The 576,716-nt window shown below is 36.1% G+C and overlaps 1 non-coding gene and 1 pseudogene across 1 annotated transcript; both read right to left on the bottom strand.

Annotated features, from left to right (window-relative positions):
* Window positions 1-110,660: 110,660 nt before the first annotated feature.
* On the bottom strand, window positions 110,661-110,767 carry LOC120096453 (U6 spliceosomal RNA). Its single transcript, XR_005492859.1, has one exon. It is a non-coding gene; the product is annotated as a U6 spliceosomal RNA (small nuclear RNA).
* A 104,359-nt stretch (window positions 110,768-215,126) lies between these two features.
* On the bottom strand, window positions 215,127-216,430 carry Hspa8-ps24 (heat shock protein family A (Hsp70) member 8, pseudogene 24; annotated as a pseudogene).
* Between the last annotated feature and the right edge of the window lie 360,286 nt (window positions 216,431-576,716).

The following is a 576,716-nucleotide window of genomic DNA, read 5'->3' as shown; positions in this document are numbered from 1 at the left end:
TAGAAGTCCCACAGTGCAGGCATTGCCCAAATTAAATTGAATAGAGTTACTATTAACAGTTTCAATAAGTAGAAAGATATCTGAAGTTTCCACGTTTTAACATAACATTTTTGGATTTGGGGTGTGTGTGTGTGTGTGTGTGTGTGTGTGTGTGTGTGTGTGTGTGTTTGGGTTTTTTTCTTCTTGAGTAATAGTTATTTATCATTCCATTTTTTCCTGCTTTAATTTGGTTGATAAATTTACCCTTTAGATTTTAAATCAAATATCTCTTCAACAAAAATCCATTATGTCTTACTTCAAAAGCCTGCATTGCACAAACTGGAAAATCTAAGTGCAATGGGTGATTTTCTAGACAAAAAGGCCCTTAAAACAAGAATAGGTTAACTAAACAGTCCTATAATTCCTAAGAAAAAAGAATCAGTCATTCAAAACCCTCCAACCAAAAAGGCCCAGGGCCAGATTTTGAGTAAAGTCACCCATATTGATCCTCGTCCTAGGTATCTGGAACTTTCTAGAGGTACCCCTCTCCCTACCTCTCCGTGGTAGCTTTATATTTCCATCCATTCTTCTGACCCTCTGCTTCTCTCTCTTATCTCTCCATATACCCGATTCTCTCCCCTATTTACCTCTCCCCTTACCTTCTCCCACCTAGCTCCCTTCTTTTCTCTGCCTCCCATGATTATTTTGTTCCCCCTTTTAAGTAGGATTTAAGTAGTATCCCTTGGGACTTCCTTATTGTTTAACTTCTTTAGTCTGTGGTATTCTGAACTTATCAGTGTTTACAAACCACACATATAATTTTGCATCTGGGTTAGTTCAAAGAAGAGCTAATACCAATTCTCTTCAAATTATTTCACAAATTAAACCACACTACCGAATGTAGTTCTGCCTTCTGCCTCATCCTTAGGGTGTGCAAACAGTGATCGAGCATATGAATTTTGAGGCACTAGGTTTACATTTTACCCTTCACTGCCATTGCGTTTTGGGTTTGCAGGAAGTGCCAATACACAACTCAGAAATGGCGAATGCAGCCTAAGTAGGGAGCCCCAGCCCAGGTGAGAAATGGTATACACTGAGGCTTATTTTTTTTAACTTCCTCAAGCTGGGAAGCTTAAGGATTAGGAAAGGAGGTGGCTTCAGGCCATAGATATGCCCAGGCAAGGGGGAGGGACAAGCTCTGGCTTAGTTCAGGGACGAATGTCAGGGAGCTTGGAGGGTTCTTCTGCAGGACTCTTAAACAGGGTTGCTTTATATGACGAAGACTTTCACCCATGGTAATACTTGATGAGTGAGAAAGTCCTTACTTGTTGAACTGTTCACTGTTCATCTTGGAAAATATATCCATATGACTTATTTTAGGTAGACATGTGATTACCATTTGCAGGAAGAAATGTCTGAAAAGGGAAGATTATGGGCTAAATATTTTGGACCAGCATATCTGGATACCTCATTGGCATGGAGAACTCTGTGCTTTATGACTAGTGGTCCTGATCCTCAAGTGGGGTGTTGTAGCCTTGTGCTCCAAGACAGGAACCATGTTGGTAGCAGATGCAATGCCTAGTATCAGATATGAGGATACCAGGGTTTCTGAATCCATTCTCATTTCCAAGTTTTTGTCTGCTAATGCAGTTCCACTTGCCCCACAACTCATTTCATTCTTTGAGGCTCCAGTTACACTAATACCTAAACCACACAGACTCAAGAAATAGAGTTTCAGACCAATTTTGTTTATGATCATTGATGTAAAAATGCTCAATAAAATTCTTGTAAAATAATATATCACAAAAATAGTTCGCCATGTCCAATATTGTTTCATACCAGTGATGCAGGGACTATATATATATATATATATATATATATATATATATATATATATATATATCCATCAATGTAATCCACTATATACACAAAGTGAGAGGAAAAAAAATCACAGGATCATCTCATCAGATTCTGAAAAAGCCATCAACATAATCCAATACCATCCATGTTAAGTCTTGAAGATATTTTCTAGTTCCATCCATATCCTTGTTTTTAATAGTTGAGTAGAAATGTATTCCTTAGTGAACTAACCCAGATGCAAACCTAAATACATGGTATGTACTCAATGATAGTTCAGAATAGCTAAGAGACACCCCACAGACTGTAAGACGTTGAATGAGAATGATGTCCCAAGGGAGGATACTTAAATCCACCTAGAAGTGGGAACAAAATAATCATGGGAAGCAGAGCTGGGTGGGAAAGATAAGGGAGATATAAATAGGGGGCAGGACCGGGCATATGGGAAGACAGGAGAGAGAAGTAGAGGGCCAGAAGAATGGATGGAAATATACAGCTATCAGGGATAAGGAGGGAGTGGGGTTGCCTCTAGAAAGTTCCAGATACCTGGAATTAGGGTGAATATAGAGACTTTGTCAAAATGGCCAGCAGTGGGGGAAAATCTTGGTGTGATTATGAATTCATCACATACACACACACACACACACACACACACACACACACACACACACACACACTCACACACACACTAAAAGCAATATTCTGTGACCCAAAAGCCAACATCAAATGAAATGGAGAGAAACCTGAAGCAATTCCATTAAAATCAGGGAAAAGATAAGGCATCTTACTCTTTCTCTATCCATTCAATCTAATACTTGAAGTGCTAGCTAGAGTGCTAAGACAACTAAAGGAGATCAAGGGGATACAAATAGGAAACGAAGAAGTGAAGGTATCACTATTCAGGGATGACATGATAATATACATAAGCAATACACAAAATTCTATCAGAGAACACCTACAGCTTATAAAAACCTTAAGAAAAGAGGCTTGATATAAAAATTTATTCAAAGAACTCAGTAATGCTCCTGTACAAATTAATAAACAGGTTGAGAAAGAAAATTAGCAACACATAATATAAAATTACCCTTCAAATTACCTACAAATAATATAAAATATCTTGGTATGACTCTAACCAAGGAGGTGAAAAATGTATATTACAAGAACTTAAATCCCTGAAGAAAGAAATTGAAGACGTCAGAAGACAGAAAGATCTCCCATATTCATAGATAGGTATGATTAGCATAATGAAAATGGTCATCTTACAAAAAGCAGTACACAGATTCAATGCAATCCCTACCAAAATTCCAAGACAGTTTCTTATAGTCCTTGAAAGAACAATTCTTAACTTCACATTGAAAAACAAAACCAGTTTAATCACATCTTTATACACTAAAAGGACTTCTAGAAGAATATTCACTGCTGATTTCAAGCTGTACTGCAAAGCAATAGTAATAAAAACTTCATGGTATTTGTACAGAAACAGGTTAATCAATAGGACAAAATCAAAGACCTAACATTAAACCCGACTATCCATGGACTCTTGATTTTTGAGAAAGAAGCCAAAACCATACAATGGAAAAAAATAAAACATTTTCAACAAACAGAGCTTTCTAACTAGATGTCAGAATGTAGAAGGAAAATAGATCTGTATTTATCAGCATGCACAAAGTCAGGTCAATATGAATCAAGGACTACAACCTAAAATTGGATACACTGTATCTAATAGAAGAGAAAGTAGTTTGAACAGATTGGTATGGGAAACAATTTCCTGGACGGATCATCAACAAATGATAAATGGGCCCTCTTAAATCGTAAAATCTTCTGTAAGGTAAAGGATGCTGTCAATAGGACAAAATGGAGCCTACATATTGGGAACATTTCTTTACCAACCCTACAACCCACAAAGGACTAATATTCAAAATATATGAAGAACTCTAACAATTAGACTCAAACAAACCAAAAAAATAAAAAATAAAAAAAATTTTAAAAAGTTAAAAAGTTAAAAATGGGGTACAGAGAGAATTCTCAACAGTGGAATATCAAATGGCCAAGAAGCACTTAAAATATTGAAATATTAGTCATCAGAAAAATAACAAATCAAAATGACCCTGTGATTTTACCTTACTTCAACCAGAATGACTAATATCAAAAACTCAAGGACCACGCATGCCGGTGAAAATGTAGAGAAAGCAGAACACTTCTCCATTGCTTGTGGGATTGCAACCTTATTAAAGCGTTTACCATCAAGTCCATCAAGGTAACCTGCCTAACATCAGGTATTTTCCACTCTTTTGACTCCTCAATGTGTTTTGGTAGGGTGCTCAGACCCCCATCACTCTTCTATCCAAACTGCTGCCTGAAAAGTCACTGGTAAACATCTCTCTCAGACTTTTGAGGACTGACTATATAAATCATATTTTCTCTGTAATATGCCTTTAAAAGAATGAATTTCATGGATTTTTTAAAGAAACAAAACCACCTATATTCCTTGAATGAATAATATAAGATTTGAAAATAAATTTTTCATACAATATATTTGATTATGCTTTGCCCTTCTATTTTTTCCAGTTACTCTGCCTTTTTGTTTATATCCAAACATCCTTCCTTGTCTCACTCCTCCAAAAAGTTAATTTAAGTTATAATAATAAAACAAAAATTATTCAGCATAAATCTATAGAATTTAGAAGGTAGAATATTTTCATTACAAAATATGTAAGGTTTAAATAGGTTCTTATTTTTTAATATATGCATATGAGAACTCATTGGCTAAAGTGAGTATAAAAGTAAGTTATAGGAAAGCATGTAATTTTATAAATTTTAATTTTTAGTCTTATTTACTTTATTGAATGAATGTAAGTACTTTGGCTACATGTATTTGTCTTCAACATATGCATTCCTTGTGTCCTCGTAGGTGATGAAGGTATCAGATCCCCAGGTACTGGAGTAACAGATGATTGTGAGCTACTGTGTTGGTGGTGGGATCCAAATCCCAGTCCTCTGTAAGAGAAGCAATTGTTAAAATTTCTGAGCCAATTTAACACTTCCAACTTTAAACAACTTAAAAAAAGTTAAAATAAAAAAATCTTCCCTTTAAATTCACATATATTACTAAAAATAAATAATTAAAATCATCCTAGTGACATTACCTTGCTTCAAATTATTTGTTACAATCTCCTTAAGAACAGTCAGTTCTAAAATGGGCAGGATTTTCAAAAGGTTAAATTTTTTTCTCGTATATCAACATATTCTGGAAGCAAGTCAGATTGTGTCAGGATTTCAATGAGCCGAACAGCTTTCTTAATTAATTTTCATGATTATCCAAAATTTTATCAATCTGAAACAAGAATTTTACCAAAATGCTCATTGACAAGCTAATTTAGAACTCCAGGTAAATAGTTATCTAATTTATCTCAATATTAAAGATATGTGAGAGATATTGAGATATTCCCATAATATTTCAGTGAATTAAGATATTTTTCCTTTATTTACATTAGTGAGATACCAAATGATTTTTTGTTATAGAAAAGATTAATATTATATTTGTTTGAATCATTTGAGAGATTTTTTGCATGTAAAAATAAGACATCATTTCTAAGTATTCAGAAAATCAAGTTCTTCATTTTGACAGTATTATATACAAATACAGCAATAATATCATATTATATTCAAATATCTAGCCACTTGTGCATATATATATATATATATATATATATATATGTGTGTGTGTGTGTGTGTGTGTGTGTGTGTGTGTGTGTGTGTGTGTTAAATATGAGGTTTTGCACTAGAAGGCTATTTGTGTGGCTGCTATTCTGAATCAAGCTCACGTTGTGATTTCATATTCATAATTATTGATGAGATTTTTAAAAGATTAATATCATCTTAGTAATTGAATGTCAGGTCAATTAAGTCCTGAATTCCTTTTCATAAATATTTATTTGAAGAATTTTGGAATTCTGTGCTGCCACTTCTGTTACAAACACTTATCCTTAAATTTTTTATTTTGTTCTTGGTCATCTCAAAATAGCATTCTTTATATCAAAATAATTGTTTATTTGTAATTCAGCTTGTCTTAGATTTTTTTAGAAATGTTATACAACTAATGAATGAATGGCTAATAGTAACATTGTGATATAAAATTTTTTGTAATCCATTTTTTAAATGAATGACTTAGCACTATATGTCAAAGTATTTCAAATCATTGCATTACCCCCCAATATGTTTATTTGCTCATCGGAAGGTAAAGTTAGATGAGGAACTGTCATGTTTCATACACTGAACGCTGAGAAAGGAAGGAATTCAAGTTCTAAGCACTTGTTTACTAAGGCACATAATGACACTTTAGAAGACAATTTTCGGCATTAAATAAAAGTATTTCTTCTACGCATTATTGTATATAAACTGGCACGATAATCAAATGTTTTATGCTTTCTTTTACTGTTCAAATATATTCCAAAAAGTTAATCAGTTGCATATGAATCTTAGTAATGTTTATGTCTTACTTTCTCATAATTGCTTTAGTTCACTCCTTTTTATTTTTCTCAATTGTACATATACTATATTTGGCTCACATTTTTCCTCTTCCTGTCACTCTAAATAAGAAGCTACTTTCATTTGATACCTGGTAGAAGAGAGGTCAGTTTTCCTCAATGGAGGAAATATAGACATAGTTTTCTAGTATTTTTATGTCATATAGACATTGAAAATTCATGGTAATGGGTATTGAGTTACTTGTACAGATTCAGAAAACATGGAACACAATTTCTTTTTTTTTTTCCATCTTATTAACTTGAGTATTTCTTATTGACATTTCGATTGTTATTCCCTTTCCCCATTTCCAGGCCAACATACCCTTAATCCCTTCCCTTCCCCTTCTATATGGGTGTTCCCCTCCCCATCCTCCCCCCATTGCCGCCCTCCCCCCACCAGTCTAGTTCACTGGGGGTTCAGTCTTAGCAGGACCCAGGGCTTCCCCTTCCACTGGTGCTCTTACTAGGATATTCATTGCTACCTATGGGGTCAGAGTCCAGGGTCAGTCCATGTATAGTCTTTAGGTAGTGGCTTAGTCCCTAGAAGCTCTGGTTGGTTGGCATTGTTGTACATATGGGGTCTCGAGCCCCTTCAAGCTCTTCCAGTCCTTTCTCTGATTCCTTCAACAGGGGTCACGTTCTCAGTTCAGTGGTTTGCTGTTGCCATTCACCTATGTATTTGCTGTATTCTGGCTGTGTCTCTCAGGAGAGATATACATCCAATTCCTGTCGGCCTGCACTTTTTTGCTTCATGCATCTTATCTAACTGGGTGGCTGTATATGTATGGGCCACATGTGGGGCAGGTTCTGAATGGGTGGAACACAATTTCTAATGTTTTGTTTTTGGGTCTACATTTTCCCAGTTATCAAAGTGCATTCAGCTTTGACCATTAATTTTTTTCTTAATCTATACGTACACAAAAGACAATTTCAATACAGGAATGAATATAGACAGAAAAATCTGTGTAACAGATGATAGTCACTGAGAAAATCTCTTATAATGTCCCATGCATCTCTAAATGAGAAATAACAAGAATTCAGTAGTATAAATTAAACATTTGTCTATGCTGCGTTTTGAGAACATGCTGTTCTTCTTAGAAACATGTATTTGTAAATTGTGAATTCATAATATATTTTATTAGGAGGATATTTTGGTCATTTACATTCTACAATGTTTAAATTATACCCAAAGAAAATATTCAAGGCAGAACAGTGACAAATAAATTTTTTTCATCATCAATCAGAACAGTAACTAAATATCAAATCTGTCTGTTTATATCGGCTACATTTAAGTCACTTCTTACACACTGAACTACTTTTCACAATAACTCCATAAGAACTTTCCAGAGTGATGATTTAATCGCTAAGTGATGTTTCTAAAGGTCACAGAGATATTGTAGATTATGTAATTTCTAAACTTTCCCTGACTGCTCATCTGTTCACTCAAATCTGTTAAGGGCACTTCTCCAGATCCATATTAGCAATACATCTGCTACACTTGATCAGGTCGGAACAGAACAGAAGTAAACACCAGATATTTGCCCAAGGCAGATTGATTTTAATTTATTTTGGAAAGGATGGTCAGTTTATTATGTTCTAGAAAATGACTCTCTCTCCAAACACAGGTTATAATTTTAATGTTGATTGAAATTCAGTCACTGGATTGGATCAAATTCTTTTTTCAAAATAATTGTGAATAGGAAGAAGCCAAAAAATTAAAATTCTTTTACTGCTTAATGGACCAGGCTTCCTTTTTTGACATATATCTTATTTGTATAGGTGTTTTGCCTGCATGTTTATGAATCATGTACTTTACTGTATAGAGAAAGAGTGTGTTGTCCTTCATGGAACTGGATTTACAGATGATGGCAAACTGTCATGATCATGTAGTGAACCAAACGTGGGTCTTCTGAAAGAGTAGCATTTAACCTCTGAGGCAATTATTTGCCTTCAGTATGCACTAACTTTATGTAACATAAATATTGAAGGGGTGGAAAAATAAGTAAACACGCTTTCTGTTTTTCCAGAGCACACCATTTTGATTCGCAACATGCTAGTTTACAGACTCACAGTTGCCTAAAATGCCAGTTTCAGGGTAACTTATTTGTCCTGTGCGGATGCACACATACATATTGGCCTGTGATACTATTAACACATATCTGTTCTTATAGTAATCTCATTAAAATACATATTTGTACACAGTTTTCATTTCCCCACTATTGTACTAGTTCTGACTGAAGGTATAAAAAAGATATGAAATCATTTTGTACTGATGATGGTTTTTCAGTGAACTTCTAGTCCTTTTAAAATTTGTTTCTACATGTTTTGATACTATGAATTATGCAGAAAACAAAATGTCTCAGAACTTCCCTCAAAAAAAAAAGAAAGAAAGAAAGAAAGAAAGAAAACCTTACTGAGGAACTACATGGGAAGCTACATTAACCATAGATTAAAATCATTCTGTTTATATCTTATGTGCATACATGAAGTGGTATTATAGATTAGTCAAGTCAATACCTGAAGGTAGTTCCATTTTAGACTCAGTATTGCTTCTGTATTTCTTGTCTATTCATCCCATTCCTCTCTGTTTTCCCCATTGTTTAAGTCTGTGCTTTAATGGATCAAGGTAGAGTAGTCTAAATAGTATACCTCATTGTAAAACAATATAAGTTCTGGTTCATCTAAATATCAGCATTTTTTGCTCTGTTTAATATACAACTGCCCTTGGATTTTATTGTAGCAATCCATCAAGATTTGTAATCTGTTTATGGGATATAGTGCAGATTGAAAAATACTGGCACTTTCAGAACACTGACAAGGTAGTGAACCCTCAATTTATAATCAGAATGCAGACATGTATGAGAGTAAAACAAACTTAAATTAATAATTTCCTTGGATCCCAGTATAACCAGTAGACTTTCCCATATAGCTGAAATCAACACATAATTAATCCTGTAAGGTGATGAGTCTAAGGTGTCTTCTGATAAGAAATTTTGGAATATGGATCAAGGTAAAGCAAACTTATTTACCTCTGATATTTCTGATGAGTCATTTATTTCATTTGGATGGTTTAAGCATGAGTTGACAAAAATCTTAATAAGGATATCATTAAAATGTATTTAAGTTTTGTATTTGAGGCTAGTTTCAGGTGGTATACAGAAACATATCCATTATATTCAATGATTTTAAATTTGATAAAAGTAGTTAGTTTGACACTCTTGGTTATTTTTAATTAAATCATTAGGGACTAAAGAGACTGATAAAGTGTTCACTGTACAAATGATGACTGGAGCTTAGACATCCAGGAATCTGCAACACCCATTTGGGGCTTGGAGGAGAAGAGAAACTGACTAGAGATATTACCTGAATAAGTGAGCTCTGGGTTTAGCAAGATACCTTGCTTCCATAAATAAAGAAAAGAGCCATTTAAGACTTCAGAACATGAACCTTGGCCCCCATACACATATGAAAACACATAAAAGATCATACACTCAAACTAATAGAAAAGAAATGGTGAGGATCCTTGAACACATAGGTAGAGGGGAAAATTTCCTGAACAGAACACCAATGGCATATGCTCTAAGATCAATAATTGACACATGGGACTTCATAAGATTGCAAAGCTTCTGCCAGGCAAAAGACATTGTCAATAGGACAAAATGGCAACCAACAGATTGGGGGAAGATCTTAACCAATCCTACAACTGATAGAGGACTAATATCTAATATATACACAGAGCTCAAGAAGTTAAACATCAGATAATCTAATAACTCTATTAAAATTGGGGTACAGAAATAAACAAAGATTCTTAAGAATAGTGAATGGCTGATAAGCACCTAAAGAAATGTTCAACATCCTTAGTCATCAGGAAAATGCAAATCAAAACCACCCTGAGATTCTACCTCACACCAGTCAGAAGAGCTAAGATCAAAAAGTGAGGTGTCAACAGATGCTGGCAAGGATGTTGAGATTGAGGCAAACTCCTCTATTGTTGTTTGGATTGCAAGCTGTAACAACCATTCTGGAAACCAGTCTGGCAGTTCCTCAGAAAATTGGAACCTGAGGACCCAGCTTATACCACTCTTGGGCATATAACCAAAAGACTTCCCAACATATAACAAGGACACATGCTCCACTGTGTTCGTAGAAGCCTTATTTATAATAGCCAAAAGTTCGTAAGAACCTGGAGGTCCTTCAGCAGAGGAATGGATACATAAAATGTCTTACACAATAGAGTACTAGTGAGCTATTAAAAACAATGACTTCATTAAATTCTTAGGCAAATGGATGCAACTAGAAATTATCATCCTGAGTGAAGTAACCCAATCACAAAAGAACACACATGGTAGGCACTCACTGAAAATTGGATATTAGCCCAAAAGCTCAGAATACCAAAGATACTATCCACAGACCACATGAAACTCAAGAAAATGGAAGACTGACTTAGAATGGAAAACAAAATATTCACAGGAGGAAATACAAGACAAAGTATGGTGCAGAGACTGAGGGTAAGGTGATCCAGAGATGACCCACCTGGGGATCCATCCCATATAATGTCACTTAGACAACACTGTCAATTCCAAGAGGTGCACGCTGACAGGAGCCTGATATAGGTGTCTCCTAAGAGGCTCTGCCAGAACCTGAGAAATATAGAGTCTGAAGCTTTGAACCAACCATTGTCTGAAAAGGGGACACCCAATGGAGGAGTTAGAAAAAGTACTAAAGGAGCTAAAGGGGTTTTTATCCCCATAGGAAGAACAACAATATCAACCAACCAGACACCCCAGAGCTCCTAGAGACTAAATCACCAACCAAAGAGTACACATGGAGGGACCCATGGTTACAACCACATGTATAGCAGAGGATGGCCTTATCGAGCATCAATGAGAGGACGAGATGCCCTTGGCTCTGTGAAGGCTCAATGACACAAAGTAGGGGAATGCCAGGGTGGGAAGATGGGAGGGGATGTGTGGGTGGGTGAGTAGGGGAACACTCTCATAGTAGCAGTAGTAGGGGTTATGGGGAGGGAATAAGGGGTTTCCAGAGGAAATGGGAAAGGGAATAACATTTGCAATGTGAGTAACGAAAATATCCAATTTTTTTAAAAAAGAAAAAATAAAAGAAAAATAAAAATCACAAGATATTCCTCTGAAGCTTGTTTTCCAAAGAGAATTGGAGGAGAGGTAGATCTGAGGGAGAGAGGAGTTGGGGAAATCAGGGAGAAGAGGAGGGAGGGTAGATTCTAGTCAAAGTGTACTGTATAAAATAATAATAATAATAATAATAATAATAATAATAATAAATACAGCAGTACCAGTATTGTTAGATTATAGACATAAAATAGACATTTTTCTATCATATAAGAATGTTTACATAAGTTGATAAAGAGCAGCTCATGGGAAAAATGATACTGTGTTATGCTTACAGACCGGAACTTAGCATAATTATCTTCTGAGAAACTCTACCCAGTAGCCAATGGAAAAAAATGCATAGACTCACTCATACCCCAAACATTAGATGGAGCTGGGGAGTCTTATGGAAGAGTTTGGAGAAGGATTGAGGGACATGAAGAGGAGAGAGACTCCACAATCTAACACTGTCAACTACACTCAACACTTGTGGGCTCCCAGAGGCTGAATCACCAACCAAAGAACAAGTAGAGGCTGGACCTGGGCCCCTGTACATATGTAGCAGATAAGCAGCTTGGTCTTCATGAAGGTTCCACAACAGCTTTATCAGGGGCTGTCCCTGAGCCTGTTGTCTGCCTTGCCTGTGGATACCGTGCTCCTAAATGGACTATTTGACCTTTTCTCAATAGGAGAGGATGTGCCTTGTCCTACAAGGACTTGATTTTCAGGGGGTCGGTGGCAGATGTTTGTTGGGGGGGGTGAGTAACACCCAGAGTGGGGCTTCGTCTTCTGAAAAGTGGAGGGAAGACATAAGTTTCACTTACGACCAATCAGGATGAAAGTCAATTAGACCTATTCTGTCTAACTAGCCAAAATAACTTGAGTCAGAACTGACCACCAGGTAGTGCTTCCTCCACCTGCACTTGAGTTCATTGTGTTTTTTGCCTATATATCATGGTCCTAGGAAATATTCAGCAGCTGCAGTATGTTTCCAAGTCTATTCTGCAGCCCTGATGAATGAGTCTTGGGGTGTATGTGCAATAAATCAGCCCTTTATTACTGGACAAAAAAGAAAAGAGAAAAAGAAAAGAAAAGAGAAACACCACAGGAAATAAAAAAAACTCATTTAGTTAATTAATATTCTATTTCTTCTGAAATGTTTTTTTTCTCTCATTAAGTATATCTCAAACACAGATTTCCATCTTTTCACTCTTCCTAGCTCCATCCCACCTTCCTTCTCTCCCAGAAACATTTACTGTCCATTTCCTTTTCAGAAAAAAGTAGGCTTCCAAGAATGACAGCCAAAGAGAACAAACAAGGTACAATATGACAAGGCTTCCTTAAAATGTAAGAAGAAAAAAAGAAAGTAAATCACATTGGATTGTAGAAATAAACAGTAAGCCATCATGAGATGCTCGCACTCTTGGATGGATCTTAAGGATGAAGTAAGAGTAGAAAGTGGAAAAACTTCAGCATTCAACTTCTGAGATAAAAAGAGGAAAACTTGCTGGAAAACATTTCAAGATGTCCATGACATTAACCTCAAAATTCTATTGAAAAACATTGACTATGACAATGGGGAATAAGCTTTTGGATATAATCAAACTGGGGGTAGAAACAGCTGAATAAAGATCAAAATTACTTTGGAAATGAAGCATTATTTTTAGAAGATAAGACATGGAGGAAATGACTGCTGATAACTTGAAGTACCTCTTCTCCCAATACAAAAGTAAACACAGTGCTACCCACGTTAGGAAAGATTAGTTAAAATGAACACACTAAACTGATCTTCTTTCCCTTTGCCACCAAGTTCAGGAGAAGGAAATGGAAGGCAAGCTTTTGTTTTCCTGCATTTTGAAAAATTGCATCATTACAGGTCTGCTCTGCCTATTCTGCAGTCAGGACACCTGGATACCTGGTTATAGAGAACAATCACTTTGAGATAGTTTCAAGACTCTGTCTTTAATAGATTGTGTGTGTGGGGGGTTAAATTTGTTACGCAGGGTTAGATGCATGTGGTGTGTATGACATGTATGTTTATGGCTGATAATGTGAGTGACAGTATGCCAGCAGAGGTCAGAGGACAACCCTCGGCCATCAATGTTCTCCTTCCATCCTGGAATCCAGGGTTTGAACACAGGGTCTCACCCTTGGTGCTCAGTGTTCAGGTTCAGGCTTGTGATATGGTTGCTTATCACATAGTGGGACAACACATTTTCAACTTTTAAAAAACTCTGATTCTCTTTATCTCTCACATTTGTAAAAACACTTTAATATAACTCTTCATTCTCTTAAGACTTGTCTCTTTTTTCTTTTTTTTTTTGTTTTTTGGGTTACTTAAACTTGTAACTTCAAAAATTTAGAGTAGACTTTGTGCTAAAGAAAGACGTATTAGCAGGACTCAATTCATAGACTGGGTTTCTCATAGAAAAATTCTTCTTAAATAGAATAAAAAATTATCTCCCCATGTGAATGAACACATAGAGTCATTGAGTACACAGATAAATCTTACCTCCTCTTACCTCTTCACATGCACAGCAATGCTATGAGATAACTGCAATATTATTCTTAAATTCAAAATACGTATTAGTGGATTTTCATTCAATAAAGTGACTCTTTTCCATTGACACCTCAAATATTCTCTCAACATATCACTAGATATACAAAGACATCCAATCATAATTAAGTAAATTAAGAGTTATTCATAGTCTTTATTAGCTTAGTTTCTCTTCCTATAGGTTTTTTGCATATACAGTCATAATTATTTTCATATGCAAATAAAGAATATACTTAGTGGAGAATTTAACAAAACCAAGAAAAACAAAAAACATGAAAAAATAAAATTTAGTATTGTAATTAATCTTTTCTTATCACTTTTCAGAATTTATGAGGAGAACATTAATTTTCATACTTAACATCTAAAGAAAATGTAGATGTATATGAAATGTATGTATTGACCTGTGACTTGTTAGAGAGCTCATTTATTGTTCCCTACTCACTCAGTGGAATCATAATTTTCTTACATTTTAAGCATTATCTTGGAAGTTCAATATTTTTTGTCTGTTTCTCATAGTGCATGAGAATTCTTCTGTGTTTTCTCAGCTATATTATCTTCCTGTAAGAAAATTTAATCAAAAGAAATTAGCCTAAACTCTGTATAGTCCCAAATCTCTATGGACTTAACTATAATAACCGTGACAATAAAATAGCATTTATTTTGATATACAGAAGAAAACACAGTGATCATTGCATAAAGTCAAAAGAGTATTAAATATAACTTTGTTCTTACTCTTAAAAAGATCCCCAAAGGCAAAAGTGCCATTTTCTGTCAAGCACAGCTCGATTGATGGTTCACTCTCCATTCGGCACAAATGCCTCTTTTAAAATGATTCAATCCCTCTGCTACCTCATCTTCTCTGGTCAGGCAGGAGTCATTGGGAGAGGAGATTGGCCTATTATCTCTCCACTCTGTCAGAAACAGCAGCAGTTACAGTCATGATTCTTTCATCTACCTCCAGTTCACTGCCCCATAAAATATACAGACTGTGCTGTATGGAATTAATTGTGCCTAGAGGGAAATAAAAGCAAATAAGGTGGGTAGTTAAGTAGCACATTGGTATTTGCTAATATCTATGTATGTGCTTTAGGTTTTAAAAAATCTTAACTATCTTGAGAAGTGAGTTGTTATATAAGCAGTCTTATTTAAAATTAATGTTCACTCATATTATAAAAAGTTTGTTTCAATATTCCTTATAATATTCTTACAATAAACATTTTAACAGATGTCACAGAATTACTCCTGGTAAATTTGCTTAACATTTTATGAATTAAAAAAAAGTTTATCAGGAGTTTTCTCTCTGGTTTAATTATCATTTGAGAATGTAGACAAATTCTTAAAAACAAATGATAGTAAGTCCATTTAATATTTAATTTTCTATTTAGCTCTTGATAGTATGATTTTGTTAGTTCATGAACGCTCATGATTTACAAGTTCATAATGACTACATACATACTCTGTCCTTGACTATATAAGTTTGAAAAGTAGATAGAATAAACATTATCCTGTGTGACATTCCAATTTCATGGCATTTCTCCTCTTGCCAATTACAGAGTGAAAAAAGAAACAGTGTAAGCATATTTCTGTCAGAGTTTTAGAGTGTTTTTCAAAATCTAATTCTTGGGAAATGTAGATAAACCACAGATTTTCTTTTTAAAAGCTATACTAAAAATAATTGCATTTAGTAACTTGAGAATTTAGTAAAAACTCATTTGTTCATTTTAATCCTTTTTATAGATTAGTCACATAGCTATTATAAAAATTAATATTAACCGAGAATTGCTCCAGTCTAAAAGAAATGCAGGGACAAAGAGTGGAGCAGAGACTGAAGGAAAGGCCAGCAGAGACTTCCCAACCTAAGGATCCATCCCATCTGCAGAAACCAAAGCCAGAGTCTATTTTGCTGATACCAAGAGGAACTTGCTGATAGGAGCCTAGTACAGCTGTCCTTTGACAGGCTTTGCCAGGGACTGATCAATATAGATGTGGATGCTCACAGCCAACCATCTGACTGAGCATAGGAACCCCAATGGAGGAGTTAGGGGAGAAACTAAAGGAGCTGAAGGGGTTTGCATAGGAAGAACAACAATATCAGTCAATCAGACCCTTTACAGCTCTCAGAGGCTAAATAACAACCAAAGAGTACACGTGGAGGGACACATGGACCTAGGTGCATATGTAGCAGAGTATCATCTTATCTGGCATCAATGGAAGAGGAGGTTCTTGATCATATGGAAGCTCAATGTGTCAGCATAGAGCAATGCTAGGAAGGTGAGGCAGGAGTGGTTGGTTGATGGGGGAGCACCCTCACAGAAGCAGGGAAGATGGGGTGAGGATCTTGTGGAAGGGAAAACTGGAAGGGGGAATAATATTTGAAATGTAAAAAGAAATTGTCAATTAAAAAAAAGGAAAAAGGAAAGTAAGCTTCAAATCAATTCATACGTGCGCGCGCGCGCGCGCGCGCACACACACACACACACACACACACACACACACACACATACAAAGAATTTGATATCCTGTTTCATAAAACTGTGGTCCTGCAGACAGATAAATATAGAAGGAATACTGTGCCCAGATGTAAATGAACAGCTTGGGAATTGACACACATGTCCCAGCAAAGGATTTCTAGGCTAACGTCTGTGAATAGTTCCTTAGAAAACAAAAGCCTCCTCCTAAAGCAGAAGCTTCAAATTGAGCCATTTGTAGTTATTGTAGTTTAGAGACACAACTTGTAAACATTTGACCTTGTAAACATTTAATCCACAAAAGAGGTCATCTGTTATTTAACCCAATGTTAGCCCAGCAAACTTGCAGTTTATTGTTTTAACAAGATTTTTTTTTCACAGCACATTGTATAATCTCCCAATCCTTACACCGTGTGACTTCCAAATCAAATCAGGGAATGCGGGCTAAATGTTTGCAAATCAGAGAACCCTTCTTTGGATGAATTATATATTCTTACAAAAATAAATAAATATTCTCTTGTCCAGGAATTCCATGTTAGTTCCCTAAAACAAGTAGCTCAAGTACAATTAAAAAAAAAAGATGGTTTCTGCCCTGACCTATGCCTTGATTTAAGATGACAAAGGCTCCCTTGCTCTTCCATTTCATAAGGAAAAATATGGTTTAATTGAGTCAGCTTTGAGGGAAAAGAGGTATTTAATCTAATAACTTATTTTCACATGTGCTAGATGTTCAGTTAATTAAATTTTGTAAATATTTTGTGATGTGTGTGTAGTTGCAGAGAAAATGTTATACAATAATTTTACATGCTTTATTATCATTTAATTTTTTTATATTCCAGTTGTTATCCTCTTCCCCGTCTGCCCTCCGACAATTCCTCATTCCATTCCTCCTTGCCTTTTGCAAAGAGCATGTCCCCATTAACCCAAACTCAGCCTATACTGCCAGGTCTCCCCACTACCTAGAGCCTCAAGTCTCTCAAGGACGAGGTGCATCTTCTATCACTGAGGCCAGACAGGGTAGTCCTCTGCTATATATATATTGGGGGCCTCATACCAACTCATGTATGCTGCCTGGTTGGTAGTTTAGTGTCTAAGAGATCACGAAGTCCAGGGAAATTGTTATTGCTGGTCTTCCAATGGGGTGCACTCCTCATCTTCTTCCAACCTTTCCCTAAATCGGCCACAGGAGTTCCTGACTTCAGTTCAGTGGTTGGGTGTAAGCATTTGAATTTCTATCTGTCTCAGTCTTCTGCTTGTTGAACTTCTCAGAGGGCAGCCATACTCGGCTGCGTTTTGTAAGCACACCATAGCATCAGTAATAGTGTAAGACCTTGGAGCCTCCTCTTGAGCTTGATTTCAATTTGGTCCTCTCACTGGACCTTCATTTCCCTCATTCTCTTCTCTATTTTAGCACCTGCAGTTCTTTTAGACAGGAATAATTCTGAGTCAGAGTTTTACGGGAGGAATGGCAACCTCACACCATCAATTGATGCCCTGTCTTTTTCCCGGAGATAGACTCTGAGTTCCCGCTCCCCAATGTTGAGCATTTCATCTAAAGTCCCTCCCTTTGAGTTCTGAGAGTCTCTCACCTCCAAGGTCTCCGATACAGTCTAGACCATCCCCAGACTTCCCATCTTCCAAGGTTTCCTGTTTCCATGCATTCTTCTGGCCCTCAGGGTTTCCCTTCTGTTTTCCCCTTTTCCCCTCCCCCGGACATCACCAACCCAGGCCCCACCTTCCCTATGACCCAGTGATTACTTTCTTTTCTCTCTAAATGGGATTAAAACATCCTCACTTTGTCCCTCTGGCTTGTTGAACTGCTTGAGTTCTGAGGATTGTATCCTGTATACTGTGTACTTTTTTAGCTAATATTCACTTGCCATTTATGTCCTTTTGGGTCTGGGTTACCTTACTCAGGATATTTTCTAGATCCATCAATTTACCTGCAAAACTCATGATGTCCTCATTCTTAATAGCTCAATAGTATTCCCTTGTGTAGTTGAATCACATTATCTGTATCCATTCTTCCATTGTGGAACATCTGGCTTGTTTCCAGCTATCATAAATAAGGACTCTGTGAACAGAGTAGAGCATGTGCCCTTGTGGCATTGTACGGTATCTTTTGGGTATTTGTCCAAGAGTACTATAGTTGAGTCTTCAGGTACATTTATTTCCAATTTTCTGAAGAACCTCCAAATTGATTTCCAGAGTGGTTTTACAAGTTTGCAAATCTGCCAGCAATGAAGGAATGTCTTCTTTCTTCACATTCTCGACAAATGTGCTATCACCTGAGATTTGACCTTAGCCATTCTGGTGGGTATGAGTTGGAATCTTTTTGATTTTCAGTTCCCTAATCACTTAGGTCTTCAAATTTTTCTTTAATGACATCTCAGCCATTCGAGATTCCTCTGTTGTAAACTCTAGGTTTAGTTCTATACCCCATTTTTTGATTGGGATGTTTGGTTTTTAGAAGGTTAGTTTCTTGAGTACTTTATATATTTTGGATATTAGTCCTCTATTGGATGTGGGGTTAGTGTAGGTTTTTTCCCAATCTGTAGGTTGGTGGTTCATCCTATTGACTATGTCCTTTGCCTTACAGAAGGTTTTCAGTTTCATGGGATCCCTGTTACCAATTCTTGGTCTTAGAGCCTGAATCACTGGAGTTCTGTTTATGATTTCCCCCTGTGCTAAAGAGTTCGAGGTTCTTACTTTCTCTTCTATTAGATTTAGTGTATTTATTCTTATGTCCAGGTCCTCGATCCACTTGGACATGAGCTTTGTCGAAGGTGACAAATGTGGATCTATTTTCATTTTTCTATATACTGACTTCCAGTTAGACTAGCACCAAGTTTTGAAGATGCTTTGCTATATTCGTTGTATATTTTTTGACTTCTTTTTCAACGATCAAGTGTCCATAAATGTGTGGTTTTATTATTGGGTCTTCTATTCTATTCCATTGAGCAACATGTCCGTCTCTGTTTCAATACCATGCAGTTTTTATCACTATTGTTCTGTAGTATAGCTTGAGGTCAGGTATGCTGATTCCCCCAAAAGTACTTTTATTGTTAAAAATTGTTTTTGCCATTCTTTGTTTTTTTGTTCCTCCATATGAAATTAAGAATTGCCTTTTCCATGTCTTTGAAGAACTGCATTGGAATTTTGATGTGTATTGCATTGAATCTCTACACTGCTTTTGGTAGGATGGCCATTTTTACTATGTCAATCCTAAAAATCCATGAACATGGGAAATCTCTCCATTTTCTGAGCTCTACTTCAATTTCATTCCTGAGAGACTTGAAGATCTTGTCATATAGTTCTTTCTCTTGTTTTATTAGAGTTACTCCAGGATATTTGATATTATTTGTGACTATTGGGAAGGGTGTTGTTCTCCTATTTTCTTTCTTTGTCTGTTTATCATTTGTATAAATGATGGCTACTGATTTGTATGAGTTAATTTTATTTATTTATTTTTTTATTAACTTGAGTATTTCTTATTTACATTTCAAGTGTTATTCCCTTTCCCAGTTTACGGGCCAACATCCCCCTAACTCCTCCCCCTCCCCTTCTTTATGGGTGTTCCCCTCCCCATCCTCCCCCCATTGCCGCCCTCCCCCCAACAATCACATTCACTGGGGGTTCAGTCTTAGCAGGACCCAGGGCTTCCCCTTACACTGGTGATCTTCATAGGATATTCAATGCTACCTATGAGGTCAGAGTCCAGGGTCAGTCCATGTATAGTCTTTAGGTAGTGGCTTAGTCCCTGGAAGCTCTGGTTGCTTGGCATTGTTGTCCATATGGGGTCTCAAGACCCTTCAAGCTTTCCAGTTATATTCAGCCACTTTGCTAATTCAGCTGTAGACATTAGAGAATTTTTGGGGTCGCTTATATATACTATCATATCATCTGCAAATAGTGATACTTTAACTTCTTTTTTGCCAATTTGTATCCCATTGATTTCCTTTTGTTGACTTACTACTCTAGCTAGAACTTCAAGTACTATATTAAATAGATACTATATTCATTAGCACTACATTGAATAGTTCCTTGACTTCTCCCTAATTTTAGTGGGATTGCTTCAAGTATCTCTCCATTTAATTTTTCTGTCGATTTGCTCTATATTGCTTTATTATGTTTAGATATTGGCCTTGAATTCCTGATCTCTCCAATACTTTTACTGCGAAGGTGTGTTGTGTTTGCCGAATACTTTTTCAGCATCTAATGAGATGAACTTATCATTTCATTTCTCTGAGTTTGATTATATAGTGGATTACAATAGTGGATTTTCATATATTAAACCAACTTTGCATCCCTAGGTTGAAAGCAACTTGATCATGGTGAATTATGGTTTTGATGTATTCTTGGATTCGATTTGCTAGAATTTAATTTTTTTCATTGTTATTTATAAGGGAAATTGGTCTGAACTCTTTCTTTAATGGGTCTTTGTCGGGTTTAGATATCAGAGTAATTGAGACTTCATAGAGTGAATTAAGTTGTGTTCCTTCTGTTTCTGTTTTATGGAATAAACTTTGATGAGTGTTAGTATTAGCTCTTCTTTGAAGGTTTGATAGAATTCTGTACGTCAGCCATGTGATCCTGGGCCTCTTTTGGTTGGGACGTTTTTAATGATTTGTATTTCCTTAGGGGATATCTGCCTTTTTGGATAATTTAACTGCTCTTGAGTTAACTTTACTACAAAATATATGTCTAGAAAACCATCCATTTCATATACATTTTCAAGTTTTGTTGAGTTCTGTTGAGTTTTGTTGAGTACCTTTTGTAGTAGTATCACAGGATTATTTTTAATTTCCTCAGTTTCTTTTTTGTCTCCCTTTTTATTTCTGATCTTGTTAATTTGGACACTGTCTCTGTTCCCCTTAATTAGTTTGGCTTGGATTTTATCCTTCTTGTTGATTTTTTCAAAGAATCAACTTTTTGTTTTGTTGTTCTTCATATCATTTTTTTCTATATTGTAATTTTTTAATTTTTTTGTCTTTATTAAATTGGGTATTTCTTATTTACATTTCAAATGTTATTCCCTTTCCCGGTTTCCAGGCCAACATTCCCCTAACCCCTCCCCTTCCCCTTCTATATGGGTGTGCTGTCTTATACAACAGCTATTTACACAAAGTTCAATGATCAAAATAAAAAATAAGTAATCAGTGAATAAAAATAAATTCTAAAATTTAAAAAGAAAGGCCAATGTCAGGAATAATGAAATTCCAAAAAACATAGTATGTGTCAATATTTTCACATATTTCCTCAGTTTCTAACACCTCCAAGACAGCAAACATTATAGAAACATGCAAGATGCATGGCAGAAGTTACTGTAGAGTTAGTAAAATTTGTTGATATATGTGTATGCAATAAAAGTTTAATATATCTTTAAAATGTAAAGTCTGGTACAAGATACAAGCGTTATGCATAAATAACTAGTTACCCCAAGCATTTGCAAGTACAATGAGTGTTTTATTTTCAGACCAAATCATTTATTTACATAGAGGCATCTGCTGTATTAACAACAAACCATTCAAGGACAACTCAAGTTTGGCAGAAAATGCTCCAACTAGAGGTGCAAACGCAGCAATCGTCACATCTCTCCTAGATGCTCTTATGTTGGGCAATTTGTGTTGGCAATCAGGAACAACTAGATATATTTTTTGACATCACACAAATGACCTTGCTTGATATGAGAACTTTTTACTGACAAAAACCCAAAATGAATAAAATCAATGAATATTCTAAATTCTATATGTACTCAGGAAATTATTCAACAGGGAGATCAGAACTACCCCAGCTAAAGTGTGGAATTTAATTGCACATAAAATTCCTAGAATCAAAAGTTATCATGCATAAGTTTTAAGGAAAAGATACTGATGTTGCTCAATGCAATATGTTATGCCTTAAGAAAGCTTCTACAAATAACAATGTTGTAAATAAAAAAAATTAATCCTCACACTGCTCAGAAAAATTAGCTTAGACACACAGAGCTCACCAAACATCAAGGCATGCCAGTTGTTTACCCCTGTAATGACACAAATGGCTTAAAGCTATAGATCACTGCTGAAGAGAAGACAGACCTACATAGTGGACCCTGGACTGGTGGTAAATGCTTATAATTGTAGAATTTGTGGAGGCAAGGACAGGAGTTTAAAGTCATCCTTAGGCACATAGGCCCATCTGGGCTATAGCAGACTCTAATTGGAAAAAATGTAAAATAACAAGAAATATATGGCTTCCCTCTGAATATGTACTACTGTCTCAAAGTCAGGAATTCAAAATTCTTATGTCGAAATATGAGAAGTAGTATAATATTGATGTAGATAAAATATAACCTAAGAAAACATGGAGATATGCTAAGGATAAGGAATAAGAATAAGGCAATTACACCTATACTATTTATTCTTATTTTAAAGGAATCTGAGATGTGTCCTTGCTGATTAACTTTGAGAATGCCTACTTGCTCCTGAAATATTACCAGTGTAACATTGCCTTGATTTGGGGGCTCATGTTAATTATATTAGACAAGACCATGTTATCCTAAATTACTAAACTTGTACAATATATGCTAGAAAATACCAACTCAACAAAATCTAGAATCATCAGACTACAGTCTTCTGGGAATCTTTACAGGAGGTTATCTTGATCACATTAATTAAGGTGAGAAGGCCCTTTCACTGTGGGTGACACCATTCCCTTAGACAAAGTAAGTGGGAAAGTTTAGATGAACAGGAGTACTCAGATATTCAACTGCAGTGTAGTTACAAATATCACCAGCTGCCTCAATATCCTGATACCAGCACTCACCCATTATAATGGACTGTAACACTGAAATGTAGGGAACAAGAAACCCCTTCTCCTTTGAGTTGCTTTTGTCAGACTAATCTATCAGAGCACCGAGAAAAGGAACTATGACTCTTTTTACCCCATTTTCTTATTTTTCTCCCCCTTCCCCTCTTCCCCAGATCCACTCCCATTTTATCTCTCACTAGAAAAGAACAAGCTGCCGAGAGATTCAAATCAAACATGACAAAATAAAATATGAAGAACATTTGAAATTCTATCTACATTTTCACGTTCCAATTTCAGTAGTTATGAAAAACACATTTTCCTAGGTAAGGAATCACTTCTGATCTCTAAAAGCATTCAGCATTTTCACTTGGATGTTTGGTAGAACTGACACTGAACCACACTCAAACCTCAGGAGAAAAGGTATCTTTCTCTCACTTCCTTTATCATCAAATATTTTAATAAACTATTTAAATCAGTTCACTAGATTTTGTCCATGTATCTCTGCCCATAGCTTCTGTCACAATTTGTAAGAGAAATCTTTGATTTTTATCCATTTTTAAACATATCAGTACTTTGTAAAGTAGAGAATGAGTATGTTATTTTCGGAGCAGAACGGATCCAAGTGAGTGGAGTGAAATAATTTACCAGACTAAAATGTCTATTAACTAATAAACACATGCAGATAAACATCAAGCAAGATCCAAGTGAAAGAGGAAGATAACCCCACAACTGGAAAGAGGAAGACTCCATGTTTTTCTTTGCTTGCTGGCCATTTGAATGTGCTTGCATTTAGATAGAGCCGAATGGGACAGTTCACTCTCAAGATAGTAAATATCACAATGTCATTATGACTCCCTGATACTGGGTATGTAAGCTGAAGTGCCAGACCTTAAGAATTCAGAATTTAATTGTTCTCACTGAGTCAGTGAGTCAGTCCAAACCTTGTCATCTAGAGCATAGCATATTCTATTTTCTCATTCTAGACTTTTTGCTCTTTGTATTTTCATTCTATATTTACCATATAAGTATAATTTCTTGATATGTCCCTAATGCTCCTTAGTTACAGAAAATAATAGTGGCAATAATAATGAATTACAGAGTCTATGGTCTTTGTACATCTTCATATCCTTCCCTACAGCCCAACTCAGGCTGTTTCCTCCTCTGTCCTCTGCAGAAGCACATTTTGTTTCATAGCCATGTCTATCTTGGTGAATGTTTAAGTTGCTTAAAATGTGATTGGTGAAGACCAATCACATTCATTAAAATATTTATTAAAATATTTGAACCACACAGTAGTCTCTATGTGAAATTACAGTGCCATAGCATGTGTAATTGGTGCTGTCATGTTTACAGCATTGTAGATATCATTTCCTCTATGGGTCATCACTGTTACGTACCCCAACACTACTTTGCAGCTTGTTGTTCTATGTCTTAAATCGTATTTCACTTAATTCTATTCCACACGACTTAAAGTCCTGTTCTGAAATAAGTTCCTCAGTCATCACTTGAATTTCCATGTGTCACCATAGCTCTTGAAATGTATCAGTTCAAAATAGACGTTTGTTTGGATGTAATAGGCACTCCTGCACAGCCAGCATGTGAAGTGAGCAAAGGCAGAGGATAATTTCAAAACCTTCCCAGGTTGCTTCCCAAGATTACTCCTCCAACTAAGAAACAGAAAAAAATGAAATAAAATGAGCATTTGTTAAATGAATCAGCCAGTGAATAAAATATTTTGGAAAATACATAATGCACAGAGGTGGGCGGGTACTGGTTCTAGTGCTTCAACTAGAGTCAAAACTTATTCTTTTCTTTGTTATAGTGAATATCATAAATCTGGGAGGTACAATCTGTCATCAGATTATCTCAGATGATAGTATGTTCCCAGCAGAATGAAGAAAGGAAAAAGATTTAGACATCACAAAAAATTATCACCTTTCATTTGTTTGTTTGTTTTTTATTAATTTATTTATTTTGATGATACACAACAGCTCTAAATTTTCAGATGCTCTAGAACACTCCCAGGAATCCAATTTCTTTATCACTGTTTTATTTACTTTTTCTCTCTTAGCATTTCCGGATTTTTGGCTCCTTGATTCTCATAGAGTGGTAATGTAGGCACGCACAGTGAAAATCTTTGGATTTTGTGTCAGTGTACCATGCTTGGGTGTCCCCTTAGGAGACATTTTGAGGATTCCCCAGATGCTATACTCTCTGTGGGATACTGCTTTTCTGTTAAGTGTGTCTCAATTGATTCTGGCTACTGTATCACAGTAATAAAGAAGATAAATATAATTTCATCCTCTCCAAAGGCACTGCTACTGAAGTAAAGACCATTATTCTTCAATTTTTAATTCTACTTTGGTCATTTATATTCTCAAAATATAGTTTGGACCATCATTTTTTGTTAAATTACACCTTCATACATATTCTGCCTATCAATATGTGCTAGTTCCGGTTATCTTTTATCTGTTCTTCATTTAAACCATCTCCATATAAATTACCTCACTTAAATTCGAAGTGAAGCTCACTCAATTGTCTAACAGTCTCAGACTGAGAGCAAAATTTCAGCATGCAAGGAATGTGACCGGTGAGATATTTGTCTGTAACACTAGGAATATGAGGCTTACCGTATATCATCCTCACTTGGTATAAAGACTGTTCATTCTATTCTCTCTCTCTCTCTCTCTCTCTCTCTCTCTCTCTCTCTCTCTCTCTCTCTCTCTCCTCTCTCATCCCTAATCTTTCATCTCTCTCAGAAACCCAAGAGACATGACATTGCCTCTAGCTTTTCTTCAAGTAAACTTCCTGTTAACACACTACTCAAGGACACACCCAGAGGTGTTTTTAATATGAATATAAATCTACTCAATATAAGGAAGATTAAGTATCAAACTATTACATATTTACAATGTGAAAAGTTCACTTCTCATTTCACACACACACACACACACATGCACACACACACACATGCACACATGCCTATTTTGACTTACTTACCAGTTGGATTGTCCTTCCTTTATCAGACCTAATTATAAACACACAATTAAACAAAGCACCCAAGCCAAAAAAAAAAAAAATCCTGGCTACTAATATCTCATATTCATTGACGCGTGTCTCTGTGTGCTTATGTTTAGTTTCCTCTGTATCACAAATATAATAGTTCTTCAGTCTATTTCTCAGAGTATATTAAATATAAGATATTTCCATTGTTATTATAAATGGGTGCTATTAAACTGGGCTCTGTATCTCCTGATTCTGTTCAGTCTATCACTTACTACCTTGATATCTTTAAGAACAAGGATCTGCCACATATGTCAGTGAAACATGAACTATAACGAAATGATAACAAAGTGGTTAACTTCTTCAGATTCTCCTGTCTTCACACTTAACCACTCCATTTGATAAGTTAATTCGCTTTCAGAAAAGAGAGGCTAACACAGTGAATGTATTCCTTAACACAGAAATGTTGTCAATATTCTGGCAAAATTATCTTAGCATTGAAAGAATATGAAAAATAACTTCAAAGGTACAGAATGTCCATCATAAGGAATTGAATGGATTCTGATAGGATGTGCTCCACTCCTTTTCTTCCTACACTGAAACTTCATTTCTTGTATAACTTTATACTACTACTACTTCTGCTGTTACTACTAGTAGTCTCCTACTACTACTACTACTACTACTACTACTACTACTACTACTAAGACTACTACTACTACTTCTAAGACTACTACTACTACTACTACTACTACTACTACTACTAATAATAATAATAATAATAATAATAATATAAATAACTCTGAGCCAGGGTCTAGATTATTATTCCTCTTCATACATGAATACTTTTGAGCATCTTTTTTCAGATGGTCTTAGAGCACCAAGGGCACATTCAGGTGTTCTTGTCCTTTCATATATTCTGCAAGATTCACTTGACTTCCACCTCATCTTTTTTTGGGGGGTTATTTTACTTATTTACCTTTTAAATGCTGTCCCAACTACTGTTTTACATTCCTCAAACTCCCATCCCATCCTTCTCCCCAGTCTTTATGAGGGTGCTCCCCTGTCACCTACCCACTCACTCTTCATCCCCCTAGCATCCCCCTACTCTGGAACACCTAGTCTCCACAGGACCAAGGGACTTACCACCCATTGATGCCAGATAAGATAATAATCTGTTGGGCAATTCTTATTGAAAATCAGGAAGAGGGAGCTATAGGTGTCAGGTTAGTTGATACTGTTCTTCTTCCTATGGGGCTACAACACTCTTCTACTCCAGGTCTTTCCCTAACTCTTCCACTGGGGTACCTATGCTCAGTTGGGTAGTTGGCTTTGAGCATCTGCATCTGTAGGGGACAGCTATACCAGGCTCCTGTTAGCAAGCTCTTCTTGAAATCAAAAATAGTGCCTTGGTTTGGTGTCTACAGATAGAATGAAGCCCCAGGTAGGGCAGTCTCTGGATGGCCTTTTCTGCAGTCTCTGCTCCTCTCTTTGTTCCTGTATTTCCTTTAGACAGGAACAATTCTGGGTTAAATTTTTTGAGATGGATGTGTAGTCCCAAACCTCATCTGACTTATGCCTATTCACCGTATATAGTCTCTACAGTTTCTATCTCCCCTTTGTTGGGTATTCTTTTTTTTTAAATTTATTTAATACTTAATAATAATTCTTTGGTTTCCGGGCAAACATCCCCCTCCCCCCTCCCCTTCCGTATGGGTGTTCCCCTCCCAACCCTCCCCCCCATTGCCGCCCTCCCCCCAACAGTCTAGTTCACTGGGGGTTCAGTCTTAGCAGGACCCAGGGCTTCCCCTTCCACTGGTGCTCTTACTAGGATATTCATTGCTACCTATGAGGTCAGAGTCCAGGGTCAGTCCATGCATAGTCTTTAGGTAGTGGCTTAGTCCCTGGAAGCTCTTGTTGCTTGGCATTGTACATATGGGGTCTCGAGTCCCTTCAAGCTCTTCCAGTTCTTTCTCTGATTCCTTCAACGGGGGTCCTATTCTCAGTTCAGTGGTTTGCTGCTGGCATTCGCCTCTGTATTTGCTGTATTCTGGCTGTGTCTCTCAGGAGAGATCTACATCCGTCTCCTGTCGGTCTGCACTTCTTTGCTTCATCCATCTTGTCTAATTGGGTGGCTGTATATGTATGGGCCACATGTGGGGCAGGCTCTGAATGGGAGTTCCTTCAGTCTCTGTTTTAATCTTTGCCTCTCTCTTCCCTGACAAGGGTATTCTTGTTCCCCTTTTAGAGCAGGAGTGAAGCATTCACATTTTGATCATCTGTCTTGAATTTCGTTTGTTCTAGGCATCTAGGGTAATTCAAGCATTTGGGCTAATAGCCACTTATCAGTGAGTGCATACCATGTATGTCTTTCTGTGTTTGGGTTAGCTCACTCAGGATGATATTTTCCAGTTCCAACCATTTGCCTACGAATTTCATAAAGCCGTTGTTTATTTTTTTTTATTCATTTATTATATATAAGTACACTGTAGCTGTCTTCAGATACACCAGAAGAGGGCATCATATATCTCTTTACAGATGGTTGTGAGCCACCATGTGGTTGCTGGGAATTGAACTCATGACCTCTGGACGAGCAGTCGGGTGCTCTTAACCGCTGAGCCATCCCTCCAGCCCCAAAGCCGTTGTTTTTGATAGCTGAGTAATGTTCCATTGTGTAGATATACCACATTTTCTGTATCCATTCCTCTGTTGACGGGCATCTGGGTTCTTTCCAGCTTCTGGCTATTATAAATAAGGCTGCGATGAACATAGTGGAGCACGTGTCTTTTTTATATGTTGGGTCATCTTTTGGGTTTATGCCCAAGAGAGGTATAGCTGGATCCTCAGGCAGTTCAATGTCCAATTTTCTGAGGAACCTCCAGACTGATTTCCAGAATGGTTGTACCAGTCTGCAATCCCACCAACAATGGAGGAGTGTTCCTCTTTCTCCGCATCCTGGCCAGCATCTGCTGTCACCTGAGTTTTTGATCTTAGCCATTCTCACTGGTGTGAGGTGAAATCTTAGGGTTGTTTTGATTTGCATTTCCCTTATGACTAAAGATGTTGAACATTTCTTTAGGTGTTTCTCAGCCATTCGGCATTCCTCAGCTGTGAATTCTTTGTTTAGCTCAGAACCCCATTTTTTAATAGGGTTATTTGTCTCCCTGCGGTCTAACTTCTTGAGTTCTTTGTATATTTTGGATATAAGGCCTCTATCTGTTGTAGGATTGGTAAAGATCTTTTCCCAATCTGTTGGTTGCCAATTTGTCCTAACCACAGTGTCCTTTGCCTTACAGAAGCTTTGCAGTTTTATGAGATCCCATTTGTCGATTCTGGATCTTAGAGCATAAGCCATTGGTGTTTTGTTCAGGAAATTTTTTCCAGTGCCCATGTGTTCCAGATGCTTCCCTAGTTTTTCTTCTATTAGTTTGAGTGTGTCAGGTTTGATGTGGAGGTCCTTGATCCACTTGGACTTAAGCTTTGTACAGGGTGATAAGCATGGATCAATCTGCATTCTTCTACATGTTGACCTCCAGCTGAACCAGCACCATTTGCTGAAAATGCTATCTTTTTTCCATTGGATGGTTTTGGCTCCTTTGTCAAAAATCAAGTGACCATAGGTGTGTGGGTTCATTTCTGGGTCTTCAATTCTATTCCATTGGTCTATCTGTCTGTCTCTGTACCAATACCATGCAGTTTTTATCACTATTGCTCTGTAATACTGCTTGAGTTCAGGGATAGTGATTCCCCCTGAAGTCCTTTTATTGTTGAGGATAGCTTTAGCTATCCTGGGTTTTTTGTTATTCCAGATGAATTTGCAAATTGTTCTGTCTAACTCTTTGAAGAATTGGATTGGTATTTTGATGGGGATTGCATTGAATCTGTAGATCGCTTTTGGTAAAATGGCCATTTTTACTATATTAATCCTGCCAATGAATGAGCATGGGAGATCTTTCCATCTTCTGAGGTCTTCTTCAGTTTCTTTCTTCAGTGTCTTGAAGTTCTTATTGTACAGATCTTTTACTTGCTTTGTTAAAGTCACACCGAGGTACTTTATATTATTTGGGTCTATTATGAAGGGTGTCGTTTCCCTAATTTCTTTCTCGGCTTGTTTCTCTTTTGTGTAGAGGAAGGCTACTGATTTATTTGAGTTAATTTTATACCCAGCCACTTTGCTGAAGTTGTTTATCAGCTTTAGTAGTTCTCTGGTGGAACTTTTGGGATCACTTAAATAAACTATCATATCATCTGCAAATAGTGATATTTTGACTTCTTCTTTTCCGATCTGTATCCCCTTGACCTCCTTTTGTTGTCTTATTGCTCTGGCTAGAACTTCAAGAACTATATTGAATAAGTAGGGAGAGACTGGGCAGCCTTGTCTAGTCCCTGATTTTAGTGGGATTGCTTCAAGTTTCTCTCCATTTAGTTTAATGTTAGCAACTGGTTTGCTGTATATGGCTTTTACTATGTTTAGGTATGGGCCTTGAATTCCTATTCTTTCCAGGACTTTTATCATGAAGGGGTGTTGAATTTTGTCAAATGCTTTCTCAGCATCTAATGAAATGATCATATGGTTTTGTTCTTTCTGTTTGTTTATATAATGGATCACGTTGATGGTTTTCCGTATATTAAACCATCTCTGCATGACTGGGATGAAGCCTACTTGATCATGGTGGATGATAGTTTTGATATGCTCTTGGATTCAGTTTGCCAGAATTTTATTGAGTATTTTTGCGTCGATATTCATAAGGGAAATTGGTCTGAAGTTCTCTTTCTTTGTTGGGTCTTTGTGTGGTTTAGGTATAAGAGTAATTTTGGCTTCATAGAAGGAATTCGGTAGTGATCCATCTGTTTCAATTTTGTGGAATAGTTTGGATAATATTGGTATGAAGTCTTCTATGAAGGTTTGATAGAATTCTGCACTAAACCCATCTGTACCTGGGCTCTTTTTGGTTGGGAGACCTTTAATGACTGCTTCTATATCCTTAGGAGTTATGGGGTTGTTTAACTGGTTTATCTGTTCCTGATTTAACTTCAATACCTGATATCTGTCTAGGAAATTGTCCATTTCCTGTAGATTTTCAAGTTTTGTTGAATATAGGCTTTTATAGTAAGATCCGATGATTTTTTTTTTATTTCCTCTGAATCTGTATTTATGTCTCCCTTTTCATTTCTGATTTTGTTAATTTGGACACACTCTCTGGGTCCTCTCGTTAGTCTGGCTAAGGGTTTATCTATCTTGTTGATTTTCTCAAAGAACCAACTTTTGGTTCTGTTGATTCTTTCTATGGTCCTTTTTGTTTCTACTTGGTTGATTTCAGCTCTGAGTTTGATTATTTCCTGCCTTCTACTCCTCCTGGGTGTATTTGCTTCTTTTTGCTCTAGAGCTTTTAGGTGTGCTGTCAAGCTGCTGACATATGCTCTTTCCTGATTCTTTCTGCAGGCACTCAGTGCTATGAGTTTTCCTCTTAGCACAGCTTTCATTGTGTCCCATAAGTTTGGGTATGTTATACCTTCATTTTCATTAAATTCTAAAAAGTTTTTATTTGTTTCTTTATTTCTTCCTTGACTAGGTTATCATTGAGTAGAGCATTGTTCAATTTCCACGTATATGTGGGCATTCTTCCCTTATTGTTATTGAAGACCAGTTTTAGGCCGTGGTGGTCTGATAGCACGCATGGGATTATTTCTATCTTTCTGTACCTGTTGAGGCCCGTTTTTTGACCAACTATATGGTCAATTTTGGAGAAAGTACCATGAGGAGCTGAGAAGAAGGTATATCCTTTTGCTTTAGGATAGAATGTTCTATAAATATCTGTTAAGTCCATTTGGCTCATGACTTCTCTTAGTCTGTCTACGTCTCTGTGTAATTTCTGTTTCCATGATCTGTCCATTGATGAGAGTGGGGTGTTGAAATCTCCCACTATTATTGTGTGAGGTGCAATGTGTGTTTTGAGCTTTAGTAAGGTTTCTTTTACATATGTAGTTGCCCTTGTATTTGGGGCATAGATATTTAGGATTGAGAGTTCATCTTGGTGGATTTTTCCTTTGATGAATATGAAGTGTCCTTCCTTATCTTTTTTGATGACTTTTAATTGAAAATTGATTTTATTTGATATTAGAATGGCTACTCCAGCTTGCTTCTTCTGACCATTTGCTTGGAAAGTTGTTTTCCAGCCTTTCACTCTGAGGTAGTGTCTGTCTTTGTCTCTGAGGTGTGTTTCCTGTAGGCAGCAGAATGCAGGGTCCTCGTTGCGTATCCAGTTTGTTAATCTATGTCTTTTTATTGGGGAGTTGAGGCCATTGATGTTGAGAGATATTAAGGAATAGTGATTATTGCTTCCTGTTATATTCATATTTGGATGTGAGGTTATGTTTGTGTGCTTTTCTTCTCTTTGTTTTGTTGCCAAGATGATTAGTTTCTTGCTTCTTCCAGGGTATAGCTTGCCTCCTTATGTTGGGCTTTACCCTTTATTATCCTTTGTAGTGCTGGATTTGTAGAAAGATATTGTGTAAATTTGGTTTTGTCATGGAATATCTTGGTTTCTCCATCTATGTTAATTGAGAGTTTTGCAGGATCCAGTAACCTGGGCTGGCACTTGTGTTCTCTTAGGGTCTGTATGACATCTGTCCAGGATCTTCTGGCCTTCATAGTTTCTGGCGAAAAGTCTGGTGTGATTCTGATAGGTCTCCCTTTATATGTTACTTGACCTTTTTCCCTTACTGCTTTTAATATTCTTTCTTTATTTTGTGCGTTTGGTGTTTTGACTATTATGTGACAGGAGGTGTTTCTTTTCTGGTCCAATCTATTTGGAGTTCTGTAGGCTTCTTGTATGCCTATGGGTATCTCTTTTTTTAGGTTAGGGAAGTTTTCTTCTATGATTTTGTTGAAGATATTTACTGGTCCTTTGAGCTGGGAGTCTTCACTCTCTTCTATACCTATTATCCTTAGGTTTGATCTTCTCATTGAGTCCTGGATTTCCTGTATGTTTTGGACCAGTAGCTTTTTACGCTTTATATTATCTTTGACAGTTGAGTCAATGATTTCTAGGGAATCTTCTGCTCCCGAGATTCTCTCTTCCATCTCTTGTATTCTGTTGGTGAGGCTTCTATCTACAGCTCCTTGTCTCTTCTTTTGATTTTCTATATCCAGGGTTGTTTCCATGTGTTCCTTCTTGATTGCTTCTATTTCCATTTTTAATTCCTTCAACTGTTTGATTGTTTTTTCCTGGAATTCTTTCAGGCATTTTTGCGATTCCTCTCTGTAGGCTTCTACTTGTTCTCTAAGGGAGTTCTTCACGTGTTTCTTGAAGTCCTCCAGCATCATGATCAAATATGATTTTGAAACTAGATCTTGCTTTTCTGGTGTGTTTGGATATTCCATGTTTATTTTGGTGGGAGAATTGGGCTCCGATGATGCCATGTAGTCTTGGTTTCTGTTGTTTGGGTTCCTGCGCTTGCCTCCCGCCATCAGATTATCTCTAATGTTACTTTGTTCTGCTATTTCTGACAGTGGCTAGACTGTCCTATAAGCCTGTGTGTCAGGAGTGCTGTAGATCTGTTTTCCTGTTTTCTTTCAGCCAGTTATGGGTACAGAGTGTTCTGCTTTCGGGCATGTAGTTTTTCCTCTCTACAGGTCTTCAGCTGTTCCTGTGGGCCTGTGTCTTGAGTTCACCAGGCAGGTCACTTGCAGGGGAAATGTTGGTCCAACCTGAGGTTCCGAGGCTCAAGTGTGCTCTTGGGGCACTGCCCAAGTCCTCTCCGAGGCGGCAACAACCGAGAAGATCCGCGCCGCTCTTTCCGGGAGCCTCCGCGCACCAGGGTTCCAGATGGCGTCTGGCGTTTTCCTCTGGCATCTTGATGTGCGCAGAGTGCAGTCTCCTCTGGTTTTCCAGGCGTGTCTGCCTCTCTGTAGGTTTAGCTCTCCCTCCGTTGGGTATTCTTGAAATGGCATCCCTTTTGGGTCTTGAGAAACTCTTGATTCCTCGTCATTTGGGACTTTCTAGTGACTACCCTTAGTTCCTCATCCCCCACTGCTACACACCTCAGTTTGATTCCTGACCCTCTGTACTTATCCTGGGTATTCCCACACCTGATCCTGCCCCAACCCACTTTTTAAAAATTAAATTACACACACACTTGTTTTTTACCTGCTTTTTCTGAACTGTCACATATTGAGAATTGCTTTAATACTTTTAACGTGCTTCTGTTATAATAGCAACAACAATAACAATAACAAATAACAAAAACAAAAACAAAAACAATCCCAGAATGTAATAACTGTTTGTTAAATAACCTCATGTTGAAATTTAGTTCAAGAACTCTCAGAGGGTAATGTGTATGCTGGCTACTTTGAGTTTCTTATCCCAGAGCAACAAAATTATCCACAGCATTTATCTTATAAATGGTGAGATTGGTACATAATTGGCCTTAAGATTGTATTGATAAATAGTATATCAACTCTTCATGGATTGAGGCATGGATTAATGTATTTTCATTTATAAAAACCTAAGGATGAGGTAGAATGTATGTAATATTGTATAAAATATTCACATACACATTATATAGAGAGACAAAAATAGAGAATGAGAAATAAAAAAGGGAGATTCTTGCATTTTCCTTCCTTTATTTTCTCAGTGAGCTTTACCCCAAGTGAAAAGTCAGTCATGTAAGAATTCAACTTTTGACTCTTAACTTATTTAAACAGAAAAATAAATGTCACTGAGTATTGAATTCAAAGTTCAAGAGCTAAGCTCAAGATTCATCATAATTTTATCTTTTGTATGTGTGACTACTACTTTGTTTTTTTTTCCTTGATAATCTCTGAATTTAGATGGAAAGAGGATAACTAAATAAGACATATTCTTTATTTAAGGAGCTTGACTTTGTTTCCATGGAAACATTTTGGCAGGAGGTTTTGAAAACAAAAATGACTAAGCACTTCCAACTCTTATGCTTCCTTGTTTAATTGTTTTCAAGGTTCCCAGTTTAAATGATTGAAATTTCAATTGTTTGTCTGAATTTCCTAACAACACAGAATTTCTGTATGAGATGTAGGGATAAAATATTATATGGTTAGTTAAAGTCTTATTTTAGGAAGCCTGAAACTTTAATCACAGGGAATGAACCCAAATGAGTTCTTGTGCTGGTATTGTATGATTTATATTTTATTCAAATTCTAATTAGTTGTACTAATAAATAATACCATTTGGAATTTCATGCACTTCCATTCAGGATATGTTCTGACTTTACCACTAGATTCACATAACATAAAATAGTTTGGTCTCAATAATTTATATTGAATGATCTTTGAAATTTACAAGTTTATTTTGAATTTAAAATTCTCCTTTGGATAGAACAAAGGCTAATGTATACTTATGTCAACATGAGGGACTTTGTGGATAACTCACTTAAGGGAATTTTTGGAAAATGAAATGTTAAGAAGTCTATAGGAAAATAATCTTTGTAATATGATAACCATAGACACAAGCACAAAGATGAGTATAATTCAGGTTCCTAGAAGGAATTACTATTTTATTGCAAAATCAATATTAACCAATTATGCAGGGTTTGTATGCTATAATAAGAACACATGAAACTTAAGACTGATCATCAAAATGTGAATGCTTCACTCCTTTAAAAGGGGAACAAGAATACCCGTGGCAGGGAATCGAGAGGCAAAGATTAAAACAGAGACAGTAGGAACACCCATTCAGAGCCTGCCCCACAAGTGGCCCACACATATACAGCCACCCAATTAGACAAGATGGATGAAGCAAAGAAGTGCAGGCAGACAGGAGCCGGATGTTGATCTCTCCTGAGAGACACAGCCAGAATACAGCAAATACAGAGGCGAATGCCAGCAGCAAACCACTGTACTGAGAACAGGACACCCATTGAAGGAAGCAGAGGAAGAACTGGAAGAGCTCGAAGGGGCTCGAGACCCCATATGAACAACAATGCCAAGCAACCAGAGCTTCCAGGGACTAAGCCACTACCTAAAGACTATACATGGACTGACCCTGGACTCTGACCTCATAGGTAGCAATGAATATCCTAGTAAGAGCACCAGTGTAAGGGGAAGCCTTGGGTCCTGCTAAGACTGAACCCCCAGTGAATGTGATTGTTGGGGGGAGGGCGGCAATGGGGGGAGGATGGGGAGGGGAACACCCATAAAGAAGGGGACGGGGAGGAGCTAGGGGGATGTTGGCCCGGAAACCGGGAAAGGGAATAACACTCGAAATGTAAATAAGAAATACTCAAGTTAATAATAAAAAAGCAGTACATAGTAAACAATATTCTTGTTGTAGTATACAATGTGCATTAAAATGTAGTTACTATGTTGTTTTTCCAATAGGCTTGTAATCCAACAAGGGTTGGCCTGATCATTTAGTTCTCCCAGAATCAAGACCACCAATAAGAGTGTACCTGGAGGGATTCATGGCTCCAGATACATATGTAGCAGAGGATGGCCTTGCCTGACAGCAATGGGAAGGATGGCCTTGGTCCCAAGGTGGCTTGATGCCCCAGCATAGGGAATGTTGTTGCAGTGGGGCAGGAGAGTAGGGGTGGGTGGAGGAGCACTCTCATATAGGCAAAGGAGAGAGGGGAGGGTGGATTTGGGATGGGAAGCTGGTGCAGGGGTAACCTGGAGGTGGGGTATTATTTGAGATGTAAACAAATGGAATGATTAATAAAATATAAAAAAATAAAGAATAGAAAGTAGTTTCTTCTGGTGGAACAAGGATTTGTAAATACAACAATGCAGATCATTTAGAGAGGGGTGGGGCTGCTGCTGTGATTACACTTCTGTCTCTTGTTTTCCAACTTGATTCAAGGTCTCTTGTGTCGTTTCTGTCTGTACCACATACTTCGGTGGTCTTGCCAATTCAATGCTTGTCAAGTGATTCTTCTATCTAAGCACCCACCTTCTCATGGAATGCAGAGATCACAAAAGCACATTATCATAGTCAGCTTTTCTTGTGTGTTCTAAGGGTCTGATCAACATCATCTTTTACAGGAAGCAAGTGATTTTATCTACTGAGTCATTTTTCATGATGTACGGGAAAATTTCTTATCGATTGATTGTATATCTTGAATCATTATAGATTTTGCTAACGTATGAAAAATAATCAACTTTATATTTCTCCAGTAATACCTTTAAAAATATCAAACATTATGTTTTTGTAAATAGTATTCAAAGCATGCATCAACATTTATAGATTCTTCCTATCAGATCATAATGATGGCTTTATATTTTAAGTCAAAATACTGATGATGTTTAATGTTATTGAAACACTACATGTAATTCTCCAATAATTTGAAAATATTTATTGTGAAAAGTAACTTGAGATATGTCATATAAAATATCACCTACATTTAGTTTTATAAGTAATTACAACTAATAAAAATAAAAATACAATACAGTCTATACTATGGATTAAACATTAAATCTTATAGAGTTCTGAGATTTTCAAATTATTTAAATTATTTGTTATAATCTTAATTTCAAAAAGCTATGCATGATTTCAGAATTAACTGAATTATTCTCTACTTATTATCTACTGAATTATTCTCACCTGTCTCTCTCATTCCTGTCAGACAACTGGTTCTTGTCATTCAATCAAATCTTTTTTATTTCTGCCTCCTAGAGAGATGCATGTATCCCTCTAGTTCCTTCCTCCATGGCTACCCTTTCTGTGTTTAGGGACTCTATTTTCATTTTCATTTATTTAATGGATAATATCTATATGTAATTGTATGTACACCATATTTATCTTTCTTGTTGTGGTCTAACTCTCTAAGGATGACTTTCTTCTAGTTCAATTCATTTGACTGTAAATTTCACAACATCATATTTTTTTCGGAGCTGGGGACCAAACAACATCATAATTTTTAAGTAATACTCCACTGTTGAGAGGCATCTAGGCTGTTTCCAATTTCTGGCTGTTATGAATAGAGCAGCAAGAAACATGGTTGAGCAATTGCCTTTGTGGTAGGACAAGACATTCTTTGTGTATAGGCCCACAGTGGTACAACTGGATCTTGAGGTAGATTTATTCTAACCATACATTTATATTGTCCAGAAGAAATAGAATGTAAATTTATTTAAGTATTCCTCAACTTCTCCTGTCTAGCAGAGTGAGGAAGACTGATCACTTGTGATAACTTTGAACCTTATCAGTCTGCAGTTGTCACCTAAGGAATCCACTTCCCATATTGTCCAATTTCTTCCCAATTTAGTTAACTTCCATATCTTGTCATAGTTTCCTTTTCTCTTTCTTCATTATTTTTGTAAAAGTGTACTTTCTTCTTTAAGATGCTATGTGAACCAGGACTCTAGGCCACCTCTGAGCATTATACACATACACACACACACACACACACACACACACACACACACACACACACCCAAACACACACACACACACACACACACACACACACACACACACACATATATATATATATATATATAATGATTAATTTCTTATTTGTCTTTTACTTTAGTCTTCTAAACTAAAAACTTAGTTGTGTATAGGACAAGCTATGAGTGCCCCTCATATGTCTGTCACTATGCTATTTATGTCGAGAAAATGAAGTAAACTTTTGGTGTTTTAAAAGAATAAGATAATGAAATAAATTCTGATATCAGGTCCAGATTTAAAATTCTAAAGCTATAAATAAAACTCTTAATGTATCAGTTTTTCATCCACAAAATATATTATTTATAATAACTTACATGGGGCTTGGGGGATTTTTCTGTTTATGGAAAGGTAAAGTGCTTGCTAACAAACCAAAAGAGCTTCATTTCAGATTCTGAGTATCTGTGAATGAGCCAGGTAAGGTGGCATGCATTTGGAATCCCAGTGCAGAAGGACAGAGAAGATCCTAGGAGCTCATAGGTCAACCTGCATAGTCCAAATATTAAACTACAAATTTAGTAATAAATGATGTCTCAAAGAAATGAGATAGAGCTTGATAAAAGAAGTCATCTACCATTGATGTTTTTCTTACATCCCTGAATAAAAATACACATACCAGGACACACACCATAGAGACATCAAAGTATTCCCAAGCCACTCCAAAACCAAGGGTCAACACAAAAGAGACTTGTTTTCCCCAAATCGACAAGGGCAGGGGATTAGAGACAAAAACAAGAGATAGAAAATGAGGGAGAAAGGGAAGGGAACAAGGGAGAAAAGGAAGGGACATTTGTCCAAGAGGAACAAAAAATTCCCTCTGGATGGAGAAACTATAGACATGGCCTATAGGCAAATGGCAGTTTATAAAGGTAAAACATAAAACCCTTTTATAATGTAAGTTGGATAATTTTGATTGGACATGTAGATTAATGTGGACAATAGGGAACTTTTGTTGTTGTATTTCAATATATTGAAATATTGGAGTCAGTGTCAGGTGATGGGAAATGACTAGGAAAGTAATGTATTTTAGCAAGCAAAAGGCACAGGAACAAATAGGCAAAACATGTCCTCAATGTTTGCCATGCTTAGGCCTCTCAGAACCCCCTTCATTGATTCTCTCCTCATACACAGAAATATGTAATTTACATTGAGTAATGTTACTAAGAAACAATGAGACCTTTGCGACCTCAATATCTTTTAGAATTAATATATATAAATAATATGGTATGGTACACTAATAAGACTAGCAGACTTTGAGAGGACTAGAGACAGAAAGCTCCTTTAAAATAGTCTGTAAAACCCACAACTGAAACTGTGGAGCCCATATTGTTGTTGAAAAGAATGATAGTCGATTCTTCTTTCTGGCCCTGGGTGAAAGCATGACAGTCTCAATTGTCTACAAGACCATTAATGGATACCTATCCAAACTTTGTAAGAATTACTATCTGGATAGATGTTTTCAGGTAAAAAACAAAGAGATACCCCTGTCCTCTCCTGTAAGAGTCAAACCAAATAGGCCTGTCAATCTTCTGAACAAAACACCCCTGAGGTAAAGCTGTCTGTTCTAGAAGCTTTAGAAATAATTAAAGCCCTTGTAAAATATAGAAAAACACAATGGTCCCTTTGATCACTGCCAACTCTCAGACCTTGAGTGAGCTTTCTTCTGCTCAATAATAAACTCTCTTTTCTACACTAGACTGGAAAGACAGCTTTTGAATTATTTAATGGGAATCAAAAAGATCAGGAATCCATAGTGAGATTCTAGTGACAGTAGAGAATACAGGATTTAGGATAACTCTATTTTACTCTTTTGGTACCATTGTTTGCCTTTTCACTCTACATTACAAGAAGTTGTCTTGTATGCTGGCAAATGTAAAATATTCAAAATTATTTAGGGTTTTTTGAAACATATCCTGAGTAACATAAATCATGTATTTTGTGCACAAACTACTATAGAGACATTGCTAAACAATAATAATGACAAAAAGTAAAATTTCATGCTCACATAAGCTAAACTAAGTGAATTATGTGTATAGGAAATGGAGATGTAATTTTGGGTGAAAGGTACAATTTTGGAACTTGTTTGCTAATTTGAGTATCTACAAAGAATTTTTTTTATTTGTTATATCCTCTAATATTCTGTTCAAATATATTTTAGATACTTTCTATTATTAGCTATTATTCTACTTTTATTGTTTAATAACAAAAATTGATTAATTTATTTTCTCAAAATCACTTACTTCACATGTACCAAATTTATTGTTTAGCATCTGTTTTATGTGGGCAGTGCAAATTTTAGTTCGTATATTTATATTGAATTTTAGTTTGCTGTTCTTATACATAGATTGCTTTAATATTATAATTAAAATTTTAAATTATACTATATTTTCTTGTGGTTTATTTAATATCCCATTTAATGTGTTACAATATAAAATTCTCTTCATGATTATTTCACTCATAAACTTAGCTAATTAAATAAGCAAAACTAAGTGTAGCTAATATGTATCAACAGAGTATTTCCTGCAAACACCAGATAGTAATATATCAATTTTAATAGTAAGGACAGTTGCACGAGACTTAAACTCACACACTTTCTACTTTCATTTGACTCATTTAACGTAAGTATGTGAACTTTTCTTGCCTTTTAATATTTCTATGTTTTTGAAATTATACTTTTCAGTAATAAAAGTAAATACTGAAGACATGGCAACTCCTATCTAGAGGTTAAATACGTGTCTCAATGCTGTGAGGTGAAAGCTTGAAAATCATATTTAATTTCATTCCCTCATGTGTTGGATCATGAGATCACCTAGTTTCATAGACTGGTTCTGATCTTTTGCAAATCCTGGGTCAGAAAGTTTAATCACAGCATAGGAATATTTATCATCCATATGTAAAACATTGTAATTTGGGGAAAGATTACTGTAGAATCTCAAGCGGGTGTCCTCACATAGCTATTAGCACAAAAGCTCGGTCATACAGTATTCCCTTTACTCCTTCTGGTCAAAAATTACTTCTGAATAAACATCTTTATTTTGGAGTGCAATTCAACAACAAAGTCTATTATCAACCTGCCAACGGCTGACTACACTTTACATTATTTGCTTATTTTTATAACATATCCAAATACCAACCAGTTGGGTTGATGAAATTACACATGCGTATGTCTTTATATTGCTATATATAAATGTCAATATACTCTGTCTATAAAGGCAGGCACACATGATGTTCAGGAATTATCTTTGAGTTTTTGTCAGCTTCTAGCTTACTTCCTAGAAGGTATGAGCTGCAGTAGTCACTTTTCAAAGTTTGATTTAAAAGTACTTTTTCTATAGCACAGAATCAGTTTCATTGGATTGATATTTCCATAATTGGCAGGACATTAAAAATTCATAATATTCAGAGCACTGAAGGCCAATAATAGTAAAATATTTAGGGGATATCTATGTTCTATTGAAAGATTTATAGAGAAATTACTTCTATCAAAAGTAGATATGTGTAAAAATGTTTACTGTGATTGCAGACCACTATTTCAAAAGAGGAAGGTTTGCATATGTGCTTAGCTTATCAGCTAGTTTCATTTCAGAACTCAGCATGAAATTTATCGATATTGCCTCTGTCAAGCTGACAGATGCTGTAGTTGCCACAAACCTGCCTCTAGTCATCTTCCTGCCCATCCCACATTTAAAAAATAGCAGTTTCCCTTGGCCATGTCTTCATAGAGAGTCTGTGGTAATACACAGTAAATATTTTCAGGATGAACTGATGATGTATTCAGCTATCTTTAGGATCAGCCTGAAACTTAAATATCTATCTCCAGAAACAATATCATTTGATAAGTGATAACATTGCATTTAATTTCTGCGCTTGGTCAATTCTTTTACAGAATTCCTTAAAATTAATCTGTAGTAAATATTCTGTGAATCCCATCTATAAGTTGGAGAAAATGACTTCTGATAAATGGTTGAATCTACTTAAGAGTTGCTCCTGACTTTATGAGCATTAAAAATAAACTGCTTAATAAATATTTAGTTTTCATAAATGGAAGTTATATAAATTCAGCTGTTAGAGTGAAATACCAGAAGCCACTCCAAGTTGTTGATGTTTATGCATCACAGGAATAAAAACTAAGACTCCGTGTAAATTCTAGGCCAGGACTGAGTTCTAGCACAAGCCCCACTAGAAGCTTAACTGTTGGAACACTGGGATATGGATAATGTCATAAAAGTTATGTTTTACAGTTGTAATTTTTCACTATGCTCTCTATTTTTCTGGAAATAATCCCCTGTGATTGAAAGGGGAAAGCCTGCTGTTAACTATTATCAGTCTTCCTCTTTTGTTTCTGTTCTAAGTGGATTCCTTTTTGTCCTGAATCTTATTTTGATGTGTTCTTTTTGCTAAATTTCACATAACAAAGGGAAACACAAAAAATGTGAATATTAGAGTCATTTGTTTTGTAGACTCTCCCTGCTTCTCTTGGTTCATTTCATCATAATCGCCTCTGCACTGGCTCATAGGTACTTTTTTGGAATGAGCGAGGATTTTGAAATAGATTATTTAGTCCATTTTAAATTTACAGCGATCGTGTGATATTTGCTCCAAGTTGTTTCCTATTGTACTGTTTTCTTATCAAACATATGGAACATTGTAAGAAAGGACCTTTAAAAGCAAGTGATGAACATTGGGTGGGGAGAGGATAAGGAGAGGATGAGGAGAGAAAGAGGGTGAAATTCCAGCATGAAGACTGTATTCGCCTCTAGAAGACATATACAAAGATAGCTGTAATAATAGTATTTGTAATATTAATGCTGATTGAGGCAGGAAGATGGATCTCCACAGTCTGCTCACTGGCCAGTCTTGCCCATTTAGTAAGCTTGTCTTAAATTAAAAAAAAATATTTTTAGTTTGTGAGTTTATTTTGGTGTGTATGCCTGTGTGTATGTATGTGTTTGTGTGTGTATGTATGTGAGTACATACAAACATAAGGATGCACTTTGAGGCCAGAGGATTCTCTCTCGTGTCCTGCTTTAACATATTCTACCTTATTTCCCAGAAATAAGGAATCTCATTGAACATGGGGCTTGTTGTTTTGAAATGGACTGGGATCCATTTCAAAAAAACTGCAGTGATATTCCCATCTATCCCCTGATGAAGTTCATTTATGGGAAGAGATGCTACTACCCAGCATTTTATGCATGAACTGAAATCTAAACTTACATTAGATCTTATTGTCTTGAGTAATTATTGTTATCCCCTGAGTTATCACTTTATTTCCATAATGCACTTTCTCATCTATAGCTAACTAATGTTTATAGTAAAACATTAATATAGATTGAATAAAACACAACAAAAATAACTATGGGGTTTTGGATAATGCAATATCTTGCTACTATAATATTTGTGAACTAGAAGCATAATAGAATATCTATATCACGTGAACTAAATAAAGAGCAAATATGGAAATTTTCTGGCTAATGAAGAGAAACAGGTCTCAAAGGGGGGTTCATTTTTATTTTACTATACGCATACTCTAACAGCTATATTTTTAAATGTTCAGTGTCTTGGTTTTTCTCTGAGAATGACCTTTATAAATCAATATTAATTTCTGATTGATGTTTATGATACAAATACCTCATTTAACCTTTAGAATTATTATTTTTTAAATTTTTTTATCTTGGATATTTTATGTATTTACATTTCAAAAGTTATCTCCTTTCTCCCCATTCCTACAACTCTCTTCCCCCTACCTTTGCTTCTATGAGAATGCTCCCACTCTCACGCACCAACTCCCACCTCAATGCACTGCCATTCCCCTACATTCAGGAAAGGAGCCTTCACAGGACCAAGGGCTTTTCCTTCTATGGATGCTGGCCAAGTCCATCCTCTACTACATATGTGGCTGGATTCATGGGTCCCTCTATGTGTACTCATTGGTTGGTGGTTGAGAAGTACTTTTAAGAGTTTCAAATGTCCAAAATATTTTAAATTATTAATGTTAAAAGCCACCATTTTTATCTTCATTTAGCAGTTTTTACATGCAAAGCTATAGACTCACATTTCCAGGGAAGGAAACTAAGCAATAGCTCTAAGCTTGGAGCTCATTCTGTACTTGGTAGAATGCGCGATTATTCTCTCTAGAATGGATTATGGACTCTGCTTGTCGGCGGCAAGTCAAGTTCACTGGACATTTTTTTCTCCAACAGCAATAATCTACTGCCTTGGTAGAAGTTTACTATTTGTTTTATTCATATTTTTGTATTTCTCTAATATGAATGTTTTGCTAACACTTGCTAATCCAGTTCTTGTCCATCCTATTCGAAGCTACCACTATTTTCTACTTACTACCTATCACACCATAAATTTTGTTTTAATTCTCTTTATTTTCTGACTGATTAATAAATTATTGATTTTTGGTCATTATTTCATGCCACAACAATAAGATTATTAAAAACCAATACATCCTACTCTATCTTCAGGAAGACTAGTGATGTGTGGTGCACACAGCAGTGAAGCATTGAATAGACTTCGATTGATGGGAACCCCACAGCAGTTTGGATTAGCACTATAAGAGAGTAGCCAAGACTACTAGGGATGGAGAGGTACCATCTGCTCTTAAGGATCAAAAATGAGAAACAGACATACATGTTCTTTTTAAAATTTTATTTATTTATTTATTTACTTATTCATTTATTTATGTTTACTCCCCAGATTTTATTCCCCTCCCAGTCCACTGTTCCACATCCCATAGCTCCTCCCCATCTCGTCTCCCCCAGTCTCAACAAGGATGCCCCAACCCACCCACCCCACCAGTCCTCTAAACTCCCTGGAACTTCAAGTCTCTTTTGAGAGTTAGGTGCATCTTCTCTGACTGAATCCAGATCCAACAGTCCTCTGCTGCATATGTGCTGGGGACCTCCTATATCAGCTGGTGTATGTTGCTTGGTTGGTGATCCAGTGACTGAGAGATCCTGGGGTCCAGGTTAATTGAGACTGCTATTCATCTTACAGGGTTTCCCTCCTCCTCAGCTTCTTCTAGCTTTTCCCTAATTTAACCAGAGGGGTCAGCAGCTTCTGTTCATTGGTTTGGTGCACATATCTGCATCAGACTCTTTCAGCTGCTTGTTGGGTCTTTTGGAGGGCAGTCGTGATAGATTCCTTTTTGAGATCACTCCATAGCCTCAGTGATGGTGTCAGGTTTTGGGGTCTTCCCTTGAGCTGGATCCCCTTTTGGTATGTCGCTGAACCTTCTTTTCTTCTGGCTCTTCTCCATTTCCATCCCTGTAGTTCTTTCAGACAGGCGCATTTATGGGTCAGAGTTTTGACTGTGGGATACCAACCCCATCCCTCATTTGATGCCTGGTTTTTCTTCTGGAGGTGGGATCTACAAGCTCCCTCTCCCCACTGCAGGGCATTTCATCTACCATCCTCCGCAACTGTGTTCAGAGAGTCTGTCAAGTTAAACACAGAGAATGTTTAGAATGTCTCACTGTGAATAGCACGTTGTTTTTCAAAACATCCTGTTGATCTTGGGGAGAAATACGTCCTGGTTTAATATTGACCTACATATGTCAGGGTTTTAGGCTTCTAGCTTCACTATACTGTAACCTAGTTACATTTGTCTTTGAAATTATAAAATGGTTTTCACACGTTTTAAATATTCCTCAGGGAAGAGGTGTAGGTTGAAAAGTTCTGAGCTTTTTCAAAGACATTTACCATCTTGTGATTTATGACAGGAATGGTGAGTGGCAGTATATGGTATATAACCCATGAAGCAGAAGAAGAATGAGGTTAAAAATGTAAGGTTGTCCATGTGCATAATAATTTTGTTGTTGTTATTGTTGCTTTTCTGTTTCATATATATTTTAATCATATTAATACATTAATATTATGTTAATTAATCATGTTAATATATTTTAATCATATTTTTTCTGCACCCAACATCTCCAAGTTTTTTTCCCCATTTTTGCCAAAAAACTTCAGGTCCTATCTCTCTATTAAAAATGAAAACAACAGAGAGACAGAGAGAGAGAGAGAGAGAGAGAGAGAGAGAGAGAGAGAGACAGAGAGACAGAGAGACAGAGAGACAGAGACAGAGACAGAGAGACAGAGAGACAGAGACAGAGACAGAGACAGAGACACAGAGACACAGAGATATAGAGTTCATTTTTGTAAGAAGTTCATTTGTGTTTCATTTTGTTTAAAAAAGGGCATAGACAAGGTAAAACTATAGATTAAATCTTGACAGGACTAGCATCTATCTATTTTGGAAGATGAGATTGTCTGAAAAATTTATAGACTGGGAGCAGTTCTATACATTTAAAGAAAAATATGTATTTGTCTTAACCCTGACACCAGAGCAAAGGGATTTATAGACACAACTGAGAAACCTCTCTCAGACTTAGACATACATGATCAAGTTTTCATAAATCAAGAAAATGTAGGTTAAGTATTCTTTTAAAATGAATAGAAAACTAAATTTCCATTTGAACACATCATTTATTTACTAGTGATAGCTTATAAACTATTCTCATATATCCATGAAATATAAAGTATTCTATATAATAATGAAATAAAGAAAACTATTTTAATGAAAGTTAGATCATTCAAATTCTTGTGAATAATGCAATATGTAACACTGAAATAATATTGAAAACACATATTAATAAAGGAAGTGTCAGATAACATTCTTAAAGTCCTGTTACTCCAGAAGAGTTGCCTGTAGCAGAGAAAAAATTATGGAATATAATTCTCTCGTCTTCTCCAAAAAATTCATTCTGAGCTATAAATATGATGGTCAGTTTCAGGATGTATTTGAATACGGAGAATATCCTTGATGATGTACAAAGAATATAATAATTTGACTCTTATTGACACAGTTATCATGGTATTTCAGAAATTTTGCATGGGGTTTAGAGTAATTTTTAATAGACCATCTTTAAGTCCAAAATATTTGAGACGATGCAGTTGATTATTAAAATTTGAATACATTTCTCGAATCAAAGAAGGTTATTGTCTACTGTTTTCAGATTCATAATTTTTTTGGACTATAGAATGTATGTATGTATCAAGTTATTCATTATATGGCTATTTGATTGTATCCTCTTAAGGTGCAATAAATGGTTGAGGTAACATTAAAGATATTGGTTAGGAAATGACAAAGGAGGTACCTATGTTTCTGCCTTTTCTGCTTGCTACCTGAGGCAATTTATCAGATCCTACAGGAGAGTAAGTTAGTGATTTTTAATTTTCAGTGTACAGACACAATATCTAAGGGATAACTATAAACAAAACCACTACTCAATCAGCTTTTGTAATCTTTATATAGACAAGCCTCATAAAAATAGATGCTATAGATAGTTATTTGGAAATGAATTTCAAATAAAAATTTTTGAAAACTAAATTGTACAAATTAACTAATCAACATAAAATACAAAGCCCATAGCAATGCAGGAATTTAAATTAGATATATCTTGAAATGCACTGTGATTTTCATTTATGAGCAAATGATATTCACATTATTATACACAGTAATTTTTTTACATCTTTAGAGTCCACATTTACGAAGTTAAATAGCATAATACAGAAATATTTTAATTAGAAATATTTAGAAATGGTAAAATATATTAAAATTATATATATAGCATTACAGATATTATTTTTGTTATATGTAGAAGTGTAATAAAGCGTTTTCAGTATAACAAATATTATAAGTAATGTAGAGATTTAAGGAAAGGAAATGTATGTAGGTTGTATAGTATGCCACATTTTGTTGTAGTTTGAATGAGAAGAGTTCCATAGCCTCATAAATATGAATACCTACTCATCATGGAGTGGTGTTTCTGAAAGGATTAGGAATGGTGGCTTTATTGGAGTATGTGTAACCATTTTTGGATCAATGATGAAAAAGTATAAAAATAGATAAATGTAAATTAATCTACAACAAAAATAATCTGTAAAGATACTTATTCAGGTTTATGTAAGCAAATGATATTGGTTAAAAATACATGATCTTTATTTTTCCTTTAGACATCTGCATTTAGTCTTTCACAAGGCCTTCCACACAGTTTATATGTGAATTATAGGTTAATTTTACACAGATTCATCAGTCAAATCAAGCTCTCAAACTTATCTAATCAACATGTGTTTCCTTTATTTATGAAATTAACTATCTACTGAAGAGTACATTATAATCAGTGCTGTTTATAATGTGATAAATTCCTATTATAATACATATACTTATTGAAAATAATCAAAATAGTGATTAAAATTCTCAAATATGTTAAGAATAAGGATTCTGTTAAGATGCATATTCTTGCAAGAATCTCCAAGATAGAAGAATAAAACTGTTCTTCAAGTTTCATCTATCATTATAAGGTTTGGAGAATACCTTGATCATATAAAATCTGGATGATATAGCACAACCAAACAGAAACATCAATCCCAGTTGCAAGCCAACAGGGAAAGGTGAACTATCACAAGAATTTACTCTAATATGCAGGATGGCAGGCATTAAATGGGTGCTAAGAAAAAGAAGATCAGACTTCTTCAGGGAAGAGAATCCTGGTAGGCTATATAATTCTAAGTCATTAGGCCTAAAATCATGCATATGTTAATAACACTAAATGGAGTCATCAAGCTGTAAATAAACATATATAAGTGGGTTTTATGCACATATGTGTATGTCTGTTGTGTGAATATGTATGCATGACTCTAGAACCAATAAGTAGAAGAAGTCATGAATTTGAGGAGATGTAAGGAAGCTTCAGAATGTAAAGAATGGAAATGAATGTGATGTGAACACTGCCCATGAGTAAAATTCCCTTCCAAGAGAGACTTTAAAAGATATGATACAGTTTCCAAATGCTTAGAGAAAAATGAGTATTTTCTAATAAAAATTCTCAATATTTCTATAAAAATTATCACTAAAATTAGCTTTGCAAATATGTATTTATTTCACATTTGACAAATAATATCTGAAATAATTTCTTTTCTTCTAAGTCAAGTATTAAAAATGTTATATTTAAAGGAAATATTAAGGGATAATATACAGTTTTCAGAGAGAGTGAAAACAAGATTTAGGAAATATTGCCAGTGAGATATATTAATAAGAGAATAGTATAGATTTTAGTCTACAGAAAGTCGTTAACAATGTTAAGATTGGGAAGTTGCCCCTATTCTCAAAATGCAACAGATTTAATGGAACTCCCACCAAAACAACGAGTAATAAAAGAAGAGGAAATGATTTGACCAAGAACAATAATAAGTACATGGGAGCATTTCACAGGAGGAAAAGAAAAGGAAAATGTTGTAATTATATTATTATCTCAAAGGTATCTCAATCTAATTCTTCAGAGATTGAAAACTTCAAAATAGTCAAGATAGCCAAAGAAACACTGAAAAATAACAAATTCTGTGTACTAGCGTCTTATGTATTAAGTAACACTACAGCTTCATAGATCAAATTTCTGGAGCAGCATGTTATTGACATAAAAACAGGCTTATTAATTGAAAATAGAATTTAAGACACACATATATATGCCTAACTTCTAAAACAACCTGATTTTTAACGACAAAACCATCAATGTACATATATCCCAAATACTGGACACCTTTTGGTTCCCCCTCACACAGTATCTTCCTACACCCCATTTCCCCTTCTCCTCTGCTAGGTTGGAGAGACCCTGGGAATCCCACTACCATGGCCCATCAAGTTAGTGCAGAGACCAGACAAGGCAACCCTGTTAGGGAACAGACACCATAGTCAGTCTACAGCTTTAGGGGAGGAGACAATATCTTTAATAATAGGTTCTGGTCATTTTGGTTAGGTACGTGTAGAAGAATGATACTTATTCTTCATTTCTCATGCATCAAAAATATTTAGGTTTTAATCGATCAAGGTCCTTAACATGAGACCCTAACATGAGACCTCTGACTCTGTTAGAGAAGTAAGTATAGAATATTCTTGAACTCATTGGCACAGGAAAACAAAAGAAATAAATAAAAACAAAAAAACAAACAAAAAAACAAAAAAACTTTCTAAATAGGCCTTGATAGTCCAGTCATTAATACTAATAATTAATAAATGAAGCAAAATTAAATTTTGTAGTGTTTGAATAGCAGAAAACTCCACCATTTGAACCAGTTTACAGAATAGAAAAAAATATGTTTGCCAGCTAGACGTAGGACAGAGCATTAGTATGTAGAGAACAAAAAGAAATTTAAAGATTTAATAAGAAAACAAACAACACAATTAAAATATGAGTATAGAAATGACATATCTCAAAATGTGAAATAACAAAGGTATAAAAAACACCTTCAAAAAGACTCAGCATCCTTACCCACTGAGAAATACAAATCAAACTTTCTCTTGGTTTTCATCTTCCCACCTCAGTCAAAATGGCTAAGATTAAAAGCATGAATGATAACAAAGGCAGGCTTGGTTGGGGAGAATGATTCCATGCTGATTAGAATGCAAATTGGAAGAGTGACTATGCAAATCAGTATGTAGGCTCCTTAAAGAGCTAAATGTAGATTTACCACATGGAAGAGCTAGCTATACCTCTCCGGAGTATACCTCTCCACATCACCTGAAGATCTCCATATCCTTCTTTCCAGTATACCTCTCCACATCACCTGAAGATCTCCATATCCTTCTTTCCAGTATACCTCTCCACATCACCTGAAGATCTCCATATCCTTCTTCCCAGTATACCTCTCCACATCACCTGAAGATCTCCATATCCTTCTTTCCAGTATACCTCTCCACATCACCTGAAGATCTCCATATCCTTCTTTCCAGTATACCTCTCCACATCACCTGAAGATCTCCATATCCTTCTTCCCAGTATACCTCTCCACATCACCTGAAGATCTCCATATCCTTCTTTCCAGTATACCTCTCCACATCACCTGAAGATCTCCATATCCTTCTTCCCAGTATACCTCTCCACATCACCTGAAGATCTCCATATCCTTCTTCCCAGTATACCTCTCCACATCACCTGAACATCTCCATATCCTTCTTCCCAGTATACCTCTCCACATCACCTGAAGATCTCCATATCCTTCTTTCCAGTATACCTCTCCACATCACCTGAAGATCTCCATATCCTTCTTTCCAGTATACCTCTCCACATCACCTGAAGATCTCCATATCCTTCTTTCCAGTATACCTCTCCACATCACCTGAAGATCTCCATATCCTTCTTTCCAGTATACCTCTCCACATCACCTGAAGATCTCCATATCCTTCTTTCCAGTATACCTCTCCACATCACCTGAAGATCTCCATATCCTTCTTCCCAGTATACCTCTCCACATCACCTGAAGATCTCCATATCCTTCTTCCCACCTTCCTGTTCATTCATATTCATTTTGCTCAGTTCATAATAATCAGAAAAAATAAGCAGTCCGGATGTTTATCAACTAATGAATTGATAATAAAAAGTGGTGTATTTACACAAAGGGAACTTACACAGCTCTTTAGAAAAATGAAATTGTATACTTTGCCAGTAAATGGACAGAAATGCAAACTATCTTAATCAGGTGGCAAAGACCCAGAAAGATAAACATTATGTTTTATTTCATTTGAGGATGTTAGTTTTTTTTCTTTCTTACTTTTTTTTTTGTTTTATTGATGCTCTCTGAATTTCACTTCACATCCTACACCCCAGACCCACTGTTCTCCATGACATTTCATATTTGCCCTCTCCTCCTTGCAATCTTTCCTACAAAATAAAATAAAATAAGATAGAACTTGAAACTTTTTCTTTTGGAAATTTTAATGTATCACAGTGTGTCACACAATATATCCTTTTGTTCACAAATCTTTACTTGAAAACGTTCATTACAATGAGTCCCTAGTCTCTTTCAAGTCCTCTAGCTTTTACTACACTATCAATAATAGATCCTTAGCTGTTGTTACCCTGTATCCCGATATCCTGCAGCTTTTGATCTGTTGGGCCAGTCCTTCCACATGGTTCAGAGTTTCATGGATAGGGTAGATGGGTAGATGTTGGCCTGGGAAAACTCCAAACCCTGGATCTGGTCCTAACAGCTGAGCTGGTCAGCCCCCTCTCCCCCAGATACACAACAGGTTGAGCTGTCCAGCACTACCTTACCTGGATTATCCAATGCTGTAGCCTGCAAGTGGCAGGAGCTGCTATCCTGCTCTCTTACACTCTTCCTCTCAGGTCTCCGGGCCAGTTCTATGCCCATGTCCCCAGGGAGAAGTCTGCTGTACTGCCTAAGTGAGGTATGGGCCAGCTCTCCTTAGTGCTGCAGCAGATAAGGAGCAGGGACAGCTCTATGGCTTTCATGACACCTTGGCCTGCACTTGGACCTGCTATAGGCTATCTGGTCCTGAGCTTCAGTAGTGGGCAAATTACAACTTCTAAACCTGCTAACGTTGCTCTGCAATCAGGGCAGAAAGCAATGATATAAACTCACCACTAGACCTAAATTGATAGTTAGTTCTCAGTATTTTTTCTTGTTGTGGAAATACGACTTATGTCTTTGGACTGCACAAAAAAGCAGTAATTGTTCAATTGGTAAAGAATATACCTCCATCAATTACATCCAAGCCACTGTTAATCAGCATGGGAACAAATTACAAATACAAAACAAAATAAAGAAAACAACCAGAGAAGGCAAGGCCAGCTCTTAGTCCATTGACAGAAGACAACTTTACAGGAATCACATTGAAACCTGACCTTAAACATATGCACATGAATGTAACTTATAAACATTTAAAAGTTGAAAGTTATTTTGAGGCATGAGCACTGATCTACTTTGAGATCATGATGGACTTCTGACAAACTATCATGGAGAAAGGGCATTTTTATAAATGTCCTCGCCTTCTTCAATCTGATACTTATGGGAAATTAAGCACACAAAGGAAGATTCATTGTTTGGAAAACTGCCAACAAAATTGGGCACCTGGCACACAACCTTTAAGTTCAGATCAGTGTAAGTAGAAATATGTAACTGGCCTTGTTAGCACATTTGCTTTTTGTCATAAAAGAATATGGATATGTATGCATTAGAATAAAGAACTGTGCTATACTTTTCATGTGCGTTTTTATGTGTGTGTATGAATAGAAAAGACAGAAGGACTTTTAGAACTCATTGTAAAAGAAAGAAGGAGGAAGAAGCTACTGGTCTGCTACACTAGACAAAAAGTCTCTTAAATTAAACTCCCCAATTAATTTCAAAGTCAGAAATAAATCATGAGGGCTGGAGAGATGGCTCAGTGGTTAAGAGCACCAGACTACTCTTCCAGAGGTCCTGAGTTCAATTCCCAGCAACCTCATGATGGCTTACAACCATCTGTAAAGAGATTCAATGCCCTCTTCTGGTGTGTCTGAGGACAGCTACAGTGTACTTATATATAATAAATGAATAAATCTTTAAAAAAAGAAATGAATCATGATTAATCAGAGTCACTATGTAGAAGAGATAGGCAGTTTCATGTGGAAGATACTTACATGCTTTGTATGGGAGTTCAAATACTTGCCCCTGAGACACTCATGTACTTTGTATAGGTGTTCAAACACTGGCTCCTGAGTTGCATAAACTCTAGTCCCCCTCAGTTCTCCTACAACTTTTTCACAATATTAATTTGAATTTACTTCTGTTTCCACTATCTAATTTTTCTTGAGAAGAAATGTCAGATTTCTAGTTTTGGGTGGTTTGCCATCTGTCCCCAAAATCATGATGACAGTTAAAACTCTTAGTCACAGGATTAGCTGGATCTGGCTTCTTTCAACAGATGAGTTCGTTAAAAAGAATATTGTTAGTTTGCACAAAGGACTGACAATGAAACATGATACAAAGAGCCAGAAGTACTATCCAAAGCACCACAAAGAACTGAACTGGTAGTAAAATTCTTCTCTTTGCTTCAAGTTCTAAACTGTGTATTTGACACTACTGTCAGTGCTGGAATAGAACCTCCTGAAGTCCACAGCAGCAATTAATATAACTGTGGATGGAATGCAAATTAAACTCCTGTTTTTTTTACATTAGTGCCATCAAGTAAAATCTACAGAAAATCCAGCTGCAGATAGTACACACATATCTACTGCACCATTTATGACATCCATAAATTAATGATTTGATTCTGAAGTCATGTCCATCTAGAAAAAGTCTAATGATTGGAAAACTAATGACAATACAGATTGCAATATGATACAAGAACTGATGTGTGACACTACAATTTAAAAGACGTAGAATTAATATTTCCATAATAAATTCACAATATTCATACTTGTGACTCTTATTCCCTTTCACTTCTTCCCTTCTCTCCTCTCTCTCTCTCTCTCTCTTTTTTTGACATACTGTCTATAAAATGTTAAGAGGAAGGTCATGCTGTGTTACAGAGAAAAACTGCCCACAAAATAAAAGACAACTACCCCTTCCACTACATATCTCACTGTCCAAAATCAAGGTTTTTCTTAAAATTAGTAGCTACTGTCTTATATTTGAATTCTACTTATAGAGATTTTGCATAATGACAGTTATAAATACTCAAAATACGAAATATGTTAATATGAAAATTGAACACTGTTCAATAGAGGCATAAAGAAGAGTTGTCCAGGTCAAGAGTTTCTAATCAAAAGATACTTGTTCACCAGTGTATAAGCTAGATTACAGTCACACGTTAAACACTGAGAAACTGGTAACATTTAATAGATGGACACTTCTTACACATGCTGATGACTGTGTCAATGTTGGAAAAGAAAATAAACAGGAGATTTCTGAAGTATATATGATTTGGTCATATTCAACCCCTTTTCTAAATCTTCTCCAATTTGATCCTCTTTGCTATGCATCAAACATTGTGTTAGTTTTGTTGTTGTTGCTGCTGTTGTTCTTTCTCTTTCATTAGCAATCTGTGCAGCTCAAATATTCTTGGATGTTTTATCTTCTGCTGGAGAGTAGTCAACTTGGCAGGGGCTACACTCTTAGAAAAAATGATCTCTCCCTCTCTCAGCAGCTAAATCTGTCACCAGTTCTATGCTTTGGTGTATAAGAGTGGCCACCTTGTTTACTCCTTGCTAAAATTTGTCTAGCTTGGGCTTTTGCAAGTTGTTTATATGCTGTTATGACCCCTGTGAGTCCATCTGTAACCAGAGACAATGTTTATTTATAGTAATCTACCAACTCAGGCTCTGACATTCTACCTAAACCCGCTTTTGAAATAATCAGAGTTCTGAGAGATATTACATGATATATTTTCTCCTTATAACTGAACAGTTTCTGTATTCCAAATAAAATACAGATATCTGAATAATATAATCTAACATCACATGCTGACTGGGGAGCACAGAAGAGAGCCAAGCACCTGTTGTCAGTCCCATGATGATGGTCAAATGTGTGACGGAGAGATGGGAAGGATGAGGTACATGATGGAGATAGGGAAGCTAAAGTGAGGATGAGGGGTTTTTATACTGTGAAGAAATTGGAACTGGAGAGTCAATGGTAGTTAGGGATGGCCATAGCAAGATTGTGGCTTAACATGTTGGAGTCTGTGGTCCTACTAGAGCTGTGGTCTATGTTGATGTGTGTTGCCTGAGTTACCAATAATGGCCAAGAGGATGTCGATTGTCTGAACTGCTAACTTGAAACCATGTAGTTTTCTCAGGGCATCCTCCTGCAGGTGGATCTGAGTGACCTGTGCTGCCATCTGAAGGCATGGGCACATCTCGGCCTATGCTGCTTGAGAGGCCTTGTAGGGCCCATGGTTCAATGGCAGCCAGTGTCTCTGATGATGTCCAAGGCCCATGTTACCAGCAAAGGCCATGCAAATGTGGCTGGTCTGGACTACTAGGTGAGGTCCTATTCTGAGTTGGCCCTACCCTTTACCTGCTACCACAATTGACAGAGCTGTAGGCAAGAATTTCTTAACTAGAACAGCAATAGCAAAATTACTAACCATAAGTATAAACAGATGGGACTACATGAAAATAAATTTTTCTGTAAAGCTAAGGAAACAATCAGTAGTATTAACACAACCCACATGATGGATAAGATCTTCTCCAGGTCTCTTCAGACAAGGAGCTAATATCTGATAATTGCAAAGACATTTAGAAAAAAAATACCAAGCAAGTAAATAAAGCTGACAATCAAAAATCACAAATAAACTGTAGAAGTTTTATTAATTATGAGCATAAGTATGTTTAATTTTTAAAAAAGTCTACCCAACAGGAATGAAAAATCAAAGCTTCTTCAGTTTTTTTCTAATTATTTCTTTTAGATTTTGAGGTAATAATGTAATTTTATTATTCCCTACTTTCTCTTCAAACATTCCCATATAATTCCCATATACTGCTCTCTGATCTCAAATTTAAGTCCTCTTTTTCATTGTTATTATAGGAATATATGTACATGGATGGGCAAGTATACACTTCTTGCTCTATATATGTTTATGTATGGTTTCAGCGATGACCCTTTGTTATTAGATAAGCAGTTTCCTTACTAGCAAAGTGTTTCTTTGGTTCCTAGGTAGACAAACTCGCACAAATATAATAAGAAATATTTGAGAGAAATTGGACAGAATTTGTACCCTAACTGTTGATGGAAATAGTAATTAATATAGGCACTGTAGAAATAAGTTTGTAGGATTCTCAAAATTAAAATTATAATTGACTCCCACATAGTCATTTTAGTCTGGCATAAACCAGAAGACTCCATAGACTACTGTAGAGATATTTGTAAGCCCCATGATTATTGCTCAGTCATTTACCATAATAAGAAATTTGAATCAACCTAGTTTTCCATCAAAAGAAGGAATTTAGAAAGTAAGAGGAAAGTGGATGAACTTCAAATGCATAATATTTAACAGGATCGCATAGTCTCATAAAACAATGCTCTCTGATATGTTAAATTTATCTAATAATGTATGTACACATGTAAAAATGTATATGTGAGTACAGAATAACATGAAGGAATAACAAGAAAAAGGAGAGAAGGCTACATATAAGGCAAGGAAGAAGAACTTATTTCAGCTCGTCAATATGTTTTATGAAAGAGGGTATGAGTCTAATGTCTTTTTAGTTGTAAATCTGTTATGGATGTGTTTCATTTGGTTGATGGGTAAGTTCTTAAAATATATTTGCATGTGAAGATGTACAGTTTAATGGATGCTCCGTAAGTTCTCTTCTGAATGTCTTCTAATTTCAGAGAAGTCTGTTGAGTTTCGCGGCTCGGATTCATTTTGAATTGCGATCTTTTTCCCGAGATGGATAATAAAATTTATAAAATTAAGAAAAAATAAAAAGGCATTTACTGTAAGAAACAATGGGACATGCACTGCCAAACTGAAGGTGAATTAAAAACCTTCTCAAAAATTTTTGCTCAGTTATTTGTGAGCCGCAAATTCTCATCATTTGGTGATGAATTGTAATTTTCTACTGTTTGATAAGAACTTTCTAGTAGATATTCATATTTATTGAATTAAAATGTGCTATTAATCACTTCTCTAAATTTCAGTATTTAAGTGCAGTATTATATGTTTTACCCAAAATAATCTTAAATAGAAATTAGTGCATAAATATTAAGAACCTATTCAGGTTAAAATTAAAAACTCTATGCTTCAAGAGATAACTGAATATTATAGGTTACCTAGAGTATAAAACAATATTACTACAGAATTGATATATTTTAATACATGTATTAATCAATGTGTTAATAATACCTTTAAAACTGAAAACTGTTTAAACATTTTACTGACATTTGCTGCATGTGAGTGTATAAATCAATCAAAAATTTGATATTCACCAGTAGTTTAAACATCATAATATATTATGCATGGTGAAATTTTAAAAAAGCAACAGTTCCACATTTTCAGTGAGAATATAAATCATCATTATATTGAGACATTCAAGTCACACACCTTCACCTCAGCACACAGATGGCAAGGCAGGCAGAAATCTTTGAATTCAAGGCCAACACAGGCTACAGAAAGAGATTCTGTCTTAAGAGGATAAAAGAGCAGAGGGAAGAAAAAAGGAAAAAGAAAACATATTAAGTAACTTTCTCATGAAAGACTTTTACATACATCTAAAATCACATGCTAATGCTTGTGGTGAGTACTGTGGATTGATTTATTCAGTTTCTTCCCAGTTATGGCTAGCATGCAATATATGGAATCCTGTGATATTTGTGATTAATGTTGATAGTTAAATTGGACTAGTGAAATGCTTCTGTTTGTTTTGATTTGCTACTGAAATGTTCAGAGATAAGAACATTTAAGAATTAATTCATATTCTAGTACTGATTGTGGAGACATCATTTCAGCTCTGATATCTGTAAAGGATACTGCCTAATGCTAAATTACAGGCTGTGCTGGTAGTAGTTCTTATTGGGAAACAACCCTGATTTCTAATTCAAAGAGACTAAGGTGGCTTTTAAATGCAAAATTGGTGTTCTTTGGCCTTCTGTTTCTGGAGACAGTCTCTCTGTCTCTCTCTCTTTGTCTCTCTCTCTCTGTCTCTGTCTCTCTCTCTCTCTCTCTCTGGTACACATTTCTGCTTACAGTCCCACACCTATTTTCACAAATATGTTTTCATAAAATAACCAAGTTGTTATATGTTTCGTTACATACAGTTAAGAACATTGGCTAACAGACAGTTTGAGATATTAAACTATAAAAAGGATCAATATTGGTTTATAGTTTTGGTATACATGTAATGTGGATCCAATTATATTATAGGTCGTGCTCAGCCATGTCATTTCATACTTGATCCATGGCTCCAGAGGGAATAAACAATTGTCATAAGTAATTAAATGTTATCGAGGTATAGTTAGTCAGAATGTCACTGGAAAAAATTCAAGGCAAAAATCAAGACCATGAAAATTATTATATTGAGATTTGGTTGTCTGCTTTTATCTGTTGAGTGGAAAAGTAATAAGCAGTGTCTTAAAATACCTCTACCATATATTTATAAAATATGAAGGCAGAAAACCTAAGGGCTGACACAGCTGGAGCAATAAGCAACTGTAATTTTTGTTGTTTAAAGAATTATAACTCAGGTATTACATATAGCTTAACGCATCTTTTGTTTGTTGATTTTTGTGTAGCAGACATTTAGTTAGGAGAGAACAATCCACCAAGATCCTGACTGTTGATATTTGACAGGAAAAATGAATCTCTGAGCACCAGAATTCTCCGTAAGTTCTGATTGGCAATGGGAACTTTATCTTATATGGAAATGTTACTTCCTCTCACACCAGAAGTCTGTACCCTCTATCAATTTACAATTACAGCCAAAATTATATTCCCAAATATCTCAAACAAAAGCATAAACAGTTACTATGCAGTGCTTTGGGACTGAAGAAATCTCAGATGAATTCCTGTACCCACTCTGGCTGGCTTATAAACACTGGTAATTCCAGCTACAGAAGATCACACGCCCTCTTCTGGTCTTTGCCGGCACTGCACCCCTGTTCACACCCTCATGGGGGAAAACATGCATATGATATTTTTCAATGTGACATGTTGACAATATTCTTATTTTGAGTAAAAATAATTCAATATCAAGGCATGTCATCTTCTATTCTTCTCTTTTTTATTCAGAGGTTTGAATAACAATGAATTTTGGGACTTAATATAAACAGCAGAAAACAGTCTTTTACATTTATTTTCTTATATAAAATTAAATATTGGCAGTGCTAACTTTCTTATACTTGGGAACAGTCTCTATCCATATATTTGTTCCCAAATTTCTGTTGCTATAATGTAGTGCTTATGCAAATAAAACATTATCTTATTTAAATACATTTATTTGTGTATTCATATTTAGGTAAATCGTCTTGCTCTAATTGTTGTATATCCAAATACGCAAATGCACACATTTTTAAATTAGGACATATATTTATTCAGAAATATGTGATTTGGGAAACATTTATATGTAAAAATGCTTCAACTATCACCATAAACTTGTTGAGAAGCATTTTAATTTTCTTTTAATATATGCACAAACTATATAATGAATGAAATGTCTAAATCTTGAAATTTATTAAGATGCAAAATGTGTAAATATATTTTTGAATTCCTCGTTAAAGTCATAAAATGTAGTTTCTAATGTTTAAAGTCATAAAATGGAGTTTGCAATGATTATAGAAACTAAATCTTCTGATACTCATCCCTCCCAACAATAAATATGTAAACTCAGCTCTTTTATTTATATAACTTTTACTTTTTACTAACATATAGCATTCTTATGTTTTTGATGTATTCAGCAAAGAAATCTCGTAGTACCAAAATTCTCCAACTCCCCCAACCCCTCCACTAAGCTCTGATTGGCAATGGGAACTTTAACTTATAAGGAAATGCTACTTCTTCTCCCACTCCTGTCAGAAAACACCTTATTCCCTCTGTCAACTTACATTTAAAACCAAAATTATATTCCAAAACATTTAAAAAAACCATAAGCAATAAATACATATATATCAATTTTAAAGTACTCTTTATGTAATATTTCATTGTTTTATATGATTAACATGGTAAGCCTATTACAATAGCAAAGCACTTGGTCTTTGAGTTATTTTTCCCCCTCAAACAGGTTTTCTCTGTGGCCTTGGCTGTCCTGGAACTCACTCTCTAGAACAGTCTGTACTCATACTCACAGAGATGTGCCTGCCTCTGTCTCCCTAGTGTTGGCATGTACCACTATAGTACACAAACTAGACCTACACGACTTCTGTCATGGAGGAAGAATCATGGCCACAGCAGATATCTAGTCATGAATAATGATAGTGACATCAACATTGCATGACCTGCTCAGACAGTCTGCCAGGAGCAAACTGAAGCACTTCATCGAGTGTATATTATTTGTCTGAAAGTTCCATTATCAAGATGTGATAGACAACTCTACTGAGACCAAAGGTTGTTCTATGAATACTGAAAAAATATTAAAAGAAAACCTATGAATAGTGGAACAAAGAATAAAGAGGAAACTGAAGAAGGAAGATTTTATATTCAAAATTTAGAAGATTGATTATTTGACACAGATATTATATATATATATGTCTATAAAATTATCATAAGCATCATGATTATGGTGGACTTCATGGATGATGCTCTGCCAATTGCTAAAGGAAATCTTGGAAATGCAGTTGCATGTTTGTTAAAGCTGCTCAGGTGTTCTTCATCATGAATATATATGGACTCATATCTCTCCTCCAATAACATACTAAGTGATCTCATTCTCTTAGTATTATTTATATTTTTAATTATGGAATATCATTACATAGTAATTTATTATTATTTGCTCTCTGGTGTTTGATCTGATAGTTGTTTTCTACACTTCCTTTGTTAGGTGGTATTCTCGGTGCACATTTTATAACATTATTTTCAAAACATTTAATTTTTTGTAGTTTTTGCAGTTTTTGTAGTTTTGGTACTAAGGATTTGTACATCTCAACTATGAGTTTCTTCATAAGAGCTGACCTGCGCTTCTACCTTAATTCAAAAATTAGAAACTGCAACCAGAATTTCCCTTCATTTTAAAGAATCTAGATCATCTAGATAAAGGTAAAATTTCTGTAGTCCATTTTTCTTCAATTGGGAATATAGGTAAAACATGATGCTTCCCTTGCAGGAAAAGGAAGAGTAAGAAAGAAGAGGGCTCTTCTAAGGGCAAGATATGTAAATTTAAATTATTTTCCTCCAGTATTTTAGGCCCACTTTTTTTCCTTCCACTGTATCTTAAAGACTTAGTTCAGTTTTGATAATATGAACACTGAAATATTTTCTGTGGCATATCTAAAGGATAATTTGCTCTATTTGCATCAAAATGTAGTGTATGAGAAAGAGAAAAGTCACATAAATCTTTACAGAAAGAATTTGCATAGACCTACATTAAAATGAAATCAATGTGAGTATTTTCAACAGGAAGTCTACTAATAAGTATTTTGTGAAACACAGTTCTCTAAGAGGAAATATTCCTTAAGAGGTAAGTTTTATCACAATTAGCTCAGTGGTTGTTTTATGTCCCAATCAATAAATTCAAATGTTTCATACTAATCAATCAAAACACTCTTTGTGCACTGGTGGAGAAACACATTGCTAAAGCACTTGCTTGGTGGAAAGAAACTTACTGTCTATAAAGAAAAAATGGTTACAGCATTTTTATCATGTAAACAAATGGCATATAGTATTTAATAAAATCTATAACAACACAAAAATATGATTGTACCTTGCTGGGCATCTAAAATTCTCTATACCACCTCTCCTTTCAGCAGGAGGATGCAGAGCTCTGAGGCCATTTGGAGGAACATTTAACGAAGTGGAATCTCATCAGGAAGCACTTCAAAGAAGTGCTTTCTAGTGTTCAAACATAAATGTACTTTGAAGACCTTTCTTTTATCCAGCTCACTATTAAAATGCTTCCCTAATACTTTCCTTCCCCTAAGCCAAGGCTAGTTAATCATATGATCTTGTTGAATAAACTTTGATCCTACATATTGATTTAAGTCAGATTTTTACATCGAGGCAAGTTTGACCTTGGAAAAATTATAAACTGCACAAAGACATCATTTTCTCATTCAAAAAAAATAAGTTTGTTTTAACATATTGATTATGATATTGCTTATTGTCTTTCCTAATTCATGTTTGTGCAAGCTCTTCATATGCTCTACAAAGGTTGCTAATCTCAGACACTATGATATAGTGTAAGATATATAGCATTTTCCCACTTCTCTTTCACTGAATATTGTGAATTTCCCTTGATATGTACTTCTTTGGATTATTTGTTCTTTGATCTTTAACTAATTGATATGAACAGTTTGGAGAGTATCTGCCCTACAACTTTAGTGTATTTAGATTCAATCTTGCATTGAAAAAACAAAGCATCTTTATAATATAACGAGGAATATTTATTGAAGGGTGTTGAAATTTCCATAAAGCAAAGAAGTCCTATGTGGTCTGGGTAGATTGGACCAATCACTCAGGTATGGGTTCTATTTGCAAAATTGTCCAATTTTCTTCTAAGAATAGGATTATACTCCATGTGATTTGTCCTGCTTTATAATTTGAAGACGAACTTAGAGTTTGTATCTAATAAATATGGCTTCGTAAATAGGTTTCAATATCTGTTAGTGAATCACAAGTATAATTTAAGTATTTATTTTAACTTTTTCTATTTACTACAACAATATCTCTGATGCAGGGTAGTTATGAAGAAAGGAGAGGGCTGTTTTCTGAATTCATCCTTTTGGAAGGTGAAATTTTAAACAGCACAGTTCCTGCTAGGGCTGTGTCACCTCAGGACAGATGGATGCACAGTGTCAAGGCTGGTGAAGATAGGAGTTATCAGAATGCAAAGGTGGCAGCCAGAGAAAGGGAGGGGCCCAGGTTTGTTTAATCTGAATTCCTCCTGTGAATAGAGCCCCTCAGAACTTCATGCTAATCTCTACTTCTAGGAAATTCATCTAACAAATGCCATTGCAATAACTTTAGGAAAATTTGAATATATAAACAATAAAGGATAAAACACTAAAGTATAGATAATTTTTATTAGCTTCTCTCTAATTACTTAATTATTTTTACTTCTTAAAATGGGATTTTTCCTTTATCCAAAGGTGGCTCAGAATTTAATTTTTAGTCATTACTGGATTTGACCATGCAGTAATTCTCTTGCATTTTTGCATGTTTATAGGTATGAGCCCCTATACATGGCTTCTCAGTAACCCACTTAAACTTGCCATTTATCTCACATTATCATTTTTTGTAAAAACAAGTTAAGTAATTTCTTCGAGAGGATTCCAATAACATTCTAATCTCTAAACTTTCTCAAGTAGATGTAAAAGTTGATGATGTTTGAAGTGGTAAAATTTGTGTCAAAATATTCTTTTATAATTACACAGGCTATACTAATATTTTGTCAGTGTGTTTTCAAAAAATTACCTTAAGTTGTACTACTTAGGTTGAGAGAGGCTAAGTGAGTTTTATCCACAGATCATGAATTATTTCTCCTGAGATATCAAGAAATTATTCCTTTCAGATATTTTTAGAAGAAATACTAGGAACATATTTTTGATATTTTGTTTGAAAAATATATGCTATTTTACTTTAAAAGAGCAGTTAAAAGTAGAAGAAAAGAAACAATATGTCAGGACTTAACGTAATGAAATAAAGATGATTAAAATAATAACAAGAAAAAGGCAAAGACCTGGTTATTTACACACATTGACAAGATGGAGAAAACGTTAGCTAAACTGAGAGTGAAGACTCACATTAAAAGATTTAGAAGTAAAAATGTAACAATATAATAGCTACAGAAGAAACACAAAGAATAATAAGTTTATTCATGTCTACCTGGAGCTAATATCCACCTATCAGTGAATGCTATCATGTTTTCTTTTGTGACTGGGTTACCTCACTCAGGATGATATTTTCTAGTTCCATCCATTTGCCTAAGAACTTCATGAAATCTTTTTTTTTAAATAAATAATGGGGTAGTATTTAATTGTGTAGATGTACCACATTTTCTGTATCCCTTCCCCTGTTGAAGGACATCTGGGTTTTCCAGTTTCTGGCTATTATAAATAAGGTTGCTATGAACGTAGTGGGTCATTTGTCCTTCTTATATGTTGGAATATCATTTGGGTATATGCCCAGCAATGGTATATCTGGGTCTTCAGGTAGTACTATGTCCAATTTTCTGAGGAACCTCCAGACTGATTTCCAGAGTGGTTGTACCATCTTGCAATTCCACCAGATTTGGAGGAGTGTTCCTCTTGCTCCACATTTTCACCAGCACCTGCTGTCTTCTAAGCTTTTTATCTAAGTCATCCTGTCTTGTGTGAGGTCGAATCTTGGGATACTTATGTCATATTGATAATATAATAAAAGCTATTAAGTAAAAGTATACCAAAGATATAAAATATATAATAGAGCATCAGTGTCTTAAATAATTTTCAGAAATCACAATATTAGTGGAAATCAAAATATTCTTTTTTTTTTTTTTCGGAGCTGGGGACCGAACCCAGGGCCTTGCGCTTCCTAGGCAAGCGCTCTACCACTGAGCTAAATCCCCAACCCCCAAAATATTCTTAAACACTTGTAAAATATTAAAAACTAAAAGAACTGCAGGGACAAAATGGAGAAGAGACAGAGGGATCGGTCATCCAGTGACTGGGCCAAATTGGATCCATTTCAAGGGGAGGCTCTAAGGTCTGACACTGTTAGTTATGCTATAGTGTGCTTACAGACAGGAGCCTAGCATGGCTGCCCTCTGAGAGGCCCAATAAGCAGCTGACTGAGACAAATGCATGTACTTACTCCCAACCAATGGACTGAAGTTGGAGACCCTTGTGTTTAATTAGGGAAAGGTTGGAAGAAGCTGAGAAGGAAATCTACTCTATAGGAAGATCAGCAGTCTCAATTAACTTGAACCTCTGAGATCTCTCAGGCACCTAGTTTCTAACCAGGCAGCATACACTACCTAGTCTGAGGCCTCCAACACACAAACAGTAGAGGACTGCCTGGTGTTTCCTCAGTGAAAGAAGATGCAACTAACTCTTGAGAAACTTGAGGCTCCAGGGTGAGGAGTCCTGATTGCAAGATTGAGGGCATACTCTTGCAGACAGAGGGAGGAGGAATGTTATGAAGTACTGAGGGGCAGGCAGACCAGGAGGTGAGTAATAACTCGACTGTAAAAAATAAAATTAATAATGAAAAAACGGCTTCATTTTTCAATCTCATATTTAACTTTCCTCTCTACTGACAAATACCAATAAAATATACATTTGTACCATAATATAATTAAATATTAAAATAAAAATAATAAAATATTACTTTTCAAATATGAATTCAAAATAACAATTTAATAATTATTGCCTCAAAGAATTATTTGATTAAACATTTATGCTTTAGTATTATTTTTCATTACTTAATATTTCTATTTATTATACAATTTTTACTTTTGACTGAACTGTAACATGCATAACATTAATATCTGAGGAATGCAACATATTAAAGAATCAGGCATAATAGTTTGCTGGTTGGAGTTGTAGCTCAGGGGTAGAGAAAATGGAAAGACCTCCTGAGGGTTGTCATTTACTCTAAATAAATATTACTGTTCTCTGTCTATTTCAGCACATTATGAATAAGTAGAGACTCTTATGCTACTCACCTGTATAGAGTCAAGTAAAAATTTTTAGAAAATGTTTATGCAATACTACATTATACCTTGGGAAGTCGATTTATATTATGTCTATTTATCTTGCTATGTAATTACAGCCTAAATTCTCTACAGTTCCTTACAAAGATTTTGATTAAAATTGAGCACAAACAGAGGATCTTTTAATGCTGATTAGCTGTGTTTCAAAATTTGATCTATATTGTTAAAAAAGATATCTTAAAAGTAATGAACGCCACTTTTTTTTATTAACTTGAGTATTTCTTATATACATTTCGAGTGTTATTCCCCACGCCACTTTTAAATTCCTGTTACTCCAAGCCGTTGTAATGGAGAAAGACAACTTTACAAAAAGCTATCTTTATTTCACAATAATACACTATGACCATAAAGCCTTGAAAAGATATACAATATTCAGAAAATTATGTCCATATGGCAAGTTGGTTGGTGACTCACAGCCCATATCACTCATTTTGCATGGCTAAGCAACTAGCCAAATGTGCAAATATAATTAGCTACAAGCCTCATCTGTGGAAGGGAGTCTTGAAAATGAATCTGGTTCATGGAGGAGAGCAGGATCATTAACTCTTTGGGCCCCTTTGGGTGCCATTTAAAAAGTATTTTCTCCCTAATATAGCTTCCTGCCTACACTAGTGGCTGCTCTTGGACACTAATGTACTTGCAGTGGGTGGGGAAAAAGGAAAGATTCTTTTATAGTGTGAATATACTCGTTAATCCAGTGTATCTCTCATAAATCATTTTCTCTTCACCTTTGAAATATCTGTACATAGGGTGTGTACACAGTAATGAATATCTATTAAATCCATTAGCAATATGTTGTGCACTACATAGACTCTACTATAAATACATTTGTGTTCTGCAGTTCTACAGGAACCAGAGTGGATGTGTTACAGCTGACTTAGCCAGGCAAATGTGGAGCTTTTTCTGTATAAAGGCAGAGAAGATAAAATCAAAGCTGTTTAAACCCTTGCCATTGATACCATTTTTGTTGTTTTTTTAAATAAGAGAAAGAGTCTATTTGAAAAATGATGATGCTATACATTGTATTTTACAGTTTTTTTTTTATTATTATTAACTTGAGTATTTCTTATATACATTTCGAGTGTTATTCCCTTTCCCAGTTTCCGGGCAAACATCCCCCTCCCCCTCCCCTTTCTTATCGGTGTTCCCCTCCCCACCCTCCCCCCATTTTCCCCCTCCCCCCAACAGTCTAGTTCACTGGGGGTTCATTCTTAGCAGGACCCAGGGCTTCCCCTTCCACTGGTGCTCTTACTAGGATATTCATTGCTACCTATGAGGTCAGAGTCCAGGGTCAGTCCATGTATAGTCTTTAGGTAGTGGCTTAGTCCCTGGAAGCTCTGGTTGCTTGGCATTGTTGTACTTTTGGGGTCTCGAGCCCCTTCAAGCTCTTCCAGTTCTTTCTCTGATTCCTTCAACGGGGGTCCTATTCTCAGTTCAGTGGTTTGCTGCTGGTATTCGCCTCTGTATTTGCTGTATTCTGGCTGTGTCTCTCAGGAGCGATCTACATCCGGCTCCTGTCGGTCTGCACTTCTTTGCTTCATCCATCTTCTCTAATTGGATGGCTGTATATGCATGGGCCACATGTGGGGCAGACTCTGAATGGGTGTTCCTTCAGTCTCTATTTTAATCTTTGCCTCTCTCTTCCCTGCCAAGGGTATTCTTGTTCCCCTTTTAAAGAAGGAGTGAACCATTCACATTTTGATCATCTGTCTTGAGTTTCATTTGTTCTAGGCATTTAGGGTAATTCAAGCATTTGGGCTAATAGCCACTTATCAGTGAGTGCATACCATGTATGTCTTTCTGTGTTTGGGTTAGCTCACTCAGGATGATATTTTCCAGTTCCAGCCATTTGCCTACGAATTTCATAAAGTCGTGGTTTTTGATAGCTGAGTAATATTCCATTGTGTAGACGTACCACATTTTCTGTATCCTTTCCTCTGTTGAAGGGCATCTGGGTTCTTTCCAGCTTCTGGCTATTATAAATAAGGCTGCGATGAACATAATGGAGCACGTGTCTATTTTATATGTTGAGGCATCTTTTGGGTATATGCCCAAGAGAGGTATAGCTGGATCCTCAGGCAGTTCAATGTCCAATTTTCTGAGGATCCTCCAGACTGATTTACAGAATGGTTGTACCAGTTTGCAATCCCACCAACAATGGAGGAGTGTTCCTCTTTCTCCACATCCTCGCCAGCATCTGTTGTCCCCTGAGTTTTTGATCTTAGCCATTCTCACTGGTGTGAGGTGAAATCTCAGGGTTGTTTTGATTTGCATTTCCCTTATGACTAAAGATGTTGAACATTTCTTTAGGTGTTTCTCAGCCATTCGGCATTCCTCAGCTGTGAATTCTTTGTTTAGCTCTGAGCCCCATTTTTTAATAGGGTTATTTGTTTCCCTGTGGTCTAACTTCTTGAGTTCTTTGTATATTTTGGATATAAGGCCTCTATCTGTTGTAGGATTGGTAAAGATCTTTTCCCAATCTGTTGGTTGCCGTTTTGTCCTAACCACAGTGTCCTTTGCCTTACAGAAGCTTTGCAGTTTTATGAGATCCCATTTGTCAATTCTTGATCTTAGAGCGTAAGCCATTGGTGTTTTGTTCAGGAAATTTTTTCCAGTGCCCATGTGTTCCAGATGCTTCCCTAGTTTTTCTTCTATTAGTTTGAGTGTGTCTGGTTTGATGTGGAGGTCCTTGATCCACTTGGACTTAAGCTTTGTACAGGGTGATAAGCATGGATTGATCTGCATTCTTCTACATGTTGCTCTCCAGTTGAACCAGCACCATTTGCTGAAAATGCTATTTTTCCATTGGATGGTTTTGGCTCCTTTGTCAAAAATCAAGTGACCATATGTGTGTGGGTTCATTTCTGGATCTTCAATTCTATTCCATTGGTCTATCTGTCTGTCTCTGTACCAATACCATGCAGTTTTTATCACTATTGCTCTGTAATACTGCTTGAGTTCAGGGATAGTGATTCCCCCTGAAGTCCTTTCATTGTTGAGGATAGCTTTAGCTATCCTGGGTTTTTTTTTATTCCAGATGAATTTGCAAATTGTTCTGTCTAACTCTTTGAAGAATTGGATTGGTATTTTGATGGGGATTGCATTGAATCTGTAGATTGCTTTTGGTAAAATGGCCATTTTTACTATATTAATCCTGCCAATCCATGAGCATGTATTTTACAGTTTTTAATTTGTTTTAATTTGTTTTGGAAATATGCAAAAGGAAATTACATTTTATTTATTGATCAAATGGAGAAACTATTTTAGTTATATTTGTATAGTTTGTCACTTGAACTTAATAAATGTGTATTTTTATTATTTTTATTATTATATGTTTAAGTACATGTCTATGAGAATTTGCACAAGTACCCACCAGTAAATTGAGATGTTATCAGACCCCAGATTGTTGGAGTTACTGTTCTTTGGGAATCCAACTGGCATGGGTTTTGGGAACCAAACTCAGGACGTTTGCATGACAGCACATGTTAGTAGTAACTCTTGAGGTAACTTGTGAACTTGTAATTAAAATTTGTGCCTTTTGATTCCTATTGGATTATGAGTTTTAACTGTTATATGGTTATAATTATTTGTATTGTTTTCTTTGTCCTATATTGGCATCATGCATGCTTGACAAGCACTCTATTATTCAGATGATTTCTTTACCATGTTATTATAATTTAAATTATATTGATTTTTATACATTTTATTTCATGTGTATGAGTATTTTGCCTGCATGCATGCACATATGCATGCATGTGCATGTATATGCGTATATTTTTATCTCTGTTTCCTTATATATGTATGAGTACTGAAAGAATGAAGTGTTCCCAAAGGCCAGAAGAGAGAAAAAGTTCCTAAGAACCTAAAGTTACTAATTACTGTCAGGTACCATGATAGTTCTGGAAACAGAACTTGAGTCTATGAGAATAGCAATTGTCTTTAACCACTAATCCATTTCCAAGTCCCTTAAAGTTCATCAAGTATGTATTATCTCTACATTTCTTAGTGGTCTTTCCCCCTAAAGATAACATCAATCACTGTGTATGGTTTGATTTCATGTGCTTGTTTCTTTTTGTCTTTTGGAGAAACATCTCTAGCCAAGCATGTATTTTCAGGGTGTTTCGTGCCACAGTTGATCAAAGTTTTAAAATTAATTTTAATCTTTTGTGTTAGTGGTTATTCACACACTTCCCATAAACACATTTCAGATCATGTATGGCTCTGCACGGAATGTCCAAATGAAGAACTATTGACAAAAAAAATCATTGGAAATAAAATAACAACAACTTTAATAGCATAAAGCTTGATTCTGACTCTATTCTTTTCTATATTTTTTGTGGTGGAAATTATCTTTTTTTTTCAATTTTTTCATCTTTATTAACTTGGGTATTTCTTATTTACATTTTGATAGTTATTCCTTTTCCCGGTTTCCAGGCCAACATCCCCCTAACCCCTCCCCCTTCCCTTCTGTATGGGTGTTCCCTTCCCCATTCTCCCCCCATTACCACCCTCCCCCCAACAATCACGTTCACTGGGGGTTCAGTCTTGGCAGGACTAAGGTCTTCCCCTTCCACTGGTGCTCTTACTAGGCTATTCATTGCTACCTATGAGGTTGGAGCCCAGGGTCGGTCCATGTATAGTCTTTAGGGAATGGTATTATAACTTATAAAAATCAGTAACCAAGGTCCAAGTTGCTTAAAATACTTTAATATAGTCAAATTCTAATTACACTATAAGCAGAGAGACTGACATTGAACTTCCTACTTTTTTCTTATTTCTTTCTCATTTATATATGATTTCTGATTTTCTATCAAATATTCTTTTACAATTGGTGTGTGTGTGTGTCCATGTGCACGTGTACGTGTGTGTGTGTGTGTGTGTGTGTGTGTGTGTGTGTAGCACAAACAAGTATATGCATATATTGAAATTTGCATTGACAAAATTCCCTTAATTGAAACATAGTTATTCTCACAGTTTTGATGTGGGAGGGTAGTTGAATAAGTTGTTTTATGTGCATTGGAAATCATGTGCCTATACTATGAAGAAACTCAGCTATACACTTTTATTTTGTTCTGATATTTGTGTTATTATTCTTTCTTTTAGGGCATGGGTTGTGAGGTTTTCTCTAATACACCCTGTATAAGTAACTTTTCCAGACTTACTTCTCATCTTGGAGGCTTACTGTTGAATAAATTCACCCTTTGTAGTTTTTTCTGAACTCTGGCTGTCTGATTCAACTCACCTGTGCTTCCTAGTCCTCTCCAAAATGACTAATTCAAACTGGCTTCTCTAGGCTTTTCACTGAATTGTACTGCTTGGAAAAACTACCTCCAAATTCTAAGAACTGAAATTCACTGACTCCACAAAATAAAAGAACTGAACAGAACTGCATGAACTCAACTGTGTTGAACTGAATTGCACTGGATTGAAACCAACCGAACTGTGCTCACTGAGCTATCCTGTATGTAGACCTTATTGTTGGTGGTGAAAGGTGTATACAAAGGATGTGCCAAGGGGAACAAAGGTCTCTGTATTCCATCCATGGCATTCATGTGGCTGGATTAAAATTCCACTATAAACTTATGTGTTTATAGCCTGGTACAGATATAGAATGGGCTACATGTATAGACTTCAGTTGAATGCTAATCTTTCTCCAAGTTGAACTTTTCTGAGCAATCATTTTATTGATAGATTTTCTTTTAGAAATTTGCTTCTTCAATAGACTTTTCTCTGTTTTCCAACAATACACAATGCACACGTTTCGTCTTTTTGTTCTGGCAGAGTTGAATCTTTTATTCCTTTTTTTCCCTTAAAATATAACTGAAATTTAAATAGGTCTAAGGAGACTGTATATTTTAAACTCTTGAACTATTTCCTTTTATATTGTTATTTTTTGACTATTTCTCTTTAAATAACATATTGACTACAACACACACACAGATGCACACACACGCACAAACATGCACACACACACGCACACACCCACAATTGATTTCCAGAAAGGTGAGTTTCCCCAGGAAGCAGTTTATTTGAATTTTGCTCCATCGATGACAAGTTTTGTCACATAAAAGAAATATGAAAATATAAGGTACTTAAAAGTCAGCTTTGTTTGGGGCTGCATACATGAACCAGAAGTTGTAGGCATGGACCAGAAGTTAATATCACTCGTTCTGGACTGTGACTGTTGTTTAGGTCCCAGCACCTAATTGAAGAGTAGGTGGCTTTTCACCAGAAACATAGTAATCTCACATCTGATTTGAGAAGTACATGGGAATCACTGACGCTCTTTTGGCTTTCTAGCCTTGCCAAGGATTCTCAGATCTCAGGATCCGTAGGAGAAATCCACATCAACTTGTTAGACAGAGAGTGCTAAAGAATAGTAAGTACCTTTTATACTTTACTGACATCCACACCCACAGGAAGTTTTGCATGCACATGTGCCTACACTCACACAGGCTATGGATACAATAAGTAAATAAAAAAATTAAATAAATATATACATGTATGCTTACATATATTCTTATGTACATACATACATACATAAATGATGTTGTAAATATTACTATGTTAAATGTATCTTTATAAAGGGATATGCTAAGAAAGTGGGTAAAGGAGAAACAACCGTTTGTAAGAGAATTATTCAAAATAACTTGGTAAAATTAACCATGAGTTGAAATATATGTTTCTACTGATTACTATTGGCATATTTTAAAATATTGAGCAGTGTACATTACATGAAGTTCTCTATCTGCATGGCAGATTTGAGCAGTGTTTTATGTGCAGTGGTGAGACGATCACAGGGTTACTGTAAGTAATTGATCCAGCTGAATTAACTTTGGGGAGGTATTTTAAATACCATAATAGCAGGTAAACCTTACTATTTTGGCATGTATGTATTTATTTCTATTTAGTCCTGTGATATCCAGGTATATAGACCAGATTTGTTCTCTTTCTCCTTTCTTGTTTTCTCAACTTCTCCCTTGTAACTACATTTTTTCTTCACAACTTTCCATATTCTTTGTTATATTCATAACAAATTAACAGATTAGTATTTTGTCATAGCTACATTAGTGGTCCTGATTTTGGTTGTGTTTTCAATTCTAATGATTATTTTATTAAAAGACGCATATGTTTATGTGAGGTTTAGAAATTATTTGATCCCTCCATGTGTACTCTTTGGTTGGTGGTTTAGTCCCTGGGAGCTCTGGGGTGTCTGGTTGGTTGATACTGCTGTTCTTCCTCTGAGGTTGCAAACTCCTTCAGCTTTTTCAGTTATTCCCCTATCTCCTTCATTGTGTTTTCTGTGCTCAGTCAAGTGGTTGGCTATAAGCATCTGCATCTGTTTTGATTAGGCTCTGGCAGAGCCTCTCAGGGGACTGCTCTATGCGGCTTCTGTCAGCAAATGTTTCTTGGCATCAGAAGTAGTGTCTGTGTTTGGTGTCTGCAGGTGAAATAGATCACTACGTGGGGCAGTCTCTGGATAGCCTTTCCTTAAGTCTTTACCCCACTCTTTATTCCTGCATTTCTTTTTTATTACTGGATATTTTTATTTACATTTCAAATGTTATTCCCTTTCTCGGTTTTCCTGCCATAACCCGCCTTATACTATCCCTTCCTCCCCTTCTTCTATCAGGGTGTTCTCCCTCCCCAGCCACCCACCCCTTCCTGCCTCCCCGCCCTGACATTCCCCTACACTGGGGATCCAGCCTTGGCAGGACCAAGGGCTTCTCCTCCCATTGGTGCCCAAAAAGGATATGCTCTGCTACATATGCAGCTGGGGCCATGGGTCTGTCAATGTATAGTCTTTTTTTTTTTTAACATTTCAAATGTTATTCCCCTTTCCTGTTTCCCGGCCATAAACCCCTTATACTATCACCCCTCCCCTTCTTCTATAAAGGTCTTTACTCCTCCCCGACCACGTCCCCTTCCTGCCTTCTCCCATGACATTCCCCTACACTGGGGGATCCAGTATTAGCAGGACCAAAAGCTTCTCCTCCCAGTGGTGCCCAACAAGGTCAACCTCTGCTACATATACAGCTGAAGCCATGGGTCTGTGCATGTATAGCCTTTAGGTATTGGTTGCTGGGAGCTCTGGTTGGTTGGTTGGTTGGTCTTGTTGTTCTTATGGGGTTGAAAGCCCCTTCAGTTCCTTCAATCCTTTCTCCATTTCCTTTTGACAGGGGCAAATACGGGTTAATATTTTTGAGAGGGGAAGGTGGCCCCATCTCTTAACCCATAGCTGTTCCTAATCTCTGGATATGCTCTCTACACGTTCTCTCTTTGCTTTGTTTGGCTTATCACCTAAAGTCATGCCATTGGGTCCTGGGAGCCTTTGCTTTCTTGCATCTGGGACTTTCTAGTGGCTACCCCGAGTTCCCTATCACCCACTGCTACAAACCTCCATTTATTTCCAGACCCATGTACTTCTCCCCTGTCTCCTCCCACAGCTGATCTCATCCCCGTTTTATTCTCCTTGTCCTCTCATTCTCCCAGATTTCTCCCTCTCTTTACCTCCTGTGATTATTTTGCCCCCCTTTGAAGTAGAACTGGAGCATACACACTTTGGTCTTCCATCTTCTTGACCTTCATATGGTGTGTGATATATCTTGGGTATTCCAAGCTTTTGGACTAATATCCACTTATCAGTGAGTGCATACCTTGTGTGTTCTTTTGTGACTGGGTTACCTCATTCAGGATGATATTTTATACTCTCTTCCATTTTCATAAGAATTTCATGAAGTCAATTTTTAATAGCTGACTAGTATTTCATTTTGTAAACATACCACATTTTCTATATCCATTCCTCCATTGAGGGACATCTGGATTCTTTCCAACTTCTGACTATTATAAATAAGGCTGCTATGAACATAGTGAAGCTTCTTGTTAGTATGTTGGAGCACCTTATGGGTATATGCCCAAGAGTGGTATAGTTGGGTCCTCAAGTAGACCATGGCTCAAGCTGAATATGTACCAAAAGATTGCTTTATCTGGCATCAAAGGGAGGGAAGCATCTAGTCCCATGGAGACTCTGAAGTTCTTCCTCAACATGATGGAAGGAAAGGAGTTCCAGTTATTGGCCCAATTTGCAATCCATCTCAAGGGGAGGCTCCAAGGCCTGGCACTATTACTGATGCTATGGTGTAATTACAGACAGCAGCCTAGTATGGCTGCACTCCAAGAGGTCTAACAAGCAGCTGACTGAGACAGAGGCAGGTATTTACACGAAACCAATGGATGAAGTCAGGGACATGGTGGTTGAATTAGGGAAAAGCTCGAAGAAGTTGAGGAGGTGGGTGACCCCATAGGAAGACTCAAAAAATCTGGATCCCTGTGATCTCTAATACACTGAGCCACCAACAAGGTAGAAAACACTAGCTGTTCTGAGGTCCACAACACAAATACAGCAGAGGACTCCCTTGTTTCGAATCAACCAGTGAAGATGCACCTAACATTTGAGGGACTTGAGGCCTGGTGAAATGTGGAGAGTGTTGTGGGAATGTGGTTGGGACGGACTCTTGAAAATGCAGAGGGATGAATGGGATAAGAAACTGTCAGAGGGCTTCCTGGTTGCTGCCGCTGCAGAGAGCCCCTGGGCAGCACCCCACGAGCAAACCTGAGCCTCGGGACCACAGGTAAGACCAAATTTTCTGCTGCAAGAAAGCTGCCTGGTGAGCTTGGGACACACGGAAGCAGAATTTCTCTAGGACCGGGCACGTTCTGTGTTTACCGGAAGTCCCACACCCGCGGATCCCGGCCCGCAGCAGCTCTCTGCTCCCAGACCCGGTGAGAGAGAGACCCAACCGCCTGGTCAGGTGGGCACTCCTGAGGCTGCAGAGCAGAAGAGACCACCAACACTGCTCACCCCTGCCCACATCCCTGGCCCAAGAGGAAACTGTATAAGGCCTCTGGGCTCCCGTGGGGGAGGGCCCAGGAGCGGAAGGACCCCTGCCAGAGACACCGCCAGAACCTGAAAGAAACAGACCGAATAAACAGTTCTCTGCACCCAAATCCCGTGGGAGGGAGAGCTAAACCTTCAGAGAGGCAGACAAGCCTGGGAAACCAGAAGAGACTGCTCCCTGCACACACATCTCGGACGCCAGAGGAAAAAGCCAAAGACCATCTGGAACCCTGGTGCACTGAAGCTCCCGGAAGGGGTGGCACAGGTCTTCCTGGTTGCTGCCGCTGCAGAGAGCCCCTGGGCAGCACCCCACGAGCAAACCTGAGCCTCGGGACCACAGGTAAGACCAAATTTTCTGCTGCAAGAAATCTGCCTGGTGAAATGAAGACACAGGCCCACAGGAACAGCTGAAGACCTGTAGAGAGGAAAAACTACACACCCGAAAGCAGAACACTCTGTCCCCATAACTGACTGAAAGAGAGGAAAACAGGTCTACAGCACTCCTGACACACAGGCTTATAGGACAGTCTAGCCACTGTCAGAAATAGCAGAACAAAGTAACACTAGAGATAATCTGATGGCGAGAGGCAAGCGCAGGAACCCAAGCAACAGAAACCAAGACTACATGCCATCATCGGAGCCCAATTCTCCCACCAAAACAAACATGGAATATCCAAACACACCAGAAAAGCAAGATCTAGTTTCAAAATCATATTTGATCATGATGCTGGAGGACTTCAAGAAAGACATGAACACACTTAGGGAAGCACAGGAAAATATTAATAAACAAGTAAAAGCCTACAGAGAGGAATCGCAAAAATCCCTGAAAGAATTCCAGGAAAACACAATCAAACAGTTGAAGGAATTAAAAATGGAAATAGAAGCAATCAAGAAAGAACACATGGAAACAACCCTGGATATAGAAAACCAAAAGAAGAGACAAGGAGCTGTAGATACAAGCTTCACCAACAGAATACAAGAGATGGAAGAGAGAATCTCAGGAGCAGAAGATTCCATAGAAATCATTGACTCAACTGTCAAAGATAATGTAAAGCGGAAAAAGCTACTGGTCCAAAACATACAGGAAATCCAGGACTCAATGAGAAGATCAAACCTAAGGATAATAGGTATAGAAGAGAGTGAAGACTCCCAGCTCAAAGGACCAGTAAATATCTTCAACAAAATCATAGAAGAAAACTTCCCTAACCTAAAAAAAGAGATACCCATAGACATACAAGAAGCCTACAGAACTCCAAATAGATTGGACCAGAAAAGAAACACCTCCCGTCATATAATTGTCAAAACACCAAACGCACAAAATAAAGAAAGAATATTAAAAGCAGTAAGGGAAAAAGGTCAAGTAACATATAAAGGGAAACCTATCAGAATCACACCAGACTTCTCGCCAGAAACTATGAAGGCCAGAAGATCCTGGACTGATGTTATACAGACCCTAAGAGAACACAAATGCCAGCCCAGGTTACTGTATCCAGCAAAACTCTCAATTAACATTGATGGAGAAACCAAGATATTCCATGACAAAACCAAATTTACACAATATCTTTCTACAAATCCAGCGCTACAAAGGATAATAAATGGTAAAGCCCAACATGAGGAGGCAAGCTATACCCTAGAAGAAGCAAGAAACTAATCGTCTTGGCAACAAAACAAAGAGAATGAAAGCACACAAACATAACCTCACATCCAAATATGAATATAACGGGAAACAATAATCACTATTCCTTAATATCTCTCAATATCAAAGGCCTCAACTCCCCAATAAAAAGACATAGATTAACAAACTGGATACGCAACGAGGACCCTGCTTTCTGCTGCCTACAATAAAACACCTCAGAGACAAAGATAGACACTCCCTCAGAGTGAAAGGCTAGAAAACAACTTTCCAAGCTAATGGTCAGATGAAGCAAGCTGAAGTAGCCATTCTAATATCAAATAAAATCAATTTTCAAATAAAATTCATCAAAAAAGATAAGGAAGGACACTTCACATTCATCAAAGGAAAAATACACCAAGATGAACTCTCAATCCTAAATATCTATGCCCCAAATACAAGGGCACCTACATACGTAAAAGAAACCTTACTAAAGCTCAAAACACACATTGCACCTCACACAATAATAGTGGGAGATTTCAACACCCCACTCTCATCAATGGACAGATCATGGAAACAGAAATTAAACAGTGATGTAGACAGACTAAGAGAAGTCATGAGCCAAATGGACTTAACGGATATATATAGAACATTCTATCCTAAAGCAAAAGGATATACCTTCTTCTCAGCTCCTCATTGCACTTTCTCCAAAATTGACCATATAATTGGTCAAAAAACGGGCCTCAACAGGTACAGAAAGATAGAAATAATCCCATGCGTGCTATCGGACCACCAAGGCCTAAAACTGGTCTTCAATAACAATAAGGGAAGAATGCCCACATATACGTGGAAATTGAACAATGCTCTACTCAATGATAACCTGGTCAAGGAAGAAATAAAGAAAGAAATTAAAAACTTTTTAGAATTTAATGAAAATGAAGATACAACATACTCAAACTTATGGGACACAATGAAAGCTGTGCTAAGAGGAAAACTCATAGCGCTGAGTGCCTGCAGAAAGAAACAGGAAAGAGCATATGTCAGCAGCTTGACAGCACACCTAAAAGCTCTAGAACAAAAAGAAGCAAATACACCCAGGAGGAGTAGAAGGCAGGAAATAATCAAACTCAGAGCTGAAATCAACCAAGTAGAAACAAAAAGGGCCATAGAAAGAATCAACAGAACCAAAAGTTGGTTCTTTGAGAAAATCAACAAGATAGATAAACCCTTAGCCAGACTAACGAGAGGACACAGAGAGTGTGTCCAAATTAACAAAATCAGAAATGAAAAGGGAGACATAACTACAGATTCGGAGGAAATTCAAAAAATCATCAGATCTTACTATAAAAACCTATATTCAACAAAATTTGAAAATCTTCAGGAAATGGACAATTTCCTAGACAGATACCAGGTATCGAAGTTAAATCAGGAACAGATAAACCAGTTAAACAACCCCATAACTCCTAAGGAAATAGAAGCAGTCATTAAAGGTCTCCCAACCAAAAAGAGCCCAGGTCCAGACGGGTTTAGTGCAGAATTCTATCAAACCTTCATAGAAGACCTCATACCAATATTATCCAAACTATTCCACAAAATTGAAACAGATGGAGCACTACCGAATTCCTTCTACGAAGCCACAATTACTCTTATACCTAAACCACACAAAGACACAACAAAGAAAGAGAACTTCAGACCAATTTCCCTTATGAATATCGACGCAAAAATACTCAATAAAATTCTGGCAAACCGAATTCAAGAGCACATCAAAACAATCATCCACCATGATCAAGTAGGCTTCATCCCAGGCATGCAGGGATGGTTTAATATACGGAAAACCATCAATGTGATCCATTATATAAACAAATTGAAAGAACAGAACCACATGATCATTTCATTAGATGCTGAGAAAGCATTTGACAAAATTCAACACCCCTTCATGATAAAAGTCCTGGAAAGAATAGGAATTCAAGGCCCATACCTAAACATAGTAAAAGCCATATACAGCAAACCAGTTGCTAACATTAAACTAAATGGAGAGAAACTTGAAGTAATCCCACTAAAATCAGGGACTAGACAAGGCTGCCCACTCTCTCCCTACTTATTCAGTATAGTTCTTGAAGTTCTAGCCAGAGCAATCAGACAACAAAAGGAGATCAAAGGGATACAGATCGGAAAAGAAGAGGTCAAAATATCACTATTCGCAGATGACATGATAGTATATTTAAGTGATCCTAAAAGTTCCACCAGAGAACTACTAAAGCTGATAAACAACTTCAGCAAAGTGGCTGGGTATAAAATTAACTCAAATAAATCAGTTGCCTTCCTCTATACAAAAGAGAAACAAGCCGAGAAAGAAATTAGGGAAACATCACCCTTCATTATAGACCCAAAAAATATAAAGTACCTCAGTGTGACTTTAACCAAGCAAGTAAAAGATCTGTAGAATAAGAACTTCAAGACACTGAGGAAAGAAATTGAAGAAGACCTCAGAAGCTGGAAAGATCTCCCATGCTCATGGATTGGCAGGATTAATATAGTAAAAATGGCCATTTTACCAAAAGCAATCTACAGATTCAATGCAATCCCCATCAAAATACCAATCCAATTCTTCAAAGAGTTAGACAGAACAATTTGCAAATTCATCTGGAATAACAAAAAACCCAGGATAGCTAAAGCTATCCTCAACAATAAAAGGACTTCTGGGGGAATCACTATCCCTGAACTCAAGCAGTATTACAGAGCAATAGTGATAAAAACTGCATGGTATTGGTACAGAGACAGACAGATAGACCAATGGAATAGAATTGAAGACCCAGAAATGAACCCACACACCTATGGTCACTTGATTTTTGACAAAGGAGCCAAAACCATCCAATGGAAAAAAGATAGCATTTTCAGCAAATGGTGCTGGTTCAACTGGAGGGCAACATGTAGAAGAATGCAGATCGATCCATGCTTATCACCCTGTACAAAGCTTAAGTCCAAGTGGATCAAGGACCTCCACATCAAACCAGACACACTCAAACCAATAGAATAAAAACTAGGGAAGCATCTGGAACACATGGGCACTGGAAAAAATTTCCTGAACAAAACACCAATGGCTTATGCTCTAAGATCAAGAATCGACAAATGGGATCTCATAAAACTGCAAAGCTTCTGTAAGGCAAAGGACACTGTGGTTAGGACAAAAAGGCAACCAACAGATTGGGAAAAGATCTTTACCAATCCTACAACAGATAGAGGCCTTATATCCAAAATATACAAAGAACTCAAGAAGTTAGACCGCAGGGAAACAAATAACCCTATTAAAAAATGGGGTTCAGAGCTAAACAAAGAATTCACAGCTGAGGAATGCCGAATGGCTGAGAAACACCTAAAGAAATGTTCAACATCTTTAGTCATAAGGGAAATGCAAATCAAAACAACCCTGAGATTTCACCTCACACCAGTGCGATTGGCTAAGATCAAAAACTCAGGTGACAGCAGATGCTGGCGAGGATGTGGAGAAAGAGGAACACTCCTCCATTGTTGGTGGGATTGCAGACTGGTAAAACCATTCTGGAAATCAGTCTGGAGGTTCCTCAGAAAATTGGACATTGAACTGCCTGAGGATCCAGCTATACCTCTCTTGGGCATATACCCAAAAGATGCCTCAACATATAAAAGAGACACGTGCTCCACTATGTTCATCGCAGCCTTATTTATAATAGCCAGAAAATGGAAAGAACCCAGATGCCCTTCAACAGAGGAATGGATACAGAAAATGTGGTACATCTACACAATGGAATATTACTCAGCTCTCAAAAACAACGAGTTTATCAAATTCGTAGGCAAATGGTTGGAACTGGAAAATATCATCCTGAGTGAGCTAACCCAATCACAGAAAGACATACATGGTATGCACTCATTGATAAGTGGCTATTAGCCCAAATGCTTGAATTACCCTAGATCCGTAGAACAAACGAAACTCAAGACGGATGATCAAAATGTGAATGCTTCACTCCTTCTTTAAATGAGGAAAAAGAATACCCTTGGCAGGGAATAGAGAGGCAAAGATTAAAACAGAGACTGAAGGAACACCCATTCAGAGCCTGCCCCACATGTGGCCCATACATATACAGCCACCCAATTAGACAAGATGGATGAAGCAAAGGAGTGCAGACCGACAGGAGCCGGATGTAGATCGCTCCTGAGAGACACAGCCAGAATACAGCAAATATAGAGGCGAATGCCAGCAGCAAACCACTGAACTGAGAATAGGTCCCCTATTGAAGGGATCAGAGAAAGAACTGGAAGAGCTTGAAGGGGCTCGAGACCCCAAAAGTACAACAATGCCAAGCAACCAGAGCTTCCAGGGACTAAGCCACTACCTAAAGACTATACATGGACTGACCCTGGACTCTGACCCCATAGGTAGCAATGAATATCCTAGTAAGAGCACCAGTGGAAGGGGAAGCCCTGGGTCCTGCTAAGACTGAACCCCCAGTGAACTAGTCTATGGGGAGAGGGCGGCAATGGGGGGAGGGTTGGGAAGGGAACACCCATAAGGAAGGGGAGGGGGGAGGGGGATGTTTGCCCGGAAACCGGGAAAGGGAATAACACTCGAAATGTATATAAGAAATACTCAAGCTAATAAAAAAAAAATTAAAAAAAAAAAAGAAACTGTCAGAGGGTAGAACAGGAGAGGATTTGTGACTAAACTGTAAAAAACATATTAAATATAATACAAAATAGAATTAAAATATCATCTGATTCTAGTGCCATTTTTAAAAAAATCAAGTTGTGGCATCTTTTATGAACTTGATAAAGTTAACACTAAAAGAAAGTTTAGGAGTTTTTCTGATTATGTCTATATTTGAATTCTAAATGTGTTATGCATTTTCACATATTTACATATGTGTTTGAATAGATATAGATAGATGATAGATGGATAGATAGATCAATGATTGAAGGATGGATAAATAGATAGATAATAGATAAATAGAATTATATGTATATTGTCTCTTTTACTTACTAAAGAAAACAATTATAAGCATAAAAATAACTTGATAAAATGAAAATGAAACCACAATATGAATCACCTTTGTCCACTTACATTCCTTATTATCAAAAGAAACAAAGAGTATCAAATGGTTAATACCCGTAGAAAAGGGGGAACAACTGAGCACTTTGGTGATCATGTAAATGAAAGGACCACTACATAAGGAAATCAAGTAGTTCCGCCAAAGTTAACATTAACATACTATATCATTCAACAATTCACTATGCAATACATATTCAAAAGAAATAAAATTACAGAAACAGCCATATTCTCAAATTAATTGCAGTATTAGTCCTAGTAGAGACACTATATAATCAAACAGTCACCTTCAATGTGTACATGGATTTTAAAGGAGCAAATATACACAAAAGGACATTATTAAGACACAACAATGTCAGTAAATATACAATATGCTACACTAATCAGAGACTGGATTAATGACTTATGATCTCACTCATATGCTAAGTTAGAAACTTGATATTCTTGAAGTATATAGGACTGTCATAAGTGGTGAAGATGAGAAGCCAAGGTATGGACTGGTTTAATTAGTATCTGTAAATACCATTGGATAATGAGAAATACTTCTGTTCTATTTTCCAGTATCACATTCATAATTAACAATAGTATACCCTTAATGGAAAAAGAAATTTGAATGTAATGATAAATTTGAGATGATGGATATGATATGAGCATGATATGATATGAGATGTTAATAAATACAAAATGTACACATATCACAACATATAAGTTGTTTCAAAATTATAAAAGTTCTAATTGTATAGTATAAATTAAATATGTAGTATTCCTCTCAAAATATTTATAGGTTCCCATGTAGGGACTGTTGAAAAGTAGGTTGAAAACCTAATGTGCTGTTAGGAGTTTTAGTTTAGTATCTTACAAGTCACACAAATACATGCCTTTCCAAAATAAATCATGTCTCCTAAATCTACCTCCTCTCTTGCTTCCTAAATGAACTGAAGTCCATTTTTTAACCTAAACTTTCTAAGTGAACAATAATATTTCTTCTAACAAAATTAAAAATATATATATTTGTTATTTTTCAAAGAAAGACTAACAACAGAAATTAATGTCAAACATCTTTGGTCTGTATTTTAAGTACCATTTGTATTCGCTGAAAATATAATCATTATTTGAGAATCTAAGCCTCAATACATATCTTATTTCAATAAATATAAAAATGATTCTCATAATTCTAGAAATAGAATTTGTAAAATAATTGTAAATAAAATGTAATAAACATCCTAATAAAAATTTGGATTTGTGCAAATATAATGCAACATTTTTAATATGCACAATTTTAGATCTCTCCCCAATTGTATGCAACATGTAATTTGGTGAGTCAATCATTTGTTCCTTTCTAATTAAATAGAAAAATATTGCATCATACAACAGTGACTCAGTTGAGATCGCAAAAGCTTTAGTCATGGAGGAAGGTATATGTGGAAATTTCTCTTTCAAAATAGTTTCTGCCTTAGACTTTGAAGTTACAATTTTTAGTCTTAATGAAACAAAGGTAGCATACTGAAGTAGATAAAAGAAAGAAATAATTTTAGTTTGACATAAAGATTCTTACTAGAATCAACTAAAAACTCTAAAAATGATAAATAAAGATTGCTAGGATTTTTTGTACAAATGTAATAAAACCCAGATGTTCTATCTGAATAATATATATCAAACTAAATTCAATGAGATAGGAAAGCTGTTATTGAGCTGCAAAGCAGGCTCAGTATATTTATAGGTTCACACACATTAGGAACCCAATTTCAGTGTCTTCTCCTCTTTTTATATTAGACTCTTAAGAAAGTATGTTATTTGAATGGACATAAATTAGATGAAAATTTAGAATGGTTATGGGTTAAATTAGTCTCTTTATAAAGGAAATGTGAGAGAACATTCAATTTGGAGGTAGTTTTTCATTGAGATGATATTTGCCTACAATCTGGAAGAAAGTTCTCCCCAGAGATTCACCATGTTAGATACCTGAATTGTGAAAAGAAAAATATGTATTTTATTGTAATCATCAAATCTATAGTGTTTTATTACAAACCATCCAAAATTTGATTTAAACCCTGTAATCTGTACTGTTTTCTTAAAGTTACCCTATCTACAATATTTTGTTAAATTTTACCTATATTGTTTGATTTAACCTATTATATCTACAGTGTTTGTTAAGAAACACTCCTATTTGGGTTTTGTTACAAACAAGACCATCTTCAATGTTTTATGATCTCATTTACAATGTTATTTTAAACATATGTAGTGTTCTGTGACGATGTCTAAAGCTATGACACTGACTTCCTGACTACAATACACCATCAGTTCATGCAACTATTATTTATAAGGGAGCACAAAGAGAGTGAAAGCAGTATGAAAATTGATAATGCTAGTTATGTATGAATGGAAATAGCCTAAACAGAATAGAGGGTGACAAGTAAAGATAGGTAAAAGCTCAGTGAAATAGTATTAATATACACAGTTTATTTCATGTAAGATATTATTGAAAAATTTGAAGAAAGCTCAGAATTCAGTGATAAAATGCTTAAAAACAGTAGTGGCTATAATGGGTTGGTTAATAAATTGTAACTTGTAACAGCACCAGAAGATCAAACAAAAATTGATAGTGATTTTCAAATTTGTGGATTCATTTTTTGAAGAGTTTGTCAAGAAATTGGTGGATTTATAAAATTAACAGCATTTGAAAGCATTGCTGATAAAGAATCCAGCTTATAAAACACTGCAATGTTTACATAGAAGAGATTACTCCTTTGAAATGCTGAAAGTGTATGATAAATTTACAGTGGTGAATAAATATTTTAAGAATTCATCCATTATTCTCATGCCATTTTCTAATTATTATTTTCAGAATATTCAACACTAGACAACTGTTTATACTTTCAACTGTGCTAAAGGTGTCAAGGAAGAGAAAGCAAAAATTATGTCCCTCTGAAGCTTAATGTGTGTGTGTGTGTGTGTGTGTGTATTATCAAAATAATGTGTTATTTCTAATTCACTAGAAATTAAAGTAACAGGAGGAAATATTGTGTTATTTGTATATATTGTGATAAAATAAATGTAGAGGTATTTTAATCTATTAACCTGGCTGCTCTGGAAAGGGATCACATACAAGTTCATAAGTTTGTGTAATCTGTGTGGAATGCAGACTGACACTTTGTACACACTATTAAGGTAAAATTAGTTATGTCATATAATGCACTAATCAATACAAGCTTTATAGCAAATAGAACTTAGAAAATTATACCAAAGACTATTGTATATGGGATCATTTGACCACTTTGCTCATAGATAGGCAATATTGCTGAAAAGGGAAAAATTAGTTCTGTAATATTTTGATAACAAAAGTTCACATTCAAATATGACAAAATTTTTCATATGATATTAATAGAAAGTGTCAGAAATATCTAGTCTTCTGACTTGTGATCATGACGGTATGCTCTATATTTGTCTCAATGCCATAATTCACAAGTCTCTGAAAAAACTGTGTTTGTTTTCAGAGAAATGAAGAGACAAAAGAGGTATTGAATGATTAATAGTGTGTGACATTTTTGCCCATGTCTATATTTTCAATAGTATGAAGGCAGAGGCAAGTAGATCTTTGTGAGTGAGTGTGTGTGTGTGTGTGTGTGTGCATGTGTGTCTTTGTGTGATTGTGTATGCTAGTGTAATTGAGATAGTAGACAATAGTGGTCAGATACCAAGGAATAAGAATTACAAAGAATTATAGGCCACCTAATTTTTAGTACTGGAATCCAAACCTATTCCAGATCAAGTCCTCTTGATCACTGATCCACTGATTTTTTCCCCTCTTCTTAAGGAATTCAAGTTTAAGTCAATGAAATATATGCAGAATCTCCCATTTTGCATATTAACAAATATATAAATTTAAAAAATCATTTGCTTGGGATCCTTGACTGTTGTATGAGCTAGTTCTACCTTAATTGGTTTGGAACATTATAACTGTGCAAATGGGATATACCAATTGGAAATAGGGAATTTCAAACTCTGAGGTTTATCGTTCCCTAGTGTCATGGATCTATGTTGTTATACTCATAATACTATGTCATGAAAGATCCTGGTTAGCTATGTGATCATAATAAGAGCAGCTAATGGTCCCCAATGTCCCATGTTACTAAGATTTGGTGTTCTATTAAATTAAATAAAATTCCAACTAATGATAAATTTTTCATGATGTAATCTTGTTAGATACTAGATTTCAGACTGCATTTTTAGTTTTTATGAAGTGATATTTAAATATGCAAGAAAACTATAATAACTCCATTCACTGGAAACATATGATTTATTATGTGTCATTTTGATACATGCCACAGTGCCTGTCTTGAGGTCAGCCAAATAATGATGTGTGGAAGTTACTTTTTTTCTTTTTTTTTAGTATGTGGAGACACTGACTGAACTCAGAAAGTATGGCCTGACTGCAAGTGACCTCACATACCATGCTATCTCAGTGTCTCACAGTCCCAGCATAGAACGGTCCGGTTCCTCCACAGAATCTCCCAGAGCAGAATCTCCCTGTCTTACTGCCTCATCTCCCTGTCCCAATGCCTAATTTTGCCATCATAATTTACTGTCTCCATGTCTCATCACCCAATCTCTCTGTCCCACCACAATATCTCCCTGCACAATTTTTTACCAAGCCATGCATATCATTTAATGTCCAAGTTAAATTTAATTCTGTCAAATTCAAATCACAATTTTATACATGTAGATAGTGGGTGACAAATACAGTTATATAGATATCCCTGAACTTTGTTGCAGATGTTATTGGGTATTGAAAATAATTTCTTATTTTTAAAATTGCTTTATTAATTTCTATAACAGAAGGAGAAAGGCATTCGTTCTCCTTCTTCTTCTTAAGTGCATTGCTTTATGCCTCATGAATTATTAACATTTTAGTTATTAATAACAGGCAGTATTTGTGACCCTTGTACATTCCAGTTTGTTACTAAACTTCTTTTGAGTTATTTCTAAAACCCTGAGTATATCTTCATCATGCATGCAGTTCTTAGTATCTAATAGAATCCCAGTGGAATTATCTGGAAATAGGTGTAGTTCTTCACCTAAACAGTGGTCTTTTATCTACTCTCTCACTGCAAACCCTGCTCATTTAATTCTGTCTGGATACTTATTGCTGTGTCCTAAGTAAGGAATATTTTCTGGTTCCTACTTGGTTCCTGTTGAATGAATCCTAAGTCAAAGCCCAGAAAAGCATGATGCCATTGACTGGATAAATTGTAGGATTTATGTGCTTTCCCATTTCTCAGCACTACTATCCTTCTAAGCTGATGCCTGGTGTCCTAAGAGCAACTCATTCATATATTTTCATTAATGATTAGGTGCTTCCGACAAGATAATAAATCTTGCCTCTGATAATGAATGTTAGTCAGCGTTAAAATCCATGATTGCATTATTGATGCTGTTGTTTTTAAATCTGCTTGCCTCTTTTATTTTTGGACGGGGGGAGGCTGTAGCTTACACATGCATCCCAGGCTGCCCTTGTAGCCACGTAGCCCAGGCTAGCCTTAAAATATTGAAATTTCCCTTTTTTCAGAATCTAAATACAATTGGTATGTATTGTATTTATAGCATTATTTAATTTTCTTAACTTCTAAAGAATATTTTATGAGGACATTCATAAGGTTTATAATGTTTGTTGCTACTGCAGAAAACCTAAGTTTGATTTGATGTCTGGACTCTTAAAATCAATTATAACTCCCTCTCCAGGAAGGCCAACACACTTTCATGATCTCTCTAGTCACCTTTATACTATTACAGTTACAGATACAGGCAGACACATAAATATCTAAATGTTTCTTAAAAGATATTAAAACAATTTAATAATACATTTTACATTAGTATGAATGTTATTGTAAAGGACAAAATTCTATGCACCTAGAACTTTTTGGAAACTGTTGAACATATATTTATATAATTATATATGAACATATGCATGTCTATTCTTATGTATTGTAAACATTTCCATATATGCTATGCAACAAAATAATATCAACAAGAAGGAACAATAAATTGTTATACTTGTAAAACAGAAATATTAAGGAGATGTTAAAATAAATCATGGACTCTCTCGTGAGATTAAATCTGATTTTAACCTTGTGTCGTCACCACGAAGAACAACAACAACCAAAAACCAAAACAAAATCAACAACAGCAAAATAAAAAAAATAAAAACCCCCTCACCCAGAATTTAGTTATGTCTTTAACAGTGCATATAAGGTTATATTTTTCTTGAAACCCATGACAATATGGAAGACATAGAATTCTATTTCCACAAATTCTCAGTTCTGTCATAACTTCTTTGTCTATCCAGAGGACAGTAGTTCAAATATGTGAGATTTTCTTCCTTATAAATGTAGCACAGATTTTCATCAAAATTCAAATCCTAAGTATAACAGATTCGTGTATATCTAGTAGTTTTACAAATACAAGATGAAGTACGGCTGCTTGCTTTATTACACATATCGACTATGCTGTCAATCAGCTATCATGTCTCACATTATATCTATTCTCTCCCTTTTTGGTACAAATTCTAAACAAAATTATATTTATGGACAATTATTGTCAGGAAGTGATTATAGACATTTCTGTCCATAATATGGCAATGAAGGAAATATTCATAACACTTCATTGGGAAATAATCATTGAAGACATAACAACAGGTGGGAATACACATGTATTTGAAAAGAAGGTTGGGTGTGTTGTTATTAATTAATTTCATTTTACATAGCTGTGGCTGATATTTCTAATATTTCTTTCACAGTATTCCATGCAACCTTCCTCCTCTGGATACTCCTCCTAGCAGACTCAAATTAGCTTTTAAATAAGAAGAAACTTGCACAGCATGATAGTTTTAAAACCAAGAAACGTGCCGTGCATATCTGATGAAAGATTTCCACAGGCTCCAGTTCTCATCCTCTCCACCACAGATGCATCATATTCCTTGATATTTGGTGGAAGAGCAATGAACACAAAAGTCAAAAGTGCAACTGAAATTTCATTTTTTAATTAAATATTTCATTTTTTCTTTTATTGGATATTTTCTTTATTTACATTTCAAAGTTATCTCCTTTCCCAGTTTCCCTGCTGGAAATCCCCAATCCTGTACCTGCTTCTATGAGGGTGCTCCCCCATACACCCACTCCCTCCCAACTCTCCATCCTGGCATTCCCCTATACTGGGGCACATAGTCTTCCCAAGACCAAGGGCCTTTTGTCCCATTGATTTAGTGTGCTACAAATATGGCTGGAGCCATCAGTTACTCCAAGTGTACTCTTTTGTTTGTGGTTTAGTCCTAGGAGCTCTGGGGTATCTGGTTGGTTGATATTGTTGTTCTTCCCAAGGTGTTGCAAAACCCTTCAGCCTCTTCAGTCCTTTCTCTAACTCCTCCATTGGGGACCCTGTTCTCAGTCCAATGGCTGGCTGAGAGCATCAGCCTCTGTGTTTGTCAAGCTCTGGCAGAGGCTTTCAGGAGACAGTTATATCAGGTTCCTGTCAAACATGGACTTCTTGGCATCCACTATCATGCCTAGTTTTGGTGACTGTATATGGGATGGATCCCCAGATGGTGCAGTTTCTGGATGGCCTTTCCTTCTATTCTCCAAATTTTGTCTCCCATTTCCTTCTTTGAGTATTTTGTTCTCTCTTCTAAGAAGGACTGAGGCATCCATACTTAGGTCTACTTTCTTCTTGAGCTTCATGTGGTCTGTCAATTGTATCTTGGTTATTCTGAGCTTCTGGGCTAATATCTACTTATCACTTCATGCGTACCATGTATGTTCTTTTGTGACTGGGTTACCTCACTCAGGATGATATTTTCTAGTCCCATCCATTTGCCTAAGAATTTCATGAAGTCATTGATTTTAATAGCTGTGTAGTACTCCATTGTGTAATTGTACCATATTTTCTGTATCCATTCATGGATTGAAGGACATGAACCCACACACCTATGGTCACCTGATCTTTGATAAGGGAGCTAAAACCATCCAGTAAAATAGAGAGCATTTTCATTAAATGGTGCTGCTTCAACTGGTGGTCAGCATGTAGATGAATGCAAATTAAACTATTCTTTTTTTTTCTTTCTTTTGTGTTCTCCTCCTCATCCCCCCTTCCTGCCCCCAGACATTCCCCTACACCGGGGGTCCAGCTGTGCCAGGACCAAGGGTTTCTCATTCCACTGGTACCCAACAAGGCCATTCTCGATGATTTGGAAAAAGATGAAAATTCCCCCACTGTTGGTAGGATTGCAAACTGGTACAACCACTCTGGAAATCGAACCATTCTTATCACCTTGTACAAACCTCAAGTCTAAGTGGATCAAGGACCTCCACATAAAACCAGATAGACTGCCATTTTCAACCTAAGTTATTCACCTTATATATGCATACATTTTATTTTAAAATAAAACATTTCTTATTTTCTACTATATTTATTAAATCTCGAGGTCTTTTAGTGACTTAACCAGTTTTGAAATGCTACTGAAAAAACAGTCAGGCAAAAGAATAAAAGTTGCAATCTATTAAAACAGAATTCAGCATATTTTCAAGGAAGGATTTGAAAATGTAACCAGAAAAGAAGTATGTTATCTTTGTGAATGCATGCACTGATGTATACATGTAGCCTTCCAAATATCTGAATTATTCCTGATTTCTATGAATTAGTATTTGAACATTGAACATGTGTATTATACATTTAAAATGAGGTTAGAGTGACTGGAATCTGAATATAGAGATAAAATGCAGAAAAGATTGAGCATCTCAAGGAAAGATTTCTATGAAATTTCACAAAAAGCATTGTAAAATCTAATTTTTATATATTGTATACATACAGCACAGCAAAACACTCATACATACTATTAGCAGAAGCTGAAGAATGATGGATACATAAGTTTTTTTTAAAAGAAATGTTAAAACTAAGGATGTTTGAAAAGAAAACAAGCAAATATATATTAGAACTATATAAATTAAGAAATCGAAATGAACAATAAATAAGTTTAAGAAGGCTTCTCAGTACTCTATAGCAGTCAGAGTGAAATGAAAGTCTGTCAATATTATGAATTAGATTTATGGGAACTTCACATATTATTGTTTCTCTTAAATTGCACCATTGAATTTATTTAGTTGATATCTTTAGCTAAATGCATTCACATGAATATACTATAATATAAACTAGAAGATGGGAGGGTTACACAAGGATGCCGGAAATGTGCAGAGTAGCACCTTCAGAGTTACAAATAATTAGAAATACCCTATATTGTTTATCAAAACTGGAATGGATTGAGTGACATAATAAAAACGGGATGCAGACTTTGCGAAAAGCTGATGAAGCATGGTCAGAGAAGCATGAACGGAGAGGGATGAGAGAGACATGGAGAGAGGAGAGGAAGCAAACGGAAACAATAAGAATGAGGTCTGAAGGCTGTGATGTGAACAGAGCAATATAAAGCTTCCTTTTAACTCTCCGGCAATCTTCCTTTGTTACTTCTTGTCTGTCACTGTACTGAAAACAGTGAGTCATAAATAGTGTATTAGATTAAGAAGAATATAAAGTACTGTTTGTTATGGAATTCGGTGGGCGAGCTTACATGGACTATATTTAAATTTTATAAAAGTAGTGCTTGGAAATGCGTGTTAAGCCCATTTTATAGTAAATTGCTGAAATAAGATAAGGCGAATATGTGGATCTTAATGCCATGGTGAGAGGATGCTTACCTTTAATCATGCTGCTAAGGGAATGATTAAAATCAAATGCTTTACCCTTTCATCCTCATATTTTTTCTTTCAAATTGGAGTGAGGAAAGTCATTTCCAAGATGAACTACTAAACGATAAGGCTTTGTGAGGTTATTACAAATGCTAATACAATGCCTTCCCTCAACACATTCTTAGGAGAATAAATCCACATGAAGCTGCTTCAGAGGCAGAAGTTGAAGTGTTTTAACTCATTAGCCTACTTTATGTGTCTGTGGTGCATACAATCGGGACCAATGACTGAGAGAAGAGCCTTTGGCTCATAGGCCACCCTGCAGTTTATGGTGAGGCCTACTGAGAGAAGATATTCCTGGGGGAATATCTGAAGCAGGGAGAACGTAATGTACTGTGAGGAATAAGTGGGAGAGTCGAAGTCATTACGCTAATGTAGACTGTAATCTTTATGATTTTGTTGCTTCCTGACAATGCCTAATCTGTTATCCATGTCCCATTTAGCCCCATTTCTTGTAACTGGTGAGAAGAGTATTTGGGGTGGGGGAATGGGTTTGTATTTCTAGTTTGAAGAGAGTTACTTTGTTTTCTTATATTTATTACTTATTCACTTGATTTACCATTCCCTGCACCCTCTATGCCACTCCCTTCCACAGTCCTTTCTCCATGTCCCCTCCCCTTCTCTTCTGAACTGGTAGGTCCCCACAATATATACTTCCAACCCTGGCACATCAGGGTGGCGAGGCAAGGTAAATTCTCTCCTCCTGAGACAAGACAAGGCAGCCCAGATAGAAGAACATAGCACACATACAGTCAATAACTTTTGGGATGGCTCTGGCTCCAGTTGTTTGGGACCTGCATGAAGATCAAGATGAACATCTGCTACATATGTGTGCGGAGGCATAGGTCCAATCTGTGTGTGTCCTTTGGTTGGTGGTTTTATCTCTGAGAGCCCCAAAAGTACAGGTTAGTTGACTCTTCTGTTCGTCCTGTGAAGTTCCTATCTCCTCAGGGCAACAATAGTTCATCCTTTTCTTCCATAAGAGTCTCCAAACTCTATCCACTCTTTGGCTGTGGGTGACTATGTCTGTCTGAGTCACTTTCTGGGTGGAGCCTCTCAGAGGACAGGCATGCTAAACTCCTGTCTGTAATAGAGTATCATTACTAGTGTCAGTCAGAGATTGGTATTTGTCCCTGGGATGTGTCTCAAGTACTTTTCCCCCCCTTTTTTTCTTTTCTTTTCTTTTCTTTTCTTTTCTTTTCTTTTCTTCTCTTCTCTTCTCTTTTCTTTTATTTTCTTCTCTTCTCTTCTCTTTCTTTCTTTCTTTCGAATGAAAGAAATAAAAGTTTCTTTATTTGTAGAGGATAGGATAGTATACCTATGTGGACTGAAAAAGTTACCACCAGGCCACCCCTTTCTGTTGATAAACACTTTCAGCAAAGTAGCTGGATACAAAATTAACATCCACAAGTCAGTAACCCTCTAATAGGCAAACAATAGATATAATGAAATAGAAAGCAGGGAATCAGCACCTTTCAAAATAGCCTCAGATATCTTGGAACAATGATAAACAAGTGAAATGCTTGTATGACAAAATTGTTAAGAATTTGAAGAAAGAAATTGAAGAGGATATCAGAAGATGGAAAGATCTCCAATCGTCATAGATTTGTAGGATTAACAGTAAAAATGGCCATCCTACCTAAAGCCATTTACATATCCAATGCAATCCCCATCAAAACTGCAATACAATTCTTCATAGAACTTGAAAGTACAATATTCAGATTTATCTGGGAACCCTCTTCAGAATATCAATCTTGAGTAATAAAAGAATTTCTGGAGGTATCACCATAGACAGTTTCAAGTTGTAGTGCAGAGTTATAGTAATAAATATAGCATGATATTGCACTGATCAATGGAGTCCAATGGGACACCCAGAAATACATGCACACACCTTATGGATACCTGAGTTTTGATGAAGAATCCAGAAACACACACTAGAAAAAAGACAGCATCTTCAACAAATGGTGCTAGTCATACCAAATGTTGCAACTTACAGAATGTGAGAAGAGTTTTATCAACTACACATCTGACTGAAGACTAATAACCCAAATAGTTAAAGAACTTAAGAAACTATATCAGGAGAAAACAATTAAAATGCAGTACGGACATAAGAAATTATTTCTCAAAAGAGAAAACCCAAATGGCTGAGAAACATGTAAAGAAATGTTCAACATCCTTAGCTAACAGCAAAAAACATACTATAACAATTTTGAGATTTCGTTTTACATCCATCTGAATGGCGAAGATCAATAAGCAAGTGATGTCTCATGCTGATGAGCAGGTGGAGAAAGGGGAACACTCATCCATTTCTGGTGGGAGTGCAAATTTGCTCAGCTATTATGGAAATCTCTTTGTGATGGTTCCTCAGGAAGACTGGCATTGATCTACATCCAGATCTAGTTATACCAATCTTGGATGTATACTCAAGGACATATTTTCCTATATTGGAGATAGGACAGATATAGGCCTTACTTCACAGTAGTTATGCTTGCTCTGTTCATAATAGCCCAAAATAGGAAACAATGTAGATGTCCCTCAACAAAACAACTTGGAAGTTCTATAAGCCCAGCTGCCAGTTTTTTCTTCAAGCTTTTCCATATAGTCTTGTCTATCATGAGTATATGATGTATTTCTCCTGCTTATGAGTACTGCTTAATAAATACTGTCACTCAATGACCTATCCTTCTCTATGGTTTGGGACAGAGACTCACAAGCCAAGAAAAAATATTTAAACATAATTAGTTTTGGTTCCCCCTTCTGTGATCCCTTTGTCTCCTTTCACCACCAATTAGGTGTTTTCCCTTCAACATATAGTATTACCCTTTCAAGTTTACATCACATGATTTCTATTATCTTCCACACATTTGAGCTCTCAAAGTCTCATTCCCTTCTCATGTCTCTATTTTATATTTCCTAGCCCATACTGGTGATCATTCACACAAAGATACTCATATTTATGATTTTATAAATCAGAATCTGATATTCTCATAGAAGGATGTGATTTGTTCTCTGAGCTTAATTTTCATTACCTAACAAGCTATTTTAGTTTCTGTAATGAATATTAAGTTTGGTTTCATTTTCTTGGTATTTTGAGTAGAACATCAGTAACCTGAATTTGTATGTTTGTCATTGGTAGCGTTCAGAATACATTGGTATATTCCATGACTGGTACAGATTGCTTCCATGTCACATCCAGTGAACCTTTCTTCAGAAACATATAGACAGTTTCCCATGGATACTGCACATACAAATAGTTTGCTTTCTTAGTGTTTATAATTATGAGTAGGACATGATAAAAGTTGAGAATTTTAGCCCAATTTTAGAGATTTGAAATTTAGGTAAGGGCAGTGAAGTATGGAAACTGACAGAAGTAACAAAACAATAACGTAAGTATAATGCTTAATGGCTAATCCAAGTCAGAAGAATTGTAAAACCTGAAAGGGCTTCCCTTACTAAATACAATGGGATTATTTACAACACCTTGGAAAGGCACCATACCAAGTTAAGAGGCAGGGAAATTGAGTGTTTAAATATGAGAGAGGGTGTAGGCACATGTGTATAACAAACATTTACTCAGGATTTTTTCCTCAATTAACTCTGTCATTTTTTTTATTTTTATGTATTGTGTGCATGTGCATGTATGTACACACATGAACATGGCATAGCACACAGGGAGTAACTTGCAGGATTTGGTATCTCTTTCTCACCAAATGAGTTCTAGATACCCATGAGTACATTTGATTATACACCCACACACATGCACATGTGTCTGCCCACACAGAGAGAACCTGAGCATGTATAAACACATGGGAAATATCATGCTATTTTTATTTTCTTGGGTTGTCTGACACCATTTACTGTTATATATTCTAAATCAATTACTATTCTGTATTGCAAAGTGCTGCACATTTTTTGTTTTCATTTTTATTTAGAGCTGAGTAGTTCCCCCCCACACACACACACCCCACATTTTCATTGTGGAGTCATATGTTCTTGAACAACTATATTGGACAACACATTTTGAGTAAAGTCACTAGCACAGGAATTAACATAAGAGTACAATTTTCTATGATGGGTCGTGAAATTTTCTGGGTTTAATCTCTGGAATGAAATACTTCAACTATATTCTTGTTCTCATTTTATTTTTGTGAAAATATCCAAATGTATTCCCTTGATGGCTATGTTAAATTGCATACCATCAAGAGTTAATAAGGAATCCTGAGTCTCCACAAATTCTACAGAGTATGTTGTCTGATGTCTGGATTAAAGCAATTGTTACTAGAGTGAGATGAAGTTGCAAACAGTATTCATTTGACTCAGGGAGAAGGTCTTCCTGGAACAGCATCTTTCACTAGATTTGTAGCAGCAAGTAGCATGAGTTGCTTCTACAACAGGCAGTGGAACAGCTTGTAGTCTGCACTGAGAGATTCCTCAGTGCTTATGAGTACAAAAATAAAATAAAGCACAGTTAATGATGCATGAGAAGAATATAATTAAACTATCCAGCTAGAAATCTGAAATGATAGTTAACTGATTGTAATCTCATACACAATAAAAACTGAATATAGAAATATTGCAACCTATGAATCTGTTGCCTACCATTGGACAACCTTTTCCTACCTGGATTTCCTGGTTGGGCCTCAGTGGGAGAGGGCATACTTAGTCTTGCTATGAGTAGATGTCCCAGTGTGGGGTGCCAGGCTAGGGGAGCAATGCCCCTTCTCTGAAAGGGAGATAATAATGGGGGAAGGGATGTTTAAGGGTGGGTCTGGGAGGAGAGGAAGAAATGAAGAATGTGATTGGGATCTAATGAAATGTTAATGAAAATAAATTATGGACAAAAAGAGAAAAAAGTAGAAATATTAAAGTAAATTAATAAATACTCTACAAATAGTTTTAATCGTAGTGATCCTTATTTCTTAATAAAAAAGTCTTTCTGGTATTCTGAATTAGAAAGTACAATTTTCTCTGCGAAATCAAAAATAGTAAATTCAAAGTTTTAGAATTAAAATGAAAATAATATACAAGAATATCTTAAACACAAATATTCTGAAAAAACTGACAAAAGTTATTTGAAATTACCTATGAAAGCTCAACTGTGACACAGAAAAAATTATATATCCAAATTAGCACATAGTGGTATAAAATATATATAATTTGGTTTACAATAGTAATAATAAAAATCAACAACAAAGGCATCAAATATATCTTATCAAAGATAATGAACTTATATTTCAGCATGTTTTGTGCTGAAGAAAGGAAAAATAAATATATCTCAAAAATAACTGGTAAATACTACTTTATCTACATTATTTTTATATTTAAATGCTTAGACTTTGATATTTTAGATATTTTTGCACTTTAAAATAAAAAGTTTTAGTATTTTTCATACATTTTATAATGGCAAGAAGTATTAGTGCTTTGAGAGAGCTGCTGCATCATAGCTTATTGCTAAAAATATATAGTGCTCAGCTGATGGCTTTTTTTAGTCATTGAAAATAAGATGAAATGATTAAGAATCATGTGGTCAATATCTTTTTTTTTTATTAACTTGAGTATTTCTTTTTTTTTTTTATTAGTGAAACTCAAATTTTCTGACCTGACTTGTCTCCTACAAAAGTAGTTTTTTTTTTTTTTTTTTTTTTTATTAACTTGAGTATTTCTTATATACATTTCGAGTGTTATTCCCTTTCCCGGTTTCCGGGCAAACATCCCCCTCCCCCCTCCCCTTCCTTATGGGTGTTCCCCTCCCAACCCTCCCCCCATTGCCGCCCTCCCCCCATAGACTAGTTCACTGGGGGTTCAGTCTTAGCAGGACCCAGGGCTTCCCCTTCCACTGGTGCTCTTACTAGGATATTCATTGCTACCTATGGGGTCAGAGTCCAGGGTCAGTCCATGTATAGTCTTTAGGTAGTGGCTTAGTCCCTGGAAGCTCTGGTTGCTTGGCATTGTTGTACTTTTGGGGTCTCGAGCCCCTTCAAGCTCTTCCAGTTCTTTCTCTGATTCCTTCAATAGGGGACCTATTCTCAGTTCAGTGGTTTGCTGCTGGCATTCGCCTCTATATTTGCTGTATTCTGGCTGTGTCTCTCAGGAGCGATCTACATCCGGCTCCTGTCGGTCTGCACTCCTTTGCTTCATCCATCTTGTCTAATTGGGTGGCTGTATATGTATGGGCCACATGTGGGGCAGGCTCTGAATGGGTGTTCCTTCAGTCTCTGTTTTAATCTTTGCCTCTCCCTTCCCTGCCAAGGGTATTCTTTTTCCTCATTTAAAGAAGGAGTGAAGCATTCACATTTTGATCATCCGTCTTGAGTTTAGTTTGTTCTAGGGATCTAGGGTAATTCAAGCATTTGGGCTAATAGACACTTATCAATGAGTGCATACCATGTATGTCTTTCTGTGATTGGGTTAGCTCACTCAGGATGATATTTTCCAGTTCCAACCATTTGCCTACGAATTTCATAAACTCGTTGTTTTTGATAGCTGAGTAATATTCCATTGTGTAGATGTACCACATTTTCTGTATCCATTCCTCTGTTGAAGGGGATCTGGGTTCTTTCCATTTTCTGGCTATTATAAATAAGGCTGCGATGAACATAGTGGAGCACGTGTCTCTTTTATATGTTGAGGCATCTTTTGGGTATATGCCCAAGAGAGGTATAGCTGGATCCTCAGGCAGTTCAATGTCCAATTTTCTGAGGAACCTCCAGACTGATTTCCAGAATGGTTTTACCAGTCTGCAATCCCACCAACAATGGAGGAGTGTTCCTCTTTCTCCACATCCTCGCCAGCATCTGCTGTCACCTGAGTTTTTGATCTTAGCCATTCTCACTGGTGTGAGGTGAAATCTCAGTGTTGTTTTGATTTGCATTTCCCTTATGACTAAAGATGTTGAACATTTCTTTAGGTGTTTCTCAGCCATTCGGCATTCCTCAGCTGTGAATTCTTTGTTTAGCTCTGAACCCCATTTTTTAATAGGGTTATTTGTTTCCCTGCGGTCTAACTTCTTGAGTTCTTTGTATATTTTGGATATAAGGCCTCTATCTGTTGTAGGATTGGTAAAGATCTTTTCCCAATCTGTTGGTTGCCGTTTTGTCCTAACCACCGTGTCCTTTGCCTTACAGAAGCTTTGCAGTTTTATGAGATCCCATTTGTCAATTCTTGATCTTAGAGCATAAGCCATTGGTGTTTTGTTCAGGAAATTTTTTCCAGTGCCCATGTGTTCCAGATGCTTCCCTAGTTTTTCTTCTATTAGTTTGAGTGTGTCTGGTTTGATGTGGAGGTCCTTGATCCACTTGGACTTAAGCTTTGTACAGGGTGATAAGCATGGATCGATCTGCATTCTTCTACATGTTGCCCTCCAGTTGAACCAGCACCATTTGCTGAAAATGCTATCTTTTTTCCATTGGATGGTTTTGGCTCCTTTGTCAAAAATCAAGTGACCATAGGTGTGTGGGTTCATTTCTGGGTCTTCAATTCTATTCCATTGGTCTATCTGTCTGTCTCTGTACCAATACCATGCAGTTTTTATCACTATTGCTCTGTAATACTGCTTGAGTTCAGGGATAGTGATTCCCCCTGAAGTCCTTTTATTGTTGAGGATAGCTTTAGCTATCCTGGGTTTATTGTTATTCCAGATGAATTTGCAAATTGTTCTGTCTAACTCTTTGAAGAATTGGATTGGTATTTTGATGGGGATTGCATTGAATCTGTAGATTGCTTTTGGTAAAATGGCCATTTTTACTATATTAATCCTGCCAATCCATGAGCATGGGAGATCTTTCCAGCTTCTGAGGTCTTCTTCAATTTCTTTCCTCAGTGTCTTGAAGTTCTTATTGTACAGATCTTTTACTTGCTTGGTTAAAGTCACTCCAAGGTACTTTATATTATTTGGGTCTATTATGAAGGGTGTCGTTTCTCTAATTTCTTTCTCGGCTTGTTTCTCTTTTGTATAGAGGAAGGCAACTGATTTATTTGAGTTAATTTTATACCCAGCCACTTTGCTGAAGTTGTTTATCAGCTTTAGTAGTTCTCTGGTGGAACTTTTGGGATCACTTGAATATACTATCAGGTCATCTGTAAATAGTGATATTTTGACTTCTTATTTTCCGATCTGTATCCCCTTGATCTCCTTTTGTTGTCTGATTGCTCTGGCTAGAACTTCAAGAACTATATTGAATAAGTAGGGAGAGAGTGGGCAGCCTTGTCTAGTCCCTGATTTTAGTGGGATTGCTTCAAGTTTCTCTCCATTTAGTTTAATATTAGCAACTGGTTTGCTGTATATGGCTTTTACTATGTTTAGGTATGGGCCTTGAATTCCTATTCTTTCCAGGACTTTTATCATGAAGGGGTGTTGAATTTTGTCAAATGCTTTCTCAGCATCTAATGAAATGATCATGTGGTTCTGTTCTTTCAGTTTGTTTATATAATGGATCACGTTGATGGTTTTCCTTATATTAAACCATCCCTGCATGCCTGGGATGAAGCCTACTTGATCATGGTGGATGATTGTTTTGATATGCTCTTGGATTCCGTTTGCCAGAATTTTATTGAGTATTTTTGCGTCGATATTCATAAGGGAAATTGGTCTGAAGTTCTCTTTCTTTGCTGTGTCTTTGTGTGGTTTAGGTATAAGAGTAATTGTGGCTTCGTAGAAGGAATTCAGTAGTGCTCCATCTGTTTCAATTTTGTGGAATAGTTTGGATAATATTGGTATGAGGCCTTCTATGAAGGTTTGATAGAATTCTGCACTAAACCCGTCTGGACCTGGGCTCTTTTTGGTTGGGAGACCTTTAATGACTGCTTCTATTTCCTTAGGAGTTATGGGGTTGTTTTACTGGTTTATCTGTTCCTGATTTAACTTCGATACCTGGTATCTGTCTAGGAAATTGTCCATTTCCTGAAGATTTTCAAGTTTTGTTGAATATAGGTTTTTATAGTAAGATCTGATGATTTTTTGAATTTCCTCTGAATCTGTTGTTATGTCTCCCTTTTCATTTCTGATTTTGTTAATATGGACGCACTCTCTGTGTCCTCTCGTTAGTCTGGCTAAGGGTTTATCTATCTTGTTGATTTTCTCAAAGAACCAACTTTTGGTTCTGTTGATTCTTTCTATGGTCCTTTTCGTTTCTACTTGGTTGATTTCAGCTCTGAGTTTGATTATTTCCTGCCTTCTACTCCTCCTGGGTGTATTTGCTTCTTTTCGTTCTAGAGCTTTTAGGTGTGCTGTCAAGCTGCTGACATATGCTCTTTCCTGTTTCTTTCTGCAGGCACTCAGCGCTATGAGTTTTCCTCTTAGCACATCTTTGATTGTGTCCCATAAGTTTGGGTATGTTGTATCTTCATTTTCATTAAATTCTAAAAAGTTTTTAATTTCTTTCTTTATTTCTTCCTAGACCAGGTTATCATTGAGTAGAGCATTGTTCAATTTCCACGTATATGTGGGCATTCTTCCCTTATTGTTATTGAAGACCAGTTTTAGGCCGTGGTGGTCCGATAGCACGCATGGGATTATTTCTATCTTTCTGTACCTGTTGAGGCCCGTTTTTTGACCAATTATATGGTCAGTTTTGGAGAAAGTACCATGAGGAGCTGAGAAGAAGGTATATCCTTTTGCTTTAGGATAGAATGTTCTATAAATATCCGTTAAGTCCATTTGGCTCATGACTTCTCTTAGTCTGTCGACATCACTGTTTAATTTCTGTTTCCATGATCTGTCCATTGATGAGAGTGGGGTGTTGAAATCTCCCACTATTATTCTGTGAGGTGCAATGAGTGTTTTGAGCTTTAGTAAGGTTTCTTTTACGTATGTAGGTGCCCTTGTATTTGGGGCATAGATATTTAGGATTGAGAGTTCATCTTGGTGGATTTTTCCTTTGATGAATATGAAGTGTCATTCCTTATCTTTTTTGATGACTTTTAGTTGGAAATTGATTTTATTTGATATTAGAATGGCTACTCCAGCTTGCTTCTTCTGACCATTTGCTTGGAAAGTTGTTTTCCAGCCTTTCACTCTGAGGTAGTGTCTGTCTTTGTCTCTGAGGTGTGTTTCCTGTAGGCAGCAGAATGCAGGGTCCTCGTTGCGTATCCCGTTTGTTAATCTATGTCTTTTTATTGGGGAGTTGAGGCCATTGATATTGAGAGATATTAAGGAATAGTGATTATTGCTTCCCGTTATATTCATATTTGGATGTGAGGTTATGTTTGTGTGCTTTCATTCTCTTTGTTTTGTTGCCAAGACGATTAGTTTCTTGCTTCTTCTAGGGTATAGCTTGCCTCCTTATGTTGGGCTTTACCATTTATTATCCTTTGTAGTGCTGGATTTGTGGAAAGATATTGTGTAAATTTGGTTTTGTCATGGAATATCTTGGTTTCTCCATCAATGTTAATTGAGAGTTTTGCTGGATACAGTAACCTGGGCTGGCATTTGTGTTCTCTTAGGGTCTGTATGACATCAGTCCAGGATATTCTGGCTCTCATAGTTTCTGGCGAGAAGTCTGGTGTGATTCTGATAGGTCTCCCTTTATATGTTACTTGACCTTTTTCCCTTACTGCTTTTAATATTCTTTCTTTATATTGTGCGTTTGGTGTTTTGACTATTATGTGACGGGAGGTGTTTCTTTTCTGGTCCAATCTATTTGGAGTTCTGTAGGCTTCTTGTATGTCTATTGGTATCTTTTTTTTAGGTTAGGGAAGTTTTCTTCTATGATTTTGTTGAAGATATTTACTGGTCCTTTGAGCTGGGAGTCTTCACTCTCTTCTATACCTATTATCCTTAGGTTTGATCTTCTCATTGAGTCCTGGATTTCCTGTATGTTTTGGACCAGTAGCTTTTTCCGCTTTACATTATCTTTGACAGTTGAGTCAATGATTTCTATGGAATCTTCTGCTCCTGATATTCTCTCTTCCATCTCCTGTATTTGTTGGTGAAGCTTGTATCTACAGCTCCTTGTCTCTTCTTTTGGTTTTCTATATCCAGCGTTGTTTCCATGTGTTCTTTCTTGATTGCTTCTATTTCCATTTTTAATTCCTTCAACTGTTTGATTGTGTTTTCCTGGAATTCTTTCAGGGATTTTTGTGTCTCCTCTCTATGGGCTTCTACTTGTTTATTTATGTTTTCTTGGAATTCTTTCAGGGATTTTTGTGTCTCCTCTCTATGAGCTTCTACTTGTTTATTTATGTTTTCCTGGAATTCTTTCAGGGATTTTTGCGATTCTTTCAGGCATTTTTGCGATTCCTCTCTGTAGGCTTCTACTTGTTCTCTAACGGAGTTCTTCACGTCTTTCTTGAAGTCCTCCAGCATCATGATCAAAAATGATTTTGAAACTATATCTTGCTTTTCTGGTGTGTTTGGATATTCCATGTTTGTTTTGATGGGAGAATTGGGCTCCGATGGTGCCATGTAGTCTTGGTTTCTGTTGCTTGGGTTCCTGTGCTTGCCTCTCGCCATCAGATTATCTCTAGTGTTACTTTGTTCTGCTATTTCTGACAGTGGCTAGACTGTCCTATAAGCCTGTGTGTCAGGAGTGCTGTAGACCTGTTTTCCTCTCTTTCAGTCAGTTATGGGGACAGAGTGTTCTGCTTTCCGGCGTGTAGTTTTTCCTCTCTACAGGTCTTCAGCTGTTCCTGTGGGCCTGTGTCTTGAGTTCACCAGGCAGCTTTCTTGCAGCAGAAAATTTGGTCTTACCTGTGGTCCCGGGGCTCAAGTTCGCTCGTGGGGTGCTGCCCACGGGCTCTCTGCAGCGGCAGCAACCAGGAAGACCTGTGCCGCCCCTTCCGGGAGCTTCAGTGCACCAGGGTTCCAGATGGTCTTTGGCTTTTTCCTCTGGCGTCCGAGATGTGTGTGCAGAGAGCAGTCTCTTCTGGTTTCCCAGGCTTGTCTGCCTCTCTGAAGGTTTAGCTTTCCCTCCCACGGGATTTGGGTGCAGAGAACTGTTTATCCGGTCTGTTTCCTTCAGGGTCTGGCGGTGTCTCTGGCAGGGGTCCTGCCGCTCCTGGGCCCTCCCCCACGGGAGCCCAGAGGCCTTATACAGTTTCCTCTTGGGCCAGGAATGTGGGCAGGGGTGAGCAGTGTTGGTGGTCTCTTCTGCTCTGCAGCCTCAGGAGTGCTCACCTGACCAGGCGGTTGGGTCTCTCTCTCACAGGGTCTGGGGGCAGAGAGATGTGGTCAATATCTTAAAGTGGTTAGAGGGAGTAATAAATAAGAAAAACTCTTCTTCATCTAAGGCATTATTCTTCAAAAGACTTCTGACTGGCCCAAGAGGCAACTTCCACATAGGATTGAGGAAATCATCTTAGATCTTTCAATTATTCTTTAAGATTCATATCAGATACGGACTGCAATAATGTTGAAAAAATATATAATCATGGATTGAAAATTAATATTAGTAAATCCAATCAATATTTGTATATCAACACATTTCCCAATTAGTGGTTAATAAAGAAAAGTCAACAAGTGAAATTTTCCCAATGAGATTTCAATTAATTAACCATTATTTCTTGAATTGTTTGTATATTTTAGATATTAGCCCTCTATCAAATGGAGGATTGGTAAAGATCTTTTCCCAATCTGTTGGTTGCCATTTTTTCCTAATGACACTCTCCTTTGCCTTACAGAAGTTTTGCAATTTTATGAGGTTCTATTTGTCGATTCTTGGTCTTAGAGCATAAGCCATTGGTGTTTTATTCAGGAAATTTTCCCCAGTGTCCATGTGTTCAAGACTCTTCCTCACTTTTTCTTCTATTAGTTTGAGAGTATCTGGTTTTATATGGAGGTCCTTGATACACTTGTACTTAAGCTTTGTCCAGCGTGGTAAGAATGGATCAATTTTCATTCTTCTACATGCTGACGTCTAGATGAACCAACACCATTTGTTGAAATTGCTATCTTGTTATCCACTGGATGGTTTTAGCTCCTTTGTCAAAGATCAAGTGACCACAGGTGTGTGGGTTCATTTCTGGGTCTTTAATTCTATTCCACGGATCTACTTGCCTGTCTCTGTACCAGTACCATACAGTTTTTATCTCTATTGCTCTGTTATACTGCTTGAGGTCAGGGATGGTGGTTTTTCCAGAAGTTCTCTTATTGTTGAGTATATTTTTTTGCTATCCTGGGTTTTTTGTTATACCAAATGTATTTGCAAATTGCTCTTTCTAACTCTATGAAGAATTGACTTGGAATTTTGATGGGGATTGACTCCAGAAAGCCAAAACCCCTATGAAACTATGGGGAACAGAGCTAAAAAAAAGAATCTCAGATGAGCAATAACAAATGGCTGAGAAATACCTAAAGAAATACTCAATATCCTTAGTCATCAGGGAAATGCAAATCAAAACAACGCTTAAATTCCACTTCAAACCAGTCAGAATGGCTAAGATCAACAACTCAGGTGACTACAGATGCTGGTGAGGATGTGCAGAAAGAGGAACACTCCTCCATTGTTGGTGGGATTACAAACTTGTACAACAGCTCTGGAAATCAGTCTGGAGGTTCTTCAGAAAATTGGACATTCCACTACTTGAGGTCAAAGCCATACCTCTCCTGGGCATATACCCAAAGGATGCTCCAACATACAACAAAGTCACATGCTCCACTATGTTCATAGAAGCCTTTTTTTATAATAGCCCAGATGCTAGAAATAACCCAGATGCCCTTTAACACAGGAATGAATACAGAAATGTGGTACACCTATACAATGGAGTACTACTCATCTCTCAAAAACAATGGACTCATGAAAGTCATAGGCAAATGAACTGAACTAGAAAATATCATATGAGTGAGGTAGCCCAATCACAAACAAACATGAAGCTCAAAAAGAAGGAGGACCAAGTGTGGATGCTTCAGTCCTTCTTAAAATAGGGAACAAAAATATTCATAGAAGGGGATATGGAGGCAAAGTTTGAAGCAAAAAATGAAAGAACGATCATTCACAGCTTGCCCCCATATATATATATATATATATATATATATATATATATATATATATATATATCCACCACAAGTAAATAAGATTGATGAAGCTAAGAAGTGCATGCTGATACGAGTTGAATATAGATGTCTCCTGAGAGGAACAGCCAGAGCATGTCAAATACAGAGGTGAATGGTAGCAGCAGATCATTGAACTGAGAACAGGACCTCCACTGGAGGAAGTGGAGAAAGGATTGAAAGAGCTGAAGGGGCTTGCAACCTCATAAGAACAATGCCAACCAACCACAGCTCCCAAGGACTAAACCACTACCCAAAGACTATACATGAACTGACGTTTGATTCAATCTGCATATGTAGCAGAATAACCTTGTTAGGCATCAATGGAAGGAGAAGCCCTTGGTCTTGCCAAGGTTGGACCGCCAGTGTAGGGGAATGTGGTAGGGGACGCGAATAGCGGGAGTGTGTGGGAAAGGCAACACCCATATAGAAGGAGAGGAGGGAGATGGGTAGGGGGCTTATGTCCGGAAAACCGGGAAAGGGAATAACATTTGAAATGTAAATAAAAATACCCAATTAAAAAAAGAATGAAAAAAATTAACCATTATTTCATATTTTTCTAGTTTTAGTTTTGCATGCTTGTCATCTACCCTCAACTCTGCATTTTTTTAACATTATAAGCCTAAGGAAACTCTCATTGCACAGTACAGGCTATTCCAATCGTAGATGTAACTCATGCTACTTGCTACCAAAAGCCCAGTGAGAGATATTGTTCTAGGATGATCTTCTACCTTAGACAAATTAAACTGAGCTTAAATGCTTTGTTAAATATATTGAACATTTTAAAAACTACTTTAGACTGCCACAATATCCACAAAAGATATTGCTTTGGTAAATTCACAAGTCCAAGAGTGTCAAAAGCAGGGAGAAAGAACCCGAAGAGACCACCCTCAGTAGATAGAGATGTCCTCCAGCAAAGGGATGGTTTCATCTCAAAATCTTTAACACAGAGTTGTTCCTGTCTAAAAGAAACACAAAAGCAAAAAAGGAGCAAAGACTAAAGGAAAGACCATGCAGAGTACCTGCCAACTTGGGACCCATCCCATCTGCAGACACAAAACCCTGACATTAATGCTGGTGCCAAATATCTCTTGCAGACAGAGCCTCATATAGCTGTCCGCTGAGAGGTTCTGCCAGCACCGGTCTTAAACAGATGCAGATACTCACAGCCAACCACTGGAATAAACCTGGAGTACCAATGAAAGAGTGAGGGGGAAGGTCTGAAGGAGCTGAAGAGGGTCGCAACCCCATAGGTTGAACAACACTATCAACTAACCAGACCCCTCAGAACACCCAAGGACGAAACCACCAACTAAAGAGTATGCATGAGTTGGTCCATAGAGCATAGGGCTGCTTTGTCTAGCATCACTGGGAGGAGAAGTGTTTGGTTCTCTGAAGTCTTTTTGCCCCATTGAAGGGTGATGCTAGAGCGGTAAGGTAGGGGTGAGTGGGTAGGTGGAAAGGGAGTATTCTCTTAGCGGCAAAGGGGAGGGGTGTGGTAGGAGGGGCTTGTGGAAGTGAGACAAGGAAAAAGAAGAAAATTTGAAATGTAAGTAAATAAAATAATTAATAAAAATAAATGAAAATTCAAAACAGTACTTGGCATTTATTTCTTTTTATTTAATTTTTTTATAATAGGGCTTTGACAGATTCTAATGATTTAAATAAAAATAAGTAATATTGTTACTAAGTCCAATAACCAAAGTATTAAATAAGATAAATGACAGGAAATCTATTAGTCATTTAAGTATTTTGAAAGTGGTAGGCAATTATGTTCCTTCTGAGTTATACTTTGAGCAATTCCTGTTTTTTTCCAAGAAATTTTTTCACCATCATGTCCTTTTATTTCATTTTATACTTGTTTGACACAAATGTATTTCCTCAGTTTAGCTTAATTAACAGTGTACTATTGTAAAGAAACAACTGTTAAAAACATTAGATTTCAGGGAAAAGGCCAAAACATTCCATATATTTCTTGTTACTTCCTATAATATCAAGTTTAGCTATGCATATTTATCTCTGTTTTAGCAAGAAGGGAGAATCTAAAACTGTAACTGCTACCTTTTTTATTTCTGAATGGCTTTGCTTATTTTAAAAGTTTTACATGCTACATACACACATATTTAGTATGTTCCCTGTAGAATGCACTCCACCAACAAGAGGTTGATATATACCTCTCCATCAAGATAAATAATTCTCATTTTGTTTTGGGCTTCTATTTATTGAAAACGCCTTACTTGTTCTATTATAAAAATCCACCTATATGAAATAATTTTATCATTTGAAGTAAAAATGTTAGACTTATCTCACTTATGGGGTATTGTGTACACAATAGAAAATGTAGTTTATGTGTAATATATGTTTGTAAATTTTATATATGTAGGTAAGTATATTTTCCCATCCAATATTATATGTTTTTTTATGTTTTTAATATCTCTACATAAATTTAATTTTATCATCTACTAGTGACCTAAGTGTTTAGAAGTTTTTTATAATGGTAACACACTGAATGTAGTCAAAGAATTTGACTTTATTTAATGATTAAACAGGACATATTACTTTTCAAAAGTTGTAAAATGATTTGCATTTTAAAAGCCATATAAGTATGTATAAATTATTACTTCCTTCATAACTGTGTTAATTGACTTTGAATATATTACTAAATATGTAAGTACCCTGTACTAGGTCTGTATAACTATATTTCCATGTTTATTTTCAAAGTTGAAAGCTTGGTATTAGATAAATGGATTGACATTATCCTCCTTGGGAAAACAGTTTCTGTCTTTTTTTGCAGTTACTTACACATCTGCCCTCAGGTTAGTCTGGCTAAGGGTTTATCTATCTTGTTGACTTTCTCAAAGAACCAGCTCCTGATTTTGTTGATTCTTTGTATAGTCCTTTTTCTTTCTACTTGATTATTTCAGCCCTGAGTTTGATTATTTCCTGCCTTCTACTCCTCCCGGGTGTATTTGCTTCTTTCTGTTCTAGAGTTTTTAGGTGTGCTGTCGAGCTGCTAATATATGCTCTCTCCTGTTTCTTTTTGGAGGCACTCAGATCTATGATTTTTCCTCTTAACACTGATTTCATTGTGTCCCATAAGTTTGGGTATGTTTTGCCTTCATTTTCATTAAATTCAAAGAAGTCTTTAATTTCTTTATTTCTTCCTTGAGCAAGTTATCATTGAGTAGATAATTGTTCACCTTCCATGTATATGTGGGTTTTCTGTCATTTTTGTTGTTATTGAAAACCAGCCTTAGTCCTTGGTGTTCTGATAGGATGCACACGGTTATTATAATCTTCTTGTATCTGTTGCAGCTTGTTTTGTGTCTGATCACACGGTCAATAATGGAGAATGTTCCATGAGGTGCTGAGAAGAAGGTAAAAAATATGGAACACCTCACTAATTTACACATCATCCTTGTACAGGGGGCATGCTAATCTTCTCTTTATTGTTCCAATTTTAGTATACATGCTGCTGAAGTGAGTACCAGATTTGGGATTTTTGTAGTTTCTATTCCTTTCTTTGGTAAACTTTAGTTCAGTCATTTATAAAAAATCAATGACTAATTTAAAGACACTCTAAATCAATGCATTTTAAATTGTTTTAAATAAATGACGGGGTAAGTCCTATAAGAAACTAAAGACTCATTAGGTCATGAACTGCCCAGAATTATCCAAATATATTTTATCATCTGCCTTTATCTTCAAAGAGACTCCTCTAAATCTACACTTAATGTTGAAGAGAGACTTCTCAAGTAAGTGAAATGTTTCATATTTGCTGTATTCAAAATCAAAGATATATGTACTACAAATTTTAATCAATTGTTAAATAAAATAACAAGCATTATTTTATTTAACAACTTCAATCTATTCTCCATACTCATCTAAAGAATGCTCAACTATGCAAATATAATTTTATTACTATTCAAGTCATTCTGAGTATTATAATCAATTGTTTGACAGGTCCCAGATTGGCTTAAGTTCATCTAAACAAGCCAGTGTTCTACACTGTCTTGTAAAAGAGAAAATGGCAGACAGAACAAGTGAATTAGAGCCAGGGAAATTATACTTCAAGTTATAGAACTTGCCAATAGTTTCCAATTTAATAATTTTGTAGTTCAAAATCACCATCACTGTGTCTTATTTACATCAACCCAGTCCCATACACATGACTGGAATGACAACTCTAGAGATGATGCTCTTGGTGGGATTGGTGGTGGTGGTAGTGGTGGTTGTGATGGTCAGGATGATTATGATGGTCATTAGAGGAAGGGTATTGCCAAGTTTTGCTTTTTGTTTCCATTTTAAAATTTTATATTTAGTTTGCGAAATTTTACGTTATCAACATTTATTTATTCTTTTTAATTTTATTTTTGATGGATATCTTATGTATTTACATTTCAAATGTGATCCCCTTTCCCCTACCCCTGCTACTATGAGGATGCTCCCACTCCCACTCACCCACTCCAACCTCAACACCCTGGCATTACCCTACATTAGGAGAACACGCCTTCACAGGATCAAGATCTTTTCCTACTATTGATGCTGGACAAGTCCATTCTCTGCTACACGTGTGGCTGGAATCATGGGTCCCTCCGTGTGAACTTATGGGTTGATGGTTTAGTCCCTAGGTTTGGTGGCAGCATATTGGATTGATCCCCAGATTGTGCAGTCTCTGGATGACCTTTTCTTCAGTCCCTGCTCCACTCTTTGTCCCTGTATTTCCTCCGGTAGTATTTTGTTCTCCCTTCTAAGAAGTAATGAAGCATCCACATTTTTATCTTCTTTCTTCTTGGCCTTCATATGATCTATGAATATCCCATTATGTATTGCAAGCTTTTTGACTAATATCCATTTATCAGTGAGTGTATGCTATGTGTGTTCTTTTGTGACTGGATTACCTCACTCAGGATGATATTTTCTAGCTCTATCAATTGCCTAAGAATTTCAGTATTTAACACATGAATTTTTAATAAAGCTTCGTAAGCTATACCTATGATTCTACAGGTTTTCTTTAAATTCTCTAAATTTGTCTTAACAATTTTTCTATTGGCACCAGAGTTTGATACCATTGATTTATTTCCTTTTGAATTCTGAGAAAGAAATCTCATTATCTTCTTATTCCGTATGAATGTATCTTTATGCTGCTTCATCTCCTTATTTTATGAGTTAAAATATAGATGTCAGTGTATATATTTTCATATTTTAAGAATTTCCTCTCTTCCCAGTTTATTGTATTGAAATGCATTTTGTAGAGAAATATCCATCTCTTTCCCCACCCCCTTTGCAGTACTGATGATGGAACCTATAGTCTCATATATATGAGGCAAGCAATTTGCCAGTGATCTGATGTCCATTTTGTCCCCATCACTTTGTTGTAAATGTTTAAGACAAACATCTCCACTAACAGCTCTAACATTTGCTTAGTAGTCATTTATTGCATTTTAGTCTTAGTAATATATAAATATGAAAGAAAATTTCTAGTGTTCTCCATGGTACAAACTCAGTATCCATATTTAGCATCTGGTACCCTTATTTTATAAAAGTAGTTATTTCAATTAATCAATAAGTCTATATTTCATCTCTGTATTTTATATATGCATATTATAAATAATTTTAGTCTTGCAAAGCTATTCTGTATTATATTAATATTCTTTGTCCAGATTTGATCTCAGATTTCAATGATAGACTATTTATTAACTATCTTTCTTTTCTTCTTCTATTATAAACAAATTTGCTTTTAGATGGTTTTAGTTTAATTTTGATGAAATATTATGTTAAATTTATTTAACACATATGTGGCTATATTTCATAATTGCTTGTATAAATGTATTTGGTTAAACTGTCATAACTTTAATGTTCATGAGCAATGTGTTGAGAATATCGAGTGTTACCGTTGCTTCTTTTCTCCTAGTGTGACAAAATATCTGACAAATACAACCTACAGATGACAGGCTAATGGTTTAAGATACAATTCATCATGGAACAAAGGCATGATAGATGCTTGTAATATAACTGATCACATTGATTTACAGTAAGGAAGTTGAGAGAGATAAATGCTGATACTTGAAAAAGCTTTTATTCAATCTGAAACTACAGCCTATGGAATAATACAGCTCACATTCATGTTTGCTTTTTGTTTGTTTGTTTGTTTTATGTTTGTTTGTTTTTTTCATGAGTTAAATCCCTTCACCTTAAAGGCTCTCACAGATAAAGCCAGGTGCTTTAAAATCTATTCAAATTGTCAACAATATTTAATCATCATAAGTCTATCCCTGGTGAAACAAGCAATCCAATGCATATTTTTTTTAAATTAGGTAACACTAACATATCTGCATAGTCCTACTTTCCAGAAGATGAAGTTTTGCAGTGAGCATGTCTGGTGACAAATGGCACTCAGAGCTTCAGCACAAATCCAAATGTCAAGGCTCAGATAGCCCTTTGTATGATCTTTCATCACCCTCCCCTAAGACAGAACTGAAATTCACCATGAACCTCATCTTTTAGATGCAGTCTTTTGACACTGAACTGCTTGGCCTTGCTGATATACCCATGCTTAAAAGATGGACTGCCGCCAGGTAGCATCACCACTGCAAGGATGGATCACATCTTTAACAAGTATTTGAAAAGCATTTATGCACAGGAGAAAAGTGCAAGGATCAAAGTCTCGTCAGCCATTTTAGCATACCAAACGTCTAACATACTCAGGACAGAGGTTACCGCCTGTTACTGGAAGAGGCTGAGGGTCCTACTCTACAGAAGAAGCCTGTTGCTGAAGCTGTAGCTACCAGGACTGTGTTGTGAAACTTGTGTCTCTATGGATTCCAGGTTCAGGGGTCTTGTGTCCAGGTATCCACAGTCCTCCTCTCATTCCTCATTTGGTAGAACTTTGCAAGTACAGGCAGTGTGAGTGTCATGTGCTGATAGTATTCCACTTAACACATTAGCTATGAAAGATTTCCTGCCTTTCCAAGGAGCAGGAACAAGAATGACCAACCATCAACATTCAAGCTACACTGCTGTAGTAGAAAACCTCTGGCTCCCTTAGGCTGCTAACCAATACACACCTCCCCACTCTCAAAAATATAAAAAAAAATGATTCTTTAGTTTTATTTTGTTTAATTGTGTTTTAGCAACAAGGTCTCATTGCACATCTGAATCTATCTTGATTCTAGTCACCAGCTTCAGCTCTTACGTGTGCTGATATACAGATATATAGATTTGTGATACCATGACCTTGTAGTATTAGTATGGAACTACCTAATATGAGATTTGGCTATGTAAACTTTCCCTTTTTCCAATATGTTTGTAGATATAGTCGTTGTCAGGCAGGAAAAGATAGTGTATGCAGAGATTAACATATTTTAAAATAACTAGCTATTCTATCACAGACAATGTAGATTACCATCAACATAGCTCTAGTCAACATATTTAAGTTATACAACAGGATGACTTGTTACATTGAGCACAGTAAAAATGACAGGTGATTAAGTTGATGATCTTGAGATATTGAAATTATTAGGCATAATCTAGCTATGTCTACTATAAGCACAAACATTATTATAAAAGTATATAAGACAATCTAATCAACAGGAAAATAATTCGAGTTCTGCTATCTCATGGAAATAATATTACTAGATAAAATAGAAATAAATTGCTTATTGCCTACACTAGCTATTCATGAACTTAATTCTGCTAAAACTTTAACTTTAGCTAGATAAACTGGTTTTAAATATTTTCTATTTAGAACTCGTAGAGAATGAATCTACACAGTTATAAGGTACCATGTCATATTGTACCACTGATTAAAAATGAATATATTTAATGGTATGTAAATTTCCGCAGACTGTTTTGGTAGATTTTATAAACTAGGAAACATAAAATAAAATGAATTATTATGTAGTTCATCAAGTATTGCCATTCCTAATTTCATTTTATGTATTAAGTAACTGCAATTATATGGGCTTTCACATTTAATCTTCATGTATTCTAGATATCTGTATGTATAATTTGCATTGAAATACTTAATATATGGATTTTGTTTGAAATATGAAGAAATACCCTATCCAGAATACTATTTGTGCAGAAAAAGGTTGAAGACTTCATATGAATTACAAGTACATGAAAATTCATTTGAAGAACTCAAAGATCTATAAGCAGAATAGCTGGGAACCTCTGGACATGGTTCCTTTAGCATCTTAACAAAAACCAAGACATGTGAAAGGTTGTTTTCTCCAGATATAATATTGAAGACTTAGGATTGCTAGACTGAATACAGACTATTGTTTAAAGAGGTTGCCTGCCATTTTTTTTTTACTGTCTCTCCTTTACAAATGTATCAAAAAATATGGGACACCAAGCAAAGCCATAGAAACTTTCCTACCAGAACTCTAAACCTTTTCTGCCAACACTATACAGAGATGTGTACTTCAAAGTCCTGCAATGTCATGGTAAGGCATTATGCTCCAGAGAAACTTGTATTATTATCACAAATCTCATTAGATACACACACAAAAAAAGACAAAAAATGAAATACTAGTTTTGTTTGATTTTTTTTGTTTATTTTGTTTTGCTTTCACTACTTTCGATTTTTTTTATAGAATTCAGTTGTTGTTTCCTCCTGGTCCACCCACCCATAGTTCCTCCTCACCTCTGTCTCCAAGAGGATGTACCCCCAGATCTCCCCACTCCTTGGGGCCTAAAGTACCTCTAGTGTTAGGAGTGTCTTCTCCCGCAGAGGCCAGAACAGGCAATATGTTGTATATATTGTATATGTGTCGGGGACCTTGGACCAACTTGTGTACACTGCCTGATTGGTGGCTCAGTATCGGAGAGATCTCAGATGTCTAGGTTAGTTCAAACTGATGGTCTTCCTATAGGGTCTCCCTTCTCCTCAGCTTCTTCCAACCTTCCCCTACTTCAACCACAGGGGTCCCCAACTTCAGTCCACTGGTTGAGTATAAATATCTGCATGTGGCTCTTTCAGGTCCTTGTTGGCCCTCTTGAAGGACAGCACAGCTAGGCTCCTATCTGTAAGCACAGCATAGCATGAGTAAAAGTGTCAGGTCTTGGAACCTCCCCTTGAGATGAATGCCAAGTTAGGCAGGTCACTGGACCTCCTTTCTGTCAGTCTCTTCTCCATTTTTGTCCCTGTAGTTCTTTTGGGCAGGAACATTTCTTGATCAGAGCTTTTGAGTGTGGAATAGCAACTCCATCCTTGATGCCCTGTGTTTCTACTGGAGGAGGACTCTACGATTTCCCTCTCCACACTATTGGACATTCCATCTAAGGTCCCTTCATTTGAGTGGTGAGAGTCTCTCACCTCCCAGTTCTCTGGGGGATTTCTAGAGGGTTCCTCCACATCCCAACCCTTAAGGTTGCTTATATATCCATTCCTCAGAGCTTCTTTCCTTTCTTCACCTCCCCATACTTAATTATGTTCCCCTTTCCCTTCCCATTTTCTTCCCCTCTCCTACCTAGGTTCCTCACTCCCTTCCTCTGCATACCGTGATTGTGATTTTTTTTGACACCTAAGTGGGATTGAAGCATCCTCATTTTGCCCCTTCTGTTTGTTAGCCTGAAGGACCCTGAGATTCCATATTGCACCAATGAAAAACTTAATAGCACATGTTGGAGAGGACATGGAGAAAGTTGAACACTTCTATACTTTTGGTGGCATTGAAAACTGGTACAATCACTATGGAAATCAATATGGATGTTTCTGAGAAAATTGGAAATCCATCTACCTGAATCCCCAACTATACCACTCTTTGGCATATACCCAAAAGATTCCCCACCATACAACAGGGTCATGTGCTCCACTATATTCATAGCAACCTTATCTGAGATAGTAGCCTTGTGCATTGTTTAGCTTCCAGTTTCTGCTAGATTTAAAAAGTTACTTGCTGGATACCAGTTTTAGTAATTTTGGCTAAAGATACAATAGCTATATGTAGAATAAGGAGGGAGAGGTAAACTAGACTGCATTTAGACTAGACAAGAAAAAAGACTTGAGTAAGTTCTAGACACATTTCTTCTCACTCAGTGTACTAATTTATTAAAAACAGCAGTGTACTTTAGGCTTGGATAGACCAGGTGGTAGAGTGCTTTTCAAGCATGCTCAGATCTTTGTTTGTGATCCTAGACCTGCTCAACTAGACTTGGTTGTCTGTAGTCTCAACACACAGAGGTTGAATCAAGGATATACTAAATTCAAAGCCATCCTCACTGCATAATCATTTTGAGTCCAGCATGAGGTATATGAGATTCAGTCTCAAAATGAGTAAAAATAAAAATGAATAAATACATAAATGTGTTAAATCTATATACTACTTTTGTGTAGCAAATTAAAAGATATTTTTCTTTCTGTAAGTACCCATGTATTTTACTGAAATGCAGCATATGCTGTGTTAAATATTAGGTTTTATTTTAGCAGCTCTGCTCGAGCTTTTCTAACATGTGGTGATGCATTTTAATTTTTACGTGCTAGTTTACAACTCTGTCAACAGCTGCTATGTGTAAACACTGAGTTCGGCATCAGATAAGTTTATTTCTCTGCAAGAAAATTGGAGGCTGCTCTGCTGCTGCAAAGAAAAAAACATATGGCTATTTTTGATACTAGAAAATATACCTGGTATTTCTAGTCCATAATATCAGCGACTCCCAAATACAAATGTCAAAGGAATAAAATATTTAATGCTAACAGAAAATAAATAGGAAATTAAATTATTCAAAATCTACCATTTCTTAATATATGTGCAATATAAAACACTAGATGTAGAAAAATTTGGAGGTTGCAGTGACTTTTTTTCTTTTCATTCAACAGAATCAGCTGCTTGTGAAGTGTTTGTTTCCCTGGAATTAAAGTCATTTCCTGAGGTCATCATATCCATTTTTTTGACTTTGAGAAGGTCTTAGGTAACCAAAACAAACCAATTAATCACACAGCTGTACTGTCTTCTCATAGTACAGGAGAATTAGCCTTGGAAGTCATTTCTTCAAAGCCTTTCAGGATAAGCGATAAGCTCCCCACAGAAGAGAATACCTAGGAGGCCCATATGCATTTCTGTTTCAAGCATTGCAATTGCTGGATAGCTGTGACATCTTTTCATGCTTTTTTTTTTTTTTTGGTATTTCATCATAATGGTATCTCTCTAAAGCAAGTTTGAGAGTTAGTGCTATGAATGATAGACTTGTAGATAGTGTTTTGATCACCTGTCACTGAACACATCTTCATGCTTGTGTTGATGGCCAAAAGCTTCAGGGTTAATGTGTGAGGCCCACTGTTTTGCCAATAATTGCTAAATCTCAAATCCTGGAAAAATGGTCGAAGAGCATATTTAACAGACCAAAGTGGAGCTGGAAAAAATGACAAAAAAATAAAGAAGAGGAGGAGGAAGAAGAAAGGGAAAAAGGAGAGAGAGAGAGAAAGAGAGAGAGAGAGAGAGAGAGAGAGAGAGAGAGAGGAAGGAAGGAAGGAAGGAAGAAAACTAAATCACCAACCAAAGAGTATACATGAGTGGGTCCATGGCTCCCACTACATATGTAGCACAGTATAATCTGACATCAAAGGCCTAAGAGGAGCAGCTTGGTCCTGTGGAGGCATTTTGCCCCAGAAGAGAAGTTGCTAGAGAGGTGAGGTAACAGTGGGTGACTGGGAAGGTGAGTACCCTCTTAGAGGAAAATGTAGGGGAAATTAGGGGATTTTGCAGGAAGGGGGAAAATGTTTGAAATGTAAATAAATAAAATAATCAATGAAAAAGAAGGAAAGAAGGAAAGAAAGAAAGAAAGAAAGAAAGAAAGAAAGAAAGATGGTGGATATGACAATTTCTAGGTAAAGTGGAGAAGATTTATTATAGCCAGGACATGTGGGAGAGTCCACAGTGAGCAGAACCCTTAATCAGGCCATGTAAGAAGAGGGAGAGCCACATCAGTGACCAGAAGAGTAAAGGTTAGGTCAAAGGCTAAATGGCCTGGTAACCAAAATGGTTGAATTATATAGGGAATGGCAGCCCAGTCTCTTGGCTGGAGAAGTTTATGGTAGGGGACACTGTACCCCAGCCATGACTTGTAAGACATAGGACTGGGGTATACTGGGAGAACTGGTGTTTAAGTCCAGTTTGACATGTTAAATATGAACCTCAGACATTTGTGCTAAGATTGAGACATAAGAGTGATAAGAAAATACAATTTTATCCACTGCTGCAATTAAATTGAATTATATGTGGTTTCACACCAAAAGTTAAAGGTTAAAGAATGATAGATTTTTAATAGCATAAAATATTTGGATTTCTCTCCCCTGACAATTTGCAGCTGAACTTGATGACCTGGCATTTATACCCCGATAAAAAGAGACTCCATAAGCATTCCGAGTTTCTCAAATTTAGTCACTATGGAGTTCAAATATCTCCACAGTTTAATGTTCAAAGAATATGAAGTAGAAAATGAATGGAGAACTGGGGACTTCCTCAAGGAAAGTCATAACCTTTTCTTACCTTGCTTTGTTAGCTAGTGACTGGGGCAAGTCTGGAGTTAAAATAGCCCATATTTTCTATTCATTCCAAAAATGTTTTTCTCCATTATTTATCCTATAAGTAGTTGACTTTTCCTAACTTCCTCAAAATGTTCCTCTTGTAAATTAAAAATCTTTGTGCAGATATTTCTAACCACTTTCCTACAATTTCTTCAAAATGAAGTCAAGCAGTTAAGTAAAACAATCCAGAACTAAGGTAAGAACATTATGAAAATAATAAAATTTTCAATGATAAAATTGACCTTTACAAAACACAAAGAAATCAAGTGCTACATACACAAGTTAACAAAACCTTGCCCAGAGGAATGGAGAAGGCATGAATTTGTAAGGTGATCTAAGTAGAGGATTTATTTAAGAGAGACCTAACTGTCCATTCTGATTCACTCTTTCTCAATTCTGCTGGAAGAGCTTGAAGGGGCTCGAGACCCCATATGTACAACAATGCCAAGCAACCAGAGCTTCCAGGGACTAAGCCACTACCTAAAGACTATACATGGACTGACCCTGGACTCTGACCTCATAGGTAGCAATGAATATCCTAGTAAGAGCACCAGTGGAAGGGGAAGCCCTGGGTCCTGCTAAGACTGAACCCCCAGTGAACTAGACTGGTGGGGGGAGGGTGGCAATGGGGTGAGGGTTGGGGGGGAACACCCATAAGGAAGGGGAGGGGGGAGGGGGATGTTTGCCCGGAAACCGGGAAAGGGAATAACACTCGAAATGTATATAAGAAATACTCAAGTTAATAAAAAAATAAAATAAAATGTAAAAAAAAAGAAAAAAGAAAAAAGAAATGACTCCCCTTATGAATTCTCTTGAAGCTTTAAACAGAGATAATGTTCCCTAGAGTACAAACATGGTTTGGTAGAAATCATTGTTTTCACATACACAGAGCTCTGCAACGTGTCAAATCAAATCCACTATTAAGAGACTAACTGGGGTAACACAGAACTCTGGTAGTATAAGAAACAGTTACGTTTCATGAAGTGAAATTTTTACCCTCCTAATTTCTACTACAGTAATGTAAGCACATATGTTTGTACATATGTGCAAATTTGTTTAAATATGTTTATACATATATATATGGTATTTACATAGACAATGACCATGAGTTAAATAATGTAGAAGATAGCTGTATCACCAACAAAATAATATTCTAGCCTACATTCTTTTGAATATTTAGGGTTTGACAGGAGGGAAAATTTGGACACTCACAGCAACATAAATAAAATTTGCATATTAAAGTAGACACATTTGTATATCCCTGAAAACAATTTCTAAAATGTAAAATCTGAAATTGTAGATAAATTCTACTAGGAAAATGTTTTGTACATTGAGGATGTATTGTGACTCCAAATTTATGTGTTGAAATCTTATGTCTTAGCTAATACAGCCAATTGGTTTTAGGATAAATTTAAGATAAATTGAATGTTTACTGAGGCCATTGTTACAGTTTCTAATCTATTGGACACCTTGGAACAAAAGGCAAAATAAACAAAACAAAAAACAGCCTAGAAGCTATCAAAGAGATTATGGTAGGACATCTGGAAATGAGAACTTTCTGTGGGCTAATTTGAGAGGTATTCAGAAGAGAGCAGCCTGCCTACCTCATAACCCTAGACTTAGCTGTATATAAGGACATGAATAATAGATGATGGTTAAGCCACCCAACCTATAGGAATTTGTTCTGGTGAGTATAAAAAGTATCCTTGAGATAATAAGAAAAAGGGATTGCTGCTGTACATGTGAATGAAGAACATTCTGATGTTAAAATTCACAAAGTATATGCACTTAAACTTTCCCCAGGTTACATTAATTTGTCATGAAAAGCCATTGGAATCTCATGTTGCTTTATGTCCTAATGTTTAGGAGAGTAAGAGTATTAGGGACTCAATCTGCTTCTAGAGTTCATGATCTCTGGGAAAGCATATCATAATAATTTATTTTATGAAAAATAATTCTTCATAAATATTAGACTTAGGTATATCAGATTGCATTTAAAATCCCTCCTGACTCTCTTTAATTCCTACAAATACAGAAAGCAATAAATCACAGTTGTGTTTGTTTGCTTATTTCCCAAATTGGAGGGGAAACAATTATGTCTGTTGTAGTCCCATTGGTATCAAGTCTTAGATGAGTGGACCAAAGTTGAAAAGAAACGAAATATGTATGGATTCTGTGTAAATAGCTTTAGATTATTTGAAATTCTTTTGCTTATACAAATCTTTTCTTATGTATTCTCATTACAGATTTCCTTAACCATTTTTTGTTAATACTGCCTGCTGTTTTTTGCCTACTTGTATCTCTTCTAAAAGGTCAAATGTCCATGTGTTGTATAAGACATTTGTATGTCTTATACAAATCACTTTGGCAAACCTTAATACATTAATATTTTCTAGTAACATATATGTGTATTATAAATGTTTGTGTGTATATATATATATATATATATTCTTTGATTTAAGTAACAGACATGCAAATATACATACAAGCATATCTGCTTAGTCAGATAGGGCACCAACAAGTGATCACAGAACTTAGCTCATCCAAGATACCTTGGTAAAGCAGTGAATGCTGGTGGGTTACACACATTGTATGTTTGAGTACTTCTATGTATGGATGTACTTAGACTAGGCTGTATCACTAAGAAACATGACACAGGACTTACAGAACAGCACCCCTACCCTCTCTACCCAGCCTGAACTGTCGTGCCCAACCTTGACCAGCAAGGAAGACACTACCAGCGGAAGATCTTATTTAAGCAGTTTTACTCAGGAACCTTGATACAATCTTCTGACCCCAGGGAACCCCCCCCCCCGCACGACACTTAAATAGCTAGTGCTGGCCAATCCTAGCAAGCCACGTGGGTCATGCAGATAGGCTGTCACAATGTGGAAGCTACCAGGCCAGGCAGGCATAGCCAAATAAGGACTTGTTTACTACAAGGAGCGCTCACCATTGGGAGGGTGGAAGGCGGAAACCAGTGCCATCTTTGAGGCGTGGCACGTCGAAGCTCCCTACATGAGCCAGTGAGAGTCTTTGCCTAGAAGTAATTGTTTACTGTGTTTGCTTTTTTGGAGAAGCATTAGGAGTGTATCATCATTGCTATTGTTATTAATTATTATTTTACTGATTTTGATTTTGACTTTGGAGCTTTGTAAATTTCATCATCTTCTCAAGTCTTTGGGTAATTTTTTCCTTCTATGTAGTGCTACTTCAGTTCAGAGACCTAAGCTGCGCACCACTACCTCTTTTCATTCTTTCCTGTATAGAACAATTGTGTGTCTTCCACAAAATTGAAGAAAGTAAACTAAGCATTAGGATCTGCCCCAATGTGACACTAATCAAAAAAAAAAATCATGAATCCTGTTCAATTCAGCTAAAACTGTGAAACAAAAACACATTTTAAAGTAATTTGTTTCAAAGTAAATGTTAATATGCTAACTGTTAACATGCCATTATCATCTGATTCATGCATTACAATGTAACATGGTACTAACAAATTCTGATTCTCCAACCACAAAGAATCATTTTCTAATAATGACATTTCTATTAATTTACTTTCAGGCTTCCCACTGGTCACCTTTGCAATATGCCTCAAAAGAGTTGGTTTAGCAAGTGCTTACTTAAAAATACATGCTGAGTCCTAACTTGGTGCTTAAATTTGGGGAGGAGAAGTTGCTTTCCTCATATCTAGCCTTCTGAATGCTTATAATAGGGTTACTGAACCTCCCTTTAAATCCAATGAAGGTATATACTCTGTAGGAGGGAAAAAAGAGAATAAATCAAAGTTTCCCAAAGCTCCATGCTGTTTGCAGAATGAATTTCAGCAGAATAATTATATATTTCCACACATCATTGCCTTGGGCCACACTGTTTGGAATTTTACATGAGATGGCTCAAATGTTTCAAAGATACCTAATATTTCTAAAATAGAGGTGACAAATACATGCAATTGTTCTCCAGACTCTTTTTTTTTTCACAGAAGTCTAAACATTGGGACATTGGGGTAATCAAATCAGGAAACACAGTCTTAAAGCAATCTCCTACCACTTATGGTCACTTAGGGATAGCAATATATTCCTGAATTTGTATTCTTGTGCCTGTGCACACGTGTGTGTGTGTGTGTGTGTGTGTGTGTGTGTGTGTGTGTGGTGTGTGCGTGTGTGTGAGCATGTGTGTATGTATGTGTGTGCATGTGTGTGCAGTCTGTATGTGTGAGCATGTGTGTGCAGTGTGTGTGTGTGTGTGTGTGCATTTGGTGTGTGTGTTTGTGTGTATGCATGTGTGGGTACACCTGAATCTTTTGTAAGCGTCTACATAATAGAGTGAATTGTAGTTATTATGTGCTCTGAGAGCAAAGGATGACAGTCCCTCCAAAGCTTTCTGAACAATGGAAACTGAAACCTCTAAAATGTATTATGAAAGATACATTTTTCCTAAATCAGTATTTGAGAATAAATGTAAAACTATAACTCTATACTATATTTGAAATGTTCCTATGTATAGACAAGCTATAAAATAAGCATTTTATTTATATTTTATGCATGACTTTTGGAATAAATGTAGCGAAACAAAAAAGGGTTTAGAAAAACCTTGTTTTGCAGGTGTTTAGGCTGTTCATTGGGGTTGTATAAAGAATCAGAATGCAGAGTTTGAAAACAGTTTTTCAATGATGTCAGTATAATGGAATCCCAGATGCAGCACATTCTGTGGATAAGTTCCCCCATGAATCCTCTACCTTGTTTTTTTGCCAAAGTAAAGGTGGCTATGCTCTGAATAGCTCCAATGTGCCAGGAATTTAAAAGCATGTGGCTTTCTGCATTGCATCAAAGAAACTGATACAGCAGAATTTCAATTCTATTTTCACAGCATTCAGATTTGCCATGAATTAAACAATTTAACCAGTATAGTGTATTGAAAAATCCATTCATATTTGCATTTTTCTTAGTTTATGTTTCGAACTCATTGGGTTTATTTAAAGGAAAAGAAAGTCATAACTCATTATGAAGAAAAAGAGTAAATTATTCTAAAATTAGTTAGTAGATCTCAACATTTAAGATCAAAAGATTATGGGCCACATTTAAGTCGAAGAGCTATCTCTGCTTTCTTTCCTTGGAAGAAGGTTAGCTAGGCGTTCTGTTTCCTTGCACAGATTCGTTTCATTCTCTGTGAAAACTGTAAATGCTTCTCATGCTTCTGTTTTCCCAGAGTTAGTGTTTCCCTAGACTCATTCTTCAGTTTCTGCTGCCCTCCAAGTTGCTATACCCTACTTCAACAATCCTATGGCAGGGGACGCCATTGCCATCCTCTTTTGAGAATTCTGCTGCTAAATCAATCAGCTCTAAATGGAGTCTTGCATCACTTGGATGGCATACAATACAATCTAACCCAAGTCTGGTGCACCAAAGATTGCAAATAGAAAATGTGCCTATGGATCTTCTGTTAATAACTATTTTCTTCTTATTTAATTGTAGTTTTTGGAGAAATAATAGGAGTTTGAAGTAACCAAGTAAATATTTCTTATGCAGTCACCAGCTCTCTCTATTTTCCTTCTCTCTTTCTCTCCTCTCCCTTCCCCCCCCTCTCTCTTTGTGTGTCTCTCATTTAAATTTTACTTTATTTATTTTAATTTTGGGACAGACTCATGCAATTAGAATCATGCTAGTTTTAAACTCAGCACCTCTTGCCTCAGGTTCCTAAGTGCTGGGAGTATAGACATGCAATAGAATGCTCAGCTTCTAATAAGCATCTGTTGAACAATTACTATTTACCACATGAAGACAAGGCAATAAAATAAAATGTGCTTTGAAAACAAGCATTGATCAGTGGCGGTGGACACTAGAATTAGGCTGTAAGAATAAATAGAGAAGGTGCCCAGCTACAATCTAGAAGCACTCTACTACACTGCTATAAGTATCTGGAGTCAATGTTAGTGTAAAAACTGTCTTTAGGGGGGAAAGTACATCAGAAATAATTCCCTCTATCTTAATTATATTTTTCAAAGTTTCTGCATGAATTTTCAAAGGATTTCTAAACATAGTGAGTTATAGTCTATGTGGCATGTAATTTTTTGAATAATGTGTGTATTAAAACTCAAAATCTAAAAAGCAATTTTTAAGTTAATATTTCACTCATATTTACCAATACAGTCTCAAATGAATTACTGCAATATATTATTTCTTACTGCTAGTCCTAAGATGCAAAGCAGACATGCTTTAGTTAAGAAACATCATCTACTTAATATTTTATCTATACTTGAAGGATGTGTCAAGCTGAATTTAAACATAAAATAGCCTGATTTTCATAAATAATGCCTCAGACTCTGAGTGTGTGTCTGTTTGTGTACGAGAAAGACTACTTGATTATTTCATTTAACTTAATGATTTCACATTTTAATTCGAAGCTCTTATTTTTCAAATGTCTGAGCCAATTCACATCATATCTAAAATAAAACAAAGAGAGAAAGATATATTTTTGTTTTCAAGTTCAGAGGCACTAACTCTTGTTAGTTCCACTGTTTTCACACTATAGTGAAGTACATCCTAGAAAAATAATATACACTTCGTCATGGAAATAAGAAGCTAACAAGAGAGACTGTGAACTACATATAATTTCTCTAAAGGGCATGCTCCCATGACACAGCTCTTCTGACAAGGCTCTATTTCCTGGTTGCTTTTAATTTCCTAGTATCATCGAAGTACGATTAAGAGAAAATTCTATTGATTACATCACACCTTACATGAGAGAATCAGTAGAGTCACCAGATGGGTACAAACTTCAATAAACATGACATTTGGAGAGACATTTCCCATCAAATAATAACAAAGAGATATGATGACACATACAAGTATCTTGAGTGTTTTTGAAAATGCTGCTACTCCAGCAAAGGGCTTTTTCTTAAAACTTTATAAAAATGTTCTTAACATTTAAAATTTTGTTTTAAGTGTATGGGAAATTTAGACGCATGTGTATATTTGACTCTGTGCATGTCTGGTACTCAAAGAGGACAGAAGAGAATGATAGGTAACAGATGCTCTGGATTGTGCATTATGGGGGGTTGTGGTCCTGAGAAATGAACCCAAGGCCATATGTGTTTTTAACCACCGAGCCTTATCGCAATCCCCTAGAAAATAAGATCCTATGATTTTATTACTTTTTGTTTTTAGTTTGTATGTTCACACGTTTTTCCTTGCATTTCATGAAATTCATGAGAACAATTGGGAAGATAAAGATTAATTTGTTAGCCTCCTTTAAAAGAAAATAATTTCTGTTATTAGAGATTATATAAATTCAGTTGCAATGAAAATAGTCTTATACCTGTGACATTTTGTCCAAAATTAGCACGTGTATGCTCTGAAATAATATATTTCCTGAACAACTTGTTGTATCTTTTATACGTTTCATAAACAAAAGAAGGGGGCAACTACAGACAATGAACCTGTCTTTTGTGGGTACATTTGTTTTTATCCCAAATATTAATTGTTCACTGAAAAATTACTTAGAGGACCAATTCAAAATGATTGTAATTCTCTGAGGAAAAGTTAATCTTCTAAAATGTAATAAGTGAGTGCCATGATTAAAAGATCATTTTTAACATCTAGGAGATTTTCAATGTATGTCATGGATCCTAGGGGTATCGAAGAGGTCACTGATACAGATTTTAAATTAACAGTTTAAAGATTTTACTTGGAAAAGTTAAAAATATATGATATCAAAATAAAAACCCATACCATTGTTTAACAAAATATATAAACTATGAACTTATGAGTTGTAGAAATATGGAAAATGATATTTAAGTCATACCCACTCAACCCCAATAGAGGAGCAAGAGAAAGGACTGAGAGAGCTGAAGAGGTTTGCAACCACATAGGAAGAACAAAAATATCAACCAACCAGACCCCCCCAGAGCTCTTACGGACTAAACCACCAACCAAAGAGTACACATGGAGGAACTCATGGCTCCAACCAGATATGTAGCAGTGAATAACATTGTCTGGCATCAATATCAGGGGAGGCCCTTGGTCTTGTGATGGCTCTATGCCCCAGTGTAGGGGAATGCCAGGATGTTCAGGAAGGAATGGGAGGGGGGACCATCCTCATAGAAGTAGGGGGAGGGAGAATAGGCAAGGAGGCAACCCAGAATGGGAATAACATTTGAAATGTAAATACATATAGTATCCAATAAAAAACTGTTAAATCATACCCACTCATTGAGATAAAACTGAAAGTGTGACTAGAATGAAAATAGCTTCAGAAGGAACTGACATTTTAAGAAAGGTTATATTATACATAGGATTCAGAAGACGAAGTGCTAGTGGAAGAAATGTACTGCTGCACAATTCTTTTCCAATATGGCCAATAACTTGTTCATTATTTTAAGACGACTGGTATTTGTTTATTTTTCTTGTTTTTTTAATGATTTTAACAGAAAATGAAATGTATATAGTCTTCTTATGGCTCTATACTTTGCTAACTAAATTTATCTCCTACACAAAGTAATTGACTGTAGAGTGCTGTGTCATCATGTCAGTATCATTGTGTACTACGTCAATTGTAACATTGAAGCCAAGGAAAAACTGAATTTGTTTTTCTTAAACACAAAGGAATAAATAAAAATAATTACCTAAAAGACAAAGCAGGGAGAAAACTGATTTGATTCAGTCTGTTCAGTCTTTTTTTGGTAATTAAAACCTGTTATTAATCAATATATTTATAGGAGATTTATGCTGATTATAATACACTGAAATATTTTCAAGAGAGACAATATACATAGAAAATAAAAGTAATCAGAGGGTCAGGAATTTGAAAGTAGGTATGTAGCAGGGGAGAGGGGGAACTGGAGGATAGCAACTATAAAGTCCCAGATGTCAGGAATCAGAGGTTCCCAGGACACAACAGGGAAAACTTTAGCCAAAATACTCAACAATGTACAGGAAGAAACTGTAGAGACCATATCCAGTGTATAGACATGGCTCTCAGTTGAAGGATGGGGCCACCATCCCACCTCAATATTAATAAATATTCCTCCTGTCAAAAAGAAATGCATAAACAAAGGAGCAGAGACTGAAGGAAAGGCCATCCAGAGACTTCCCCACCTAGGGATCCATCCCATCTGCTGACACCAAACCCAGACACTATTGCTGATGCCAAGAGGTACTTACTGACAGGAGCCCTGTATAGCTGTCCCCTGGGAGGCTCTACCAGAGCCAGATCAATATATATGTGGATGTACCCAGTCAAACATTGGACTAAACACAGGGATCCCAGTGGGGAAGTTACAGAAGACTGTAGGAGCTGAAGGGGTTTACATCATAGGAAGAACAATGATATCAACCAACCAGACACCACAGAACTCCTAGGGACTAAACCACCAACCAAAGACTCAGTACTCAGTACTCAGTGACTACCCATGGCTCCATCTGGACACGTAGCAGAGGATGGTTTTATCTGGCATAACTGAGTGGTTAGACTCTTGGTCCAGAAAAGATTTGATGACCCCAGGATAGGGGAACACTAGGCCTCTGAGGCAAGAGTGGGTTGGTGGGTGGGGGAGCAACCACAGAAAGGGAGGGGGAGGGAGAAAGGATAGGGGGCTTGTGGCAGAGAAACTGGAAAGGGGATAACACTTGAAATATAAATAAATAAAATAACAAATAAAAAGTGTTATAATAAATGGTCATAGATTCTATAATCCACTGCTCGGTTGTTTCCACAGTAACTTCAGAAAAAGAAATGAGAAAAGTGCTACCTAGTATAGGAGATACACACGCGCGCGCGCGCACACGCACACACACACTCACACACACACACACACACATTCATGTTCTAAAGTAAATTTTTAATGTATTTCAGACTTACATTGGCTTTTTCTTTCACTTAGATTGTGTGTTATTTGAATAACACATTCACAACTCGAATATAATTTACTATTGTTGTTTAGCTCCTCAAAATTTAAGAATTCCCAGTGGATTTAGAAATACTAAACTTATATGTATTGATTCCCTTCTGCTTCTCAATCTTCTTGAGTTTTCTGGATTGCATTCTAAATATTCCTGTACATTTTTGGCTAATATACACGAAATAGTGAGTACGTACCCTGCATGTCTTTTTGGATCTGAGTTATTTCACTCAGGATGATATTTTCTAGTTCCATATATTTGCCTGCAAAACTCATGATATCCTCATTGTTAATAGTTGAAAAGTACTCCATTCTGTAAATGAACCATATTATCTGTATCCATTCTTCCATTGTGAGACATCTGGGCTGTTTCTAGCTCCTAACTATCATAGACAAGGCTGCTATAAAGATAGTGAAGCAGGTACCCCTGTGGTACGGTGTGGCAGCTTTTGGGTATATGCACATGAGTCTTATAGCTAGGCTTTCAGGACCATCTGCTTCCAAATTTCTGAGGAACCACCAGATTGATTTCCAGAGTGGTTTGTACCAGTATGCAATCCCAACAAAAATGAAGGAGTGTTCCTCTTTCTCCACATCATTGCCGACATGTGCTATAAACTGAGTTTTGATTTTAGAAATTCTGATTGGTATGATGTAGAACCTTGGGTCATTTTGATTTGCGTTTCCCTGATGACTAAGAACTTTGAACATTTCCTTAGGTGCTTCTCAGCCATTTGAGATTGCCCTCTATGAATTCTCTGTTTAACTCTAATACTCGATTTTTTGATTGGGATGTTTGGATTGTTGGAGGTAAGCTTCTTTAGTTTCTTATATATTTTGGATATTAACCCTCTACTGGATATGGGGTTAGTGAAGATTTTTCCCTCATAAATACGTTGCCAATTTATCCTACTGACTATTTCCTTTATCTACATTGTGAATATATTTGCCATCCATCCCTCAAATCTTTCCACAACAAACCCTTTCTTTACCCACCCAACTTGTAGCTTTCTCTTTTTAAACCCATCAAGTCTAATTTGTGAAAGTCATGTATTCATAGATTTACTGTCATTCAATGGATCATGGGTGACTTACTAGGGGATAACTCATAATTTTATTCTCCCTTTACCAGAAACTAATAATTTCTTCTTAGATAGTGCTGGGACCATAACATAATGGAATTCTCTCTAGCTTAATAGAATTTCGTTTATCTTGAGAATACATAGAAGAGTTTCATACTGTTGTAAGCCTGTGAGGTTATGTGTACAGCTTTCCTGCTCTGCAAGGAAGACAGTATCTTCTCGTAACCTTCACCAACTCTAAATGGTGCAATGTCTATGTTCCTTTAGTAATGATTCTTGGATCTGGGGTGGAATAAGTTTTGGTGTAGCTCTTCCATTTTAAGGTAGAGCATTATATAATGCCTAATTAAGAGTCCCTTGAGTACCTGTAGGTTTCTCTATTAATCATCATATCTACTTAAAAGAGAATCTTTACTGATGGGGGTTGAGAAATGCATTAATATATTGTAAAATGTCATTAGGGGTAAATTTAATATTATGGCCATTCATAGTTTTAGGCTCTCCCCTAAAGTGTATGGTCTATCGAGCAGTATGATTTTGGCTCAATGATGGTCCTTGGTATGAATTTTATCGTGTTGAAAGAAACTTAAGCCATACCAGAGAATTGTTAGTTACTTCTATGATGTTCATGCCATGATTATACCAGTGGGCTTAGTTTGTCATATCAGGCACTATTCTAGTTTGCATGAATCATAATAAATTAATATTGATTATTTCTTGTCCCCTATGTTAGTACATATTGTGCCTTAATGGTCCCAGCTCAACATAAGATTGATATCTCTATGTTCTATAAATTAAGTACTTTTAGCAATATAGTCTTATCATCAAGTTCTGGGTGGTATAATCAAGAGCAAGGCTAATAGTCTCTACTGCTGGCAGATTTGTAGGAGTTCACCAGGCAATAACCTCAAAAGTGGCAACAAATATATGATTTATTTGTTAAATTGTGGTAAACAATAGGGACATTGTTGCATCATATCATTATAGGGTAATTCCATTTTAAACTCTTTTTTTTTTTTATTAACTTGAGTATTTCTTATATACATTTCGAGTGTTATTCCCTTTCCCGGTTTCCGGGCAAACATCCCCCTCCCCCCTCCCCTTCCTTATGGGTGTTCCCCTCCCAACCCTCCCCCCATTGCCGCCCTCCCCCCATAGACTAGTTCACTGTGGGTTCAGTCTTAGCAGGACCCAGGGCTTCCCCTTCCACTGGTGCTCTTACTAGGATATTCATTGCTACCTATGGGGTCAGAGTCCAGGGTCAGTCCATGTATAGTCTTTAGGTAGTGGCTTAGTCCCTGGAAGCTCTGGTTGCTTGGCATTGTTGTACTTTTGGGGTCTCGAGCCCCTTCAAGCTCTTCCAGTTCTTTCTCTGATTCCTTCAATAGGGGACCTATTCTCAGTTCAGTGGTTTGCTGCTGGCATTCGTCTCTATATTTGCTGTATTCTGGCTGTGTCTCTCAGGAGCGATCTACATCCGGCTCCTGTCGGTCTGCACTTCTTTGCTTCATCCATCTTGTCTAATTGGGTGGCTGTATATGTATGGGCCACATGTGGGGCAGGCTCTGAATGGGTGTTCCTTCAGTCTCTGTTTTAATCTTTGCCTCTCCCTTCCCTGCCAAGGGTATTCTTTTTCCTCATTTAAAGAAGGAGTGAAGCATTCACATTTTGATCATCCGTCTTGAGTTTCGTTTGTTCTAGGGATCTAGGGTAATTCAAGCATTTGGGCTAATAGCCACTTATCAATGAGTGCATACCATGTATGTCTTTCTGTGATTGGGTTAGCTCACTCAGGATGATATTTTCCAGTTCCAACCATTTGCCTACGAATTTCATAAACTCGTTGTTTTTGATAGCTGAGTAATATTCCATTGTGTAGATGTACCACATTTTCTGTATCCATTCCTCTGTTGAAGGGCATCTGGGTTCTTTCCAGCTTCTGGCTATTATAAATAAGGCTGCGATGAACATAGTGGAGCACGTGTCTCTTTTATATGTTGAGGCATCTTTTGGGTATATGCCCAAGAGAGGTATAGCTGGATCATCAGGCAGTTCAATGTCCAATTTTCTGAGGAACCTCCAGACTGATTTCCAGAATGGTTTTACCAGTCTGCAATCCCACCAACAATGGAGGAGTGTTCCTCTTTCTCCACATCCTCGCCAGCATTTTAAACTCTTTATTTGTTCACACATACATATAACATGCAATTTTCTACTGTATATGTTTTTATGTGACACATTTGGAAGGTCGCTAATGTAACTTATTCTTCCAAGTATTCCCTCCTTTATGCTACTTTGCCATGATGCACTCTAATTAAATTCTTCATGTTTTATCATTCTCATTATTTACTTTTAGCAATGCATTCTATCTCCCCACAGCTGAAATTGCCCCTTACTGAATTCTTGACATCTATAAACATTCAAAATGGAAGATATGTATGAACTTCTTCAAAGTTATCATTCAGTAATGAAAAATCTGTGATGTTTTTCATTCATGTCTGGATTATCTCACTAAGAATGATTTTTAAGAGTTCTGTTTGTAAAAAATTCATATTTGTTTCTCAGTAACTGAATTATACTCATTGTGGAAATAGTTTAAACACTTGATAGCTTGCCTTGTATTTTGCACCTGTTAGCATGTGTACAATCTAAAGACTATATGTGGTGCAAAGGTAAATCCTCTGATTATATTTACTTAAACTGTATTTCAGGCTTTGTGTAGCATCCATAAAGAGGTTAAAATAGAAGGTATAATAATGGTTGCTACTTAATCTTGTTTTATTTATTTACTTATGTGTTCTCTGTTCAATTGAACAACTCTGCAAGGTAATTATGATTACTGGCTTGTAGACTTGCAGTGTAGAATGTAATCTATTTTCTGTATTAATCAGTGTATAGTGATGAGTATGTTGATTTGGATGCTGTAATGCAACTGATATTTATCGATTCAGCATGTACTGTTAATGTATCCCATTTATCCTAAATAATATGACTCTAGGAGCAATTGAACTAGAGAGAACATCTACGGTCTGTAAGGAGAGAAAGGTGTGATGTGATAGAAATAAGCTGGTACAACTACAACAAATGAATAAATGAGCACACATAGCAGTGTGAGGAGTGACAGAGGGTCCATATCATGAAAGTTTGTTTAGGTAAAAAAGACTAGGATTATTTCACTTAATTAATGACCAGCTTTCCTATACCTTTTAATGGTGATAAATATAAAAAGGATTCAAATACAGTAAAACCCAAATTAAAGAGACCCAGAATTGAAACCCTCTATAAAAGTGGATATAGCTGGAGGAGTATCATATTTTACATATGATGTTCTAATGTTTTAACACTCCATGAATGCATAACTTTATAACAGAAAGCACATGATTAATGAAGAAAAATTACCAACTTCTTCGGTTTTCCTTCATCAGTATAAACTCTTTGAGGGTATTATAAATGTCTTTACATTCCTCAATGTGCTAATATTTCAGAAGCTCTGTGTAGATACAGTGTATTGTCCAGCTTTTCAAATATTTATGTGCATCTGTGAATCAGCTACAGCTAGTATAATCCTTAGCAACAAAATATTTTAAGAGTAATCAGTAGCAAATTTGCAGTATGCAGTCAATAAGAATTTAGAAGCAAGAGGAATAGAAGAGAGGCATTATGGGTTAAGAGCACCAGCTATTCTGTCAGAGGAGAGTGGTTCAATTTCCAGGACATATATGGTGGCTTTTAACAATCTATAACTCCATTTTCAGGGTGCTTGATTACTTCTTTTGGCTGCAATGTGCATGACAGAAACATATGGTGCATAAATACAAAACTTTAAAAAGTATAGAAAACTATGACAGGATATTCTCAAATAAGTATATACAGCAATCAAGTATGAACGTCATTAAACATCTAAAACCTGTACATTAATAATGAAAACATTGATTGCTTTAGTTAATATTCACCATTTAGAAATAATGCTTACACTAAATCACAGCAATGATTGAAACCCTTAATGATTTCTTTCTTTTACCATTCTTTACTTTACTGTTGATTTATGTATGTAAGTACAAAACTTTAGTAATTAGTTTAATACTAACCAGGTTATTTGAAAAAAATTAGATGGTTTACTGTGATGCTGTATAATTGAGTACCTTGGAATTAAACCTGCAGCCATGATTGAAAGAGTAATATAAAAACAAATGCATTATTTACTCACTGCAATGTTTATTATAAGAAAAGGCACAATGTAGAACTAATTATTTTTCAAAATAACACAAGGGATCTATAACCCAGCAAGTCTGAATGTTTTAGGGGTATATTCATGATATTTTTTCTATTTTTAAAACTATTATGAGTATATGTGTTGTTCAAATGTAGTATATGTATGTATGATGTACACGTGTGTGGGGTGAGAATGCCTATGATCAAGCATGTGAATGTCAGAATAAAATTTTGGGTGTTTTTCTCTATTGTTTTCTGACTCATTTCATTGAGACAAATGCCCACTGAATCTGAATATCGATAATTTTAATATGGTTAATTTGTAAGTTTGTAGAATAACCCTGTTTCTTCCATCCAATATTGGTTGGACCATGGAAGACTTATACTTTGATATTTAAGGTTAGAACTCATAGTTTTAATGCTTCAGTCTTAAGAGTTGTCACTCACTGAGCAATTTTGAAGTCATAAAATTATTTTTAAAAAGCAGTTCAATATCAAATTATTCATCTATTCATCTAATGTCTAAATAATACATTTAATAATACTTATTTTCATGTACAAGATCATTGTATTGCAACAAAATTGCATTACTAACATTCACACTAAAAACTGCACTAGACATTTTTCAAGACACATAATCAATACTATTTTAATATAACTCACTGTTTTGATCGACAGAAATATTTAGTCCTAAAATTATTCTGTAAATTTCCAATTTCTCTCAAAATTTAACTATTTCACAATAAAATTTTGTGATCATCTTTCTTTGCCTGACTCGGGCCCTAAGAACTGTGAAAGTCTATTATACAACTGCAGAAAATTGCAAATAATTATAAAATATACCATTAGTAATGAGTTACAGAAAAATTACAAACACTACACTAAACCAAATCTAAATAGTAGTCATTTTATAATATTTTTTTTAAATTTTCCTAAAGAAGTGTTCTTGTTACTGTTAATTTTCACAATGTTTTATTTTTGATGTCAGGTTGACATTGTGGAGGAGAACATCCTTAGTAATCTCACAGAGAGGGACTATCAGGACATATAACATATTATCTGTATTGTTACAAACATAAACTTCAAAGAAATAAAACAAAGATTAATATGAGACAATCTCAGGAACAGAAGATAGCATAGAAATCGTCAACACAATCATCAAATATAATGTAAAACACAAAAAGCTCCTAACCCAAAACATCAAGGACATCTAGGACACAATCAGACCTAAGGATAATAGGTATAGAAGAGAGCGAAGACTCCCAAATTAAAGGGCCATTAAATATCTTCAACAAAATTACAGGAAAAAAAATCTTTCCTAACCTAAAGAAAGAGATGCCCATAATATACAAGAAGCTGACAGAACTCCAAATAGATTGGACCAGAAAAGAAACTCCTCCCATCACATGTTAGTGAAAACACCAAACGCACAAAACAAACCAAAAACAGAATATAAAATGCAGTAAGGGGAAAGTGTCAAGTAACTTATAAAAACAGACCTATCAGAATTACGCCAGATTTCTCACCAGAGACTATAAAAGCCAGAAGATCCTGGGCAGATGTCATACAGACCCTAAGAGAACACAAAGGTCAGCCCAGACTACTATATCCAGCAAAACTCTCAGTTGACATAGGTAGAGAAACCAAGATATTCCATGAAAAAACCAAATTTATACAATATCTTTCTACAAATCCAGCCCTGTAAAGATAATAGATGGAAAACTCCAACTCAAGGAGGGAAACTACACTGTAGAAAAAACAAGAAAGTAATCTTCTTGCAATGAAAACCAGAGAGAGAGAGAGAGAGAGAGAGAGAGAGAGAGAGAGAGAGAGAGACATAATTCCACCTCTAACAACAAAAAATAAAAATAAAAATAATCACTATTCCCTAATATCTCTTAAGATCAATGGAGTCAATTCCCCAATAAAAAGACGTAGACTAGCAGACTGGATACCTAAAGAGCATCCAGCATTTTGCTGCATACAGAAACCACACCTAAGTTGGAAAAGCAAACACTACCTCAGAGTAAAAGGCTGGAAAACAGTTTTCTAAGCAAATGGTCCCAAGAAACAAGCTATTTTAGCCATTCTGATATCCAATAAAATCGAGTTTCTACCAAAAGAATTCAAAAAAATGGAAGGACACTTCATATTCATCAAAGGATAAACCCCACAAGATGAATTCTCAATCCTAAACATCTGTGCTCCAAATTCAAGGGCACCTACATACATAAAAGAAACCTTACTAAAGCTCAAAGCACACATTGCACCTCACATGATAATAGTGGGAGATTTCCACACCACACCCTCATCAATGGATAGATCCTGGAAGCAGAAATTAAACATACAGAAACTAACAGAATTTATGAACCAAATGGATTTAACAGATATTTATAGAACTTTTCATCCAAAAAATAATAATACTGTCTTCTCAGCACCTTAGGGTACCTTCTCCAAAACTGACCATGTAATGGGTCACAAAACAGGCCTCAACAGATAAAAGAAGATTGAAATAATCCCATGCATCTCATAAGATCATCACAGATTAAGACTGATCTTCAATAACAACAAAAACAACAGAAAGCCCACATATGTATGGAAGTTGAACAACGCTCTACTAAATGACAATTGGTAAAGGAAGAAATAAAGAAAGAAATTAAAGATGTTTTATAATTTAATAAAAATGAAGGCACAACATACCCAACTTGTGGGACACAATTAAAACAGTGCTAAGAAGAAAACTCATAGCTCCAAAACAAACTGGAGAGACCAAACATTAGCAGCTTGACAGCACTCCTAAAAACTCTAGAACAAATGGAAGCAAATAGACTCAAGTGGAGTAGACTGAAGGAAATAAGCAAGCTCATGACTGAAATCAACCAAATCAAAACAAAATGAAGTATACAAAGAATCAACAAAACCAGGATCTGGTTTTTGAGAAAATCAACACAGTAGATAAGCCAGACTAACCAGAGGGCAGAGTCACAGTATCTAAATTAACAAAATCAGAAATGAAAAGGAAGACATAACAATAGAATCTGAAGAAATTGAAAAATTCATCATATCCTACTATAAAAGCCTATATTCAACAAAACTGGAAAATCTGGAGGAAATGGACAATTTTCTAGACAGATACCAGGTAACAAAGTTAAATCAGGGTCAGATACACTATATATACATTCCAGTAAATTTTTAAGAAATAAAAGCAGTTATTAAAAGTCTCCCAAACAAGAAAAAGCCCAGGACCAGATGCGTTTAGTGCAGAATTCTATCAGACCTTCATAAAAAGACTGCAAACTAATAGTGTCCAAACTATAAAACAAAATAGAAACAGACAGAGCACTACCTAATTCCTTGAATGCATCCACAATTATGCTTATACCTAAACTACCCGAAGAATACAAAAAGAGAGAGAACTTGAGACCTATTTTCCTTATGAATATTGAGGCAAAAGTACTCAATAAAATTCTTGAAAACCTATCCAAGAACACATCAAAATGATCATTCATCATGATCAAGTAGTCTTCATCTCAGGCATGCAGGGATGGTTCAACATTCAGAAATCCAGCAACGTAATCCACCATGTAGATAAACTCAAAGAAATAATTCACAGGATCATCTCATTAGATGCTGAGAAAACATTTGACAAAATTCAATACTCCTTCATTTTAAAAATCTTGGAAAGATCAAGAATTCAAGGCTCTTACCTAAATATAGTAAAATAAATGTACAACAAACTGGTAGCTAACATCAAATTAAATGGAAAGAAACTTGAAGCAATTTCACTAGAATCAGGGACAAGAAAAGGCTACCCACTCTCTCTCTACTTATTGAATAACATTCTTGAAGTCCTAGCCAGAGCAATCACACAAGAAAAGGAGGTCAAAGGGATAAAACTTTTACAGAGCAACAGTGATAAAAGCTGTATGGTACTGGTACAGAGACAGGTAGGTAGATCAATGGAATAGAATTAAAGACCCGGAAATGAACCCACACACCTGTGGTCACTTGGTCTTTGACAAAGGGGCTAAACCATTCAGTGGAAAAAAGATAGCATTTTCAACAAATGGTGCTGGTTCAACTGGAGGTCAGCATGTAGTAGAATGCATATCGAACCTTTCTTATCACCCTGTACAATGCTTAAGTCCAAGTGGATCAAGGACCTCCTCATCAAACCATATACACTCAAACTAATAGAAGAAAAAAAGGGGAAGAGCCTTGGACACACAGGCACTGGGGAAAATTTCCTGAACATAACCGTAATGGCTCATGCTCTAAGATCAAGAGTCGACAAAGGGGACCTCATAAAGATGCAAAGTTTCTGTAAGGCTAAGGAAATTGTCATTAGGACAAAACAGTAACCAACTGACTTGGAAAAGATTTTTTACCAATTCTCTATTTTATAGAGGGCTAATATCATATATATATATCAAGAAGTTAGACGCCAGAGGGCCAAGTAACCCTATTAAAAATGGCATACAAAGCTAACAGAATTCTCAGCTGAGGAATAGCGAATATCTGAGAGGTACCTAAACTAATGCTCAACACCCAAATCAAAACAAGCCTGAGATTCTACCTCACACCAATCAGAATGGCTAATATCAAAACTCAGGTAACAACAGATGATGGCAAGGGTGTGGAGAAAGAGAAACAGTTTTCCATTGTTTGTGGGACTGCAAACTGGTACAACCATTCTGGAAATCAGTCTGAAGGTTCTTTTGAAAATTTGACATTGCAATACCTGAGGACTGAGCTATACTACTCCTGGGCATATACCTAAAAGATGCTCCAACATATAACAAGGACACGTGCTCCACTGTATTCATAGCAGCCTTATTTATAATAGCCAGAAGCTGAAAAGGACCCAGATGCCCTTCAACAAAGGAATGGATACAGAAAATGTGGTACAATGGTTTAATACTCAACTATCAAATCAATGATATCATGAAATTCATAGGGAAATGAATGGAACTAGAAAATATAATCACGATTGAGGTTACCCAATCTCTCTCTCTCTCTCTCTCTCTCTCTCTCTCTCTCTCTCTCTCTCTCTCTCTCACGCGCGTGCACACACACACACACACACACACACACACACACACACACACACACACACACACACAAAGCACTCATGGTATGTAATCACTGTTAACTGGATATAAGCCCAAATCTCAAAGTACCCAAGATACAATCCACAGACCACATGAAGCTCAAGAAGAAAGATGACCAAAGTGTGATTGTTTCAGTCCTTCTTATACTGGGAAGAAAAATATTCATAGGAATGAATATGGAGACAAAGTGTGGAACTCAAGCTGAATGGCCATTCAGAGCCTGCCCCATCTGGGGATAGAGTCAGTCTCTCTCTCTCTCTCTCTCTCTCTCTCTCTCTCTCTCTCTCTCTCTCTCTCTCTCTCTTGCTCAGTCTCTTCACCAAAACTAGACTATATTGATGAATCCAAGAAGTGCATGCTGACAGGATCCTGATATAGTCGTCTTCTGAGAGGCTTAGCCAGAGAGTAAGAAATATAGAGGTGAATGTTAGCAGCAAACCACTGAACTAAGAATGAGGTCCCAGGTGGATAAATTAGAGAAAGGATTAAAGGAGCTGATGAGGTTTGCAACAGCATACCAACCAACCAGAGTTCTTAGGGACTAGACAACTACTCAAAGAGGTAAACATGGACAGACCCATGTCTCCAGCTGCATATGTAGCAGTGGATGGGATCCCCCAGTTTAGGGGAATTTCAGGGTGAGGAGGTGAAAATGGGGGCTGGTTGGGGAGGGAGAACACCCTTATTGAAGAAGGGGGGTATTGGATAGGGGGCTTATGGAAGAGAAACCGGGAAATGGAATAGCATTTCAAATGTTAATAAATATAATATAATTCATTAATGTATTACATTACTCACACATATATATATATTATATCTTATTTGTGTTCTTGTCATATATATACATATTAATTTTCCAATACAGTGGATTAAATAATAATTCATTGTTAATCATCTTATTGTGTTTCTATTATGTAATTTATGAGAATCCATATATTTTACATACATACTTATATTTTTATTTTAATTGGGTCATGAATATACCCAGTGCTTATGATATTTATATATTTTATAAATTGTCCAATGAAATATCTTTTTCTACATAACACATACTTTAACTGGGCTCATAATGATGCTTCCTACAATTCTTATATTTTTTATTGTCACAGAAAATTTGCTGAAGAATATATTTCTGTTTAGCAAGATATAGGATAAAAATAGAACAAACAGATTGGTTCTACTTATGTTTACCCTTCTGTGATAGTTTGAATATGCTTGACCCAGGGAATGGCACTATTTGAAAGTGTAGCCTTGATAGTAGAAGTGTCTCACTGTGGATGTGGGCTTTAAGACCTTCCTCTTAACCATGTGTAAACCAGTCTTCTCCTAGCAGCCTACAAATGAAGATGTAGAACTCTGAGCCATCCTGGACACCCAGAGTCCCCAGACTCTACTAAAATTAGCAAGTAAATGATAGAGCGATGAAAGAGAATGATAAGCAGATACATGTGCGCACAGAGAAGACAGGCTTAAACTGAGTCTATGATGAGGTCTTGGCTCATGACACTGTCAAGGGCTATATCTGGGTCCATGGCCCTGAAGTAGCTGGAGTCTGTTACCGTGAAATCCATGTTGATGTTCCTGGTCTGCTCTGCTCTCTCAGGATATATTGATGCCGAAGTGCTGTGGAAATCTGGCCCTCTTCCAACTATGGAAGAGCTGGTCCCAAGGAGATGAAAACAAGGGTCCTGACCCCAAACCTCAATAACTGTAGCAGGAAGGATAGAAGGACTCACTCCTAGACTGCGCAGCATAGCAGAGCTTGCCCAGAGAAAAAGAATTTAGGAGAGCTGGTCCTGCTAATTATCTGCCATGTGGTGACCTGGTAAGGGAAAGATGTCTTCCCCCCAACTCCTCAGTATGTAAACTAGAGAGTTAGCCCAGGATCCTGAAAGCAGGAAAGCTGTCTCTACCCCTTACTTGAAACAATCAAGAAAAGAAGCCTTGTGCCTAAGCAGCACAGTAAAGCTGGCTCTCATGGTAGCAATGCTGGGGAGCCAGATCCAAGGGCATAAAAGCTGGAGGGCCCATGACCGGATGCTGCACCGAGTGAGGTAGAAAAGGCAATACTTGGAGGGATAGCCTTTGGTGTGTAGGTGCAGTAAAGATGACAGGCTGACCAAGTGAATTACCACCCAGTCCCAGATCCAGAGCTTTGTGTGGGTCCGCCCCAGTACCTACCCCACCTATCATATGTGAAGTGGTGCATCCTGGAGAATCAAAGCTGCAGGAATTCCAAGACACAGGGCAAAAGCAGGATATTTAGGAGAAATTCTGGTATGGATGCAGTATTGACAGTGTATCAGAATCCAGAGTTCTTGAATCAGATCAATGACTCATTTCAATGAACATTTGCAAATAAAGAAATGTGGACAAAAGGGTATACACTATGTGACACCCTGGGACACTTTATAACATCCATAATAAGATATTTTATTTTCCTTTTGAGGAAGAGGTTACAACAGCAGAAGTTATATATAATGTGAAGGGGACATTACTTTTTTTTTTCAATAATTCAAACGTAGAAGGAACCTGTAGGCCAGAGCTAATGCAGAGGCCATGGAAGGGTGCTGCTTACTAATTAGCTTTCCATTGTTTGCCTAGTCTGCTTTCTCATGGTAAGCAAGTTCAGGCCAAGGATAACACCATTCTCAGTGGCCTGTACCCTCCTAATCAATCACTAAGAAAATGCCCTACAACCAGATGTTATGAAGCAGTTCTTCTCAATAGACTTTCCAGGCTTTCAGATGACTCTAGATAATGCCATGTTTCAGAGAAAACTATCCAGGACACTAGACATGTAAGACTCTTCTCTTATTTTGACTTAAATGCCCCAGTTGTCCAGGATAACATATGCATAATCCATAATTGTTGCAGTGAATTAAAACAAAACTATGTTTTGCTTTGTATGATGTGAATTATAGTGTTTAAATTTTAAAATATTTGTAGCTAAAATACAATTACATTACTTTCCCTCTTCCCTTTTCTCCTTCTAATATATCCCTGCTAAGTTCTCTTTAACTTCCTCTACTCAAGTCTCATATTCACAGCTTCTTTTTCCCTAATATTACTGTTATGCATATATGTATGTGTATGCATACATTATCAAAAAACTACAACCTGCTGAGTTCAGTTGTTGTTGTTGTTGTTGTTGTTGTTGTTGTTGTTGTTGTTTTTATGCTTTGATGGCTGTCCATGTTGCATTGGCAAAATATAAGGTTAACCCTGAGAGAAACTAATTCTCCTCCTTGCAGATGACATTAGTTCTCTATATATGTTTGATTAGGAATAGAATCCTGTAAAATTTTCCCTTTTTTAAAATATTTCCACTGAAATATCCATTGTTAATTGAAAATTAACTGTACCTGTTAATTTCTAGGAGATAATGTTTCATAGCATTCTTCCTGAAATCATGGCTTTTACAATTCTTTAAGCCATGTTTTTTGGCCCCAAAATGCAGGAGTTAAGGTTAAATCTATCCCCTGAGTCTGGGCTCTCTACCATTTGTGCCAGTTGTGGTTTTCTATGATAGTCTCTGGCTGTTTCTAAAGAGACGAAATTTTGACTACCAATTATAGCTACATTTATCTGTTGGTATGAGGTAAATATTTAGAAAGAGTGAGTCACTAAGCTAGTATAGTAAATATCAGCAGGCCCGTGACCTCACTGGCATCTAGGTTTTCATTACCAGGTATGATTTCCTTTCAGTTAATTACACCTTAAGTCCAAGGTAGACATATGTTGGTTATCACTAACATGTGGATTCATTTTCTGTATCTTTATAGACATATTGTCAGGCTGTTGAAGGGAAGGGTTGGTCTTGTGCTGTGTTCAAATGCCAAATTATGACCCCAAGAACTGGTTGCCCCTGATAAACATTTTCCCATGTATATCAAATGATGTAGTATAAAGCTTTTTCCCCTATACCTTCTGATTAGTTAGTAAAAAGTTGCTGATAAACTATAGTTGGCAAAAGAGTTATGCAAAGCTTCGTTTTCTAGGCTTGGAGTATCATGTAGGGATCAGGATGGAGACCCAGAAGAGGAAGAAGGAAGTCACCATGGGAAAGCATGAACCTTGAGCGTGTAGCCATGAGGTCAGCACTTGATAAAACAGCAGAAATGTACATTGAACATATTTCAGGGGTTGGGGCATAGAAGTAGACAAAAGAACTTGAATCAATATCTGACCAGCTCCAGTGATTTAAATCTTATTATAATTTTTAAAGTCTCTATGTCTTTTATTTGGGAACTAGTTGGTTAAAGAGTTCTATTATCATATTAATTTCCAGCATTAGTTGTTATTCACAGAATACTAATACTTATTTTATATATTATTGTTCAGGTTCCTAAGTATTTCAGTTAGATGTAACTGTTTAATTGCTTTACTCACTTAAATTTACATAATATTTTTGGGAACAGTCGTAGGCTTGTTTGTATGATGCAGTTGGGATTATTCATCAAATTGTGGTTTCCTCTACAATAGGAAATATAACTTCACCTCTGAGGCGCAGCTAAGTGCTACACTAGCAGCCTGCATTGTGTGTAGAGTCACTTCTTTATATTTTTTTATATCTGATTTATATGTGTACACTATACCTCTCTTCAGACACACTAGAAGAGGGCCTTGGATCCATTACAGATGGCTGTGATCCACCATGTCGTTGCTGGGAATTGAACTCAGGACCTCTGGAAAAACAATCAGTGCTCTTAACTGCTAAGCCATCTCTCCACTTCTTTATTTTTTATTCTGACTGACTATACAAAAAAAGGATTACTTGTGCCTGGTACTGGAGATTTTGAGTCTTTGGTTGTAGAGGGGAGTATTTTCAGATCAAATGGCACAATTCCCTTTAATATATTAATATTCTCATAGAGATTTTATATAAATAAGATAGGTTGTCATTTAGAGGTACCCATATATAAACATATGAGTATAAATGTATATTATGTATATATACAACATATATTTACGTATTAACATGAAAGTATATGTACATAATATGATACAGATTTTTCTTAAGTCTTACTTATAATTTTCAGTTTTTCAAATGTCTTCTGTTTTAATTCACTCATATTTCAAACAAGGTTTGATATCGAAATGATTCCAGAGACATTACTCTAAAGGGGAAAGGAAAATTGTCAAGGTTACAGGTGGTATATAACTTCACGAAAATCATGGTTTTTGATTGCCAGTGGGACATACAGACTTGGAGAGAGTGTGTGACAGCATGTGCAATATTAATGCAAGTTCAAATCAGACAAAATCCCAGCATGAAGGATATACTATTTTCATGAACTCCCACATATAACTGAAGACCAATGGACATTTGATATCTTCTGAGAGAAGTGTATTCAGTTTTCCTTAATGGTGTTACACTTAGATTAGTAGGTTAACCTCATTATAGGGCAGATTTCATTCCCAAAATGAGATGTGCAACAAAAATTGTATTCAGAGGATAAAAATCAAGAAAGAAGAAGAGGAGAAGGAGGACATAGAGGAAGAGGGGAAGGAGGAGAAGAGGAAGAGGAAGAGGAAGAGGAAGAGAAGGGGAGGGGAAGATGAGAAGGAGGAGGAGGAGGAGGAGAAGGTGACAATGAAGATGATTCAAAGTTATGTGGTTAGAGAAGTAGAGAAGGAGTGTTAAGAGGATGCATTAGGAGGAGTTGTGGGACGGGGTTAAATATTTCTAAAATAGAATCTCTAAAAGGTTCAATAATTTACAAATATATCACTTGAAATATCTTCGGTCACTTAAATAGCTTTTAAGTATATTAACTAATATAAGGAAGAAAACTTTGTATTATTTGACATTTTAAGGATGAAAACATGGTTTCACACTTTGACTCATAGGTGGTAAATATTATTTCAGTTGTCTTGTAAATTATGTACTTAATAATGAAATTTTACATGGAATAAAAATTAAAAAAATAAAGGTAGAAATTGTTGGGAATTTTCTTGAGATGTCAAGATCATCTATAATAAATCATTAAATCATGAGTACATTAAAGGAAGTGATTTCTGGATGAAATACAACTTTATTTAATAGGGGGAGACAGAGAATTTGTCTTGATGTTATTAGAAAGCTCTCCACACAAGCAACTCTCATACTGCAAAAAAAAAAAAAAAACCCACAAAACAAAACAAAACAAACAAAGAAACATACAAAAAAAAGTCTGCAACCTACTAGAAAAGAAAAGATACCAATACACTAACCCAGCACTGGACCTTCCATACAATTATTTTGATCTGCCAGGTGGATATGCCCATTGGTATAGTAGCAACAAGACTGTTTGAGGGATAACTAATTATCTATCTCTTGATTTAATTTCAGTGCTGTTCCACAGGAAGGAATCCCTGCTTGGCACTGTAAATATGACCAAAAAGAAAAAAAAATAGGAAGTGTAGTTCTTCATCCTGCCTCTCAGCTGGAGTGTGGAAACTCTGCCAGGTAAAACACAGAATGCTAGACTACATTTACCCTGCACCACCGTTGGGGTACTAGGCTTGCAGGAACACCACTCCTGATACACCACTCAGGGAGTGAGAGAATGCAGCCTACATTGTCGACATCAGTTTGGATGAGAAATGACTGGAACTGGGGCCAAAGCTGGGGTTCCCTAAGTCTCGGGTGTCCAGTTGCTGCTGGAAACCTCATAGAGTTAGGAATGGAAGGGGTCCAGGGGTTTGCGATGAGGAGCCAAGACCTGGGATTCCTAAACTCCTAGATATCCAGGCACTGCTGGAAGTCTTAAGAAGTTGGTAATAGAGGGGGACCCTTAGGTGTCCTTGCTCAGCAGTGATTGTCTGGGAGCAGAGAGGGACCTTTTATATGACAGTTAGACTGACAGAGTAGCTCTGTAAACAAAGGCTTCCTTTATGTTTCCCATGGCCGTTCTTGATGATAGAGACAGTCCTGTTTATCCACACTGTTTACTGACTGTTCATCATGGAAAATGACTCCTTAGTGTGGACCAGATATTAAATACCTTTTTCAGAAGTAATGACTGGGAAGGGAAGCTTATTGGCTAAATCTGACAGGCCCATCTAGATACCTCATTAACACGCAGAACCCTATTCTGATGAAGATGGTCTCATTTCTATGTGGGGAAAGTGATCTTATATTCCAGGCCAAGAATCTGGTAGGAAGTAATGAGATGCCTACTCTCCTTAGATGAGTTCTGGGGTCTCTGAACCCACTCAGCCTTACCAAGTTTCCTAGCATGGTCCACTGTCCCACAAGAATGGTCATACTATCCAGGAGAAATTTTCTGTTGTTTTTTAATTAAATGCTCATATCAAACTGACTTAGAAATATTATGTTTATATGAAATGATTTTTGGTTCTCTCAAAACTGATAAAAGAAAGTACTCATTACAGTGGATAATGCTTCATGTAAGGATTCAAAACTGTTATAAATGTTGATAATGAGAGACTATGAGTACTCAAACATAAATGGGATATCTATATCAATCTGACCATACCCCAAGGACCATAGAATATTGCCAAATTACTACATGGTGGCTTTTCTTCAAATGCAGATATTATAACTTTATATATTTTGCAATAAATTCCTGACAAGCAAGACAATTGTCTTGTCTGACTATTTTCAATTTTATTGATAACATTTGTGAATTAGCACACGTTGGTCATTTAAGTTGCACTGTTGACATTACATCATTACAGTAGTTCCTATAATTATTTCAGTTCCTTGTACTGAATCATTTCATCTGGTAATTATAGACTGAATATCTTTTAATGATCTTTAGTACTTAATGTTCAAGTTTTATTTGATTAATGCAGCTTTTTTCTTTAGTGATTAATCAAATACAGCAATGTTTAAGTATGCAAATGAATCCATTAAGTATTAAATGACAAATTACTTAATATATAATTAAAAGTATTAATAAATGAATTTTATTTAATCAAAAATATTTCTAAGAGAAAAAATAAATTTGACTGAATCTATTTTGATACCTTGTGAGGTTTTGGTGTTCGTATCCATCCTTTAGTAGGTGAATCAAGGCCAAGTTGTATATTTTTTTACTTCTCTGTGAGAACGTTCAACAACATTTTCTGATTTAAAATAAACACTTGGTTAGTTTTGCCCACTGCTTCTCTACTATTCAATAGAATATCTGGGATTATTTCTATTATCAAACAAAATTTTGTAGCTGTTGACCAAACTCTGACACTTCATTCTAACTTACTGTGGTTACCATAAGATATTTCACTTAGTATATCTATTTACTTGAAACAGATAGCATTTTGTAATATAATTTCAGAAATCAGTCAACAAAATAAAGTCTTTAAACAATTATGAATTAGCGTATTCAATATTAATATAGGTTGAGTGTTAATTAGCATAGAAATTTGATTAATGTCTTTTAATGTATTTAAACTTCAATGAGGAGACTAATTATAAAAAATCAATCTAAATATTTATATTTCATTAATAAAACAACTTATACATGACATAAAACAATATTTAGAATTTGGTATTAGATAAAATTAAAAACAATGTTCAAACACTAATATTAATTTATTATAGTATCCAGTCATACCTACATCTAACTTAAATATTAAATTATTTTAATATTTAGGGCCTTTTATGATCCCTCAGTATTACAAAATGATAATACATTTATTTATTTTGAGTGGTTGTGAACATGTATATTTTTTATAGATACAAAATGTGCGTGTGTGTGTGAGTTGTGAGACATAACTTACAAAAGTCTCCGTCCAGCATGTGAGTTCACAGGATCCAATTGTCATTGATTTGGCAGTATTACCTACCAAGTCATTTTGCTGCCACTCTTCTGCATTTTTAAGGGTACTGCAACGAGTTGCTGCATTTACCATACATGTCTTATTTATTTTTCAGGTTTAGCTTACATTTTTTGGTGGAGAAAATGACAGTTTAAGTTTTTTTCCAATTGACAAAAGACAAGTTTATTACTAATGGATATATCATAGTTATATACATGAGAATAGATGCATCCTTTTTTATTTAAATTCTTATTAGATATACTTCTTTACTTATATTTCAAAGGTTGTTCCCCTTTCCGGTTTCCTGTATATAAGCTCCCATTCCCTCCCCTCCTCGCCCACATACAGGTGTTCCCCCTACATATCCCCCTTACTGCCCCCCCATCTTTCCCTGCACTGGGGGTCCAATCTTGGCAGGACCAAGGGCTTCCCCTCCTCCTGATGCCCCAACAAGGCTAGTCTCTGCTACATATGCAGTTGGAGCCTGGGTCAGTCCGTTTATAGTCTTTCGGTAGTGGTTTAGTCCCTGGAAGCTCTGGTTGGTTGGCTTTGTTGTTTTTATGGGGTTGCAAGCTTCTTCAACTCTTTCATTCCTGTAATTCCCCCCAAAGGGGTCTTATTCTTAGTTCAGTGGTTTGCTGCTAGCATTGACCTCTCCATTGGTCGTGTTCTGGATGTGTCTCTCAGGAGAGATCTATATCTGGTCCCTTTCAGCATGCATTTTCTAGCTTCATCAATCTAGTTTTGGTGGTTGTATATATATGGACCACATGTGAATCAGGCTCTGAATGGCCATTCCTTGAGTCGCTGCTCTAAACTTTGCTTCTATATCCCCTCCCATGGATATTTTCCCCCTTTTAAGAAGGAGTAGAAGCATCTGCATTTTGGTCAACCTTTTTCTTGAGCTTCCTGTGGTCTGTGGATTGCATCTTGGGTAATTTGAACTTTTTGGATAATATCCACTTATCAATGAGCGCATACAAAGTGTGTTTTTTATTGGAAGAACTAAGAGACAGTGATTTTAGAAGCTAGCATTATCAAGTTAGGAAATAGAAATCAAGTTGTCAAATGACATTTGATTGTTTATAAGATTGCTTAGGTTGTTTTATTTTATATATAGTAGCGAAGATAGTATAATAACAACCTTTTGCTATTATTACAAAATTGTTTTCATATGTCGTTCAAATATTTTGCTTTGATGGGAAAGAGAAAAGATGATTCTAGGCTCATAAGGTTAAGAGATGAACTTATTGCAAAATAAAGAGCAAGTAGCACCCATACAAACATGGACTCTGTATTTTAGAAATTGGAGGCTGGAGAGATGCTGCAGAAGTTTAAGAACAAATACTGAGTTTTCACATGACTCTAGTTTAGTTCCAAGTACCCACATCAGAGGTTATCAATGTTTATATCTCCGGTTAGAGGGAATCTGCCATCTCTGTCCTCCACAGATACCTTTGCTCACATGCATATGCCCAAATGAAGCCATACTAGATATATAAAATCAAAAATAAATCTTCAAGATAGATAGATAACTTCGTAGTTAGTAGCACTGGTTGCTTCTGAAGAAGACCCAAGGTTGTTTACCAGTACCAACAAGCTTATAACCATATGGCATTCCAGGGAACAGGTAATGTGATTCACTTTTCTGACCTTCAGAGGCACCAGACATTTTGTACAGTAAACCCAATATTTATACAGAAAAAATCATCTACACACAAAGAAGTAGATATGTTGGAAGTGAAAAATCATACGCTGAATGTAATTCACACAGGAGCTAAAGATAAAGCCTACTTGTTCTGGGTAAAATGGTCTGGGGTGGTTTGAAGGGGAATCACACTCATAGGCTCATACATTTGAGTGCTTGCTTCACTATGGTGGACTGTTTAGGAATATTAGCTGTGGGTTTGGCCTTGTTGTGTAAAGCATATATCACATAAGAGTGGACTCTGAGGTTTGCAAAGTCTAAGCAGGCACAGACTCACTCTCTTCTGCTGCATGGACATGATTGTAGATCAGATGTCACCTATTAGCTATTTCTTTGCACCATTCCAGATTGTCATCTCACTCCAAACCATGATGGTCATGGATTAACTTCTAATACTGTAAGCAAGCTCCCAAGTAAATGCTTTTTTTTTATAAGCTGTCTTAGTTAGGGTGTCCCCTCACAGAAATAGAGCAGTAACTGAAAGGGATTTTTACTAAATTATAACATGTGTTTTAAAATTATTAAACATTCAGGAACCTGAAACTGTATATTGCATAAATTCACTTTGATCATGTAGAAAGTTGAAGAATGAACAAAATTGAAGGTAATTCTAGCAAAGTTTTATGTAACTAGTTGAACTTAGCTATGAAACTTGAAATGTTAACTGTTAAATAAGAAATATGTGAATAATTAATCTATATTTGCAATATAGTAATGTGTACATTTATTATTGAAACAAAACTCAACTTAACTATAATTGATTATAATCAAACAACATGCTACTTAAGTTAAGTATTACTGTACATCTGCTTACTCAGCATCCAATCAAAAGGAAAACATGTTATTTGGCCGAATATTGTTTGATCGCACAACCCTGATTCACATCACAACAAAATTTATCTTTGGTAACACAACAAAATCTATTTATTCAGTTATTAAGTTAAATGACTCAAGTTGTTCAAAACACAATTTCTTTTTTTTCACTTTTTTTTTTAAAATTAACTTGAGTATTTCTTATTTACATTTTGAGTGTTATTCCCTTTCCCGGTTTCGGGGCCAACATCCCCCCAACCCCTCTCCCTCCCATTCTTTATGGGTGTTCCCCTCCCCACCCTCCCCCCATTGCCGCCCTCCCCCCAATAATCACGTTGACTGGGGGTTCAGTCTTAGCAGGACCCAGGGCTTCCCCTTCCACTGGTGCTCTTACTAGGATATTCATTGCTACCTATGAGGTCAGAGTCCAGGGTCAGTCCATGTATAGTCTTTAGATAGTGGCTTAGTCCCTGGAAGCTCTGGTTGCTTGGCATTGTTGCTCATATGGGGTCTCGAGCCCGTTCAAGCTCTTCAAGTTCTTTCTCTGATTCCTTCAACGTGGGTCCCGTTCTCAGTTCAGTGGTTTGCTGCTGGCATTCGTCTATGTATTTGCTGTATTCTGGCTGTGTCTCTCAGGAGAGATCTACATCCAGCTCCTGTGTCCTGCACTTCTTTGCTTCATCCATCTTGTCTAATTGGGTGGCTGTATATGTATGGGCCACAGGTGGGGCAGGCTCTGAATGGGTGTTCCTTCTGTCTCTGTTTTAATCTTTTCCTCTCTATTCCCTGCCAAGGGTAGTCTTGTTCCCCTTTTAAAAAAGGAGTGAAGCATTCACATTTGATCATCCGTCTTGAGTTTCATGTGTTCTAGGCATCTAGGGTAATTCAAGCATTTTGGCTACCATGAGTGAGCTACCACAATGAGTGCATACCATGTGTGTTTTTCTGTGATTGGGTTACCTCACTCAGGATGATATTTTCCAGTTCCAACCCAAAACACAATTTCTTAAGGTAGTCAGATTTACGATAACTTAAAAAGGTTTAAATCTCAATTGATTTGTAATTATTAATACATTAAGATAGCTATACTTATAGTGATGCTATGAATAAAATTATAAAACCCTGTCTCTACTAATCTTCTTCTTCTTCTTCTTCTTCTTCTTCTTCTTCTTCTTCTTCTTCTTCTTCTTCTTCTTCTTCTTCTTCTTCTTCTTCTTCTCCTTCTCCTTCTCCTTCTCCTTCTCCTTCTCCTTCTCCTTCTCCTTCTCCTTCTCCTTCTCCTTCTCCTTCTCCTTCTTTTTTCTTTTTTCTTTTTTCGGAGCTGGGGACCGAACCCAGGCCCTTGCGCTTGCTAGGCAAGAGCTCTACCACTGAGCTAAATCCCCAACCCCTCTACTAATCTTTTTTAATCATTTAATAATATGACTCAAATAACTTTCAAGGAAGATATATTTAAAAGCTTCTTTCTGTAATAATTATACTATTATACTTACTGTTTATAATTAATTACCATTTAGTTTTACTTTTTTTCCCCTAGCATTCTGAAAACTAAAGTTCTGATGTTTAAGGCATTTTTTTCTCTCTAACACTTTTGTGGTTTCTGTATGCACCGATTAAAATGTCTATCAAGTTCCTGAATTCAAGGCAATTTCATTCAGCCTTTTATTCTTCTTTCTACTGAGAAATAGTGTCATTCAAAAGGATTATATGTTGTATCATATTTAATCACTTTTTTTCTTTTTTTTTTTATTAACTTGAGTATTTCTTATATACATTTCGAGTGTTATTCCCTTTCCCGGTTTCCGGGCAAACATCCCCCTCCCCCCTCCCCTTCCTTATGGGTGTTCCCCTCCCAACCCTCCCCCCATTGCCGCCCTCCCCCCATAGACTAGTTCACTGGGGGTTCAGTCTTAGCAGGACCCAGGGCTTCCCCTTCCACTGGTGCTCTTACTAGGATATTCATTGCTACCTATGGGGTCAGAGTTCAGGGTCAGTCCATGTATAGTCTTTAGGTAGTGGCTTAGTCCCTGGAAGCTCTGGTTGCTTGGCATTGTTGTACTTTTGGGGTCTCGAGCCCCTTCAAGCTCTTCCAGTTCTTTCTCTGATTCCTTCAATAGGGGACCTATTCTCAGTTCAGTGGTTTGCTGCTGGCATTCGCCTCTATATTTGCTGTATTCTGGCTGTGTCTCTCAGGAGCGATCTACATCCGGCTCCTGTCGGTCTGCACTTCTTTGCTTCATCCATCTTGTCTAATTGGGTGGCTGTATATGTATGGGCCACATGTGGGGCAGGCTCTGAATGGGTGTTCCTTCAGTCTCTGTTTTAATCTTTGCCTCTCCCTTCCCTGCCAAGGGTATTCTTTTTCCTCATTTAAAGAAGGAGTTAATCACTTTTTTAAATGGAAGAGTGAAAGGTAGGTGATTGCTGTCATATTTATATTATAGAAGTAAATCAGCAATACTTTACTATATGAAATATCTAGTTACCTAATATGATCCCTCCGAAGTTAAAACATATGGAAATAGGTACATAATGTAATACTTTTTTTTTAATAAATTGCCTTAAAATTCAACACTTTCTTCAACCCCTAGGGAACTAAAATGTTTTGATGCATATGGTTTCAAAATGCAGTAGTTATCATTTTTCATGGTACCAAGGCACAAACATGATGGATATATCTGTATTCATGAGTGATATCACGCCAAATATTTGCGTGTATTTACATATAAATAAAAACAGTGAGTGGTAGGCATAACAGCTATCAGGTAATCTCCATGCTAACATGTATTATCCCAGCACTTGTAAGATAGAGAAAGGGGAATCTCTTTATGTTTCCAAGCCAAAGTCAGCTATATAATGAGTTCCCAGACCAGCTTGAGTTACAGAGTGGTACTGTCCCAAATAAATATATACACATTTAAGAAATAAAATTATGGGGTTGGGGATTTAGCTCAGTGGTAGAGTGCTTGCCTAGCAAGCACAAGGCCCTGGGTTCAGTCCTCAGCTCAGAAAAAAAAATAAATAAAATTATAAGTAAATTCTGTAACCAACTACAAGTAAATTTTGAAGAACACCCATCTTTTTCTGGAAAGCATAACAGTCTATGCTGGCTGTTTTGGAAAACTAGAATTGTCATTTTTATTTTTTTCTATAAATGTATGATTGTTGATTATTTTTCATTATGAAAGGTTGTTACAAATAAATCTTAGTTAAATAAATTTGTAAAAGGATAAACAAAATGGTAAGAAGTTAAGTGACAATGTCCTTACCCTTCAGTAATTTTATGGCCCAAAGTAAGAACTCATTGAAATTACAATATGCTATGCTGAACATTCATGTTTTCATTTTGGCATTTCTTTAAACATTTGAAAACCCAAATAAAAATAATAAAATATCACATCCCAAAAGAAAGATATTGGTACCATGAATTTGGTTTCATCTACTTTTGTTGCAACAAAATAGCTAATATGAAGCCATTTAAATAGGAAAGGGTTCATTCTGGCTCAAACTTATAGCAGACACATTCTGTAAATGTGGATATCCACGAGGGTATGTGTAGGAAGTCAGCTTGTCACATTACATCTAAAGAGAGAACAATGTAGCTAAGAGTGAGGAATTACTAATCGTAGTTTGCTCTCTGTCTCTCTGTCTCTGTCTGTCTCTGTCTCTCAATCTCTCTCTCTCTCTCTCTCTCTCTCTCTCTCTCTCTTTCTCTCTCTTCCATCATCAGATATATAAAATGAGGTATAATGAAACAACTACTTTTCCTCACATAAAGAGAAGAAAAAAATCTCAGTGTATGATAGAACTCAAATTTTAAGTGTTAAAACAATTTTATTAAACACAATATCTTGTATTGTCCATATTAATTATGAATAATTTGTTTTATGGCAAAATAGTGTCATAGTTTTAAATTATCTATTTAATTGTATTTATGTATATTTATTCTGCATGTATGAATCGGCTTTGCGTGTGTGTCTGGAATTTCTCAGTTTTATAGATAAGTTGTTTTTTTTATTCTTTTTTAATTTTATTTTTCTTGGATATGCTATGTATTTACATTTCAAATGTTATCCCCTTTCCCCATTTACCATGCCCCCTTACACTCCCCCTGCTGCTATGAGAAGGCTCCCACTCCCACCCAACCAAGTGGTCATTAGTTGATGTACACAATCTTTTCTAGGTATTGGTAATTGAGACTACTCATTTTTATTACAAATGGATTCTATGTTAATTTTCATCTCTTAGTGTTGGCTGGAATCTATGATTGCTTTACGCATGCAGTCACTATCTCGGTCAACTCTGAGTTCTAATATGCATCAGTCTTGTGTCTGGAAGACACTGTTACTTTGCAGTCACTTACCACCTCTGGTTCTTACGATCTTCTTTTTTTAACAAGTCACTGAACATTGAGGAGAGCAATTTCATGGAAGCATACAAATATAGGACTGAGTATTCCAATGCCTCATGTTCTCTGTACCCCGCTCAGGTATTATGCTCTGTTTACTTACCATTTACTGCAAGGAGAATCCTCTCTAATGAAAGTTCAGCCATTCACTCAGCTCTAGATATGTCATTAGGTATTAAGTCACTATTTTGCTATATTTTTAATTACTACTAAGTGGTAGTACATTTTTGTAGTCTAATGGTAGAATATATCCTGTTTTACTCATTTTTCCTAAGATAATTTGTGTGTGTGTGTGTGTGTGTCAGAGAGAGAGAAAGAGAGAGAGAGACAGAGACAGAGACAGAGACAGAGACAGAGACAGAGAGAGGCAGAGAGAGACAGAGAGAGACAGAGAGGGATTTGATTTCCATCTCACAGTCAAACTCTGATCTGTTTTTTTTTCAGTCTGAAGGAACTGTAGGAGTGGAAATGGAAAGGAACATGAGGAAAAGAAGGTCCAGCAACAGGCCCAAAGTGGGATACAGCTCAAGTGTAGGCCCCAAGGCCTGATTTTATTAATGAAGATATTGAGTGTTCACAAAAAGAGACCTATCACGACAGCCCTCTGAAAGACCTAATAAGCATCTGAAAGAGTCAGATGCAGATATTTGCACCCAACCAATGAACAGAAGCTGCTGACCCCTTTGGCTGAATTAGGGAAAAGCAAAGTTTAAAACGCCCATTCAGAGCCTGCCCCACATGTGGCCCATACATAAACAGCCACCCAATTCGATAAGACGGAGCAAGGAAGTGCAGGCCAACAGGAATGGGATGTAGATCTCTCCTGAGAGACACAGCCAGGATACAGCAAACACAGAGGCGATTGCCAGCAGCAAACCACTGAACTGAGAACGGGACCCCTGTTGAAGGAATCAGAGAAAGGACTGGAAGAGCTTTATGGGGCTCGAGATCCCATGTGAAAAACAGTGCCAACCAACCAGAGCATCCAGGGACTAAGCCACTACCCAAAGACTATACATGGACTGACCCTGGACTCTGACCTCATAGGTAGCAATGAATAGCCTAGTAAGAGCACCAGTGGAAGGGGAAGCCCTTGGTCCTGACAAGGCTGGATCCCCCAGTGAATGGGATTCTTGGGGCGAGGACAGTAATGGGGGGAGGATGGGAAGGGAGCACCCCTATAGAAGGGGAGGGAGAGAGGTTAGGGGGATGCTGGCCTAGAAACTGGGGGAGGGAATAACATTTGAAATGTGAATAAGAAATACCCAATTTAATAAAGATGGGTAAAAAAAAAGAGGGGTGTGGAGCTGGAAGAAGCTGTGGTGCAGGGCCACCTTGTAGGAGCATCAGCAGTATCAGTTAACCTGCACCCCAGTGATCTCAGACATTTAACCACCAACCAGGCAGCACACACTAACTGATATGAGGTCCCCCAACACATATATGGCAGAGGTCTGGGATCAGGTAGAGAAGAAGCACCTAACCCTCAAGAGACTAGAGGCCCCAGGGAGTTTAGAGGTCTGGAGGGTGGGGACATCCTCATGGTGACAGGATGGGGGTGGGGGGGATTCATGGGATATGGAGCAGTCAGGAGTGGACCAGGAGAGAAATGAAATCTGGAGTGTTAAAAAAAAAAGTAAAAATATTAAATAAAACAAGGAAAAATTTTTTAGAATGTTTGAAATAAAGGATACATCTATTAAGTGTATACTTGTTGTATTTGCTAAGAGAAATGTGAAGAATCTTACAGTAATTCCACAAACAGCTGCATATATGGTAGTGAGCATCTATTGAGAAAAATGAGTTGTAGGGTTTTTGACCACAAACAGAGAGATGGAATAACATCCATCTATCCCAGGAAGAGTGGTATAATTGAAGAAAACTGAATTAAGATTCAATTTTGAAAAGTGAAATAAAATTGTCCTGATATAATATATTTATTTACTTTATTGACCTTTGTACTTTCTTATGCAGCATTGATACATATCTGATGATTGTTTTCTCTTGCATAATACTCCTTAGGTTACTCGTTGTAAATTGCCATGCTTGCTGTATCTGCCGACTGCACTTTGAAAGGTTTTGTTTCCAAAAGAGCTTCTACTGCCGGCTATATTATGTTTATTTAGCATTGTTTGCACTGTGTAAACAGAATCATCAGATTTATTGCTTATGGTTGTTATTAGACTGCAATAAATAATTGCTTCATGATACTTTTTATCTCACTTAAAAATTATGCCTGATAAAAGTATATCAAAAATCAAGAACATGATGTATGACAACACATACTAGATTTTTCAGTTTTTCATGAGATTGCTACTAGGATCCTAAGACGTAAGTCAAATTTGTCTTTATCCTGATCAGTATATACCAATTTTAGTTTGTATTTCCTTCAGAGAATTTATTTGTTTTACATTTGGCGATTAAATAATTACTTGTCTCTTCCACAATAAAGGCCACTTTCACTGAATATTATTATAGTCAATACTTTACTATTATAGTCAAGCAAAAAACATACAAAAATCAGTAAAAATATAAAGTAATTTATTAAAAGAACTAATTGTATAATATATTTTTGTTTCATTAACGTTTTTTTCCTCTCAGGTATTCTTTCATTTATCTGAGAAGTTAATTTCAGATTATTTTTGATATTCTTCTGACAGTGTGACATCAGTTTTTATTTGAATCCTTAAAGATTGATGAAATATGAGAAGCATGAAAATACTATTAATCAAATCATATAATATACTTATCTATGAACATATCAAGAAATTCAGCACATTATTTTAACTATTTCTATTTTTTGTTATTTTTAGTAAGAGTCCAGTGAGCTATGGTTTTTCATGTGCTTTTTCTTCTCCCTTTCTTTTTGTCTTTATTCCTGCTCATCTTGCTTTGCACTCACTTTTATCCCCTTCCTTAATTACTTTCTTTACTGTAACAAATGGTACATTACTGTGGTTTAACACAGACCATGAGTCCTGAGACCAGTGGAAGCTTGAATATTATTTCTATATTACAGAAAACTTGATTGGGAGAAAAATGCTTACAAAAGAAGGATGTCTGCTGCCGTTACTTCTGTGTGCTTCATGACAGGCTCTAGGTAAAGGTGATATGGCAAAGATTCATTTCCTTTTAATCATGGGAATCATTCACAATGATATGCTATTGTGCCAGTTGGTCAGACCTGCCTATTATATTTAAATCTGGAAGTGTGGTTCTTATATTGTTAGATATCTTTATGAAGTTTTCAATTTTGAGAGATTAGAAAGCATTCCTTCTTCACAATTATATTATTATTCAGTGTAGGTGTATTCATATGGAAAGCTGTTCAATTTCTGTGACATTTTGTTTTCCATTTAAAAAACTATGATGGAATATAATACAAAACAAAATAGATCACTTAAAAACAAATAAACAAAAATAATTTACATTTCTAGATAAGTATGGCTATGGAATATATATATATAGAGAGAGAGAGAGACACAATAGGCTCTCAAATATATCTATTGTTGTACCAGAATGCACATACTGACATGAGTAGCCCCCACATAATTCTTTTAAACTTTAATTCGAACACTTCTTTTAGTCTACAGCATGACACTGAGAGTACAGAAGTCTATTATTAAAAAAGATATAGTAGATTGTCTCATAATTTTGGTTAAGTTTCTATAGAAAATTTTCTCAGATCTCAACTTGAATGAAAGAACAACAACAGCAACAACAGCAACAACAACAACAACAACAACAACAACAACAACAAACTTCTTGCTCATAACTTTTCCATGGCAGGCGCAAATCCACATTATGAAGACTTTGCATTTCATAATTATGACTATGATATGCAAAAACAAAAAGAGAATCAGGAAACTAATATCTCACAGAACAGTCAAAATACAATATTAGAAGCACACAAGGTAGTTACCTGCAGAAATTCACAAGTGAATTTTAAGCAGCTATCCTAAGGAAGTGTAATGAACTCTGAGGAAATACAGATAAACAATTCGGTATTCTAACAGCAAAGTTTAATGGAAAGGTAGAGGCAATTAAGAAAATCAAACAGAAGTCTGTGAGCTGTAAAGTACACCACGTGGAATTAACTGGTGAGAGATGGCACTGGCAACAGAATGAATCGAATGAAAGACAGAATAGTGGAGCTCAAATTAGCCAGTTTGAAAATGGGTAGCTGAGGGAGATAAAATAAAGAAAAATGAAACAAATAGAAGAAATTATATAGAAGTATTGGAATAACTTTAATGAGAGCCAATATTCAGGTATTCGGATTCATAAGGCAATTAGACGGGCCAAAACAAAATCCTTATTCAAAGACTTAATACCAGAAAGGGATGGCAACATAGATTAAGATATAATATATATGTAACAGAAGGTTATAGATCATTAGGAAAGCTCATCTCAGTTTCATCCACCTCAAGATATATCATATTAAACTTTTTAAAAGATAAATCAGAGAATATTCTCAAGATCCTGATAGTAAAGAAAGAGATAGCATGGAAACAGGACTCCACTCATCTGTAGTTAACTTCTCTGCAGAACACTTACTCATAGTCCCAAATTCCTTAGTATAGAAGGGGAAAATGTTTTGTACTGAGAATAACATATTATAATAATTTATATTTTATAAATGAGGAAGAAAAACTATATCCGTAGAGGAATCAAAGTGATGGCATGTAGCCACTAGACCTATCTTATAAAACATGCCAAGAAAATTGAACAAAAGAGATATTACTAATAACAAAGAATCATCTCTGGCAAAAATAAGCAAACAAAGAAATAAGGAGCTTTGTCAAACTGCCTCCACAGCAATCTATATAATAAAGATGATACTGGACCACAAAGGATATGATAAAAGGGAAAGAATTCGGGGAAGTGTAGGTTTAAGCAGAGTAAGGGAAGGAGGTTGAGTTAAGGGAGATATAACATGTGGTTCATAATACTATGATGTGTATGTATGGAGAAGATTCATGAAACTTCCCTAGTATATAAGCCAGTACCCTAACCTACTTGGAACGCTGAAATAGTCTTCTAAAAAGTTCAAAGCCATCAAGGAGCACTTAATAAGACCCTAAGGCAGTAAGTATTTGCTATATATGAAATTCATGGGTAAGATGCTTGTTTAGCATGAGAAATATATTTGTTTCAAACAATGGACTAGCAAAAAGAAAAGCTTAAAAGGGTAAAATATATTAAAATAATATTTTTATATTTATTTATTATATTTTTTAGAGAAAGAATAAAAATGCTTAAGTAAGAAAGTTGTAGGGATTTGGGAAGAGATTGAAGAGGAAAAACATATGATCAAAATGTATTATATGAAAAGTAACTATTTAGCAAGTGTCATCTGCCATACAATAGGCAGAAAAATTCTGAACGATTACATTAATTTAATCAAAAATGTAGACACAGAATAGCATAATGAATACTAGAGCCTATTAGATAAGAAGCAAGAAATATGATAAAAAGTGCAGAGTGCTCACTATTTTAGACATGCAAATATGTTTTCAAGATCTGCCAATGATTATGAGTCTATAGTAAATATTACTGTTCTTTATACACTAGAAGTTGATAAGAGTTCCACTATAAGTGACATGGCTACAGAAGTAAAGAGCGGTCATAAGAAGAATGTCGACTACACATTTATTTATTACCTAAATCAGGGTATGGTTTCAAGGTTACATACATAGCCCATCCTGTTGAGTCACAAAGATAAAACCTATATTGTTTATGGCAACTATTTCTCAACAGATTGATGAATATAAATTATTTAAATATTAGTAAAATTGGTAAGATATTGATGTTAAAATATTAACTATCAGCTTTAAAGATTATAGCTTTTTATTGGAAAAGTATAAACAATAAATACAAACATATATCATATATATATATGCATATATATGTAAAGGTTTTTTAAATATTATTTTTGAACAAGGGATAATAAAATAAATAATATTCATAAAAATGACAGAGATAACTATTGCTAATCTTACTTGTAAAAAAACATTTTAGACTTCTAATAGACCTTCTATAACTTTGTACATTATTGATCATTCCTTGTCATTCTAATACAATATTTTTAATACACACACACACACACACACAAACATGTTTTCTTCATTTCCTAGTAATTGATAACTCTATCAGCTTCATGTGATCTGCAATGATGAATCATTGCATTGATATTCAGAAAGTTTTCTGAAGAATATTTGTTAATAGATACACTTATTACTATGCATATAGTATATGTCTCTTTTTTATGAACTTAAAAGGTAGATATTGACAAATTTTATAAAAGTATCTTTTAAAATTGAAGGTACAACCTTTTGTACCTAACAGGTGAGATAATTCACCTTGAAGTCACCTTGACTTTTTATTTCACTTTGTGTCCAGAATAATTATCTAACCTGTCTTTAAGATAACAGTGTAATAAACAACTTTACTTGCCTTGATTTGACCATACTATCTGCTCTAGCATCTTAAACTGATGTTTAGCTGTAATTTTAAATAAAATATTTTTATGTCCCTGACCAAAGAACAATGTTTGCATATATGATTATAAATTATGATAATCATTTGCTTAAAAAGAAAATAAGTCAAGGTGACTGCATACAACAAATTTCTGCTATAAATGCAGGAAGTAACATATTAATGCTGCTTGATAAACAGCATGTTTGTATTCTTCTTTTTTATCTGAGTCAGTTGAGTTGAGTTAACTTTGGTGAAAGCCTCGGAAAATTATAAATATGTTCTGAAAGCTATTACTCTTTTCTCCTTCATGTGATATTTGTTGTTCTGTTAAATAAATAGGAGCAAACACCTTTGAGAGAGAAAAGAGAGTTAGGTACCAGGCAGACAGGAATAGATACATAGCAAACAGTCTATAGACAAGCTAGAACCATTATGTGAAACACTGATGGAATGCACAGGGAGAAAACTAAAGAATTCAAACTTGAAGTCACTCTTGGTCAAACAAATCCAAAAGAATTGCTGTTTTCTTTAATTAACATGGTACTGACACATTTTAGTGCCTCTAAAGTTACCTTTAGTATGTCTAATTGACATATTTATAGTTTGCTTTTACGATTTTACTCATCTAATTATATGGTTTTGTTTTAAAAATTATATTAATTACTATTTAAACTTGCACATGGTATGCACTCACTGATAAATGGATATTAGCACAAAAGCTCAAATTACCCAAGATACAATCCACAGACCACATGAAGCTCAAGAGGAAGGATGGCCAATGTGTGGACGCTTCACTCCCTCTTAAAAGGGAGAACAAAAATATCCATAGGAGAGGATATGGAGGCAAAGTTTGGAACAGAGACTGAAGAAATGGCCATTCAGAGCCTGACCCACACACACACACACACACACACACACACACACACACACACATATATATATATATATATATATATATATATATATATATATATATATATCCACCAAAACTAGATAAGATTTATGAAGCTAAGAAGTGCATGATGACAGAAACAGGACATAGATATCTCCTAACAGGAACAGCCAAACCATGTCAAATACAGAGGTAAATGCTAACATCAAACCATTGAACTGAGAATGGGTTGGAGGAATTAGAGAAAGACTGAAAGAGCTTAAAGGGCTTGCAATCCCATAAGAACAATTATACCAACCAGTCAGAGCTCCCAGGGACTAAACCACTACCCAAAGACTATACATGGACTGACCCATGGCTCCAGCTGCATATATGACAGAGGATGCCCTTGTTGGACACTAATGGAAGGAGAAGCCTTTGGTCCTGCCAGTTTGGACACCCGGTGTAGGGGAATGTGGAGGTGGGGGAAAGGGGGTTAGAGGGGAGTCAACACCCTTATAGAGGAAGGGTATGGGGATAGGAGAGGGGGCTTATGTCCAGGAAACCGGGAAAGGGAAGTGTGTGTGTGTTTGTTTGTGTGTGTGTGTGTGTGTATGTGTGTGTGTGAATGTATGTGTGTGTTTGTATCTCCAATTAACAAAAAATAAAATGATAAAATAAAATAAAACTGCATTCAAATTTCAATATATATTGATTATGTTTTCCTCCTTCCAAGCCCTTCCATATCTTCTCCTGTTCCCAGTAACTCAACTTTAAGTTCTTTCTCAAAAATGAAAGATAATGCAGTACAACAAGAAAACTTCCCAAAATGAAGAAAACAAAATAAAACCATACCTTAAAAAAAGTGGCAAACTGAAAAACAAACAAATAAACACACACACACACACACACACACACACACACACACACACAGGAGTAAGGGAGGGGAGAGGGAGAGGGAGAGGGAGATGCGTAAATGGTTGAGTCCATTATATGTTTGCAATCTACTCCTGAACATGAGATCTGTCCTGGTGTGATTGATATACCTTGTATCACTCTATGGCAGCAAACCAGATTGACCTTTTCGAGCATGTTGTTAATCTTTATGCTGGTGACTAGGTTTCATTCACTCATCCATTATTCAACCATTCTTTTTTTTAATTAAAATAAAATATACGTTAAAATAAAAGCATCATTTCAAACTTAGATAAGGCAAAACATCAGAAGAAAAAGAGCTCAAGACACAAGAATCAGAGCCCCTCTTGTTTACACACTCAAAAATCCCCTAAAATGCTAAACTGTAAGACATTATTATGAAAAGTGATACTTGCCTTTATGCCAGAAGATACATTTTTATTTTTGTCCACTACAATCCCAGCAGCTATTACGCTGTATTTTTTCAAACTTTTATCATGATTAAAATAAACAAATAATTAATGATAAATTTATTATTTAACTGTTAGTAAGTACTAGGGGCCGTAAAAGAATTTTCAATAGAATTTAAGTGATACTAAGTTATAAAATAATGTATTACTAGATTTTATTCATAAACATTAAGGTTATATTAATAAAGAATATAAAAGAATATAATCCTACTCAGTTCTAGATACTAAATCTTACAAATAAGGTTGGGCAACAAGATGTTAATTTTATACATTAATTTTATATATTAGTTCCATTTGCTTTTTTTCAATATTCAAGCAACCAGCTTATTTTAAAAGGAATTAAAAATTATTTTCTTAAAATCTAATATTAGAGCCTGTTGTTTCTTATTGAATATAAAGAAATTGATTTTTAAAATATTTTATTCTAGGTCCCTGAGATCTAGTTACAGGCATAATTACCAGAGTACATTAAATGAAAGAAAAATCCTTAGGAAAATATCTTGGATTGATTATGTGGTAAGGTAGGCAGTCATGTTCTCATTAATATTTCTCATTAAGACCCTAGAACATTATTCTGTAGAAGTCAGAGACACTTTAATTATCCTCAGTGAGCACCTCAGATGAAGACTCATTATGATCTAAGATACTGGGAACGGCATCATTACTATCATTGAGCAGTATAAACAAAGCAGAAGATCCAGGACCATGAATTTTGGAGTAGTCTCCAAACCAGGAAACTTTAACATAAAAATATATCTAATAAAAAATATAAAAATAGGAAAGAATCCAAGAAAAAAAGAAAAAAAAATGAGTGTTCAGATAGCAATTGAAGTCACTTGGCAGAAAGTAAGAAATTCTCTATAACTATGATGAAGTTCTTATCTGTTGAGGCTGCAAAATGGAGACACCTGACAATCCAGCTCAATCACTGATCCCTTGGATCCTGCTAGTTTGCAAATTGCAATGTCACTTACACTTTAAGTCCTGCTAAGAATCCTATGAGAAATGTAGGGCATCTACAGGATAAGATCATAATCTTGCAGAATTGAATTGCTTTAGGGAGATGAACAGCTTGATGGGAAGCTTGTACCAGCTCTTTCTAGGTTACTGAACTCTCCCTTTCTGAAGGAGCCAATTCTAATCCTTGTCAGAGGCAGTATTTTGGAAAGAGTTGAAAATACTCAGTTTCATTAAAAGAATATCCCATTTCATATTGTTTTCGTTTTTTAGTGTTTAAAATGTATTTGTAAGATGAGACAAGTTAACTCAGAAAAGCAATGGAGTCTAGAAGAAAGGTAATCAGAATATGTCATAAAAGAATGTACAACATTAAGAATTTTAAGTCTTGTTGTTGTTGGTAGTGATTGTCTTAGGGTTGTACTGCTATGAACAGACACCATGACCAAGGCAACTCCTATAAGGACATTTAATTGGGCCTAGGTTATACATTCAGAGTCTCAATCTATAATCATCAAGGTATGGAAGCATCCAAGCAGACATGGTGTAGGAGGAGCTGAGAGTGCTACATCTTCTTCCAAAGGCTGCTAGCAGAATACTGACTTGTCCATGCAGCTAGGATGAGGGTCTTAAAGCCACAGTGACACACTTACTTCAACAAGGCCATACCTACTCCAAAAGGGCCACACCCTTTAATAGTGCCACTGCCTGGGCCAAGCTTATGTAAATCATCAGAGTGATTTTATTTACTTCTATTTCTACTGCCATATATTACATTCATACCACAGTTGATCCTCCCTTCTCTCTTCCCAGTCCCTCCAGTTGGTTCAGAATCCTTATCATCCATTAGTAGAAATCTTCCCTAGGCTTACACTCATAGATACCTGGGTCTTCCTATTGCACAAGCTTCTACCTATCCTGAAATGTCCCCCAGATCCAATTGGTTTCCATAGTATCCCCTTTCCCCACCCCCCTGCCTTTTCACCCTTACTCCATAAATTTCATCCTATTTCCCTTTCCCATAGAGATACACAAGCCTCCACTTGAGCCCTTCTTGTTCCTTAGTCTCTCTGGGTGTTTGGATTTGTTGTACAAGGAAGCATTTGTGAACCCAAAAAGACCACCTAGGAGTAGATTCTGATGCAATTGCATTAGGGTCTCTTAATTACAAGCTCAAGCTTCGACTCACCACCATCCCTCAAGCCTAGTTTCAGGCAAGCATTTATAAAGGCAAGCAAACAGGCAAGTGGGATTCTAGCCTGACACATATTTGATTGGGAAACCTTATGGCCTTTAACATAATTGGCTGCTGCTGGGAGTCAAACCGTAAATTTAACTATTGCTTTCCTTCTGATTGGTGGTTGTTAGGAAGTGAGGTATCGGGGTCAGGCTTATAACCTGGAGGTGCAGACTTCTTGGGGAATAACTTGGAAATTAATGTTAGACACATGTTTAGTTGGGTAGTAACATGGAAACTGGTACTAGTCTCTGGATTGTTTGGGAGTAAATTAGACACCAGTGAGATAACATGGCAGCTTGTTAGTAAACTCGAATTCAACCTTAGGTTACCTTTGCTAAGATGGAGTCTGAACCCAAAGTTTCTTATCTCTAAGATTATAGACTAATTATAATGTACTTTATACCTAACATGTATATAAAATTAATAACTGCCCTTTCAACGTCTGTGAGTAATTGTGCTGCAATTTGAAGGGAATAGCATTGAATCTTTAGATTGTTTTTGTTAAGATGGACATTTTTACTATGTTATTTCTAGTGATTTATGAGCATGGGAGATCTTTTCATATTCTGATATCTTACAAACTTTTTTTTTCTTTAAAGGCTGACTTGCTTGTTAGTGTTATGCTAAGATATTTTATTGGATTTTTTAAAATTTACATTCCCTTTCCCGTTTTTCTGGACATAAGCCCCCTATCTCATCCTCCTACCCTTCTTCTACAAGTGTTTTCCCCTCCCAATCCACCCTCACTTCCCCCACACTGACATTCTCCTACATAGGGAGGTCCAGCTTTGTCAGGACCAAGAGCTTCTCCTTCCATTGATGCCCAGCAAGGCCATCCTCTGCTACATATGTAGCTGGCGCTATGGGTCAGTCCATGTATAGTCTTTGGGTAGTGGTTTAGTCCCCGGGGCTTTGGTTGATTGGCATTGTTGTTCTTATGGGGTTGCAAGCCCTTTCAGCTCTTTCGATCCTTTCTCTAATTCCTCCAGTGGGGTCTCATTCTCAGTTCAGTGGTTAGATGCTAGGATTTACCTCTCTATTCAACATGCTCTAGCAGTGTCTTTCAGAAGATTTCTATATTCAGTTCCCAACTACATGCACTTCTTAGCTTCATCTATATTATCTCTTCTAGATATTTTATATTAATCATGGCTATTTGCAAGAGCACGTGCTGTTTCTTTGATTTCTTTCTCAGTTGCTCTGTCATTTATATACAGGAAGGCTACTTGCCTGAGGGCCAGCACTGGCTGTTCTTTCTGGCAGAAAGGGGGAAGATCATCAGTGAGGGGCAAGACTTGGTTTTGTGAGATATTTAGGATTGCTGTTTAATAAGAAAATCACCAATCAAAGTATAAATGGATGATTCCATGACTTCAGCAACATATAGCAGAGGATTGCTTTATCTGTCATCAATGATAGGTGAGGCCCTTGCTCCTGTGGAGGCTAGTTGTCCCAATGAAGGAGTAGCTAGAGGCATGAGAGAGGAGTAGGTCAGTTGGAGTGAACCTTCTTAAAGGGAAAGAGGATAGGGGGTAGGATTAGAAGTTTCCAGAGTTGAGACCCCCTGAAGGGAAACAACATTTGACATGTAAATAAATAAAATAACCCATTAATAAAAAGAACACAACAAGCATTTACTTATCTTAAATAACATTGCTAATGTAGCTGGGCTGCCTGAGCTCCTTTGAGCCCAGAAATTGCAGTCTCTGTCACTTAGAGCCTCATCTTAAAACAACAGGGAATTAAGTAACAGGTCAATTGCTACAGTCTTTTCCCTCTTGCTTGGGTGCCTCTCGCTTGTCAGACTAGGGGGTGGTTTAGAGCCATTAACTTCTATTAACCAGCAGAAAATATTCACACTTACAGAACGAAAAATATTTATACAAGCAAATGGACAAACTCACATAAATTCACATAGTTATTCATGCCTGCATATGCATACATCTCCATCAACAGCAGTTGGGCTAAGCTGCATACTTATAATTACACACACATACACACACACGTACACAAACACACACACACACACACACACACACACACGCATATGGAATAAAAGACCAAGTACCAGTGAGAAAAGAACTCATTTGTTCTACATGAAAAAAGTGACCTCCAATCTTTTTTATATAAAGGAAGGAAAAGCTTCTATCCTTTTGTTGCTAAATTAATTAATCCCACCTCTGTAAGAAGAAAGCTTTGCCCTCTTTAGTAAGACTAATCATGCCTCACTATTAAAAAAAGACCTGTTCTGTCCCATAGCAACAAGAAACCTGCCTGTTTCTTCTGCCTCTTTTCAAATTCTTCTTTTTAACTCTTCCCCTCTGAATTTTGACTATTGCTCTCTTAATTCATTTTAAGTTGCCCTATGATTTCTAGTTATTCCACTCTACATTTGCATTCCAATTTTGCTTTCTCCACCAGTCCTTTGATGTAACAAAGCTCTCGCTCCCAATGCGTTACACCCAATAGTATGACTTTCCCATAGTGTTACTACCCCCTATGCCTTTAAGACTGAGTTCTCTCCAAAAGTTTTCTCAGAAGGTTTTTCTCTAAAATTTTCTGTCTAAAAATTATTTCTTGTGTTTTGCCTAAAAAATTCTCCCTTTCTCTTTGTCCTCAGCATATCTTTCAGCATACATGATAACATGATAAAATATTCACTACAAGTTTACACATAAATTCAAATCAAAATCAGAAAAGAAATTTACAATAGAAAATATTTACTTGCATAAACATTAAGAGTAATTTCCTGTCTAAACATTCATTATTTGTCACAAGCTCAGCATTTTCAGTTAAATTTAATAACGGTAATTTTTGTGACTAACCTATTAGTGAAATTTCATAAAGATAAACCCAGATAATATTTTATCTTCTGTCCATACACCTATAGTAAATTCTTAGTTCCCATTTTATGATCTCTGGTTAATTATTTTACAATCATGTGGAATGTGCTCTAAATTGTGCTTGCTTGCTGCATCAGAAGCAATTAAATCATGACACTTAAAGACCAGCAGAGTCCTCATTGCAGTTTTGATTAATTAGAGGAGACTTAATAATATTCCTATTATAAAGGAATTTAATAATTACTAATGTGTTTTTGAAATTCTTTTAGAATAATCATAAAGAATTGCAAAACGATCTATTTGTCTATATAATATTACAAGAGAGAATTTCTTCATTATTTTGCAAAGATCTGCTCAAAAGTGTGGGCTAATACCTAGTGATTGTTACACACACACACACACACACACACACACACACACACACACACACACACAGCAGGAATCATTCCTAAAATGAAATCTTTTTGGTCTTGCCTAAAGAAGCAAATGCTTCATGAATTTTAATAGTCCATATCAGAACCATCTCAAGAAGATTACCTGCTAGGTTTTAGCTTCTCCTTGATGTCCTCTGGAAGCTACTGATCATTATTATTCATTTTTATCCAGTCACATAGCAACAGAATATGTTTATCTGTAGGAGTCCCCTGGTAGAACTGTTGAGGCTGCTCATGTATACTATTATGTAATGTGCAAATAGCAATACCTTTGCTTCTTCGCTTTCAAGGTTTTTCGCTTGTTGTAATTTAATTTCCATATCTCCCTAGTTTGAACTTTAAATATTATATTGAATAGACTTGGAAAAATTAGACAGTATTGTCCTGTTTCTGCTTTTAGTGAAATTAATTTGTTTTTCTCTCCCTTTAATTTGATTTGCTGAATTGCCTTAATTATGTTAGGAAGTCTCGTGTATCTTTGATCTATTTATGACTATTATCATAAAGGACTGCTGAATTTTATCAATTTTTAGCATCTAATGAAATGATCTTTATTTTCGTGTCCACTTGTTAATATGGGTGTTTTACATAGATAGATTTTCTTATGTTGGACTATTCCAGCATCTTTAGGATGAAGTTTACTTGATAGTTGAATAATACTTTTTTAATACTGTAATTTTCTTTCTTTCTACCTTCCTTCTTTCCTCCCCTCCTTCCTTCCTTCCTTCTTTCCTCTTTCTCTCTCTTTCTTTCTTTCTCTCTTCCTTTCTTTCTGTCTGTCTGTCTGTCTTTCTTCCTTAACTCTTTGTGTACTTTAGGTATCAGGGGTTTGTGGCCTCATATAATGATTGTGGCAATATTTCCTAGCTTTTTAATTTGTAGAGTGATTTGAACCAGAATACCTCACTTTGACTGGGCTGTTTTGTTTGGGATATATTTAATCACTGCTTCTATTTCCTTGGGGGGTTTTAGGCATGTTTATGTGTTTATCTGATATTACATTAATATTGGTAATTAATAACTTTCAAAAAAATTGACTTTTTATAAATTTGGGGTTTTATTACACAACTTTGTGGAGTACAGGTTTTTGAAGTATGGGCTAATGATTCTTTGAATAACGATGGTGTTTGGTATTCCCATTTTAATCTCTGATTTTGGTCATCTCAGTGTTTTCTGTCCGTATTTTATTTAGTTCCGATACAAGTTTGCTGTATTGGTTTTTTATTTCTTAATTTTTTTGGTATTGACCTCTATGCTTTTATTTTATTTATTTCAGCTCTCAGTTTAATTATCTTACCATCTAACCTGGCTGGTTGGGTTTACTTCTTTTTATTCTAGAGCTTTCAGGTCTGCTATTACATTCCTAATATGAGATCTCTCTGATTTCTTCGTGAAGGTATTTAGCACAATGGACATTCCTTTCATCATCACATTTTGGATCCAATAACATTGTGCATTTTGTTCACATAGAATTGAATTCTATAGAGTCTTTAATTTCTCTTTGTTTTATTGCTGCCTTGACCCAGTAATCATTCAATAGAGAGTTTCTCAGTTTCTATGTGGTTTTAGGCTTTCTGTTCTTACTCTTATTGTTGAAGTCCATCTTCAATTAATGGCAATGAGATAGCATACACAAAATTTAAATTTTCTTGTTTCTGTTGCATGTTTTGTTGTGTTGGAGTATATAGTCAATTTTGGATATGGTTTTGTAAGGTGTTGAGGAGAAGGTATTTTCTTTTGTGCTGGAGTGAAATGTTAGTTAGGTTTTGTTAGGTCCATTTGACTTGTCAAACCTTTTAGTTCTATTATTTCTCTATTTCTGACTGAATGGTCAATCAATTGGCCAAATTTGGTTATTGAAGTCTCTAAGTATCAATGTCTGAGATGGAGAATGAAATATGTTTTAAGCATTAGACTATTCTTAATAAAGATTTAATCTCACAGTGAAAGAAAGTAATGGAATTTTTTTTCTTTCTGAAATTTCAAATAATGAGGGACCTCTCATAGTATGGTACTACAGATTCTAAAGCAAGAAAATACAGTCTGGTAAACTGAAGCAAGAAATTAAAAACATGAGAGATAGCCAGAAAAGAGACTTGAAAATGTAATGAGAGTTGAGTCAAGTGATGTTTTAATAGAAAATGTCTGTGAAGATATATGCTGATAGGAATACCCAGTCTTAACCAATTATTCAGTTTCAAGAAATATTCTAGGCATAGAGTGCAGAAAGCCACAGAGACACTGACTACATTCATCCTAATGTGGACAGACATATATTAATTTAAACACAAAAGAATAAAAAAGGAAAGAGAACAGTAGAACATGCTGGTAAGAATGGCAGAGCATGAATATTTCTGCAATGCATAAACTCAGAAATATCTAAAATGAGGTCATCTAGATAGTAAACATATGAGAAGGCACAGTGTCTATTTTTTTCAAGTTGTAAGACCTGAGGATTTTTTTTCTGAAAGTAATATACAATGTATTATAAAATATTATGCACATATATTTATGCATATTTGTTTGAATTTATTATGAAAAATATGTTTAGAATGTTGGCCACAGAATGTAGTGTAACAATTTTAGTACCCAGTAACAATAGAATATTATATGTATTAAAACCTGACCCTAGAACCTTTTATTGCACTAAATAAGCTTGAAATCTGTTAAGGCATGTTTTTTATTTCCCTTGGTTTCTACAAACAATTCTGCATTTTCAACATCTATTCAGGTAAATGGTTGGACTCTTCTGTCATTGTGATCATGGTATAGAGCATGTTACTAATACTGAGCAAATTATTTTGAAGATGTCTCTATAAGGTAAGATGAAATAAAATAGTTTATAATTAGGAAAAAGAGTGTTCTATTTAAAATATACAGTGCATTAAACATGATTCACCATTTATCAGATGTTATTATTTTGATTTAGAATATTATTTTGAAAGATATTATGGATGAATAGGCACAGTTTGATGGACGAAGTGGAGGCAATACACAGAAGAAGAAAAGGGAAGGCAAAGAAATTTTCTGTTGAGTTCCATCTTAAATATGTTATACATTTAAATATTTTTTTATTAACTTTAGTATTTCTTATATACATTTCGAATGTTATTCCCTTTCCCGGTTTCCGGGCAAACATCCCCCTCCTCCCTCCCCTTCCTTATGGGTGTTCCCCTCCCAACCCTCCCCCAATTGCCGCCCTCCCCCCATAGACTAGTTCACTGGGGGTTCAGTCTTAGCAGGACCCAGAGCTTCCCCTTCCACTGGTGCTCTTACTAGGATATTCATTGCTACATATGGGGTCAGAGTCCAGGGTCAGTCCATGTATAGTCTTTAGGTAGTGGCTTAGTCCCTGGAAGCTCTGGTTGCTTGGCATTGTTGTTCATATGGGGTCTCGAGCCCCTTCAAGCTCTTCCAGTTCTTTCTCTGATTCCTTCAACAGGGGACCTATTCTCAGTTCAGTGGTTTGCTGCTGGCATTCGCCTCTGTATTTGCTGTATTCTGGCTGTGTCTCTCAGTAGCGATCTACATCCGGCTCCTGTCGGTCTGCACTTCTTTGCTTCATCCATCTTGTCTAATTGGGTGGCTGTATATGTATGGGCCACATGTGGGGCAGGCTCTGAATGGGTGTTCCTTCAGTCTCTGTTTTAATCTTTGCCTCTCCCTTCCCAGCCAAGGGTATTCTTTTTCCTCATTTAAAGAAGGAGTGAAGCATTCACATTTTGATCATCCGTCTTGAGTTTCGTTTGTTCTAGGGATCTAGGGTAATTCAAGCATTTGGGCTAATAGCCACTTATCAATGAGTGCATACCATGTATGTCTTTCTGTGATTGGGTTAGCTCACTCAGGATGATATTTTCCAGTTCCAACCATTTGCCTACGAATTTCATAAACTCGTTTTTTTTGATAGCTGAGTAATATTCCATTGTGTAGATGTACCACATTTTCTGTATCCATTCCTCTGTTGAAGGGCATCTGGGTTCTTTCCATTTTCTGGCTATTATAAATAAGGCTGCGATGAACATAGTGGAGCACGTGTCTCTTTTATATGTTGAGGCATCTTTTGGGTATATGCCCAAGAGAGGTATAGCTGGATCCTCAGGCAGTTCAATGTCCAATTTTCTGAGGAACCTCCAGACTGATTTCCAGAATGGTTTTACCAGTCTGCAATCCCACCAACAATGGAGGAGTGTTCCTTTTTCTCCACATCCTGGCCAGCATCTTCTGTCACCTGAGTTTTTGAGCTTAGCCATTCTCACTGGTGTGAGGTGAAATCTCAGGGTTGTTTTGATTTGCATTTCCCTTATGACTAAAGATGTTGAACATTTCTTTAGGTGTTTCTCAGCCATTCGGCATTCCTCAGCTGTGAATTCTTTGTTTAGCTCTGAACCCCATTTTTTAATAGGGTTATTTGTTTCCCTGCGGTCTAACTTCTTGAGTTCTTTGTATATTTTGGATATAAGGCCTCTATCTGTTGTAGGATTGGTAAAGATCTTTTCCCAATCTGTTGGTTGCCGTTTTGTCCTAACCACAGTGTCCTTTGCCTTACAGAAGCTTTGCAGTTTTATGAGATCCCATTTGTCGATTCTTGATCTTAGAGCATAAGCCATTGGTGTTTTGTTCAGGAAATTTTTTCCAGTGCCTATGTGTTCCAGATGCTTCCCTAGTTTTTCTTCTATTAGTTTGAGTGTGTCTGGTTTGATGTGGAGGTCCTTGATCCACTTGGACTTAAGCTTTGTACAGGGTGATAAGCATGGATCGATCTGCATTCTTCTAAATGTTGCCCTCCAGTTGAACCAGCACCATTTGCTGAAAATGCTATCTTTTTTCCATTGGATGGTTTTGGCTCCTTTGTCAAAAATCAAGTGACCATAGCTGTGTGGGTTCATTTCTGGGTCTTCAATTCTATTCCATTGGTCTATCTGTCTGTCTCTGTACCAATACCATGCAGTTTTTATCACTATTGCTCTGTAATACTGCTTGAGTTCAGGGATAGTGATTCCCCCTGAAGTCCTTTTATTGTTGAGGATAGCTTTAGCTATCCTGGGTTTTTTGTTATTCCAGATGAATTTGCAAATTTTTCTGTCTAACTCTTTGAAGAATTGGATTGGTATTTTGATGGGGATTGCGTTGAATCTGTAGATTGCTTTTGGTAAAATGGCCATTTTTACTATATTAATCCTGCCAATCCATGAGCATGGGAGATCTTTCCATCTTCTGAGGTCTTCTTCAATTTCTCTCCTCAGTGTCTTGAAGTTCTTATTGTACAGATCTTTTACTTGTTTGGTTAAAGTCACACCGAGGTACTTTATATTATTTGGGTCTATTATGAAGGGTGTCGTTTCCCTAATTTCTTTCTTGGCTTGTTTCTCTTTTGTATAGAGGAAGGCAACTGATTTATTTGAGTTAATTTTATACCCAGCCACTTTGCTGAAGTTGTTTATCAGCTTTAGTAGTTCTCTGGTGGAACTTTTGGGATCACTTAAATATACTATCATGTCATCTGCAAATAGTGATATTTTGACCTCTTCTTTTCCGATCTGTATCCCCTTGATCTCCTTTTGTTGTCTGATTGCTCTGGCTAGAACTTCAAGAACTATATTGAATATGTAGGGAGAGAGTGGGCAGCCTTGTCTAGTCCCTGATTTTAGTGGGATTGCTTCAAGTTTCTCTCCATTTAGTTTAATGTTAGCAACTGGTTTGCTGGATATGGCTTTTACTATGTTTAGGTATGGGCCTTGAATTCCTATTCTTTCCAGGACTTTTATCATGAAGGGCTGTTGAATTTTGTCAAATGCTTTCTCAGCATCTAATGAAATGATCATGTGGTTTTGTTCTTTCAGTTTGTTTATATAATGGATCACGTTGATGGTTTTCCGTATATTAAACCATCCCTGCATGCCTGGGATGAAGCCTACTTGATCATGGTGGATGGTTGTTTTGATGTGCTCTTGGATTCGGTTTGCCAGAATTTTATTGAGTATTTTGCGTCGGTATTCATAAGGGAAATCGGTCTCTTTTTTTGTTGGGTCTTTCTGTGGTTTAGGTATAAGAGTAATTGTGCCTTCATAGAAGGAATTCGGTAGTGCTCCATCTGTTTCAATTTTGTGGAAGAGTTTGGATAATATTGGTATGAGGTCTTCTATGAAGGTCTGATAGAATTCTGCACTGAATCCATCTGGACCTGGGCTCTTTTTGGTTGGGAGATGTTTAATGACTGCTTCTATTTCGTTTGGAGTTATGGGGTTGTTTAAATGTTTTATCTGTTCCTGATATTACTTTGGTTCCTTGTATCTGTCTAGTAAATTGTCCATTTCCTGCAGATTTTCAAGTTTTGTTGAATATAAGCTTTTGTAGTAGGATCTGATGATTTTTTGAATTTCCTCTGATTCTGTAGTTATCTCTCCCTTTTCATTTCTGATTTTGTTAATTTGCACACAATCTCTTTGTCCTCTTGTTACTCTGGCTAAGGGTTTATCTATCTTTTTGGTTTTATCAAAGAACCAATTTTTGGTTCTGTTGATTCTTTCTATGGTCCTTTTTGTTTCTACCTGTTTGATTTCAGCTCTGAGTTTGATTATTTCTTGCTTTCTACTCCTCCTTGGTGTAATTACTTCTTTTGTTCTAGAGCTTTTGGTGTGCTGTCAAGCTGATGACATATGCTCTCTCCTGTTTCTTTCTGTAGGCACTCAGAGCTCAGCAAATGGTGCTGGTTCAACTGTAGGTCAACATGTAGAATAATGCAGATTGATCCATGCTTATCACTCTGTACAAAGCTTATATCCAAGTGAATCAAGGACCTCCACATAGAACCAGATACACTCATACTAATAGAAGAAAAAGTGGGCAAGCATCTCGAACACATGGGCACTGGACAAAATTTCCTGAACAAAACACCAATGGCTTATGCTCTAAGATCAAGAATCGACAAATGGGATATCATAAAACTGCAAAGCTTCTGTAAGGTAAAGGACACTGTGGTTAGGACAAAATGGCAACCAACAGATTGGGAAAAGGTCTTTACCAATTCTAACTAGGATAGAGGGCTTATATCCAAAATATACAAAGAACTCGAGAAGTTAGACCGCAGGGAGACAAATAACCCTATTAAAAATGGGGTTCAGAACTAAACAGAAAACTCACAGCTGAGGAATTCTGAATGGCTGAGAAACACCTAAAGAAATGTTCAACATCTTTAGTCATAAGGGAAATGCAAATCAAAACAACCCTGAGATTTCACCTCACACCAGTGAGAATGGCTAAGATCAAAAACTCAGGTGACAACAAATGCTGGCAAAGATGTGGAGAAAGAGGAACACGCCTCCACTGTTGGTGGGATTGCAGACTGGTACAACCATTCTGGAAATCAGTCTGAAGGTTCCTCAGAAAATTGGACATTGAACTACCTGAGGACCCAGCCATACCTCTCTTGGGTATATACCCAAAAGATGCCCAACATATAAAAAAGACACGTGTTCCACTATGTTCATAGCAGCCTTATTTATAATAGCCAGAAGCTGGAAAGAACCCAGATGCCCTTCAACAGAGGAATGGATACAGAAAACGTGGTGCATCTACACAATGGAATATTACTCAGCTATCAAAAAACAATGTCTTTATGAAATTCATAGGCAAATGGATGGAACTGGAAAATATCATCTTGTGTGAGGTAACCCAATCACAGAAAGACATACATGGTATGCACTCATTCATAAGTGGTTATTAGCTCAAATTCTTGAATTACCCTAGATGCACAGAACAAATGAAACTCAAGATGGATGATCAAAATGCAAATGCTTCACTCCTTCTTTAAAAGGGGAACAAGAATACCCTTGGCAGGGAATAGGGAGGCAAAGATTAAAACAGAGGCAGAAGGCACACCCATTCAGAACCTGCCCCACATGTGGCCCATACATATACAGCTACCCAATTAGACAAGATGGATGAAGCAAAGAAGTGCAGACCGACAGGAGCCGGATGTAGATCGCTCCTGAGAGACACAGCCAGAATACAGCAAATACAGAGGCGAATGCCAGCAGCAAACCACTGAACTGAGAATAGGACCCCCGTTGAAGGAATCAGAGAAAGAACTGGAAGAGCTTGAAGGGGCTCGAGAGCCCTTATGAAAAAAAAAACCTGTAGTATAAAAGACACAGCTAAACTTGAGAATTAGCAACTTAAATATACACAAGTCATCATGCTGACTATAAATATTTTTCTGATCTTTCTATTGTGTCTCAAACATGAACCAATGTATATTAAAATTTGGGATTTCCCAAGTGTAATACTAAAGCGTACCTCTGCAGCAGTTTTTATTTTTACCTTTCAGGGAGTTCACCTAATGAAAAGGAAGAATCTGTGGCTTAAGCAGAGAAGTAATTACCATCACAGTAAGTTTAAGTCAGACATAGTTTATTTTTTATATTTTAATATATGCTTACACGTGAGAGTAACAATAGAGTTGTTTTTTTTTTTAATTTCAAGTATTGTGCAGACTCCTCAAGAGCTGGAAATTAATTGTTTTATCATAGTTCTCTATGCCATGTGCTTGTCTCTCAACTTAACATCTCCAAGGGTTGCTAGGAAACCTTTGTTCCTCAGTTTTCTTTGATTTTGAAAATTAAGATCGTACGTGACTTTTGAGATAAATGAAACAATTAAAAATCTGATAACTCACAGCCAGAAGCAACTAGTGCTCCAGAATATTTTGCTATGTTCTCTTTTTCTTTATATGAAATGCAGTTTCTGGGGTTGGGGATTTAGCTCAGTGGTAGAGCGCTTGCCTAGCAACCGCAAAGCCCTGGGTTCAGTACCCAGCTCCGGGAAAAAAAAAAAAAAAGAAATGCAGTTTCTGATGTGATTCATAGAAAATGGCGAGTTTAGAGCTGAAAGATGGGAAGGCCTGAATTAGTTCTTAATTGTGCAGAAATTCTACCTTCTCTGCTTGCAAGTGGTTTCATATGGATTGAGAATGGTGGGATTAATTCCCATCCTATATCTGCAACTTTTCAAATTTCTTCATGCTGCTTCAACGCTTATAGCAGAATGGTTTGACCGAAATACAAAAGGGTATATAAGAACCATATAATATATAATCTGCTTAATAAGAGAGAAGCATTTTAGAGTAAAGATATTATATAGATTTATAAATTATAACTTTGGCTTAGATACGTACATGTACAAATATACATATAAATTACAATAAAATGGATCTAATATTGTTGACAAAGACAAATAATTGTGAAAGATAAAGGTTAAGCATAGAATTAATTTTAAATCATTTATTAGAATGTTCAGGTATAATACACTAAACTGAAAGATGAAATGTTTATAACAATAGCTTTTAGATACATAAAATGTAAAATCACAAGCTTCTGCTAAACTATTCAGACTATTTTTTTCTGAAGAATGTGTGTCAACAGTTTTGAGGAAAGGTGGAAAAAGAATCTGGTATTTAAAAATTACACCCTTTTATAATTATGTCTTTATATTCTCTGAACATTTATAACTTTGAAAAAAGAGAATTAAATGAACCGAGCATGTGGGAGGGAGAGTAGAACATAGAGAAATATTTTGCATTTTAAAAATGTAATTAACTACTCAAAATACTGGATTACTGCCTAGCAACATCTCAGTTTGACGTGACAAGGTTTCCTTGTTTGTTTAATTTATGGAGAACTATTTTAAGCCTATAGATTTCAGCATATTGCTGGGGACTTTCTATATTAGAACCATTAATCTTTTATACTTTTTATTTCCACAACTAAATATTATTGTTGATAATGATTAAATAACAAATTTAATAATCACGTAGGTAGAATAGTTAAATTATGTAGCCTCTACTATGAAGTGTAATGAGCAAAATATATCAAGCATCAAAATGTACTTGATATTTTCATTCTTGAAGATAAGAAAAAAATCCATGAACATTAAAAGAGGAGGGTAAACATCAAGACAGAAATAAATTTTAAACGGTTTAAAAAATATAATTGTAGAATGTAGAAGTGTCTTGGGAAGTTAAGTATTTGAGGAATTATTTTTGTATTTCCAGAACCTTAGTAAAAGTCCAATCTACCTAGTTAGTCCATAATTTCATTGCTGGGGGACGAGATACAGGGAGATAGTTGGACAGTGCTGGCTAACCAGTTTAACCAATCAATGATTTCTATGTTCAGCATAAGAATAACTCTCAAAAGAGAAACTTATTATTGAAGATAGAAAATCACTCATACCCAATAATTACATGTTCTTTTCCACCAAAGATTGTATTCATGTGCACATATTAATATACTAAGACATTACACACACAAACATTTCAATCAATTATTAGGTTTTCTTATATGATAATTTAAGTAAATGTAACATTAGTGTGAAATTTAATATATTTGACTGAATTTGAGCTAATACTATATTTGTTAAAAAAAATAAGTAAATACTCCAAATGATAAACTTAAGAAAACTCACATGATGAAATACTTTTATAATTTTAATTATATTAATATAGGTCCAATTTTGGCATATCTTTCTTAACAGGTAGATACTATAATGCTAAGATATGCAGAAGCAATAAATTTCTTTACTTTAACTATGCTAATTTTCTATGTGGAAAGTGAGTTTTTATACATACTAGAATATTTGGAGATAGACTTATGTAATTCACAAAGCTTTTAAAAACTAATTTGTATTACCCAGGAAGTCTTAAATGTGGATAAAATCATAGGCTAGAAAATGGTCATATTGAATTGTTACACAATAAATATAAATTAGTTCAAATCTGTCAATGTATTTTACTACATGAACAGTTACTTGTTTCATGATAATAATGATGTTGAACAACATAAAACATCGTATTTAAAATAAAAATCAACAAAATTTCAAGATTTTATATTAATGTTATTTTATTATAGGTTTTAAGCATGAAGAATTCTGTATTGAGTAGTGATTACAGAAAAAGTATATAATTTTTGTACAAAAATATATCCTCAAAATGATTAATAGATTGTTATTACAACTTAATTTAAATGCCCTATAAGCAATTTGGTTTTAATTACTACTCTAAGGATAAACAATGTTTATTATTAAACTATAAAACAAGTTGGAAATTATCAGATGTAATAATAACAATAACATTAATAGGGGAAATAGTATCCAATACTACCTTAATATAATGTTTAAAACATTCAAATTGCAACTATAATAACGTAAAATACAAAGAAATTTTCGTGTGTCGCTCAAATTCCTGAAATCAGCAGTTAGTGCACATTGTCTGTGCATAGAATCAAATGCTAGCTTTTCTAGTCAATGAGATTGTCAATGAGTTAATACAATTTGATTAAAACAATTAATGGATCCTAAATTTAAGTGATTAAAGGGAATGTTAAGGCAATGCTTCAATTGTAGAACTCCTCAAAATAACGTTATGAATTATTTTCAAATATCCAAATAAAAACCCTCAACTCAAAAAAGTAGTAACTGACTTAAACTTCACAAGTGGTAGTTAACAAAATTGGGTATAGAAAAGTAAAGTCTTTACACCTGAAGAAGAGGCAAGAAAAGAAGCACAATTCAGAGAAATGAAACAAACCCTAGTAGATTCTGTGAAAATACTAAACGTAAATGTAAAATTATGTATCCAAGAATCATGTGCTCCACAACAGATAAAGATACAATATAAACAGATCAATAAGTTTGGAATGAAGTAAATACTGAGAAACACATGTATAAGTTATAGGTAACTTTATGCTTAATGTACAATACTAATTTTAATTTTCTTATTATTTTTTTCTTTTTTTCGGAGCTGGGGACTGAACCCAGGGCCTTGCGCTTGCTAGGCAAGCGCTCTACCACTGAGCTAAATCCCCAACCCCAATTTTCTTATTATTTTAAGAATGATATATGTGCTACTTGAATCATTCCTCCTTCTATCTGTACCCAAATTCAGCTATATTGCATCCACTCACTCTTACTTTAACAATTCATGGGCTTTTACTATTTAGGTATTGTGGTTATACAAAGACACAAAGACACACACACACACACACACACACACACACACACACACACGTACACTTTTTTGAATACAACCTGCCCAATCCCTTTATTCCTCTTACATGTATTTATGTGTAGAACATACACAGGTAAAATAGACACAACTGTGGCTTTATAAGATGAATAATATGAATAATGAAATAAAATGATTTCCTATTATTAGATTATTAGAATGAATACTAATATGAAGTAGATCTTTTTGATATATTAAAATTATTAAAAAACACACTGAAATCAGTATTAAATACTGTTTTTCAAAATTAAATAATAGTGTTGACTCAAGATATAGAGTACATACTGCTTTTACAGTAGACCTGAGTTTTATTCTAAATTCTGCTAATTCCTATAATTCCAGATCAGAAGGATTTGACAACTTGTTCTGCCTTCCATGCATACTTGCACTCATAGGAAAATATTCCTGACAGAGCCACATACCCATACACATAATTAAAAATAAATGCTAAAATGCCATTTAAAATAATGTAAATGGTTAATGATTGAATTAGTTATATTTATATGTGTGTGTAAAAATGTTATCTAAATACATTGTGAGCAGAATAAAATTAAAAGGATATGGAAATAATTCTCAATTTTTAATTCTCAAAATCAAGGTCTGGATATGGCAAATTTTAAATATTAACTACAGTGAGGATGAATTACTAAGTACACTTGGCCTGGATGATGTAAAAGGAATCCAACGGGGTGTAGGTGTTTTGAAAATACTATTTTTTTTTAATTGAAGCATAGAATAAAAACATCCCCTTTCGATGGTATATAGAAGATTCAACAACTTTTCTGCTCACTTATTCCTGGGTTAGGCTTCTTCTGTACATATACAAAGCCAAAGGAATGGGTTGCTAGTGATCAATTATTATCTTGATGTATTTGTACTGGCTAACATCAGAGACAGTGTCTGCTGACGATTAGAACAGTTTTCTTCCTTATGTGTTTGCTATTAATTTTTTTTTCTGTTAAAACCAGCCCCTTGCTGTTTGTCTATAGATTTCTCTAGATTGAGATTCCTATGTTTGGAACTTGCTTTGTCACTCCTATACCAGGCTGACTGCTATAACTCATATTTGGTTGGTTGGTTGAATCAGATTTATGTATATCTGTATTTTAAAATATAAGTGCCAGTTTTCTTAAGACGATCTGCTGGTTTTTTTCAAGTGTGTACTGTTGCATTATTAATAAAGGGGAATTTATAAAATGGATCCTTTTATTTCTGATCAATTTGTTCTCAACAAAGATATTAAGTGAGGTACAAAATCCCCAACAAGTACAGGTAATTGCAACCAAGCATTATGATCTGATTTATGAGTTTTGTTCTAAGAATCATAGGATAGAAGGAATTGTCTCCTGTCAACACACACACACAAACACACATACACTCAAATAAAAAACCCAAAGATAATAAAATTTAAAATATGAGCTTTCAAAACCAATTCACCATAAAAATAAAAACATAAACTTTCTCCACATAGGAGAATAATTCAAATTAATACCTTGTTTAACTCTAATCCATAATTCTAGGAGAAAATTGGAGGAAAAATTATAGCTGAATCAACAAAATGTTGTTTTTATGCAATATTAAAGGAATAACCCATTAATATAAAGTTAATAATATATAATTCTTAAAAAAGTTAAAATGTAACCTGGGCCAATCTAAGTGGCTACTATGAAAATAAGAAGATGAAGCCCAGTAGGAGAAAAATATTTTTTAAATCAGATGGAAAAAGAAAGTCATGTATTTATGGTACAAAAAATAATTTAAAATCAGTAATTCAGTAAGGAAGTATACACATCAAGTATTAACTGGAAATTACACACACACACACACACACACACACACACACACACAATTCCAATTAATGAAAAGTATAAGGCACATAGATGTGAAGCAATGGGGACTCTGTTTTGCTGGCTGATAAGAATACAAAATTGTGACATCAGGTATGGAAGACAGAATTTTTTATTATTATCATTTGTTTTCCTTAGTTTGTACTTTATCCCCCTCCAGGTATACCCTGCAACTTTTCTACATCCCACACCTCCTTCCCAGACCCCATCTCCAAGAGGATGTTCTCACTTCCCTCCACATCACCAGACCTCTGCACTCCACTCCCTGGGGTCCCAAGTCTTTCAAGTATTAGGTGCACCTTCCCTCACTGAGTCCTGACCCAGCAGTTCTCTGCTGTATATGCGTTGAGGGCCTCATATCATCTGGTGTATGCTGTCTAGTTGGTGGTTCAGTGTCTGTGAGATCCCAGGACTCCAGATTAGTAGAGACTATACTCTTAAAAGACATAGTATATTTTGTCCTTGCAAGCCAACAATTGACTTTTAAAATTTATTTTAATAGTTAATTGGAATATAAGGATACAAGAAAGCACATAAATATCTATAGCTGTTTTTTTTTGTTTTGTTGTTTTGTTTTGTTTTGTTTTTGCCCACTATTGGAAAGGTGTGCAACTATACCAGAGCTCCTTCAGTTAATGGATAAACTGTGATTGCATAAAATTGAATATTATTCAGCACTGAAAATAAGTGAGCTAACAAGCAAAAAGGACATATGTGGAAGTACATATTGCTAAGTGAAAGATCCCAGGCTAAAAGTGATCCAAGGATATAATTCAAATATATTGCATTTTGACAATGATAATATAAAGGAAGACATATAGTAGTTATGGGGAATTTTAAGAGTAAAAATTTGAAAGGCAGAGCATGGTCACTGAAATCATTTTTATTTGATACTATATTGGTGGCCATTTATCTTTCCAACATCTGAGATTCACAACAGCAAGAAGGGCAATGATAATATAAACTAGAGATAAGGGGGCTGGTAAAGAGTCAGCAATTAAGAGAGTTTGTTTGAATTTCTGTGTACAAGTCTTCAGAATTTAACAAAAGTTTGACCTGGGCCTATAGCTCCAGTGTTTGGTGAGGGGTGGGGTTGTGTCTTGGCTACCTGAGTCTTCCTAGTGCTTGCTGACCACCAATGAACAAAAAACCAAACCCAAAATGAAAGCATACCAGTGAGCTCTATGTTGTTAGTCTCTGGTTCACAATAATAAAGTAAAAATTAACACCTTATTTCTCAGGTATCCTCTTCTGTAGATATGCACATGTACATGCACATGAACAAACATTTTTAAACAGGGATGCAACATAAAATTAAATATAAATAAGTAATTGGTATGAATATTGAGTTAAATGATACACATATATATTTATCAGTTTTTGGAAATTTTCTACCTTTTTAAAGACAATAAAGGTCTTTCTATGCCCATTAAAATGTTCTATTGAACCACCTTGAAAAATGATTATTCTATGCAATGTGTATAAAATGTTTACTAAGTATATTCCATACATGATTCTCTTGATGTGAGTAAAGATATGCAAAGACAGAAAAAATGCTTGTTTTTTTTAAATGAGGTATATATATATATTTTATATTTGGAATTAAAATAATCCCTCTAATGTTTTACAAGTTTTAATATATAATAAAACGATAGCCAAGTATATTATAGCTAAAGTATAAAGGGCAGATTTGCTGTTATAATTAAAACAAATTTATGTAGGGATATAACAAGATGGTATCTCTTCTCACCAGCTGTTTTCAAACTATGGCATTTAGAGAAATCTTTGTAACGTATGCCTTGCCAAATTCAAATGCATTCATTCCAGAATGAAAATGAACATATGGATGCCATAGTATTATCTCTTTGATTAAAATTTCTACTTTAATTTAAAATTGACTTGAAGAATGCAACTTCTTTCAATCTTATTCTTATTTTTGAGAATTTTACAAATGTATACACCGTAGGTGATTGAGTTCACCCACATTCCGCTCATTGTCTTCCCTTTCTTTCCACTCAAAATGTCCCCTTTCCTTCTTATAACGTTAAAAAACATAATACACTCTCTTATTAAGGGTTTTAATTGATGTGGTAGAAGATGAAAGAAATAAAAGGTGAGCAGGAGCTCAAGGCAGCAACCTGGAATCAAGTAGTGAAACAGACACCATGGAGCAAGGCTCTTTTTTGGCTTCCTTTCCAATTTTTGTTCAGCGTACTTTCTTATACAGCACATGGCTCCTAACAGGAGTAGCACCACTCCCAATTTGGTAGACTCTCCCACAGCAATCACTAATTAAGAGAATGTAGTAGATGCTTACCCACAGACTAATCCTGTTGGGGCATTTTTCTTTCAACTGAGATTACTTCTTTCCAAATCTCTTTAGCTTATGTTAAGTTGATAGAAAAGTAGCCAAAACACTCACTATGTTCAATACATTCAGTACTTTCATACATGCCCATAATATAATCTGTGGGGATGTAGACATCTTACAAGCGTCTGCTCATTTTAAATTTTGGGGCTGTCTATTAGAAATTGAACCAATGACCTTATCCATATTAGGAAAGTGATGTACTCTACCACAGAACTAGGTTCTCAATTGTTTTCTATTTTACATTATTTTGAGGCACAACTCTTCACCAAGTTGTACAAACTGATGTTTAACTTACTCTATATCGCAGGATGGCCTTGAACTTGAGGTTTTCCTGTTGAAACCTTCTGAATATCTAAAAGTATATACCTATGCCAACAGACCACTTCCTTCAGATAAAATAAATCTGAAATAGACATAGTCTTGTTTACCAACAGAAAAATATGGAATTTATATAAGAGTAAGCTATAGCAGAAAAACAAAATCTTAAAAATTCTTGGGTAGAAAAGTTCAATTCTATAAAATCAATAAAAATGTTGATCAAGGAGTGGATGAATATTAAACTCATTTGCTGTCCCCAAAATGATAAGTGACAAAACCTAGCTTTTGATATTAAGAAAAATGTTTGGATTAAAGAATTCAATATGACAATTTTAAAAGTCTCCTTTTATTTCAGCATATTTTATGTAGGTGATACATATATTGTTACAGATTTTGATATGGTTTCATGTGACTCACCAATTTACTCTAGGAGAAATGTTTTGCAAATTTTTTTGAAGTTTAAACCAAGAAAAGTATATGTCATTTAACTTGTAATATTGAAAGACAGACCTTTTTATAACACTTCCAGTGCCAAATGCTCCTATAACATTTAAGATAAGCACTTTGAAACACATAATTTACTATAGCTTACAACTGCCAAATAAGAATAACAGTGTGAAAATTTTCTATTTTACATAATAATTTTCATAATTAAAACTCAAGAGTTTGATTTTATCCTCAAGATAACTTCGGTTGCTTTAAACATTCTATTTTGACAGTCGACATTAAATTTATTTTGACTTGTTAGTGCTTCATACAATTTATTGCAATGGCTATGGATCTGTAATGCTACATATCTTAGACCTATTATACCTTAAGTACTTTAGCATTGAATTTGTCTTTCACAAAAGTCACCATTTCTATTTATCTCTCATTTTGTCATGTTTAGTGCATCCTTTTTATATTCATTGAGTGTGAATATGTATGTAAATGTGTGTGGTAGTTAGAGGACAAATTGCTGGAGTTGGTTCTCTAGTTACACCATTATAGTTCCGGTTGCCAAACTCATCATAACTGTGTGAGTCCTTACCCCAGATGTATGTGTAAATGCATTTATATAAAATTTGATTTGGACAAAGTAATTAAGTACTTTGTTATTTTAAAGATTGCATTTATTCCTACATATTTTGCCACACACACACACATTTTATATAATATGCACACACATGGATAACTATAAGTATAAGTGTGTGTGTGTGTGTGTGTGTGTGAGAGAGAGAGAGAGAGAGAGAGAGAGAGAGAGAGAGAGAGAGAGAGAAAACTGGTAATGCAGAATTAAATGCAATCAGTAAGAAAGCTGAGATACTGAGGCCATCAATTTGTGGCCCTCCAGGAATATTTAAATAAAATGAGATATCTTCTAAAAGCAAATTATATAATCAACTGATTAAGTCACAGTGAAATAGACGTGTCAATAGCATTTGTTCTAGTAGGTATCAAATATTCATAGTTGTTTTATATTTGCCCATTTAATACTTATTCCATAAATATTACAACACATACGCTTTTGTGAAAAAAGGAAAGTTGCAATTTTCATCTTGAAAGGACAAACACAATTAAATAATATAAAAATTAAGAGTTTACTCAAGAAAATGTTATCCATAGAAAACCATTGCATGCATGAAAGGTGGTGGAAAATGTATATCAGAATGAAGACCTTTGATTCCTGTCATACAAAATGGTGAGAAGAAAATTCCAGAAGGGAATCCTGATGTAAAGTATAGATGTTGATTTCAAACTTCCCACTTTCTATGAGGTAAGAGACTGAGGTTAGTGTGAATGTTGTATGTGACAGCGTTCAATAAACCATCAGATCCTAATGCAAAAGCCTATACTCAACAAAACTGAAAAATCTAGATGAAATGGATGGTTTTCTAGACAGATACCACATATCAAAGTTAAATCAAGAGCAGGTAAACATTCTAAAATGTCCCATAGCCCATAAAGAAGTAAAACAAGTCATTAAAAACCACTCAACTAAAAAAAAAAATCCCAGGGCCAAATGGATTTAGTTCAGAATACTACCAGACCTTCAAAGAAGTGATATCAATAATCCAATAATACTCAAACTATTTCAACAAAGTACAAATAGAAGGAACGCTACATAATTCATTCTAAGAAGCCACAATTACTCTGATATCTAAATCATACAAGGACCTTGCCAAAAAAGAGAATTTCAGACCAATATTGCTTATGAATATCAATGCAAAAATACTCAAAAAAAATCTTGCAACCAAATCCAAAAACACATGAAAATCATCATTTGCCATGATCAAGTAATCTGCATCCCACAAATGCAAGTTTGGTTCAATATATAAAAATACATTAATGTAACTCAAAATATAAACAAACTCAAAGAAAAGAATCACATGATCATCTTCTTAAATGCAGAAAAAGCATTTGGCAAAATACAACATTCCTTCAAGTTAAAAGAATTGGAGAGATCAGGAGTTCAAGGCCCATACCTAAACCTAATAAAAGCAAACCAAGAACTAATATCAAATGAAATGGAGAAATACTTGAAGCAATCCCACTAAAATTGGGGACAAAACAATGAAACCCACTGTCCCTATATATATTCAATATAGTACCTGAAGGGGTATCTAGACCAATAAGAAAACAAAAAAAGAGACCAAGCAAATACAAAGTGGCAATGAAGAAATAAAGCTATTAGTATTTGCAGATGACAGGATAGTATACATAAGTGACCACAAAATTCTACCAGAAAACTTTCTCAGCTGATAGACAACTTCAGCAAAGTGGCTGTATATAAAATTAACTGAAATAAATCAGTAGCTTTCCTATATACAAATGATAACCAGGCTGAGAAAGAAATTATGTAAACAACTCTCTTCACAATAGCCAGAGATAATATAAAATACCTTGGGGTAACTCTAGTGAAACAAGTGAAAAATCTTTACCATAACTTCAATACTCTAAAGAAATAAATAGAAGATCATCTCAGAAATGGAAAGTCTCCCTTGCTCATGGATTGGCACAATTAAAATAGTAGAACTGTTCATCATATCAAAGACAACATACAGTTTCAATGCAATCCCCATCAAAATCCCCACCCACTTCTTCAAAGACACGGAAAGAGCAATACTCATATCCATCAAAAAAGGCAAGAAACCCAGAATAGTGAAAAAATTCTTAACAATTAAGAAAAGAAGGAGGAGAATAAGAATAAGAATAAGAATAAGAAGGAGAAGAAGAAGAAGAAGAAGAAGAAGAAGAAGAAGAAGAAGAAGAAGAAGAAGAAGAAGAAGAAGAAGAAGAAGAAGAAGAAGAAGAAGAAGAAGAAGAAGAAGGTGGTGGTGGTGGCGGCTACTGGAATAACCATCCCTGACCTCAAGCTCTACTACAGTGCAATAGTGATACAAAAAAAGCATGGTATTGGTACAGAGACAGACAGGTTGATCAATGGAATAGAATTGAAGAGTCAGATAGAAAACCACACACTTAAGCATACTTGAAATTTGATAAAGAAGCCAAAAACTAGACAATGGAAAAGGGAAAGCATCTTCAATAAATGGTGCTGGTTTAACTGGATTTCTCTATGTAGAAAAATGAAAATAGACTCATATTTTTTGTCATCATGAGCAAAGCTCAAGTCAAAGTACATCAAGGACCTGGACATAAAACCAGACATACTGAATGTAATAGAAGAGTAAGTAGGAAAGAGCCTTGAACTCACTGGCATGGGGGAAATTTCCTCAATAGAAATCTGATTGCTCACACCTCAGAGACAAATACAGACACTACCTCAGAGTGAAAGACAGGAAAAAGAATTTCCAAGCAAATGGTCTGAAGAAGCAAGCTTGAGTAGCCATTCTAATATCGAATAAAATTGATTTTCAACCAAAACTCATCAAAAAAGTTAAGAAGGACAATTCATATTCATCAAAGGAAAAAATCCAACAAGATGAACTCTCAATCCTAAATATCTATGCTCCAAATACAAGGGCACCTACATACATAAAAGAAACCTTACTAAAGATCAAAGCACACATTGCACCTCACCAAATATTGGTAGGAGATTTCAACACCCCACTCTCATCAATGGACAGATCATGGAAACAGAAATTAAACAAAGACATAGCCAGACTAAGAGAAGTCATGAAACAAATGAACTTAACAGATATTTGTAGAACATTCTATCCTAAAACAAAAGGATATACCATCTTCTCACCACCTCATGGTACCTTCTCCAAAATTGATCATATAATTGGTCATAAAACAGGTCTCAAGAGATACAGAAAAATAGAAATAATCCCATGCGCCCTATCAGGCCAACACGGGCTAAAGCTGGTCTTCAATAACAATACGGGAAGAACGCCCACATATACATGGAAGTTGAACAATGCTCTATTTAATGATAACCTGGTCAAGAAAGAAATAAAGAAAGAAATTAAAGACTTCTTAGAATTTAAAGAAAATGAAGGTACAACATACCCAAACTTATGGGACACAATGAAAGCTGTGCTAAGAGGAAAACTCATAGCACTGAGTGCCTGCAGAAAGAAAAGGGAGAGAGCATAGTTCAGCAGCTTGACAGCACATCTTAAAGCTCTAGAACAAAAAGAAGCAAATACACCCAGGAGGAGTAGAAGGCAGGAAATAATCAAACTCAGAGCTCAAATCAACCAAGTAGAAACAAAAGGACTATACAAAGAATCAACAGAACCAAAAGTTGGTTCTTTGAGAAAATCAACAAAATAGATAAACCCTTACCCAGACTAACCAGAGGACACAGAGAGTGTGTCCAAATTAACAAAATCAGAAATGAAAAGGGAGACATAACTACATTATCAGATAAAATTCAAAAAATCATCAGATCCTAATACAAAAGCCTATATTCAACAAAACCTGAAAATCTGGAGGAAATGGACAATTTCCTAGACAGATACCAGCTACCAAAGTTAAACCAGGAACAGATAAACCATTTAAACAACCCCATAAATCCTAATGAAATAGAAGAAGTCATTAAAAGTCTCCCAACCAAAAAGAGCCCAGGTCCAGATGGGTTCAGTGCAGAATTCTTTCAGACCTTCATATAAGACCTCATACCAGTACCATCCAAACTATTCCACAAAATTGAAACAGATGGAGCGCTACTGAATTACTTCTGCGAAGCCACAATTAATCTTATACCTAAACCACACAAAGACCCAACAAAGAAAGAGAACTTCAGACCAATTTCCCTTATGAATATCAACGCAAAAATATTTAATAAAATTCTTGCAAACCGATTCCAAGAGCACATCAAAACAATCGTCCCTCATGATCAAGTAAACTTCATGTGAGGCATGCAGGGATGATTTATTATATGGAAAACCATCAATGTAATCCACTATATAAAGCAACTTACAGATAAAAACCACATGATCATTTCATTAGATGCTGAGAAAGCATTTGACAAAATTCAACACCCCTTCATGGTAAAAGTCCTGGAAAGAATAGGAATTCAAGGCCCATACCTAAACATAGTAAAAGCCATATACGGCATACCAGTAGCTAATATTAAATTAAGTAGAGAGAAACTTGAAGCAATCCCACTAAAATCAGGGTCTAGACAAGGCTGCCCACTCTCTCCCTACTTATTCAATATAGTTCTTGATATTCTAGCCAGAGCAATTAGACAACAAAAGGAGATCAAGGGGATACAGATTGGAAAAGAAGAGGTCAAAATATCACTATTTGCAGATGATATGTTATATTTATGTCTTCCCAAAAGTTCCACCAGAGAACTACTAAAGCTGATAAACAAGTTCAGCAAAGTGGCTGGGTATAATATTAACTCAAATAAATCAGTAGCCTTCCTCTACACAAAAGAGAAATAAGCTGAGAAACAAATTAGGGAAATGACACCCTTCATAATAGACCCAAATAATATAAAATACCTCAGTGTGACTCTAACCAAGCAAGTGAAGATCTGTATGATAAAACTTCAAGCCCCTGAAGAAAGATGGAAAGATCACCCATGCTCATGGATTGGCAGGATTAATATAGTAAAAATGGCCATTTTACCAAAAGCGATCTACAGATTCAATGCAATCCCCATCAAAATACCAATCCAATGCTTCAGAGAGTTAGCAGAACAATTTGAAATCCAATGGCTCGTGCTCTAAGGTCAAGAATTGATAAATGGAACCTCATGAAATCTTCTGTAAGGCAAAGGTCATAGTCAGTAAGACAAATCAGCATCCTGCAGATTGGGAAAAAATCTTCACTAGCCCCACATCAGATAGAAGGGCAATACACAGAATATATAAAGAACTCAAAACTCATAAATTAACCACCAAAAAAAAAACAATAAAAAAAATAGAGTACAGAACTAAACTGAGAATTCACAACAGAGGAATCTTGAATGGCTGAGTGGCACCTAAAGAATTTTTCAAAGTCTTTAGTAATCAGAGAAATGCAAATCAAAATGACCCCACAATTCCACCTTACACCAGTGAGAATGGCTAAGATCGAAACCTGAGGTGACAATACATGTTTGTGAGGATGTGGAGAAAGTGGAACACTACTCCATAGCTCGTGGGATTGGAAACTGGTACAACCCCTTTGGAAATCAATTTGTAGGTTCCTGGAAAGATTACAAATAAACCTACCTAAAGACCTAGCAATACCACTCTTGGGAATATACCCAAAAGATGCTCCATCATGCCACAGGGGGACATGTTCCACTGTTTGTATCAGCTTTATTTGTGATAGCTACAAGCTAGAAACAACCCAGCTGTCCCACGACAGAGGAATGAATACAGAAAATGTGGTTCATTTACTCACTGAAATAGTACTCAGCTATTGTGAACGAGGACATCCTGAATATTTCAGGGAAATGGATGGATTTAGAAAATATCATTCTGAGTGAGGTAACTAGAACCCCCAAAACATGCACAGTATGTTCTCAGTAATAAGTACACACTACTCAAAAAAAACAAAAAACAAAAAAAAACCAAACAAACAAACAAAAAAAAAACCCCAGAATATCCAATATACAGTCCCCAGAATTAAAAATGGTCAACAAGTTGAAAGGATTGAATGAGAAGGCTTCAGTCCCACTTGGGAGGGAGAAGAAAGCAAACACAAGGGGGGAAGGAGGGGGGACAGAAGAAGCAAAGCATATGCAGTTGTGGAGAGAGGGGAATATGATCTAGTATTGGGTGGAGGATAAGAACTGAAGCCCTCTGGGCCAGCAGAAGGAATGGAAACAAGAGACTGGAAGATGAGAGACCTTCAGGACTCAAAGTTGGGGCATACTAGATGAAATGCCCTACAGTGGGTAGAGGGAACTTATTGAACCCACCTCCAGCAGAAAGACAGGGTATCAAGTGAGGTATGGGGTGGCTATCCCAATGTCAATTCTCTGACCCATAATTTTTTCCTTCCTCTCTGAAAGAAATGCAGGGATGGAAATGGAGAAGAGCTTAAGGACAAGGTCCAGCAACAGGTTTATAGTGGAATCCATGTCAAGGGAAGACCCCAAGACCTGACACAATTACTGAGGTTATGGAGCGTTCACAAAAAAGGGACCTATCACAACTGCCCTGCAAAAGACCCAACAAGCAGATGAAAGAGTGAGATGCAGATACATTAAACCTGGATCCCCAAGAACTCTCACAAACTGCATCACCAACCAGGCAGCATACACCAGCTGAGATGAGGCCTTCAACACATATACAGCAGAGGACTCCAGGTCTGGGTTCAGTCAGAGAAGGTGCACCTAACCTTCAAGAGACTGGAGGGACCAGGATGTTTAGAGGTCTGGTGGAGTGGGTGTTTTGGGGACATCCTGGTGGAGACATGGGGAGGGGTGGGGTTGCGTGGAGGTATGTGATATATAAATATCTAGTGGTGGACTAGGAAATCTGCATTGTAAAATAACTAAATAAAACATTTTATTTTATTTAAAAAAAACAGTTTACCTTTGAAGCACGTAGCTTCTGAACCTGAAACGCTCTCTATTTTAAAAATGTAACTGTGTTTTTGAGATATGAAAATCTTTACCAGAGCTCATGTTCAATTCAACGGTGTGTGTTGCAAATAGAACAACTCTTTAAATCCAGGCTTAGAATAGATCTGTTTATGGAGTGCTCACATAGCATGCAGTAAGCGGCAGTGTACATCAGGAGCTATTGTCTAGGATGGCACATTCCTATAATCCTAGCGCTCCATGAGTGGAGCGAGAGGTTAAAGAAGCCAGTTGTACTCAGCTGCATACCACTTTGGAAAGCAGCATAGGCTAGATGATGCTGTGTCCCCCAAAATATCTAGTTCTGAGTCTAAGCAAGGAGAGAAATTTCATCTATGATAAAAAACAATAAATGTCTGATGAAAGAAAGAGGAAAACTTGACGAGCATACAATACTTTTGCACTGGAATAATTAATGTTAAGAAAAGATCATATTACCAATAGCTATTTTTCAGATTCATAAAATCTTTTTTTTCTTTTTTTTTTCTTTATTAACTTGAGTATTTCTTATATACATTTCGAGTGTTATTCCCTTTCCTGGTTTCCAGGCAAACATCCTCCTCCCCCCTCCCCTTCCTTATGGGTGTTCCCCTCCCAACCCTCCCCCCATTGTCCAACTTCTTGAGTTCTTTGTATATTTTGGATATAAGGCCTCTATCTGTTGTAGGATTGGTAAAGATCTTTTCCCAATCTGTTGGTTGCCGTTTTGTCCTAACGACAGTGTCCTTTGCCTTACGGAAGCTTTGCAGTTTTATGAGATCCCATTTGTCGATTCTTGATCTTAGAGCGTAAGCCATTGGTGTTTTGTTCAGGAAATTTTTTCCAGTGCCCATGTGTTCCAGATGCTTCCCTAGTTTTTCTTCTATTAGTTAGAGTGTGCCTGGTTTGATGTGGAGGTCCTTGATCCACTTGGACTTAAGCTTTGTACAGGGTGATAAGCATGGATCGATCTGCATTCTTCTACATGTTGCCCTACAGTTGAACCAGCACCATTTGCTGAAAATGCTATCTTTTTTCCATTGGATGGTTTTTGGCTCCTTTGTCAAAAATCAAGTGACCATAGGTGTGTGGGTTCATTTCTGGGTCTTCAATTCTGTTCCATTGGTCTATCTGTCTGTCTCTGTACCAATACCATGCAGTTTTTATCACTATTGCTCTGTAATACTGCTTGAGTTCAGGGATAGTGATTCCCCCTGAAGTCCTTTTATTGTTGAGGATAGCTTTAGCTATCCTGGGTTTTTTGTTATTCCAGATGAATTTGCAAATTGTTCTGTCTAACTCTTTGAAGAATTGGATTGGTATTTTTATGGGGATTGCATTGAATCTGTAGATTGCTTTTGGTAAAATGGCCATTTTTACTATATTAGTCCTGCCAGTCCATGAGCATGGGAGATCTTTCCATCTTCTGAGGTCTTCTTCAATTTCTTTCCTCAGTGTCTTGAAGTTCTTATTGTACAGATCTTTTACTTGCTTGGTTAAAGTCACACCGAGGTACTTTATATTATTTGGGTCTATTATGAAGGGTGTCGTTTCCCTAATTTCTTTCTCGGCTTGTTTCTCTTTTGTATAGAGGAAGGCAACTGATTTATTTGAGTTAATTTTATACCCAGCCACTTTGCTGAAGTTGTTTATCAGGTTTAGTAGTTCTCTGGTGGACCTTTTGGGATCACTTAAATATACTATCATATCATCTGCAAATAGTGATATTTTGTCCTCTTCTTTTCCGATCTGTATCCCCTTGATCTCCTTTTGTTGTCTGATTGCTCTGGCTAGAACTTCAAGAACTATATTGAATAAGTAGGGAGAGAGTGGGCAGCCTTGTCTAGTCCCTGATTTTAGTGGGATTGCTTCAAGTTTCTCTCTATTTAGTTTAATGTTAGCAATTGGTTTGCTGTATATGGCTTTTACTATGTTTAGGTATGGGCCTTGAATTCCTATTCTTTCCAGGACTTTTATCATGAAGGGGTGTTGAATTTTGTCAAATGCTTTCTCAGCATCTAATGAAATGATCATGTGGTTCTGTTCTTTCAGTTTGTTTATATAATGGATCACGTTGATGGTTTTCCGTCTATTAAGCCATCCCTGCATGCCTGGGATGAAGCCTACTTGGTCATGGTGGATGATTGTTTTGATGTGCTCTTGAATTCGGTTTGCCAGAATTTTATTGAGTATTTTTGCGTCGATATTCATAAGGGAAATTGGTCTGAAGTTCTCTTTCTTTGTTGTGTCTTTGTGTGGTTTAGGTATAAGAGTAATTGTGGCTTCGTAGAAGGTATCCGGTAGTGATCCATCTGTTTCAATTTTGTGGAATAGTTTGGATAATATTGGTATGAGGTCTTCTATGAAGGTTTGATAGAATTCTGCACTAAACCCGTCTGGACCTGGGCTCTTTTTGGTTGGGAGACCTTTAATGACTGCTTCTATTTCCTTAGGAGTTATGGGGTTGTTTAACTGGTTTATCTGTTCCTGATTTAACTTCGATACCTGGTATCTGTCTAGGAAATTGTCCATTTCCTGAAGATTTTCAAGTTTTGTTGAATATAGGTTTTTATAGTAAGATCTGATGATTTTTTGAATTTCCTCTGAATCTGTAGTTATGTCTCCCTTTTCATTTCTGATTTTGTTAATTTGGACGCACTCTCTGTGTCCTCTCGTTAGTCTGGCTAAGGGTTTATCTATTTTGTTGATTTTCTCAAAGAACCAACTTTTGGTTCTGTTGATTCTTTCTATGGTCCTTTTTGTTTCTACTTGGTTGATTTCCGCTCTGAGTTTGATTATTTCCTGCCTTCTACTCCTCCTGGGTGTATTTGCTTCTTTTTGTTCTAGAGCTTTTAGGTGTGCTGTCAAGCTGCTGACATATGCTCTTTCCTGTTTCTTTCTGTAGGCACTCATATTTCTTCCTTAACCAGGTTATCATTGAGTAGAGCATTGTTCAATTTCCACGTATATGTGGGCATTCTTCCCTTATTGTTATTGAAGACCAGTTTTAGGCTGTGGTGGTCCGATAGCACGCATGGGATTATTTCTATCTTTCTGTACCTGTTGAGGCCCGTTTTTTGACCAATTATATGGTCAAGTTTGGAGAAAGTACCATGAGGAGCTGAGAAGAAGGTATATCCTTTTGCTTTAGGATAGAATGTTCTATAAATATCCGTTAAGTCCATTTGGCTCATGACTTCTCTTAGTCTGTCGACATCACTGTTTAATTTCTGTTTCCATGATCTGTCCATTGATGAGAGTGGGGTGTTGAAATCTCCCACTATTATTGTGTGAGGTGCAATGTGTGTTTTAAGCTTTAGTAAGGTTTCTTTTACGTATGTTGGTGCCCTTGTATTTGGGGCATAGATATTTAGGATTGAGAGTTCATCTTGGTGGATTTTTCCTTTGACGAATATGAAGTGTCCTTCCTTATCTTTTTTGATGACTTCTAATTGAATATTGATTTTATTTGATATTAGAATGGCTACTCCAGCTTGCTTCTTCTGACCATTTATTTGGAAAGTTGTTTTCCAGCCTTTCACTCTGAGGTAGTGTCTGTCTTTGTCTCTGAGGTGTGTTTCCTTTAGGCAGCAGAATGCAGGGTCCTCGTTGCGTATCCAGTTTGTTAATCTATTTCTTTTTATTGGGGAGTTGAGGCCATTGATGTTGAGAGATATTAAGGAATAGTGATTATTGCTTCCCGTTATATTCATATTTGGATGTGAGGTTATGTTTGTGTGCTTTCATTCTCCTTGTTTTGTTGCCAAGACGATTAGTTTCTTGCTTCTTCTAGGGTATAGCTTGCCTCCTTATGTTGGGCTTTACCATTTATTATCCTTTGTAGTGCTGGATTTGTAGAAAGATATTGTGTAAATTTGGTTTTGTCATGGAATATTTTGGTTTCTCCATCTATGTTAATTTAGAGTTTTGCAGGATACAGTAACCTGGGTTGGCATTTGTGTTCTCTTAGGGTCTGTATGACATCAGTCCAGGATCTTCTGGCCTTCATAGTTTCTGGCGAGAAGTCTGGTGTGATTCTGATAGGTCTGCCTTTATATGTTACTTGACCTTTTTCCCTTACTGCTTTTAATATTCTTTCTTTATTTTGTGCGTTTGGTGTTTTGACAATTATGTGACTGGAGGTGTTTCTTTTCTGGTCCAATCTATTTGGAGTTCTATATGCTTCTTGTATGTCTATGGGTATCTCTTTTTTTAGGTTAGGGAAGTTTTCTTCTATGATTTTGTTGAGGATATTTACTGGTCCTTAGAGCTGGGAGTCTTCACTCTCTTCTGTACCTATTATCCTTAGTTTTGATCTTCTCATTGAGTCCTGGATTTCCTGTATGTTTTGGACCAGTAGCTTTTTCCGCTTTACATTATCTTTGACAGTTGAGTCAATGATTTCTATGGAATCTTCTGCTCCTGAGATTCTCTCTTCCATCTCTTGTATTCTGTTGGTGAGGCTTGTATCTACAGCTCCTTGTCTCTTCTTTTGGTTTTCTATATCCAGGGTTGTTTCCATGTGTTCTTTCTTGATTGCTTCTATTTCCATTTTTAATTCCTTCAACTGTTTGATTGTGTTTTCCTGGAATTCTTTCAGGGATTTTTGCGATTCTTTCAGGAATTTTTGCGATTCCTCTCTGTAGGCTTCTACTTGTTTATTAATGTTTTCCTGTGTTTCCCTAAGGGAGTTCTTCATGTCTTTCTTGAAGTCCTCCAACATCATGATCAAATATGATTTTGAAACTAGATGTTGCTTTTCTGGTGTGTTTGGATATTCCATGTTTGTTTTGGTGGGAAAATTGGGCTCCGATGATGCCATGTAGTCTTGGTTTCTGTTGCTTGGGTTCCTGCGCTTGCCTCTTGCCATCAGATTATCTCTAGTGTTACTTTGTTCTGCTATTTCTGACAGTGGCTAGACTGTACTATAGGCCTGTGTGTCAGGAGTGCTGTAGACCTGTTTTCCTCTCTTTCAGTCAGTTATGGGGACAGAGTGTTCTGCTTTCGGGTGTGTAGTTTTTCCTCTCTACAGGTCTTCAGCTGTTCCTGTGGGCCTGTGTCTTGAATTCACCAGGCAGCTTTCTTGCAGCAGAAAATTTGGTCTTACCTGTGGTCCCGAGGCTCAAATTCGCTCGTGGGGTGCTGCCCACGGGCTCTCTGCAGTGGCAGCAACCAGGAAGATATGAGCTGCCCCTTCCAGGAGCTTCAGTGCACCAGGGTTCCAGATGGCCTTTGGTGTTTTCCTCTGGCGTCTGAGATGTGTATGCAGAGTGCAGTCTCTTCTGGTTTCCCAGGCTTGTCTGCCTCTCTGAGGGTTTAGCTCTCCCTCCCACGGGATTTGGGTGCAGAGAACTGTTTATCCGGTCTGTTTCCTTCAGGTTCCAGCGGTGTCTCAGGGAGGGGTCCTGCCGCTCCTGGGCCCTCCCCCATGGGAGCCCAGAGGCCTTATACAGTTTCCTCTTGGGCCAGGGATGTGGGCAGGGGTGGGTAGTGTTGGTGGTCTCTTCTGCTCTGCAGCCTTAGGAGTGCCCACCTGACCAGGCGGTGAGGTCTCTTTCCCACGGGGTCTGGGAGCAGAGAGCTGCTGCGGGCCGGGATCAGCGGGTGTGGGACTTCCGGTAAACACAGGACTTGCCCGGTCCTAGAGGAATTCTGCCTCTGTGTCCCGATTTCACCACGCAGCTTTCTTGCAGCAGAAAAGTTGGTCTTACCTGTGGTCCCGAGGCTCAAGTTTGCTCGTGGGGTGCTACCCACGGGCTCTCTGCAGCGGCAGCAACCAGGAAGACCTGTGCCGCCCCTTCCGGGAGCTTCAGTGCACCAGGGTTCCAGATGGAGTTTGGCGTTTTCCTCTGGCATCCGAGATGTGTGTGCAGAGAGCAGTCTCTTCTGGTTTCCCAGGCTTGTCTGCCTCTCTGAATGTTTAGCTCTCCCTCCCACTGGATTTGGGTGCGGAGAACTGTTTATCCGGTCTGTTTCCTTCAGTTTCCGGCAGGCTAAAATCTTGACCAAATTCTCCCATCTTCTTCTTCACAGAGATAGGAAAAGAAAATAGTACCTGATAACTCATGTGGAATTATAAAAAAAATCCCACATATATAAACAATCCTGGTCAAATAGAACTATGCTCTGTGTGTGTGTGTGTGTGTGTGTGTGTGTGTGTGTGTGTGTGTGTGTGTACTCTAGATTATAAGGTCATGAGGTACAAAATAAAAAAAAAAATTGCTAGTATTTTATGTGTCCTTAAGAGGCCAGCATAGTGCATACATGAAATGACCAAGATCACATGTAGGATGGATGAAGAAACAATAATAATTATTATACAGTTAAAGTAGGTAAAGTATTATATAGTTAAATGCAATGTGTACGTTTTCAATTTTGATTTTCTGAAGTTAAAATGTAACTACTTCATTTTCTTTTTTTCATTTCTTTCCTCAACTACTTTCTATGTACCTCATATTTACTCTCTCTAAAGTCCAACTTTAATTATTGTTATACATAATTTTTAAATTTTAAAAAGTTCATAATATCTGCAATGTAACAATCTACTGCTACACTCCCTATAATTATATGGTTGAAGGAATGAAATTTAAGCATGTCATTTTTTTTCAACTCGAATCAGTTCTTTTAGTGAAGAATATCTTTTTTTTCTTTTATCTTTATTAAATTGAGTATTTCTTATTTACATTACGATTATTATTCCCCTTCCCGGTTTCCGGGCCAACATTCCCTAACTTCTCCCCCTTCCCTTCTATATGGGCTTCACCTCCCCATCCTCCCCCCATTACCGCCCTCCCCCCAACAATCACGTTCACTGGGGGTTCAGTCGTGGCAGAACCAAGGGCTTCCCCTTCCACTGATGCTCTTACTAGGCTATTCATTGCTACCTATGAGGTTGGAGCCCAGGGTCAGTCCATGTATAGGCTTTGGGTAGTGGCTGAGTCCTGGAAGCTCTGGTTGGTTGGCATTGTTGTTCATATGGGGTCTCTAGCCCCTTCAAGCTCTTCCAGTCCTTTCTCTGATTCCTTCAACGGGGGTCCCGTTCTCAGTTCAGTGGTTTGCTGCTGGCATTCGCCCATGTATTTGCTCTATTCTGGCTGTGTCTCTCAGGAGAGATCTACATCCGGTTCCTGTCAGCCTGCACTTCTTTGCTTCATCCACCTTGTCTAATTGGGTGGCTGTACATGTATGGGCCACATGTGAGGCAGGCTCTGAATGGGTGTTCCTTCTGTCTCTGTTCTAAACTTTGCCTCCCTATTCCCTGCCAAGGGTATTCTTCTTCCCCTTTTAAAGAAGGAGTGAAGCATTCGCATTTTGATCATCTGTCTTGAGTTTCATATGTTCTGTGCATCTAGGGTAATTCAAGCATTTGGACTAATAGCCACTTATCAATGAGTGCATACCATGTGTGTTTTTCTGTGATTGGGTTACCACACTCAGGATGATATTTTCCAGTTTCATCCATTTGCCTATAGATTTCATAAAATCATTGTTTTTGTTAACTGAGTAATATTTCATTGTGTAGATGTACCACATTTTCTGTATCCATTTGTCTGTTGAAGGGCATCTGGGTTCTTTCCAGCTTTTGGCTATTATAAATAAGGCTGCTATGAACATAGTGGAGCATGTGTCTTTGTTATTTGCTGGAGCATCTTTTGGGTATATGCCCAAGAGACGTATAGCTGGATCCTCAGGCAGTTCAATGTCCAATTCTGAAAAACCTCCGGACTGATTTTCAGAATGGCTGTACCAGTCTGCAATCCCACCAACAATGGAGGAGTGTTCCTCTTTCTCCACATCCTCACCAGCATTTGCTGTCATCTGAGTTTTTGATCTTAGCCATTCTCACTGGTGTGAGGTGAAATCTCAGGGTTGTTTTTATTTCCATTTCCTTTATGACTGAAAATGTTGAACATTTCTTTAGGTGTTTCTCAGCCATTCGGCATTCCTCAGCTGTGAATTTTTTGTTTAGCTCTGAACCCCATTTTTTAACTTTTGTTTCTGTAATTTTATTTTCTCATTATAGTCATGTTACATTTTAAAGCTCTGGTAAAACTATAATAATCCTTTTAGCAAATTCTTAGCTTGTCTCACATACAAGCTAATATTAGCTAAATATAGTACATTTAGTTTCCTGTCCTGTTGATAGAAAAGCCAGTGTCTAGGCCTTGTGTTTTCCTGGAGATAATGAGGATAATTTTTTTTATCTTCATTTTAACTTGAGTATATCTTATTTACATTTCGATTGTTATTCCCCTTCTGGGTTTCTGGGCCAACATCCCCCTAAGCCCTCCCCCACCCCTTCTATATGGGCTTCCCCTCCCCATCCTCCCCCCTTTCCACCCTCCCCCCTACAATCACGTTCACTGGGGGTTCAGTCTTGGCAGGACCAAGGGTTTCCCCTTCCACTTGTTCTCTTACTAGGCTATTCATTGCTACCTATGCTATTGCTACCTATACCTATTGCTATGAGGTTGGAGCCCTGGGTCAGTCCATGTATAGTCTTGCGTGTCATTTTTTAGGAGCAAAGTTTTAATTCGATCAAATAAAGATAAAAATACCCTGTATGATCTTAGGTGATAAAAGAATAGTTCAAATATGTATAAGTCATAAATGCATTGTCCTCAACATTACAGTTTAATAAGAAGGAACATTCCTTCCCTGTGGAACAAATAGGAAAATAATGAAGACTAGTAAATAATTTTTGTCACAAGAAAAAGTTATGAGAAGTGCAGACAATCCTGAGACCCCAAATAAGAACACCTCTTCTGTTCACATTCCTGGCCCAAGAGGAACCTGCCAGAAGCCCTCTGGACACAGAAACTGAGGAGCATTCTGGGACAGGATGCTTCTGGTTAAGGCCTCTACCCAGAGCTGACCCTGTGACACAGCTCTCTGTACCTGTAACCTGCTTGAAGAAAGCAAGTCTCCAGGAGTGCTGACACAGGGGTATACAGAAAAAAAGAAGCCACCCTCAGAGTCAGCAAGACCAGCTAACACCAGACATCAACACATGGTGAGAGGCAAGGGCAAGAAGTTAAGCAACAGAAACCAAGGCCATTTGGTATCACCAGAACCCAGCTTCCCCACCACAGCAAGCCCTCGATACCCCAACACACCAGAAAAGCAAGATTTGGCTTTAAAATTACAAGTCATGATAATATTAGAGGATTAAGATTGACACAAATAATTCTCTTAAAGAAGCACAGGATTACACAGGTAAACAGGTAAAAGCCCTTAAAGAGGAAACACAGAAATCCCTTAAAGAATTACAGGAAAACACAACCAAACAGGTGAAGGAATTGAACAAAATCATCCAAAATTTAAAACTGAAAAGAGAAACAGTAACGAAATCACAAAGGGAGACAACCCTGGAGATAGAAAAGCTAGGAAAGAGATCAGGAGTCATAGACGCAAGCATTACCAACAGAATATGGAAGGTAGAAGAGAGAACTTCAGGAACAGAAGATGTTATAGAAAACCTTGACAAAACTGTCAAAGAAAATGCAAAACACAAAAAGCTCCTAAACCAGAACATCCAGGAAATTCAGGACACAATGAGAAGATGAAACCTAAGGATAATAGGTATAGAAGAGAGCAAAGACTCCAAACTTAAAGGCCCAATTAAATGTCTTCAACCAAATTAATAGTAGAAAACTTCCCTAACCTAAAGAAAGAGATGCCCATAAATATACAAAGAGTTTGGACCAGAAAAGAAACTCCTTCTATCACATAACAGTAAAAAAAAAGCCTAAATGCACAAAACATAGAAAGAATATTAAAAACAGTAAGAGGAAAAGGACAAGTAACAAATGAAGGTAAAACCTATGAGAATTACAACAGACTTCTCAACCAGATTATGGAAGCCAGAAGATCCTGGGCAGATGTCACAGACCCTAAGAAAACACAAATGCCAGCCCAGGCTACTATATCCAGCAAAACTTTCAATTAACATAGAGGGAGAAACCAAGATATTCCATGAGAAAACCAAATTTAAACAATATCTTTCCACAAATTCAGCCCTACAAAGGATAATAAACAAAAAAAAATTCAAAACAAGGAGGGAAACTACATCCTGTAAAAAGCAAGAAAGCAATCTAATTACAACTAACCAAAAAGAAGATAGCCATGCTAGGTTACTGTGGTAAAATATTAAAGATAAGTTGGTAAAACAAATAACCAGCCACTAAAGTTTTAAAATTTTAATCTCCTGACACAAAGATATTCACTGAGGCAAATTTTTCAGTGATTCCTCATCCTACACTGAGAAAATCTCAGATTTAGCTGGGAATCCCCAAGAAAATTCCCTACCATATTTATTGATAATTCTTGTTCTTTCCTCCCCAGTGAAAATGATTTTGTGACTGTCTTTTATGAATGGACACCAATACATTGGGTCCCAATGCTAAAATGTTTATTTCCTTCAAAAGCTAATGGTAGGGAGATTTCAAGAAACTTTTGAAGGATCCTAAACTATGCAAGAAATTATTAATTATATTTATCTTTCTGAACTACAGATTTACATGTTTTTTTTTAATTTACTATGTCAGGATGGCAAAGGTGCAAGAGGAACAATTAATACAAAATAATGTGGGGTGTTAGCTCTGTTGGCAAAGAGAACAGATTTCTGAGAAAAGTTTTGGCAATTGATAATTTCAACTGTATAACTAATGGGATAAATTAAAATATGTCTCAATCCATGATAACATATTCCAGTGTCGAAAATATCACATAGGAGTATTATGTTAAAGATGTCATGTTATTAAGAAGATAAAATGAAGGGAAAATCAAAAATAAATAGAAGAAATTCTTATTTTTGCCTATTTTTTATTTTTTGGATATTATTTAATTTAAATTCCAAATAATATTCCCTTTCCTGGTCTCCTATCAATAAACTCTCTACCCAAGCCGCCCTCCTGCTTTTTCTATGAATGTGTTCCCCCACATATCCAACCACCCCTTCCTGTCTCCCCACACTGATATTTCCCTACATTGGGGAGTCGAGCCTTGGCAGGACCAAGGCCTCTCCTCCCTTTGGTGCCCAACAAGGCCCATCCTCTGCTACATATACAACTGGAGCCATGGGTCTGTCAATGTGTACTCTTTAAACAGTGGTTTAGTCCCTTGGAAATCAATATTCTTGATCTTATGGGGATACTATTCTTAGTTCAATGGTTGGGTGCCTGGTTCCACCTATGTATTTCCTGGCAGAGCCTCTCAGGAACATCTCTATCAGGTTCTTATTAGCATGCTTTTCTTGGTATCAGCAATATTGTCTGTGTTTGATGGCTGTATGTAGATGGGCTGTATCCCCAAGTAGGGCAGTATCTGAATGGCCTTTCCTTCAGTGTCTGCTCCAAACTTTGTCTCCATATTTCCTACTATAAATTTTTTGTAACCCCTTCTAAGAAGGACTGAAGCATCTGCACTTTGATCATCCTTCTTGAGCTTCATGTTGTCTGTGGGTTGTAACTTGGGTAATTGGAGCTTTTGGGATAATATCCATTTGTCAGTGAGGGCATAACCTGCATGTGGATTTCTTTTGTGTTGTTTTTGTTTTTGTTTTTGTTTTTGCGAATGGGTTACCTCACTCAGGATGATATCTTCCAGTTCCATCCATTTGCCTATGAATTTCATGAAGTCATTGTTTTTAATAGCTGAGCAGTATTCCATTGTGTAAATGTACCATATGTTCTGTATCCATTCCTCAATTGAGGGACATCTAAGTTATTTTTTCCTTCTAGCTATTATAAATAAGTAGAGCAGGTGTCCTTGTTATACATTGCAGAGTCTTTGGGGCATATGTTCAGGATGGTGTATCTGGGTCCTCACATAGTACTATGTCTAATTTTCTGAGGAACCTCCAGACTGATTTCCAGAGTGGTTGTACCAACTTTCAATGCCACCAACAATGGAGAAGTGTTCCTGTTTCTCTACATCCTAGATAGAATTTATTGCTACCTGAGTTTTTGATCTTAGCCATTCTCACTGGTGTGAGGTGGAATCTCAGGGTTGTTTTGATTTGTACTTCCCTGATGACTAAGGATGTTAAACATTTCTTTAGTTATTTCTCAGTCCTTTGTTATTCTTCAGCTGAGAATTTTTGTTAAGCTCTGAATTTCAATTTTGTTAGGATTACTTGAATCTCTGGCGTCTAACTTTCATGAGTACTTTTTATATATTGGATATTAGCCCTCAATTGGGTGTGAGATTGATAAATATTTTTCCATTCTGTCGGTTGTCATTTTGTCATAATGACAGTGGCATTTGCCTTACAGAAGCTTTGAAATTTTACGTGATCCTATTTGTCGATTCTTGAACTTCGAGCATAAGCCATTGGTGTTTTGTTCTGGAAAATTTCCTCAGGGTGCATGTATTTGAAGCTCTTTCCCACCTGTTTTTTTTTTCTGTCAGTTTGAGTGTATCTGGTTAGATGTGGAGGTCTGTGAACCACTTGGTTTGTGCAGGGTGATAAGGATGGATTGATATGCATTCTTTTACAAGCTGACCTCCACTTGAATGAGCACCATTTGCTGAAAATACTTTTTCTTTGTTAAGGAATAAGTGATCATAGATGTGCGGGTTCATTTCTGGGTGTTCAATTTTATTCCATTGATCTACCTGCCTGGCTCTGTACCAATACCAATCAGGTTTTATCAATATTGATCTGTAATACAGCTTTTGGTCAGGAATGGTTATTCCCACAGAAGTTCTTTTATTGTTGTGGATAGTTTTTGATATAGTGAGTTTTTTGTTATTCCAAGCGAATTTCAAGTTGCTCTTACTAACTCTATGAAAAATTGAATTGGAATTTTGAATGTGTAGATTGCTTTTGGCAAGGAGACCAGTTTTACAATATTAATCCTGCTAATCCATGAGCATGGGAGATCTTTCCATCTTCTGAGATCTTTTTCAATCTTTTCTTCAGAGACTTGAAGTTCTTGTTATACAGAAATTTCACTTGCTTGGTTAGAGTCACAGGGAAGTGTTTTATATTATTTGACATTATTGTTATGTGTGTCATTTCATTAATGTCATTCTCAGGCACTTTATCCTTTGAGAAGAGGAAGGCCACTGATTTGTTTGCATTAATTTTATACCCAGACACTTTAAAAAAGTTGTTTATCAGGCTTAGTAGTTCTCTGGTGGAACTGTTACGGTCACTTAAGTTTACTGTCATTTCATCTGCTAATAGTGATATTTTGATTTCTTCCCTTCCAATTTGTATCCCTTTGACCTCCTTTTGTTGTCTGATTGCTCTGGCTAGGACTTTGAGTACTGTATTTAATATGTAAGCAGAGAGTGGGCAGCTTTGTCTAGTCCCTGATTTAGTGAGATTGCTTCAGGTTTCTTCACATTTAGTTTAATGTTGGTTACTGGTTTGTTGTATATTGGTTTTCCTATGTTTAGGTATGGACCTTGAATTACTAATCTTTCCAAGACTTTTTTCCTGAAGGGGTATTGAATTTTGTCAAAGGATTTCTCAGCATCTACTGAGATGATCATGTCCTTTCCCCCCACTTTGAATTTGTTTATATAGTGGATTACATTGATGGATTTCTGTTTATTGAACCATCACTGCATCCCTGGGGTGAAGCCTACTTGATCATGATGGATGATCATTTTGATGTATTTTTTGTTTCAGTTTGTGATAATTTTTTTTATTTTTTTACTCTTGGCAGATATTTATTTCAACTAAAATTTAAAATAACAACAGAAGTAAAGAAAACAAGCAAAAAGACAAGTAGTATTTGAAATATCCAGAAACAGCTTAAACAAAATCTCAATTGAATGTTGTGACCTACAGTGTTACAGGTAAATAAGACCTACAAGTCACCAGTGACTTTAATACATATAACAAGCTGATCCCCATCTTAACTGATTAAAAAGGTATATTTGAATTTATTAGTATACTAAATTCTAAATACTAAATTTGAATTTTTAAAAGAATACTATCCTCTAGGATGGTTCACTCTATTACTGTATTTTAGCAACAGTATGAAATGGAACATTTTAGTTACCTTTAGCTGAATTTATACATATTTGTGTGTTTTATGTGCCTACTTTAAGGTGAGCTTAGAGCTTACTAAATTAAAACTGAATATGCCTGTTTTAAAAAGATAGCTGAATGTGGTTTTTCCTTCCATGATTTATTATTTGGAATCTAAAAATTTTCTCAACAACAGTTCATGTGTATGTGGGTTTTCTGTTGTTTTTATTGTTATTGAAGTCCAGTCTTAGTCTTTCCTGGTCTGATAGGATGCATGGGATAATTTCAATCTTCTTGTATCTGTTGAGGGATATTTTGTGACTGATTGTATGGTCAATTTTGGAGAAAGTACCTTGAGGTACCCAGAATAATTTATACTATTTTGCTGTTGTTTTAGGATTAAACATTCTATAAATATCTGTTAGATCCAGTTGGTTGATAACTTAAGTTAGTTGCTCTGTGTTCTGTTTAATTTCTGTTTCCATGATCAGGGTATTGTTGAGAGTGGGGTATTGAAGTCTCCCATGATTATTGTGTGAGATGCAGTGTGGGCTTTGACCTTTAGTAAGGTTTCTTTCATAAACGTAGTTGCCCTTGAATTTGGAACATAAATATTCAGGATTGAGAGTTCGTCTTGATGAATTTTTTCTTTAGTGAATATGAAGTGTCCCTCCTTATCATTTTTGATAATGTTTAGTGGAAATCTTTTTTTATTCGATATTAGAATAGCTACTCTAGCTTGTTTCTTGGGACCATTTGATTGGAAAATTATTTTCTAGCCTTTTACTCTGAGGTAGTTTCTCTCTTTGTCACTGAGGTGCTTTTTCCTGTATGCAGCAAAATGCTGGGTCCTCTTTACCTATCTAGTCTGCTAGTTTATGTCTTTTTATTGGGGAATTGAGTTCATTGATGTTGAGAGATATTAGGTACCAATGATTGCTGTTTTCTGTTATTTTTATTGTTTGAGGTGGAATCATGCATGTGTGGCTATCTTCTTTTGGGTTAGTTGAAATTATATTAGTTTCTTACTTTTTCGAATACAGACCTTCAACAAATCTAAAGAATATTCTAGGAATTCAAAGTCGACAAGTTTGAAGAAAGCATCTTCAGATCTGAGACAGAATTGCTTCTCTCTATGGAGAAGAAGTCATGGGATACAACTGTGATTTAAATTACTGTTTAGGATCTGAAAACATGGAACGTTTACCTATGTTATTGTATTGCTCATTTCTATCTTAGAGAATGTATGACAGTTTCTGAGAAAGGAAAAGTAATTAAATGACAACAAAGACAATGTTACGATGAAGTAACTACACAGAGAGCTCAGTATATGATGTTGAGAGTAGTATTTATTTGAGCACTCTCATCAATAAATAAAATGACAAAGAACAGATGGTTTGTGTTAGAAAATCTGTTGAAATATTATTGCCTGAAGCCACATGCAAGCTAATGAGCATCAAAGGCATATAGGGAGAATTTTACTTCATAAAATATATTTAAAAATTTATTTCATCTACTTATTGAGAAATGATTCTGGTAATATTTTTCTTTTCTTGTATATTTATTTTAAGGATCTATTTGTACCTATAATTAGGTTTTTCACTGTAAATATGATTCTTAAGTTAATAAACCATACTCATAAAAGTGTATAATTGTATGCATTATCTATAACAAATGTTAAAATTCTGTAAAAATCATTTGTATTTAATTATTTAATCCTCTTAATCAGGTGCTTTGTCAAATTAGTGTTATTTAATTTCACATTTCCAATCTTTAGAAGTTTGCCTTGCTCACTACCAAAGATAGGGATCATGCAAAAGACAACAGACAACAAATTGTCTAAAATGAAATACAATAATCTCTGGAAATCAAAGACATGTTGAAAAATATAATTTATGCTCTCTCACTCTCTCACTCTCTTTTTCCTCTCTCTATTTCTCTCTGTGTATACGTCCCTTTGTGAGCATGTGTTTTGTGTTGTGTATGTGACTTTTGGGCAAGTAATATATAGAATTTCCCAATGTGATTATAGAGATACAGCTAGGACTGCAAATGCTAGGCTAACTGGAATCTTGGAAGGATATAGGATTTATACTACAGAGGCTCTGTGATGATCTGTTTAAATACATAATTTATACAGTACAAAGCTCAGACCGGTGAACGGATAAAGAGAAACCTAGAGTAATGTGGATTTCATATAGTTATGATAAATGAATTTCAGTTGAGTAAGAACGAACCTTCTGAACCAACCAAAACACATGTATGCATGTGTGTATGCATGCACACACACACACACACACACACACACACACACACACACACACACCACAGAGAGGGGGACTGGAGGAAGGGAGGTAGGAGAAGGGAAAAAGAAATAGAGGTGAGGAAACAAAATTGATGGTAATGGGGGCAGAGCTAATTTCCTGAAACATACCTCCCATATTATTAAGTGTTTAAGCAGGAGGTGGGATGATTTCTTTTTTTTTTTTTTTTTTGGTTCTTTGGGGTGATTTCTTTTAATTTCCAAAGTTTTGCTTAAAAAGATTGATCCTTCAAAAGATCATTCACAAGGAGGAACAGAATAGTGGTTAGATGCCATTTTAAATTAGGAAAAGAGTTTTGAATTATTTATAGAAAATATATCCATTTCTTTCTCTTTTGAAAGAGTAATTTAGGAGCAATATATATGAGAGGTAAAAATTAGAAGAAACAGATAGGAATTATGAAAGTCTGCTCTAATGGCAGAGGGAAAAGACACTTTCAGGATGAAAGTTGTGTGTGCCTGCAGAAGCATTTGCATCTCAATTGCATTCAGAAAAGCTAAGAATGCTAACACCATGGTATATTTGAAATTAAAAACATAGTAAAATGGAAAGAAAAGGAATAAAGAAATTTTAGTTCTTTTTGAAGATACCAAAATGATGGTTTTGGTATGTTTTTAAGGTATGGTTGTATCAAAACTCTGGAAGGTGTACAGACAACCCATGTATCTTAATGGAGATGCTGAGGTTAAAATTAGCTTAGAATTCTTGGAGCCTCTTTCATTGGATAAAAATAAATATTTTCTAACAAAAAGAGTTATAAATAAATATAATATAAATGTTCTTCTTTAAATATTCACATGATGGTAATAAAATATTACACAAGACACACCTTGTTACTGTGTGACTATCATAATATTGACAACTAACCTGACTCTACCCCTTGCCTCATGATCTCTACTGGATCACGTGTCAGTAGCAAAAAGAGATGCAGTGTAAAAATAGTTAAAATCCTCTATCACATATACACATGCATTGAAATATCATTTTAGCTCACGAATAGGAATAGCATTTATGTTTCAATTGTCAGCTAAAATTCATTTTGTTAAAATTTTATTCATTCAAATTATTTTATGGTTTGAGGTATATTTTCTCTTTGTGAGTCTATTTGTATTAATTGCTGTTATATGGATATATTAATACATAATTTAATCTTCTCAGTCTGTATAATGTTAGTTCTATACACTTTCTCAAGGCTGACCATTTAATATTCTCTAACCAATCGGTGTGCTCGTTCCTGGAGATAGTTATTTCACCTGTTCTCTGTATTCCTTACTTGCCGGCAAGTGTGTGTGTGTGTGTGTGTGTGTGTGTGTGTGTGTGTGTGTGTGTGCATGTGTGTATGCTGGGTTGGGTTGAGGCATTGTGTGCTTCTTAATGAAAATAAATAATCATGATATCATCATGACAAATTGTATATTTATCTAACAACACCATGATAATAAAAACTAAATAAAGCAAAACACAGATCATTTCAAAAGTAAAATTAAAGTGCAAAATTAGTTTGCCTTTAAATTTTTTCTTTTATTTGATATATAATTTTGAGATTAAACAATTCTTCAACTCTCTTCTGATATCATGACCTGTTACTCTTTTTTCCTTAAACCTGTTCAACCTCGAAGGGGAAGCCCTTGGTCCTGCTAAGACTGAACCCCCAGTGAACGTGATTGTTGGGGGTAGGGTGGCAATGGGGGGAGGATGGGGAGGGGAACACCCATAAAGAAGGGGAGGGGGAGAGGTTAGGGGGATGTTGGCCTGGGATTCGGGAAAGGGAATAACACTCGAAATGTAAATAAGAAATACTTAAGTTAATAAAAAAAATTAATAAAAAAGAACCTGTTCCACCTCTAAATCCCATTAGCTATTTGCATTGTGCATATCACCATGGCATTTCTGTGGGGAATTTCACCCTTTTAAGATCTATTGCAGGTATAAAATACCAATTTTTCACTCTAAAACAAGCCTTTAGATTCCAAGAAACAAATTTTACAGTTGAATTAATAATGTAATGATTACACAAATATCAAATAGATACCTTAGCAGCAATGAAAAATATATTCAGTTTAACTCACTACATAATTTACTGAATTATTCACTTTCATGGTAATTCAGGGTGAAGATAATAAAGCCTTAAGGATAATATTATCTTATACATGGAAAAGACCCCATGCCAGCAATGGAATGATATCCTTAGACTCAAAGAATCACATTTTTCCATTCTCCTTTTATTTGTTTATTCTACTATATATTTGTAGATTGCTATTTCAATAATTTAGAACATTTTCTGTATAATTTTATTATGGAGACAATTTGTTTGTAACATTATACCTTATTACACACATTTCCCCCTTTTACTCTTTTTAAACTAATTATTTTTTTAATGCCTACATAAAGGAATAGAAATTTTTACAGAGATATGATATCCCAAGGCATATTTGTATACATTAATCATTAGTTTATGCTGAAAATATTAAAAATCTCTCCTTTGAAATGTATAGTAAATATAATGATTCATAGTTATCCTGTTATTCAAAAAAGAAATCAGAACATCTGACACTCATTGCACTCTAATTTTCCACTAATAAACTCCATCACTCCATCACACCCTGCTTTCCATAGCTGTTATAAACAACATTGTGCTCTCCATTTCCATTACATCATCTTGGACATATGAGTGTGATCCTGTAGTTCTTACCATTCTACACCTATACTCTTGGGATTGAGATAGTAATCCTTCCTTCCATTTATTCAATCACAAATGTATGTGCCATACTTCCACAGCCATCAAAAGGGTGGCTACCTCTACCATTCTGAATACTGCTTTCTTTTGATTTATTGTAGGGTACATAAAAACAGTGTCATTTGGGCTCATGTATATATAAAGATATTTGAGTTGTATGGTGCTTGGAAAAAAGTAAATGCAGTAATGTCAAGGGTGCGTTAAGACTTTGAGAAACTGTGACTTTTCTTCCCCTGGTTTTCCTCTCTATAGAGTTCAAAGAGTACTGACTTTCCTAAAGCTTCAGTTGTTCAGATGTTGTTGTGTTCTTTATTAAACCTTTTTTGATGAGTACCTTCATCCTAAACCTTCACTCCCCCAGGTTCTCTGTAAAATAGCACAAAAGTAACAGAATTGAAGGAGAGTTCTCCAGCAAATTTCACAAACACTGGTTTTCTGTGCATGAAATCCTAACAGCAATCTGTCTAGTGCTTTCATTTTTTGGTTATTATTTACTTTGTGGTATTTTGTTAAAATCCTCAGTCTTGAATGTAATTCTTTTTCACACTTCATAATTTGCCCTGACACTTATACAAGAGTAAAAAACAAATTTTTTCTCACCTAATTCTATAATCAACAAATATATTGTCATATTTAAGTAAATTATGTTGAAACCTGAAATCTGTTTTATTGCACTTCCTGGGATATTTGAAATATGCTGGATATGAGAAAAAGATTTGTGGATTACTTTACTTTAGTCATCACCCAATTTAATACAGCATTACATATGTTGAACAGTTAAAAATTTCCCTGATGTTAATACAGAACATGTGTTTCTCACTCAGCATTATTAAAATATCTGTAATATGTTTCAGAGTTGATAGTAATATAAAGTACTGTTATTGTTTTCTTTTTTCCTCTATCACCAGAAAAGATATATGTATGTATGTAATATGTGTGTATGTAAAGATATATGAAATATATGAATATATACATATATTTCAGTTTCCAGAACCATGTGACTATAGCATGGACATCCTTGCTAAAACGTTTAGTGCATTTTCTTATCAGCATTATAGTCCATATATATTAGGTCTTTCTAGAACTTTCTTGAGTTCTTCATCAGAGGGAGAAGATTGCATAGTCCTGCAGTGATTTGATATGCAGGGCGTGTTGGTACCCATGGGGGCCTTCTCTTCTCAGAGAAAAAGGGAACAGGGGAATGGGAGAGAGGAGTGTGAGGGTGGGACTTGCTGGAGAGTATGAAGAATGACTGCTATTGGAATGTAAAGTGAGTAAGTAAATAAATTAAGAAATAGAATGTAAAATAAAATAAGATAAGGTAAAATAAAATGTTAGAAAGGGACCCAACAGGGATCTTGCCCAGATCTACCTTGATAATTGTCTGAGAAAAATATATATCACATCTTTGACATATTTTTTTCAATTTAAATAGTTTTTATTATTCTGTTACTTGTTTTGTGTCCCTGTGGAACAATGCTAAACCCTCTACTAGGCCTGACTCAATCCTCCTCTTCAATGGTGGGGTTTGAAGAAGCACCACAGACGGAGGTGCTGCTCCATCAGGGAAGCCACCAGGCGTCCCTCCAGGAACGCCACCAGCACTCTGGTACAGTATGGTAATGACAGGGTTGCAGACGTTCTCCAGCTCTTTCTGCTGATGCTCAAATTCTTCCTTCTCTGCAGTCTGGTTCCTTCAGCTGATGATTTCATTGCACTTGCCAAGAATCTTCTGTTTGTCCTCATCATTGATCTTGCCTTGAAGTTTCTCATTTTCAACAGTTGCTTTCCAGTTGAAGCCACAAGACTCCAGTGAATTCTTGGAGGAAACTTTGTCTCTCTGTTTCTCATTCTTAGCTTTGTACTTGCTCTTGATATCCTGCTTCCTCAAGTGGCCTTTGTCATTGGTGACAGTGATCTTTTTCTCCTTTCCTGTGCTCTTATCTACAGCAGAAACATTGAGGATGCCATTGGCATCAATGTCAAAAGTAACTTCAATCTTAGGAACCCCACTGGGTGCGGGAGGTATGCCTCTAAGCTCAAACTTTCAAGCAGATTGTTGTCACTGGTCATGGCCCTTTCACCTTTGAAAACCTGGATGAGTACACCTGGCTGGTTGTCAGAGTAGGTGGTGAAAGTCTGGGTCTGCTTGATGAGAATGGTGGTATTGTGCTTGATGAGTACAGTCATGGCTCCACCAGCATTTCAACACCATGGGAAAGAGGAGTGACAGCCAAGAGCAGCAAATACTCATCCTTGTCTCTACAACACCATGGGAAAGAGGAGTGACAGCCAAGAGCAGCAAATACTCATCCTTGTCTCTAGATAGAAATGCTGCTTGGACAGCTGCACCCTAGGCAACAGCTTCACTGGGGTTAATGTTCTTATTCAGTTCTTTTCCACTGAAGAAGTCTTGAAGAAGTTTCACCTCCGGGATTCTGGTAGATCAAGCCACCAGGACTAAATTATGGATCTGTGACTTGTCTAGTTTGGCATCTCTAAGGGCCTTCTCCACATGGTCCAGTGGATCTCGGAACAGGTCAGCATCCAATTCATCAAATTGAGCATGGGTATTGGAAGTATAGAACTCAATTCAATCATAAAGAGAATCAATCTCAATACTGGCCTTGGTGCTGGAGGAGAAGGTGTTCTTGGTCTGCTCACAGGCAGTGCAGAGACAACTCTTGTGCTCACTGGTGTTGTGTCTTTGCTTAATCTTAGCAGTGAAGTGGTTGACCATTCGGTTGTCAAACTCTACTCCACCCACATCGGTGGAGCTGTTGTTTTGATTTAAAAAAAATTCCATTCTCAATAGTGAGGATAGACGTCAAAAGTGCCTCCTCCGAAGTAAAAAATCAGCATATGCCTTTTATCTCCAACCTTCTTATCTAAGCCATAAGCAGTAGTCGCAACAGATGGTTCACTGATAATTTGAAGTACATTGCAACCAGCAATCTTTTGTTGCCCACCACTGAGAGTCATTGAAGGAAGCTGGCACTGTGACCACAGCATTGGTAGCAGTAGTTCCCATGTAAGCTTCTTCAATTTGCTTCATCTTTGTCAGAACCATTGAGGACACTTCCTCTGGGAAGAAACTTTTTGTCTCCCCTTTGTATTCAACTTGGACCTCGGGCCTGCCTGCATCATTCACCACCATGAAGGGCCAGTGCTTCATGTCAGACTGAACAACAGCATCATCGAACCTATGATCAGATATTTGCCATCAAAAACTTTGTTGGTCGCAAGCTGATTCTTGACTGCATCCTCAATTCATCACTTTGTGTCGGTGAAAGCAACATAGCTTGGCATGGTGCAGTTACCCTAGTTTCCACCATACCCTGCTGGAAGACACCCACACTGTTGTAGGTGGTACAAAGATAAATGGCAACTGCAGGTCCCTTAAACATGGTTGCTTGCTTGTAGGCCTGACTGTGCTGACAATGAGACCACACAAATGCCCGAGAACTGGCTCTGCTTTCAATGAATATTTGCCATCTATAAACTACTTTCTCCCCATTAAATATTTTTTTCCAAATATCTTTGGGAACATTACAGCTGAAAGGATTATGAGATTGTTGGGATGGAACTAAAAATGCAAGATTAAAAGTGTAGGGAAAAGGTGAATGGCCCCAACATAGAAATAGTCTTTGTATTTATAATTTATAATTAAGCATCAGTAAATGTATTGAATCACAATTTTATAGTCATGCACATTTAGAAATTAGCAATTATTATATCGACCTATGATCTTTGGTATAGGTAATAAATATGTTATATGAAGTGCTTGATAAGATACCAGTTAATTCAGAGACCCATAATGGGCCAAAATGATGCATAGTAGAGTACTATACCATAAATGAGACATCGGTCCTTGACTCAAGCAATATTATGGATGTGAGGAAAGAAAACATGAAAAACCCAGACAATGGGAAAGTGTTATAGAGTGATATATTTCAGATGTGCCATGGCCATTATAACCATGTTTTCACTACAGCTTTGGTTAATTGCACAAAAGCAAAATAAAATGGGCATATCATTAATTAATGCATCATAGAATGGAAAACATGCAGCAGACACTCTACTCCTTGAGAGATGTCACTTTCTTTAATGTCATAGGCACAGATATCTTTTCCATGTTCTAATAAATGATTTACATGTCAAGTTATACAAGTAATTCTACTTTAAAAGGGTGGGGCACAAAACATACAAGAATGTAGGACAGTGAAAAGTAACTATTAAGAAGAAATGTTTCATCTTAGAAAGAAGAGGAGGGGGGAGCTTTTTAGAGTAGAAAACGAATCCATTTTATTGCATATATGTGCTAAATGTTTAAATAATAAAAGAATGTGTATAAAATGTAGAAATTTTAAAGTAGAGTATTATTTATAAGTCTGAAAATCACTGAATTATATAGATAGATTTTTAGTGGTTATTTTTTTAAAAAGTAGCCAATAATTTAAACCACTGTGAACCATACAAATGTGGGTAATGTGTGGTCTGGGAAAATAATGCCCACAGGTTTAGTAGAAATACGATTATCCTGTGCATAAACAAACACTTTCATATTGGATTCACGTAACACAGAACAAATTACAACACACAACTGTCACATTAAAGAGGCCAAACTTCTGGCTAGCTCATTCCCAGAAATGAATACTAATATTGTCTAAATGGACAGAGTAATAAACTTGCTTCAACATTTTATTTTATACCCAAAGATTGGTGCATTTCTCAATCCAGAAAATAATCCCTAGCATCACTCAATCCATAACATCACTTTACCACACAAAGGATATCTCTCAGTAACATACCATACTATGCTCTGGCTTTTCCATACTGTCCACATTTCCATAATGTTGCTTGAGCCTCAAGTCAGTTGAGTATCTCTTGGGAGTGCATGGTGATTAGCAAAGGACCTATAATTGGTCAGTAGGAAGAGAATAAGAGACTGTAGAATGTTCGGCTCTAAATTAGAAATAGGATAATGCCCTCTTACCAAGGATCAGGATTCATTGCTAAGTAGTAAGCCAGATTAACTTTTTTTTAATTTTCCATACTTTAATTGGTTACTTTAATTGTTTACATTTGAAATGTTGTCCCTTTTCTGGTTTCCCTTTTGAAAGTCCCCTATCCCTTCCCCTATCCCTTGCCTATATACTCTCCTCACCAACCCACTTTAACCTCACCAGCCTAGCATCTCCCTTTGTTGAGGCATCAAGCCTCCATAGGACCAAAGGGCTCCCCTCACATAGGTGCCAGATAAGGCAATCCTCTGCTATATATGCAGCTGGAATCACGGGGTACCTCCAGGTGAATTGTTTGCTTGATGATTTAGTCCCTGGGAGCTCTCAGGGTCTGGTTAGTTGGTGATATTGTCTTCCTATAGGGTTGCAATCCCCTTCAGCTCCTTCAGTCCTTCTCCTAACTCTTCCCTTGAAGTCCTAGTATTCAGTCAGAGTACTAGGCATCTGTATTGCTCAGGCTCTGGAAGATCGTCTCAGGGTACCACTGTACCAGTCTTCTGTTAGCAAGTTCTTTTATGCATCATCCAGAGGGTCTGGGTTTGGTTTCTGCAGATGGGATGGATCATAGGGTGGAGTACTCTGGATGGCCTTTCCTTCAGTCAGCGTTCCACTCAGACCCTGTATGTTTTTTAAACAGGAACAATTCTAAATTAAAATTTTTGAGATGGGTGGGTGGCCCCATTTATCAACTGGGGCCTTGCCTATCCACTGGATATGGTCTTTACAGGTTAGAATCTTATCTTCTGCATTGAGTATTTTGGTTAATTTTATCCCTGTTGTGTCCTGAGAACCTTTTGCTTCCCTGGCATATGGGACTTTCCAGCGGCTACCCCCAGTTCCCCATCCTCCATTGCTACATACCTCTGATCAAGTTTCTGACCCTCTGAACTTCTTTGCTGTCTACTCCCACATCTGATCCTGCCCCCTATTATCCTCACCCTCCTCTCACCTTTCTATATCCCTCCTCTCCCTACTTCCCCTAAGAACCAGAAGTAGGGGCTATCTGTATCTAAATAGCATTTGCTAGAACTCACAAGGGAATTAATTGTATGAATGAACTTAACTGTTGTAATTGCAAGCATGAACAACAGAAGCTAGTGCCAGCTTAAATCACAATATGGTTATGGAAGAGAATCATTAAGTTTCATCCCTAACAAGGAAGCTTTTGGCCATTAATGTCTACAGAGGAATAGTCAGTTTTCTTTAGAAATAAAATCTATGGCAAGACTCAACTGAAACCCAATAGGAAAGAGCCTCTGGTTTATGATAGGGCTATTTGGGTTCTAATGGCTTAGGCCTTCTTAGCCTTTCTATTCTGTTGCCTACATATCCTGGGGTCCCGACTGCAACTTGGGCTTTAACTGAATGTCTTTGTGCAGTAGCTTCTGGGGCTGTTTTGGCAGGCTGTCCTGTTCTTGCACACATTGTACTGCCATCACAACTTGCCAGAATCTTGACCTCCATGAGTACTCACCCTTACAACCTTCATACTTGGAAAACCAGTAATAAAAGCCAAAACTGCCAAGTTCTGTTGTGGCAAACAAAAAAAATGTAATGATCATAATTTAATATAGTATTATTTGTTCATGAAAAATTGTTCATATGAAATTGGTATATTATTAAATAGTCATTTTTGTCTTCTGTGTGTAGCAGACTGATCTCAACTAATTGAAATACGGAAAAGTCGAGATCTGCTGTGAGAACTGAAGGAAGCCCAGTATCTGTATTTGTAAATTCCCTCCACGTGAATCTCCTCATCAACTGAACTCTGAATTTATTTTAAAAAATAATAAATGGATGCTGACTCACAAAAAAAAGAAATAAAATCTATGAGAATATATGTTCTTGTATATTTTCTTACAACCATAAACATACAGCTGGCAGAAGGGAGTTTTTTGTAGTTAAAAATAAAAGCACATGAAGTTTGGAGGAAAATAAGGTGTGGGATAAGGAGATAACTAGAAGATAAAAATTAATGGGTCCAAATTTAATACACACATGTTATATATCAGAATGAAATGAGATCAAATAAAAATTACAGACTTTTTATGTCCCCTTTATAAATAAATATTTATTTATTATCCAATTTGTAAAATTTGCAGTAACATAATGAAGTTCTAACAATCATTTGAATAAGTGTAACTTTTCAACAATGGAGATAAGTGTAAAACAAAAAATCTCAGCCAAGATAAATACAATAGAAATTAAACAGAAAGAAGCAGATGAAGAAAATTCTCTCTCTCTCTCTCTCTCTCTCTCTCTCTCTCTCTCTCTCTCTCTCCCTCTCCCTCTCCCTCTCCCTCTCCCTCTCCCTCTCCCTCTCCCTCTCCCTCTCCCTCTCCCTGTTCCTCTACCTCTCCCTCTCCCTCTCCCTGTTCCTCTACCTCTCCCTGTCCCTGTCCCTGTCCCTGTCCCTCTCCCTCTCCGTTTTTTTTCCTTTTTTGTTTGTTTATTTGCTTGTTTGTTTTGATTTTTGAGATAGGGTTTCTATATGTAATAACCCTAACTATCCTGGAACTTTCTTTGTAGACCAGATTTGGTTAGAACTCCCATGGATTGTAGCAAAGATTTTCAAGTAGTTCCAGATTAAAATGTTGAGCAACATCAAGCTCTATGATCATATAAGGGAATGCAACAAAAAAAAAAAGAGCATCACCAATCTTCAAAGTAAAGATGATGCTTTCATCCTCCCCGCAGTAGTAGGCCAGGGCATAATTATCAATATGCTTAATAGAATTCAAATGTTGGCTCAATTATATAATTATGCTTGAAAGTGACAAGGAGCATTCCTGAAACAAGATAATAGGAAAATTACTATGTGTCTTAAGACATGCTTCTTTTGATTGTCGTAACAAGCTTACCAAGACATTTCTTTAAAGATCAGCAAAGTATAAATATGGTTATTCCTTATGTGCAGATAGTGGTCTTTACTCAAATTATGAAGCTTTTATTATGAATAATGATGCAAATCATAACATGCTTCTCCATGGTAAAGGAACGGCTTGACTTGCAACAATGAGGAATGCTTCATTTTAACTTGGCAGAGCATATACATTGTTAGCTATTGGTGTACTACAAATTGGACCAAGACTCAATGAATTAATACCTTTGCTCCTGTCATGGCTTAACCATGCACCTTGTATTGTGTGCTCTCAGAAGGCTGCAACAATATAAGCCAATACCTGCAGTCTGTCCTTTTATCTCTGACTCAGCTAAGAAATGTACTCACTTAGTACTTGTTCTTTGCATAGTTTAAGAAGTGATGGCCTAATTTCTCAAATATACCAATAGGACTGAAAGTGGAAGATGTTTTCAGTTTCCTGTAATATTAATTTTTATCTTAAAGCTAAGGCTACCAAGAAAATTCTGCACTGGCAAGACAGACAGATATCACAGGCTTTCATATACTCCCAAAGATATGTCATTTTCACATTCTATTATTGCTGGTAGCTTTAACTTAAGAGACATCATGATTATGTCATGATTACTAAAGTTTTATCATATGTGCTGTCATTGAATTATGCTTATTTCATACTTAAAACCAAGTGGTCATATAACTTAAGAAATGAATATAATTATGAAATAGAAGCAAACATATCCAGTTTTAAAAAAGGGTTATGCTTAAATGTCAAAATAAAATCTGCTAAATGACTGCACATTTGTGCTTTTGAACCTTCTGAGATTGAAGATATAATTTTCCATTACAGTAGCACTTTGCACAAAAAAAACTTTATTTCATTACACTAATTTATACTCTGACAGTTTCCCAGATACAGGAGAAGATTGGTTTAAGTAGAATAAGTAATTATAATTATTGGGATTCTACAAAAATCCATCTTCTTTATAAAACTGTCTGGTTATTTATATTGAATAATCAATAAGCAAACCAGTATTAAATGCATTCAAATACTACTACATATAGAAGACATAATTTGCCTCCAGTCTATGTAAATATTAAATATGGTGAAATTATGTATAACATTATCATTAAATAAAGCACAAATACATCTCAAAACTAAAGTAGGCTTAAGGTCAAAGGCCAGCTCAGTAGAACAGTAACACATATAAATTCTATAAGAATCTTTAACACATTTTCATTATGGGTATCTATGTAAATATTAAATATGGTGAAATTATGTATAACATTATCATTAAATAAAGCACAAATACATCTCAAAACTAAAGTAGGCTTAAGGTCAAAGGCCAGCTCAGTAGAACAGTAACACATATAAATTCTATAAGAATCTTTAACACATTTTCATTATGGGTATCTTGTCAAGACTGGTTAATGTTTTAAAGGTGTTAAAACTATGAACAATATTTATTCTTGAAATCACCCTAAATTTGTATATTCTTTTTCAGAAAATTATTAGCTTTACTAATTCTTAGGTTATGTTAGAACGATGCTGTCCGTGAGCATGATTTCTTCTTTCTTTCATATATTTTCTCTGTAATGGAGAGGTTATTTTTATGTTTATTTTAAGCATTTAAAATACTAATTGCTTTGAAAACTCTTCATCTTGCCATCAACTCACTTTAGGTTTTATGTGTTGTGTGTTTCCAAATTGTTATCCATGTTTCTTTTGGGAATGTCTTCTCATCCAAAGCTGCAGCTATTGTTAGAGTTCCTAGCTGCATAGGCTATTAAGGTTTGGGGCCTGTTTGGTATAAGTCAGTCACTAGAGGCACAGTGTTGAAATGAATTTCATTCTCTGACATTTCATTTTTCTATGGTTCCGGGGTGTAAAGGTCAAGGCCTTCCACCATCACGAAACCTACCTCACTTCGGTTGCTTCACTTGGAATAAATCTTCCTTGAACTTAAATTTCTGAAATCATGAATGAAAATAAATATTTCCTCCTTTAAGATACTTATCTCAGATATTTTATTATTGTGAATATTTACTAGTACAGCAAATTTACTAATACAGTATTTTAGAAAATTTCTCACTATCTATAATTACAATGAACTTTTTATGCTAAGAGTTCATTTTTTGACTGATATTTGCTATGTTCTACATATCTTTGTTACAGTGAGCATATGTATTTCATAAATATTTCCATGTTACTAATAATTACTTAATTTATAGTGTGTGTCTGGCTTGTGAGCCTTTTGAGGACAGATACAATTTTTATTTCCTAAAATCTTATATATCAAAAAGCAGACTCATGGATTCCTAATTCTGTGGGAGTTCATCTGTATCAATCAGAGTAAAGGAAGAGAAGGAAGAGTGGGAAATGCTAACTAGTATATCTAGGTCTTAAATATCCTCTACAGAATTTATTTAATCTTTGTTTTATAATTTTGAGGGCATATATTTGCCTTTATTTGAAATAAGAGAAAACTGAAAGTTAGAAGGATTAACTCTTTTAACAAAGACCATATATACCGTGGAAATTAGAAATCAGTGGATTGCTTCTGGAGCTGTCTCCTGCTAAAGTTCATGCTCTTTTCACCGCCTCTTGCCTGACTGAAAGGTGTGACTTATGCTGCATTTAAAAAAGGATGTGTAGTGTCAGTGAGCATTATGCACAGCCTGCTAAAGAGCATAGTGAGACAAGAGGAAGATTATCTAAGGATAGGCAAGTCATTTAGGGAATGAGTGGGAGGGAGAAGGTAAACTAAGGGCAAGACCAAATAAACCCAGACTTAGAAACAATGGGATGGTAGAATTGAGAAAGAGCTGCCACAGAGAAAGAGCTAATATATTGCTTATACTTCAGACTACACACAAGATATTATATTCCTTTAACCACCAGTAATGGAAAAGTGGAGACATTCATAGACTGTCACCAAGGGAAGCCTGGCAAATCACAGGTAAATTTATTCATTAACCTACACGATGAATAGAATCAAAGACTGTGCTGCTAGTGTTAATTGCCTACTTGTCAGAATCTAGAATCACCTTTGAGCTGTGCTTCTTATAATGTCTGTGAGAAATTACCTTGAGTATATTCCTGTAAGATGATGTACCCACTATGGCTGGCACCATTCCTTGGCTGAGATTATGGACCTTCTGAATGGAGGGAGGAACTGATCAACAGTGGTCATCCCTCTCTACTTTATGATATGCATCAGATGTGATGAGCCCTACACTGAATCAGATGCTGGCGAGGGTATGGAGAAAGGGGAACACTCCTTCATTGCAGGTGGGTTTGAAAGCTAGATCAACCACTCCGGAAGTCAGTCTGGCAGTTCATCCGAAAGTTGGAAATACCTGAGGACCCAGCTATACCTCTCCTGGACATCATATACCCAAAAGATGCTCCAACATACAAAACAAGGAAACATACTCCTCTGTATTCAGAGCAGCCTTGTTTTTAATAGCCAGCAGCTGGAAAGAACCCAGATGTTCAACAGAGGTATGAATACAGAAAATGTGGTACATTTATACAATTTAGTACTACTAAGCTATTAAAAACAAAGACTTCATGAAACTTGCAAGCAAATGGACAGAACTTGAAAATCTCATACTAAGTGAGATAAAAAAAAGCACACATGTTTTATACTCACTGAAAAGTGGATATTAGCCTAAAAGAAGCTCAGAATACCCACGATAGAACTCACAGACGAAATGAAACTCAAGAAGAAAGAAAATCACACCAAAGTGTGGGTGCCACAGTACTATTCAGTAGAGGAAAGAGCATAATCTCTGGGAAGTAGAGAGAGAGGGGGATATGGGAGAAAGAGAGGAGGCGTAGGAAATAGGGGGACCAGGTCAGATATAGGAGGAGATCAGGGAGAAGTACAGAGGGTCAGGAATTTGAAAGTAGGTGTTTAGCAATGGGGCAGGGGGAACTGGAAGTAGCCACTACAAAGTCTCAAATACCAGAGAACAAAGAGGTTCCCAGGACCCAACAAAGGGGACAGAGAACCTGTAGAGATCATATCCAGTGGACAGATATGACCTGCAGTTGAGGGATGGGGCCACCCACCCATCTAAAATCTACTAATCCAAAATTTTTCCTGTCAATTAGAAATGCAGGGAACAAGAGTAGAGCAGAAACTGAAGGAAAGGCCATCCAGAGAATGCCCCACCTAGGGATTCATCCCATCTACTTACACCAAACCCAGACATTATTGCTGATGCCAAAAATTGCTTCCTGGCAGGAGCCTGGTTTAGCTATTCCCTGAGAGGCTTTTCCTGAGTTGGACCAATACACATGTGGATAGACACTGCCAAACACTGGACTAAGTGCTGGGATACCAATGGGGAAGTTAGGACAAGGACTGTAGGAGCTGAAGGGTTTTGTAAACCCATAGTAAGAACAAAAATATCAACTACCCAGACCCTCCCAATGCTCCAAGAGAATGAACCATCAACCAAAACTCTTTGGCTGATATACAGAGGGTAACCATGACTCCAACTGGATATGTAGAAAGGATGCCCTTATCTAGCATCACTTGGAGGGGAGCCTCTTGGTCCTGTGTAGGCTTGATGACTCAGGATAGGTTAATGCTCTGGCACTCAGAAATGACTGGGTGGGTGGGTGGCTGAGCACCCTAATAGAGGCATGTGGTAGAAGGGAGGGAATGGAGGCTTGTAGAGGGGAAACGTGGAAAGGGGATAACATTTGAAATGTAAATAAATGACTAATAAAAATTATTTAATTAGCAATAAATAAATGGGCATATTTATGAAATAATTGTGCTGTTTCAATGTACAAGTAAACTGGAAAGTAATTCAGATGAGTTATTTATTAGATATTTTAAAATAATCTGTTTTTCTAGTGAGTATATTTAAATCATTTCTTGTTTCCATGTTGAAATTATTGTAAATACTGCTATTACTAATCTGAGGTAGCCACTGGAAGGAATAATGACTGGAGAGTGTTCTAATAATGGGACTGTTCCACATGTAGTAATTTCCTTTTATTTATTTTTTTTTTACCAAGTCCCATACTGCCCTCCATTATAGTTTAAGGGATTTATGATCTGCCAACAATATATAATATTAAGGTGTCCTTATAAACACTAGTTATCTTTCATTATTTTCATGATGATGTTTGATTTGCTATATTCTGGAAATATTTTCACTACCAAAAGAATGTCAATATATACTATATTTAGTACTAAATTGTCATTAGTTCATTGACTTGATCAAAACCATCTGCAGTCCAATTCTGCTTTCTGCTAACCAGCAATTCTGCCCCTTAATTCAATTGAAATTTCATCTGACTCTTTATGCACCTGATTTTCATTTATTTTAATTTAATTTTATTCACTTATTTTCACTTATTCATTTTATATCCCATCTGTTCACTGCCCCCTCCCATAATCCCCTCCCACAATCCTTCCCCCCTTCTCCTCTGAGCAGGTAGGGCTGCTCTGCACATTCCCCTCACATCTTGACACTTCATCTGTGTAGGAGACTAGGTACTTCCTCTCCCACTGAGGCCAGACGAGGCGGCACAGTTAATAGAACATATCTCACATACAGGCAACAGCTCTTCGGGATAGCCTGTGTATCAGTTGTCTGGGACCTACATGAAGGTCCGGCTGTATATCTGCTACATATGACTGGGGAGGCCTATGTCCAGCCCGTGTATGTTCTTTGGTTGGTGGTTCAGACTCTTGAGAGCCACAAGGCTCCAGATTATTTGACTCTGTTGGTCTTTCTATTTCTTGATTTTCAAAGGTCGGAAACAAGCAAACGCTCTCGGGATCACTTGAACTATCACCATATATATAATTCATGACCACGGATAAAAGACAGTCACAAATATTTGCTTTGATTTTAATACGTTGCCATGAATTTTAGAAAGTGTTCTGTTATCTTCTGATCTGCAACATACCAAAATCTGCATTAGAACTTGCCTAGCTGCAAATGAATGTTGTCTGCACAGTGACCATGGCATGGTGTAGTCAGATGACACTGGACACTCAGCAGCCAGAACTTTGCAGTTTTGAGAGAAGTGATTCCGGATTTCAACACATGTTCATGCCTATTAACTCCAGACAGTGTGGGGGTCTCTGATAGGTTATGTCTTTCAACATTTTCTGTAGTAGTTTAATTCCTAAGTGTGAGATTGCAAATCACTGGGCATTAATTTACCCTTAAGTTTTTAAATATGTAAAAGCAATAGCAACACAAACAAACACGATCACATGATCTTGTTGTGTGAGTGTGTGTGTGTGCGCGCACGCACGCATGCGCGCGTGCATGCACATGTGTACATGGGTGTGTTGAAAATTTGCAAGTAATTTCTGGAGGGTTATTCAAGTAACTTCTTTACTTGAATTTTTGGACAATTTAAATATTAGTCTCTATCTCAAGTGATTCAATTGATTTTGTATATTTTTCTTTCAATCACTGGATTTTATGGGAAGTATTTTCTAAAGAGAAATTTTCCTTAATTTATTTGCTGCTCTTTGATTTTGGTTTGTTCGTGCTGTCTGTAATATTAAACCAAATAAACCATTCCTTTTGTAAGTTGCCTTGATCATGGGGTTTTATATAGGAGTAGAAGAGCAAGAGATGCATATGTGTTGCAATGATGGTTAAACTACTGTAAATACAGGTTAAATATAGTATTCTTCAATCAATTTGTATACATCCTAATTAGCATTTTAATTTGAATCTTTTTTCTTGAAAAAACGTAGTCTGCCTTAAAACATAACATCAAATGAATAATTATGTGGTCCAATAAAATTTCTAAATTATTAAAAGCCATAAAGGATAGCTAATAAATAAATAAAGTACTCTGAATGTTTCCATGTAATACAATTATTAACACATTTCTATTTAATAAGCTTATAGAGAAATATTTAAATATTCAATGTTAGTATAATATTAAAACTTTATAGAGATAAAATTATCTTTGGAAAATATCTAGACAAATGATGCATGGTGCACACGTTTTATTAAAATCATGAGCAGTGATAATCATTGTATTATCAGTAACACTTCTACATTAAATATCAAAATATTCTGAAGAACAGAAAACAGATACAAATTGTACAGTACAGTATTGTACAGTAGTATTCTACCACAGTTCTTCAAATTCTATTTTACATTTAAACTCAAAGGTATATAGGTTCTTTACAGCAGAAGGAAGACTTGAGTGAATCTTCCTTATTTGTAGTAAGTCTAAGTCTGTTATTCCACAGAATAAAGCCATAATTTGTGGCACTTACAATGTTTATAACTGTGTTTGAGAGTTAGAAAGTTCTGCACCAGAATTATTAATTTTTAAAATCTGTCTTACAAGCATATTTAGCTTTATGAGAAGGGGTGATTACACCTTTGCAAATCTATTAATATTTTCTGAATACTGGTTTTCATTAAAACACAATTTGGGAAATGTTAGAATATTTTCACTTAAAATATGGACAATGACCAGTATGTACTAATGACAGTAAAAGCTTAAAATAATCTTCTCCCATCATAATTGTACTTTACTGTATTTTTAAAAGAATACTTGTTTATAGAATCTGTTTAATTCTTAACAATCAGGGTGACCTACAATTTTAAATTCTATAATGCAGTTGATAATGAACATAACAGAATAATATTAACCTAATGATAATAATAATGGATTTTCACTATATTTTGTCAAACTTGTTTCAAGAACATCTTCAAAATGACTATATTGGAAACTGCTTTGTGAAACAAAAATGTTTCTATGTTGCCATACATCTATGGAACAGTTTGTACTTTATTTGTGTTACTTTTTTGACTGAAAAGATCATTAGAATCATGAAAACTTCAGATAATACATTACCTACAGAGGCACACAAGCAACATGAGGAGACCAGATCATCTTGATAATAGTTTGAGTTAGCTACAGAAGGACGGAACAAGGTGCATATATTTGAAAGGTCTTTGTGGAAATGATAGAAAAAGAGATCATGTAGGAAAGTGTTTGATTTATGTATTTAAGATGCTGGCTTGAGCTTCCAAGCTTGTAAAGAGTATCTATGCTTGAGTAGACCAGCAACACTGGCAGTGAACTATGCAAGTCAATGAAAGGATTATTTACCTGCAAAGCATCATTTCCCTTTTGGCATTATATATGGGAAAACACTAGAGTGAGAAATGTGACATTTATTTTCCAGGAGGATTTTCAGAAGTGGTATTTGTTATCTTGAAGATTTTTCTGCCAATAGAAACAATAAAGGTGGGCAAAATGGGCACAAAATTACAGATTGCATTTAAACTGGCAGTTTTCAGAGAGGGATACATATAAAATATAATCAATTAATTAATTTGCAAACAACTTTTAACTATTCCTGACAAATACTTAAAATTAAATTTACTTTTATAGTGGGTTCATTTAACATGGGAATTTTGAGTTTGGAAATATTGATATACTGGATTGCATTTTTCCTCCAGGTCCTACTATCTTTAATCTCAAAGATAAATAAAAAGTGTCCTTTTCCAGGACATCTTATTCACAGATTTGTCATATGTATATATATATATATATATATATATATATATACATATATATATATATGTATATATATATATGTATGTATATATGTGTGTGTATATATGTGTATACATACATATATATATATGTATATATATACATAAAACAAATGTGTGTGTGTTCAAATGTGTGTGTGTTCAAATTTCTTGGTTTCCCTCTACAATCACTTTATTTTGACCTTTATGGTGCACATAAACTCACACATGCATAACTATGTACTCACATCCACATAATAGAAAAATTTAGACATTTTAAATGATTCAGTTTATTTAATAATTATATCTTCTTCTCAGTGCCTACCCTGTAACACATAAGATCAGGTTGAGGTTGGCCAAGTGATATTAGCACAATGGAGTGCTGTAACTCAACCTGAAGCAATGGTCTATGTCTATACACTACACTGCTCTTTTCCACCTAGTATTGGACATGGTAAAATGCTCATTTTCAATAAAAGTATCTATTTTTTATTGCTTCCATAGCCTCTACTTCATTTAATTTCAATGCCAAAAAAAATTAACATTTACATACTTCCAAAAGAGAAGATTGATAAGGAAGAGAAACCTGAAAGAAAAGTATAAATTGAAGGGATGTTTGTATCTATTTTAATACATCCTAAAGTGTTTTCATGAACTTTACAATATATATTAAACATTAGGCAAGCTGATCTGTGTTTAAGTAATCTAATTCAGTGCTGGAGTATAATGGTTTTATATCTATATCACTATAGACAAAGGGCAACTAAACATTGTTATAGGAAAATAATAGAAGCAGAAAAGATTACGAACTCTAAATATAATCAAAATATTAAAATGGACATTATAAAAGCACTTTTGGATTTCTACAAAAGCAATATTTTCATATAATCACTCTTTTCAAATTGAAAAAAATGTCTAAATAAACCTGATCACACCCCTCATCAATTCAAAGGATCAAAATTTATAAGATTATTCTTTGACCTCTTACTTCTTCATATTATTTCTTTGATTCATTTTTTATTGTTGTTTCTACTTCTTGATATTATTTCTTTGATTCATTTTTTATTGTTGTTTCTCTGTAGTTTAATATCATTAAATAAATTTGGTTACTTCTTACATTTATGGATTTTTCATAACAAATGAATTCAAATTCAGTACATTTAAGAAAAACTCTAATTTTTTTAAAAGAAATTCAAGTCACCTCTACAGTGAAATTGGCTCCAGACTCTGCAGAGCTGTGTAAGAGGCTGTGTGTGGAGGCTGGCGAGCACTACTGATGTCTTAGAGACTTGAAGTCTCTCCATGAATCAATTTTTCTTAAATTATGGAGAGTATTTGTCAAAAAAGTTATTTTGGGAAATCATTTATGATTTATTTTTACTTATATGTATTTATTACATGAGTCATAATTAACTATGGAACAAGTGTAACTTTACAATAATAATCTAAATTCCAGAAATACATCTACAATTTTGTGTGTGTGTGTATGTTTGTGTATGTGAGTGTGTTTGTGTGTGTGTGTATGTGTGCAAGATTATACTTTTTCACTATTCACTAAACTGTTTGCCATAGGTATAAAGTAGATGACATGTACAAGTTATTATTTTTATATTTTCTAAAAGCTTTGTCCTCAATGAGATTGATATCGATGGACTTGATATCAATGATATTGATATGAAGAATTGATATCAATAAACAACCTAGAACTTATTTATTTATATAGATAAAATATAATTTAAATATTTAATTTAATGGACTGAGTGTGTAACAATTTGATCTAGAATTCTACTTGCCATTGTCTTTTTTATTTCTTTTAATTTATTTTTATTTTTTCTTTGAAAGTTTTATATAAAATATTTTAATTACATTCACCATATTACAGATTTATCTTGTTCTTTCCTTCTGAGCCAGTATTTTGTACTTTGGTTTTTTTAAGTCTATGTGTTCAAAGTTTCATACCCATAAAGTCTTGAATGTGTACTCATCCACTGGAGCATGGTTGAGCTAACAGAGACCACATGTTAAAGAAAATAAACTCCCTCTCCTCGTAGCCATTGATTGTCAAAAAGTCCAGGGCAAAGGGTGCTATTTTGTGCCCGGTCTCTTCAGTTTTAATTGGATGTGATGTTTAGATATGAACCTACCATCTTTGACCAGAAGAAAGGAACAATAAAAATCAAACATAGAAGATAAGTGAGGAAGACTAGGGTGATTAACATAATGGTTTACTCTTGGACTCATTATAAGATTTATATGAGAAAGAACTAATTTTTTCACATTAAAATGACAATTATCAACCAACCAGTTCCCAAAGACCTTCCAGGGACTAAACCACTAACTAAGGAGTGCATATGGAGGGACTTATAGCTCTAGCCACATATATAGCAGAGGATTACATTGTCTGACATCAGTAGGAGGAGAAGCCCTTCGTCCTGTGAAGGCTTGATTCACCAGTGTAGGAGAATGACAGGGTATTAAGGTGGAGGTGGGGATTGGGTAGGAGGGGTAGCATCCTCATAAAAGCAGGGGGAAGGGAGATGGGCAATGGGGAAACTGGAAAAGGGATAACATTTGAAATGTAAATACATAAAATATCCAATTAAATAGAGCATTTCCATTGCCATAAGACTAATTCATGGTTGGAGTTTTTGTTCCTTAAATAAAGGGAATTAAGATCCATAGGCACCGATGCATCTCAGGTACATATTAGTTCTAAATTAATATTTAGTAAAAATTAGTATAATCATTGTCTAGTAATAATAATATGAATTACTAAAATTGTGATCTTCATTGGAAGTAGTGATTAAGAAATATGAAATTAAACAAATTATTCTGGTGAAGAGTATGGATAATTTTGTCTTTTGGTAATATTCACTTTCTGAAGCACTGTGCTAGTTAGAAAATAAAAATGAAAATTTAAACAAATATGAAGTGTCTATAATTAATTCACAATATATTTATGTGATTATTGTACATTACTTCTGTATTTGCCACAGCTTTATGCGTGTGATGGCTTTGTTTTGGTTAATATAGTTTTATGTCAAGTTGACACAAACCAAAGTTATCTGAGAGTTAGAGAATCTCAATTAAGAAAATGTCTCTTCTGTGCTCCCAACTGAAGCCATATTAATGTCTGGGGGCCATGCAGCTGCAAGGGCCATACCAATCTGAGTTGACTGTGCTGCCACCTGAGGCCATGTTATTGTCCCTGGCCTTCAAAGGGAGTGGCTCTCAACAGCTGATGACTTCTGGTGTAGGTGCAGGTGGAGGACTTAGTATTCTTTGGTGGACATAGCACTGGCAATTTGATCTGAGTTGAGTCTTGTAGATATAGATAGGGTCTGTCTTGATGTATATGATGCCAGTGGCCCTTGATACCATGAAAGCCATGTAAATATCTGGGATCTGTGCTGCACCCTGAATCCATGTTGATGTTCTTGGAACATTCTGCCTTGTGGGGTGGGTGGGGGATACTGATCTATGTGACTGAGCTGCCATCTACGGCCATGGTGTTATCAATTGTACTGCCACTAAAGACCAATTCTCGGTCTGTGTCCTACAGTAGCCAGGTCTGTGGTGATGTCTCTGGTTCATGTTAACAATGGATGACCAGGCTGATTTCCATGGTCTATGCTTCAGCCTGAAGTTATGGTGATGTACCTGGGCCATGCTGACACATCATATTGATGTGATTGTCCTCTGATGTCACCTGAGACCACATTGATATTTGTTGTCTGGCTGACTCTGAGGGTCTTATCTTGATTTGTGGACCTAGTATAGTTGGGTCTGTGTTTGTAGTCTATGATGTTGCTAGAAGCCATAAGGAAGATCATGATCTGAGCTCCAGATGATTGTAAAGAGAAAGGAAGTTACTTGAGCGATCAAATGGACGATTGCAGATGCATATTTGAGGAGGAACAAGGAAGGCTTCTACTACCCCATCTCACCCTGCAACAACTCCTAAAATATAGCAGCCTAAAAAGAAAGCCATAAAAGAGAAGTGTTAAAATTCTGACAGGGATGCTGAGGTATAGCTCTGACCAGCTGATGACTTCTGGTGGAGGTGCAGGTGGAGAACTGAGTATTCTTTGGGGTACATAGCACTGGGAGTTTGATCATACACCTTTGAATGTATGAACAACACAAACTGGGCTTTTTTAAAAATGTGTGTGTGTGGGGAGGTTACAAGGGTAGGTGCAGACAAGAAAGGACTTGAAGGTGAGTGTGATTGAAGTATGAAGTTAAATTCTGAAAGAATCAATCCAAATGTTATTTTGAAAAAAGTGTATTGTGAAAAGGATCCTATTATAGTCACATTTCCCTCACTACTTTATTCATTTTAGTATTTGTTATGTGTACAAATATTGGGATTACTTTTAGGAACATGTTGGTCAATCTATAAAATGTCATATGAAATATTAGATAATAATTACCTAACTACCTTTCAAGTTTCTTATTTAAAAACTAAAAAAAGTGATAAAAGAAAATTACATATTGTACAAAGGAAAAGTAGACCTGAATAATAATATCATGAAGGTACTTGGTGTCATAACAAAAATAAGAAGCCAGAACCTTTCAAAGGCTTCTTCTTCCCTCAGGATTCAGGCTATATTTCTTCTGTTATATTAGGAATATTTTTTGAGGCAGGACCTGTGAGTATCATGTTCTACATAGCCACAACTGACCTTGAATTTGAGATGCTACTGAATGTTGGGAGTGGAACCCAGGGCTTTGACATGTTTAAGATATGAGCTCTTAGTTGCTGTTCCAGTCATCATGATGCCTGCCTACTGCCACACTACTCATGACTGTGATGGACTCTCATTTTTCAAGAAATTTAAGCACAAATGAATTCTTCTGTTGAAGAGGAGGAGGAGGAGGAGGAGGAGGAGGAGGAGGAGGAGGAGGAAAGAAAGAAAACAAGACAGTAAAGAAAAAATAAAGACAAAGCAAAGGTGTCCTGTAGTGCACTTCCTTAATAAGTTATTGATATTGATAGAGGAGGGCCCATTGTGGGTAGGTTCACCACTGGTTTGAAGGGTTCTGGGTTCTATACAAAAGCAGTGTGATCAAGTCATCAACAGAAAGGTAGTAAGTACCACCCTTCTATGGCCTCTGCTTCAGCTCCAGAGTCCAGGTTCCTGTCCTACTTAATCTTCTTTCTGACTTCTTTGATGATAGACTGTGATATAGAAGTATAACCAAGATGGAATATGTTTTGCATTCTGATATCAGAAATCAATTTTAGAGATCACAGACCTTACCGTAAACTCAGTGGAAAAGCAATAGAGAATTCTAACAATAAAAAGAAAAAACAAGATCTAAACATTTTATGTTTTAATTATGTGCAAAATATATCCAACAGAAAATTGAAAATTTGTATATTCCAAGTAGATAATAGACTATCAGGGATATAAACAAGATTACATCTCTCTGGCTCTCTTGCTTTACCTCCTGCATATCACCCCCTCATATGTGTGTGTGTGTTTGTGTGTGTGTGTGTGTGTGTGTGTGTGTGTGTGTGTGTGTATTACATAAGTCATAAGTATAGATGTCCTTACTAGTGGGGAGTATTAGAAGGTCGTGGGTTCACTATTGGTTGTTTTTGTGACTCTCCACCTTATTTTAGTAATGTGTTCATTTTTACAGTCAGGTTTTATCTGAACTTCAGACTGCTATTTAGACTAGGTAGGCTTAGCCAGTGAGCTCCTGTGAGTCTTTTTTAACCAGATTCAGCTACGAAGTTATAGATTCTCATTACTGTGTTTGACTTTATAGACTTCTAGGCAACTCAACTCAGGTCCTCATGACTAAGAGAGAAAAGAAATATTTTAGCCAGTGAGCTATCTCCCATCCAAGATGACATTTTATATTGAGTATAAATATAAAAATACATTCATGGATTCAATGTATATTTAGATTTTAAGATCATAGTCTAATTTTGGTCTCAGCTATCACTTGAAAAGTTTTTCCCCTTACTTTGATTTAAAAAAAATTAGAACGGTTTTTAAATTTTTTCTTGCTATCACCAACTATTAGTAGTTGTTATCCCAATAATTAAATAAAAATGGTCATAGGAATTATTGGAAATTAATCTTAAAGGGCAAGTCAACAGAACAATACTGGGGATTTGAAGATACCTCCGGCGATCAGAGCTAAGATATGTTTGCACAGAGCACAAATCACCACATGCCATAAGCTAGCAAGAATTTTTAAATAGAATATATAACAAATTTCTAAAAGTAGAGTACAGACTTGAGACTGAAAAGTCCTTGTAAGATGTATTTTTGGGGATTTCCCATGAAAGTTCAGGCATTTCCTCCAGAGCTCTCAACAGATTCTCAAGGGAGTTTCAGAGGACACATGCCAGGGAGAAGTAAAGGAAAAGGAAAAAGGAGCCATGGTTAAATGTGCATGAACAATACAGTCCTGACCCCTAGAAATTTAGGCTAGGATTGAGATTTTAATACCGCACCAAAGCTGTGGACTCTAGTCTTCCTACTTCTACTCAGAAAAAACAAACAAACAAACAAAAAAAACACAAATAAAAAAAAACAAATTAAAACAATAACAAAATAAAACAAGAAAAGGGCTTTTTGAAGAATGTCCTGAAACATGGTATCCTATGAAGATACTACATCCAGGATGAAACAACAGGGAAGCACTACTTGTGGAATAAAGATAAGAACATTTCCAAAGAGAATACAATCAAAACAGGGATTCCAAAAATAGTTTAGAAAATTATGTTAATCCTTCTCTTTTGTACGGTTATAGCATACAAATGGTAGAAACCACCATGTATTTTGCAACAGTGAGACACTAAACGAAAAGGTTCAAAGACAAAATCACTAACAAAAAAGGGGAAGAAAATGAAGATTCTTATAGCAAATTAAAGGCTCCCAGCATACAATTTCATCAAACTTAATTCTCACCTATACTTTTATTAATACTAATGTAAATCTTCACCCTCAAGAATTTTTCTCATAGTAAATATGATTCTTTTTTTTTCAATTTCACACTTTTATTTTTTTATTTTTTTTATTTTTGTATTTTTTTATATTTTTTTATTAACTTGAGTATTTCTTATATACATTTCAAGTGTTATTCCCTTTCCCGGTTTCCGGGCAAACATCCCCCTCCCCCCTCCCCTTCCTTATGGGTGTCCCCCTCCCAACCCTCCCCCCATTGCCGCCCTCCCCCCATAGTATAGTTCACTGGGGGTTCAGTCTTAGCAGGACCCAGGGCTTCCCCTTCCACTGGTGCTCTTACTAGGATATTCATTGCTACCTATGGGGTCAGAGTCCAGGGTCAGTCCATGTATAGTATTTAGGTAGTGGCTTAGTCCCTGGAAGCTCTGGTTGCTTGACATTGTTGTACTTTTGGGGTCTCGAGCCCCTTCAAGCTCTTCCAGTTCTTTCCCTGATTCCTTCAACGGGGACCTATTCTCAGTTCAGTGGTTTGCTCCTGGCATTTGCCTCTGTATTTGCTGTATTCTGGCTGTGTCTCTCAGGAGCGATCTACATCCGGCTCCTGTCGGTCTGCACTTCTTTGCTTCATCCATCTTCTCCAATTGGGTGGCTGTATATGTATGGGCCACCTGTGGGGCAGGCTCTGAATGGGTGTTCCTTCAGTCTCTGTTTTAATCTTTGCCTCTCCCTTCCCAGCCAAGGGTATTCTTTTTCCTCATTTAAAGAAGGAGTGAAGCATTCACATTTTGATCATCCGTCTTGAGTTTCGTTTGTTCTAGGGACCTAGGGTAATTCAAGCATTTGGGCTAATAGCCACTTATCAATGAGTGCATACCATGTATGTCTTTCTGTGATTGGGTTAGCTCACTCAGGATGATATTTTCCAGTTCCAACCATTTGCCTACGAATTTCATAAACTCGTTGTTTTTGATAGCTGAGTGATATTCCATTGTGTAGATGTACCACATTTTCTGTATCCATTCCTCTGTTGAAGGGCATCTGGGTTCTTTCCATTTTCTGGCTATTATAAATAAGGCTGCGATGAACATAGTGGAGCACGTGTCTCTTTTATATGTTGAGGCATCTTTTGGGTATATGCCCAAGAGAGGTATAGCTGGATCCTCAGGCAGTTCAATGTCCAATTTTCTGAGGAACCTCCAGACTGATTTCCAGAATGGTTGTACCAGTCTGCAATCCCACCAACAATGGAGGAGTGTTCCTCTTTCTCCACATCCTTGCCAGCATCTGCTGTCACCTGAGTTTTTGATCTTAGCCATTCTCACTGGTGTGAGGTGAAATCTCAGGGTTGTTCTGATTTGCATTTCCCTTATGACTAAAGATGTTGAACATTTCTTTAGGTGTTTCTCAGCCATTCGGCATTCCTCAGCTGTGAATTCTTTGTTTAGCTCTGAACCCCATTTTTTAATAGGGTTATTTGTTTCCCTGCGGTCTAACTTCTTGAGTTCTTTTTATATTTTGGATATAAGGCCTCTATCTGTTGTAGGATTGGTAAAGATCTTTTCCCAATCTGTTGGTTGCTGTTTTGTCCTAAGCACAGTGTCCTTTGCCTTACAGAAGCTTTGCAGTTTTATGAGATCCCATTTGTCGATTCTTGATCTTAGAGCATAAGCCATTGGTGTTTTGTTCAGGAAATTTTTTCCAGTGCCTATGTGTTCCAGATGCTTCCCTAGTTTTTCTTCTATTAGTTTGAGTGTGTCTGGTTTGATGTGGAGGTCCTTGATCCACTTGGACTTAAGCTTTGTACAGGGTGATAAGCATGGATCGATCTGCATTCTTCTACATGTTGCCCTCCAGTTGAACCAGCACCATTTGCTGAAAATGCTATCTTTTTTCCATTGGATGGTTTTGGCTCCTTTGTCAAAAATCAAGTGACCATAGGTGTGTGGGTTCATTTCTGGGTCTTCAATTCTATTCCATTGGTCTATCTGTCTGTCTCTGTACCAATATCATGCAGTTTTTATCACTATTGCTCTGTAATACTGCTTGAGTTCAGGGATAGTGATTCCCCCTGAAGTCCTTTTATTGTTGAGGATAGCTTTAGCTATCCTGGGTTTTTTGTTATTCCAGATGAATTTGCAAATTGTTCTGTCTAACTCTTTGAAGAATTGGATTGGTATTTTGATGGGGATTGCATTGAATCTGTAGATTGCTTTTGGTAAAATGGCCATTTTTACTATATTAATCCTGCCAATCCATGAGCATGGGAGATCTTTCCATCTTCTGAGGTCTTCTTCAATTTCTTTCCTCAGTGTCTTGAAGTTCTTATTGTACAGATCTTTTACTTGCTTGGTTAAAGTCATACCGAGGCACTTTATATTATTTGGGTCTATTATGAAGGGTGTCGTTTCCCCAATTTCTCTCTCGGCTTGTTTCTCTTTGTATAGAGGAAGGCAACTGATTTATTTGAGTTAATTTTATACCCAGCCACTTTTCTGAAGTTGTTTATCATCTTTAGTAGTTCACTGGTGGAACTTTTGGGATCACTTAAATATACTATCATGTCATCTGCAAATAGTGATATTTTGACCTCTTCTTTTCTGATCTGTATCCCCTTGATCTCCTTTTGTTGTCTGATTGCTCTGGCTAGAACTTCAAGAACTATATTGAATAAGTAGGGAAAGAGTGGGCAGCCTTGTCTAGTCCCTGATTTTAGTGGGATTGCTTCAAGTTTCTCTCCATTTAGTTTAATGTTAGCAACTGGTTTGCTGTATATATCTTTTACTATGTTTAGGTATGGGCCTTGAATTCCTATTCTTTCCAGGACTTTTATCATGAAGGGGTGTTGAATTTTGTCAAATGCTTTCTCAGCATCTAATGAAATGATCATGTGGTTCTGTTCTTTCAGTTTGTTTATATAATGGATCACATTGATGGTTTTCTGTATATTAAACCATCCCTGCATGCCTGGGATGAAGCCTACTTGATCATGGTGGATGATTGTTTTGATGTGCTCTTGAATTCGGTTTGCCAGAATTTTATTGAGTATTTTTGCGTCGATATTCATAAGGGAAATTGGTCTGAAGTTCTCTTTCTTTGTTGTGTCTTTGTGTGGTTTAGGTATAAGAGTAATTGTGGCTTCGTAGAAGGAATTCAGTAGTGCTCCATCTGTTTCTATTTTGGGGAATAGTTTGGATAATATTGGTATGAGGTCTTCTATGAAGGTTTGATAGAATTCTGCACTAAACCCGTCTGGACCTGGGCTCTCTTTGGTTGGGAGACCTTTAATGACTGCTTCTATTTCCTTAGGAGTTATGGGGTTGTTTATCTGTTCCTGATTTAACTTCGATACCTGGTATCTGTCTAGGAAATTGTCCATTTCCTGAAGATTTTCAAGTTTTGTTGAATATAGGTTTTTACAGTAAGATCTGATGATTTTTTGAATTTCCTCTGAATCTGTAGTTATGTCTCCCTTTTCATTTTGATTTTGTTAATTTGGACGCACTCTCTGTGTCCTCTCGTTAGTCTGGCTAAGGGTTTATCTACCTTGTTAATTTTCTCAAAGAACCAACTTTTGGTTCTGTTGATTCTTTCTATGGTCCTTTTTGTTTCTACTTGGTTGATTTCAGCTCTGAGTTTGATTATTTCCTGCCTTCTACTCCTCCTGGGTGTATTTGCTTCTTTTTGTTCTAGAGCTTTTAGGTGTGCTGTCAAGCTGCTGACATATGCTCTTTCCTGTTTCTTTCTGCAGGCACTCAGCGCTATGAGTTTTCCTCTTAGCACAGCTTTCATTGTGTCCCATAAGTTTGGGTTGTTGTACCTTCATTTTCATTAAATTCTAAAAAGTTTTTAATTTCTTTCTTTATTTCTTCCTTGACCAGGTTATCATTGAGTAGAGCATTGTTCAATTTCCACGTATATGTGGGCATTCTTCCCTTATTGTTATTGAAGACCAGTTTTAGGCCGTGGTGGTCCGATAGCACGCATGGGATTATTTCTATCTTTCTGTACCTGTTGAGGCCCGTTTTTTGACCAATTATATGGTCAATTTTGGAGAAAGTACCATGAGGAGCTGAGAAGAAGGTATATCCTTTTGCTTTAGGATAGAATGTTCTATAAATATCCGTTAAGTCCATTTGGCTCATGACTTCTCTTAGTCTGTCGACATCACTGTTTAATTTCTGTTTCCATGATCTGTCCATTGATGAGAGTGGGGTGTTGAAATCTCCCACTATTATTGTGTGAGGTGCAATGTGTGCTTTGAGCTTTAGTAAGGTTTCTTTTACGTATGTAGGTGCCCTTGTATTTGGGGCATATATATTTAGGATTGAGAGTTCATCTTGGTGGATTTTTCCTTTGCTGAATATGAAGTGTCCTTCCTTATCTTTTTTGATGACTTTTAGTTGGAAATTGATTTTATTTGATATTAGAATGGCTACTCCAGCTTGCTTCTTCTGACCATTTGCTTGGAAACTTGTTTTCCAGCCTTTCACTCTGAGGTAGTGTCTGTCTTTGTGTCTGAGGTGTGTTTCCTGTAGGCAGCAGAATGCAGGGTCCTCATTGCGTATCCAGTTTGTTAATCTATGTCTTTTTATTGGGGAGTTGAGGCCATTGATATTGAGAGATATTAAGGAATAGTGATTATTGCTTCCCGTTATATTCATATTTGGATGTGAGGTTATGTTTGTGTGCTTTCATTCTCTTTGTTTTGTTGCCAAGACGATTAGTTTCTTGCTTCTTCTAGGGTATAGCTTGCCTCCTTATGTTGGGCTTTACCATTTATTATCCTTTGTAGTGCTGGATTTGTGGAAAGATATTGTGTAAATTTGGTTTTGTCATGGAATATCTTGGTTTCTCCATCAATGTTAATTGAGAGTTTTGCTGGATATAGTAACCTGGGCTGGCATTTGTGTTCTCTTATGGTCTGTATAACATCAGTCCAGGATCTTCTGGCCTTCATAGTTTCTGGCAAGAAGTCTGGTGTGATTCTGATAGGTCTCCCTTTATATGTTACTTGACCTTTTTCCCTTACTGCTTTTAATATTCTTTCTTTATTTTGTGCGTTTGGTGTTTTGACAATTATGTGATGGGAGGTGTTTCTTTTCTGGTCCAATCTATTTGGAGTTCTGTAGGCTTCTTGTATGTCTATGGGTATCTCTTTTTTTAGGATAGGGAAGTTTTCTTCTATGATTTTGTTGAAGATATTTACTGGTCCTTTGAGCTGGGAGTCTTCACTCTCTTCTATACCTATTATCCTTAGGTTTGATCTTCTCATTGAGTCCTGGATTTCCTGTATGTTTTGGACCAGTAGCTTTTTCTGCTTTATATTATCTTTGACAGTTGAGTCAATGATTTCTAGGGAATCTTCTGCTCCTGAGATTCATTCTTCCATCTCTTGTATTCTGTTGGTGAAGCTTGTATCTACAGCTCCTTGTCTCTTCTTTTGGTTTTCTATATCCAGGGTTGTTTCCATGTGTTCTTTCTTGATTGCTTCTACTTCCATTTTTAATTCCTTCAACTGTTTGATTGTGTTTTCCTGGAATTCTTTCAGGGATTTTTGTGTCTCCTCTCTATGGGCTTCTACTTGTTTATTTATGTTTTCCTGGAATTCTTTCAGTGATTTTTGTGTCTCCTCTCTATGGGCTTCTACTTGTTTATGTTTTCCTGGAATTCTTTCAGGGATTTTTGCGATTCCTCTCTGTAGGCTTCTACTTGTTTATTAATGTTTTCCTGTGTTTCCCTAAGTGTGTTCATGTCTTTCTTGAACTCCTCCAGCATCATGATCAAAAATGATTTTGGAACTAGATCTTGCTTTTCTGGTGTGTTTGGATATTCCATGTTTGTTTTGATGGGAGAATTGGGCTCCGATGGTGCCATGTAGTCTTGGTTTCTGTTGCTTGGGTTCCTGCGCTTGCCTCTCGCCATCAGATTATCTCTAGTGTTACTTTGTTCTGCTATTTCTGACAGTGGCTAGACTGTCCTATAAGCCTTTGTGTCAGGAGTGCTGTAGACCTGTTTTCCTCTCTTTCAGTCAGTTATGTGGACAGAGTGTTCTGCTTTCGGGCGTGTGGTTTTTCCTCTCTACAGGTCTTCAGCTGTTCCTGTGGGCCTGTGTCTTGAGTTCACCAGGCAGCTTTCTTGCAGCAGAAAAGTTGGTCTTACCTGTGGTCCCGAGGCTCAAGTTCGCTCGTGGGGTGCTACCCACGGGCTCTCTGCAGCGGCAGCAACCAGGAAGACCTGTGCCGCCCTTTCCGGGAGCTTCAGTGCACCAGGGTTCCAGATGGTCTTTGGCTTTTTCCTCTGGCGTCCGAGATGTGTGTGCAGAGAGCAGTCTCTTCTGGTTTCCCAGGCTTGTCTGCCTCTCTGAAGGTTCAGCTCTCCCTCCCACGGGATTTGGGTGCAGAGAACTGTTTATCCGGTCTGTTTCCTTCTGGTTCTGGTGGTGTCTCAGGCACAGGGGTCCTGCCGCTCCTGGGCCGCAAATATGATTCTTTACAGGACATAATACTCTTTAAAAAAATTCAAGAGATTGAAAAATTACTAAAGATGTTTAAAGAAGGAAAACAAATTTGCAAGATACTTACTAGTGACAAATCTATTGCCTATATTATGGAAATATAAAGGTATATGTTGATAAAGTTAATTACTAATCTGTAAATGATTATTAAAAATTGCCAATAATAATTAATTAGTAATAATTACTAATTATAGTAAACTAATATTTACTACTAATAATTAATTAGTATTGATTACTAATCTGCAGACATGGGTAGCATGTAAATCTAAATGTGTAGTATCAAATAAATGTGTAGTATCAATTCATCAAAAATGATGAATATTATTATTCCTAGGCTAACTAGTAAACCAAACAATTCAGGAAGAGTAATTAAAATCAAAGAGTTGGAGAGAAGGGAAGGAGGTACAGCCCAGCAGTCAAGAGGGCTTAATGATTTAGTAGAGGACCCAACTTCTAAACTGCTTATCACTTTTGTTTCAAGAAACCTTTAATGCTGGGCACCTGTACACATGGCATACACACATGTAGATGCCAACACATAAATAATAATAATAATAATAATAATAATAATAATAATAGTTATGCTAATTATTAGGAGCACAGAGACTCTGATGATTATAGATAATACTATTGAAACCAGGAATAATAAACATATGGGGTTATAATTTCAGTGGAAAATATGTTTAACCTGGGCTATGCCCCAAAAGCTATGAAAAGAAGTGGCTAATAGTTGAGGTGATCTTTGCACTATCTGTAGAGCCAGATTGTACCCGGTTCCACCAAGATCCCCAGTCCAGGAAAAGAGATACATAACAGTCTATGAGATCTTTATATCATCAGTATGACAAAGGGCTCCCCCTAACTGTCACAACCAAGACAAGAGGTAGCTGTCTAAATTAGGATTTTACTGATGTGAACAGACATCATGACCAAGGTAACTCTTATAAGGGACCCACTTTATTGGTGCTAGTTTACAGGCTAAGGAGTTCCATCCATTATAATCAAAGTGGGAACATGGCAGAATCCATACAGGCATAACTCAGGAGGAGCTGAGAGTTCTACACCTTCATCTGAATGAAGCCCACTGAAAGAAAACTAGATCACATGTGGTTAGGAGGTGTGTCTCATTACCCACCACCACAGTGACATACTTTGTCCAACTAGGCCACACCTTCAAATAGTCACTTCGCTACGCATATTCAAACCACCCTGGTCCACATAGGCTTCTTCAAACAGATAAATATATGGGGGCCATACCCAAATATAACCTAATGCAAAATACATTTAGTGCAACTTCAAAAGTCCCCATAGTCTATAGTAGTCTCAACAATGTTAAAAGTCTAAAGTTCAAAGTTTCTTCTGAGATGCATCCAATCACTGAACTGTAATCCCCAAGGCAAGATAGGAAACCAGCTGGGCAAACTACAAACTTTACATCTCCATGTCTGATGTCTATACAGTTTTTAGATCAACCACTCCCTTTGTTGACTGTAAACTTCTTTCTCCTGGGCTGGTTCCACTTCATGTTAGCAGCCTTCCTCAGCATTAATCCCATGGCCCTGGCATCCCAAACATCTTGGGATAATTCAAAACTACAGATTCTTGTTCCAAAATCTAGGATCCACACATGATCTTCTCGGCTCCTCTGAAGGCCTTGGATGACATATCCAGCTCTTCCCTCTGTAGAATCAGGTTGACTCTACTCCACAGATGTGATCAACCCATGATACTGGCCTCTCCAATACACTTGGGTCTTCTGATCCAACTAGGCCTCACCATCAGTCTCCCATAGGCTCTCTTCAAGATACCAAGCCTCAAATTCTTACATGACCATTTCAGTCCTGGGCTGTCAAGTGCAACTGAGGCTGCACCTTCACCAATGACCTTTCTTGGCCTCTCACAGTGCCAAACCTCAGCTAGTCTTTATGACCCCCTTCATACTTCAAAACCATTTCCACCTGGGTGAGTCTTATACATTTATAAGTCCAGCTGTAGTACAAGGTACAACCTTGACTATCTCTGGAACACAGCTTCTTTGTAATCCCAGAAAAGAGTCCTTGGAAAATTTAACCTCAGTGATGCTGGTCTCCTCTTAATTACCAGTAATTCCTTAACCCCGGCTAACCAGCATCAGTTGTCCCAGTAGTCCCTTCTGTTTTAATCCAAAAGCCAGAACTACATAGTCAAAGCTTCTGAGTTCTGCTGCTTGCTAGGGCTGGAACATGGCCTCCCTTATTTTACTACCAGTTTGTTTTCCAACTTTTTCATTTCTTAATGCATGGCTGTCCTTAAACTTGCTCTATAAATTGAGCTTGAACTCAGAGATCTGCATGGCTTTCTCCTGAATGCTGGGACTAAAGGCTTGTATTATTTACTTACGTGGACTGAAGATTTTCCTCACCTAGAATCTACTCAGTCCTAGGCTGACTTTGAACTCAGAGATCTGCCTTCGCCTCCTGGGCTTAAAAGTTTGTACTATCATGCCTGGACTTAAATATAGCTGAAGCGCTTGCCTAGTAAACGCAAGGCCCTGGGTTCGGTCCCCAGCTCCGAAAAAAAAGAAGAAAAAAAAAAGATCCTCTTAAAAAAATTAGTTGGGGATTTAGCTCAGTGGTAGAGCGCTTGCCTAGTAAACGCAAGGCCCTGGGTTCGGTCCCCAGCTCCGAAAAAAAAGAAGAAAAAAAAAAAGATCCTCTTAAATATAGCTGAGTGGAATCTTGCCCCAATGTCACCACTCCCTTAATTCAATTTAATATTCTTGAACATAGTATTCAGTTCCATTTTATTTACTCGTATTCCTTTAACACTTAAACAATATATTTTGTATTTTTCCTTTCTAAACATGCTATTCTTATTCAAAATGTTCTTCATGAGACTTAACTAGTCTCTGCTGGACTTTTTTGAGTTTTCCTTTATCAATCAGATTAATATGAATGTCTTTACGTTAATCTCAACTCTTCAGACAAGGGCAAAAAGCAACCACATTCTTTATAAAAATACCACAAATACAATCTCTAGGCCACATACTGAAATTCTCACTGAAACCTCTTTGTGGCAGGTCTGCACAGTTCAAATAACTCTCTGTAACAATGCTTTCTGTATTCCAACTAGGATAGAACATTATGCCCTGCTTAATCTAATCCATTCTTTTCCAATTCCAATGTCTCAAAATCCACATCCTTCCAAACAAAAGCATGTCAGGTATCATAGCAATACTCCAGTCTGTGGTACCAACTTCCTTCTTAGAGTTTTGCTGCTGTAAAAAGACACCATAAGCAAGTCAACCATTTTTTTCTTTTGATGTGATTATATTGGTTTTATTTTCTTTTTTTTCTTGGATATTTTATGTATATACATTTCAAATGTTTTCTTCCCTGGTTTCCCCCTCTCCCATTCCCCTTTCCTATACCTCTATATATATATGCTTTCCCTTCCACACACCCACTCCTACCTCACTGCCCTGACATTCCCCTACACTGGGGAAAAGAGCCTTTATAGTACCAAGGGCTTCTCTTCCCACTGATGCTAGACAATGCCATCCTCTGCTACATATGTAGCTGGAGCCATGGGTTCCTCCATGTGTGCTATTTGGTTAGTGGTTTAGTCACTGGGAGCTCTGTGGGGTCTGTTTTGTTGATATTGTTGTTCTTCCTATGGGGTTGCAAACCCCTTTAGTTCTTTAGTTCCTTCTCTAACTCCTCCACTGGGGTCCCTGTGCTTAGTCTGATGCTTGGCTGCAAGCATTCTCATCTGTATTGGTAACATTTAATTTGGGCTGGCTTACAACTTCAGAGGTTCAGTCAGTTGTCATCAAGGCAGGAACATTGCAGCATCCAGGCAGACATAATACAGGAGGAGCTGAGAATTCTACATCTTCCTCTGAAGGACTTTAAGAGAAGAGTATCTCCCACGTGGTTAGAAGGATGGTCTCATTGCCCACCCCCATAGAGACACACTATTTCCAACTAGACCATACCTATTCAAAGAAGGCCATACCCCCAAATAATAGCACAACCTTGATCAAGCATATTCAAACCACCACAGTTGCCAGTAACCCAGATGACCAATACTATTATCCGTACTATTTAACACACACACTGGATTCTCCTCTAGGCCCTGGCAACAACTCTAGGGCAGTGATACCCACTGAAGTGACTACCCACTGGCAGCCCACCTTTCTCTGGCTGTCCCTCTGTGAGCTGCAACTCTCTGACCAGAGCTCTGCAGTTTTGGTGAATATCTCCCAGTACATAAACCTGTACCCAGTGGCAAACTCTTCTGAGTCATGATGAACCAGGTTTTCTTCTTGCTTCACATGAATCATTACTCTGCTAGCCCTGAAGATTTTGGAGACCTCCAGTAATGTTGTTGCTGTTGTTGTCATTGTTGTTGTTGCTGTTGCTGTTGTTTTTGTTGATGATGATGATATGATGCTGATGATGTCAATAAATATTTAAAAGAAAATGGATGTAGATACACATTCCCATTATGGTATGAAAGAGAGCAAACAGGCCAATGGTCATTGGTTTTCATGACTTGGAACAGGGAAGAGTTTTAGTCAATCCCTTAAAAGAGGAACATGACAAAATTTACATTCAGACTTTGCTTTCCTGGTGATAATTTATTATCTGTTAGTAGCACAGAAGCCAAATATTAATCATTCAAAACAATGCTTCTACAGAAGCAGGTAATGATATGGGCCATTCTGAGGGACTGACTACATGCATTTCATCATCATTACTCTTTAGGTGTTTAACCTTCATTTTATGCTGTTCAATTTGTTTCTGCAGGTTCTCTATCTCCTTTGAATGGTGGTGAGTCTCATCTTCATGGAGTTTTTTTGCAGGACAGCCAACTGTTCTCTACTGTTCTCTTGAAAGTACCTATCCTCTTCAGCCTTCTCTCACTTTCCAAAGCTTCTCACGTTTCCATGCTCTCTGATGAGTTTGAGGTAAACATTCATACTTCTTGATGTCTCCAGTGTTGTATCTATTTTTCCATCTTTATTAACTTGAGTATTTCTTATTTACATTTTGATTGTTATTCCCCTTCCTGGTTTCTGGGCCAACATTCCCCCAACCCCTCCCCCTCTCCTTCTCTATGGGTGTTCCCCCTCCCCATCCCCCCCCATTACCACCCTCCCTCTAGCAATCACGTTCACTTTGCTGGCTTCCTTTATGTCATTGCTAGCAAGGTAGAAATTGTGGGAATATTCAATAACTTATACTTTAGTTTTATGGTTTAATAGCTAAAGGTGCTTATAGATTGGAATGAAATGGTATGAATTTTTAGTATTACTCAAATTTAATGTGTTGTATGAAATAATAAATAAGATACCAATCAATGCTAACTCTCTGGGCCTGGGGGTCTCACTGCTTCCATGGCCTCCAAGCACCCACATACCCACATTATCACTTCACGGCACCAGTGGGCCTGTTCTCATTCCAGGTTTCTGACTCAGATCTCGGAAATCTTTTCACCCAGCTTACTAAGTTCTGATAGCGGGTGTTGTCACACCAGCCCCATGCATCCAAATTCCATAGCTTGCTGGGATTCCAGGGTACCTTACTTTTCTCTGCAACACATTTGAGTCACCATGTGAAGAAAAAGAACTCACACTCTTTGTCTAGAATCAACAGGTAACACAATCAATGGGTGTAACAACTAACATACTAGTTTGTAAAACATACTAAGTTAAATCCACTGGTAGTAAATCCTGGAGGATCCACTATTTAAACTGGCTGGTCTCTTGTTGGTTACATTTCTACTCACAGCACTCCCTTTCCAAAACCAATCAGTTTTTTCTGCCTCCTCTCTTCCTGTTCTCTGACTAAGAAGTCCTGTCTACTCCTTACTCAATGATTGGGTCCTAGAAATCTTTATTCATTGGTGGAGGTTTCACAGAAAGTCACCTGAGCACTTGATTCACACCTCCCCAGGCATCTACTCTTGGGGAAGCAGAATTAGAATCAAAATACAAACAGTATCAGGGCTATCTACAACATTAATGAACTTCACTTGTTAAATGACATAATCAATAATCAGCACATTTTCAGTGGATATCTGGTTTATATCTTAAAAAACAAAACGAAAGAAACTACAGCCAGTATATAATTATTTGCACTCATATCTGATGTCATTTGATAAAATATTAGAAATATTTTTACATATGAAAACAGTAAGAAAAGGCATAATCATCATGAGAGTGATGAGAGGAAGAACTAAGAAAGAACAATTTGAGAAATAATTACAGTGAGTGTGTAAACTTGATAAGATAATATTCTGGATTCAGAGCAATCATGAAAACAGTATAAATAGCCAAACTATGTTGAACATTTATATTCAATAACACTTCATATTGAAAGAAGCATGAACATGATATTCTCTAGCCTAGTTATTTTAACTCAAGATTAAGGTTATGGCTCTATCCAACAAAAAAAAATTTAGAAAAGTATAGTTGTCTGTCTCTAGTTCCTCTCAGTAACAACTTCTTATTTCCTGAAGCAGAAGACTCAGACATGCAAAATATAAACTCATATATGCACTTCTACCTACACTAAAGAATTGAACTTTTACTTCTATGTCTCAGTCTGATAGCTTGCCAATTCTTTTTTATTTTTATTAAGAGTGTGGTGATCTGTATTAATTTAGTTTCACTTATCACAAAGGAGAGGATGCATTTATGGAAGCCTGTTGTGTATTTTTTCTATTTTATAATACCTAGTAAGTAATCTATAATTCATTTTTATATTGTTCTAGTTAGGTGAAGCAAATATTTTAGAATTGAGAAAATGGTAGGTTATGACCTAGATGTTATTAGTGATTACTAAATATGAGTGCGTCTTATTCACAGAAGATATGGTTTGCTCTTTCATTTCATCTTATACATGCTAAAATCAAAATACAAATATTAATTATTGTCTAACATATTGTGAATTTCCCAGTGTTATACAGTTTAAGGGACAAATCTCTGTAAATCTTGACATTGAAATATTTTAATGTAATTCTCGGATAGAGGCAAATTATATTGCCACACTTAGTCCAATAAGTATTCTGACTGAGAAGACTTAAAATTGTTCATGTTTGTATATCAATCATAACTTCCCAAATTTATTTCAAACACTATGTAAATTATGTATATATTGAATTTTTGTAACAAATAAAGCATTCACAATGAATCAATTTAGACAATTTTCTATTGACAATAAAAGAAAACTAGGTGTCCCATGGTCAAGAATATAGACAAAAGGAATTCCATTAGTGTTCAAACATGATGTCAGAAAGTCTGTATTGTACTATGAGAAATAAAATTGATATTAGTTATATATTATACACTTACAATATCACAGAGATCTATAATATGAGCCACATGCTCAAATTCAAAGTAACACTTCATTTTCTTTTTTCTAACATTATATTTTCATTAGATATATTTCTTTATTTACATATGTGTGTTTAACTTATAGAAAACATAAGGACACACAAAATGTTTCTGAAAATTCCCTCATTCGACTTGTTCTCTTTTCAGGTAAATAGAACAGAATTTCAATGGTAAACAGACATTATTTTTTATGAAAATAAACAATGTTTGAATAGAAGGATGATGATCCTGATGCTTTGGTGAGATAGTTGGCTCCCTGGATATGTTTCAGGCAGGGAATTTCATCAGTTTCACAAAGGTAGGTTGTTTACATGTCTACAATTCACCTTATTCTATAATCAGAATCATATAGTATTTGAAACATTTGTTTTCTAGGTTTCAAGAATAAAATTACCACACACTATTTTATTCTCATTAAAAGTATAATTGCTTTTTTACCTTAGAATGCAAAAAGAATATAGAGATTGGCTTTCACACCATTCCTTTCATATCATTTCTGTGTTTTATAATTTAAATATTAAATATTAAAATATACATATTAAAGATAAGTATGTAAGAAAAAAGAGTCTAACTTAAGAATATTTAGTGATTTTCAAGCACACTTGTTTAAATTACAAAATGGCTACAAAACATGCCATAGGCTTATTGCCTCTCATCAGCCTACAAAGACCTCAAGTGAGCAAGAGTAAACACAAACTGAGGAAGGAAAGAAAATAGTTACTATGTGTCAGAATAAACAATTAAAATAGCAAAAAAAATAATTAATCAAAAGGAGAGTATTAAGGTGGAGCAGTAGCTGTAATTCTGTGGAACACAGAAATTTCCTAATTTTTTTTTATTATGGAAAGCCACATCTCTGGATATCTTGGTAGATTAGCATAGCTATGTGATCTGTTATTGTTTTAGGAGGGCAATGAATGATCTGAGCCAAGATGGAATGAGGAAAACAGTAAAGGTAGGTTTATAATTAAAGAATACAAACATATGCTCAAAGCTCTCCTCCTTAATTTTTATTATCTACATCATAGGGAAACCTCTGAAGAGAAATCTGAATATTTCTCTACCCAATGTCTATTATTAAGAGAAACAAAAGCTATAGGTCTGGCATATGCGTGTCAGAAGGGGAAATCTGTGGAAGACTCTGTTCTGAATCCTGTACTATACCTACACAGAAACTAACATGGCAGAGTGCTTCTTCCCTTTGATCCTGCTTAGAAAACCTTCATATCTTCTGCTGTTAGACATTATAAACTACAAGGATAATTCAACCCAGGACTCAGACTACTCACAGGATATGTAAGCAATTAGAAAATGATTCAAATAAAATTTTGGACAGCATTAACTTTTATAGGATGTAACAAGCACACATTAAATCAATTTCCTGGTTTAAAGATTAGTTAATTGTGACATTCAACTTGTTGAAAATGCCATATGCTCTGAATGTCTATCTATACTTAACTAAAACTTAACCATGGAAGCTGAAAAGGAAAGCAGAACAGAATGTTTTATTGGCAGAAATGTGAAGGATGCTTAAATAGAAATGTTCAAGGATATATGCTCCATTATATAATTTTAGATTTGGATATCATCTGATATATGAAAGCCAACCAATTTCTATTAAATGTGAGCACACATCCTTATAAGTAGAAAATTGGAAAGGTTCTCTTGGCTCAGAAATTTTATAATGGTGTATGGGGACCTTAAATCTACAGCTACTGTTTTAAGAGCACATTATGCATCCTCAGAAATACATTATTCTGAAGCCAGGATCTGCATCACTTAGAGTTGGAGGAATAGCATAGAATGATTGTTCACAGCAAAAAAAAAGAGTAAAATGTTTACATAATAATTAGGTAAATATTTTAGGGGAAAATATAGCTAAGAAGATAAATATATTAATGTATACTACTCAGAAATAGCTGACATAATCCATCAACTGATATTAAAGTAGCTGTTCCTAATTTAGTTGCTTGTCCTAGTGTATAGATATGTTTTTGTTGAGTGTCCATTTATTGAGATCATAATAATTCTTTAACAAAATATCCTAAGCTTTGTGTCTCTAAAACAAAATAAAAATATAAGTCCTCGAAAAGAAATCTCAAATAACAATTCAACTGTGGCTAGATCCTGTATTTTCTTCTGCTTTGAAGAGAAGTTCTGTCCCATTTGAGATCCTTTGATTTTTCTAGTATACTGGCTCCATATCCCATGGCTTGATTTAATTTAATATCTCAATATGAGTCAGGGATCAAGGTTTCTGCAAGTACAAGTCATGGCAACATGACCTTATCACCAAGAAAAAGTAATGGATATTATAACTTGAAGCATGATTACCTCGTCTATGTAAAACATAATTGACCAAAATATTCAAACATCATAATACATAGTTTTTTATTTTTTTAAAACTTTGGTCCTGGGGAGGTAGTTCATCAGTCAAGAGAATTTAGTGCTCTTGCAGAGGATCATGGCTCAGTTCCGAATACTGATTTAAAAGAGTTCACAACAGCCCCTAAATCCTGCTTCAGAACATCAGGTATGCAAACACACTTACACACAAAATTATAAAAAAAAGTTAAAATTCACCTATGTATAAAGACCATACATAACCATCCCTTGTGAAAGAACATATAATAAAATTAATTTCCCTTCTGGTCTGAACCCTGAGCAGACCTTGGACGCTGTCTCCATACCCATATCCACAACACCCAGATGAAGCCGGACTCCCAGATACTACAACACAGGATCAGAGGTGAGGAGGTCATAACATTTGCCCCAACACCAGGAGTAACTGGGTCCCCCAGGAACCAGGAACCCAGGAACCTACGACCAAAAAGGGGCACAGGGTCCTTAGGTCTGAATAATGCCTTGGACTCTGGCTCTCCACCAAGTACCAAAACACCCCGAAGGAAGCCAGGCTCCCAGGTGCTGTAACAATCCCAGGATCAGAGATGCTTTGAAACACACAAGATCACAGAATTACAGGATATAATAGGAAGCTCAACTCCAGGAGATCAGATACAGCCAGAATCTCAGGCTTTCAGGATCTCAGACTCAAAGAATCACAGAAACAGCTGGACTCTGAAAGTTATGACACAACCAGGATCACAGGGGGAACAGGCTGCAGTCAGAGACAGCAAAGGCAGGTAACTAAAGATAACCAGATGGTGAGAAACAAGTGCAAGAACATAAACAACAAAAACCAAGGCTACTTGGAATCATCAGAACCCAGCTGACCCACCACAACAAGTGTAGGATACCCCATCACATCAGAAAAGCAAGATTTGGATTTAAAATCATATCTTATGATGAGAGAGGACTTTAAGAAGGACATGAATAACTCCCTTAAAGAAATACAGGAGAACACAGGTAAACAGGTAGAAACCATTACAGAAGAAATACAAAATTCCTTAAAGAATTAAAGGAAAGCACAAGCAGGCAGGTAAAATAATTGAACAAAATCTCCCAGCATCTAAAAATGGAAAGAGAAATAACACAATATGAGAGATAGTAAACCTAGGAAAGAAATCAAGAGTCAAAGGTGCAGGCGTCCCCAACAGAATACAAAAGAGAGAAGAGAAAATCTCGGGTGCAAAAGATACCATAGAAACATTAACATAACAGTCAAAGAAAATGCAAAATTCAAAAAACTCCTAACCCAAAACATCCAGGGATTCCAGGACACAATGAGAAGACCAAAACTAAGGATAATAGATATAGAAGAACATTTCTTTAGGTGCTTCTCAGCCATTCGATATTCCTCAGTCAAGAATTCTTTGTTTAGCTCTGTGCCCCATTTTTTAATAGGATTATTTGATTCTCTAGAGTTTTACATCTTGGATTCTTGGCTTTTATTGGCTATTAGCCCTCTTTTGGATGTAGGATTGGTAAAGATCTTTTCTGTTGGTTGCTGTTTTTTCCTAATGACAGTGTCCTTTGCATTACAGAAGAAGCTATACAGTTTTATGAAGTTTTATTTGTTGATTCATTTTTTTCTTGGATATATTTTATTTACATTTATTTTTTATTAGATATATTTTATTTAGATTTCAAATGTTGTTCCGTTTCCTGGTTTCCCTTCCATATCGCCCCCACCCTCCTTCCCCTTCTTCTATAATGGTGTTCTCCCTTTCCAACCACCCTCCCTTCCTGTCTCCCATCTCTGACATTCCACTACACTGGGGGATCTAACCTTGGCAGGACAAAGGGCTTCTCCTCCCATTGGTGTCTAACAAGTTCATCCTCTGCTACATATGCAGCTGGAGCAATAGGTCTGTCCAGGTATTCTCTTCAGGTAGTGGTTTAGTACCTGGGAGTACTGGTTGGTTGGTTGGTATTGTTCTTATGGGTTGCAAGCTCCTTCAACTCTTTCAATCCTTTCTCTAACTCCTCTAATGGGGAACCTGTACTCAGTTCAATGTTTTGCAGCTAGCATTCACCTCTGTATTTTTCACACTCTTGCTGAACCTCTTAGGAGATAGCTGTATCAGGCTCTTGTCAGCATGCACTTCTTGATTTCAACAGTAATGTCTAATTTTGGTGGCTGTGTATATATGGGCTGAATCTTAGCACATAAGCCATTTGTATTCTGTTCAGGAAAATTTCCCCAATGCCCATATCTTTAAGACTCTTTGCCTCTTTTTCTTCTATTAGTTTGAGTATAATGTAGTCTGGTTTTATGTAGAAGTCTTTGAGCAACTTATCTGAGAAGCACCTAAAGAAATGTTCAACATACCTGGTCATCAGGGAAATGCATATAAAAACACGGTGGAGGGAAGGAAGGGGGTGGGTTGTGGAGGAGCATACTAATAGAGGCAAGGGGTAGGTGGATGGGATGGGGGATATCTGGAGAGGAAACCTGGAAAGGGGATAACATTTGAAATGTAAAGAAATTAAATATCCAATAAGTAAAAATTGAAAAAATTAATTTAAATTACACAACTACCTTTACTTTTTGGATTTCTCTTTTTAAACATATATACAATAAAATTTCCTTTATCTTCCAAAAGTTTTACCATTACATATTTCCCATTTACTATAAATTTATTTTTGCTTTTAATACTGAAAATAATTAATTTTTTCATATTAAAATATTCTTCTTAGATACATTTACCTTTTTAAATATATATAAAATTTAGTATGCTTAGAGCAAATGTTGAATCGCATGCATACTACTATTACACAATCTTATAATTTATAAATATTATAAAGTTTATAAACCATAAAGTTGCTATAGAAGGGCCAGGGATTTCTATATTAGCACTAAGTAAGAGGGGCAGAGACAAGGGGTTAGAACAAGTGGTGTGCAATAATGATTACTGATTTAGTTCAAAGAAGCCATGTCTTTAGCTAATTTGTATTTTATAGTATAACACATGTACATATATTTCAAGTGAGAAACAGGGTGCAGGAAATAACATAAAAGTATCTACTGCTGGTCAAAATGATCCTGAGGTATGCATTTATAATTGGAAACTAATAGAACATGAAGAATAGACAAAGTTATTGCCTGAAAACCTGAAAAATTTTTAAAAATAATAATTTTTAAATTTTATTATATTATTTTTGTATTAAACTATTTTTGTAGGAAAAAATAGCAGAAAACATCATGGCATAACACAGGTTTGACATACTACATTTACAGAGATAAGAGAATTAAATAAGTTATCACTGAGCTTAAATCAAGATGATAATGGCTATGTATTTCATTTTATTTAATTTTTTGTTTCTTTTTATTGGATATTTTATGTATTTATATTTCAAAGGTTATCACCTTTCCTGGTTTCCGCTCTGGAACCCCCATTCTATCCACCTATCTCCTGCTTCTACAATGATGCTCCCCCTCCCACCACTTACTTCTCTTCCAGGGATTCTGAGTTCAGTACCTAGTAATCACTTAATGTTTTATTTCTTTTATCTTTTTGTTGTATTAATTTATTGCTAATTTATTTTATTTTTTACCTTTTATTATATATTTCTTTACTTACTTTTCAAAGATTATTCCTCTTCCCAGTTTTCTGTCCTTAAGCCACATTCCATCCCCTTCCCCTCCCCTATATGGGTATTCTCCCTGTACATCCCCCTGATTGCCTTCCCCTATGTTCCCCTGCACTTGGGGTCCAACCTTGTCAAGACTGGTCCCTTCCACTGTTGCCCCAACAACGCTATTCTCTGCTACATATGCAGTTGGAGCCCTGGGTCAGTCAATGTCTTTCCATAGTGGTTTAGTCCCTGGAAGCTCTGGTTGGTTGACGTTGTTGTTTTTATGGGGTTGCAAGCTCCTTCAACTCTTTCAATATTACCCCTAATTTCCCCCAAGGAGGTACAGTTCGGTGGTTTGCTGCTAGCATTGACCTCTTTATTGGACATGCTCTGGATGTGTCTCTCAGGAGAGATCTATATCTGGTCCCTTTCAGCATGCAGTTTTTTAGCTTCATCAATCTTATCTAGTTTTGGTGGCTGTATATATATGCGCTACATGTGTGTCAGGCTCTGAATGGCCATTCCTTGAGTCGGTGCTCAGAAACCAAGACTACATGGCATCATTGGAGCCCAATTCTCCCACCAAAGCAAACACTGAATATCCAAACACACAAGAAAAGCAAGATCTAGATTTAAAATCATATTTGATCATGATGCTGGAGGACTTCAAGAAAGACATGAAGAACTCCCTTAGAGAAATGCAGGAAAACATAAACAAGTAGAAGCCTATAGAGAGGAATCACAAAAATACCTGAAAGAATTCCAGGAAAACACAATCAAACAGTTGAAGGAATTAAAAATGGAAATAGAAGCAATAAAGAAAGGACACAGTGAAACAACCCTGGATATAGGAAAACAAAGGAAGAGACAAGGAGCCCTACGGTGGTAATACAAGCATCACCAACAGAATACAACTGATAGAAGAGAGATTTTCAGGGGCAGAAGATTCCATAGAAATCAACGACAAAACTGTCAAAGATAATGTAAAACGGAAAAAGCTACTGGTCCAAAACATACAGGAAATCCAGGACTCAATGAGAAGATCAAACCTAGGGATAATAGGTACAGAAGAGAGTGAAGAATCCCAGCTAAAAGGACCAGAAAATATCTTCAACAAAATCATAGAAGAAAACTTCTCTAACCTAAAGAAAGAGATGTCCATAAACATACAAGAAGCCTTCAGAACTCCAAATAGATTGGACCATAAAAGAAACACCTCCCGACACATAATAGTCAAAACGCCAAATGCACAAAATAAAGAAAGAATATTAAAAGCAGTAAGGGAAAAAGATCAAGTAACAAGTAAAGGCAGACCTATCAGAAATACACTAGACTTCTCACCAGAGACTATGAGAGACACAAGATCCTGCACAGATGTCATACAGACCATAAGAGAACACAAATGTCATCCCAGGTTACTGTTTCCTGCAAAACTCTCAATTAACATAGATGGAGAAAACAAGATATTCCATGACAAAACGAAATTTACACAATATCTTTCTACAAATCCAGCGCTACAAAGGACAATAAATGGTAAAGCCAACAAAAGGAAACAAGCTACACCCTAGAAAAAGCAAGAAACTAATTGTCTTGACAACAAAACATAGACAAGAAAAGCACACAAACATAATCTCATATCTAAATATGAATATAAAAGGAATCAGTAATCACTATTCCTTAATATCTCTCAACATCAATGGTCTCAACTCCCCAATAAAAAGACATAGATTAACAAACTGGATACACAATGAGGACCCTGCATTCTGCTCCCTACAGGAAACACACCTCAGAGACAAAGACAGACACTACCTCAGAGTGAAAGGCTGGAAAACAACTTTCCAAGAACATGTTCTGAAGAAGCAAATTGGAGTAGCCATTCTAATATGGAATAAAATCGATTTTCAACTAAAAGTCATCAAAAAAGATAAGGAAGGACACTTCATAATTATCAAAGGAAATATACACCAAGATGTACTCGCAATCCTAAATATCTATGCTCCAAATACAAGGGCATCTACATACATAAAAGTAACCTTACTAAAACTCAAAGCACACATAGTACCTCACACAATAATAGTAGGAGATTTCAACACTCCACTCTCATCAATGGATAGATCATGGAAACAGACACTAAATAGAGACATAGACAGACTAAAAGAAGTCATGAACCAAATGGACTTAACAGATATTTATAGAACATTCTATCCCAAAGCAAAAGGATATACATTCTTCTCACCACCTCATGGTACTTTCTCCAAAATTGACCATATAATTGGTCATAAGACAGGCCTCAACAGGTACAGAAAGGTAGAAATAATCCCATGCGTCCTATCAGACCACCACGGGCTAAAGCTGGTCTTCAATAACAATAAGGGAAGAATGCCCACATATACATGGAAGTTGAACAATGCTCTATTCCATGATAACCTGGTCAAGGAAGAGATAAAGAAATTAAATGTACAACATACCCAAACTTATGGGACACAATGAAAGCTGCGCTTAGAGGAAAACTCATAGTTCTGAGTACCTGCAGAAAGAAACAGGAGAGAGCGTATGTCAGCAGCATGATTGCACACCTAAAAGCTCTAGATCAAAAAAGAGCAAATACACCCAGGAGGAGTAGAAGGCAGGAAATAGTCAAACTCAGAGCTGAAATCAACCAAGTAGAAACAAAAAGGACCATACAAAGAATCAACAGAACCAAAAGTTGGTTCTTTGAGATAATCTACAAGATAGATAAACCCTTAGCCAGCCTAATGAGAGGACAGAGAGAGTGTGTACAAATTAACAAAATCAGAAATGAAAAGGGAGGCATAACTACAGAATCAGAAGAAATTCAAAAAATCATCAGATCCTACTAACCTAAACCACACAAAGACCCAACAAAGAAAGAGAACTTCAGACACTTTCCCTTATGAATATCGATGCAAAAATACTCAATAAAATTTTGGCAAACCGAATCCAAGAGCACATCAAAACAATCATCCACCATAATCAAATAGGCTTCATCCCACATATGCAGGGATGGTTTAATATAGGGAAAACCATCAACGTGATCCATTATATAAACAAACTGAAAGAACAAAACCACATGATCATTTCATTAGATGCTGAGAAAGCATTTGACAAAATTCAGTACCCCTTTATGATAAAATTCCTGGAAAGAATAGGAATTCAAGGCCCATACCTAAACATAGTAAAAGCCATATACAGCAAACCAGTCGCTAACATTAAACTACATGGAGAAAAAGTTGAAGGAATCACACTAAAATCAAGGACTAGACAAGGCTGCCCACTCTCTCCCTACTTATTCAATATAGTTCCTTGAAGTTCTAATCAGAGCAATAAGACAACAAAAGGAGATCAAGGGGATAAAGATTGGAAAAGATGACGTCAAAATATCACTGTTTGCAGATGATATGATAGTATATTTAAGTGATCCCAAAAGGTCCACCAGAGAACTACTAAAGGTGACAAACAACTTCAGCAAAGCGGCTGGGTATAAAATTAACTCAAATAAATCAGTAGCCTTCCTCTACACAAAAGAGAAACAAGCTGAGAAAGAAATTAGGAAAACAACACCCTTCATAATATTCCAAATATTATAAAATACCCATGTGATTTAACCAACCAAGTAAAAGATCTGTACAATAAGAACTTCAAGCCTCTGAAGAAAGAAATTGAAGACCTCAGAAGATGGAAAGATCTCCCATGCTCATGGATTGGCAGGATTAATATAGTAAAAATGGCCATTTTACCAAAAGTGATCTATAGATTCAATGCAACTCCATCAAAATACCAATCAAATTCTTCAGACAGTGAGATAGAACAATCTGCAAATTCATCTGGAATAATAAAATACCCAGGATAGGTAAAACTATCCTCAACAATAAAAGGACTTCAGGGGGAATCACTATCCCTGCACTCAAGCAGTATTATAGAGCAATAGTGATAAAACTGCATGGTATTGGTACAGAGAGAGACAGATTGACCAGTGGAATAAAATTGAAGACCTAGAAATGAACCCACACACCTACGGGCATTTGATTTTTGACAAAGGAGCCAAAATCATCCAATGGAAAAAGATAGCATTTCAGCAAATGGTGCTGGTTCAACTGGAGGTTCACATGTAGAAGAATGCAGATCGATCCATGCTTATCACCCTGTACAAAGCTGAAGTCCAAGTGGATCAAGGACCTCCACATCAAACCAGATACGCTCACACTAATAGAAGAAAAAGTGAGGAAGCTCCATCTTGAACACATGGGCATTGGAGAAAATTTCCTGAACAAAACACCAGTGCCTTATGCTCTAAGATCAAGAATTGACAAATGGGATCTTATAAAACTGCAAAGCTTCTATAAGGCAAAGGACACTCTTGTTAGGACAAAACGGCAACCAACAGATTGGGAAAAGATCGTTTCCAATCCTACTACAGATAGAGGGCTTATATCCAAAATATACAAAGAACTCAAGAAGTTAGACCGCAGGGAGACAAATAACCCTATTATAAAAATGGGTTCAGAGATTAACAAAGAATTAACAGCTGAGGAATGCCGAATGGCTGAGAAATACCTAAAGAAATATTCAACATCTTTAGTCATAAGGGAAATGCAAATCAAAACAACCCTGAGATTTCACCTCACACCAGTAAGAATGGCTAAGATCAAAAACTCAGGTGACAGCAAATGCTGCCGAGGATGTGGAGAAAGAGGAACACTCCTCCATTGTTGGTGGGATTGCAGATTGGTACAACCATTCTGGAAATCAGTCTGGAGGTTCCTCAGAAAATTGGACATTGAACTGCCTGAGGATCCAGCTATACCTCTCTTGGGCATATACCCAAAAGATGCCCCAACATATAAAAAGGACACGTGTTCCACTATGTTCATAGCAGCCTTATTTATAATAGCCAGAAGCTGGAAAGAACCCCGATGCCCTTAAACAGAGGAATGGATACAGAAAATGTGGTACATCTACACAATGGAATATTACTCAGCTATCAAAAACAATGACTTTATGAAATTCATAGGAAATGGATGGAACTGGAAAATATCATCCTGAGTGAGGTAACCCAATCACAGAAAGACATACATGGTATGCACTCATTGATAAATAGCTATTAGCCCAAATGCTTGAATTACCTTAGATGCACAGAACACATGAAACTCAAGAAGGATGACCAAAATGTGAATGTTTCACTCCTTCTTTTAAAGGGGAACAAGAGTACCTTTAACAGGGAATAGGGTGGCAAAGTCTAGAACAGAGGCAGAAGGAATACCCATTCAGAGCCTGCCCCACATGTGGCTCCTACATATACAGCCACCCAATTTGATAAGATGGATGAAACAAAGAAGTGCAGGCTGACAGGAACTGGATGTAGATCTCTCCTGAGAGACACAGCCAGAATACAGCAAATACATAGGCGAATGCCAGCAGCAAAACACTGAACTGAGAACAGGACCCCCGTTGAAAGAATCAGAGAAAGTCCTGGAAGAGTTTGAAGGGGCTCACGACCCCATATGTACAACAATGCCAAGCAACCAGAGCTTCCAGGGACTAAGCCACTACCTAAAGACTATACATGGACTGACCCTGGACTCTGACCTCATAGGTAGCAATGAATATCCTAGTAAGAGCACCAGTGGAAGGGGAAGCCCTTGGTCCTGCCAATACTGAACACTTAGTGAAAGTGATTGCTGGGAGGAGGGTGGTAATGGGGGGAGGATGGGGAGGGGAACACCCATATGGAAGGGGATGGGGAGTGGTTAGCGGGATGTTGGCCTGGAAACTGGGAAGGGGAATAACAATCGAAATGTAAATAAGAAATACTCAAATTAATAAAGATAAAAAAGAATGGATTGATTTGCATTCTTCTACATGCTGACCCCCAGTTGAACCAGCATCATTTATTGAAAGTGGTATCTTTCTTCCATTGGATGGTTTTAGCTCCTTTGGCAAAAATCAAGTGACTATAGATGTGTGTTCATTTCTACGTCTTCAAATCTGTTCCACTGATCTACCTGCCTATCTCTGTACCAATACCATACAGGTTTTATGACTATTGCTCAGTAATACTGCTTGAAGTCAGGGGTAGTGATTCCCCCAGAAATTCTTTTGTTGTTGAGTATAGTTTTTGCTTTGCTGACTTTTTAGTTATTCCAAATGAATTTGCAAATTGCTCTTTCTATCTCTATAAAGAATTGAGTAGGAATTTTGATGGTGATTGCATTGAATTTGTAGATTGCTTTTGGCAAAATGACCTTCTTTACTATATTAATCCTGCAAATCCATGATCATGCTTTATTTTTAAAGAGCTTCTAATTTCAAGGTCATATCCTCATTGATGTCAGCATCTAGAGGTCACATATTTGGTACATGTCCCATTAGTCCATTATAAATTCAAGAAGTGCTAGTCAGCCTTTCTCATACTGCATCTCTGGCTTTCTCTTTGCCTCTTTCTATCATCTACAAGAATATTTATAGTTTGGTGAAATGGCCTAAATAACCCCAGATAAATTTACCACCTCAACCTGACTCCTTGTCCTAGTTTAAAAGAAAACTTTTGTTCTCCTTTATTCCTGTTACAAATGCAATCAGTGGATCCAAGTTTTAGCAAATGGAAATGTACAGAGTCTGCTGAGCTACAAACAGTTTTCTGATTCTGCATTTAACAGATGGAATTCTCCGATATTTTGTGTATATGCTAACTGCGGATATGTCTACATTACAGATATATTGTTGTGGTTATTTTCTTGTATTAATTTTTTAGTTTTAAATTTTAATGTTATCTGCCTTTCCAATTTCCTCTCCACAAGCTCCCGTTTCTTCCCTCTTCTCCATGCCTCTATGAGGGTGCTCTCCCACCCACCCACTGCTGTCTTAGTGCTCTAGCTATAGCATTCACTCTACCCTGGGTTGTCAAGCCACCAAAGGACCAAGGACTCCTCCCCCAGTGTGGCCAATAAAGCAATTCTCTGCTACATATCCAGCTTGAGCCATGGGTCATCCCATGTGTACTCTTTGGCTGGTGGTTTAGTCCATGGGAGCTTTGGGGTATCTGGTTAGTTGATATCATTGTTCTTCCTATGAGGTTGAAAACCCCTTTGGCTCCTTCAATCTTTGCTCTAACTTCCCCATTGTGTTCCCTACTCTCAGTCTAATGTTTGGCTGCCTACATCTGCATCTGTTTGGTCAGGTTCTGGCATTTATTTATTTATTTATTTATTTATTTATTTATTTATTTATTTATTTATTTTTGGTTGCTGCCTTTTTTTTATTAGATATACTTCTTTACTTACATTTCAAATGTTTTTCCCTTTCCAGGTTTCGTGTCCATAAGTCCCCGTCCCCTCTCTTCCCATACACCGGTATTCCCCCCCTCCATAACCCTTACTGCCCCACCATGTTTCCCTGGACTGGGTATAAACCTTGGCAAGACCAAGGGCTTCCCCTTCCACTTGTGCCTCCACAAGGCTACTTTCTGCCACCACGAACTAAGACTGGTCTTCAATAACAGCAATAATGGCAGAAAGCCCATATGTACATGGAATTTGAACAATGCTCTACTCAATGATAACTTGGTCAAGGAAGAAATAAAGAAAGAAATTAAAGACTTCCTAGAATTTAATGAAAATGAAGATACAACATTCCCAAACATATGGGACACAATGAAAGAGGTCCTAAGAGGAAAACTCATAGCTCTGAGTGCCTCCAAAAAGAAACAGGAGAGAGCATATGTCAGCAGCTTGACAGTGCACCTAAAAGCTCTAGAACAAAAAGAAATAAATAGAGCCAGGAGGAGTAGGTGGCAGGAAATAATCAAACTCAGGGCTGAAATCAACCAAGTATAAATGAAAGGGACTATACAAAGAATCAACAAAACCAGGAGCTGGTTCTTTGAGAAAATCAACAAGATAGATAAGCCCTTAGCCAGACTAACCAGAGGTCACAGATTGTGTATCTGAGTTAAGAAAATCAGAAATGGAAAGGGAGACATAACAACAGAATCTGTACAAATTAAAAAAAAAAATCCTACTACAAAAGCCTATATTCCTAAAACTTGAAAATCTGGATGAAATGGACAAATTTCTAGACAGATACCAGGTAACAAAGTTAAATCATGAACAAACAAACCATCTAAACACCCCCATAACTCCTAAAGAAATAGAAGCTGTTATTAAACGTTTCCTAATCAAAAAGAGACCAAGACCAGATGGGTTTAGTGCCGAATTCTATCAGACCTTCATAGAAGACCTCATACCAATACTACCCAAACTATTTCACAAAATAGAAATAGACAGAGCACTATCTGATTCCTTCTATGAAGCCGCAATTACTCTTATAATGAAACCACATAAAGACCCAACAAAGAAAGAGGACTTCAGACCAATTCCCCTTATGAATATTGATGCAAAAATACTCAATAAGATTCTTATAAACTGAATCCAAGAGAACATCAAAATGCTCATCCATCATGACCAAGTAGGCTGCATCCCAGGGATGCAGGGATGGTTTATTATACGAAAATCCATTTTCTTTACACATAAAAAACTACTACTTCTTCGAACAAAAAGGAAGTTCAAGTAAACATTACTTCTAAGTGTGTCTTCACGCATAGAATACAATAAAGTGTCTAACTTTGTATCTTAGTTGTGTTTTATCTTACTGTGAGAAACGCTATCGATAATGACAACTTAAAGGAAATGGCTTTTTGTTGGAACACATACCCAGTACATCATAACGGGGTGGTCGCAACTGCAAGAGCTTGCGGCAGTTGGTCATATTTCGTCTTCAGTCAATAAACAGAGAATAATTAATATTTTTTGCTCTGCTAAATTTATTCTTGTTTACGTAGCCAAGCACTCTAGCCTCAAAATTTAATGTTTGAGACACTTCTGTTCCTTACATCATTAAATCTCATCAATTTTACTGAAAAATTATGAGTGCAATCTGGAAAAATTCTGAGGTTCTTTCTTTTACCTTAGTTACAGAGTCTTAAAATACTTTACACTAGCAATTCAACATCTTATCAATATAAAAATGAAAACAATTTAATATTAAAGATGTTGAAATTAATGTTAGTATTAAACATTTGTCATTTTTATGAAAACACATAAACACCAAATAATTTTTACATGTTTATAATAAAGTTGATTTTTTTCCTTTTTTTTTTTGGAGCTGGGGACCGAACCCAGGGCCTTGCACTTGCTAGGCAAGTCCTCTACCACTGAGCTAAATCCCCAGCCCCAAGTTGATTTTTTTTAAAGATTTGATATATTTTACCTAAAATATTCAGATTTTGGAATTAGAAAGTGTTTCTTTTATTTTTTCTTTCTCAATATGAGGAATAATATTTTGTTATGCTTTAAGAAAATAGCATGTTTAAATTTTATCATGATAATTGTTTTAGTAACTAGAGAGAGAGTCCAGCAGTTAGTAGCACTGGCTGTTCCTCCATATGAACAGGGTTTAAATCTCATCGCCTTAATGGAAGATCATAACCCCAGGTAACATCTCTTCCAGAGATTCTGATGTCTGCCGCCAGCCTTCAGGGGAACAAATCACACAAGTGGTATGCATACAAACATTCTGACAAAAACACTAATAAAGTAAATATTTTAATGAAAAGTTATTAAATATAAATTATGGTTATATAAATGAATTGATAATCACAATACATAAAAAGAAATTGGGATTTGTTTATACTTTTTGTGGAAATGAGTTATCATTATGACCTTGATGTTTAACAAATTTTAAGAAGAAAAGTTGTAACTATATAATACATCATAAAAATATAGTTTTGATAATCTTTCTAAATTGAGTATTAAAGTTTAAATTTCGTTATATTTTTTACCTGATTAAAAATATCAAACTTGCCAAAGTAATCTCTTTTGATTTTCAGATATAGATCTAAAAATTTACTATGACCATCAGATTTATTTTTATTATTTAGATATTTAATATACTTTTATCAATTTATATAATTTATTGGTTCTTTAGAGTTTCAAGTTAAACACATGTAATGAGCATTAATAAAAATATTTAGGTAATGAATTTGAAAGATAACAAGGAATATATATGTATGCTTTCTCAGGCTGGAAGGGATGGGGAATGTTGTAATTGAGTGGTAATCTCAAAACTAAAAATAATAAATGATAAAGTTTTATACAACATGATATGACATCTTTCCCTGAATTGTCTCCAATATCTCTCCTTCTTTTTCTACTTGTCTTCGTCTTTTTTTTTGCATTTTTAAACGTTTTATATTATAAATACAATTACACTCCTTCTTTACCATTCCTCCCTCCAAGACCAAGTTGTATTGCTTAAATATTCTTGGAAGAATGGTTTTTCACTGGAAGGTAGTTAACTAACTGGTGTCTACAGTCTTAGCTAAAAGGAACACTTCTTTCTTAGATATTAACAAAGGCCAATTACCTTGGTTAGGTGTGGGATTGTGTGCTTAACACCATTACTCTTTTCAGACTTTTAAGATTGTGTCTGGCTTGGGCTTTTACTGTTTTTGTGGTTTTGGTTGTGTTTGTTCATACAGTCACAACCACTGAGTTCTTTGTGCAACTGTCCTGCTTAATCCAAAAGACACCATTTCCTTATAGTTATTCATCAGTTTAGGCTCTTACACATTTCCTGGCACATAATCCACAATAATCCTCAGTCTTTTATTCTATAAATTATAGTTGATTCTGCACTTTCTGCAGCTTGCTTTTTTCTTAAATCTTTTTTTTTACAAAACATTCTTACTGTATCCTCTCCTCCCTTCTGTTATTGCAGTACCCTCTTTGTCTCTCTTCTCCCCCAGATCCACTGGTCCTCCCGTGTTTTTGCTGAAATATATAACTATTTACGGTAGGTAGCTAGGATGAAGCTTATTCTGAGCTGCAGACATCCCTCCTTCATACTGCTCTGTAATAGCTTACTTCTTAAACAGAAAGCACAGACAGAATACAAGTTTACATTTCTTTTCTTGTATATTATACATTACATGATTGCTTATTATATTGATGTTCTTTCTTACAAATTCTTATTTTAAGATTTATACAAAATACATCTGTGAATTTTGCATAAAGATAAGCTTAACAACCACTCTCTGTCAATAATTTTGTTCTAATAATATTTAGTGTGCTTAGCATATCCAGCACAAGAGTATTAGATAAGCATTTGGAAAATTGGTTACTGCTCCAAATAAAATAGTGTATTCAACATTCTCATGTTGGTACACACCACATTGCAGATACATATGCAATTGGCAGGGTTCACACATGAGATCACTTTAATGACTATAATCACCATGGTTTTATCTATATGCTGGTTGATATTACATTTTATATGCTCTATTCATTGTATTTTACTTCAAAATTTATTAATAAAATTTTCTGCCTGGAATCAAACGCAGAATTTCATACACGTTAATCAAGAATTCTACAATGAGCTTAATCTCAGACTTGAAATTTATCAACAATTTAACGATGAAAAAGGGCATCTAGTTTTCAGAAAGTTCTCATAATAGGTATATAAATGCTAATTAATCTCAAAATTATATTTTCAATTGAAAATATATATTCTCAAACTCCTAAGGCATATTCTGAAAGTGTATCTCTTTAAAAATATGTATTATATCTGAACTATACTATCTAAAATTTAGTACGATGACTAAGGGAATGGCATTTGGTTCAAATCATCAAACTGTACATGAATTGTAGATTATAACACTTCAAGCATGGTAAGAATATAAAATAATGTGCATCAACATAGTAGTACTTTGCCTCATAAACAATCAACATATTAGTACTTTGCCTCATAAACAATATCTTGATAAATGTACTAACATGTGAACATTTCGCTCTGTCCATTATGGTGGTCCCCAAGGTAACCGTTATTGCTGCATTGACCCAGTTATTCAGGGTCCCGAAGGGGCGTTACCCTTGGGCCTAAATGGGGGGCGAGAGAAGAAGGAGACCAAGCAAGATTCTGTTGTCAAGGTCTCGTTTATTGGGGTGAACGTTACAGCTTTTAAGGCTTTCAGGTAGGGGGAGTGTCCTTTGTGAAACACAGAGGAGGGGGAGGTGCGGATACAGGTAGTGATAGCTGGAGGCAAAGAGGTCAGGCGGTAGATGATGAGGTCAGGCAGTGGAGACACCTGGTGTTGATTCAGGAGATAAGAGGTATCTGCTAAGGGAGCTGAGGTATCCCTTGAATGTTATCTTCCTGTGCCATAAATTCATGGGAGAGGCTTTCATTCAACAATCTTAAGACTTAAGGCAGTCATCTTAGGGGTGAGTCTCTGTGGCCATACAGCCCAGAGTCACCTAGCCACTTTGAACCATGCAGTCAAAAAGCGGCTAGGCCCAAATCCAATATGGCTCTGTACACTGCATATGGTCCTTAAGAAAAATTGCCGTTGCCTTTATGAGATACTTATTGTGTTAAACCCTCAATTACCCATGTGTAAAATAAGAAGAGTAATATATTCATGATGGCAGTTTTATATATTTAATTTCTATCAATTTATTCTAGATACATTATATTTTTCTTAATAATTGATGATTCAATCTCTAATGTTAAAGTGTCTCACCAAGGAAAAAAAACTGTAATAACCAGTTTGGAATAGTTTCAATACTATTATCATCATAATGTGCATTGAAATTCATCACATTTCAAAATAACTTTGACCAATCAATTATTCGTATACAAAAATCAAGTTGTTACTAACCAACAATTTAACAAAATATAGTAGTCATATATTGCACATAAAGTTATTTATAAACAGTTATCGCTTTAGAAAAATAAATAGGTTCTTACCTGTTTAGATATAAGTTTATAAGTACTTTTATGCTAGAATAGTTTTCTAGCGTGTGGTAAGCTGTACAGTTTTTTATGATTGCATTGACAAGCACTTCCTTCCCATGACATCCTGCTATTGTAGGTGAATACACATTTTTTTCTACTTAAGCTTGAAAGGGCAAATATTAAAAAATGATTTTTTTGTATTTAAGTGTAGATTTATTTTATAAAGACAAAAGCCTATACACATTTAAATCAATTAATATCTTATGGCTGAAAACTGTCATTGACATAGTTAAAAATAATCTTGACACAAAGGACATACACTTTAGAACACCTCAAAGTATATACCAAATTATTACTGGTCTACCAATATCCATCACATATAACTAGAAGCCATAACCCAATAATCATTAAAGTGTGAAACTCACTGTAATGGGTCTTGATTAACACAGTACTGTAACATTCTAGGCGAATTTGGTTTGTTCCAGCATTTATACAACAGGAAAGAAAAGTCATTTGGTGACAACATCATACAGTAAGTCATGAACATTGTTATCCAATTAAATAGGCATGAAAGATGATTAATATAGTTGTGTTGCTTAACCAGTATAATTCCACATCTTTATATATAAAAATGAGCACTTTACATCTCTAAAATCAACATCAGTAACAACAGATTTAATCTATTCCCAACAAAGTCATGTTAAATCAACGGCAAAATGTTTCCCCAAAAATTTAGGGAGCTACTTTGAGAAGAAAAGCCACAGAAATTAACATTACTGCCATTAAACAGTGATCTATCTTCAACCTCATGTTTCTTGTTTTGTTAAAAAATAAAATTTAGGAATTAAACTTATTCTGATGAAATATTAATCAGAAGATGTCTCTCAAGTACAATATTCTGTAGAAATAGATATAAAATTCCTTTGACCTTTCACGTAAAATAGAGAGCAAGCAATTCCTCTTTCATCAACAGAACGTATCATTCATATTTGACAGACTATCTAGGGAATATAAGTCAACCTCAATTAATAGTTTTAGAATTGAGTTTCTGAGTCTAAATGTAGATTAAAGTTAATGACCATAATAGTTTTTCTCTATCTGAAATTGGAGACTCACTCATATATATTTCATAGTAACAAAAGCAATTTATCTGTGAGGTATTGTTCATTTCACTAATTTTGACAGGAACTCAGCATGATATTTTACATTTAATTAAGAGTAGATAATGGCAAAAGAAAGTGTACTTGTTATTTAAAATAAAAGTATTTGAATAAATTTTTACTTTGAATGGCATCTCTAAATTCAAGTTCTCTTGAATTGAAGGAGAAAGATTAGCATACAAAATTAAACAAGGGATAATTGCACCTATTTCGCTGTATTTCTAATTGATTTTGTACTGCACTCCTATTTATTAGAAGTATTTTTAAAATAAAGCTTTGAGGTGACAAGATGCAGAGATTTCACAGCCAGATATAGTTCAGAAAAAGTCTTTGGAATACATACCTCTAAAAATGATCCATTTTCATTATAGTATAAGGGAGGGGGAGGGGTTGGGGATTTAGCTCAGAGGTAGAGCACTTGCCTAGCAAGCACAAGGCCCTGGGTTCCGTCCCCAGCTCCGGGGAAAAAAAAAGAAAAAAAAAAAAAAGAAAGTAAAGAAAAATATAAGGGAGGGGGAGGAGATGGGGATTATGGACAGGAAACTGGGAAAAGGGGTAACATTTGAAATGTAAATAAATAATATACCTAAATAAAATTTTTTTTTCCAGAAAAGAAAAATCCCTCCCTGGTAGCTCAGAGACCCTGTTGAATAGGAGGCAGACATAAAGTAAGAGTCAGAGGGGATGGAGAACTCCAGAAAAATTCCCTCTCTAACTCATCTAAAACAAAGCCTGTTTGGACTCCCAGAGACGAAGGCAGCACACATGGGGTCTTCCAGGGATCCACATCATGTCATGCACTATACATATTTCTTTTCAACTTAATATTTGTATGTGACTCCTGAAACTATAAATGACTGAGTCGCTGATTCTCATGCCTCCTTTTGGTGCTCTTTTCCTTTCCTTGGCTTACATTTTCTAACTTCTATGTGATGGTCTTTTTTTACAATGTGTTATTTTGTTACCATCAGAGGTTGGTTCTTTTCAATGGGAGACATAGAGAAAGTAGATCTGGAGTTGAGGGAAGGAGGGAAAATGGTAAATGTGGAGGGAGAGGAACTCGTCTAGATGTATTGTAAGAGGAAAGAATATTTTTTAAATAAAAGAAAATTTAATATAAAATAAAATATAAACAAGACAAATACCAAATGAAGCAAAGAGTGAGTTTGAATAGGAAATTGTTTATCTAATGATGGTAACATGTGAATAAAACAATGAGTAACTTTAGAAAAATACTATGTATTTTTTTTGTCTTTTAGCATGTTTATAAAAACTTTTAGCATGTTTATAAAAAATATTATCTTTTTACTTAAAATATCAAGTGTTCATTGTGGCTGTATTTTCCTGTTATTTCCCACATTAGCAAATAGTAAATATGGAATTTGACCTTTGGTTGTTATTGTAACATAATTTTTTTCCATTATTTTCTACTGATGCTTACTTAAAGCTAGTGGTTTCTCTCTTTCTCTCTCTCTCTCTCTCTCTCTCTCTCTCTCTGTGTGTATGTGTGTGTTTGTAAGTGTGTAAATGCGTAAGTGCACATAGTGATATGATGACTATGAAACAAGAATAATGTTATGATGATTACTGTTTGGTGTCATGTATTTTTTTTATCACAAGCAAAGAATATTAGAGTTTATAATTGCTATATTTAGAGTTCTCTTTTTAATATTGTTATTTTGAAATGGCTGCAAAAATCAGTGTAAAATAACAATATTTCATAGTTTAAAAACTTCTATTTAATTTAATATTGGCTATTTGTTTACTATATATTGATTTTATTATGTTTAGTTATGGATCTTGAATTCCTGATCTCTTCAATACTTTTAACCGTAATGGGTATTTCATTTTGCATCTAGTGAGATGATTATGTGATTTTTTTCTTTGAGTTTGTTTATATAGTGGATTATGTTAACAGAATCTTGTATATTTAACCAATCTTGCATCCCTAGGATGAAGCCTGGTTGATTTCGACGAATGATTGTTTTGATGTGTTCGTGGATTCAGTTTGGGAGAATTCTATTGAGTATTTTTGCATTGATATTCATAAGTGAAATTGGTCTGAAGTTCTATATTTGTTGAGTCCTTGTGTAAGTTGTAAGTTGGCTTCATGGAATGAATTAGGTAGTGTTCCTTTTGTTTCTAATTATTGGAATAGTTTGAGGAGAAATATTGGTATTAGCTCTTCTTTGAAATTCTGGTAGAATTCTGCACTAAAGCAATCTGGCCCTGGACTTTTTTTTTCTTCTTTTCTCTCTTTGCTTTTTTTGTTTGTTTGTTTGTTTTTGATTTTTGTTTTATTGTTTTGTATTGGAGGTTTTAATGACTTTTTCTACTTTCCTTAGTGGGTATGGGCAACTGTCCCACAACGGGAGAAGGGATAAACAAAATGTGGTTCATTTACACAATGGAATACTACTCAATTATTAAGAACGAGAACATCATGAGTTTTGCAAGCAAATGGATGGGACTAGAAAATATAATCTTTAGTGCAGTAACTCACAACCAAAAGGGCATGCATGGTATGTACTCAGTAATATGTGAATTAGCATAAAAGGAAAAGTACATCTAGGAGTACAATTTCTTGAGTACAACCCATGGTACTCAAGAAGTTTAACAAACTGAAGGACCCAAGAAGAATGCCTCAATCCCACTTGGGAGGGAGAATAAAACAATCACAGGGGACAGAGAGAGGGATCCAGGTGGGAGAGGGAACAGGAAAGGAAAGGCGGGGCATGACCAGATAATTGGCTGAAAGGCATGAAATAGGAATGAAGCCCTGATGGCCAGCAGAAAGGATGAAAACAGGGACCTCAGGAGGTAAGAGGTAGGGGGAGACCTTATAGAATGTACCAGAGACCTGGAAGGTGAGAGCTTCTCTGGAATCAAAGGAAGGGACCTTGGATAAAGTGCTCTACAGTGAGGAGGGGAAACTTATACAGCCCACCTCCAGTGGAGGGACAGGGTTGCCATCCCACAGTCAAAAGCTCTGACCCAGAATTTTTCTTGTCTGAAATAACTTGAGAGTCAAAATTGGAGAAAGTCTTGAGGGAAAGGGGGTCCTGTGATCGACCCAATTTGAGATCCAGCTCAAGGGGAAGCCCTTGGCTCTGTCTGATCTTGTTACTGATGATGTGGTTTGCTTATAGACAGAAGCCTAGCATGGCTATCATCTGAGAGGCCCAACAAGCAGCTGAAAGTGTCAGATGCAGAAACTAGCACCCAAACAATTGACAGAAGCCAGGAACCCCTGTGGTTGAATTGGGGCAAAGTTTGAAAAAGCTGAGGAGGACGATAACTCCATGGGAAGACCAGCAGTTTCATCTGACCTGGACCCTCAAGATCTCTCAAACACTGAACCACCAAACGGGTAGCATATACAGCTGATATGAGGGCCCCCAACACATTTACAGCAGAGAACTGTCTGGTCTGGCCTCAGTAAAAGAAGATTCACCTAACCCTGGAGAGACTTGAAGTTCTAGGGAGTAGGGAGGCCTGGTGGTGTATGAATGGGGATGTAAGGATATTTTCCTGGATGCAGACCTGGAGGAGGAAGAAGTCTGGATTGTAAAAAGGGATTAAAGAATAATAAAAAATTAAAACCTTCTATTTTCTAATGGAAATGTTGAAGTTTTCCAAAAGCTCCAAATTTATCAATTGTAAAAATGTTAAAAGTAGATTACATCCAAGTTTTGCTTTCTTCAGTATCAGGCTGGAATCTTCCTGTATTTGAAAAAATAAATATTGGCAGTCAATAATGGCAACGAGTGTCAAAAACAAGAATACAAACTATAAGTAGGGAAGTAGTTTAAGACTATAAACTCTGAAAGCATACTCTCAGTAATGTGATCTCTCCAGCAAGACTTGGCTATGTAAGGGCTCCACAAACTACCGAAACATTACTACCAATGAGAAGTCAAGTGTTCATGTATATGAAATTATTAGGGGCATTTATCATTCAAAACACTACTAGCATAGAAAAAAAACAACTTCAGATCATCTATTAAATATAGTGGAATATGTCTTGATTGTGACTCTCGAAAATACAAGCAACAGAATTGTTACTAAGTAGATAGGAAACCTCTCTTTGAGAAAAGAAATATATATAACATAATACATAGCCATTAAATGGTTTTGGAGAGTGCATTTGCAAGCAAGGTGTATGCAATACCTAGATACTCTAAAATAACTCCAAAAATACTTTTGGAAAGAAAGAAGGTAATCGAATTGAAAATGGGCAATGACCTAAAGAACTATTTCTCAAGACATACATGTGGTTCACTTGCCTTAGAAAGGTGTTATCTTTGCTAGCATCAGGAAAATGTTAAGCTACCACTACCATCATGGTTTGACTTTTAACATAGATTATAAAAGTCATAAGAAATGATATATTTGGAGAAGAATGGAAGAAATTATAACTTGTAAACTCTGGGATGTATGTAAATTAATACAGACTTTATGAAGGCAGTGTGGAGTTTTCAGCAAAGCCAAAATAGAACTACAGTTTGAGCCAGTAATCCTACCATGCCCACATATCAAAGAGAAAAGAATCTATATAACTGAAAAGATATCTTCATTCCTATGTTCCTAGCATCATTACTCATAATAACACATTAACCATAATAGTCATCAGTATATTAATAAAAAACAGTCATGTCTTTGTATCACATTTCATTAAATTATAGGATATATAAAATCATGTGATCTGTGATTACAATTGATGCCATAAGGCTGTACTCTTAACTGACCTTGCAGCAGACTTCATGCTACCATGTAATAGATTGCTCTCTTGTTTGTGAGAGGCACAGATTTTATAGTTTTACAAATCCAAGTACATACAATGATGTTTATTGAATCATACCTGTTGAGGATAATATACTGGTAGTAAGTCATGAACTTGTCATATGATACGTTTGTCAATACATTGCAAGATACTTTAAAAGGGTTAAGATTAATATCAAGCAGGTGAACCAAGAACTCTTAGGAGGTTGTTGCTAATGGATGGCTACCATTACCAATTAAATCTTTGACCAGAGACAAGAGATGAAGAGGAAGGCTGCCACACTGTATGGGTCTATGCTAATGTAGATTTGTATTCTTAATATAAAATGTTTAAAGAGTAAATTAAATAAATTAATTTGCAATATTAAAATATGTCACCAAAATTATGCAAAATTATACTAATCAAATTAAAACGTCTCTTATCTGTTAATATAAAAGATACCCATAGCAGGGGAGGTATTGTGAATTGCTAGCTGCTAGAGGAATAGCATATAGTTACTTCTCTGAGTAATCCCTGTTTATGTTGAGCCCCTGCTCCATGTGGAAGAACATGTCAAAAATATTGGGCAACACAAATAGCATTGAAGGTTTTAAATAAAAAAAAACAAAAATTGGGTGCATGTGTAAGAGTGTGGACCTGGGGATTATATAGGGGTGAACATGATAGAATACATTGCAAAACCTCTCAAAGAACTAATACCAGTTTCAATAAAAATACATAGCCTACTGAATCATATAAGCAAGACTAATATGGGCTCACAGAGTCAAGCATAGGGCCTCGAAGGGTTTACATGATGTCCTTGTTTTATATTTTATGCCTATTATCTTGGTGTGTTTGTGGGACTCTGAACAGTAGGAATGGGTGTATCTCTGACTCTTTACCTCCAATGGTGTTGTCTTGTCCAGTCTCCATATGAGAGTTTTTGCATTGTCTTATTGTATCTTGTTTTGTTGTGTTTGACTGTTGTCTCTTCAAGGCCTGCTTTGTTTCTGAAGGGACACAGTGGAGTGGATCTGAAGGAAATGGGGGAGCTGAGCTAGAGCACAGAGAAAAAGATGCAGTCAGGATGTATTGTATTAGAGAAGCCTATTTTTTCTTTTAAATTTAAAATATATTTTTGTGTTTTAAATTTTTAAAAAGTTATGTGATTTAATGGAATAAGGATAAAATTCTCTAAAATAATAAATTGTTAAAACAGTGGAATTTATCATTTTCAATGATAATTCTGCAAACATATATACAAATAATATTATGTAGATTGAACCCATTATATTCAGGAATATATATTCATATATGTATACCTATATGCATGTGATAACAATTAGTGAAAAAAGAGACCATGTATATGAATAAAAGTAGAGAGGCTAGGTAGGGAGGGTTAAAGGGGGAAATCAAAATGGAGAAATGTTATTATATTATCATCTCAAAATTAAAAGGTGGAAACTAGATATAGATTTATTTATCACGTTGATAATCCCTTGATATTTCCAATTTTCTGTGACTCTATCTATGTAGGAACTTATCCATTTCTTCTACATTTTCAATTTATCCATATATAATTAATATAGTAATCTGTAAAGATATTCTTGTTTGTTTTAGTTAGTTACTAGTGTATTTAAACACCATGTAAAAGCAGTGAATTTATTGTGCATAAAAATAGACATCCATATTTCTTTCACTCATGGTTTCTCTAATCTTTAGCAAATTTACTTAACTTAAACTATTTTTCAATCAATCCTCAATCGATATCTGTAGTCTTTTAAACTAGGTCGATATTACATGAGATTAAGCATTTTAATCAGTGCTAGGTAAAAGCAACATTACTTCAGCAACTTTAATTAAAGCAGCATTCTACTTCAATGTAATTTATTAATTTTTATATATTTTTTGTCTCATATGTTACATCAGACCAAAAGCAGCACCCCCCCTAGAATTTTTCTTTCTTTTGCATCCCCACCCTTCTCCTCTACCGAATATCCCCAATTCTTTCTTTTTCAAAGGAAAGAATGGAGCACCCCTAAAGACATCAAACAAGCACAGAAAAACAGCAACAATAAGACTAAGATCATACCATAAAATCAAGACTAGACAAGTCAACACAGTAGGTAGAAAAGAGTCCTGCAATTAGGCACAAGTGTTAGGGACAGGACCTGCTCCCACTGTTAGAAGTTCCAAAACAACACCAAGTTATTCTTACATACATATAACATACATACAGAGGACTTGGTCAAACCCCTATTGGTTTCCAAGCCTCTCAGGTTCTCATTAGTCAGATCAGTCCAGTCGTGGTGCTTATTCTCAGGGTGTGTCCCTGACCTGTCTAGATCCTCTCTCTACTCCTCCCCAGTCCTTTGCAGAACTCCCTCAGCTCTGCCTAATGTTTGGCTGTGGGACTGTTCCTATCAGTTTCCGTCTGTTTCCATCCACTGCTGAATGAAGTCAGTCTGCTCTCTTCTATGACGATTACATTTATTTTGAGATAATTAAAACACTTAAGGCAGTTCCTTCTGGATTCTATTCACATCCATCCAAGAAGTACTTTAAAATAATTTTTTCACTATCTTAGACTACTTAGGGAAATGCTACTTTGGATAGAAAATAGATTCGGGAAGAATGTGTGGGTTCTTTTTTTCACAATTTTTCAAAATGCATATAATTCCGTTTTAAGATTTAAGACTTTTACTTGTCTCATCACTTATGTTTTTGAGTTCTGGATAATATATTCTTAAATGGTCCTTGCTGGGGAACAATTGTTAAGAGTAAGCTTAGATCATGCTTTCATTCAACACCCAGGGTAGAGAGATGTTTTAGAATGATTGCTGGACTTTTTGACATTAGAATTGAGTTACAGTTGCTTGGCTTGTGGTATACACGCGGTAGTAGGATGATACTGTTTTCTGAGATGTGGTGCTACAGAAAAGATTGCAACAGTAACAGTGATTTAATGAATGAGCTAAGACCACGCATTATGCACATTACCTTAATTCTTCTATTTTTATATTGATATTTTAAAATCCAACAAAAACATCCTAAGGTTGATATGTTTTACTGCTTTCAGTGAATGCATAAAAGTTAACAATTTTTCCATTGTGAGAATTTAAAAATGTTTACTTTCTATAATCTTGAGCTTTAACATCTATAAGAAATACATGTGAAATTTTATTTTGAAATTCAGTCAATTGATCACCCACAAAGTATTTGAATCATATTGTATAAAGGAGATAATTTGCAAAGTTAGGATTGAATTTACAGAGCTTAAAGAGTTCACGGCATTCATTTTCCTCTATGGGCCCGTTTTAGTAACAGCATCCTGCATCATGATATGATTTGCATAATCACGTGTATTTGACACTCTGTGGAATTTGCTAGAGGGTTGAAAGGATTTGTTTTTTTTTTTCCAGAACAGTGTACACAATGAAATTTGCGTCAGTGTAGTCACTCGTCGAGATGTGTAGGACTATTCATATACCTCTGAAATTGCCTAGCATTATTCCACAATTACCAATAGAGTTGTCTGACACTGCCCCAAACTGGGCATTGAAATATAAACATAACGTGTATTTATAGATTTAGAACTGAGGAAAAATAGGGTAGCCTAGAGCAATTTACTCTCACTCTTTCTGAAAATGTGTTCTTCACCATGCACGTGCTTATCTACTTCCAATTATGAGTTTGTGCCTGCAGTCCACTGTTCTCAGGCACAGAAACGCCTTTCTATATTGAGCTCATCATAAAGCATTAAACATTGCTTCAGAGAAATTGTGCTGCAGCAATGAAAATCATATATCTCTAAAACACACTTTGCCACTCAAGTAATGAATTTTATTAAATTATTTTATGTGAGATTTTTTTCTTAATTTTTTGTATTTCAAATATTATATTTTATATATCATATTACATAAAATTAAAATCAATTTAATCACAAAACTAAATTTATGATATGTTGGTTTACCGTAGAAGAAAAATATTAAAGAATGATTTCATTTAATGGTTCAAGACTAAGTTACAGTGCTAGGTGATTGGTGTTGTGTTTTTCTTGCCATGTAACAATGTGTTTTCTTGAAAATTGTCTGCAGGGTGATATAATGGCATTTCTTTGGTTTAAATTTGACAAAGTAATCTTCTCAATGTGTCCTGTAGCATGTAAAGATTGTTTTAAGATTAATAAATTACTGTAGGGAAGATTTAAGAGAAAGTAATCTTGAGCATAAGTGTTTCAAGCACACAGATTTAGAAACAGAATTTTTTTCCTTTTTTAATTGGATCTTTTATTTATTTACATTTCAAATATTATCCCCTTTCCCAGTTTCCCCTCTGCAAACCCCCTATTCCATCCCTCCTCCCCTGCTTCTATGAGGGTGCTCTCCCACCCATCAACCCATTCCCACCTCACCGCCCTGGCATAAACCTATACTGGGGCATCATGCCTTCACAGGACCAAGGGCCTCCCCTCCTACTGATGGATGAGGTCATAATCTGCTACATATGCAGCGGGAGCCATGGGTCCCTCCATGTGTAATCTTTGGTTGGTGGTTTAGTCCCTGGGAGCTCTAGGATGTCTGGTTGGTTGATACTGTTGTTCTTCCTATAAGGTTGCAAATCCCTCCAGCTCCTTCAGTCCTTTCCCTAACCTCTCCATTGGAGTTCTCATGCTCAGGCGAATGGTTGGCTGCGAGCATCCTCCTCCTTTGTCAGGCTCTGGCAGAACCTCTCAGGAGATAGCTATATCAAGCTCCTGTCAGAATGTACTTCTTGGCACCTGCAATAATGTCTGGGACTGGTGAGTATATACGAAATGGATCATCAGGTGAGACAGCCTCTGAATGATCTTTCCTGCAGTAGCTGCTCCATTTTGTCCCCACATTTCCTTTAGACAGGAGCAATTCTTTTGGAGATGGGTGGGTGGCCCCATCCCCCAATCATGGACCTTGACTAACCTCTGGATATGATTTCTACAGATTTCCCCCTCTCCTTTTTTGGTCATTTCAGCTTATCTCATTCCTGTTGGATTTTAGAATCCTCTTGCTGTGCTGGCATATGGGACTTGCTGGTGTCTACACCCAGTTCCCCATACCTGTTGCTACACACCACTGTTTAATTTACTAACCCTCTGCATATCATCCCTGTCTCCTCCCATACCTGACCCTGTCTCCTTTTCCCCTCCCTCTCCTCTCTTCCTCCCAAGTCCCTCTTTGTTCACCCTTCTAAGAAGGACTGAAGCATTCAAATTTTGGTCTGCTTTCTTCTTGAGCTTCATATGGTCTGTGAGTTATATCACGGGTATTATAAGCTTTTTGCCTAATATTCATTTATCAGTGAGTATGTACCATGTGTGTTCTTTTGTGACTAGGTTACCTTATGTAGGATGATATTTTCTAGTTTCATCTGTATGCCTAAGAATTTCATGAAATCATTGTTTTTAATAACTCTATTGTATAGATGCACCACATTTTCTGTATCCATTCCTCTGGTGAAAGGCATATGAGTTGTTTCCAGCTTCTTACTACTATAAATAAGGATGCTATGAATGTAGTGGAGCATGTATTCTTGTTTTATTTTAGATCATCTTTTGGGTATATGCTTAGGAGTGATATAGTTGGGTCCTCAGATAATACTATGTCCAATTTACTGAGGAATCAGCAGACTGGTTTTCAGAGTAGTTGTGCCTTCTTGCAATCCCATCAACAATGGAGGAGTCTTGCTCTTTCTCCATGTCCTTGCCAGCATCTTCTCTCACTTGTGTTTTGATCTTAATCATTCTGACTGGTGTGAGGTAGAATATCAGGTCATGTTTGAAGGCCAACCCCTTAGCTATATAAGTTTAAGGCAAGTCTAGGGTATAAAACACAGTATCACAAATAAGAAATTCCAAAGTAAATGACTAAACACACAAAATTTGAGTTTCTTCTCTACCATTTTTACAATGATAGTACTCAGTGTGAATCAAAAATATTGTGTGATTTACAGTATTTATAATCAAGAGGTAACCTCTAGTAATTGAGAATAGAAAGGAACATAAGTTCTGTGTATTAGTTCTTTTGGCTTTCTTTTCTAGCACAGTGTGGTGGTTTGACTATAATTGACCCAGGGAGTGGCACTACTAAGGACTGTGACTGTTTTGGGAGAAGTGGCCTTGTTGAAAAAAAGTGTTTCACTGTGATGTTAGCTTTTCAGACCCTTCTCCTAGCTAGTTGTTAGTGAAATAGTCTCTCCTGGCTGCAGCCAGATCAAGAGGAAGAACTTTTGGCTTATCCAGTACCATGTTTGCTTGCATGCTGCCATGTTTCCTGGCATTATCATAATGGACTGAACCCCTGAAAGTGTAATCCTTTATAAGAGCTGCCTTATTCTCGGTGTCTCTTCACAGCAATGGAAACCCTAAAACAGAAGTTAGTACCAAAGAATAGGTTAATATCTGTAAAAGCCTGATCATGCTTTTGTTTGGAAGAATGTATTTGTGGGGACTTTAGATTTAGGAAGCAGTGGGATGTTTAAGTGGAGCTTACTGGACCATTCTCAAAGGAATATAAAGGATATTTGTGCTGAAGGTGACTTGAGCTGTGCATCCCTTTCTCTAGAGGTTTCAAAAGGAGAGAAATTTTAATATGTTGTATTAAGTTCACACTTGGCATGTTTTGGTAAAGAATGTGGCTTATTTTGCTTCTTTTCTGGAGAGTTTGCCTGAGTCTAAGGTGAAGAGATTCATATTGGTTTCATTGAAGAAGAGCTCAAAATCCACCATATAAACAAACTCAAGGGGAAAAAAAACACATGATCATCTCATTAGATGATAAGAAAAATTTGAAAAATTCAACACCCCTTCACGATAAAAGTCTTAGATCAGGAATTCAAGGTTCATACCTAAACACAGTAAAAGCAACATACAGCAAACCAGTAACCAATATCAAACTAAAAGGAGAGAAACTTGAAGCAATCCCAGTAAAATCAGGGACAAGACACAGCTTTCCATTCTCTCCTTACCTATTCAATATAGTACTCTAAGTCCTAGCCAGAGCAATCAGATGGTGAAAGGAGGTCAAATGGATTCAAATTAGAAAGGAAGAAGTCAAAATATCACTATTTGCAGATGATATGATAGTATAATTAAGTGACTCCAAAAATTCCAGCAGACAACACCTAAACCTGATAACAATTTCAGCAGAATGGCTGGATATAAAATTAACTCAAACAAATCAGTAGCCTTCCTCTATTCAAAGGATAAACGGGCTGAGTAAAAATTAGGAAAAATGACACCCTTCACAATAGCCACGATAAATATAAAATACCTTGTTGTGACTCTAACCAATCAAGTGAAAGATCTGTATGACAAGAACGTGAAGTCTCTGAAGAAAGAAATCAAATAAGACCTGAGAAGATGGAAAGATCTTCAATGCTCATGGACTGACAGAATTAATATAATGAAAATGGTCGTCTTGTTGAAAGTAATCTACAGATTCAATACAATCCCCATCAAAACTCCAACTCAATTCTTTATAGATTTAGAAAGAGCAATTTGCAAATTCATTTGGAAGAGCAAAAAAAAAAGGATCTCAAAAACTATTCTCCACAATAAAATAACTTCTGGGGGAATCGCCAACCCTGACTTCAAGCAGTACTACAGAGCAATAGTCAAAAATCCTGCATGGTATTGTTATAGAGCCAGGCATGTACATCAGTGGAATAGAATCAAAGACCCAGAAATGAACCCACACACATGTATGGTCACTTGATCTTTGACAAAGGAACTAAAACGATCCAAAGGAAAAAAGATGGCATTTTCAACAAATGGTGCTGGTTGAATTAGAGGTTAGCATGTAGATGATTGCAAATTGACTCATTCTTATCTTCTTGTACAAAACTTAAGTCCAAGTGGATCAAAGATTTCCACATAACACCAGATACATTGAAACTAATAAAAGAGAAGAAGGGAAAAGCCTCAAACTTATAGGCACAGAGGAAAATTTCCTGAACTGAACACCAATGGCTTATGCTCTAAGTTGAAGACTCAATAAATAGGACATCAAAAAATTGCAATGCTTTTGTAAGGCAAAGGACACTTTCAATGTGGCAAATCAGCAACCAACAGATTGGGAAAAGATCTTTACCAATCCTACATCTGATAGAAGGATAATATCTAATATATATAAAGAATTCCATAAGTTAAACTCCAGATTCAAATAATCCTATTAAATGTGGGGTACACGGCTAAACAAAGAATACTCAGCTGAGGAATATTGAATGGCTGAAAAGAACCTAAAGAAATGTTCATCATTCTTAGTTATCAGAGAAATGCAAATCAAAACAACATTGAGATGCCACCTCAGACCAGTCATAATGGCTAAGATCAAACCTCAGATGACAGTAGATGCTGGTGAGGATGGGGAGAATCATTCCTCTATTGTCTGTGGGATTGCAACCTGGAGCAACCACTCTAGAAATCAGTCTGGAGGTTCTTCAGAAAATTTGACATAGTCATACCTGAGGATCCAGCTATACCACTCCTGAGCATATACCAAAAAATGTTCCAATATATAACAAGGACACATGCTCCACTATATTCATAGAAGCCTTATTTATAATAGCCAGAAGCTGGAGAGAACCCAATGTCTTTAAACAGAGGAATGGATACAGAAAATATGTTACATTTACACAATGGAGTACTACTCAGCTATTAAAAACAATGACTACATGAAATTCTTAGGCAAATAGATGGAAATAGAAAATATCCTGAATGAGGTAACCTAGTCACAAAAGAACAGAAATGTTATGTACTCGCTGATTAGTGGATATTAGTCCCAAAATTTGGAATACCTAAGGAAAAAATCACTGATTATATGAAGCCTAAGAAGAGCGAAGACCAAATTGTGGACTCTTCATTCCTTCTTAGAAGGAAGAACAAAATACTCACTGGAGGAAATACAGTGACAAAGAGTAGAGCAGGGACTGAATCAAAGGTCATCTAGAGACTGCCCCACCTGCGATCCATTCCATATACTGCCACCAAACCCAGTCACTATTGCTCATGCCAAGAGGTGCTTGTGGACAAGAGCCATATATGGGTGTCTCCTGAGAGGCTCTGCTAGAGCCCTACAGATACAGATGAGGATGGTTGCGGCTAGACATTGGACTGAACAAGGGGAGCTGAAGGTGTTTGAAACACCATAGGAAGAACAAAAATATCAACAAACCAGACCTCACCCGAGTTCCTAGGGACTAAACCACCAACCACTGAGTACCCATGACTCCAGCCACATAAATGGCAGAGGACAGCATTTTCCAACATTAATGGGAGAAACGCCCTTGGTCCTGTGAAGGTTTATTTCCCAAATGTAGGGTAATGCCAGGGCACTGAGGTTGGAGTGGGTGAGTAGGAATTAGGGCATCCTCATAGAAGCTTGGGGAGCAGGAGGGACTACAGAACAGAGTAGGTACAGGGCAACATTTGACATGTAAATACATAAAATATCCAAGATGAATAAAATTGTAAAAAATGAGATTTTTAAAAAGTGAAAACAATAGTTCAGAAATAAAAGTCAATGGCTATATTGAATGATTTAAAAAACACAAAACAAAACAAAAATCTCTAGCATAGACTCTGCCCTGTGGTTCACTCTGTGAAGAGACCATTGACCAAGAATACTGAGAGAGGAAAAATACAAAATAAATGGTTTATGTAATAAAGCAGTACCACAGAGCATAATAGAGTTAAATTCTATGTTGAAAGAGATGAGTAGATGAAGGGAATGATGATCTTGGTGGAACATCCTACCCATCTAAGCTTATTTTTAATGTGTTAGCAGCTGAATAGGGGATAGTTATAGCATGTTATGCATCATTAACTGGCTATTGTTTTCATTTGGTATTTTAATCTGAAATAAATTACTATCCAGAAAATGTAAGGCATACCTGTTATCCAGTTCTTGAGGCTGGAAGACATAGGCTTTTTGATCCTGATCTCAACTTAAGATTGCTCATATGTCAATCTACAAAGCAAGTTCCAAGACAGCCAAACACAAGCAGAAAATGAAATCACCAAAAACAGAAATCTGGTGAAGATGTAATAGTAAAGAGATGTGGGTAACATGTTACAGTATTAGAAAGCAGCAGAATGCAGCAGCTTCACCATGTGGCCCTAGCTTTAGAATCAAGAATTCAGGGGACTGCTAGGACAATTGATGCTGGTTAGCTGGCTTTTGAAATTAGTGGTGATTTAAAGGGGACAAGTATCACTGAGGGAAATCTTCTGGTAAATGTATTCTGAGAACACAAATAAACTATGTTCCAGAAACAGCCATGGTTGTACCTCCTTTTGCAGCTGTACTTGGTAATGTGTAAGGATCACCCACGTGGTACTGGTTATGAAGGAACGAAGGGTCATGGAGAGCAGCTGAGGCTAGAATTTTGAGAGCCCAAGAAAGCCTACTGGTAAAGGTATAGCCCAATTGCAATTGACAGCTCAGGACTGAAAGTGTCATGCAAAGAAGGTGAGGCTTGGCACCATAAAGGGAACCTATGAGAGGCTATTAGTAAAGCTTCTTTGCTGTGGAAAACCCCAGCAAGTTATATATGCCAGTGCCATGCAACAATCACCAAAAAAAGAAGCAATCAAAACCAGAGATAAACATAGCCTACAGTGCTACAGAGGACATAGCCAGAAATATGACCCATATCCTTTGAAATGCCCAGAAGACCATGTGTGAATGCCAACACTGGTACAAGAAGCTGTAACATTGAAGTTGCTTTGGAATACCCAAGATGTTCAAGTTGCCAGAGACTTAGGATACCTTCTGAGGAAAGCTTCTAACTGGGTGTAGAACCAGCACAAGAGAAAGAAGTTTGGGTGAATGCTTTAACCAACCATTGAACTGAGAACATGGTCCCTATTGGATGAGGTAAATGACTAAAGGTGCTGAGAGGGGTTTGTAACCCCATAAGAACAACAATATCAACCAACCAGAGCTCCCAGGGACTAAACTACTATCGAAAGAGTACACATGGACAGACCTACTAGCTGCATGTGTGGCAGAGGAAGGCCTTGTTGGGCACCAATGGGAGGAGAAACCCTTAATCCTGCCAAGGCTCGACCCCACAGTGTAGGGGAATGTCAGGGCAGGGAGGTGGTAAGGATTGGGTAGATTGTTGGGGGAACACCCCCATACAAGAAAGTGGAGGGGGTTGGGAGAGGAGGTTTATGGATGAGAAACCGGGAAAGGGGATAACATTTGAAATGTAAATTAAAAAATATCCAGTTAAAAAAAGAGAGAGAAAGAAGTTTGTTGTAGTCAACAAAATGAAAGAAGTTGGAGTGTGGAAGAGCTCTTTGACATCAGACATAAAATGCAGATTTGGGTGTTTATACAGCTGGTCTTATTTTGGTCTCGTATTTCCTTACTATAATGTTATGCAATTCTAATATATATGCTGTGATGTTGGATATGTGTGATCTACTTTTCGATTTTTACTTTATAGGGGATTGCAATTAAGTTATCAGATGAATCTCAGAAGAGACATTGGACTTTTTACATTGTTGAGAATGCTATACTCTATGAGGTCGTTTGAAGTTGGATTAAATATATTTTATACTATGCTATGGCTAGTTTATGGCCCATAAGTTCATGTGTTTGAATAAGACTCGTTTGCATGGGAGTGGTTGCTTGAATATGTTTGATTGAGTGACACCAATAGGAGCTGTAGTCTTGTTAGAGTAGGTGTGGCCTTGTTGTATTACTGTGGGGGTGGACTTGGAGACCCTTCTCCTAGCTGTCAGTGAGACAGTCTCTCCTGGCTGCAGTCAGATCAAGATGCAAAAGTTCTGGTTCCTCCAGCACCCTCTCTTCCTGCATGCTGTCATGCTTCCTGCCATGATGATAATGGACTGAACCTCTGACACTATATGCCAACCCCAATTAAATATTGTCCTTTATAACGGTTGCCTTAGTCATGGTGTCTCTTTACAGCAATGGATACCTAAAAAACCCACAGTGACATATATAAAACAGGCAAACTGAATCCAAAAGAGAAAGCTAGAAAATTTCTCTTCTCGCTAGTGAAAAAAAAAACATGGTGGGGTAAAAAAACCTCTATTTTTCATTCTATTATTTTATTAAAAATCACTTTATTATACATATATACTTTTCTCCATATAAAACTAAATACATCAATTTGTGTGTATGTGTGTGCTTATTTTAATATATGCATTTGAAAAATGTGAATATTTTTAAAAATATCATAAATTCTTAATTATTCTCTTGGTTTGTATTCCTCATTAAAATCTATCCACGTTCAATTAAGGGAAAATTTAATATTCGATCTATCCCTTGAATCCAACGCCTGGTCATATTCCAGCATTAATTGCTTCAGTTCCACACTAATGAGCTAATTTGCATTTTACACAAAGTACTTGCTGTCAAAACATCCATAGGAAACCAAAGTTTAGTCAATTATCCATATATGTATTAATGCTTCCAAACATCTGGTTATGTAGAAATTTCAGGGAGTTTAAAATAGCATATTAGTATTCATCTAGTGTATTTTTCAGAAGATTTGGGGGTCAAAGGACTGTTTGGCAAGATATTACAGCTAGGAGCCTAATCATCTGGAGGAAATTGCTTCTTCACAAACTCATATTGCATGCAGTTTCAGAACAGATCGTTCCCAGTTCTTCTCTAATCTCAGCATTGATCATACCTGATCCTGAAGTTGACAGCTTTAGATTCGGTACCTTGGCATAGATTATTTTGATGCTGTCTATTTAATTTTAGTGCTGTATGTTATCTATAATTTTACGTATTTAATTGTATATTTGTGCTTGTATGTATCCTATAAACCTTTTTACCGTCTATGTGCTTTCTGACTAGGTGATGGATTGACAGTTCTGCTCACCAGAACCTGTGGTATCTCCAGTTTCACAGAAATCAATTGATGAAGTAACTGATCAATTTTCCAATAGTAGCATGAGTTAGATGAGTGTTTCAGTAACTTCAGACCCCCCCAAGTATAAATGAACTCAGATAAATATCTGATGAGAACAGACAACACTAAGTGTATCCAGAAAGCACTACATACTTTTTATTTCCTTCCTGAGATTATGGAGACAGATTAGAAAAACAAACCAGATTTTAAAGAATTGCATTTTCTCTAACTTATTCACAGTAAATGATGAAAATTCATGTGTAGTGAGATTAACACTTCCTAAATGTCTGAGTGTGGTTTGAAAGTCAAATGCTCCCACAGGCTTGTGTATTTCAACACTTGTCTCCCAGTTGGGAGCACTATTTGTAAAGACTGTACAACTTTTAAAAGGTAATTCACTGGAGGAAATCTAATACCAGTAGCAGGCTTTGAATTTTACAGCCCTGCCATTGTCCTAGTTTATTTTCTGTTTCCAGTTTATAAATACAATGCATCCCCAGCCTCCCTTCCCTTTCACAGTGGAATGTTTATTCCCCAGTGTTTGTTAATGTACCCGGAATATAGCAGTTTACGTAATATTTAGTTTATTAATTCCAATATTTGGATTTATAAGGATTAAAACCAGAGACCTCCTGGCAAATGTTCTACCATTTCCGTTATAATTGAGCTCCCAAAGGGACTTAATCATCTTTACCGTACACTATTTTTTTCTAGGTTTCCCTATCACAGGATCACTTCTTAGCCCACCAGATAATTTAATCACGGTTGACATACAGGTCAATTGTCAGTCTGCTTTTACATGAATTCCATGATAATCTGTTCTTGATGTCAAATGTTAATTTAGTTTTTTTGTTTGATTGGTTTGGGTTTTCTTTTGTTGTTGTTTTGGTTTTTTACCTCTCTTCTCTTTCTCTCTCTCTCTCTCTCTCTCTCTCTCTCTCTCTCTCTCTCTCTCTCTCTCTGTTCTCTTCTCTCTTGCTCTCTGTGTGTGTGTGTTCTCCCCTGTGGTAAAATACCATGACAAAAGCAACTTCTAAATGGAAGAGTTTATTTGGGCTTACAGTTTCAGAGTGTTGTGTAAGTGAGAGCTATTGAGCAAGGCATGGCAGTAGGGTTATAAACTGAAATGGAGGACTGATATCTTGACCTTCAAGCATAAAAGAGTGAATTGGTTATAGTGTGAGTCTTTTCACTCCCAAATCCATCCAACCCCAGTGACATAGTTCCTCCAGCAAGAGAGTACCTCTGAAATACACCAAGGAATACTACCTACTTGGCAACAAGTATTCAAATACACAGGAATGAGAATAATATGTACCATTCAAATCACAAAAAAAGTTCTTTTCTGGGATGTTTTTTTCAGAAATTAATAGAAAATATGTGATCATTTCTTTGTAGATCTCAAAGCAAGAACAAGAATTTCCTGGATATTTGTTGAAGGGCACGAAGAGCTTGGAGTCAGGAAGTTTGGCCATCCCCCATTCCCTCTGCACTAGATTTCCTCTTTTAGGCATTTTCACATAGAAAATGTAGCCACCAAGTTCCATCCCCTTATTTGAACATTTCTTAATGCTTAACTCATTCCTGAGGCTAATTACCAAGGACCAGCAATCAAAATTCACTATTTGGCTACACTGAATTACATGTTCAAACAGGAATTATTAATGCACACTAGTACACTCTTCCTTCTTTTCTCCTTAAAACTCACTCCTGCAGAGTAACCTGCTGCCTTCTCCTTCTCTATTAATTTTATTTTTATTTTATATTATTAATCATTTTTTATATTCTTGATTTTATCTCCTCAATCTACCCTCTACCTGTTCCATGTCACATACCACCACCCAATCCTCCCCGCACACGCGTCTCCAAGAGGATGTCCCCACCCCCATTCCACCCCACCAGACCTCTCCACTCCCTGGAGCCTCACCTCTCTTGACAATTAGGTGCATCTTCTCTGACTGAACATAGACCAGGCAATCCTCTGCTGGATATAGGTTGGGGGCCTCATATCAGCTGGTGTAGGCTGCCTGGTTGGTGGTCCAGTGTCTGAGAGATCTCTGGTGTCCATGTTAATTGAGACTGCTATTCTTCCTCTAGTCTTCCTGTTGCCCACCTCCTCAGCTTCTTCCAGCTTTTCCCTAATCAACCAAAAGGGTTAGCACCTTTTTCCATTTGTTGGGTGCAAATATCTGCATCTGACTCAGCTGCTTGTTGGGCCTTTTGGAGGGAAGTTATGAGAAGCCCCTTTTTGTGAGCACTCCATAGCCTCAGGAATAGTGTCAGGCCTTGGGGCCTCCCCTGGAGCTAGATCCCAGTTTGGGCCTGTCACTGGACTTCCTTTTCTTCAGGCGCCTCTCCATTTTTGTCCCTGCAGTTCCTTCAAACAAGAACATTCTGGGTCAGAGTTTTTGACTGTGGGATGAAAACCCCATCCATCACTTGATGTCCAGTCTTTATGCTGGAGGTGGGCTTTCCAAGTTCCATCTCCCCACAGTAGGACATTTCATTTGAGGTCCTTCTCTTTGACTCTTGAGAGTCTTTCACTTCCCAGGTCTCTGATATATTCTGGAGGGCCCCCCTATTTCCTACCTCCCGAGTTTGCCTGTTTCCATTATTTCTGCAATGGATACAGAAAATGTTCATTTGCACAGTGTAATACTACTCAGCTCTTAAGAACAAAGACATCCTCAGAATTTTTAGGCAAATGGGTGGAACTAGAAAATATTATCCTCAGTGAGGTACCTCATACACAAAAGGATATGGTATGTACTCACTAACACGTGGATATTAGTAAAATAAAAAAGTACAGATTACTCAGGATACAGTCCACAGGACTCAAAAAGGTTAACAAGGGGAAGGGCCCAAGTGAAGATGCCTCAATCCCACTGGGAGGGAGAACAAAGCAATCACAGGAGGTGGGGTGCGAGGGAGGGTCCTGGGTGGAAAGAGAACAGGTAAGAGAAGAGGAAAACATGATCAGATATTGAATGGGGGAAAAGGCCTTCTCCCCTTCTTGACCCCTCCAGGGTAAATAAACTTTCTTTGTGCTGAGAATTTGGTGTCTCTGTATGTTCTGAGACCCTTGCACTTGTTCAGTTTTGGAAAACATTCTGTAGACCAAATGATGCAAACAATCATAAAATGTGTCTAGACTCAAAAAAGGAAAGCATTCTGTAGACAAATACTGACAACCATCATAAAATGTGTCTAGACTAATACAGGAAATGAAAAAAAATAACTAATGGAAGTTTCAGGTGTGATTTTAAATCTATTTGTAAGTTTTTGGTGAATAGAAAGAAGATAGTATGTTTTATGAATGTTTCTTCGAATATCAAAACAATGTGTATGATTATTTATGTTTACATAGGGTCATCATCACTTTTCTGCTGTTGCAGTAAACAACATGACCAAGATAGCATGTAGAATGTAGAATTATTTTGTGTCAGTATTTTCCAATTCTATGGTGACAAAGCAGAGATAGTAGACAACACTATTTTGCAAAACAGATGAGAAATCTCTAATTGCAATCAAGGGCAGAGAGGGTTAACTCTAACTGTGAATTTTGAAAACATTTAAGCTAGTGACATACTTTATCTTGCAAGGTCAAACTTCCTTATATTCTCCCAAAGAACCACCAACTGCGGACCAAGTCTATGCCAGACTCTTGAGTAGGTCATCACATCCAAACCATATGATTTCTTACATGATCTCTAGATATGTATGGTATCCTAATCTCTAAATGAGAATACATTTTTGATAATATAAGGGTGACTTCAGAAGTAGGATAAAGCATAATGATAAATTAGGATTTATAAATTTATACCATCTTAAGGGTGAACTTACACACTTCTATGAAATTTTGTAAGATATAGTTACATGATAAAATGAAGATAGTTGAGGGAACACCTGTGTACTAATAATTTACAACCTAGAGTTTTTATTTTAGAATAAGAATTTTAAATTACACGTGTACAAAGAATATTGAATAGGCATATACAAAGACAATGGGTAATTTTATTAGCATTTATATTGTCTTGTTTTGATTATACAGTGACAGGACTTTTGTTAAAAATGATTTTAGAAAGCCAACTTAGTCATTTTACTCTAATTTTGTGAATACTAAAATGTCTATCAGAAACAATTATTTTGTGTTTAAAGACACATTTTCTGTTTATTAATATAATTTATTTAAAAAACTCGGGAATTAAAATGAAAGGATAAATCATTTTAAAAAATAATATGAATTTTTAGATGTTTACAAAATTTAACAAAGCTGGAATTCTTGAAATGGTAAAAAGAAAATCCTATGACTCACACTGGGCAATAGTGTATGGATATCAGGTAGTATGATTTTGTAGAAGTTATTTTAAAAATATCAAAATTGGTTCCTCTTTCTGCCCCCTTTATCAACATTTTGTAATTTTATGGTAGAAAATCACAATGTTTAAACTGGTTTTTTTTTTCATCTAGAAAATCCAATCTCCAGTGTGGTAGACTTTTGGTATTTGGAAATATTGTTTGCAGATGTAAGAGAAAATGTAAAGTACAAGTAATGTCATTTTATGTACGTTCCCAATGCTAAAGAGTAGAGTACATTTATTGAAGAAGCATTTAATGACATTGGTGGTAAATTTTATATTTCTAGTTTTAGTTTTCAAAATATTTTATATTTTAATATAAAATAATTATTAATTCTTTGAGAATTTTACATAATTAGGTATTTTGTTTTGAGTATATTTCCCCTTCCTACTTTAATTACCCCAGCTCCCCAACCATTTCTAAATGTTATCAACTTTGTTTCCAATTTTCTTAATTGCTCCCATATCCATTTTTTCCTATCATATATGTATAAGTATAGACCCAAACATTGGAGCATAGTTCATTTACTAGGGAATTTGAAGTTAAATTTTAATTCTCCCTTCCTCAAATGTTATCAATTGTTAGTAGTTCCTCAGCTATTCATGGAAAAAAAATTAAAAGCTTCATTCTCTACAGTGGAATATTTACTGGCTTCATCTAGTATAGATTTTGTGCAAGCATCCACAGAAGCTCTAATTTGTGAGTGCATGTGTCCTGCAATTTCCAGAAGAAATTGTTTTACCTTGAACCTTCTGGACATCTGATTCTATAGTCTTTCCATCCCTTCTGTGATGGCTTACAGCCTTTGAAGGTAAGGACTTAATATGCATTTACTAAATATGGCTGATCTATAAACATATATATATTCCTTACACTCGGAGCAGCTTTGAGCTTCTGTTTAAATCACAATTCATTGTACAAAGAAAATTTTCTGATGAGGTATAAGAATTGAATTGAACCGTGTTAAGATTTGAGTTTTGAAGAATATCTTTCTTTAACAGAATAATTGTGCATATACTTGTATTGAACATATATATACAATTTTAATAAAGGAAAATACTTTAGAAATCATATAGTTTATAAAATAGTGTATATACACATTTTCAACAGATTAATTATTAGTAGTATTATTATGTCTAGTCTGTTTATAATTATAATAAAATTTTAAAATAAAAATATATTATATAATATAATTATAATATCAATATAATTAAAATGCTTGCTCAGTCTTTATTGATTTATTTGTTATAATTAAAGTATAGGCTCCATACAGAATTATAAACCAATACAACTAAGTAATAATATAGGGCTATATTGAAATCATTATATTCTAATTATTAATTTAGGTATGCATACACAATTTTAAATTTGAGGTTTTTGACACTGTATTATCATATTTATTAAATACTTCTTCATCAACATAGTTTTAATGAGAATATTCATTAATGATTATGTATGTGTGCAAAAAGAAATAAGTACAGTAATTAAATTTTAAAAGTCGGTGCATGTTTATAATATATTCAATTCAAATTTCATTTATGTTTTTGATTTAGCTTTCTTTAATATCAATTATAATGAGGATTCTATTATTAGAATATTATAGCATCATGCTAATCTATAATGTGGTCAAATATTACACAAAATATGTTTCTTGTCTATTTATTGAACTTAGACTAATATTGAAATTGAAAACAGCATAAAACTAGGAATATAGAATATAAAATAGAAGAATTGAGCAGCAGATATATAAAAACTGTTAAAGGGTTTTATGTCCATATATATTAAATATTTATCTGCTTTCTTTTTTTTTTCTTTTTTTTTTCCTGAGATGGGGACCGAACCCAGGTCCTTGTGCTTACTAGGCAAGAGCTCTACCACTGAGCAAATCCCCAACCCAATCTGCTTTCTTTTTATAATCTATTATCTCATTTACTAAGTCTATAGGAGTCCTTGGCACATTTAGTTTATTCCTTAACATTTGTATGTTTTGCTGTCAGTGTGCACACAGATATATTTTGCATTATATGCAACAGGTTTGTTTCCAAGTTTCTATAATTTCAAATATAGAATGTTTAATATGTTCAGAATGTGATAGTTTTGTTTCATCAAGATACATTTGTGTGAGTTATAAACTATGAACCACAGGCAATATACTTGCACATAAAGGACAAAGACCAATGATCTTCTTATTGTGGTCCCTTTTCCATTGATAGAAATCCAGTATCTTATGGAAATAACATTTTTGTGTTTTTCCTTGTTTGTTTGTTTTTTGTTGCTATTTAGTGCTTTATTTTCATAAGTGTTCTACTGTCAAAAAAGTGTCTACCTTTAGTTTTTATTTAGATTGTATATCTAGATCACCTTGAGAACATTTCTGCTGGATATACTACTTACCATTTACTCCTTTACCACATATCAGGGTTTAAGTGTAGTAGCACAGTCTGTTTATCAGTGTTCACTATTCTCTTAGAGGACCATGAAGGTAGAGACTACTCATGGTTTGACTTTGCTTTGTGGTTTGTCTTACATGTGTTTTATCAAGCCCCTCAGAATTACCATGGTGAGAAAATGTGGGAATGATTGCAATTCCAAATGCTGCAGAGGCATAATGAAAACATGGCAAAGTTTCTTAAGACATAGAGAGACAAAAAATGATTGAAATAATATCTTGTATAGTAGTGTGGAATGTGTACTTTCTTTAATTTTGTTTTAAAACGAGTAAAAATATAAAATATAAAGATAGTTAAGGTAGAGCGCTTGCCTAGGAAGTGCAAGGCCCTGGGTTCGGTCCCCAGCTCTGAAAAACAGAAAGAAGAAAAAAAATACAGTTCCTCATAAAGATAGTTAAGGGCTGAATGTTTTATTATATATTTATCTCCATTTTATTTTTATTGTTTGACTATTTAATATATATACATAAGTATCTCTGTCCTATATCCTATTCCTGCCCTTCAATTCTACTATCCACAGCATATCTTTGTCCAAATAGTGTGTATATTTTTCTATAAGTAATCTAATTTTTATTTTCTTAACTTTTGTTTTGCATGCGCGGGCGTGTGTGTGTGTGTGTGTGTGTGTGTGTGTGTGTGTGTGTTTGTATGTTATTTGCTGGTTTGTGTGTATGAGTGTTTATAATATACAAGAAATACATTTACTTTGGAAATATCTTTTATTCACAAGGAGACAAATTTTTTTGGACCTTGTAGACAAGTTGATAATATAACTTAATATCATTTAAACTCTATTCTTGATCTGTTATTCAGCTGTTTACTCTGCCTGACTTAGGTTTAAGCTGTCCTTCAGAGAAAAATGTAACCACTGTTCCCATGTTGTGTATACCTCCTTTAGTCAGATTTTACAAACTAATATAGATTTATTTATTGATTATTGTATTTATTTACAATTCAAATAGTGTTCCCTTTCTGGTCTCCCCTCCAAAAACTCCCCATCCCTTCGCCTCTAAGATGTTCACCCACCCTGCCTCATCCCTCTAGCATTACCTTTTGCTGGGGCAACAGGCCTTCACAGGACCAATTGCCTTCCCTCCCATTGATGCCAAATAAGGCAGTCTTCTGCTACATGTAGCAGGAGCCATGGACCCACACATATGTATTCTTCGGTTGATGGTTTAGTCCTTGGGAGCTCTGAACGATCTAGTTTATTGGTATTGTTGTTATTCCTAGGGAGTTGCAAACCCCTTCAGCTCCTTCAGTCCTTCCCAATCTCTTCCACTGGGGCCATAGGGTTCAATCCAGTGCTTGGCTCTAGGCGTCTGCATCTGTTTTATGGGCTTGCAGAGCGTCTCAGAGGACAGCCCTATTGGGCTCCTCTCTACAAGCAGTTCTTGGCATCAGCAATGGTGTCGGAATTTGGTTTCTATGGATGGGATGGATCCCAAAATGGGGATGTTCCTGGATGGACTTTCCTCTCCTCCATTTTTTTTTAAATAACTCTGTTTCCTTTTGACAGGAAAAATTCTGGTTAAATACAGAGTCAGATGCTCTCAACAAACCATTGGAGTGAAAACGGGACCCCAATAAAAGAGTTAGAAAAAAGGACTGAAGGAGGTGAAGGAGTTTTCAACCTCATAGGAAGAACAATATCAACCAGTCAGAACCCCCAGCGCTCCCAGGGACTAAACGGCCAACCAAAGAGGCACATGGAGGAGGAACTCAGGCTCCAGTCACATATGCAACAGAGGGTGGCCTTATGAGGCATCAGTGAGAGGGGAGACTCTTGGCCCTGTACAGGCTTGAAGCCCTTGTGTAGGGGAATGCCAGAGCAGGAGGACGGGAGGCAGTTGGTGGATGAGTGGGGGAACACTCTCCTAGAGGCAGGGGGAAGAAGGAGGGATAGGAAGATTCCAGAGAGGAAATTGGGAAAGGGGATATAACATTTGAAATGTAAGTAAAAGGGGAAGCCCTTGGTCCTGCCAAGGTTGGACCCCCAGTGCAGGGGAATGTGGGGGGAGGGAGTGATGGTGGTAAGGGTGGATGGAGGCGACACCTGCATGAGGGAGGTGGAGAGGATAGGAGGCTTATGAACAAGAAACCAAGAAAGGGAATAATATTTGAAATGTAAATAAAGAAATATATCTAATAAAAAACAGAAAAATGTAAAAATAAAAATCCTTTTGAGATGTGTGAGTGGCGAATCTGGAGGCCATGATTATCTACTGCAGGTGGTCTCTTCAGTCTCAATTTCCACTCTGTTGGGTGTTTCAGCTAATGTCATTCCCACTGCGCCCTGAGAGCCTCTTGTTTCCCTGACATTTGGGACTTTCTAGTAGTTACTCCAGTTCTCCTGTTCCACTGCTACATATTTCTATTGATTCTACTGTCCCTCTTGACTCCTGTCTCTTCCCGTACATGATCCTGACCCACCAGTTTCCCCTTCCCCTCTCCTCTCCCACAGAGTGCCCTCCCACCCTCTGCCTTGAGTAATTACTTTGTTCACCCTTCTAAATGGGATTGAAACATCCATACGTTTTGGCCTGTATCCATTCCTCCATTGAAGGACATCTGGGTTCTTTCCAGCTTCTGGCTATTATAATTAAAGCTGCTATGAACATATTGGAGCATGTGTCCTTGTTATATGTTGGAGCATATTTTGGGTATATGCCCAGGAGTAGTATAGCTGGGTCCTCAGGTAGAACTATTTTCAATGTTCTGAGGAACCGCCAGACTGAATTCCAGAGTGGTGGTACCAGTTTGTAACCCCATCAGCAATGGAGAAGCGTTCCCCTTTCTCCATATTCTCACCAGCGTCTGCAGTCACTTGAGTTTTTTAACTTAGCCATTCTGACTGGTGTGAGGTGGAACCTCAGGGTCGTTTGGAATTGATTTTCCTGGTGACTAAGGATGTTGAATATTTCTTTACATGATTCTCAGCAATTAGAGATTCCTCAGTTGAGAATTCTTTGTTTAGCTGTGTAACCCAATTTTAATTGAATTATTTGTTTTTCTGGAGTCTAATTTCTTTAGTTCTTTGCATATTTTGAATATTAGACCTCTATAGAATATGGGGTAGTAAAGATCTTTTCCAAGTCTGTGGGATGCCATTTTGTCCTATTGGCAGTGTATTTTTGCCTTACAGAAGCGTTTTAACTTAATGAGTTCCCACTTGTCAATTGTTGATCTTAGAGCATGACTCACTGGTGTTCTGTTCAGGAAATGTTCTCCTGTGCCAATGTGTTTGTGGTTCTTTCTCATTTTCTCTTCTATTTGATTCAGTGTATGTGGTTGTATGTTGAGATCCTTGATCCTCTTAGACTTTAGCATTACACAAGTTCATAAATATGGATCTATTTTCATTTTTCTGCCCACAGACTGCCTGTTAGACCAGCAACATTTATTGAGAATGCTTTCTTTTTTTTCAATTATATGCTTTTTACTTCTTTGTTGACGATCCAGTGTCCATAGTTATGTCGGCTTATTTCTGTGTTTTCAATTCTATTCTACTGATCGACCTGTCTTTCTCTGTAAAAATAGCATGTGGTTTTATCACTATTGTTCTGACATTCAGCTTGAGTTTAAGGATGAATTTCCCTGGAAGTTCTTTTATTGTTATGAATTGTTTGTGCCATCGTATGATTTTTGTTTTTCCTTAGGAAAACAAACCACTGGTTAAGATGGCTAACACACTAAAATTAATCTTAAAGAACATATATTCCATAAATGTTGAAATCAAGAAGTGGATATTGTTTATAAGTCCTTTATGCTGTTTTCTGCTCTATTCAGGGTTAGTTAATTTTAGTAACTTCTTACATTGTCAAATTACTATATAGATTTCTCTAAATAATTCCTGAGTTTTGATATAATACAATACAATGTAATATATTTTCTCATATATAATATATAAATATATGTGTATATTTGTATAGTAGTATAAATAATAAAATAAGAATCACATATAGGTGTATAAAATCATATATGAGCAATTCTTTAGAGAATATATGTATATATAAGATTAGAGAGCAATATGTTATATATAATATCCATATTATCCATACACATCTATGATATATGATATTTTATATATAACATTGTATATCTGTACATATGTATATTATATATTCAATAAATAAAGTATAATTTAAGATAAGCATACACCCACACACAGAAACATGCATACACACATACAATATGGAGAAAGGACAAGCACAAACATAGATAGACACAGAAAGCACAGAGATCTGAAACACATAAAAAATAGTCTACAACTAGTAACCGCAAAATATTGACAGACAGAATACAAAGATAGAAAAAAGAGAGAGTAAGATAGAAAAGAGAGGAGGCAGAGAATTCATAATTGTTTTCTTTTTTGGTCTAACCAATGAAAGGTCGTACCTATCATAATTTAAAAATGTGGAAGTCATATGCATAGACACTCTGAAAAACACCTAATTTTTTCCCTCAGTTAAATATAGCAACATCTCTTGATAATCTACTGTATTATCAAGTTATGAAGTCAATGAACATTTTCCCATGGCACAAAGAAAGTAAATTATTGTCCCAAGGCAAATAAAACTTCAGAGTGCACAAATACCACAAATATCTCATAGTGCCTCTGGCAGTGGTATAGCTTACAGTTCACTCAAATGATGTCAAAATGGTAAAATCACTGACTGATGAAGACAGTAAAAGAAAACTGAAAACATGCCACAAGCTGTCTCTAAGTTATTTCAGCAATTGGACATGCTTTAGAAGTTCTTTGTGTGGTATTGATATTTATTATAACTGAACACCAAATTCATTACTTGTTAAATTCATTAATCCCATCATAGTGATCAAATAACTCAGAAGAACAGAAGAATGTGAAAGACAAACACACACATAGAAACACACACACACACACACACACACACACACACACACGTTTCTGCTTTTTAGGTAATTAGGTAATTCTAATGAGAACAAAGTAACATCAGTTTGTGGATAAACAAAAGATAAAGTTTGAAACTATGTGTTAAATGAATTTTAATATCATTTAATATCATTCAATCAAAATCAAGAGATATTTATTTATTTTTAGTTTATGTATTTATAATTATTATTTTATCATCATCTTTAACATCATCATCATTATTATTTACTCCCTTACAGATTGTGTATGCTCAATATGGCTTCTATTTTATGCTTTTATGGGATTCTTGTATATAGAATATATGTCTATTTATACTTTGTGTGCTTTTTTTCTTATTATTCTATTTTATCAGGTTTTTGATTGCATGTTTTTATGTTATCTAATCTTGTTCTATTTTAGTCTTTAAATGTATGATTGTTTACTAGTGTGACAAAAGTAGGAGAATTTATATGAGGGAGATAGTGGAGAGTAGTGTCAAATAAACAGCTCTAATCAGAATTTAATGTGTGATACTACTGTTCATAAAGGACAAAATAAAATATGCATGTGTATTTTTATTTTTGATTATTAATAATGCAAATAAAACAGACTCGATTGTATTCATAGAGTTAAGTTCACTTTTCTATTCTCTCGCATTTTCTGCAATTTAATATTCTAATTTTCTAGTATCACATCAATATGATTTACTATATTTACAGAAATATAGTTGTAATCAGTTTTTAATAGATAATGGGAATCCAGAAAGCAACAAAAAGGAGCTCCACTAATGGCAATAAATGAAGTCCACAATGCACAAGGAAAACATGTGTGTGTGTGTGTGTATGTGTGTGTCTTGTATGTGTTTCTATTTGTGCAGGTTTATGTGTATGGCATTAAGAAATAGATATTTCAAAAATACACTTCATTAATAATACTACAATTACATTGTGGCAAAAGAGTAATCAATATATCCTCAACAAATAGAAACTTGTTTTCAGTGCTATTTACCTTTTCGAAACTATCAATATTCATTGCTTCAGTGGTTTTTAATTTAAGCTATTTCTGTTCTGTACATGATTAATTTAAATATTCTCACTAACATTTCATAATAGGCTTAAACATTTTCTTATAAAATCATAACATATTTTTATAAGTTATACTGAATAACAAAATCCAAAGTTACCCAAATCAAATGTCCTGCTTAATTTCAATGTGTTTATTGAGGTTACTATTTACTTGGTTTATGAAGAATAAAGTTTATGTCATAATACTTTCTAATAACTTAAGTAATAGGCAATAATGAAACATTGCTTTTTCTCCCCGCAAATCACCCTCATATACTATGTTAATAGTTCTCCATCTTAATGAAGAAAATCTAAAAATGTGTTCATAAATGTTATATTCCTTTTCCATACAGTTAGAATGAAAGCTTTAGCTATTTAAAATACAAAAAATAGTCCTCATATTTTCAAAACTACAGTTTTCAGATATTATTTTGGTAAATACCTTATGTTCACATCAGACATATTTGTAACACATTTTTCATTTTTATGGAAATAAATATTTTCATAAAATATATTCTGAACCTGGTTTCCCTCTCCCAGTCCTCATAAATTCTCAGTCTTTTCTCTCACATAAATTCAAAACTTGTCCCCTGCCCAAAGTTCTTGAATAGCCACGGATATAAAAAGAAACCCTGTTTCTAGGAAAAGCAAACCCTGACAAAAATACAAGACAAAAAAATTAAAAAAACAAATATGCAAAGCCCAGGCATCTACACACTGAAAATGAAATTAAAAGAAACATCACAAAATGACAAAAAAGCAGAAGAAAAAATTCAAAGAAAAATATGAAAAATTCATATAAACAGAGAGACACACACTTTCATGCAAACAGCATTCCTATAAAACACAAAACCGTAAGCTATAACATACAAAGAACCAAACAACATTCATCGCAAAAAAAAAAAAAAAATCCTGACAAAATACTATGAGAGAAATAGGCACCAAGCTTGCCACTGAGTTTGTTTTGTATTGGCCATCTATACATCTATAGCTGGGCATGTAACAGACTCCTAAGAGTGGTTCGTATCCACAGTGAGAATCTGATGGAACTAAGTATTTTGAAATAATTATTCATTGTGAGTGGTTATCAGTTAGATATAGTTTCAGGTTTAGAGATGAGGACATGTGTCTACTTCTCCTTTCAGTGCTGAGACAACAACGTGTCCAGTTCCAGGTAGGCCCTGTGCATACTGTCAGTGGTTTTTGAGTTTATATGAGTGCTGATGCTTTTGTCTAGAGGACCCTGATTTCTTGTTGTATTCTATTTCCCCTTATTCTCAAAATCTTTATGCCTCCTGTTCTGCAAGTTTCCATGAACAAGGAATACAAAAAGATTTCTAGCTCAAGGTCACAGAAAATCACTTTAAAAATGATATAAGAAAATTGCCCTATCGTAGAGGAAGTGGAGCCCATACTTGTACAAGAAGTTTACAGAACACCAAATAGATTGTTCCAATAGTGAAAGTCCTCCCACCACATGATAATCAAAACACTAAATATACTGGACAAGGAAAAAGTATTAAAGGTCACAAGAGAAAGAGGCGAAGTAAAATAAATTGAGAACTGTGAGAAATTAATCTTGACTTCTCCAAAGAAATTCTAAAATCTAAAAGGCTCTTGAAATGGGGGTACAGTGACTAGCCCAAATTGTGATCCAGCTCAAGAAGAGGCTCTAAGGCCTGACACTATTACTGGTACTATGGTGTGCTTATAGACAGGAGCCTAGCATGTCTGCCCTCTGAGAAGCCCAACAAGCACTTGAAAGAGTCAGATGCAGATACTTACATCAAACTAATGATTGGAAGTCAGGGATCCTGTGATTGAATGTGGGAAAAGCTGAAAGAAGCTGAAGAGGAGGATGACCCACAGGAAGGCCAGCAGTTTCATGTAACCTGGAAACCTGGATCTCTCAGACACTGAGCCACCAATCAGGCACCATACACTAGCTGATAGGTGGCCCAAGACACATGTATAGCAGAGGACTGCCTGGTCTCCCCTCAGTGAGAGATGATACACCTAACCCTCAAAAGACTTGAGGGCCCAGGGAGTTGGGAGGTCTCAAAGGGTCGGTGGTAGGGAGTAGGGACATTTACTTGGAGATGGGAAGAAGGAATGGGATGAGGAACAAATGGAGGGAAGACAGGGAGAGGGATAACAACTGGACTGTAACAAAGGATTAAATAATTAATAATAATAATAATAATAATAATAATAATAATAATAATAAAGGCTGTGGGAAGATGTTTCACAGACACTGAGACCACAGATTCTGCTCAGACTCCTACAACAAGCAAAACTTTTTATCATCTTAAATGGATAAAAAAATTCTATGACAAAACCAAATTTAAACAATAGTTTTCTACTAATCCAGCCCTACATATGATAGTAAAAGAAAAATTCTAACACAATGAGGTTAATTATACCCAAAAAGACACAAGAAATAACTTCCCATCAGTAAAAATGAAAAAGAGAGTCACACACACACACACACACACACACACACACACACACAGTGCGCACATCAATATCAAAATAACAAGAACTAACAATATTCATTAATATCTCTCATCATCAAAATTAATGGACTCCATTTACCAATTAAAAGACAGACAATAGGTGATGTTAAAACAGTATCCATCGTTTTGCTATTAATAAGAAGCACCCCTCAGCAACAAATATGGATATTACCTCAGAGTAAAGGGCTGCAAAAAGTTTTTCCAAGACAATGGATCCAAGAAACAAATTGGAGTAGCCATTTTAATATTGAATAAGATAGTCCAATGGAAAGTTAAGAGATGGAGAGGACGTCTCAATTCTGAACATCTATGCCTCTAATGCAAGGCCAACGACTTTGGTAAAGGAAACATCACTAAAGCTTAAAACACAAATCTAAAGCCACAAATTAATAGCGGCAGACATTCCACTCTCACCAGTGGACAGATCATCAAAACATAAGTTAAACAGTAATAATGAAAGTAACAGAGGTTATCAATCAAGTGGAACTAATAGATAGCTATAGAATATTTTACCCAAACATAAAATAATACACCTTCTCATCATTTCATGGAACTTTGTCCAATAATGAACATATACTTGATCGCTAATCAAGCTTCTATAAGACACAAGATGTTTGAAATAACCCTTGTACAATATCTGATCATGATGGTGTAAAGCTGTACCTCCATAAAAACAAAACGACAGAAGAACTACAAACTCATGAAAACTGAACATCTCTCTACTCAATAACAATTGCATCAAAGAAGCAAGAAAGAAATTGAAGACCTTCTAGAACGCCGTGAAAATTAAGACACAGCATCCCCAAACTGATGGGAGACAATGCAAGCAGTGCTAAAAGAAAAATTCATACTACGTTCCTTCATAAAGAATCGGGAGCGATGTCATACTAGCAACTTAAGAGCACATCTGAAAGTTTTGAATTCAGAGTGAAAGCCAAGAAAACTCATTTTAGAGATAGAAACTTACAAAGCAAAAGCTTTATTTTCTGCGCACTCGGAAAGGCAGCCAGTTTGCCATCTCAGGCGCATCCACAAAAGTACGGGAACGTGAAGGGAGAGGCTGGGGAGTGGGTCTTCTTTTCTATCCAATTGAACTTTGACATTGTTGGTTAAACAAGGGATTGCCTGTGGACACAGGGCCATATCTGAGGTATTTAGCTTCAAGGCCTTTAATTTATTCTATTAGATATTAGGTCTGGAGCTGAGAGGAATTTGGGGATAAAGAAGCAGGTCAATCCTAGGCCTGGGAGCATGAGCTTGTTTATCCCTGGCAGCAAGATGGAAAAGTTGGCGAGACTCAGCCTTGGTTTGCAACAGAAGCTATTGAGCTATTTAGGCTAGAACTCAGATTCCCTAGGGCCTGAGACCTAGGATTTAGTTTCTCCCTGTGATTAAATGGAGTGTGAAAACGGAGTGGTAGTACTTAAAATACGTTTCTTTTGCTTGTTCTCACCATTCCCCGTTCTTTATGTATTTGAATCGTATCTTTAATGTTAGGTCTCCTATCTGATAGACAAAGCAGCAACTCAGAATGTCCTTTCCGAGTCTGTGATTGTGGCTGTAATGTAACATTTTAGTTTCTTCGCTCTTAAGCTTGAAATAAAGTATATTTTCTTTGTAGTAATAAGGTTGAACTATCCAGTAACTGTAGAAATGTGTTGGAAATGTATGCCATAGAGTTAAAGAGATAAGAGACCAGTTTCTTTTGTATGGCACTGGTGGTGAGAACTACGAGGACAAAGGGACTTCACCACAAATAGAGACAGTAAGAACTGATACTTGACACATGATTAAGCTTGTGTAAGTACCTATATGAATTATTGATAGTCAAATTCAAGTGAATATAATTTACTGTTATAATCATTTGACTATTTTGAGGATAGTGGGAACAATGAGAATTTACATTTTTAAAGTCCTAAAAGCTTTAGTTTAGTATTTTGGAGCATAATTTCAGGGCCAAATATAATTTGTTAAACACTACATTAATATCATTTTTTCTGAGTAGTCATACAATAGACACACTGTATGAGTTAGAAGAAGGAGAGGCCACAGTGTTTCATGAAGAAAGATAATTTGAGATTTGCATAGGAAGTTTCATTTTGACAATCACTAGAGGTGGTAGCAAAGGGATGGACATTTCTGGGTTTCTGCTTTTAAAGTCAAAGAGGTAGAGTAGGGGATAAGGTCCAACTGTGTTAGTAGACACAGCACATGGACTCACGCAGTGTATCTCTGAATACACTGTACTGTTTCTGTACTGCATCCATTTATTAATTTTTATAAGGCATTTGTTGACTATTTATACCCCAGAAATTGATTGTGAGAATAAGGAAAGCACAGCTAAATTTATTGGGAAAATTATATATAATGAGATGATTACAGTACTGGCTGATTATCATTCTTAAAAAACTAGTTTTATAGTTTAGCACAGCAGCAATATTAACAGAGGAAAGCTGAAGATTTCAGCTGTTTAGTTTCAGCTACCATCTCACAGAGAAAGCCCGGCTCATTGGTTTCTTACTGGGAGCAATCCAGGTAAGTGAAAAGACTGAGTGGGGAAACATATAAGAGGTTGTACCTTATCAATCAGTAACAGGAGTTTAGTACTAATGTTATACACAAGGCAAGGACCTAAGCTAGGTATGTTTACCATAGCTTCTCTATGATAATAGAAAATATCCATAATGAGGGACGGCTTGAAACACATCATAGATTACAGTTTTGGTGGTTACAAATGTCTTAATTTTTAACTTCTTTAAATTGTTTGAAAATATAAATACAGAAACATTTTCTGAAGATTCAAATTTTTTACTTTCAAATTTTTATTTATTTTTAAATATTGGCTTGTTTTCAGTAATTTTACAGTTAAGATGGAAAATAAAACATTTATATAAAATTTTCAAGATTATTATAAATTTGTATTTCATGTAAAAGCTAAAGTATCAAATCAAAACAATTGCCTCAAATTTGGATATGATCAGATTATTTAAAATGATTGGAGACTAATATACTTTCACCAATTTTATCACCTAATATTTTCTCTAGGAATATCAAGGCAAAAAGTCAGTTTGGAAAATTAGTCACTGAAAATTCATTTCATATTCAGTTTACCTACTTAATGAATATATTCTTAAATGTTCCTTGTAAAATAAATGCAAATATATTAAATGCCCCAGAATTAAAATTAAACAATAATTAAGATAATATAATACAATATTAGGCATATTTTTCCTGTGTTAATTCTTCTTAGAAATATACTGAATAATTATAAAAATGGCTTTCTTGTTATTCTCTGCTTTAGTCATAAAATAACCATTATCAGACTTTAGAAATTTTTAGAATGTTTTCCTGTTTTCCCTTCTGCTAAATGATGTAACCAATTGCCTCTGACTTTCAGAATTTTCCATCTAATGAAAACAAAACATTTCTCTGTAGATATGCCACAGGGGTCCTCAGCAATATCTGATTAGCTCAGTTCAGTCCCAAACTGAAAGGTGACATGAAATACATCTGTCTTGTTACTTAACTTCTTTATTCACAGAATGCAATTACCAATTGCATTCCCAGGCATATTCAATGGTGAGAATCAAACAATATTTGATTGTGCTCTGAAACTCTAAAGCAGTGTTAAAATATAAGGCAATGCTTTTAGTAGCATAATAATGATATTTTTCAGTGTTGTGTTTCCATTGATCCTGTAATGTTGTTTGATATTGTGCCCCCATCCCGACTGATATTTATTCACTGCTGAAAATATTCCTATGATTGAGAGCAAGTTTCAGCAAGGCAAGTCCAGTCAGTGGGCTCTTTAAATTCAGTTTCAGACATGGTATTTATCTATAGCTTTTCCAGTAGATAAAATTGATTAAAATTTCATGCAGTTTGCTCAGTTTGATTCACTGATCAATTACCTAGGGGTTTGTTATAGCATAGGGTTATGGGTTTTGGTCTAGGAACTGCTGAGTCACTATTTAGGAGGGAAAAACCATGGAGACATGTTTCTTAAGAAAATTGACTACATTTAACTGAGCTCAAAAGTGTTATTAAGGAAGTTAGAATATAAATTATTGAAAGTTTACAAAGCCAGAATTTAAATAAACTATAGCCATACTCTGAGTATAAATTTTGTTTGTTTTACGTGTGTGTGTGTGTGTGTGTGTGTTTATGTGTGTGCAGATGGACATGTGTGTTTGTGCCATGATGTATGCATCTCCCACTGTGTGTGTGTGTGTGTGTGTGTGATGTGCATATGTTCAATCAAATACATGGATGTTAGAAGTTGACATTTGGAACCTCCCTCTATTGCTTTCTACCTTATATATTAGAAAAGGGTTTTTTACTTAAACCATGAGCTCGTGGGTTAGGCTATATTCATCTCTTGAGTTCTGGGATCACTGGTCAAAAACCACATCTGTGCAGCATTTATATGGGCTCTGAAGATCCCAACAGTGGAATTACATAGGCCCAGCAAACAACCTTTCTCTCCATAGTGGCATCTATCTCTCCAGCCTTTCAAAGACAGTTTTTATTTGAATCCGTTATTTAGTTCAGAAGTGTGTAGCTGTAAATGTGGTTGCTAACTTGACAGCCGAGCTTGTCAGTTGAGCAACAATTCATTAGAGCTGTATTAGTAACCAGCTTCCAGTGGTCAAAAGATTTCTGTTTAACCTCTGCTCTCCAAATATCTTTTCTCATCAATCCTAGCTTGTAAGCTGATAGTCAAAGAATGGTAGCCCTCTTCCCAAGAATGACATATATCTCTAATTTTCCTGTAGTATTCAAATAAGAATTCCTCTAAGTACTACTATTCTCTTCAAGAGTTTACATGTTAAATGGTGGACATAGAAACATCCAACTTCCTTTTCACCATTTGATCAATATGACTGCCTTCTGTTTAGGGCAGTGTTGTAAAATCAGTGAATCTCATGCTGACCATATTTATAGTGCATCTCACTGTGTTCAAGTTTATTCATGTACTTTGCTTTGTATAATTGTATAAGATATATGCCAGATTCCTGAATTTGGATTTAACAGAGGCACTGAACCATAAAAGGGAAATAAATGTATTCCAACGAATTCTCTTTTAAAAGGCTATACTGACTTAATCCTGTGCTATAGCCACACCTGCATCAAGAAATCTCAGATACAGTATTGTTTATGATGTTGGCAAGCTGGCTTCAGAACAGTGATGGCAGCTGAGGTGGCCCTGAAAATAAAAAGCTGTTTTGCCTCATTTATGTATGAAATCCATCTTTGCCACCATGCTCATTTTCATTCGAATCAAGCAGGCAATAAAATATGGCTCATGAAAATTTTACTGTTACTCACAGAATATGTTTTGTTTAAAATTTTACCATTCTCTGAGGAAGTAACTCTTTCTTGATTATTTCCATAAGCTATCTTTCCTGATAGCCAAGTCCGTGTGATACTGATCAAACCTATGCCAAACCATCAGGTCTGTTCACCTAACCAACTCATTTTCAAGGTGAGAGGAGCATGAACTAGCCAGAGGTATTCTCTGCCCAAATGCTTGCCCATCATATGAAATAAGGCTACCTGTGATTATGGAAAACTGGCTCAGTCAGGACTGAAAGGTGCTGAAAGAGCCTGGCAGTTGTGGTAAATTTGCATACCAGCTGCTACGCAACAGCAGCAAGGGGAGCAAGCCAATCAGTGGTAATGTGTAAGTCAAAGGCACTTAGAATGATTCTGATTCCAAAGCATAAAAATGGGTGGAGGAGGCGCTTTTCCATATTTATTTCTCTGCCTTCTAAATTTCATAGGAGTTTCTCTAAAGGTCAAACCTGAAACGGTTGGAAACATTCACTGGAGAGAATACTAGAAAACATGTCAGAACACATTCATCTTAGAAAACTGAAGAGTCCAAACATCACACAGAAGGAAATGGGAAAATGGAATATATTTTAAAAGTGTGGAAAACTATGGTGGTATGGAGGTTGTTGTTGAAAGGGATTCAAAGAAAATTTCTTTCATGTAATTGAGCAAATGGTGGTATATGAGAAATAATCAAATTCCTAAAATTGTTCATCTCAGAGTATTCATCAGTTGCTATTCCAACTTAAAATTGCAGCATAATCCCATTGTTGTTGGTGATGTAGTATCTATGCCAGATTTAGCATTTGAAAGCTCTACTTGGTCAGTTACTAAATAATACTTAATGTATTGAACAAAATAATATCCTCTAGTTCTTTGCACTATGGGATACATTGTTTCACAGCTAATGGGGGTAAGAGTTAACTGGTTGCTCACCTTAGAAATTACAAAGCAGGCAAGAAAAGGTAAAACCCATTCCTACAGCCTAATTAAGATTAATCTTGGGAAAATTCCACATGCAAGATTACTGAGAATGTTGCTGAGTTCAGAAGCTTGTAACTGTCTAGTGAATTTCATTGTTTTTAGAAAAGATTCCCTCTGCACTCAGCAGATGCATTTGTCACGAGGCAATATAGCCAAACACATACATAGCACTGTATATCTTAGCACTGTTGATAAGGGAGATTGACCATTATTACCTACTTGATGATGACAAAGAGGAAAAATGCAGGAAATTTAATAAATTTGACAAATTTTTTATTATTTTTATTAAGCATGAATCCTTTCTCATCCAATTCAAGCTTCGTACAGTCTCCCCTCCCTCTGTTCCATCTAGTAACTGACGAAGACCTCCTAAATTCTTATCCACTCCTATTTTGTCTTTCATTAGAAAAGAATAGAGATCTAAGATATAATGACAAGACATAAAAAAACAAAATATAACAGGATAAAACAAAAATATTAAGAAGGTAGTATAGTCAATAGAAAAAAATCAAGAGTATAGAAGACAGTAGAATCAAAAATGAATTCCTTTACACATTCAGGAGTCCTATAAAGTACTAAAATGAAAACTATAGTATATATACAGAGAATATGTTGCAGATAAATACACACACACACACACACACACACACACACAAAGGTTTATGGATGGAGTGACAATTCTATTTTAGTAGCCTTCCAAATCATAAACACAAGAACATGGGTGCAAATGTTCTCTCTACATAAGAACAAGCTTGATCTCTCCATGGTAAAGGAGGTGTGAATGTATTTTGTGCAGCAGTGTGACCTAGCTGTCATTTTGTGTTAAGTTACCTAGTATAGAACTAACATAGCAAAAATGGATATCCTGTCAAAAGCAATCTACAGATTCAATGAAATCCCTATTAAAATGCCAATACAATTCTTCACAGATCTTAGAATGAAAAATTTTCAACTTCATATGATGGGTGGACATGCAAAAAAATAAAAAAAAAAACCAAAAAAAATCAAAATAAAAAACAAGCAAACAAAAAACAGGTGAGCTAAAAAATCGAATGGACAGAAGCTACTGTACTCTGGAAGAATTAGGGAAAAGCTGGAGAAAGCAGAGGAGGAGGGCAACACTATAGGAAGATCCGCAGACTCAATTAACCTGGACCCCTGAGATCTATCAGACACTGAGCAACCATCTAGGCAACTTACACCTGGTGACATGAGGCCTCCCAACACAAATGTAACAGAGGACTGTGGGATCTGTTCAGTAAGATAAGATATACCTAACCCTCAAGAGTCAGTAGACCCAGGGAGTTTAGAGGTCTGGTGGTTTGGGGACATCGTCATGGAGACAGAGGTAGGTAGGAGGTATAGGTTGGAGAACAGCCATAAGGTGGACCAGAAAAGGAATAAAATTGGGACTGTTAAAATGCATAAGTAATATTTAAAAAATAAACTAAAAGAATCAAATTGAAGCCATAGACAAAATCCTACACACCAATGGACACCTGAATTTTTATAAAGAATTCAGAAATAAACATGGGGGAAAGAACAGCATCTTTATCAAATAATGAGAGTCAAACGGGAATTGGGCATGTAGATGAATACAAATATATCCATACCTGTCATGGTTCAAAAAAACCCAACTCAAATTGATCAAACCTTACAAAACATAACCAGACACAATGAAACTGTTAGTCGAGACAATAGGGAATTGGCAGAGGAGAAGACTTTTTGAACATAACACTATTATCTTATTTAGGGTTTCTTTTGGGGGATAAAGTACCATGAGAATAAAGAAAGTGTGGGAGTAAATGGTTTATTAAGCTTGCCTTTCTAAGGCATAGTTCATCATTGATGGAGGGCAGGACAGGACTTCGAACAGGAAAGGTTCCTGGAGATAGGAGCTGATGCAGTGACCACGAAAGGATGCTGCTTACTGTCTTTTTCCACATGGTTTGTTCAAACCTGCTTTCTCACCACACACAATTCACTGAGCCCTCTCCATCAGTCACTCATTAAGAAAATGCTTTATTACTATCTTATAGAGAAATTTTCTTAGTTGAAGTTATCTCCTTTCAGATAACTCTAGCTTGTTTCAAGTTGATAATTGTCACATAAAAGAGAGCAGACACTATAAACAATTAATGAATGGGACCTCATGAAACTTCTAAAGGCCAAGGACACCATCATTCTCACAAAATTGCTGACTACAGAAAAAGAAGAGCTTATTACAAACTCCACATCAAATAGAGGGTTACTACCTAAAATATATAAATGACTGAAGAAATTTGATATAAAAAAACTAAAGAACTAGTTAAAAATGTAAGACAGATCTAAACAGAGACTGTTCTATAGAGGAAATTCAATGATTGAGAAATGCTTAAAGAAATAATCAACACCCTTAGTCATCAGGGAAATGCAAAGCAAACCTCCTTTGCGTTTCCTCCTTAAACCTCTCAGAATGTCTAAAATCAGTAATTCAAGTGACAGCTGATGGTAGCAAAGATTTCATGCAAGGACACTTTTGAAATCAATATGTTATTCCTCAGATCAATATACCTCAACGTCAGTTGGATCACTTTTGATTATATACACAAAGAATGAGTCACTCCACTACAGGGACTCTTGCTCAACAATGTTCTTACTACATAATCCATAATAGATGTTGCTCAAGTGAAGAATAGATAAAAGAACTTATTATATTTGCACAATGGAGTATTACTCAGTTCTTAAAACTGTCATTATGAAATATTCAGACAAACATATTGAACCAGGAAAAGAAGGCCTGGAATAAGTTACCTTGACCCTGAAACAAAACTATGGTATATATTTGCTCATGATATGAATATTATTCATTAAATAATAACCAGATTTCAAGTCATAGACCCAGAAAGTATAGGTACAGAGGAACTTGATAAGGATGCATTTGGATCTCCCTGGGATGGCGAATAAATTTTATGGGTTGCTTTGAGGTGCGTAGGGACAGGGATGGGGAGATGAAGTTGGAAGAGAGATGGGAGATGGGATTGAGGAAAGAAATGAGGAGAGTGTCAGCTAGATTTGAAGGTAATTTGCTATACAGTCTCAAAGCCTGGTGCAACAGAAACTCCCTATAATATAAAAAGGCAGTATATATAAAGGCAATCCTAATTAAATCCCCTAGTCTTGAGGGAAACACAAACTTAGCTGCACATCTCTCACTACAAAACAAAGCTTTCAGTGCTGAAATTGGATTTTGTTCAATTGAATTGTTAAGGTGAAAGTGTACCATGGAAATCTCCACTCGACTTTTTAGAACAACTGACTTAAATGTTTATTGAATGGCCGGTGTTTGCATACACAGTGCTATATAATCTATATCAGAGGTATCAAAAGCTAACAGTATACAGAACAAAAATCTTTGTTAAATATAATGATTCAATTGTCTCCATCATTAACATTATATACTGAAGCTATCTACTCTTTCCTTGACTATATTCCTCTGTTAGCCTTTAAAGTAGAAGGGATTGAAAAACTCCAAAACATGGAGTTTCTCTGATTTCTCTTTCAGAATCTGATTTGTATTTTGGTAGACATCATTGTCGATTGGAATACATAGAAACAACCACAAACATAGTCTTAATTCTTAATATGTGTTGTCTATGAAAGCACCCTAAGTATGGCACAAGTTATCCACAGAAGTCATTTTTATCCACATTTTAACTTGTATTAGCAATTGAATAAATCTAAGGTATCTTGAATCAGCTAGATGACATACAATATTGACTTTTTATTTGTAACCTTCAAATAATTTTCACCATAAATTACAAATATATAAATATTTTGCAGGCTGTTTTGAAGATCAATTCTAATATTTATTATGGTTCCCACAATATTTTAGATGCTAAACATGTAATCACAGTAAATTTTGTTAAAAGTAAACAAATCCATAATAATGTAGGAAATATAAGAATTAACATTGTGTTTAGGAGCAAGTGTTAGTGCCTATGAGGAACTATTAACAGTCATATACTAACCACAGTATTGTCCACAGCAAAAGATTTGCCCTTGTGGACATAGAACAAACTTTTTTTCACCATACAGATGACTTTTCTGCTGGAGTCCTTGTCTAGCAAGTTCAATAACCCTGAACAGATATTTGGAGGCTGCAAAAAGGACTCTGATCATTTCTTGATGTTCAAGCAAGTGGCTCTGAATAGCTCAAGCGATCTTTATTAATACAGATTTTTAGAACATTTAAACATATGCAGTTTCAGAGTTCCCTTTAATCATTATACAAGAATCTCAACAAGTAACTATTAATGTTCATTTTTAGTTCCCCTTATTTCTTTGTGGTAGGTTATTAACCTTTTCCATTATCCAAGCAATTTAATATTACAACCCAAATGATTATGTCTTAGCTAGGCACACCTGAACATTGTAAGCCAAATGATTTAAATATTAGATTGCAAGACAAGTGATTATATATAGTCAGGCATAATGAGTGTAAATTGTGCATAGGATGACAGCAGTCATGCAGTTTCAAAATACAATTAGAATCCAAACAAACTTTAAGAGAAGAATAACCCTTGTATTTGAATGCTTTTTGATTAGGGGTGCTCATACAAAATTTAGGTTGTTTTTAATGTCATAAAATGTCTTAGTTTTACAGTATAGTCCTTCCCTGTTTTTTCTATAAAGAGCAGAAACTGACAATTACAATTTTTCCATAAATTCATACTGTTTTCTTTTCTTATGATAGCCTTTATCTAAGGCAAAGATTATTCAATCTGACATATTTCTTTTGAGTATAGCAAACTTTAATTACTAACTTATCCTATGAATGAACTAACTTACCCTGAGAACATACTCTTTACTGTTGACATTTAGTCATTATCTCTTTATGCCCTATCTTCTCTTAATAAGATTTGAACTTTCAGGTTGGGGATTTAGCTCAGTGGTAGAGCACTTGCCTAGCAAGGGCAAGGACCTGGGTTCAGTCCCCGCGCTCCGAAAAAAAAATTTTGAGCTTTCCCTCTCTTCAATGTATTGGCATGTTTAGTTGCTCAGAAGAAATAGTTGACACTTCCAAATCCCTTCATTTTGCTTCATGTATTTCTATCAATTTTAGAGAGCATCCAATAAGGAATACCTGTAATTAACCCTTTAACTAAGCAGGAATCATGGCTCCATCTCCAGAGGATTCATACAGTAATTTTGGATATCATTCCCACTGGTCCTTGCCAAGAGGGAAAGTAGCTTCAATGGCCTTGCCTTGAGGAGGTCATTCACAGAATATTTATGTACTTTTTTCCCTAGAGAGACAATTATAAGTGATGTGTAGTTGTGGGGAGGCAGGCTATGAAAGGTATCCTGTTCCCGGTAGAGATAAGGTTGAAACCCTGGTGACCCTAAGGAATGGTAAGGGTTTTGCTAAAATCACAGGAGGCCAGGGCCCTCTCATATAGCTACAGACCCCACCTCCAGCCCCTTGTAGAGAGGCTTGTTGTCATTAGTCACTAAATTCAGGATCACACACTCCTGCACATAGATAAGGTAACCCTAAGCTCTCAGGCCAAGCCAATAGGAAGTACCTGCTGTAGGAACCTGATCCACCTGAAACCTGTATCTAAGAACCCTATTCAGAAGGATTAAAGGTATGCGAGAACTACTCCATCATCTAAGAGCTTCTGTCATAATAGCTATAACACTGCTGCTTGCTGAAGAGATCTGCTCTCCCAAAATAACTGCCAGAGTACCCTTGCACCGCTAGCTGGCTAGGCAGCTTCCTGTTGGCTCAGCCCCTGGATGTCTTGAAGCAACTGAAGCAGCAGCAGTAGAGAAAGAGTGGGAGCAGCTGCAATAGCAGCTGAGGGAGCAGAAGCGATTCACAATCCCTGCATGACTTCTCTCTCTTTGTCTGAAACTTTGCACCTGGCCAGGCCATCTCTGTGGAAATCCTCTAGCATGAAGGCCTACATGTAGTATACAAAAGCAAAGAATGCTGTCAAACATTTTATAATACATGGAGTAGGACTCATCAACAGAAGATAACTGCTCTAAAATATCAAGTTGAAGGTGATTTCTGTAGGGAGATCACAGGAATATAAGTTGAATTTGAGTATGCAGAAAAGCATAGGTCCATAGACGAGATGGAAGCCCAAATTAAACTATGTTTTTTTTTTTTTTCGGAGCTGGGGACCGAACCCAGGGCCTTGCGCTTCCTAGGTAAGTGCTCTACCACTGAGCTAAATCCCCAGCCCTAAACTATGTTTTAAAAGACACGAAATGCATGTCCATATCCTAATAGAACGTTTATCCTTTTCCCACAGCTTGACAATTGTATGAGATCTCTGTTGATAGTAGATGCCAGCAGTGAGGAATGTGAGAGAATGTATGGATCAGGAGGGGTGAATTTACTTGATATGTATGTATATGAATTCAGCCTGCTTATAAACAAGAAAGGATTATGAATAGACACAAAGATAACCTAGGCATAGGCATTGAAGTGTAATATGCAGAAAAAAGAGTGGAATCATATATTTAAAAGTAAAACATGGTGGTTTCAAGCTGGCACCCGAACCTTGCTGATCCCGGCCCTCAGCTCCCTGCTCCCAAACCCCATGGGAGAAAGATCTCATCGCCCAGATATGTGTGCACTCCTGAGACTGAAGGGCAGGAGAGACTGCAACTTCTGTCCACCTTTGCCCACATCCCTGGCCCAAGAGGGAACTGTATAGGGCCTCTGGTAACAGGAAAATAGGGGAACTCTAGCTGCAGGAACCATGCAGTCCAGACTGCGCCCAGATCTGAAGGGACCCATTCAAACAGCTCTGTGCAACCAAATCCCATGGGACAGAGAGCTAGACCTTCAGAGGGGCAGACAGCTGGGAACCCAGAGGAGACTACTCTTCCCCCACATTTCTGACTCTAGAGGAAAACACCTAGCACCATCAGAGCCCCCAGTGCACAGGGACCCAGAAGTAGGGGCAGGCCCCTCTGGTTGATAACCTCACAGAAAGCTGAAACCTAGCCCTGAGGAGCGACATCAGGCTCCAGACCAGAGGTAAGACCATCTTTTCTGCTACAAATGGTGGACTCAGGACACACTCCCACTGGAACAGCTGAAAACCAGTAGACAGGAACGATTAAAAGCCTGAAAGCAGAACACTCTGTTCCCATAACTGGCTGAAAGAAAACACGAAAACAAGTCTACAGCACTCCTGACACACAGGCCTATAGGATGGTCTAGCTACTGTCAGAAAGAACAGAACAAGGTGATGCCAGAGACAACCTGAAGCGAGAAGCAAGCACAGGAACCCAAGCAACAGAAACCAAGACTACATGGCATCATCAGAGCCCAATTCTCCCACCAAAGCAAACACTGAATATCCGAACACACCAGGAAAGCAAGATCTAGATTTAAAATCACATTTGATCATGATAATGGAGGACTTCAAGACAGACATAAAGAACTCCTTTAGAGAAATGCAGGAAAACACAAATAAACAAATAGAAGCCCTTAGAGAGAAAACACAAAAAATCCCTGAAAGAATTACAGGAAAAAAACAATCAAACAGGTGAAGGAATTGAGTGTGGAAATAGAAACAATAAAGAAAACACAAAGGGAGACAACCGTGGATATAGAAAACCAAAGAAAGAGACAAGGAGCCGTAGATACAAACATCACCAACAGAATGCAAGAGATAGAAGAGAGAATCTCAGGAGCAGAAGGTTCCATAGAAATCATGGACACAGCTGTCAAAGATAATGTAAAATGGAAAAAGCTACTGGTCCAAAACATACAGGAAATCCAGGACACAATGAAAAGATTAAGCCTAAGGACAATAGGTATAGAAGAGAGTGAAGATTCCCAACTCAAAGGGACAGTAAATATCTTCAAGAAAATCATAGAAGTAAACTTCCCTAACCTAAAGAAACAGATGCCCATAAACATACAAGAAGTCTACAGAACTCCAAATAGATTGGACTAGAAAAGAAACTCCTCCTTGTCACATAATAGTCAAAACACCAAATGCACAAAAAAGAAAGAATATTAAAAGCAGTAAGGGAAAAAGGTCAAGTAACATATAAAGGCAGACCTATCAGAATTATACCAGATTTCTTACCAGAGAATTTAAAACCAGTGGATACTGGACAGATGTCATACAGATCCCAAGAGAACACAAATGCCAGCCCAGCTTACTGTATCCAGCAAAATTCTCAATTAACATAGATGGAGAAACCAAGATATTCCATGACAAAACCAAATTTACACAATATCTTTCTATAAATCCAGCCCTACAAAGGATAATAAATGGTAAAGCCCAACACAAGGAGGCAAGCTACACCCTAGAACAAGCAAGAAACTAACCAAAAGAAGATAGCCACACAAACAATTTTCCACCACCAACAACAAAAATAAGAACCAACAATCATTGGACCTTGTATATCTCCACATTGATGGAATCAATTCCCTAATAAAATGATATAGAGCAACAGTCTGGATATGTTAACAGGACCCAGCATTTTGCTGTGAACATGAAATGTAGCTCAGTGACAACAGTCACTTCCTGAGAGTCAAAGCAAGTGTTTCCAAGAAACAAGCTGGAATAGTCATTCTAATATTGAATAAAATTGACTTTGAAAGAAAAGTTATCAAAAAAGTTAAGGAATGACAGGTCATACTCATCAAAAGAAAAATCCACCATGATGAACTCTCAATTCTGAATATCTAGACTCTAAATGAAAGACATCCACATTCATAAAAGAAACATTAGTAGAGCTCAAAGCACTCACAATAATAAAGAGACTTCAACTTCCCACTCTCATCAATGAATAGATCATGGAAACAGGAAATAAACTGAGATAAAGTGAAATAAACAGAACTTAAGAACCAAATTGATTTAACATATATCTGTAGAACATTTCATCCTAAAACAAAAGACTATACCTTCTTCTCAGCATCTTATCCAAAATCGACCATATAATTGGTCACAAAACAGCCTCAACAGATACAAGAAGAAAGAAATAATCCCATGCATCCTATCAGATCACCATGGATGAAAGCTGGTCTACAATAACAATAAAAAAGACAGAATACTTACATACACATGGAAGCTGTATAAAGCTCTACTCAATGATAACTTCCTCAAGGAAAAAATAAAGAATATAAAGATTTTTTGATATTAATGAAAATGAAGGCACAACATACCTGAACAAGGCTGTCCACACTCTACCTATTCCATATAGTACTCAAAGTCCTACCCAGAGAAATTAGACAACAAAAGGACATCAAACAGATACAATTTGGAAAGGAAGAATTCAAAAATATCACTATATGGAGATGATATGATAGTATACTTAAATGACCCAAAAACTTCCAAAAAAGAACTCCTAAATCTGGTAATCAAGTTCAGCAGAATGGCGGGTACCAAATTAACGCAAATAAATCAGTAACCTTCTTCTATTCAAAGGATGAACATGCTGAGAAAGAAATTAAGGAAAGGACACCGTTCAAAATAGTCACAAAAAATATAAAATACCTTGGAGTGACTCTAAGAAAGCAAGTGAAAGGTCTATATACCAAGAACTGGAAGTCTCTGAAGACAGGAATTGAGGATCTCAGAAGGTGGAAGATCTCCCATTCTCATGGATTGGCAAGATTAATGTAGTAAAAATGGGCATCTTGCTGAAATCAATGTATAGATTCAATGCAATCCTCATCAAAATTCCAACTTAATTTTTCACAGTTAGAGAAATTTGCAAATTCATTTGGAATAAGAAAAAAGCCCAGAATAGTAAAAATTATTCTCAACAATAAAAGAATTTCCCAGGGAATGACAACCCCTAACCTCCATCTGTAGTAGAGTGCAATAGTGATAAAAATTGTATGGCAGTGGTACAAACATAGGCAGGTAGATCAACGATTCAGTTCTATTCAAAATTCTATTGAATTGAACCTAGAAAAGGAGTGACACACCTGGGTTACCTGATCTTTGAAAAAAAGCTAAAACTCTTCAGGGGAAAAAAGCATTTTCAACAAATGATGTTCCTTCAAATGGCTGGCAGCATGTAGAAGAATGCATATCATTCAATTCTTTTTGACTTATACAAAGCTCAAGTCCAAGAGGATCAGGGACCACCATGTAAAATCAAATACATGAAACTAAAAGAAGAGAAAGTGGGAAAGATCCTCAAACAAATGGGCACAAAGGAAAACTTCCTGAAAAGAACACCAATGGTTTATGATATAAGATCAAGAATAAACAAATGGGACTTTATAGAATTGCAAAGCTTCTCTAAGCAAAGACACTGTCATTAGGACAATATGACAAACAACAGATTGGGAAAAGATCTTTACCAAGTCTACTTCCAATAGAGGGTTAATATTTCTTATCTACAAAGAACTCAAGAATGTAGACTGCAGAGAATCAAATAACCCTACTAAAAGGAAGTACAGAGCTAAATAATGAATTATCAACCGAGGAATATCAAATGGCCATGAAGTACCCAAAGAAATGTTCAATACCCTTGGTCATCAGGTAAATACAAATCAAAACAACCTTGACATTATATCTTACACTAGTCAGAATGGCTAAGATCAAAAACTGAGGTGACAACAGATACTAGAGAGGATGGGGAGAAAGAGGAACACTCCTCCATTTTTTGGTGGGATTTCAAGCTGGTATAACCAGTCTGGACATTCCTCAGAAAATTGCATATAGTACTACCTGATCGTCCAGCTATACCACTCCAGCCCAGATGTCCTTCAACAGAGGGATGCGTACAGAAAATGTGGTACATTTACACAATTGAACTACTTAGCTATTATAAACAACGACTTCAGGAAATTCTGAGGCAAATGGAAACTAGAAAATACCATCCTGAAAATACTGAGGTACCCCAGTGACAAAAGAACACACGTGGTATGCACTCATTGATAAGTGGATATGAGTCCCAAAGCTCAGAATACCCAAGATACAATTCACAGACCAAATGAAGCTCAAGAAGGAATGATAAAATGATTATGATTCAGACCTTTTTATAAGGGTGAACAAAAATATTCACAGGATGAAGTGTGGAGACAAAATGTGGAGCAGAGACTGAAGGAAAGTCCATCCAGAGACTGCCCTACTTGGGCATCCCATCCCATATACAGCCACCACAACTAGACAATATTGAGGATACCAACAAGTGCATGCTGACAGAGCCTGGCATAGGTGGTTTCCTGAGAGGATCAGCCAGACCCTGACAAATACACTGGAGGATGCTCATAACCAACCATTGAACTGAGACTGTGGTTCCCAATGGAGGAGTTAGAGAAAGGACTGAAGAAGCTGAAGGAATTTGAAATGTCATAAGAACAACAACAATGTCAACCAACAAAGGACCCCCAAAGCTCCCAGGAATCTAACCACCATCCCAAGAGTATACAGGATGCACCCATGGCTCTAGCTGCATATGTAGCAGAGTATGGCACTGTTGGGCTTCAATGGGAGGAGAGGCGATTGGTTCTGTCATGGGTTGATGCCCCTGTGTAAGGGAATTCCAGGGCAGTGAGGTGGGAGGGGGTTGGTGGGTACTCTCCCACCCTCTTAGAAGTAGGGTAAGATTGGAGGGGATACCAGGAAATGAGATGACATTTGAAATGTAAATAAAAAATATCCAATAAAACAAATGATAGTAATAGAGATGATATATATGAATAGTATTGGGGTTTTATAATTACCTAGTTATTTTTAGTTAATGCTATTTTCATTGAGTTGTATAATTCAGTAGGTATGTCAGCCAAGTCATCTAATACCTAGAGATTATGGATAATTGAATAATATTCATTTTATATGTTAATGATAACCAGAGTTGTAATATACTTACTTTTTGTTAATTCCATTGGCTCCTGTACACTATGAAAAGAAATTTCTTGAACTCTAGCTAAGGTAAGCCCAGATCTATTAGTTTAAACATAATTATAAGGTAGTTCAACCACATGCCCATTTAACAAAATAACAATTGAAGGTTCCAGGTCCCTAATATCTTATGGACATATTTTTGACTAGGTTAGCAGTAGTATGAAATGCTCTCACTTAGAGCAGGCCTCAAATACAAACAGAAAGCTATTACTTCATATTGGTCCTGACACTATTTCACTATGTACATTTTCATTGGTGGGTCAGTAGTGGAGAATGCAGAGTCCACTGCTAGATTAGTCAATTGTGGTCTTCTTTGTCCCCTGCAATGTACAGAGCCTGTTACCCAGTAGGAAACTTCCTAATCAGGAATGATTTGTATGCTATGATAAATTATGTAGTGTCTTCAGCAAAATGGTCTTAGCATGCAGTTATGGTGGGTAACTACGGGTAATGATCTGTGCAAATTTGAAAACTCTGAAGCCTCCCTAATGAGTAACTCATAGGAAGGCATCTTATATCTTCCACTCTGATTTTTTTTGTAATAATGGATGTCTTTTGGGGGAGGTGCTGTTTACAGTAAAGGTAAGTCAACTGAAATGTTTTTAACATTTACTTAATATTCTATTTTTTACACTCCAGTTTTTTTCCCTCTCCAGGACCATCCTCTGACTGTTACACATCCTATACCTCCTCTCCAACCCATCTCCATGAGTATGACCACATCCTATGCCCATCAGCTCAGTTAGTTAGAGCATATTGCTAATAATGCCAAGGTCACAGGCTCAATCCCCATACTGGGCATTATGATGTATAGATTTTACAACTAGAAATTTAGGACTCTGTCTTTGATAGTTCTCCTCTCTATATATAAACCTAGTTCACCCCACCAACACTTTGAGACCTTGTGTAAGTGACATTGTTTAACTAAACACTTAAGTCCTTATTTTTGAAATAATTATAGAATACCTAACGATATTGGAGTGTTACAAAACCTATATATTAGTAAATAATTTCATAAGAAAAATGTATAATATTAACACTTAAGAAAGATAAAGATAACAGTGTTTGTGTGTAGTCACTTGGCTTTCTCCTTTTTGTGAGAATGATAGTTCTGAGTGGTATGACAGAAAACAAGGTAGAACTATGTGGGCACTCATGCACAATTCTATATGCATGCATGTATGGCTATACACAAATGAAACATGCATGCGTATATGCATATACAGAAACAAGTGCAAAGGCTTGTATGAGAATAGTGTGATTCTACCATTGACAACTAAAAATTGTAATCAATAATAAAAATCATGTATAAAACTTCGAATAAATATTTGAAGATCTCACCGCAAAGGGAACATAGCTCAGAGTGGGGCCGAAAGTTGTGATGAAATAGACATATTGTGAGCTTCAAAGCACAAAAGGCTTTGATGTGTACCTGACCAAGGGCAAGATTTAATCATAAAAGAAGAGACTGATATATAAATGGAAGCAGACTGAGGCATTTTATTCAGGACTTACTACAATTTGACATGGAATCAAGCACAAGTCAAACACATGCAAACACTCATTAGCAAGTAAGAAATCCAAAATTGACACAGGGAAGAAAGGGATTGTTTCAGTTATGATATGACGAACCTGGAGACATATCAGAAGCTTAAAGTTTGAGTATCAGATACACTCATTATCAATCCTGACAAAGAAACCAGAGGAAAATTAAAGAACCAAGTATATATATCATGTGATTTTCATTTAAGTTGTATGACTGCACAGGTTGTTGGTCTAAGTGTTACTGTCAACTCTTAAAAACCCAGAATATTTTTGTATACCTTCTCTCTCTCTCTCTCTCTCTCTCTCTCTCTCTCTCTTCCTTTCCCCCTCCCTCCCCTTCTCCTTCACCCATGTGAGAATTAATTCCTAGCTTAATTCTTCCCTTTACAGACAAAGATTTCTATAGCTAATGAACTATATTGTGAATATGGGAATAAGTATGTAAAAATAAGTGGAATATGCCCGTGACTAGCCCTGGCTGAGGGATGCAATGGAGGGAAGAGAAGAATCAGATATGGAACACCATTCAGTTTCATTTCACAAGACAAGGACAGAGAGGAAGCACATTCCCTATGGCTTGATCTACTCTAAAAAGCTGTGTCTATCATAGTCTTTATGAATAAAAATATATTCCTCAGAAATTTTATTAATTGATTACAAAGCTTTTCATAATACATTTTCTTCCAAAGACTTCCTTAATTACACAAGAATATTGAAAGAGAAACAAAGCAAGCAAATAACAACTTTATGGAAGCTAAAAATTAACATTATAGTAAAATCAATTTTCTTTTAACTCAATATCTTCTTCCTTAAGATTGGTGTCATACCATACATATACAGCCATCCAATTAGAGAAGATGGACGAAGCAAAGAAGTGCAGGCCTACAGGAACCGGATGTAGATCTCTCCTGAGAGACACAGCCAGAATACAGCAAATACAGAGGCGAATACCAGCAGCAAACCACTGAACTGAGAATAGGCCCCCGTTGAAGGAATCAGAGAAAGAACTGGAAGAGCTTGAAGGGGCTCGAGACCCCAAAAGTACAACAATGTCAAGCAACCAGAGCTTCCAGGGACTAAGCCACTACCTAAAGACTATACATGGACTGACCCTGGACTCTGACCCCATAGGTAGCAATGAATATCCTAGTAAGAGCACCAGTGGAAGGGGAAGCCCTGGGTCCTGCTAAGACTGAACCCCCAGTGAACTAGTCTATGGGGGGAGGGCGGCAATGGGGGGAGGGTTGGGAGGGGAACACCCATAAGGAAAGGGAGGGGGGAGGGGGATGTTTGCCCGGAAACCGGGAAAGGGAATAACACTTGAAATGAATATAAGAAATACTCAAGTTAATAAAAAAAAAAAAAAGATTGGTGTCATAAAGCCTGCTTACAGAAATGTTAGACAGGAAAACTATTGAATTTCTACTTGAATTTGATTCTATTTTAGTTTGGCACAGAATTAATAGATCAAAAGACAGTGCCTACTATCTGTTAAATAAAACTCGGACTTATAAGAAGTTCAGTCTCTCTGACCCTTATTTAATTCCTTTCCTTCCTCTATATTTCTTTTATATTTGGCATAAGACCACTGTCCTTTTCCTTTGATTCTTAAGATATTGTACAGATCTTTGCTTAAGCAGGCATTGTCTGTTCCTTATTTTTCTTTAGCAGAAAAATTCTGATCTGACAAGTCTGTTCAGGAAAGCAGAAAGTTCACAGAGCAAAAATGTTTTCCTCTCTGTCACTACCATGAACCCTTGTTTCAATACAATTCTTATGTTCATTGCCATTCTGTAAAGAAGAGAAAAACACTAGAATTCGTAAAACTTTATTTTGTCTTCAGGAAGGTATGAAGGCTTGTCATTAACTCTCATATCAGTTCCTTGTTTCTAAAGCTGAACATAAAATTCTAGTGATTCAATTTCCATTCATCAGCCTCTAGAATTGTCTTTTTTTATTTTTTAATATTTTCTCTCAAGTTCTCTGTCCCACTCTTACTAACAACATTTATTAATAATCTAAATGTGTATCTAAGTAAACTTATGTTCTATGAAAAACTCAATTTTCTGCATTCCTGTTTTTCACACGAAACTTCCATTATTGTCTTTCTTGTTTACACCAGCTATTGTTATCCCAGCTCTAGCTTTTGGAGAGAGGCCTTTAACAGTGAGGATTATAAGTGTAAAAACAAAGCGTGCAGTGAATTTCTACCAAGGGCAGTAAAATGTCAGTCCAGATCATCCAAGTCCTGAAACTTTGTCAAACAATGCCTTCTTGATGCTTGGCACTGCCATTGCCCCTGCTTGGCAGTGCCACCACCACCTTATCTTTTAAATTGTGAAGCACAGAATTTCATTGTCAAGGTTTTCAATCTTTTGTCTACATGTCTAATGCTGATTAAGAATAAGAAATCTGAAAGCAGTATCATAAAATTACTAATGCCCAGATTTATGTTTTATAAAAGACCAAGAATTTGTAGAATTTGTATGCACAACATAGTGATCTCTAACAAGAAGGAGGATGTGGGAGGAGTATGAGCTCTGTCATATCCTCTTGAGAAGGGAAGCCATATCTATTGAATTATGCCACATACCTTGTAAGTCTACCCAAACTTCACTCATGGTCTGTATCACTATATGGAAGAGGAGTCACACAGATCCATTAGAAGTAGAGCAACATTGGTCACTACGTCTAACTTTAATGTTATTCACTTGATTTCCTATCAAGGGAATAGATTCTTTCAAAGCATTGATGTGATCCCGAACAACCATATCAATTTACTTCTCTAGCACAAATGCCATGGAAACATTCTTACATAGCTTATCAACATGAATTGCAGTATGAATATGTTGAAGCAATGCAGTTATAGATATTGTAAAACTAACTGAAATACCTACAAAAACTGCAATTCCTAAGATTAAGGCTGCAACAGTACCCCTAGAAAGTAAAGGAGTAGAAGAGATTTTTATCCAAGGATTGGAGTCCAGGATCATTATACCATGGGAGCCCAAATATTAACAGGTAGAAGAACTTCAGATGTTTGTCCAAATATAACATAAACATCATTTAAAAAGTAGCAGTTATGCAATTTATAATTATACATCCTAAACAAGAAACCTTAAATGGACTGTGGAAAATAAGAAGAACCATTGAGGCCCTTTACAAAGAATAGCAAAAGGAGTTCCAACACAAGCATGAATACACTTAGTAAAAAGAAAAATAAAACAATATATAGAATGCTATAAGAAAACCTTATGAGTAGCAGCAAAATTGCAAAATAAGTCCTTTTAAAAAAGGACATTTATGGAGAGTGGTAGAAACAAAAATCAGACCAGGACATCCAGGAATGTACCAAGAATTCAAAGTTTCAGGAATAGGGACTGAGGGTTATAAAAACTTTTGCTTTTTAGATTCAAAGTATTGTTTAAGCAAATTAGGGCTCAGTAACTGACTGCTCAGTATTAGTAAAGGAAGTATTGAAAGGATAGCAGTGCACAGAACAATTGGCAAATCCACAAGAAAGTTATTTCAGAAAATATGTATCGGGAAATACGTGCCCAGGCATTGTCTATTGTTGAGGGATGGGGCAAACGGAAAGCTTAGGAGGCAAATGCAAATTTGTACTTGTCAAAAAATTAGTAATTTTCCAGAAGCCTGAAATGAGAGAGAACATACAGTGTTTTTCTTTCTGAGTCTGAGTTATACCCAATATAATGTTTTCTGGCTTCATGCATTTATTTGAAAATTTTATGATTTCAATTTTCTTTACAGCTGAACAATAAATATTCCATAACTTAAACGACGTGGACTTAGTATTTCTGATAGTCATTTTTCAGTTGTAGGACATTTAGGCTGTTTCCCTTTCCTATTATGAATAGAGCAGCAAAACCAGGACTGCAAAAGCACCTGTTGAATGGGACCTCGAGTTTTTGGATATGTGCCAATGAGAAGGATAGCTAAGACACATGGGAAATTTAGTTAGATTTCTTAGTTGTTTTTTTTTTTTTTATTTCCACATTCTATTGTGGATGTCCAAGTTTCCAATCTCATTATTAGTGATGAGGGGCCACTATTCACATAAATTTTTTTAAAAATTTGGGTATCATTTTGTGGGTCTTTGCTTGATTTTTGCCAGTCTAACTGGGATAATGTGAATACTCAAAATTGTTCTGACTCCCTAATTTCTAAGGATGGTAAACAATGTTGGCCATTTCTTCTTCTCTCAAAACTCTGTATTACACCTATGAAATGAATGGGTATTTTTTCTTTATTGTTTTGTATTTCTTTAATGTATCCTAGTAATTAATTATTTGTCATAAAGATACTTGACAAATATTAAGCCCCAAATTGTGGGATTCTTCAGCGTTTGCCTGAAATTTTTTGTGATGCAAAAGGCATTTTGGTTTCATAAAATCTTCCTTGGCAATTTTTGATGTTAATTTTAGGACAAACAAAGTCTTATTCAGAAAATGATGTCCTCATACAAAGTACTTCCTATGTTTTCTTCTAAGAGTTTAGGTTTTAGATTATAGATTTAAGTCGCTAATTCCACTGAATTTATTTTTTCAAGGTGCTAGATATGTGTCTATTTTCATTTTACAGTGTCTGGGAAGACCCAGTTTATCCAGCAATATATGATAAAAATGCTGTCTACCTTTCAGTGTTAACCTTATGTCATCAATGACAGGTATCAGATTCCCGTAGGTATGTGAACTGATGTTTTCCTCTGCTAGGGAGTATCATGATTAAGTTACTAAAAGTAAGATCATACCAAATAATTATAATCTCGGTATATAAGGGCTTGAGCGTGAGTTCACTCCAGTTTGAGTAACACGATTTAGAAACGGACATCTGCAACTGATAATCCAGTCTGTCACAAAATAATTACAAGACAGCAAACCAAGGAACAAACAAATAAACAATCAAATAACAACAAAACTGGCCATGTTTATTCTTGTTTATATTATAAAATCACATACATTGACCTCCACATAAACAAAATTATAGCATACAGTAAGAAAAATATTTGGTTTCCTTTATGTTAGGGTAAATTTTAGAAAGTCGTAATATACAAATTATATTACCAAGGACAAATCAGGGAAGAGTTAGGACCTCTATAATCTGTAAACAACATTGACTTTTTAAAAGCTGGTGCCTGAGCAACATGAAAGTCTCTTCAGAGGATAATCATTTGAACCGAGATATGGATCACTGCTTCAACATCTATGCATGTGGCTCAAATGCATTGACGTTAAAATGACTTTGAACAGTTGCTCATACCTATCAGGGGAAATGAAAGTATTAATACGGGGATAAAAATATTAATTTTAGTCTTTAAGGTATGTAGGTTTTCATGCTCTGTCTGAAACAAATGAATCATTGTGTAGCATTAATGACTGAATTGAAGAAAACAGTAACTAAAGAATACCAAGGCAAAATCAGGAGTATCTAGATTGGGTCCTCACCAAAGTGAGTTGATTATCCTATACAATTCTATGTTGTGTGTCTCCTTACTCCAAGGAGGATAGAATGTGCTTTGATGATACAATAGTTATGTTAGCACCTGTATACTGACAGATCTTGCAGTGACTATATGAAAAATAAGCTTTTTTACTGGGATATATAGCATTTCTTTTTTTCCCATCTTTATTAAATTATGTATTTCTTATTTACATTTCAAATGTTATTCCCTTTCCCAGTTTCCAGGCCAACATCCCCCTAATTCCTCCTCCTTCCCTTCTCTATGGGTGTTCCCCTCCCCATCCTCCACCCTCCCATTACCGCCCTCCCTCCAACAATCACATTCACTAGGGGTCCAGCCTTGGCAGGACCAAGGGCTTCACCTTCCACTGGTGCCCTTACTAGGCTATTCATTGCTACCTATGCAGTTGGAGCAGAGGGTCAGTCCATATATAGTCTTTGGATAGTGGCTTAGTCCGTGGAATCTCTGGTTGGTTGGCATTGTTCATATGGGGTATCAAGCCCCTACAGCTCTTTCAGTCCTTTCTCTGATTCCTTCAACGGGGGTCCCTTTCTCACTTCAGTAGTTTGCTGCTGACATTCGCCTATGTATTTGCCGTATTCTGTCTGTGTCTCTTAGGAGAGATCTCCATCCGGTTCCTGTCGGCCTGCACTACTTTGCTTCATCCACCTTATCTAGTTTAGTGGCTGTATATGTATGGGCCACATGTGGGGCAGGCTCTGTATGGGCTTTCCTTTATAACAAGGAAGGATGAGATAACAAAAGAAACACCTGGTTTGGCCTCAACCCAGGATCTATGTTTCTAAACTAGTATTTACCATCACTAACACACACACAGACACACAGACACACACACACACAGACACACACACACACACACACACACACACACACACATATATATATATATATATATATATATATATATATAGAGAGAGAGAGAGAGAGAGAGAGATGGTTTTATTTTTGGACAGATCGATTATTAACCTTACAAACCCTTGAGACTGCAAGATTTTTTTCCATTTTTTGGTTATCTTCTTCACATTTTCTTCAATATCTTAAAGGTTTTTATCATTCAGGTTTCTTGCTTGCATGTTTAGAATTACCTCAATATGTTTTGTAGTACATGAAGTTATGGTATAATCTACAATCTATTTATTCTTCAACTTTTTTATTTCATTTGTTATTTGTATACAGGAGGATTACTGATTCTTGTAGATTAATTTTGCATCCGGCTAATTTACTCAAAGTTTTTGTCAGCTATAGGGGTTTCCTGGTAGAATATTTAGGATCACGTATATATACAGTCATTCCATTTGTAAAAAAAGATATGTTTGCAGAGCAGGTACTTTGCTATAGGGTTAGGGATTATACTGAATATTTCAAATTGGATAACAAAGGGGAAAAATAATATCACCTACCTCATTCCTTATCCTTTGTAGCAGGAAAATTTTCTTGGAATGACTATGTGAGCTGTGTGCTGAAAAAAAGGGTAGTCCGAAATTCTGTAGAGAATATTCATGGTTTGCTAGTGGTAGGGACAGAGAGAAAGGGGAGGCCACAGTAAGTAATCTGCTGTAGTACTGGAAATAATACAAGAGAACTTAAATTAGAGGAGATGGGATCTGAAGATCATCTACATGATTCCCTGGTTCATGAGGCCATAATGTTTCTTGGGAGCAAAACATAGAATTTTCATCTGAACCCTGATCATGTTACTGAGGTCTGGTTCTTAAGAATGTACGTTCAAGAGCTCAGGTGATAATCGGCAATGGACTTGACCATGTTATAGAAGATTACACTTTTTTTAAGGATTATGAGGTAAATGATTTACAAAAGAAAGGAGTTGTGTTTCCACCTTAATATTCATTAGTTCGGATGAAGGCAAACAGAAGTCACAGAGTGCAGATAAAGGTCTTACTGCTTCACTCAAAGCTCTGGGGAAAGTAGGACTACATATGTCGATATTCCAAGATTTTTTTTTTTAAAAAAAGCAACAACATGGTTCCACAAGAGATGTTTACATACAAGATTCTGTTTTACTATATACTAAATATTTGTAAAAATTCCTATGGGCACAAAGGCAGCATTTATTCATAGGTATTTGGGAAGCGCTGTTGACTGGAAGATAGGTTTTTAAGGTATTTCAATATTTCCTGGAAAGTTACAATTCTGACCTTTTAACATGGACATTATAGTTTGTCGACATAAACATTCTGCAAAGTGACATTCATTTTCTCCAAGTAAAAGGTAACTATAAAAATCAGGAATATAGGGTCCACTATTTACATAATAATGATATCCTGGACTCAAATAGTATGCAAAAGCAAGAACATTTTATTCTACAGAAGTTCAACATGGTGGGGCCTATTACCATCTACCAAGATGGAGATTCCCCAATGAGCTCAAAGGCCCAATTTACAGCACATTAGGGCAATACCGGTTTTGGGATAGGTGACCTCTCTCTCTGTCTGTTAAGCACTGTCTGTTTGGAGATTCTAGGAGATATTTTGTGAATGGGGGTTAAATATTTGCTGGGGAGATCTGGAAACTGTTGTTGACCCATTGCCCTTGACTCAGGCCAGGTGATAGGGTACTTCTGATAGTCAGTTTCTGACTGATTGCCTGTGGGCTAGTATTAATATTTGGAGGGAAGGGGGTCAGGGTTTAGTAACTCACTTGTGTAGACTTGCCACTTATTAGAAAAAGAGATTTATGCCTAGTTCCCTGAAATTTGAAGCTTGTTGTAGAGTCAGCCTAGCCTGTCTTATACCCCACCCTGCAGTAATATGTCATTTCAAATTGTTGTGATGTTTCTATGGGTTGGTATTACTGCTTGAGAATCATCAATTGAACAGGGGAAACCTATTTCTTAGCAAACCTAATAAAGCATTGATTATGGAGAGAACATAAGTCAAGGCCAACATCAGTAGAATAAAAGAACCATTCAGGCCAGGGACAAAGGCAAGGAGACCAGTTGATGAGGAACTCATACCAACACTGTGACTGTTCTCTTTCTATTCTTCTATCTTATAGTCTCTTTTTGACTAAGGCCATGGATTCTTTGACACCCGTAAGTGGTCAACATAGAAACAACATTATTAAGGCTGCATTGAGTCCTCCCTGCTGGAAGAAAAAGTCGAGCCCTCTTTTGTTCTCTAAAACTACTTCTGCCAGGAAAGATAGGGAATCGTGCTAGGCCTTGATAGACATTTCCATCGACTGTATATCTCCACCTATCTCTATCCATAGGGCCTTGTAATTTTTTCTTGAAATATTACTACTGAGGCCCTTACACTAGCAGCTTCAGTCAGCCCAATGCCAAGGAGAGAACTTAGTAACACAGTAGAAATGGTCACCATTTTTACCCAATTGTTTCAAGATGCTAGCTGGTTGATGGCATCAAACCCAGAATAGTAATTCACTCTTGGTACAATCTGTACAAGAACACAAAAGTCCACAGTTGTACTTATCATATGGCCATAAATGTATAGAGTAAGCTTTGAGGTTCAAGTCCACCTAGCATTCTCTGCAGGCCACATATATCCTGCAACAGTAGGTGATGTAGAGGTGGTAATAGGATGAGGATACCTGTATTTCCAATGCTGACTCATGTCCTGAAAACCAACAATCTGTGTTAAGTCTGGGGTGAGAGGAGTTAAGAATCAGCAATCTAATCAACCTTCTTGCCAGCCAGTGTGAACTTGATGACAGGATTGTTGCAATGTCCCCTGGGGCTACCCAGATAGTACCAGGGTGAGTGACTGTTGCAGCAAAGAGCAAGCAGCATGCAAGTGGGATGAGGATTGCTTGTAGAAACTTAATTCCTACATTCCAATTTTACTGTAAAAATGTGGCATCTCTCAAGATTTATTGTGTGTTTGTAAATATCAAGTCTTATGTATATGGGAAATGTATGAATCTGTACTCCAGTCTCTAAAAGTATGTTTTGTCTTTAAGTAACACTGAGAAAATTATCAAAAGAAATGAATTTTTTATTCTAAAATACATTTTATGTAGAATGTCACAGTACAGTTACTAATATGTTAGTATTTTAAGTATTACGATAATGCCTAGGACATATATCTTTCATTTTCTTCTCATATACACTTACGTATATGAATTTATAACAATGTAATGTTTAACATTTATAATAAACCAAAATTATTATATAAAATGTTCATTTTAAATATTATATCATTTTATACTCCAGAAAAATATTTTAAATATTGTATGCCATTAAAATATTAACGTTCTCTGGAAGATTATATACTTTTTACATGAGATCATCTGACATTTCAATCATATTCATTATCATATGCTTTATTAAAAATATTCCCTATTGTCATAGGTAATATAGACAGAAAATAAAATATCTTACAGGAGCTTACTTTCAGAGAGCTCTGACCTTTAACATTTTTATGAAAGTTTTTATTTATTACTTGGACTTTTCTTGTTATTTATTTATTTATTTTTTTGGGGGGATCTGATTATGTGATGACCTTTAAGAATTTGTTGATTATAAATCCTCACTCATCATTTCATATGTCTCTTTTCTCAGGAGAAGCAAGTGTAAGCAATAGGTATGGGGTTATACGGTGGTGTTATGACCAGTTCCAATAAGTAGACAGATATAAGAGACAACAATTACATCTGGTGAATAAAAATCACTTTTACCTGCACACACACACACACACACACACACACACACACACACACACAAGTAACAACAAAAATGTAATCACAGTTAATAAACAAGAATAAGTTGAATTGGTAACAGTAAGCACTGTACTTTCTAGCAAATATGTAGTAAAAATGTTTCATGTTGTTAATAATTAAGTAAATGCTATTGTAAGAATTTATAAAAGCTTTTACAACTGTTCATAGAAAAATATTAGAAGTGATTACTGCGGAGGAAGTTGTGAGAAACAAAATCCTTAAACAGCATTGGTGGGAATATAGATGTGTAGGCATTTTATTCAAGAATACAAGAATAGTAGTATTGAATTTCCAAAGGAAACTAAAACCAAAACAATGACATACCTCTACTGAGTATTCAACAAAGGGTCATGGAATAATAACTTCATTAGAATTACTGCACAGGCATGTCCATTTTAGCATTAATTACCCTAATGTCCTAAGATACATATAGAAAAAATGGTCACCAATATTAGAGCAGGTAAAGAAACTTAGAAATATATAAAAATCATTCATCATTATATATGAAAATCTTATAATTTGCTATACTAGGTATGAAATAAGAGGGCATAGTCCAAAGCCAAATAAGGAAAACATAAAACATAACAGGCTTTCTCACGTAGGTAGGGAGAGGACAGAAAAATATACAGTAGCAGATGACCAAAAGAACAAGCATGTAAATATACTGTAGATCATAGAAACTATAATTTATAATGCTTTGTTGCACAAAAGATATTTACTAATGGAATATATTTATCTTTTTTTGTCACAAATCAAGAGGGGATAATTTTATAAGAAAACAGGAGACACTATTTCAAGCACTTTAATAACTATATTATTGTCTTTCCATATCTTATAATGTCATAGCTATAAAAAATTAAAAACATAATGTGAGACATTCTATTTATTTTTTACCATATACATATTGATACCCTATCTGTGACATATTACAATTAAACCATGTTTTTTGAGGTATTAGATTAAATAGACAGAAACGTTTTAATGTATTGCATGTTATGCCCTGACATCTATCAGGGAAATTTTAACTAGATCTGATTTGCAAGGGCACGAAATATTATAAAAATTATAAAAATTAACTTATAAGGATATGAGATTTGCTCCCTGAAAACAATGCAAGGGCTTAAATATATCTGCGCTCATGAAATGGAATGCAATTTTGTTAAAATCTTCATTTTCCCAGAGCAATATTTATATTCACTGTAGCCTTTTTCAGAACTTTAGCTTTCTTTTATATGTATTTATATATTCAAGCAATGCAGAAGTACAAAAGACTAATAATTTCTGAATCTATCTGTATATAATATTAAACAGAGATCTTCAGGTATCACACATTATCACTTTGAAAGCAATTCATGGCTTAGGAATGATATGATAGTCTTGAAATTATCTCAGTAGTACAGGAGTATCCCAGCAAACCACTATGGAAGAATAAAATACTATAGTAATAATGTGCATGCACACACACACACACACACACACACACACACACACATGAGTGGAATAGAAAAGTGGTCAGAAACAATTCTTTGTATATGTGAGCATTATCAGGAAGGTGAGGCTCAGTTGGCTGCATGGGTGCCCATGGGATAGAACAGATCTACCAGACCATGTTAGAAAAACTGGATGTGTACCAAAAATGAATGTAATTCCTCATGCATAAACACAACTCAAAATGAATTAAAATTTTTAAATATTATTCCAGTAGGAAAACATAGGGTAAAACATCGTCGATGCCTTCATCAGAGTGACATCATGCTAAAATGTTTCTTTATAGTTAAGGAGGCATGAAAGACCAAAAGACAATCTGTAGTATTTGATCAAGACAAAACAGACATGGATCTGAAATTGGTTACACTACAATCCTGAAAGGTCAATGGTATTATAAAATAAGGAAATCAATATGTCAGATTTTTAAAATGGCCAAAAGACTTGAAAACATAATTTTCAAAAAACTTACAAAATGCATATTTTAAAAGTATTCATTGTCATTAAGGAACATACCCATGTAGATTATAAAGGAAACAAAGAAACAGACATATAAAGTAGAGTTTGTATGATTTTATACTAACTAGGTAATAGCAGAAGATCAGATGGGGCAGGGGAAATAATCTGGAAACATTGAGAGTACCTACTGAAAATCACTTTGGAAACTAACTTTATTCCTAAGAAAATTAAATAACTGTTATTTGGTCCATCAAATCCATTCTGAAATACTCTTGCAAAATAGGGAATTATTCAAAATAGTGGATGCAAGTTTCAAAGAGTTCTCCTATTTTTGTTGTAGTACTGTTTATACACAAGATATAAGAACTATGGATGAGCTAATGATTCGATGCATGGGTGAAAACAGGGTACACAAATACTATGTTCAGAAGAAGATTCTGAACAATTAGGGAATTAGGTTCAGCCTGGATGATACTGTGTTCACTGAAATGAGCATTCACATATCCTTTCTAAAAAGCAAGTGCTTTCTGATTCTACTTCTCTGCATTATATAAAAGTTAATTTTCAATAACTAATAACTGGAATAGTAGTTACCAGGGAGCAAAATAGGAAGCAAAAGGAGCATTTAGTTGACAAATGGCAAATAGTATTATTGAGAGAGAATGAATTAGTTCAACAGATGCTATACAACATTTCAGCTGTGATCAACAATAAATTATGTGTGTCAAAGGTTTTTCAGATGCAGGTATCAGGCTAAGTATTTTCTACCACAATTAACCAAAATGAAGCAACAAACAAACAAACCAAAAGTTACCACACAACAGCAGCCCTGACATGAATGACTCATACAAACATTCATGTATCATAATATAATTTTAAGTGTGTGGAGTGCTGGTTCAGGAATCAAGAGTAAAGGCAGTTCTTAAAGAGGACATGGGTTAGGCCACTGACAACAAGTCTGGCAGACAGCCAGCTGGAACTTCCACTCTAAGTCTCATCTGGTGCCTGCACTTTTACATGCATACTCACTCATTTTCACACACAATTAAAAAGAAGACATGAAACAGTCCTTGAGCACACACGTTCATTATGTTTAACTTTGGTTTTTGTGCTTTTTCAAATTTTACTTGTTTTTGGTAGTTCATGTATTTATTTTCTTATATATTCAAATAACTTGAAGATTAATTGCTACCCACTAGAATCAGGCAGTCTACTTTATTACATATTATATTTACCTGAACACAGAATGCATCATGAAGTCACTAATACTGGAATAGTGCCAACATGCCTTATATTTTTCTATAGATCTTGAGTATGATTACAACTTCAAGACAAATGCCACCATTAGTTTCTATATCTTACCTAACAAAAGTTGAAAGAAAAAAGTCCAAACAATTCAAATTCTTGTAGCTTTCAGACAAAAAAAAACTTTGTTAGTATACTAACTCAGCTAATTGTCCCACCCTAAATAAGATTCTGCCAAATGGCAAATTAAATTATGAAGCTGCAGATAAAAAAGTTAGCAATATCTCCTTTAAGCAAAACACATTTCAAAACCAGAATACATAGTAATAAAGTCACAAAGGAATTCCATTTTTGCACCTGAATAAATTGTATGCAAATTCACAGGATGATAATAAGTCAGCAGAAACCCATGTAATTCTGAATGCATGGGCCTACTTACACTTCCTGTTGCGAGGGTGGGCACGGAAGTATTATAGATGATTTCATTTTCATTTGAGCCTAAAAAGAATTACCATTTCCAATATATGGTGTGGCTCCTGCCAGAATTTCACTAAAGTACTTTTTTAATATTTAAAATATATCCTTTAGAAAAGGTTGCTATACAGGATTTGATAATAGATTTAATTTGGAGCTTCTGTCCTTTTTTATTTTGAATTATAACAGCATACAGAGAATTTAATCTTTCACTGGAATGTGTTTTACTCTTTTCTATTACATTAAAAACTTACATTTTACTATGATTACAGTTTCCTACATTTCCTTTCTTACATCCCCTTCATGTGTCACTTTCAGGTGTCCTTTAAACCATGACACTCCTTATTTTTACTAATTGTTATGGCCATTATTAATTTTTAATTATTATATAAACATATTAACATGCATATATATATATAAACTTGTTTGCACTTTTTGGATGAACATTTAAATGGTACAAACAATTGGTACACTCTTCTTCTCTGGGGAAGACATTCTTTGATTTCCAACTTTCCTCAGGTGCCTATACTTGTTTTTATTTTCAACATCCAGGATATTTTATTTTAAGTTTGAGCTTTTCCTCCCTTACTTTCCACCCTTAATACATTTAAATAATAGTCTTCCCACTATTATTTAAATTCCTGTTTTTTTGTTTATTTATTCACTACATAGCATAATATACTCTTCTCCTCCCAGTACTCCCTCAAGCAGAACCACCACACTTTCTTCCCTCCAGTTCTCCTTTGAGGAGAAGGATCTCCCTTCTAGGTATTACTCCCATCTCACCTACCCTCCCACCCCACTTCCACCCAGCACATCAGGTTGCTGCAGGCCTAGGTACATTTATTCCCACTGAGGACAGACAAGGCTGGCTATGTAGGGGAATGTAATCCACAGGCAGGTAGTTCAGGAATTCAGGACAGCACAAACTGCTGCCTATAAGTTATATATGAGTAGAGGCCCTAGTTCAATAACCTTCTGGTATGGTAATGGATGCATCTTTTGGATATATGTCCAGGAGTAGTATAGATGGGGCTTCATGTATAACTATTCTTTATTTTCTGAGAAATACTCAAATTGATTTCCAAAATTTTGTACAAGTTTGTACTCCCACCAACATAGTAGAGTTCCCCAGGCTTCACAACTTTACCAGAATATGCTATCTTTTGAGTTTTTGATCTTAGCCATTCTGATGGACAAAAGGTAGAATATCAGTGTTCTTCTGACTTGCATTTCTCTGATAACTAAGGATATTAAACATTTTCTTAGATTCTTGTCTACAGTTAAGATTCGTCTATTCTGAATTCTCTGTTTAGTTCTGTACTCCATTTTTAAAATCAGATTATTTGGTTTGTTCATGTCTAAATTCTTAAGTTCTTTGTAAATTTTAGATATTAGCCCTTTGTAAGATGTAGGGTTGGTGAAGAAGTGTTCCCAATCTGTAGGATTTCTTTTAATCCTAATGACATTATCCTTTGACTTACACTAGTTTTCCAGTTTCATTAGATCCTGTTTATTAATTGTTGGTTCCCTGAGTCATTGTTGTTCTATCCAGTAAGTTGTCTCCTGTACCAACAAGTTCAAGGCTATCTCCCACTGTCTGTTCTATTAGATATAGTGTATCTGCTTTTACTTTGAGGTCTTTTATCCATTTGCAATTGAGTCTTGTGTAGAGTGATAAATATAGATCTATTTGCATTTTTCTACATATAGACATCCAATTAGACAAGCGGCATTTGTTGATGTTCTCCCTTTTCAAGTATATGCTTTTGGCTTCTTCATCAAAAATCAAGTATCTGTAGAAGTGTAAATTCATTTCTGGAACTTTGACTCAATTCCATTCATCAATCTGTCTGTTTCTATACCCAAATCATGCAATTTTATTTAATATTGGTCTACAGTACAGCTTGAAGACAATTGTCTATTGTTCAGAATTGTCTTAGCTATCCTGATTTGTGTTTGTCCATATGAAGTTGAGAATTGTAGTTGAAAGATCTGTAAAGAATTGTGTTGCGAATTGATGGCAATTGCACTTAATCTATAGATTCCTTCTGTTAGGATGGCCATTTTTACTGTTAATCCTACAAATCCATGAGCATAGGAGATCTTTCCATCTTCTGAGGTCTTCCTCAATTTATTTCTTAAAATACTGGAAGTTACTGTCATACAGCTCCTTTGCTTAGAGTTACAACAATATACTTTATACCATTTTTGTGGATATGAGGAAGTGTATTATCTCCCTATTTTTTTCTCAGGCCATTTATGATTTGTATAAAGGAAAGCTACTGATTCTTTCAGTTAATTTTGTATCCTGCTCTTTTGCTGAAGGTGTTTATCAGCTATAGAAATTACCTGGTAGAATTTTTGAGGTCAGTTATATATACTATCATATCATTTGTGAATAGTGATAATTTGACTTCTCCCTTTTAAATTTATATCCCTTGATATCCTTTTGTTGCCTTATTGCTCTAGATAGAACTTCAAGTCTATATGGAAAAGACAGGGAGTAGACAGCCTTGTCTTATTTCTGGTTTCCATGGAATTGCTTTAAGTTTCTCTCCATTTCATATGATTGGCTTCCTGTACAGTGTCTTTATTTGTTTAGATAAGCACCTTGTATCTGTGATTTCTCCAAGATTTCTAGAGAGCATTTTCTTTCTTTTTTTTTTTTTTTTTTTTGATTTTTTCTTTTTTTCGGAACTGGGGATCGAACCCAGGGCCTTGCGCTTGCTAGGCAAGTGCTCTACCACTGAGCTAAATCCCCAACCCCTTCTCCAAGATTTCTAAATGAATGGGTGTTGGATTTTCTTAATGAATTTTTCAGCAAATAATGAGATGATCAAGTGATTTTTTTCCACTTTGTTTATATTGTGGATTACATTGATTTTTGTTGTTGTTTTTGTTTGTTTTTTTGTTCTTTTTTAATGTATTGAACTACCCCCCAACCCCTGGAATAAAGCCTACGCGATTATAGTGTATGATGTCTTCTAGGTATTCTTAGATTTCGTTTATGAGTATTTTATGAAATATTTTGCATCAAAGTTCATAGTTGAATAGAGTCTGAAATTCCTTCTTTTTTGAGTGATTATGTAATTTAAGTATTAGAGTGAATGTGATCACATAGAATAAGTTTGGCAATGTCATGGCCTCTCTTTATACATTTAATATATATCTTATATGACTACATATCTATATTACATGATATATAATATATAGTATAATATATGTTATAGTATAAAATATAGAGTATAATGTATAATATCAATGGATATATACAAATTTATATATAAAATAAAATATATATTATATCACATGTACATATATATTAGATTTTATATACATGATATATACTATAGAATATATAAAATATATATCATATATAATGACATAATCATTTATATGGGATAAGAGTTGATAATTGATTTAATTCATAGCTTATACACTTTTGTTTTTTATTGATTTTTTTAAATTTACATTTCAAATGTTATCGCTTATCCCAGTTTCTCATCTATAAATCCCCTATTTCATGTCCCCATCCCCCTTCTTCAATGAGGGTATTCCACAGCCCAACCACCGACCCCTTCCTGTCTCTCTGCCCTGACATTACACTACACTGGGAAGTCCATCCTTGGCAGGAACAAGGGCTTCTGCTCCCACTGGTGCTCACCAAAGCCATCCTCTGCTACATGTGCAATTGGAGCCATGGGTCTGTCCATGTGAACCCTTGAATTATAATAGCAAACAAAGACAATTTCATCTTTAACTGAAAATTGCTTCATTCTTTTCCTTTTTAATACACTAAAATCGAGATTATAATGTAATTATTTTTCTACATTATATTGAATTATACATATCTTATGCACAAACAATGTTAATTTTTTCTTTAAGAATGGGGGACATACAATTTGGCAGTGGATATGGAAACTGAACAGGACAATATCCATGAGTTTTAAAAGAACTCAAGGCAAAGGATGCTAGAGAAGATAAGATTGATTATCTATCTAATGCCTAGGACTCTTTTGTTTACTGTTGAGGCCTCATGAGCTTTCATCATAAAATATGAGAGAGAGAGAGAGAGAGAGAGAGAGAGAGAGAGAGAGAGAGAGAGAGAGAGAGAATGTGTGTGCACATGCATGCTTATTTTTTACCTTATACACCACAATAGATGAATAATTTAATTGCATTTTTATTGGACATATTTATTTACATTTCAAATGTTATTCTCTTTGCCGGTTTCCTGGCCATAGGCCCCATATCTGACCCCCCTCCTCTTCTACGAGTGTGTTCCCCTGCACTGGGGGATCTAACCTTCACAGGACAAAGGGTTTCTCCTGACATTGGTGCTTATGTCAATGTCCAATTTTCTGAGGAATCTCTAGACTGATTTCCAGAGTTGTTGTACCAGTTTGTAATCCCACCAACAATGGAGAAGTTTTCTTCTTTCTCTACATTCTCATCAGTATCTCACCTGAGATTTTGTTCTTAGACATTCTGACTAGTATGAGGTGGAATCTCAGAGATGTTTTGATTTGCATTTCCCTAATGACTAAGGATGTTGAATATTTCTTTAGGTACTTACTTCTTATCCATTTCATATTCCTTGGCTGAGAATTCCATGTTTAGCTCTGTATCTCATTTTGAATAGGCTTGTTTGACTCTCTACAGTCTAACTTCTTGAGTTCTTTGTATATTTTGAATATCAGTCCTCTATTGGATGTAGGATTGGTAAAGGTTTTTTCCCAATCTTTTGTTTGCCATATTGTCCTAATGACAGTGTCCTTTGCCTTACAGAAGCTTTGCAGTTTTATGAGGTCCCATTTGTCTTGATCTTAGAGCATAAGCCATTGGTGTTTTGTTTAGGAAATTTTCCCCAGTGCCCATTGTTGATGAAGTCAGGGGCTAACTTTAGAAGTTGATTTTCCACTTCACGTGTACATGTTAACAATTGAACACAGGTCAGTCGGCTTCACTGTGGGTTCACTCATTCTTCAGACCCTAATTCTCTTAAATCATTTGATTGCAGTGGAAATCTTTGAGACCATTTGTAGAACAAATGCTTATAGCAATTGTAAGATATTGTCAAATGTAGGTTGTTCCTTGGTACATACCAGTACTCCAGTTAATAATAATTTATTTTATTCTTCAAAATAAAAAGGTTTTGTGATTTTTAGTATTCTCTATTGAAATAAATAATGAATATTGGAGGTTGTAGATGGAATACTTTGCTTCATTTGATTATTATATACCATATAATATATGCTAAGTATTATATTAAATAGTCACAAAGTTATATTTATTTATTAAAATATACAAAATACTATTTTAAAACACAAAGAGTATTTTAATTCAGAATATTAACAAAGTAATATACTATTTCCTGTTAACTATAAAACTTTATTGTTTAAGCTAACCTATTCTATATAATAGATTCTTTTTCTAATGAATTTCTGCAAACTTGATGTTAATGACCCTTATTCAAGGCAAGCTTTATTTAAATATCAATAATAACCATTAATATGCATTTTAAAATTTATTTAAAATAGTTTCATTAGATGAAATGTTTATGTTATAACATACTGAGAAACAAATATAGACATTAAGTTTTACTATAAACTCATAGTTATGAATTTTTTCTTATTGATATATTTGAAAATAATTCATTTCAACAATAGAATATTCTTCATGGTTCCTGTGTTGCACAGTAGTGTGAATCCTTAAGTTTGTGAAGTGAAAACACACACACACACACAACACAAACATGCACATGCACACAGACATACACATATATATTTGTGTGTGTGTACTTAATATGTGTGAGTGTTTAATATATATATGTGTGTTATTATCTATAAATATTTATATTTAATTAGCACAACATAGCATGAGAGAGATACAAAGTTTAGAAGGTCACTGGACAGCCTTTTCTTCAGCCTTTGCTCCATTTTTTCCCTTATTTTTTTTTCGACGAAAACAGTTCTGAGTCAGAATTTTTTGACTGGGGATTGGTAACCTCATCCCTTCATTTTCAGCCCTGTCTATATACTGGAGGTGCTCTCCTCAGGTTTCCTCTTCCTATCTCTCACTCTTCCTGTCTAATTTTTATCTGATTCATCACTTGTCTGTACTTCAATTACACATCAGTTACAAACATGGCAGCTACCCTTTACAAAATAATTTTACCTTCATTGTGAGGGATTAAATGTGTTTACTAAGAGCATATCTGTATTCCAGCCAGAGAGATTAAATGTGTGTTATTCCAATTCGATCACACAGACCAAATTCTTCAAGTGATTCCTTATCAGAGCAGCCTAGTTTCTGGGTTAAAATTCCACTTCAAATATTAAATTGGATTATTTTTTTTAATTTAAGAAGGTTTCATATAAAATAAACAAAATGTAAAATAATGTAAAGATAACTTTATTTAATACAGGAAATCTATAAGCAGGATAGAAAAAATCTAATGGTTATGCAGAGTCTCTCATGGAAATCAGACCAAAACAAAAACAAAAACAAAAACAAAAACAAAAACAAAAACAAAAACAAAAACGTACAGAGGAGCTGCAAGAAACACAGAGGAGCCTTGAAATTGCAGTACTGAACTAACCCTCAAATATCTGTTGTACGACTGAAAGGCAGGACCTCAATAGTCAAAGAGGCCACTAGTAGGAAAAGTCTAGATAGATTAACAGGTAGATATATGGGTATTAATGGGGTAAATTGCATTAACACTGATGATGTGAGCTGAAGCTTGCGGGAATGATTGGGGGTCTTCTGCCTCTCAGTCCTGTGATGTACAAGTAAAGTGTCAGATCTCTGAAACACCTTGGCATGCAGAATGATACTCTACCAGAGGCGAGTATGCAGTTTAATTCAACATGACTAATAGTAATTAGCCAATATAGTTTCAACCTCCCAGATTCTAAGCACTAATAGTTTATTTTAGACATATTTAAGCCCAGAACAAATCGTAAAATGTTTCCTGCTGATAATCAACTCAATCTCCTAGGCACAACAAAGCTTAAAACTTTACTACAGAGAAACTCTTTGTAAATACAAAGTTACATCTTCCATGTCACATAGATTCACTGTAAATACAAACTCAAGAGTGTGTAGGGAAGAATCTGGTCTTGATCACACAAATATTACAAAGGTCACTAAGCTATTAACCTCGTTTGATCCCAGGCTTCTGGAAAGAAAGCAGGTTGCAATATATCTTCCCCTGATGAGACAACCCTCTATGTGTAACTTTCCTGGTTCCCCTAGATTTATCTGCGAATCTAAGAACCTACATATGTTTACCAATCAGTTACTATATCCTGGGGACATTGCCATACATGTGTTAAATGCTTGCCTTTTTATAGTCTTGGTGAAGAAGATGTGCTATTCATTGCTTTTTTGTTTTCCAAGAATTTTTGAGCATGCTTCCCTGATAGGGTGGGAATAGAGCCAAGTGCTTTTATGTTTCCAATCTACCCTGATGCTTGTATATAACAGTACATTTTTAATGTGAAGAATAAGTTATATGTTAATGCACAAATGGTCATGGATATGTGGTGATGTATATGTACATGAAGCCCGGAGTCATTCTGCTTTTGCATTTGAAGTTAAAACATAACCAAGTTTTGTTTGCAAAGTGGCATATTGTAGAGTAAGGCATTTCTGCAAACCAGTTTTATACCATACTTAATGAAGTAGAGCAGCACACAGCCTCATATAAAGAATATGCCTAGGAAGACTATCTGAGAAAATTGCTAATTTTCAAAAGGATACTGGCAATAGGTACAGATGTCCCACAACAGAAGAATGGATTCAGAAAATGTGGTTTATTTACACAATGCAATAGTACTCAGATATTAAGCATGAGGACATCCTGAGTTTTAGTACTGAGTTTGGGGAAAGGACTGAAGCCCTGAGGGGCAGCAGAAAGAATGGAAACAACCTCAGGAGGAAGGAGTTTGGGAAGACCCTCTAGAATAGATCAGACTGGGGAAGTGTGAAACTCAGGACCTAAAAAGGGGTGGGGGTGACCATAGATGAAACGCCCTAGAGTGGGGAGAGTAACTTGTAGAACACACCTCCAGCAGAAAGACAAGGAATCAAGTGAGGGGATGGGGTTGCTCTCCCACAGCCGAAACTCTGACACATCTTTTTTCCCATCTGAAAGAACTTCAGTGATGGAAATGGAGAGGAACCTGAGGAAAAGAAAAGAAGATCCAGTGATAGGCCCAAAGTGGGATCCAGGTGAAGAGAAGACTCCAAGGCCCAGCACTAATACTGAATCTTTGGAGTACTCAAAAAAAGGGACCTATCACGACTGCCCTCTGAAAGATCCAACAAAGAGCTCAAAGAGTCAGATGCAGATATTTGCACTGAACCAATGAACAGAAGATGCTGACTCCTGTGGATGAATTAGGGAAGAAGCCAAGGAGGAAGGCTGTAGGAGAATGAGCAGTCCCTGAGATCTCTCAGACCACCAAACAGGCAGCATACACCAGCAATATGAGGCCCTCAACACAAATACAGCAGAGGATTCCTGGGTCAGGATTCAGAGAACCCACAAGAGATTGGAGGCCCCAAGGAGTTTAGAGGTCTGGTGAGGTAGGTGAAGTGGGGACATCCTCATGGATACAGGGGCAGGGGATGGGAGGAGGTATGGTATGTGAAATAGTTGGAATATGGACCTAGAGGAGAATAAAATCTCAAGTGTAAAAGAAAATAAATATAATAATATTAATAATAATATTAATAATAATAATAATGACAATAACATCTTAGAACATAGTAGTAATTTCAAAGACCTTCTATTAGTGAATAGTATTGATTTGACACTTAGGTTCATATAGAGTTTGACAGCATGGCTTATATAGTACAAGGTTCCTCAAAAATTGGCTTTGAAGAATACTTTATGCATGAAGCTGTAAATGTTTACTGAAGTGTTGGAGGTGAAATTAATTGTATCCCATAATGGTTAAAATTTATTTCCTACTATGTGATAGAGTTTGGCAAACATTTAGAATTCTTGATATATAATCCATTACTTATGTTGACTTTCTAATTTATAATTTTTTTTGGAAGAAAATTTACCAATATCCATAGGAATTAAAATACCAGGAAATTTTACTTGTAACATATATTAAATGAGGAATAGAATGACTTTGGATCTCTAGTAATTTATAGGATAAGCATTCTCTTTTTCTACCATCAGTTTGCCCTAATTATAAAGTGAAATTTATTATTGATGTAGTTTTGATGACTGTATACTTCAAATCCAATCATTAAGGCAGGCATTTTTAAGCCTATAAATTTGTATTTGATATCTATAAAAGATATTAGAGTTCTTAAAGTTGGTGTAAATGGGTAGCTAGGAAATAAGGTGCTTGCCATAACAATTTGAAGATCTGATTTCAGCTCATTTAGAACTGGACACAGTGGCACACATCTGTAATGGCCATGTTTCTAATGGAAGATGAGAGACAGAAGGAGTAGAACTTCCAGGTTTGCATTGGCCAGACCCCTGCTTATGCAGTGACAAACCACAAGGAGTTCTTCCATCGAAGAAGTAGGAAGAAAAGATATTAGTAAAGAAAAGGTAAAGTTTTCCACTGACCTCTGAATGCCTGCTGAGTCACACACATTCCTAAAAACAAATCTACATCATATAAATAACACAAAGGTACAAAATAATAATAAGCTTGTTAATATAGAATTCTGTTACACAGACATAACTCCTGATTTCTATGGTCTTTTGATGAGTTTATTCAAATAAGATTTATGATATAACTGAACAATCAAGTACTTATAATTTCCAGAATTCTGTTGTCGAAGCCAGGCCATTTCTATGTATATGTCTTTGTCTGCATCTCTCTTCTGTCTCCATATATGTTTCTCTGTCTCCTGCCATCCACACATATACACAGAAAAACACAGAGAAAACTCACAGAGGAAATGACTTCTTTTTAATTTTTTACACTAATATTATGTGTCTACTAGTTGCATTTTGAGTATTTAGAAATATTCTAATATTTTTAATTCTGGCTGTTTTTGAATCGTGAGTTCAAATTTATGGCATTCAGCTCATGACTCATGATTTATTTGGACTCACAGAAAATTTGGTTCTTCCCTTTGTAACACTGGATTTATTTTTGGTATTTGTTTTATAGCAGTTAAAATGTCTAATTGCTCCCCATAAAAGTTTCCAACCCTCATTTTACATATTTGAATCTTTAATCTAAATATAATTAATTTCCATATGTAGAATGGAAGGAAATGTATTATACAGATGGATACACACCTGTTTAGTTAATTATCTATCCAAAGCTCACTATCTGCAGAGACAGTTTTGTAAAGTATAAATTATACAAGCAAGTACATCCATTGGAGCTCTTACTTTCTTCCACTTGTATATATTCTATATCTGTTCCAGTATAAGATAATCTTATTTTTCAGTATGCACAGTAAGTGTTAAAATCTGAGCAGTCTGCTAATTTTTCTTCTTTTCAATTCTCTTTTCTCTCTGTGTTCAAGTTCTCATCTGAACGAATCAAAGGATCCTATAATGAATTTGTCCAGAATTAAGAAAAGCCCCCAGACTTATATGCGTAAATGAGTATTAATGTTAAGATAAACAGATAGTTGTCATATATCTAGGCAGTCACTTGGAATACTGTGTTATGGGCTGGAGTGACAGCTCAGAGTTTAAGAGCACTGATGCTAAGTTCCTGATCTAAGGTCCTGACTTCATTTCCCAGAAACCACATGGTGTCTCGCAACCATCTGCAATGAAATCCAATGTTCTGCTTAGGTATGACAGCTAGAGTGTACTCATATAAATAAAAATAAATAAATATTTTTGAAAAGAATACATTGTAACATTTTACATTACTAAATTCATACCCTACATATACTTACTTGGGTTGTTTAATTTCAATTATATTTATATTTTTTCCTTCAAGATGATAACCTTAAACATAAATCTATAAGTAACACAGAAAAAATACTTTGGTTTTATGATTTTACAGGTTTTTAGAATAGGACTAACTCTGCATCTTCACAAAAATTTTAAAAATATTTCATTATGTATGAGTAATACTTTTATCACTGACCTTGATTTTAATTTTAATTTTCCACAGCCTGGATCTGAAGAGACTCAATCAAACAGCTCCCTGTACACAAATCCCGTGGGAGAGAAAACTAAAACTTCAGAGTGGCAGACATGCCTGCAAAGACAGAGCAGAGTACTGTCTGCCCACATTTCTGACTCTAGAGTAAAACACCTAGCCCCATTTGGGCCCCCTGTGCACAGAGTTCCAAGAGAAGGTGGGCAGGCACTTCTGGTTGCTGCCCTCACAGAGAACTGAAATCCGGCTCTGAGGAGTGACTCCAGGCCAGAGTCCATAGGTAAAACCAACTTTTATGCTCCAAGTGACCTGCCTGGGGGACTCAGGACACATGCCCACAGGAACACCTGAAGACCAGTAGACAGGAACAACTCCACTGCTGAAAGCAGAACACTCTGTTCCCATAACTGGCTGAAAGAGAACAGGAAAACCGGTCTACAGCACTCCTGACACACAGGCCTATAGGATGGTCTAACCACTGTCAGAAAGAGCAGAACAAGGTAACACCAGAGACAACCTGATGGCGAGAAGCAAGCACAGGAACCCAAGCAACAGAAACCAAGACTACATGGCATCATCAGAGCCCAATTCTCCCACCAAAGCAAACACTGAATATCCAAACACACCAGAAAAGCAAGATCTAGATTTAAAATCGCATTTGATCATGATGATGAAGGACTTCAAGACATAAAGAACTCCCTTAGAGAAATGCAGGAAAACACAAATAAACAAGTAGAAGACTATAGAGAGGAAATGCAAAAATCCCTGAAAGAATTACAGGAAAACACAAACAGGTGAAGCAATTAAAAATCGAAATAAAGGCAATAAAGAAAGCACAAAGGGAGACAACCCTGGATATAGAAAACCAAAGGAAGAGATAAGGAGCTGTAGGTACAAGAATCACCAACAGAATGCAAGTGATAGAAGAGAGAATCTCAGGAGCAGAAGATTGCATAGAAATCATTGACACAACTGTCAATGATAATGTAAAAAAGAAAAAAAGCTACTGGCCCAAAACATACAGGAAATCCAGGACTCAATGAGAAGATCAAACCTAAGGATAATAGGCATAGAAGAGAGTCAAGACTCCCAGCTCAAAAGACCAGTAAATATCTTCAACAAAGTCATAGAAGAAAACTTTCCTAACCTAAAGAAAGAGATGCCCATAAACATACCAGAATCCTACAGAACTCCATATAGATTGGACCAGAAAAGAAACTCTTCAAGTCACTTAATAGTCAAATCACAAAATGCACAATAAAACATTACAGCAAAATGTTTTTTTAAACATCACAAAATTTTCCGAGCCCCCAAAAGGTAATGCATTCCTTCGTTATTTTTTTAAATCATAGACCATAGAAGCAAGTAGCATAGTTGCATATTTCATGCAAACTTTCTCTTCTTAAAGCACATTCTCCACTCTCATCCACAGTGTTGTAGCACCTTTCCCTTGAAGGGAGCACCTCCCACCACCTGATATAGCCTCCTTTGTTTCCAAGAACCCAATTTTTAGTAGATCACATAGAACTTCCCCTTCAACCTTCTTTCTCCATACTGATTTGCTTTATCCTACCCCATACTTCAGCAGAAATTTCCTGGGAGTACACATCACTCTAGAGAAGGTGGTGAACTTCTGGTCTTCATTTTATCATTTTGTCTTGCATATAGTCTTTTGGACTTGCCCACAACTTTGTGCAGACAACCAGGTGTGGCCTTTACCTCCTCTCTGTTCTCATCTCTATTTAATTATTCAAGTATTTACTTCAAGTCATCCTATCCACTCATGCTGTAATCCCAGATTGGTAAAGGAGCAAGTAGTCCCTGAGAACGTGACACTTTAGACAGTTAAATGATAGTTTAAATACAGATCTCTCCTCTCTCTCTCTCTCTCTCTCTCTCTCTCTCTCTCTCTCTCTCTCTCTCTCTCTCTCTCTGTGTCACCTCTATTCTAAATTCAATATGTCAGTCATACTCTATCTTTTTAACAGACCAATTACTATGGCTTTTTGTTCCTCCATGCCCCCATCTCAGGCATATCAATTGATCTTCTTTTCCAATGTCTATGCTACACACACACACACACACACACACACACACACACACACATAAATGGACACACTTACAAACATATATACACAACCCGTTTTCACAGTGACTAACTAAAACAGGAATTTCCTAGAAACCCACAGTCCAAGCCTTCACAAATAGGCTAACATTATATTTTTATTTTACTTGTTTTCCTTGATATTCAATCCCCAGGTCCTTTTTTCCTTTCTTTTATTGGATATTTTCTTTATTTACATTTCAAATGTCATCCTCTTTCCCAGTTTCCCCTCCGGAGACCCCCTATCCCATCCACTCTGCTTTGATGTGGGTGCTTACCCACCCACCCACTCATTTACACAATGGAGTACTAGCCAGCCATTAAGAACAATGACTTCATGAAATACTCTGGCAAATTGATGGCACTAGAAAATATACTGAATGAGGTAACCCAGTCACAAAAAGACAGATATGACACGCACTCATTGAAAAGTGGATATTAGTCCAAAAACAAAATACCCAAGATACAGACCACAATAAGCTCAAGAAGGAAGACCAAAGTATGGTTGCTTCAGTCCTTAGAAGTGGGAACAGAATACTCAAGGGAGAAATAGAGCTGGGGATTTAGCTCAGTGGTAGAGCGCTTACCTAGGAAGTGCAAGGCCCTGGGTTCGGTCCCCCCCCCAAAAAAAAGGGAGAAATAGAGAGCAAAAGTGTGGAGCAGAGATTGAAGGAAAGGTCATCCAGAGACTTTCTCACCTCGGGAACCATCCCATATACAGTCACCAAACCGAGACACTATTTTGGATGCCAAAATGTGCATGCTGCCAGGAGTCTGATATTGCTGTCCCCTGGGATGTTTTGCCAGAGCCTGGCAAATACAGAGTCAGATGCTCACAACCAACCATCAGACTAGGAAGAGGGTCTCCAATGAAGAAGTTAGAGAAAGGACTGAAGGAGCTAAAGGGGTCTGCAACCCCATAGGAAGAAGAAGAGTATCAACCAACCAGACCCCCCCTGAAAGCGCCTAAGGACTAAACCACCAACCAAAGAGTACACAAGGGGAACTCATAGCTCCAGCAGCATATGTAGCAGAGAATGTCATTGTCTGGCATTAATAGGAGAAGATGCCCTTGGCCATGTGAAGGCTCGTTTCCTCAGTGTAGGGAAATGCCAGAATACTGAGATGGGAGTTGGTGGGTGGGAAGGGAGGCATCCTCATAGAAGCAGGGGCAGGGTGGGTAGGAGAGGGGAAACTGCAAAAGGGATAACATTTGAAATGTAAGTACATAAAGTATCAAATAAAAAAAGAAAGAATTAGGAGAAAAGTTATGGGCCCTGAAGGAAATAGGGACTCCACAGAAAGACCAATAGAGTCAATTAACCTGTACCTTTGGTGCTCTCAGAGACTATGCCACCAACCAAATAGCATAATCAGGCTAGATATAGCCCCCATCCCCCAGTGTATGTAGCATATGTTCAGCACTGTCTTCATGTGGCTCCAGAATGACTAGAACAGGGCATATCCGAAATGCTCCAAGAATCAAGATTATAGCATGAAGTATCAGTATTTGTTTGAAAGAGTAGAAATCTCATATTAGTAACTTGACATCACACTTAAACTCTTTAGAACAACAACAAAAAAATAAAAGAAAGAAAGAAAATGCATAAAGAAAAAGAATAAATGTCTTAAAAGTATGGACACCAAGAAATATCAACCTGAAGACAGAAAACAATAAAAATTAACAACCAAATTATAAAAGAAAAGAAGCAATGTAACATAAAATTTGGTAAATTGGTAAATACTTATTCAAATTAAAACAAAAAAAGAAGAGAGAAAATATCTAAATTAGGAAATTAGAAATGATTAGGGTGACATAACAACAGAGTCAAAGGAAATCCAGAGAATCATATGGACTGTACTCCATCAAATTGAAAAATATGAAATAAATTAATAATTTTCTCTGTCTGTACCACTTATAAAAGTTAAAATGAAATTTTTAATAAGGCCTATAATTTGAGCAATGTAAATAAACCCTAGTGAAATTAAAAGTCCGTAATTAAAATCATTAATTAAAAATCTAATACTCAAAAAATAAAAATAAAAACCCACAGCCAAACTGTTGAGTCAAGAATCTACCAGACTTGTAAAGAATAGTCAACACCGGGCTGGAGAGATGGGTCAGCGGTTAAGAGCACCCGACTGCTCTTCCAGAGGTCATGAGTTCAATTCCCAGCAACCACATGGTGGCTCACAACCATCTGTAAAGAGATCCGATGCCCTCTTCTGGTGTATCTGAAGACAGCTACAGTGTACTTATATATAATAAATAAATAAATCTTTAAAAAAATATTTAAAAAAAAGAATAGTCAACACCAATACTCTTCAATTTTTTCTGTATAATACAGACAAATGTAACTGCCAAATTTATTATGAGATCAAGATTATTGCCCAGATACTCAAAACACATTCAGTACTGACCAAAACCTAGAATGACAAACCGATATAATTTTTAAAGTATATGCAAAATTTCTCAAAAGAGTCCTTGAAAAGTGAATGTAAGTACATACCGATAGGATTATACACTATGATGAGTTAGGCTTCATCCCTGAGAAGAACTGGTAGACAAACATACATAAGTCACATAAACAAATAAATGAGCAAAAACATGAGCATCTCATTAAAATCAGAAAAGTCCTACAACAAAATGTATCACTCCATCTTGATAAATGTCCTATAGGCATTAGGAATACACATCTTAATAAAAACAGTGTACAGAAAGTATGTAGCCAACATCAATTTTAAAGGTGAAAAATTCAAAGCAATTCCATTAAAATCGAGAACAATACAAGGTGGTCAAATCTCTTTATATGGTTTCAATATAGTGCTTGAGATCTTAGCTCGAACAATAAGAAAACTGAAGAAAATTAATGAAATAAACAATGAAAAAATAAAAGTCAAAGTACCTGATCTGATAGTATTTATAAGTGACCCCAAACATCCACCTTAAAACCAAACAAGCAAACAAAACTAAATGAATAAACAAACAAAATTCCCACGTACAGTTGGTAAAAACTTTCAATTAATTGATTGGACACAAAATTAACTCACAAAATTAAATCAGTTGCCTTCCTATATGCAAATGCAAATGCAAATGGATTGATAAATAAATCATGGAAACATGTTTCACAATAACCTCAAATAATGTAAAATATCTTGTGATTCTAAAAAAGCAAGTGAAAGACTTTGTTGGATTAAAATTTGTACATGTTTGAAGATAGATGTTGAAGAATATAGAAGATGGGAAGATCTCTCAAGCAAAGAGTTCCATAAAATGAATATAGTAGATGTGGTCATCCTTACAAAATAAATGTGTAAATTCAATCAAATCCCTATCAAAACTTCAACACATGTCTTCACATACCTGGAATGGGCAATCTTCAGCATGAGGAAAAACAAAGTATCTCAAATAGCTAAAATAATCCTTAAGCTAGAACAATAAAACCATGGGATTGGCACATAAGAAAAACATATTGAGCAATAGAATAGAACTGAAGCACAGGTATAAGTACATACTTTGGATTCCTGATTTTTGATAACAAATCCAAATATATATACTAGGAAAAAAAAAACAGCATCTTCCAAAAATGGTACTAGTCAAACTGGAGGACTGCATGTAAAAGAATGTAAATAGATCTGTACTTATCACAGCAGAAAGCTCAACTTAATAGCATCAAAAATCTTTGCATAAAGCCTGATAGAATGAATTTGGTGGAAAAAAAATGGAGAATAGTGTTGAGTGCATTGACTCAGGAAAAGAGTTTCTGCATAGCCCACTGTTATCAAGGTCACTAAGAACAATACTTGATAAATTCTGTCTCATTAAAAACAAAGGAATATACATACATAAATTGCTGTTCTATCCATAATAGCCCAAAATTGGAGATATCCTAAATGTCCCTCAACAGATAATTGAATAAAGTAAATGTAATAAATTTCCTGAATGGGACATTACTCTAATGTTAAAAAGAATTAAATCATGAGATTTGCATGTAAATAGCTGATATTCAAAAAATTATCCTGAGATCAACCATCTTAAGGAAAAGTATGAGGGGTTAGGGATTTAGCTCAGTGGTAGAGCACTTGCCTAGCAAGCGCAAGGCCCTGGGTTCGGTCCCCAGCTCCGAAAAAAAGAATAAAAAAATAAGAAAAAATACATTTGACAGAGGAAAAGTATGGAGCATATTTACATGACTATTTTGTATATCAACTGTTAAGATAGTCAAAACTAATTTACAACATGTAGAAAATTAAATTAAGTATACATTAAAAAACTTGGGGGTGGATGAATTGCCTTCAGAAATCTAAATATGATAGACGACTATGGAAGAAATGGCGAACAGCTTGGTGTATGTAAAACCTTCACTGGATAATGATCCTTCTACTGCCACTTGTTCCTTTACTGGGAAACTTCTTCTTAGGTGACATTTGCTCTATTCTGGATTCTGTAATTTAGAGAATTGCACCTGGATGCCTTATGAGCCTTCTTCAGTTTGTTTCTTTTTAATTAAATTAATTAATTAAATGTTGCCCTCCCCTGTAATAAATCCCCTCATTCACTCAAAACAGAAAAAGAAAGCAAACCAAAACAGTCTTTCTATGTTACTTGTTCAGTGATACTTTATTCACATACATAAATTTCTTTCTACTGCTTTTGTAGAGAATCTAAGTGTTGGTTATGCTACAATTAGTCAATGCAGGTTGTACTTCTAATGGTGGTATATTTTGTCACCTTCTTTCCATACACAGGGTAAATTTATCACATTATATTCAAGTGCTAATAGCTTCCAGAGGTAGTATGTGAATATTGTCTCCATTTTAGCATGTCTCATCTCTATCCAGAGAATATTCAACTCTCAATGTCCATTTTACTTGCTTCATCTCTTCATGTAATATGGTCCCATAAAAAGCTTGAAAATATTTACTTTCCTGATACTTTCCAAACAGTGTCTATTTAATCATTTCTAAGCCTAAGTATCCCCTTTAAATTCGTGTTAGTGATTTTAAAATATTTGCTCCTAGGCAGATTTCTAGGCAAATAAAAGAATACAACCTTGGAGCATGTTTTAAAGATTTCACAGGTTTATTCTCTAGGTTGTTAAGATAATAATTAGCTTAGTAATTATAATAGAGATATTTGTTTACTGTAGACAAACAACTAAACTTTTGAAGGTTAAAAGCCAACTGACTACAGAAGGCCAAAAGTAAACTAGTATGTAGATATGATAAGCCCTTAAAAGTCAAGTATTTTTATATACAGTCAAAAATAGAAATATAAAATATACAGAAAAATATAAGTGCATTAAGATATTTAATTCTACTGCACTGAATGATGCAAGTACCTCTCAGTATAAATTCATAATTCAAAATGGCAAATGTTTAGTGCTCATCCACAAATGTTAAAAATGATATATGAACTGTAAACAAAACTTCATGTAAAGGTCATTTTGTAATGCATAAGTCACTAAAACAACAATTTTTGGAATCAGACATTCTCTCATCCAAGAAAGAACCATGGTTGTCAGTACATGTTGTCAATGAGGCAAGACATAGAGAGAACATATTAATCACTGATATGAATGTAAACTTATACCAGTGTCAAAACCTATATGAAAGTTTTTCAGAAAACTGAAAATATATTTATATCAAGATCCAGTACTTGGGCATACATGCAAAGGAGTTCATGTTTTATTCATAGTAGCCACAATTTTTAACCATTCTATACTTTCAAATGAAGAGTGAACTGTGGACATGCTATATATTAAAAATAAAATATAAAGTTGTCAAGACAACTAATATTATGAGATAGATGGATGTAGAAAATATCATTAAGAGTGGAGTAACCTATTCCACAAAGAAAACCATTATATATGTATTTATGTATTAATATATGAATGTGTTAAGATTTTAGATGAGTGTATTTCATATAGAAAGTGTCAAGAATATAGCTAAAAATAAAGTATCACAGCAGATCAAGGGATTCAAATGAATGAGAGACAGAATGTAATGTTATGAGGAATAAAAAATAAATTAGAAAAGGAGGATTAAATGAGATGTGGCATGAGAGGGTAGGGTAGAAGAGGGAATAAGGGAAATGACAACTAATGCTAAGGCATCTTAAAAAGATATAGAAAAGCCATAAAGTCCAGCTATTGTAAAAGCTTCCTAAAATATACTGTACAAAGCAGTTTAAATAGAGGATTTAATGGTGTATTCATCTAAATAATTTCATAGCTGACTGCTTGGTACTGGATAATACAATTGGTAGCTCAGTGTTAGGACTATTTTTCTGACTCCCAATAATTCTTATTTTCTTATAGGTCTTTTTCTGTGTGTGGGCTCCAGTGCTGATTCATTTCATATTATTATATGTTTATATAAATTATATATATATATGTATATATATGTGTATATATATATATTCTTACACTAAAACAAATATATACCCTAAATACACAGAACATATGAAACTCAAGAAGGATGACCAAAATGCGAATGCTTCATTCCTTCTTTAAAAGGGGAACAATAATACCCTTGGAAGGGAATAGGGAGGCAAAGTTTAGAACAGAGACTGAAGGAACACCCATTCTGAACCTGCCCCAAATGTGGCCCATACACATACAGCCACCAAACTAGATAAGATGGATGAAGAAAAGAAGAGCAGACTGACAGGAACTAGATGTAGATCTCTCTTTAGATACACAGTCAGAATGCAACAAATACATAGGCGAATGCCAACAGCACACCACTTAACTGAGAATGGGACCCCTGTTGAAGGAATCAGGGAAAGGACTGAAAGAGCTGAAAGGACTTGAGGCACCTTATGAACAACAATGCCAAATGAACAGAGCTTCATGGATTAAGCCACTACCCAACGACTATACATGGACTGACCCTGGACTCTGACCCCATAGGTAGCAATGAATATCCTAGTAAGGGCACCAGTGGAAGGGGAAGCCCTTGGTCCTGCCAAGACTGAACCCCCAGTGAACGTGATTGTTGGTGGGTGGGCAGTAATGGAGGGGAGATTGGGTGGGGAACACTCATATATAATGGGAGGGGTAGGGGCTAGGGGGGATATTGGCATGGAAACCAGGAAAGGGAATTACATTTGAAATGTAAATAAGAAATGCCCAATTTATTAAAGATGGGTATAAAAGACTATGAAGCAATAAGAATAAAACAAAGTTTATAGAGAATTATAAAAAAAGAATTCTGCATTACTATTTAGGTTTGAGTTTTGATGCCATTCCAGTGGATTTGATAATTATGTTATGCGATAGTATGATTCTGATTTTGCTTTCTTTACTTCAGAACGTACAATGTAATATACTATAGTGATTATAGCTACATTTATAGGTTTACCTCCCAACTTAAGGAAAAAGAAACAAATGACAAAAATATTCAGTATTTGTTACAATCTCCTTAGTATTACTTTTCTATAAAATTCAAAAACAAATAACTAAATATGTTTATCAAAATTATTTTCCTTCTGTCAAGTAAGTGTTTGAAAGTACAATTTAAAGTACTTTGTATATTTTTAAAAATAAGAGTAGAAAGGATCTGTGTTTTGCAAAACTATAATTAAACTTAAACACATTAAACTAAAAATGTAATCGCAAAAATGACAGGCTGATGAATAAGCCATGTGCACCCTCTATATAAAGAAATAGAGACATTTGCAGATATTGATTTGAATAATCGCATTTATGGATTACAAAATGCAAGATTTTATAAGTGTCATTTATCCATAATTAAAATTAAAGGTTATTGGTTTTCCAATACAAATGCTAAATATAATTTTAAAGCACCATAACTGAGTGGAACACAGTGTGCTTGGTATTTGGAGGCATTTTAAAACGGGCATAATTAAGGACATGTATTACTGGCAAGACAACAAAATACAAATCTAAAGAAGATAAAATTACTTTTTTTTCTCCATCTTTTATCAAATTGGGTATTTCTTATTTACATTTCAATTGTTATTCCCTTTCCCTGTTTCCAGGCTAATATCAACCTAACTCCTCCCCATCCCCTTCTATATGGGTGTTTCCCTCCCCATCCTCCCCCCATTACCGCCCTTCCCCCAACAATCACGTTCACTGTGGGTTCAGTCTTGGCAGGACAAAGGGCTTCCCCTTCCACTGGTGCCCTTACTAGTCTATTCTTTGCTACCTATGCAGTTGGCGCCCATGGTCAGTCCATGTATAGTCTTTGGGTAGTGGCTTAGTCCCTGGAAGCTCTGGTTGGTTGGCATTGTTGTTCATATGGGGTCTCAAGCCCCTTCAAGCTCTTTCAGTCCTGTCTCTGAATCCTTCAACGGGGATCCTATCTCAGTTCAGTCGTTTGCTGCTAGCATTCGCTTATGTATTATTGCTGTATTCTGGCTGTGTCTTTCAGAAGAGATCGCCATCCAGTTCCTGTCAGCCTGCACTTCTTTGCTTCATCCGTCTTATCTAGTTTGATGCTGTGTATATGTATGGGCCACATGTCGGGAAGGCTTTGAATGGGCATTCCTTCAGCCTCTGTTCTAAACTTTGCCTCCCTATTCCCTCCCAGGGGTATTCTTTTTCCCCTTTTAAAGAGTTAGTGAAGCATCTGCATTTTGGTCATCCTTCTTGAGTTTCAAGCGTTCTGTGCATTTAGGGTAATTCGAGCATTTGGGCTAAGATCCACTTATTACTGAGTGCATACCATGTGTATTTTTCTGTGATTGGGTTACCTCACTCAGAATGATATTTTCCAGTTCCATCCATTTGCCTATGAATTTCATAAAGTCATTGTTTTTGATAGCAGAGTAGTATTCCATTGTGTAGATGAACCACATTTTCTGTATCAATTTCTCTGTTGAAGGGCATCTGGGTTCTTTCCAGCTTCTGGCTATTATAAATAAGGCTGCTATGAACATAGTGGAGCATGTGTCGTTGTTTTATGTTGGGGCATCTTTTGGGTATATGCCCAAGAGATGTATAGCTGAGTCCTTAGGTAGTTCAATGTCCAATTTTCTGAGGAAGCTCCAGATTGATATCCAGAATGACTGTACCAGTCTGCAATCCCACCAACAATGGAGCAGTGTTCCTCTTTCTCCGTATCCTCACCAACATCTGCTATCACCAGAGATTTTGATCTTAGCCATTCTGAGTGTTGTGAGGTGGAATCTCAGGGTTGTTTTTATTTCCAATTCCCTTATAACTAAAGATGTTGAACATTTCTTTACGTGCTTCTCAGCCATTTGGCATTCCTAAGCTGTAATTCTTTGTTTAGCCCTGAACCCCAATTTTAATACGGTTATTTGTCTCCCTTCAGTCTAACTTCGTGAGTTCTTTGTATATTTTGGATATAAGCCCTCTATCAGTTGTTAGATTCGTAAAGATCTTTTTCCAATATGCTGGGTGCCATTTTGTCCTAACAATAGTGTCTTTTGCCTTCCAGAAGCTTTGCAGTTTTATGAGATCCCATTTTTGATTATTGATCTTAGAGCATAAGCCATTGGTGGTTTGTTCGTGAAATTTCCTCCCATGCCCATGTGTTCGAGATTCTTCCTCACTTTTTCTTCTATTAGTTTGAGTGTATATAGTTGGATGTGAAAGTCCTTGATGCACTTGGACTTAAGCTTTGTACAGGGTGATAAGAATGGATCGATCTGCATTCTTCTACACACTGACCTCCAGTTGAACCAGCCCCATTTGCCAGAAATGCTATCTTTTTGCATTGGATGTTTTTGAATCCTTTGTCAAAAATCAAGGGACCATATGTGTATAGGTTCTTCTCTGGGTCTTCACTTTCTGGGTCTATTTCACTGGTCCATTTTCTGTCTCTGTACTAATACCATACGTTTTTTATCACTATTGCTCTGTAATACTGTTTGAGTTCATTGTTAGTGATTCTCCCGGAAGTCCTCTTATTGTTGAAGATAGTTTTAGCTATCCTGGGTTTTTTGTTTTTTGTTTTTGCTTTTTTTTTGTTTTTGTTTTTTTTTGTTTTGTTTTTGTTTTTGTTTTTTCTTTTTTTTTGTTTTTGTTTTTTTTTTGTTTTTTGTTTTTTTCAGAGCTGGGGACCAAACCCAGAGCCTTATGCTTGGTAGGCAAGCGCTCTGCCACTGAGCTAAATCCCCAACCCCACAGTTTTTTTTTTCCCAGTGGGTTTTTTATTATTTCAGAGCAATTTACAAATTATTTTGTGAAACTCTTTGAAGAATTGAGTGGGAGTTTTGATGTGGATTGCATTGATTCTGTAGATCACATTTGGTAAAATGGCCATTTTTTTTTATATTATTCCTACAAATCCATGAGCATGGGATATCTTTACATCTTCTGAGATCTTCTTCAATTTCTTTCTTCAGAGGCATGAGGTTCTTACCATACAGATCTTTCACTTGCTTGGTTAATATCACACCAAGGTCTTTTATATAATTTGGGACTATTTTGAAGGGTGTCATTTCTCTAATTTCTTTCTCAGCTTGTTTCTCTTTTGCATTGAGGAAGGCTACTAATTTTTTTTTTGAGTTAATTTTATACCCAGCCACTTTGCTGAATGTGTTTATCAGGTTTAGAATTTCTCTGGTGGAACTTATTGGATCACTTAAATATAGTCTTATTGTCTTCAAATAGTGATATTTTAACTTCTTCCTTGACAAACTATATCCCTTCGATCTCCTTTTGTTGTCTGATTCCTCTGGCTAGGACTTCTAGAAGTATATTGAATAAGTAGGGAGAGAGTGGGCAGCCTTTTCTAGTCCCTGATTTTTGTAGGATTGCTTCAAGTTTCTCTCCATTTAGTTTAATATTAGCTACTGGTTTGCTGTATATGGCTCTCACTATGTTTAGGTATGAACCATGAATTCCTTTTCTTTCCAGGACTTTTATCATGAAGGGGTGTTGAATTTTGTCAAATGCTTTCTCAGCATCTAATGAAATGATCATTTTTTTTTCTTTCAGTTTGTTTATATAGTGGATTACTTTGATGGTTTTCTGTATATTAAACAATCCCTGCATCTCAGGAATGAAGCCTACTTGATCATGATGGTTGATTGTTTTGATGTGCTCTTGGATTCGGTTTGCAAGAACTTTATTCAGTATCTTTGCATCGATATTCATAAGGGACATTGGTCTGAAGTTCTCTTTCTTTGTTGGGTCTTTGTGTAGTTTAGGTATAAGACTAATTCTGGCTTCATAGAAGGAATTGTTTAAATTTTGTGAAATAGTTTGGATGGTATAGGTATGAGGTCTTCTATGAAGGTCTGATAGGATTCTGCACTGAACCAATCTGGACCTGGGCTCTTTTTGGTTGGGAAAGTTTTAATGATTGCTTCCATTTCTTGAGGATTTATGGGGTTGTTTAAATGGTTTATTTGTTCCTGATTTAACTTCGGTATCTGGTATCTGTCTAGCAAATTGTCCATTTCCTGCAGATTTTCAAGTTTTGTTGTTTATAGGTTTTTGTAGTAGGATCTAATGATTTTTTTAATTTCCTCTGACTCTGTTGTTATGTCTCCCTTTTCATTTCTGATTTTGTTAATTTGGACACACTCTCTGTGTCCTCTGGTTAAGGGTTTATCTATCTTGTTGATTTTCTCAAAGAACCAACTTTTGGTTCTCTTGATTCTTTCTATGTTCCTTTTTGTTTCTACTTGGATGATTTCAGCTCTGAGTTTGATTATTTCCTCCCTTCTCCTTCTCCTGAGTGTGTTGGCTTCTTTTTGTTCTAGACTTTTATGTGTGCTGTCAAGCTGCTAATATATGCTCTCTCCTATTTCTTTCTGCAGGCACTCTCAGCTATGAGTTTTCCTCTTAGCACAGCTTTCATTGTGTCCCATAAGTTTGGGTATGTTGTACATTCATTTTAATTAAATTCTAAGAAGACTTTAATTTCTTTTTTTTTATTTCCTCCTTGACCAGGTTATCATTGAGTAGACCATTGTTCAACTTCCATGTATCTGTGGGTTTTCTATCCTTATTGTTATTGAAGACCAGGTTTAGTTCATTATGGTCTGATAGTACTCGTGGGATTATTTCTATCTGTTTGTATCCGTTGATGCCTGTTTTATGACCGATTATATGGTCAATTTTGGAGAAAGTACCAGGGAGTGGTGAGAAGAAGGTACATCCTTTTGCTTTAGGATAAAATGTTGTATAAATATTTGTTAAATCCATTTGGCTCATGACTTCTCTTAGTCTGTCTATGTCTCTGTTTAATTTCTGTTTCCCTGATCTGTCCTTGATGAGGGTTGAAATCTCTTACTATTATTGTTTGAGCTTTAGTAAGGTTTCTTTTATGTCTGTAGGTGCCCTTGTATTTGGAGCATAGATATTTATGATTGAGAGTTCATCTTGGTGGATTTTTCCTTTGATAAATATGAAGTGTCCTTCCTTATCTTTTCTGATGACTTTTGATTGAAAATCGATTTTTTTTGTTATTCGAATGGCTACGCCAGCTTGCTTCTTCTGACCATTTTCTTTGAAAATTATTTTCCATCCTTTTACTCTGATGTAGTGTCTGTCTTTGTCTCTGAGGTGTGTTTCCTGTAGGCAGCAAAATGTTGTGTCCTTATTGCGTATCCAGTTTGTTAATCTGTGTTTTTTTTTAATTGGGGAATTGAGTCCATTCATTTTAAGAGATATTAAGGAATAGTGATTTTGCTTCATGTTATATTCGAGTTTGGATGTGAGATTATGTTTGAGTGCTTGTCTTCTCTTTGTTTTGATGCAAAAAGATTAGTTTCTTGTTTTTTCTAGGGTACAGCTTCCCTCCTTGTGTTGGGTTTTACCACTTAGTATCCTTTGTAGGGTTGGTTTTGAGGAAAGATATTGTGTAAATTTGGTTTTGTCAGGGAATATCTTGGTTTCTTCATCTATGTTAATTGACAGTTTTGAAGGATACAGTAACCTGGGCCGGCATTGGTGTTCTCTTAGTGTCTGTATGACATCTGTCCAGGATCTTCTGCCTTTCATAGTCTCTTTTGAGAAGTCTTGTGTGATTCTGATAGGTCTGCCTTTATATGTTACTTTACCTTTTTCCCTTACTGCTTTTAATATTCTTTCTTTGTTTTGTGCATTTGTTGTTTTGACTATTATATGCCAGAATAGTTTCTTTTCTGGTCCAGTCTATTTGGAGTTCTTTAGGCTTCTTGTATATTTATGGGCATCTCTTTCTTTAGGTTAGGAACATTTTCTTCTATGATTTTGTTGAAGATATTTACTGGTCCTTGGAGTTGGGAGTCTTCACTCTCTTCTATACCTATTATCCTTAGGTTTGATCATCTCATTGTGTTTTGAATTTCCTGTATGTTTTGGACCAGTATCTTTTTCTGTTTTACATTATCTTTGACAGTTGGGTCGATGATTTCTATGCAATCTTCTGTTCCTGAGATTCTCTCTTCTATCACTTGCATTCTGTTGGTGATGCTTGTATCTACAGCTCCTTGTCTCTTCCTTTGGTTTTCTATATCCAGGGTTGTCTCCCTTTGTGATTTCTTTATTGATTCTTTTTCCATTTTTAATTCCTTCACCTGTTTGATTGTGGTTTCTTGGAACTCTTTCACGGATTTTGCATTTCCTTTTTATAGGATTCTGCTTGTTTATTTGTGTTTTCCTGTATTTCTCTAAGGGAATTCTTTATGTCTTTCTTGAAGTTCTCCATCATCATGATCAAATGTGATTTAAAATCTAGATCTTGATTTTCTGGTGTGTTTGGATATTCAGTGTTTGCTTTGGTAGGAGAATTGGGCTCCAGTGATGCCATGTAGTCTTAGTTTCTTTTGCTTGGGTTCCTGCCCTTGCCCCTTGCCATGTTGTCTCTGGTGTTACCTTGTTCTGCTATTTCTGACAGTGGTTAGACTGTCCTCTAGGCCTATGTGTCAGCAGTGCTGTAGACCTGTTTTCCTTTTCTGTTTCAGCCAGTTATGGGAACAGAGTGTTCTGCTTTCAGGCATGTAGTCAGTCGTTCCTCTCTACTAGTCTTCAGATGTTCCTGTGTGCCTGTGTCCTAAGGCCACAAGGCAGGTCATTGGAGCATAAAAGTTTGTCTTACCTCTGGTCTCGGGCCTGGAGTCGCTTCTAAGAGCTGGATTTCAGCTCTCTGTCAGGGCAGCAACCAGAAGTCCCTGCCCCGCCCTTGCCTGGGACCCTGTGTACAGGGGGTCCAGATGCTGCTAGGTGTTTTTCTTAGAGTCAGAAATGTGGGCAGAGAGTAGTCTCCTCTGGCTTCCCAGGGGTATCTGCCCCTCTGAAGGTCTAGCTCTCCCTCCAATGGTATTTCAGTGCAGGGAGCTGTTTGACCCTGTCCCTTCATATATGGGCAGTGTCTGGCCTGCAGCATTGAGTGCCTCTATCTTCCTGTTCCCAGAGGCACTATACAGTTTCCTCTTGAGCCAGAGATGTGAGCAAGGCTTGGCAGTACTGGTGGTCTCTCCTGCCCTGCAGTCTCAGGAGTTCCCAACTCTCTGGATGATGTGCTCTCTCTCCCATGGGATTTGGGTGCAGGGAGCTTTGGGCCGGGATCAGTGAGGTTTGGGCCCCAGCTCGATAAAATTACTTTTAATTGTATATATCATAATAAATTAATGTTTAGAGCTGATTATGTAAGTGCATCTATTTAATACTAGAACTCAGAAATCAGAAGCAGTAGGTAGAGAAAACATAAAGCCACTGTCAGTACTTCAATCTGAACCACCCTGTATCAAAACATATAGGCAAATAGACAGCTAAATAATAAAATAAATATAAAATAAATGCAAATTTTTTGTTTTGCAGTCAATATTTATTCATGATACTTGCCTATATCATTTAAAACAAAAGTAATTATTAGTATATGAATATGTATCATAATGTAAAAACAAAACCTTAAGAACTATAGGCCAATGCTTCTATCATAAATATTTCAATAATCTAAGAAAGAAAAATAGATAAAATAATTTTGATGAAAGTGAATGCAACTGGTGACTTAAAGTTTTCAAGTGAATAAATTAATAATAGATAAAACACTAGGAAGAATTTATACAGTGAATCTTATAGCAATATTAGAACTATATAGAAATCAAATAAGCAATGACTTTTGGAGACACAATGTTTTTCTATGCCACCATAATTTGAGTCGAATTCCTATAAGACTGGTTTATGTAAAACAAGTTCTCTACTTAAAGATTATCTTAAGTGTAAGCTAATTCAGATCTTTACATCTCTCACCAATCTGGTCCTCCAAGTACAAACTCCCTTCTCCTCTCTAACTCTGTAGCAGAGTACCTGCTTCAGTTGCCCTTTTCCAAATCCTCTGTCCTCTCCATTTGATCCCACAGATATTCTCCTAAAATGTTTTGTTCAACCAACCATTGCTTTCTCCTATCTCCCAACTCCAGAAAGCATTTCCCAGGATCTGCAGGCTACTCAGGCAGGGCACAAGGTAGGCCAAATGCCAATACCACTCTACTTTCACTTCTCCACAACCAGTTTCTCAGTCTTATCCCCATCTGTCTTAGACCACCTAAGATGCACTCCTTCCCCTTAGATTACAATCAACAATAGACCACATAGACTTTCTCTTCCACACTTCCCTCTTCCCACTAGTGCCACCCCAATACCAACCAGCATTCCATGTGAACAATCTTGAATCCCAGGCAAAGACACAGTAAGTGCTCATCTTTACCTCTTCCTTCTTTCCTCCAAATTCAATCTCTCTTTCCATCTGAGGCCATAGCAGAACATCTGCCCCAGCCTCTCTTTCATCTCTCTCTTATCTCCACTTAAAAAATCAATTGATTCTACTTGCTAACCCTTCTTTTTCATATTTATCCTTTATTCCAGTCTTAAATGATATACTCCCTGGGAACACACAGGCTTTTCCAGGTTTGAAAGCAGGCATCCTAACTGCAGATCTTCAACAGTCTCTCCTCCCTTCAAGTCTCTTCAAAATTTATTTCTACAGTTTCATCTGCATCTCTACGGCAGACCACTTGCTACAGTCTCCCATCCTTTAAGTCCCCATTTCTAATTGATAACATAGAGCTTTTCTTTCAAACTTTCTTCCCAATCATCCTATTATTTCATCCTCGAAATCCAGCAGGCTTTCTCTGGAAACTGGCTAGACAAGTCAGAAACAGAAGCAAGCAGATCAGATCAGCATATGAGAAAATATCAATATTTACCCTATCCTCTATCCTTCATGTCCAATAAGAACACCTAATTTCCAGCACTGCAACAGCCTACATTGTGTGGCCTCTTCTCATTCTCTGGCTCCAGTTATAATTGACAGAAGCAGAACTAGATTAAGTACCCTGATTTCTTTCCTTCTGTAAACTCTTCCTCATAATGCCTCACAGCCACTCTCATTTCTAAGCTAGACATAATTAGAATAGCTAAAAAGTATAGTGTAGTTAGAAATACATTTACTTTAGAACAACAGAGGTCACACCTATCAAAATCTAAAAATATTTTTTTTACTGGGCAACATGAAGTACCAAATGCTCCTAAATGCCAGAGAAAACAATAGAAACCAATGAACAAAACACAACACAAGATACTATTACCTAGAATTACAATCTTTCAAAACTTATATCCAAACTACCAGCTTAAAAACACAATAAATAACCGTCATGACAATGTTTCCACTAGAACCTGAAAAGACTACCACAGTAAGCTTTGAGTATTGGAACACAAAATAAAGGTTATTGCTTTTGAATGACCTCTAAGATAGTTACAAAAACTATTTTAAAATCTTTATCTTGTACTCCAATACTCAAAGCCAACTGTGGTAGAGTTGCTGGGTTCTGGTGGTCGGTTGTTTTGTAACACAAATAGTGGAAGAAAATTAATAAAACAGTTGTTGAAGAAACAGATGATGAAATAGAATTATTCATCTCAAAATAAAGAGAAATTCCAAACTCAGACACTATAGCTGATTCCAAGAAGTGCTTGCTGACAGGAACCTGATATGGCCATCCCATAAGAGGGTCTGCCAGAGCCTGACAAATACAGATGCGGATGCACGCAGCCAAACATTGAACTGAGCACAGGGACTCTAATAGAGAAGTTAGAGCAAGGACAGAAGGAGCTGAAGGGGGTTTGTAACACTACAGGAATAGACCAGACCACCCAAAACTCCCAGGGAGTAAACTACCAACCAAAGAGTACACATGTGAGCATCCATGGCTCCAACTGCATATGTATCAGAGAATTACTTATCTGGCATATGGAAAGGGAGCCCGTTGATCCTGTGGAGGCTCGATGTCCCGGTAGGGGAATGTTAGTGCCATGAGGCTGGTAAGGCTGGAGTGGGTTGGTGGGTGATAGAGCACTCTCATAGAGTCAGGGGGAAAAAGAATATGATAGGAGAGATTGTGGAGGGGAAACTCCTGAGAAGAAGGATAACATTTGAAATGTAAATAAATAAAATAACCAATAACCAATAAAAAAGGCAAAAAACATATAGACTCAAATAAGAATGACAAAGGCAAGAGGCACTGACAAAATATAAGAGATGGAAGAAATAATTTAAGGCACTAAGACACAACAGAATAAATGTGTACCACAGTGAAAAAAGTTAACTCTCCAAAAATCATAGTACAAAAACATCCAGGAAAATGATGACACTAAGAAAATATCAAATTTAAATATAATAAGAAAAACGGAATAGAAAGAAATCCAGGTCAAAAATTCAAAGCCCATTAAAAAAATAGAGGATTTTTTTTCTAACCCAAAGAAGTAGATGCCTATAAAATAAAGGAAGAATACAGAAATCCCAAATGTTGAGAACAGATTAAAATATTCTCCCAGTACATAATAATGAAAAGAGTAAATTCTCAGTGCAAAGAAAGAATATTAATAGCAGAAAGAGAAATTCAAAGAAAAAAGTAGCATACAGAACTGCAGAATTATTGGAATAACACCTGGATTCTCAGTGGATACTGTAATCCAGAAGCACCTGTAAAGATACTGGCTAGGTTCTAGGAATTAGGAGAAGATATAAGATAGAATAATCTCCAATGCTTATTGACCATTGGGATTAATATACCAAAAATAACCAGTCATCCAAAAGCAATCTATGGATTCAATGCAACTCTGATAAGAAGTCCACCAAATTTCTTCATAAAACTTGAAAGGACAACTTTTGGTCTTATGTAGAAACAGAAAGATAAATAATATCTAAAGCAATCTGAATAATAAGAGAACTTCTATACATATGACCAACCCTACTAATTTCCACTTGTACTGCAGAGCCATAGAACTAAAAACACAACCATACTGGTACAAAAACAAACAGGTTTTTTGGGAGCGATGCCCTTGAAAACCTCTATTATTGATGTTAATATTATGGTTAGAGTTAAGTATGACTGGGTTAATCAAAAATCCGCAGCCAGCTGCAGAAGACTAATACAAATCTGGTGGTCAGGATGAATAACGATATGATAAAGTTCTGACCTTGCTGAGAAATACATCTGATGTCAAGATGCCCAATGTGATGACCTGTAACCTTTCTGAGAAACCAATATCCTGTTGACCTCAGCTGACCACACGAATACTGTGTCCTTGGCCTGCTTAATGTTTCCCACTTCCCCCTCTCTCTGTTACCCCTGTGGTGGTATAAATTCAGCCCTGGGAAAAAAATAAAATTATCATTTTAATCAGATTCTTGCCATGGTGTCCTTCTTCACGGCTCTTGTCCCCCATTCTCTTCCAGGTACCCTCTGCACCCTAGTTGACACAGGGTGATCAATCCCCTTGAATCGAAGAGTCAATCATAAATACATACATATGAACACAATTTTTATGAAGAATATATATATATATATATACACATACATTGGGAGGAAGTCAATGTCATCAATAAATTGTGCTAGTCAAACTTGATGACTAAAGGATCCAAATTACTACCATAACATAATTTATTGCTTTAAAGACATGAAAGCTAGTTAGTTTGGTTGGATAAACTTTTGGATGTAAAAGAAGGTAAGACTTAAACAAACGTGAACATTTTTTTGTCTTGGTTTTCCCTATCTCCACAGTGTCTTGTTTTTGTTTTCTTTTTCAATTTTTTACTTTTTACTACAAAAGGTATTTACCTTGTTTTATTTTTATTTAGTAAATCAACATAATTTATTTTGCAGATTATACAATGTTCATTCCTAAAGGCAAGTATATATGACCATGTGCTAGTTTATCTCAGTTTTGACACTTGGAGTCCAGGATTTAGTAGAAAAAAATATGTCCTCTAGCTAACCAAAATGTTACAATCAAATGAGCCAGAGATCTATCAATCAAATCTATTTTGTTATATGTATATACTACAGATTTAACATTGTATTTAATATAAGTATTATGAAAATTGTATTTTTTGAGAATTTGCTCTGGTTTGAACTATTGGAAATCATTATTTTGGACCTTTCAGGGAATACATTGTATATGTGATCTTAAATATGTTTTAGTTTATCTGTCCGTGTTGTATTTCAAATATCAGAAAATATTTTCTTAAAATCTCTTTGTAGAGAGATAATCTTAGCAGAGGTTGAAACAGCTCATTTAAACTTATGAATTATTATATCAATAGTGATAAAATGTTTTTCTGCATTTTAACCTCCCAAAAGATAGATACATTTTTAGGAATTCCAGTCCCAAAAAATGAATGTACATCTTTAACATTCCATCATAATTAGAGTAATTTCAGCTTTAGATATGTTCTTTTTTATTGGATATTTTGTGAATTTACAATTCAAATGCTATCGCATTTCCTGGTTCTGCCCTCTCCCATACCTGTCCCCCTGCTTCTATGATGATGCTCTCCATCCTACCCACCCATTCCTACCTCAACACCCTTGCATTCCCCTACACGTTGAAAATGAGCTGTTACAGGTTCAAGGGCTCTCCTACTATTGATGCCAGACAATGACATCCTCTGCTACATATGCAGTTGGAGCCATGGGTCCCTCCATATGTACTCTTTGGTTGGTGGCTTAGTCCCCAGGAGCTCTGGGGAGTCTGGTTGGTTAATATTGTTGTTTTTCCTATGGAGTTGCAAATCCCTTCAGCTCCTTCACTCCTTTCTCTAACTCCTCTATTGTAGTCCTTGTGCTCAGTCTGATAGCTGCAAGCATCCTCATCTATATCAGTAAAGCTCTGGCAGAGCCTCTCAGGACACATCCATATCAGGCTACCTACATCAAGGAATTCTTGACATCAGCAATAGTGACTGGATCTGGTGGCTGCATATGGGATGGATTCCCAGATGGGGCAGTCTCTGGATGGCCTTTGTTTCACTCTTTGTCCCTGTATTTCCTACCATGAATATTTTGCTCCCCCCTTACTAAGAAGGACTGAAGCATCTACATTTTGATTTTCCTTCTTCTTGAGTGTCATATGTTCTTATAAATCAAATATTTTTTTTAGTTTTCCTAGCTTGACAAATAACTTCCCATCTTCACAGATACTCTATAGAAAATAAAAGTGAAAAAATAAAAAAGTTCATTTTTGAAACATAACTTATCCTTCAAAACTTCTGATATGTATCTATTTTTGTTTTAAAATATTGAAAATCATTTTACTCCAGCATTGTTTCATTTCATTTATTCATGAATTGATTTGGTTTCTGATGTAAGTCCTGACTCAGCAGGCCAGGATAGCCCTAAATCTGCACTGACTGTTCTCCCTAAGTCACTTAAATGCTGATATTAATAGTATGAACAATCATGTATCATCATATTTTAATGGAATTACTAAAAGTAAAAGAAATTAGAAAATCTACAAAAGATTAAAATGGATGACATATACTACAAGATTATATGACTTAAGGAAATATCAAATATTGACTCGAAAATGAAAAAGTGACTAAATCCCACATACAGCAACAGACATTATTCAGAAAGAATGCATTATGAATTGTTAGGTGAGACTGAGACATCTTACTAGCGAAAACCACGAAAGAATAAGATAGAAGGAGAGAGGGGAGTATCATTTAATTGCTGCCTCTCTCTTTTTATAATTAAATATGTTTTAACTTCCTTCTGATTACTCATTGAATATACATTTTATGTTTTGTAGGAAAGTTTTCTTTAAAACACACCAACAAATTTGGTGTCTATAAATGTAATGTGAAATTAATATCATATACCTCCAGACTCAAGATAGGTTGCCAATATCCTATCTTATATCTTAATGTTAAACATAATACTTCCAATAGACACATACTGCTCTATATCCTATAATGTTTTATAAGAAAATGACAGTAATGAGTACATGATTTTTATAAGTAATTTTAATATGTTGAATATTTAGTTATGGAAATATTTGTGACATACCACAATAATCGTTGCATCAATCATAAGGGCTTCATTTTAATTAAGGTTTATTGACGTGCAACTAATAGGCTGTGTTCAGGAATGTGCTTGAAAGACTTTCACAATCTATAACTAGACTTAATATATGTTTTTGATTATGAAAGTCATCACAAAGATCAAACATGTAACTCCAAATCTATGAAACATATTTATAAGTAAGCTGAAAATTTTCATATATAGACTTATTCACTTTTTTGAGTTTGTGATGTCAAAATTAAAATACTGGCAGTTGATATTTCCTCTAGTTGTACAGTTTCAGATATAGTCAAATATTTTAAAAATACAACTGAAACTAATCATTTCATAGCTTCCAACTGAAGAAAAAATATTTGCTAAAATAACATTGCATGGATTTTTAAATCATGTCAATGTATTTAACATGTTGCCTGTTGTACTCTAAGAGACAATATATAATATTTCTCACATTAAAATTTACTGTAGAGTGTATATCATGTGAGTAAAGCTGATCAATACGTTATGAGGTGGATGTCTTGTAAAGTACTTATGTATTATGTATCTTGCTTTCAGGTGATGCTTTGAGTTCAGAAGATTGATGTGGGATTTGAGTGTGTAACTCTGTAGTTTTCTCTAAAACAAACAGAGATTTTTGTGTCTACAAATCTAATGTGAAATTTAGTATCTTATACACACTGTCTCAAGATAGGTTGTCAATGTCCTATTTTATAACTTAAATTTAGAGATGATATCTGCATTAGATATAAACTGTGCTCTATGCTACACTGTTTCATAAAAGTGATAAAATGATGATTAATAAAAATGATGATTCTTTCTTACATAGTGCCACTTATAGATCCACTTAACTGACTGCCAGAGCCTTACTGATACAGATGAGGATGCTTGCAGCTAACCACCAGACTAAGCCCAGGGACCCCAATGGAGGTTTTAAAGAAAAGACTGAAGGAGCTGAAGGGGTTTCCATTCCCATAAGAAGAACAACAATATCAAACAACCAGGTCCCCAGAACTCCTGGGGACTAAATCAGCAACCAAAGAGTAGACATGCAGGGACCCATGGCTCCAGCTGCATATGTAGCAGAGGATGGCATTGTCTGGCATCAATAGTAGGAGAAGACTTTGGTCTTGTGAAGGTTCTTTTCCCCTGTGTAGGGGAATGCAAGGGTATTGCGGTGGAATTGGGTGGGTGGGAGTGGGTAGGTAGGAGTAGGAGCATCTTCATAGAAACATGGTAAAGGGGAGGGGAGTGGAAGAGGGGGAAAGAAGATAACAATTGAAATGTAAATACATAAAATATCCAATAAAAAAATAAAGATAAAACATAAATAAAAAATTAAATGTAGGCATCTTTACTGTTTGATATTTCCTATTGTGTTAGAAAATAGTTTTGTTTTGCTTCTTCCACTTTTCCTACCTCTTTTAACATCATATTCTCATGTTGTCCCTTCTTTTCCCCCTTATTCTTGCAGCTTATTTAGATTAATTTAACTCCATAATTTCACAAGTTTTGCATTTCAAATTGAGTTTTTCAATTTTTTTGAACATTAAATTATTTTACTTTGCATTTTATAAAAGTACAAATTAAAACTGAGCCATTGAACGGCAATAAATCAAAAATAGTGTCTCATTTCAAGAAATTTTTTGTATTGTACATAGATTTGTTCAATAAAACATTGTCCTTGTTGATAATGCAAGTGTTTACTTTTTTTTTTTTATTAACTTGAGTATTTCTTATATACATTTCAAGTGTTATTCCCTTTCCCGGTTTCTGGGCAAACATCCCCCTCCCCCCACCCCTTCCTTATGGGTGTTCCCCTCCCAACCCTCCCCCCATTGCCGCCCTCCCCCCATAGTCTAGTTCACTGGGGGTTCAGTCTTAGCAGGACCCAGGGCTTCCCCTTCCACTGGTGCTCTTACTAGGATATTCATTGCTACCTATGGGGTCAGAGTCCAGGGTCAGTCCATGTATAGTATTTAGGTAGTGGCTTAGTCCCTGGAAGCTCTGGTTGCTTGGCATTGTTGTACTTTTGGGGTCTCGAACCCCTTCAAGCTCTTCCAGTTCTTTCTCTGATTCCTTCAACGGGGGACCTATTCTCAGTTCAGTGGTTTGCTGCTGGCATTCGCCTCTGTATTTGCTGTATTCTGGCTGTGTCTCTCAGGAGCGATCTACATCCGGCTCCTGTCGGTCTGCACTTCTTTGCTTCATCCATCTTGTCTAATTGGGTGGCTGTATATGTATGGGCCACATGTGGGGCAGGCTCTGAATGGGTGTTCCTTCAGTCTCTGTTTTAATCTTTGCCTCTCCCTTCCCTGCCAAGGGTATTCTTTTTCCTCATTTAAAGAAGGAGTGAAGCATTCACATTTTGATCATCCGTCTTGAGTTTCGTTTGTTCTAGGGATCTAGGGTAATTCAAGCATTTGGGCTAATAGCCACTTATCAATGAGTGCATACCATGTATGTCTTTCTGTGATTGGGTTAGCTCACTCAGGATGATATTGTCCAGTTCCAACCATTTGCCTACGAATTTCTTAAACTCGTAGTTTTTGATAGCTGAGTAATATTCCATTGTGTAGATGTACCACATTTTCTGTATCCATTCCTCTGTTGAAGGGCATCTGGGTCCTTTCCATTTTCTGGCTATTATAAATAAGGCTGCGATGAACATAGTGGAGCACGTGTCTCCTTTATATGTTGAGGCATCTTTTGGGTATATGCCCAAGAGAGGTATAGCTGGATCCTCAGGCAGTTCAATGTCCAATTTTCTGAGGAACCTCCAGACTGATTTCCAGAATGGTTTTACCAGTCTGCAATCCCACCAACAATGGAGGAGTGTTCCTCTTTCTCCACATCCTCGCCAGCATCTGCTGTCACCTGAGTTTTTGATCTTAGCCATTCTCATTGGTGTGAGGTGAAATCTCAGGGTTGTTTTGATTTGCATTTCCCTTATGACTAAAGATGTTGAACATTTCTTTAGGTGTTTCTCAGCCATTCGGTATTCCTCAGCGGTGAATTCTTTGTTTAGCTTTGAACCCCATTTTTAATAGGGTTATTTCTTTCTCTGCGGTCTAACTTCTTGAGTTCTTTGTATATTTTGGATATAAGGCCTCTATCTGCTGTAGGATTGGTAAAGATCTTTTCCCAATCTGTTGGTTGCCGTTTTGTCCTAACCACAGTGTCCTTTGCCTTACAGAAGCTTTGCAGTTTTATGAGATCCCATTTGTCGATTCTTGATCTTAGAGCATAAGCCATTGGTGTTTTGTTCAGGAAATTTTTTCCAGTGCCTATGTGTTCCAGATGCTTCCCTAGTTTTTCTTCTATTAGTTTGAGTGTGTCTGGTTTGATGTTGAGGTCCTTGATCCACTTGGACTTAGAAGCATTGCAGTTTTATGAGGTCCCATTTGTCGATTCTTGATCTTAGAGCATAAGCCATTGGTGTTTTGTTCAGGAAATTTTTTCCAGTGCCCATGTGTTCCAGATGCTTCCCTAGTTTTTCTTCTATTAGTTTGAGTGTGTCTGGTTTGATGTGGAGGTCCTTGATCCACTTGGACTTAAGCTTTGTACAGGGTGATAAGCATGGATCAATCTGCATTCTTCTACATGTTGACCTCCTGTTGGACCAGCACCATTTGCTGAAAATGCTATCTTTTTTCCATTGGATGGTTTTGGCTCCTTTGTCAAAAATCAAGTGACCATAGGTGTGTGGGTTCATTTCTGGGTCTTCAATTCTATTCCATTGGTCTATCTGTCTGTCTCTGTACCAATACCATGCAGTTTTTATCACTATTGCTCTGTAATACTGCTTGAATTCAGGGATAGTGATTCCCCCTGAAGTCCTTTTATTGTTGAGGATAGCTTTAGCTATCCTGGGTTTTTTGTTATTCCAGATGAATTTGCAAATTGTTCTGTCTAACTCTTTGAAGAATTGGATTGGTATTTTGATGGGGATTGCATTGAATCTGTAGATTGCTTTTGGTAAAATGGCCATTTTTACTATATTAATCCTGCCAATCCATGAGCATGGGAGATCTTTCCATCTTCTGAGGTCTTCTTCAATTTCTTTCCTCAGTGTCTTGAAGTTCTTATTGTACAGATCTTTTACTTGCTTGGTTAAAGTCATACCGAGGTACTTTATATTATTTGGGTCTATTATGAAGGGTGTCGTTTCCCTAATTTCTTTCTCGGCTTGTTTCTCTTTTGTATAGAGGAAGGCAACTGATTTATTTGAGTTAATTTTATACCCAGCCACTTTGCTGAAGTTGTTTATCAGCTTTAGTAGTTCTCTGGTGGAACTTTTGGGATCACTTAAATATACTATCATGTCATCTGCAAATAGTGATATTTTGACCTCTTCTTTTCTGATCTGTATCCCCTTGATCTCCTTTTGTTGTCTGATTGCTCTGGCTAGAACTTCAAGAACTATATTGAATAAGTAGGGAGAGAGTGGGCAGCCTTGTCTAGTCCCTGATTTTAGTGGGATTGCTTCAAGTTTCTCTCCATTTAGTTTAATGTTAGCAACTGGTTTGCTGTATATAGCTTTTACTATGTTTAGGTATGGGCCTTGAATTCCTATTCTTTCCAGGACTTTTATCATGAAGGGGTGTTGAATTTTGTCAAATGCTTTCTCAGCATCTAATGAAATGATCATGTGGTTCTGTTCTTTCAGTTTGTTTATATAATGGATCACGTTGATGGTTTTCCGTATATTAAACCATCCCTGCATGCCTGGGATGAAGCCTACTTGATCATGGTGGATGATTGTTTTGATGTGCTCTTGAATTCGGTTTGCCAGAATTTTGTTGAGTATTTTTGCGTCGATATTCATAAGGGAAATTGGTCTGAAGTTCTCTTTCTTTGTTGTGTCTTTGTGTGGTTTAGGTATAAGAGTAATTGTGGCTTCGTAGAAGGAATTCGGTAGTGCTCCATCTGTTTCAATTTTGTGGAATAGTTTGGATAATATTGGTATGAGGTCTTCTATGAACGTCTGATAGAATTCTGCACTAAACCCGTCTGGACCTGGGCTCTTTTTGGTTGGGAGACCTTTATGACTGCTTCTATTTCCCTAGGAGTTATGGGATTGTTTAACTGGTTTATCTGTTCCTGATTTAACTTCGGTACCTGGTATCTGTCTAGGAAATTGTCCATTTCCTGAAGATTTTCAAGTTTTGTTGAATATAGGTTTTTATAGTAAGATCTGATGATTTTTTGAATTTCCTCTGAATCTGTAGTTATGTCTCCCTTTTCATTTCTGATTTTGTTAATTTGGACGCACTCTCTGTGTCCTTTCGTTAGTCTGGCTAAGGGTTTATCTATCTTGTTGATTTTCTCAAAGAACCAACTTTTGGTTCTGTTGATTCTTTCTATGGTCCTTTTTGTTTCTACTTGGTTGATTTCAGCTCTGAGTTTGATTATTTCCTGCCTTCTACTCCTCCTGGGTGTATTTGCTTCTTTTTGTTCTAGAGCTTTTAGGTGTGCTGTCAAGCTGCTGACATATGCTCTTTCCTGTTTCTTTCTGCAGGCACTCAGCGCTATGAGTTTTCCTCTTAGCACAGCTTTCATTGTGTCCCATAAGTTTGGGTATGTTGTATCTTCATTTTCATTAAATTCCAAAAAGTTTTTAATTTCTTTCTTTATTTCTTCCTTGACCAGGTTATCATTGAGTAGAGCATTGTTCAGTTTCCAAGTATATGTGGGTATTCTTCCCTTATTGTTATTGAAGACCAGTTTTAGGCCGTGGTGGTCCGATAGCACGCATGGGATTATTTCTATCTTTCTGTACCTGTTGAGGCCCGTTTTTTGACCAATTATATGGTCAATTTTGGAGAAAGTACCATGAGGAGCTGAGAAGAAGGTATATCCTTTTGCTTTAGGATAGAATGTTCTATAAATATCCGTTAAGTCCATTTGGCTCATGACTTCTCTTAGTCTGTCGACATCACTGTTTAATTTCTGTTTCCGTGATCTGTCCATTGATGAGAGTGGTGTGTTGAAATCTCCCACTATTATTGTGTGAGGTGCAATGTGTGCTTTGAGCTTTAGTAAGGTTTCTTTTACGTATGTAGGTGCCCTTGTATTTGGGGCATAGATATTTAGGATTGAGAGTTCATCTTGGTGGATTTTTCCTTTGATGAGTATGAAGTGTCCTTCCTTATCTTTTTTGATGACTTTTAGTTGGAAATTGATTTCATTTGATATTAGAATGGCTACTCCAGCTTGCTTCTTCTGACCATTTGCTTGGAAAGTTGTTTTCCAGCCTTTCACTCTGAGGTAGTGTCTGTCTTTGTCTCTGAGGTGTGTTTCCTGTAGGCAGCAGAATGCAGGGTACTCGTTGTGTATCCATTTGTTAATCTATGTCTTTTTATTGGGGAGTTGAGGCCATTGATATTGAGAGATATTCAGGAATAGTGATTATTGCTTCCCGTTATATTCATATTTGGATGTGAGGTTATGTTTGTGTGCTTTCATTCTCTTTGTTTTGTTGCCAAGACGATTAGTTTCTTGCTTCTTCTAGGGTATAGCTTGCCTCCTTATGTTGGGCTTTACCATTTATTATCCTTTGTAGTGCTGGATTTGTGGAAAGATATTGTGTAAATTTGGTTTTGTCATGGAATATCTTGGTTTCTCCATCAATGTTAATTGAGAGTTTTGCTGGATACAGTAACCTGGGCTGGCATTTGTGTTCTCTTAGGGTCTGTATAACATCAGTCCAGGATCTTCTGGCCTTCATAGTTTCTGGCGAGAAGTCTGGTGTGATTCTGATAGGTCTCCCTTTATATGTTACTTGACCTTTTTCCCTTACTGCTTTTAATATTCTTTCTTTATTTTGTGCGTTTGGTGTTTTGACAATTATGTGACGGGAGGTGTTTCTTTTCTGGTCCAATCTATTTGGAGTTCTGTAGGCTTCTTGTATGTCTATGGGTATCTCTTTTTTTAGGTTAGGGAATTTTTCTTCTATGATTTTGTTGAAGATATTTACTGGTCCTTTGAGCTGGCAGTCTTCACTCTCTTCTATACCTACTATCCTTAGGTTTGATCTTCTCATTGAGTCCTGGATTTCCTGTATGTTTTGGACCAGTAGCTTTTTCCGCTTTACATTATCTTTGACAGTTGAGTCAATGATTTCTATGGAATCTTCTGCTCCTGAGATTCTCTCTTCCATCTCTTGTATTCTGTTGGTGAAGCTTGTATCTACAGCTCCTTGTCTCTTCTTTTGGTTTTCTATATCCAGGGTTGTTTCCATGTGTTCTTTCTTCATTGCTTCTATTTCCATTTTTAATTCCTTCAACTGTTTGATTGTGTTTTCCTGGAATTCTTTCAGGGATTTTTGTGTCTCCTCTCTATGGGCTTCTACTTGTTTATTTATGTTTTCCTGGAATTCTTTCAGGGATTTTTGTGTCTCCTCTCTATGGGCTTCTACTTGTTTATTTATGTTTTCCTGGAATTCTTTCAGGGATTTTTGTGTCTCCTCTCTATGGGCTTCTACTTGTTTATTTATGTTTTCCTGGAATTCTTTCAGGGATTTTTGCGATTCTTTCAGGCATTTTTGCGATTCCTCTCTGTAGGCTTCTACTTGTTCTCTAAGGGAGTTCTTCACGTCTTTCTTGAAGTCCTCCAGCATCATGATCAAAAATGATTTTGGAACTAGATCTTGCTTTTCTGGTGTGTTTGGATATTCCATGTTTGTTTGGATGGGAGAATTGGGCCCCGATGTTGCCATGTAGTCTTGGTTTCTGTTGCTTGGGTTCCTGCGCTTGCCTCTCGCCATCAGATTATCTCTAGTGTTACTTTGTTCTGCTATTTCTGACAGTGGCTAGACTGTCCTATAAGCCTGTGTGTCAGGAGTGCTGTAGACCTGTTTTCCTCTCTTTCAGTCAGTTATGGGGACAGAGTGTTCTGCTTTCGGGCGTGTGGTTTTTCCTCTCTCCTGGTCTTCAGCTGTTCCTGTGGGCCTGTGTCTTGAGTTCACCAGGCAACTTTGTTGCAGCAGAAAATTTGGTCTTACCTGTGGTCCCGAGGCTCAAGTTCGCTCGTGGGGTGCTACCCACGGGCTCTCTGCAGCGGCAGCAACCAGGAAGACCTGTGCCGCCGTTTCCTGGAGCTTCAGTGCACCAGGGTTCCAGATGGTCTTTGGCTTTTTCCTCTGGCGTCCGAGATGTGTGTGCAGAGAGCAGTCTCTTCTGGTTTCCCAGGCTTGTCTGCCTCTCTGAAGGTTCAGCTCTCCCTCCCACGGGATTTGGGTGCAGAGAACTGTTTATCAGGTCTGTTTCCTTCTGGTTCTGGTGGTGTCTCAGGCACAGGGGTCCTGCCGCTCCTGGGCCCTCCCCCACGGGAGCCCAGAGGCCTTATACAGTTTCCTCTTGAGCCAGGGATGTGGGCAGGGGTGAGCAGTGTTGGTGGTCTCTTCCGCTCTGCAGCCTCAGGAGTGCCCACCTGACCAGGCGGTTGGGTCTCTCTCTCACAGGGTCTGGGGGCAGAGAGCTGCTGCGTGCCTGGATCTGCGGGTGTGGGACTTCCGGTAAACACAGAAAGTGCCGGGTCCTACAGGAACTCTGCTTCTGTGTGTCCCAAGCTCACCAGGCAGCTCTTCCGCAGCAGAAAAGTTGGTCTTACCTGTGGTCCCGGGGCTCAAGTTCGCTCGTGGGGTGTTGCCCACGGGCTCTCTGCAGCGGCAGCAACCAGGAAGACCTGTGCCGCCCTTTCCAGGAGCTTCAGTGCACCAGGGTTCCAGATGGTCTTTGGCTTTTTCCTCTGGCGTCCGAGATGTGTGTGCAGGGAGCAGTCTCTTCTGGTTTCCCAGGCTTGTCTGCCTCTCTGAAGGTTCAGCTCTCCCTCCCACGGGATTTGGGTGCAGAGAACTGTTTATCAGGTCTGTTTCCTTCTGGTTCTGGTGGTGTCTCAGGCAGGGGTCCTGCCGCTCCTGGGCCCTCTCCCACGGGAGCCCAGAGGCCTTATACAGTTTCCTCTTGGGCCAGGGATGTGGGCAGGGGTGAGCAGTGTTGGTGGTCTCTTCCGCTCTGCAGCCTCAGGAGTGCCCACCTGACCAGGAGGTTGGGTCTCTCTCTCACAGGGTCTGGGGGCAGAGAGCTGCTGCGGGCCGGGATCCGCGGGTGTGGGACTTCCTCAATTTTTTTCTGATGCTATTTCTTGAATTAATTATTCTAGTTTCTATCATGTTGCTTTGATAAAGCATTTCCATTAATATGTTAATTAAGGGAAAGAAAGGGCTTGATTTGGAGTATACTCTTAGGTCACAATTTATAATTGATATATATATATGCTGACAGGAACCTGGAAGCAGGAAAAGTATAGGAATTCTGCTTGTTGACTTGCTAGGTTTTATACACAGCCAGAGCTTGACTACCTGATTTTGTATGCGCACAGTGTGCTGCATGCTCCAACATCAATTAGCAATTAAGACAATGTCTACAGAATAGTTTAATCTAGACAATTCCCTTGTTGTAGTTCCATCTTCCAAAGTGACTCTCGATTGTGACAAGTTTGTAAAACTTTAACAGTACAGTCTCTCACCAATTTCTTATTGGTTACACTAAAATATCAGTTACTTATAAGTGTTAGAGTATAAAAATTCCAAAAATGGTTATCAACTTTGTCTTTCTTAGAAGAAGGGTTTTGATATTGTTCGTTGTTATGGTTTTTAATTTAATTTTCACTTTGCCATTATGTTCATATAAAACAGTCTGCATATTTAAGGTTATTCATCACTGATTCTTAAAATATCCATAAATCACTACCTCATTAGACTTACTTTGCTAATAATTACTCTTACATTAATATTTGATTAAATAATAAGAATATTTATAGATTTAGAAACAAAATTAACAATATATTTTTATTGTGATTTTAGTTAAATTAAAAAAGTGCTTCATAAAAGTCTAATGAGGCATTCATTATATTTGTCAAAAGAAAAGGTCCCAACACATATATTGAATGATATTGTCATAGAATTTAAACTTAGAGTAAATATTCACCATCAGCTGCTTTGCAGTTATGTAACAATTATTTATCATTACTTGTGCCCCTCACTATAGAGTATTTGGTCAACACATTCAATGTATATTGTCAGAATTGTTTGGCAAGTGCATGCCATTGTCAGTTAAATGCATTTTAGTGACCGTACATGCTGCTCCATATCAGATTTGTTCTTATTATGTCACTATATAAATTTTAGAAATGACACTTGAACAAAGATATACTATGTTTATATAGAGAACAAGTAAAAACAGATTGTAATTAATTTTATTATTTGAAATTTGCAATAATTTATATCATCATTTCCCAGTATCTATTATAAAATAACATGTCTACCAGATGATTTTTTTTTATTATTAACTTGAGTATTTCTTATATACATTTCGAGTGTTATTCCCTTTCCCAGTTTCCGGGCAAACATCCCCCTACCCCCTCCCCTTTCTTATCGGTGTTAGCCTCCCCACCCTCCCCCCATTGTCCCCCTCCCCCCAACAGTCTAGTTCACTGTGGGTTCAGTCTTAGCAGGACCCAGGGCTTCCCCTTCCACTGGTGCTCTTACTAGGATATTCATTGCTACCTATGAGGTCAGAGTCCAGGGTCAGGCCATGTATAGTCTTTAGGTAGTGGCTTAGTCCCTGGAAGCTCTGGTTGCTTGGCATTGTTGTACATATGGGGTCTCGAGCCCCTTCAAGCTCTTCCAGTTCTTTCTCTGATTCCTTCAACGGGTGTCCTGTTCTCAGTTCAGTGTTTTGCTACTGGCATTCACCTCTGTGTTTGCTGTATTCTGGCTGTGTCTCTCAGGAGCGATCTACATCCGGCTCCTGTCGGCCTGCACTTCTTTGCTTCATCCATCTTGTCTAATTGGATGGTTGTATATGTATGGGCCACATGTGGGGCAGGCTCTGAATGGGTGTTCCTTCTGTGTCTGTTTTAATCTTTGCCTCTGTATTCCCTGCCAAGGGTATTCTTGTTCCCCTTTTAAAGAAGGAGTGAAGCATTCACATTTTGATCATCTGTCTTGAGTTTCATTTGTTCTAGGCATTTAGGGTAATTCAAGCATTTGGGCTAATAGCCACTTATCAGTGAGTGCATACCATGTATGTCTTTCTGTGTTTGGGTTAGCTCACTCAGGATGATATTTTCCAGTTCCAGCCATTTGCCTACGAATTTCATAAACTCATTGTTTTTGATAGCTGAGTAATATTCCATTGTGTAGATGTACCACATTTTCTGTATCCATTCCTCTGTTGAAGGGCATCTGGGTTCTCTCCAGCTTCTGGCTATTATAAATAAGGCTGCAATGAACATAGTGGAGCACGTGTCTTTTTTATATGTTGAGGCATCTTTTGGGTATATGCCCAAGAGAGGTATAGCTGGATCCTCAGGCAGTTCAATGTCCAATTTTCTGAGGATCCTCCAGACTTATTTCCAGAATGGTTGTACCAGTTTGCAATCCCACCAACAATGGAGGAGTGTTCCTCTTTCTCCACATCCTCGCCAGCATCTGTTGTCCCCTGAGTTTTTGATCTTAGCCATCCTCACTGGTGTGAGGTGAAATCTCAGGGTTGTTTTGATTTGCATTTCCCTTATGACTAAAGATGTTGAACATTTCTTTAGGTGTTTCTCAGCCATTCGGCATTCCTCAGCTGTGAATTCTTTGTTTAGCTCTGAGCCCCATTTTTTAATAGGGTTATTTGTTTCCCTGTGGTCTAACTTCTTGAGTTCTTTGTATATTTTGGATATAAGGCCTCTATCTGTTGTAGGATTGGTAAAGATCTTTTCCCAATCTGTTGGTTGCCGTTTTGTCCTAACCACAGTGTCCTTTGCCTTACAGAAGCTTTGCAGTTTTATGAGATCCCATTTGTCAATTCTTGATCTTAGAGCGTAAGCCATTGGTGTTTTGTTCAGGAAATTTTTTCCAGTGCCCATGTGTTCCAGATGTTTCCCTAGTTTTTCTTCTATTAGTTTGAGTGTGTCTGGTTTGATGTGGAGGTCCTTGATCCACTTGGACTTAAGCTTTGTACAGGGTGATAAGCATGGATCGATCTGCATTCTTCTACATGTTGACCTCCTGTTGAACCAGCACCATTTGCTGAAAATGCTATCTTTTTTCCATTGGACGGTTTTGGCTCCTTTGTCAAAAATCAAGTGACCATACGTGTGTGGGTTCATTTCTGGGTCTTCAATTCTATTCCATCGGTCTATCTGTCTGTCTCTGTACCAATACCATGCAGTTTTTATCAGTATTGCTCTGTAATACTGCTTGAGTTCAGGGATAGTGATTCCCCCTGAAGTCCTTTCATTGTTGAGGATAGCTTTAGCTAACCTGGGTTTTTTGTTTTTCCAGATGAATTTGCAAATTGTTCTGTCTAACTCTTTGAAGAATTGGATTGGTATTTTGATGGGGATTGCATTGAATCTGTAGATTGCTTTTGGTAAAATGGCCATTTTTACTATATTAATCCTGCCAATCCATGAGCATGGGAGATCTTTCCATCTTCTGAGGTCTTCTTCAATTTCCTTCTTCAGTGTCTTGAAGTTCTTATTGTACAGATCTTTTACTTGCTTTGTTAAAGTCACTCCGAGGTACTTTATATTATTTGGGTCTATTATGAAGGGTGTCGTTTCCCTAATTTCTTTCTCGGCTTGTTTCTCTTTTGTATAGAGGAAGGCAACTGATTTATTTGAGTTAATTTTATACCCAGCCACTTTGCTGAAGTTGTTTATCAGCTTTAGTAGTTCTCTGGTGGAACTTTTGGGATCACTTAAATATACTATCATATCATCTGCAAATAGTGATATTTTGACTTCTTCTTTTCCGATCTGTATCCCCTTGACATCCTTTTGTTGTCTGATTGCTCTGGCTAGAACTTCAAGAACTATATTGAATAAGTAGGGAGAGAGTGGGCAGCCATGTCTTCTCCCTGATTTTAGTGGGATTGCTTCAAGTTTCTCTTATTAAGTTTAATGTTAGCAACTGGTTTGCTGTATATGGCTTTTACCATGTTCAGGTATGGGCCTTGAATTCCTATTCTTTCCAGGACTTTTATCATCAAGGGGTGTTGAATTTTGTCAAATGCTTTCTCAGCATCTAATGAAATGATCATGTGGTTTTGTTCTTTCAGTTTGTTTATATAATGGATCACGTTGATGGTTTTCCGTATATTAAACCATCCCTGCATGCCTGGGATGAAGCCTACTTGATCATGTTGGATGATTGTTTTGATGTGCTCTTGGATTCGGTTTGCCAGAATTTTGTTGAGTATTTTTGCTTCGATATTCATAAGGGAAATTGGTCTGAAGTTCTCTTTCTTTGTTGTGTCTTTGTTTGGTTTAGGTATAAGAGTAATTGTGGCTTCGTAGAAGGTATTCGATAGTGATCCATCTGTTTCAATTTTGTGGAATAGTTTGGATAATATTGGTATGAGGTCTTCTATGAAGGTTTGATAGAATTCTGCACTAAACCCGTCTGGACCTGGGCTCTTTTTGGTTGGGAGACCTTTAATGACTGCTTCTATTTCCTTAGGAGTTATACCAGATGATTTTAATACAATTTATTCTAATCCATTTTAAGAGACATTTTCAAAATTAAGTTTGAACAAATCCCTTAAATCAGATATATTTATTCTTTATAATCATTATATAATATACAAATATTGCTTTTTATATATTTCCTATCCAAGTGTATTTCATAATGCATGTTTCTTTACTGTATAGTCATATGATTTCTATGTGGTAAATAGACCTATTTATGAAAGTATAGTTACATTATGATAAGAGTTTATAACTACATTAGAAATGCATAATTCCATAACTTTAAATCCAATACTATATATTGTCTGAGTTCAGAGCAAATAGCATATTATTACTACCATTACTCATTACTACATCCATATGGTATCATAAGATAGTATTGCTTGCGTGACCCATCAAAATTTCCAGACTACCTGATAATCAGGTCATCTGCTGTATAATATCACACATTCATGGGAATTTAAATAATACTTAAAATGTTAAGACATCTTTTAATAAAGTTTTATGTGTCTTTAATTTGTTCATTAATTCATTCTTATTGAGTTTGTCTTAATTCCAATTACAGTTTTTTTTGCTACCTCAAAAACATATAGGCAACTACTATATTCTTGGGTATATCTTGTCAGAGTGGTCATTGTTATGGTTCATAAATTTTTCAGTTGGATAAGGTCATTATTTTATTTTCTCAATAGTTTGCATAACATTTTCAAATGTTTTGACTATAAGTCCTACATGGTATGTATTGCAAGAAAATTCTAACTTGATTTCCAAGTCATGTATCTGAAGTTCATGTCACCTTCACAAATATGTGCTTACTATCTGTTATAGAGGACAGACAAGATTAATGACTACCAATTATATCATTTCTGACTGTTTTTGTTCCCTTGAATCAAAACAAAAGAAAAGAAAGAAAGAAAGAAAGAAAGGAAGGAAGGAAGAAAGGAAGAAAGGAAGAAAGGAAGAAAGAAAGATAGATGATGGATAGATTGATGATGATGATGAGGAGGAGGAGGAGGATGGATAGATAGATAGATAGATAGATAGATAGATAGATAGATAGATAGCTTTCCATGTCTCACACTGGGATTTTGTTGAATAGTCTATAGCTACTATGCATAGCATCATTTTGTGAGAAAAAAAATTCTTAGAATATCAAAGATGCATCATATTCCATAAAAATTCTATTTGATCTCTAACTGAAAACTCTGGATGCAGCTGAAAAGTGTTGGTCTTTTGGAAAACTTAAGATTATAGACTTACCATAGTGCAATTCAAATTCCCAACTCCTGACAGACTTAATAACCCTGTAAACTGCTATCACAGTGGCATCTCACTTTAAAATCTGTACTAGAATAAAATTTGTCTCCTTCCATAAACATATGAAATTAGGAAGCAAATCATATATCTCCAAAGTACTATTTGGCATGGAACTTGCAGCTACTTCCATCCACATAACTAGCAAATGAAAGAAAGAAACCAGTGTTTGATCAAGAACTCCAACAAGAAAAATTCAGCTTCTGAGGCCTAGAAGTAATCCTTCTTGGAGGCAGTGCTCGGCTGCCTGAAGATCCTAGCACTACAGAGACAGGTAGGCTTCAGTTAGGGTGAGCTGTTAGGATTTAGAAGACATCTGGATAAACCTCCAACTAAAAGACAAGACTGCCCTTAAGAGAATTTTGTGATTGAAGGATGAAAAAATGCACAGTCTCCAATAAAAAGCTGGTCTAGAAAACAGACAAACTACAAAATATAGAACTATACAGACAGTCAAACAACCTTATGCTACAGGAGAAAATTTCATTTCCATGATGAGAATTACACAAGAACATATTACATACAAATTGGCTTACAGTAACAATTTCTCCTTTGCCTAGGAGGAAAATGCATTCTTGGCAGCTATGCACAAAATATCTGTGCAATGAGTATGGGCACAAAATGGAAACCATACAGTAAGTGGAGACATAAAGGGCTTTTCTCTGTCACTGCTATCCCCACTATTATTTTTTTTCTTTTATATTTTCCCACCATGATAATAAACGTGTTGTCCTTCAACTCTGAATTAAAGTTTAAATTCTTTTACCACTATAACAAAATCACTGCTACTTAAAACTGAAAACGTCTTTAAAATCTTAGAGAGCATAGTGGACTTATTAAGTAAAGTGAAAATTAAGTACACACATAGAAAGTCTTTCAGTTCTGCTGTTTTTACTGATTCACAAAGTAAATACCACAATTGCTATGTTCTTCTCACTGATGTGTATGCAAATACCCAGTGCCTCTGTGGTAATACTTCTACTTAAAATTCCAAGCAAAGCATTTACTCTTCTGAACTACCATTTCAGGGTTTTCTACATGACTCATTATTTCACACACACACACAGACAGACACACACACACACACACACACACACACACACAGAGTATAAAATGTTTAATAAATGTTACTTGGATTAAAATATTCCTTGGATTCTACTTGACTTTACCTCTTTGTCCTTGTAGGATCTCTCAACACAAATTTCATAAACAGTTTAAATTCATGGTGTCTTTTAATACCCCTGTATAATCACATTGTTTAGTAATAAAATTATGGCTGGCAAAATAGCTCAGTTTGTAGACTTCTCAGCTTGTATGAAAGATACTGAATCTAATGACAAACGCTAAAAAAATCAGCTGATTTGTTTCTAGAAATATCTCTATTTCCTTTCATTTCTTTACAGAAAATTTCCTCTAAATGACCCCAACATTCTTTCTCTAAAACTCCATTTTTTCACCACAAACCCTATTACTATCTGCACATACATTATAAAAAAATCTGCCTTATGTCTTTAAAGATAAGTTATGAAAATCTTTTCTAAAAGTAGGCCATTGATTTCTAAATTCATTACATTTTCAGGTTGTCTTTTTATAAGGGAATAGTTTTGTCTAATTATTTAAATTTGTTGATGTGCATATTCTTTATAAAGTGGGAAAAAAGACTTTTGGAAAGCAAAGAGGATAAGTCACTAAGCAACATGTCAAAAACTGCATTGCTTATTAGTTTGCATTGCATGACTGACTGGTTAATGAGTTGGACACATGGGCACTGGAAAAAATTTCCTGAACAAAACACCAATGACTTATGCTCTAAGATCAAGAATCGACAAATGGGATCTCATAAAACTGCAAAGCTTCTGTAAGGCAAAGGACACTGTGGTTAGGACAAAACGGCAACCAACAGATTGGGAAAAGATCTTTACCAATCCTACAACAGATAGAGGCCTTACATCCAAAATTTACAAAGAACTCAAGAAGTTAGACCGCAGGGAGACAAATAACCCTATTAAAAAATGGGGTTCAGAGTTAAACAAAGAATTCACAGCTGAGGAATGCCGAATGGCTGAGAAATACCTAAAGAAATGTTCAACATCTTACTCATAAGGGAAATGCAAATCAAAACAACCCTGAGATTTCACCTCACATCAGTGAGAATGGCTAAGATCAAAAACTCTGGTGACAGCAGATGCTGGCGAGGATGCGGAGAAAGAGGAACACTCCTCCATTGTTGGTGGGATTGCAGACTGGTACAACCATTCTGGAAATCAGTCTGGAGGTTCCTCAGAAAATTGGACATTGAACTGCCTGAGGACCCAGCTATAACTCTCTTGGGCATATACCCAAAAGATGTCCCAACATATAAAAAAGACACGTACTCCACTATGTTCATCGCAGCCTTATTTATAATAGCCAGAAGCTGGAAAGAACCCAGATGCCCTTCAACAGAGGAATGGATACAGAAAATGTGGTACATCTACACAATGGACTATTACTCAGCTATCAAAAACAATGACTTTATGAAATTCGTAGGCAAATGGTTGGAACTGGAAAATATCATCCTGAGTGAGGTAACCGAATCACAGAAAAACACACATGGTATGCACTCATTGATAAGTGACTATTAGCCCAAATGCTTGAATTACCCTAGATGCCTAGAACACATGAAACTCAAGACGGATGATCAAAATGTGAATGCTTCACTCCTTCTTTAAAAGGGGAACAAGAATACCCTTGGCAGGGAATAGAGAGGCAAAGATTAAAACAGACACAGAAGGAACACCCATTCAGAGCCTGCCCCACATGTGGCCCATACATATACAACCATCCAATTAGACAAGATGGATGAAGCAAAGAAGTGCAGGCTGACAGGAGCCGGATGTAGATCGCTCCTGAGAGACACAGCCAGAATACAGCAAACACAGAGGTGAATGCCAGTAGCAAAACACTGAACTGAGAACAGGACACCCGTTGAAGGAATCAGAGAAAGAACTGGAAGAGCTTGAAGGGGCTCGAGACCCCATATGTACAACAATGCCAAGCAACCAGAGCTTCCAGGGACTAAGCCACTACCTAAAGACTATACATGGACTGACCCTGGACTCTGACCTCATCGGTAGCAATGTATATCCTAGTAAGAGCACCAGTGGAAGGGGAAGCCCTGGGTCCTGCTAAGACTGAACCCCCAGTGAACTTGATTGTTGGGGGGAGGGCGGCAATGGGGGGAGGATGGGGAGGGGAACACCCATAAGGAAGGGGAGGGGGAGGGGGATGTTTGCCCGGAAACCGGGAAAGGGAATAACACTTGAAATGTATATAAGAAATACTCAAGTTAATAAAAAAAATAAAAATAAACAAAAAAATGTTCCTTTTCCCCATTCAACTTTGGATGAGGTGAAATAATATTGTCATATTTTGCTGCCTTTAGATGCAGGCAAATTCTTTTGAAATAAATTTCAAGTAATTATCTGATTTTATTTTCTTTTTACTGTAACCTATCGTTTTAAAATAATTCCGTGATAGAATCTACTAATCCTATAGAAAAATAAACTTCTAAAAGAAAATTAACTATCATAAGGTATATTTTATGCTTGTTCGTTGTGTTTATTTTTTGCATTGATTAGTGATTTGTAATTTTATTATCTAACAATGCTAAAGATATTCTAATAGTTGTCATGTATTGCGATCAAAATTAAATATGCAATTCAACAAATTGCTGTGATATACTAATATATGAACATGAAGATATGTGAATGGGAGTCATTTTATCCATATTCACAGAGCATAATAATATAAGTCTTTCCACTGGGGTTCATGAACACTTCCTTCTCAGAGTCTCCGTCTCAATCAGTATCATGTAGGGGTTCTCCCTCATGCCTCAGGCCTAAAATACAATCAAATAATTGATGCTATCCTAGCCACAGCAGTGCCACTATTACTTCACTGGATATATATATTGCAAGCATGTACACTAATTCTTTAACAGGACACATTATTCCTGCTCATATTTGATAAACAAAATATCTGACATAGAAAAGGAGAAATGTTCCAAAAATCTAACTCACAGCCAATAATCGATTTGCATTTGATAGATACTTGGAAAGGGAAAATGATTTTTCCTCAGCGGAGTGACAATGGGCATTAATCAAACTCAAATGTAGAAATATCTGGTCATACAGAAATAAGACTCTATTGTTTTTGAACTGTATCTGTTTGCATGTGTGTGTGTGTGTGTGTGTGTGTTTGTGTGTGTGGTGTGTACATGCATATGCATATATGAATGTACATGTGTGAGATTTTGAATTTTCTTGTTTGCTTTTATCTATTTTTTTAATCTTAAGAGAAAAATACATAAATTGTGTGTTTTTCTTATACATGGAAGGGGATTCATAGTATCAATTTATTTCATATGGAATATGAAATATGTTTTGACTATACACAACACCCAGGATGCTGTTTTACCTCTTTCTTACTTCCTATTTCCATATCATAATGGTCATGTATCCATGCAGAATAATTAATAAATTTGAGAAGAATCATTATTTTTCTTAATATGTTTTATTTTCTCTTCAATGTTTCCTTTACTGTACAGAAAATATCTGACATCAGTGGGAGGCAATACCTTTGGTTCTGTGGAGACTCAGTGCCCAAACATAGGGAGATGCTAGAGTGATGATGTGGAAGTGGGTGGGTTTGTTGGGGAGCCTTCTCATAGAAGCGGGGTTGATGGGGGATGGAATAGGTGTTTGTTTCGGGGAAACTGGCAAGGAGGATAACATTTAAAATGTAAATAAATAAAATAACAATTAAAAAGATATAATTACATCATTTTTCTTATTCCCTTTCTTCCTTCAAACAATTCTAAAGCAACCCTTTAATCTCTCTAATTCATGGCCTCCTTTCTTTAATGTGTGTATGTGTTTGTGTTTGTGTGTGTGTGTGTGTTTCTGTGTGTATTTTTTGATATACAAATGCCACCCATTCGTTCCGTTTATTGATCTATGTGTTTGCAAATGTTCATTGAAAATTTGTAAGTGAAGTTAGAATTTGACTTGGATTTTCTCTTTATTTTTGCCCCAACATTTGTTTGTTTTAACAAATGGTCTCTTACCAAAATAAGACCTTAACAATTTATCTAAGCTGCCTTTCTTTTTTTTTTGTTCCCCTCCCCACCCTCCCCCCATTGCCGCCCTCCCCCCAATAATAACGTTCACTGGGGGTTCAGTCTTAGCAGGACCCAGGGCTTCCCCTTCCACTGGTGCTCTTACTAGGATATTCATTGCTACCTGTGAGGTCAGAGTCCAGGGTCAGTCCATGTATAGTCTTTAGGTAGTGGCTTAGTCCCTGGAAGCTCTGGTTGCTTGGCATTGTTGTTCATATGGGGTCTCGAGCCCCTTCAAGCTCTTCCAGTTCTTTCTCTGATTCCATCAACTGGGGTCCTGTTCTCAGTTCAGTGGTTTGCTGCTGGAATTCGCCTCTGTATTTGCTGTAATCTGGCTGTGTCTCTCAGGAGAGATCTACATCTGGCTCCTGTCTGCCTGCACTTCTTTGCTTCATCCATCTTGTCTAATTGGATGGCTGTATATGTATGGGCCACATGTGGGGCAGGCTCTGAATGGGTGTTCCTTCAGTCTCTGTTTTAATCTTTGCCTCTCTATTCCCTGCCAAGGGTATTCTTGTTCCCCTTTTAAAGAAGGAGTGAAGCGTTCGCATTTTGATCATCCATCTTGGGTTTCATGTGTTCTAGGCATCTAGGGTAATTCAAGCATTTGGGCTAATAGCCACTTATCAATGAGTGCATACCATGTGTGTCTTTCTGTGATTGGGTTACCTCACTCAGGATGATATTTTCCAGTTCCAACCATTTGCCTACGAATTTCATAAAGACATTGTTTTTGATTGCTGAGTAATATTCCATTGTGTAGATGTACCACATTTTCTGTATCCATTCCTCTGTTGAAGGGCATCTGGGTTCTTTCCAGCTTCTGGCCATTATAAATAAGGCTCTAAGCTGCCTTTCTAATGAGTTGAAGAAATACCCCTTTCTCTTCTACCCCTTTCTCTTCTGAAATAAAATATGTTCAATTCACCGGGAAGTATTTTTTACCCAGGGAAGTATTTTACATGTAAACAAGACACCTAAACACAGGTCTTCACATGTGTACAGAGGGCACTTTACAAAACATTCCCCTAGGCATCTCATTTTAGATACTTATAAAAGCACCCTCTGAAAACAACCTTTTCATTATTGCACAAAATCTTGCATGATGTATTTTCATTCTCTTATTTCATTTCCCCTTTGGATTTGTTCAATGACCATGTATCATTTAAAAACATGTCATGAATTTACTTAATTTGTGTATATTTCATTTTGGTAGAAAATACAAGTGTTCTTTCAAATATTTTATGTTTATTATACTGCATTTATCTGCTAAAATACAGTTGAAGAAAACTGCATGAGCAGTATATGTATCATTTAGTGTGTGGGGGGAATACTCTATGAATTCTGTTAATTCCTTTGATCTATAGTGTCACTTATCATTTAATTTTAAAAACTCACTTTTTCTCATGACCTACTTAGAGTTGTGAGCAGGAAACTGAAGTAGTCTACACTAATTTTATAGAGTGCAAGTAAGTTTTCACATAAAGTGTAGCATATTTTGTAGAATTTTTTGACAGATGTGGAGACAGTGTCTTTTGAATTTGTATTTCCTTTTTTTCTCTTATTTTTTCATCTTTATTAAATTGGGTGTTTCTTATTTACATTTTAAATATTATTCCCCTTGTATTTTCTTGATTTGGTGCTTCAATAATAAAATGACAGTCACTGGAATTTTAACAACTATTTTCTTTCTAATGATTTTTGATAGGGAAAATATTTTTCACCCTTCAATTCTAAAGTTCTGTTTTTTTCTTTTTCTGTGTATTAGGTCTATGAATGGATGAAAATAAAGAAATCTTATTGTTTAATCTATCCTGAGAGTCATTACCATATGTTAGTAGATTGAAAGGTCATTGACTTTTAAAGGTATTTATGACTTTGTAGCATTTTGTAATCATTTATTCTTGATCTTATTATTTACAGTTCTAGAATTATGTGTTACTATTTCTGTGATTTTGTAGACACATTTATATATTTTTATTGGATATTTCTTTCATTTACATTTCAAATCTTATCCCATTTCCCAGTTTCCCATCCAAAAATGCTCTAACCTACCCCCCCTTCCCCTGCTTCTATGAGAGTGTTCCCCAACCCAACCAACCACCACTTCCCACCTTAACACCCTGATATTCCACTACACTGGAGCATCAAGCCTTGGCAGGAACAAGCGTTTCTCCTCCCAATGATGCTCAACAGGGCCATCCTTTCGTACATATAGAGTTGGAACCATGGGTCTATCCCTGTGTATGCTTTGGATGGTGGTTTCGTTCCTGGAAGCTCCCTGGTTGGTTGGTACTATAGTTCTATGGGTTTGCAAACCTTTTCACTTCCTTCAATCCTTTCTTTAACTCCTCCAACAGGGACCCCATTCTCAGTTAAATGGTTTACTGCTCGTGATCCCCTCTGTATTTGACATACTCTGGCTGAGCCTCTCAAGAGACAGCTATATCAGGCTCCTCTCAGCCTGCATTTATTGAATTCATCATTATCTAGTTTGGTAGCTGTATATAAATGGGCTGTATAACCCTGTGGATCAGGCTCTGAATGGTTGGTGCTTCAGTCTCTGCTCCAAACTTTGCCTCCATTTTCCCTCCTATGAACATTTTTGTTCCCTCTTTTATGAAGGACTGAAGCAGCCACAATTTGGTCATCCTTCTTGAGTTTCATGTAAGCTGTGGATATTATCTTGTGTAATCTGAGCTTTGGGGCTGATATCCACTTACCAGTGAGTGCATACCATGTATGGTTATTTTTGTGTTTGGGTCACCTTGCTCTCATTGATATTTCCACTTCCATCCATTTGCCTATGAATTTCATGAAATTATTTTTTAATAGCTGTGTAGTACTCTATTCTGTAAATGTACAGCATTTTCTTTATCTATTCCTCAGTCGAGGGACATCTGGGTCCTTCTAACTTCTGGCTATTATAAATAAGGCTGCTATGAAAATAGTTGAACATGTCTTGGAGCACCTTTTAGTTATGTCCAGTAGTGGTGTAGATTAGTCCTCAAGTGGTACTATGTCCAATTGTCTGAAGAACCTCCAGACCGATTTTCTGAGAGATTGAACCAGCTTGCAATCCCACCAACAATGGAGGAGTGTTCCTCTTTTCCACATCCTTGCCAGTCTCTGTTGTCACCTGAGTTTTCAATGTTAGCCATTCTGACTGATGTGAGGTGGAATCTCATGGTTGTTTGGATTTGCATTTCCCTGATGACTTAGGGTGTTGCATATTTCTTTAGGTGCTTCTCGGCTATTTGATAATCCTCAATTGAGAATTCTTTGTTTAGTTCTGTACCCCATTTTTAATAGGTTTATTTGGAGCTCTGGCGTCTAACTTCTTGAGGTCTTTAATATATTTGATATTAGCACCTATAGGATGTAAGATTGGTAAAGATCTTTTCCCAATCTGTTGGTTGTCATTTTGTCTGAATGACATTATCCTTTGCCTTACAGAAGTTTTGCAATTTTATGAATTCCCATTTGTTGATTCTTATTCTTAGAGCATAAGCCATTGGTGTTCTGTTTAGGAAATTTTCCCCAGAGTAGATGTGTTTGAGGCTGTTCCCACATTTTCTTCTATTGGTTTCAGTGTATCTGATTTTATGTGGAGGTCCTTGATCCACTTGGACTTAAGCTTTGTACAGGTCAATAAGAATGGATCAATTTGCATTCTACTTGCTGACCTCCAGTTGACCCAGCACCATTTGTTGAAAATGTTATGTTTTTTTTTTTTCCCCACTGATTGGTATTAACTCCTTTGTCAAAGATCAAGTGACTATAGGTGTGTGGGTTCATTTCTGAGTCTTCAATTCTATTCCATTGATCTATGTACCTGTCTCTGTACTGATACCATACACTTTTAATCACTATTGCTCTGTAATACAGGGGATAGTGATTGCCCCAGAAGTTTTCTTATTGGTTTGGATAGTTTACTCTATCCTGGGATTTTTATTATTCCAAATGATTTTACAAATTGCTCTTTCTCTTTCTTTGTAGTATGTAGTATTTCTTAAAATATGTTCTGAATTGAAGGCTAAATGGCCTCAGTTTCTATAATTTGTGTTTATAATAAAATTATTTTTCTTCTGAGATGTAGATTTGATACTTATAGTAATCTAGGTATCAGTTATTAATTATTGGATTTTAAAAAGACCTCTTTCATTTTAGACCTTAAAAATTGAAAATTTTATGCTTATTTTAAGATTACTTGACATATGGAATAAATCTCATATCATGGTTTTATATTTTTGAAGTAAAATATTCTTTCAGAAGCATTGAAATATTAATTATGAATATTTATATTTGCTATGATATAAAATATAGCTATTTAAAACTGTATTTATGCCTGCTGTTTATCTTATACATTTCATAGAGTGATACCTGGCTTGCTTTAATTCCTCTTTTACAGATGTGTGAAAATAAATATTTTTTTATTTTATTTTAATTGGGTATTTTAAAAACATGAAATATATATATATATATATATATCATATGTTATCCCCTTTTCCCCTCTCCCATTCCCCTTCTCTTCTTCTATGAGGATGCTCCCACTCCCACCAACCACTCTAACCCCAATTCCCTATAACACCTTAATTCTGACAGTAGTTAAGAATCTAAAACCCACGTAGATATCTTAAGTGATGAACAGTATCCCACATACTTAAGAAACCCATTAGACTTTTAAGTATTCCTCTATACATGAAAAATTATAGCAAATCACACTAAACTAGTGACTTTTTTCAAGATCAACATGAAACATACTTGAAGTGTGTACGTCTTTTGACTTACATTTATAGTTAATCAAATTGCAAATTTTTTCAACCATATTTATTTTTTTATGAAATCATGTTCATCAAATCATTCTGTCAACTATATTCTCAGATGTCACAATGCCAGTTAATGTAAGAAGGTTTTTATTCTAGATATGAAAATTATAGTTTTGCTAAAATTTGCAATTGATTTAAAATGAAAAATAAAGGTGCTCGTATGTTTCTTAATTTTAAAATTAATACTATTGACAGATTGAAAACTTAGAAAAATATGAAATAAATTAAAATATGTTATCATAATAGTGAGAATGAACATATTGATGTACTCAATCTTGAGCATATATTGGTGTATATTTAAATAAAAAATTAAATAATCTACATATCAGGGAATTCAAATACTGTATGTATAATTTTATTTAAAATTTAAAGCAAGTTCATTTAAAAAATTATACAGTTTGAGGTTTGTTGGCTTTGATTAACTTTTGTGGTATAAAATTTTAAATTCAAAATGGAAATAATTTGTAATACTAAAACTTGAATGCATCTGTATTCAATTTATAAGTTTTATTTACCTGTATGGCACTATGTATGTCATTTGTATTAGTTTTCACTTCTCTTTCTTCCTTTAAAACGTTTCCATGTACACTGATCACTCCCTTTTAATTCCATGGACTCTTTTTCATTAGCAAATATTAAATAAATACAACCTGCTCGGTCTTTATATTATTTGTAATTGGATAAAGAATTGTCATTCTCTCATAAACTCTTAGAACCTATGCGTTTAAATCAATATTATCAATAATAAACAATGAAATTTCAAAACAGTATTTTTAAAGTTTATTTGACAAGATGCAAATAATTTTACAATTGTTTCATCTACCTGGAGCAAGACTTTATCTCTTACTCTGAACATTCCTCAGTTGCCTATAGCTCTTTCTCTAAGATTTATCTTTATCCACTTATCCACTAGGAAAGACATACTTAAAGAAAATTCTCTTTATATTAGAAAAAGGATCTCAAGTCTAAGAGGATCAAGGACTCCATATAAAACCAATAGGAGAAAAATTAATACAAGAAAATTAGGCAAAAACCTTAAACACATGAGTACTGGGGAAATTTTCCTAAACAAAATAACAATGGCTTATGCTCTATGATCAAGAATCAACAAATGGGGATTCATAAAATTATAAAGCTTCTGTAAGGTAAAGAACACTGTCATTAGACAAAATGACAACCAACAATTTGTAAACGATCCTACATCCACTAGAGGGCTAAGATCAAATAAATACAAAGAGATCAAGAAGTTAGAATCCAGAGAATCAAATAACCCTATTACAAATAGGGTACAGAGCTAAAGAAAGAATTCCAAGAAGAGGAATATCAAATGGTTGAGAAGTTCCTAAAGAAATGTGCATCATCCTTAGACATCAGGGAAATGCAATTCAAAACAACCGTGAGATTCCACCTTACACTAGTCAGAATGGATAAGACCAAAATCTCAGGTGACAGCAGATCCAGGCAAGAATGTGGAGAAAGAAAAACACTCCTCCATTGTTGGTGGGACTGCAAACTGGTACCACCACTCTGGAAATCAGTAGGGAGGTTCCTCAGAAAATTGAGCATAGGATAGCTGAGGACCTAGCTATAACACTCCTGGGCATATACCCAAAAGATGCTCCAACGTATAACAAGGACACATGCTCTACTATGTTCACAGCGCCTTAATAATAACCAGAAGCTAGAAAGAACCCCGATGTCCCTCAAGAAATGAATGGATTCAGAAAATGTGGTATATCTACACAATGGAGTACTACTCAGCTATTAAAAACAATGACTTCATGAAATTCATAGGCAAATAGTCATAACTAGAAAATATAAATCTGAGTAAGGCAACCCAAACATACACAGACACACACAGACACACACACAAACACACACACACACACACACAAATATATGGTATACACTCAATGATAAGTGGATATTAGCCCAAAAGCTCAGATTATCCAAGATAAAATCCACAAACCACATGAAGCTCAAGAAAACTATGGCCCGAGTACAGATGCTTCAGTACTTCTTAAAAGGAGGAACAAAAATATTCATAGGAGGAGATATGGTGATAATATTTCAAGCAGAAACTGAAGTAATGGCCATTCAGACTCTGCCCTATTTGGGAATCAAGTATATATATATATATCCTCCAATGGAGGAGTTAGAGCAAGGATTGAAGGTCTGAAGGAGTTTGCAACCCTATAAGAACAAATATACTAACTAACCAGAGTTCCAAGGAACTAAACGACCATCCACAGAGTACACATGGACAGACCCTTGGCTCCAGCTGCATATGTAGCAGAGAATGGCCTTGTCGGGCAACACTGGGAGGAGAAACCCTTGGCCCTGCCAAAGCTGGGCCCAGCCATGTAGGGGAATGTCAGAACAAGGAGGCAGAAAGGGGTGGGTGCTTCAGTAGGGGAACACCCTCATAGAAGAAAGGGGAGGTAGAGTGGCATAGGGGTCTAATGGACAGGAAACCAGGGAAGGGAGTAATATTTGAAATGTAAAAAAAAATAAAAAAATATCCAATTCACTTACACATAAGGTCAAAAAAATTAAACAAACCCAAAGAAGAAAAATCATATGCTCATCCATCTCATTAGATGCTGAGAAAGCATTTGACAAAATTAAAAACCCCCTTCAGTTAAAAGTCTTGGCAAGATCAGGAATTCAAGGCCCATACGTAAACATAGTAAAAACAGTATACAGCAAACCAGTAGCCAACATCAAACTAAATGAAGAGGAACTTGAAGCAATCCTACTAAAATCAGAGACTAGACAATGGTGCCCCTTCTCTCCCTACTTTTTCAATATAGTACTAGAAGTCCTAGTTACAGCAATCAGACAATAAAGGGAGGTCAAAGAGATACATATTCGAAAGGAAGAGGTCGAAATATCTCTATTTACAGATGACATGATAGTATGCTTAAGTGCCCACCAAATTCCACCAGAGAAGTCCTAAACCTGATAAACCACTTCAATAAAGTGGTTGGATATAAAATTATCCAATAAAATTTTGTTATGCATTGAGGAATGTTCCAAAATAAAGGACAACTCTGGAAGGCAACTAAAGTGATTTATACATCACAATAGTAACAAACTTTATTCTTAAACTTCCTTTTAATATTCTTCAGCCCTCAGGAATATGTATTGATCCATATTCAGGGCACTGTGAAATTGTGAAAACTCCATCAGGCACACAGGTACACAAAAAATAAATAGAACTTAGCACAAGTATGGCATAAATAAACCATTCTCTACATCTGATTTACTTTTAGGTTACAAATCAGAAAAAAGAAGCATTAAAATGATACAAACAAAAACATATTTTGTAAGCATATTTTAGTAAGGAGTCTTATTTCATTTTTACATTGTTTATCTTTGCATTCTATCTTCTTTGATTTTGAGGTTATTCTTTGCTCTATAGTCCAGACTCACCTTGATAATCTCTTAATACTCTCCTTTAGTTCTCTGCTTAGGTACTGAAGCTGAGAGCCATCATACTCAGCCATAGTAGAGTGCTTACTTTAAATAAATTTTTATTACAATTTTTATATTTATGATAAAATTGTTAACATAAATTCTTATATTATTTTTACAACTTAATTTCAATATATAGTAAACTTTCTATAGAAAGAATTTTATATTGGTGTTTAATCAATATTGCTAACATTAAAAAAAAGCCAGCAATAGAGGAGTTTTCAATGTTTATTAAATAAGATGCAAATAATCTTACAAATATTCTAACTTTTTTTTCAATGCTGAAAGCACAATCAACTTGTCAATTTACTCTTTGAGAATAAGGCAGTTTATCATTTTACTTATTTTCTCTATTGACAGTTTTAATGACATTCATCTTAAAAACAATTTGAAGTAAAACTAAAATGAAGTTTCTAACAGCTATTTATAGTTTCTCTGACCACCTCAGTATTACAAATATAATGACATTTATTTCATTCTGCTGAACAATTCAAAAGTCTCATGAATATAAATCACTTATTTTGTATCGCAAAGCAGGTTATATATTTATGCATACCTGTTTACATATTGGTTTGTAAATGTCAAATCCAGACCTCATTATGTTTAATCTAGATAATCTATATTACAATATTCAAATTTTAGTCATGTATTCTGGTTTTGTATCTCTTAATCACGTTTAACAATTTTATCAATTGCTTCAAAATTGGATTTCTTATATTTTGGTTTTGATCTAAATTGTGACCTTTATAGCGATATGACTGTTACGATAATTGCAATCAGTGAACAAGTCTTGTCAAAGTCATTATTGTTTAATAAACTGTAAGTTATAAGTATCGTATTTTATTATTGTCAATGAAAACTTTTATAAGGCATATGATGTTCTCACTCAACTGCTAGGTTATATTCATTTTTGTTTCCTAACTTTCTTTTAATTTTAATCCACTTTTTTGTTTTGCTTAATTTTTATCTTTTATGCATTTACAAACTTTTCTATTTTGTAGTACAAATTTTATAATGATGAGGTTTTCTATTTAAAAAAATCATACAACCACAAAATTTCATTTATTGAGGAGTGTTTAATTGTTTTCTTTTATCAAATTGATCATGTGTTCCAATATCAACAATTATTTTGTGAATGTTAATTAAAAATGTCCTGCTTATATAACATGTTTTTACATCGTTACTTTCTGCGTACATTTTTGTGATTTTTACTGTATATAGGTCTGTGTATCTTAGTAAGACTGTATTTGTGTGTGGAGGGGTATATATGTATGTATGGGTGTAATTTGACCTGAAGGTTCAATAAATTTAGTTGTAGATGTATAGATACTTGTAAGGCCAGAAGAGGAAACTGATCCTGCATCTGTATTTAAATGGTTCTGTGAGCCTACCAATGTTAGTGCTAGAAATATACTGGTATATTATGGAACTAGGCAAAAATGTCATGAGTGAAGTAACTCAGACCCAGGAAAAACAAATACGGTATTTATTCTCTTTATGTACATATTGACTCCTAGGTCAATGACAACGGGCTACAATATGTAGAAACACACAGGCAGCGTTCTATTGGGAACAGATAGACATCCCCAGGAAAGGAAAAGACAATAGATACTTATAGATGATTGATGAATAGAGCTGAGTTGCGAGGATCAAGTGGGAAGTGGGAGTCAAAAGAGGTAGGAGAAAGAAAATCATGAAGACAACTAAATGTAAGGGACATTTTATTGGTGGTATGAATACTGAATACAGTAGGAGCTTTATAAGTCATCTACATCTATGAAGGTGATTTACATAACATCACCAAATAATGGGTCAAACAGAGTTCTAACTGGCCGTTTCTTTCCACCAAATAAAGCTTTGAGGAACAGAGCTATATCTAATTGTGTTGTTGGCTAAAGAGTTCTCATAGAAAACCTCTGATGACCAAGGCTGTTAGAAGACTATAGCTCGCTCTTCACAAAGTAGCCTCAATGACCCATTACTTAAAACAACACCAACAAAACTAACTAAACATTGAAAAGTGCATCTCATTAGTAGAAATAAAGCTGCTATGAACACAGATGAGCAAGTGTCTTTTTGAGATGCTGGCACATCATATCAGTATATGCCCAGGAGTGGTATAGCTGGAAACTGAGGTAGAATTATTTTCATTTTTTTTCAAAATGGCAAAATTGATTTAAAAGTGGTTAGTTGTCCCCAAACAGAAGAAAATATAAAGAAAATATGGTACTTTTATAAAAGAGACTATTATTCAGCTATGAAAAATCATGAATTTTTCAGGTAAAAGTTTGGAACTTGAATATATCATTCTAAGTGAGGTAAACCAGACCCAAAAGGACATGCATGGTAAGTAGTCAGTATTAGTAGATATTAGCCATAGAATACAGCTATCATGCTATACTCCATGTATATGAGGAGAGGAATGGGGAATGTTCAGGATCAGGTTTGGAGAAGGACAGCAAACACGGCTAGATGACCATGGAAATGAGTGGAAATCTACAACTGACAGGGTTGAGGAAGTGGGGAACATCTCCAGGATGCGACAAAGACCTGGGATAAAGGAGTTTCCCAAGGTCAATTGGGTGACCTTATCAGTGACTCACAATATTAAGAATATGGAATCTGAAGAGGCCAACTCCTATAGCCAGATAGGAACTCCAGCGGAATAATAAAGATACAAACACACCCATAAAACTTTCAAACCAAAATTTATCCTGTCTAAAAGATATGCAAGAAATGGGAATCAAACTGAGACTAAGGGAATGGCTAACCAATAACTGGCCCAATTTGGGACCCAACCCATGGGCAAGCACCAGTCCCTGTCACTATATATGATACTCTGTCATGCTTGTAGACAGGCACTTGTCCTCTGAGAGGCTCCACCCAGCAGCTGACTCAAACAGATAGTTACCAACAGCCAAATAGTGGATGGAACTTGGGAATTCTTATGGAAAAATAGAAGGAAAAATTTTGGACGGAGAAGGGGTAGGAACTCTACACAAAGACCAATAGTGTCAACTACCCTGTATCTTTGAGGCTCCTAGAGTCTAGACTACTAACCAAAGAAGATACGCAGACTGGACCTAGGTCTCCCTGCACATATGTAGCAGATGTGCAGCTTGTTCTTCATGTGGGTTCCAAACACCTGGAACGAGGCCTGTTCCAAAGGCTGTTGCCTGTATATGGGCTATGTACTTCTAGTTGGGCTGCCTTGTCTTGCCTCATTGGGAATGGAGGTGCCTAGCTCAGCAGAGACTGTTTGCCATGGTAGGGGAATACAGGGATTTGGAGGGGGGGGGGCTTCCACACTCTTAGAAAAGAGAAACATGGGGTGATGGGGTAAGGAGAGTTGGGGGGTATGCCATGAGGGAGGAGGCAATGTTCAGAATGTAAAGTGAATAATAGCGATGATGATGATGATGATGATGACGATGACGACGACGACGATGACGACAATGACAAAGACTTAGAAGACTAAGATGATGAAGAGGACGACGAGGACAACTACAAGGATGACCATGACAACAACAAAGAAATGTTGTCTTAGGGTTTTACTGCTGTGAGCAGACACCATGACCAAGGCAACTCTTATAAGGACTATGCTTAATTGGGACTGGCTTTCAGGTTCAGAATTTCAGTCCCTTATTATCAAGGTAGGAACATGACAGCATCCAAGTAGACATTGTACAGGAGGAGCTAAGAGTTCTGCATTTTCATCTGAAGGCTACTAGCCAAATACTGGTTTGTAGACAGCTAGGATGAGTGTCTCAAAGCTCACACTCACAGAGCCACACTTTCTAATAGTGTCATTCCTTGGGCTAAGCATACACAAACCATCACAAACATATACAGGAACAAAGAAAAGAAAACAACTTTTATACTCATGGTAGTTGGTCACTGATCATTTATTTTGAGCTCATTTTACTTGTAGCAAAATAATATAATAGAAATTTGAGAAAATAATACTAAAATAAATATATTTAAATGATATATTGATGTGCCAGAATAGTTATTCAATAGTAAGAAGAAAAAAATATAAAAATATGAAAAGCAATGCAAAAATACTATTGACAGCTCCTATAGGAAATATTGTAAAAATATTTTAAGAACTAACTGAACAATGATATTTCAATTGATATTTTGGTTTCATTTTTAAAATTAAGAAATGAAATATTACTTTAGATGAAACATAATGACTACTTAGAGGAAGAGATAAAATTATTCTTGAAATGATTAATAATAATTCTTAATGTACAAAGAAATGTACTTTCTTTATATCAATGTTTTATTTATTTCTCTAACATAGAGGTTATATTGAAATGGTCCTTATTTGTGCACTCATAAATTAGTCCTGATTCTTGGACATCAGTTCTTTAATTGGTGTTTATGCTAAATAAAAAAATTAATTAATTAAATTTAATTCAACTAATATGAAGGAATTAAGAAATTTAAAATTCTTTGTAGTTGATTATTAAGTTTCATTTCTATAAGTCTATTTATTGTCCAGGTAATTTATTTTTGCTTGTTACTCTTCTATTTGTTTTTATCCTTTAATATTTCCATGTTTAATAGCCATTTGTTTAAATTGAACAAAATTTATTTTAAAATGATAGTATTTAGAAGTAATTTACTTATTCAAATGAATATAAAATATTGTATAAACTTAGCATATTATACAAATAAACACATCCAATACAATTCTGTTATTTATGTAAGAATATCATTTACATGAAATTGCCAACCCTATTTTATGACTATAAATTCTTCACTTAGTATAATTGCTTCATGTTTCATCCATGATTTAATATTATGTATCAATTTTCCTTATGATTTAATTAAATTCTATATCATATTTTATAAGTCTATATACTTATAGGGACATATTTAGATAGATGGCACTTTTTAAATATTCTATTTTTTCTTTCTTGTTAGGAATTCAACTTTTTATGAAATTATTTTATTCATTTACATTCTTAATGTTGTCCCCTTTCCTTTTCACCCTCCAAGATTTCCTCACCCCAACTTCCATCCATTTTGCCAGTTAGAGGGTACACACATCACCACCCATATACCCATTCCCTTCACCTACCCACTCCCTTACCCACATACACCTTTCACCTAATCAGAACCCTCACTCGCATGCACACCTTACTTCCCCACACTTCCACTGCATAGCCTCCCCATCTCCCTTCTCTGGGGCATCATTTTTCTACAGGATTAGTCACATCCTCTCCCTCTGAAGTAAAAAAAGGCAGTCCTCTGCTACATATATGACTGAGGCTTGTATGATCCCTACTGTACTCTTTAGATTTTGGCTTAGTCTCTGGGAGATTCCAGGGTTCCAGTTTAATTGACACTGTGGTTGTACTATGGGGTTGCAAGTCTCTTAAGCTCTTTCAGTCCTTTCTCTAACTCCTCCCCTGGGGTCCCTGTGTCCAGTTCAATGGTTAGCTGTAAATAACTAAAACTGAATCAGTAAGACTCTGGCAGAGTCTCTCAGGAGGCATCCTTGTCAGGCTCCTGTCAGCAAGCACTTCTTGAAATCACCAATATTGATTGGGATTGGAACCTCATGTAGGGTAGTCTCTGGATGGCCTTTCCTTCAGTCTTTGCACCACACTTTATCCCTGTATTTCTTCCCTGATTATCTTGTTTCCCCTTCTAAGAAGGACTGAAGCATTCACATTTTGGTGTTCCTTCTTCTTGACCTTCATATAGTCCGTAAATTGTATCTTGGGTATTTGGAGGCTTTGGGTAATTTCCACTTATCAGTGAGTACATACTATGTGCATTCTTTTGTCACTGGGTTACCTTTATCAGGATGATATCTTCTGGTTTCATCCATTTGCCTATGAATTTCATGAGATCATTGTTTTTAATAGTTGAGAATTACTCTGTTGTATAAATGTACATTTTCTTTATCTATTCCTCTGGTGAAGGACATCTGGATTCTTTCCTGCTCCTGGCTATTATGAATAAGGCTGCTATGGACCTAGTGGAGCATTTGTCCTTGTTATATGTTGGAGCATCTTTGGATATATGGCCAGGGGTAGTATAGCTGGGTCCTCAGTTAGAACTATTTCCAATTTTCTGTGAGATAGATTTCTACAATGCTTATACCAGCTTGTAATCCCACCAGAAATAGAGGAGTGTTCCTCTTTCCCAACATTCTTCCCAATATGTAAATTTACTTGAGTTTTGCTCTTAGTCAATCTAAGGGTGTAAGGTGGAATCTCAGAGTCATTTTTTTTTTATTAACTTGAGTATTTCTTATTTACATTTCGATTGTTATTCCCTTTCCTGGTTTCCCAGCCAACATCCCCCTAACCCCTCCCCCTCCCCTTCTATATGAGTGTTCCCCTCCCCAACCTCCCCCCATTACCACCCTCTCCCCAACAATCACATTCACTGGGGGTTCAGGGTTAGCAGGACCAAGGGCTTCCCCTTCCACTGGTGCTCTTACTAGGCTATTCATTGCTACCTATGAGGTTGGCGCCCATGGTCAGTCCATGTATAGTCTTTGAGTAGTGGCTTAGTCCCTGGAAGCTCTGCTTGGTTGGCATTGTTATTCATATGGGGTCTCGAGCCCCTTCAAGCTCTTCCAGTCCTTTCTCTGATTCCTTCAACGGGGGTCCCGTTCTCAGTTCAGTGGATTGCTGCTGGCATTCACTTTTGTATTTGCTGTATTCTGCCTGTGTCTCTCAGGAGAGATCTACATCTGATAACTGTTGGCCTGCACTTCTTTGCTTCATCCATCTTGTCTAATTGGGTGGCTGTATATGTATGGGCCACATGTGGGGTAGGCTCTGAATGGGTGTTCCTTCTGCCTCTGTTTTAATCTTTGCTCAGAGTCATTTTTATTTGCAGGCCCCTGATGACTAATGATGACAAACAACTCTTCAGGTCCTTGTTGGCCATTTGATACTCTTCTGTCGAGAATTGTCTGTTTAGCTGTGCATTCCATTTTTAAATTGGGTTATTTGATTTTTTTGGAGTCTAACATCTTGATTTCTTTATATATTTAGGATATCAGCCCTTTTATGTAGGATTAGTGCAGATCATCTGCCAGTCTGCAGGTTGACATTTTGCCTATTGACAGTGTCCTTTACCTTACTGAAGATCTTTCGTTTCATGAGATTCCTCGTAAATTCTTGACCCTATAGTTGAGCCTTTGGTACTCTGTTCAGAAAAATTTCACCAGTACCAAAGCATTGATCTTTCCCAATTTATCTTCTATTAAATTCAGTGGTTTTAGGTTGATGTCCTTGATCCACTTTGATTTGACGTTAGTACAAGGTGTTAAGGGTCTTAGAGACACCAGGAATTCAAGGCATGTACCTAACCATAATAAAAGCAATATACCAGGAAACAGGGGACAATGGCTTGAAAGTAAATAAATAAAATAATTAATTAAAGTAATAAATAAATAAATAAATAAAAGCAATATAAAACAAACCAACAGCCAACATTAAATTAAATGCAGAGCAACTTGAAACAATCCCAGTAATCTAAGGAAGAAGAGAAGGCTGTAAACACTCTCTCTATTTACTCAATACAGTACTTGAGGTTCTAGAGCAATTAAACAGCAAACAGAGATCAAGGGGATATAAATTTGGAAAGGAAGAAGTCAAGACTTATATAATAGTATATACAAGTGACCCAAAACAATTCTACCAGACTGGTTGAGTATAAAATCAACTCAAACAAATCAGTAGCTTTTCATTACAAAAATGATGAATTGATTGAGAAAGAAATTATGTAAACAACACATTTTGTTATAAGCAAAAATAATATAAAATATCTTGGGGTAACTCTAACCAATTAAGTGAAAGATCTGTAGGACAAGAACTTCAAGTCCATGAACAAATGAATTGAAGAAGACCTCTGACTATAAAAATGTCTCCCATGGTCATGGATTGGTTGGGTTAATGTAATAAACATGGACATCTTACCAAAAAACAATATACAGATTCAATGCAATCTCTTTCAAAATTCCAACTCAATTCTTCATAGACATAAAAAGAGCAATTCTTACTTCATGTGGAAAAAAAAAGTATAAAATTTCTGGGGGAAATGATCTTTCCTGACCTCAAGCATACTATATAGCAATAGTGATTAAAAACTGCATGTTATCGGTACAGAAATAGACAGGTACATCAATGGAATAATCTTGAAGACTCAGAAATAAACCCACATACTCATGGACAATTGGTCTTTGACAAGAAGCATATATCATACACTGGAAAAAAGAAAGAATCTTCCAAAAAATGGTGGTGGTCTAAAATTTTCCTTAACGAATAATTACATGAGATTATATCATATGTACTTGAAGGTGTACATAATCTGTGTATTTGCATACATGTATGTGTGTATATAATGTGCATGCATCCATATTCATATAAAAAAGCACACACATATCAATCTCTCTATATAGAGATGAATGAACAACTTGTAACTTGTGATTTAGCTTGATTCTTTCTTATTTGAGGTGGAGTCTCTTTTCCTCATGCACTGAGTATTCCACAAGAGCAAGCTTAGACTCAGACAGGGGACTTTCTTGTTTTCACTTTCCTTCCTCTTCCAGAGATACAGGAATGGCTGCTTTACCCTATCACTTTTGGATTTCAAATGACTTTGGGGCTCTCATCTCAAATTATCAGGCTACAGCAAGGGATTTTACCTGCTAAATATTCTCTCTGGATACACAAATACATGTTTGTTATTTTTTTATTCAAACAAATATATATATATATATGTACATATATATATTGCTTCTTCTAAACAGTACATGTTGATCAACCTAGAGAAATCACAATATTTAATTCTAAAATTCTCACAATTATTTTAAAATAAAGTTTCATGTCACTCCTTTACCATCTTTGAGATATGTAATACAATATGCTATTATAATAATAATTTTTACTCAGATGTGCCATAAAACAATATAAATTATTTATTGTATCATATAATTAAACATATCTCTTCCACATCACTCTGTGCAAGCATCGTTATAAACTGCTCTGCTATCTCATTAGTAACTTCTGCAAAAATTACATAAATAGATTGAGATCATGTAGTGTCTACTTGTTTGAACCTAATTTATTATCCCTTAGCAAGAAGTGTTTTATGTACCAAGGTACTACTGAACATCTATGTTCTGATGAAATCTGTCAAAAAATATACTTAACAGTATATGGAATTGACATAATATCAAAATGAAGTGAATTATTTGAATGGACAAAGAACTGTTCTCCATAATACTGTTTGTTCAGTATTTGTATTAGCAGTAAATATGCTAATTTTTCCTCATCATATTCAAAAGTTGATGTTACCAATGTTTGTAGTTTTACTATTTTAATGCCTGTGTGGTGTTAATATACTCTCATTTTAGTTCAATTTCCTAAAAAGATGTCAAATGTATTAATCTATACATATTTGTAGATATCTCTATATATGTTTTAAAATATACATATGCAATCTGTGTTATGAAATAAAATCATGAATTTGATAGAGTACTAAGTGCTTCAAGGGAAAGTTGACAGAGGTAAAAGAAAGAGAGAAATGATAATATCATAATTTAATTTTAGATATCAATATGTTCAAATACAGCATATTTGATTTGATTTGATATTCAGCACCATACATATATACATATTATATATTATATTTATTCATTAAACATTATACTCTTTTTATATATATTACACATTTTATATTACATATTATATATTTACTATCTTATATCATATATTAGAGTTTACATTGTACATTATACATTGTACATTATAAACCATATACTATGCATATTATTAGACTATATATTCCATATATTAATAGAAGAGCATATTCATCATCAATACATATGTACATATATATCACAATATATACCTGTACATACATATATGTACATATATATTTGGTGATGAACATTCTGTTTTAGTAATCCATTTGTTTGCTTTATTTTTATGTAGTTTATTTTAATTTTTGAAGTATTTTTATATCAAATTTTGTTGATATATTATATATTTTGACAAGTTGCTTTTATCATTAGGAATTGCTTTGGTAACAGCCTAAATTTTATGTCTCCAAATAAGCTTTGATTTACTAATAATTAGTACTTCGCAAGTTGACTTTTACTGAAAATAGAATATTAAGAAAATTTTTGTACTACCTTGCTCCAAAATATTTGGTGTCCTTAATAAGATGACAATATAATTTCTGTAATATTATGCATGCATAAAAATCTAATACTGAAGAATACAATTAATATATTTAGATAACAATGAGTTTTTTTAAATGTTTTATTAGATATATTTCTTTACTTACATTTCAACTGTTGCTCCCCTTCATGGTTTCCTGTCCATAAGCACCCATCTCCTCCCCTCCCCCATATGGGTATTCCCCCTATACATCCACCTTACTGCCCTCCCCATATTCCCCTGCACTGGGTGTCCAACCGTGGAAGGACCAAGAGCTTCTTCTTTCCCTGGTTCCCCAACAAGGCTATTCTCTGCTACATATGCAGTTGGAGCCCTGGGTCAGTCCATGTATAGTCTTTTGGTAGTGAATATTATGTTTTAAAATCATTAATTAACTAATCTTAAAATGAAGTTTTTAATCAGATTATTTGATATTCTAAATATTTGACATTGATTGCATAATTTTCAAAGATCACTGAATTATTGCATATGAACAATACTGTCTTTTAAAACCATTATTAATTTTCTTTGTAAGAATCTGATTAATATTAGAATACATTCTTAACAATATAAGTTTGTTTTCAAAACATCTGAAAACAGAAACATACTATTATACTATAATCTGATCTTGTTTTCTTGTACACTACACAACCTTAAAAAGTCAATGATATTTTGAGTTCGTAGACTATTGTTTGCCAGAAACAACATTATACTTTTTCATTATTGGTAATAAGAATTTCATATTGATGGTCATACATGCCTTGACTCCTCTTATTTTTAGCAGAAGAAATCACTATAATTAAGGTATGATTTTAATTATGATTGTTTGTGTTTTCCCATTGAAGGGCAATGCATGTTTTTGTGTGGTGTGTGCACATTTTTCTAGTGGTAAAGTTCAATGTTAAGTGTCCTCCTTTCTTCATCATTCCACATGTCATATTTTGCCCCCAACACTCACCATTCAACTGCACTAGCTTATCAGTGAGCTCATGTTGTCTGTTTCTCCTTGTCTTCCACTCCACTTGCTGTATTTGGATTGTAATAAGGCATGTATATATCCTGTTTGGATGCTATTTATTTGTTTGTTTGCTTTTATGTGAGCTGGTAATAAAAGCTTCAGTCTTCATACTTGTTCAGCAGTCACTAACTGAGCCATCTCACCAGCCTCTGTAAATGGGATTGTTGATTGAACATAATGAATTATAAACGCATGTTCTTAGCTTGTCTGATTGTGAGACAAAAGAAGATCTAAAATTTAGTAGACTGTTTTTTCCTGTTTCTTAATAGTAAATCTTACATCATATATGTATATATATATATATGAATATATAAGAATATATATATATGTTCTTTCCTGATACTTTAATTTTATCTGGGTGTAACTTACATTATTTATACAAGGATCATATTAAAACACTTGTCTGTTGGCAACCTTGAATATATGATGCACATTTTCCCTTCAATTTATAAAAGTGTTAACATTATCAGGATCATTAAAGAGAGGACAATACCTTGGAGTAATTTTGGATGTAATTATTCTATAAATGCATTTCCAAATATCAAACTTCAAGACAGCTTTTCGCTTCCTTATGAACCTACTTATCTTCAAAACTCTCAGTCTCCATTTCTGGCACACACAGTAATACAGCAATCAATGGATGAGAGGCATATGTGATATTCTTATACAGATATTTCCTCTGAGATTATACCATTCTGTCATCTAGGAGCACTCACCAAATGTTAAGAAGAAAAGGAAGAAATTTTGTAAGATATGAAGGAAAGCAAAACATTTTATCCTTCAGGGAGTCCATGCATTATCAGGAAGTACATAACTCAATGACTGTAGGAAGGCTCCCTACATTGCTTATTTGTCATCAATTTCTCTTCCTGACCTGGAACTTGGTAAGATAGGAGAGCTAGCAGGACACTGAGCCCTATTTATCCATGTATCTCCATCTCAGTAGTTAGAGTTATATTTTCCCTGGTGGGTTCTAGTGAAGGAGATCGGAATGTCTTGTACACAATTTGAGATTTCTTAACATTTATTTGAAATTAAGATTACTAAGCTTGTGATATGGATCATTAGGTAGAGGTACCCTCCATGAAGGTTGATTGGTTCCCCAGGGATCACAACATAAAAACGAATAAACCTACTCTAATAAGCTGTACTGTGTGATCCATATACCAGGTATGGCACACACACATTCAATCCATCAAATGAAAGCAAATAAAATAAATGAAAGAGTCAATATAAAGTTTTAAGTGACCCAATAGACATGTCTTCTAGTAAAGAAACTTGCTGCCAAAATTTATTTTGGCAACCCAAATTTATTTATGGAACCCCCACAGTAGAAAGGGAGAGTTAATGTGTGCATAAACACAAATATCCAGACAAAAGATGTACATGTAAACTAATATACATAATTATCTTAAAGTAAACAATATAAAATATCTTTTAAATAAAGCTACCAAACTTTTGAATTACAGTACATTTAATAAGATTGCTTACTTTTAATATTTGCATTCAATTTGCAAGGCAAGATTGCAAAAGCTGTAACAGCCGTTTTTATTCCAAAGACTTTAAAACATGAACAAATGGGGCCAGGATTTTCTCAATTATTTTAGAATCAAGAGGCTGAGTTAGGCCTCTATGTCGCTCTGTTTCTCTATCTCTCCCCTTCCTCCTTATTCTTTCCATGGGCATACACTATCTTAAATTTTCTAGAATGCTAAATTGAGACAATGTTGAATCAGACAACTGTTAAACTTCTACACATGCTGAAATAACATTTGTGTGGTACTTTTGTTGATACTACATTAAATGAATTCAGAATCCATATAACATATGTACAGTTTGATGACTGAGAATTTTATACTTAGTGAGTTCATGTGTTTAGAACTTTATGAAAATTTTATGATATATATTTGAACAATTATAGTCACATATGTATTTTCTCATTAGTTTTATTTTTCAAGCAAGAAGTATAAAAATAGCAAAAAACACGGTAGTGAACTTCTTCATTATCAAGAGAGTACTTGTTTTTCATTTTTGATTTAAAAATTGTATATGGATTGTTTCATTTGTTTTTCTTATTCAGTTATGAAGTGTGAATAAGTTTATTGAATATTCTAATTTTGATCCAGTAGCTTCAAATAAGTAAACAATTTGAAAAGTATATATCACAGTTAATTTATGCTTCTACAGTGATTTTCGAAGTACATGTCATTCTCTTTCCCCATTCCAAGTGCATTAAGCAAATCTTCTTCCACAGTCTTTCTTCTTCAGTTCATCCATTTGGCCCATCTGACACCATACCTGTCATTATCTCCATGGCAACTCCTGGCTATACAGACCAGAAACATATATAGGCATGGCCCACATTCCTTTCCTATTCACCTACACCAATTCCCCAGTCTCATAGTCAGCACTGTAGCAGATTTGTAAGTACATGTATTCTCTCTCCTTCTGAATTCCCTTGAAAATCCATGTATCCTCATGGTGTACCCACATTTCCTTTCTGCAATGAATGCTCTCAGACGATGGGCATTCAAACTCATACAAATTCCTTTGGATCAGTTCCCAATCTAGGGTAAAATTTTTATACTATACTAAGCCCTGAGAAATGCAATATTAGTAACTAAAGTACACATATTAAAACCCTAACAAAAAATGAGGAAGAATAAATAATGTCTCAAATGAACAGACTGTAGGGAACAACCAATTCAGGGCTGAAATGAATAAAATTAAAACAAACACAAGACACTACAGGGAATAATAATAATAATAATAATAATAATAATAACCCTAGTGTTTTTACTCTAAGAAACTAAAAAAGTTTGAAAAGCCTTTAGACACCTAAACAAAATGGCAGAAAAAGAATATCAAAATTTATAAAATAAGACATAATAATGGGACATAAAAGGGAAATTAAGAAAATCATAAGAACACACTATAAAATCCCTTTTTTCATTTATTATTTAATGGAATCTGAAATTCATATTTTCAAAGAAGCAGCACGTGGTTCCATTGTACGGGTCACATTGTTTTCCCACTTCCTTACCAATATTTGCTTTTGTGCAAACCAGAATTCACCACCACCTCCTCCACCTCCCCTTCATCCTTCTAGTTCCCCTCACTTCTCTTTTCTCCTCCTCTACCTTCATTGTATTGTTTTATTTACATTCCAAAAGTTGCTTCTCTTCTCCATCCCCCCATCCCCGAGATTTTTAACCCACTCCATCCCACCAGTGCCTCTGAGAAGGTGCTTCCCCCACCCTGCTCTCATCCCATCAGCATCTCTCTTTTCAATGTCATCAAGTTTCCACAGTATTAAGCATATCCTCTCCTGCCGTAACCATACATGGCAGTCTTCTACTACACGTGTGCCTGAGGACAGCAACAAGCCTATCTAGGCTCTTTGGTTTTTGGTTTGGCCTCTGGGATACTTGACCATCTTGTTTTTCCTATGGGGCTGCAATTCCTTTCAGTTCCTGCAGTCTTTTCTCTTCTCTTCCATATTGGTCCTTAACCTCAATCCAATACCTGACTGAAAGTGTCTGCATTTGTCTCAGTCAGTTGCTGGTAGAGCCTATCAGAAGACAGCAAAGCCAGGATCCTGTCTGCACCCACAACATGGCCTTAGTAATAGTGTCAGGGTTTGGTCTGCATGCAAGGGATGGATCCCAAGTTAAGTCAGTCATTGGGTGGCCTTTTTCTCACTCTCTACTTCATTTTTCCCTGAATTTCCTTTAAACAGTAACAATTCTGGCCTAACAATTTTGGAGATGAGTGGGCGGCCCACTGCCTTAACTGAGGACCATGTCTATCTTTGATGTGGTTTCTTCAGGTTTAATGACCCCATGTTGAATATTTTGGCTAATGTCATCCTCATTGAGTCCTCATAGCCTTTCTCATCCCAGGTCTCTAGGACTTTCTAGATGTTTCCCCTGCACCCCTAGCACCCACTACTGCATATATTTATTCATTCTTCTGTCCCTCTAGGAGACCCTCCTGTCTATCCCCATATTTGATACTGCCTGTATTTGTCCCCACACCCTCACCTCTTCTACCCAGGATCCTCCCTCCCTCTGCCTTCCATGATTATTTTCTTCTTCTAAGTGGGTTTAGGCATTTCTATTTTAGTAAAGTTTTTTTTTTTTTTTTTTTTTTTTTATAAATCTGGTTGCCCTTGCATTTGTGGCATAGATGTTCAGAATTGAGACTTCATATTGGTGGATTGTTCCTTGGATGAATATGAAGTATCCTTCCCTATCTTTTTTTATTAAAAGTCTATATTATTGGACACTAGAATGGTGATTCCAGCTTGTTTCTTGGGACCATTTGGTTGAAAACTTTTCTCCAGCCTTTAATCTGAGGTCGTGTCTGTTTTTGTCACTGTAGTGTGTTTCTTGTATGCACCAAAATGCTGGATCCTGCTTGTGTATCCAGTCTATCACCCTATGTCTTTTTATTGGGGGAATTGTTTCCATTGATATTGAGAAATATTAAAGATCAGTGATGGTTCCTATTTTTGTTATTGTTGTTGGAGAAGGTATTATGTGTTTTTGATTCTCTTCCTTTGGGTTTTTTGTGAGACAATTAATTTCTTGTGTTTTCTTGGGTATAGATAACCCTCCTTGTGTTGGATTTTTTCCTTCTAGAATTCTCGATAGGACCTGACTTGTAGATAGATATTGTTTAAATTTGGATTTGCCATAGGGTATTTTGCTTCTCCATCTATGATGAGTGAAAGTTATGCTAGTTATATAGTCGGTGCTGGCATTTGTGTTCTTTTAGAGTTCGCATGATATTTATATCCTCCTTAAAGGCCTCTATTTTCTTCTTGAGATGGGATTTTAGGTCTGCATCATGCTTTTCAGGTGTGTTAGAGTATTGAGAGTGTTCTCTGGTGGGAGAGCTGGGTTCTGATTGTGCCAAAAATACGTTGGCTTCTGTTGATTATGTTCTTGAGCTTGCCTCTTACCATATGGTTATCTCTGGTGTTAACTGGCCTTTGTGTGTGTCTCTCTCTGGAGCCTGCCTACTTTGAAGCAAGTAGTACTCTGTGACCTGGTTAGAGCAGGCCTCCTGTGAGGTAGGCAGTGCTTGCTGCCCCTGGTTGGGGGGCAGGGTGTTTCCTATGTTTCTGGTTAGAGGAGGTCTCCTGTATCTCTGATTAGAGCATTTCTCCTATGGCTGTAAGATGAGGGGCGGGAGCGAGCATACCAGTGTGCTTAAGCAGAAGTGCAGATAGGAAGGAAAATGGAGGTCGCATTGAGGGGTGGGTTACTGTGTTTAATAGGCACAATGTGGGTTCTAGCTTGACAGTTATTTGGGTGGGTGTCTCACCTGCATCCCTGGTTACAGCAGATCTCCTGAGAGTCCAGCTGGCTCTGGGGTGTTGAAAGGGGCAGACATACTAATCTACACTGACAGAGCTGTAGACCAGAAGAGAGATGGGGTTTGCACAGAGATACTTTACAATTTTAAGTGACAAAATTAAAATATCTAACAGAAGTGGATAATTTATTGATTTATAAAAGTATCAAAGTTAAAACAAAATAAAAAGAAAAGCTTACACATACATATTTTACCCACTATAATAAAAGCAACAACTAAAAGACTCTCAACCAAAAGCCTCAGGTCCAGATATATTTAGTGCCAAATTCTACCAGCTTGAAAGCCATAGCAAAAACATCAGGAGATCAGGGGACTAAACAATAATGGAGGAAGTCAAAATATTTATATTTGCAGATGATATAATTGTATATATTAGTGACAATGAAAAAAATCACAAGAAAATTCTAACACTTTCAGCATAGTAGATAGATAAAAATATATTCACAAAAATGAGTAGTATATTTATATTAAAATGACAACGAATGAGAAAGTAATCATGGAAACAAAACCTTTTACAATATTCTACATTCATAAAATAACTTGGGGGTAAACGTAAGCAAGCAAGTGAAAGACTTGTCTGATAAAAGCTTTTTGATACTGAAGAAAGAAATTAAAGATTGTATCAAGGAATGAAGAGATCTCTCATTTGCCTGTATCCATAGGATTAATATAGTAAAAAGTGGACCTCCTTTTAAAATCATTCTACAGACTCAATGTATTCCCATAAAAATGCTAATAGAAAATTCTTCATATTGTCTAAAAGGATAATTCTCAGTTACATGAGGAAAAGATAATCAGGAAGCTAAAGTAATCTTAAATAATAAAAGAACTAGAAATATCACCACTGCTGATCTAAAATTATCCTACAGAGCTATGGTAGTGAAACTAGTATGGTACTGCTACAAAAATAGGTATGTTGGTCAATGAAATATAACTTCAGTCCATACATAAGTCCACACACTTATTGGCACTTGATTTTTTCATAAAGTAGTCAGAAATACATGCTGAAGAAAACAAAGTCTATTCACCAAATTTCACTGGTCAACTGAATAACTACATGGAGAAGGATGGAAATCTTAACTTCAAATATCACAACCCTCCATGAATTAGTACAAATAAACTGACTCAAATAGAAAGGAGAGCTGAAAATAGTATTAAACACATTGGAAGAATAAAACTTCTTTGAAACAAAGATCACATTTTAGGAACTAAGAAAAAAAAGCAAATAGGATCATATAATATTGAAAACCTTTTCTTTGAAAAGGATACTATCACTTGGACAAAGTGGCAGGTGACAGAATAGGAAAAGGCTTTTACCAGCTATATAGCTAATTAAAACCTAATATCTAAATAATGAAAGGAATTCAAAAGACAGGACTTGGAGTCAATAAACAACCCCATAAAAATGAAATCTAGATCAAAATAAAAATTATAAATAAAAGTTATATAAGCAAACTAGAAGAGCTAAAGAAAATGTTCAGCATCATTTCTCATTAAGGAAATACAAATAAAAATTAACTGAGACATTGTACTACACCAGTCAAAATAACTAAGATTAATAAAACATATGGAACTTAATGAGAATACTCATCCATTGCTACTGGTAGTGCAAACTTGTACAACCACTATGGGAATCATTGTGGTAGCAACTCAAGCTGGAAATTGATATGCCTCAATATCTAGTTATACTACTCTTGGACATATACTCAAAGAAACTATATTCTACTACAGAGACACTTGTTTTAAGTATTTGCATTTCAAATGTTACCCCATTTCCCCATTCCCCACTCTCTGATTCCCCCTCCTGATGCTTCTATGAGGATTCTCCCCCTCCCATGTACCCACTCCCACCTCCCTGCCCAGGCATTCCCCTACACTGGGGTATTGAGCCTTCGCAGGACCAAGGGCTTCTCCTCCTATTGTTGCCAGACAATGCCATCCTCTGCTTCATATGTGGCTAGAGCCATGAGTCCCTCCATGTGTTCTCTTTGACTTGTGGTTTAGTCACTGGGAGGTCTGGGGGTTGTGGTTATTGATATTTTTGTTCTGCCTATGGGGTTGCAAACCCCTTCACCTCCTTCAGTCCTTTTTCTAATTCCTCCATTGGGGTCCTAGTACTCATTCTGATGGTTAGCTACAAGTATCATCATCTGTATCAGTAAGGCTCTGGCATATCCTCCTAGGAGAAATCCATATCAGTTTCCTGTCAGCAAACACTTCTTGACAATAATGACTAATTATGGTGCCTCCATGGAATGGATCCCCAGGCAGGGCGATTTATGGATGGCTGTTCCTTCAGTCTCTACTCTACTCTTTGATCCTGTATTTCCTTTAGATTGGGACAGTTCTGTTTTAAAATTTGGAGATGGGTGGTTGGTCCCATCTCCCAAACAAGGGACTTGAGTAATCTTTGGATATGGTTTCTACAGGTTCTCCATCCCTTTTAATGGGAATTTCAGCTAATCTCATCCTTCTTGGGTCTGGGTGCCTCTTGCTTTCCTGGCATCAGGGACTTGCTGGTGGCTAACCCCAGTTTCCCATCCTTCATTGCTACATAACTCTATGTATCATCCAAGTCTCCTCTCATACCTTATCCTGCCCTTTATCCCTTCTCCCTTCTGTGAGCATGTTGTTTCCCCTACTACAAAGGAATAAAGAATCCACATTTTAGTCTTCCTTTTTCTTGAGCTTCATCTGTACTTTGAATACTGTCTTGAGTATCCTGAGCTTTTGTGACTGGATGATATTTTCTAGTCCCATCCATTTACCTAAGAATTTCAGAAAGTTGGTTATTTTTAATAACTGGGTAGTACCACATTTTCTGGATCCATTCTTCTGTTAAAGGACAACTGGGTTTTTTTGTCTAGTTCTGGCTATTATAAATAAGGCTGATATGAACACAGTGGAACATGTGTCCTTGTTAAATGTTAGAGCATATTTTTGCCAGGAGTGGTATAGCTGGGTTCTCAGGTAGTACTGTGTCCAATTTTCTTAGGTGCCACCAGACTGATTTCCAGAGTGGTTGTACCAGCTCACAATCCCATCAAAAATTGAGGAATGTTTCTCTTTCTCCACATCCTTCCCAGCATCTGTTATTATCTGAGTTTTTGATCTTAGCAATTCTGACTGTTGTAAGGTGGAATCTCAGTGTTGTTTTGATTTGCATTTCACTGATAACTATACAGGGATTTATAAACAGACTAGATGTCTGTCAGTAAATGGATTAAAAACCATGTGATATAAGTACACCATGGAATATGAATCAACTATTAAAAACAGGAAATATATGGACCTAGAAAATTATATATATATGCATATATATATATATATGATGTAATTCAGATGCACAGGACAAATACTATATGCATTCATTTGTATGTGGATATAGATGTTAGCTACTTATTATTCAAAAACCAGGCTTCAATTCATATAGTTGTAGACATCAGGTATAAATTTGAAACAAGATGAAAGATTGGATCACCATAGGAAGAAGAAATCGAAAAATTATTTATGGTCATGTAGAGATATACTTTAACTGGAGGATTAAATGGGGATGAGAGGGAAGAGATGGAGGAGGGAATAATATGCAGAGCATAGCTAAAACTAAAGACCACTTACTGGAGTAATATGGAATAAAGTAGAAGCTTCATAAAGTACATACAAACATGAAGTTGATCTAAATGGAATTGCCAACTAAATCTTGGGGGGGGTGTGCAAAGCCATAACCTGATGTCTCCAGTAACCAATGAAGCAACTACTTCCATAATTGGTTGTCATTTAATTGAGTTGTGAGCCAAAGCATCTCAAATCACAAAGGGAAGTAACAGTGGAGGTAGAAAACCTAGGAAGAAGACCAGGGGTCACAGACACAAGCCTCACCAACACCTATTAAAGATAAAAGAGAGAATCTCAGAGGCAAAAGATACCATAGAAAATATTGACACAACCATAGGATAACATGTAAAATGCAAAAAGCTCTTACCCCAAGCATCCAGGAAATCTAGGACACAATGAGAAGATCAACCTATGGTTGATAGGTATAGAAGAGAGAGAAAATTCCAAACTTAAGGGGCTGGTAATATCTTCAACAAAATTATAGAAGAAAACTTCCCAAACCTAAAGAAAGAGATGGCCATAAACATACAAACTGCCTGCAGAACTCAAAATAGATTGGACCAGAAAAGAAATCCCTCCCATTACATAATAGTCAAAACACCAAATGCACAAAACAAAGAAAGGATATTGAAAGCAGTAAGTGAAAAAAGTAAAGTACATTTAAAGGCGGAGCTATCAGAATCCCACCAGACTTCTTACTAGAGACTATGAAAGCCAGAAAATCCTGGGCAGATGTCATATAGACCCTAGGAGAACTCAAATCCCAGCCCAGGCTTCTATATCTAGCAAAACTCTCAATTAACATAAATGAAGAAGCAAAAATATTCCATGACATAACCAAATTTACACAATATGTTTTAAAAAAATCCAGCCCCACAAAGGATAATAGATGGAAGACTCCAGCACAGTGAGGGAAAGTATACCCTAGAAAAAGCAAGACTGTAATCGTCTTACAACAAACCCAAGAAAAATTAGCCACATAAACGTAATTCCACCTCTAACAACAAAAATATCAAGAAACAACAATCACCATTCCTTAATATCTCTTAATATCAGTGGACTCAATTCCCCAATAAAATTAAATAGACTAACAGACTAGATACAGAGAGAGGATCCAGCATTTTGCTGCATATAGTAAGCACACCTCCGTGACAAAGACAGATACTACTTCAGAGCAAAAGGCTAGAAAACAATTTTCCAAGCAAATGCTTCCAAGAAACAAGCTTGAGTAGCTATTTTAATATTGAATAAAATCGACTTTCAACCAAAGTCATCAGAAAGGGTAAGGAAGGAAACTTCATATTCATCAAAGGAAAAATCCAACAAGATGAATTCTCAATCCTGAATATCTATGTTCCAAATGCAAGGGCACCTACATTCATAAAAGAAAATTTATTAAAGCCCAAAGCACACATTGTACCTCACACAATAACAGTGGGAGATTAATCACCCCAGTCTCAGCAAAGGAGAGATCGTAGAAAAAGAAAGTAAACAGAGACACAGAGACACTGTCAGAAGTTATGAATCAAGTATATTTAACTGATGTCTATAGAATATGACATCCTAAAACATAAGAATATACCTTCTTCTCAGTACCTCATGGTACCTTCTCCTCCAAAATTGACCATATAATTGGCCACAAAACAGTCCTTGATAGATACAAGATTTTTGAAATAATCCCATACATACTATTATATCACCACTGACTAAAGTTGCACTTCAACAACAACAGCAACAACAACAACAAGAACAACAACAGCAACAACAACAGCAACAACAACAACAACAACAACAACAGCAACAACAACAGAAAGCCTACATACACATGGAAGCTGAACAATACTCTAGTCATTGATAATTTGGTCAAGGAAGAAATAAAGAAATAAAAGACGTTTTTGAATTTAATGAAAATGAAGGCACAACATACCCAGACTTATGGGACAAGATGAAAGACGTGATAAGAGAAAAGCTCATAGCTTTGAGTGCCTCCAAAAAGAAACAGGAGAGAGCAGCTTGACAGAACACCTGAAAGCTCTAGAAAAATAAAGAAGCAGATAGATGCAAGAGAATTAGACAGCAGGAAGTAATCAAACTCAGGGCTGAAATCCACCAAGTAGAAACAAAAGAACTACACAAAGAATCAACACAATCAATTGGTTCTTTGAGAAAATCCAAAAGATATATACACTTTTAGCCAGACTAACCAGGAGCACAGAGAGAATATCCAATTTAACAAAATCATAAATTAAAAGCAAGACATAACAACAGAATCTGAGGAAATTAAAAAAAATATCACATCCTACTGCAAAAGCTTATACTTAACAAAACTGGAAAATCTGGATGCAATGGACAATTTTCTAGACAGATACCAGGTATCAAAGTTGAATCAGCATCAGATGGTTTCATCTAAATAGAGGTGAAGGCCTGCAGCTAACTATTGATCTTAGAATGGGGTCCCAATAGTAGGAGTTAGAAAAACAATTGAATGTGCTGAAGGGGTTTGAAACCCCATAAGAACAATGATACCAACCAGCCAGAGCTCCACAGACTAAACCACTATCCAAAGAGTACACATGGACAGACCCATGTCTCCAGCTGCATATGTAGCAGAGGATGGATGGCCTTGTTGGGCACCAACAGGAGGAGAAGCCCTTGGTCCCGCCAAGGCTGGGCCCCCCAGTTTTGGGGAATGTCAAGGTAGGGAGCAAAAGGGCTGGGTCAATGGATGAGTGAACACTCTCATAGAAGAAGGGGGAGGGGGCAAAGGATAGGGTATTTATGGAAAGGAAACTGGGAAAGGGGATTTGAAATGTAAATAAAAAAATCCCAAAAAGTATACATAGTCAAAATTTGATTGAATTAGAAATATTCAAGCCCATGCTTAATAAATATGTGTGTAGGGAGCAGAAGAAATCATTAATGTTTCAAAACCTGATTAGATATGTTTAGTTGACAGAGATTCTGGAATGTTAAGGACCATAGTCTCATCCCAAGGGAAAAAATGCAAAAACCTATGTTTCATCCTTGGGTTAATGCTCACAGTATGTGCAAAACATTTCCACTATAGCTTTCTCACTGAGATATTTAGGTGTTAACACGGCTTCCCAACTGTTGTAAGACAAACTCATAATCTTATTCAATGATATATAATAGCCCTGCCTGTCTTTTTCTTATTGATATTAAACCCATCTCCTTGTTCATCTATAGTGAACAAACCAAGTTTTGTGATTGCTGTGGTTTCTCAGAAAGGACAGTTTATCTAAACCCAGATTTACTGAAAATCTCTTTGTCTTGTGCCTGACTGATATTAAATCACTTACCACTCAAGTTAGGTCTGTTGCTAGAAACATACTGAATGCAAAAAAAAGTAGTGTAAAAAATATATTGAAGCAAAGGTATTTGACTGTTTGGAATATGTTTATATTCATAATTTATCACTAAGGATGTAAATTGGCAATGTTTTGGATACTGGTTACTCTCTCAATAGGAATTCTTCAGGAAGATATTATGGGCAGAAATACACAATAATAAACTTTTCCAAATATAACTAATTCTTATAAGAGTTAACTCTTACCAGGTATTCGTTAACTAACCTATCAACTTTTTTACTAATCTTCAACTTGCCAAATGACTTTTTGGTAACTTAGAAAGTGTTTCTTCATTGCATTAAACCATTTTTGTTAAAAAATGTGTGTGTATTTACATTTATTTTTAAGTATCAGGAAGTTTGGTTTATTCTAGATAATATAAGTATATTGTGATGTGTTTAATAGTATGGTATATAATCTCTGTCACAGAAAAACCATCCACACTATCAAATTCTGCTTTGTACACATGGGGAAGAACTTCAAATTCTAGGTCTGATCTACTATACTTACCGGCCCTTATTTTTAAGTTTTGGACAATCATATTATTTACACAGTAGCCAGAGCAAGTTATAGACCCCAAATAAATATGCAAGTATTGCCTTTCTTATGCAATTTTATTTAACACTATTTCCTCAAGTTTATCAATTCTGAATATGATAAAGTAAAATCTACAGGTAGTTTAAGTTTGTTTTGATCTGATGGTTAAATTTTTGAACAATTTATAAACAGTATTTCTTAGTGTGCATCTATTATTTATAGAATTATTTTCTACATTAAAATTTTAATTATTTATTCTTGTGAATAATTGTTTATTTATTGCTTTAGAATTATAGTTTTGAGACCTATATTTTATACTTCTTGTTTGCCAGATTGATAGTTATGAAAAATATCCTTCTGTTCTTTAGGGTAAATCTTCATGATAATTTGTATAATTTGTGTTTTCTGCTCTACGGAATGTTTGACTTTCTATCACTCCATTTAAAAATTCTAACTTTTATTTGAACGTTTGAGGTGCTTCACATAAAGTATGTTTCTTTACCTATACATTGAGGTTTTCTTCTTATGATTATGTTCTAACAATGTCAGGTTTCTTGGTCATACAGCTAAACTTTGGTTCATTTATGTGTGTATGTGTATGTAAAGAAGCCAATACCAGGTGTGTTTCTTATCCATCGTTTTCGTAAGACAATGCCTTTTCAAGAGTTCACACATTTGTCTAGAATAGCTGGCTAGCTGTCTTTGCTCTGATGAACTGATATTTCTAGGTGTTCACTAAAGATTCTGAAGTTTCCATTCACTTCCTTGGTCTTTCATGGAAGGAATTTTACAGGCCATGCCATCTTTCAATTCCAGATTTTATGACTATTACTACTAGTACTACTACTACTACTAGTACTACTACTACTACTACTACTACTACTACTACTACTACTACTATTATGATTATGATTATTATCTCTTTAATCTTTTTTTACAGTCCAGTCATTGTCCCCCTCCCAGTCCTTCTTCCGATGACTGTTCCTCATCCCATACCTCCTCCCCTGTCTACAAGAGGATGTCCCCAACCCTCCCCCCACTCCAATAGACCTCTCCACTCCTTGGGGACTCAAGTCTCTCAAGGGATAGGTGTACCTTCTCTCACTGAGACCATACCAGACAGTCCTCTGCAGTATATGTGTCAGGTACCTCATATCAGGTGCCTGTTTGGTGGTTCAGTGTCTGAGAGATCTCAGGGCTCCAGGTTAGTTGAGACTACTTGTCTTCTTATGGGGTTGTCCTTCTCAACTTCTTCCAGATTAATTTTTTAAAAAATATTATGTGTAATGGGCATTATATTGAATTCTTTCTTGTCTTTTTCGTTTGTTTGTTTCACATCTTTAGCACTAAAGTCAAGAATTGTATTGAAACAGTAGATTCTGTGTTCTCATTCCTTTTTTACTAAAATTTCATTTATATTCAACCTCAAATAGGATAAAATTAAAGTAGGATTGCTATATACCTTTCATATATTAAACTAATTCTGATTCTTTTATTAAAACTAAATTCAGAGCGTTGTCATAAAGAGATGAGAGACTTTGCTAAAAGCCATTTCTGGATGTTATTGTGATCAATGGATTTCTTTCCTTTGATCTGTGAAATATATATGTGTGTGTGTGTGTGTGTGTGTGTGTGTGTGTGTTTGTATTTTATGGAACTGAACATAACAAAACATATTTTTCCATAAAAATGCAGATAGTCACGATAAACTATTTTTCAAATATGATTTTGTGATAATTTTTTTTTCATTCAAGTTCTTTAAGAAGATGGATAAACCTCTAATTTTCTTTTCTTGTTAGGTTCTTGTCTTTGTTTTCATTAATTTTTTACTGGATTATAAAAATTGAGTAGTAACATCTCATTAACTTTCTATTTTATGGGATACTTTAAGTTTGAATAGTTTTCAGATTACTTCTTCATTAAAGTTCTGGCAGTGTTAAGTAGTAGATTCATCCAGACATTGTTTAAAGATTTTATTACTCCTCCAAATTCATTGCTGATTATAGAACTGAATTCTTTTTATTATTGGTTTAATTTAGATAGGTCACATGTGTGTACAAATTTAATCATGTCTTTTATATGGTCAAGTATATTAAATATAGATTTTCAAAAGATGCCTAGAGATACTAAATTTTTCATTGTATTTTGTTGAAGCATCTCAGTTTTTGCTACATTTTGTTTTCATTTTAGGTCCTTTCCAACTTATCCTAAATATATAAGCCATACAATTTATTATGTAATAATTTATTTTTAATCAAATATATTATTTGTTGCAACTTAATTGCTGTATTTTTACCCTCCTCCTAATCATTATCTTAAATATTAACTTTAGAATAGTGTTTGGTCAGTTTCCCTGAGTTTATTTTATTTAATTTTTCTTACTCTTGATTGGTCATTGTATTCTAGAATGGTGAGAGAATCATATTAAATGTTTTGTATATACAAATGTGATTTTCTTGTAATAAAAATTCCAGGTCTAGGATACTTCTTAGTCTTTAAAATGGCTTCCATTCAGACCTAAGCCTGTGAATTAATTCATATTCTGAAACACACACACACACACACACACACACACACAATTGACATTTTTCCTCCTTATGCACACATTTGCACATACATATAAGATGATATACTCATAGATTTATTATTTTACTAACAAATACATTTCTCTCATCCTCTCTTTACATTTGAATCTCTCTTGCTCTCTCTCTCTCTCTCTCTCTCTCTCTCTCTTTCTCTCTCTCTCTCTCACACACACACACACACAAAGAATACAGAAAATTGCATTGCCTTCTATGAAGAACATGTACTTTGAAATTTTAAAGGACAATCATCTATAGATATCTACTAAGTCTATTTAATCTATAATGACATGAAATTCTGATATTTCTTTGCTACTTTTAGTACATGATTTGCCTAATATTAAGAACTGTCAGTTGAAATAACCCTTTTTTCTTTGGTTGAGATTGCTTTGTCACTGTATATCCAATACAGTTTATTTCAGAAAATAGTATTTATCAATTTTCAGTTCATGAATCTTAAAAATTGGAGTATCCTCTTGACAAAAAGTCATTTATCAACATGAAATACCTATTGTCACTCCTGACTACTTTTAGTTTTGTCAGATATTGGCATGAACCAACATGTTTTTATGCTGATTCTATTTTTATGAAATATGTCTTGTGACTTTTCAATGTAATGCTGTATTTGATTTTCTCTGAAATGTTCTTTTTTTAAGCAACATCTATGGCTGCTGTTGTTTGTCTTTATTTTAATATATTATGCTTTGTATTTTTGGTTAGTAAATGGAGTCTATTAACATTTAAAATTTCTCTGAGTGATGTGCATTATTCCCTAACATTTTGTAAATTGCATAATTAATAAAACATTCTTGGCTCCTGTTTGTCAATCTATTTCTGTCTCATGTGTAATTTTGGCTTAGTTATAAATCAGAGATTTTTCAATGCATTGGTCTGAGCTATTAGCTACTGACATTTAGATCTTGATATTTATACCACCATATCCTCATGCCTTGAGGTGTTTCTGCTGAGAACTCTTCTTATGATAACCTGTGTCATAGGGTTTCTATCACTGTGCAGAGAAACATCATGATCACAACAACTCCTCATAAAGAAAAAAAATAGAGCTTTTTCATAGATTCAGCGGCTTAATTCATTTTCAACATGATGAAGTACATGCAGACATGATGCTGTAGAAGTAGTTGAGATTTCTACATCTCCATCTCCTGGAATTTGGAAGAGTAAATGAGTCACTGTGCTTAGCTTGAGTTTCCAGAACCTCAACACCAACTCTCAGTGACAGACTTCCTATAGCAAGGTAGCATTGAGTAGATTCATGTTCCTAATAGGGATGTTCCAACAAGGATACATGTCCTGATGTAGGAACCTAGGGTGATATTTTCACTCATGTCGCCATATTCTTTTTACTGGCACCCATACTTTTTACTTGTGTCCATACAATAATACAACATGCATTTAGTCTAACTTCAAAAGCCCCCAAAATCCATCACAGTCTCAACTCTTCACAGTTCAAAGTTTTTGATACTTAGAGTAATCTTTAACTGTCATCCTCTATAAAATCAAATGAAATCAAAATGAAAAAACAGATATACTTCGGACATATAATGGCACAGAATGTAAATTACTATTCCAAAAGGGAGGCCCAGAAGCATAATGAGAAAATACTGGACCAAATATAGACCAAAAACATGTTGGGCAAGTTCCAAGTCCTGCATCTCCATGTATCAAAGTACTCCCCAGATCTCAAATCCATTTAAACTTTGTGACCTGCATTCACATTGCATCTATTAGACTGGTTCCACACCCTGTATACAGTGCTGGGAGTGTGGGAACAGCTCTTCATCCCCAATATCTTAGCGACTTCAGAGCAATTCAGGCTTCAACTTTACAGCTTAATATAATGGTGTCTCTAGACCTCCATTCAAGGAAATCCCTGATATATCTCTGGTCTCAGTGGATGTTAGTCATTGAGGAAGGTTTTTTAGTCCCTTTCTTGAATTCTTGTCTCGAAAATTAGAACCATATGATTGAGGCTGAATAGTTCTGCTGCTTGCTAAGGCTGAAACATGGTTCTATCATTTAAATCAACTTTAAGCTATGTCAAAGTTAGGGTTTTGTTGCTATGAAGAGATACCATGACAACTAAAACTTTAACAAAGTCAGGCCTTTAATTGGAGGTGGTTTAGAGTTTCAGAGGCTTAGTCCTTTATGATGGCAGGACACATGACAGCCCATGGAGAAATATGGTAATTTAGGAGCCCAGAATTCTACATCTTGGTTTGAAATCAGCCAGATGGTGACTGCCTTCTATAAGCAGCAAGGAGGAGACTGAATTCCACATATGGTGGAGCCTGATTATAGGTGACCTCAAGACTGGCCTACACAGTGACACACTTCCTCCACAAAGGCCACAGCTTCTCCAAAAAGACTACCCTTACTAACAGTGCCATTTCTTATAGCCAAGTATTTGAACACATGAATCTATTAGAGACAAACCTATTACAACCAAAGTAACCAGATTTTCTTTCATTGGTCTCTTTCACTCCTTAAACATGGCTATGATTGAAGTTTATTTCTAGACCAGGCTGGCCTCAAACTCGGAGATCACCATGCATCTGTCTCCAGAGTATTGCCAAAGCATAGCTCTTCAATTTAGCTTTAGGAGAACTTTTTGATCAAGGATAAAATGCAACCACATTGTTTACCAAAATATCACAAGAACTGTCTCTAGGACACATAGAAATATACTTCTCCCCTAAAACATCTTGATCCTTTTCCCCACAGGTCACATGACCCTCAGAACCACTGTCCTCCATGTTCCTACTTGTATGGTCCATTAAAGTCTCACTCAAAGTAGTCAACGCTGTCCTAATCCAATGTTCCAAAGTCTACAATCCTCCAAACAAAAGCATTGTTATGTGTATCAGAGCAATGTCCCACTCATAGAAACAATTATGTTGTTCTCAGGGTTTCCATTGCTATGAAGACACATCATGACCACTGGAATGTTTATAAAAGAAACAATGTAATTAAGTCTTGAATATGGGCTCAGAGATTTATTCCCCCTTTTTAGGTTATTTTATTTACATTTCTAATGTTATCCACTTTCTGGTTTCTCCTCTGAAAACTCCCTATCCTATCCCCCATCTACCTGCTTCAATGAAAGTGCTCCCCCACACACCCACCCACACCCACCTCACCACCTTGGCATTCCCCTACACTAAGACATTGAGCCTTCACAGGACCAAGTGTCCTTCCTCCCATTGATGCCAGATAAGGCTATTCTAAGCTACATATGCAGCTGGAGTCATGGGTCCCTCCATGTGTACTTTTTGGTTGGTGGTTCAGACCCTGGGAGCTCTGGGGGTTATGGTTTGTTGATAATTTTGTTCTTCCTGTGGGATTGCAAAACCTTTCAGCCCTTCAGTCCTTTCCCTGATTCCTCAATTGGGGTCCCTATGTTCAGTCCAATGGTTGGCTGTGAGTATCAACATCTGTATTTACTAGGCTCTGGCAAAGTCTCTCAGTAAAAGACTATATCAGGTTCCTGTCAGCAAGCACTTCTTGGTATCCACAATAGTGTCTGGGTTTGGTGTCTGTATATGGGATGGACCCCCAGGTGTGGCAGTCTCTGCTCAGCACATTGTCCCTGTAATTTTTTTTTTGACAGGGGCAATTCTGGATTAAAAATTGGAGATGAATGTGTGATCCCATCTTTCAAATGGAGACTTCGCCTAACCTATGAATATGATCTCTACAATTTATCTCTCTCCTTTTTTGGGCATTTCAACTAATCTCATCCCCTTTGGGTCCTGAGTGCCTTTTGCTTTCCTGGAATCTGGGACTTTCTGGTGGTTATCTCCAGTTCCCCATCCTCCATTGCTATATATCTCTCTTCAATTTCCTGACCCTCTGTATGTCATCCCTGTCTCCCAAACTTGATCTGTCCAACCCTCCTTATTTCCTTAAGTGCATATTAGTCAAATAGGTCAGAATATTCATAATACGACTCACAGACCATATGAAGTTCAAGAAGAAGTAAGACCAAAGTATGGATGCTTCATTCCTTTTTTGAAAGGGTAACAAAATACTCATAGGAGGTAGAGGTTGGAAGGGTCTTGGGCTAAAGAGAGCAGAGATTTATTCTATTGACATGATAGTGGGAAGCATGGCAGTGTGCAGGCAAAGAGGTTGCTGGCGAGGTAACTGAGAGTTTTCCATCTGATCTACAGGAAGTTTTAAGAAAGATTGATCCATTAATCTTGGCTTAAGTTTCTGATACTTTAATCCTACTCTCAATGACAGATTTCCACTATCAAGACCACACCTACTCCACCAAGATCATTTATCCTAACATTTTCAAAAAATGCTATTCCCTATGAGCCTAGGGGGCCATTTCTTTCAAATCACCACATGTTTTCGTTTGTATATGTTATTGTATAATTGTAGGATAAAACGATACAAGTGATACTGAAGTTGAACATGTTTTGCTTAGCTAAATAAAAAAATCATGAAATTCAAATAATTTTCAAAATTGTTAACTCCACAGTAAGGAATTCTGGTCCAGTAAATACAAGAGAACAAATTTAAAAAGAAAACAGTAAGATTTTTTAATGAAATCAAAGTTCATGAACAAACTTACAAATGAATTAAAACATAGGATTATTCTATTGACATCATTTATTCAGAGGTCAAGTTATATTAGATTTTAGAAGGATTTAGGTTTAAAACTTCCTTGGGTGTAACTCAGTATTTAAGCTCTCTGTATCCCTCAGATCACCAGGCATAATTTTCAAAATCACTCTATAAATGGAATTCTTACTACAAATCCAACCACAACTAATAAAGGTTCTTGTGAAAAAATGAATGTAGACCTTTAAAAGGATTAACCTTTCATTTCCAATAACAATTGAATATTTTATTTTAAAAAGAAAAGATAGTATGTCTATATGATATCAGATATGAATTGTAGAAATTGAAATTTGTTCTAGCTAAAAGAAATGCAGAAAAAAATATCAAACTGTGACTTGAGGATTGGCCAAACAATAAGCATCCCCAATTTGAGACCCATCCCATCATCAAGCACAAATCCATGATATTATTAATGATACTCTGATGTGCTTAAATAGAGAAGCCTATCATAACTGTCCTCTGATGGGCTTAACCCAGCAGCTGACTGAAACAGATGCAGAACCACACATCTAATCAATGGTCAGAGGCCAGGAAGCATTATGGCAGAACTCAGGAACGAATGAAGTTACTGAAAGTGGTAGAATCCCACAGGAAGTCCAACAGTGTCAACTAACCTAGACCCTTGGGAGCTTTCAGATATGGAGCTGTCAATGAAAGAGTATGAGACTCCTGGCATACATGTCTAAAGAGCTGCCTTGCCTGGCCTCAGTGAAGGAGATGTATTTAATCCTGCTTAGACTTCATGCAACCCATGTGGGAGGATACACAAGGGAGCCCACCCACTCAGAAGCAAAATTAAGGGAGATAGATGAGGAACTCTGTGAGGGGTGCACCTGGAAAGGACAACATTTGAATTAAATAATAAGCAATTAAAATTAAATAAACTAAGCAAAACAAAAATGGCGTGAAAATATTCAGAATAAGATTTTCAATTACAAGTGAAATAATATAAAATATAGAAGAGAAAAGGCAAAGAGAAAAGATTATTGGATGATATACTTAAAGGTTCTATTTAGAGCAATGGCTGATCTCCATATGCACCCCAGAGCTAACATTGTGCCACAGATCTTCTTACATAAGTCCCACACAGAGAGATATGACATCTTAGGAGTCCTGTCATTTCTAAGTTCATGGGTGGGACCAACACTTTTCCTCTAATAGCTGGCCAAAGAGTGACCCACCAGGAGACCACAGGTGTCAGGACCCACGGAACAACTGTGGACAGGATGCTTCAGGTTTCCATCAGCAGAACAGAGCTAACCTTGTGAAATAGTTCTCCACACCCAAATATCACCTAGAGGAAACGGTCTCCCAGGTGCTAACACACCTAAGTTCACAGGCTCACAGGCTCACAAGAGGGGCAGGCTCCTGTCATATACAGCAAGACCAACTAACACCAGAGGTAACCAGAATCTAAGAGGCAAGCACAAGAACTTAAACATCAGACCAAGACTACTTGGCAACTTCAGAACCTAGTTCTTCCACTAGAGCAAGTCCTGGATATCTCATAACACAGGAACGGCAAGACTCAGATTTAAAATCACATGCCATGATGATGATAGAGGACTTTAGGAAGGACATAAATAACTCCCTTAAAGAAATTCAGGACAACAAAAAAGGAAAGAAAACCAGTTTGGACACTCATTCCTTCCTATAAGGGGAAATAAAATACTCACAGGAGGAATGTAGAGATAATCTGTGCAGCAGAGACTGAAGGAAAGGCCATACAGAAGCTGATCCACATGCAGATCCATCCCATATACATACACCAAACTCAGACACTGTTGCAGATTCCAAGCAATGCTTGCCGACAGGAGACTGATATAGCTGTCACCTGAGGTGTTGTTGTTTTTGTTGTTGTTGTTGTTTTTTGTTTTGCTTTTTGCCAGAGCCTGACAAATACAACAAAAGATGTTTGTAGCCAAACATTGAATTGAACACAGGGTCCCCAGTGAAGGAATCAGAGAACAGACTGAATGGGACTGAAGGAGCTGTAACCCCATAGGAACAACAACAGTATCAACCAACCAGACTCTGCAGAGCTCCAAGAGACTAAACCACTGACCAAAAAGTATACATGGAGAGACCCATGGCTCCACTTGCATATGTCACAGTGGATGACATCTAGTATCAAAGGGAGGAGAGGCCCTTGGTCCTGTGGAGGCTCATTGCCCCAGTTATGGGGAATGTTAGTGTGGTCAGGAGGGAGTGGTTGGGTGAGTGTGGGAGCACCCTCATAGACACATGGGGAGTGGTGATGGGATAGGGGTTTGAGGAGAGGAAACTGGGAAAAGAGATAACATTTACAATGTAAATAAATAAAATATCCAATAAAATAATGCAATGAGTGACAATGTCAGAATGAGAAGTAAAGGTGTTTAGAAAATATGATCATACAAACTCCATCAGACTTACTACTCTTGCAAAAGAAAAAGAAAAACAATTATTGGGCAGGAGTGAAGAGTCTGTCTCTGTATGGTTCAAAATCCAAGTCTGAGTGTTTCTAATCACTTATAGACACTCTCTTCTAACCTTTCTCTACATAGTTTTGTATGTGTGAATACAGCAATAGAGTCCATCTTCATTGTCTCATTTTCCCTTGCAAGTAAATTGCAGGCTTTCCAGTAAGAACAGTACCTATGTGGGTTTTACATCATGACTTGATTACTGTGTTGCTTTCTCTACAACTAGAGAATTTGATCAATAGAACTATGTCTATAGACTACACAACACTGTTGGCCATCTTTCTACTCATAATGTCAGATTTTATAACTCTTTAGCCCTTAGCAGGTAGTAAGTTTTCTCTAAGAGTCTAGTGAGTCTCACAACACTCTTCATCCCACCCAAGATATCTAAAACATGAAGACTGTATTATTGTGACTACAAGTTTCCCTCCAGTATTTCTAATGAGAAATCACTATTTCTACATGCAATCCCTTCACATTTCATCCTTGGTATGCAGAGTAGAATATGTAGGTTGTTTGGTGACTTTAACTTTAAAATTAGTCAGAATCTCAGCAATTTGCCCTTTAAATGAATTATTACGATGATCTAAGTACTGAATTGAACCTAATCATATATGGAACTCACAATTCCCTTCTTGAAAGTCAATTCAGTGATACTTTAGAGTTTGTGTTATCTAGCTTCTTATGTCTCAACTTCTTCCTTATCTGGTCTTGTGGACTTTACTGTTTCTATATCTCTCTCTGTGTCCTCTCTCTGTATCATCCTTCCTGTGTATCTCCTCTCTTTCTATCTTTATTCTTTCATTGTGGTACATAATATCATGCCTGGAAGTTTGGTAAGGTACAGCAGGTTTAGATCAAGATACTTGGTGAGCACACCCCTGAGGCTAAGGTGATTCCCAGTTCCATGCCAGGTTTCTGACTTGGAAGACATGCTTCTCATATAAAAGAAGCATGACCTGTGGTAATATAGGCTCAAAACAGAGTTCTCTGTTCTAATGAGATACCTAGAGATACCTAGAGACCTGGAGCACATAGTTGATAAACTTCCTTCCCAAACATTCCTCTCTGCAAAAGGTATTTAATCTCAGGCCTAGTCTGAGAAGAGGTATGGTTTTGTGCATCCACTTTCCACCGTGACAATAAACTGTTTAGAACCATAGACTGTCTCACCAAGATCTATTGAAGGGAGCCATGAAGAAGTTTTTGCCTACAGAGCATCAGTTTAATCTCCTGTAGAAGGCATCTTTGTACTCCCAATCACAAATGCCACTATATACTACTACTACTCTACACCTCATCACTTTTATAAATTAATTGTTACGATAAGAAAAGTGTGAAATTTAAGATACGATTAGTTTTAAGTTATAATCTCAACCATTTGCATTATCTACATATTGTAAATAGAGCACTCACTAGTAGTAGGTAGAATTGAACTTAGACTCTGTAATGATTAGACAATCAAATAATTTTTACCACTATAACATTCCTCATAGCATAGCTTTTACCCACTGAACCTTGGATTATGCCATAAAGAGTCTTCCATTTATTGGGTGTCATCTAATAACTATGATAGTTTTCATTCATTCTTATCTGTTATAAAAATAGTTTGTATTGTAATTTCTTAATCACAAGAAATTTTTTGAGCAACCACATTCTTTTACTGTTTATTTAGTCTTCTATTACCTACTATATATAAGCACAAATTTGACTCAATAAAGAAATTTGGCTATCAATTCCAATCTATGTTTATTTGTTTAATTTCTTTTCAAAATGAAAATAATCAACTCTAATTTTGATCTTATGGAATTAAATAATTATAACGGTTATATGGAAAGTAAGTTTAGAAAAAGACTTAATTCAAATACACACCCCTGTTTAACACAATTCAGTGTTAGAGCTCTATCCTAACAAACAGAAGGATCTGCCTTTGATCCCTAGAACCCATATAAAAACATGAAAACATAGTCATCCTTTTCTGTAATTTCAGGACTTGGCAGATTCCTTTGAGGAAGTAAATTCTTTGAGTCATTGGCTGGACAGTCAAAACAATTGGGCCAGTTCCAGACCAGTGGGAGACACTGTCTCACATACGCATAAATAAAATGCATTTCGAACATATGGACAATACCTAAGGAATAAGTTCAGTGGAACTTAGGTTTATACACACACACACACACACACACACACACACACACACACACACACACACACTAAAGTATTAAAGCTCTTTCCTTTTTTCTTTTTTTCTGCTTATTCTAAATACCAGGAGCATTAAGTAGAAATGTTCTGAGTTTTTATGTATCAAATTTTGAAAAGTACATTTCGATTACTCAATATTTAATAATATATATATATATTTCATGTTATCTTTAGAACACATGGATATCAATGCAGTTTCAGTTCTGTTTGATAGCTTGCATACAGCATTGTTCTGTGTACTCACTCAGTATGTAACCTGACATTGTTTCTATAGATAGATTTAGAAAAATCAATAGCATAGTCTGATAAAAGACCATTACCTAAGGACAGAAACTAAATCTTATTAATCAAAATGAAACAGTTCAAGATAGTACTTTGTTATATGCCCAGGGAATTTATAGTTATCTACATATTTCCTCTTTTTCGTGACAGTCCTGTGATTAAAATTACATCTTGAATGTTAACTGATGGACTCCTCCCAGGAAGTATTTTACATATTAATTTCCCATGTTTTTCATCAGATAGCTATTCCTAATCCAGTTACACAATCATAAGCCACAGAGAACCCTAAGATTATCAAAAAAGAGTAAAGAACAAAAAATCATTCAAATTTTTGTTTCACTTATTGTAAGTTTCAATAAAAGAATAAATAAAAATATACTTAAAATCTTTTTGATAAGAATCGACAAATGGGATCTCATAAAACTACAAAGCTTTGGTAAGGCAAAGGACACTGTTGTTAAGCCAAAATGTCAACCAACAGATTGGGAAAAGATCTTTACCAATCCTACAACAGATAGAGGCCTTATATCCAAAATATACAAAGAACTCAAGAAGTTAGACTGCAGGTAGACAACAGCCCTATTAAAAAATGGGGTTCAGAGCTAAACAAATAATTCACAGCTGAGGAATGCCAAATGGCTGAGCAGCACCTAAAGAAATGTTCAATATCTTTAGTCATAAGGGAAATGCACATCAAAACAACCCTGAGATTCCACCTCACACCAGTCAGAATGGCTAAGATCAAAAACTTCAGTGACAGCAGATGCTGGCAAGGATATTGGGAAAGAGGAACACTCCTGCATTATTGGTGGGATTGCAGACTGGTACAACCATTCTGGAAATGAGTCTGGAGGTTCCTCAGAAAATTGGACATTGACCTACCTGAGTACCCAGCTATATGTCTCTTGGGCATATGCCCAAAAGATGCCCAACATATAAAAAAGACACGTGCTCCACTATGTTCATCACAGCCTTATTTATAATAGCCAGAAGCTAGAAAGAACCCAGATGCCTTTCAACAGAGGAATGGATACAGAAAATGTGGTACATATACACAATGGAATACTTCTCAGTTATCAAAAACAATGACTTTATGAAATTCATAGGCAAATTGATGGAACTGGAGAATATCATTCTGAGTGAGGTAACCCAATCACAGAAAAACACACATGGTATGCACTCACTGATAAGTGGCTATTAGCCCAAATACTCAAATTACCCTATATGCACAGAACACATGAAAATCAAGAAGGATGACCAAAATGCCTCACTCCTTTGTTAAAAGGGGAACAAGAATACTCTTGGGAGGGGATAGGGAGGCAAAATTTAGAACAGAGACTGAAGGAAAGCCCATTCAGATCCTGTCCCACATGTGGTCCATACATATACAGCCACCAAACTAGATAAGATGGATGAAACAGAGAAGTGCAGGCTGACAACAACCAGATGTAGATCTTTCCTGAGAGACACAGCCAGAATGTGGCAAATACATAGGCAAATGCCAGCAGCAAACCACTGAACTGAGAATGGGATCCCCATTGAAGGAATCAGAGAAAGGACTGAAAGAGCTTGAAGGGGCTTGAGACCCAATATGAACAAAAATGCCAACAAACCAGAGCTTCCAGAGACTAAGCCACTACCCAAAGACTATACATGGAGTGACCCTGGGCTCCACCTGCATAGGTAGCAATGAATAGCCTAGTAAGGGTACCAGTAGAAGAGGAAGCCCTTGGTTCTCCCAAGACTCATCCCCCAGTGAATGTGACTGTTGGGGAGCGGGCATTAATGGGGGGAGGATGGGAAGCGGAACACCCATATAGAAGGGGAAGTGGAGGGGTTAGGGGGATGTTGGCCTGGAATCCAGGAAAGGGAATAACAATTGAAATGTAAATAAGAAATATCCAATTTAATAAAGATGGAGAAAAAAATCCTTTTGATATCATGGTTCCCTTCCCTGGGGCAAGCACTTTTCCCATGGACCTCAGAGTTTGTGAATTTTGAAATGGCTCAACTTGATATTGGATTACTTATAAAGAAATAATGAGTTTGCATTAGCTACCACCAATATGTCCCCAGAGAGACTATCTATTAAGATATTGTCAAACTAGCAAATCATAGAAAATTCTCAATAGATCACAATTTTCAAAGTTTTCATAGGACTAGATATTCTAGCCTTTTTTTGATCCTCCTAAAGGAACTCATGTTCTACCTATGATTCAACAATATCTATAGTCTATTATCAGAATCAACAGTGTTTCTATTGTATATTATAGTCAATAAATATTTGATGATCGCATAGAGAACATTTTAAATTGTCTATAATACAGATGACAATTTTCAATTTCAAGACTCTTCTTAGAGTAGAATACTCTGAATAACAAAGGAGGATGTCATACAGAAAAAGTGAATTTTTTTCCTTATACTACATCAAGTCTGGAGAGAGGGCAAAGATATACATACTTCATGTATATATGTTATTTTTATATTCGGTGCATTACAGGAAATACATGAATTCTCTGAGAGGGTTCATCTTTGATTGGTTAAAATTCCTGTCCTGGTATAAGAGAGGCACCCAAGATTCAATGGGGCTGACCTTAGTGTAACTCACAGTATTGTGGAAAGTTTGGACATGAAGTAGAGTGATGATATTGCCATTCTGCAGTCAAAAGTTCTGACTTAGAAATGTTCCTGCCTAAAAGAACTTCAGGGACAAAAATGGAGAAGACACTGGGCAAAAGGAGGTCCAGTGACAGGCCCAACTTGGGATCCATCTCAAGGGGAGGCTCTTGACTCTATTACTGATGTACTATGGTGTACTTACAACAGGAGATTAGCATGGTGGTCCTCTGATAGGCCTTACTAGCAGATGACTGAGACAGGTGTAGATATACCTAACCATTGATCTGAAGTCAGCGACTCCTGTGCTTAAATAAGGGACAGACTAGAAGAAACTAAATAGGATGGTAACCCCATAGGGAGAGCAGCAATCTCAACTAGACTGGACTCCTGAGGTCTCACAAAGAATGAGCCACCAACATGCATGAGCTTGTCTGAGATCCCTGAAAGATATGTAGCAGAGGACTGACTGGTCTGGCCTTAGTGGGTGAAAAAGCACAGAACTCTCAACAGACTTAAGGCACCAGAGAGTGAGGACGCCTGCTAAATTGGTGCATACTCGTGGAGACAGGGGCGGAGGGAGGAGGAATAGAATGAGAAATTGCATGAGGGGAAGTCCACAGGGAGGGAAATCCTAGACTATAAAAATTAAAAGTAATATTTTTTTTGGTTGTAGCTTATTTTACTGCACATTGTATATATTTACATTTCAGATATTATCCCCATTCCTGGTCTTCCTGTCTCCCATTCCCTCTCCTCCTGCTTTGATGAGAATTCTCCCCTCTCCACCTGCCCACTCCCACCTCATTACCCTGGCATTGTCTTACACTGGGAAAACAGGCCTTCACAGGACCAAGGGCTTTTTCTCCTACTGATGTTAGAAAATGCCATCCTCTCCTACATATGTGGCTGGAGCCAGAGTTTCATCCATGTGTACTTTTTGGTTGTTGGTTTCATGCCTGGGACCTCTGGAGGGTCTGGATGGTTGATATTGTTGTTCTTCATGTAGGGTTATAAACACCTTCATTTCCTTCAGGCCATTCTCTAACCATACACGGGGGTCCCAGTGCTCAGTCCAATGATTAACTGCAAGCTTCCTCATCTGTATCAGTAAAACTCTGGCAGAGCCTCTTGGGAGACATCCATATCAGGCTCCTGTCAACATGTACTTCTTGGCATCAGCAGAAGTGACTAGGTTTGGTGTTTGTATATAGGATGGATCATCCATTGGGCAGTCTCTAGATTACCTTTTCTTCAGTCACTGCTTTACTCTTGATACCTGTTTTTCCTCCAGTATGTATATTGCTCCTCCTTCTCAGAAGGTCTGAAGCACTCACATTTTGGTTTTCCTTCTTCTTAAGCCTCATACGGTCTGTCTTTATGCAGGTAAAGGCAGACACAAGATAAAACAAGGGCAGTCATTGGACAAAATGAAAGAAAGGTGGGAACAGATGTTTTAGAAGGGGAGGGAGGAACTGAAAAGGAGAAGCAATGTGGAGGTAGAAGTAAACGATCCTCACCATGAATCTCTTCATAGATACAGGTTGTTATGAATATTTCTTAAGGGATGGATTTCTATACGCAAATTTATCTTATCTAGGTGGGCAGTTTATATACTTATCAATTGGTTGCAAGTAAATTGTATGGCTGTATTGTACATAGGGTTTTTAACATATAAATCTGGTTGTTGGGTTATATTTATTGAGTCATGATTTTAACTGGGTTGTTGGGAGTGTGAACAGAATCCATGACAGAGTTTGTGCAAGGCTATAGAATGCTTGTGACTAGCTCGGCATGCTAGCAAGGCCTCGGAACATGATGTGTGTGTCCAGCATGGAAACAATCCACCAAGAAGACAGTGTGTGAAAGTGGCTGACAGAGAAACAGCTAGAGGACATGGATCCACTCAGAGTGGAAACTCACAGGAATTAGTTGTACACTTCTTAAATTATATAGCAACAGTTATTCTGAGCTTGGCCTAATATCCACTTATTAGTGACTGCAGACTATGTGTGTTCTTTTTTTCTGAGTTACCACACTCAGGATGATATTTCCTAGTTCTATCCATTTGCCTAACAATTTCTTGTAGTCATTATTTTTAATAGTTGATTAGCAATCCATTGGGTAAATGTACCACGTTTTCTGTATCCATTCCTCTGCTGAGGGACATGTGGGTTCTTTCCCGTTTCTAGCTATTATAAATAAGGCTGCAATGAACATAGTGGAGCATGTGCCCTTGTTATATGTTGGAGCATTTTTTGGATATATGCTAAGGAGTAATTTAAGAAAGAAACAAAGAAAGAGCAAAACAACAACAGAGAGAGAGAAAGACAGAGAGACAAAGGCAGAGAGAGAGAGAGACAAAGACAGAGAGACAAAGACAGAGACAGAGACAGAGAGAGAGACAGAGAGAGACAGAGATGGAGACAGAGAGAGAGAGACAGAGAGGTTTTAAGAAATCTCAAACCTAGTAATATGTTCATCACTTGGTCATCAAGTACTTCATCCTTTGACATCCTAACAAAAAGTGAATAATCAGAAGAGTCCACCCATACTCACACTTACCTAACATTTTCATTTAATCTCATCTGAACTGTACATGAAAAGTTTACTATCATTTCTTTACTTAAAAATTGAGCATGCATAGCATTCTTCTCTTTGTCACTTACTTATCCTACCTTTGCTCCTAAGGTGTTACTTTAGACATTGCAGGGCTGATGCCAAATGCTGTCATCGAGAATCCCCCTTTACACTCTCAGATTTTTACTCTGGGATTCCACTGACCTGTTTGTCATTCTCTTTCAAAAATGCACTCTTTAACACGTCAAAATATCATGGGGTTAGTATATTTCTGTAGAAATCCTTATTTGTCATGTCATACAATCACATTTTTGTGACTATTTAGATATTAGTAATTTTTAGATATTAATTTCAAGAATCTTACCTCTAAACTGTGTGTTAGATATATTAGTTAGTAGGAGATATGTGATTTTATAAGCTCTAATTTGATAAATAAGGATTATTCTGTAGTATTATCTTATAATATAGTTAAGGATTAGCTCTTAGTACCTTATGCATCATCCCTTCTTTCTCTCTCATAACTTAAGTTCAGACATCACCTTTTGCAATTTGGAGATCTTCAAATCTATGCTCTATGTGAAAATGGTATGCTTTGAAACCTGGAGGTCTTGATGATACTATATTAGCTATAGTTTCATTACTTTCAGATTTTGTATCCAGGTAGTCTGGGATTTCAGAGTATTTCCTCACACAAAAATATTTTATTTGTAAAGAAGGGAGGAAGATATCACAATTGTGCTAAAATTAAAAATATTCACAAAAAATAAGTGAACACACATTGATATTGGGATTTTGTCAGTGTAGAGATTTCAGTATCTTCATTATTTTAATGTCATTATAATGAAAAGGAAACATTTTCTATGAACATATGACAGAAAACATATAAAAGATATGTCAGTAATGGAACATTATTATATATCAATAATTTTGCTTGGTTCGTTTCACACCAATGTATTTTATAATACTAGTGACCTTTGTGAAGGGTGTTGTTTCCCTAACTTTTTTTTTTCAGTCTGTTTATCCTTTGAGTAGAAGAAGACTAAAGATTTGTTTGAGTTAATTTTATATCAGCAAGGTTGCTGAAGTTTTTTTTATCATGTTTAGGATTTCTCTGAAGGAATTTTTGAAGACACTAAGGTATACTATCATATCATCTGTAAATAGTAATAGTTTGAGTCCTTCCTTTTGAATTTATATCACTTTGACCTATTTTTGCCTAATTGCTCTGGCTAGGACTGAAAGTACTATATCGAATAGGTAGGGAATGAGTGGGAAGTCTTGTCTTCTCCCTGATTTTAGTGGAATTGCATCAAGTTTCTCTCCATTTAGTATGATGTTGGCTAGTATGATGTTGGCTACTGGTTTGCTGTATATTGCTTTTACTATATTTAGGTATGGGCCTTGAATTCCTGAACATACCAAGACTTTTATCATGAAGGAGTGCTGAATTTTGTCAAATGTTTTTTCAGCATCTAATGAGAAAATAATATGGATTTTTTTCTTTGAACTTCTTTCTTTGAACTGGATTACATTGACGGATTTCCTTACATTGAATCATCCCTGCATTCTTGTCATGAATCCTACTTGATGATGGTGGATAATCGTTTTGATATGTTCTTCAATTCAGTTTGCAAGAATGTTACTGAATATTTTTGCATCAGTATTTGTAAAGGAAATTTGTCTTAACTACTCATTCTTTGTTGGGTCTTTGTATGGTTTAGGTTTAAGCATAATTGTGACTTCACAAAACGAAGTGGGTAATGTTCCTTCTGTTTTTAATTTGTGAAATAATTTGACGTATATTGGTATTAGGTCTTCTTTGGATGTCTGATAGAATTCTAAACTGACCCATCTGGTCCATGGCCTTTTGTGTTTGGAAGACTTATTCTTTTTTTTTTTTTTTATTAACTTGAGTATTTCTTATATACATTTCGAGTGTTATTCCCTTTCCCGGTTACCGGGCAAATATCCCCCTCCCCCCTCCCCTTCTTTATGGGTGTTCCCCTCCCCATTCTCCCCGCCCCTTGTCGCCCACCCCCAACAATCTAGTTCACTGGGGGTTCAGTCTTAGCAGGACCCAGGGCTTCCCCTTCCACTGGTGCTCTTACTAGGATATTCATTGCTACCTATGAGGTCAGAGCCCAGGGTCAGTCCATGTATAGTCTTTAGGTAGTGGCTTAGTCCCTGGAAGCTCTGGTTGCTTGGCACTGTTGTACATATGGGGTCTCGAGCCCCTTCAAGCTCTTCCAGTTCTTTCTCTGATTCCTTCAACGGGGGTCCTATTCTCAATTCAGTGGTTTGCTGCTGGCATAAGCCTCTGCGTTTGCTGTATTCTGTCTGTGTCTCTCGGGAGAGATCTACATCCGGCTCCTGTCGGCCTGCACTTCTTTGCTTCATCCATCTTGTCTAATTGGATGGCTGTATATGCATGGGCCACATGTGGGGCAGGCTCTGAATGGGTGTTCCTTCTGTGTCTCTTTTAATCTTTGCCTCTCTATTCCCTGCCAAGTGTATTCTTGTTCCCCTTTTAAAGAAGGAGTGAAGCATTCACATTTTGATCATCCGTCTTGAGTTTCATTTGTTCTAGGCACCTAGGGTAATTCAAGCATTTGGGCTAATAGCCACTTATCAATGAGTGCATACCATGTGTGTTTTTCTGTGATTGGGTTACCTCACTCAGGATGATATTTTCCAGTTCTGACCATTTGCCTATGAATTTCATAAGGTCATTGTTTTTGATAGCTGAGTAATATTCCATTGTGTAGATGTACCACATTTCCTGTATCCATTCCTCTGTTGAAGGGGATCTGGGTTCTTTCCAGCTTCTGGCTATTATAAATAAGGCTGCGATGAACATAGTGGAGCACGTGCCTTTTTTATATGTTGGGGCATCTTTTGGGTATATGCCCAAGAGAGGTATAGCTGGATCCTCAGGCAGTTCAATGTCCAATTTTCTGAGGAACCTCCAGACTGATTTCCAGAATGGTTGTACCAGTCTGCAATCCCACCAACAATGGAGGAGTGTTCCTCTTTCTCCGCATCCTCGCCAGCATCTGCTGTCACCTGAGTTTTTGATCTTAGCCATTCTCACTGGTGTGAGGTGAAATCTCAGGGTTGTTTTGATTTGCATTTCCATTATAACTAAAGATGTTGAACATTTCTTTAGGTGTTTTTCAGCCATTCGGCATTCCTCAGCTGTGAACTATTTGTTTAGCTCTGAACCCCATTTTTTAATAGGGTTATTTGTCTCCCTGCGGTCTAACTTCTTGAGTTATTTGTATATTTTGGATATAAGGGTTTGGAAGACTTTTAATGACTCCTTCTATTTCTTTCAGGGTTATGAGGCTGTTTAATGACTCCTGTTTCTTTCAGGGTTATGAGACTGTTTAAATGGTTTATCTGATCCTGATTTAACTCTGGTACCTGGTAAATGTCTAGAAAATTGTCCATTTTATTCATATTTTCCAGTTTTGTTGAGAATAGGATTTTGTAGTAGGATATGATGGATTTTTAAAAATTTTCTCAGTTTCTGTTGTTATGTCTCCCTTTTGATTTCAATTTTGTTAATTTAGATACTGTCTTTCTGTCCTCTGGTTAGTGTGACTAAGAGTTTATCTATCTGGTTGATTTTCTCCAAGAACCAGGGCTTGGTTTTGTTGATTCTTTTTATTGTTTTTTTTTTTTTGTTTGTTTTTTGTCTGTTTGTTTCTACTTGGTTGATTTCAGACCTGAGTTTGATTCTTTTTTGCCATCTACTCCTCTTTGGTATATTTGCTTCCTTTTGTTCTAGAGCTTTCAGTTTTGCTGTCAAGCTGCTAGTGTATGGTCTCAATGCTAGTGGAGGCACTCAGAAGTATGAGTTTTCCTCTTAGCACTGCTTTTATTGTGCCCTATAAGTTTGGATATGTTGTGCCTTCATTTTCATTCAATTCTAAAAAGTCTTTAAATTCTTTCTTTATTTCTTTCTTGACCAAGTTATCACTGAGTACAGCATTATTCAGCTTGAATGTATATGTGGAATTTCTGACATTTTTGTTGTCATTGAAGACCAGCCTTAGTCCATGGTGATATGATAGGATGCATGGGATTATTTCAATCTTTTTGTATATGGTAGAATTGTGCACTAATCACATCTGGTCTTGGGCTTTATTTGTTTGGGGGGATAGGATATAGGCCTGTTTAGATATTTTATCTGCTCTTGATTTATTTTTGGTATGTGGTATATGTCTAGAAAACAATTTATTTCATCTATATTTTGTACCTTTGTTGAGTATAGGTTTTGTAGTAGGATCTGATTTTTTTGAAAATCCTCCATTTTTGTTATGTCCCCTTTTAGGTATTGTTATTTGCGAATGATATGATGATATACATGAGCAGCACCGAAAATTCTACCGGAGAACTTCTGCATCTGATAAAAAATTTCAGCGAAGTAGCTGGATATGTAATTAACTTAAATAAATCAGTAGCCTACATTTATAAAAATGATAAACAGGCTGAAAAACTAATTAGGGAAATAATTCCCTTCACGATAGCCAAAATATAAAATATTCTGTGGTAACTCTAACCAAACAAGTGAAAGATATATATGTCAATAACTTCAAGCCTCTCAAGAAAGAAATTAAAGAAGAACTCGAAAAATCGAGAGATTGCCCATGTTCATGGATTGGCAGAATTAACATGGTAATAATAGCCACCCTATAAAAGGCAATCTGTAGACTCAATGCAATCCCAATCAAAATCCTAGCAAAATTATTCAAAGACATGGAAAGAGCAATTCTCAAATTCATCTGGAAAGACAAAAAATCCAGAATAGAGAAAACAATTATTTTTAATTTTGTTTAAATTTTTACTGCATATTTCACAAATTTACAAATGTTATCCTTTTTCTACCTTCCCCTCACATCTTTCCTTCCCCATCACTCTGCTTCTAAGAAGATGCTTCACCCCCCCACACTCACTCCCATCTCAGCATTCTGATATTTGCATACATTGGGAAACAAACCCTCACAGGACCAAGGGCTTCTTCTGTTGATGCCAGACAATGCCACCCTGTGCTACATATTTAGCTGGAGCTATGGGTCCCTCTGTGTGAACTCATTGGTTGATGATTTAGTTTCTGGGAGATCTGGAAGAATCTGGTTGATTGATATTATTGTTCTTCCTATGTGGTTTCAAATCCCTTCGGCTCCTTCAGTCCTTTCTCTATTTCCTCCATTGTGATCCCTGTGCTCATTCCAATAACTAGCTTCAAGCCTCCTCACCTGTATCAGTAAGAATCTGGCAGAGCTCCACAGGAGACATCCATATCAGCCTAACTATAGCAAGTCCTTCTTGACATCAGCAATAGTGATTGGGTTGGGAGACTGCATATCAGATGGATCTCAAGGTCTCTGGATCAGAGGCAGTCTCTGGATGATCTTTTAAGTCCCTGTTCTATTCCTTGTCCCTGTATTTCCTCCTGTACTTTCTTCTCCCTTTTAAAAAGGATTGAAGCATCCTCATTTTGCTCTTCCTTCTTCTTGAACTTAACATGGTCTGTGAATTATTTCTTGGGTATTCCAAGCTTTTGGGCTAGTATCTAATTATCAGTGAGTGCATAACATGAGTTTTCTTATGTTCCTGGGTTAACTCACTCAGGAAGATACTCTCAAGTTCTATTCATTGGCTTAAGAATGTTATGTACTGGGGTTGGGGATTTAGCTCAGTGGTAGAGTGTTTGCCTAGCAAGCGCAAGGCCCTAGGTTTGGTCACCAGCGCCAAAAGAAAAGAAAAGAAAAGAAAAAGAATGTTATGTACTCATTGTTTTTAATAGATGAATAATATTGTGTAAATGTACCATATTTTTATATTCCTTTCTCTATTGAAGAGCATCTGGGTTCTTCCCAATTTCTTGCTATTATAAATAAGAGTGCTATGAACATAGTGGAGCATGTGCGCTTGTTACATGTTGGAACATCTTTTGGGTGTATATCCAGGAGTGTTGTAGCTGGATCCTCAGGTAGTACTATGTCCAGTTTTCTGAAAAGCCAACAGGCTCACTGCCAGAGTGGTTCTACTAGCTTGTAATCATACCAACAACAGAGGAGTGAGCATCTTTTTCTACATTCTTGCCAATATTTGCTGTCAGAGGAATCTTTGGTCTTGCCATTGTGATTGTTGAGATACAATTTTAGGTTTATTTTAATTTGTATTTTCCTGATGACTAAGGATGTTGAACATTTCCTTAGGTGCTTCTCAGCCACTCAGTATTGTCGATTCTGTCTCCAAACCGCAGAAAAGTGCAATACCACAACATTCTTCTCAAAGTGGTTTATTCAAGAACCTTGCAGCACACAAGCAGGAATCTTTCTTTTCTTTTCTTCTCCCTCTCTCAGCCCCTGAGCACACCCTGTTATATCCTCCCTCAACTCCACCTCCTCAGTCCAGACTGTGTAATCTTAGTTCATAGGTCCATGTCACATGGCCTGATTTTGCATCATGGTGTGCTTGCGGAGATCTCACAATGGACGTGGCTAGTTTCAGGTGTGAGGAAGTCAGGTGCTAGTCAAGAGACTTAGCTGCAGTCCCCGGCGCCCTCTTGGGACTGCCGCCACACCCACTCCCCACACAGTATTCCTCAGTTGAGAATTCTTTTATGCCTCTGTAACCCACATGTAATAGGATTATTGGATTCTCTGGACTCTAAATTCCTGAGTTCTTTGTATATTTTAGATATTAGCAATCAATGAACCTGTTGTCTGTCTAGAAACTTGTCTATTTCCTCCAGGTTTAGTCTTTCGTAGTAGGATCTGATGATTCTTTTTTAATTTCTTCATATTCTGTTGTTATGTCTCCCTTTTCATTTCTGATTTTGTTAATTTGGACACATTCTCTGTGACCTCTGGTTAGTCTGGCTAAAGGTTTATCTATGTAGTTGATTTTCTCAAAGAACCAGCTCCTGGTTTTATTGACTCTGTCCTTTTCATTTTTACTTGATTAATTTCAGCACTGAGTTTGATTATTTCTTGCCTTCTTCTCCTCTTGGTTTTATATATTTCTTTTTTGTTTTAGAGCTTTTAGGTGTGCTGTCAAGCTGCTGATATACGCTTTCTCCTGTTTCTTTTTTCAGGCACTCAGAGCTATGAGTTTTCCTCTTAGCACAACTTTCATTGTATACCAAAAGTTTGGGAATGTTGTGTTTTTATTTTTAATAAATTCTAAGAAGTCTTTAATTTATTTCTTTATTTCTTCGTTGACCAAGTTGTCATTGAGTAGAGCCTTGTTAAACTTCCATGTATATGCGGGCTTTCTGTTGATATTGTTGTTATGCAGACCAGTCTTAGTCTGTGGTGATCTGATAGGATGCATGGGATTATTTCTATCTTCTTGTATCTGTTGCAGCCTCTTTTGTGACTGATTATAGGGTCTATTTTGGAGAAGGTACCATGAGGTGCTAAGGAGAAGGTAGATCCTTTTGCTTTGCAATAGAATGTTCTATAGGTATCTGTTAAATCCATTTGGTTCATAACTTCTCTTAGTTTATCTATGTTTCTGTTTGATTTCTGTTTCCATGATCTGTCCATTGTTGAGAGTGGGGTGTTAAAATCTCCTACTATCATTGTGTGAGGTGTAATGTATGCTTTGAGCTTTAGTATGGTTTCTTTTATGAATGTAGGTGCCCTTGCATTTGGAGCATACATATTTAGGATTGAGAGTTAATCTTGGTCGAATTTTCCTTTAATGAATATGAAGTGTCCTTCCTTATCTTTTTTAATGACTATTGGTTGAATGTCACTTTTATTCAATATTAGAATGACAACTCCAGCATGTTTCTTTGGGCCATTTGCTTGGAAAGTTGTTTTCCAGCCATTTACTCTGAGGTAGTTTCTGTCTTTGTCTCTGAGGTATGTTTCCTGCATGTAGCAAAATGCTGGGTCCTCTTTATGTATACATTCTGTTGATCTATGTCCTTTTATTGGGGAATTGAGTTCACTGATGTTGAGAGATGTTAAGGAATAGTGATTGTCATTTCCTGTTTTTTTTTCTAGAGATGGATTATGTTTGTGTTTCTCTCTTTTGGTTTCATTGCAAGGAAACTATATTCTTGCTTTCTGTACAATGTAGTTTCTTTCCTTGTGTTGGAGTTCTCCATCTATTATCCTTTGTAGAGCTGGATTTGTAGAAAGATATTGTGTAAATTTGTTTTCATCATGTAATATCTTGATTTCTCTATCTATATTAATTGCGAGTTTTGCTGGATACAGTAGCTTGGGCTAGCATTTGTGTTCTCTTAGGGTCTGTATGACATCTGTACAGGATCTTCTGGCTTTCATAGTCTCTAGTGAAAAGTCTGGTGGAATTCTTTTTTTTATATTGCAATTTTTTATTAATTTGAGTATTTCTTATATACATTTTAAGTGTTATTCCCTTTCCCGGTTTCCGGGCAAACATCCCCCTCCCCCCTCCCCTTCCTTATGGGTGTTCCCTTCCCAACCCTCCCCCCATTGCCGCCCTCCCCCCATAAACTAGTTCACTGGGGGTTCAGTCTTAGAAGGACCCAGGGCTTCCGCTTCCACTGGTGCTTTTACTAGGATATTCATTGCTACCTATGGGGTCAGAGTCCAGGGTCAGTCCATGTATAGTCTTTAGGTAGTGGCTTAGTCCCTGGAAGCTCTGGTTGCTTGACATTGTTGTACTTTTGGGGTCTCGAGCCCCTTCAAGCTCTTCCAGTTCTTTCTCTGATTCCTTCGACGGGGGACCTACTCTCAGTTCAGTGGTTTGCTGCTGGCATTCGCCTCTGTATTTGCTGTATTCTGGCTGTGTCTCTCAGGAGCGATCTACATCCGGCTCCTGTCGGTCTGCACTTCTTTGCTTCATCCATCTTCTCTAATTGGGTGGCTTATATGTATGGGCCACATGTGGGGCAGGCTCTGAATGGGTGTTTCTTCAGTCTCTGTTTTAATCTTTGCCTCTCCCTTCCGTGCCAAGGTATTCTTTTTCCTCATTTAAAGAAGGAGTGAAGCATTCACATTTTGATCATCCGTCTTGAGTTTCGTTTGTTCTAGTGATCTAGGGTAATTCAAGCATTTGGGCTAATAGCCACTTATCAATGAGTGCATACCATGTATGTCTTTCTGTGATTGGGTTAGCTCACTCAGGATGATATTTTCCAGTTCCAACCATTTGCCTACGAATTTCATAAAGTCGTTGTTTTAGATAGCTGAGTAATATTCCATTGTGTAGATGTACCACATTTTCTGTATCCATTCCTCTGTTGAAGGGCATCTGGGATCTTTCCAGTTTCTGGCTATTATAAATAAGGCTGCGATGAACATAGTGGAGCATGTGTCTCTTTTATATGTTGGGGCATCTTTTGGGTATATGCCCAAGAGAGGTATAGCTGGATCCTCAGGCAGTTCAATGTCCAATTTTCTGAGGAACCTCCCTCCAGACTGATTTCCAGAATGGTTTTACCAGTCTGCAATCCCACCAACAATGGAGGAGTGTTCCTCTTTCTCCACATCCTCACCAGCATCTGCTGTCACCTGAGTTTTTGATCTTAGCCATTCTCACTGGTGTGAGGTGAAATCTCAGGGTTGTTTTGATTTGCATTTCCCTTATGACTAAAGATGTTAAACATTTCTTTAGGTGTTTCTCAGCCATTCGGCATTCCTCAGCTGTGAATTCTTTGTTTAGCTCTGAACCCCATTTTTTAATAGGGTTATTTGTTTCCCTGTGGTCTAACTTCTTGAGTTCTTTGTATATTTTGGATATAAGGCCTCTATCTGTTGTAGGATTGGTAAAGACCTTTTCTCAATCTGTTGGTTGCCGTTTTGTCCTAACCACAGTGTCCTTTGCCTTACAGAAGCTTTGCAGTTTTATGAGATCCCATTTGTCGATTCTTGCTCTTAGAGCATAAGCCATTGATGTTTTGTTCAGGAAATTTTTTCCAGTGCCCATGTGTTCCAAATGCTTCCCTAGTTTTTCTTTTATTAGTTTGAGTATGTCTGGTTTGATGTGGAGGTCCTTGATCCACTTGGACTTAAGTTTGTACAGGGTGATAATGATGGATCGATCTGCATTCTTCTACATGTTGCCCTCCAGTTGAACCAGCACCATTTGCTGAAAATGCTATCTTTTTTCCATTGGATGGTTTTGGCTCCTTTGTCAAAAATCAAGTGACCATATGTGTGTGGGTTCATTTCTTCGTCTTCAATTCTATTCCATTGGTCTATCTGTCTGTCTCTGTACCAATACCATGCAGTTTTTATCACTATTGCTCTGTAATACTGCTTGAGTTCAGGGATAGTGATTCCCCCTGAAGTCCTTTTATTGTTGAGGATAGCTTTAGCTATCCTGGGTTTTTCGTTATTCCAGATGAATTTGCAAATTGTTCTGTCTAACTCTTTGAAGTATTGGATTGGTATTTTGATGGGGATTGCATTGAATCTGTAGATTGCTTTTGGTAAAATGGCCATTTTTACTATATTAATCCTGCAAATCCATGAGCATGGGAGATCTTTCCATTTTCTGAGGTCTTCTTCAATTTCTTTCCTCAGTGTCTTGAAGTTCTTATTGTACAGATCTTTTACTTGCTTGGTTAAAGTCACACCGAGGTACTTTATATTATTTGGGTCTATTATGAAGGGTGACGTTTCCCTAATTTCTTTCTCGGCTTGTTTCTCCTTTGTATAGAGGAAGGCAACTGATTTATTTGAGTTAATTTTATACCCAGCCACTTTGCTGAAGTTGTTTATCAGCTTTAGTAGTTCTCTGGTGGAACTTTTGGGATCACTTAAATATACTATCATGTCATCTGCAAATAGTGATATTTTGACCTCTTCTTTTCCGATCTATATCCCCTTGATCTCCTTTTGTTGTCTGAGTGCTCTGGCTAGAACTTCAAGAACTATATTGAATAAGTAGGGAGAGAGTGGGCAGCCTTGTCTAGTCCCTCATTTTAGTGGGATTGCTTCAAGTTTCTCTCCATTTAGTTTAATGTTAGCAACTGGTTTGGTGTATATGGCTTTTACTATGTTTAGGTATGGGAATTGAATTCCTATTCTTTCCAGGACTTTTATCATGAAGGGGTGTTGAATTTTGTCAAATGCTTTCTCAGCATCTAATGAAATGATCATGTGGTTCTGTTCTTTCAGTTTGTTTATATGATGGATCACGTTGATGGTTTTCCGTATATTAAACCATCCCTGCATGCCTGGGATGAAGCCTACTTGATCATGGTGGATGATTGTTTTGATGTGCTCTTGAATTCGGTTTGCCAGAATTTTATTGAGTATTTTTGCGTCGATATTCATAAGGGAAATTGGTCTGAAGTTCTCTTTCTTTGTTGTGTCTTTGTGTGGTTTAGGTATAAGAGTAATTGTGGCTTCGTAGAAGGAATTCGGTAGGGCTCCATCTGTTTCAATTTTGTGGAATAGTTTGGATAATATTGGTATGAGGTCTTCTATGAAGGTTTGATAGAATTCTGCACTAAACCCGTCTGGACCTGGGCTTTTTTGGTTGGGAGACCTTTAATGACTGCTTGTATTTCCTTAGGAGTTATGGGGTTGTTTAACTGGTTTATCTGTTCCTGATTTAACTTCGATACCTGGTATATGTCTAGGAAATTGTCCATTTCCTGAAGATTTTCAAGTTTTGTTGAATATAGGTTTTTATAGTAAGATCTGATGATTTTTTGAATTTCCTCTGAATCTGTAGTTATGTCTCCCTTTTCATTTCTGATTTTGTTAATTTGGACACACTCTCTGTGTCCTCTCGTTAGTCTGGCTAAGGGTTTATCTATCTTGTTGATTTTCTCAAAGAACCAACTTTTGGTTCTGTTGATTCTTTCTATGGTCCTTTTTGTTTCTACTTGGTTGATTTCAGCTCTGAGTTTGATTATTTCCTGCCTTCTACTCCTCCTGGGTGTATTTGCTTATTTTTGTTCTAGAGCTTTTAGGTGTGCTGTCAAGCTGCTGATATATGCTCTTTCCTGTTTCTTTCTGCAGGCACTCAGCGCTATGAGTTTTCCTCTTAGCACAGCTTTTATTGTGTCCCATAAATTTGGGTATGTTTTACCTTCATTTTCATTAAATTCTAAAAAGTTTTTAATTTCTTTCTTTATTTCTTCCTTGACCAGGTTATCATTGAGTAGAGCATTGTTCAATTTCCACGTATATGTGGGCATTCTTCCCTTACTGTTATTGAAGACCAGTTTTAGGCCGTGGTGGTCTGATAGCACGCATGGGATTATTTCTATCTTTCTGTACCTGTTGAGGCCCGTTTTTTGACCAATTATATGGTCAATTTTGGAGAAAGTACCATGAGGAGCTGAGAAGTAGTTATATCCTTTTGCTTTAGGATAGAATGTTCTATAAATATCCGTTAAGTCCATTTGTCTCGTGACTTCTCTTAGTCTGTCGACATCACTATTTAATTTCTGTTTCCATGATCTGTCCATTGATGAGATTGGGGTGTTGAAATCTCCCACTATTATTGTGTGAGGTCTAATCTGTGTTTTGAGCTTTAGTAAGGTTTCTTTTACGTATGTAGGTGCCCTTGTATTTGGGGCATAGATATTTAGGATTGAGAGTTCATCTTGGTGGATTTTTCCTTTGATGAATATGAAGTGTCCTTCCTTATCTTTTTTGATGACTTTTAGTTGGAAATTGATTTTATTTGATATTAGAATGGCTACTCCAGCTTGCTTCTTCCGACCATTTGCTTGGAAAGTTGATTTCCAGCCTTTCACTCTGAGGTAGTGTCTGTCTTTGTCTCTGAGGTGTGTTTCCTGTAGGCAGCAGAATGCAGGGTCCTCGTTGCGTATCCAATTTGTTAATCTATGTCTTTTTATTGGGGAGTTGAGGCCATTGATATTGAGAGATATTAAGGAATAGTGATTATTGCTTCCCGTTATATTCATATTTGGATGTGAGGTTATGTTTGTGTGCTTTCATTCTCTTTGTTTTGTTGCCAAGACGATTAGTTTCTTGCTTCTTCTAGGGTATAGCTTGCCTCCTTATGTTGGGCTTTACCATTTATTATCCTTTGTAGTGCTGGATTTGTAGAAAGATATTGTGTAAATTTGTTTTTGTCCTGGAATATCTTGGTTTCTCCATCTATGTTAAGTGGGAGTTTTGCAGGATACAGTAACCTGGGCTGACATTTGTGTTCTCTTAGGGTCTGTATGACATCTTTCCAGGATCTTCTGGCCTTCATAGTTTCTGGCGAGAAGTCTGGTGTGATTCTGATAGGTCTGCCTTTATATGTTACTTGACCTTTTTCCCTTACTGCTTTTAATATTCTTTCTTTATTTTGTGCGTTTGGTGTTTTGACAATTATGTGACGGGATGTGTTTCTTTTCTGGTCCAATCTTTTTGGAGTTCTGTGGGCTTCTTGTATGTCTATGGGTATCTCTTTTTTTAGGTTAGGGAAGTTTTCTTCTATGATTTTGTTGAAGATATTTACTGGTCCTTTGAGCTGGGAGTCTTCACTCTCTTCTATACCTATTATCCTTAGGTTTGATCTTCTCATTGAGTCCTGGATTTCCTGTATGTTTTGGACCAGTAGCTTTTTCCGCTTTACATTATCTTTGACAGTTGAGTCAATGATTTCTATGGAATCTTCTGCTCCTGAGATTCTCTCTTCCATCTCTTGTATTCTGTTGGTGAAGCTTGTATCAACAGCTACTTGTCTCTTCTTTTGGTTTTCTATATCCAGGGTTGTTTCCATGTGTTCTTTCTTGATTGCTTCTATTTCCATTTTTAATTCCTTCAACTGTTTGATTGTGTTTTCCTGGAATTCTTTCAGGGATTTTTGTGTCTCCTCTCTATGGGCTTCTACTTCTTTATTTATGTTTTCCTGGAATTCTTTCAGGGATTTTTGTGTCTCCTCTCTATGGGCTTCTACTAGTTTATTTATGTTTTCCTGGAATTCTTTCAGGCATTTTTGCGATTCCTCTCTGTAGGCTTCTACTTGTTCTCTAAGGGAGTTCTTCATGTCTTTCTTGAAGTCCTCCAGCATCATGATCAAAAATGATTTTGAAACTAGATCTTGCTTTTCTGGTGTGTTTGGATATTCCATGTTTGTTTTGATGGGAGAATTGGGCTCCGATGGTGCCATGTAGTCTTATTGGTTTCTGTTGCTTGGTTTCTGCGCTTGCCTCTCCCCATCAGATTATCTCTAGTGTTACTTTGTTCTGCTATTTCTGACAGTGGCTAGACTGTCCTATAAGCCTGTGTGTCAGGAGTGCTGTAGACCTGTTTTCCTCTCTTTCAGTCAGTTATGGGGACAGAGTGTTCTGCTTTCGGGCGTGTAGTTTTTCCTCTCTACAGATCTTCAGCTGTTCCTATGGGCCTGTGTCTTGAGTTCACCAGGCAGCTTTCTTGCAGCAGAAAATTTGGTCTTACCTGTGGTCCTGAGGCTCAAGTTCGCTAGTGGGGTGCTGCCCACGGGCTCTCTGCAGCGGCAGCAACCAGGAAGACCTGTGCAGCCCCTTCTGGGAGCTTCAGTGCACCAGGGTTCCAGATGGTCTTTGGCTTTTTCCTCTGGCGTCCGAGATGTGTGTGCAGAGAGCAGTCTCTTCTGGTTTCCCAGGCTTGTCTGCCTCTCTGAAGGTTTAGCTCTCCCATCCCACGGGATTTGGGTGCAGAGAACTGTTTATCCAGTCTGTTTCCTTCAGGTTCCGGTGGTGTCTCAGGCAGGGGTCCTGCCGCTCCTGGGCCCTCCCCCACGGGAGCCCAGAGGCCTTATACAGTTTCCTCTTGGGCCAGGGATGTGGGCAGGGGTGAGCAGTGTTGGTGGTCTCTTCCGCTCTGCAGCCTCAGGAGTGCCCACCTGACCAGGCGGTTGGGTTTCTCTCTCTCACGGGGTCTGGGAGCAGAGACGTCTGGTGGAATTCTGATAGGTCTGCCATTAAATGTCATGTTACTTTTTTTGCTTATTGCTATTAATATCCTTCCTTTGTTTTGTGCATTTGGTGGTTTGATTACTATGTGATGGGAATGATTTCTTTTCTTGTCTAATCGATTTGGAGTTCTGTAAGTTTCTTGTATGTTTATTGGCATCACTTTCTTCAGGTTAGGGAAGTTTTCTATAATTTTGTATAATTTATTTACTGGCCCTTTCAAATGGGAGTCTTCACTTTCTTCTGAACCTATTATTCTTAGGTTTGATCCAAAGGCTTATTATGTTTTGTAACCCAAATCACATTTTGCCTTTGGAAATATGGGATATTCATCCCTTGCATTTGGATTATAGATATTCAGAATTAAGTGTTCATCTTGGAAGATTTTTCTTTTGATGAATATAAAGTGTTCTTCTTCATCTTTTTAGAAAAAAATTGTTTGAAAGTCAAATTTATTCGATATTAAATTATCTACTCCAGCTGGTTTCTTGGGAACATTTACTTGGAAAAATATTTTTCAGCCATTAACTCTGAGTAAGTGTGTTTGTTTGTCACTAACGTACATTTGCTGTGTGCACCAAAATGCTGGGTACTATTTACATATCCAGTCAGTGAGTTTATGTCATCTCCTTGTGGAATTGAGTACATTGATGTTAAAAGATATTAAGGAATTATGATTGTTGTTTCTTGTTATTTTTGTTGTCTGAGATAGAATTATATTTGTGTGGCTATCTTCTTTCAAGTTTGTTGAAAGAAGAATGCTTTCTTGCTCTTTCTAGGGTGTACTTTTCCTCCTTGTGTTGGAGTTTTCCATCTATTATCCTTAGTAGGGCTGTATATGTGAAATGATACTGTGTAAATTTGGTTTTGTCATGGAATATCTTGATTTCTCCATCTATGTTAACTGAGAATTTTGCTGGATTCAGTACCTGGGCTGGGATTTGTGTTCTCTTAGGGTCTGTGTGACATCTGTCCAGGATCTTCTAGTTTTCATAGTCTCCATTGAGAAGTCTTGTGTAATTCTGATTGGTCTGCCTTTATATGTTAGGTGACCTTTTTCCCCTTCTGCTTTTAATATTATATTTTGTTGTTGTTTTAGGCATTTGCTGTTTTGACTATTATTTGACAGGAAGAATTTTTATGCTTCAATCTATTTGGAGCTCTGTAGGCTTCTTTTATCTTCATGTTCATGGGCATCTCTTCTTTAGGTTAGGGAAGTTTTCTTCTATAATTTTGGTTAAGATATTTACTGACCATTTAATTTGTGAATCTTCACTCTCTTCTATACCTATTATTCTTAGATTTGGTCTTCTCATTGTGTCCTGGATTTTCTGGATGTTTTGGGTTACAAGCCTTTTGCTTTTTCCAATATCGTTGACTATTTTGTCAATGTTTTCTATGATATCATCTACTCCAGAGATTGTCTCTTCAATCTCTTATATAATGTTGATGATGCTTGCATATATGACTCCTGATCTCATTCCTAGGTTTTCAAATTCCATGGTTGTCTCTTTGTGATTTCTTTATTGATTCTATTTCCATGCTTAGATCCTGAATGGTTTTGCTCAATTCCTTCACCTGTTTGTTTGTGTTTTTCTATAAATCTTTAAGGGATTTTTGTTTTTCCTCTTTAAGGGCTTCTACATGTTTACCTGTGTTGTCCTGTATTTTTTAAGGGAGTTATTTGTGTCCATCTTAAAGTCTTCTATCATCATCATGAGATGTGATTTTAAGTCCAACTGTTGTTTTTCTGGTGTAGTGGGGTATCCAGTACTTATTGTGGTGGCAGAACAGGGTTCTGATGATGCCAAGTAGTCTTGGTTTATATTGCTTAGATTCTTGTGCTTGCCTGTTGCCATCTGGTTGTATCTGGTATTAGTTGGCCTTGGTATCTCTGACAGGAGCTGGTACTTCCTGTAGACTTGTGGTCTTATGAGTAAGAGTGCTCATTTGAGACCAGATCTCTGTGGTCTGGAGGGTTATGTAACAGCCTTAGCTTGGGACACAAATGGAGACCTGAAGTTTCCTGTCCCAGGCATCCCTGCAGCTCCAGTGCTCCGCATTCTCCTGGCAGGTCTCTACTTTGATAATAAGTGGATCTAAAGTGGGGTCCAAATGTGGGGTCCCACAGGCTTATGGGTAAGAGCACTCCTGAAAGTCCAGCTCTCTATGGGCAGGTTCTGCCTCAGAAAGACTGTAGAACAGCCCTAGTTCTGGGAGAAAATGGAGACTGGAAGGCCAAACACAAGTCTTATTATTAAATGAAATTCTGGGAAAATCACCATCCATGTCCTCCAGCTATACATCCATGTCTATACTATAAAGTGATATCGATAAAAACAGAATGGTATTAACACATAGAAAGGCATGTTGATCAGTGGAATAGAATTGAAGACCCAGAAATAAAATCACATACTTACAGACACTAGATATTTGACAAAGAAGCAAAAAATATACAATGGAAAAAAAGAAAGCATCTTCAATAAAGAGGGCTGGTCTAACTGGATGTCTGTAGGTAAAAAAAAATGAAAATACACCTATCTTTGTCACTTTGCACACAACTAAAGTCCAATTGGATCAAGTACCTCAACATTATGCCAGGTACACTCTTCTAATAGAAGAGAATTTGGGAAAGAGCTTAAACTCATTACTACAGGGGCAAATTTCTTAAACAGAACTGCAATGGCTCATGCTCTAAGATCAAGAATTGATAAATGGTACCTCATGAAACACAAAAGCTTTTATAAGGCAAAGGACATAGTCAACAGCACTAACTGGCAATCTACAGATTGGAAAATAATCTTCACCTAACCCCACTTCCAATGGACGGCTCATACCCAAAATATATAAAGAACTTGAGAAGCTAATCATCAAAATACCAAACAACCCAATCAAAGAATGGTGTATAGATCTATACTAAAAATTCACAACAGAAGAATTTTGAATGAATGAGAAACACCCTAAGGAAACATTCAAAGTCCTTTGTGATCAGAGGAATGCAAATTGAAGCAACCCTGATATTCCACCTTACCAATAAAAATGGCTAAGGTCAAAATCTCAAGTGACAACACATGTTGTTGAGGATGTGGAGAAAGAAGAACATTCCTCCATTTTTTTTTGTGGGATTGCAAGCTGGTATAATTACTCAGGAATTCAATCTGGAGGTTCCTCACGAAAAGGGACCTAACATGGTTGCCTTCCAAAAGATCTGACAAATAGCTAAAACCATCTGATGCAGATATTTACACCCAAGTAATGGATAGAACCTGATGAACACTGTAGTTGAATTCGGGGAAAACTGGAAAAAGCTGAGGAGGAGGGAGACCCTATAGGAGGACCAGAAGTCTCAATTAACCTGGATCCCTAAGATCTCTCAGACATTGCCCACCAACCAGGTAGCGTATGCCAGCTAAAAAGAGTCTCCCAACACATACACAGTAGAGGGCTGCCGGGTCTAGGTTTAGTCAGAGAAGATGTAACTAAACAACCAGAGACTGGAGGACTCAGGGACTCTAGAGGTCCCGTAGATGGATGTGGGTGTTGGGGATATCCTTGTGGAAACGGGGTGCAGAGGATGCATGGAATGGAAAACATTCAGAGGGTTGACTGGGAGGGCGATAAAATCTAGAGTATAAATAAACTAAACTAAACTAAACTAAATTAAACTAAACTAAACTAAACTAAACTAAAAATACCCCTTACATATCAGAACAACAAAGCATCTCTTTTAATTGAACTGAAAGTACTGAAAAGGGACCACAAACTATGGATTCCTGTTTGCTTGGGAGTTTTTGCTTGGGAAACCCAATAATATTTCTGTTTCTTAGAGTGTCATGAATTTGAAGATTATTGATGTTCTTACATATTTGTAGTTAAAATGTTTACTCTAATAGTTATCAATAAGATATAATTGACATAAGAGTTGGTAAATTATATTATTTTAGCTAGATCTGTAACACTGAAATAGCAGAACTTAACCTAATTTTATATATTTTCCATTTAGCTCTATCTCTAATTCATGCAAGTTTAAATAATTTACCTTTTTGTGTCTGCATAGTAAAAGACACCAAAATTCATGAAATTAGTCTTTTTATTTTAGACAATATTTCAGAGAAAAACATACTTTTAAATTACTAGTTAATTTCCCTAAGGACATAATTCTTTTAGAAATCTAGATTAAGTTTAAGCTATGCTGAAATATTCTGAAGTCAAAAATCTAAAGAGACAATGCTGTAAATAAACAATCAATTGAATATCAAATTGTGAGGAAAATGTGCAATGTTATGCAATCATATCTACATGCATACATATTATAGATATGTATTAATTTGCCTATCAGCATACATATTTATCTATTTCTAATTTCCTTCTAATTTAAATTACAGAGCATTCTACTGAATATAAATTAATCTGAAAGTCTAATAAAAGTTTATGAGGAGTTAATTCATTTTTGGCAAATGTAAATTACTTAAAATAGTCATATAGATTCAGCAGACAAAAATAAAACAGAAAATATAGCCAACATTGCTAAGGGCTTAATACATATTTTCAACGTCCAGATTATTTAAAGAACTTTTACTAGACTACTACTTGTGAACATTCTAAATCAAATAGAAAAGTACTTATCATGAGAATGAACACCATCATACTTAACCTTTCTTTGACATAATTCCATATATCTCTATGTAATTATATATATAATTACATAATTATATTGAAATTATGCACACTTATGGTAAAACTACTTTTGAGGACTAAAATTTAAATGTAGTAAAATATGCTTATCTTCTCAGTGATCATTTATTTCTCTGAATATGTTCAACGATGTTCCTTATACTCTTTGAAAATACTACACTATCAAAACTATACACTGTGCTATATATAAACATATCACAACATGTTTTGTAACTATTGCTTAAGTCATGCAGATATATCTCTCCACATATATCCCCCTCCCTCATATATTATTCTCTGGCCCATATACTCCCTATTCCACTACCAACTTCAACTCTTTTAGATTTTAAAGTTTTTGTATATTTTATAATTATATGGACTATAATCTCTGTCATGCATTATATCATGGAGCATGTTTGCCTGTATTATTATGTGACATGGTGATCTTGGTTTCCATCCAGGCTTAAGCATATGACAGCCTGTCACTGTTTCTGATAGTATAAAGGTATCTCGTTTTATATTGGTTTTGACTACTTACAATTTGGTGGAGGTTTATGTTGTTCCCAATAGTTAGATATTGTGTGGAGTACTACCATGAACATCCCACAAGTCTCCTAGATATAATAGTCTCATTTATATTGAATAGATAGCAAATGTTAGGATTTCTGAATCACGTTAGTTCTGTTTTTACATATTTGACAGAACTTTCTACTTATATTTATGTCTTTCTTTATGCTAATATATGCACAGGAGTCCAGGACTCAGGGAGGGAATCAGAGATATTATAAATAGTTATAGGCATTTATAAGGTGCCCAGAAAGAATGATGGGAACCAAATTTTTGTGTTCAGAAAGTCCTGTATGTTATATTGTCTAAGGAGCCAGCTCTCCAATTCATAGAATTTTGTTGTTTGTTTCTGTAGGACCTTCCAAGAATGAAAGTTACTTAAACATAAGAACCTATCATTTCCCTCTGTATTTCTCTCCTGTCTCTTCCAATACCTGCCTGTTCCGGCCCCACTTCCAACCTTCTCTCAACCTCCTGGGTCCCTTCCTCCCTTGACTTCTTGTGATTAATTTGTTCCCCATTCAGTGTAGGATTGAAGCACAGAGAAAGAGGAGAGAGAGAGAGAGAGAGAGAGAGAGAGAGAGAGAGAGAGAGAGAGAGAGAGAGAGAATCAGGAAATGGAATAGAAATGTGTAGCATTGGGGGATGGGGAACTGGGGGTAGCCACTAGAAAGTCCCAGACACCAGGGAAGCGAGAGGCTCACAGGACCCAATGGCAATGACTTTTTCTGAAATACCCAACAAAAGGGTGATACAACTTGTAGAGACCACCTCCAGTAGATAAGCACAGCCCCCAATTGAGGGATGGTGCCACACACGCATCTCAACAATTTAAACCAGGAATGATCCTGTCCATTGGAAAGGACAGGGCCAAAAAATGGAACAGAGACGGAAAAAATACCATCTAGAGAATGTACCACCTATGGATCTATCCCATCTGCAGACACTAAACCCTACACTATTGCTGATGCTAAGAGGTACTTACTAGCAGGAGACTGATATGACTGTTCCCTAAGAGATTCTACCAGCACCTGACCAATACAGATGCAGATACTCACAGCCAACCATCAGACTGAGCCAAGGAACTCCAGTCGAAGAGCTAGGGGAAGAACTGAAGGAGCTGAAGGGGCTTCTTCCCATAGGAAGAACGATATCAACTTACTGGACCACCCAGAACTCCCAGGGACTAAACCACCAACCAAAGAGTAGACATGGAGTGAGCCAAGACTGCAGTTAGATATGTAGCAGAGGATGGTATTATCTGACATCAATGGCAGGGGAGGGAGATTGATGCCCTATTATAGGGGGATGTGGGAGGACTAAGGTGGGAGTGGGTGAATGGGTGCAGGAACACTCTCTTAGAGCCAAAGGGGAGGAGTGAGAGGGGGATGGGATAAGGGAGTTTTGGAGGAATATCAAGAAGGAGTAAAATGTTAATAAAATAAACAAAAAGGAAAAAGAAAAATAAATATAATGAATCCAATATAAAAGAACATATTTCTAAGTGTGATGATGGGGAAATTGTTCATGAATTGCAGAACAATATATTTAACATCCTCATGTTCAATATGTCTTTAGCTGTTGCTATATTTCATTTTGGCATTTTGAGATTAAGTTCCATTAATTTATGGCATTAAATTTGGCTTGCTGCATATTTTCTGCTTTTGGATTTAGATGAACTATAGAATTATGATGTAGGAATTATGTCAATTATTTGTTTAAATATATTAATTATTACTCTCCATGTATGTTTTCTTGTATAGTGTCCTGATATACAATTCATACACATATACTTATTATTTATTTCTTAAGGAGTTGGTTGCTTTAAATAAGATTTAAGAGAATCTAACACATAGCCTTTACAGACAGCCCTCAAGCATGTAATCACCCTCTTTCAATTTCTTGACTGGGTGCCAGATCCAGAATCAATGCATAGAAAAACTTCACTCTCCAACACTGACATGAAAATGACACACATACAAACACATGAAAAAAGAAATTTCGAAGCCTAATGTATAAATGAAGAACATTCAATCTGATTCATTCTTTTTTTCCCCAAGAGTTGAACATAGAGGCATGGAAGCAGAATTCCTTGCAGTTATTACATGTTGTGGTAAAAAAATAAGAAAAGGCAGAACTGTTTCCACCGGTACCAAGGTGGATGAGCTCTTGTTAATTCTGGCTCCAGCGGGCCATTGGAACTAGTGCTAATTTATTTCAGTGGCTCGCCAAGTCCTCTCTGACCCAGGCAGCAATCTCTTTACCCATCTACCACCCCAGGCAGGTGGCTGCCTGGCCAGTTTCATACAGACTGCCTACCTTGTGGCTTGCCCATGGGATGGGTCTGAAGTTGTGCTGGGTATTGGTTGGCCATTCCTTCAGTCTTGGTCCATCACCTGCCCTTGCAATTTTTTAGACAGGAACAATATTTGGTGGAAAGTTTTGTGGGTGGGTTAGTGTCTAACCCCTCCACTTATGGGGAGGGGTTTTCCTTGGCTAAAGGAGGTAGCCACTTCAGGTTCCATATCACCACTACTATGTGTCTCAGCTAAGGACACCTTCATTGACACCGAGGATCCTCTCCTATCCCAGGTCTCTGACACTTCCTAAAAATCCATCCCACAAACCACCCAACTCTGGAAGCTGCAGATTTCCACTCATTCTCCAGACCTTCTGTCCTTCTCCTGTATCTCCCCACACCTGATCCTGATTCCTCCATTTTCCTCCCCACCTTCTCCTCAGAGTTAACTTGCTTTTATCAGGAGTCTAGCAAGTAACTACTGTTCTAAATTCTAAATAACACATTGCTAGAATATATTGTTGCTTCGATTCAAATTTGGGGGCTACCACCTAAGCATTGGAATAACCTTCTATGCCTTACTTCTTTTGACTTAAGTGTCTAAGTAATCTGGTATAAGCAATTAGTGCTGCTTATGGTTGAGCCTCTTTTCATATGGGATATCCATTTCTCTCCTACACAATCAGACTATATTCATGTATTATTACAATCAAAGTCAACTTTTATAGGAATTTTTATTTGAAAACATTTTTCCTATTTAGTTATGTCTTTAAAGTGTATAAAACAGATTATTTACATATGCATTAATTATTGACAAATGCAAGTACAGTCATTTCTATCCTACTTCCTACTTTTATTATGCTCTCTATAGTCCCACTCCTCATCTCTTTCTCACTTTATATATATTTGACTATAGTAGTTTTTGAACATCATTACATTATTTTTGAATAATAACAGCACATGGCTGTAAAGAAATATTAAAAGAAACAAAAGCACAGAGTATAATTCCCCATTTGCACTCCATGTCCTCCTACATTTAGACTTTTTGATGTAACATATTCTTTCTGTATTTCCTATGCATTACCCTAATACTGTAGTCTTAGTAACTTTAGTAATCATTTACTATCTTAATACTTAAGACATAATCGTCCATATACTCTGTTTTTAACAGTGGAACTTTTAAAACGTTGTCCATTTGGTGACTGAGTAGATTTTATATGTGAGATGTTCTCTTGTTCATCATTAATATCTAAGTAAATGAATAAATTCCTTTGTTGTTTATTATCTATCTCCTCTGGAACAAGTGTCTTTAAATCTCCATTTCAAAATAGATTTAATGCATACATTATTCTTCAACCCGTTGTTTTAGGAATCAAACTCAGGTCACCATGCTTGCATTACCAATTTTACTATTAAGTCATTTCATTTTCCTGTATTTTTTCTTATAGTGTACAAACAAAATGTCAGCAAATCCAGCCATTCTTTCCTTAAATTAAAATACATCTAAAACATCACTTGCTATTACTGCCCAAGGTGTCAAATAAACATAGTTTTATTAGACTTCCTGCCTTAACATTGTAAATACTGAGATCACAGACATGCATTGCGCTTCCAAAATGTCCCTTTTTAGTGAAAGCTTCCTTCAAAATCCTGTTTAAACTTGCAACTCTCATCTTCCACATTCATTAACACTTCCTTGATGCTTCCTTGATATGATTTCCCATACAGCACTTGTCACCATCTAACTTTTCTGTATAGCAGTAGAAGACACAGTTCTTCTCTAGAGGAAAAATCTTCTATTCTGTTTCTCTAAGAAAAAAGAATAACCCAGGTTGGCATGTGTGTGTGTGTGTGTGGGGGGGGGTTATGTTGAAATCTCAGCACCTAAGTGAGTGAAGTAGGAAAAGTGTGACTTTGAGGTCATTTTGGGCTATAAAGAGAAATATTGAGTGACAGATAGTCTGATAAAACAACCCTCCCCGCAAATGAGATGTTCAAATTGAAAGCCACCCAGTACCAAAGAGAAAAATTGTTCGGCTTTGTAATTCTCAGTATTATGTCTTTGAAGCCTTTCACTTGGCATTCAGTCACTTCTTGAGCCTCTTCCGTGCAAACATTCATTCCTCTGTTCAATTTAAAAGACTGGAAATTTTTTTATTGTGCTTGATTTATTCTATTGATTCATTTTGATTTTTATATCTCTGACTGGCTTAATATTCTATGCTTGATCTTTAAAATTACTTCCACCTCTATTAATTTCTCTATTAAAATATTGAATTGAATCTTGGTAGTTTCATTTTGGTTCCTTTCCTCCTTCCTTCCTTCCTTCCTTCCTTCCTTCCTTCCTTCCTTTCTTTTTCTTTTCTTATCTCCTTTGACTCGCATTTTGATTTTTCGCCTGTTATTTAGAAATTGTGTTCTCTTGTGGCTGTATTCCTTTCTCTCACTTCTTAACACAATACATAAACACACACACACACACACACACACACACACACACACTATCAGATTATAGCAATTTATTTCTGTCCCTTAGATGGGGCATGATTTTATGAAAATTACTGATACCTTTGAATATGCAATATCATTCTGTTGATGTATTAGTTTTTCATAATTCATATTTCTATTCTAGCAGCATTTCTCTATCTCTGAAGAAATTAAAAGCAGTCTGATTGCTTCCTCTGAGCCTCAATCATTTCTACTATATTGGCTCCAGATGGCAAACAAATTCTAGTTCTCTTATTAGTTTGCTGCAGGTTTTCTTTCCTCAGTCTTAGCTGTAGTAGGAGTACAACACTTTATTAAGTCTCAGATACTCCACTGATGTACTTTTCAATATAAACTGGAATGTCTTAAAGTGTTAGGACTCCAAAGATACCCTGCAATATGTAATTCCAAGTTGATTAATTAAACTCCTTTTGAAAATCTTTTATTTTTAAGAATACTATTTAATTGGTTTAACGAGGGCAAGAGAACCATATATTTCAGTCATTGGCTTAGGAATTCTTGTAAGAAATCCAACATATATAAGGGAGATATATGTAAATTGAAATGTTACATGTTAAATTATTGTAAAATCTGACTCATAGGGCTATTATTAGTGGCAGAGTTACAGCGGAGATGAATATATCCCGACAATAGTTTGTAACTTACTTAAGTACTCCTTAGTTTAATCCAGTTTAGTTTAAAACTTTCCATTTTTATCTTCTTGACTCCTTTTTCCAAGATGGAACTATATATTAGCATTAAATATTTAATAACTGCCTGAAACAATACACATTTTCTATGCCAAAATGTATGCCTATCGTGTAACAATAGGTGATTGGACTTCAAAGTTCTTGCCAGCACTTAATTCAGAATATAATCTCCAGACACCATGAGGACAGAGAGTTTAAATGGGTTTTTAAAAATCAGAAGGGAAAAGCAGAATCACTTTCATATATATAGGGGTTTTCTTTTGACCTTAGAAAATCTTCAGAGTTTGCATAATGAAGTCTATTGTGAAATGAACAATAGCTAAAAGGGCACTTATGATCCCAGGTGGCGTCCTTTGTAAAAGGGATTCTATTGTCTATTCTATATTAATTACGTGTGCTAGCTACATAGAAGTTATATTTTTCCCCTGTAGCCTCTCTGTGCTTGACGTTGACGTTCAAAACTTTTCATATTTGCATATTTTATTTGAAGGAAAACTTTTAAAGAGAAATTGATAACAGAAAGATTATTAGTGAATATACTGTTGCAATTTTAAACTTAACCAGATATTTGTTCAAAATATCCAAATATGTTATGTTTAAATCTACACTTAATGAATGTGGTTCAGATAGAATCTACATTCTGTGAACCCAAGGCCTCTTACATACTAAAACATATCCATTTCTTTCTTTCCTTTTTTTCCTTTTCTTTCTTTCTTCCTTCCTTCCTTTCTTTCTTTCTTTCTTTCTTTCTTTCTTTCTTTCTTCCTTCCTTCCTTCCTTCCTTCCTTCCTCCCTTTCTTTCTTTCTTCTTTTTTTCATTTTCTTTTTCTTTCTTTCTTTCTTTCTTTCTTTCTTTCTTTCTTTTCTTTTTTTTTTTTTTTTGGTTTAAATCCTTATAAATACACCCTGAAGCAAAAGAGAGTTGACATACACTTTATTGTAAGATATAATCTTAGAATAGGAGAAAAGTACAAGAAAGAAAAAAACAACCCTCTGTCCCATGTGAAAGATGTACACAGAGCTTGTGGTAGTGACAAACCAATGTTGGTTTGACTTGATGACCAGTACAGGAGTGGAAGCCCATTCTATTCTGTACACTGCCTGGAAGGCCAAGAACCAAAAACTGAGTAACCCAAAGACTTAGCATCGAATCAAAGGTGTCTGATCTTGATTTTTAATAAATAATTAATAATAGTATTTTGCTATATTCATAAATTAGTACTTTCTCCACTTGTCACCAGATTGGCTTCTTTCAGCAGCAGATTATCAGGAGAAGGAGAATCTATGCTGGAGTTCTCTAACCTGTCTCTCCTTTCTCTCTCTCCCTCTCTCTTTTTTTTAACTAATCATTTTATATGCTACCCCACCATAGAGGAGGAGGAATGGTTGTAGGAGTCAGAGGAACAAACGACATGAGTAGAGCATAGACCACCTCACTAATTAAGTAGGGCTCACATGGGCTCAGAGAGACACAAACCATAAGCACATGGCCTGAATGGGTTTGCACCCTGTTTATAGTACAGTTGAAACAGGGGGTCATATCTGTTCCTCTTGCTTAGTTTAATGAATAGTGAGTGGAGGGAGAGGAAACTATAATGAAAGTAGAATATATTTAATATCTACTAAAATGTTTGAAATTACTTAGTAGCAGCAAGATTTTTCCTTGGCAAGCAAATTCGCTTCCAAGGAAAAAAGAACCTAAGAATGATCCCCAGAATCAACATGTTGGAAGGTGAGAACCAATTTCTGCTTGTGGTCAAATGTCCTCCCTCAAAACAAAAATCAATGAAGAATGGATTGAAGCATTTAAAAAAAAAGGATGAAACAGTGGGTCAGAGCCATAGAATGTCTATATATTTATATCAGCTTAAGAGCAGCTTCTTTAAATTATTTTAAATGAAAGCAATAGTTAATATGTTTATTTTTTATTCACTTAAACTTTTTGTCTATTTCATTCCATTAATTGTTTTTAGTCTCTCAGAAAGTCTCAGAAAGCTATTAAAATAGGCACTGTTGTATCCCTTCAAGGGTTCATTACTCATCAGTAATATTTGTAATTGTAGAATTATATATAAAAATTCAATAAATATTTATATTTTTATCCCCAATGTGACTACAAGAAGAACTGGAGATAATTTTTGTTTTGTTTTTGTTGTTGTTGTTGTTGTTTTGTTTTTTTTTTCAGAGCTGGGAACCGAACCCAGGGCCTTGCGCTTGCTAGGCAAGCGCTCTACCGCTGAGCTAAATCCCCAACCCCAATTTATTTTGTTTTTTGTTGTTTCTTTCACTGTTTTGTGAATGATTAATGTGATTCTGCTCACTGGAATCATTCTCTTTCATGTGCTACATCATGTCTTGGAGAGATTAGAAATTTAACTTTAATAGGCTTGCTAAAATCTCTAAATGTCCCAAAATTATCACCTAAATCAAAATCAAAACCTTTCACTAGAACTAATAAAATTGATGACAGACATAAAAATCAACTTTTCAGTTTATTAGCATATTTAAATACTCATATAAAGGAAATACATCAATTAACTTTAAGATTTTGTACCAAGAAACTCTCAAGTTTTATTTTACAGTATTGTGGTTATAAATCACCTCAAATGTATAATTGAAGAGATAAAAAGGTATGACTTTGAAAGGTATTGCATCTTTCAAAGATGTTGATCTGTAGTATAATTTAAGCATTGTAGAATGCTTATGTGTACTGATAATCACATGGTAACCCCTGGGCATAAGAAGCTCATGTTTTGATAGGTCAAATTTTAAAAAATAAAACCTTGATATTTAAGTTTAATTTCAGAAGAAATGTATAGGTGCATTTCTTTTTCATTATTTTATGATTAGAATATCATTAAGTAATTCTCTTTCACTTTCTTCACTCTAAGTGGGCTTGAATTATTCTACTTCTTGTTCTTTTTAAATCAATAGACTCTTTTATATTAATTTTCACTATGCATGTATATGCACGTATGCATGTGTTCCTTTACATGTACATGAAGTATATATTTATGTATATACATCAATAGTCCTAAAAGCACACATAAACAAACAGAAACACATACACCCACACTCACACACATACACAAGCACACAGACACTGTGTGCTTTATACAGACTTTTATGTCTGTATTATAGGACTGACAATATGGCAATGTATTATCAATTAGCATATTCTTCCTTTTGTAAGCCTTTCTCCACTTAAAGCATTCTTTAGTTGTCTGTAGTTCTTGGAGTAGGGTTGAGACATCCTGTGAAATGTCCCATCTATGTTAATATGTTTATTTTGTCCCAGTTCAGCATATATATATATATATATATATATATATATATATATATATATATATTTGGGGACTCATGTTGCTGAGATTTTATGAGTGTAGATTTTGATATTACTAGGAGATATGACTTTACAGTAAACTCTGTGTTCATATGGCTATTACAATCATTCTCCTCCCACCTTTGCAATGATCCTTAAGGTGTAGTGTGTGTGTGTGTGTGTGTGTGTGTGTGTGTGTGTGTGTGTGCTAATTATTTTAGCTTCCAGTGTGTGTCTTTCTGTGTTTATATTTGTTACTTGTCCTTTTTCCTTGACTCTTTGTTTTACTTTTTTAATTCAGGTTTTTTAATGTGTATTTTATCTTAATATATTTTGTTTTCTATATTTTCAATGCCTTCTTCTCCAATCAAAAGAAAGCAAGAAAGTGTTTGGGAAGATATTGAGATCAGAAGAACATGTGAGGTGTTGCAAGTGGTAGAACCACAAACACAGTGTATTGCATGAAAAAAATCTATTGTAAATAAAATAATGTTTAAAAATATAATTTTTAAGTTTTATTTCAGAATAAAATAATGGAAAATGTTTGATGAAACATTGATATTATAGGCTCAGGAAGAGGATTAGAAAATTCATTTTAACCTTTGCAGCTAGGAAACATTGGTGTAAATTAACCACATACATTTCCATTATGCAAAAAAATAAATATATTCCTTTATTTCTGCCAGGTGAATTGCAAAAATTACAAGAAAAGGGGCATGAAAACTGAAGTTTACAAAATCAGCATAAAATATAGAGGCCATTTGGGAGATTAGAACAGATTTATACTTTAGGTGGCAATAGGGAGAATAACATCTCTTTTGGGGAATGTAGAAGTAAAATGTCTATTGTAGGTAGTATCTGCATCTGTATGTATGATAAGCATGATCTCTGTCATCTTCATGAGTTTTATCAATAACAGTAGGAGAGGGGTTCCGCAATAAGTTGAGAATACATACATACACACACACACACACACACACACACACACACACCCACCATATATATATATATATAATATCTTATAGGATTCATGTTTTACATGATAATACTACCTGGCATTGCACATCATCATTTATTTTTTTAGGATCTCTGGACTTCAATTTTCCTTTAAGCAACATTTGGAAAATATTTGGAAAGGTGAGCAGGGGTTTGTATACACATGAAGGTACACTAGAATATTTTATTCTTGTTATCCTCCATCTAAAGGTAAAATGTATTTAAAACTGTTCAGTATACAGTTTTTCATCAGTAAATACTGAGAAATATGAATTTTGGATGAGAAGCTCCTTGAGATTCTTGAGGATTTGCTGTTTTATTGAAGTAGTGTTTTCAGAAACATAACACAAGAAATTATTTTATTTTATTTCCTGGTTTAATCTAGATAACACTTTGCTCTTCTAGGAAAGCAGAGAGAAGAATTATGGAAGTATACGATATTTCTTATCAAGTCCTGTCCTTATCTTTGGTGATAATGGTATTTTTATCTGTGAATACTTCAAAATAACTGACTACAACATGTTTCTAGTTTGCACATGTAAACTTGACTTTCATGGTTTTACACTTATCAAATGATTGGTATTTTAGAATACTCAGTATAACAAAACTGAACTAAAAAAGTAGCTGAGGGAAAATGTCATTTAACTCTATATAATTGCATAATTTTGACATAGTTTTTTATTTCAGTTATCTGTTTTTGATTGTATGAAATTTTTTTATAAAAAATTACAGTTTTCTGTATATACTTACACTCATTACTGCAGTTTTAGATCTCATATGAATGAAATCATCAACGTAGACAAAGAACAATTCAATTCTTTATCTTCCCTTAGCATTTCTCATATCACTGAAGCTAAGGCTGAGTTCAAAAATATTCCTTTTTCTGGGAGGTCAGAATTCTAATCAGCCAGTTGTCTCTGAGAGTGCCAGAGAACACAGTAGTTAATTCTTTAAGACAACAAAAGCAAGCCTTAAATCCTGTGTTTGTTGCTTGGACTTTTTGTTCACGTGTAAGTCTGAATCCTGATAGTAGTAGAGGCCCTAGGTAAATGATGCTATCCAGTTGATGCATGAGGTCTGTATCTGTGGTCATAGCGATTACCATTTGCCATAAAAAGTGTTCCTCCTGGATGCCTGGATTGCTTGAAACTGTCTCCATTATTTGCAGCAGGATCTTCAGTTATTCACTCTACCTTGATGCTCAAATGACCAAAATACCCATGGTCGATTTACATTTGAAAGAAATTTTCCATTAAAAGTCCTGTGATTTCTGAGACTCAAGGAATAATTTTCTTTAATTTGGATTGTAAAGGGATGGACTGTACTTGTTTTCAGAAAGTTCACATAGTATGCAATGGGGGAACAGAATGGGAGCATGCATATATATATATATGCCTCTTCCATCTGACTTCCACAGGCATTTGATGCCTGTTTATATGTAATCTGTGCATATATGCATCACTACCTGTGCCTTCGTATATATCTCTAGCCACATGCATAGAAACCTGAGTGCATAAATTAAAAACTTCCAATGACAGGCACATAATTAAAATTATTATTTAGCCCTGGTGACACATGTTTATTACCAGCCTCAATAGTTTGTGTTCCTGAATAATAGACACACACAAATTTGCATTTTGATATGCCTTAAGTATCTCAATATCTGGGTCACTGCCTAACTTCCATGGGGTTAATCCACCTTTTGCCAATAATCTTAAGTTATTATTTACTAAACTTTATATTCTATCTTTGATGTTCTGGACACAGAGGGCTACCCAACTGGGTGCACTATAGACTGTGATCGCCTGGCTACTTCCCATGGAGGCCATGCCTCTCTCTCTTCCACTCTTTTCAGGCATGGTGTCTCTCCTCTACTCACCTCTCTTCCACACTCTCCCAGCATGGAGTATCTCTCCTCTCTCCTCTTACTTCCAATTCCAAGCCCAAGAATCCTAAAGTCCCACCTCTGACTGTTCTGCCCAGTCATTAGCTGCCAGCATATTTATTTGCCAATCAGAAACAACTGGGGGCAGGGTGCCTCAGTGTCATCCCTGCAAACAATTTTGGGGATCCAAATTAACATTAGAATACAAGAAGCATTAGGCCAAACCCTACTACAAGAAAATGTAATGAAATAGAAATTAAAAAACAAAAATCAGTGAAACAAAGAGTTAGTTCATCCTTTGAAAATTTAAAAAAAAGAAGAAGAAACCTTAATAAAACTAAGAGTATAAAGTTTGAAATTAATAAAATTAAGAATGAAAAAGTACATACCAATGGAATTCAGAAAATCAGTAAGAACATAAATTGAAAGCCTATATTTAAAGAAGTCAGAAAATGAACACCTTTCTCAACAAATAACATGTCCTGAAATTAAACTAATCAGACAACAATATATTTAAAGGAGGGATAAAGGTCTGTCATGGACAAAATAAAATTCCAGGACTAGAAGCACTTCCTGTTAAATTCTATCAGAACATCAATAATACCAAAATGATAATAATAATAATAATAGTAACAATAACAACAACAACTAACATAAGGCTGTCTATGTTACCCATAAGCTAGAAACTGTATAACTACAAGCTCATTTACAAAGCTTGCAATATTTTCTCCCAAATCCAGAGAAGCACAGTAAGAGCTGTAAAGGGAAACCATAGTCCAATTTACCTGGATGCCATAAATGGCAGTATTTTCAATGAAACTTTTAAAACACAACAAAATAATAATTCATTATGATCAAGTTGGCTGCCTTCTAAAAATGCAAGAATGATCCATATTTGAAAAGCCAAATAGTAACACTGCATATAAAAAACAGAGTAGTCATATGATCCTTTAAATAAATCATGAAAAACCTTTTACAAAGTATGGAATCTTTTCTTCATAATATCCTGAGAAACTAAGAAGAAAGGAAACACAACTGAACATAGAAAATATGAACCAAAGTGACAGTAAAAGTTATTAAAAATCAAAGAAAATTAAAACAGTTGTACTAAATTCAAGCAGAACACAAATTATACAATTTCGTTGTTCTTACAATAGATTTTGAGGTTACAGAATGATAAGAAATTACAACTAAGCAAAAGGTTTGCAAATAAAAAACAGGATAGCAAATGATCTTTATTTCTAGATAGCATGATCATGTGTGCAATAAAACCTGCACGTTCTATCTGGAAGTTAAAAAGTGATGCACATTTTTAGAAAATTAGGAGGACAATAAAATCAACAAATGAGGATCAGTTTCTTCCTTTACAGTAATAATGGAGATTCTGTTTGTAAATTTTGGGGAATGGTCTCATATTTTATGTTCTCTTCCCTCCTACTAAAATAACTTTGAATACAATTATCTAAGAAATGTAAAGATCTGTTCAGTGAAACATTTCAAACATGAAGGGAGGTAAAGAAACTGAAATGTACATAAGTCTATAGACACCTATTATAAAAATTAACACTGTAAAAATGAGAATTTCATGAAAGCAACATGTACACTAATATAATCAGCATAATATTATAAATGATATTGTTAAGATCAAAGAAAAAAGCAATGATAAGTTTCAGGTGAAACCATAAACAGTGCCAAATACCTAATGAAATCTTTATGAAAAAAAATTCTGAGATATCAACATTCCTATTTCAAATTATACATATAACAGAACCATCATAGCAAAACCTGCAATGTACTAACACAAAAACATCATGAGTAGATCAAGAAATTTTAAGATGCAGTTATAAATCATGGAACTGTAGCTACTGACTCATACAAGATGACAAAAGCATAGATTGTATATCAGCAAGTAGAAAAATAAAAGTACGTAACAACAGTATTTCATCCTTACAACAACCAATTCAAAATGGATTTAAAAACCCTTGTTCCAAATCCTGAATCTCAAATTTTGTTACTCTAAATCTAGGAATGGTTGAGACTCCTTGAAAATTACCAAGTAGCTCAAGAAGTAATACAATCATTGAATAGGATCCGATGCACTATAAAAATTCTACACTGTCAAGGAAACAATCACACACACACACACACACACACACACACACACACACACACACACACACACACAAAATGTCTACAAAGTTATTAAAAAAAACAACATATCAGTGTCTTTCTCACCCATCCCAAGAAAAGCTTCCTTCTTCATTAGGTGAAAAATCCAGAATATCACAACTGGACAACATGAAGAGAGTGGCCTTGGAACAATCAATCTGAAATGGGATGTTTTCACCAAATCCTTCCCCTTGCATTTAGGGGCTACTGTGAAATAGGAGCACGAATAATTGCAATTGTTGAGATGGAGGACACCAAAGAAACAACGCTTTTAGACACAATGGGACAGATTCGTATGTGAGCTCAATGAATCTGTGGTGCCAAGACCAGGGTCTTCACAGATAGGGTAGCAGCTCTGAGACGGGGAATAGACACAACTCATTCATAGAAGTTATCTTCAATTGATACCTTTGGCAAAGAAAAAAAAGTCTGAGTAGGTATCACACCACACTTAAGGGCAGGGCCCATGCCCAGCAGTAGATAGACAATACACAAAAAGTAAATTTTAAGGGTATATTTGAAGATTTTCCCTTTTCTGATTTTTTTTTCCTCCTGACACTTAGTCTAGCTAGGCCTTTACCCACTCAGAAGTGTTTAACTTCTATATTTTGGTTTCTGATTTTGTTTCCTTATAGGATTTCTTGGAGTATGTTTAAATTTATATGCATTTCATGGGATTTTTTTACTTTGTCTATGTGTTTTTTTCCTGTATGTTTTCTCCTCTTCAAGATTGGCTTTATTCTATATTTCTTTCTTTTGCATATATATATGTATATATATATGTGCGTGTGTGTATAATATGCATATGTGTGCATGTGTATGATTACTTTTTTCTAATAAGAAAATCAAAGGATGTCTGTTGTATTGGTGGGGTAGGGGTAGTTTAGATGATCTATGAAGAGTTAGGATATAGGAAAGTGTAATCAGAATATAACATATAATTTTCCTAATAAAACAATCTCTCTGTCTCTGTCTCTCTGTCTCTCTGTCTCTCTGTCTCTTTCTCTCTCTCTCTCTCTCACTCTCTCTCTCTCTCTCTCTCTCTCTCTCTCACACACACACACACACACACACACACTCACAAACTTGAACATCTAAAATATTTAAAGAAGTAATTTTAAAAAAATAGGACCAAAACCAAATGAGCTAAGCTAAACTGAGCTAGAAACAAGCTGGAAGCAATTGGATCCAGGGTCAACAATATGATGCACAATGGGTATACTTGAGTAATGCACTAAGAACGGATGGACACAGCTACCCAGAGTCTGAGCAATAGGCTTGCATGTTTCTTTTTATTGACATTTGTGATCTTTGTAGGCTATATTTTAATATTAAATACTGATATAACTTTAATATCTACATACATTCAATAATATTGAGGTCAAATAGAAAATAAGACAAAGAGGAGCAAGAGTAAAATAAGGAAGATATGCAAATCATATTTTAAATCAACAATATACAAGTTAGAATTATTTGGCAAAAGGGATCCACAATGTCCCTAAATGATTGGCCAGTATGGAATTATGCTGTTAATATTCTTAGTGGTTGTTAGGAACAGTTCAACCTCAAATTCTATGGATCTGGAGGGAATAAGAAGGATGGCTCAGTAAAACTTTGAAACAAACCAGCAAGCTGTGTTTCTCTTTTACATCTACAGTAGTTCCTGCCTTAAACTTCCTCCTTGTATTCTATCAAGAATGATGGAATATAAACTGTCAGATAAGATTAAAATATTTGATACAAAGACAATCTTTAACCAACCACTAAAAATAATTTGTCTTTAAATCCACTATTTTCATTTTTATTTTTATGTATTTTTGAACTTTGGTTTTATTACTATAACATTCAATAGTTCTATTTTCTCCTTGTGAAATTACTAAGGGAAACAGATTTGAAATTGTGTTTCAGTATCTCTTCACTTATTTTTCATCTTCATCCTCTTCTTCTACAGTTCCAGTGTGTCCACTGATGTTATAAACTCAACATAACTAAAAGCAACTTGTGTAGGAGAGTGCTTACTTCATTTGGTATTTTGTCATGTTGAAGATTGAGTTGGAAAAATAGGAAAAAATTTCTTCCAGAAAGAACTTAAAAGTTCTCCCTTAAAATAAAGAATAACAAATTAAACTCCTGGAAACCTGGCACAAGCACCTGAGAATATTTTACTGAATGGATCTAAAAATGAGCAATCTCAACAACAACCCTGTCCCCTTCTGTATAGACATAAATATCAACATAGGAGTGGAAGACTTCCATGCATTCACACAATTTTTGATTTACTTTTTCTTGTCCAGAACAAGCAATGGAATTTATAAAAAGAAATGCCAAAGAACTAATTGAAGAATTGTTATGGATTTTTTTCTCTACTATGAAATTCACAGCTTCTAATATACTATTTGATCAAACTGAAATCAGTCTAAAATCTGCTTTTTAGGTCAAATGCGTGATTATGTATAGTCTGTCTTTTATGAAAACAAATCTTAAATAATACAACATTGATTAAAACTTGAACATCCATAAGAAAAAAATTTACACAGACTTTTTTTTTACAAATAAAATTTTGGGGAAATATGCTATTTGAGCACATTTTTAACTCTAGGAAATGATTCTAGAAATTTAAGAACAGAATATGTTACTTATCCCTGACACATTTGGAAAATGAGCACAAGACAATGGTAGAAACAAGTACTTTCTCTTCGAGAAACAATCTTTCTATATGTGAAAGCAACATATTATCTTCTCACTTATCAAATCAATAAAGATTATCTAAGGTTGAATATGTCAGTGAAGTGAGCTGCAAATTATTACGGTGAAACCCTGCTGCAGTGTTATTAAAGAAGCAACACAACCGGTTCTCACATGTTGTCATTGGCATGGATCCCAGGGAGACCTGTGCTCCAGCTCTTTCACACACTGTCTTCTTTAGCCTGGTAAACCAAAATTCCAAGAACTTGTAGTTTAACAATTAGATCTATATGTTAAATTCTCAATCTACAATAAATCCACACAATATACTTACAACCATTTGATAAGGATCTAAACCACCCCCCCCTAAATAAGAAAAATTTACCTACAGAAATCCATCCCAGATACCCAAAATTCAGGATGACCTAGATCCTTCTCAGTCTCCGTCTTGATTCACCTCCTTCTCCTTCTCTGCCTTCCTACAAAAACTTTGTCCATGCTTTATTCTTTTATTGTCCAATCATGGCCTTGATCTAACTTGTGGGAACCCTCACCTGCATAATGACATCAATCTACATAATCCTATTAGAGTAGTGTAATATTTCCAACAGGCATATGCAAATCATTATTATCTTAACAGTTCATCTCAATTGAAATGCCTTTCTTCAAAGAAGGGAACAAAAATATAGTTCCAGAATACCAGAGGGAAAATATTTTTTAAGTTGCTAGCTAGAATGTAAATTTGTTTGCCTTCAATAGAAAGCTATTCAAAATAGTTTCAAAATGGATAAGCCAGACTATTCTATGTTAATGCCAAAATGATGCCAGGCATGTTATCAAAAGGAATCTCATGGGATCCCTGTAATAAGCCTGTATCCAGCATTATATTACATTGAGTCACACAATAACATGTCCTCTTATATCAGAAATGAGGCAAGGATATCCACTACTGCCTAGCATCACTAGTCACTGTGCTTGATATATTAATTAAACCAATTGGACAACAGAAAAACATAGTAGGGGTAATCACAGGAAAAAAGGTGAATGAGAGACCCTGCATCAAAAAAGTAAAAATCAACTAGTGACATCTGACATACATTTACACATGCACATTTACACAAGCATGCAAACAGATACACACACACACACAGAGAGAGAGAGAGAGAGAGAGAGAGAGAGAGAGAGAACATGCATGCTGATACTCATCCTACGTATGAAAATGTACACAAACTCAGAAAGCACACATATAACAAATGATCATCAAAATAAAAATTAAAAACAAAACCTAGAGGAAATATTAAAATGTATGTATTTTTGTAGCACTACATAAAAATCTTTGGTTAAGCTCCTGTGGCTTAGCAGTTTCTATCAGTAAACTGATTTCTCTTCCTTCCATTACTATTTCATTGCTAGATGTAATGTCAGATTGTTGAAGTACTGAATTCTTTATCACAGCAGGAAGTTACAAACTCATTTCCAATGAATATGTCAGCAGAACATGGGTTTATACATTAATTTCCATGTCCTTTCCTTAGCAGGCATTGATTTTCCAAATACCCATCAGTAATTTTTCATTATATTTTGAAGTTATATCTGTGAAGTGATCAGTAAAATAGTCTTTATAATGTATTTTGACAATGTTTCATGTTAAATAATTTTATTCTATACATTCCAGGGCTAGTTGCTTTGTTATAAATCCATATATAAACAGAGTACATATTCAAAAGCATATAGATCTTCTTATGTGACTAAATGCATATAACACAAAGATTCTCTCAATGCATTAGACCAAAGGAGTGCTAAACATAGTTTTGACTTTCAAATAAGAAGTAAGGTGGTTGTTGGAAAGGGTTAAGGCATTTTGCTAGTATGTGGAATGAACAAATGAATTTAATTTCTTACTGAAATGTCTTCCAATTATTCACATTTAAAATTTCACTTATCCCAGTCTTCAGTGATAGACTGCTAGCTATTCTGCTCCTCAGAAGATGCTACATCCTTAGGCATACCAGAGGATCCATTGCACTTAGAGAATTTTGTAAGAACCCCCCATGCCCCAAGTCTGAAAGCTGACAATGGGAGGACAGTAGACTTAGGGACCCACTATACCCTCAAACCCCCTGCCCACTGAATAGCATTTCCAATCTGCTTGTTCCTTTCTGCTGCAACAGATTTGAAGTTAATCTGCTTCCTGAAAAATTCTATATCCCGTGGCAAACCAGAGGATCCACTGTACTCAAAACATTTGATACCACATACTAAGGCATCCCAGGAGATCCACTGTACCCAGGACACCACAGCTAGATGGCATCCCAGGAGTTTCACCCTATGCAGGGCAACTGGGCAATTGACACCAGAGTCTAAGGACCTCCTCAGGGGTTCTTTCACATGTAGCAACTTACCCAAAAATCTGAAAGCTTCCCTGCAGTGTGGCTGCACAAAAAGAAAAGGAAACCACTGTCTATTGGCACCCACACCCTGAGAAAAACTTCACACAGGACAATAGTTTGACTGCTCCTCTGAAGACCCGAGTGTGAAGGCCTCTAAGATCTTCTGCATTCAGGGAAACAAAACAGGATCTACTCTACCCCTTTGAATACCCGTCCAGTTGGAAGGTACCATAGAAGGTCTGCTACAGCCAGGGTCACAGGCCTATCAGGAGACCTGTTGCAACCCAGGAACAAAAGAGGCAGACTCCAGACAGACTCACCCAGTAAACACTAGGGACAACCAGATGGCAAGTCCAAGGAAATAAGCAACAGAAGTAAATATACATGAGCATCATCAGAACCCTGTTCTCCCACAACAGCAAGCCCTGAATATACTAACACACCTAAAAACCAGGAGCTGAACTAAAATCCTAACTCATGAAGATAATAGAGTCCATTAAGGAGGATATAAAAAGCTGGCTGAAAAACAGAAAATCACAGGTAAACATGTAGAATTCCTTAAAGAGGAAACAAATAAATCACATAAAGGTATACAGGAAAGCACCATTCAACCAGTGAAGGAGTTGCATTAAATGGTCAAAGACCTAAAAGTGGAAGGAGAAACAATAAAGAAAACACAAATGTAGACAAACCTGGAAATGGAATACTTAGGACAGAGGTCAGGAATTACAGATGTAATTATCACCAACTGAAATACAAGAGATAGAAGAGAATCTCAGTTGTAGAAAATACTGTAGAAGAGTTTGACACAAGAGTCAAAGAAAATTCAAAACATAAAAATCCCCCACTCCAAAACATTCAGGAAATTCAAGACACTCTGAAAAGACCAAATCTAATAATAATTATAATAGAGGAACATGAAGATTCCAAGCTCAAAAGACCTAAATCATCTTCAACATTCATGGAAGGCTTCATCCTGGGGATTCAGGCATGGTTCGATATACAGAAATCTATCAATGTAATCCACTATATAAATTAACAAGGAATTATAATACAAGGAACTGTGTTAGACTATTGAGACCTAGTTATTTTACAGAATATTAAATTAATAGAAAAAATCTCACTGAACAGTTTACTTCAGAATAACATATTTCTTTAATTATTTTTACTGATAAAGTTACTAATAAAGGACAATAAGTGAATTTTTATATTTAATAATATAAAACTAATTTTGTGAGCAATATATCAGAAGGCATAGCATATTTCATAGTTTACTTAGATATCTTTTGGGGACAAATATTTAAAATTTTAGGACTTATTTTAGTTAATTTTTGTTTGATTTTTTTTGTTTGATTGATTTTGGAACAGGATTTTTCTGTTTTTAGCCATTGCTTTCCTGAAACTATCTCTGTGGACCAGGCTGATTTCACCTCACAGACATTTGCTGGCCTCTGTCTCCTGAGTGCTAGATTAAAGGCCTCTATCACCATTGACAGATTTAGTTATAATTTCTATCACTGGTATGAAATACCATGACCAAAAAGCAAGTGGAGAAGGAAAGGTTTTATTCAGCTTACACTTCCACATAGATATTCATCAAAGGAAGTGAGGAAAGAAACTGAAGCAGGGCAGGAATCTGGAGACAGGAAATGATGCAGTAACCATGAAGGGGTGCTGCTTACTGGCTTGCTTCCCATAGTTGCTTAGCCAGCTTTTATTCTCTACGTTCCATAGAATAGGGAAATGGTGTATTCTGCTATAAAGTTTGAGTTTCATTGTGGAAAGAACAATAGCCTTGGAAGTACCTGTCATATTTGGGTCGGCAGGGTGGCTCTGGGAATGCTTTAGTCAATGATGCAAAAAGAAATAAACATGTTGCTAATAATATATTTTAATATTAGTCATAAATTACCATTGCTTTATTAGTTAAAATTAAAATTAAAAATTTATAACTCAAGTACCATATATTATTTTTAAACTGCCTTATTAACTATCAATAAAATTCAATGTGTTTCTAGGTCTGATTCATTTGTTTTTTCTAATCTGAGCAAAGGGAGATTAATTACATCCAAACCATGCTGTTTTCCCATTTTCTATTCATAATGTTTTATCTGGAAACAAACATGTGAAAACTTCCTTGGCTCATTATAAACCATTATATTTCAATTGTTATTTATGTCTAATGAATATATTCTAAATCTAAAATTAATTTAGGCATTTATTAAAGCTAAATTTTGACCTGCAAATTGTACAAAAGAATTACTTTAATAGGAGAGATGTGTTTATGACTCAAAATGTTAACCTTCTACTTTGAGTTTATTTTTGTCCAAGTCAATCAGAGAGCTCAAACCAACTGTTTCCAGATTCTTTTCCTGAGTCTATATGTCTGTTGGTCCATCTAGATTTAACAGTTCATGAACTCTTCCAAGGTTCAATAAAATAATAATAAATTATATATAAATATATATTATAATATTGAAAGTGATTAATTGTATGTTGTCTGAAATCATATCAAATACATCATTATTAAGAAGATTTATTTCTTAATAAGTTTTCAACTACTAGATTGTAACATTATTCATACATTTACTTTCATTAAAGAAAAGTACTCTAAGGAGAGTATTGAAGAACTCTGTTGGTAACAAAGGTTCAAAGACACTTAATAATCTGAAACTCTGCATGAGACAAAGGGCACTTGCTAATTGATGAGCAAGTACCTTAGAAGAGCTCAGAAATAAATTTATTCAAGTCCCCAATTCATAGAATACAAGATGGTATACTCACAATCATGATGAAGGCTCAAGAATGCCTTAAATATTCAAATTACCTCCTCTCCAAGTGAACTTTAGTTACACTGTGCTAAATGAGAAAGCAGTCAAGTATTTTGAGAAAAGAATTGGCATATAATTTTCTTTAATTTGTAAAGGCTAGCAACTAGCAGCTTGAGGAAAAAAGGAAAGGCCTGGTAAAAAAGGCAATCGCATACTTATTATGTAAGTGTTTATATGTGTGTGTGTGTGTGTGTGTGTGTGTGTGTGTGTGTGTGTGTGTTTGTGTCTGTGCGTGTGTGCATGCACAGGCACGTGTGCATATACAAATATATATTCTAAATGCTAGTCTTATCAAATTTTCTACTATTAATATTTTCATACTATGCAGAGATCCCAGGTGAATGATTCATTTTCTTAATATGTGTTGTGGCTTCCCATAAAATACCCTTAGATTGACATCACATTTGTATTAAATGTTTAATAAGTATATGTTTATCTTTTTTGATAATTTTAATTCACTTTATATCCTAATTGTAGCATGCCCATGCCCTCCTCTCTTTCCAATCCTGCCACTAGTTCCCCACCACATTATTCCCTTCCCTCCAACCTACATTGGGATATAGAGTACCAGCACAACTAGGCATGTTCTCTCCAGTTAAAGCCCAAGCAAGCAGGCCAGGTATGGTTAGGGGATAAAATGGCAGGCAAAAGAGTCAGTGTCAGCCCCTGTCCAATTATTAGGGGAGTCATATGAAGACCAAGATGTACATCTGCTATAAATATGTAGAGGGTTTAGGTCCAGCATCTGCAATCTCTTTGATTGGTGGTTCAGTCTCTTTGAGCACCCATTAGTTCAGGAGAGTTGATTGTATAATCCCTGATACGTTAATACTTTTCACCCTCCTGCTCACTGAGTTCTATCCCCAACTCTTCTACAAGACTCCTTGCACTCTACATGATGTTTGGTTGTGTGTCTCTAAATCTGTTTCTATCCACTGAAGGATAAGCCACTCAGTAACAATCACGCTTGCTTCCTGTCTGTAAGCAAACTAGAGTATGATTAACAGTTTCATGTGTTAGATCTCTCCTATGGGAATGGCTCTCAAGTTGAAACAATCATTGGTTGAAACAATCACTCTGCTCCTACTTTATCACTACAAATCTGGTAGGCAGGACAAAATTTTGGTTCAGGATTTAAAAAAAAAAAAGAGATTTTCTGTTGGTGAGTTAATGCCTCCCTCCACTGGAAAACTTGCCTGGTTACAGGAAGTTGCTGGTTCAAAATTTATATGCGCTGATGGTAGACATCTAAGGTAGGGTGAACACCAAAGACTTCTGGGAGGGTCCACAATCCCAGATCTCCAGCTAGTCACTGAGAAACCCCTAATGATTTCTATACTCGAACCCATGACTTCCCTGCTCCTTCTTTCTCCATATCTAATTGTCATCCCCATATACCTACTCATCCTCTTTCCCTAACAAGTCCCTCTCTCCCTCCACTTCCAATGTCTATTTTGACTCCTCTTCTGAAGGAGTTTCACACAGTCTCCCTCAGACCCTCCTTACTACCCAATTTCTTTGGGACTGTAGATTGTTACACTTTATGGCTAATGTCCATTTCTAAGTATAAACTATAAATGTCTTTCTGCCTCTAGTTTTCCTCACTCAAAATGATATTCTCAATTTCATCAATTTTTCCTCCAAATGATGTCCTTATTTCTATTACCTGAATGACATTAAATTGTGAAGATATACCACATTTCCTTTATCTACTCTTCAATTGATGGACATTTAGGACTGTTTTCAGTTTCTGGCTACTATGAAAAAACCTACCACAAACATGAGGAAGTATTCATGTGGTAGAGTGTGGCGTATTTTGAATATATTCCCAGGAGAGGCATACCTGAGTCCTGGAGTAGTAATATTGCACTGCAGAACATCTCAATATCAGGGATGGTTATATCCCTAGAAGTTCTTTTATTATGCAGGATTGTTTTAGATATCTGTGTGTTTTCTTTCTTTCTTTTTTCTTTAAATTATATTTGAACCTGAGAATTGCTCCTTATAAGTCTATAAAGAATTGTGTTGGAAGTATTGTGGGAATTGAATTAGATTGCTTTTGTAAGATGGCCGTTTTCCTAGGTTTATCGTACTGATCCATGAACATGGCAGATCTTTTCATCTTCTGATATCTTCAGCAATTTCTTGTTTAGAGACTCAAAATTCTTGTCATACAAGTCTTAACTTGGTAAGAGTTACATCAAGATATTTCCCATTATTTGTAGCTATTGTAAAGGGGCTTATTTTCCTAATTTCTTTCTTGGCCAATTTGTTATTTATTTAAAAGAGGGCTACTAGTTTTAGGTAATTTTTTATCAACCCACTTTCCTGTAGCTGTTTATCAGTTGTAGATCTCTGGTAGGAGTTTGGGGGTCACTTACGCATATTATCATATCATTTACAAGTAGCAATATGCCTTCTTTTCCAGTTTATATCCCCTTGACCTCCTTTAGTTGACTTACTGCTCTGGCTAGAACTTCAGATATTACACTCAATAAACACTGAGAGTATACAGACTTGCCTTGTCCCAGATTTTAGTGGAATTACTTTAAGTTTTTCTCCAATTAGTTTGATGTTGGCTATCAACTTGCTATATATTGCTTTGATTGTGTTTAAGTATAGGTCCTGTATCCCTGATTTCGCTAATACTTTTAACATGAAGAAGTGTTGGAGTTGGATTTTGTTAAAAGCTTTTTTGGCATCTAAAAAAATCATGTGATTTTTTTATTCAGCTTTTCATCTTTATTTTTAATTTTAATTTTAGTATAGTGGAGATATATATATATATACATACATATATATATAATATAGCCTACTAGATCACAGTGGATGTTGTTTTTGATATTTACTTGGATTTGGTTTACAAACATTTTATTAAGTATTTTTGCATCAAAGTTCATAAAAGAAATTTCTCTGCAATAATTTTCTTTATTAAGTCTTTGTATAGTCAGGGTGATTGTGGCCTCATAGAATAAGTTTGGCTGTGTTCCATCTATTTCTATTTTGTGGAAAAACTTGAGAGTATTGGTATTAGCTCTTCTTTGAAAGTCTGGTAGAATTCTGCAATAAAACTATGTGACCCTACGATTTTTTTTTTCTGCTGTAAGACTTTTAATGACCCCTTTTATTTTCTTAGGTGATATAGAAAAATTGAAATAGCATCTGATCTTGATGTTACTTGGGTAAGACACATGTATTTAGGAAATAATCCTTTGCATTTAAATTTTCTAATTTTGTTAGGTATAGGCTTTTGAAGGTTTTGACTTTACTCAGTGTGTTTTGTTAAGTCTTTCTATTCATTTCTGATTTTGTTTATTCAGACATTGTATCTCTGTCTTTTACTAAGTGTGTCTAATGGTTTGTTTATTTCATTTATTTTCTCAAAGAATCAGCTCCTATATTTGGTTAATTTTTGATACTTTGTATTGTTTCCTTAATTTTAATTTATTAATATCAGCCTGAGTTTGAATAGTTTCCCCCATTTACTACTCCTACATGTATTTTTTCTAGAGTTGTTAGTGTTACTCAATGCTACTTATGGATAAATTTATTATAATGAACTATCCTCTTAGCACTGGCTTATTTGTGCTCCATAAGTTTGGTATATTGTGCTCTCATTTTCATTGAGTTTCACAAGATATTAATTTCACTTTATTTCTTCCCTAATACAGTGATGATTGAATAGAGAATTTTTCACCTTCTCTGAGTTTGTAAACTTTTTGCTCTTCCTGTTTTTGTGGAGGTCCAGCTTTAATCCACGATGTTCTGATATGATACAAGAAGTTATTTCAGTTTTCTTGTATTGATTAAGGCTTGGCTTATGACTGACTATGTGGTCAATTTTGAAGAAAGTTCCCTCATGTGCTGAGAAGAGTCTATCTTGTTTTGTGTTTGAGTAAATTGTTCTGTAGATATATGTTAATTCCTCTTCATTTGAAACATTGGTTAGTTTCATTATTTCTCTGTTCAGTTTTTGTCTCAATGACCTGCCCATTTGTGAGTGTGGAATACCAAAATTTACCCTTTTAATTAATGAGGTGTGATGTGTGATTTAACGATTAGTCATGTTTCTTTTATGCATGTGACTACCTTGCATTTGGGGCATATTTGTTCAGCTTGGTAGATTTATTCCTTTGATGATGTATTCTTCCCCATATCTTTTGATTAAGTTTGGACAAAAGTCTATTTCGTTGGATATTACAGTGGCTACTGTGGCTTGTTTCTTAGGTTGCTTGGAAACTTTTTCCAACCTTTTACTCTAACGTAATGTCTACCTTTAGTGCGGTGATAGTTTCTTGTATAAAGCAGAATGACTTACCTTGTTTTTGCATCTAATCTGTTAGCCTGTAGCTTTTTATTGGGGTGTGTGTCCATTGATATTGCGATGATCTATGATTGTTGATTCCTGTTATTTGATATTGGTGGTGAGTGTATCTCTCTCTCTCCCTCTCTCTCTCTCTCTCTCTCTCTCTCGTGTGTGTGTGTGTGTGTGTGTGTGTGTGTGTGTGTGTGTTTGTGTTTGTGTTTTCCTTCTTTTTTATTTAGTGGTATGGATTTTTGCATTTCCTGTGGGCTATTTGTGGTGTAGTTAACATCTGTGCTTATGAGTTTTTCTTCTAATATTTTCTGTAGAACTGGATTTGTGAATAGATATTGTTTAAATGTGGCTTTAGTTCGAAATAGTTTGTTACTTTCACCTATGGAGATTGAGAATTATGCTCTGTATAGTAGTCTAGGTTGGCACCTGTGGTTTCTTAGAGACTAAAAGACATCTGTTCAGTCTCTTCTAGGTTTTAGTGTCTCTGCTAAGAAGTTGGTGTAATTCTGATAAGTTTGACTTTGTATGTTACTTGGCATTTTTCCCTTGTAGCTTTTAATATTCTTTCTTTGTTTTGTAGATTTATTGCTTGGAATATTGTGTGGCAGTGTTTTCTTTTCCTGTCCATCTAATCGGTTTTCTGTACATTTTTGGGTTTTTTTAAATGTTTATAGGTATCTCTTTTTATTGTTGGAGAAATTTTCTTCTATGATTTTATTTAAAATATTTTCTGGTCCTTGGAGCTATCACTGTTTGCCATAGCCACTTCCCAGAGGAATAGTGAAAGTCATGAAGCCAGCATATCTATTTGACAAGTACTGCCACAGCTGAGGCAATGCTGTGATCATTGATCTGATTCCCTTTACTTTTGTTTTGAATCTCTGAATTTTATACTCTTGGGAGGATATTAGCATAATGATTTACACATGTCTTCTCTGACGAAATTGATTTCTTATTCCCTTGAGAAAGTCCAGAATGTACTAACCCCGATGTCAAGGAAGTAACCTTTTGTGACTTGGAGAATGATATGTGACCCTAAGCAAATTTAAGAAACAAAATAATTAGAACAGTTTGAACTCAGAGGAGATGGAAAAAGGTTCAATAGGATAGGAGTAATGACCACTGATAAGAGCTCAGAACTCCTTTTGGAAGATATTTATAATTTTTTAGAAATATAACCTGCAAAATAAAGAACATGAACACTGATCTCTTAGTAAGAAACAAAAACTAGAAGGACTAAGATAATATAAAATCGTGGTAAGATAGTGCAAGAATGAGGTAAAGCAATATTAGGAGAATAAGGTATTAAGATTTGTCAGACTTTGAAAGATTGGTTTATACCACGTTGCTGTGATGATAATTTAGAAACAAAATAATCATTTTATTAAAAAATTCTAATAAGATTATAAATATAAATAACCACTAACAGATACCTAAGATGGATCTCAGGCTTACAGAAATTTTCAAGTAAAATGGCTGACCATCACCCTGTACAAAGCTTAAGTCCAAGTGGATAAAGGACCTCCACATCAAACCACATACACTCAAACTAATGGAAGAAAAACTAGGGAAGCGTCTGGAACACATGGGCACTGGAAAAAATTTCCTGAACAAAACACCAATGGCTTATGCTCTAAGATCAAGAATCGACAAATGGGATCTCATAAAACTGCAAAGCTTCTGTAAGGCAAAGGACACTGTGGTTAGGACAAAACGGCAACCAACAGATTGGAAAAAAGATCTTTACCAATCCTACAACAAATAGAGGGCTTATATCCAAAATATACAAAGAACTCAAGAAGTTAGATGGCAGGGAGATAAAAATTGGGGTTCAGAGCTAAACAAAGAATTCACAGCTGAGGAATGCCAAATGGCTGAGAAACACCTAAAGAAATGTTCAACATCTTTAGTCATAAGGGAAATGCAAATCAAAACAACCCTGAGATTTCACCTCTCACCAGTGAGAATGGCTCAGATCAAAAACTCAGGTGACAACAGATGATGGCAAGGATGCGGAGAAAGAGGAACACTCCTCCATTCTTGGTGGGATTGAAGACTGGTACAACCATTCTGGAAATCAGTCTGGAGGTTCCTCAGAAAATTGGACATTGAACTGCCTGAGGATCCAGCTATACCTCTCTTGGGCATATACCCAAAAGATGCCCCAACATATAAAAAAGACACGTGCTCCACTATGTTCATAGCAGCCTTATTTATAATAGCCAGAAGCTGGAAAGAATCCAGATGCCCTTCAACAGAGGAATGGATACAGAAAATATGGTACATCTACACAATGGAATAATACTCAGCTATCCAAAACAATGACTTTATGAAATTCGTAGGCAAATGGTTGGAACTGGAAAATATCATCCTGAGTGAGGTAACCCAATCACAGAAAGACACACATGGTATGCACTCATTGATAAGTGGCTATTAGCCCAAATGCTTGAATTACCCTAGATGCCTAGAACAAATGAAACTCAAGACAGATGATCAAAATGTGAATGCTTCACTCCTTCTTTAAAAGGGGGAACAAGAATACACTTGGCAGGGAATAGAGAGGCAAAGATTAAAACAGACACAGAAGGAATACCCATTCAGAGCCTGCCCCACATGTGGCCCATACATATACAGCCATCCAATTAGATGGATGAAGCAAAGAAGTGTAGGCCGACAGGAGCTAGATGTAGATCGCTCCTGAGAGACACAGCCAGAATACAGCAAATACAGAGGCGAATGCCAGCAGCAAACCACTGAACTGAGAACGGGACCCCTCTTGGAGGAATCAGAGAAAGAACTCGAAGAGCTTGAAGGAGCTCAAGACCCCTTATGAACAACAATGCCAAGCAACCAGAGCTTCCAGGGACTAAGCCACTACCTAAGGACTATACATGGACTGACCCTGGACTCTGACCTCATAGGTAGCAATGAATATTCTAGTAAGATCACCAGTGGAAGGGGAAGCCCTTGTTCCTGTTAAGACTGAACCCCCAGTGAACGTGATTGTTGGGGGGAGGGTGGCAATGGGGGGAGGATGGGGAGGGGAACACCCATTAAGAAGGGGAGGGGGAGGGATTAGGGGGATGTTTGACCGGAAACCGGGAAAGGGAATAACACTCGAAATGTAAATAATAAACACTCAAGTTAATAAAAAAATAAATCCCATATCTTATAAAATAAAACCTGCTTGTAAAGGTAGAATATGACACTTGCTTTGTGAAAAAGAAAATTCCACTTAGGATTTGATAATCTGAATATAGATTTTTAAAATACAACAAAGGCTGAGAATATAATTGCAGTAAAAGATGTTTAAAGTTAAAAAAAAGTTAATTACATACTGCATAAAGCAGTTATTTACCTGGATTAAATCAGATTCTGTCTGTTTTATATCTAAGCATCTTGAAATCACAAAGTGCTGCCAGACTGAGGATAATTTGTTATATATATGCTTAAGATAAAATGATTTGTAGAATTTTAGGAATATTGGTATTGAGTTGATGATAATAAAATCTTTCTACCTATGCTTCATTTGAACCCTGGGCATAGTAGACATTTATGTACAGGACAAAATTATGTGATCTGCATCTCTTGAAATGATTAATGTTTTTGAATCTGTATGAATAAATAAATCTTCTGATTGAAAGTTACTCAGAGTTGCAAAGCCCCCCCCCCCCCAGGCCTAGGTGTCTGTCTCAATCTTTCCCACCTTCTCTGGAACCCATTCACTGCCTTGCCTGGCTGCCAGACCTTCACCTGCTATTCCTATTATTTTTAGGTCAGGTCATTTCATAAGATTCAAATTCCCAGGATATTTTCTTGTCAGGATTTTTTTCTTTAGACTTAACATTTTTTGAGTGATGTATCAATTTCTTTAGTCATCTTTTCTGGCCTGACATTCTCTCTTCCATCTCCTGTGTTCTCTTGGTGATAATTGCTTTTTTCTGTTCTCTTCTCCAGGTTTTCCATCTTCAGGATATTCTCGGTTTATGTTTTCTTTATTATTTCTATTTCCATTTTCAGGTCTTGATCAGTGTTGTCAGTTTTCCTCAAGTGTCTCATTGTATTTTCCTGTATATTTTTAAAGGAATTATTTGTCTCCTCTTTAAGGGTCTCTAGCTCCTTGTTTATGTTTTCTGTATTTCTTTAGGGGATTTTTACATTTCCTCTTTAGAAGCCTCTATCTTCTTTATAGAATTGGATTTTTAATTTAATTTTATTTTTACAAATTTACTTTATATCCATCTTACTGGCCCCTCCAGGTCACCCACTCCCATAATAGCTGCCTTCTCTCAGAATGGGTTTGGACACTCCTGGCTGTAGCACTTCAAGTCACTGTGATGCTACGTGCAGTGAGGCCAGAGAAGGCAGCACAAATAAAAGTCATATCCTATGTACAGACAAAAGCTTTTGGGATAGCACCCACTCCAGTTGTTTAGGACCCACATGAAATACAAGCTGTACATTTTCTTCATATGTGCAGGAAGGCCTAGGTCAAGCCCTTGTTTGCACTTTTGTTGGTAGCTCACTGATCCAGTTTAGTTGACACTTTTGTCCCTTCTATGGAGGTCCTATCCCCTTCAGGGCCTACAATCCTTCCTCCTGTTCTGTCATACAAGTCAGCAAGCTCTATCCACTATTTGGATATAAATTATTTGCTGAGTGGAGCCTCTCAGAAGACAACCATGTTAGGCACCTGTCTGCAAGTTTAAGAGAGCAACATTAATTGAGTCAGGGATTGGTGTTTGCCCATGGGATGGGTCTTAATTTGGGTCACTTATTGGTTGGCCATTCCCTCAGTCTTTGCTCCATCCTCCATGCCTGCATTTCTTGTACACAGGAAAAATTGGGTAATGACAATTTTGCATGTAGTTTGGTGTCACTATGGCTTCACTGTGGTTCTTGCCTGCCTACAGGAGGTGTTTTCCTCAGGATCTATATTCCCAATGTTGTGAATTACAGCTAAGGTAACACTCCCCACAATAACCCCCACACACTGATTCTTTGGTGCCTCCTCTGTTGCAGATCTCTGTCTCATCCTGAAGATGCCCCATACCAGTACCAGAAAAATGCAGCCTCAAGACTGTCTCCTGTCTTCCACTGATGGGCCTCCATACCCAAGCCCCAGAGACACCACTAAGACTAAATAATAAGAACCCTGACTCCCCTCTACAATATAATGTCATTTCCCATCACCAACGTGTCTAGACCTGAGTTAACTGTTTTTGTGAGATTAGATATACTTCAGGAAGTCTCATGATTGGGCCTTCTAGTTACCGGAGAAACAGGAGTGGGTGGGTGGTGAGAAAATTTTTGAGTTCAGTCTTCAATTTAGAAGTTTGAACTCAAGCAAACTAATATGCTGATATCTAGGTCCACAGCCCCTTCCAACAAGATTTGCATCTCCAGGCTATCCTCCCTAAACAAATCCAGTGTCTAGCACCAGTTCCTAAGTTAGTCCCCCTACATATCTGCACCCCTAGTTTACAAGCCTGCCCCTGCCTAACACCCACAAACCACAAGAAAAGCAGAAGTTAAGTAAGTTTACAGTTTTGCTCCTATCACCAGGCCAATTACGTAGAAGAGCACAGTAGCTCACCCCCCCTCTCCAATTAGGTGTTTGCAAGGCTAGAAACCCTTACCCCTCCCTTGCCATTTTTAGTAAAACCTTGTCCTGTGGAGTGTCTGAGGCTTTCACTCCACCAAAACCTTCCTGTGGGTCAGTGGTGAGTTGAGTCCAAGTGAGAGCTTGAATGAAGAGACCCTAATGTGATTGCATCCGATTCAGCTCCTTGCTGGTCTTTTGGGGTTCACTAGCGTTTCGCTACAACATTCATCAGTAAACTTGGGCATGTTAATAATTACATTAAATGTACTATTTAGATTTAAGAGTTTTAGAAAACAATTACTTCTTATTTATTAGACATCTGGAATACGTCTTAATGTAAACCATGATTTAAGAAAACAGTATAGGGTTCCCTCATAAAACTCAAACTCAGTTGCTACATTTCTCTCATTTGATGCACAAAATGACAAAAAGTGAAAGATTATATTAATAGACCAGTTATAGAAAATAAAAAAATATAAGTCCTGAGTTTATCAAGTCCATCAGCCAACATCTAAATGTCCTCTTTGCAGAAACCTAGAAACTCAAATTTTGATTATAGATAATTAAACAGAGAAACCAGTTATTGGACACAACTGAGCAAGTGGTCTTATTAGACAATCATAAGCAGGATTCATAGTTTAAGGTACACTGCTGAATCAAGGTAAAAGGTTTAACTTACATGAGTAGGGCCAGTCTCTGTATGTGTACAAATATCTGAAGTGGCAAGGAGATACAATGGGCATTTTGTGTAAGGAGTATCAACCTCCAGATACAGGCCAGCATAAGACTTTGCTATTCCTCTGAACTTTAACCACGAAAAAAAAAGGCTTTGATTCTTCCCATGGAACTTAGGATATGGTCCTTGCCATAACTGGTTCATGTCAACAATACACATTCATCAAGTGTTTCACACACTCCGGGCTTTCTTCAATCCTTGCACTGGGAGAATAAATAAACATTATTTAGCTGTCAAATTAAATTTTATCCAATGAATGAACCATCCAATTTCATTAGCTCAAACTAATTTATTCATAGTGATTCTGTTCACCTCCATATTTCATTCTTGGAGTCTTAACAAGTTGATCTCACATACTACTCTGCCATAAGCTTGATTATTTCTGTTACCACTTATAATTAATGTCCATGCAAAAGATGTTTCAAATATCAGGGAAATTATTGATTATATCACAAGTTCTAGGTTGAGATTTCATGCAGGGAAAGACCAGAATGTTAAGTAAAACAAGACATAAGTTGGGGAGAGGATGGGGAGGTGAAACCCATATAGAAGGTGAGGGGGAGGGGTTAGGGGGATGTTGGCCCGGAAACTGGGAAGGGGAATAACAATCGAAATGTAAATAAGAAATACTCAAGTTAATAAAGATAAAAAAAATTCTTAAAATGTTTCATTTATCTAAATATTTTTAATTTTGTTTGTGACCTTCTGACATTCATTTTCAAAACATCAGTTAATTAAAAAGTTCCCATTTGGGTTTCTATAAGCCCCTTTCTGCTTCACATACTTGTTATTCTCATGCAAATATATAATACAACAATGGCCAACTATGATCCGAGAATCTATAGTTACTCAGTGGTATGAGGCCAGTAATTCAGTTGTTCTTCTGTATAGCTGGAATCTTTAAATATTTTCTAACAAATGTGCTGGCAAGCAAGTGTTAAGCAGGCAAAGAACAAACCCTTCTTTCTTCCATTGTTCTTATCCAGACTTCCAACAGACAAAAGTAAGCCTCAAGATCTAGATTAACGATTTGTGTCTTCCAGTTGCAAGATTTGGATCAATAACTGTGTCTTCCTGACTCAAGAACCATATCACAGGTATACCCTCCATTTCTAAAATTTAGTTCATTTTAGATACAGCCAAGTTAACAACTAGGAATGGCTTTCACAATCCACTGCTTGTCAACTTCACACAAGTCATATCTCATGTCCATATGAAAACAATAACCACCCCATAAATATGCCTAACATGATGTAACTATCCATTGTACAACAGGCAAAATATTTTAAATTTATAATATTTCATTGTCCCTTGTTAAACATCCTTTTAGCATCTCAATCTTAAATATGAAAACCATTGATATTCTCTAGATTTATGTTAAAGAAAATGAAAGAAAACCCAACTATCTGTACAAATGCATTAATAAAATAAAATACAAGCATTCATGTAACTTATAATCCTTGTTTCTGCAACTGATCATGTGGCCTTAGATGGCATTTATAACTTCCTTCCTCTAATATTCATTTTGAATTTCCTTGACCTTCTGCAAGAACCTCAGCAGGTCTTGGCTCATTTCCTGGAGGAATAAGCCATATCTTCCTTCCTGATGTATCTGTGCCCTTTGTCATCCTGCTTGGATTAGGTTGTTAGTGTTTCCATTGATTTTAATCACAGGGCATGATAATATTAAGAGGAGCCCTAAAGAGTGTCCTTCTTACCTCCATTGTAGCAAGTTATTACAATTTCCTCATGGTATTCTGGACCAATCACACCTCCTAACACTATTATTCCTATCTTAGCCTGTTGGATTAAGGCATTAGAAGTCCATATTGTTCCTGATTTAATTTTGGTACCTGATATCTGTCTAGAAAATTGTCCATTTTCTCCAGATGTTCAAGTTTTGGTGAATATAGGCTTTTATAATAGGATCTCATGATTTTTTAATTTCTTCAGATTCTGTTGTTATGTCACCCTTTTCATTTCTGATTTTGTTCATTTAGATACACTCTCTGTGAACCCTGGTTAATCTGGTTAAGGGTTTATTTATCTTGTTGATTTTCTTAAAGAACCATGTAGAGGGCATTAGATGCTGAGAAACATTTAAAAATATTCAACACCCCTTCATGATAAAAGTCCTGAAAAGATCAGGAATTCAAGGCCCATATATAAACATATTAAAAGCAATATAGAGCAAACCAGTAGCTAATATCAAACTAAATAGAGACAAACTTGAGGCAATCCCACTAAACTAATGGACTAGACAAAGCTGCCCTCTCCCTCTCTACTTATTCAATATAGTACTCGAAGTCCTAGCCAGAGCAATTAGACAGTGAAATGAGGTCAAAGGGATACAAATTGGAAGGGAAGAAATCAAAATATCACTATCTGCAGATGATACAATAGTGTACTTAAGTGACCATAAAAGTTCCATCAGAGAACTACTAAACCAGATAAACAACTTCAACAAAGTGTCGGGGTATAAAATATCTTAGTGTGATTTTAACCAAGTAAGTGAAAGATCTGTATGACAAGAACTTCAAGTCGTTTGAAAAAAGTAATTGAGGAAGATCTCAGAAGATGGAAAGATCTTTGATGCTCATGTATTGGCAGGATTAATATAGTAAAGATGACCATTTTACCAAGAGCAATCTACAGATTCAATGCAATCCCCATCAAATTTCCTTCTCAATTCTTTACAGAGATAGAATGAACAATTTGCAAATTCTTTTGGAATAACAAAAAACCCAGGATAGCAAAAACTATACTCAACAATAAAATAACTTCTGATGTAATCACCATTACTGAGTTCAAGCAATATTACAGAGCAATAAACTTAAAAACTGTATGGTATTGTTACAGAGATAGGCTGGTAGATCAGTGGAACAGAAATGAAGACACAGAAGTGAACCAACACACCTATGGTCTCTTGATCTTTGACAAAGGAGCTAAAACCGTCCAATGGTAGAAAGATAGCATTTTCAACAAATGGTGCTGGTTCAACTGAAGGTCAGCATGTAGAAGAATGCAAATCGATCCATGCTTATCACCATGTACAAAGCTTAAGTCCAAATGGATAAAGGACCTCCACATCTAATCAGATACATTCAAACTAACAGAAGAAAAAGTGGGGAAGAGTCTCGAATAAATGGGCACTGGGGAAAATTTCCTGAACAAAGCACCAATGGCTCATGCTCTAAGATCAAGAATCGACAAATTGGACCTCATAAAACTGCAAAGCTTCTGTAAGGCAAAAGACACTGTCAGTAGGACCAAACTGCAAACAACAGATGGGGAAAAGATATTTAATAAAACTACATCTGAAAGAATGCTAATATGCAAATTATGCAAAGAACTCAACAAGTTAAATTCCAGAGAGCCAAATAACCCTATAAAAATGGGGTACAAAGCTAAACAAAACATACTCAGCTGAGTAATATTGAATAGCCAAACAACACCTAAGTAAATGTGCAACATCCTTAGTCATCAGGGAAATGCAAATCAAAACAACCCTGAGATTCCACTTCACACCAGTCAGAATGACTAAGATAAAAAACTCAGGTGACAGGAGATGCTGGTGATGATGTGCAGAAAGAGGAATACTCCTCCATTGCTGGTATGATTGCAAACTGGTACAACTACTCTAGAAATCTATCTGGAGGTTCCTCAGAAAATTGGACAGTCCATTATCTGAGGACCCAGCTATAACTCTCCTGGGCATATAATGAAAGGATGCTCCAAAATACAACAAAGACACGTGCTCCACTATGTTCATAGCAGCCTTATTTATAATAGTCAGAAGCTGGAAAGAACCCAGATGCCCTTCAACAGAGGAATGGATACAGAAAATGTGGTACATCTACACAATGGAATACTACTCAGCTATCAAAAACAATAACTTCATGAAATTCACAGGCAAATGGAATGAACTAGAAAATATAATCTTGAGTGAGGTAACCCGATCACAGAAAAACACACTTGGTATTCACTCATTGATAAATGGATATTAGCCCAAAATCTCAAATTACCCAAGATGCAATCCACAGACCACAGGAAGCTCAAGAAGAAGGATGACCAAAATGGGGATGTTCCCACTCCATCTCAAAAGGGAAAAAATATCCATACGAGGTGATATAGAAGCAAAGTTTAGAGCAACGACTGAAGGAATGGCCATTCAGAACCTGTGTCACATGTGGCATATATATATATATATATACACACACACACACACACACACACACACACACACACACACACACACACACACACACACAACCTTCAAAACTAGGTAAAATTGATGAAGCTAAAAAGTGCATTCTAACAGGGACCTGATGTAGATCTCTCCTGAGAGACAGATCCTGAGCATGTCCAATACAGAGGTCAGTGCTAGTAGCAAACCACTGAACTGATAGGAAGACCCCATTTAGGGGAATTAGAGGATGTATTGTAAGAGTTGAAGGAGCTTGCAACCCCATCAAAACAACAATGACAACCAACCAGAGCTTTCATAGACTAAAGCACTACCAAAATTTGATACACGGACTGACCCAGGGTCCCCAACTGCATATGTAGCACAGAATAGCCTTGTTGGGCCACCATTGGAAGGGGAAGCCCTTGGTCCTACCAAGGTTGGACTCCCAGTACAGGGGAATATTTTGGGGAAGTATTGGGGATGGATTGGGTCAATACCTATATGGGGGAGGGGGAGGGGAGAGGGAGGGGATGGGAGCTTATGGACAGGAAACCTGGAAAGGGAATAACATTTGAAAAGTAAGTAGAGAAATATATAATAAAATAATAATAATAATAACAATATAATAATAATAATAATAATAATAATAATAATAATAATATAAGAAGTCCACATTGCCCAGTAAGAAATGTGCGCTACTTGTTCAATGGAATGTTTCTCGTGGCTCCTGGCAGGTGCATACTCCTTCTGGGACCAAAACTTCTAGGCCAGCTGTTGCTGTAAGAATATAATAGGGCTTCTTTTACCTGCACTAGATCTGGCACTGTAGTGCCCCCAAGATATCTGTTAGATATTTTAATCTCAGTCAGCAAAGCATTTCACCAGCTTAGCTCCAATCCATATCACATTGCCAATGGCTATTCTCTGAGCTTGACAACAATCTCTCTATCCATCTAGTTCCTAAGGCAGGTTGCCACCATGCCACACACTTGCCCATTGAACAATGACAGAAATGGCAGGAAAAAAGACTGATTGTTCACAGAACAGGTCATTTTATCAACTGGATTGCTGAACTCCTCCTCAGCTGAAGTTGCTGTTTTGATGATCAGTTATATGGTACACAAATATCTTCACATCCTTTGCCAATTTTAAAAGATTTTTCCACATACTTTTCCCCAGACGTCTTCCTTACCAATTTTCCTTCCTTACCAAATGTGATCTTTCATGTCCCTGACCATCCAGCCAATCCATTGCTGGACTCACATAGGAGTATGCATATCCTACTTTATGGCTTGGTGGGTATGATAACAACCAGCTTGTGATGGGTAGGTCAGATCGCATGGTAACTTGGTGTCCTATTGTTAAATGTTCAGTTTCCACTAAGGTCAATAGCCTGTGAGTCAGTGAGCAATCATGTGTCTGGCCATTTCTTCTTTCAAACAAACTGTAATACCATGTGTACTGTTCAAAGTTCTGCTCACTGTGAAGATTTCCCTTCACCAGTATCATTTTGCCCCAGAAAGTATCTGTAATGATGCACTGGGTGGTGCCTGGATAATGTGCAGAACCATCAGTAAACCAGGCCCTAGTCTTCTCTTCCGCAGGCAACCTATCCTAGAGAACACCCCAATGAGGTTGTAGGTGCATGCTTGGCAGCATACAGCACTGAACAGGGATAGAAACAACCATTTAGGCAACTTCATATAACTTCGTTGTGTCTTCAGGATGTGCTTGGGCTTGATCACATATTATACCACGTCCATTTGCTAATGGATTGCTTTTCAGTTTCTACTAAGATTTAATAGCAGACCAAGAACTGTCTTTGAAAAAGAATAATTATCTGCAGCCTGTTGAAGAGCCTTCTCCTGTTCCAGGACCTACAGAAAGCTATCAACTTTCCCAGTCATTTGGTAAATGGGCCTGAGTAACGCACCCAAGTGAGGAATGTACTGTCTCCAGAATCCAATTAGACACATTAAATATTGTGCTTCTTTCTTGGTGGTGGAGAGGCCAGGTGCAATAACTTATCCTTCACCTTAGAAGGAATATCTCTGCATGTCCCACACCACTAGACTCCTAAGAATTTCACTGAGGTGGTAGGTTTTGAAATTTTGATTGGACTTATTTTTTATCCTTTAATATGCTTATGTATTACCAATGAGTCCAAAGTGGTTGCTCACTTGGTCTAACCAGCAAAATGTCATATTACCAAAGTCATATTACTTTCAGAGATTCAATTCATTATCATCATGTTAGGAAGCATGGCATCATGTAGACATACATGGAGCTTGAGGAGCCAAAAGTTCTACATCTTATATTGAAGGCAGCTAGGAATAAGCTCTCTTCAATAATAGGACCACAGGTTGTATGGTCACACAATTATTTTTAATATATCTCAGCTTTGCCATTATGTTCAATTTCTCTTGTTATCCATTCTAATTCTGTTAGTATATACCTGTACCCTTATGACATTGAAATCACATGATCCAAGCTATACCACTAGTTTTCAATTTTCTTTACTGTGACTTGACTTAATTTTAATGAATTTTAATGAATGGTATAATATTTTGCATATCATTATACATATAGATTCAGCTAATCCAAACTATAAGTTTCAGAGTTTAGCAACTTAGAATTTATGCTTATATCATTTCACTATATAACTCATTTAATTTTGTACAGTGCTTCTGGATGTATCTATTGCTTTGCTTTATTTAATTAAATTTTATTATATATTACTTTAAATGTACCATGTACAAATATAATAATACGGGGATGGAAAGATAGCTCAAGTGTCTCAGAGCACTGCTTGCTGTTCCACAGGACCTGAGTGAAACGTCCATCATCAACAGCGCACCTCACAGATGTCAGTAACTCCTTTCCTGTAGATCTGTCATGTTCGCATAGACATACACATAGTCATCTCACCAATGTATGTAAAAAAAGAAAAGAAAGATTATAATGATAGAAAATATCCATATTAAAATGAAAAATTAACTTTCATATCCTAGTCAGTTATTGAATAATATGTTGAAATAGCTCCTCACAGACACTAACATTCTCTAAGATACTCTGAGGCAATGTAAATAAAATTTTCTCAGATTTTAGCTCAGAAAATTTGATGTTAATCATTTACCTTGCCCAGAGGATTTTTCTACTGTGCATTGTAATTTTATTTTTGTTTCTAGTAGTGTTCTATATTTATTATCCAGAATTGTCGGTCAGAAAATGTATCTTTTATTCATGTATATTATTGATTATGCAATATCTCACAATTATTTTTGAAAGAAATATTAGACATAAGTTTTGCACCTACATCATCCTACTTTTGGAGCCTTATATTTCTGTGGGTCCTACAATAGCCTAGACCTACATTTTATTCTAAATTAAGGTTTGCAGATTTGGAAGAAAGTTTGTATGTAAACAGAGCTCAATAGCTTTTATGAATTTCCTTTTAAATACACTCAGGATGCTGGGCAGATTCCATTGTCTGCAGTTTCAGGACCGTGTTATCACTTATTGGCTATTGATCTCGATCACTTTCTGCTTTTGTAGGTCATGTGCATTCCATGAGTTAATCCCTGTCACATCATTGTGGCACAGTCTTTTTCATTTTCTCATGTACCTCCATGAGGGAATTTTTGGTGTATGGTTCCAAGTCCAGTGGGAAAAGATGCTTCCTGCTTTTAAAGATCCTGATGAATTTTCTAGTCCCAGCAACATGTTGGTTGAACATGAAAGTTTTGTAAAATCCATGAGCTCAGTTAATCTTGTAAATTGTAAATAAAATAACCCCATATACACTCCCCCCAATTCACAAACATACAAACTAAGAATATCAAATTTCTCCTCATAAATAATCCAAAAAGTATACTTATCTTTTGATATATTTTCCCATTTATCCAAGAATTTTCAAACTAAATAAATTAACAAAGAAAATGATCTAGAGTATCAAATAAACTTTAGTTTCCCACCAAGAAATTCTTCTATGCATCTCATCTCCCCTTTTAATAATTGATCTTCAGTCTATGCTTTAGATCAGATGCTGGTGCTGTATCGGGGACTGTTCTGGGGATAATCTCTCCTGCACATGTATGGGAATGTAGTAGAGCAAAGACACTGGTGCTCAATTCTTATGTGTGGATTTTTAGCAGAAGCAATTAAGTGCTTTTCAAACCAGCAATATAGTACATTCTGCTGACATTCGCTGAATATGTATATATAGATAATGTAGTCCCCACCATGATATTTCCACCCTTTGGTGCTAAATGAACCAAGTGCTTCTAGTGATAGGACTCTTTTTGGTTAGGTTTTGCAGATCCATAAAGGGGTACAGTTGTATTCAGCAAAAGAGGTCAATGAAGTCCACTGAATTGGATATTTTTAATTAAGTGGAAGAAAAAGTATGCTAGAAAACAAAATTAGCTTTCTGAAAACAAAGACAAAATAAGCCAAACATTAAGAACAAACTGAGATAGGAAAGCAACATAATGTTCTCAAATTAAGAGTAGATTACAACCAACTTAGAACATTCAAATGACCAACTTAAAGCAGGAGGGGGAGAAGAGACAGAGAGACTGAAATTATTGACCAAATCAATAAAACTTCAAGCCTATAAATTGCTTACTAGATTCCCCAATCCCAAATTGACTTTATTTATCACCTGATACAAGAAAGGACATACTGGTGTCTACTAACTCTTCTTATGGACTTGTATATACTTTGGTGCCTAATATTTGAAGCACACAAAATTGTTAACATAAAACACAGTACAAGTCTCAATGAGCATAAGATAATTAAGTCTGGAGCACATATAACGGGTAATGGCCAATAAACCTGGATTCTGGTTATTCCACATGTCATAGTTTTCATGATAACTCTTTCATGAAGTTTTTATAGTTGTAGAACTAATTAAATCCTTAAATCAAGGCACTGTTCATAAACATGCTGGAAATATATACTAGGCAGGTTAGAACAAAGAAGGCAAAATTTCACAGTACATTTCAGATTCTATTTGATAACATCCAAAGATATTGGATGAACATCATAAGCCTGTTGTCAGTTAAGTCAATACATCTGAAAAGTTTCCTTGAGATGTCAGAAACTATTAAATTATAACTGAATTGCTATCGAAGAAGCAAAAGAATAAGTCCACTACTATCAAAAAGGTTCCTTGGGTCACACTGTGGAATTATATAGAAAACAAACACTAAGGCAGAATAGAAAAATAGAGATGCAAGTAAATTATATTGTTAAAATCAGAATAAGGTAGTATTATAATTCTGGTTTTCTGAAAATGTTTTTGGAGAATATGAATTAACTCATTCAATTTAACAGTTTAGTATCTATCAATTCCTTAGCATGTGTATCAAAGAATTGCTTATTTATTTTCAGTTTACCTGAATCATCTCTATTCCAGGTAAAAAGAATATTCACAATAGGGAACATGTTAACTCAAGTTTTAGTTTGTGTATTCTAACAATTTTTAGATGTCAATAAAATTATTCCAGTACACAAATATTTTCTTTAAGCAATCTATTAGACCATGAAGTTTCAACTTATCTTCTTCCATTTTGCAGGTGACTTTAATTTTCATATTTTACCATATATGTTGTATGTACTCAAGAAATGTATTTTATTATTAACATTTAACTATTAATGTTAAATAATTCCACAATTCGGAATGATTATACTATTAATTCAAAAATAAAATTCCCACCTGTAAGAGAATCTATAGTTATTTTCACTTAACATATCAATTTTATTCCTATTACCATGACTGGCATGGTAAAAATTTCATGAAATATTTACGGTTGCAAAACAAAGGTGTCATTTATTGATAAACTTTTACTATGTATTAATGACACTATCAGGTAAAGAGTATTCAGCAAAGTGAGGAAATATCTGTTATTATCTGATATTATCTGATGACATTCTGAACTTTGAGGATATTTATAAGTACATGAAAGATTATAGTCTGTTAATATATCCTAACTTGTTTTTTTTTTTAGTAGTGTTTAAATTTTTTTTTATCTTTTTTTTTATTAACTTGAGTATTTCTTATATACATTTCGAATGTTATTCCCTTTCCCGGTTTCCGGGCAAACATCCCCCTCCCCCCTCCCCTTCCTTATGGGTGTTCCCCTCCCAACCCTCCCCCCATTGCCGCCCTCCCCCCATAGACTAGTTCACTGGGGGTTCAGTCTTAGCAGGACCCAGGGCTTCCCCTTCCACTGGTGCTCTTACTAGGATATTCATTGCTACATATGGGGTCAGAGTCCAGGGTCAGTCCATGTATAGTCTTTAGGTAGTGGCTTAGTCCCTGGAAGCTCTGGTTGCTAGGCATTGTTGTACTTTTGGGGTCTCGAGCCCCTTCAAGCTCTTCCAGTTCTTTCTCTGATTCCTTCAACAGGGGACCTATTCTCAGTTCAGTGGTTTGCTGCTGGCATTCGCCTCTGTATTTGCTGTATTCTGGCTGTGTCTCTCAGGAGCGATCTACATCCGGCTCCTGTCGGTCTGCACTTCTTTGCTTCATCCATCTTGTCTAATTGGGTGGCTGTATATGTATGGGCCACATGTGGGGCAGGCTCTGAATGGGTGTTCCTTCAGTCTCTGTTTTAATCTTTGCCTCTCCCTTCCCTGCCAAGGGTATTCTTTTTCCTCATTTAAAGAAGGAGTGAAGCATTGTTTTACCTAGTAGTTAGGAGAATCTTAAATCACACAAAGAGACGGCGAACAAGTGGCATTAATACGGCCAAAAAGAGAGCTTAGGACAAATTGGTTATAACTCTACAACTCTCAAATTCTCAACATATGTAGAGGTTCTATACAGTTAGTAAGATTTTTAGATTATTAGAGGTATGGAACTCAGTTTTCAATACTTTGTATCTCCTAAGTAAAACTTTAGTTAGTAATGGATAATCTCCAATGTTGTGAATATAAATAAAAGAGAATAACATTTAGGTTTTGAAATTAAATTGTTAAAGGGTAGTTTCAAATTATCAGCTTGGTAAAAGCAACATAAACAGTACCTCTTTTGCCATATCAGTGGGACATGTATGACAATGTTTTTCAGAATATGTTGTGTCTCTGCTTATTGAAAATTTTTGTAAGTTATCTATAACATCACATAACTTGATCCAATACTATGATGACTATCTGTATAAAATAAGGGCTATATCCTTATTTGTTAGCACACAAATAGCATTGTTTTTTAAGACAATGAGATTTTACTAGCAATGTGATTTCCATTAGGTTGCACTCCTTTATTATTGGTTATTTTATTTATATTTCAAATGTTAACCCACTTCCCAGTTTCCCCTCAACAAGCACCCTATCACATTCCCCCTCTCTCCTGCATCTATGAGGGAGCTCCCCCACCCACCACCCACTCCTTCCTCACTTCCCTTGTATTCCCCTCCCCTATATTGGGGCATCCAGTCTCCCCTAGACTAAGGGCCTTCCCTCCTATTGATGCCAGATAAGACAATCTTTTGCTGCATAAGGAGCTGGAGCCATGGTTCTTCCATGTGTACTCTTTGGTTGGTAGTTTAGTCCCTGCATGCTCTGGGTGTTCCGGTCCTTATTTTAATGAATATTCAGAATAAGATGAGTCAAAAAATATATCAATGATTTTCAATGTCGGTGTCATGTTATTCCAATTTTTTTCACAGTTGCAATGTTTCTTCATTTTTTATTATATTAGACAATATAGACTTTGTTTGGTTATACATAGTAAATAGTGAATCCTAAGTATTAATTAAAAAATACAGGATAATTGATGATGGGCTTTGGAGCCGATAGAGTTCTGCGCTACATTGACAGGCAACTTTTACACACATGAAAATTATAATGAAAAAAATCTTCAGAATGTAGGACTTAATGATTTCAACTTTTTTTTCTTCCTAATAGTTACATGTAGTAGGTTCATTCAGCAGGTCTGTGAGGCTGTGTAGTCGATATCCACTTTACTTTGTCTCAAAATAATTTATGTTAACATGTACAAAATTTCAGGTCTGAACTGTCATAGTCTCTCCTAGATTTTAAAACTTTTCTACTGAAAATAAATGTTAGTTTGACAACTTTACTATGCTAGTTACTGTACAGAATCTCATTTAGTCCAGTATTTAATTGCTTTCTTCAGCCTCCAATAGTGACATCTTCTTATAAAAAATCCCCACTTTACATACTCAAGCAGCACAAAAATTAATTCACATTTCAAGGATAAAAAATGTATAAAATTATACCTCTTTAATTTTCCTTTCTTTAGAAACTAAAGTATACACAAGTTACATTTTATTTCCTTTGTTTTAATTAAGGTTGATTCCTGTCATTTAGAATACTTTTAGGTTGTATAAAATTTGAAGCTAAATTGCAACCCAGAGGCATGTGTTCTGCTATGGACCACTTGGGCCTATGGGGAGATGGTAAAGCCTTTAGAAATTTGAACTAGTGTCAGAAGTCAATTAACAGGGAGTTTTCAGAGGGAGAGGTGTTGGTCCAAAAAGTTAAATGCACATGGCACGGCTTATCAGGGACCTTAGCATGGACTTTTTCTCTGTCTCTGTCCCTGTCTCTGTCTCTGACTCTGTCTCTGTCACACTGTCTCTGTATCTGTTTCTGTCTCTCTGTCTCTCTGTCTCTGTTTCTGTCTCTGTCTCTCTCTCATTTCCCTCACATAGACAAACACAAACTAACACACTGCTTCTTAGGTGTCAGACGGCAAGTAATACGATAACATTACTTTGTAATAGACTCAATGCTGTTTTATTCTCTTCTACTATTAGCCAGATGTAAGCAAGCCAAGTGATACCTTACTGAACTGCTGAATATGTGGGCAAAATAAATCTTTCCTTCTTTTTGGTTGTTAAGTTTATGAGACTTGTCACAACTATGGGAAGTTAATTTGAGTTTGTTGTCCCTCAGAGAAAAGTGTTTTTCTTTTTAATGATATAGAAACACTATTTTAATTATTTTGAAATAGGATAACTAGCTGCCCCGATATTATTTGTGAAAAGGCCATCTGTTCATTAATATGCTGCCATGAAAATCTTTTTAAAATCATTTGATTTTCAAATACAATCCTACAATCATTGCATTAGATTTTGGAAAGTTAAAATGAGATCAGGAGCTGGGTGAAGACTCAAAGCCTTCAGTGTAAATGTGAAGATCTGATTTTGAATTCTAGCACATGTAAAGAATTGAAACGTGATGGCATGTAATTGAAATTGCAGGACTGACACTGATAGTTGGAGAAAGGCAGATCTCAAGAGGGAAGATACCAGCAGTTTAGGCAAAATTTCAAATACCAGATTGACCAGACTGTATATTTTATCAAGAAAAAGAAGCTGGAGAATGTGAGAGTGACTAAGAAGACATTCTGATATCAATATTACTCTTTTTAATATACTAGAAAGGGAAAGGATGCATCCATATATACATGGACACATATACATGTACTATGTACAAATATACCTGCACATGAACACAGCCATACAAATACACACACACACACACACACACACACACACACACACACACACACATACACACACTGAGAGAGAGAGAGAGAGAGAAAGAGAGAGAGAGAAAGAGAGAGAGAGACAGAATGAAAGAATGAAAAACAAGAAAAAGTATGAGCTTCAACTTTAACTTTGTTTTATATTTGGTATTCTTGGTTTGTATAGTTTCATGTCTAGATTTTAGATCATTTCAATTTTTAAGGGATGGCAACTAATAATTTCGCATTGTATTTCACATCAATGTGATTTCTATAAACTTAAATATTTTTCAATTTTCAAGATGCAAATTAGTATACCTATGTAATTTTCTGGGTTTAATTATCAGGATGAAATTTGACAATGTTTGGAATGCAATTGAGTTTTATGTCATGCTTTTATCATCAAAGCTACTTGAAATAGAACATCATTACTAAAAGAGTACAATTTACTATAGACACATCATAGTATGTAGAAATTAAAGTCTTCGATTTTCTTTCCATTAAAGTATTATCTATTATTTTACTTTTTGACTAATTTCCATTGCAATAAAATTCAGTTTAATCTTGAATAAAAGTGATAATATTGAAAAAGACTAGTCTTGTTCCTTTCTAAAGAACTCCTGTTCTTTGGACTTGGTATTCAAGATTTGACCTTGTTGAAAGTATATTATTGCATTGAGGGAAGAAAGAGACTCAAGACTGTAGAGATTGTCTGACTAAGATTAAGTGAGTAAAATCTACAAGTTTCAAGACACAAGCCAAAGGACAGCTTCATTTGCCACCCAAATATAACTTTGTTCCATGACTAAAGCACAAAACAAGAAGTAGCCTAGTGTTCCTCACTTAATCCTCTAGAATTAAAGCTTCTATTGTATTCAGGTGAGGAGATTGGACAGGATATAATGTAAGAACGACCATACACTGCCACATTTAATACTAAGGGATAGCCTTCAGAATCTATCTCAACTCTGTTCAATTTGAATGTTTGATTCATGGGATAAAGGACCAGTTGGCACACTTCCCAATGTTATCCAAAAGTCTGTTTTTTTGTTTTTTTGTTTTTTCATAAAATCACTACTCTTCAGCAAACCTCATCCAGAAATAGAAGTATATGTCACTCTTAACTATATTTGAGAAAGACACTGTTTGTAACACAGGATATTTTACATTATTTTAAATGGTGTATTCAGTGTGAAGGGATTTCAGTGTTCACTTTTGTTTCTAACAGTTCCCTCATTGAAATTATACATATTCTCACATGCTTGCTAATAAAAAACAGTAGAGATAGTGCAGCAAAAAGAATTTTGTATTTTTTCTTAGATTTATACTTGAAAAATGTATGTGATTCTTACATGAATATGGTCATAGATTCTTACAACTACATCATTTCAATTGAATTATGTGCTTAATTGTCAACCAGTATGTGTAATTGAAGAACTGAGTATCTATTTAAATTTGCCAAATGTCTAAAAAAATTGATCATGGAAAGTTATTGTATAAAAAGCAGTTAGGCCCACCTACAGGGACAGCTGAAAGCCAACCCGAGGAGCGACTTCAGGACCTAGATGAGAGGTAAGACCAACTTTTCTGCTCCAAGTGACCTGCTTGGTGGACTCAGGACACACAAAGGCAAAATTCCTCTCGGACCAGACACTTCCGGTTTCTAGTAGGTGCCCAGACCTCCCTGATCCCGGCCTCCTCCCAAACCCCTGGGAGCCATAGCAGATCATCCAGAAGTGTGGGAACTCCTGAGACTGCAGGGCAGGAGAGACCACCATTTCTGCCCACATTTGCCCACATCCTTGGCCCAAGAAAGAACTGTATAGTGCCTCTGGGCACGGGGAGATTAAAGCAGTCAAAATGCAGGATCCCTGTGGTCCAGACTGCATTCTGATCTGAAAGGACCCAGTCAAACAACTCCCTGAACCTAAATCCCATGGGAGGAAGAGCTAGACCTTCAGAGGGGCAGACATGCCTGGGAAACCAGAGGAGACTACTCTCTGCCCACATTTTCAACTTCCGTGTATATGTGGGCGTTCTTCTCTCATTATTTTTGAAGACCATCTTTAGCCCATGGTGGTCTGATAGGATGCATGGGATTATTTCTATCTTTCTGTATCTATTGAGGCCTGTTTTATGACCAATTATATGGTCAGTTTTGGAGAAAGTACCATGAGGTCGTAAGAAGAAGGTATATCCTTTTGTTTTAGGATACAATGTTCTATAAATATCTGTTAAGTCCATTTGGTTCCTGACTTGTCTTAGTCTGACTCTAGAGGAAAACACCTAGTGCCATCTGGACCCCCTGCATACAGGGACCTAGGAGAAGTAGGGGCAGGCCCTTCAGTTCCCCGCACACAGGGACAACTGAAAGCAAGTGAACAGGAATGACTACAAGTGCCAGGAAAGAAAACAGGAAAATAGGTCTACAGCACTCCTGACACACAGGCATATAGGAAAGTCAAGCTACTGTCAGAAATAGCAAAACAAGTAACACCAGAGACAACATGATGGCGAGAGGCAAGCGCAAGAAACCAAGCAACAAAATCCAAGACTACACAGCATCATCAGAACACAATTCTCCCACCAAAGCAAACACGAATGCCAGGCAAATGCCAGCAGCAAACCACTGAACTGAGAATAGGACCCCCGTTGAAGGAATCAGAGAAAGAACTGGAAGAGCTTGAAGGGGCTCGAGACCCCATATGTACAACAATGCCAAGCAACCAGAGCTTCCAGGGACTAAGCCACTACCTAAGGACTATACATGGACTGACCCTGGACTCTGACCTCATAGGTAGCAATGAATATCCTAGTAAGAGCACCAGTGGAAGGGGAAGCCCAGGGTCCTGCAAAGACTGAACCCCCAGTGTACTAGATTGTTGGGGGGAGGGTGGCAATGGGGGGAGGATGGGGAGGGGAACACCCATAAAGAAGGGGAGGGGGAGGGATTAGGGGGATGTTTGCCCGGAAACCGGGAAAGGGAATAACACTCGAAATGTATATAAGAAATACTCAAGTTAATAAAAAAAAAAAGAAAGAAAGAAAGAAAAAAAAGAAAGACATGAAGAACTCCCTTAGAGAAATGCAGGAAAACACAAGTAAACAAGTAGACGCCCTTAGAGAGGAAGCAAAAAAATTCCTGAAAGAATTAGAGGAAACACAATCAAACAGGTGAAGGAATTGAAAACGGAAATAGAAGTAATAAAGAGTAGCTAATATTGAATAAAATCGACTTTCAACCAAAAGTCATCAAAAAAGGTGAGGAAGGACACTTCATATTCATCAAAGGAAAACTCCACAAAGATGAACTCTCAATCCTAAATATATTTGATCTAAATACAAGGGCACCTACATATATAAAAGAATCCTTACTAAAGCTCAAAGCACACATTGAACTACACAAAAATAGCAGATTTCAACACCCCATTCTCATCAATGGACAAATGACAGAAACAGAAATTAAACAGAGACAGAGACAGACTAACAGAGGTTATGAACCAAATGGACTTAACAGATATTTATAGAACATTCTATCCTAAAACAAAAGGATATACCTTCTTCTCACCACCTCATGGCACTTTCTCCAAAATTGACCATATAATTGAGCACAAAAAAGGCCTCAACAGATAGAAAAAGACAGAAATAATCCCATGCCTCCTATGAGACCACCACAGGCTAAAGCTGGCCTTCAATAACAATAAGGGAAGAACACCCACATATACATGGAAGTTGAACAATGCTCTACTCAATGATAACCTGGTCGTGGAAGAAATAAACAAAGAAATTAAAGATTTCTTAGAATTTAATGAAAATGAAGGTAAAACATACCCAAACTAATGGGACACAATAAAAGCTTTGTTAAGAGGAAAACTCAGAGCTCTGAGTGCCTGCAGAAAAAATCAGGAGAGAGCATATATCAGCTGCTTATCAACATATTTAAATCTCTAGAACAAAAAGAAGGAAATACACCCAGGAGGAGTAGAAGGGAGGAAATAATCAAAGTCAGAGAAGAAATCAACCAAGTAGAAACAAAAAAGGGTATGCAAAGAATCAACTGAACAAAAAATGGTTCCCTGAGAAAATCAGCAAGATAGATAAACCATTATCCAGACTAACAAGAGGACACAGAGTGTGTCCAAATTAAAAAAAAAATCAGAAATGAAAAGAGAGATATAACAACAGAATCAGAGGAAATTCAAAAATAATCAAATTCTACTACAAAAGGCTATATTCAACAAAACTTGAAATTCTATAGGAGTTGGACAATTTCCTAGACAGACACCAGGTACTGAAGTTAAATCAGAAACTGTTAAACCATTTAAACAACCCCATAATTCCTAAAGAAATAGAAGCAGTCATTAAAAGTCTCACAACCAAAAAGAGCCCAGGTTCATTGCAGAATTCTATCAGACCTTCATAGAAGACCTAACACCAATACTATCCAAACTATTCCACAAAATAGAAACAGACAGAGCACTACCAAATTTCTTCTATGAAGTCACAATTACTTTTATACCTAAACCACACAAAGACCCAACAAAGAAAGAGAACTACAGACCAATTTCCCTTATGAATATCGATGCATAAATACTCAGTAATATTCTTACAAATCGAATCCAAGAACACAACAAAACAATCATCTACCATGACCTAGTAGGCTTCATCCCAGGTATGCAGGGATGGTTTAATATACTGAAAACCTTAAACGTAACCCACTATACAAACAAAATGAAAGATAAATACCACATGATCATTTCATTAGATGCTGAGAAAGCATTTGACAAAATTCAAAACCCCTCCATGATAAAAGTCCTGAAAACACCAGGAATTCAAGGCCCATACCTAATCATAGTAAAAGCCATATATGGTAAAGCAGTAGCTAACATTAAACTAAATGAAGAGAAACTTGAATAATCCCACTAAAATCAGGGACTAGACAAGGCTGCCCACTCTCTCCATACTTAATCAGTACAGTTCTCCATATCCTAGCTGGAGCAGTCCTACAAAAATTGGAGATCAAAGGGATAATGACTGGAAAGGAAGAAGTCAAAATATCACTATTTGCAAATGATATGATAGTATATTTAAGTGATCCCAAAAGTTCCACCAGAGAACTACTAAACTTGATAAGCACCTTCAGCAAAGTGGCTGGGTATAAAATTAACTCAAATAAATCAGTAGCCTTCCTCTACACAAAAGGGAAACAAGCTGAGAAGGAAATTAGGGAAACAACACCCTTCACAATAGTCCCAAACAATATAAAATACCTTGGTGTACTTTAACCAAGCAAGTGAAAGATCTGTATAATAAGAACTTCAAGCCTCTGAAGAAAGAAATTGAAGCAAATCTCAAAAGATGGAAAGATCTCCCATGCTCATGGATTGGCAGGATTAATATAGTAAAAATGGCCATTTTACCAAAAATGATTTACACATTCAATGCAATCCCCATCAAAATTCCAATCCAATTCTTCATAGAGTTAGAAAGAACAATTTGCAAATTCATCTGGAATATCAAAAATCACAGGAAAGCTAAAACTATCCTCAACAATAAAAGGACTTCCTCGGGAATCACTATTCCTGAACTCAAGCAGTATTATAGAGCGATAGTGATAAAAAACTGCATGGTATTGGTACAGAGACAGAAAGATAGACGAGTAGAATAGAACTGAAGCCTCAGAAATGAACGCACACACCTATGGTACTTTATTTTTGACAAAGGAGCAAAAACCATCCAATGGAAAAAAGATAGCATTCTCAGCAAATGATGCTGGTTCAACTAGAGGTAGGAATGTAGAAGATTGCAGATCGATACATTCTTACCACCCTGTGCAAAGCTTAAGTCCAAACACTTCAAGGACCTCCATATCAAGCCAAATATACTCAAAATAATAGAAGAAAACATGGGGAAGTGTCTCGAACACAAGGACACTGGAGAAAATTTCCCGAACAAAACACCAATGTCTTATGGTCTAAGATCAAGAATTTAGAAATATGATCACATAATGCTACAAAGCTTCTGTAAGGCAAAGGACACTGTCGTTAGGGCAAAATGGCAACCAACAGATTGGGAAAAGATCTTTACCAATCCTACAACAGATAGAGGCCTTATATCCAAAATATACAAAGAACTCAAGAAGTTAGACTGCAGGAAGAAAATTAACCCTATTAAAAATGGGGTTCAGAGCTAAACAAAGAAGTCACAGCTGACGAATGTCAAATGGCTGAGAAGCACCTAAAGAAATGTTCAACAACTTTAATCATAAGGGAAATGCAAATAAAAATGACCTCACACCGGTCAGTATGGCTAAGATCAAATACTCCAGCATCAGCAGAAGTTGGCGGTGATGTGGATAAAGAGGAACACTCCTCCATTTTTGGTGGGATTGCAGACCGGTAAAACCATTCTGGAAATCAGTCTGGAGGTTCCTCAGAAAATTGGACATTGTACTACCTGAGGATCCAGCTACACCTCTCTTGGGCATCTACCCAAAAGATACTCCAACATACAACAGACTCATGCTCATGTTCATAGTAGGCTTATTTAAAATAGCTAGAAGTTGGAAAAAAACCAAATGTCCTTCAACAGAGGAATGGATACAGAAGTGTGGTACATCTACACAATGGAATATTACTCAGCTATCAAAAACAATGACTTCATGGAATTCATAGGCAAATGGATGGAACTCAATAAAATCATCCTGAGTGAGGTAACCTAATCATAGAAAAACACACATGGTATGCACTCATTTGTAAGTAGATATTAGTCCAAATGCTCGAATTACCCAAGATGCACAGAACACATGAAACTCAAGAAGGATGACCAACATGCTGATACTTCACTCCTCTTTAAAAGAGGAACAAGAATAACCGTAGGAGGGAATAGGGAGGCAAAGTTTAGAACAGAGACTGAAGGAACTCCCATTTAGAACCTGCCCCACATGTGGCCCATACATATACAGCCACCAAACTAGATAAGATGGATGAAGCAAAGAGGTGCAGGCTGACATGAACTGGATGTAGATCTCTCCTGAGAGACACAGCCAGAATACAGCAAATACAGAGGCGAATGCCAGCAGCAAACCACTGAACTGAGAACGGGACCCCCTTTGAAGGAATTAGAGAAAGGACTGAAAGAGCGTGAAGGGGTTTGAGACCCCATATGAACAATGTCAACCATCCTGAGCTTCCAGGGACTAAGCCACTACCCAAAGACTATACATGGACTGACCCTGGGCTCCAAAATCATAGGTAGCAATGAATAGCCTAGTAGGGGCACCAGTGGAAGGGGAAGCCCTTGGTTCTCCATGGCTGGACCCTCAGTGAATGGGATTGTTGGGGGGAGGGTGGTAATGGGGGGAGGTTTGGGAGGGGAACACCCACATATAGAGAAGGAGTAGGGGTAGGGGTTCGGGGGATTTGGCCTGGAAACTCACGAAAGTGAATAACATTTCAAATGTAAATACAAAATACCCAATTTAATAAAAATGGAAAAAATAAAAAAATGAAAATAAAAAGGGCAGTTAGATAGTTAAGGAGCAAGAAAGTATAATTTGATATTAAATCGAGCAACCATATCTAAAAGAAAGGCTAGAATATCATATATATTTGAAATGCTACCATTTAATAGATGTGCAAGTAGTAAAAAAAGGAATATATTTAAATCTAGATAGAGTTATACACAGAAGATATTTCTGCCACATGCTAAACAAGGCAAAATGCAAGTAAAACGAGAAAAAGCAAGGTAAAGTATGAAATAAATGAAAATGCAAAGTCAATATCAATTGTGAGCCAGGACTATTCACCTTTTGGTTTCTTTGCATCAAGCTATAAATTCACTGTTCCAACTTCTAAGTGAGTATAGAACAATAATATATTTTTACTGATGTCATCCTCAAGTGTAAGTCATATTTATTTATAGTATCTTCTCTGTTTCTACTAATAGTGTTTTATTGTACATGCTTAAAGTAAGATGTTCCTTGGTTTCTAATTCAAGCTATTATACTATAATTATTATATATGTTGACTATGAAATCAAATAATTTATACTAATGGAGTGTTATATGTGAAATTTACATTCTTCAGGTAATAAAAGTCCCTTAAAATTTTTAGCATGAAATATCATATGTGAGGCTTTCAGAAACCCTTTTTATCAGTACTTTAAGATAATGTCTGAGTTGTTTCTCTGGTTAACAATGTTTCCTGCTAACTGAGAAGATGGAAGCCATTTTGTAGATCCTATGTCAGGAAGTTCACAAATCCCTTTAATTAAAGAAAAGGGGCTATGTTGCTCTCTTTTGGAAAAAACTGACCAAAAAACACACAGATACCTATGCATACACACCAATAAAATAAAGTAGTATCATATGTGTAATAAAAACATACTGCCCTTTAGCTATTTCATGGCCAAAAAATACAAGCTAGAATTTCTCTTTAGATTATTATTTGTAGTAAGTTAAAATATATACTATTGAGGAACTGGAAGCCACTTTGCAGACAGGAAGCTTTTTCCAAAACATGTTTCCTTTTCCAGGGTTTTCAGTGCAGTCTTTCACACTGAATATTTTCTGAACTCTTTTGAGGGCCGACTTTCCTTAATTCACATTTTGGTCAGACTGTGTGATGAACATGTGTGACTGATGCATAAGAAGCAGGTGAGATTCAGCTTCTCCTATGTGTTCTTTTAAACAAAAGAGCCTTCTCAGGATTCTAAAAATATCTAAAAGCTAAGAACCTTAGGTTATATCTTTGTTCAAATACTTCGCACCTAATCTATTGTATATTCCCTTCACTTATTATTGAAGAAAAGCAGCTACTAAAATTGTATTAAATATGCCAGAAAATACTTTGATAGATTTTAGAAAAATTATAAAACTTTAAACATGAAGTCACCCTAACTGAGAATCATTGTTTTAAAGAATGTTCTTACAGCATTAACTATGACTATGTGAATGTGTTAGGAGTAACTAATTTTAAGATTAAATAATTGCCATTAAGAAAATTACATTTTACTTCTATTTTAAAAAATAAAGAATTTTAGAAGTCAGATTTATTGGCAATATATTAGCAAGGTCCTGTGTCATATTTCTCAAAATAAGATTAGATATTCTTTGAAAATAATTAATAGCAAAAATAATGTAAACATTTTTCATTCTTTTTGACTGGCATACCATAAAACTCTAAGCATAAAGAAAACACAAAAATTATCTTTGATTTTTTTTTTCTTAGGGCATGAATTATTTTCAATGCCTGCCAGCTCAGAACTTCTGATTATGTTCCATTGCCATAATTCATCTAAGCAAAATAAAACATGTATTATTCATGCTCTTTGATAAATTATTGATCTATTTATTTATCTGTTTGTATGTATACAGATAGTAATAATGATTAGAAAGAAAGTATCATTGATCATTTAAGTCTCAAGCTCTTAATGGTTTTTATGTTTCATGGTCTTCCAATTTTTTATAGTTTAAAATGTATATCAAAATTAGTGTCCGTGTTTATTTCTATGTCTATGGCTATGTCCATCTCTACATCTATCTATATACAGAGATATAGATAAAGAACGAGATAAAGATGATAGGGATAGACAGAATAGATAGATAGATAGATAGATAGATAGATAGATAGATAGATAGATAGATAGATAGATAGATAGATAGATAGTGACAGAGTCAGAGAGAAAGAGGGAAAGAGAGGGGGATAGAGGGAGAGAGAGAGAGAGAGAGAGAGAGAGAGAGAGAGAATTTTTATTTTTTTTTCGGTTCTTTTTTTCGGAGCTGGGGACCGAACCCAGGGTCTTGTGCTTCCTAGGTAAGCGCTCTACCACTGGGCTAAATCCCCAGCCCGAGAGAATTTTTAAAATGTCTACTTACCGAATTCCAAATACTTGGCATGTCCTTCGATGATCAGATCGAAGCAACCTAACCAATCGTCATAGAGAGATTCTGAGCCACACTGTAAGACCACTGCACTGGGATGGAACAACTTCATTACTTCAGATGTGACTGGTTTGAAGATGGCTTCATAAGACTTATCATCAACGCTGTCTTGCAGTGTGTAGTTAAGAGCATAGTCCTTGTGTTTACCAGTCCCAATACCCTTTAGGTCCCAAGTTCCTGGGAAGTACTCTTCTTATTTATGAAAGGACACAGTCATGACCCAGTTTGTAGTAGAGAAGGCCTCTTCTATACCCTCACCATCATGAAAATATAAAAGTCAATATAAAGTAACCTCTGGTGATACTTTAGCAGTTCCAGGATGGCCAAGATGATATCATTGATGTAACGGAAGCCAGATGCTTCAGACTTTTTTGCATGGTGAATGCCCAAGCCCAGACCAGAGCGATGTCCAGCTGCTATTTATTAAGTTTCACAGAACTTGCGACAGAACCACCATGGACAACTGACAGAACTCAACCAAGTTATCAAATACTGGACAGTCCACAGCCATGTTGAATCTTTGTTATCTGCTAGCTGTATTTAGATATATTAACTGGGTAAATAAAATGCATGAATTTAATGTCGTCATCACTGTGGTACTTGGTCATCTCCTCAACACTGTCTTTGTGAGGACCATAGATTTCCATTTTTTCCATTGAGACCACAGTTAAGCAGCAAATTATGAGTCATGAGGATTCAGTGAGGCTTCATTGGGTTACCTTGTCCAAAAAAGTAGTTTCCAACGTCCCTATTATAGTAGTAACAGACTTTCCTCTTAGTACCCTGAGATGCTGCCAAGGACCAGAGCACGGACAGTCATGCTGGAAGAAATCCTCTCAGTGCTACCTAGTCTATCCTACCCTGGGTTTTGGTTTTGAACCACAAATGGTGAGTGGAAAGAAAACAAGCAGAAGACAAAATCCTGAACTTGCAAGTGCCTGCTTAGGAGCTCTCTTATGATGCCCTTATTAAGCTTTTTAGAAGGGGTGATAGAATCTTCTGGGAAACATTTTTAGGCTTGGGTAGTATTAGCTACTTTTAGATAGGCTCTGATTATAATATCTTCTTACCCACCCTAGGCAAGCAGAAAAATTTGCATTGCCCATTCTTCCCCCAGTTCTGTATATTCAGGTTGTTAGCCTAGCTTCCTTTTTTTGAGATATTTGTGAGATTCTTTGTAATAAAACAGCACATTTTTATAAAAGAATTCTATATTCTTTGTCCAGTTTGGTTTACTTAATGTTATTCCTTGAAGTGAAAGTGAATTCTAAAGGCATGCAAAAACAAAAACCATAGAAATTGTTCTTTTAAGAGAAAGTATGGATTACTATGAAGAATCACATGCTCAAAGACAAGAATTCAGTTTCATATAGCTATGCCTGAAAATAATTTTTAAATATATTCAGCATTGCAACTTAGCATGCTCCAGTTTTACTGCAAAGAAATAATTTATATATGTGTAGTTCAGAATCAGTGACAAGATAAGGAGGACTTATTCATTGATATTTATTCACCCAGTAAAGCCCTCATTTTTCTCCTTGACTGATACTTAAATATTGTTCATAATATGTAATAGGATTATCTGCTAAACATATATGCAAGATAATATTTAAATAAAGCAAAACAGAAATATTTCTCAATGATTTCTGGAATAAATATCCCAAATGATGTCTTCTGTGTATTTTTAAAATATGCAGTTTCAATGTTAGTTATATTTTCTCTATAGTACAAAAGAATACTTGAACTTCTCTACTCTGGGTCAATGTAATTTATCATTTTTGCCATCTATGCAGAAGAACTCACATCTCAAACTCCAACCTATACAGCTTAAGGACAACAGATACTTTATATCATTTCATGAACATATTTTAAAGCTTACAATGCTGATAATATTCACATAAAGTCTGAATAGGTCTTCACATTGCAGGTATTATGGCAGCTATAGGTGACAGATGCATGCTGGGAGTAAGTGCTCTTTGATCCTATGTCAATTCACCCAAATTTCTCAATCTGGTTATACATGGCTTTCATCATGTGTAAATATAGAAGGCAGTGGATTGAGATGGGGAGGGGTAGGTGGGTGAGGGGGTTGGACTGGTGGGTGCAGTGGAGAGCACCTTCTCAGAGGCAAAACGTAGGGAGCATGAAAGAACACTTTGAGGGTGGACTGGAAAGGAGGGTATAACATTTGGAATATAAATAATGAAACAATGAAAAGGAAAGAAATATAGGGCAATAGTGTATGTCTGTACTTTTCAAGAAGTATATGGATTAATATTCCCTATTATGTCAATAATATGAATATTGAGCTGCATAGTATCTGTATTACACTGTAATTTATATTGCTATGTAGTGATACATGTTTTATATGTAATATCAATATTCATATGAATTATATATTAACTTTTAAAATAGCAGTTTAGAAAACCATAGAAAAATAAAATGAAAATCGTGAAAAGTATTCAGTCTTGAACAGATATCAAAATTTTCCATACTAAAGAGAACAAGTGATATGTTTCTTTTGCTGAGTGTGATACGTTTCACTGAATGCAATCTGCTGCACTTCCAGCTACTCTCTTGAAAAAGCCATGGTTTCTTGGTTTGTTTGTTTTTCTTTCTTTTTGTATTGGATATTTTTATTTACATATCAAATATTATTTCTCTCGCAGTTTCTTGTTTTCTTAAATATTGAGAAAAATTTCATGATCATATCTGTCTAGCAATACCATAGTCCATTTGTTTTTCATTGGCAATATGGTGAAATATAATTCCAAAGTGTATTTAACTCGATTTTGCTGTAGGCTAAGGCTGTTCACCATTTTTTCAAAGTCTCATTTGTTATTTATTTCTTCTACAGAATACTGCCTTGTAGTTCATTTTCAATTTACTGTTTACAACTCTTTTTTACATACTAGATATTGAACTCCTATCTGGTTGTTTTTGGAAAGACTGCCTTTCCTTTCTGTGAGCTATCTCTTCACCATAATGATTGTTTCCTTTGCTACCCAAAAGCCTTGGTATTGGGCAATTATGTTTATTAGTTCTTGGTATTATTTACTAAGCTATTTGATAGTTTTCGAAAAGTCATTGCATATCAAATGGTGCCTTAGTTGGTAAAATGATTGCCAGGCAAATGAGATTAGAATTTAGAGCACCTGACTCCGGGTATAAGCTATCATGGCAGCATGCATGAAATTCTATGAATCAGAGACAAGAGACTGAACAACTTTGAAACAAGTGGGCTATGGAACTATCTCTATAGATATTTGCTTTCAGCAACATGGCTGTTCTCATTATATCCAAACACCTTCAAAGTTGAAACTGGTTGTTGTTCCGGTGTTTGTGCTGTAGTGAGCCTGTGTGGCCAAATGACTAATGTTGCCAAGATTTCTTTATGTTAGAAAACTATCTTTGTTATGCAATATGGTGATTTGAATATGCTTGACCCAGGGAGCGGCACTATTGTGAGGCCTTTGTTGCAATAGGCTTTGATGGAGCATGTTAATTCTGATTTTCTCAATTAAGATTGTGTTCATCTGTCAGAGAAAGCCTTTTTTTACCAAGTCCTGAAAGAGGATTTAAGAGTTCTGAGAACACTGTGCTTGGCCTGAAGATGTAACTCTACTTTATATCTGTTTTTCTTTACGGCCAGACTTAAATTCTTGGCAAGGCATGACAAAAAAATATGGAATCAATTCACTGTTTTTATGTGTTATGTGCAAGTATGTATAAGAGCTCAGGGAGATCAAGGACAATATCAAATGTCATTTCTCAGGAGCCATCTATCTGTGATATATTACCTGGAACCTAGGACTCACGTATTAGGTAAGGTTGATTGGCCAACGAACCCCATAGATCTTCCTTTTTGACCTCTCCTGCACCAGAAGTACAAGCATGTGCTACCCTACCTGGCTTTGTGTGGTTTCAGATGGGACTCAGATCTTTAAGCTTTAACTGAAAAAAAGCTCTATTAACTAAGATATCTCCCTAGCTCTTTACCCTCACTATCTCAACAACTTGCAAATCAGTAAAAGCAGCAAGCTTAAATTTAAGAGTACCTTAATTATAATAAATTAATGCAATGATAAATGGCTCCTTGCGTTGAGCTGTTGTCCAACAAGTGGCACCATACCTGTACCCTATGCTGAACAAGAAATTATATTGTCTCTAAAGTGCAAGAAAACCAGACTGCTCAGGGTTAGAAAACTAGTAATTTGCTTGAAGCTAAGACTTTTAGAAATATATGTTTACCTCGAGTGTGGAAATACATGTAAGAATCCACATTTGACATTAGTTTAAAATTAAAAACATTTTAGGCAGTGGTGTATTTATTTTAGGTGCTATCATAAAATATTATACCTAGAACCAACTTAGGAGAGAAAAAGTTTATTTTGGCTTATAGTTTTAGAGCGTTTGAATGCATAATGGCTAGGTGCTGGAACAGGAAGCTAGCTAATCACATTTCATCTACTCACTGGAAGTTGAGTGTCCTACAAGGTACAAGTTCATATGTACCTCCTACAGTTTCCATATCCTCCACAAACAGCACACTAACTGGGAACCAAGTGTTCAAATTCCTAAGCTGATGGGGGATATTTCTCATTTAAACCACTAGTAGTGTTACTACTAGAAGTAGTAATGCTTCAAACTCAACTTAGAGATCCTCTTCAGGTTTCCCCAAAGTGAGCCTTTTGCTTAATTTGCTTCTGAAAATATAGTTAGCTTGGATTATTTACTTTCAGTATGTTGTCTAATTTAGTCATATTTTAAAATTATTTAATTACTGCTTTTATCAGTAGTAATGCTCATATTCACATGGGAATGAGATCAATCACTGAAGCATGAGAAACTTAATAGGGACAACATATTTTTAAAAATTAAAATGTCAAATACCAATGTGTTAACTTTTGATACTGAGATAGGGAGATTCCACCATGATTCACTTCCTATCTACTATCCATTGTTAATACCTCCAAAAAAATGTATAGCTTATAGATCAGTTACCTCATGGTGGCAGGGATTGTGAATGATTTTTGTCTTATGCATGCAAATTTTAAGCCAAGAACCACTGTTGCTGTGAGTCTATGATGGCTAAGTCCATGTAAATCCAGAAGAAAACCCTTCGCAGCAGCACATCATTTAGTTCTTTTGTACTTTCTGTCTTCTCTTTAAAGATGTTTGCTAACTTTGAGATGTAAGAATTGATTATAAATGTCCTCCTTAGCTTTGAGCACTCACAGTTTTTATTTCTTCTAATGATACTTCCTTACCTGGATCAAACGAAGATAGCTTTTATACTGCTGTTATAATAATACCAAAATCCCTATACTTTTCCAAAGTTTCCTGACTGATAATTATCAAAATATTCCAAAGATGTATTTTTAAAATATATAGAAAGTATATTATCACATAAAATTGGAAATTCAGTCATTAAATTATATATTTTTCAATTGTTACATTTCATAAATGATAGCATTAGATTATTGTATTACTTCAATTATTATTACTGTACTAAAGACCTTAGCCCAAAGCAGCTCCATGAGGAAGGAGCTTTATTTCACCTTACAGCCTAAAGTTTATTTGTTGGTGTTGAATAATTAAGACAAGTAAGTTTTATTTACAACCTCCGGTTTTGAAAATTTATATTTAAATTTACCATATCCTTTTCATAGTGTAAAATACTATGAAACATTTCTAAATATAAGTTATGTATCATTAATGGGATAATTAATATCTCAAAATACTAGAAGAGCTAAATTTAAGAATGAACTTTGGGTGCTGGAGAGACGGCTTAATTGTTAATAGCATGTGGTGCTACTGTATAGACTCAGCACTCATATGAAAACTGAAAATGATCTGTAACTTCAGTTACAGAAAACTCAATGGCTATTTCTGTCTTCTACATAAATCACACTCATAGTATACATGAAGACACATGAAAGGAAACACCACATACATAAAATAAAAAACAAATAGGAAAATGATTAAAGAATGAACAAACATGTTCTGAATATTTTCCTAGTTATTCTTTCTTTTTATTTTTCAGAAAGAGTCATTGAATAGATATAAGTGTTATGAGATCAATAAGAATTTTTCCTTAATGTGAGAAGAAATTTTTATTAATGTGGGAATACTTGATGTGTAATCTAAAGCCCATCTTTATTTTTCTATGTTCATTTTCACAAATTGGAGATGGTAAAACACTAAGTAAACAAAACATGGATAGTATTCTTCATTAACACAGTCAAGCTAATATAATATATAATAATAATCTAATATATAATAATTAATATAGAATCATATCCCTAGTGATTATTTTATACATGGCCATAATTTTTAGAAGATAATTAAAGCCGAATTTCCTGAAGAGTGATACGTTCTTCAGAACACTGTATATTATGAATATGCATACTTGCTTTGGATGCATTCATTTTAGGGAAGCTTGGCTAATATTTTTCAATTGGATGCCATATACTAGAAAATAAATGTAAAATTAATATGTAATGAATAATTATCACTAAACATATTCCCAAATAGGATGATATGAAAATATAAGTAAATTTGAGCAATTCATTTTATATACTTTATTTTATTTTTAAGTATGAATTTTTCCAAAGTGTTCATTATTTCCTAAGTAAGGAAAGTTGAGCATAGAAGCACAAAGAACCCAGCACATGTGCACTTGTGCACCCAGCTCTTGGCAGGTGGAAGGCAGAGAATCAGCTGCTCAGGTGTTCAGGGCAGGCTTTGCCACAGAACTTATTTAATAACTTGAAGCAAGCACCTTTTTGAAACTACAATATTGATTAAATTAGTCTCAAGTCATCTTAACTGAATTGGAAAGGCAATATTTCATTTAGTGAGCTGAGACTGTATTATAATTGGTTCACTTTGCAGGTGGTTTTTTTGTCATTTTAAGAGGAAAGCCATTACTGTTCACTTTTTTGTTTAGAGGCCAAAATCAGAGATCCATTTCATTATTGGGATTTTGTCTCTTGATCTATCAAGCTTAAACGTCAGTAGTGGTGAGAGTAATTACCATACAGATATATAACATCTCTTGTTGCTTCAGTGAACATAAAGGCCTTAAGAATAACCTTAGGGAAAAATCTACTCACTTGCTGCATACTTAAGAATCACTTATGCACCTTGGGTTCAGCATACAAACAGGGCTGACAGCAGAGAAATACAATTAACCTTTCCTGTAATTCAAATGTGTGAGTAGTCTATAAACAACTTGATTAAATCAATTGTTAAACATTTAAGGAAAGTATTGCAAAATAATCTTTCATCTTCACTATGTAGTTGTAAGTTTCAAAATGAATTTAATTTGTATTTTTTCCACAAAATTGTTTTTAGGAGCATGAGGGAAGTATACTATGGATCTGAATAACAACGAATTGTTCTAACAAAATTACACACACACACACACACACACACACACACACATTTCTTGAATATACTTGTTTATATTTTAATATAGGTCTATATTTGCATTTTAAGAGAATTTTTGAGGCTATAACTTATTTAGAATATTTTTGCTTTCCCTATGCTTTCTCAAAACTAGCTAATGTATGCTTCCCTGATTTCATTCAAATTAATGGTTTCTTCTTTTCTTTCATCAATTTTTATTGTATGCATATATGTGTTTTATATACATTTTTATCTATACTATATGTTTTTGAGTCAGTACACTGCTGTTTTTATGTATGGCTTTAGGGATGGTTGTTGGGCACCAGACAACCACTCATATACTCTCCCATTGGGGTATCATCTCTTCTCCTCACACATGCATGTCTTTAATGAGAGTTTTTTTTACCTTACTATACTTTTAAATAAGTTTATGACTATATATTCCTGACATATTTGCTAAACACCTTTCCTGAAAGTTTTTGATATTAGTGCAGATACAAAGACAATTCCATTTCTTATAAAACATATGCATATGAAAAGATACATTTTTATATAGATTGCTTCTTTGTCATATTTGATGTGAGACACATAAAGATTGCATTTTTTGTTTTTACTCCATTCTTCATTTTTAACCAATGAGTATACTGCTAAGTGAGTCATTTAATACTTCACAAAACAAGACTGTGCCAAACATATTAATGGCTAACTTGAAATCAGTGGGAACATTTTTCAACATATCCTGTAACCAATCACTGGATAACTCTTGTTCATATTCAACAGAATTCTTGTGTTAAATGAAATGGAAAGATGGTGTGCCGAGGGACTAAATGGCAATGTAGGAGAGTGAGAAGTTAAGGAGAGACGAAAGGAGGAGGGGTACATTTAATGGAGTTGGTAAAAGTATGTGTGTATGGATGTGTGTGTGTGTGTGTGTGTGTGTGTGTGTGTATAAAACACTAATCAAAGAAGAAATAAGAAGTCATCAATTTGAGAATTAGATATTTGAAGAGTTTTATGGCTGAGAGTGATGGAAATGAAATAAATGCAGTGTACATGTATGAAATTCTACAATCATAAAAATAAGAGGATTTATTTTTATCCTTATTTGTATCAGTGTGTGTGTGTGTGTGTGTGTGTGTGTGTGTGTCCAACATTTATCAAGAATTGTCCTTTGCCTTAAAGAAGTTTTGCAGTTTCATGGGGAACCAATTACAAGTTGTTCTTAAAGCCTGAAGCATTCTGTTCAAGAAATTGTTTCTTTTACCAATGTGTTCAAAGGAAATACCACTTTCTCTTCTATGAAATTTAGGTTATCTGGTTTTATGTTGCTTGATTCAATTAAATTTGAGTTTTGTGAAGGATGATGAATATTTATCTAATTTCACTCTTCTACATGTAGATTCCGTCAGATCAGCACCATTTGGTGACATGATGATGTTTCTTTTATTTTTTTTTCCATTGTATGTTTTTGCCTTCCTTGTAAAAAATCAAGTGCCCATTGTTGTGTGATGTTATTTTGGGGTTTTTGATTCCATTCCATAGATCAACCTGTCTCTTTCTGTACCAATACAGCTTTTATCACTGTTGGTCTACAGTACAGCTTGAGGTCAAGAATGGTGATTGCTCCAGAAGTTCTTTCATTTGTTCAGGGTTGTTTTCATTATCCTGGTTTTTGGTTTTGTTTTTTGGTCTTTGAGTTTTGTTTTGTTTTGTTTTGTTTATCCATATGAAGTAGAGAAGTGTCCTTTCAATATCAGTAAAGAAATGTTTTGGAATTTTGCTTTCCATAAGATAGGGCTATTATCATTATGCTAATTTTACCTATCCATGAGCATGGGAGATCTTTTCATCTATGGTTATCTTCAGTTTCTTTGTTCAGGAATCAAAAGTTCTTGTTAAAAAGATCTTTCACTTACCTGATGAGGATTACACCAAGATATTTTATATTATTCATGGCTAATTTAAAGGGTGTTGTTTCCCTCATTTCTTTATCATATGTATAAAGGAAGGGTACTGAATGATTTTAGTTAATTTTGTATCCAACTGCTTTGCTGAAGGTGGTTATCAGCTGTATGAGTTCTCTGGTAGAAGTTTTTGGAGTAGCTTATATACATTGTCATATGATTCACAACTAGTGATCCTTTGACTTCTTCCTTTTGAACTTATATCCCCTTGATCACCTTTATTTATCTTATTGCTCTAGCCAAAACTTCAGGTACTTTTTGAATACATAGGGAGAGATTTGGCAGCCTTGTCTCACCCCTGATTTTAGTGGAATTGTGGTAGGTTTCTCTCCATTTGTATACCTCATTTTTACAATTCCTTTAACATGAAAGGGTATTGGATTTTATCAAAGGCTATTTCAGTGTCTAATGAGAAAATCTCATAATGTTTCTCTTTCAGTTTATTTCTGGTGGATTACTTTGATTGATTTTTGTGTATTGAACTAACCTTGCATCCCTGGGATAAAGCTTACTTGATCCTAATATCTGATATCTTTGATGTGTAACTGGATTTAGTTTGCGATTATTTTATGAACTATTTTATATCAATATTGATGAGAGAAATTGGTCTGAAGTTCCCATTATTTTTGAGTCTTTGAATGGCTTATGAATCATAGTGGCTGTGACCTCATAGAAACAGTTTGGCAGTATTCCTTCTCTTGCTATTTTGTGGAGTCATTTGATGAGTATTGGTATTAGCTCTTCTTTGAAAGTCTGGTAGAATTCTGTGCCAAAGCCATTTAGTCCTGGTCTTTTCTTGATCTGGATACTTTTAATGATTGTTTTCATTTCCTTGTGGGCTCCTTTTTACATTTCAACTCTTCAAATAGTTTATCTGAACCTGATTTAATTTTTGTAAATTTATCTAACTAGAAAACTATTCAGTTCTTAAGACTTTCCATATGTGTGAAGAACAGGCTTTTGAAGTAAGATATAATGACTCTGAATTTCCTCAGGGTCAGTTGTCCTGTCTTCTTTCTCATTACTCATTTTACTTATTTGGATACTGTCTCTCTGTCTCTTGGTTAGTTTGGTTAAGGGTTTGTCTATCTTGTTGATTTTTTTCGAAAAAGAAACAAACAAACAACAACCACTACCACCACGACCACCACCACAACCACCACCACAACCACAGCAACAACAACAATAACAACAACAACAAAAGAAACTGAGCTCTTGGTTGTGTTGATTCTTTTAATTTTTTCTTTGTTTATAACTGTTTGATTTCAACCTTGATTTTATTTCCTGCCTTCTACTCCTCTTTGGTGTGCTTTTCATGTGTACTTTTAAGTTATTTTAATTTCTTTATAGATATACTTAGTGCTATGAACTTTCTTCTTAGCACTGCTTTGATTGTATTCCACAAATTTTGCTCTATTTTGCATTTATTTTCACTGAATTCTAGAAAGTCTTTAATGATTTCTTTATTTGTTCCTAATTTATAAATCATTGAGGAGAGTTGTTTTTGCTTTTTGTCTTTATGTTTTTTTGTTGTTGTTGTTTGTTGTTCTTTTTCTTTTTTTTTTCTTTCAACGAGTGTTTAATTTTCCTGGTTTTTTTAATGTTGTTGAAGTCTAGCTTATTTCCATGGTGATTTGATAAGATTCAAGAAGTTATTTCAATTTTATTTTATCTTTTGAGGTTTGCGGACACATAACATGACTATGCGGTCAAGTTTGGAGAAGAATCCATGAGGTACTGAGAAGGTATATACCTTTGGGTTTGGGTGAAATATTCTATATATTTCTGTTCGATCCATTTGGCGCATAATGTTTGTTAGTTTATTTCTCTGTTAAATTTTTGTTTCGATGACCTTTCAATTGGTGAAATAGAGTGTTGACATCTCCCATTATAAATGAGTAGGTTTGATGTGTGATTTAAACTTTTACAATTTTTTTCTTTACAAATGTGAGTTCTCTTGAGTTTGGGGAATATATGTTCAGAATGGAGATATCAACTTGATTGATTTTTCCTTTGATGTGTAATGTGAAGTGTCCTTCTCTTTATCTTTTTATTAATTTTGGTTGAACTATGTTATGGATATTAGAATGGCTATGCCAGCTTGCTTCTTGGGTCCATTTGCTTGGAAACCTTTTTATTTTCCATCCCTTTCCTGTGAAATAATATCTAACTTTATGCTGATGTATATTTTTTGTAAGCTGCAGAATGATTAATCCTGGTTTTGCATCTATTCTCTTAGCTTGTACCTTTTTATTGGGGGATTGAGTCCATCGATGTTGAAAGATATTAATGACCAATGATTATTATTTCCTGTTTTTTGGTATTTGGTGGTGGTGGTGGTGATGGTGGTGATGGTGTTGTTGTTGTCTGTGTGTGTGTGCTTTCCTTGATTTTATTCTGGTATGGAATTTTTTATTTCTTGTGGGGTTTTTTTTTTTTTTTTTGTTTTTCACGTAGCTATCTGACTTATGTTGGAGTTTTCCTATTAGTATTTTCTGTAGGACTGGATTTATGGATAGATATTTTTTAATTTGAAATTTTCTTGAAATATGTGTTTACTCCATTTATGATGATTGAAAGTTTTGCTGAATATAGTAGTCTAAGCTGGTACCTGTTTTTTTGTTTTTTTTTTTTTTAGATGTTATAAGATATCTGTCCAGGCCCTTCTAGCTTTTAGTGTCTCTATTGAAAAGGCAGGTACCATCTTGATAGGCCTTTTATCCTCGCTGCCTTTAATATTCTTTCTTTGTTCTCTATATTTTGCTTTTTGACTCTTATGTGGCAGGAGGATTTTCTTTTCTAGTCAAGTTTCATTGGGGTTTTATAAGCTTTTCGTATGTCTATAGGTGTCTGTTACTTTAGGCTGGGACATTTTCCTCTATGATGGTGTTGAGAATATTTTCAGGGCTTTGGAGTTGGAATACTTCATCCTCTTCTCTTCCTATTATCCATAAGTTAGGGTTTTTCATGGTGTACCAGGCAGGTTTCCTGCATGTTTTGTGTCATGAAGTTTTGATTTTACATTTCCATTGATGATGTATCAATTTCTTCTATTGTACCTTCTACCCCTGAGATGCTCTCTTCAATCTCCCGTATTATTTTGGTGATTCTTGCATCTTTTTTTCCTGTACTTTTTCCTAGGTTTTCCATTTCCAGGATTTCCTCAGTTTGCACGTTCTTTATTGATTCTATTGCCACTTTCAAGTCTTGCACAGTTTTATTCATTTAACTCACCTCTTCAATTGTATTTTCTTGTATGTCTTTAAGGAGTTTATTTAGTTTTTTGTTTCCTTTTTTTATTTCCTCTTTAAAGACCTCTATCTGTTTGATAGTATTTTACTGTATTTCATTAAGGGACTTACTAATTTACTCTTTAAAGGCCTCTGTTATCTTTATTTAAAAGATCAGATTTCATTTCATTTTCTTGTGTTTTTGTTAGTCTTTAGGATATCTAGGGCTTCTTTATTGGGATACCTGTACTTAGGGAGGGTCATATTGCCCTGGTCTTTGTTGATTGTGTTCTTTTGAGGGCCTTTACCATCTGGATGGTTTTAGTCCCTGGATTTTCTTGTTGTGGTAGTTAGTAGGAGGACAGTGTGCCTCCACGGTCCAGGTATGGTAAACCTGTCAGGATTCTGGCATGGCTGTATGTCATGACATGGTTCCAGACCTGTACTTCTTTATGGTTTAGGAGCCTCAGATCTGATGAAAGTGGCCAGAAAGGTTGAAGGAGAAGGTAAGTCATCTTTCTGCCCCACCCCTAGCAGCTTACTCAGGCAGTCTGGTTGGTGATGAGTGGGGAAAGGGAAGCTAATTTGTATGGCTCAGGCTCTGCATGTCAGAGGGGAGGGATTGAAGGAGAATGGTGATCTCCCTGGGATGGCAGGCTACTCTTAGAGTAGCCTGGCTTGGCTGAGAGAGCTCAGTGAGTAGGGAAGATAGGTGGAGGAAGGGAAGCTAAGCTGTGTTGTTCAGAAGTCTCAGGTCTGATACAGATGGGAGGAGAAGCTGCTGGAGAATGGATATACCTCTGGTATAGCAGGTTACACTAGGTTACCGGTTTGCCATGGACCTATGTCAGACATTTAAAGAAGCATTTATTAATAGATCTGAAATATACATTAAACAAATATCATTGTATGAATATGAATAAAATGACTACATTTTATAGCAGTATCTTCTTTAATATTAAGAATTCTTAAGCATTAATTTTTAAGATAAAAATATACTTATGGAACTTATAATTATGTGATTATGTAATGCTTGAAATAGTGAACCTTGAACTGTGGGAAATTATGACTGAAAAATAGAACAGCAAAAGCCATGGGATAGTATGCTACATTAATGACTAATTTTAATTTAGCAAGAGAAAAAGCCATTGCTGTTAACACTGTGCATCTTCAAAGGCTGAATTTTATTCTTATTGCTATTTGTAATGCTGCTCTAAAGTCTATTTTCTTATTAATAAAGTAACATTTATGGAAATTAACCAGAAGCAGGCAGCTTATTTCTATTATTAATATGATTATTTTCTAACAATGCTATGTTAGAAGCCCTTTGAATACAAATTGGTGGAATCATAAAAGTATGTCTTACAAATGGGTAATGTCAAATACACACACAATGTAATGTCAAGTACATACACATCATGTACTTCGTGTCAGACATTTAAAGGAGCATTCATTCACAGACATGACATATAACAGTTAAAATTTCAAATTAATATTTATTTCATCAGTTATTAAAAATGCATTCATTTCATTTCCCCTCATTCTTTATTTATATAGTTCTTTGGAGTGTGGCATTCTATCGACATTCTAAGTCTGAACACATCTACACTTATGATACAGGGTTGATTGCAACAGACATGTGACCTACATAAAGATATTTAAAACACTGCAATGTATTCATACGTCTGCACTATTCTCACACAGGCAAGTCAATGTTTCATTGCAAGCTTAAATATATACTTCTAATTTGATTACTTAAAAACTACAATAGAAATTAATAACTAATTTTATTATGTGTTCTTCATTTTCATCTACTGTGTGATCTTTTTAAAGGTTTGAATAACTTTTTTCTGCTATAAGCTTTGCTGTCTTTTACGATTTGATTTTTCTGGCTTGACTTTTGCCCTTCAAATATTATTTCTTCCTTAGGGCTGTCTGATCATCTAATTTGTAGCTTTCATTTTTCAGAGAGATTATTAGTCTGATAGGCCCATGCACAGGAAATGGCCGCCCACAGTGATGAAGTACATAAGCAGACAAGAATAGTGGAAATCATAAAACAATTATTTAGTTAGTGTAGTCATGGTGACCAAAAAGGTAACAGCACTCACTGACATCCAAACTTGATAGTTATAGAAATATATGGCAAAAAGCTATATTTGGCTTTATTCAATATCTGTATGGTAATTTTAAACATTCACATAAATTATAAAATTACTTTCAATATCATTAACCATTTTTGTTGAATTTATAATGTACTCCAAAGTTAGGGTCTTTAGACCATTTGTTTAAAATGTGAATGATAGGTCAGGATTTGTCATGTAGATGTGAAGTTCTAAAACTTTTGAGGTAAAGGAATAAAAAAATTAATTTCAAGAAGAAACTACACCACAGTCAATTTCCAAGGAAACACCAACCTATAACAACAATAATATATTTATCTCTAAAACCAGCCCTCTGTGACCTGTGATTTTATTTTTGAATTTGTCAGACAAAGCCCCATAACTGCTAATTTTAGCAGGAATTTTGGTTGCCAAAAAATTGAAGATCAGATCTCAAAGTACAATAACAAAATATTTCTTATTATAATTTGCTTGAATAAACTCTGTGTATTACTTTTCTTTTGTTATCATGCATTAAAACTTGCCTAGAATATCAATTTTATAATGATAATACATTAAAAGTTTGGCATATTTGTTAATAATTTTAGTAAAAAGTAAATAAATTTCAAAGAGAATCTAATCTTTAAATTTCTGACTAGCTTCATAAACATAATGGAGTTACAGCTCAGATTTCATACTCTATATAACCGGTAAAACCATTGTGGCTGATGTTTTTAGTCAGCAAGTAGATGACACACAGTGAAGCTTGGGAAGCTGACTTTATTCAGTCTGGTGTTTTCTACTTTTGTATTACAAAATATTCATTTCCTAATAACCAAAATTTGTGTCCTGGTTGCACAGGGGAAAAGATATTTGAGACAGATACATTTTTTTGGTACTATCTTTGGCTGCTAACAATCCTGAGCTGAGAAACTTTTATTTTTCTAAGGGTCTCATGCTAGGGTACAAGTAATGACCTCAACTGAATCATGTCATTTCCCTATATTCATTATAGATTTGGACTCTGCTTAACTCTAGAACCTATTAGATGAACAATTAATATTTAAAATTGACAATTGACATCCACTCATATCAGTTATTATCTAGACCCATAATCTCTTGAACTTGTATGCTATTAACCCTAGAAAAGAACATCCTAAGACAACTTCCCTGGCACAATGATTTTTACTTTATTCTACTTATCCTTTTTTTTCTTTTAATGGATATTTATTTTTACCTTTCCCAGTATCCCAGACATAAGTTCCCTATCTCATGCCCCTCCTCTTCTTCTATAAGGGTGTTTCCCTCCCCATCTACTCCTCTTTCACACCCTTTTGTATTCCCCTGTACTTGGGGTTCCAGCCTTGGCAGGACCAAGGGCTTCTCCTTCCATTGTTGCCTAACAAGGCCATCTTCTGCTACATATGCAATTGGAGCCAAGGGTCTGTCCATGCATAGATCTTGGGTAGTGGTTTAGTCCCTGGGAGCTCAGGTTGGTTGGCATTGCTATTGTTATGGGGTTTCAAGCCTTTCAGCTCCTTCAATCCTATTCTACTTATCCTTAAACTTACAAGTATACATTGATATTTCTCCACATCAAGCAAGTTTATTTTTGCAGCAAAGATTATTACTTATATTTGTAGCAGACAAAGATAAAGACAAAAAGCCAAAACTAATAAAAATGCAGAGAACAAGTAACTGGGTTGTTCAGTCCAGAATTATAAATTTAATACACAACGCATGCATGATACATGAGAGAAGATAGCGTAGAAGAATTATAAGAGCCAGAAGAATGTGATTTCTGCTGTGAGGTAATGTCTCCAATTTATGACAAGGTATCTACAATAAAAAGCAAAACATTATGCTCCCCCCAAAAAAATCATGAAAAACAAGAATACTGTTACACAGATGGAAATGAAGAAGAATTCTCATAGTTCTGAACGCCTAGATTAGTTAATGGTTACAGACAATTAAAGTCTGCTGAGAGATGAAGACTCTGTCCTCCTTAACATGGAGCCCTCTGTTAGGAATTTCAGTCTCCATAGTTAAGCCATAAACACATTCGAGCAACACAAATACAGCAGATTATATATATAAGCATACAAACCTACAAACACAACAAATCCCAATATTAGTTAGTGATAAGAGAGCATTAATTCGAGAAGTCATGGAGGCACAGGCGTGTCTGAATGTAGAAGTCAGAGAGGTGATCATGATGATCAACCATGGGTTATTTATATGAAGTTCTCACATAAAAAAAGGCCTATTTATTCATGCACACATGGACTCTCTCTCTCTCTCTCTCTCTCTCTCTCTCTCTCACACACACACACACACACACACACACACACACACACACACACACATGTCTATTTGCCAATGTAGCTTCTTCTAAGGCTCAGGCATAGTTATAATATTGATCTCACAAACAATTAAGAACATGAAATAATTCCCAAATACATTGGTATCTTCACATTTCAAATTGAAAAATCAGTGCATTTGAAGAAAAGATTTGACTGAAGAAAAACTGGATCCTTTCAAGGCAGACACAAATCCTAAAAGCCATTTCTATCATCTGGGACTCAGAATGATATCATCTGAATTATAAAGTGCTTGGGTAGTCCCATCTCTCCAGCTCTATTTCTTGCAGCAAACCTTCCTCTCTCAAGTGCTGAATAATTCAACTTTCCTCAGCAGATAGACAATAGCTCTATGCTCTTAAATTTCTTAAGATTGCCACTGAAATTTGAAAGTTATTTTAAAAGACTCATTCAGCAGCTTTTTAAGGTCCCCTTGCATGGACTCTGATCATGACATACATTGTTCAACTTCAACTAAGAACTGTGTTTCAAGATTTCATACTTAATTAATCTTCCATTTTCAAAAAAAAGCTACATGGATTAAGCCAGGAATTTCTTTAGCATATATGAATACATATGTAGTCTGACTCCTTTAGACTGCAACTGAAGAAGCTTGTCTGTATTGACACTGGGGTTCAGAGCAACCTTGGTCCAATCTTTTTCTTTTTTTCTAATGATGCTATTTTAAAATTAAATAAATTACAGAGTATATTTTGGCCCCTGTCAATTCCTCTATGCAAAACCTCTAAATTTCCTTATAAGTCATTCCTTGCCAAATTTCATATTATGCCATGTCTTTTTGCTTTTGCTTGCTATTGCTCTAAATTAGAGCAATGAGCATTACCCATGTTACAACCTGAATGAAGTTCTCAAGTTATTCTACCATTTTTAAACTCAGACACATAAAGTTGTCATGGCTTGGGCAAAATCTTTACTTGATACTCGTTTTCATTGTGCAGCCTTGATATGAGAGCTTATGCCTAATCTCATTGTGTTTTGTTATGCTATGTTTATCATAGTGAAGCTTGCTCATTTCTGATAGGAAAGAGAGAAGCAGCAGATCTGGAGAAAATGCAGATATATGAGGGGTGGGAATAGTATGAAGGTAGGGAGAGGAAGCTATGCTAAGTATGAATTGGATGAGAAAAGGATAAAAAACAGAAAAAAAAGAAAAAAGTACACACTTTTGTACATAAAACCACAAAAGAATAAGGCTAGCAAAATTACAATTCATGTTCTCGTTCTTCTATGAAAGACTATGACTAAATCTCTGTTGGTGACATTTCACTCAGCATTCTAATCTTCCAGACTTGCACACAAAGGGCTTATTAAACATTGTCTTTATTTGGGAGCATTATTGAATTCAAAGTTCCAGAGAAATTTCTAAAAGTTCATTAATTACCTGGTCAGTTGAGTCATACACACACACACACACACACACACACACACACACACACACACACGCACACATACAAATATACACATACACAAATCCCTGCTAGGTGGTAGAAATTTTCTGTATAATTTTTAAATTTCTATCACAAAATATTTGGTAAAAACAACTTAAGTATGAAAAGGAATAATCTCTCTCATAATTGTTGGGAGAAGTCACAGTGGCAGACTTAATTTGAAGTTTCTGGTTGTATCATGTGATGCTGACACTGGTGATGTTTTCCTGAGGCAGACTCCCATGATGCTTTGCTGAGTCAAGACTGGTTGGAGGACATGTGATGTTTGGAGATAATATGAATAGGAGTTAGTGGACAGTGGAGGTGCTCTTTCATAGCTAGCCTTGAAACACTTCACTAGTCTCCCATCTTCATTGATCTTCAGCTCATTGGGGAAGTTTATCCTGGTAACCCATCTGGTTCTTGTGATTCCCTCTGATTCCTTTTGGTTTGGCTGAGGCCTGGCTGTTTCTGCTGGATTATGCCACCACTGCAGATTTTGTTTGGTATTGTGACACAATAGAACTTGACTGCTGGTATCCTGAAAACAGAGATTATCCATACCTCCTTTTCCTACCATCTTTTCTTCAATGTGTTTGAGAACCCTTACTAAAGTAAGTTTTGAAAAATCTAAGCCAACCCCAGACATTGAGGCAAATGATCAGACTGCATACACAATTTGCCATCAAAGAGAGATGAATTTTGTTGCTCAGATCACTGTTTTTATCCAGTTTATCCTCTAAGCTGAGAGAATGTTGCTACTCATAGTTAATATGGGTATTCTCTGTGAATTAGGCTAATTTACAAATTCTTTCAGACACTGTCAATAATTTGTCTCCTGAATCAAAATCTCAGCTTGGCAATCAATACTACCCATGATTATTGAAAGTATTAATTTTTAATTCATATTCTTTTTAATTGACAGGAAAAGTAACTGTCAAACTGTATTTTAATAATTGTATCATTTAGATAGAGAAAAGTGATTGAATTGTTTTCCTCTGCTGATAAAACATTTAGAAACATCGAAAGATGATGAACTGTGGTATGATTATTATATACTATATAATTCATTGTTTTAAGTCTTGAACAAAATTATGCTAATCAGATTCCAGTAAGAATAGGACTATTATTATAATGTGATTAAATTAAAATTTCCTAAGAGTCTTATACAATAATGAGCACCCCTTCAACATTTGGGGTTACAAATTCCAAATTCTTCACAGGCATGCAGTCTTGTTTGTTTGATTGTTTTTTTTTTGTTTTGTTTTTTTGCCTGCGTTCCCATTAGTACAGAGTGGTGGGTTAATGGTTTTATTCTTACGTGAGATGCTGAACCACCCTTTGCTTTTCCTGAATTAACACCATACACACAGGTGAGGTCTATGCAGAAGGCATTTTTGCTCACATATTTTTTTCCCTTTTGGGAAAGGGAATTGAATATTTGTCTATCCTTGGAACTACCCACTCTGGAAACTGCAAAAATCTTCAGGTTTATGGTACTATTAGCAGCTGTCATAAAGCCAATTCTTTTGTAACAGACAAAGAAAACAGTTCCTTTTGTTGAAGGAAACATTGAACCTAACTATTTAGTACCCTGTATGACCAGAAAGCTTATGGTACCATTCTCTATTGTCAGTTTTACCCAGAACTCCTGTAGAAGAAATCATTATTGGAACTGAAAGGGTCATGGAAGCCTTTAGGCATCCTTGAATTTCTGTAAAGACATCATTAAGTCCTGCCATCTGGCACTTTGGCTGATTGTCAAACCAGCTCATATTGTTTGAGAGTTTGGAGTAATGTCTCATGCAATGCTTATTCTTATTATAGTATGCCCACTGATTCCTTCCTAAGGTATTCTGTTTGGGTTGGGACATTGGGTTGGGTTCCAGATTTCTAACCCTGGTCATTTTGAATAACACCAAAGGCTTGCTCTGCCATTCAAATTTTCTCAGTCATTTCAGTCATCATCAACTGAGGACTCATAGTCACAAAATACCATAACTTTACACATTCTGTCCCATACATAAGGCAGACTTTTCATTAAAGGTTGTTTTGACCAGCCAAATACTTTTTAAGGATTTTTGCATGAATGCTGATGTATTGTCTGTAAGTTCGGTGTATGATATCTAAGCAAACAAAATTGTCTTGTTTTTGAAACTAGTATCCAATTTAGCTTCATAGCAGTCTTGCCAGGATAGACTTATAACAGCAGGATAAAAATCTATTGGCAGAGTTTAGAGTCTCATTTGATCCCCTTGCTGATGTGTCACTTGGATATGAAATGTTAGAGTTTGGCCTACTTAAGGATCTGAGATTCCTCCTTATCAACTCTCATATATTATCAATATCATATTTGGCAAAGTCTCCCATTCATCTCAAAAAGAAGTAACACAAAAACTGATAAAAACAAACAACCAACCAGGTAAACAAAATCTCTGTTGTACCTTCAGGTGCTTCACAAAATATAAGGTTAAAGCTTTTCAAATTTAATGGGTCAGAAGTAGAAAACGTGATATAAGTAACAGTATCCCATCAGTTTGCCTTAGTAATTTAGCCCTTCTACTAAGAACCATCTCCATGGTAATCTATCCCTTACATGCATAAAACTTCTGATCAAAGTGGTACCTTGAGGTGTCTTAGAAGGAGATACCAATTAAGACTCACCAATATGACATATCTCCTAATTATCTCACAATACAATTGAATGAAACATGACCAACTGACCTCCATCAAAATTCTGTGCATACCTTTAGGGTTTAAACCACTGTGAATCTTTATGTTTACCCTTTGAGTACAATAATTTTCTGCTGGAGGCAACTGCTTATATGTTCACTGTGTGCCATGATCTTCTTCCCCCTTAGAAGAACTTTTATTATACATTATTTAAAGAAATGAACACAATCTGCAGACAGTATTGGAAAATATGTTAGGACAATGGTACCACAAAGCTTGTGAGTGCATGCAAATAAAGTCTAATTTGGCATAAGTCTCACACCGTAAGATGAATTCTATACCTCATACATCCTGGGTGGCAAAGAATAAGAGACTAAATAGCTAAAATAACAAAGACAAAACTAAATATAACTAGTATTTTTTTAAGTGTGATATCTCTTAATGATATTGGTTTATACATTGATCGGTGCTGATTAACCATCATCACAGAAGCTTCCATATGCAGCAGAGAGAATGAAAGCACAGACACAGAGTCAGACTTTATGTAGATAGGGAGAGGCCTAAAATAAACAGTCCTAAATGGAATATCTCTAACAAATTCCTTCCTTCAGAATTCAACAATCCTGAAGAAGAGGCAGAAGGAGTGAAAGAGCCAGAAAGAGTAAAGAACATCACAAGCATAGGGCTTTCTAAATCAATGAAGCAAACAAATCTCATATGAACTCATAGATCTGAAGCAACAAGCACGGAACACTGAAAGGTTTTGCAACAAACCCTTGCACATATATATGCATGTGTGTGTGTGTGTGTGTGTGTGTGTGTGTGTGTGTGAGTGTGTGTGTGTGTGTGTACATGTTAGTTTTCAGTTTAGAGTTTTTGTGAAGCTCCTGAGTATGTGAACAGGGGATCTCTAATTCTTGTGAGTTTTTTTTTCTTTTTTCTATTTTTCGGAGCTGGGGACCGAACCCAGGGCCTTGCGTTTGCTAGGCAAGCGCTCTACCACTGTGCTAAATCCCCAACCCCCTCTTGTGAGTTTTTACAGGGCTATTTTCCTTCTGTTGTGTGCCTTGTCTAACTTCTGTGTGATAGGTTTTGTTTTATCTTAGTGTATTTTATTTTGTCATGTTTTCCTATCTTACAGACAACTGTTGTTTGCTAATGAGAGACAGAACTGGATTGGACCAGATAGGATACAATGTGTCAAGTAAAGGGCAAGATGAGACAGACAGAGACAGAGACAGAGACAGACAGACAGAGTGAGAGAGACAGCGAGACAGAGAGACAGAGAGATAGAGAGGACTGTAATGGGATATATCATATGAGAAAAATATATTTCAAAAAATAATCATGGAAAAAAGAAATGAACATATAATATTTCCCAACACATTTTAATTGTTTTGTTTTGCTTGAGACAGGATATTATGTAACCATGGCTGGCTGCAAAGTCACTGTCTTCCTATGTAACTGAATGTGGTCATAAACCACAGATCCTTCTTTATATACTTACTGAGTATTAGGCTTATTGTTGTGTCCTAACATTTCTGGTTCATACATCACTGCGGCTCAAACACATGGCTTTGTATATTTTACACAAACACCCTACAAACTGTTCTTCCTCCTAGCCTATCTTTATCTTTATTCAAAAACAATTTCAACTGTACAATACTATACAGTACAGAATACCCAGGATAAAATGCGCAGAATACCCAGGATAAAATTGGTAACTGTATACATTTGAGATTTTGCTATAGTCTCTCTTACAGGCTGACCATTTCATAAGCTGAAGATTAACTTGCATCTCCAACAATGTAGATCAATCAATGTTTTCCTGGTTTCAAGAAAGAAAGATAAAACTGATGAACACAGATCTCCATAGGACTGATCTGGATTACCATATAATGGTAATTTTTGCTCAAAATCAACTGAACTTACTCACTGTCCTAATTTATTTTACAGGATACTCATCCTGTTTAGACATATGTGTTTATTCAACAATAGTAATATGAAGTTATCTATTCACTAGAATATTCATATACTTTAAAGTATTATAAATATGAGACAGAAAACTGTGTTACTATTAACAATTTCCAAAATAAACAGATTTACTAATATAGGAATTCATATTCTTGGGTTCTACAGTATAATCTTTATCTACTCCTTACCCAAAACAAAGCCAAGTTCAACATAACCCCACAAGATCCTGTTTTGTGGCAAGTAGTCTTATTTGCTGCTAAAAGTGTGATGAATTTTAACATATCTGGGGTTACATTGCTTTCACCATGTGCACACTTACTACTCTCTCATGGATATATCTACTTACTATAGACACCTTGTTTGAGTGAGAATTTTACACCTTGCCTCTTTTCTCATTCTTGGCCTTTCACAGATTATTTTCTGTATTCAAGACAGAATTTTAAAGGAAAGAATAGGTATCTGTATGGAGGTTGAACTGTTTGAAACTATTACTTGACTAGATTAGTTTCTTTCAGAGATCCCAGGGAACAAACCACCAACCAAAGAGGACATATGGAGGGACCCAAGGCTCTAGCTGCTATGTAGCCGAGAGAATGGCCTTATCTGACATCAATGGGAGGGAAGTCCTTAATCCTGTGGAGAATTGATTTCCCAGTGTAGGAGAATGCCAAAACAGTAAAGTGTGAGTGGGTGAGTCAGTGGGAGGGAGAGCACCCTCATAGGAGCAGGGAGAGGGAATAGGGGGTTGCAGAGTGCAAATCGGGAAAGGAGATAAGATTTGGAATATCAATAAATAAAATGTACAATAAAAAGTCTATTCTCTTCTTTAAAAGAAGACAAAATCCTAGAAGTGTACCTGCTTATTTTATTGATATTGTTACTGACTTTGTTATTTTTAGGAACCGATGTAATTTTACCAATAAAAATTATTAAAAAATGAATGATATTTTAATATAACTTAATTTATATATTAAAATAAATGTACTCATGTATAAATATCAATTTTGTTCTTTTATTTCAAGTGGTATACTATAAAATAATTTCAGATATATATGTTTTTCTCAACCCATGCAAAGGTAGAAATTGTAAATTTTATTTCTTATATTCAAAATTTCCACCTGTAGTCAGTTAACTTATTTTTTGGTAATAAACACTATATCAAGTTGCAAAAGTGAAAGTAATTCATATTTCCATTGAAAATCACTATATTCTAAAATTACCAGAAAGAATTGTTAAATCATGGTCAATTATCAAAAAATAATTAGTATGTACTCAATTCTATAATATTGTCATGATTTGCTGTTTGCTTATAAATAATACTTATGAAATATATGTAATTAATTACAGAACAGAAAGACTAAGAAACTTGTCAGCAGTATCCATTAAGTAGAATTTAAAAGAACAGAAAATTATTTAATATACTGTGATGGTTTGCATAGGCTTGGCCTAGGGAGTGAAACTATTAGAAGGTGTGGCCTTGCTAGAAGAAGTGTGTCATTTTGCGGGTGGGCTTGGAGATCTTCCTCCTAGCTGCCTGAGGATGCTCAGACTGTTCCTGGCTTTCTTCGGGTGAAGATATAGAGCTCAGCTCGTCCTGCATCATGCCTGCCTGGAAGCTGTGATGCTGCCATCCTCTTGATGATAATGGACTGAACCTCTGAACTTGTAAGCCAGTCACAATTAAATGTTGTCCTTATAAAACTTACTTTGGCCATGATGTCTGTTCACAGCAATAAGACCCTAAGTAAGACATATACTAACTCCATCTATAAAAATATTTTATAATATTTGTAATTACTATCAAACCTTTTCTTTTACTTACTCAGAATCAAAATAAAACTTAAATGAGGCAAGTAAATATATATAATTATGATTTAAAGAAAAGCCATAAATTGTTATTTCTTTCATAAATGATAGAAAATAAAAGTATTACTTTATGTATTTGTGCTGTTTAGTTGCTTGGTTTACTGTCATACAACAGATTAATTAAAAAAAAAAGTAATTATGTGAGCCAAATACAGGGTCAGAGTGTTAAGTGTGTTTGTCTAAGACAAAAAAGAACAGCAGCGTTAAATAATATTGAAAGAAACATACAAATAGGAAAACAGAAAAAAATGACATCTTTACCAAGTTTAAAATTATACAGTGTCTTCTACTAATTAGTCTTCAAACCTCAGTACAGGCAGGAGTCAAAATATACTGAATGTATACCATAAAGAGAATTAGCCTAGAGGTGTCTGCCTGAGACCTGAGCTGACCCTGTACCACAACTCTCTGTACCCAAATCCCATGATGGAGAGATGGACTCTCAGAAGTACAGAAAATCCTGAGAGCTCAGGAGAAACTTTTACATGTGCTCATATTTCTTGCCCAAGAGGAATCTGCCTAGAGCCCTCTGGACACAGGAACCTAGAAACAGTCAGGGAGAGAATACTTCCACTGGAAGAAAACCTGTCTTCAGGAATGCTGACACACAGGTTTAGAAGAGGGTCTAGCCTCTGTTACAGACAGCGAGACCAGCTAACACCAGAGACAACTTGATGCCAAGAGGCAAACACAGAAACCTAAGCAACAGAAACCAAGACTTCTTGGCAACATCAGAGCCCAGTTCTCCCACCAGAGCAAATATTGGATATACCAACACACTGAGAAAGCAAGATTTGAATTTAAAATCACATCTCATGATGATTGCAAAGAACTTTAAGAATGACATAAATAAGTCTCTTAAAGAAACAGAGGACAACACAGGTAAACAAGTAGAAGCCCTTAAAGAAAAAAAAACACAAAAATCCTTTAAGGTATTATAAGAAAACACAACCAAAGAGTTGAAAAAATTGAATGAAACCACCAAGGATCTAAAAATAGAAATAGAAACAATAGAGAAATCACAAAGAGCGACAAATCTGGAGATAAAAATCCTAGTAAAGGCATCAGGAGTCATAGACTCAAGCATCACCAACAGAATACAAGAGATAGAAGAGAGAATCTCAGGGTCAGAAGATTCCATAGAAAACATTGACAGAAATGTCAAAAAAATGTAAAATGCAAAAAGCTCCTAACCCAAAACATTCAGGAAATCGAGGACACAATGAGAAGATCAAACATAAGGATAATAAGCATAAAAGAGAGTGAGGACTCCCAAATTAAAGGGTCAGTAAATAGCTTCAACAAAATTATAGAAGAAATCTTCCCTAATCTAAAGAAAGAGATGCCTATAAGCATACAAGAAGCCTACAGAGCTCCAAATACATTGGGCCAGAAAAGAAATTCCTCCTGTCACATAATAGTCAAAGTACCACATGTAAAAAACAAAGAAAGAATATTAAAAGCAGCAAGGGAAAAAGTTCAAGTAACATAAAAGGCAGACCTTTCAGAATTATAACAGACTTTATACCAGGGATTATGAAAGCCAGAAGATCCTGGGCAGATGTCAAACAGAAATGCCAAGAAAACACAAATACCAGCCTAGGCTACTATATCTAGCAAAACTCTCAATTAACATAGATGGAGAAACAAGATATTCCATAACAAAATCAAATTTACACAGTATCTTTCCACAAATCCAGACCATCGAAGGATAATAGAAGGAAAACACAAACAAAAGAAGGGAAACTACACCCTAGGAAAAACAAGAAAGTAATCTTGGAACAAACCACAAATAAGATAGCCACACAAATATAATTCCACCTCTAACAACAACAACAACAACAACAGCAGCAGCAGCAGCAGCAGCAAAACAGGACACAACAATAACTATTCCCTAACATGTCTTAAAATCACTGGACTCAATTCTCCAATAAAAATACATAGACTAACAGACTGGATATGACTTTAAGAGGACTCAGCATTTTGAGTTACACAAGAAACACACCTAAGTGACAAAGACAGACACTGTCTCAGAGTAAAAGGCTGGAAAAAATTCTAAGCAAATGGTCACACAAAAGAGCTGGAGTAGAGGTTCTAATATAGAATAAAATCAACATTCAACCAAAAGTTATTTTAAAAAATGATAAGGAATGACACTTCATATTCAACAAAGGAAAAATCCACAAAGATGAACTCGAAATCCTTAATATCTATGCTCAAAGTGCAAGGGAGCCTACATTCATAAAGAAACCTTAATAAAGCTCAAAGCACACACTATGCTTCACACAATAATAATAGGAGACTTTAACACCCCATTCTTAGCAAAGGACAGATCATGTATATAGAATCTAAACAGAGACATAGAGAAACTAAAACAGATTATGAACTGCATGGATTTTACAGATATTTACAGAACATATTATCCTAATTCAAAAGAAGGTTAAGTTCTTAGCACCTCAAGTTACCTTCTCCAAATTGACCATATAATTAGTCACAGAACAGGCCTCAACACATACAATTATTCCAATAATCCCATGCATCCTGTCATATCACCACCGAATAAGGATTGTCTGAAATATCAACAAAAAATACAGAAATCCCCCATACACATGGAAGTTGAACAATGCCTTACTCAATGATAACTTGGTCAAGGAGGAAATAATAAAGAAATTAAAGACATTTTAGAATTTAAAGAAAATGAGGGCACAACATACCAAACTGGGCACAATGAAAGCAGTGCAAAGAGGAAAACACATAGCTCAAAGTGCCTGCAAAAAGAAACAGGAGAGAGCATAAATCACCGGCTTGACAGAACACCTAAAAGCTCCAGAACAAAGAGAAGCCAATACACACAAGAAGAGTAGAAGCCAGGAAATAATCAAACTCAGAGCTGAAATCAACCAAGTAGAAACAAAACAGAGTATACAAAGAATCAACAGAACCAGGAGCTAGTTCTTTGAGAAAATAAAAAGGATAGATAAACTCTTTGCCAGACTAAGCAGAGTCTGACACAGAGAGAGTATCCAAAATAACAAAATCTAAAAATGAAAGGGGGGACATAACAAGATAATCTGAGGAACTTCAAGAAATCATCAGATCCTGCTATAAAAGTCTACTCTCAATAAAACTAGAATATGTGTATAATATGTGCAATCTTCTAGACAGATACCAGGTACCAAAGTTAAATCAGGATCGCTAAAACATCTAACAAACTCATGACTTCTAAAAAAATACAAGTCCTTATTAAATTATCCCAACAAAAACAGGCCCATGTCTAGATGGGTTTAGTGGACAATTCTATCAGACCTTCATAGAAGAACTAATAGCAATACTGTCCAAAGTACTCAACAAAACAGAAACAAAAGGAGTACTACCCAATTCCCTCTGTGAAGCCACAATTACTCTTAAACCTAAACCACACAAAAACCAAACAAGGAAAGAGAATTCAGACCAATTTCCCTAATGAATATTGATGCAAAAATACTCAATAAAATTATAGCAAATCTTATCCAACACATGAAAACAATCATCCTTTATGATCTAGTAGGCTTCATCCCAGGAATGCATGGATGATTCAATATATGGAAATTCAACAGGGTAATCCACTATGCAAATAAACTCAAAGGAAAAAAATTAGATCATCTCATTAGATGCTGAGAAAGCATTTGACAAAATTGAACACCACTTCATGTTAAAAGTCTTGGAAAGATGAGGAACTCAGGGCCCATACCTAAATATAGTAAAAGTAATATACAGCAAATCTGTAGCCAATATCAAAATAAATGGAGAGAAACTTGAAGGAATCCCACTAACATCAGGGACAAGACAAGGCTGCCCACCCTCTCCCTACTTATTCAATATAGTACTTGATGTCTTAGCCAGAGAAATCAGACAATAATAGGAGGTCAAAGGGATAAAAATTTTCAAAGGAAGAAGTCAAAATATCACTATTTGCTGATGACATGATAGTATACATAAATGAGCCCAAATTTCTATCAGAGAAATACTGAGCCTGATAAACAATTTCAGCAAAGTGGTTAGATGTAAAATTAATTCAAACAAATCAAATTACTCTACTCAAAAGATAAACAGGGTAAGAAAGTAATTAGGGAAATGACACCCTTCACAATAGTCACAAATAGCATAAAATACATTGGTGTCATTCTTTCCAAGCAAATGAAAGATATGTATGACAATAACTTCAAGTTTTAGAAAAAAAGAAAATGAAGAAGAACTCAGAAGACAGAAAGATATTCCATGCTCATGGTGTGGCAGGATTAACATAGTAAAACTGGCAATTTTTCCAAAAGCAATCTACAGACTCAATGAAATCCCTCTCAAAATTCCAACTCAGTTCTTCATAGAGTTAGACAAAGCCATTTGCAAATTAATTTGCAATAAAAAAATACCAAGGACAGATATCCTAAACAATAATAAAACTTCTGGGGAATCACCATCTCTGACCTCAAACAGTATTACAGATCATTAGTGATAAAAAAAAAAGTATGGTATTGGTACAGAGACAGGCAGGTAGATCAGTGGAATAGAATTGAATACCCAGAAATGAACCCACACATCTATGGTCACATGATCTTTAACAAAGTTGCTAAAACCATCAATGGAGAAAAAGATAGCATTTTCAACAAATGTTACTGGTTCAACTGGAGATCATGCAGAAGAATGCAAATTTATCCATTCTTATTGCCCTGTACAAATCTCAAGTACAAGTATGTCAAGGACTTCCACATAAAACCAGACACACTCAAACAAATAGAAGATATTTTCTTGCTTTCCTCTGGATTTGCTGCATTCTTTGAGAAACAGAAAGGTTGGGGGGGAAAGGGATGAAGGGATGGAGAAAAGATATTCCTGTTTCACTGAGCATAGGTTTTTTTGTAGTAGGATCTGATAATTTTTTTTGAAATTACTCTCTTTCTTTTGTTATGTCTTTCTTTTCATTTATAATTTTGTTAATTTGTATACTCTGTGACCTCTGGTTAATCTGGCTAAGAGTTCATCTATCTTATTGATTTTTTTCAAAGAACCAGCTCCTGGTTTGTTAAATCTTTGTATACTTTTATTTGTTTCTACTTGTTTGATTTCAGCTTTGAGTTTGATTATTTCCTGTGGTCTATTTCTGTTGGGTGTATTTGCTTCTTTTTGTTCTAGAGATTTCAGGTGTGATGTCAAGATTCTAGAGTTTGCTCTCTCCAGTTTCTTTTAGGAGGCACTCTGAGCAATGGGGTTTCCTCTGAGCACTGTTTTCATTGTGTACCAAAAGTTTTGGTATATTGTGTCTTAATATTCATTAAACTCTAAAAAAATCTTTAATTTCTTTCTTTCTTTCCTCTTTGACCATTTTTTTCATTTTTTACAGTGTTGTTCAACTTCCATGTGTATGTGGGCTTTCTGTCATGTTGTTGTTATTGACAACCAGCTTAAGTCTTTGGCTATCTGATAGGATTCGTGGGATTAGTTCTCTCTTCTTGTATCTGTTGAAACCTCTTTTGTGATCAGTTATATGGTCAGTTTTGGAGAAGGTACCCTGAGGTGCTGAGAAGATGGTATATTCTTTTGTTTTAGGATGAAATGTTCTATAGATATCTGTTAAATCCATTTGGTTCATAATTTATCTTAATTTCACTGTGTCTGTGTTTATATTTTGTTTTCATGATCTGTCTACTGAGGAGAGTGATGTGATGAGATCTCCCACTATTATTGTGTCACTTGCAATGTGTGCTTTGAGCTTTAGTAAGGTTTCTTTTATAAATGTAGGTGTCCTTGCATTTACAGCATAGATATTGGAAGCATAGATTCTTTTAACTTGGTGAATTTTTCCTTTGATGAGTATGAAATGTTCTTCATTATCTTTCTGATAACTTTAGTTTGAAAGTCAATTTTAATATTTTTTAAATGGCTACTCCAGTTTGTTTCTTGGGATGATTTGCCTAAAAAATTGTTCCTGCCTTTTACTCTTTGGTACTGTCTTTGTCACTGATGTGTGTTTTCTGTATGAATCAAAATGCTGGGTCCTCTTTTCATATCCAGTCTGTTTTTCTTTTTATTAGGGAATTGAGTCTAGTGATGTTGAGAAATATTAGTGACCAGTGATTCTTGTTTTCTTTCTATTATTTTTGTTGCTAGAGGTGGAATTACATGTGAGGGCATCTTCTTTTTGGTTAATTGAAAGAAGATAACTTTCTTTCATTTTCTGTGGTGTAGTTTTCCTCATTGTGTTGGAGTTTTGCATCTAGTATCCTTTGCAGGGCAGGATTGATGGAAAGATTTTGTGTACATTTGGTTTTGTCATGTAAAATCTCGATTTCTCCATTTATGGTAATTGAAAGTTTTACTGGATATAGTTGCCTGGGCTGACATTGGTGTTATCTTAGGGTCTGTATGATATCTGCCCAGGATCTCCTTGCTTTCATTGTCTCTGTTAAGAATTCTGGGGTAAATTTGATAGGTCTGCTTTTATATGTTACTTGACCATTTCCTTACTGCTTTTAATATTCTTTCTTTGTTTTGTGCATTTGGTGTTTTGACCATTATGTGTCAGGAGCAATTTCTTTTCTGGCCAATCTAGTTTGAGTTTTTGTAGTCTTGTAAATTTATGGGCATCCCATTCTTTACGTTATGGAAGTTTTCTTCTATAATTTTGTTGAAAATATTTACTGGTATTTTAAGTTGGAAATCTTTGCTCTCTTCTATACCCATTATCTTTTGGTTTGATCATCCTATTGTGCCCTGTATTTCCTGGATGGTTTTTGGGTTAGAAGTTTTTGTGTTTTGCATTTTCTTTGATGGTTGTGTCTATGTTTTCTATAGTATCTTCTGCGCCTGAGATTCTTCTATCTCTTGTATTTTGTTGGTGATGCTTGCATCTATCACCTCTCTCCTAGATTTTCTATTTCCAGGATTGTCTCCATTTGTAATTACTTTACTGTTTTTATTTCTCTTGGTTCCACAGAAAATTGGATATAGTATTACCTGAGGATCCAGCTATACCACTCCTGGGCTTATACCCAAAATCTTGCTCCAATAGATATTATGGACACATGCTCTATTTATGATCATAGCAGCATCATTTATAATAGCCCCAAGATGGAAAGAACCAAGATGTCTTTTGACAAAGGAATGTATTCAGAAAATATGGTACATTTGAAGATAGAATACTACTCAACTATTAAAAACATGGCATTCTTAGTCAGATGGATGCATCTAGAAAATATCATCCTAAGTATGGTAATCACAAAAGAATATACATTGTATACACTCACTGATAAGTGGATATTAGCCCAAAAGCTTGGAATACCCAAAATATAATTCACAAACCACATGAAGCTCAAGAAGAAGAAGACCAAAGAGTGGATGCATCACATCTTCTTAGAAGGAGTAAAAAAAATTACTCACAGGAAGAAATATGGAGACAAAGTGTAGAACAGAAACTAAAAGAAAATCCATGCAGAGACTGTCCAATCTGGAGGATCCATCCCATATACAGACACCATTCCTAGACAATACTGCAGATGCCAAGAATTCTATGCTGACAGAAGATTGATATAGCTGTCCTGGGCAGCTCTGCCAGACCTTGACAACTACAGAGGCAGATGCTTTCAGTCAACCATAGAACTGAGAAAGGGGTCCCCAGTTAAAGAGTTAGACAAAGAACTGGAGTTGCTGAAGGGTTTGCAACCACATAAGAAGAAGAACAGTATCAACCAAGCAGACACCCCAGAATTCCTAGGGACTAAACCACCATCACAAGAGTACATGGGGATGGACTTATGGCTCCAGCCACATATGTAGCAGAGGATGGCCTTGTTGGGCATCAAAGGGAGGAGACGCCTTTGGTCCTCTCAAGGCTTGATGCCTCAGTGTAGTGGAATGTCAGAGTGGAGAGGTTGGACGGAGTGTGGGTGGGTAAGGGAGCACTCTCATAGAAGCAGGGGGAGGGAGTATGGGATAGCTTATTTCAGGAGTGGAAACCAGCAAAGGGGATAACATTTAAAATATCAATAAAAAATATCCAATAAAAAGCAATGTAGTAGTAGTAATAGTAGTAGTAGTAGTAGTAGTAGTAGTAGTAGTAGTAGTAGTAATAGTAGTAGTAGTAGCCGAAGAAGAAGAAGAAGAAGAAGAAGAAGAAGAAGAAGAAGAAGAAGAAGAAGAAGAAGAAGAAGAAGAAGAAGAAGAAAGTCAATGTTTTACCTTGTGCAGAAGCTGTACTTGATAATATAAAATCACACAGGTAGTCCTAGTTTTAAAGGCATGAAGGGGTCATGAAGAACAGATGAGGCTTGGCATAATCACAGGCTATGGAAGGACATTGGTGAAGATACAATCCAACAGGTTCCAGTTGATGGCCCAGTACTGAAGGGGTCATGCAAAACATTTGCAGCTTGGCACCATGAAGAGAGCCAATGAGTAGCTATTGGTGAAGCCTGGTTGCAGTGGCAGGCCCCAGGGTATTGGAGATGCCATTACTATGGGATGATCACCAACAACAGCAATGGTAGTGGAGTGGAATCAAGCTGAGCTTAGAGTGCTACAGAGGGCAGAACTAAGAAATGCCACTGTTTGTAGGACAGAAGATCATGTGTGCATCCCAGACATTGAAATGAGAAGCTATAACATTGAAATTGCTTTGCATGAGCCCAAGGTATTTGACATGCCAGACCCATGGGCTACTGCTGAGGAAAGGTCCTAACAGGGATGGGTACCAGCCTAGGAGAAAGAACTTTGTTGCAGTCAATAGAGATGAAAATGGAGTTGGAGATCTGTAGACTGCTTTGCCATCAGACATGGAGATACAGAATTTGTAGTTTGCCCAGCCATTTTCCTGTGTTGCTTCAGGGAGCACATTTAAATGATTGGAAGAATCTCAGAAGGGACCTTGAACTTTGGATTTTTAACATTGTTGAGACTTCCATAAATCTTGGTAACTTTGCATGTTGGACTAAATGTAATTTGCAGTGCAGTATGTTTAGTATGGTTCCCATGTATTCATATGTCTGAACATGTTTGTTGGCGCCACAGAGTGGAATGTGACAGTTCCCTCCTAGTCAAATGCACATGTTTCTGTCTCTTCTCAAAATCAGAAATCTAAGAAATAGTAATACAATATATTAAAATAAGATAAATTGCAAGGAGAAATGCAACAAAGTAAACAATTAGGAGAGTCGAAAAAAAGCACAAAAATATTCAAACACACACACACACACACACACACACACACACACACACACACTCAAACATAGGAATTATATAAAGACACAAGACCAGAAGCCATACTATATATACTATATAAACAAAGGAACTGTGAGGTTAAAGAAACCTGACATATTTTGAGAACAAAATTTTTGACCAAAGGTGATTATTTTCAAATGATTATCAATTGGAGAAATCTTGTGGGTGGTTGTGTCCACTTCTCGTTTCAGCTCTAGCACCCCATCTGGTACAGAACTGTGTAACCCTGTCCATGCTCCCAAAGTCTCTGTGGGTTGATATATACACCGACTGTCTTGTGTCTAAAAAGTGTTGAATACTTGGTGTCTTTTTTTTCTTTTATATTAATTGGTTAGTTTATGTATTTACATTTCAAATGTTATCCCCTTTTCTGGTTCCCTCCTCTCCTATACCCCCTCCCCATGCTTCTACACGGATGTTCCCCTCTCTCCCAACTACCCACCCCCACCTCAATACCCTAGCATTCCCCTACACTGGGGAAACAAGCCTTCACAGGACCAAGGGCTACTCCTCCTATTGATGTCATACAATGTCATCTGCTACATATGTGGTTGGAGCCATGTGTATTCTTTTGTGATGTAGTCACTGGGAGCTCGGGGCGGGGGGGGGGATGGGTCTGAATCCTTGGTGTCTTACAGCCTCTCTATCTCTATATTCTTTGTTCCTCATACTTTCAAAATTTTCTGATCACAGAGTAGAAGAATTTAATGAAAATATCCTTTTCAGAATACTTCCTTAAACAGAAACAAAATGCTGTAGATTCATTGTCATGCTAAAGCAAGCGGTACTGGAAGAAGGCTTAGTACCAACTGACCGCACACTAACTGTTCTTTAGGTAAAGAATTCACACAAAGTATAAGTAATCATTTTATTTCCAGCACAACAAAACATAAACAAAAATAAATACAGGAATTATCGAAAGACCTGAGTTAAAACTATTAAGCTGGATATTTAAAAGTATATAAATTGTATGTTTGTATCTTATCAATTAAGTTTGGAAAAGTTATGCTTATAACTCAGAGTTAATAATTACTTTGTTACTTTTTGGTAGAGAACTATTTTATCAAGCAATTTTTGACGTCTTTCTCGCATAAATCACAAAGTTTATGATCATTAAAATTATTTTTTGAAAATTTTAAACATTTTATTTAACGTAATACTGATGATATTAGTAAATGTTTTCTGTGTATTATCATATTATGCACTAACGAAACAGCTGTTTTGGAAAGATTGATGCACTAACCTAACAAATTAAAGCATCATTACCTTTAAATTAAATATATTATTGAAAATACACTTCAAATTTTGAGGTATTTTTAATACATTTCAATAAAATAGAATGCATAATAATTGTACTGTTCCAGTTTTACAATCATAAGGAAAACAAAAAAAATTTAAAATTTTAAAGAGTAAGTTTAGAATAGAGGAGTAATATATTATTCACAGAAAGAAAGATATATTTGAATATGTTTTTATTTTTATTTTTTGTTGTGGTAAATAGAAATCAGTGCTCTAATTTATCTCGGCGGCTCCAAGGAGGCCCCCATGGTATTCTCTAAGCCAGGCGGTTCACGAGCCTTTCCAGCATGGCACTTTGCCACCAGCTTTGCTTTTACTCACAGTTCCCTTGTCAGGCTGTTTCCACACCAGTCATACACATCCCAATCCCATGGGGGGATTCATGTGTCCAGCCACTGCACCTTCTCTTGAACTCAATTAAGTCTGCACAGGAAAAAACACAGCACAAAAACCTCTCATCCAATTGATAAGATGTAATTTGCCTGTCTGGTCAGCACAAAATCCTGTACACACCCATTCCTTAAAAGTGTTCATATCAATCTGTATCTATGCACCAAGAAGAAAATTTTGTTGACATTTATAATTTCTTTTTAATTTTAATTTTCTTGGATATTTTATGTATTTACATTTCAAATGTTTTCACCTTCCCCCTTCTCCCATACTCCCTCCCCCCTCTCTGTGCTCCATGAGAACGTTCCTACCTCAACCCACACATCTTAATATCTGCTGCCACGTTCTCCCAGCTCCTTCTCTTCCTCTAGCTCTCTCTCCACCTTCTAGAATGATTATCCCATTCATCCTTCTTTCTCTTCCAGTGACAGGCCTTGATCTATCTGATACCCGCCTTCCTGCACAAAGGCATCAGCCTACGATCTATATTTATCATCATTAGTTAGGAATTGATCATGAGTTTTACCTATATTTCAAGAAATTTCTACACAAACTCTCTCTCTCTCTCTCTCTCTCTCTCTCTCTCTCTCTCTCTCTCTCTCTCTCTCTCTCTAAACAAACTGTAACATAACCTTTGCCTAGCACAAAGTAAGACTATAGGACAGAGCCATCCCATCCCATTTCTCCTGCCTTTGAGTCTGTCCAAACCAGGCAAGACTAATCTGAGAGGACAAAGTGAGTCATACATTTAGTATAGTCCATTTTGAATTTAACACTATTTCTCTTCCAAAGACAACTTCTATCGTCACTTTCTGTATCCAGGTTTGTTTCTTTCAGTCAAGTAAAACTTTGAAAAACAAGAGAGAGAGAAAGGTTGAGAACTAGGACAATTAATTGTTTTCTTAGGAGTGTTAGGTGCAGTGATGTGCCTTTAAGGTAACATTAAATGGAAGCCTAGCCTTCTGCAGCTGTGGGCTGGGCTGACTGCCAACAATCAGGTCTAGAAAGTAAAAATGAGCGTGACAGAGTGGAAATGAAACAAGTTTTCAAGCTCAGTGATCTATCCTCTAAAATTTAGAACTACTCTTCTGGACTAGAGGTTCACTGAGACAGAATGACAATGGTGGAAACCATCTCTTGGCTTTTATTTGCAAAGAGAAACATAAAGCTAAAACATTAAAATATTTGAAAATATTTCTCATCTGTTAGCTCTTTTATATAATGATCAATAACCAGGATTGTTTCAATTAACTAAATTTAAAGAAATGTGATCACTGTGCCACAGGATTTGCAACATTAAATGAAACTTAAGTTATGGTTATTATTTAACATCAAAATTGGGGTTTTATTTGTGAGTATGGATCTTTGTGATGTCGAAGTGGGGCCATGCTGGTATCATCAGGTTACATGGGAAGGATTTGGTAACTTTGTTTTCAAGCATTTACGATTTAAATTCTATGTCCTGGCCCAAACAGGAAATATTAGCTTATCCACTGCTTTTACATTCATACTGAAGCTATGTGAACAGTGTAAACAATGTAAAGAACGACATTTTGTGATTTAAGACAGAAGCCTCAATGGATATGGAACTTGTAGGAACATCTGTACTGCAACAGGAAATCTTGCCAAAACAACATACTAGAAAAGGCTGCAAGAAGGCCCTTAAGAAACACAGTAAAAATGTGTTTGCTGAAAGTCAAATGCAGGTAATAACACCCAAACAATGGACAGAAGCTGGTGATCCCTGTGCCTGCATTAGGGAAAGGCCAGAGGAAGCTGAGGAGGGAGACCCTATAGGAAGACCACCGGTCTCAACTAACCTGGACCACTGAGATCTCTCAGACCCTGAGCCACCACCTGGCAGCATACACCAAGCGTATGAGGCCCCCAACACATGTACAACAGAGGACTACCTGGTCTGGACTCAATCAGAGAAGATACACCTAATTCTCAAAAGAGACTTGAGGCCCCAGGGAGGAGGGAGATCTGGTGAATTGGGGTGGGGGTTGGACCTTCTCTTGAAGACAGGGGTGGAGTTTTGGGGGAGGAATGGGATGTGGAAGAGTTAGAAGGTGGACAGGGAAGGGGATAAAGTCTGGACTGTAAAAAAAAGATTAAAGAAAAGGAAAAGGAAAAAAGGAAAAAGAAAGTGAGTTCGTGTCAGCGTACCCAGAGTTGCCATTAGGTGGAGCAGGAGAGAAGATGAATCACGTCTTCAAGTTCTTTTCTGTGTGGCTTTTATGACAAGACAAAAAAATATACATACTGCTTAAAATTTAAATGATATTAAAAGAAAACAAATGATAGATGATGGAAAACAAAAGTGCATCTTTTATATTCAGGAAACCAAAGAAAATTCACTGAGAACAAGTGATGTATCTATCCAGGAGAAAGTAGCGGAGCCTCTGAAACTGTGTCTTTCTTTATCACAAAGAAAGCCCTGTAAGGTTGTAAAGGTGCTAGCTGCAGCAAGACATTCACTAACAAATCCTCACTTCCTGTGTGATCGTGGTAGAAAAGGAAACTCACACAAACTTGCCTCATGGAAAATTGACTAGATTTAAGTAATACATATTTTATATCTTAATTTCAAATTCATATGTTTTCTTTGCCTCAAGTATTTCGTACATTACATATAGGCATGTGGCTCACGGAGGACAAAAACGGGTTTATATCTCTTGAAGTTTGAGTTATAGTTGGTTATCTGTCACCGTGAGGATTCTGGAAGTTTAACCTAGGTCTCAGAAAGAGGAGTTTTGTCTTAAATGTTCAATTATCTATCTAGCTACTCAGATTTGGAAAGAAGATACGGTTTTAAGTCTTGAGCTTGAAATCATTTACAATTCGACATGTAAATGGTATAGGGTACAGCATAGGTATTTATTAAAATATAGACAATGAAGATACGGTTTTAAGTCTTGAGCTTGAAATCATTTACAACTCGACATGTAAATGGTATAGGGTACAGCATAGGTATTTATTAAAATATAGACAATGAATTTAAATTTTTATAGATCAGCTCATATTCAGGACATAATATGTGATTAAACATCCAAGTTTCAACATGAGCAAATAACTGTTAAGTATATATTTATATAATAATGGCCTCTCTTAAATGCACATGTCTACACCAGGTTCTTTGTATATATGTTATGACCTTCAGCTCAGTGTTTTTATGGGACTCCTGAGCATGTTAACAAGAGGAACCCTGACTCTTGTGTCTTCTCTTGTGAAACTTTTTCAACTGTTTGTTTGACCTCTCCAAATTCAATGTGATGGCATTTGTTTTATCTTATATTTTGTTTAGGTATTTTTTTTTTAGAAATAATGAATGAAGGAATGAACGCCTAGGATAGTTATGTTTTCTTCTTTTCTCCTTGAAACTTCTTGTTTTCTAATAAGAGATAGATCTGCATAGGTAAAATATTTGGTGGAACTGAGAAGAGCAGAGGAAGGGGAAACTGTAATCTGGATATATAATATGAGAAAATAATTTATATTCAATATAATGGTTGGAGAGACATGGGAACCAAGGAAAATACAGTTTGGCCTTATAGAATTCACTTTGTGAACACAAGTGTAGTGAATCAGCTAATTTATCATCTGTAGTTTCAGTGCTTCAAATTATATTTTCTCAGTAGAATGTGATATTTCTATTTAGGTTGATGAATAAAATCTTTTCACATTTCTGTCAAAGGCCTCTGTGTAGTGACAAAATATTTACCACTAAATGAGAAGCCTATCAACAATATTTCTGGCTTACATGCTGCAGAAATTTCTACCATCAGTAGGAATATGAATGGTAGTGAAATTTACTGTGTACCTATAGTTTTAGGATAATATGAATGTTACTTAAGATCTATCCAGATATCATATTTTTTTCTTTCTTTTCACAACAATTTCTGCTGAAAAAAATAGCACATAGATTTGAACATATATTTTGACTCAAAAAGTATTACTTCCTCAGATATTGCAAGAAATTATATATATAAATATAAATAATATAAATAATATATAATACACATTGTATTTGTATATATATAAATGATTTTGGTAAGTATAAATAGCAAAAACTTTATTTCAGCTTCCTTTGTTCTAGTCTCTACTGGAAACTGTATTCCATATAAAATAGAATTGGGATAAATGTGATACTGAGTATTTTTCATGTTTATTTGTTACGACATTTCAGCAATTTCAGAAAATACTTAAAGTAACTTGTTTCATTTTGTTCCTTTGATCCTAGCACACCATCTTACAACATTAATAGCCCAGTAACCCTAAACTCTAAAGGCTTCATGAGACTGTAAGTCCCTTTACTGAGTAACTGTGGGACTTCTAATTAATTTTTTTATTTCTTCCCAGAATCCTCATTACGGCACTTTATAATAGCCTTCCTGCTCTGTGAATGACTGGCCTGTGACTACATGTGATATCCTTCATCTACACTATTTTCACCTTAAATTGAAACATGATATGTGCTAGAAGTTTAAGTCCTACTAATGCTCAAAATGGGATCTTATCTGATAAATCTATATTAAATACAATATTTTATCATATTTAAAAAAGAAAAACTTAATACATCAATTACATGTTACTATGTTGACAGATGTCATTTGTTCTGAGAAACCTTATGGATTTTTAAATTTTTCACTATATTCACTTTTTGCTGGGCACAGTTGGATTCTTTTACAAAAAATTCTTGTGACCATAAATTATCCCGCTTTAGTTTCCTCAGAGCCTCAGCTTAAAGAAACTTGTCCCAATATGAATTTCAAAATTATCACAATTAAAAATATCAAAAGCTAAATTCAATCAGAAATGAAGAAGCTATGCTAATATTTATTTATTGTTGTTTAATTTAATTTAAGATGTTACTTTTTATTCTCCATAGACAGCTTATATGTATATAACTGCTGTTTCCCCTATTAATTAATAAGGATTCGAAAATATCCCCTGTGGTAGGCATGAGGTAAGTTTGAAAGTTCAGCAATGGAAGGCACAGGCAGGAAGATTTAGTCAATCTAGATAACTGTTGATACCCAGACTAATAATGACCGTGTCTCATGAACATTGGAAGATATTTCTCAGGATGATAACAGAGGTGGTCCTTCGGCTGAAACCATGGACATGTGCTCACCAACACATCCAGTTTTCATATTATACACAAATTCACATACACATAAAATAATCTGAATAAAAAGTCCTCATGGAAAGCTTGCCCAATGTATCTGCTGAATACTGAGAAACAATAAGGAAGTCAGATATCTTCTTATGGTTCTTTTATCTGTCATGTCAGACAATAATTTAGATATCCAAATATTTTCAGCTTTTGTATTCACAGACATTAGAAAAATAGTATAGTGAACATCTTGATGCTTCTTATTGTTTTTAAGGATATTTCTCAAATTTATTCACCTCTTATAAAATAGATATATATTATAAATTCAATGTATATGCTTAATACTTTGAAACTTACATATACAAGTTACAGCTTGATCCTACACAAATCAAAAATGGAAATAGCATGTCACATTTTAACTGGGATCATATTGTCAGGGGTCACTTTTTCAGGAATGGAGACTTACAAATATGTTCATTTATATTTAAGAAATGTGTGACAGATGATAAAGTAAATGAAACACAACAAAACTAGGTACATTTTTAATAAAAGGTAAACACAATGCTTCCAAAAATGGCATCTTGGCAAACTTTTCATTTGAAAAGCTTTAATTTGTTATCCCACAGTAGTTTAAAGGGTTACTATTGAACTTACATTCTAAAGTATCAATGGAAGTTAAAATTTTTCTGGGGACATATAATTTAAAACATTGTTAGATAAAGAATACTGATGGCAAGTGCTACAAACCTGGGAAAGATACTGCATCTTGCCAAAACTGTAACCATGAATAGAAATAAAAAGGCTGCCTTGTTTAGCCATCATTAAAAGTCCTGGACGCAAGATAAGACTGGCTTTCATCCCAGATGAAATGAACTGAAATTGAAAGAGTTACACACATAGGTGACTGCTCACCAATGAGCTTGCATGCAATATTAGTCCCATGAGAAAATATGCAATTGTTCCTGCAGGGATACAAAATTAATCCAACCAATACATGTATTCTCTAAAAGTATGAATTATGAAGAAAAATGAAGGAAGTTCAGTTCATTTTCTGAGGAAACATAATCATTCTCAATTAGGTTTTCAAATTCAGCAGGAATAATGCAATCATTTCCAATTGAAATGAAAGGGATAAACTGGATTAAATGTTTCTAAAATATTCACTCAAGCTTTAAAAGTTTGCAAATAAAGTATATCATCACTGCCCTAATATGTTCTCAATTTACTAAATCTGTTTCTAAACTATACCTGATTTTCATAGTGGTCAAAGCATTAATTGATTTTATTGTAGTAAAATTTCAGAATCAAATGGATTAGGGCCAGTTGCTGTTAGTGTTCTGACCTATGTGAGATGAGCCCATCTATGATAAAAAGAATAGAGGAAACACTCTCAAGGTGAGTCAAATACTTTTTCCATTAAATCAAAAAGCTGTGCAAAATAAACAAACTGTTGCTGGTTTTAAGAGAGATCCAGAATGTTAGAAAAGAATTGCAACTATACATCTTACAGGCTATTAATTCCCAATGCATAACATACTATAAAGATTAAACCTCCAACACTCAAATCACCTAAAACACTATATGGGCTTAATTTTCTCAGTAGAAGTTCCTTAAAGGATGAAATATAAATAACTAATAAAATTTTTGGAGAAGAGCTAACAAGGCAAGTACTTCTATTCGCTAAAGTATCACACTGGTATCAAAATTTACTTTAAGAAACAAATCTATTTGCTTTAGAAATAAATTATATACATCAAAAATAATATAAAATAATAATGAGGATTATAGAAAATAAGTTTAAAATTACATGGAATAATGCCTAATTTATATGATTCTTTAAAAAAACAATCTCCTAAGAAAAATCAGATGAAAAGTGAATATAATTTTAGGCAGGTTATTTTAATCAAAAGGACAGTTCTTTTTGTGTTACATCAGCTCTCGAGATAAGAACTTGCATGATTTATTAAGGGACAGGGAGCAGAACAATGATTCTAGAGCAGTAGACATGGGAATTGAACACCGAAATATAACACATGGCAAAGTAATGTTATGTTTTTCCCTCAGACACTAAGATTTGAGACACTGTATTAAAAATTCACAGTTCGTTTGCTTAACCATTTGAGACTATTGCACTGCAGCCTTGTAGAATACTTGAAACAAACGTTTTCCAAATGCAGGCTAAAACTGCTACTTTTAAAGTATTTGAATACAATTTAAAATTTCAAAAGCATCATGTATATACACTAAGAATGAGAGGGAAGACAGAGTGTAAAAAAGTATGCTCTTAAGTTTCCATGTGAACTTTAGCAAATTGTGTGGTAATCAAGTCATACTCTTTATATTGAAACAGTTACTATTTGAAAGGACTGGGAAGTTTAAGACTAGCCTTCATTTCAATGTTTGTTGTTCTCATTATGATTGATATAGTTTAAATAGCAGCTAATTTCTAATTGTTCTTCAGTTGCTTACTACAAGTTAACTATTAAAATTTTAATTAAATATTTTTCAATTTCCCACATATGTAACCTCTTAAAACTAATTGCTTTTGTAATTATGTAATATGATCCTATTTACCATTTATGCATGCTATACCTCACAATTTATTATTCTTAAAATGCTGACAGGATTACAGAGTAATAAAATTACTTAATTTTGTAATTAACTTTTAGTAGTGATTCTTCATTTATATTTGCTTTATTCTCTAAAATTTACTAGAAAGGGGGCCATCATACAAAACCAAACTCATAAAATAATATGCAATAACAAACTGCCTATTGCTTACGTAAAGAAATGATATAAAACAAAAGTAATTATAGTTTATACTACATCATTATAAGCACAATTCGTTGTACTTATATGTCTATTAACTTTATGAATACTTTAAATAGCTATCATGAACAAATTATTTAAAACAATTCAAGATAACTTATAAATGGATTAACATTTACACATCCTAAAATGAAATCTTGAGTATAAATGAAAACAAAAGATGGCATATAATGATTCATACACATGGATTTCACGTTCTGTCAGTTACGTATATGTAATCTGGCTGTTAATAAGGTAAAATTGGTTTAATATGAAAATATTAACATTAGTCAAGTGTGTTTTTAAATAATCTTCATGTTTAGACAAGTTTTAGGTCCCCAACAAAGCTGCCAAAATGTGAAAAACAATTAAAGCTCCCTTGCTGTCCTCTAAGCACAGCACGGTTAGCACCTTTACAACATGTATTTGACAAAGGAATGACCCAGAACAGAGACTTCAGGTAGGTTTAGTTTATTAGAGGGACTACTCCAGGAATTGTATTCCAAGGTCATAATAATAAAAGTAACTTAATTGAAGAGATGAAAAACAGGCAAGAGTGGTTTGCTATCACATCCAGATAAAAAGCTACAGAATGTTGGATTATTACATCTTAATTGGCAGGCAGTGATTATTGGATAAATAACAAAGTGTAATAGGGACCATTACAAAGTAGAGCAGGGAAGAGATAGAACATATGTTCTGAAGGAACTGTAAAGTATGAAGAATCACCCCATCCCATAGAGGAGGGACTGGAATAGACAACTTCAGAAAATTTCAGCACTGTATTTTCAGAAAGAGAAAATAGAGAATCTGTAAATGTTGACCAGCAAAGTAAAAATTCCAAGAGTGCTCTATCTCTTTGACTCTCAAATGGGGTTGTGGAAGCAAACCCATTTACATCCATACTACTGAAGGAGAGTGCAAAAGTGAGAAGGGATTTGTGGAAATCTAAGTAGAATTGAGTACTTTTATCACCAGTGATCTCATAAGGAACCATGCAGAACTGCGAAATATTTGGAACTAAGTCTTTATGTAAACACCAAGAAGTATAACAGATATATAATACACAACCCACAAGGAGTATCACACTGGCAAACAACATTTGTAACTTCACCTTCAAAAAGATCATGTAAGCATGTTAGGACAAGTGTTTGAGATCCGGGTAAGAACTGCCGAAGTATTCAAGCTATACAGTTAATCAAGCCACACTGATCTCAATCAAAGACTATTCACTTTACAACTAAGTCTCACCTATTTCATACTAAAAGCATGAAATACAAACTCTCTCTCTCTCTCTCTCTCTCTCTCTCTCTCTCTCTCTCTCTCACACACACACACACACACACACACACACATATATCTATATCTATATCTATATCTATATCTATATCTATATCTATATCTATATCTATATATCATACAAAATAATATCCAACCTGTGGTTAAAATATTTTCACCCATCATCAAAGAACCCTCCTTTTGAAGATGACAAAAACTATAACAGAAATCCAACTGGTCAAAATACAGGAAAAATCTGACCATTGCATGTTCTACCCCAGTGGTTACATCAGGATATAAAACATACACTTAACACTCAAGGATCATCATACAGTGACGGCAGAAAGTATATAAGAGCTAGAGAACCTGGAAGTCTGTCTTCTAGATATACAAGTAAACCCACACCCATAACATCTTAACAATATCGTTGCCCAAACAAGACCTGAACAGTGACAACATTGGTTGCCATGTCGACAAAGATAGGAATAACAATAAACAAGGCAACTGTTGGCTTCTGAAATAGGAATATTGGTTTTCCCTAGGAGTCAACTTCCTAATGGGTTTTTCAATATCAAGTGGTCAACCCTATATATGTAAATACTTGTAAGCAACAACACTACACTAAACAGACTCATATATAATAATAGTAATTAATAATAATAATAAATTACTACTGTATTTTCACATACATTTTAATTTATTTTCTCTCATATTTTGTTATTTTAAAAATGTGTTATTCATGGTACAATCATGACTAATAAAGTAAGTCCTATCAATTTTTTTCTGTCCTTTTGTTATATATAGTTCTTATACACAATTTAGTAATTTTATATTACATATTTATTTGTGGTTTGTTTGTTGTTCATATAACTTTTTGAAGGTGACATGCAATTACTCTGTCCATTCCTCATTCTAGGCTAGACATGGTATAGCAATATTTCCAATCACATAATAAAAGATTGCTTCTCACAGCAGAGATGCGACTGGATACTGACAATGGAAAACCGGTTATGAACACTTGACACTAATATTCAGAGTCATGCCCACATGGTTCCCCATTGTTCTGTGCCTGGAGCAACTGTTTGTAATGATTAGCAATGATTAAACCTGATTTTGTTATTCTGACCACCTGTTATTCTTTCATGCCTGCTGTCAAGGAAGCATCTTTGAATGCACAGGCAACAAATGTACCTAAAGGCCATTATTACAAGTGTGTGTGTGTGTGTGTGGGAGGGTTATGTGCACGTGCATGCGTGTGTTTGTGTAAAGTACTTGAAAGACAAGTGAGGAAATATTACTGGAGGGCTTCAGAATTTTGTTTCATACATCATAGTATCAGTTCCGAACTTGATAATAGACAGATTCAGATCAACAATTGAAAAACTGTGGGATTTTTTTTTACTGTAGTGGACATACATTGTATGAATGAATTTCCTTGTGATATTTCTTACATTCATATGACATACTTAGATCTAAGCATTAGTGCCATATTTCCCACCAGCTTTCACTTATCTCCATCAATAACCTTTATCATATTCTTCGTTTTCCCCTTTAAATTTCATGAAAGAGATCAAATACACAGCAGTTGTCATTCTGCATTTAGTTTATTTTGTAGGTTGCCATGTTGTATATTTTATTCAACTTCCTATAAATTATACTATTTATATTTACATTAATATAATGTATTATACAATATAATTTTTTACTTATTTTCCCCTGATGAATACCCAGGCTGTTTTTACAACTTTTGAGAGTATAATCACAGTGAACCTGGAAGTGAAGATGTCCTCTCAGTATTCTTAAATGTTCAGAAATGGTGAAATTGATTATAAGGTAGTTGTATTTCAAGGATTTTTTCTTTTGTTTTGACTTGTTTTTTTTTATTTATTCATTTTCCATCTCACTCACTGCCTTTTTACCCAGTCACATCTTCCTAAGATCCTTCCTCCCATCCTGCTTCCCCTTCTCCTCTGAGCATGTGGAAGTCCCACTTGATATCCTCCCACCCTGGCACATCAAGTCTCTGCAAGACTAGACACATCATCTCCCACCGAAGTCAGTCTAGGCAGCCCAGTTAGAAGAACATATCCCACATACAAGCAAGAGGTCTGGGGATAACCCCTGTTTTTGTTGTTTGGGACCCACATGAAGACTGAGGTGCACCTCTGCTACTTAGGTGCAGTTGATGAGGGACTAGGTTCAGCCCACACATGCTCCTTGGTTGGATGATCAGTCTCTGAAATCCCAATGGGTCTACCTTAGTTGACTCTCTTGGTCTGACTGCAGAGTTCCTATCTTCTTCAGGGCCCCAGATCCTAGCTCCAACTCTTCCATAAGAGTCCCCAAGCTTCATCCACTATTTGGTGTAGGGTCTCTGCATCCATCTGAGTCAGGGCTGGGCGGGACACTCACATGACAATCATATTAGATCGCTGTCTGCAAGCATAATAGAGTATCATTAACAGTGTCAGGGATTGGTGCTTGTCCAAGGGATGAGTCTCAAGTTGGGCCAGTTTTTGGCCCATTACCTCAGCCTCTGCCCCTTTCTTGTCCTTCCATTTCCTGTACAGAATATATAGTTTGGGTCAATATTTTTATGGGTGGATTGCTATCTTTAACACTCCACTGGGATTACTGTCTAGCTACAGACAGCAGCCCTTTCAAGTTCCATATTCTCAAATTCTGCGTCAGTGCTACATTTACCCACACGATTCTTGGATGCCTTCATTGTCCCAGGTCTCTGTCATATTCTGTAGATGCCCCACACTTCCCAAACATTGTCAGTTGCATATATTTATTCATTATTTTGTTTATGTGGCCCTCTCTCCCTTTCCTTGACATACCTACTATTCCCCTCCCTATTCTTTCTCCCACCTAGTTCCCTGTCTCCATCTGCCTACTGTGACTATTTTATCCCCCCATCTGAGTGAAAGTCAACCATCATTGCTTGGGCCTTCATTTATGTTTAACTTTTTGTTCTGTAGATTGTACCATGGGTATCCTGTACTTTATGACTAATAACTACCTATAAGTTAGCACATACCATGCATGTTCTTTTGGGACTGGGTTACCTGACTTAGAACGATATTTTCAAGTTCTATCCGTTTGCCTACAAAATTCATTATGTCTTCGTTTTTAATAGCTGAATAATATTCTGTTGTTCTTTAATTGTTCTTCAGCTGAGGTTGTTTTCAGTTTCTGGCTATTTCGAATAAAGGTTCTAAGAACTTAAGTGAGCAAGTGTTTTTGTGGGATGTTGGAACGTCCTTTGGATATATGCCAAGTAGTAGAAAAGCTAGGTCTTGAGGTAGAACTATTAAAAGTTTTCTCAGTAATTACAAACTTGATTCCCAGAGTATTTGTGCACACTCCTACCAGCAATGGAAGAGTGTTCTCCTTCCTCAACATTCTTACCAGCATATTCAGACCCTTATGTTTTTGATCTTAGCCATTCTGACTAGTCTAAAGATGAAGTTGTTTTGATTTGCATTTCCATAATCACTAAGAATTTTGAACATTTCTTTAAGAACTTCTCACTCCTGTTGAGAATTCTCTGTTTAGATCTGTACCCTATTTTTAATTGGGTTATTTGGTTTGTTGCTGTCTAATTTCTTGAATTATCAGATGACTAGTGTTTTAGGCTCCTGAATAAAAGAATAATAGAGTATCATTATTAATGTCAGGGATCGGTGCTTGTTCATGGAATGGGTCTTGAGATGGACTTACTACTGGTTGATCTTTCATTCAATCTCTTCTTCAACCCTGCATTTCTTTTAGATAAGACAAATTTTGGAGTGAAAGTTTGGTGAGTGGACTGGTGCCCTTACCACTCCACTATGTGTACTGTGTGACTATAGGAGGTGGCCTCTTCAGGTTTCATGTCTCTTTCTTAGGCAACTTGGCTAAGGTCACCTACATCATTGACTCCTGGGAGCCTTCCCCATCCCTGGTTTCTGGGACTTTCTAAGTGTACCCCCTATCCCCAAACTCAAGCTGCTGCAGATTTGTGTTCATTTTCCTGACCTTCTGACCCCCTATCCTGTCTCTTTCCACTCCTGACCCTGAGACCCTATTCCCCTTCTTCTCTTCTCTACCACCCATAGAAGATAAACATAAGAATGTCACAAACGACCCCGCGGATCCCGGCCCCCAGCAGCTCTCTGCCCCCAGACCCTGTGAGGGAGATACCCAACCGCCTGGTCAGGTGGGCACTCCTGAGGCTGCAGAGCGGAAGAGACCACCAACACTGCTCACCCCTGCCCACATCCCTGGCCCAAGAGGAAACTGTATAAGGCCTCTGGGCTCCCGTGGGGGAGGGCCCAGGAGCGGCAGGACCCCTGTGCCTGAGACACCACCAGAACCGGAAAGAAACAGACCGGATAAACAGTTCTCTGCACCCAAATCCCGTGGGAGGGAGAGCTGAACCTTCAGAGAGGCAGACAAGCCTGGGAAACCAAAAGAGAATGCTCTCTGCACACACATCTCGGACGCCAGAGGAAAAAGCCAAAGACCATCTGGAACCCTGGTGCACTGAACCTCCCGGAAACGGAGGCACAGGTCTTCCTGGTTGCTGCCGCTGCAGAGAGCCCGTGGGTAGCACCCCACGAGCGAACTTGAGCCTCGGGACCACAGGTAAGACCAACTTTTCTGCTGCAAGAAAGCTGCCTGGTGAGCTTGGGACACACTAAAGCAGAATTCCTGTAGGACCGGGCACGTTCTGGGTTTACCTGAAGTCCCACACCCGCGGATCCCAACCCACAGCAGCTCTCTGCCCCCAGACCCTGTGAGAGAGAGACCCAACCGCCTGGTCAGGTGGGCACTCCTGAGGCTGCAGAGCAGAAGAGACCACCAACACTGCTCACCCCTGCCCACATCCCTGGCCCAAGAGGAAACTGTATAAGGCCTCTGGGCTCCCGTGGGGGAGGGCCCAGGAGCGGCAGGACCCCTGTGCCTGAGACACCACCAGAACCAGAAGGAAACAGACCGGATAAACAGTTCTCTGCACCCAAATCCCGTGGGAGGGACAGCTGAACCTTCAGAGAGGCAGACAAGCCTGGGAAACCAGAAGAGACTGCTCTCTGCACACACATCTCGGATGCCAGAGGAAAAAGCCAAAGACCATCTGGAACCCTGGTGCACTGAAGCTCCCGGAAACGGCGGCACAGGACTTCCTGGTTGCTGCCACTGCAGAGAGCCCGTGGGTAGCACCCCACGAGCGAACTTGAGCCTCAGGACCACAGATAAGACCAACTTTTCTGCTGCAAGAAAGCTGCCTGGTGAAATCAAGACACAGGCCCACAGGAACAGCTGAAGACCTGTAGAGAGGAAAAACCACACGCCGGAAAGCAGAACACTCTGTCCCCATAACTGACTGAAAGAGAGGAAAACAGGTCTACAGCACTCCTGACACACAGGCTTATAGGACAGTCTAGCCACTGTCAGAAATAGCAGAACAAAGTAACACTAGAGATAATCTGATGGCGAGAGGCAAGCACAGGAACCCAAGCAACAGAAACCGAGACTACATGGCACCATCGCAGCCCAATTCTCCCATCAAAACAAACATGGAATATCCAAACACACCAGAAAAGCAAGATCTAGTTCCAAAATCATTTTTGATCATGATGCTGGAGGACTTCAAGAAAGACGTGAAGAACTCCCTTAGAGAACAAGTAGAAGCCTACAGAGAGGAATCGCAAAAATGCCTGAAAGAATCGCAAAAATCCCTGAAAGAATTCCAGGAAAACATAAATAAACAAGTAGAAGCCCATAGAGAGGAGACACAAAAATCCCTGAAAGAATTCCAGGAAAACACAATCAAACAGTTGAAGGAATTAAAAATGGAAATAGAAGCAATCAAGAAAGAACACATGGAAACAACCCTGGATATAGAAAACCAAAAGAAGAGACAAGGAGCTGTAGATACAAGCTTCACCAACAGAATACAAGAGATGGAAGAGAGAATCTCAGGAGCAGAAGATTCCATAGAAATCATTGACTCAACTGTCAAAGATAATGTAAAGTGGAAAAAGCTACTGGTCCAAAACATACAGGAAATCCAGGACTCAATGAGAAGATCAAACCTAAGGATAATAGGTATAGAAGAGAGTGAAGACTCCCAGCTCAAAGGACCAGTAAATATCTTCAACAAAATCATAGAAGAAAACTTCCCTAACCTAAAAAAAGAGATACCCATAGACATACAAGAAGCCTACAGAACTCCAAATAGATTGGACCAGAAAAGAAACACCTCCCGTCACATAATTGTCAAAACATCAAACGCACAAAATAAAGAAAGAATATTAAAAGCAGTAAGGGAAAAAGGTCAAGTAACATATAAAGGGAGACCTATCAGAATCACACCAGACTTCTCGCCAGAAACTATGAGAGCCAGAATATCCTGGACTGATGTCATACAGACCCTAAGAGAACACAAATGCCAGCCCAGGTTACTGTATCCAGCAAAACTCTCAATTAACATTGATGGAGAAACCAAGATATTCCATGACAAAACCAAATTTACATAATATCTTTCCACAAATCCAGCACTACAAAGGATAATAAATGGTAAAGCCCAACATAAGGAGGCAAGCTATACCCTAGAAGAAGCAAGAAACTAATCGTCTTGGCAACAAAACAAAGAGAATGAAAGCACACAAACATAACCTCACATCCAAATATGAATATAACGGGAAGCAATAATCACTATTCCTTAATATCTCTCAATATCAATGGCCTCAACTCCCCAATAAAAGACATAGATTAACAAACTGGATACACAACGAGGACCCTGCATTCTGCTGCCTACAGGAAACACACCTCAGAGACAAAGACAGACACTACCTCAGAGTGAAAGGCTGGAAAACAACTTTCCAAGCAAATGGTCAGAAGAAGCAAGCTGGAGTAGCCATTCTAATATCAAATAAAATCAATTTCCAACTAAAAGTCATCAAAAAAGATAAGGAAGGACACTTCATATTTATCAAAGGAAAAATCCACCAAGATGAACTCTCAATCCTAAATATCTATGCCCCAAATACAAGGGCACCTACATACGTAAAAGAAACCTTACTAAAGCTCAAAGCACACATTGCACCTCACACAATAATAGTGGGAGATTTCAACACCCCACTCTCATCAATGGACAGATCATGGAAACAGAAATTAAACAGTGATGTCGACAGACTAAGAGAAGTCATGAGCCAAATGGACTTAACGGATATTTATAGAACATTCTATCCTAAAGCAAAAGGATACACCTTCTTCTCAGCTCCTCATGGTACTTTCTCCAAAATTGACCATATAATTGGTCAAAAAACGGGCCTCAACAGGTACAGAAAGATAGAAATAATCCCATGCGTGCTATCGGACCACCACGGCCTAAAACTGGTCTTCAATAACAATAAGGGAAGAATGCCCACATATACGTGGAAATTGAACAATGCTCTACTCAATGATAACCTGGTCAAGGAAGAAATTAAGACAGAAATTAAAAACTTTTTAGAATTTAAAGAAAATGAAGATACAACATACCCAAACTTATGGGACACAATGAAAGCTGTGCTAAGAGGAAAACTCATAGCGCTGAGTGCCTGCAGAAAGAAACAGGAAAGAGCATATGTCAGCAGCTTGACAGCACACCTAAAAGCTCTAGAACAAAAAGAAGCAAATACACCCAGGAGGAGTAGAAGGCAGGAAATAATCAAACTCAGAGGTGAAATCAACCAAGTAGAAACAAAAAGGACCATAGAAAGAATCAACAGAACCAAAAGTTGGTTCTTTGAGAAAATCAACAAGATAGATAAACCCTTAGCCAGACTAACGAGAGGACACAGAGAGTGCGTCCAAATTAACAAAATCAGAAATGAAAAGGGAGACATAACTACAGATTCAGAGGAAATTCAAAAAATCATCAGATCTTACTATAAAAACCTATATTCAACAAAACTTGAAAATCTTCAGGAAATGGACAATTTCCTAGACAGATACCAGGTATCGAAGTTAAATCAGGAACAGATAAACCAGTTAAACAACCCCATAACTCCTAAGGAAATAGAAGCAGTCATTAAAGGTCTCCCAACCAAAAAGAGCCCAGGTCCAGCCCGGTTTAGTGCAGAATTCTATCAAACCTTCATAGAAGACCTCATACCAATATTATCCAAACTATTTCACAAAATTGAAACAGATGGAGCACTACTGAATTCCTTCTACGAAGCCACAATTACTCTTATACCTAAACCACACAAAGACACAACAAAGAAAGAGAACTTCAGACCAATTTCCCTTATGAATATCGATGCAAAAATACTCAATAAAATTCTGGCCTACCGAATTCAAGAGCACATCAAAACAATCATCCACCATGATCAACAGGGCTTCATCCCAGGCATGCAGGGATAGTTTAATATACGGAAAACCATCAACGTGATCCATTATATAAACAAACTGAAAGAACAGAACCACATGATCTTTTCATTAGATGCTGAGAAAGCATTTGACAAAATTCAACACCCCTTCATGATAAAAGTCCTGGAAAGACTAGGAATTCAAGGCCCATACCTAAACATAGTAAAAGCCATATACAGCAAACCAGTTGCTAACATTAAACTAAATGGAGAGAAACTTGAAGCAATCCCACTAAAATCAGGGACTAGACAAGGCTGCCCACTCTCTCCCTACTTATTCAATATAGTTCTTGAAGTTCTAGCCAGAGCAATCAGACAACAAAAGGAGATCAAGGGGATACAGTTCGGAAAAGAAGAGGTCAAAATATCACTATTTGCAGATGACATGATAGTATATTTAAGTGATCCCAAAAGTTCCACCAGAGAACTACTAAAGCTGATAAACAACTTCAGCAAAGTGGCTGGGTATAAAATTAACTCAAATAAATCAGTTGCCTTCCTCTATACAAAAGAGAAACAAGCCGAGAAACAAATTAGGGAAACGACACCCTTCATAATAGACCCAAATAATATAAAGTACCTCGGTGTGACTTTAACCAAGCAGGTAAAGGATCTGTACAATAAGAACTTCAAGACACTGAGGAAAGAAATTGAAGAAGACCTCAGAAGATGGAAAGATCTCCCATGCTCATGGATTGGCAGGATTAATTTAGTAAAAATGGCCATTTTACCAAAAGCAATCTACAGATTCAATGCAATCCCCATCAAAATACCAATCCAATTCTTCAAAGAGTTAGACAGAACAATTTGCAAATTCATCTGGAATAACAAAAAACCCAGGATAGCTAAAGCTATCCTCAAAATAAAAGAACTTCAGGGGGAATCACTATCCCTGACCTCAAGCAGTATTACAGAGCAATAGTGATAAAAACTGCATGGTATTGGTACAGAGACAGACAGATAGACCAATGGAATAGAATTGAAGACCCAGAAATGAACCCACACACCTATGGTCACTTGATTTTTGACAAAGGAGCCAAAACCATCCAATGGAAAAAAGATAGCATTTTCAGCAAATGGTGCTGGTTCAACTGGAGGGCAACATGTAGAAGAATGCATATCGATCCATGCTTATCACCCTGTACAAAGCTTAAGTCCAAGTGGATCAAGGACCTCCACATCAAACCAGACACACTCAAACTAATAGAAGAAAAACTAGGGAAGCATCTGGAACACATGGGCACTGGAAAAAATTTCCTGAACAAAACACCAATGGCTTATGCTCTAAGATCAAGAATCGACAAATGGGATCTCATAAAACTGCAAAGCTTCTGTAAGGCAAAGGACACTGTGGTTAGGACAAAACGGCAACCAACAGATTGGGAAAAGATCTTTACCAATCCTACAACAGATAGAGGCCTTATATCCAAAATATACAAAGAACTCAAGAAGTTAGACCGCAGGGAAACAAATAACCCTATTAAAAATGGGGTTCAGAGCTAAACAAAGAATTCACAGCTGAGGAATGCCGAATGGCTGAGAAACACCTAAAGAAATGTTCAACATCTTTAGTCATAAGGGAAATGCAAATCAAAACAACCCTGAGATTTCACCTCACACCAGTGAGAATGGCTAAGTTCAAAAACTCCGGTGACAGCAGATGCTGGCGAGGATGTGGAGAAAGAGGAACACTCCTCCATTGTTGGTGGGATTGCAGACTGGTAAAACCACTCTGGAAATCAGTCTGGAGGTTCCTCAGAAAATTGGACATTGAACTGCCTGAGGATCCAGCTATACCTCTCTTGGGCATACACCCAAAAGATGCCTCAACATATAAAAGAGACACGTGCTCCACTATGTTCATCGCAGCCTTATTTATAATAGCCAGAAACTGGAAAGAACCCAGATGCCCTTCAACAGAGGAATGGATACAGAAAATGTGGTACATCTACACAATGGAATATTACTCAGCTATCAAAAACAACGAGTTTATGAAATTCGTAGGCAAATGGTTGGAACTGGAAAATATCATCCTGAGTGAGCTAACCCAATCACAGAAAGACATACATGGTATGCACTCATTGATAAGTGGTCATTAGCCCAAATGCTTGAATTACCCTAGATCCCTAGAACAAACGAAACTCAAGACGGATGATCAAAATGTGAATGCTTCACTCCTTCTTTAAATGAGGAAAAAGTATACCCTTGGCAGGGAAGGGAGAGGCAAAGATTAAAACAGAGACTGAAGGAACACCCATTCAGAGCCTGCCCCACAGGTGTCCCATACATATACAGCCACCCAATTGGACAAGATGGATGAAACAAAGAAGTGCAGACCGACAGGAGCCGGATGTAGATCGCTCCTGAGAGACACAGCCAGAATACAGCAAATACAGAGGCGAATGCCAGCAGCAAACCACTGAACTGAGAATAGGTCCCCCGTCAAAGGAATCAGAGAAAGAACTGGAAGAGCTTGAAGGGGCTCGAGACCCCAAAAGTACAACAATGTCAAGCAACCAGAGCTTCCAGGGACTAAGCCACTACCTAAATACTATACATGGACTGACCCTGGACTCTGACCTCATAGGTAGCAATGAATATCCTAGTAAGAGCACCAGTGGAAGGGGAAGCCCTGGGTCCTGCTAAGACTGAACCCCCAGTGAACTAGACTATGGGGGAAGGGCGGCAATGGGGGGAGGGTTGGGAGGGGGACACCCATAAGGAAGGGAATGGGGGAGGGGGATGTTTGCCCGGAAACCGGGAAAGGGAATAACACTTGAAATGTATATAAGAAATACTCAAGTTAATAAAAAAAAAATAAACAATTAAAACGAAAAAAAAAAGAATGTCACAAACAAGGACACTTGAATCTCACTTAGAAGGCAGAATAAAAGTAGATTATTTTGTTTACTTTTGAAAGTTGAACCATTATTCTATATTTCTTTAGTATTTTACACATTAATTCTCTTATCCATTGTGTATTTCAGAGGTTTATTTGATCAAAGGGCTTATGGGTAAAATATTTGTGCATTGTTCTAAACTTAAACCTTAGTACAAGTAGTATTGTATGGAATATGTAATATATATTATTCCTGTCAACTTCCAAGAGTTCCTAGATCTTATAATCTGTGTATTTTTATTTGTGTTTATTTACAATTTTAGGTAATATGGCTAATACAATCTCTATATCATGCATTGAAAAATCAAATAATTTAACTAATTTTGAAATTAGACCCTAGTAGGGACTGGTTGGGACAGCTTCTGTTTTTCACGAAAGGAATAAACAATTTGTTTATTCCTTAAACAAATATATGTGTGTGTGTGTGTGTTTGTGTGTGTGTGTGTGTGTGTGTATAATTGCATAATTATATATCTGAGATTTTGCAAATGGTGATGGAAACCAGAAAAGGCCCTCAGATTGCTTGAAGCTAAAATTGTAGATGTCTGCCATGTGTACTTACAACTGCACTCAAGTCCTTTGAAAGATCAAGAAGTATTTTGAACTGCTGATACAGCCCTCTAGTTCTTCACCTACATACAAAATACACTTGACCTTTAACATTTTAACTTATCATGTTAAAAATATGAGATTGTAGGGCTGGGGATTTAGCTCAGTGGTAGAGCGCTTACCTAGGAAGCGCAAGGCCCTGGGTTCGGTCCCCAGCTCCGGAAAAAAAAAAGAACCAAAAAAAAAAAAATATGAGACTGCAAAACAAAATGTCAGTTCAATCAGGGGGTTCTATGATGCTGAGAAAACAGGTTAAACCACAAGAATTTAAAAATACATGAGAAATACATCGGATAGTAAAAGTCCTGAGGGGATATTCACAGTTAAAAATCATTAATAAATTCTAATGATCCTATCTGTAGCCCCTTACCCATTATTATACATACACAATTAATCAACCCAAGTATCTCCTCAACCCACACATACACACACACAGACACAGACACCACACGTGCACAACATATAAAGGTAAAAGCACATGAATGTGAAGGAAGACTAATCAGGAAACAGGAAGTATCAGAAGCAGTAACAGTATAAAAAAAAAGTCTTAGTCTTGTGTGAATATCATCACAATGCAGTATATATATGAAACTTTCAAAAGACATAAAATATTTTATCAATGCATATTACTCTCTTCACCAATAAAATGAACATACTCTATTCAAGATGCCTTTTCCTCTACTGATAGGTAACTGAGACTATCACTTTTAACTTCAATTATAACTTTAATTTAAGAATTTATATATTCATTTCCATTATTTATGTTTTTAAAGATTTATTTATTTATTATGTATAAGTACACTGTAGCTGTCGTCAGACACACCAGAAGAGAATACCAGATCCTATTAAAGATGGTTGTGAGCCACCATGTGGTTGCTGGATTTTGAACTAAGGAACTCTGGAAGAGCAGTCAGTGTTCTTAACTGCTGAGCCATCTCTCCTGCCCCTCCATTCTTATTTATAATTTAGTAACTTCCCTCACATTCTGTAATAGTATTATGCTAAAATTTGTTTGTGGACTTGAGATTGAAAGACTTAAATCTCCATTACATTCTTTAACCAATCAGATTACATAGTGATTACTAAAGTATCACAGTGGATAATTTAGTTTGTTCATTTGTTATTGGAGTACAAATTTATCATTTTAAAAACATATTTAATACCATTGTAATTTAAAAGCCTTCAATTTCTCTTAAAGTTGACCAATGTCGATATATTTAACACTAAAGTATCAGTGCACATGTGAAGGTATCTTAAGTCGGATGATTAATGGTTCAAAGTCATGTTTCAGGTTTGTTAATCTGAATGTGAAATGAATCCCTTCCGCCTCTCATTTCATTATCCTTTTAAAAGCATCCAGCAATTTAAGTCTCTATTGCTAAAGACTTAATGCACTTCAGAAACATGACTCAGAAGCCCATGAGCTGAAACTGAACTGAAAACTCCCTCCCTGAGGACTCACTTTTCTGGTACCTGAAGGCACTAAGGAAAATTTCAAAGGAAGCCAGCAACCAAAAGTCTTACCTAGCTATGATGCCTATGAACTGGTATGTCATTATAACCCTAAGGGTGCAATATGGCAGCACATACATAAACAGTAAATAACCCCTTAAAATGAAGAAAATCATATCTCACATTGAAAACTATCAGTTATCATGAAGTCATAGATTTTGAAGGAGAATCTATAACCACTAATATCCTAAACCAAC

Source organism: Rattus norvegicus, chromosome 13 (genome assembly GCF_036323735.1).
Source record: "Rattus norvegicus strain BN/NHsdMcwi chromosome 13, GRCr8, whole genome shotgun sequence".
NCBI lineage: Eukaryota > Metazoa > Chordata > Mammalia > Rodentia > Muridae > Rattus > Rattus norvegicus.
The sequence above is the reverse complement of the archived record's forward strand: the minus strand, read 5'-3'. Positions and strand labels throughout refer to the sequence as shown.